Source organism: Thalassophryne amazonica, chromosome 8 (assembly GCF_902500255.1).
Source record: "Thalassophryne amazonica chromosome 8, fThaAma1.1, whole genome shotgun sequence".
Taxonomy (NCBI): Eukaryota; Metazoa; Chordata; class Actinopteri; order Batrachoidiformes; family Batrachoididae; genus Thalassophryne; species Thalassophryne amazonica.
In genome coordinates this window covers 10,106,287-10,683,002 of record NC_047110.1, presented here as the reverse complement: position 1 = coordinate 10,683,002, position 576,716 = coordinate 10,106,287, and the positions used below count along the sequence as shown (strand labels likewise).

The window sequence follows — 576,716 nt, the reverse complement described above, 5'->3', positions numbered from 1 at the left end:
TCTGATAATGTTGACAACCTGGCCTCTGAATTTGCTGAGATGAAGTCATTGCTTCTTTCTCTGCAGCCTGCTGAATCTTCTGCTGCTCCTTTCACAGAGCAGTTGAGACCTTCCTGTGACTATAGTGAGGAGGGGCTGACCCCCCCCCAATGCCAGCCATCGTGATGATGACGTGATGTCAATTGCTGTGGGGACCCAACGGGTCAGACTGGAGATCAAGGTCGTGGGGGGGGGGCGGCGGGGGAGCGCTCACATCACCCCTGTCCCTCAACCATGAATTCCCACACTTTAAATGGTGATGCTCCTCAAGCGTCTGAGTCTGTCCTGTTCATTGTTACACGGGCCATTCAGTTGGCCTTATCACAGCTTGGTGTGGATGCTCCTCCCATGGAAATTGGTCATCTTGGAAACTCTCTGTCTCACCTTGCCCTTGCACTCTCCCGGTCTCTCCAGGATAATGAGCTGACACTGACACACAGAGCCTGGTGATGCTTCACTCCGGGCTTTTGCCAACATGTCACGGGAGCTTGGCAGACAGATGTCCACTCTGACCATAGCCCGGTGCCAGGTGTGGTTGGCTTAGTCCCCTCTGTCTGAGAATTTCAGGGGATCACTACGCACTCTGCCTGTTATCCCAGGTCAGGTTTTCGGCCCTGCGGCCCAGCAGACCCTTGAGCATGCTGTTCAGGCTAACAGGTCTCGGCAGCAATTTGCCGAATTACAGCGCACTCCCAGGTGCCAACCTAAGCGCACAGGAGGCTTCCCTCCAGCGAACAGACGTGATCCCGGGAATTGGGATGTACCGCGTCTGCCCTCCCAGCAGTCTACCTTTCGGCCACCCGTGGGGAGGCCACCCATGGGTGGACCACTCACAAATGGCCATCGTGATGGACAGGACCGTCATGCTCGCCCCTCATAATCATCACAGGGCCACAGTAGTTGGGTTTGATGCCCCATACAGGGCCACCAGTCATTTCTTTCACTGATGACAGGAGTTGGTGGAATGGGCGATTTCCAGGTTGGTCAGGGCCTACAATATTCAGTTCAATCGTCATTCCCCCAAGTTCAATGGTGTAAAGGTGACAGTTGTTACAGACCCAGAGAGGTCTCTCCACAGTCATTGATGATATGGGGCTGTATTCAGGTAAAGGCACTGGGGAGATGGCTGTCATTACATCATCAATAAATGTACAAGTTTACGTTGATATTTTGGACACTTTTCTTATCCCATCAATTGAAAGGATGTTTGGGATGATGAAATCATTTTTCAAGATGATAATGCATCTTGCCATAGAGCAAAAACTGTGAAAACATTCCTTGCAAAAAGAGACATACGGTCAATGTCATGGCCTGCAAATAGTCTGGATCTTAATCCAATTGGAAATCTTTGGTGGAAGTTGAAGAAAATGGTCCATGACAAGGCTCCAACCTGCAAAGCTGATCTGGCAACAGCAATCAGAGAAAGTTAGAGCCAGATTGATGAAGAGTACTGTTTATCACTCATTAAGTCCATGCCTCAGAGACTGCAAGCTGTTATAAAAGCCAGAGGTGGTGCAACAAAATACTAGTGATATGTTGGAGCGTTCTTTTGTTTTTCATGATTACATAATTTTTTCCTCAGAATTGAGTGATTCCATATTTTTTTCCCTCTGCTTGGTCTAAAAAAGTAACCGTTACTGACTGCCACAATTTTTTTCCCTGATTTCTTATAGTGTTTCTTAAAGCCAGAAAGTTGCCATTTGAAATGACTTTAGTTTTGTGTCATGTCTGTGATCTGCTTTTTTCTACAAAATTAAACAACTGAATGAACATCCTCCGAGGCCGGTGATTCCATCATTTCTGCCAGGGGTTGTATGTCACATGTCATAGAATCCAATGGACGTCGACATTGCTCTACCTTTACCTTGCAGACCAAGCATTCAACACAGTCAAAACTATTTCATTTACTAATCCTATTAGTTCAACCAATAATTTGCACCACGTTTTACCAAAATTGGAGCAACTTTAACTGCTAACCCCTGTACAAACTGAAATTGACCTTTGTCACCATTCCTGTTGTTTTTACCCCATAACTCCATAACATTCAGTCATAGATAGTCCAAACTATACCTTTTTGGTATTGTTGTGATCAGACAAATAATGTGGTATAGCTTTCAATATGAGTGAAACATTTTTAAATTTTGACCCCTGTGTAATTCTTCAATTGACCCTTATCTGGCCGCCTACTGAAAATTCAAGTGGCTACTCAGTTTTTTCAAAAGAGTAATGTCTAAGGAGTATTTGCGCCAACTTTGGTGCTTCTTTCCAGAAATGAACAATTGTTACAGTTATCTGCTCCACTATAAGCAAACATCACTGCACTCACAAATACACCTGCGTGCTGATTTACCAACAGTGCAAGGATTGTGTCTGTCAAATGCACAAAACGAGTGTTACGAATGTAACTATGGTTCTATGAATTCCGGATGACCGCCAGAGGGCGGTGCTTTAGCACCTGGATAACTACATGTGCGCAGCACAGAGGTCGAGAATATATACGAACAAAGTCACACCATTGACTGTGACCTGGGTGACGTCACTGGTTGTCTTTATATACCAGACGCAACCAGCGCTCGCTTCTTTTCGGAATGAACGCGCAAGACTCTGAGTGACAAGCAACTCTGGTGCTCATCCGGAATTCATAGAACCGTAGTTACATTCCTAACTCTCGTTCTATTTCATTCCTCCTGACCGCCAGAGGGCAGTGCTTTAGCACCTGGATGACTTAATACCAACAAGGTCATGAAGAGTCACACTCACCTCGCATCAGCAGTGGGGAGTGGAGGCAGAGAACACCGCCGAAGTCACCACAGGAGGAGCAGCCACATTCAGTCTGTAATAGCGGGCGAAGGTACAGGACAAAGCCCAAGTAGCAGCAGCACAAATATCACTCAAAGGGACACCTCTCAGTGCAGCCCAGGAGGTGGACACCCCACTGATGGAATGGCACGTAACCTTAGGAGGCTGAACACCTCTGGACCTGTATACTTGTAAAATGGCATCCACGACCCAATGCGAGAGTCGCTGCTTTGAGACAGCACAGCCTCTTTTGTGATCACGGTAACACACAAACAGGGCATCCGTTTTCCGGATCCTGGCAGTCGCACTAATGTACTGCTTCAACATTCGGACAGGACACAGGGAACCTGAAACAGATAATCCTGGATCAGAATGCGGGACATACACAGCCAAGGAAATTGGCTGATTAACATGAAAAGTTGAAATTCTCTTGGGTAAAAAGGATGGATTAGGCCACAGCGTAACCCCAGATCCATCAGAATTCCATCGCAAACAGTCCCCAGCGACTGATAGGGCATGGAGCTCTCCCACCCGCTTAGCCGAAGACAGTGCAAGTAGAAAGGCAGTCTTCACTGACACCCATTTAAGATCAGCAATTTCAACTGGTTCGAAAGGGGATAAGCTTAAACCCTCCAGGACTAGAGGAAGGTCCCATGAAGGTACGCGTGCAAGCCTTGGAGGCCGCAAACGTAGAGCACCTTTCAAAAAACGACACACTAAGAGGTGTGAACCCACTGACCGGCCATCAACGTAGACGTGCCGGGCAGAGACTGCAGCAACATAAACCTTCAAGGTAGCGACAGAAAGCCCTTTCTCCAGCAGTTCTTGTAAATATTTGAGGAGAATAGGCACAGGGCAACGCTCCGGGTCTAACTTTTGTTTCTCACACCACCGCGCAAACAGCTTCCATCTGTTGTCATACAAAGCCCTGGTAGAAGCAGCACGTGAATTAAGGATAGTCTGAACAACAGCCTGGTCACTTAACAAGGAGTCTGGCCCCTCAATGGCCACACATACAGTTGAAGGCGTTCTGGGTGAGGGTGCCAAATCCTCCCCTGTAGCTGTGACAACAAATCCTTCCTCTCCGGGAGAGCCCAAGGTTCCCCCTCGAGGAGTTTGTAAATCATGGGAAACCAAATCCTCCCAGGCTAGAATGGAGCAACCAGTAGCATCCTGTGGCTGCTCTGATCTATCCTGTGCAGTGTCAACATCAGCAGTGGGAGTGGAGGGAAGGCATAAAGGAGGCAATCCGGCCATGGGTGAGCCAATGCATCCTGCCCCAGCTGGCTGTCTGGTTCCAAGAGGAAGTACCACCGTGGGCAATGTGTCAAGGTGCTTGAAGCGAAAAGGTCCACTTCCGCTGCACCATATTTCTGCTAGATCATTTGGACCACAATAGGGTTCAGTCTCCACTCTCCCGGTGGTGGTTTCTGTCTGGAGAGTAAATCCGCTGCGCTGTTCTGTACGCCGGGCAGATGAACTGCTCCGACAGTGTGAAGGCGATGCAACGCCCATAAGAGAAGCTTCCGAGTTTCTGCCAATGAGTGATTGGACCTGGTGCCCCCCTGATGGTTCATGTGATAGACTGTCGACGTGTTGTCCGACCAGACAAGAACATGTCTTCCTCTCAGGGCCGGGAGGAAATGCTTGAGAGCCAGTCACACAGCGCGAAGCTCCAGCACGTTTATGTGTTGGAGTCTCTCCTGAGGACTCCAGACACCCCTCACCATCCTGTGATTCCACACGGCCCCCCAACCTTTGAGTGATGCATCTGTAACAACCACATGTCAGCGAGAAGGAACGGAGCCTAGAGGGACACCCTTGCAGATGAAGTCCACATTCGCCCAGGGTTTGAGGTGCAGAAGGCACTGGATGGAGAGGCCTAGGTTGTTGATCCAAATCTGTAGGGGACGTAAGAACAGAAGTTCCAAAGGTACCACTAGCGACACTGCAGTCAATTTGCCCATCAACCGGAGCAGCAAACCAAAAGGCAGCTTCACAGCCCGTTGAATGTGTGAGACAAGACGAATTGCATCGTCCACTCTCTGGAAATGGCGATGCAGTCATAGTCAGGGAGTTGATGGCAATGCCGATGAAGGTCGTTTGTTGACTGGGAACAAGAGAACTCTTTGCAAAGTTCACTGTGAGTCCTAAATGAGAGACACGGTTCAGTAGGTCGTTATGCGCCTGCTCCTGAGTAGGAGCGCAGACAAGCCAATCGTCTAACTAGGGTAGGATTCTTAATCCAAGAGCTTGCAGTGGGGCTAGTGCTGCAGCCATACATCTGGTAAATGTACGAGGGGCGAGAGAGAGGCCGAAAGGAAGCACCCTGAACTGATATGCCTGACCTTCAAAAGCAAAGCGGAGAAACTGCCTGTGATGAGGCGCCACTGGCACATGGAAATAGGCGTCTATTGAGTCGACACTTGTGAACCTGGTGTGATAGATTGAAGGACGTCTACTGTGCGGAGCATGTGAAACAGCACTTTGCCATAGGTATTAAAGGCACTGCGCTGCGGTGGTTTGAATCATATTTATCTAATAGATTACAATTTGTTCATGTAAATGGGGAATCTTCTTCACAGACTAAGGTTAATTATGGAGTTCCACAAGGTTCTGTGCTAGGACCAATTTTATTCACTTTATACATGCTTCCCTTAGGCAGTATTATTAGACGGCATTGCTTAAATTTTCATTATTACGCAGATGATACCCAGCTTTATCTATCCATGAAGCCAGAGGACACACACCAATTAGCTAAACTGCAGAATTGTCTTACAGACATAAAGACATGGATGACCTCTAATTTCCTGCTTTTAAACTCAGATAAAACTGAAGTTATTGTACTTGGCCCCACAATCTTAGAAACATGGTGTCTAACCAGATCCTTACTCTGGATGGCATTACCCTGACCTCTAGTAATACTGTGAGAAATCTTGGAGTCATTTTTGATCAGGATATGTCATTCAAAGCGCATATTAAACAAATATGTAGGACTGCTTTTTTGCATTTACGCAATATCTCTAAAATTAGAAAGGTCTTGTCTCAGAGTGATGCTGAAAAACTAATTCATGCATTTATTTCCTCTAGGCTGGACAATTGTAATTCATTATTATCAGGTTGTCCTAAAAGTTCCCTGAAAAGCCTTCAGTTAATTCAAAATGCTGCAGCTAGAGTACTAACGGAGACTAGAAGGAGAGAGCATATCTCACCCATATTGGCCTCTCTTCATTGGCTTCCTGTTAATTCTAGAATAGAATTTAAAATTCTTCTTCTTACTTATAAGGTTTTGAATAATCAGGTCCCATCTTATCTTAGGGACCTCATAGTACCATATCATCTCAATAGAGCGCTTCGTTCTCAGACTGCAGGCTTACTTGTAGTTCCTAGGGTTTGTAAGAGTAGAATGGGAGGCAGAGCCTTCAGCTTTCAGGCTCCTCTCCTGTGGAACCAGCTCCCAATTCAGATCAGGGAGACAGACACCCTCTCTACTTTTAAGATTAGGCTTAAAACTTTCCTTTTTGCTAAAGCTTATAGTTAGGGCTGGATCAGGTGACCCTGAACCATCCCTTAGTTATGCTGCTATAGACTTAGACTGCTGGGGGGTTCCCATGATGCACTGAGTATTTCTTTCTCTTTTTGCTCTGTATGCACCACTCTGCATTTAATCATTAGTGATTGATCTCTGCTCCCCTCCACAGCATGTCTTTTTCCTGATTCTCTCCCCTCAGCCCCAACTAGTCCCAGCAGAAGACTGCCCCTCCCTGAGCCTGGTTCTGCTGGAGGTTTCTTCCTGTTAAAAGGGAGTTTTTCCTTCCCACTGTCGCCAAGTGCTTGCTCACAGGGGGTCGTTTTGACCGTTGGGGTTTTCACGTAATTATTGTATGGCCTTGCCTTACAATATAAAGCGCCTTGGGGCAACTGTTTGTTGTGATTTGGCGCTATATAAATAAAATTGATTGATTGATTGATATAACGATTCAGACGTCGGAGATCGAGGATAGGACGAAAGCCGCCATCCTTCTTTGGAACAAGGAAGTAAACTGAATAGAACCCCCTGAGCTGGTCTGAACTGTGAACTGGCTCTATGGCCCCCTTCTCCAGGAGTTCCAAAATCTCCCGTTGTAGGGCGGCAGACTGCACAGAGTTGGAAACAACAGTCATCCTCACCCCATTGAACTTTGGAGGACGACATGTGAACTGAATTCTGTAACCTTCGAACAAGGTTGAAATGACCCATGGGTCTTGAACTTGAGCCTCCCAGTGGCTGAGTTGATTTCGTGAAAAATGGCTGGGGGCCAAACATTGGCAGTCAGACCCGACCACCTCTGCCTCGCATCCCTGAGGACCTCTGGGCGCGATTACTGGAAGCTCTGTGAAACCGTTCATTTCTCAGGGGTCTGCCCATAGGCTCCCGAAAGGCAGGCCGCTGGGAGAGCTGGCCCTCAACTGCAAAAGCACATGCAGCTCTGGGAGTCAGCGGAAGCCTGGATGTAGAGTGAAAAGCTGTAGCACGTCTGACTGGCTGAGGTCTGGAAGACCAGTGTAGGTCAACAAACTGTTGCTGAGATTTAATAGCCTCAACAGCACGCTCCAAAGTTTGTTGGGCCACAGGTCCAAATACTTGGCCTGGAAGAACCGGCAGCGAACGGAGTGTGCCTCTGCAGGATTCGGACAGGGGGACCGCGCAAGCCACACCTGACGTCTAGTGATGGTAAGGGTTGACATCAGTCTGCCAAGCTCTCTGGACATATAAGCAAAGGTTTGGAGTGAGGCATCACTAAGACTTTGCGTAGCATCATCAACCTCTGCCTCCCTCAAAGACTTTGAGAGGGCAAGGGCTAAATTCAAGGATTCAAAGGATTCAAAAGAATTTTATTGTCATATGCACAAAAGAACATGTTCCCTGCACAATGAAATGTGTCTACTGCATTTAACCCATCCTAATTGCCAATTAGGAGCAGAAGTCGCCATTAGGCGCCCGGGGACCAGCTCCAGATGTACATCCCTGCCTTGGTCAACAGCAGGGCTGAGCAAACCAAGACCGACCCACAACAAACGAAACACACATAACACACAACACACATAGGCTGGCCCGGTACATAAACACATATAAAAAAGCACACACGAGGGAAGAAAGAGAAAAAAACCCTCATAGCCGCTGCGTTACACAGCAGCAATGAGGAAAAAAAAAACCCCATCAGCACAGAAAAACAATAATCACACAGACAAACAAAGACGCAGGACGACAACTGAGATTTGAAGGTCCAGTTTATCAGAACACTCTGGAGGCAGCCTATTAGGCGCCGTCAACGGCCTTGTCCGACAATCCTGGAAGGGGGAGGGGCTCAGCCCTGAGCAGTCCACTGTCCACAGTCAACGTCAGAGCTGGAGAAGCTGAGGGGAGGGGGATGACCAGGGAGCGAGGCTTAAGTGTTGATCTTCTTGAGGAGGTTTTTTATCACAGCGGCCTTGAAGTGTAGCTGTGTTTGGGGAAGCCAAATGAATATCCAGATTAGCAGACGCCTGAAAGATTCCACAGTTCTGAGAACAGAGTGGCTCTCAATACATCTGAATGTAGGATGTGGTCTTGGGACAGTGGGACAGTGAGTTGCCTAGGCGACCGATGCGAGCAGCTATGTCATAGCTTTTGGTGAGGAGGTCATCAGTGACCCTACACTGAGGACGTGGGCAGCGGGCATCCGGCCGAGCACACAACCAGGTTCGCAAAAATGCTGTCAACTCCGGGCATACGGTTCAGAATCACACTTAGAGCTAAGGGCTCTGCAGTCCTGTGATAGATGGGTCAATGATTTGGGGTCCGCCCAACATCGCTGGAGCTCCTCGATATATGGCTGTGAAACTGAAACGTTGAACTCAGGCTTCTGAATGACTTTGAAAAAGGCACTTGAAGCGGTGGTTTCCGCAGGGGGATTGTCGACCCCAAGCCTGGATAAAGCCAACTGAACAGTTTGCTTGACAAAGGATAGTCCAGGTCCGGTTTGCGGCAGGTGTGAGAGCCCCCTAATGAATGGTTTGGAGAAAGACCCCTCTTATCCTCATCCTCTACACAGTTTATATCACTTGTCATGTACAAGGAATCAGTCGCAGCAATAGACACGACATCTTCCTCCTGCTGAGTAACGACATTGGTCTGATCAGCCTCATTAGGGACAACAGGAACTGTTACTGCATCCCTAGGCTGTAGATTCAGAAGCAAGGACTTAATCTGAGCAAACTCAGAAGTCAACGTTTCGACCTTTTCAGCCAAAGCATGGTCATGAGTAACCTTAGCAGAAGGGGCTCCTGCATGTGGGCGTTTACGGCGCTTTGGTTCCTTCCTGGGGCTGGAGGCCAAAGTCGCACTAGATATTCCACTTTCCAATGCCGCAAGTCTAGCAGATCTCTCTGCCAATGGCATGCTGGCACAATTAAGGCAGGCATCGCCAGTCAGGGCTTCCCTCAGGTGTCCGATCCCAAGACACGAGGGGCAAAACATATGTCCATCATCTGGGCTCAAGGGAGCCAAACAGGTACTACAGCCATGCAACAAAGGCCCTGTCAACATTGTGGACTGCGTGCAGATGGCTAACGCAAGCCCTGATGGTTACAAATGGAAAGAAAAAGCGTGAATCACACGCAGTGTAAATAGTAACACGAGGCACAGAGCGTGAAGCACTCATAGCCGTTGACTTGACACGAGGCACGGAGCGTGAAGCACTCACAGTATAAAAGCTAATACAAGGCCCGGAGCGTGAAACACTCACAGCCACAGTAATAACACGATGCACACAGCCGAAAAACTCACAGCCCAAGTGCTAAGTCACTTAGAGCAACGACGACAACACTAGGTGCTAGCGGAGCTGTTAAATTAGCACATGGCGGCAGTGCAGACGAAGTACTTCAAGGAGTGGAAAACACTCACGGCAAGCCCAACACAGTACACTATACTGGTTCTGATACACACACTACCACGTAGTTAATGGGGTTAGTGACACAACTAAACAAATAGCCAGCTTTCATCGAAACAACACAGCTAATGTGCACAGAGGAAAATACCCAGCAGGGCAGCGGCAAAGGCGCGCACCCGGCATTTACGAAGGTGTACTCACGACAGGCGTCAGTCAAAGAATACAAAAAACGGTGAAGCCGTGTCTCGCAGCCTCTGGAGGACGTGTGCAGTGCACGTAGCTCCAACCAAAGGTGGGTTGCGAGGCTACAAGCGAGACCGGCAATCGCAGCTAAATGCATTCTCAACATCTAAGAATGCGAGAATGTAGAAAAGAAGCGAGCGCTGGGTGCGTCTAGTATATAAAGACAACCAGTGACGTCACCCAGGTCACATTCAATGGTGTGACTTTGTTGGTATATATTCTCGACCTTTGTGCTGCGCACATGTAGTTATCCAGGTGCTAAAGCACCGCCCTCTGGCGGTCAGGAGGAATGAAATAGAACAGCACGTACTGTCATTTTAGCATATTTGCCTTTATCAATATGCAGTTTGGGATTTGTCCACATGAAGAGTGCAAAATTCTGAGATGGAACATGCAAATAGGTGAGGTTTGCACACAAAATATGATGTTGCACTGTCAGAAAGAAATTTAGCAGGTGCTAACTGCATCTGTATTTTGTGACTTTGAAAGCCTACGATTAATTTACTGCACCTGACAGACTGCTGTTCCACCAGAACACAGACATGCATTTATTGCAGCACCATGTCCATTGTATACTGGTTAGCTAAAATCGCTAATTTCTCAAAAAATATTTGTCCTATCAACTTTCTGTTTGGCAACATTCTGGTACGAATATTTCATGAGGTGAACCCTGGAACATACCATTCAACTCGGCAACCATTGAAAGAATGTAAAAACATTCATTATTTGTGTTATATAACGGCTAAAATGGATCCTTGTCATTTGATATTTTATTCATTTATAAACAACAGAAAAGGGACTTACAATTTAGCGTTCCACTGCTGCTAAAGTCCAAATTGTGATGTGTAGTCTGGTGATGCTGTGCACTGCCTTCGGGCTTCCATAAAAAAATAAAAAATAAAAAAAGAAGACTATGTGTAGTTCCTCAGTTCAGCCAAAAATCATGTCAGCTTATCATCTGAATAGCTCTTCATGCATCCAGACGGCTTACAGCGGAGTGGATTTTGTGTGTGTGTGTTACAAGAACTAGCACCGTTAGTAAGCTCAATCAAATCGGCGTCTCGCTAGGGTCTTTGTCCCGCGTGCACACACAAGAACCGGGTCAGCGCTTGTGCACGCGTCGACTACAAAAAAAGACTGTGTACTTCCTTACGGCAGTGAAAAAAATCAAGTCAGAAATTAGTCCAGCTTTTCATTCTAAGTTCCTGCAAACAGCCTCCAGACGGCTTACAGCGCAGTGGATTTGTTTTGTGTGTCCGTGCGCGCATGCGATATGTGCATGTGCACATGCGTATGCGCGTGTGCATGTGTGTGTAGGTGTGTGCGTGCTTGTGCAGAGTGCAATGGTACCAAACATATAGAACCAAATTTTCACTCTAAATGTAATGCAACATAAATGTGACGAATAATCCATGTCATCTGACATACAAAGCACCAATCAAATGACAAGGATCCACTCAGTCATTATATAATCCCCAAATTAAGAAACTATTCAGCCTCTGCCCACGAAACTGCCGCATATGGTGTATTAAAACATAATTTCAGTTCAATTATCTCCCCTTGAATACATCTGACGTTTTTCCTTCATGCACATCTTTATATGGTGTGCCAACAGAGTCAAGTTGCATGGAACTCCATCAGTCGGTCTTAGATGTGTTGGACTGAAAAAGGCAAATGGAAAAATGGGGAGACCAACAAAGAGACAGAGTGATTCCATATACCCAAACTGTGCAAGTGAAGGTGGTAAGAAGCAGTTTGTGGTGTCTCTACTTTGAGGCTGTGTTAGGTCATCTCACCTTTCTTTGGAAGATGGACGTTGAGAGGTCGGAATGAAAAATTCTGAGGCAGTTGTTTCTGTGGTGGTGGAAGCTTGGACAGAAGTGTTATGTTGTGAAGGAGCCAGGATCCTGAGTATCTAATGACAGACACAGGCATGAAGATTGTTTTTAGCTGCCAAGACTATGGAAAAAGTTTTCATCAGTCCATTTCAATAAAGCAATGAGGTCACAAAATCAGAATCACTCAAACTGCCTAATAAGACTCTTAGGCTTAGACTTATTTTTATCGCCATTCAGTAAAAAACATCACAGATGCCGTCACAGAATGAAATAGAAATGCATTGCACAAAAGATAAAAACACAGAATAAAGCACAATAAAGCAAACCTATCCATAACTGTCTCTGTATCTGTGTATACACAACATACAATAAATAAAAGACACAGGATATTACATATATGAAGATGCTACAAGGTTAAAGCTGCTTCAGTGTAGTCTATATCCTACATCAGGGGTGGCCAAGTTCGGTCCTCGAGAGCCACCTTCCTAACACTCTTAGTTGTCTCCCTGCTCCAACACACCTGAATCCAATGAAAGGCTCATTAAAAGTCTGCTAACATGTCTTTCATTGGATTCAGGTGTGTTGGAGCAGGGAGACAACTAAGAGTGTCAGGAAGGTGGCTCTTGAGGACCGAACTTGGCCACCCCGTCCTACATTCTATAGTTCTTTCTACTGATTTGTATTTAACTGTCTTATGGTGGTTGGGTAAAAGCTCTCCCTGAATCTGCATGTTTTGCAACTCAGGCTACGGTACTATCTACCTGACGGCAGGAAGGAAAATACAGTGAGGAAAATAAGTATTTGAACACCCTGCAGGTTTTGCAAGTTCTCCCAAATCATGAAGGGGTCTGAAATTTTCATCTTAGGCGCATGTCCACTGTGAGAGACATAATCTAAATAAGAATCCGGAAATCACAATGTATGATTTTTTAATTATTTGTATGTTACTGCTGCAAATAAGTATTTGAACACCTGTGAAAATTAATGTTAATATTTGGTACAGTAGCCTTTGTTTGCAATTACAGAGGTGAAACGTTTCCTGTAGTTTTTGACCAGGTTTTCACACACTGCAGCAGGGATTTTGGTCCACTCCTCCATACAGATCTTCTCTAGATCTTTCAGGTTTGGAGTTTCAGCTCCCTCCAAAGATTTTCTATTGAGTTCAGGTCTGGAGACTGGCCAGGCCACTCCAGGACCTTGAAATGCTTCTTACGGAGCCCCTCCTTAGTTGCCCTGGCTGTGTGTTTAGGGTCACTGTCATGCTGGAAGACCCAGCCATGACTCATCTTCAATGCTCTTACTGAGGGAAGTTTACTGAGGTTGTTTGCCAAAATCTCGCAATGCATGACCCCATCCATCCTCCCTTCAATACGGTACAGTCGTCCTGTCCCCTTTGCAGAAGAGCACCCCCAGAGTATGATGTTTCCACCCCCATGCTTCACGGTTGGGATGGTTTTCTTGGGGTTGTTCTCATCCTCTAAACATGGTAAGTGGAGTTGATTCCAAAAAGCTCTATTCTGGTCTCATCTGACCACATGACCTTCTCCCATGCCTCCTCTGGATCAACCAGATGGTCACTGATGAACTTCAAACGGGCCTGGACATGTGTTGGCTTGAGCAGGGGGACCTTGCTGCCCTGTAGGATTTTAAACCATGACAGCATCATGTGTTACTAATGTAATCTTTGTGACAGTGGTTCCAGCTCTCTTTGTTGTGTGGGCCGCCAGAAGAGGAGGTACTGCTGGCCCACCACCAGAGGGCGCCCTGCCTGAAGTGCGGGCTTCAGGCACGAGAGGGCGCTGCCGCCACGGACACAGCAGGGGGTGACAGCTGTCACTCATTATCTCTTGACAGCTGTCACCCATCTACTCTACAGCATCTCACTCCATAAAGACCAGACGTCATCTCCACCTCGTTGCCGAGATATCGTACTTCTATGTAGGTAACTTTCTCTGCCTGTAATAATTGATTCCAAGAGCTATTGTTTTGCAACTGTCAACCAGAGGACCGGCGTGGGTCGCGACTGTTTCGTCCTACGTCCGTCAGATAAGTGGTTAAACAGACGCTGCACGAGTGTGTGTTAGAGGTGGAGGTGGCATTCCCACCGTTGTTGTTACGGGGTGTACACACACCCACACTTGACTGTCTTTGTTCTTCGCCAGCAGTACCAGATCCGACAGTCGGGGACGGTGATCACCTGGGAATTCGGGACTTGGCGGCTGCAGTATTCACCAGGTTCGGTGGCGGCGGAAATCGTGTGGTTCTGGCTCTTCTCAGGACAGACGTCTTCTATCCTCGAGCCTGCCCACGCATCACCTTTGTGGATTGACTGTTATCAGATTCTGAGATTGTCTGTGTATTCGTTGTGCACCTTCACAACATTAAATTGTTACTTTTTGGCTCATCTATTGACCGTTCATTTGCGCCCCCTGTTGTGGGTCCGTGTCACTACACTTTCACAACACTCTTCAGGTCATTGACCAGGTCCTCCTGTGTAGTTAATCATCCTTACCCCACGAAGTGAGATCTTGCATGGAGCCCAAAACCGAGGAAGACTGGCAGTCATCTTGTGTTTCTTCTATTTTCTAATAATTACGCCAACAGTTGTTGTCTTCTACCAAGCTGCTTGCCTGTTGTCCTTAGTCCATCCCAGCCTTGTGCAGGTCTACAGTTTTGTCCCTGGTGTCCTTAAGCAGCTCTTTGGTCTTGGCTATGGTGGACAGGTTGGAGTGTGATTGACTGAGTGTGTGAACAGGTGTCTTTTATACAGGTAACAAGTTCAAACAGGTGCAATTAATACAGGTAAACAGTGCAGAATAAGAGGGCTTCTTAAAGAAAAATTAACAGGTCTGTGAGAGACAGAATTCTTGCTGACTGTCAGGTGTTCAAATACTTATATGCAGCAGTAGCATACAAATAAATTATTAAAAAATCATACATTGTGATTTCCGGATTTATTTTTTTTTTTAGATTATGTCTCTCACAGTGGACATGCACCGAAGATGAAAATTTCAGACCCCTCCATGATTTCTAAGTGGGAGAACTTGCAAAACCACAGGGTGTTCAAATATTTTCCTCACTGTAGAATGTGAAAAAGATGTTAAATGTTCTTGATTATTCTTTTTACCCTGGACAAGGAGTGCTGTTCTGCCAGTTCACCAATGGTTGGGTGCCTGGCTCTAAAAATCTTCTCTGCGGCCTTCACAACACTTACCAGTGCCTTCCTGTCTGCAAGGTTGCTACTTTCATGCTACAGAGATATACTACTGGTATGGATAGTACTTTACAGGTTGTAATTAACACATCCATTCATGTCATCATTATATTTCATAATGTCATAATTATGTTTTTACAAGCGTGTTCCCTGTGAGGATCCATGGGCTTTAGATTTGGCAGTGTTTATAAAATAGGCAGCTGACATTTTTTAAGCGTGGTAATAATTTGTGCAGTTTCAATTATGAGTTGGAATGGTGTTAGTCCATAATCTTATGGGCCTTTCACACCGGACGTGTTGGAAGCGTCAGAGGCGTCAGAGATCCGGTCCAACCCGCTCGGTTTCGTCAGAGATCTCTACAAAACAGATCAGTGCAGAAACCACTGATCTCTACAAAACAGAAACATGTAACAGGACTGCTCATTTATGTATGGAGCAGTTTTCTGACGAAAAATCCTTGCAAATGTTTTATTTTTTACCTCAAAATTTCTGCTAAAAAAAGTTTAGAACACTTATAATTAAAATAGCTAAATAAATAAATAAAAGGTTATTTAGAAACCTTTCTTCATCTGTAAATTAAAACCACCTGTAACCTTGGACATTTATTTTTAGACAAATAAAATAACATGGAAATTTGTACATTTTTTAAAGTCTGGTAGATTATTCATATCTCATTTCAAACAGACACTGTAAATAAATACAAATAAATGTTTATTATAAATGCAACAGGAGATGACAGTAGCTTCTGTAGCTTCTGGGAAAGGTGCAAGTTGCAATAAACTGTGATGCCAAGCGCTAAGGATACATGCTATCCAGTCACAGCAGATGAAACTTCTTTACTACTGAGCAAACATCATTGTTAGCCTTTTTTAGGTTCAATGATTCCACGGCGTGTAGATGTTACGGCGTCAGTGACCCCATGGCCTTGGCGGTGGTTTGCACTCTCTGAGTGCGTCTAGTTGTTAAAATAGAAAATGAAACAGCTTTTTAAAAAATAATAAAATAATTTTATTTAGAAGCAGGTGATGTTATGCTGAATTCTCTGGACCAGATGAAGGTCTCTTCTGCAGCTTTGGCCTCTGGTGTTGTTGAATATACTTTTCTCCTATTTTGAAGAGCAGAGATGTTTTCTTCCAACTGGACTTCATGGTGTTCAGCTCATCAACAGAAGTTTTTGAAGCGCATCTGTATTTAGGTTGTCTGCACAGCAAATGTTCCTCATTGGGCCAAATAAAAAATATTTCTTAAAATATAAAGAAACATTACTCTATATATATATATATATATATATATATATATATATGTGTGTGTGTGTGACTTGGTTTGACCCTTAAATGCTAAAACGGGGAAAAAAAAAACCTACAGAAAAAAAAAATGCCTGGAAAAAAAAGAAGTTATTTAAAGGTGAGCTTTTATGGTCTTTGAAAAAAAGCTGTAGCTTTATTTGGTAAAAATAAAAAAACTCAACCATTCACAAATTGTTCACTCAGATCAACTGTGCTAAAAGGCTAAGCTAACGTTAGCCGATCATTAAACCTTCACAGCAGTGCAGTAAACGTCACGTTTTATTTTTATATTATTTTCACCTTGATAAAGCTGCAGAACTAAACTCGGTTGGTCAAACTGGGACTTCGCATATATCCAAATGTGGGAGATTTTGGACAGAGTGGGTTTGTTCCATCACCCCGGCTGCCTGCCTCGCTCTGCCCAGGGATGATGCCCAATCAATCAATCAATCAATCAATCAATTTTTTTATATAGCGCCAAATCACAACAAACAGTTGCCCCAAGGCGCTTTATATTGTAAGGCAAGGCCATACAATAATTATGTAAAACCCCAACGGTCAAAATGACCCCCTGTGAGCAAGCACTTGGCTACAGTGGGAAGAAAAAACTCCCTTTTAACAGGAAGAAACCTCCAGCAGAACCAGGCTCAGGGAGGGGCAGTCTTCTGCTGGGACTGGTTGGGGCTGAGGGAGAGAACCAGGACAAAGACATGCTGTGGAGGGGAGCAGAGATCGATCACTAATGATTAAATGCAGAGTGGTGCATACAGAGCAAAAAGAGAAAGAAACAGTGCATCATGGGAACCCCCCAGCAGTCTACGTCTATAGCAGCATAACTAAGGGATGGTTCAGGGTCACCTGATCTAGCCCTAACTATAAGCTTTAGCAAAAAGGAAAGTTTTAAGCCTAATCTTAAAAGTAGAGAGGGTGTCTGTCTCCCTGATCTGAATTGGGAGCTGGTTCCACAGGAGAGGAGCCTGAAAGCTGAAGGCTCTGCCTCCCATTCTACTCTTACAAACCCTAGGAACTACAAGTAAGCCTGCAGTCTGAGAGCGAAGCGCTCTATTGGGGTGATATGGTACTACGAGGTCCCTAAGATAAGATGGGACCTGATTATTCAAAACCTTATAAGTAAGAAGAAGAATTTTAAATTCTATTCTAGAATTAACAGGAAGCCAATGAAGAGAGGCCAATATGGGTGAGATATGCTGTCTCCTTCTAGTCCCCGTCAGTACTCTAGCTGCAGCATTTTGAATTAACTGAAGACTTTTTAGGCAACTTTTAGGACAACCTGTCTTTATGTCTATAAGACAATCCTGCAGTTTAGCTAATTGGTGTGTGTCCTCTGGCTTCATGGATAGATAAAGCTGGGTATCATCTGCGTAACAATGAAAATTTAAGCAATACCGTCTAATAATACTACCTAAGGGAAGCATGTATAAAGTGAATAAAATTGGTCCTAGCACAGAACCTTGTGGAACTCCATAATTAACTTTAGTCTGTGAAGAAGATTCCCCATTTACATGAACAAATTGTAATCTATTAGACAAATATGATTCAAACCACCGCAGCGCAGTGCCTTTAATACCTACGGCATGCTCTAATCTCTGTAATAAAATTTTATGGTCAACAGTATCAAAAGCAGCACTGAGGTCTAACAGAACAAGCACAGAGATGAATCCACTGTCCGAGGCCATAAGAAGATCATTTGTAACCTTCACTAATGCTGTTTCTGTACTATGATGAATTCTAAAACCTGACTGAAACTCTTCAAATAGACCATTCCTCTGCAGATGATCAGTTAGCTGTTTTACAACTACCCTTTCAAGAATTTTTGAGAGAAAAGGAAGGTTGGAGATTGGCCTATAATTAGCTAAGATAGCTGGGTCAAGTGATGGCTTTTTAAGTAATGGTTTAATTACTGCCACCTTAAAAGCCTGTGGTACATAGCCAACTAATAAAGATAGATTGATCATATTTAAGATCGAAGCATTAAATAATGGTAGGGCTTCCTTGAGCAGCCTGGTAGGAATGGGGTCTAATAAACATGTTGATGGTTTGGATGAACTAATGAAAATAACTCAGACAGAACAATCGGAGAGAAAGAGTCTAACCAAATACCGGCATCACTGAAAGCAGCCAAAGATAACGATACGTCTTTGGGATGGTTATGAGTAATTTTTTCTCTAATAGTTAAAATTTTGTTAGCAAAGAAAGTCATGAAGTCATTACTAGTTAAAGTTAATGGAATACTCAGCTCAACAGAGCTCTGACTCTTTGTCAGCCTGGCTACAGTGCTGAAAAGAAACCTGGGGTTGTTCTTATTTTCTTCAATTAGTGATGAGTAGAAAGATGTCCTAGCTTTACGGAGGGCTTTTTTATAGAGCAACAGACTTTTTTTCCAGGCTAAGTGAAGATCTTCTAAATTAGTGAGACGCCATTTCCTCTCCAACGTACGGGTTATCTGCTTTAAGCTACGAGTTTGTGAGTTATACCACGGAGTCAGGCACTTCTGATTTAAAGCTCTCTTTTTCAGAGGAGCTACAGCATCCAAAGTTGTCTTCAATGAGGATGTAAAACTATTGACGAGATACTCTATCTCACTTACAGAGTTTAGGTAGCTACTCTGCACTGTGTTGGTATATGGCATTAGAGAACATAAAGAAGGAATCATATCCTTAAACCTAGTTACAGCGCTTTCTGAAAGACTTCTAGTGTAATGAAACTTATTCCCCACTGCTGGGTAGTCCATCAGAGTAAATGTAAATGTTATTAAGAAATGATCAGACAGAAGGGAGTTTTCAGGGAATACTGTTAAGTCTTCTATTTCCATACCATAAGTCAGAACAAGATCTAAGATATGATTAAAGTGGTGGGTGGACTCATTTACTTTTTGAGCAAAGCCAATAGAGTCTAATAATAGATTAAATGCAGTGTTGAGGCTGTCATTCTCAGCATCTGTGTGGATGTTAAAATCGCCCACTATAATTATCTTATCTGAGCTAAGCACTAAGTCAGACAAAAGGTCTGAAAATTCACAGAGAAACTCAAACTAACGACCAGGTGGACGATAGATAATAACAAATAAAACTGGTTTTTGGGACTTCCAATTTGGATGGACAAGACTAAGAGTCAAGCTTTCAAATGAATTAAAGCTCTGTCTGGGTTTTTGATTAATTAATAAGCTGGAATGGAAGATTGCTGCTAATCCTCCGCCCCGGCCCGTGCTACGAGCATTCTGGCAGTTAGTGTGACTCGGGGGTGTTGACTCATTTAAACTAACATATTCATCCTGCTGTAACCAGGTTTCTGTAAGGCAGAATAAATCAATATGTTGATCAATTATTATATCATTTACCAACAGGGACTTAGAAGAGAGAGACCTAATGTTTAATAGACCACATTTAACTGTTTTAGTCTGTGGTGCAGTTGAAGGTGCTATATTATTTTTTCTTTTTGAATTTTTATGCTTAAATAGATTTTTGCTGGTTGTTGGTGGTCTGGGAGCAGGCACCGTCTCTACGGGGATGGGGTAATGAGGGGATGGCAGGGGGAGAGAAGCTGCAGAGAGGTGTGTAAGACTACAACTCCCAAACCCTGGATTCTCCTTGCAGGTCAGCCCGCTGTCATGCTTTCATTGATATCCCACCAAGTCGTCAGTCCTTCCTCGGTCGGCGTCACTGCAAAAAAAAAAAAGCTTCTCCCAGCAGGGTGATGGGACAATTGTTCTACTGCTGTTTTTTAAAGCTTTTAAAGGTTCTACATGCAAGATGGCGATCACTTCGACTTTTTTCAGGTTGTGAAAACAGCCAGAGTGTGACGTAGCCGCAATCTCCGCCCCCGCTTGCCGCTTCCAAAGCAAAGCGTCTGACATCACAATGCATTGGGAAGCTTTGACGCATCGGGCTGACGCTTCCAGTGTGAAAGGCCCATTAGATGTCAAAAGTTTCTGAAGAACTCAGCCCTTTTGTGTCCTCTTAATTACGCTGCGTTCCATTATGCTAGAATTCTCAGTAGTCCCTGCGCACACTCTGACAATGAGAGCGCCACTGCCACCTACTGTATTGGATTGTGCAGATACACTTTTTTCTAGTACCGGAAAAAAAGCATGTTCCCCGCGGTCACACCCCAGGGAGGCACACCCACTATTTGAGAAGGACTGGTTTAGGTGTAGGAGTAAACATGGTCTTTATTCCAGGCTCTGGTACGGTACAAAGGTGGTTAGTGAGCGGAGAGGAGGTACAATCGGGGTCAGGCAAAAACGCAGTCATATTCAGGCAGTGAGTAATGGCACGAGCAGACACAGACATAAGAGATGAGGCAAGAGGCGTGGTTGAAGAGAATAAAGCAAAACATGGTACATGGCAAGGCAAAAATCAGGACTGGAAACAAGGTTGGAATGTGTGCAAAGATGACAAACTGGTGGGGGAGTGATGACTGGGAGGTGTTTAAATAAGATGAGTAGTTAACAAGGTGGATGTGAGGAGTGATTCAGAAGGGGGGCGTGGCAGGTGGACAAAAGATTATACATTGGGCAAGATAGTGAGGAAGGGAGTGCACAAAGTGGAGTGAGGTAGGATACAAAGATGTGTGAGCAGGTGCAAAGAGCGTGACTGAATGGAAACACAAAGTGGACAAAATCAAAGTGTGAGACGGGGACACAATGGCAGGTGCGGGGAGTGAGAACATAATCAGAGGGGTGTGAGGAAAACAGGGAACTATAAACAGAGACCGAAGACAGAATGAAATATAACAATGAACCGGGTATGAACATGAGAACAAAACACAAACCAGGGTACTAAGTACATAAAAAAAAAAAACTACATGAGAACTGATCTGGGAAAATGGAAAATAAATACTTAAGCAAAACTAAACTGGAACTGACTAGGAAAACAAGGTGATAAACAAGCTATAAGAAAAACAGAAGCTACATGAAAACAGAAAGCAAAACCAACACTAAAGCATAACAGATAACACAAATGAGAAAAACAAAATAAACAAGTGATAAACGAATGATCAACAATGCAAACACAAACCGGCTGAATAAAACTAGAACGGAACTGGACAATGGCTAAATTATGAAAAGTAACAAAAAACAAAGTGACAAAGCAAAATGGAACAGAGAATAAACACATAATGAAGATAAACTAATAAATCAAAGCTGGGGCAGATGGCGAGAAAAGAAAGAGAAAGAGGAAAGACGGTGACAAACATTAGAAGCAATACACATTTCACTCATAGTACCAACATGACACTTAATTCATTTTTAACCTCAAAATTGTACTCACAACTGGGGTATTGTGCATAGAAATTTGAGGGAAAAAATGAATTTCATCCATTTTGGAATGACGCTGTAACATAACAAAATGTGGAAAAAGTGAAGCACTGTGAATACTTTCTGGATGCACTGTATTTAATGTTTTGGGTATTTGGAGGTATTTGGGTATTCTACTCACAACGCCCCATAATGGCAACATGAAAAAGTTTTTATTATTATTATTATTATTGCAAATTTATTAAAAATTTTAAAAAACTAAGAAATCACATGTACATAAGTATTCACACATTTTGCTCAACACTTTGTTGATGCACCTTTGGCAGCAATTACAGCCTCAAGTCTTCTTGAATATGATGCCACAAGCTTGACGCACCCAGCTTTGGGCAGCTTTGTACATTCCTGTTTGCAGCGCCTCTCAAATTCCATCAGGTTGGAAGGAGAGTGTCGGTGCACAGACATTTTCAGATCTCTCCTGAGATGTTCAAGCAGATTCAGGTCTGGACTCTGGCTGGGCCACTCAGGGACATTCACAGAGTTGTCCTGAAGCCACTCCTCTGATATCTTGGCTATGTGCTTGGCTATGTGCTTTTCACTGTCCCGCTGAAAGGCGAACCGTTGCCAGATTTGCCACAGTCTGCAGTCAAGAGTGCTCTGGAGAAGGCTTTCATCCAGGATGTCACTGTACATTTCTGCATTAATCTTTCCCTCAAGTTCTTGCCTCTGAAAAACATCCCCACAGCATGATGCTGTCACCACCATGCATCACTGTAGGGATGGTGCCTGGTTTTCTCCAAACATGATGTTTGGCATTCACACCAAAGAGTTCAATCTTTGTCTCATGAGACCAGAGAATTTTGTTTCTCATGGTCTGAGAGTCTTTCAGGTACCTTTTGACAAACTCCAGGTGGGCTGCCATGTGCCTTTTACTAAGGAGTGGCTTCCATCTGACTACTACCATACAGGCCTGATTGGTGGATTGCTGCAAAGATGGTCGTCCTTCTGGAAGGTTCTTCTCTCTTCACAGAGAAATGCTGGAGCACTGACAGAGTTCTTGGTCACCTCCCTGATTAAGGTCCTTCTCCTCCGATCACTCAGTTTACACAGCTTTAGGTAGAGTCCTGGTGGATCCAACCTTCCTCCATTTATGGACAATGGAGACCACTGTGCTCACTGGGACCTTCAAAGCAGCAGAAATATTTCTGTAACCTCCCCCAGATTTGTGCCAATCCTGACTCCGAGGTCTACGACAATTCCTTTGATTTCATGTTTGGTTTGTGCTCTGACGTACTGTCAGCTGTGGGATCTTGACAGGTGTGTTTCTTTCCATCTCATGGCAAATGCTGTGAATACTTGCATACTTTTTTGTAATAAATTTACAAAAATCTCAAAAGCTTTTTTCACATTGTCATTATGCGATATTGTGCATAGAATTTTGAGGAAAAACACTTTACTACTTACTACATTTTAGGCTGTAACATGAAATCTGGATGCACTGTATTTTTCCAGAATCCACTGGGTTACAAAGAAGTTGTATTTACAAATTCATGCAAAAACAATGTGCCCCTTGTGTATATGCAGCAGGGAGAATCTAATTTAATTTTGTTATTTAGCACCAAATCACAGCATGACTTTGCCCCAAGGTTGATGCTTCACAAAGGTAAGGTCTAATTCTATAGGAATAAGTTCAGGGGAGAAAGGTAAGGGTAACCTTACTTTACCTTTCTCCCCTGAACAAACACATATTCAAGCATGGTGTCAAGAATGGCTGGGAAATTCATCACACTTTGGACACTTTAGCTTCAAGAGACCGAGGCAAAGCAATCGGCTGCCATACATTATCAATCAGAGTGAGTGTTTTACAGTTACAAGAGATAAACACACGCTATGCCATAAGTTCAACAAGACCAAAATAGACAAGAAGTCAATTTTATGCAAATACTCAGCAATGTGACACTGTGACTGTCAATCAGAGTGAAAGTAGCATGATGGTAGGGTGACATACACTAACTGGTTGTTGGTTATATTTATAATAAAGTTCATGTTTAAACCTTAAAACATCAAGCCTCCAATACAATTTTTTTGTCTTAAGTCTGATAATGAAATGTTGGAAATCAGTGCAGTTTGTTTTATGTATATATCAGCATAAATATCAATATTGTATATTTTTTACTCCATATCAGTATCATATCACCCCCAAACAATCCATATCAGTTGGGTTCCAAAAATAACAATAAGTAGATACCTGAGAATGGCTGAAACGCAATGCCAGGTCAGCAGGGCTCTTTCCACATTTGGTCTTTATGGTTTTATCAGCTCCCAGCTGGAGTAGCTTCAGCACTGCCTCTTCCCTCCCATAATGGACTGCTTTAGATAAAGCCTAGAGGGACAAAGTCATAAAGCTGAGTGAAACAAAGAGTCAATGCATCACGTATTTGTCTAATAGATTACAATTTGTTCATGTAAATGGGGAATCTTCTTCACAGACTAAAGTTAATTATGGAGTTCCACAAGGTTCTGTGCTAGGACCAATTTTATTCACTTTATACATGCTTCCCTTAGGCAGTATTATTAGACGGTATTGCTTAAATTTTCATTGTTACGCAGATGATACCCAGCTTTATCTATCCATGAAGCCAGAGGACACACACCAATTAGCTAAACTGCAGGATTGTCTTACAGACATAAAGACATGGATGACCTCTAATTTCCTGCTTTTAAACTCAGATAAAACTGAAGTTATTGTACTTGGCCCCACAAATCTTAGAAACATGGTGTCTAACCAGATCCTTACTCTGGATGGCATTACCCTGACCTCTAGTAATACTGTGAGAAATCTTGGAGTCATTTTCGATCAGGATATGTCATTCAAAGCGCATATTAAACAAATATGTAGGACTGCTTTTTTGCATTTACGCAATATCTCTAAAATCAGAAAGGTCTTGTCTCAGAGTGATGCTGAAAAACTAATTCATGCATTTATTTCCTCTAGGCTGGACTATTGTAATTCATTATTATCAGGTTGTCCTAAAAGTTCCCTAAAAAGCCTTCAGTTAATTCAAAATGCTGCAGCTAGAGTACTAACGGGGACTAGAAGGAGAGAGCATATCTCACCCATATTGGCCTCTCTTCATTGGCTTCCTGTTAATTCTAGAATAGAATTTAAAATTCTTCTTCTTACTTATAAGGTTTTGAATAATCAGGTCCCATCTTATCTTAGGGACCTCGTAGTACCATATCACCCCAATAGAGCGCTTCGCTCTCAGACTGCAGGCTTACTTGTAGTTCCTAGGGTTTGTAAGAGTAGAATGGGAGGCAGAGCCTTCAGCTTTCAGGCTCCTCTCCTGTGGAACCAGCTCCCAATTCAGATCAGGGAGACAGACACCCTCTCTACTTTTAAGATTAGGCTTAAAACTTTCCTTTTTGCTAAAGCTTATAGTTAGGGCTGGATCAGGTGACCCTGAACCATCCCTTAGTTATGCTGCTATAGACGTAGACTGCTGGAGGGTTCCCATGATGCACTGTTTCTTTCTCTTTTTGCTCTGTATGCACCACTCTGCATTTAATCATTAGTGATCGATCTCTGCTCCCCTCCACAGCATGTCTTTTTCCTGGTTCTCTCCCTCAGCCCCAACCAGTCCTAGCAGAAGACTGCCCCTCCCTGAGCCTGGTTCTGCTGGAGGTTTCTTCCTGTTAAAAGGGAGTTTTTCCTTCCCACTGTAGCCAAGTGCTTGCTCACAGGGGGTCGTTTTGACCGTTGGGGTTTTACATAATTATTGTATGGCCTTGCCTTACAATATAAAGCGCCTTGGGGCAACTGTTTGTTGTGATTTGGCGCTATATAAAAAATTGATTGATTGATTGATTGATCTCAGAGGTCCCCAAAATATTTTTGAAGGTTCTTTCCAACAATCTACTCTGATCGTGGCTTTTAACACACCTATAAACTGCTTTGTTCCAGCCTCCTGCTCAGAACAGGTGGTTTGTGTGTCCGCAGCTTTAAATGGAGATGAGCTATGTGTGACCACCGTTAAGACTTTCTGGTGTGCTGAGCTCTGCTCAGCTGCTGAAACCTGCGTGCACAGAATGGGAATGCCCAGCAGACATCAGAACAATTTGTAAAGCAAATTGCAGCTTCAAAACAATGCAAATATGCAAACCTGGCATATAATGGATTCAGGTGGACCAGCAAATTTTGTCCATTATAATCAAAATGTATAAAATGGACAAAATGAGTTATATGTATAAAACAGACAAAATCCGTTATACGTACTAGAGATGGGTAATGATAAGATTTTATTGATAGTGGTTCCATTTATCGATTGCGCTTATTGATCAGATTCTTTATCGATTCCCTTATCAATACCTCTTGCGAATTTTCTATGTAATAAAAGCAGGCTTTACAGGTTTTCTATGTCAACAACATTTTATTGAGTCTTAAAGCTAATAAATATGAAACTGGTCACTAGATCCTTGATCTCTGGATTTAAATAAAAAATAAAATCTGTACATGGTCAATGGATCCTTGATGTACACAATGAATCCTAGATCTCTGGACATAAGTAGAAATAAACAAATCCTGTTGTTTTTGTCAAAAGCATTTCCTTTGAGATATTAATGAGACAAATGTAACTCCACAGCCTCTGAGCTGAGCTCTTGCAGTTGGATGTGCTACAAGTCAAGATCAAAGCAATTCATAGAGAACGGAGGACGTCTTGTTTTTGGAAAAAAAATGGTCTGTTGTAGTTTGTTGTCTGTATTACAACATTTGGAAAGAAGTGTCATTTGATTTAAAATACTAATTCGCCTTGAAGTTATACATTCCAACCAAAATCTGAGTTGCAGAGAGCCACGCAGCGTTTGAAGCTGTACACTTAAGTCTCACAACACAGGAATGGGGCTCATTTCTTGCCCGCAACAAGACAAGCGTCCTCACAAAGGTGACTCACGATCAACATCTTTAAATGGATTTGAGAGGGGTTAATGAAGAAATTGAGGAACTGCCGCTTCTCAAAAGAAGTGAAACAGAGAACCAGCGAAGCAGCAGGTCGCAGTGCTGCTTCATTGCTTCAATAATTTCTTAACTTATTCTTAAAAGGAACCAACATTCGATAGCCATCCCTAAAATGTATGTAGCGGATTACGCAGTTACAGTCAGAAGGCGGCGGACGATCTACGGGGAATCCCCAGCACCAATTAGGCTTACGTATTTCTTTGATTTAACGCATGACCTTGAATTGGGACCTGCCTCATTTAATGACCAGGTCAAAACTTCTTCTGAAAAATATAAACACCTGCCTTAAGCAGCGGGCATTATGTCCATTAAAAGGACTAAATTTCGGTCGAGTCACTCTTTTTTCTAAGTCCATTGTGGAGAGGTACCTTAATATCCGAAAGCCCGATTTATGGTTCTACTCCATGGCCATGCAATGACGTCAATGTGCACATGATCCTTTTAAAGTTCTCTGTCGCATTGGTGGGCATCTTATTGCAATTTACTGCAGGAACATTGGCTTTTTCTGGATCAATTTGTATCTCAATGAGTTCGACTTCTTCATACAATCATCAACCTCCAAACCAACAGTACAGTATGTACAATTTCCCTCTATGAATTGTGGGTCATTTGAGTGTCTTTGTAGTTTTCCGACTCATGAAGTCGGTCATATCTGCGGACTTTTCTGCCAAACGTATTTGATCCATGATCGAAATGTAATTGGCGGGCGCACTCAAAAAACTCTTAAAATATGACTGGAGAGGAATGAATGAAACTGGAAAAGTGAGTCATCACAGCCCTTGCGGTCTCCATCGTTTGGCAGGGACGTGTCAGGTTGTGGAGAGGGTTCACAGCCGCACAGAGGGCTCTAATCTAAGGCAGTTCTCTTTGGTTTGCCACACCCAGGGATATGAGTGAAACTTAACAACATATTACAGTGCAGGCATCAAGCAGCACATTTTGTTAATAATCACCAGGCTTGAATTACGCCATGCCTAGTTTAGGTCCCGAGTCAGAGCACAGTTGCAAAAACAAACAAACAAACAAAAAAAAAAAAACAAATGCCTGGGTGCGCCCTGAGTTAGCCACCAAAATTTTCACGTTTTTGGAGAATTCATAACCGAAAGACTAACACTAATGAAAATCAATTTGGCTCAATCAGGGCGCACGGAAATATGAGCATTCAAAAACCTAAATTTTGTGATTTTGCCATTTTGGCTCATTTTTGACCCCAAATGTGATTTCTGTTCCTTTCTAATATTAACATATATCTACCCATAAAAAAATTGGAGGACAAATCTGAATGTTGTGGTTTGCCCCTGGCCTGCTGGTCTCTGTCTTTTTATGTTTTCAGGTGAAGCTGAGGTGGAGCTACTGGTGATTTGGCTGGGTGCTTTTCGCTGTGTGTACGTCAGGGCTCTGCTCCCCGCTGCCAGAGGGCACGTGAGCCCCGCCCCATCTGTCAAGATGGCACATGGAATTGACAGAGCGGCGTCTCACAGCTGAGCTGGATCTACACTGAGTGGGTGCTCACAGCTGACACTCATCACCACTCCTGATTTAACCCCAAACCTGTCATGGGTTCGGGGCAGAATCTTTCCTGAGACCACCTGAAGAACCTCCGCGTTTCTCCTGGTCGGAACTGGGTTGCCATGGGTTCCTAGCTGTGCCAAGCCATCGCACCCAGCCGGTAAATCAAGCTTCTGTTTTTTCTCATTGTGCATTTTGTTTGGGGTTCTGTCGCCACATTGGAGCTCATGTCACTTCTCGGTCTTCCTGACGCGAGCCTCTGAGCTCCTTGACTTTTTCCCTGCGGAGTTTGTTCCGGACTGAAGTCTCCGCTCTTGTCGCAACTCCACCTCTGTGGGCTCCCATGTCCACAACAGTAACTGTCTGAGTTTTTTCACTGGCGCTTTCAGGCTCCGTCTGTAACCCGCCGTGTTTTTCCCTCTCGAGTTTCCAGACTCTGTGTTACATGTCGTGTTTTTCCTGCGGTGTCACTCCAAGATTCTAATTATGCCGTTATCAATTGTTTCTTTTCCTGCAGTGTGAGCTTCGGCTCTTAATTCATACTTAAGTAATGTAAAACGGTTCATACGTTTTTTTCACATCACGCTTTTGTTTCTGGCTTTAACATGGACATATTCTGTAATTCTGTCGTATGTGTAATCACATGCAGCTGTTACTCATCAGAGTCTGTTCATCTCCGCGCTGCGTAGTGTTCAGCAGGTATACTGCTCAGAGTTCGTTCCTCTTTATGGAGTTCAGTGAACATCAATGTTTAATCTGTAGTTCAGGTTGGCGCTGTTTTGGTACAGTGTGCAGTCATTTTGTTATTCCACGGGTTGAATCGTTCAGTTACAGTATGATCTAATCTGCTGACAGGCGGGAGTGATCAACACGCAGCCACTAAGCTCTGAGTTAATGTAACTGTGGTTCTCTGAGTGCAGTTTCCCAGAGAATGTGAGCTGCCAAATTGCTGCATGCATTTAAGCCTGGAACTTGGAGCTGTCATCTGACTGTCAGTCTGCCACATAGGCCCACCTTTAGGGTGTGTCGTCAAACTAAGATCCTGAATGAACAAAGACTGTGATGTGAACTGCACTTTTGGTCTAACTCCCACCTGGAATGAACTGAGACTTGCTTCTGAACTAACCACATGAATTAACTGAACCTGTGAACTACTTAGTTTGGATTTATTTTCATTTCCAGATGTGTGCCCATATGCACTCCATAATCTCACCTGCCCTCTCACTTTCCCCCCACAGTCCCAGCAGCGCCACAGGCTCACTTCCCTGGTTCCTGTCCCGGTCCTGTCTGTCTCATCCATCCAGTCCTTGTGGTCCATCCTCCTTTGGTCTTCCACTGCGCAGTCCCTTGTTTGGTTCAATAAATTTTTGGTCAACTCCTCCTGTATCTGCCTTACTGCTCCTGCTCTTGGGTCTAACAAGCAACCCGGTCCCAGACCGTAACACTGAAGGGGTCATGAATCACCCTCTAATAGAAATCTGCCTTATTTTTTATAAAAACTGGCTCTTAAAGGACAATTTCTTGGAGTCAAATGTGAAGTTACATGAAAATAAAAACAAAGCTAATGCAGTTACAGTCAAAAAGTAAGGAACAGCTGATGAATAAAACATGTTTTCAAAGTCATCATAAAACTGTAACGGTCATTAAGTATCGGTACTCGGTATCGAGGAATACCGAAATGTATGTAAAAGTACTTGTACTTAGTCTGGAAAAAAGTGGTATTGGTGGATCCCTAATATCTGGTTGCCATACTGGACATCACTCACAGATCCTAGTAAGGCATGTTCCAAGCTGCAAATGCAGTAGAACTGAAGTCTGCTGCACAGGGCTGTTCAAGTGTGAAGCAAGGTTGGGTAGGATTACTTTGAAATGTAATCCAAAAGTAATCAGATTACAAGAAATCCAAATGTATGTACATACATACATGTAATCCACATGTATTCTTTCAAAGTAATCCTACCCAACCTTGGTGTGAAGGTGAATATGTGAACAATGACAACACCTGGATTAGATTAGATTCTGCAGTAGTAATGTTTTCTTATAGTTGCTATGTGACTGGTGCTCAGCACCCTTGTAACAACCTTGTGAGGTAGCATTCTCACATGTGGCCAAAGCTTTGTGTTTACTTGGCTTAGTTTTCATCTCAACTGTTAACTCTTATGATCTAAAATGATATGAAAAAAAAATCGATTTGGAAATGCCACACGTTTAACCACTACATCAGCCAAATGGCATCTCATATGCCCTTGGGGGGTTATCCTGACTGTGAATGTCACACAACTAAACAAAAAACAAGTATAGACTTAATAGAGAAAAGACAGTGCTCGCTCTCTCTCCCTCCGTCTCCCTCTAAGAAATTAGCTCTTCAGAATGATGTAATGATGTACACATGTAATAAATCTGATTAATGGTATACATGTTTAAACACATGTAAATGGGGCCAGTGTTGGGTCAGTGGCTGAAGTTTCAGCTATTGAAGACCAGATGGCACACCTGCCCCAAGTACATGTACCTTTTTTTTCTAAAATGCTGCAAGAAATTACCAAAAAATAAATAATAATACTCAATTTACTCTAAAAGTGGCCAAGGAAGGTGCCTCTCTAACATCCAAAGGCAAACCTTTCCACAATTTAGGAGCAACAACAGAAAAAGCCTTGTCCCCTCTGAGCTTCATTTTAAATCTCGGTACATCCAGGAGCAGCTGGTCAGCCGACCTGAGAGACCGACAACGTATATAAGGGTGAAGAAGCCCAGAGAGGTACAACAGAGCTAAACTATGAAGAGACTTAAAAACAAACATGAGAATTTTAAAATCAACCCTAAAATATACAGGTAACCAATGAAGTGAGGTCAAGACAGGGGTCATATTCTCTCTCCTTTGAGCTTCTGTCAAAAGTCACGCAGCGGCATTCTGAACAAGCTGGAAAGGCGAAAGCAGCGACTCACTAACTCCTACGTAAAGTGAGTTACAGCAGTCCAAGCAAGATGAAATAAAAGCATGAATTACCATCTCAAAATGCTGCCTAGAAAGAAAAGGTTCCACAGTAGCCCAACAGCTTAAATGATAAAAGCTGGATTTTACTGCAGCTGCAATCTGGCTGTCCGTTTTGAAATCGCTATCCACCTTAAACCAAGATCATCAATAACGGGCTTAAAATATACCTCCAAGAGTCCCAAGTCAACAGAGGAAGACTCACAGGGACCACAACATCCAAACACCATCACCTCTGTTTTCTTTTCATTAAATTAAAAAAATTCAAGGCCAGCCAAGTTTCAATATCATTTGAACATACCAGAAGCTGTTTCAAAGGAAGAACATCGTTCTGCTTCAAGGGCAAGTAAATTTGGCAATCGCCTGCGTAGCAATAGAATGTAACCCCATGTCTTCTAAGAATAGAGCCCAAAGGCAGTAAATACAGTGACAAATGCAGCAGCAATAAAATAGAGCTCTGCAGAACGCCACGTCAGGGAAGCTGCAAAATGATTCTGAACCAAGGATATTCACGGAAAAAGTTCTATCTGCCAAATAAGACCTAAACCATTGGAGCGCAGTACCACCAATGCTCACTAACTGATATAATAGAGATGATAGTGTCAAAGGCAGCAATCATATCAAGCAAAACCAAAACATGGTTACCAGAATCACACATAAGAAAAATATCATTAAAGACCCTCCTCCAAGATACCATTCTCATCCAAAAACTGTTTCAGTTGACAAAATACAATGCACTCCAAAATCTTACAAAGAAAGGGCAATTTGGAGATATGCCTATAATTTGCCAACACAGTATGATCAAGACCAGGTTTCTTGAGCAAAGGCTGCACTACTGCATGTGAACGACAATTTATAACAGCAAGAACTGACTGCAATATAGTAGGTAAAAAAAAAAAAACTGTGGAAGAGCAGGGCCATGGGGGGAGCCTGATGTGTTATGGCCTATCACATCTTCTAAAAATGAATGAGTCAGAGACTCAAATTGGGTAAAACCAACAGAACAAGGGACCAAATCCGAGGGGTCAGAAGCAGGAGCTATAATAGAAGCCCAGATATTAGCAGCCTTTTCAGGTGGGAAAAAAGAGAGCAAAGAATTAGCGGGAACGTCTGCTTGGACAATGATGGAGTAGAGACGCGTTTAGCTCGTGTTCCTGCTACTGTTACTTTTTTGAAGTCCACTTGTGCATTTTTATTCCAACCTTTTGATTCACCTGACTTTTGTTAGTCCTCTTTTTTACTTCTCAAACCACCAATGCTTCCTAAACCAGCTAAAACGACTGAAACAGGCATGTCGGAGGCTGTCATGAGTAAAACCAATCTGGTAGCTGCGTTAGCTGAGCATAAGCTAGCCTCAGGAAAGATTTAAAAGAGGATCGGGAGGAGGCCCCGGGGAAGACCCAGGACACGCTGGAGGGACTACATCTCTCGGCTGGCTTGGGAACACCTTGGGGTTCCCCCGGAGGAGCTGGGGGAGGTGTGTGTGTGGATCAGGAAGTCTGGGAGGCTTTGCTTGAGCTGCTGCCCCCGCGACCCGACTCCGGATAAAGCAGAAGAAAATGGATGGATGGACAGGCTCCAGGAGACCCTCAACAGCCACGGCGGCCACCTGACTTCACTGGAGGACAACGCGGAGTGTCTTCAACAGAGTTTGGAGACAGTGGAGAAGCGCTGCTAAAAGCTAGGTTAATCGAGCTCGAGGAGAGAAGCCAGTTTGCATTATTGGTCTCCCGGAGAATATAAAGATCCAGTTCAGCTCTCCGAGTGGGGTGCGCCGGTCGTTGAGTCTTCCCCAGCCAGGGAAGTTCTTCTCACAGCTACTGCAGAATGTATTCAGGCATGAGAACTTTCCCACTCCGCCAGAGTTGGACTGTGCACACCGGAGTTTGGTCCCAAAACTGGGCCCTGGGGATAGGCCGCGGCCTGTCATCATCTGTTTTCACTGGTTTCAGCACAAGGAGCTGACCATTCGGGAGGCCCGGAAAAGAGCACAGCTCATGCACGGTAATAGTACTCCCATTCGTTTTTATGAAGATTACACCGCTGAAGTGGACAAACAGAGACAGGAGTACAGAACTGTAATGGCGTTGTTGTATACAATGAGCCTGAAACCTGCATTGCGTTACCATGCTCAGCTTCGTATCGTTAAGGCGGATGGGACACTCGTGGCACTCGGCTCTGTAGCTGAGGCCGAGAAGTTTATTCAGAGCTCAAAGGACTCTTCTTAAAGGTGGTTTTTGAAGCTTCTGGGACACAATACTAGTGCCTTTTTCTCAGTGATAGCTCCTTGTTACTTTTGTGAGTTAAAACATTTAACTTTCCTCAGGTATTTTTGTATTGTTTTTATGTTAAAATTGCTACACTTGTTCATTGTGCACTTTTCAAATTTTATGTTTGACTTGAACTCTTCATATCTGAGTGGGTGTTTGTTTTTCATTTATAAATAACTTGCTGGGCAGGACAGATCATTTTATTTAGGTTGTTAGCATGGAAGCGATCCAGTTAGCTAGGGTAGGTGTGCTGCTCGTTCTAGCAGCTATTTTCACCGGATTGTTTTAGGTAGGGAGGGTTTTTACTGTCGTTAATGAAGAAACATTTTTTTTTCTTTTCCTTCTTCGTCCAACCAAAGCATTCTTGTTTACACTTGTCACTTCATAACGTATCTCTGTTCTTTTTTATCAGTGTAACATGACAAGTAACCTAAAAATTGAGGCCTGGAATGTCAAAGGCCTGAACCATCCTGTGAAAAGAAAAAGTTCTTACACACCTGAAGAATCTTGGTGCAGGAATCGCTTTTCTTGAAGAAACACATCTGAGGAACCCTGATAGCATGCGGCTGAAGTGTGGCTGGATGGGGCAGCTCTTCCACTCAGCATTTATCGGTAAAGCCAGGTGGGTTGCAATATTAATAAACATAAGCAAAAATTTCTCCCCATCAATAACTATAGTGGATACCAATGGCCGTTATGTAATGGTAACCGGCAAACTAAATAATGTGGATGTTATTTTGGCGAACGTCTATGCCCCTAATATTGCCGACTCTTTTTTTTTCCACTCGTATTTTTAGACTGCTCCCTACCCTAAATTCAAATCTGCTCATTATGGGAGAGGATCTTAATACGAGGTCTGCGAAAAAGTGTCCGACCTTTTTATTTTATGCAAAAAATATATGGATTTGATTCATATGTTTTTATCAGCCAAGCTTGAACCTTCGTGCGCATGCGTGAGTTTTTCCACGCCTGTCGGTTGCGTCATTCGCCTGTGGGCAGGCTTTGAGTGAGCACTAGTCCACCCCTCTCGTCGTCGTTTCATTGCGAAGAAATGGCGGAATGATTTGGGCTTTTTTTCCCATCAGAATTTTTTCAGAAACTGTTAGAGACAGGCAGCTGGAAACCATTTGAAAAATTTATCTGGCTTTTGGTGAAAATTTTACGGGCTTCACAGAGAATAAGGAGTGTTACTACAGCTTAAAGGACTGCCCACAATGGCGCACGGCACGCAGCGCTCCGAGCCGCCATCGAGAGGCAGAAACCACCACATCATTTCTAAACGGATGGCTGTGTGGAACCGGGACCATCGTGTGCAATTTCTCTGGTTATCACAAGAGCTGGACATCAGCCATTTTCCGGCAGATTTCACTTTTAACAAGAGATTTTGTCATGGAAAGCCACGCGGAGGCTTCACGCGTCACGACCGATTCGCTGATGAAGCGAGACAAAGGAACACCTCCGTTTCGGAGTGTTAAAGGACAAGTTGGGACATGCCTATCTCGGCTTTCAGTGCGTACCAGTCGAGTGAGTATAAGAGAAATTGTGGAGAGCTGGGCATGTCCCAACTTGTCGTCTGGCGTGAAGATACCTAAAAAAACTTATAAATTTACATGATGTGAACTATAAGCCATTGAGTCATAAAATTAATGAAGATATTAAAAGATGGAACATGCTACCAATTTTAAGTTTTGAGTCACGTATTGATGTATAGTAGAGAAGCTTGAATCTTCGACTGGACTGGGTTGCTTGACGCGAGGACGATTCGCTTCAAATCGCAGAAGCTTCCTCAGCTAAAATTCTTGCTCTGGTGGTCTGACTTCTGTCTTGACACTTGTAGAGAAGAATAATCAAGAAGTCACAAAAGCTGGAGTTTTAAACCTAACCAGACCCCACCTACCCACATACTGTGAGGGCTTTCCGGACAAGCTGTTGTTCTTTAGCCCTTCCCTCTGCAGTTGTGGGCACCTGTAGGGCTCTGTGTTGAAGCGTCCTGATCACCCCGGGGTGATCAGGCAGAGTGATCAGGACGGTTCAACACAGAGCCCTACAGGTGCCCACACCAGATAGACAGGAGACGGAGACAAGAAGAAGAGGAGTGTCTCTCCCTTATTTAGCAGAAGTAGGGGAAAAACTACAGAGGATCTTCAGACAGCACAAAATCCCAGTTTACTTTAAACCGGTTAACACCTTGAGACAGAAATTAGTTCACCCTAAGGACAGGATCCCTAGTTACAAACAGAGCAATGTAGTGTATTCTATCAGATGTCAGGAAAACTGTAACGAACACTACATAGGTGAGACCAAGCAACCTTTACACAAAAGGCTATACCAGCACCGCAGAGAAGGCGCCAGTGGACCTCAGTCTGAAGTTCATCTCCACCTTAAAGACACTAACCACACGTTTGAGGACAAGGAAGTTAAAATATTAGCCAGAGAGAAGAAATGGTTTGAGAGAGGGGTCAAGGAGGCATTCTTTGTGAAACGTTTGAAACCCAGCCTTAACCGAGGAGGGGGTCTGAGACACACTTTATCCCCTGTTTACAATGGAGTACTCAGGTCAAAGCAGTTTCAGTCTTTTGTTGATGGTAATGAGTCATTCACGTCATCAGCAGAGTTGTCAAGGGAGCCATCAGGAGAGGGACAACTGCCCTGTCATTAGGAGGGTGCTAACTAGAGCACAATAGGTGCTAATTAGAGCTATTGTTTAGTCACCAGCCTATAGCAGTCTGCCTCTCGGTAGGAGGGGTCTGGTTAGGTTTAAAACTCCAGCTTTTGTGACTTCTTGATTATTCTTCTCTACAAGAGTCAAGACAGAAGTCAGACCACCAGAGCAAGAATTTTAGCTGAGGAAGCTTCTGCGATTTGAAGCGAAACGTCCTCGCGTCAAGCAACCCAGTCCAGTCGAAGATTCAAGCTTCTCTACTATGGAAACCACCTGGACAACTGAGAGCCTACACAGAAACGTATTGATGTAGTTAAGATGAATATTCTGCCCAGACTGCTTTATCTGTTCCAAACTCTCCCAATTGAAATATCTGATAAACAGTTTAATGAATGGGACAAACTAATTTCTAGATTTATCTGGCAGGGGAAAAGACCAAGATTAAAATACAAATATTTACAGCTGGCAAAGGACAAAGGGGGATTAGCTCTACCGTGCATGAGGGACTATTATTTATCAGCACAACTCCGGACATTAGTGTGTTGGTGTAATCCAGACTATAAAGCAAGATGGAAAGAGCTACAGATGGCTGAGTCCGAAAACTATCCAATTCAGGCAAAGTTAGGCGACAAAAGACTGATAAAAGAGCAGATAGAACAAGGTAATCAATGGATTAATCTTCCGCTGAAATTTGGCTAAATTGTCTTAATAAGAATGGTTGGCATGAGAAAGCTAGGATTTTAAGATGGTGTGCTTATGACTTGGACTTCACTCCTAATAAACTAGATGCAACATATAAAAGTTGGGCCGGTCTAGGCTTAGGAGCTTATTGTATGTTGTATGATAAGGAAATTTTGAGGGAATTTCAATCAGTAAGGGAGCAATATCAACTAAGTAATTCAGATTTTTACAGGTTCCTCCAAATGCGTCATCATCTACAAAAAACTTTTGTCTAGAAATAAGGATATTTTTGAAACTCCAATACTTAGAATTTTTATTAAGGCATATCGCACAGACTCAAATTTTAAACTAATCTCGAAATTATACAAGGACATACAGGCAGCCAAGGATTTAAATACATCATATATTAAACAAAAATGGGAAAGGGAATCAAAGGTGGTGATTTCTGATGTTACTTGGTCTAAATATTGTGCATTTCAATGGAAAATATCCAGCTCTAATGTTTGGAGATGTTTTGGTTGGAAAAGCTTGTGTAGATATTTTATCACTCCAGCACAAACCAAATATTATTCAAGTTCCTCCAATTGTTGGAGAAACTGCGGAGCCCAAAGTGCAAAACACTTTCATTTGTTTTGGTCATGTCCACTGGTCAATAGCTTTTGGATGTGTATTCATTCTGAAATGGAAAAAATTCTGGGTCTGAAGTTCCCTTTTAATTGGGACAAACTTCTTTTTGGACTTTTACATTCAGTGGACACAGACAAAGAAACCAGATGTCTATACGGCATGTTAAGTACGGCAGCCCGTAAAGCAATCACCAAAAAGTGGATGAGCTCCCACGTTCCATCTTTAGAGGACTGGCACAGGATTGTTTACGGACTATTCACAATGGAACAAATTACATTTTCCAGGAGATTACAATCGGACAAATTCGAAGAGGTTTGGAGCAAATGGAGGAGTTACATTTCTGCCAGGCATCCTGAATTTGTATGACACTCTTTGTATTTGTTATTATCTATCGTCCACCCGGTCGTTACTGTGAGTTTCTCTGTGAATTTTCAGACCTTTTGTCTGACTTAGTGCTTAGCTCAGATAAGATAATTATAGTGGGCGATTTTAACATCCACACAGATGCTGAGAATGACAGCCTCAACACTGCATTTAATCTATTATTAGACTCTATTGGCTTTGCTCAAAAAGTAAATGAGTCCACCCACCACTTTAATCATATCTTAGATCTTGTTCTGACTTATGGTATGGAAATAGAAGACTTAACAGTATTCCCTGAAAACTCCCTTCTGTCTGATCATTTCTTAATAACATTTACATTTACTCTGATGGACTACCCAGCAGTGGGGAATAAGTTTCATTACACTAGAAGTCTTTCAGAAAGCGCTGTAACTAAGTTTAAGGATATGATTCCTTCTTTATGTTCTCTAATGCCATATACCAACACAGTGCAGAGTAGCTACCTAAACTCTGTAAGGGAGATAGAGTATCTCGTCAATAGTTTTACATCCTCATTGAAGACAACTTTGGATGCTGTAGCTCCTCTGAAAAAGAGAGCTTTAAATCAGAAGTGTCTGACTCCGTGGTATAACTCACAAACTCGTAGCTTAAAGCAGATAACCCGTAAGTTGGAGAGGAAATGGCGTCTCACTAATTTAGAAGATCTTCACTTAGCCTGGAAAAAGAGTCTGTTGCTCTATAAAAAAGCCCTCCGTAAAGCTAGGACATCTTTCTACTCATCACTAATTGAAGAAAATAAGAACAACCCCAGGTTTCTTTTCAGCACTGTAGCCAGGCTGACAAAGAGTCAGAGCTCTATTGAGCTGAGTATTCCATTAACTTTAACTAGTAATGACTTCATGACTTTCTTTGCTAACAAAATTTTAACTATTAGAGATAAAATTACTCATAACCATCCCAAAGACGTATCGTTATCTTTGGCTGCTTTCAGTGATGCCGGTATTTGGTTAGACTCTTTCTCTCCGATTGTTCTGTCTGAGTTATTCTCATTAGTTACTTCATCCAAACCATCAACATGTTTATTAGACCCCATTCCTACCAGGCTGCTCAAGGAAGCCCTACCATTATTTAATGCTTCGATCTTAAATATGATCAATCTATCTTTGTTAGTTGGCTATGTACCACAGGCTTTTAAGGTGGCAGTAATTAAACCATTACTTAAAAAGCCATCACTTGACCCAGCTATCTTAGCTAATTATAGGCCAATCTCCAACCTTCCTTTTCTCTCAAAAATTCTTGAAAGGGTAGTTGTAAAACAGCTAACTGATCATCTGCAGAGGAATGGTCTATTTGAAGAGTTTCAGTCAGGTTTTAGAATTCATCATAGTACAGAAACAGCATTAGTGAAGGTTACAAATGATCTTCTTATGGCCTCGGACAGTGGACTCATCTCTGTGCTTGTTCTGTTAGACCTCAGTGCTGCTTTTGATACTGTTGACCATAAAATTTTATTACAGAGATTAGAGCATGCCATAGGTATTAAAGGCACTGCGCTGCGGTGGTTTGAATCATATTTGTCTAATAGATTACAATTTGTTCATGTAAATGGGGAATCTTCTTCACAGACTAAAGTTAATTATGGAGTTCCACAAGGTTCTGTGCTAGGACCAATTTTATTCACTTTATACATGCTTCCCTTAGGCAGTATTATTAGACGGTATTGCTTAATTTTCATTGTTACGCAGATGATACCCAGCTTTATCTATCCATGAAGCCAGAGGACCACACACCAATTAGCTAAACTGCAGGATTGTCTTACAGACATAAAGACATGGATGACCTCTAATTTCCTACTTTTAAACTCAGATAAAACTGAAGTTATTGTACTTGGCCCCACAAATCTTAGAAACATGGTGTCTAACCAGATCCTTACTCTGGATGGCATTACCCTGACCTCTAGTAATACTGTGAGAAATCTTGGAGTCATTTTTGATCAGGATATGTCATTCAAAGCGCATATTAAACAAATATGTAGGACTGCCTTTTTGCATTTACGCAATATCTCTAAAATCAGAAAGGTCTTGTCTCAGAGTGATGCTGAAAAAACTAATTCATGCATTTATTTCCTCTAGGCTGGACTATTGTAATTCATTATTATCAGGTTGTCCTAAAAGTTCCCTAAAAAGCCTTCAGTTAATTCAAAATGCTGCAGCTAGAGTACTGACGGGGACTAGAAGGAGAGAGCATATCTCACCCATATTGGCCTCTCTTCATTGGCTTCCTGTTAATTCTAGAATAGAATTTAAAATTCTTCTTCTTACTTATAGGGTTTTGAATAATCAGGTCCCATCTTATCTTAGGGACCTCGTAGTACCATATCACCCCAATAGAGCGCTTCGCTCTCAGACTGCAGGCTTACTTGTAGTTCCTAGGGTTTGTAAGAGTAGAATGGGAGGCAGAGCCTTCAGCTTTCAGGCTCCTCTCCTGTGGAACCAGCTCCCAATTCAGATCAGGGAGACAGACACCCTCTCTACTTTTAAGATTAGGCTTAAAACTTTCCTTTTTGCTAAAGCTTATAGTTAGGGCTGGATCAGGTGACCCTGAACCATCCCTTAGTTATGCTGCTATAGACGTAGACTGCTGGGGGGTTCCCATGATGCACTGTTTCTTTCTCTTTTTGCTCTGTATGCACCACTCTGCATTTAATCATTAGTGATCGATCTCTGCTCCCCTCCACAGCATGTCTTTTTCCTGGTTCTCTCCCTCAGCCCCAACCAGTCCCAGCAGAGGACTGCCCCTCCCTGAGCCTGGTTCTGCTGGAGGTTTCTTCCTGTTAAAAGGGAGTTTTTCCTTCCCACTGTAGCCAAGTGCTTGCTCACAGGGGGTCGTTTGACCGTTGGGGTTTTACATAATTATTGTATGGCCTTGCCTTACAATATAAAGCGCCTTGGGGCAACTGTTTGTTGTGATTTGGCGCTATATAAAAAAAATTGATTGATTGATTGACTCTGTATTCTCATTTTTAATTGAATGTTTTGAATGTTGTGTTTTTAAGTACACCCCTGCATGTTCTTTGCTCTATGTTCTAAATTTTTTTTTGTGTGTGTATCTCTGTAAAAATATTTTGTTAAACTTTAAAAAAAAAAAGGGAGAGCTTACAAAAGTTTAAGCAGGAGGGTGGGCTGGCCCTACCTGATTTTCATTTCTACTACTGAGCGCGCAACTTGTGCTGTTTGTCTTAGTGGGTGTATTACAACTTTAGTGACGCTGGCCCCACCTGGGTAAAGATGGAAATACACTTTTGTAGTCCTGGGTCTCCATCCTCCTTGATTGGTGCATCGTTATCCCTGTCCTTTAATTCCACAAGTATCAATCCCATAGTTTACAATTCTTTGAAAATCTATTCACAATTCAGAAAATATTCTGGGCTGCAGCAGATGAGCCTCTCCAGTCCAGTCTTTTCCAGTATCCTCATTGCAGGATGCTATGTTTAGCATGTGGCAATGTAAGGATTTAAAATATTTAAATTATTTTTTATTGAGGGCACATTTGCTTCGAGATACTGTCGGAAAAGTATGGCCTGCCAGCTTCTCATTTCTTTAGATATTTACAGGTAAGACACTTTATTCAATCATCCTCCCCTGGGTTTCCAGTTAAGCCTCCTTGTAATGCTATTGATGAGCTTGTGTCCTTTGACCCAACCAGAAACAAAGCCATTCCTGTCATGCTGAATCTAATCTCTCATATAAACTCTCCCTCCTCTCTCACAATTAAACAATCTTGGGAGTCGGATCTTCAAATATACAAATAATGAATGTTTATCAATCAATCAATCAATTTTTTTATATAGCGCCAAATCACAACAAACAGTTGCCCCAAGGCGCTTTATATTGTAAGGTAAGGCCATACAATAATTATGTAAAACCCCAACGGTCAAAACGACCCCCTGTGAGCAAGCACTTGGCTACAGTGGGAAGGAAAAACTCCCTTTTAACAGGAAGAAACCTCCAGCAGAACCAGGCTCAGGGAGGGGCAGTCTTCTGCTGGGACTGGTTGGGGCTGAGGGAGAGAACCAGGAAAAAGACATGCTGTGGAGGGGAGCAGAGATCGATCACTAATGATTAAATGCAGAGTGGTGCATACAGAGCAAAAAGAGAAAGAAACAATACATCATGGGAACCCCCCAGCAGTCTACGTCTATAGCAGCATAACTAAGGGATGGTTCAGGGTCACCTGATCCAGCCCTAACTATAAGCTTTAGCAAAAAGGAAAGTTTTAAGCCTAATCTTAAAAGTAGAGAGGGTGTCTGTCTCCCTGATCTGAATTGGGAGCTGTTTCCACAGGAGAGGAGCCTGAAAGCTGAAGGCTCTGCCTCCCATTCTACTCTTAAAAACCCTAGGAACTACAAGTAAGCCTGCAGTCTGAGAGCGAAGCGCTCTATTGGGGTGATATGGTACTACGAGGTCCCTAAGATAAGATGGGACCTGATTATTCAAAACCTTATAAGTAAGAAGAAGAATTTTAAATTCTATTCTAGAATTAACAGGAAGCCAATGAAGAGAGGCCAATATGGGTGAGATATGCTCTCTCCTTCTAGTCCCCGTCAGTACTCTAGCTGCAGCATTTTGAATTAACTGAAGACTTTTTAGGCAACTTTTAGGACAACCTGATAATAATGAATTACAATAGTCCAGCCTAGAGGAAATAAATGCATGAATTAGTTTTTCAGCATCACTCTGAGACAAGACCTTTCTGATTTTAGAGATATTGCGTAAATGCAAAAAAGCAGTCCTACATATTTGTTTAATATGCGCTTTGAATGACATATCCTGATCAAAAATGACTCCAAGATTTCTCACAGTATTACTAGAGCTCAGGGTAATGCCATCCAGAGTAAGGATCTGGTTAGACACCATGTTTCTAAGATTTGTGGGGCCAAGTACAATAACTTCAGTTTTATCTGAGTTTAAAAGCAGGAAATTAGAGGTCATCCATGTCTTTATGTCTGTAAGACAATCCTGCAGTTTAGCTAATTGGTGTGTGTCCTCTGGCTTCATGGATAGATAAAGCTGGGTATCATCTGCGTAACAATGAAAATTTAAGCAATACCGTCTAATAATACTGCCTAAGGGAAGCATGTATAAAGTGAATAAAATTGGTCCTAGCACAGAACCTTGTGGAACTCCATAGTCTGTGAAGAAGATTCCCCATTTACATGAACAAATTGTAATCTATTAGACAAATATGATTCAGACCACCGCAACGCAGTGCCTTTAATACCTATGGCATGCTCTAATCTCTGTAATAAAATTTTATGGTCAACAGTATCAAAAGCAGCACTGAGGTCTAACAGAACAAGCACAGAGATGAGTCCACTGTCCGAGGCCATAAGAAGATCATTTGTAACCTTCACTAATGCTGTTTCTGTACTATGATGAATTCTAAAACCTGACTGAAACTCTTCAAATAGACCATTCCTCTGCAGATGATCAGTTAGCTGTTTTACAACTACCCTTTCAAGAATTTTTGAGAGAAAAGGAAGGTTGGAGATTGGCCTATAATTAGCTAAGATAGCTGGGTCAAGTGATGGCTTTTAAGTAATGGTTTAATTACTGCCACCTTAAAAGCCTGTGGTACATAGCCAACTAACAAAGATAGATTGATCATATTTAAGATCGAAGCATTAAATAATGGTAGGGCTTCCTTGAGCAGCCTGGCAGGAATGGGGTCTAATAAACATGTTGATGGTTTGGATGAAGTAACTAATGAAAATAACTCAGACAGAACAATCGGAGAGAAAGAGTCTAACCAAAAACCGGCATCACTGAAAGCAGCCAAAGATAACGATACATCTTTGGGATGGTTATGAGTAATTTTTTCTCTAATAGTTAAAATTTTGTTAGCAAAGAAAGTCATGAAGTCATTACTAGTTAAAGTTAATGGAATACTCAGCTCAATAGAGCTCTGACTCTTTGTCAGCCTGGCTACAGTGCTGAAAGAAACCTGGGGTTGTTCTTATTTTCTTCAATTAGTGATGAGTAGAAAGATGTCCTAGCTTTACGGAGGGCTTTTTTTATAGAGCAACAGACTCTTTTTCCAGGCTAAGTGAAGATCTTCTAAATTAGTGAGACGCCATTTCCTCTCCAACTTACGGGTTATCTGCTTTAAGCTACGAGTTTGTGAGTTATACCACGGAGTCAGGCACGTCTGATTTAAAGCTCTCTTTTTCAGAGTAGCTACAGCATCCAAAGTTGTCTTCAATGAGGATGTAAAACTATTGACGAGATACTCTATCTCACTTACAGAGTTTAGGTAGCTACTCTGCACTGTGTTGGTATATGGCATTAGAGAACATAAAGAAGGAATCATATCCTTAAACCTAGTTACAGCGCTTTCTGAAGACTTCTAGTGTAATGAAACTTATTCCCCACTGCTGGGTAGTCCATCAGAGTAAATGTAAATGTTATTAAGAAATGATCAGACAGAAGGGAGTTTTCAGGGAATACTGTTAAGTCTTCTATTTCCATACCATAAGTCAGAACAAGATCTAAGATATGATTAAAGTGGTGGGTGGACTCATTACTTTTTGAGCAAAGCCAATAGAGTCTAATAATAGATTAAATGCAGTGTTGAGGCTGTCATTCTCAGCATCTGTGTGGATGTTAAAATCGCCCACTATAATTATCTTATCTGAGCTAAGCACTAAGTCAGACAAAAGGTCTGAAAATTCACAGAGAAACTCACAGTAACGACCAGGTGGACGATAGATAATAACAAATAAAACTGGTTTTTGGGACTTCCAATTTGGATGGACAAGACTAAGAGTCAAGCTTTCAAATGAATTAAAGCTCTGTCTGGGTTTTCGATTAATTAATAAGCTGGAATGGAAGATTGCTGCTAATCCTCCGCCCCGGCCCGTGCTACGAGCATTCTGACAGTTAGTGTGACTCGGGGGTGTTGACTCATTTAAACTAACATATTCATCCTGCTGTAACCAGGTTTCTGTAAGGCAGAATAAATCAATATGTTGATCAATTATTATATCATTTACCAACAGGGACTTAGAAGAGAGGAGACCTAATGTTTAATAGACCACATTTAACTGTTTTAGTCTGTGGTGCAGTTGAAGGTGCTATATTATTTTTTCTTTTTGAATTTTTATGCTTAAATAGATTTTTGCTGGTTATTGGTAGTCTGGGAGCAGGCACCGTCTCTACGGGGATGGGGTAATGAGGGGATGGCAGGGGAGAGAAGCTGCAGAGAGGTGTGTACACTACAACTCTGCTTCCTGGTCCCAACCCTGGATAGTCACGGTTTGGAGGATTTAAGAAAATTGGCCAGATTCTAGAAATGAGAGCTGCTCCATCCAAAGTGGGATGGATGCCGTCTCTCCTAACAAGACCAGGTTTTCCCCAGAAGCTTTGCCAATTATCTATGAAGCCCACCTCATTTTTTGGACACCACTCAGACAGCAGCAATTCAAGGAGAACATGCGGCTAAACATGTCACTTCCCGGTCTGATTGGAGAGGGGCCCAGAGAAAAACTACAGAGTCCGACATTGTTTTTGCAAAGTTACACACCGATTTAATGTTAATTTTAGTGACCTCCGATTGGCGTAACCGGGTGTCATTACTGCCGACGTGAATTACAATCTTACCAAATTTACGCTTAGCCTTAGCCAGCAGTTTCAAATTTCCTTCAATGTCACCTGCTCTGGGCCCCCGGAAGACAACTGACTATGGTTGCTGGTGTCGCTAACTTCACATTTCTCAAACAGAGTCGCCAATAACCAGAGTTTGATCCTCGGCGGTGTGTCGCCGAGTGGGGGAAAAACGGTTAGAGATGTGAACGGGTTGGCGGTGTACACGGGGCTTCTGTTTAGAACTACGCTTCCTCCTCACAGTCACCCAGTCGGCCTGCTTTTCCCGGCTGCTCGGGATCTGCCAGGGGGTAACTAACGGCGGCTAAGCTACCTTGGTCCGCACCGACTACAGGGGCCTGGCTAGCTGTAGAATTTTCCACGGTGCGGAGCCGAGTCTCCAATTCGCCCAGCCTGGCCTCCAAAGCTACGAATAAGCTACACTTATTACAAGTACCGTTACTGCTAAAGGAGGCCGAGGAATAACTAAACATTTCACACCCAGAGCAGAAAAGTGCAGGAGAGACAGGAGAAGCCGCCATGCTAAATCGGCTAAGAGCTAGTAGCTACGCTAAGCTAGCGGATTCCTAAAAACACGCAAAGTGAATAATGTGTAAATAATTTAGAGGTGATTCAGCAGAAGGAGTGCTTTAGTTAAGGCACGTAAAGATTACACTGGGAAACAAATCGTAATCTAGATAACTAGATCAATCTAACTGCGCAGATTAAACAGCTAACAGATACAGCAAAACACCGCTGTGCTCCGGAACAGGAAGTGATACAATATCGCAGTGATAGCCAACCATGAGTTCAATGGTATGAATATTTCTCAGACGGATTTTTTCTCCGGATAATGGGATGGAAAAAAATCACTCTAAAAAGCCAGGAGTTCGGGGGATGCTTAACCCCCCCGAACATCTCTGTGTTTGTAAATGTGAGGAAAGTGTTTCCAAATATGCAACCCATTTGAAGTTGGAGCATGCAGAGGACACCTTCATCTGGTTTAATGTGCTCAAAGTCCAGCTCACCTGTCGTGTGTGCAAACTCATACCTGCTGCTATGCTTCCATATAAAACAAAGGTTCTGATTTTATTAAAAAAAAAAAACTTTTCCTTATTTTACCATTAAATGAAGGAATCAATCATCATGGTTTTAATTTACAGACAAACATCAAAGATTTCTAAAGAACCTTCGTTATTTTATTTTTTTTTTAAACTTAAAACTATTTTAATTACAAGATATTTAATGTAAAAAACATAAGGATTTTCTTTAATAAAGTACTGTGTATAAATTAGCAGTTCTGATGTTCCTGACACCCGGCCGGGCTCAGCCCGAAAGAGTGACGTGGGCCCGCCCTCCTGTGGGTTCACCACCTGCAGAGGGGGCGATGGGGGTCGGGTGCAGAGAGGATTGGGTGGCGGTCGAGGGCGGGTGGCCCGGTGGCCCGGTCCATGCTCACAGCCCCTGGCTGTTGGGACGTGCCTGGACGCCTCGCTGGAGAGGTGTTCCGGGCCTGATGCCTTGTTTCTTTTGGCTTTAAAGTAAGGCTGTAACAAAGATAAAAAAAACAAAAAAAAAACAAAAAACTATGGCTTTACTTCACACAATTTCACCCTCAAAATGCAGGCAATAGTTTCAGGAAGCAGGGGAAACTGCCCTGGTCTCCCCTATCTTGCAGCACGTGGCACGTGGCTTGCTGCAAAGAGAACTTTAGCTTTAACTTTTTCACCGTCTTTAATTATGTCGAAAAAGTGCCGTAATAAGTTTGTTATGGCGTATTTTTGGTTATACGTGACTGAAAGTGGCATATTTGTCGCACTGTTGGCTTGTAGTCCTACGGCACGCTGCTCACAGGACACGCGTGTCCTGTCAGACAGACGTGACATTCAGATCAACTAGGGTTGGTATCGAGAACTGGTTCTTTTTGGGTATTGTTAAGAAATGATTCGATCCACCGACATCAATAGCCTTTTTGCTTAATGATTCCCTTATCAGTCCTTCAGAGTGGGCGTTGCTTTTGAGGGTGTTTGTCGGGAAAATGATCATTTCTCTACGTTGATTACAGAGCCTGCAGTGGCTCTATAATCAACCGGTCCTGCAGAGCGACTCCGATTTGAAGCTTGAACCAATGAAGCGGTGCTTCGATCCACTACTTCTTCAAAAGCGGCAAGTCCTCTTCTTAATCCCTCTCAAAGCCAATAAGTCATTTGTGAATCACTTTTGTGCGGATTAAAGTCGCTAACTGGGACTCTTGTCTTGTTGCAGTCAAGAAACGAGAATAGTCTTCCGTTCCGTTGGCACAGCTCCAAGTGCTGCTCCGCTCTCTGCTGAGTCAAGTTAGAGTCTGGTCGGAATTAATAACTTCAAAGAAAATCGCTGCATTAAATAAAATGACACCTCTTTCCAAATGTTGTAATACAGACAATAAACTACAATAGACTAAAATGTTTCTTTCCTCCCAAAATGAGATGTCCTGCATTCTTTCTGAATTAAATTGATGCTGACGTGCAGCGTAGCCAGCTGCAAGAGCTCAGCTCAGAGGTATAGAGTGACATTCATGCCAATGTCTGAAAGGAAATGCTTTTGCCAAAAACTACAGATTTTGTTTATTTCTATTTATGTCCAGAGATCAAGGATCCACCATGTAGAGTTTATTTATGTCCAGAGTTTAAGGATCCATTGACCAATTTCATATTTATTTACTTTAAGACTCAATAAAATGTTGACATACAAAACGTGTAAAGCCTACTTTTAGTACACAGAAAATTAACAACAGGTATCGATAAGCAGAATCGATAACGGTATTAATATCGATAAAATCTTATCGATACCCATCCCTAAGATCGACTGCTGCATGACCACATGATCTGACGATCCATTTCACCTGCACTCGCTCACTGTAGCCCGTCGCAAAAGTGATATATGTTTTTATGTGTTTCCACATGAGGACAGCAAGCAGACACATGCACGTCACAGTGGACAGTTGTAAGGCCATGTCCGTCAAAACATGGTACGTGTTTCCCAGCAGTGACATCCAGAACCAGAGATCTCAACAGCTGCTGCTGACAACGGCCACGCCCCGTCCATTCAGCACTAAGACCAACATGTCACTCTGTTTCTGTGTTATGTGATTTTTTTTTTTTGTTCTTATTTTGTTATGTAATTGTATAAGTAGTTATTGTAGTACTTATTGATATACCTGTGTTGGCAGTGGTCTCTGCATTGTGTGTGTGCGTGTGTGTGCGTGTGTGTGAGACACACAACGCAGAGTGACACGTCGTGTGCACTGAGCCGTCATTTACAGCTGTCAGTGAGTCTCTGGCTGGTCGCTCTGGCTCACCGTGCTGTGTGCGCTCAGATGTGGCTGGCCGCCCACAATCTGTACATATATCAGCATCCCATGCAAGTGTGCTCCCCCGGCCCCCCCAGGCACACCACGTGTTGCGGAGGGGGGGCGCGCAAAACGCATGCACGCCACGTGTTGTGAGGGGGGGAGTGCGATACACATGCATGGCACGTGTCGAGGGGTGAGCCGACACAATGGCACGTCACGTGTTGCTTTGCAACACCACAGTTGTGGGGGCATGAGATGGATGAGATCTGACAGGCGTTTCCATGGACTATGATGTTTGCAGATGGCATTGTGATCGTGAGAGTAGAGAGCAGGTTGAGTCTAGCATTTGCAAATGGCCACCTTAAATACCCTTTCTCATGATTGGATTCACCTGTGTAAGGAGGTCAAGGGTCAATGAGCTTACCAAACCAATTTTGTGTTCCAATTAGTGCTAAATGTATTCAAATCAATAAAATGACAAGGGTGCCCAAATTTCTGCACCTGCCCAATTTTGTTTAAATAATTATTGCACACTTTCTGTAAACACTTAATTTCACTTCTCAAATATCATTGTGTTCTTCTCCTATATTATATATTTAACTGAAATTTCTGATCCAGACAACCAATGATTAATAAAGGAAAATCATGAAAATTATCAGGGGTGCCCAGTTTTTTATATACAACTGTACAAAACACAGTGAGAACGACTGGTCAGGTATGACGTCAACCATACAAAGGCACTCCCAGTAATCCCAAAATGATTCTCCAGCCTATCGGATTGAATATGATGATACATGGTATCAAACACATTAGTAAGCTCTAACAGCACCAGAACTGTAGTGGTGTCCAAATCCATTGCAAGCAGATCATTTCACCACTTTAATAAGAGTTGTCTCTGTGGAGTGATATTTTCTAAAAGCAGACTGCAGTGGTTCAAAAAGATTATTATATTATATTATATTATTATAATTATTATCAGTAAGGTGGACCATGAGATGTCATGAAACCACCTTTTCCAGAATTTTTGAGCAAAATGATAGATTTGATATCGGCCTATAAGTTTTCAATACACTATGGTCAAGATTAGATTTCTTACGTAATGGTTTAATCACTGCAGATTTGAAACATTTAGGAACAGATCCAGAGGTTAACGAGAGATTAATAATTTCAGCAGTCGGCCCAAGAGTGGGTCACAGGTCCTTAAACAGTTTTGTTGGCATGATGTCAATATTCGTGACAGCAATACCATGCGCGGGAACCAAATCCAGGGTATTTCCACTAAGGTGCATCGAATCCTGAATGCTTTGCTGAAATCCTTATGCATCCACAATTTCCATAAATGATTTGCAGAGGGGATCAGAAGTCTTAATTATATGAATGTTAAAGTTACCAATAATCAGAATGTTATCTGTACTAGTCGACAATATGCATGCTAAACCATGGATGACAGTCCGTAGGGATCCTATAACAGTTATGGTCTGTAACACCACCAATACCAAAAGAGTCTGCCTCCACAACAAAGCTCAATGTTAACATTACATTTTCAAGCTGCACTTTGTCCTAAAAATTATTCTCATGTCCACCACGTTGTTTCGTCTTCAGCTGTGCATGTTCCCACAAGGTGCATGCAAATCTCAGCAGGTAAGCAGAACTTTGCATTTGCCAGAGAATAAAACATGGCAACTCAGTAGGCAAAAAAACAAAAAAACAAAACACCTAGCTGGGGAATGACACAGACATGAAGGAGGGGCCATTTGTCTAACTGTGCAATATGATTCAACAGTTGTATATATTTCACATTTTACATTACTTAGTCCACATTTCATTTTATTTTATTTTACCTTATGTTTATATGAGCTGTACATATACTCTGAATAATTTACTGTTAAATTCCACTATCTTTATTTGGCTAAAAATACTCGCACCACAGAAAGCACCTTTCTGGAGTTGCACTCAAATGTCGTTGTAATGCATATTACAATGACAATAAAGGCGAGTCTGATTCTGATCTCCATCTGGCCAGTGTGAGCTCAAATTCTCTGAAAGGTGGAGCAAACTAAAGAGGGAGAAAAACTTTCCTAATTTGGGGGGGGGATGTAGACAGGTTAGGGTCAAATATTCCTGTTAGAAAAACATGGTTAAGTGCATTTTGCATAATATTTGAACATTAACCTTTTTGAATAAAAGTACAGCATGGACAATCCCACTGGAGAGGCTATTTCAACTCATTTTGTACCCACTGGTGTATCCACTGTGATCCTGGACGTTGATTTCTGCCCCATATGACACGAGCAGGTTGAATGACCTTACTGTAGCCATTCTTGGCTGCCAACATCAAGCAGGTCATACGAGATCTAATAAAGAGGAACAACAAAAAAAAAGAAGCGGTTTAATCAGCCAATGCCCTGGTTGAGGTACTATCAAATTTTGATAATGGAGACATGAGAAAAAAGGTTTATTAAAAAAAAAAACACACAAGAGGTCTGACAATAAACTGACTCCAATTCCCAAACAGGTGACAGACATTTAAAATGATGTAGGGGAGCTATTCCCAAACTATAACTTTGTGACCCAATTTGAAATCTGAAAATGTAAACTGTCTCATGACAGTCATTATTTGTCCTAGTGCACGGTGATATCACTAGATACATTATTGGTACTATCTGTTCATTTTTCTCCCATCCTTTTCACTCTATTGCATGGCACCACTGACTGCACCCCTACCCACACCAGCAACACCTTCATTAAGTATGCGGATGACACCACAGTGGTGGCTGTAGGCTATCACTGGAGGAGATGAGTCCCTTTATCAGGATGAGGTGGAACAGCTGACCATTTTGGTGTATCTTTTTTGCTACTACAACCCCTGGCAAAAATTATGGAATCACCGGCCTTGGAGGATGTTCATTCAGTTGTTTAATTTTGTAGAAAAAAAGCAGATCACAGACATGACACAAAACTGAAGTCATTTCAAATGGCAACTTTCTGGCTTTAAGAAACACTATAAGAAATCAAGAAAAAAAAATTGTGGCAGTCAGTAAGGGTTAATTTTTAGACCAAGCAGAGGGGAAAAAAAACATGGAATCACTCAATTCTGAGGAATAAATTATGGAATCACCCTGTAAATTTTCATCCCAAAACTAAAACCTGCATCAAATCAGATCTGCTCGTTAGTCTGCATCTAAAAAGGAGTGATCACACCTTGGAGAGCTGTTGCACCAAGTGGACTGACATGAATCATTGCTCCAACACGAGAGATGTCAATTGAAACAAAGGAGAGGATTATCAAACTCTTAAAAGAGGGTAAATCATCACGCAACGTTGCAAAAGATGTTGGTTCTTCACAGTCAGCTGTGTCTAAACTCTGGACCAAATAGAAACAACAGGGAAGGTTGTTAAAGGCAAACATACTGGTAGACCAAGGAAGACATCAAAGCGTCAAGACAGAAAACTTAAAGCAATATGTCTCAAAAATCGAAAATGCACAACAAAACAAATGAGGAACGAATGGGAGGAAACTGGAGTCAACGTCTGTGACCCGAACTGTAAGAAAACCGCCTAAAGGAAATGGGATTTACATACAGAAAAGCTAAACGAAAGCCATCATTAACACCTAAACAAAAAAAAAACAAGGTTACAATGGGCTAAGGAAAAGCAATCATGGACTGTGGATGACTGGATGAAAGTCATATTCAGTGATGAATCTCGACATCTGCATTGGGCAAGGTGATGATGCTTGGTGCCGTTCCAATGAGATTTTTAAAGATGACTGCCTGAAGAGAACATGTAAATTTCCACAGTCACTGATGATATGGGGCTGCATGTCAGGTAAAGGCACTGGGGAGATGGCTGTCATTACATCATCAATAAATGCACAAGTTTACATTAATAATTTGGACACTTTTCTTATCCCATCAATTGAAAGGATGTTTGGGGATGATGAAATCATTTTCAAGATGATAATGCATCTTGCCATTGAGCAAAAACTGTGAAAACATTCCTTGCAAAAAGACACATAGGGTCAATGTCATGGCCTGCAAATAGTCCGGATCTTAATCCAATTGAAAATCTTTGGTGGAAGTTGAAGAAAATGGTCCATGACAAGGCTCCAACCTGCAAAGCTGATCTGGCAACAGCAATCAGAGAAAGTTGGAGCCAGATTGAAGAAGAGTACTGTTTGTCACTCAAGTCCATGCCTCAGAGACTGCAAGCTGTTATAAAAGCCAGAGGTGGTGCAACAAAATACTAGTGATGTGTTGGAGCGTTCTTTTGTTTTTCATTATTCCATAATTTTTTCCTCAGAATTGAGTGAGTCCATATTTTTTCCACTCTGCTTGGTCTATAAAAGTAACCGTTACTGACTGCCACAAATTTTTTTCCTTATTTCTTATAGTGTTTCTTAAAGCCAGAAAGTTGCCATTTGAAATGACTTTAGTTTTGTGTCATGTCTGTGATCTGCTTTTTTTCTACAAAATTAAACAACTGAATGAACATCCTCCAAGGCCGGTTTATGCAAAAACTATAGTGAATTTGAGCATGTGCGCTTGCATCAGCCAAGATTGAATCTTCGTGTGCATGCGTGAGTTTTTTCACGCCCGTCGGTTGCGTCATTCACCTGTGAGCACGCTTTGAGTGAGCAGTGGTCCACCCCCCTCGTCGGATTTTCATTGTGAGGAAAATGTCTGAACGATTTGGAGCTTTGCTGCATCAAATTTTTCCAGAAACTGTGAGAGACGGCCAGGTGGAAACCATTTGGAAGATTCAGACGGCTTTCAGGGACGATTCTATGGGGATCACACAGATTAAGGAGTATTACAACCGGTTTAAAGACGGCGCACACTGGCGGAGGGCGCGCCGCGCTCCGAGCGGCGATCGACAGGCTGAAATGACCAGATCATTTCCAAGTGAACGCTGTGTTGATCTGGGACATCGTCTGACTACTACAGAAATGGCAGAAGATGTGGATATAGCACTTTTTCAGCACATTCCACTGTTACAGGAGTTTTTGTCATGAAAAGACGTGCGGAGGAATTCGCGTGTCAGGACGGAGCCGCTAATGGCGGATAACAAAAAGCAACGCCGTGATGAAGCCTCACAGGACATGTTGTGGCATGTCCAGCTCGTCCACAATTTCTCGGATAGTCACACGACTGAAAAGCCACGAAAGCCGTCTGAATCTTCCGAATGGTGCAAAAGCTGGGCATGTCAGGGCATGTCCTGTGAGACCAACACGGAGGTGCTTTTGTCCCGCGCCATTAGCGGCTCTGTGGCGAATTCCTCCGCTCCTCTTTCGATGACAAAAACTCCTGTAACAGTGGAATGTGCCGAAAAAGTGCTATGTCCACATCTTCTGCCATTTCTGTAGTAGTCAGACGATGTCCCGGATCAACACAGCCTTCACTTTGGAAATGATCTGGTCGTTTCAGCCTGTCGATCGCCGCTTGGAGCGCGGCATGCCCTCCACCATTGTGCGCCATCTTTAAACCGGTTGTAACACTCCTTAATCTGTGTGATCCCCATAGAATTGTCCCTGAAAGCCGTCTGAATCTTCCGAATGTTTCCACCTGGCTGTCTCTCACAGTTTCTGGAAAGATTTGATGCAGCAAAGCTCCAAATCGTTCAGACATTTTCCTCACAATGAAAACACGACGAGGGGAGTGGACCACTGCTCACTCAAAGCCTGCTTACAGGCGAATGATGCAACCGACAGGGTGTGAAAAACTCATGCATGCGCACGAAGGTTCAAGCTTGGCTGATGCCAAGCGCACATGATTCAAATCCATATAGTTTTTGCAAAAAATAAAAAGGTTGGATAGTTTTCTAACAGACCTTGGTAAATCAAAATGACACCTCTTTCCAAATGGTGTAATACAACAAACTACAATCGATAAAACATTTTTTTTTCCCCAAAATGAGACGTCCTGTGTTCTTGATGAATGACACTGATGCTGGCGTGCAGCCGGCTGAGCTCAGCTTAGAGGTATGGAGCGACATTCATGCCATTAATGTCTGAAAGGACATGCTTTTGACAAAAACTACAGATTTTATTTCTATCTAAGTCCAGAGATCAAGGATCCAGTGACCAATTTCATATTTATTTAGTTTAAGACTCAAAAAAACATTGTTGACATAGAAAACCTGTAAAACCTACTTTTAATCCACAGAAAATTCACAAGAGGTATCGATAAGGGAATCAAATCGATAAGTGGAATCGATAATGGCATCGATATCGATAAAATCTTATCAATACCCATCCCTACGTCTGACCTCCTCTGCAAATCATTCATGGGCATTATAGATCTCTTTAGGATTCCAGCAATGCATTCAGGGGTCAAATCACATTAGTGGAAATACCCTGGATTTGGTCCTCACTCATGGTATTCTTTTCTCAAATATTGGTATTGTGTCTCTTGTGACAAGTGAGTGCACTAGTTACATTTGCAGTCTCATTGCCTTGTCCACTGGGACGAGACACTTCTTTATCATCATGGCGACGCATCGACTCAACTACAAATGAGCTTGGAGCCAGACTGCCTGATGTGTTAACGTCACTTCTGGAACATGATCAGGAGATAGTCCTGTGGACAGCTTAAACTCAGTGGTCATGAGCACTGGTACTGGCTACAAAATGGGCCTACAACTCTGATTTGATTAACAAAACAAGCATAATTCAAAGTTCTTGTTAGACACATGGCAAAACTTATTCATGTAAGTCGCTCTTGTTAATTCTTCCCCCAGTTCTTTCTGTAATACTGCCCCTTATAAAGTACAAATTCGAACTATTCCGCACTTTTAAATTTAATAATCAAAGTCATGGGGACCTCCGGTTGGTAAACGAATGGAGTAGACGTGGTGAACGTGCTCCGGCTGTTTTTCACCTTTTCATATCCTTCTGCCTTCATACTATTTTAATTTTGTGCCGCTTTTGTCGGTAACAACATTTTCATCATTTGAACCGGTCAAAGTTGACTACGATGCCGACTAAGGGGGCAAAACCTGCCAACAAAGAGGATGCTAGCGCAGCCGGTCCAGGCCTCATGCTTGAGGCCATCACTGAGCTACTGGACGAACACCGCCAGAAGCTATCTGATAACTTCAAGGAATCTTTCGGTATAATTAATTCCAAACTAGATCAAATTAAAATATCTGTGGATGACCATGACCAATGAATTTCTTCACTCGAGCTGACCCAGCAAGTTTTGGACCTGGAAAATGCCTGCTCCTCCCTCCGAGACGAGAATGCTAAGCTAAAAGCTAAAGTGGTTGATTTGGAGAACCGCAGCCACCGCCAGAACATACGCATCCTTGGGTTAGCCGAAGCCACAGAGAGTGGTCGTCTGACTGAGTTTTTCTCTTAACTACTTCAGAAGATCTATGGGGAGGAAACTTTATCATCGCCACCTGAGATAGACCGAGCACATCAGTCATTAGCTCCCAAGCCAGCTGCTGGAAAGCAGCCGTGACCTGTTATTCTTCGTCTACACCGTTACCAGACCAAGGAGCTTCTTATCAGGGAAGCACGGAGCAGGGGCATGTTTGTTTACAACGGCCAAGAAATCCGAGTCGTGGAGGATTACAGTTTCGGAAATTGCGAGTCAACGAGCACGGTACAGGGACGTGATGGCGGAGCTGTACAGGAGGGGATGGAAACCAGCTTTGCTGTTCCCGGCTTGTCTTCGTACAACGCTGCCAAGCGGAGCCAAAAAGTGGCTTAACAGTGTTGATGAAGCACAAAAATATATCGACGAGAATTCTGCATTGAATGGCCCGTCTGGTTCTACGTGAGTGCTGCGTGAACTTTTGACTGGGGCCTCGATTGCTTTTAGTGATGTGTCCTTCCCAACCAACGCCAGGTTGGGTGATGTTCTTCTTCTTCTCGTGTTGTTTTGTGGCGGCTGGCAGGCATCTTTTAGATGTGCACTACCGCCACCTACTGAATAGGAGTATGGATCATCTTCTCCTCCTTCTTGTATTTTTTTTTTTCTCCCAGTACAAGTACTTTAAAGCTGTGTCAGAGGCAGTGATTTCAGTGATTCTCACCCAAAGGGAATTCTCAATCTCAGTCACAACAGTTTCTGTTTAAAGGACATGAAAGGATTTCACAGAAATCTTGGGTTTGTTAATAAAGAACTAGTTAGATTTTGCTGCAGATCTGTATCTTGCCCTTAGCCTTTGATGAGTGATCCTCTCAAAAGGAAGGTGAAAAATCAGTATTAAGGATCAATCAGAGATATCATGGCAAGCATTTATGTGATGTTACTGTTCCACTCTCACTTTTACTTTTGTTTTCATAGCACATTTGGACGGATATAATGTTTTGGATGCTATGAGACGTTTGTGTGCAGTTAGTGCTTATTGTCAGTATCAATGCACTCCAGTCCAGCTAACATTTACATTTTTTTTTTCCCCCCTATGTTTTGGCTATATCCGTCGTTTGTTGCAAGATGATCCTGGAATATCAAATCAAATCAATTTTATTTATATAGCGCCAAATCACAACAAACAGTTGCCCCAAGGCGCTTTATATTGTAAGGCAAAGCCATACAATAATTACGTAAAAACCCCAACGGTCAAAACAACCCCCTGTGAGCAAGCACTTGGCGACAGTGGGAAGGAAAAACTCCCTTTTAACAGGAAGAAACCTCCAGCAGAACCAGGCTCAGGGAGGGGCAGTCTTCTGCTGGGACTGGTTGGGGCTGAGGGGAGAGAATCAGGAAAAAGACATTCTGTGGAAGAGAGCAGAGATCAATCACTAATGATTAAATGCAGAGTGGTGCATACAGAGCAAAAACAGAAAGAAACACTCAGTGCATCATGGAAACCCCCAGCAGTCTAAGTCTATAGCAGCATAACTAAGGGATGGTTCAGGGTCACCTGATCCAGCCCTAACTATAAGCTTTAGCAAAAAGGAAAGTTTTAAGCTTAATCTTAAAAGTAGAGAGGGTGTCTGTCTCCCTGATCCGAACTGGGAGCTGGTTCTAGAGGAGAGGAGCCTGAAAGCTGAAGGCTCTGCCTCCCATTCTGCTCTTACAAACCCTAGGAACTACAAGTAAGCCTGCAGTCTGAGAGCGAAGCGCTCTATTGGGGTGATATGGTACTATGAGGTCCCTAAGATAAGATGGGACCTGATTATTCAAAACCTTATAAGTAAGAAGAAGATTTTTAAATTCTATTCTAGAATTAACAGGAAGCCAATGAAGATAAATATAATATGCTTCTGTTTGTATGTGCCTGACACATACAAAGGTGCTATTTTTTTTCTTTGTTTTTTGAAAGCTGGAACACTTTTGTCGGTTTACTTGTTAATTTTGTTTTGTTAACTTGGAAGTCGAGGTTTTTGAGATCTTTTTTTATGGAGCTTGCTGCTGTTTGGGTTAGCAGCTGTGTTGGTGGGGGGGATTTGTCACTTCCAGTATCTTTTTGCTAATTGCTAGAATAGAGTGCTGGTCACTCAGTTCACTGTCACACTCACCAGGTCTTTGCTATCGGTCTTGGTTACCTTTCTTTGTGTAATATGACTAATAATCTTAATCTAACGAGCTGGAATGTTAAAGGCTTAAACCATCCTGTCAAAAGAAAGAAGGTTGTCTCCCATCTCAAACACCTTAGGACTGAGATAGCCATTTTGCAAGAGACCCATGTTCGTAGCTCAGATTCCAGTCGATTACTGTCACATTGGTCAGGTCAGGGCTTTCACTCGTGTTTTGAGGCTAGGGCTCGAGGGGTTTCAATACTTCTTAGTCATAACGTTTCATTTAAACTTCATAACGTAACCTCTGATAAATACGGACGGTATGTTATTGTTTTAGGTAAACTATACAATACGTTGGTGGCTTTGGTAAATGTGTATGCCCCAAATTCGGACGATGCAGATTTTTTTCCAAACGGTTGTTTTCTCTACTGCCGGATTTAACTACTCATAGTCTTATCTTAGGGGGGGATTTTAACTGTTGGTTGGATCCTGTCTTGGACAGGTCCTCTCTCAATCCCAGCACAGCCAGTAGGTCAGCCAATCTTATTTGCAATTTCCTTTCTGAGTTTGGTGTTCATGATATTTGGAGCTTATTGCATCCTACTAACAGGGAATACTCATTCTTCTCACAGGTCCATCACTCATACACTAGAATCGATTATTTTTTTTTGTAGATAGTCAACTTCTCTCATTGGTTCACTCTTGTGAATACCAGCCAATTGTGATCTCCGATCATGCTCCTCTCACATTATCTACACTCAACAAAAATATAAACGCAACACTTTTGGTTTTGCTCCCATTTTGTATGAGATGAACTCAAAGATCTAAAACTTTTTCACATACACAATATCACCATTTCCCTCAAATATTGTTCACAAACCAGTCTAAATCTGTGATAGTGTGTTGTGTGGGCCGCTGAAGAGGAGGTACTGCTGGCCCACCACCACCAGAGGGCGCCCTGCCTGGAGTGCGGGCTCCAGGCACCAGAGGGCGCTGCCGCCTCACAGGAGCAGCCAAGGTGACAGCTGTCACCCATCAACCAAAACAGCTGACATCCATCAGCTGAAGGGTATATCAGCTGGACGGCATCTCCACCTCATTGCCGAGATATCGCTCTACCAAGGAGGTAACGTACTCAGCCTACTGTGTTGTTTTCTTGACAGTAATACTTTGTTGCTTTGCACAGAAAGAGAGAAGAACAGCAGGAGACTGTATTTTGGGATAAGTACTCGCATTCCTGCACTACAGTGTTGTTGTTGATTAGAGGTGGAGGTGGTGTTTCCACCCTACGTGTTGCTGGGTGCAGCCGCACCCACATCTGACTGTTTCTGTTCCTCGCCAGCAGTACCGGATCCGACGAGCGGAGGCAGTGGCCACCTGGGAGTTCGGGACTTGGCGGCTCCAGTATTCCCGGGGTCCGGTGGCGGAGAAAATCGGGTGGTTCCGGTTCGACTCGGACAGATGTCTCCTATCGTCGAGCCTGCCCACACGACACCATTAGAATTGGTTATAACCACAATTGTAATCTGTTGTGTTTGTTGTGCGTATTCACAAAAGTAAAGCTTTGTTATTTGACTTTCTCCATTGTCCGTTCATTTGCGCCCCCTGTTGTGGGTCCGTGTTCCTACACTTTCACAACAATAGTGAGCACTTCTCCTTTGCTGAGATAATCCATCCCACCTCACAGGTGTGCCATATCAAGATGCTGATTAGACACCATGATTAGTGCACAGGTGTGCCTTAGACTGCCCACAATAAAAGGCCACTCTGAAAGGTGCAGTTTTATCACACAGCACAATGCCACAGATGTCGCAAGATTTGAGGGAGCGTGCAATTGGCGCGCTGACAGCAGGAATGTCAACCAGAGCTGTTGCTCGTGTATTGAATGTTCATTTCTCTACCATAAGCTGTCTCCAAAGGCGTTTCAGAGAATTTGGCAGTACATCCAACCAGCCTCAAACCACAGACCACGTATAACCACACCAGCCCAGGACCTCCACATCCAGCATGTTCACCTCCAAGATCGTCTGAGACCAGCCACTCTGACAGCTGCTGAAACAATCGGTTTGCATAACCAAAGAATTTCTGCACAAACTGTCAGTAACCGTCTCAGGGAAGCTCATCTGCATGCTCGTCGTCCTCATCGGGGTCTCGACCTGACTCCAGTTCGTCGTCGTAACCGACTTGAGTGGGCAAATGCTCACATTCGCTGGCGTTTGGCACGTTGGAGAGGTGTTCTCTTCACAGATGAATCCTGGTTCACACTGTTCAGGGCAGATGGCAGACAGCGTGTGTGGCGTCGTGTGGGTGAGCAGTTTTCTGATGTCAATGTTGTGGATCGAGTGGCCCATGGTGGCAGTGGGGTTATGGTATGGGCAGGCTCCTGTTATGGACGAAGAACACAGGTGCATTTTATTGATGGCATTTTAAATGCACAGAGATACCGTGACGAGATCCTGAGGCCCATTGTTGTGCCATACATCCAAGAACATCACCTCATGTTGCAGCAGGATAATGCACGGCCTCATGTTGCAAGGATCTGTACACAATTCTTGGAAGCTGAAAATGTCCCAGTTCTTGCATGGCCGGCATACTCACCGGACATGTCACCCATTGAGCATGTTTGGGATGCTCTGGACCGGCGTATACGACAGCGTGTACCAGTTCCTGCCAATATCCAGCAACTTTGCACAGCCACTGAAGAGGAGTGGACCAACATTCCACAGGCCACAATTGACAACCTGATCAACTCTATGCGAAGGAGATGTGTTGCACTGCATGAGGCAAATGGTGGTCACACCAGATACTGACTGGTATCCTCCCCCCCCAATAAAACAAAACTGCACCTTTCAGAGTGGCCTTTTATTGTGGACAGTCTAAGGCACACCTGTGCACTAATCATGGTGTCTAATCAGCATCTTGATATGGCACACCTGTGAGGTGGGATGGATTATCTCAGCAAAGGAGAAGTGCTCACTATCACAGATTTAGACTGGTTTGTGAACAATATTTGAGGGAAATGGTGATATTGTGTATGTGGAAAAAGTTTTACATCTTTGAGTTCATCTCATACAAAATGGGAGCAAAACCAAAAGTGTTGCGTTTATATTTTTGTTGAGTGTATGTCTTTTTCTGGTCTCACTCCTGGAAACAGACAGTGGCGATTCAATTCCACAATTTTATCTGATGCAAATTTCATTAAGTTTGTTGAAAAAGAAATAGCCTTTTTCATTGATACGAATGCCAGTCCAGAAATGTCTTATCTTATTGTGTGGGATGCACTTAAAGCATACCTGCGCGGAAAAATCATTTCCTACAGTGCTCGGATGAAACGTGAAGCAAACAAGGAACAGAATGAGCTAATTCACCAAATTGGGCTTATTGATAGGCAATATGCTCAAAATAAATGCCCAGATTTACACAAGCAACGAGTAGAGCTAAAGACCAGATTTGATTTGCTCTCTACACACCATACTGAACGACTCCTTATGAGAAATAAAGCCACTTTCTATACATATGGTGACAAGACGGACAAATTATTGGCAAACCAACTTAAAGGCTTCAGAGCAAACAGCCCATTTCTGAAATACAACTGGACTCTGGTCAAATGACAACTGATCCTTTAAAAATTAACGTCGCCTTCAGGAACTCTTATACTAAACTTTATACTTCTGAGAACAATACAGACTCCAACGTAATTTCTGATTTTCTCAACGGTCTCGATATCCCAACTTTTTCTGCAGAATCTATGAACCAGCTAGAAGGTTCTATAACACAGGAAGAAATTGCTAAGGCCATCATGTCAATGCAATCAAACAAGTTTCCCGGTCCAGATGGTTTCCCGATAGAATTTTTTAAGAAATTTTCCTCGCTCCTCTCACCGCTGCTTCAGTTAGTCTTTGCCGAGTCTAGTAAACTGCATCACTTACCTCAAACTTTCACTCAGGCCTGTATTACGTTAATTGCAAAGAAAGACAAGGATCCAACTAACTGTGCATCATACATACTCACTTCTGAACACGGATGCCAAAGTCTTGGCAAAAGTCTTGGCCCGTAGGTTGGATACAGTTCTCCCTACTGTCATATCTGGTGACCAACCAGACTGGCTTCATTAAAAACCGGCAGGCATATTTTAACATTAGGCGACTCTTTGATATTATTTACTCTGCTCCTGAAGTTAGGCCTGAATGCGTGATTGCTGTTGACGCAGAAAAAGTATTTGACCGGATTGAATGGCCTTACCTATTTGCTGTGCTGGAGAGATTTGGCTTGGGTCCTGCTTTTAGGCTATGGATTAAATTACTTTATTCTGAACCCTCGGCAGTTATCCGTTCAAACTTACAAATATCTAACCCTTTTAACTTGTTCCGTGGAACACGACGGGGATGCCCCTTGAGCCCTTTGCTTTTCAATTTAGCGATAGAGCCTCTTGCTATAGCTCTTCGTAGCAGTACGGACATATGTGGGGTTTGGAGAGGAGATGTGGAGCATAGGGTCTCCCTATATGCGGATGATCTCCTGCTGTACATCTCTAATCCAAATGAATCCCTTCTAAAGTGTTTAGTGCTGCTTAACCATTTTGGTAGCTTTTCGGGCTATAAGTTGAATATTAGTAAGAGTGTGCTTTTTCCTATTAATGAAGCAGCGCGATCCCTAGATTTGACCAATCTCAGTTTTAAAGTTGAATGCACCAAATTTACCTATCTTGGAGTCACAGTCACTAGAAAGTTTAAAGATTTATTTAAAGAAAACTTTGCTGATCTATTAAGGATCAAACAAATATTATCACAGTGGTCACCCTTGTCAATATCTTTAATTGGACGGGTAAACTCTATTAAAATGGTTATTTTGCCCAAATTGTTCTACCTTTTTCAAACTTTGCCAATTTTTATCCCTGCCTCATTCTGCCAGCAGCTGGATTCTATTATCTCCTCATATATATGGCAGGGTAAATGACCTAGACTAAATAAAATACACCTTCAAAAAACTAAGCTACAAGGAGGCCTCGCTTTGCCAAATTTCCATTTCTATTACTGGGTGTCTAACCTGAGAAATCTTTTACATTGGTGCTTTTATTATGACCAACCAGCCTGCCCTAATTGGGTTACTCTGGAGATATGTCCATGTAATAATATCTTCCCTTTAGCTGTTGTCAACTCTGCTTTGCCTCCACGTTCCACTTTTATTGCATCTTTCAAAAACCCTGTCGTTAAACACTCACTAAAGATATGGGCTCAGTTTAAAAAGCAATTTGGTCTTTGTAGTTTCTCGGTTTGGAGCCCTATTGCTGCTAGTAATTTTTTTAAGCAATCCATCATGGATTCAGGCTTCCAACGCTGGCATCGAAATGGTATCATACGTTTCAGGGATCTATTGATGGATGGGACTGTAGCATCATTTGCTCAGATTAAAGACAAATTCAATCTTTTAAACTCTGACTTCTTTCGTTATATTCAGGCACGTCACTTTCTCACTTCCCAATTGCCCAATTTTACATCTACCAAAGAGACCGAAACAATGGACAGAATTATGTCATTAAACCCGTCAAAGAAAGGTCTCATTTCTAGGCTATATAATTTAATGCTGCATCTAAAAACCCCATTACAAGATAAATCCAGGATAGCTTGGGAAAAAGATATTGACCTCCCCATATCTAACGATGCATGGGTCTCTGCTCTAGGGCTGGTTAGCTCATCCTCGCTTTGTACACGGCACCAGTTTTGATCCAGTTTACAGTGGTACATCGGTCCCATTTCTCAAGGGCTAAGCTGGATTCTATGTACCCGACGGACAGCCCATTATGTATCAGATTTAATCTTGCAGAGGCTTCGCTTAGAAATACGTTCTTTTCATGCGTTAGTTTGAGTAATTTTTGGAAGGAAATATTTGAAACATTATCTCATGTATTCAACACCAAACTGGAACCTGACCCCCTAGCAGCTATTTTTGGGGTACTTGAGGACAAACTACATTTAAGTAAGGTTAAAAAACACTCTATCGCCTTCTCTTTACTCACAGCACGACGTGCAATCCTACTCAGATGGAAAGACGCCCCCCCCATCTCACTTACAGTGGTTGCAACATACGAGGTCTGTCCATAAAGTATCGTACCTTTTTCTTTTTTTTTTAAACTATATGGATTTGATTCATATGTTTTCACGTCAGACAAGCTTGGACCCTTGTGCGCATGCATGAGTTTTTCCACGCCGGTCGGTGACGTCATTCGCCTGTGAGCACGCCTTGTGGAAGGAGTGGTCCCGCTCCGTCGTCGGATTTTCATTGTCTGGAAATGGCTGAATGATTTGGGGGTTTTTTTCCATCAGAATTTTTTCAGAAGCTGTTAGAGACTGGCACCTGGAAACTATTCGAAAAATTTATCTGGCTTTCGGTGAAAATTTTATGGGCTTCACAGAGAATAAGGGCTGGTAGTACAGCTTTAAGGACCGCTTTAAGGACGCTCAGCGCCGCGCTCCGAGCTGCGACGACACGGCACAAGCCACCGGACCATTTCTGAGCTGATGGCTCTGTGGATACGAGACCGTCATGTGCTCTTTCTCTGGTTATCACAAGAGCTGGACATCAGCCATTTTCCGGCAGATTTCACTTTTAACAAGAGATTTTGTCATGGAAAGCCGCGTGGAGGCTTCGCGCGTCACGACCAATTCGCTTTGGAAGCGAGACAAAGGAACACCTCCGTTTCGGCGTGTCAGAGGACAATCAATCAACTTTCAACTTTTTTTTTTATATAGCGCCAAATCACAACAAACAGTTGCCCCAAGGCGCTTTATATTGTAAGGCAAGGCCATACAATAATTATGAAAAACCCCAACGGTCAAAACGACCCCCTGTGAGCAAGCACTTGGCTACAGTGGGAAGGAAAAACTCCCTTTTAACAGGAAGAAACCTCCAGCAGAACCAGGCTCAGGGAGGGGCAGTCTTCTGCTGAGACTGGTTGGGGCTGAGGGAAAGAACCAGAAAAAAGACATGCTGTGGAAGGGGGCAGAGATCGATCACTAATGATTAAATGCGGAGTGATGCATACAGAGCAAAAAGAGAAAGAAACAGTGCATCATGGGAACCCCCCCACAGTCTACGTCTAAAGCAGCATAACCAAGGGATAGTCCAGGGTCACCTGATCCAGCCCTAACTATAAGCCTTAGCGAAAAGGAAAGTTTTAAGCCTAATCTTAAAAGTAGAGAGGGTATCTGTCTCCCTGATCTGAATTGGGAGCTGGTTCCACAGGAGAGGAGCCTGAAAGCTGAAGGCTCTGCCTCCCATTCTACTCTTACAAACCCTAGGAACTACAAGTAAGCCTGCAGTCTGAGAGCGAAGCGCTCTAATGGGGTAATATGGTACTACGAGGTCCCTAAGATAATATGGGACCTGATTATTCAAAACCTTATAAGTAAGAAGAAGAATTTTAAATTCTATTCTAGAATTAACAGGAAGCCAATGAAGAGAGGCCAACACGGGTGAGATATGCTCTCTCCTGCTAGTCCCCGTCAGTACTCTAGCTGCAGCATTTTGAATTAACTGAAGGCTTTTTAGGGAACTTTTAGGACAACCTGATAATAATGAATTACAATAGTCCAGCCTAGAGGAAATAAATGCATGAATTAGTTTTTCAGCATCACTCTGAGACAAGACCTTTCTGATTTTAGAGATATTGCGTAAATGCAAAAAGGCAGTCCTACATATTTGTTTAATATGCGCTTTGAATGACATATCCTGATCAAAAATGACTCCAAGATTTCTCACAGTATTACTAGAGGTCAGGGAAATGCCATCCAGAGTAAAGATCTGGTTAGAGACCATGCTTCTAAGATTTGTGGGGCCAAGTACAATAACTTCAGTTTTATCTGAGTTTAAAAGCAGGAAATTAGAGGTCATCCATGTCTTTATGTCTGTAAGACAATCCTGCAGTTTAGCTAATTGGTGTGTGTCCTCTGGTTTCATGGATAGATAAAGCTGGGTATCATCTGCGTAACAATGAAAATTTAAGCAATACCGTCTAATAATACTGCCTAAGGGAAGCATGTATAAAGTGAATAAAATTGGTCCTAGCACAGAACCTTGTGGAACTCCATAATTAACTTTACTCCGTGAAGAAGATTCCCCATTTACATGAACAAACTGTAATCTATTAGACAAATATGATTCAAACCACCGCAGCGCAGTGCCCTTAATACCTATGACATGCTCTAATCTCTGTAATAAAATTTTATGGTCAACAGTATCAAAAGCAGCACTGAGGTCCAACAGAACAAGCACAGAGATAAGTCCACTGTCCGAAGCCATAAGAAGATCATTTGTAACCTTCACTAATGCTGTTTCTGTACTATGATGAATTCTAAAACCTGACTGAACCTCTTCAAATAGACCATTCCTCTGCAGGTGATCAGTTAGCTGTTTTACAACTACCCTCTCAAGAATCTTTGAGAGAAAAGGAAGGTTGGAGATTGGCCTATAATTAGCTAAGATAGCTGGGTCAAGTGATGGCTTTTTAAGTAATGGTTTAATTACTGCCACCTTAAAAGCCTGTGGTACATAGCCAACTAACAAAGATAAGCTGATCATATTTAAGATTGAAGCATTAAATAATGGTAGGACTTCCTTGAGCAGCCTGGCAGGAATGGGGTCTAATAAACATGTTGATGGTTTGGATGAAGTAACTAATGAAAATAACTCAGACAGAACAATCGGAGAGAAAGAGTCTAACCAAATACCGGCATCACTGAAAGCAGCCAAAGATAACGATACATCTTTGGGATGATTATGAGTAATTTTTTCTCTAATAGTCAAAATTTTGTTAGCAAAGAAAGTCATGAAGTCATTACTAGTTAAAGTTAATGGAATACTCAGCTCAATAGAGCTCTGACTCTTTGTCAGCCTGGCTACAGTGCTGAAAAGAAACCTGGGGTTGTTCTTATTTTCTTCAATTAGTGATGAGTAGAAAGATGTCCTAGCTTTACGGAGGGCTTTTTTATAGAGCAACAAACTCTTTTTCCAGGCTAAGTGAAGATCTTCTAAATTAGTGAGACGCCATTTCCTCTCCAACTTACGGGTTATCTGCTTTAAGCTACGAGTTTGTGAGTTATACCACGGAGTCAGACACTTCTGATTTAAAGCTCTCTTTTTCAGAGGAGCTACAGCATCCAAAGTTGTCTTCAATGAGGATGTAAAACTATTGACGAGATACTCTAACTCCCTTACAGAGTTTAGGTAGCTACTCTGCTCTGTGTTGGTACATAAAGAAGGAATCATATCCTTAAACTTAGTTGCAGCGCTTTCTGAAAGACTTCTAGTGTAATGAAACTTATTCCCCACTGCAGGGTAGTCCATCAGGGTAAATGTAAATGTTATTAAAAAATGATCAGACAGAAGGGAGTTTTCAGGGAATACTGTTAAGTCTTCTATTTCCATACCATAAGTCAAAACAAGATCTAAGATATGATTAAAGTGGTGGGTGGACTCATTTACTTTTTGAGCAAAGCCAATAGAGTCTAATAATAGATTAAATGCAGTGTTGAGGCTGTCATTCTCAGCATCTGTGTGGATGTTAAAATCGCCCACTATAAGTATCTTATCTGAGCTAAGCACTAAGTCAGACAGAAGGTCTGAAAATTCACAGAGAAACTCACAGTAACGACCAGGTGGACGATAGATAATAACAAATAAAACTGGTTTTTGGGACTTCCAATTTGGATGGAAAAGACTAAGAGACAAGCTTTCAAATGAATTAAAGCTCTGTCTAGGTTTTTGATTAATTAATAAGCTGGAATGGAAGATTGCTGCTAATCCTCCGCCCCGGCCCGTACTACGAGCATTCTGACAGTTAGTGTGACTCGGGGGTGTTGACTCATTTAAACTAACATATTCATCCTGCTGTAACCAGGTTTCTGTAAGGCAGAATAAATCTATACATTGATCATTATATCATTTACCAACAGGGACTTAGAAGAGAGAGACCTAATGTTTAATAGACCACATTTAACTGTTTTAGTCTGTGGTGCAGTTGAAGGTGCTATATTATTTTTTCTTTTTGAATTTTTTTGCTTAAATAGATTTTTGCTGGTTATTGGTGGTCTGGGAGCAGGCACCGTCTCTACGGGGATGGGGTAATGAGGGGATGGCAGGGGGAGAGAAGCTGCAGAGAGGTGTATAAGACCACAGCTCTGCCTCCTGGTCCCAACGCTAGACAGTCACAGTTTAGAGGATCCAAGAAAATTGGCCAGATTTCTAGAAATGAGAGCTGCTCCATCTAAAGTGGGATGGATGCCGTCTCTCCTAACAAGACCAGGTTTTCCCCAGAAGCTTTGCCAATTATCTATGAAGCCCACCTCATTTTTTGGACACCACTCAGACAGCCAGCAATTCAAGGAGAACATGCGGCTAAACATGTCACTCCCGGTCTGATTGGGGAGGGGCCCAGAGAAGACAACAGAGTCCGACATTGTTTTTGCAAAGTTACACACCGATTTAATGTTAATTTTAGTGACCTCCGATTGGCGTGTCATTACTGCCGACGTGAATTACAATCTTACCAAATTTACGCTTAGCCTTAGCCAGCAATTTCAAATTTCCTTCAATGTCGCCTGCTCTGGCCCCCGGAAGACAATTGACAATGGTTGCAGGTGTCGCTAACTTCACATTTCTCAAAACAGAGTCGCCAATAACCAGAGTTTGATCCTCGGCGAGTGTATCGTCGAGTGGGGAAAAACGGTTAGAGATGTGAACGGGTTGACGGTGTACACGGGGCTTCTGTTTAGGGCTACGCTTCCTCCTCACAGTCACCCAGTCAGCCTGCTTTCCCGACTGCCCGGGATCTGCCAGGGGGGAACTAACGGCGGCTAAGCCACCTTGGTCCGCACCGACTACAGGGGTCTGGCTAGCTGTAGAATTTTCCACGGTGCGGAGCCGCGTCTCCAATTCGCCCAGCCTGGCCTCCAAAGCTACGAATAAGCTGCACTTATTACAAGTACCATTACTGCTAAAGGAGGCCGAGGAACAACTAAACATTTCACAACCAGAGCAGAAAAGCGCGGGAGAGACAGGAGAAGCCGCCATGCCAAACCGGCCAAGAGCCAGCAGCTACACAACCCAGAGGATTCCCAAAAACACGCAAAGCGAACAATGTATAAATAATCCAGAGGTGATTCAGCAGAAGGAGTGCTCCAGTCAAGGCACCAGACAGGCCATGAAGCAGCACAAGCAACGCACGGCAACAGCGGTAAAAAATAAAATAAAAATCCACTGGACAGGCTGTGGAGCAGCACAGGCAACGCACGACAACAGTGCTAAAAAATAAAATAAAAATCCACTAGTTAGGCTGTGGAGCAGCACAGGTAACGCACGGCAACAGTGCTAAAAAATAAAATAAAAATCCACTGGACAGGCTGTGGAGCAGCACAGGTAACGCACGACAACAGTGCTAAAAAAATAAACTAAAAATAAAAATCCACTAGACAGGCTGTGGAGCAGCACAGGTAACGCACGACAACGGTGCTAAAATAAAATAAAAAACCACTAGACAGGCTGTGGAGCAGCACAGGTAACGCACGACAACAGTGCTAGAATAAAATAAAAATCCACTAGACAGGCTGTGGAGCAGCACAGGTAACGCACGACAACAGTGCTAAAAAAATAAAATAAAAATAAAAATCCACTGGACAGGCTGTGGAGCAGCACAGGTAACGCACGACAACGGTGCTAAAATAAAATAAAAAACCACTAGACAGGCTGTGGAGCAGCACAGGTAACGCACGACAACAGTGCTAAAATAAAATAAAAATCCACTAGACAGGCTGTGGAGCAGCACACGTAACGCACGACAACAGTGCTAAAATAAAATAAAAATCCACTAGACAGGCTGTGGAGCAGCACAGGTAACGCACGACAACGGTGCTAAAATAAAATAAAAATCCACTAGACAGGCTGTGGAGCAGCACAACAACAGTGCTAAAAAATAAAATAAAAACGAAAGCATTAGCAAGCTAGTTAGCTTGCCAACGCTGATGAAAGTTAGCTGATAAAAGTGCTCCGTCGCGATGTTTCGACCGTTAGAGGTCTTCTTTAGGCGTTGGAGCACGGTGAAAAAGTAAAAAAAGTAAAAAAAAGTAAAAAAGTCTTGAAAAAGACTGTTAATTCAAAGAACTCAAACAGCTCAGTTCAAACAGCTAACAGATACAGCAGAACACCGCTGTGCTCCGGAACAGGAAGTCATCAATGTTTGGACATGTCCAGCTCTCCACAATTTCACTGATACTTACTGGACTGGTAAGCATTGAAAGCCGAGATAGACATGTCCAAACTTGTCCTCAACAGAACAATTCACAAAATGAATATACAGGAAATGCTGTTGGTGTACAGGACAGGAGGGTCACCAGCACAAATAAAACTCGCATCTCTGAATGGAGATGCACCTTGAACAGAGAGAAAAAACAGAATCAGGCATCAGAAAGACAAGAAATACTGTATAGCATTAATTAATGCCAGCATTAATCAACAAGAAAAACAGAAGAAATACTAAGGTGATCGCCAGCCACTAGCCCTAAGCTTCACTAAAAGACCCAGAAATTAGATAAAGTTGAGGCCGTGGCACGCTCTGTTTCCTAATAAAATGAATTAAAAGATGCCGATGTCCCACTGGACCAAGAACCATCATTTCAGTCTTATCAGAGTTTAAAAGTAGGAAGTTTCTAGACATCCAGCTTCTCACTAACGCAAGGCAATCTTCTAAGGATTTTATGTGAACGAGATACCAGCAGTTATCGGCATGTATAACTGAGTATCATCAGCATAGCAGTGAAAGGTAATCCCAAAACGCCGTAATATGTGCCCAAGGGGTGCTATATAAAGGCAGAAAAGCAGGGGGCCTAAGATGGACCCATATGAAACCCCAAATTTCATGTCACTAAGGGTAGAGGTAGTGTTACTGTACAAAACACAGTGAGAACAACTGCTCAAGTATGACGTCAGCCATGCAAGGGCACTCCCAGTAATCCCAAAATGATTTTCCAGCCTATCAAGTAGAATATGATGATCCAAGGTAACAAATGACCAGCACTGAAATCTAACAGCACCAGAACGGTACCAGAACGTTTTTCAATACATTCGGGTCTAGATTAGTTTCTTAAGTAATGGTTTAATCACTGCAGATTTGAAACATTTAGGAACAGATCCAGAAGTTAAAGAAAGATCATTTCCAGCACAGTCAGCCCAAGAGTGGGCCACAGGTCCTTAAACAGTTTTGTTGCCATAGGATCAAATAAGCAGGTTGTGCTTTTTGTTGACGTTACAAGTTTTGTCAGCATGCCTAGTGAGATACTATCAAATTCTGTAAATCTAGGTAATACCTCAGTAATGGCACCCACCTCAATAGCAGGATGTAGTGCCTGGGTTAAGGCATGCAGGGATATGTTTAACCTAATGTCTTCTATTTTCTTCTCAAAGTAATCCAGGAAATCTTGTGCTGTAAAAGGAGACCGAACTACAGGTGGTTGTCCATGAATAAGTGTTGCCACCGTGTCGAACAAGAACTTTGAGTTATGCTTGATTTTGTTCATCAAATTAGAGTAATAGGTCCGCTTTGTAGCCAGTAATGCATGCTTATAGTCTAAGATAGCATCACGCCATGCAAGGTGGAATACTTCTAATTTTGAACGACGCCATTTCCGTTCTAGACCTCTTGCCTTATGCTTGAGGTCACGCAGGTTATCATTGAACCAAGGTGACTGTGATTTGGGGGAGCGCGGTTTTAACACAGGTCGTGCAAACATGTCGAGTGTAGTTTTGAGCACTGAGTTTAAACTATCCACAAGACTGTCTACTGATTGGGTATTTGCCAAATGTGAAGCTAAGACATCAGCAGTGGTGGACACAGATAACCAAAAAATTTACTTCGATAACAGATAATCAGATAACTGAAAAGTTATCTTCGATAAAGACAAAACAATAAACCACCCAAAAATGTATCGGAAGTTACAGATAACAGATAAATTCCAATATTGTCTCTGGTACATTTGCAACTATTAGTAAAACGAATTTAAGTTTTAATGCCACAATAACTTCTACTAATATTAAAAGTAACAACAGACCCACACACTGAGACCACACTTTTGTCTTTGAACATTCTGCCATTGCTGGAAGCTCTTGTTTACTACAGAGCCCCCTAACACAGAGGCACCCTGAGAGCAGCCCTCTCTATCAATTACAACACTCCGGTCTTGAAAAATAAAGTCATGCTGACTTATGGTTTTGATTTATAAATAACATTAATACCGATAGAATAACTCCATTAATGTCAATTCTGTCATTTGTACAAAGTTAAAATATAGCATATATCTTTTAATGTTGAATAATGCACTAAGTCTGAGGTTTAGTAAGAAACACAGACAAATCGCAAAGGATTCTGGGTAAAAGTGCCTCTGCTAAACACTGATTGTTCAGTCATTCATTATGTAAACCAACACGTTAATTTGACGTCTGTTGTGTTGTTTTTTATTTGTAAAAACAGGCATTTTTACAGAGCCCTGGAAGTGTCATCGTAAAATGTTTTGCATGTGGAGAGAATGTGCGCACGTTTTATGATGTTGTAAAATGTGCTTTACACTGTGCAAGATGATTATCGGACAAAAGTTAATCGGAAGATAATTAGTCCGATAATGGTTTTTAAAGTTATCTAAAAAGATAATCCGACAATGAAAACATTATCTTCGATAATTATCTGTTATCGGATTATCGGAACTGTGCCCACCACTGGACATCAGGCAGTGTAGCTTCAAGTTCAGGCTTATTTGAGGAGTTGATGCATATATATAAGGTTGTTGTTCCACTAAACACAGCAGCGAAACTGTAAAGTTAATAAGTGAGTGATCAGAGACCACTGATGTAAGAGGCATGATGTCAATATTCGTGACAGCAATACCACATGTGAGAACCAGGTCCAGGGTATTTCCACTAATGTGCGTCGAGTCCCGAATGCATTGCCGAAATCCTAATGCATCCACAATTTCTATAAATGATTTGCAGAAGGGATCAGAAGGCTTATTTATATGAACGTTAAAGTCACCAATGATCAGAATGTTATCTGCACTTGTTGACAAGTTAGAGATGAATGCACCAAATTCATCTAAGAATTCAGACTATGGGCCAGGAGGCCGATAGTAATACGGCTGATTTTTATTCTTTTGACCTTGGCAATACGTGATATCCTGAGCAGAGCAGAGAATCAGATGCTCAAACGAGTTATACTTGTGACCCCAACAGCTAAAAAGCTAAACCTAGATTTATAAATAAGAGCAACACCCCTGCCTTGCTTCACATCATGAGGGACGTGATTAAATGTATATGCTGCTGGGCAAGCCTCATTTAAGGAGAGGACAGCTATAGGTTTAAGCCAGGTTTCACATAACCCAATCATATCTAAGTCATGATCCATAATTAGATCATTAATCAACAATGATTTTGAGGACAGTGATCTTATGTTAATGAGACCTCAGTGGGGTTGACATTTGAACAGTTTGGATTCAAGGGTGGTTCCAGAGTAGCATATATAAGATGCCTAGAAGTAGGTTTAGGTTTGAGACATTCCACGCGTGTTGTAGGTAGCAGACACGAAATCTTTGATATTGCTGGAACAGCCAATGGGCCATCCTCAATTTCAAAGTCATCCAATGTAGTAATGGGTATTAATTTTGCAAAGCATATCCCTCTATAATTTTTATGGACACGTCTACGGAAGCAGGTCCAGTCTAAACTTGTTGAATTTCCCTCCCTGACAGATAAACTGCATTAACACCATAGTGTGTTTTCTGCCCGAATTTCCACACTAAGATAATGGATTCCACAACCACATTTGTCATAAGCCTTGCAGGGTCTCTAATCACCTGCTCCATGGCCTGCTGTAAATTCCTAATGTTACCCTCCCTGTAGAGCTCTAGCTATGTTCACAGACAAGATGGCGGAGCCTTCCCCAGTAGGGTGGAGGCCGTCAGGCATCAGCAAGCCACAGCAGCCCCAGAACGAAGGCCAGTTATCAATAAAGCTAAAGCCTTGCTGTCTACAAAATTGTGCCAGCCACCTATTTAACCATGTCAGCCTGCTGAACACCTCATCAGTACCCCGGGAGGGGAGGGGACTAGAGACTATTAATCGATGCCGATACATCTTTCTGGCAAGGTCACAAGTCCTCTCTATGTCCATTTTTGTGACCTCTAAATGCTTCATCCTGACATCATTGGTGCCGACATGAATAACTATGTGACTATATCTCATGTCATGTTCCTTAGTCTGTCTTCCCTTCTGCAGCATCAGCACCCTAAAATGGGATGCAATGTCGGGAGCTCTAGCCCCAGGAATACATTTAACGTCAGCCGGCATATGCAGCCTGAATTTGTGGGTGATAGAATCCCCGATCTCTAAAGTCCAGTGTTTTGGCATGGAGACAGGCGTGGTAGTCACTTGTGGGTTCAGAGAATTCACATCAGGCAATTCCAAGGAGGAGAACCGATTCACAGTTCACAGTGGCGAGTGTGATCGTGGTACCAGGCACCAAGCCCTACAGGCCTTCCTCTGCCTAGCCACAGTCACAAAGCCATCCTCCACAGCCAGCTTTTCTAGGCTGATGCTAATGGGCTCGCTAGCCGGCCCAACACTAACCTCTGGAGTGCCCGTAACATCTAACTCCACTGAGCTAAGAAGCTGCTCTAACTTATGGACACAGCTATATAAGAGAGTCACCCTATCTTCCAACATCATGCAGGATTTACGGAGGGTGTAAAGTAGGTAAAATAGTGTACTTTGTGCACTAAGAAATTTAAGAGTATAGCCAAGAAGCACGAGCTAACCAATATTGGATAAGCTAACCACTTCTACGGCTCACACAGGATTCACACAGACGTAAATAAATGAATTAAAATTCAAAGCAGTTACACTGAAAAAGTAGCAGAAGAATTAGAAAAAAAACCCCTCCTACAAGTAAACCACTCCTAAGATTAAATCAAATCAAATCAATTTTATTTATATAGCGCAAAATCACAACAACAGTTGCCCCAAGGCGCTTTATATTGCAAGGCAAAAGCCATACAATAATCACAGAAAAACCCCAACGGTCAAAACGACCCCCTATGAGCAAGCACTTGGCAACAGTGGGAAGGAAAAACTCCCTTTTAACAGGAAGAAACCTCCAGCAGAACCAGGCTCAGGGAGGGGCAGTCTTCTGCTGGGACTGGTTGGGGCTGAGGGGAGAGAATCAGGAAAAAGACATATGCTGTGGAAGACAGCATAGATCAATCACTAATGATTAAATGCAGAGTGGTGCATACAGAGCAAAAAGAGAAAGAAACACTCAGTGCATCATGGGAACTCCCCAGCAGTCTAAGTCTATAGCAGCATAACTAAGGGATGGTTCAGGGTCACCTGATCCAGCCCTAACTATAAGCTTTAGCAAAAAGGAAAGTTTTAAGCCCAATCTTAAAAGTAGAGAGGGTGTCTGTCTCCCTGATCCGAATTGGGAGCTGGTTCCACAGGAGCCTGAAAGCTGAAGGCTCTGCCTCCCATTCTACTCTTAAAAACCCTAGGAACTACAAGTAAGGTAAGTAATTAACACAAGAGTAAAGTGCTAAGCTAAAATTCACAACAGTTACACTAAAAAAAAAAAACTAACAGAAGTATTAAAAACAGGGGGGTCGAATTACCTAACACAAGCTAACCACTAGCGAAAATGCTAGCCGCTCCTAAGAGTTACACAGGAGTAAAATAATGACCTAAAATTCACAGCATTTACACTGAAAAACTAACAGAAGTATTAAACAGGTAAAAAAAAGAAACAGCTATAAAATTTACGGCGGGGGGATGGGGGGAGTCGACCTAGCTAGTGAATGCTAACCGCTAGCGATTCACAACAGGACTGTAGTTAAATAAGGTTCAGAGTAGATACACTTAACAACCAGAAGAGTGCTAAACAGAAATAAAAGAAAGGTATTCAACAGTGTGAAGTTCAGAAAAGCGTGCCAGATCTGTGAGCCAGCGTCAGGCATTCTAAGCAAGCATCTCTCCTCATAGGACTTTAACCCCACATACCACATTGACCCTACCTAACAAACCCAGCCTTGTTATTATAATTAATCTCACTTGATGTGTGCGACCCCCTAAGTGAGCAAAGATAAAGTGTAAAGACTGCCATGGGAGGCCACGGCACACTGCTGTACCACAGCCTGCCCTGCAAACCGACCACCGCCTAGTGATCCCGACTCTAAATTGGTGAATGTGTTTACTAAATGTGTAGAAAGAAAGTGTATGCATTAAAATGGCAGGGCAGGAAAGGCGGATGGTGGCTGCAGCGCACTGCTGTGCCACAGTATGCCCCACAAACCCATGAACAACAACTGACAGCGAACCTATATGAACACGACAATGTGCTACTTAAAACCCAATATAATGTGTGTGCAAGTACTAACCTAGTGAAGTGCATTAAAAGGGTTTGACACATGAGGCCTAACCCCAAGCAGCCAGCAGAAGGGAGAGTCATGGTGCAGGGAGCGGACCACACACCCTGGCCCCACCAGACCTTGTGACCCACCCCCACGGACTTCGTAACCCACCTCCAGACCCAAGGGAGGTGCCACGGCAACCACAAAATGGGGAGATGGCGGGCAGTCCCGGAGGAGCACTGGAAGCCCAGAGGGAGAACAAACCAACAGGAGGGACAGGGGTCCAGGCAACCTGAGGAGGATGAGCCAACCCACAAGGCAGTCCCCTGGCCACAGAAGGTGTGAGATGAGGCCCAAGAGCGGCAGGGGTAACCAATGAGCCGGAGGTAGACAGGGAGGCCCCACAGACCCAGAGGGAGAGGCAGGGGCATGGAAGGCCACGCATACACCGAGCTCTGTGGAAAGGTAGCCACCCCCACCACCCCACCCCCCATCCAGGCACCATACCCCAGCCCTCCCACAACAGAGTAGGCAAACTCCCACACGAACTATAACGACAGCCACCCAATTCTCCACCACCACCAACACCCTCACTCCCATTCCCCAACAGTACCAGCAGCACTGCAGTGCGGCACCAGGGCCCCCCAGCAGGCCAAACTGGCTGCCCAGCACCCCCCCCCCAGGCATGGAGGCACATCCACACGCTGCAAGGGAGGAAGATGGAAGGGAGAGTGGGCCAGTGTTGTGTTTTTCAAGAAAAAAACACGTCATTCTCTGATAACAAGAGTACCACAATGAGCTGCAAACTGGATCTGCAGCACAAGAGAGACGGGTTAGTGGATCAACATCAAAAGAAACAAGTCAAGTCAATCTAATATTAATACGGTATATTAAAAGGTGCAAGAGTGGCATTCCCTTACAGGCAAAAATCAGACCTCCAAATTCCAATTCAAATTTAATGAGTTATTAAATAAGGACCGTGTTTCATTAAACTGTGGTAATTGGTTTCTTAATGAAGCAGATATTTTTTCCATATATTCGAAAAGGAGGCTTGACAAGTGGCTGATACTGATTTATTGTTTATCTTTCCAATTCAGCAATACAGTATTTCTGGCAATAGTCAGTAATACAAGTAGAGTTTTAGATCGTTTAGTTGGCAGTTCAATATGTCTCCAACTAAACATAAATTAAGAGATGAGGGAATTTTGTATCCTGAGATGGAGGACAATTTTTCAGTGACTTTTGACCAAAAAATTGTTGTGGCAGGATGCAAATGCAGGACTCGGACTCAAGGCTCTGTACGTAAAAGCAGTTTACTTGGGCGGAAAACAGGGTCTGGTACACAGATAGGCAGTCCAAAAAGGCAAATAAAAGCAAGAACATCAGGCTGGCGCATGGTCGTGAGTACAAGCAGGGGGTCGAAGAACACGGGTGGCAAGCAGGTCAAGAACAAAAGATACAGAGCTGGAGAGAAGGCATAGAGCACATCAATCTGGCAAGGAAACAGGGCAAAAATAGGATCTTAAATACACCCAGGTGATGAGGTGCAGACTGGGAGCAGGTGTGTGTGAATGCACCAGAATGAGGGTGTGGCCAGGGAGAGGGAAACGCCCACCACCAAGAAACAAGAGAGACAAACAAGAGAGACAGGGACAGTAAAACCCAAGCAGGAAAAACCCCAACAAGAGAATAAGCCTAAAAAGAAACAAATGTGGCAAAAGCATGAAAACAAAACCAGGCAGAAACTCACATCCTGACAAGTGGTGTTTAGCTCACACTGTGAACATACATCAGAGTCTGAGAAACCAATTTTATGCATGTTATATTGTGTGATATGCGTTCTATGAAGAATTTTGTGTTGGATGAGTTATTTTTGGATGAGGTATTTTTTGATGAGTTGGATGAGGTATTTTTTGTCACTGAAAATGTGTTTTTAAAAATCTGTGTCCAGTGGTCAGGGTCAAATGTGAAGGAAGTCCATCCCCCATTGTAAACTGGGGAAATATAAAGCAGTGTCGACACGATATTAACTTATATACATTAGACAGGGTTTTCTGTACTGGGAAGAGGTTCTTGTCACTAATGTGGGTGGTTGTGGTGGAATACTTCTTGGAATACTAGTAACTTCTATTAGCATTGTTCCAGATGATTCAGTTCCTTGTGATTTTTAATATCTAATGAATTTAAACTAAAATAAATTAGCAACATGAATACTACGGGATTAAATTGACAGTCATTAAATCTGCCTTCAGCTGCTATACCATGGGTTAAAGCAATAAATTTTCATCTGACTGAATTTTTTTCCTGGCAAAAATCAATGCCAGCAATTCCCTAAAATGTGGCGTAGTGGGGGCACACACTCTTTTTCCTCAATAAATACAATAAACACATTATACAGTGTACAAACCTATTCTAAATACTCTAAATTTTAAATACCTAAATACATCTAAGGCGAGAGAGACAAAGCATAAAAACAATGCAAAACCTGAACATAAAGGTACATAAAAGACCAAGTCAAATTTTGTATATTCTGGTGAATTTTAATGGGTATGAAGCCCTCTGAAACAAAGAAAACTCACTTCAAACTGTTAAGTAAAAACAGTACTGATTAGGAGGGGTCTGGGGGATCTCTCACAGAACTTTCTGAAAAGAGCAAGTCACATTTTGTGTATTCTGGTGAATTTTAATGGGTATAAAGCCCTCTGAAACAAATAAGTCACTTCAAACTGTGAAGTAAAAACACAGTATTGATTATGGGGGGTCTGGGGGATCTCCCCCAGAATTTTTTTTAAAAGAGCAAGTCAAATTTTGTATATACTGGTGAATTTTAATGGGTATGAAACCCTCTGAAACAAAGAACACTCACTTCAAACTGTTAAGTTAAAAACACAGTACTGATTTGGAGGGGTCTGGGGGATCTCCCCAGAAATATTTTAAAGAGCAAGTCAAATTTTGTATATTCTGGTGAATTTTAATGCGTATAAAGCCGTCTGAAACAAAGAAAACTCACTTCAAACTGTGGAGGGGTCTGCGGGATCTCCCCCAGAAATGTTTTTAAAAGAGCAAGTCAAATTTTGTATATTCTGGTGAATTTTAATGAGTATGAAGCCCTCTGAAACAAATAAGTCACTTCAAACTGTGAAGTAAAAACACATTATTGATTATGGGGAGTCTGGGGGTGCTCCCCCAGGAATTTTTTAAAAGAGCAAGTCAAATTTTGTATATTCTAGTGAATTTTAATGGGCATGAAGCCCTCTGAAACAAAGAAAACTCACTTCAAACTGTCAAGTAAAAATTCTTTGTCTTCTGTAGTATTTTGATCGGTTCTAATCCGGTAAATGCATCAAAAGGGTGCTGTGTTGCTGGCTGTACAGTCAATAAAATACAAAATTAGAGCCTAATGCAACTGACAACGTTGTTCCGCTGTGCACAAAGTAACACTGTCACCAGTTTTGAAAACGCATGTGCACTGAGAAAGTCAAAACTGGCTTATTCACATTTAATCGGTAAAATGCTCTCACTCGTAAAACAAACTAGGGCTGTAACTAATGATTATTTTAGTAACATTATTTTTTCGATTAATCTTTTTTTTGTTTGTTTTGTTTGGGGGCTGGTGGAAGAATGTCTCGAACTCCCAGACCACCAGTATCGGTACTCCTCAGGGCTGTGTCCTCTCTCCTCTGCTTTTCTCCCTGTACACCAACTGCTGTACCTCTGATCACCAGTCTGTCAAGCTTATCAAGTTTGCAGATGACACCACCCTTATCGGACTCATCTCTGATGGGGATGAGTCTGCCTATAGGCTGGAGCTCCAACGACTGGTGTCCTGGTGCAGCTATAACAACTTGGTGCTGAACACCGAGAAGACAGTGGAGATTATTGTGGACTTTAGGAAGAACACAGCCCCTCTCCCCATCATTACCCTGGCAGACACCCCCATCACCATAGTGGGCACCTTCTGTTTCCTGGGAATCACTCTAACCCAGGACCTCAGGTGGGAGTCCACCATTACTTCTGTTGTCAAGAAGGCCCAGCAGAGGATGTACGTCCTACGGCAGTTGAAGAAATTCAACCTGCCAGCAAGGATCATGGTGCAGTTTTACACTGCCATCATCGAGTCCATCCTCACCACCTCCATCACCGTATGGTATGCTGGAGCCACCACCAGGGACATACAGAGACTACAGCGCATTATACGCTCTGCCGAGAAAGTGATTGGCTGCAACCTTCCATCTCTTCAGGACCTGTACACCTCCAGGACACTGGGGCGTTCAGGAGGGATCAGAGCCGATCCGTCTCACCCTGGATACAGCCTTTTTGACCTCCTCCCCTCAGGCAGGAGGCTACGGTCCCTTCGGACCAGAACCTCCCGCCATAAGAACAGTTTTTTCCCCTCTGCTGTTAGCCTCATCAACAAGAACTTTTAGAACTGTAGATTGTTGCTATCACCATTTATCATCAACATTTATTTATCTTAGCTCATACATTCTGTACATTTTGTAACATTGCTATAGTGTTAACTTTTATTATATAGTACTTGTTTTACTACTCTTTTTTTTAATGTTAACACCAAGTACCGCAGCAATTTCCTAATGTTGTGAACTTGTTCATTCATATGGCAATAAAACTTTTCTGATTCTGATTGTTTTTACTTCCATGAGTTTTGCCATTGTTTCTTTAAATGAGTTATTATTAAAAGGCCTTTATCACGCAACATCACCATTTGAGCTTGTAACAAAGTTATGTTATATTCTCGTCAAAAACATACCTGGAGTAGTATTTTGTTTTATTTTGCACATACATACATACATACATCACCAACACACCACAAAGAGATTTCCATCAAGTTTCACCCGATTATGAGCATTTTTAGATGTCTGCAGCAACTATCTCAACCACTGACAACATATTACAGCAAGAGTCCACAAAAGTATTTTAAAGGTCTGACTAAAGTGTAACATAACAAGTGTAATATGTGATCTTTAATAAGTTATTTTCATGAAAAAAGACACAAATGTGCAGTTTCTGCATTTTATTTTTTCTTGTTTAAAAACACAGCTTAGATGTCATTAAACAAATTGTCATTAAACTTAAAACAGGGATGAAGTGGAGGTTTAAGAGTCACTAGGTGTTCACAGGAAACAGTTATTTATTTCTATATTTATGTTCATTGTTAGTTGGTTTTATTAGGGCCCGAGTAGGAAAAAGTCCTACGAGGACCCTATTGTAATTGCGCTGTTTATTATTATTATTCTCACACTTGAAATCGAAATTTTGGCCTGTTCCCGTGCTCAAAAACTCACCACACTTTGCAAAGTCATCCGGCCGGATCCGAAATTCGATATTTTGGGGGCGTCGCACATGGTCGCTGTGAAATCGCGAAATAGTGCCCCCTAGAAATTTTCAAAAACCCCTCCGCATTGGGGTTATTTCGTCGCAGCCTCACAAAATTAGGTACACATACTTACCATGCTAGGACGCACAAAAAAGTCTCTTACCGTCATGGTGAAATGTCGACAGCAAGTTGGCCATTTTGATTTTAAGATTCGATTTTGAGCTAATTTTTGGCCATTTCCAGTACTGACATTTGAACGAACTCGTCTTCAAATTTGGTCAACATCATCATGACCCAATGGTGATCAAAAGGTATCAAAAGAATGTAATTACGTCAAAAGGCGTGGCTGCTAGGGTTCGTCAAACATTGGGGAGCTTTTCAGAGCACGCCGTTTCACTTCAAAAATGAGATGGGCTTCACAGATAATTGGCAAAGTTTCTGGGGAAACCTGGTCTTGTTAGGAGAGACGGCATCCATCCCACTTTGGATGGAGCAGCTCTCATTTCTAGAAATCTGGCAAATTTTCTTAAATCCTCCAAACCGTGACTATGCAGGGTTGGGACCAGGAAGCAGAGTTGTAGTCTTACACACCTCTCTGCAGCTTCTCTCCCACTGCCATCCCCTCATTACCCCATCCCCGTAGAGACGGTGCCTGCTCCCAGACCACCAATAACCAGTAAAAATCTATTTAAGCATAAAAATTCAAAAAGAAAAAATAATATAGCACCTTCAACTGCACCACAGACTAAAACAGTTAAATGTGGTCTATTAAACATTAGGTCTCTCTCTTCTAAGTCCCTGTTAGTAAATGATATAATAATTGATCAACATATTGATTTATTCTGCCTTACAGAAACCTGGTTACAGCAGGATGAATATGTTAGTTTAAATGAGTCAACACCCCCGAGTCACACTAACTGTCAGAACGCTCGTAGCACGGGCCGAGGTGGAGGATTAGCAGCAATCTTCCATTCCAGCTTATTAATTAATCAAAAACCCAGACAGAGCGTTAATTAATTTGAAAGCTTAACTCTTAGTCTTGTCCATCCAAATTGGAAGTCCCAAAAACCAGTTTTATTTGTTGTTATCTATAGTCCTCCTGATCGTTACTGTGAGTTTCTCTGTGAATTTTCAGACCTTTTGTCTGACTTAGTGCTTAGCTCAGATAAGATAATTATAGTGGGCGATTTTAACATCCACACAGATGCTGAGAATGACAGCCTCAACACTGCATTTAATCTATTATTAGACTCAACTGGCTTTGCTCAAAATGTAAATGAGTCCACCCACCACTTTAATCATATCTTAGATCTTGTTCTGACTTATGGTATGGAAATTGAAGACTTAACAGTATTCCCTGAAAACTCCCTTCTGTCTGATCATTTCTTAATAACATTTACATTTACTCTGATGGACTACCCAGCAGTGGGGAATAAGTTTCATTACACTAGAAGTCTTTCAGAAAGAGCTGTAACTAGGTTTAAGGATATGATTCCTTCTTTATGTTCTCTAATGCCATATACCAACACAGTGCAGAGTAGCTACCTAAACTCTGTAATTGAGATAGAGTATCTCATCAATAGTTTTACATCCTCATTGAAGACAACTTTGGATGCTGTAGCTCCTCTGAAAAAGAGAGCTTTAAATCAGAAGTGCCTGACTTAGTGGTATAACTCACAAACTCACAGCTTAAAGCAGATAACCCGTAAGTTGGAGAGGAAATGGCGTCTCACTAATTTAGAAGATATTCACTTAGCCTGGAAAAAGAGTCTGTTGCTCTATAAAAAAGCCCTCCGTAAAGCTAGGACATCTTACTACTCATCACTAATTGAAGAAAATAAGAAGCCCAGGTTTCTTTTCAGCAGAAAATAAGAACAACCCCAGGTTTCTTTTCAGGACTGTAGCCAGGCTGACAAAGAGTCAGAGCTCTATTGAGCCGAGTATTCCTTTAAATTTAACTAGTAATGACTTCATGACTTTCTTTGCTAATAAAATTTTAACTATTAGAGAAAAAATTACTCATAACCATCCCAAAGACGTATCGTTATCTTTGGCTGCTTTCAGTGATGCCAGTATTTGTTTAGACTCTTTCTCTCAGATTGTTCTGTCTGAGTTATTTTCATTAGTTACTTCATCCAAACCATCAACATGTCTATTAGACCCCATTCCTACCAGGCTGCTCAAGGAAGCCCTACCATTATTTAATGCTTCGATCTTAAATATGATCAATCTATCTTTATTAGTTGGCTATGTACCACAGGCTTTTAAGGTGGCAGTAATTAAACCATTACTTAAAAAGCCATCACTTGACCCAGCTATCTTAGCTAATTATAGGCCAATCTCCAACCTTCCTTTTCTCTCAAAAATTCTTGAAAGGGTAGTTGTAAAACAGCTAACTGATCATCTGCAGAGGAATGGTCTATTTGAAGAGTTTCAGTCAGGTTTTAGAATTCATCATAGTACAGAAACAGCATTAGTGAAGGTTACAAATGATCTTCTTATGGCCTCAGACAGTGGACTCATCTCTGTGCTTGTTCTGTTAGACCTCAGTGCTGCTTTTGATACTGTTGACCATAACATTTTATTACAGAGATTATGCCATAGGTATTAAAGGCACTGCGCTGCTGTGGTTTGAATCATATTTATCTAATAGATTACAATTTGTTCATGTAAATGGGGAATCTTCTTCACAGACTAAGGTTAATTATGGAGTTCCACAAGGTTCTGTGCTAGGACCAATTTTATTCACTTTATACATGCTTCCCTTAGGCAGTATTATTAGACGGCATTGCTTAAATTTTCATTATTACGCAGATGATACCCAGCTTTATCTATCTATGAAGCCAGAGGACACACACCAATTAGCTAAACTGCAGGATTGTCTTACAGACATAAAGACATGGATGACCTCTAATTTCCTGCTTTTAAACTCAGATAAAACTGAAGTTATTGTACTTGGCCCCACAAATCTTAGAAACATGGTGTCTAACCAGATCCTTACTCTGGATGGCATTACCCTGACCTCTAGTAATACTGTGAGAAATCTTGGAGTCATTTTTGATCAGGATATGTCATTCAAAGCGCATATTAAACAAATATGTAGGACTGCTTTTTGCATTTACGCAATATCTCTAAAATTAGAAAGGTCTTGTCTCAGAGTGATGCTGAAAAACTAATTCATGCATTTATTTCCTCTAGGCTGGACTATTGTAATTCATTATTATCAGGTTGTCCTAAAAGTTCCCTGAAAAGCCTTCAGTTAATTCAAAATGCTGCAGCTAGAGTACTAACGGGGACTAGAAGGAGAGAGCATATCTCACCCATATTGGCCTCTCTTCATTGGCTTCCTGTTAATTCTAGAATAGAATTTAAAATTCTTCTTCTTACTTATAAGGTTTTGAATAATCAGGTCCCATCTTATCTTAGGGACCTCATAGTACCATATCACCCCAATAGAGTGCTTCGCTCTCAGACTGCAGGCTTACTTGTAGTTCCTAGGGTTTGTAAGAGTAGAATGGGAGGCAGAGCCTTCAGCTTTCAGGCTCCTCTCCTGTGGAACCAGCTCCCAATTCGGATCAGGGAGACAGACACCCCCTCTACTTTTAAGATTAGGCTTAAAACTTTCCTTTTTGCTAAAGCTTATAGTTAGGGCTGGATCAGGTGACCCTGAACCATCCCTTAGTTATGCTGCTATAGACTTAGACTGCTGGGGGGTTCCCATGATGCACTGAGTGTTTCTTTCTCTTTTTGCTCTGTATGCACCACTCTGCATTTAATCATTAGTGATTGATCTCTGCTCCCCTCCACAGCATGTCTTTTTCCTGGTTCTCTCCCTCAGCCCCAACCAGTCCCAGCAGAAGACTGCCCCTCCCTGAGCCTGGTTCTGCTGGAGGTTTCTTCCTGTTAAGAGGGAGTTTTTCCTTCCCACTGCCGCCAAGTGCTTGCTCACAGGGGATCATTTTGACCGTTGGGGTTTTTACGTAATTATTGTATGGCCTTGCCTTACAATATAAAGCACCTTGGGGCAACTGTTTGTTGTGATTTGGCGCTATATAAATAAAATTGATTGATTGATTGACTTTGAACGGCTGTCACACCCACATTTGAGGTCTATTAGAAAAGAAACCGACCTTTTTATTTTTTCAAAAACTATATGGATTTGAATCACGTGTGATTGTGTCAGACAAGCTTGAACCCTCGTACGCATGCGTGACTTTTTTCACGCCTGTCGGTTGCGTCATTCGCCTGTGGGCAAGCTTTGAGTGAGCACTGGTCCACCCCCCTCGTCGGAATTCCTTTGTCTGACTTCTTCCTGAGAGACTGCCGCTTTGCTTGATCAAAATTTTTTCAGAAACTGTGAGACACATCCAAGTGGACACCATTCGAGGAATTCAGACGGATTTCGGTGAGAATTTTAACGGCTGATGAGAGATTATGGAGTGTTACTGTCGCTTTAAGGACTGCCCAGGGAGCCGGATGGCGCGCCGCGCCCCGAGCCGCCGTCATCAGCCTGTTTCGAGCTGAAAACTTCGAAATTTAAGCCTCTGTTGACCCAGGGCGTTGTGAGAGAACACAGAAGTTTCAGAAGAGCTCAGGATCAGCAGTTTATCCGGACATTCCACTGTTAAAGGAGATTTTGTAATGAAAGACGTGCGGACAGATTCGCGCGTCGGCAACCAGCCGCTCATCGCGCGGCGCCACAGCAAAACACCTCCGTTGGAAGCATTACAGGACAAGTTTGAACATGCCCAGCTGTTAAACAATTTCTCGGATACTCACTCGACTGAAAGCCATCTAAAACCGCCTGAATCTTACGAATGGTTATCAATACGGAGGTGTTTTGCTGTGGCGCCGCGCGATGAGTGGCTGGTTGCCGACGCGCAAATCAGTCCGCACGTCTTTCATTACAAAATCTCCTTTAAGAGTGGAATGTCCAGATAAACTGGTGATCCCGAGCTCTTCTGAAACTTCTCTGTTCTCTCACAACGTCCTGGGTCAACAGAGGCTTAAATTTGGAAGTTTTCAGCTTGAAACAGCCTGACGACGGCGGCTCGGGGAGCGGCGCGTCGTCCGGCTCCGTGGGCAGTCCTTAAAGCGACAGTAACACTCCATAATCTCTCATCAGCCGTTAAAATTTTCACGAAAACCGTCTGAATTTCTCGAATGGTGTCCACTTGGATGTGTCTCACAGTTTCTGAAAACAATTTTGATCAAGCAAAGCGCCAGTCTCTCAGGAAGAAGTCAGACAAAGGAATTCCGACGAGGGGGGTGGACCAGTGCTCACTCAAAGCCTGCCCACAGGCAAATGACGCAACCGACAGGCGTGAAAAAACTCACGCATGCGCACGAGAGTTCAAGCTTGTCTGACGTAATCGCACGTGATTCAAATCCATATAGTTTTTTAAAAAAATAAAAAGGTCAGTTTCTTTTCTAATAGACCTCGTACTTCATCATAGATCCTTCAAACTTGCTGGACATGATGAGGGCTCTGCCCTGAACATCTGCATATATTAAGTTCCCACCTCCGCCACAGCGCCCCCCGGTGTTGGAGGAAAATGTCCTATTTTTACTTTAAGAGGTCCTGATGTCACATACTTAACCCAATCAACTTTATTCCACTTCTAAAACATGCAGAACAAGTTGGTGAACGTAGGCGATGCACGCCGTGAAGTTATGAGTAACGGCGTCCGTGTGGCGGCGTGCCGAATATTGCCCATTCGTCATGAAGTTCTGTTCTTCCTTTTGACGGCTTTAATTTTGTCATATGATACACATGTCAAGCACGACAACCTCTTACAATTCATAGGGGCATCGCCCATGGGCGGGGCAAAATGCCTCAATAGCACCCCCTTGAAATTTTTAAAAAACCCTCCCCATAGGGGTTTTTGTGGAGTAGGGAGATAAAAATTGGTACACACGTGTGACTTGCATAGACGCACAAAAAAGTCTCTTACATCATCGGTCTAGTCCAAACAGGAAGTCGGCCATTTTGAATTTTCTTGTCATTTTGGCGTGCTTTCCACACGTTGTATCTGAATGAACTCCTCCTAGGGATTTTGTCCAATGCACTTCAAATTTGTTTCACAGCATCCAGAGATGATACTGACCAAAAGATATTGAAAGCTTTTCTCTATGTTGAAGGGTGTAGCCGCTATGGCGCTGCCATTTTGACTCTTCGCCATGGAACATCAATTCATGATAACTCCTTCATGCTTTGCCTGATTGACTTGAAATGTCACATGTGAGGACGGTTGGCCCCTGAAAACACCTGACCCCTCTGTTTGTACACTAAGCGTCCCCTAGTGGATGAACCATCAACATGTCATAACTCCTTCATGCATTGTGTGATTTGCTTGAAATTTTAACTATGTGATGAGTGGCTGCCCCTGTACGCACATGCCCACATCTGGTCACAAGGGGACGTACCGCCCTGGATAGGCGGTCGCATGGAACGAGGGCCCATATATGACTGCTTGCAGTCCTAGTCTTTTCTGTTGTGTTTTGTTTTATCAGGGTCTTTTTGTCTGTTTCTCTAAAATTGTATTGTAGCATTATTAGTTATTATTACTATTGTTGTTGTTGCTATTATTATTATTAATACATAAATACAAATAAAATTAAAAACATTACAATTCATAATACATTTGACTCTTTTACGACAACAAACGCTGAGCCATTAATTATTATACAGAAAACAAATGCACACAAACTGTGCTGAGATGCTAACTTTAACATTGAAACGCCATACACATGCTAACGTGTTAGCATCGGCCCCGTTTTTAAGTTATAAAATACATCTATCAACTTTCAGAAGACCATAACAGGTCGATTTAACATAAAAAACATATGCATATTATTTATGCATATGTTGCGGACATGAATGAGCGAAGCTCGTCAGCATCTCATGTCATTTAGGTCCTTCAGACTTTATATTGAGTAAATGCTTCAGGCATTAGCATAGCAACAACCTTTAAGCATTTTTCTTTATTTACCTCTCACATAATTGGAAAAGCTCCTTGCCATCTAACCATGTCCGTTAGGTCCTTCAGACTCTTTCAGTAAAATGGTTTTTGGGAGCATGAACAGGACTAAAACCTTTTAGCTTCTGGGGGGGCAACTGAGAAACACTGAGGAGCAGCATCTTACATCTCATATATAGTGCAGCAGATAAGAGAATATTTAGAGTGGAATCCTGCGAATGGTGATACAAGCATCAAATTTAGCACAAATAATCCATAGACATGAACACTTTTGAAAAAACTGATTGGTCACTTGAATTTTCAATAGTCAGTCAGGTAGGGAGCAATTGAAGAATTACCCAGGGGTCTAAAACAGGGGTGGGCAACTTGTTCCAGAAAGAGCCAAAAAGGTGCAGGTTTTCTTTGCAGCCACTGACTCCACCAGGTGATTTCACTGATTAGTATCACGTTAAGCATCACCTGTGGAGTCAGTGTGTTGTGTGGGCCGCTGAAGAGGAGGGACTGCTGGCCCACCACAACCAGAGGGCGCCCTGCCCGAAGTGCGGGCTTCGGGCACGAGAGGGCGCTGCCGCATTGCAGAACCAACCAGGAGTGACAGCTGTCACTCATCACCCCTGCCAGCTGTCACTCATCAGCCATCACCACAAAAGCCGGGCAGCATTTCCACCTCACTGCCGAGATATCAGTCTACCTGGAAGGTAAACACTCAGCCGTAGTTTTGTGCCGTACAATCGTTCTGAACATTTGCAGGCGTTCCTGTTGACTGGTCAGCAGCTGGAAGCTGGGAGGAGACGACGCTCTTCGCTCCTCGGATAAGTAGTCATTCAGGCACTGCACATATTGTTCCTGCGTGACTGTGACTAAGAGTTGGAGGTGTTCCCTCCAAGTGAAAAAGAACTGTTTGCTGACTGTTTTGCTGGGTGTACACACACCCACCATAAACTGTTTTTGCTTCCTGCAAGCAGTACCGATCTGACAGCTGGAGACGGTGGCCACCTGGGGAGATCAGGACTTGGCGTCTCCTGTGTGTTTCCAGATCTGGTGGCAGTGGAAATCGTGTGGGGCCCAGCTCTTCTCTGGACGGCGCTCTCCTATCCTCGAGCCTGCCCACACGCCCCCTTCGTGTAATTGACTGTAATTTAAATTCTGTTTCCGTCTGTATTCCGTTGTGCACATTTACAACAGTAAATTGTTATTCTTTGGCTCATCCACTGTCCGGTTCATTTACGCCCCCTGTTGTGGGTTTGAGTCCCTACACTTTCCCAACAGGATATCTCGGCCAACGTCATGGATCCCGAGGGGCGTCAACCATCGGATGAACCACCAATGGAAACGCTAGGTGCACAGGTGCCAGCAGGAGGCGTGTTAGGTGAGCTGCAGCAAATCTTAACTGCCTTCACTGCTTGGTTGGACTTGGTAACCGAGCAGAACGTCATACTCAATCGGAGACATTACATACAGACATTCCAGTGGTCGTTCAACGAACCCCCCCCCCCCCCCGAAGCATACATAAGCCCTCCGGAGCCGTACGGAGGTTGTGTCGAGACGTGTGCAGACTTCTTAATGCAGTGTTCGCTCGTCTTTTCACAGAGTCCCGTCATGTACGCGTCAGATGCAAGCCGGGTGGCTTATGTAATAAATCTGCTTCGAGGAGAGGCACGCGCCTGGGCTACGGCGCTCTGGGAGCAGAATTCACGGCTCCAACAAACATATGCTGGGTTTGTGTGGGAGTTCAAGCAAGTGTTTGATCACCCCAATAGAGGCGAGATTGCTTCGAACGTGCTGCTGTCAATGAGACAGAGGCGTCGGAGTGCAGCCGAGTATGCAGTCGACTTCCGCATTGCGGCAGAGAGGTCTGGCTGGAATACTGTTGCACTCCGTGCTGCCTTCATAAACGGACTGTCTCCGGTCCTGAAGGAGCATCTGCTGGCTAAGGACGAACCGCGGGATTTTGACGGGCTTAACGACCTGGTTATACGGTTAGACAACCGACTAGAAGAACATCGTCGGGAGTGGGGCGAAGAGCATGGCCGGGCATGAGCCATCCCTCTTCCTTCCACGTCCGAAAGGGTGCCGCCGTCCCCACGCTCCACAGCCAGAGAGCTCAGTGTGGCAACAGCTCCCCCTGCCGACGAAGCTATGGACAAGAGCAGGGCCAAAGTCAAATCAGATGACAGACAACGGAGGCTGGCCCGTGGGGAGTGTTTTTTCTGTCGCTCGAGTGAGCACATAAAGAGGAATTGCCCCAAGTGGTTAAACTACAACGCCCGCCCTTAGAGATTGGGCTAAGGGTGGGTCATAACACTCACGTGGGGAAACCCCATAAATCCGCACGCATCCCAGTCACGATCCTGAGTGGGGATCTAACCCTTCATGCCTCAGCACTGGTGGACACGGGGTCAGAAGGGAATCTGCTGGATAGCAGATGGGCAAAGAAAGTTGGGCTCCCTCTAGTGGCCCTACCTTCACCATTGAAGGTAGGGGCACTAGATGGCACTCTTCTCCCATTAATCACACACCAGACACAGCCTGTCACATTGGTTGTGTCTGGGAATCACAGGGAGGAGATTGTGTTTTATGTAACACCTTCTACCTCCCGAGTGATTTTGGGATTTCCATGGATGGTAAAGCACAATCCCCGGATAGATTGGCCGTCTGGGGGTGTGACGCAGTGGAGCGAAACCTGCCACCGGGAATGTTTAGGATCCTCGGTTCCACCCGGTGTTCCAGCTAATGAGGAGGTCAAAGTTCCCCCCAATCTGACGGCGGTGCCTGAGGAGTACCACAATCTTGCTGACATCTTCAGTAAAGATCTGGCACTCACTCTCCCCCCGCACAGGCCATATGACTGCACCATTGATTTGATTCCGGGCGTTGAGTACCCATCCAGCAGGCTGTACAACCTCTCACGTCCAGAACACGAATCAATGGAGACCTACATCCGGGACTCGTTAGCTGCCGGGTTGATCCGGAACTCCACCTCCCCAATGGGTGCAGGTTTCTTTTTGTGGGCAAGAAGGACGGCGGACTCTGTCCATGCATCGATTACAGAGGGCTGAACGAAATTACGGTTCGCAACCGATACCCATTACCTCCGTTGGATTCGGTGTTCACACCCTGCATGGAGCCCAAATATTCTCTAAACTGGATCTTAGGAATGCGTACCACCTGGTTCGGATCCGGAAGGGAGACGAGTAGAAGACGGCATTTACACCCCCTTAGGTCACTTTGAGTACTTGGTCATGCCGTTCGGCCTCAACAATGCGCCCGCGACTTTCCAAGCTTTGGTTAATGACGTCTTGCAGGACTTCCTGCATCGGTTTGTCTTCGTATATCTAGACGATATACTCATCTTCTCCCCGGATCCTGAGACCCATGTCAAGCATGTACGTCAGGTCCTGCAGCGGTTGCTGGAGAACCGGCTGTTTGTAAAGGGCGAGAAGTGCGAGTTCCACCGCACTTCTTTGTCCTTCCTGGGGTTCATAATCTCCTCCAACTCCGTTGCCCTGATCCGGCCAAGGTTGCGGCGGTGAGAGATTGGCCCCCACTAACAAGCCGTAGGAAGCTACAACAGTTCATCGGCTTTGCAAACTTCTACAGGAGGTTCATCAAGAGGTACAGTCAGGTGGTTAGCCCCTTGACAGCCCTGACCTCCTCCAAAGTCCCCTTCACCTGGTCGGATCGGTGCGAGGCTGCATTCAGGGAGTTGAAACGCCGGTTCTCGACTGCACGGGTTCTGGTGCAGCCCGATCCTAACCGCCAGTTCGTGGTTGAAGTGGACGCCTCTGACTAAGGGATAGGAGCCGTGTTGTCCCAGAGTGGAGAGTCCGACAAGGTTCTCCACCCATGTGCCTATTTTTCACGCAGGTTGACCCCTGCGGAGCAGAACTATGACGTGGGCAATTGGGAACTCCGTGCAGTGAAAGAGGCTCTTGAGGAGTGGAGACATTTGTTGGAGGGAGCTGCGGTGCCATTTACGGTTTTGACGGACCACTGGAACCTGGAGTACATCAGGACCGCCAAGTGGCTGAACACCAGGCAAGCCCGCTGGTCACTGTTCTTCAGGCGTTTTGACTTCCGGATCACCTATCGCCCCGGGACCAAGAACCAAAGATCGGCTGCCCTGTCCCGGGTCCACGAAGACAAAGTCAAAACAGAGCTGTCGGATCCGTCGGAATCCATCATTCCTGAGTCCACTATCGTGGCCACCCTCACCAGGGACGTGGAGAAGACCGTCCGGGAGGCCCTGGCACGGAACCCGGACCCAGGAAATGGACCGAAGAACCGCCTCTACGTCCCACCAGAAGCCAGAGCTGCAGTCCTGGACTTCTGCCACGGTTCCAAGCTCTCCTGTCATCCAGGGTTGCGAAGGGACCATGGCAGTAGTCTGGCAGCGCTTCTGGTGGGCGTCCATGGAAGCCAACGTCCGGGACTATGTCAAGGCTTGTACCGCCTGCGCCAGGGGCAAAGCTGACCACCAACGGGCACAGGGACTCCTCCAGCCGTTACCTGTGCCTCATCGCCCCTGGTCCCACATCGGCCTGGACTTCGTCACGGGCCTCCCGCCGTCCAAGGCATGACCACCATCTTCACGATAGTGGACCGGTTCTCCAAGGCGGCCCACTTCGTGGCCCTCCCGAAGCTCCCTACGGCCCAGGAGACAGCAGACCTTCTTGTCCACCACGTCGTGCGTCTGCATGGGATACCTACAGACATCGTCTCCGATCGTGGTCCCCAGTTCTCCTCTCAAGTCTGGAGGAGTTTCTGCAGAGAACTGGGGGGCCACTGTGAGGACTCTCGTCCGGGTATCACCCGCAGACTAACGGACAGGCAGAACGGGTCAACCAAGAAATGGAACAGACCTTCTGCTGTGTGACATCCGCGCACCCGACGGTCTGGAGTGAACATCTGGCCTGGATCGAGTATGCGCATAACAGCCAGGTGTCCTCTGCCACCGGCCTCTCCCCGATTGAGGTGTGTCTGGGTTCCAGCCCCCATTGTTTCCCGTGGTGGAGGGAGAGGTCGGTGTGCCCTCGGTCCAGGCCCACCTGCGGAGATGCCGTCGGGTGTGGCGCACCACCCGTTCTGCCCTGTTGAAGGCCCTGGATGAGGGCTAAGGCCCATGCAAACCGCCGGCATTCCCCGGCCCATGCATACCCGCCCGGGCAGAAGTGTGGCTATCAACGAAGGACATACCCCTGCAAGTGGACTCCCCTGAAACTGAAGGAACGCTTCATTGGTCCCTTCGAGATCCTCAAGATCATCAACCAGCCGCAGTGAAGCTCCAACTCCAGCTTCACTGCGGATCCACCTTGTTTTCCACGTGTCCAGACTGAAACCACACCACACCTCACCCCTCTGTGCTCCCAGACCGGCGCTGCCTCCTGCCCGGATCATCGACGGAGAGCCGGCTTGGATGGTGCGCCAGCTCCTGGACGTCCGTCGGAAGGGCCGGTGGTTCCAGTACTTGGTGGACTGGGAGGGGTATGGACACGAAGAACGCTCCTGGTGAAGAGGAGCTTTCATCCTGGACCCGGCCCTCCTGGCAATTTCTACACCTGACACCCCGACAAGCCTGGTCGGGCCCGTTGAGGGGGGGGTCCTGTTGGTGGGCCGCTGAAGAGGAGGGACTGCTGGCCTACCACCAGAGGGCGCCCTGCCGAAGTGCGGGCTTCGGGCACGATGAGGGCGCTGCCACATTGCAGAACCAACCGGGAGTGACAGCTGTCACTCATCGTCCCTGCCAGCTGTCACTCATCAGCCATCACCACAAAAGCCGGGCAGCATTTCCACCTCACTGCCGAGATATCAGTCTACCTGGAAGGAAACACTCAGCCGTCGTTTTGTGCCGTACAATCGTTCTGAACATTTGCAGGCGTTCCTGTTGACTGGTCAGCAGCTGGAAGCTGGGAGGAGACGACGCTCTTCGCTCCTCGGATAAGTAGTCATTCAGGCACTCACATATTGTTCCTGCGTGACTGTGACTAAGAGTTGGAGGTGGAGGTGTTCCCTCCAAGTGAAAAAGAACTGTTTGCTGACTGTTTTGTTGGGTGTACACACACCCACCATAAACTGTTTTTTGCTTTCCTGCCAGCAGTACCGATCCGACAGCTGGAGACGGTGGCCACCTGGGGAGATCAGGTACTTGGCGTCTCCTGTGTGTTTTCCAGATCTGGTGGCAGTGGAAATCGTGTGGGGCCCGGCTCTTCTCTGGACGGTGCTCTCCTATCCTCGAGCCTGCCCACACGCCCCCTTCGTGTAATGACTGTATTTAAATTCTGTTTCCGTCTTTATTTCGTTGTGCACATTTACAACAGTAAATTGTTATTCTTTGGCTCATCCATTGTCCGGTTCATTTACGCCCCCTGTTGTGGGTCCGTGTCCCTACACTTTCCCAACACAGTGGCTGCAAAGAAAACCTGCACTTTCTTGGTCCTTTCTGGAAAAAGTTGCCCACCCCTGGTCACCATTTGTTCAGTTCTCTGCTGCACTAATCGGTCAACAGGAAGACAGAGGACGGGAAGGAGAGGAACAGTAGTGGCCAGTAAACCAGTAACAAGCAGTATATTCTGATAGGAAGGCGGGCTGACAAGCGCCGATGGAGGGTTTTCCAGCAGCGGCAGCCGCAGAGCTGACGGGCCTTGAAGGCGGGCTGACGAGCACCGATGGAGGGTTTTCCAGGCAGCGGCAGCCGCGGAGCTGACGGTCCCTCGAAGGCGGGCTGAACCCCCGCGGTCAGTCGGTGTAGTTACTGCCCCATAAGGTACAACCTTTTTTTCCTAACTGTACAAAATGCCAAAAAAAAGCCTTAAAGTAATGAAGATCTGGATGAGATCAAACTCTCCCTGAATTTCATGTCAGATGAACTCAGTGGAGTGTTTAAAAAGAAAAACCGAACTGCTTGGTTTATTGAAGGAGATTCGTGATCTCAAAAAAAATCTTGCAAGAGAAAGACAATAAAATCAGATCATTGAAAATCGTGTAGATGACCTTGAGCAACAATGAGGATGGAGGAAGTAATTGTTTCGGGACTGAACATTAAGCATCGGACATACGCTCGGGCCACAGCTGTGGGCAGCAGTGCCGTGAAGCAGATGACACGCGAGAAGAAACTCATCCCTGGAGCAAACAGCTTGTTCCGTTTTTTTTATTCCAACGATATCCACATTAATAGTACTGATATTGCTGATTGCCATCTCAGTTGCAAGAAGAGACAAAAAGGCGAAACCGGTGATCATCATCCGTGTTTGTTAATAGAACGTTTAAGAATGAAATGTTAAGGCAAATAAAAAAGTTGAAAGGAAACGAGGTGTCTGTGAAACGAACATTTGACAAGAAAATTGCGGAGACTGCAAGACAAGCCAGAGTCATTTGCAAGCAGAAAAAAATTCAAGCGACATGGACCAGGAACTGTAAAGTGTGGATCAAACTAATGGAACTAGGATAACTAGGAATTCATCAACACTTATTGACAATATATTGACAAACATTACTACGGGAAACATAATGGGTGGACTTCTCATTAGTGATATCAGTGATCATCTGCCTGTTTTTGTTGTTTTCAATTCATTAGTTGATAAAATTGACCATATTAATATTACAAACTTCACAAGGAAAATAAAGGAAACAATGGAAAGCTTAGGGCGGATTTAAGACAGCAAAATTGGAGTGACATTTACACTGAGGATGTTGATCAATTTACGAATTATTCATTTCTATTATTTCTAATTTATATGACAGACATTGGTGTTAAAAAATGGAAAAAAAGCTAAGCAAAGATAAACCTTGGATCACTAAGGGACTTCTGAATGCATGTAAAAAGAAAAATATTTTGTATAAGCAGTTTTTAAAATCTAAGAACAATTGAGCTGATAAGATATAAGTCATATAAAAACAAACTAACTTACATTATGCGATCATGTAAAAAGCAGTATTATAGTGATTTATTGGAAAAAAAAATAAAACGAATATAAAGGGTACGTGGAGGTGTTAAATGAAATCATAAATAAGAAAAAAAGATGTCAAAGAATATCCTGCCTATTTTATGCAAATACTGACACAATTGTTAAAGAAAACAAAGCTATTGCAGATCATTTTAATGGTTATTTTGTTAACGTGGGTAAAACTTAGCAAATTCAATTGTTCCTTCCAAAACGTGCTCCTCGAATTACAGCAAAACAATAGAAACAGTTCGTGATTCAATGTTTATTAGAAGAACGATGATGAAAAAGACAATTATTGATATAGTTCACAAACTTAAAGGAAAAAGATCAACTGATAGTGACCGTTTTGATATGTTTTTGGTTAAAAATAGTATTGATTGCATTAAGCCTTTAACATATATCTGTAATTTTTCATTAATGACTGGGAAATTTCCTTTCAAAATGAAAATAGCTAAAGTGATCCCATTGTTCAAATCTGGTGACAAGCATGTCTTTTGGCAATTATAGGCCATCTCCCTCTTACCACAATTTTTTCAAAATTCTGGAAAAGGTATTTGAAATTAGGTTAAACGATTTTTTAACTAAACATCATATCCTTAGCGAGCAGCAATGTGTTTTAGAAAGAATCGCACTACTTCGCTGGCTGTGATGGATTTCGCTGAAAAAATTACCAATGCGATTGAAAATAAGCAATACACTATGTTTTTTTTTATTTACAGAAAGCATTTGATACTATAGATCATACCTTGCTATTGGACAAATTACAGAAGTATGGTATCAGGGGATTGGCACATGACTGGATAACGAGCTACTTAGACAGTAGGTATCAGTGTGTCCCACTTTGATGGGATAATTCTGAGTTTTTGAAGATTACTTGTGGGGTGCCCCAGGGTTCAGTCCTTGGGCCACTGTTGTTCCTTTTGTATATTAATGATATATGTTTGGTTTCTAAGTATGTAAGTTGTATTTTATTTTGTGTTTTGTAGTGGGGATCATTTGGGACAGCTCCTGGACAAGAATGGACAACGAATTACATACATTTAAAAAATGGTTTGATTTAAATAACTTATTGCTGCGCATTTTGGTAAAACTAAGTGCATGATATTTGGTAATAAGTCCAGAATTTAAGCAAAAAACTATTACCTACATGATATTGAAAAGTGTAACAGATACAAAAGTTCATATTGATGATAGATTAAGCTGGAAAACACATTAACTATGTTAAACTAAAATGTCAAAAGCCAATGCAATTCTGTACAAAGCCCAGGACCTTCCTCAACTAACAGGCATTGACCATTTATACCATGCATTACTTGTTCTGTTTGCTTTATTTCATCCATTGGGTCATTGATCCTCTTGCTTGCCTCTACTGGTGGTTTGCTCTCACTGCGGTATTGTATACACTTCCTGTCCGGAGCACAGCGGTGTTTTTCTGTATCTGTTAGCGTTTAATCTGCGCAGTTAGATTGACTAGTTATCTAGATTACGATTTGTTTTCCCAGTGTAATCTTTACGTGCCTTAACTAAAGCACTCCTTCTGCTGAATCACCTCTAAATTATTTACACATTATTCACTTTGCGGTGTTTTTAGGAATCCGCTAGCTTAGCGTAGCTACTAGCTCTTAGCCGATTTAGCATGGCGGCTTCTCCTTCTCTCCCGCACTTTTCTGCTCTGGTGTGAAATGTTTAGTTATTCCTCGGCCTCCTTTAGCAGTAATGGTACTTGTAATAAGTGTAGCTTATTAGTAGCTTTGGAGGCCAGGCTGGGCGAATTGGAGACTCGGCTCCGCACGTGGAAAATTCTACAGCTAGCCAGGCCCCTGTAGTCGGTTGCGGACCAAGGTAGCTTAGCCGCCGTTAGTTTCCCCCCTGGCAGATCCCGAGCAGCCGGGAAAGCGAGGCTGACTGGGTGACGTGAGGAGGAAGCGTAGCCCTAACAGAAGCCCCGTGTACACCGCCAACCCGTTCACATTTCTAACCGTTTTTCCCCAACTCGAACGACACACCCCCCGAGGATCAAACTCTGGTTATGGCGACTCTGTTTTGAGAAATGTGAAGTTAGCGGACACCAGCAACCATAGTCAATTGTCTTCCGGGGGCCAGAGCAGGCGACATTGAAGGAAATTTGAAACTGCTGGTTAAGGCTAAGCGTAAATTTGGTAAGATTGTAATTCACGTCGGCAGTAATGACACCACGGTTACGCCAATCGGAGGTCACTAAATTAACATTAATCGGTGTGTAACTTTGCAAAAACAATGTCGGACTCTGTAGTTTTCTCTGGGGCCCCTCCCCAATCAGACCGGGAGTGACATGTTTAGCCGCATGTTCTCCTTGAATTGCTGGCTGTCTGAGTGGTGTCCAAAAAATGAGGTGGGCTTCATAGATAATTGGCAAAGCTTCTGGGGAAAACCTGGTCTTGTTAGGAGAGACGGCATCCATCCCACTTTGGATGGAGCAGCTCTCATTTCTAGAAATCTGGCTAATTTCTTAATCCTCCAAACCATGACTATCCAGGGTTGGGACCAGGAAGCAGAGTTGTAGTCTTACACACCTCTCTGCAGCTTCTCTCCCCCTGCCATCCCCTCATTACCCCATCCCCGTAGAGACGGTGCCTGCTCCCAGACTACAATAACCAGCAAAAATCTATTTAAGCATAAAAAATTCAAAAAGAAAAAATAATATAGCACCTTCAACTGCACCACAGACTAAAACAGTTAAATGTGGTCTATTAAACATTAGGTCCTCTCTTCTAAGTCCCTGTTGGTAAATGTATATAATAATTGATCAACATATTGATTTATTCTTGCCTAACAGAAACCTGGTTACAGCAGGATGAATATGTTTAGTTTAAATGAGTCAACACCCCCGAGTCACACTAACTGTCAGAATGCTCGTAGCACGGGCAAGGGGCGGTGGATTAGCAGCAATCTTCCATTCCAGCTTATTAATTAATCAAAAACCCAGACAGAGCTTTAATTCATTTGAAAGCTTGTCTCTTAGTCTTGCCATCCAAATTGGAAGTCCCAAAACCAGTTTTATTTGTTATTATCTATAGTCCACCTGGTCGTTACTGTGAGTTTCTCTGTGAATTTTCAGACCTTTTGTCTGACTTAGTGCTTAGCTCAGATAAGATAATTATAGTGGGGCGATTTAACATCCACAAGATGCGGAGAATGACAGCCTCAACACTGCATTTAATCTATTATTAGACTCTATTGGCTTTGCTCAAAAAGTAAATGAGTCCACCCACCACTTTAATCATATCTTAGATCTTGTTCTGACTTATGGTATGGAAATAGAAGACTTAAACAGTATTCCCTGAAAACTCCCTTCTGTCTGATCATTTTTTTAATAACATTACATTTACTCTGATGGACTACCCAGCAGTAGGGAATAAGTTTCATTACACTAGAAGTCTTTCAGAAAGCGCTGTAACTAGGTTTAAGGATATGATTCCTTCTTTATGTTCTCTAATGCCATATAACAACACAGTGCAGAGTAGCTACCTAAACTCTGTAAGGGAGATAGAGTATCTCGTCAATAGTTTTACATCCTCATTGAAGACAGCTTTGGATGCTGTAGCTCCTCTGAAAAAGAGAGCTTTAAATCAGAAGTGTCTGACTCCATGGTATAACTCTCAAACTCGTAGCTTAAAGCAGATAACCCGTAAGTTGGAGAGGAAATGGCGTCTCACTAATTTAGAAGATCTTCACTTAGCCTGGAAAAAGAGTCTGTTGCTCTATAAAAAACCCTCCGTAAAGCTAGGACATCTTTCTACTCATCACTAATTGAAGAAAATAAGAACAACCCCAGGTTTCTTTTCAGCACTGTAGCCAGGCTGACAAAGAGTCAGAGCTCTATTGAGCTGAGTATTCCATTAACTTTAACTAGTAATGAGTTCATGACTTTCTTTGCTAACAAAATTTTAACTATTAGAGAAAAAATTACTCATAACCATCCCAAAGACGTATCGTTATCTTTGGCTGCTTTCAGTGATGCCGGTATTTGGTTAGACTCTTTCTCTCCGATTGTTCTGTCTGAGTTATTTTCATTAGTTACTTCATCCAAACCATCAACATGTTTAGACCCCATTCCTACCAGGCTGCTCAAGGAAGCCCTACCATTATTTAATGCTTCGATCTTAAATATGATCAATCTATCTTTGTTAGTGGCTATGTACCACAGGCTTTTAAGGTGGCAGTAATTAAACCATTACTTAAAAGCCATCACTTGACCCAGCTATCTTAGCTAATTATAGGCCAATCTCCAACCTTCCTTTTCTCTCAAAAATTCTTGAAAGGGTAGTTGTAAAACAGCTAACTGATCATCTGCAGAGGAATGGTCTATTTGAAGAGTTTCAGTCAGGTTTAGAATTCATCATAGTACAGAAACAGCATTAGTGAAGGTTACAAATGATCTTCTTATGGCCTCGGACAGTGGACTCATCTCTGTGCTTGTTCTGTTAGACCTCAGTGCTGCTTTTGATACTGTTGACCATAAAATTTTATTACAGCGATTAGAGCATGCCATAGGTATTAAAGGCACTGCGCTGCGGTGGTTTGAATCATATTTGTCTAATAGATTACAATTTGTTCATGTAAATGGGGAATCTTCTTCACAGACTAAAGTTAATTATGGAGTTCCACAAGGTTCTGTGCTAGGACCAATTTTATTCACTTTATATATGCTTCCCTTAGGCTATTATTAGACGGTATTGCTTAAATTTTCATTGTTACGCAGATGATACCCAGCTTTATCTATCCATGAAGCCAGACGACACACACCAATTAGCTAACTGCAGGATGTCTTACAGACATAAAGACATGGATGACCTCTAATTTCCTGCTTTTAAACTCAGATAAAACTGAAGTTATTGTACTTGGCCCCACAAATCTTAGAAACATGGTGTCTAACCAGATCCTTACTCTGGATGGCATTACCCTGACCTCTAGTAATACTGTGAGAAATCTTGGAGTCATTTTTGATCAGGATATGTCATTCAAAGCGCATATTAAACAAATATGTAGGACTGCTTTTTTGCATTTACGCAATATCTCTAAAATCAAAGGTCTTGTCTCAGAGTGATGCTGAAAAACTAATTCATGCATTTATTTCCTCTAGGCTGGACTATTGTAATTCATTATTATCAGGTTGTCCTAAAAGTTCCCTAAAAAGCCTTCAGTTAATTCAAAATGCTGCAGCTAGAGTGCTGACGGGGACTAGAAGGAGAGAGCATATCTCACCCATATTGGCCTCTCTTCATTGGCTTCCTGTTAATTCTAGAATAGAATTTAAAATTCTTCTTCTTACTTATAAGGTTTTGAATAATCAGGTCCCATCTTATCTTAGGGACCTCGTAGTACCATATCACCCAATAGAGCGCTTCGCTCTCAGACTGCAGGCTTACTTGTAGTTCCTAGGGTTTGTAAGAGTAGAATGGGAGGCAGAGCCTTCAGCTTTCAGGCTCCTCTCCTGTGGAACCAGCTCCCAATTCAGATCAGGGAGACAGACACCCTCTCTACTTTTAAGATTAGGCTTAAAACTTTCCTTTTTGCTAAAGCTTATAGTTAGGGCTGGATCAGGTGACCCTGAACCATCCCTTAGTTATGCTGCTATAGACGTAGACTGCTGGGGGTTCCCATGATGCACTGTTTCTTTCTCTTTTTGCTCTGTATGCACCACTCTGCATTTAATCATTAGTGATCGATCTCTGCTCCCCTCCACAGCATGTCTTTTCCTGGTTCTCTCCCTCAGCCCCAACCAGTCCCAGCAGAAGACTGCCCCTCCCTGAGCCTGGTTCTGCTGGAGGTTTGTTCCTGTTAAAAGGGAGTTTTTCCTTCCCACTGTAGCCAAGTGCTTGCTCACAGGGGGTCGTTTTGACCATTGGGGTTTTACATCATTATTGTATGGCCTTGCCTTACAATATAAAGCGCCTTGGGGCAACTGTTTGTTGTGATTTGGCGCTATATAAAAAAAAATTGATTGATTGATTGATTGATATTATGACATTTGTGTCGAGGTTTGGGGAAATACATACAGAACTAATACTAAACCAGTTTTTCTGTTGCAAAAGAAAGCTATAAGAATTATCAGTAATAAACCATATCGAGAGCCAACAAATTCATTATTTGCTTGTCTGCAAATTTTAAAATTCTGGGACTTGGTTGATTATATTACAATACAGATTATGTATAAAGTTAAAAATAAGCTTTTGCCTCTACATGTCCAGAATCTCTTTAAAATGAGAGATTCCAGCTACAGTTTGAGAGGAACATTATTGAGAAACTGAAGATCCGTACTATCAATCAATCAATCAATCAATTTTTTTTTTTATATAGCGCCAAATCTCAACAAACAGTTGCCCCAAGGCGCTTTATATTGTAAGGCAAGGCCATACAATAATTATGTAAAACCCCAACGGTCAAAACGACCCCCTGTGAGCAAGCACTTGGCTACAGTGGGAAGGAAAAACTCCCTTTTAACAGGAACAAACCTCCAGCAGAACCAGGCTCAAGGAGGGGCAGTCTTCTGCTGGGACTGGTTGGGGCTGAGGGAGAGAACCAGGAAAAAGAGTGGTGCATACAGAGCAAAAAGAGAAAGAAACAGTGCATCATGGGAACCCCCCAGCAGTCTACGTCTATAGCAGCATAACTAAGGGATGGTTCAGGGTCACCTGATCCAGCCCTAACTATAAGCTTTAGCAAAAAGGAAAGTTTTAAGCCTAATCTTAAAAGTAGAGAGGGTGTCTGTCTCCCTGATCTGAATTGGGAGCTGGTTCCACAGGAGAGGAGCCTGAAAGCTGAAGGCTCTGCCTCCCATTCTCTTACAAACCCTAGGAACTACAAGTAAGCCTGCAGTCTGAGAGCGAAGCGCTCTATTGGGGTATATGGTACTACGAGGTCCCTAAGATAAGATGGGACCTGATTATTCAAAACCTTATAAGTAAGAAGAAGATTTTAAATTCTATTCTAGAATTAACAGGAAGCCAATGAAGAGAGGCCAATATGGGTGAGATATGCTATCTCCTTCTAGTCCCCGTTAGTACCTAGCTGCAGCATTTTGAATTAACTGAAGGCTTTTTAGGGAACTTTTAGGACAACCTGTTTTAACTCCTGTTAAAAGTCATTGTGTTTCCGTCAGGGGTGTTAATATTTGGAATAATTGTCCTGATAATATTAAAATACTGGTATATTGGTTGGTTTTAAAAGATTTTACAAAAATATATTTACCCGTTATAGGTTGAATGATTAGGTTTACATTTTGTCACTGTTCAATCTTACTTGTTTGGTTGTTTTTTAAATTTTGTGATTAATGTTATGTGTCGACGAGGAGCGGACCTGCGTCTGACGGAACCCAGCGCTAAAATAACCACAAAGCGGTTCCAATAACAAAAACAATTTATTTATTCACCCGCTGGTGCATAACAAAGTGTAAAAACTAAAATAGCGTCATTATGGTGGAGTGAAGGCTGGCACGCTCTCCAGCGCCCAAAAGGATCGAAGCCCGGCGCTTCTGGACTCACAATCACCGCCAAACACCCCCCAGGTGGACACGACAAACCGACTCTCTGCGAAGGATAGAAGAGGTGAGGTAAGTCAGCAGTTACAACTAATATCCTTCAAAACACACACCATCAGCAACACATTCAGGTCTGTATTTTAAGCTTTATGCAAATGAGAAGCCTCTCACAACAGGTGGAGGATCACTTGTCCGCACGCCACAGCAGTGAGAAGCGAGCTGCACAATTCTCATCACAATTCAAATATACTGCGTAACAAAATACCAAGTTACTATCAACAAGTAGTCAAACAATTAATCACCTCTGATGTGTGCTGACAGCATGTGTCCCTCACCCTTCCTGCTTCACAGGCTCGATGTGTCAAACCCAGGCACGGTCCTCAGCGTCTCACAAATGAACATCACAAGGTCGAGTTCCCGGCAATTCTGCTTGAATCACACATGACTTAAATGCAGAACGCCATCCAATTATCTGCTTCAGCTGAAAGTCTTTAAGGCTGCACGTGAGCACCATTCACAGGTGCTGCACATGATGTTGATGAGGGTGAAGGACTCTTCAGCCAGCACCTTCTCCACACACAAATCAGTTTTCATGCCACCTGGAGAGCAAAGAAAAGAGAAGAACACCAAAATGTCCAGCCACACCCCCCAACACACAACAATTAAGTTAAATTGTTTTGCACTTTTTTCCTTTTCTTTTCTCTCTTTTCTTGTACAGCTATTATGACCATATGTGTAGGTGTGTATGTGTGAATATATATATATTCTTTATTTTTAATGGTATAAGGGGAGGGTGCTTATAAGCTTTGCTTCTGCCTTCACCCTTTCGGCCACACGGGTGTTCGTACGTTGTTTCTTTTATGTTTTCTTATTGCCTTTGTTGTTGCTCAGCTGTGTGCCAGATAAATAAATAAATTCAATTCAACTAATAAGCCAACAATAAGCCACCCGAATTAAAGGAGAAATACTGCTTTTAACAAACTGGACCTCATTTCTGATATAAAATACGGTCATTTACTCACCAATATAGGTTTGGTGTGATTAGAAGTCCATACTTCAAACGACGTGTTCAGTTCAAATCTGAAGCAAAGATTTTTCTTCTACTAAGGTGGATTAGAACTTTTTGTGGTACACAGCACAAACTATTGGACAGGAGGAACCTAGCAGTCAATGTGACTCACTGATTGAAAATGCAGGTCTTTCAACCAGACGTGTGGTGCTGTGACATGTCAATCATCTGTGTCCAATCAGATTTCAGGAGAGTCCAGTGAAACCCCAGCCTCTGCTCTAGCTCCCCCCATGCCAGGAAGTGTTTGACATTTGAACACTTCCTGTTTCACTGTGACTGGGAATTCGGCATTTCCTGTTTGAGTGTGAGCTTGCCACTGACTTCACACGAGATTCCATGGGATCTCGTCTGTCAATCCAGGAAGTGACATTTGAACATTTCCTGTTTTACTGTGGATTTGAAAATTGACACTTCCTGTTTAGTACACCCTGTACCATGAGTGAGCTTCACGCGGCTGCGCGACGCTTCGCTCATATACTCACAGACATATGCTCTTTGGGGTTTTAGCGGGGCAAAACTAATAAAGCGAAATAAAACAATGAACCATCGAAGCAGTGAGTCGGATCAATGCTTCATTAGTTTAAAGCAAAGCCACGCCGTGCTCTACTTGGGGAAAGTCTGCCAATGTTCCCACGAAGATAGGGAGGAGAAGGACCGTGACTCATGGCAAGCAGTAAACAGAGCAGAGAGGAAGGAAAATTCACACAGTCCCTTCCTCCAGGCGCCATCCACGCTGACATTGCTGCTGCTTTGATTAGCACAGAATGGGATGTTGCTTTGACAGTGAGAGTATCATATTTCGGCCCAAAAACACACATGACACCACGTGCGCACGTATGTGTGGTTAAATTTTCCAAATGGCAGAATTCCGTCGTGGTGACGGAGAATGTTAACCCATGTGCCATACCTACCTTATTGTATTCAAGGGTGCGGTGACAGAGTCGCTTCGAAATCCAACCACTCACAGCTTGTTTAACAAATCAACTCGCTTCGGTTTCATTTACGGGAATGGCGACCTCCATTATTGCAAACACTACAGAATTCTTTGGTTTTCAACCGATTTGTGTCAAAGTAAAGCATTAAAATAAATCACTTTTCACCTGGCACAGCCTGGTGATGTGCGAGCTGACACAATCGCTCCAGCCCGTAGCAAAGGCGATATATGTTTTTATGTATTTCCACGTGAGAACAGCACACACATGCACGCGCCTCAAGGTGGACAGTTGTGATGTCTTGTCTGTCACAACACGGTACGTGTTTCCCAGCCGTGACTTGCAGGTCGACTGATCCCAAAAGCTGCTGCTGTTTGCAGACACACCCTGTGTTCTCTGTGTTTTTAATTTAACACTCGTGTGCAGTGAACCGCCATTTCCATCTGTCAGTGAGAGACTGGCCGGCGATCAGCTGAGAGGCGCCTTGCTGTGATGTGTGCACTCATACGTCACTGGCCGCTCCCCATGTGATCTTATCTGTACATAATTATCAGCATGTCATGCAAATGTGCCCCCTCCCCCCGCATGCCACGTGTTGCGGGGGGCCCACTTAATTGACATATGTGTTGTTTGTAACGCCGCACTCGTGTTGCACTTAGATAATTTTCACAGACAGCGGTCATCTGCACTCTACTCTCATGCTGGGAGAGTGAATAGCCCCGCCTTTTCTAAGTGATCACGAGCGATGTTGAATGTTCATGTGTGGCACCTGGAATTTGGCCGACACCTGTCGAGGAGAGGGTCAAATGGGCCATTGCAGGGCACTCGCTGTCTTTTGGCAGCTGGTGGCGAACTGATGTGGCGAGAGCTGTACGAGGCCTTTGAGGCGGCTCCAATTTTTCCACTATGGCATGCGATTCCTCCTTCATTCGCCAGTCGGGTACAATCATGTAATGTGTGAAGGTGGCTTTACAAATGGACCCATTTCAAACTGAACCATTTATCATACAACATTAAGATAAGTGTGCTATGTTTAAATTTCCATGATAACATCTGTACCCCTCACCTGTCCACATGTTGGGATCAGCACTTCTGGAAAGCAAAAGCTCCACACAGTGAGCAATTTTGTCTTCAGTGGCAGAAGCTGAGCAGCTGGCCATTAACAAAGTCTGCTCATCTGTGGACAATAACAATTAGATGCCTGTTGCAACATGTTTGCGTTCTATTAAACTTACAAAAAAACAATTGAGATCACAGGTTTACATACACCTTGGGACAAGGTTCGAGTTGTGAGTCACAATATCATGACAAAATCACAAAAATTATTAACTCTGTGAAAATAGCTTGCAAACAGATCATTCTGATGTGACATTTTCTCAGGAATTCAATTTTGGAATACAACAAATCTCTAACCAGTTAAGTGCTACAAGCCTGACTTACAGATACTTTTCAAATTTCAGATAAGAATGATCTGTTTGCAAGCTAATTTCACGGAGTTAATAGCTTTGTGATTCTAGAGTCATCTGAGAGTAAGTGCCAGCCACGATCCTGAGCTTTTGTTATCTTTCTTAGGCATGATAAATTCACATTTCAGTCATCTAAAATAAAAAAAACATACTTTAAATTTAGGTTGATGAAGAATTCATACCTGTAGATGCTTACTAACTGTAGCTAGTTAAATGGTGTTTTATTCTTTCAGTGCAACTATTAAAAACTCCACTATTGCTATATTATCCATCATGAATTTTGTTATCCATCCAGGGTTTCTAGCTAGCGCAAACTTCCGTTATGGCCCATTACGCTAAAATTTTGGACCGTTACGCTTATTTTCAATACAGCGCCTGTAATCAACCGTTTCTGCAGCGCGGCTCCAGTTTGAAACCATTGAAACGCTTCAAGCCACTGAATCAATCATCAATCAATCAATTTTTTTTTATATAGCGCCAAATCACAACAACAGTTGCCCCAAGGCGCTTTATATTGTAAGGCAAGGCCATACAATAATTATGTAAAACCAACGGTCAAAACGACCCCCTGTGAGCAAGCACTTGGCTACAGTGGAATCAAAGCAATTCTTCGATTCAATGGCTTGTGGCTCTTTGATTCGCTGCTCTTCAGAGCGTAAGTCCGCTTCTTAACCCCTCTGAAACCAGAATTTTTGCCAGGGGTTATACAACCCCTGGCAAAATTATGGAATCACCGGCCTCGGAGGATGTTCATTCAGTTGTTTAATTTTGTAGAAAAAAAGCAGATCACAGACATGACACAAAACTAAAGTCATTTCAAATGGCAACTTTCTGGCTTTAAGAAACACTATAAGAAATCAGGAAAAAAAAGATTGTGGCAGTCCTAACGGTTACTTTTTTAGACCAAGCAGAGGGGAAAAATATGGAATCACTCAATTCTGAAATGGAATCATGAAAAACAAAAGACGCTCCAACACATCACTAGTATTTTAACATCTTGCGTCTCTGAGGCATGGACTTAATGAGTGACAAACGTACTCTTCATCAATCTGCTCCAACTTTCTCTGATTGCTGCACAATTTCACTGATACTTACTGGACTGGTAAGCATTGAAAGCCGAGATAGACATGTCCAAACTTGTCCTCAACAGAACAATTCACAAAATGAATATACAGGAAATGCTGTTGGTGTACAGGACAGGAGGGTCACCACAGCACAAATAAAACTCGCATCTCTGAATGGAGATGCACCTTGAACAGAGAGAAAAAAACAGAATCAGGCATCAGAAAGACAAGAAATACTGTATAGCATTAATTAATGCCAGCATTAATCAACAAGAAAAACAGAAGAAATACTAAGGTGATCGCCAGCCACTAGCCCTAAGCTTCACTAAAAGACCCAGAAATTAGATAAAGTTGAGGCCGTGGCACGCTCTGTTTCCTAATAAAATGAATTAAAAGATGCCGATGTCCCACTGGACCAAGAACCATCATTTCAGTCTTATCAGAGTTAAAAGTAGGAAGTTTCTAGACATCCAGCTTCTCACTAACGCAAGGCAATCTTCTAAGGATTTTATGTGAACGAGATACCAGCAGTTATCGGCATGTATAACTGAGTATCATCAGCATAGCAGTGAAAGGTAATCCCAAAACGCCGTAATATGTGCCCAAGGGGTGCTATAAAGGCAGAAAAGCAGGGGGCCTAAGATGGACCCATATGAAACCCCAAATTTCATGTCACTAAGGGTAGAGGTAGTTTACTGTACAAAACACAGTGAGAACAACTGCTCAAGTATGACGTCAGCCATGCAAGGGCACTCCCAGTAATCCCAAAATGATTTTCCAGCCTATCAAGTAGAATATGATGATCCAAGGTAAAAATGACCAGCACTGAAATCTAACAGCACCAGAACGGTACCAGAACGTTTTTCAATACATTCGGGTCTAGATTAGTTTCTTAAGTAATGGTTTAATCACTGCAGATTTGAAACATTTAGGAACAGATCCAGAAGTTAAAGAAAGATCATTTCCAGCACAGTCAGCCCAAGAGTGGGCCACAGGTCCTTAAACAGTTTTGTTGCCATAGGATCAAATAAGCAGGTTGTGCTTTTTGTTGACGTTACAAGTTTTGTCAGCATGCCTAGTGAGATACTATCAAATTCTGTAAATCTAGGTAATACCTCAGTAATGGCACCCACCTCAATAGCAGGATGTAGTGCCTGGGTTAAGGCATGCAGGGATATGTTTAACCTAATGTCTTCTATTTTCTTCTCAAAGTAATCCAGGAAATCTTGTGCTGTAAAAGGAGACCGAACTACAGGTGGTTGTCCATGAATAAGTGTTGCCACCGTGTCGAACAAGAACTTTGAGTTATGCTTGATTTTGTTCATCAAATTAGAGTAATAGGTCCGCTTTGTAGCCAGTAATGCATGCTTATAGTCTAAGATAGCATCACGCCATGCAAGGTGGAATACTTCTAATTTTGAACGACGCCATTTCCGTTCTAGACCTCTTGCCTTATGCTTGAGGTCACGCAGGTTATCATTGAACCAAGGTGACTGTGATTTGGGGGAGCGCGGTTTTAACACAGGTCGTGCAAACATGTCGAGTGTAGTTTTGAGCACTGAGTTTAAACTATCCACAAGACTGTCTACTGATTGGGTATTTGCCAAATGTGAAGCTAAGACATCAGCAGTGGTGGACACAGATAACCAAAAAATTTACTTCGATAACAGATAATCAGATAACTGAAAAGTTATCTTCGATAAAGACAAAACAATAAACCACCCAAAAATGTATCGAAAGTTACAGATAACAGATAAATTCCAATATTGTCTCTGGTACATTTGCAACTATTAGTAAAACGAATTTAAGTTTTAATGCCACAATAACTTCTACTAATATTAAAAGTAACAACAGACCCACACACTGAGACCACACTTTTGTCTTTGAACATTCTGCCATTGCTGGAAGCTCTTGTTTACTACAGAGCCCCCTAACACAGAGGCACCCTGAGAGCAGCCCTCTCTATCAATTACAACACTCCGGTCTTGAAAAATAAAGTCATGCTGACTTATGGTTTTGATTTATAATAACATTAATACCGATAGAATAACTCCATTAATGTCAATTCTGTCATTTGTACAAAGTTAAAATATAGCTATATCTTTTAATGTTGAATAATGCACTAAGTCTGAGGTTTAGTAAGAAACACAGACAAATCGCAAAGGATTCTGGGTAAAAGTGCCTCTGCTAAACACTGATTGTTCAGTCATTCATTATGTAAACCAACACGTTAATTTGACGTCTGTTGTGTTGTTTTTTATTTGTAAAAACAGGCATTTTTACAGAGCCCTGGAAGTGTCATCGTAAAATGTTTTGCATGTGGAGAGAATGTGCGCACGTTTATGATGTTGTAAAATGTGCTTTACACTGTGCAAGATGATTATCGGACAAAAGTTAATCGGAAGATAATTAGTCCGATAATGGTTTTTAAAGTTATCTAAAAAGATAATCCGACAATGAAAACATTATCTTCGATAATTATCTGTTATCGGATTATCGGAACTGTGCCCACCACTGGACATCAGGCAGTGTAGCTTCAAGTTCAGGCTTATTTGAGGAGTTGATGCATATATATAAGGTTGTTGTTCCACTAAACACAGCAGCGAAACTGTAAAGTTAATAAGTGAGTGATCAGAGACCACTGATGTAAGAGGCATGATGTCAATATTCGTGACAGCAATACCACATGTGAGAACCAGGTCCAGGGTATTTCCACTAATGTGCGTCGAGTCCCGAATGCATTGCCGAAATCCTAATGCATCCACAATTTCTATAAATGATTTGCAGAAGGGATCAGAAGGCTTATTTATATGAACGTTAAAGTCACCAATGATCAGAATGTTATCTGCACTTGTTGACAAGTTAGAGATGAATGCACCAAATTCATCTAAGAATTCAGACTATGGGCCAGGAGGCCGATAGTAATACGGCTGATTTTTATTCTTTTGACCTTGGCAATACGTGATATCCTGAGCAGAGCAGAGAATCAGATGCTCAAACGAGTTATACTTGTGACCCCAACAGCTAAAAAGCTAAACCTAGATTTATAAATAAGAGCAACACCCCTGCCTTGCTTCACATCATGAGGGACGTGATTAAATGTATATGCTGCTGGGCAAGCCTCATTTAAGGAGAGGACAGCTATAGGTTTAAGCCAGGTTTCACATAACCCAATCATATCTAAGTCATGATCCATAATTAGATCATTAATCAACAATGATTTTGAGGACAGTGATCTGTTAATGAGACCTCAGTGGGGTTGACATTTGAACAGTTTGGATTCAAGGGTGGTTCCAGAGTAGCATATATAAGATGCCTAGAAGTAGGTTTAGGTTTGAGACATTCCACGCGTGTTGTAGGTAGCAGACACGAAATCTTTGATATTGCTGGAACAGCCAATGGGCCATCCTCAATTTCAAAGTCATCCAATGTAGTAATGGGTATTAATTTTGCAAAGCATATCCCTCTATAATTTTTATGGACACGTCTACGGAAGCAGGTCCAGTCTAAACTTGTTGAATTTCCCTCCCTGACAGATAAACTGCATTAACACCATAGTGTGTTTTCTGCCCGAATTTCCACACTAAGATAATGGATTCCACAACCACATTTGTCATAAGCCTTGCAGGGTCTCTAATCACCTGCTCCATGGCCTGCTGTAAATTCCTAATGTTACCCTCCCTGTAGAGCTCTAGCTATGTTCACAGACAAGATGGCGGAGCCTTCCCCAGTAGGGTGGAGGCCGTCAGGCATCAGCAAGCCACAGCAGCCCCAGAACGAAGGCCAGTTATCAATAAAGCTAAAGCCTTGCTGTCTACAAAATTGTGCCAGCCACCTATTTAACCATGTCAGCCTGCTGAACACCTCATCAGTACCCGGGAGGGGAGGGGACTAGAGACTATTAATCGATGCCGATACATCTTTCTGGCAAGGTCACAAGTCCTCTCTATGTCCATTTTTGTGACCTCTAAATGCTTCATCCTGACATCATTGGTGCCGACATGAATAACTATGTGACTATATCTCATGTCATGTTCCTTAGTCTGTCTTCCCTTCTGCAGCATCAGCACCCTAAAATGGGATGCAATGTCGGGAGCTCTAGCCCCAGGAATACATTTAACGTCAGCCGGCATATGCAGCCTGAATTTGTGGGTGATAGAATCCCCGATCTCTAAAGTCCAGTGTTTTGGCATGGAGACAGGCGTGGTAGTCACTTGTGGGTTCAGAGAATTCACATCAGGCAATTCCAAGGAGGAGAACCGATTCACAGTTCACAGTGGCGAGTGTGATCGTGGTACCAGGCACCAAGCCCTACAGGCCTTCCTCTGCCTAGCCACAGTCACAAAGCCATCCTCCACAGCCAGCTTTTCTAGGCTGATGCTAATGGGCTCGCTAGCCGGCCCAACACTAACCTCTGGAGTGCCCGTAACATCTAACTCCACTGAGCTAAGAAGCTGCTCTAACTTATGGACACAGCTATATAAGAGAGTCACCCTATCTTCCAACATCATGCAGGATTTACGGAGGGTGTAAAGTAGGTAAAATAGTGTACTTTGTGCACTAAGAAATTTAAGAGTATAGCCAAGAAGCACGAGCTAACCAATATTGGATAAGCTAACCACTTCTACGGCTCACACAGGATTCACACAGACGTAAAAAATGAATTAAAATTCAAAGCAGTTACACTGAAAAAGTAGCAGAAGAATAGAAAAAAAAACCCCTCCTACAAGTAAAACCACTCCTAAGATTAAATCAAATCAAATCAAATCAATTTTATTTATATAGCGCAAAATCACAACAACAGTTGCCCCAAGGCGCTTTATATTGCAAGGCAAAAGCCATACAGTAATCACAGAAAAACCCCAACGGTCAAAACGACCCCCTATGAGCAAGCACTTGGCGACAGTGGGAAGGAAAAACTCCCTTTTAACAGGAAGAAACCTCCAGCAGAACAGGCTCAGGGAGGGGCAGTCTTCTGCTGGGACTGGTTGGGGCTGAGGGGAGAGAATCAGGAAAAAGAACTATGCTGTGGAAGACAGCATAGATCAATCACTAATGATTAAATGCAGAGTGGTGCATACAGAGCAAAAAGAGAAAAAACCACTCAGTGCATCATGGGAACTCCCCAGCAGTCTAAGTCTATAGCAGCATAACTAAGGGATGGTTCAGGGTCACCTGATCCAGCCCTAACTATAAGCTTTAGCAAAAAGGAAAGTTTTAAGCCCAATCTTAAAAGTAGAGAGGGTGTCTGTCTCCCTGATCCGAATTGGGAGCTGGTTCCACAGGAGCCTGAAAGCTGAAGGCTCTGCCTCCCATTCTACTCTTAAAACCCTAGGAACTACAAGTAAGGTAAGTAATTAACACAAGAGTAAAGTGCTAAGCTAAAATTCACAACAGTTACACTAAAAAAAAAAAACTAACAGAAGTATTAAAAACAGGGGGGTCGAATTACCTAACACAAGCTAACCACTAGCGAAAATGCTAGCCGCTCCTAAGAGTTACACAGGAGTTAAAATAATGACCAAAATTCACAGCATTTACACTGAAAAACTAACAGAAGTATTAAACAGGTAAAAAAAAGAAACAGCTATAAAATTTACGGCGGGGGGATGGGGGGAGTCGACCTAGCTAGTGAATGCTAACCGCTAGCGATTCACAACAGGACTGTAGTTAAATAAGGTTCAGAGTAGATACACTTAACAACCAGAAGAGTGCTAAACAGAAATAAAAGAAAGGTATTCAACAGTGTGAAGTTCAGAAAGCGTGCCAGATCTGTGAGCCAGCGTCAGGCATTCTAAGCAGCATCTCTCCTCATAGGACTTTAACCCCACATACCACATTGACCCTACCTACAAACCCAGCCTTGTTATTAATTAATCTCACTTGATGTGTGGACCCCCTAAGTGAGCAAAGATAAAGTGTAAAGACTGCCATGGGAGGCCACGGCACACTGCTGTACCACAGCCTGCCCTGCAAACCCGACCACGCCTAGTGATCCCGACTCTAATTGGTGAATGTGTTACTAAATGTGTAGAAAGAAAGTGTATGCATTAAAATGGCAGGGCAGGAAAGGCGGATGGTGCTGCAGCGCACTGCTGTGCCACAGTATGCCCCACAAACCCATGACAACAACTGACAGCGAACCTTATGAACACGACAATGTGCTACTTAAAACCCAATATAATGTGTGTGCAAGTACTAACCTAGTGAAGTGCATAAAAGGGTTTGACACATGAGGCCTAACCCAAGCAGCCAGCAGAAGGGAGAGTCATGGTGCAGGGAGCGGACACACACCCTGGCCCACACCAGACCTTGGACCCACCCCCACGGACTCGTAACCCACCTCCAGACCCAAGGGAGGTGCCACGGCAACCACAAAATGGGGAGATGGCGGGCAGTCCCGGAGGAGCACTGGAAGCCCAGAGGGAGAACAAACCAACAGGAGGGACAGGGGTCCAGGCAACCTGAGGAGGATGAGCCAACCCACAAGGCAGTCCCCTGGCCACAGAAGGTGTGAGATGGGCCCAAGAGCGCAGGGGTAACCAATGAGCCGGAGGTAGACAGGGAGGCCCCACAGACCCAGAGGGAGAGGGGGCATGGAAGGCCACGCATACACCGAGCTGTGGAAAGGTATAGCCACCCCACCACCCCACCCCCCATCCAGGCACCATACCCCAGCCCTCCCACAACAGAGTAGGCAAACCCACACGAACTATAACGACAGCCACCCAATTCCCACCACCACACCCTCACTCCCATTCCCCAACAGTACCAGCAGCACTGCAGTGCGGCACCAGGCCCCCCGCAGGCCAAACTGGCTGCCCAGCACCCCCCCCCCAGGCATGGAGGCACATCCACACGCTGCAAGGGAGGAAGATGGAAGGGAGAGTGGGCCAGTGTTGTTTTTCAAGAAAAAAACACGTCATTCTCTGATAACAAGAGTACCACATGAGCTGCAAACTGGATCTGCAGCCAAGAGAGACGGTTAGTGGATCAACATCAAAGAAACAGTCAAGTCAATCTAATATTAATACGGTATATAAAAGGTGCAAGAGTGGCATTCCCTTACAGGCAAAAATCAGACCTCCAATTCCAATTCAAATTTAATGAGTTATTAAATAAGGACCGTGTTTCATTAAACTGTGGTAATTGGTTTCTTAATGAAGCAGATATTTTTTCCATATATTCGAAAAGGAGGCTTGACAGTGGCTGATACTGATTTATTGTTTATCTTCCAATTCAGCAATACAGTATTTCTGGCAATAGTCAGTAATACAAGTAGAGTTTTAGATCGTTTAGTTGGCGTTCAATATGTCTCCAACTAAACATAAATTAAGAGGATGAGGGAATTTTGTATCCTGAGATGGAGGACAATTTTTTCAGTGACTTTTGACCAAAAATTGTTGTGGCAGGATGCAATGCAGGACTCGGACTCAAGGCTCTGTACGTAAAGCAGTTACTTGGGCGGAAAACAGGGTCTGTACACAGATAGGCAGTCCAAAAAGGCAAATAAAAGCAAGAACATCAGGCTGGCGCATGGTCGTGAGTACAAGCAGGGGTCGAAGAACACGGGTGGCAAGCAGGTCAAGAACAAAAGATACAGAGCTGGAGAGAAGGCATAGAGCACATCAATCTGGCAAGGAAACAGGGCAAAAATAGGATCTTAAATACACCCAGGTGATGAGGTGCAGAGGGAGCAGGGTGTGTGAATGCACCAGAATGAGGGTGTGGGCCAGGGAGAGGGAAACGCCCACCACCAGAAACAAGAGAGACAAACAAGAGAGACAGGGACAGTAAAAAGCAGGGAAAAACCCAACAAGAGAATAAGCCTAAAAAGAAACAAATGTGGCAAAAGCATGAAAACAAAACCAGGCAGAAACTCACATCCATGACAGGGTGTTTAGCTCACACTGTGAACATACATCAGAGTCTGAGAAACCAATTTTATGCATGTTATATTGTGTGATATGCGTTCTATGAAGAATTTTGTGTTGGATGAGTTATTTTTGGATGAGGTATTTTTTTGATGAGTTGGATGAGGTATTTTTTGTCACTGAAAATGTGTTTTTAAAAATCTGTGTCCAGTGGTCAGGGTCAAATGTGAAGGAAGTCCATCCCCCATTGTAAACGGGGAAATAAAGCAGTGTCGACACGATATTAACTTATATACTTAGACAGGGTTTTCTGTATGGGAAGAGGTTCTTGTCACTAATGGGGTGGTTGTGGTGGAATACTTCTTGGAATACTAGTAACTTCTATTAGCATTGTTCCAGATGATTCAGTTCCTTGTGATTTTAATATCTAATGAATTTAAACTAAAATAAATTAGCAACATGAATACTACGGGATTAAATTGACAGTCATTAAATCTGCCTTCAGCTGCTATACCATGGGTTAAAGCAATAAATTTTCATCTGACTGAATTTTTTTCCTGGCAAAAATCAATGCCAGCAATTCCCTAAAATGTGGCGTAGTGGGGCACACACTCTTTTTCCTCAATAATACAATAAACACATTATACAGTGTACAAACCTATTCTAAATACTCTAAATTTTAAATACCTAATACATCTAAGGCGAGAGAGAGACAAGCATAAAAAACAATGCAAAACCTGAACATAACAGGTACATAAAGACCAAGTCAAATTTTGTATATTCTGGTGAATTTAATGGGTATGAAGCCCTCTGAAACAAAGAAAACTCACTTCAAACTGTTAAGTAAAACAGTACTGATTAGGAGGGGTCTGGGGATCTCTCACAGAACTTTCTGAAAAGAGCAAGTCACATTTTGTGTTTCTGGTGAATTTTAATGGGTATAAGCCCTCTGAAACAAATAAGTCACTTCAAACTGTGAATAAAAACACAGTATTGATTATGGGGGGTCTGGGGGATCTCCCCCAGAATTTTTTTAAAAGAGCAAGTCAAATTTGTATATACTGGTGAATTTTAATGGGTATGAAACCCTCTGAAACAAAGAACACTCACTTCAAACTGTTAAGTTAAAAACACAGTACTGATTTGGAGGGGTCTGGGGGATCTCCCAAATATTTTAAAGAGCAAGTCAAATTTGTATATTCTGGTGAATTTAATGCGTATAAAGCCGTCTGAAACAAAGAAAACTCACTTCAAACTGTGGAGGGGTACTCTGCGGGATCCCCCAGAAATGTTTTTAAAAGAGCAAGTCAAATTTTGTATATTCTGGTGAATTTTAATGAGTATGAAGCCCTCTGAAACAAATAAGTCACTTCAAACTGTGAAGTAAAAACACATTATTGATTATGGGGAGTCTGGGGGTGCTCCCCCAGGAATTTTTTAAAAGAGCAAGTCAAATTTTGTATATTCTAGTGAATTTAATGGGCATGAAGCCCTCTGAACAAAAAAACTCACTTCAAACTGTCAAGTAAAAATTTTTGTCTTCTGTAGTATTTTGATCGGTTCTAATCCGGTAAATGCATCAAAAGGGTGCTGTGTTGCTGGCTGTACAGTCAATAAATACAAAATTAGAGCTAATGCAACTGACAACGTTGTTCGCTGTGCACAAAGTAACACTGTCACCAGTTTTGAAACGCATGTGCACTGAGAAAGTCAAAACTGGCTTATTCACATTTAATCGTAAAATGCTCTCACTCGTAAACAAACTAGGGCTGTAACTAATGATTATTTTAGTAACATTATTTTTCGATTAATCTTTTTTGTTTGTTTTGTTTGGGGGCTGGTGAAGAATGTCTCGAACTCCCAGACCACCAGTATCGGTACTCCTCAGGCTGTGCCTCTCTCCTCTGCTTTTCTCCCTGTACACCAACTGCTGTACCTCTGACACCAGTCTGTCAAGCTTATCAAGTTTGCAGATGACACCACCCTTATCGGACTCATCTCTGATGGGATGAGTCTGCCTATAGGCTGGAGCTCCAACGACTGGTGTCCTGGTGCAGCTATAACAACTTGGTGCTGAACACCGAGAAGACAGTGGAGATTATTGTGGACTTTAGGAAGAACACAGCCCCTCTCCCCATCATTACCCTGGCAGACACCCCCATCACCATAGTGGGCACCTTCTGTTTCCTGGGAATCACTCTACCCAGGACCTCAGGTGGGAGCACCATTACTTCTGTTGTCAAGAAGGCCCAGCAGAGGATGTACGCCTACGGCAGTTGAAGAAATTCAACCTGCCAGCAAGGATCATGGTGCAGTTTTACACTGCCATCATCGAGTCCATCCTCACCACCTCCATCACCGTATGTATGCTGGAGCCACCACCAGGGACATACAGAGACTACAGCGCATTATACGCTCTGCCGAGGAAGTGATTGGCTGCAACCTTCCATCTCTTCAGGACCTGTACACCTCCAGGACACTGGGGCGTTCAGGAGGGATCAGAGCCGATCCGTCTCACCCTGGATACAGCCTTTTGACCTCCTCCCCTCAGGCAGGAGGCTACGGTCCCTTCGGACCAGAACCTCCCGCCATAAGAAACAGTTTTTTTCCCCTCTTGCTGTTAGCCTCATCAACAAGAACTTTTAGAACTGTAGATTGTTGCTATCACCATTTATCATCAACATTTATTATCTTAGCTCATATTCTGTACATTTTGTAACATTGCTATAGTGTTAACTTTTATTATATAGTACTTGTTTTACTACTCTTTTTTTAATGTGTAACACCAAGTACCGCAGCAATTTCCTAATGTTTGTGAACTTGTTATCTATGGCAATAAAACTTTCTGATTCTGATTGTTTTACTTCCATGAGTTTGCCATTGTTTCTTTAAATGAGTTATTATTAAAAGGCCTTTATCACGCAACATCACCATTTGAGCTTGTAACAAAGTTATGTTATATTCTCGTCAAAACATACCTGGAGTAGTATTTTGTTTTATTTTGCACATACATACATACATACATCACCAACACACCACAAAGAGATTTCCATCAAGTTTCACCCGATTATGAGCATTTTTAGATGTCTGCAGCAACTATCTCAACCACTGACAACATATTACAGCAAGAGTCCACAAAGTATTTTAAAGGTCTGACTAAAGTGTAACATAACAAGTGTAATATGTGATCTTTAATAAGTTATTTTCATGAAAAAAGACACAAATGTGCAGTTTCTGCATTTTATTTTTCTTGTTTAAAAACACAGCTTAGATGTCATTAAACAAATTGTCATTAAACTTAAAACAGGATGAAGTGGAGGTTAAGAGTCACTAGGGTTCACAGGAAACAGTTATTTATTTCTATATTTATGTTCATTGTTAGTTGGTTTTATTAGGGCCCGAGTAGGAAAAAGTCCTACGAGGACCCTATTGTAATTGCGCTGTTATTATTATTATTCTCACACTTGAAATCGAAATTTTGGCCTGTTCCCGTGCTCAAAAACTCACCACACTTTGCAAAGTCATCCGGCCGGATCCGAAATTCGATATTTTGGGGGCGTCGCACATGGTCGCTGTGAAATCGCGAAATAGTGCCCCCTAGAAATTTTCAAAAACCCCTCCGCATTGGGGTTATTTCGTCGCAGCCTCACAAAATTAGGTACACATACTTACCATGCTAGGACGCACAAAAAGTCTCTTACCGTCATGGTGAAATGTCGACAGCAAGTTGGCCATTTTGATTTTAAGATTCGATTTTGAGCTAATTTTTGGCCATTTCCAGTACTGACATTTGAACGAACTCGTCTTCAATTTGGTCAACATCATCATGACCCAATGGTGATCAAAGGTATCAAAAGAATGTAATTACGTCAAAAGGCGTGGCTGCTAGGGTTCGTCAAACATTGGGGAGCTTTTCAGAGCAGCCGTTTCACTTCAAAAATGAGATGGGCTTCACAGATAATTGGCAAAGCTTCTGGGGAAACCTGGTCTTGTTAGGAGAGACGGCATCCATCCCACTTTGGATGGAGCAGCTCTCATTTCTAGAAATCTGGCAAATTTTTTAAATCCTCCAAACCGTGACTATGCAGGGTTGGGACCAGGAAGCAGAGTTGTAGTCTTACACACCTCTCTGCAGCTTCTCTCCCACTGCCATCCCCTCATTACCCCATCCCCGTAGAGACGGTGCCTGCTCCCAGACCACCAATAACCAGTAAAAATCTATTTAAGCATAAAAATTCAAAAAGAAAAAATAATATAGCACCTTCAACTGCACCACAGACTAAAACAGTTAAATGGTCTATTAACATTAGGTCTCTCTCTTCTAAGTCCCTGTTAGTAAATGATATAATAATTGATCAACATATTGATTATTCTGCCTTACAGAAACCTGGTTACAGCAGGATGAATATGTTAGTTTAAATGAGTCAACACCCCCGAGTCACACTAACTGTCAGAACGCTCGTAGCACGGGCCGAGGTGGAGGATTAGCAGCAATCTTCCATTCCAGCTTATTATTAATCAAAAACCCAGACAGAGCGTTAATTAATTTGAAAGCTTAACTCTTAGTCTTGTCCATCCAAATTGGAAGTCCCAAAAACCAGTTTTATTTGTTGTTATCTAGTCCTCCTGATCGTTACTGTGAGTTTCTCTGTGAATTTTCAGACCTTTTGTCTGACTTAGTGCTTAGCTCAGATAAGATAATTATAGTGGGCGATTTTAACATCCACACAGATGCTGAGAATGACAGCCTCAACACTGCATTTAATCTATTATTAGACTCAACTGGCTTTGCTCAAAATGTAAATGAGTCCACCCACCACTTTAATCATATCTTAGATCTTGTTCTGACTTATGGTATGGAAATTGAAGACTTAACAGTATTCCCTGAAAACTCCCTTCTGTCTGATCATTTCTTAATAACATTTACATTTACTCTGATGGACTACCCAGCAGTGGGGAATAAGTTTCATTACACTAGAAGTCTTTCAGAAAGAGCTGTAACTAGGTTTAAGGATATGATTCCTTCTTTATGTTCTCTAATGCCATATACCAACACAGTGCAGAGTAGCTACCTAAACTCTGTAATTGAGATAGAGTATCTCATCAATAGTTTTACATCCTCATTGAAGACAACTTTGGATGCTGTAGCTCCTCTGAAAAAGAGAGCTTTAAATCAGAAGTGCCTGACTTAGTGGTATAACTCACAACTCACAGCTTAAAGCAGATAACCCGTAAGTTGGAGAGGAAATGGCGTCTCTAATTTAGAAGATATTCACTTAGCCTGGAAAAAGAGTCTGTTGCTCTATAAAAAAGCCCTCCGTAAAGCTAGGACATCTTACTACTCATCACTAATTGAAGAAAATAAGAAGCCCAGGTTTCTTTTCAGCAGAAAATAAGAACAACCCCAGGTTTCTTTTCAGGACTGTAGCCAGGCTGACAAAGAGTCAGAGCTCTATTGAGCCGAGTATTCCTTTAAATTTAACTAGTAATGACTTCATGACTTTCTTTGCTAATAAAATTTTAACTATTAGAGAAAAAATTACTCATAACCATCCCAAAGACGTATCGTTATCTTTGGCTGCTTTCAGTGATGCCAGTATTTGTTTAGACTCTTTCTCTCAGATTGTTCTGTCTGAGTTATTTTCATTAGTTACTTCATCCAAACCATCAACATGTCTATTAGACCCCATTCCTACCAGCTGCTCAAGGAAGCCCTACCATTATTTAATGCTTCGATCTTAAATATGATCAATCTATCTTTATTAGTTGGCTATGTACCACAGGCTTTTAAGGTGGCAGTAATTAAACCATTACTTAAAAAGCCATCACTTGACCCAGCTATCTTAGCTAATTATAGGCCAATCTCCAACCTTCCTTTTCTCTCAAAATTCTTGAAAGGGTAGTTGTAAAACAGCTAACTGATCATCTGCAGAGGAATGGTCTATTTGAAGAGTTTCAGTCAGGTTTTAGAATTCATCATAGTACAGAAACAGCATTAGTGAAGGTTACAATGATCTTCTTATGGCCTCAGACAGTGGACTCATCTCTGTGCTTGTTCTGTTAGACCTCAGTGCTGCTTTTGATACTGTTGACCATAACATTTTATTACAGAGATTATGCCATAGGTATTAAAGGCACTGCGCTGCTGTGGTTTGAATCATATTTATCTAATAGATTACAATTTGTTCATGTAAATGGGGAATCTTCTTCACAGACTAAGGTTAATTATGGAGTTCCACAAGGTTCTGTGCTAGGACCAATTTTATTCACTTTATACATGCTTCCCTTAGGCAGTATTATTAGACGGCATTGCTTAAATTTTCATTATTACGCAGATGATACCCAGCTTTATCTATCTATGAAGCCAGAGGACACACCAATTAGCTAAACTGCAGGATTGTCTTACACATAAAGACATGGATGACCTCTAATTTCCTGCTTTTAAACTCAGATAAAACTGAAGTTATTGTACTTGGCCCCACAAAGCTTAGAAACATGGTGTCCTAACCAGATCCGTACTCTGATGGCATTACCCTGACCTCTAGTAATACTGTGAGAAATCTTGGAGTCATTTTTGATCAGATATGTCATTCAAAGCGCATATTAAACAAATATGTAGGACTGCTTTTTGCATTTACGCAATATCTCTAAAATTAGAAAGGTCTTGTCTCAGAGTGATGCTGAAAAACTAATTCATAGCATTTATTTCCTCTAGGCTGGACTATTGTAATTCATTATTATCAGGTTGTCCTAAAAGTTCCCTGAAAAGCCTTCAGTTAATTCAAAATGCTGCAGCTAGAGTACTAACGTGGACTAGAAGGAGAGAGCATATCTCACCCATATTGGCCTCTCTTCAGTGGCGTCCTGTTAATTCTAGAATAAATTAAAATTCTTCTTCTTACTTATAAGGTTTGAATAATCAGTCCCATCTTATCTTAGGACCTCATAGTACCATATCACCCCAATAGAGTGCTTCGCTCTCAGACTGCAGGCTTACTTGTAGTTCCTAGGGTTTGTAAGAGTAGAATGGGAGGCAGAGCCTTCAGCTTTCAGGCTCCTCTCCTGTGGAACCAGCTCCCAATTCGGATCAGGTAGACAGACACCCCCTCTACTTTTAAGATTAGGCTTAAAACTTTCCTTTTTGCTAAAGCTTATAGTTAGGGCTGGATCAGGTGACCCTGAACCATCCCTTAGTTATGCTGCTATAGACTTAGACTGCTGGGGGTTCCCATGATGCACTGATGGTTTCTTGCTCTTTTTGCTCTGTATGCACCACTCTGCATTTAATCATTAGTGATTGATCTCTGCTCCCCTCCACAGCATGTCTTTTTTCCTGGTTCTCATCCCTCAGCCCCAACCAGTCCCCAGCAGAAGACTGCCCCATCCTGAGCCTGGTTCTGCTGGAGTTTCTTCCTGTTAAGAAGGGGAGTTTTTTCCTTCCCACTGGCCGCCAAGTGCTTGCTCACAGGGGATCAGTTTTGACCGTTGGGGTTTTACGTAATTATTGTATGGCCTTGCCTTACAATATAAAGCACCTTGGGGCAACTGTTTGTTGTGATTTGGCGCTATATAAATAAAATTGATTGATTGATTGACTTTGAACGGCTGTCACACCCACATTTGAGGTCTATTAGAAAAGAAACCGACCTTTTTATTTTTTCAAAAACTATATGGATTTGAATCACGTGTGATTGTGTCAGACAAGCTTGAACCCTCGTACGCATGCGTGACTTTTTTCACGCCTGTCGGTTGCGTCATTCGCCTGTGGGCAAGCTTTGAGTGAGCACTGGTCCACCCCCCTCGTCGGAATTCCTTTGTCTGACTTCTTCCTGAGAGACTGCCGCTTTGCTTGATCAAAATTTTTTCAGAAACTGTGAGACACATCCAAGTGGACACCATTCGAGGAATTCAGACGGATTTCGGTGAGAATTTTAACGGCTGATGAGAGATTATGGAGTGTTACTGTCGCTTTAAGGACTGCCCAGGGAGCCGGATGGCGCGCCGCGCCCCGAGCCGCCGTCATCAGCCTGTTTCGAGCTGAAAACTTCGAAATTTAAGCCTCTGTTGACCCAGGGCGTTGTGAGAGAACACAGAAGTTTCAGAAGAGCTCAGGATCAGCAGTTTATCCGGACATTCCACTGTTAAAGGAGATTTTGTAATGAAAGACGTGCGGACAGATTCGCGCGTCGGCAACCAGCCGCTCATCGCGCGGCGCCACAGCAAAACACCTCCGTTGGAAGCATTACAGGACAAGTTTGAACATGCCCAGCTGTTAAACAATTTCTCGGATACTCACTCGACTGAAAGCCATCTAAAACCGCCTGAATCTTACGAATGGTTATCAATACGGAGGTGTTTTGCTGTGGCGCCGCGCGATGAGTGGCTGGTTGCCGACGCGCAAATCAGTCCGCACGTCTTTCATTACAAAATCTCCTTTAGATTGGAATGTCCAGATAAACGGGTGATCCCGAGCTCTTCTGAAACTTCTCTGTTCTCTCACAACGTCCTGGGTCAACAGAGGCTTAAATTTGGAAGTTTTCAGCTTGAAACAGCCTGACGACGGCGGCTCGGGGAGCGGCGCGTCGTCCGGCTCCGTGGGCCTCCTTAAAGCGACAGTAACACTCCATAATCCTCTCATCAGCCGTTAAAATTTTCCACGAAAACCGTCTGAATTTCTCGAATGGTGTCCACTTGGATGTGTCTCACAGTTTCTGACAACAATTGTGATCAAGCAAAGCGCCAGTCTCTCAGGAAGAAGTCAGACAAAGGAATTCCGACGAGGGGGGTGGACCATGCTCCACTCAAAGCCTGCCCACAGCAAATGACGCAACCGACAGGCGTGAAAAAACTCACGCATGCGCACGAGAGTTCAGCTGTCTGACGTAATCGCACGTGATTCAAATTCCATATAGTTTTTTAAAAAAATAAAAAGGTCAGTTTCTTTTCTAATAGACCTCGTACTTCATCATAGATCCTTCAAACTTGCTGGACATGATGAGGGCTCTGCCCTGAACATCTGCATATATTAAGTTCCCACCTCCGCCACAGCGCCCCCGGTGTTGGAGGAAAATGTCCTATTTTTACTTTAAGAGGTCCTGATGTCACATACTTAACCCAATCAACTTTATTCCACTTCTAAAACATGCAGAACAAGTTGGTGAACGTAGGCGATGCACGCCGTGAAGTTATGAGTAACGGCGTCCGTGTGGCGGCGTGCCGAATATTGCCCATTCGTCATGAAGTTCTGTTCTTCCTTTTGACGGCTTTAATTTTGTCATATGATACACATGTCAAGCACGACAACCTCTTACAATTCATAGGGGCATCGCCCATGGGCGGGGCAAAATGCCTCAATAGCACCCCCTTGAAATTTTTAAAAAACCCTCCCCATAGGGGTTTTTGTGGAGTAGGGAGATAAAATTGGTACACACGTGTGACTTGCATAGACGCACAAAAAAGTCTCTTACATCATCGGTCTAGTCCAAACAGGAAGTCGGCCATTTTGAATTTTCTTGTCATTTTGGCGTGCTTTCCACACGTTGTATCTGAATGAACTCCTCCTAGGGATTTGTCCAATGCACTTCAAATTTGTTCACAGCATCCAGAGATGATACTGACCAAAAGATATTGAAAGCTTTTCTCTATGTTGAAGGGTGTAGCCGCTATGGCGCTGCCATTTTGACTCTTCGCCATGGAACATCAATTCATGATAACTCCTTCATGCTTGCCTGATTGACTTGAAATGTCACATGTGAGGACGGTTGGCCCCTGAAAACACCTGACCCCTCTGTTTGTACACTAAGCGTCCCCTAGTGGATGAACCATCAACATGTCATAACTCCTTCATGCATTGTGTGATTTGCTTGAAATTTTAACTATGTGATGAGTGGCTGCCCCTGTACGCACATGCCCACATCTGGTCACAAGGGGACGTACCGCCCTGGATAGGCGGTCGCATGGAACGAGGGGCCCATATATGACTGCTTGCAGTCCTAGTCTTTTCTGTTGTGTTTTGTTTTATCAGGGTCTTTTTGTCTGTTTCTCTAAAATTGTATTGTAGCATTATTAGTTATTATTACTATTGTTGTTGTTGCTATTATTATTATTAATACATAAATACAAATAAAATTAAAAACATTACAATTCATAATACATTTGACTCTTTTACGACAACAAACGCTGAGCCATTAATTATTATACAGAAAACAAATGCACACAAACTGTGCTGAGATGCTAACTTTAACATTGAAAACGCCATACACATGCTAACGTGTTAGCATCGGCCCCGTTTTTAAGTTATAAAATACATCTATCAACTTTCAGAAGACCATAACAGGTCGATTTAACATAAAAAACATATGCATATTATTTATGCATATGTTGCGGACATGAATGAGCGAAGCTCGTCAGCATCTCATGTCATTTAGGTCCTTCAGACTTTATATTGAGTAAATGCTTCAGGCATTAGCATAGCAACAACCTTTAAGCATTTTTCTTTATTTACCTCTCACATAATTGGAAAAGCTCCTTGCCATCTAACCATGTCCGTTAGGTCCTTCAGACTCTTTCAGTAAAATGGTTTTTGGGAGCATGAACAGGACTAAAACCTTTTAGCTTCTGGGGGGGGCAACTGAGAAACACTGAGGAGCAGCATCTTACATCTCATATATAGTGCAGCAGATAAGAGAATATTTAGAGTGGAATCCTGCGAATGGTGATACAAGCATCAAATTTAGCACAAATAATCCATAGACATGAACACTTTTGAAAAAACTGATTGGTCACTTGAATTTTCAATAGTCAGTCAGGTAGGGAGCAATTGAAGAATTACCCAGGGGTCTAAAACAGGGGTGGGCAACTTGTTCCAGAAAGAGCCAAAAAGGTGCAGGTTTTTCTTTGCAGCCACTGACTCCACCAGGTGATTTCACTGATTAGTATCACGTTAAGCATCACCTGTGGAGTCAGTGTGTTGTGTGGGCCGCTGAAGAGGAGGGACTGCTGGCCCACCACAACCAGAGGGCGCCCTGCCCGAAGTGCGGGCTTCGGGCAGCGAGAGGGCGCTGCCGCATTGCAGAACCAACCAGGAGTGACAGCTGTCACTCATCACCCCTGCCAGCTGTCACTCATCAGCCATCACCACAAAAGCCGGGCAGCATTTCCACCTCACTGCCGAGATATCAGTCTACCTGGAAGGTAAACACTCAGCCGTAGTTTTGTGCCGTACAATCGTTCTGAACATTTGCAGGCGTTCCTGTTGACTGGTCAGCAGCTGGAAGCTGGGAGGAGACGACGCTCTTCGCTCCTCGGATAAGTAGTCATTCAGGCACTGCACATATTGTCCTGCGTGACTGTGACTAAGAGTTGGAGGTGTTCCCTCCAAGTGAAAAAGAACTGTTTGCTGACTGTTTTGCTGGGTGTACACACACCCACCATAAACTGTTTTTGCTTCCTGCAAGCAGTACCGATCTGACAGCTGGAGACGGTGGCCACCTGGGGAGATCAGGACTTGGCGTCTCCTGTGTGTTTCCAGATCTGGTGGCAGTGGAAATCGTGTGGGGCCCAGCTCTTCTCTGGACGGCGCTCTCCTATCCTCGAGCCTGCCCACACGCCCCCTTCGTGTAATTGACTGTAATTTAAATTCTGTTTCCGTCTGTATTCCGTTGTGCACATTTACAACAGTAAATTGTTATTCTTTGGCTCATCCACTGTCCGGTTCATTTACGCCCCCTGTTGTGGGTTTGAGTCCCTACACTTTCCCAACAGGATATCTCGGCCAACGTCATGGATCCCGAGGGGCGTCAACCATCGGATGAACCACCAATGGAAACGCTAGGTGCACAGGTGCCAGCAGGAGGCGTGTTAGGTGAGCTGCAGCAAATCTTAACTGCCTTCACTGCTTGGTTGGACTTGGTAACCGAGCAGAACGTCATACTCAATCGGAGACATTACATACAGACATTCCAGTGGTCGTTCAACGAACCCCCCCCCCCCCCCGAAGCATACATAAGCCCTCCGGAGCCGTACGGAGGTTGTGTCGAGACGTGTGCAGACTTCTTAATGCAGTGTTCGCTCGTCTTTTCACAGAGTCCCGTCATGTACGCGTCAGATGCAAGCCGGGTGGCTTATGTAATAAATCTGCTTCGAGGAGAGGCACGCGCCTGGGCTACGGCGCTCTGGGAGCAGAATTCACGGCTCCAAACAACATATGCTGGGTTTGTGTGGGAGTTCAAGCAAGTGTTTGATCACCCCAATAGAGGCGAGATTGCTTCGAACGTGCTGCTGTCAATGAGACAGAGGCGTCGGAGTGCAGCCGAGTATGCAGTCGACTTCCGCATTGCGGCAGAGAGGTCTGGCTGGAATACTGTTGCACTCCGTGCTGCCTTCATAAACGGACTGTCTCCGGTCCTGAAGGAGCATCTGCTGGCTAAGGACGAACCGCGGGATTTTGACGGGCTTAACGACCTGGTTATACGGTTAGACAACCGACTAGAAGAACATCGTCGGGAGTGGGGCGAAGAGCATGAGCCATCCCTCTTCCTTCCACGTCCGAAAGGGTGCCGCCGTCCCCACGCTCCACAGCCAGAGAGCTCAGTGTGGCAACAGCTCCCCCTGCCGACGAAGCTATGGACAAGAGCAGGGCCAAAGTCAAATCAGATGACAGACAACGGAGGCTGGCCCGTGGGGAGTGTTTTTTCTGTCGCTCGAGTGAGCACATAAAGAGGAATTGCCCCAAGTGGTTAAACTACAACGCCCGCCCTTAGAGATTGGGCTAAGGGTGGGTCATAACACTCACGTGGGGAAACCCCATAAATCCGCACGCATCCCAGTCACGATCCTGAGTGGGGATCTAACCCTTCATGCCTCAGCACTGGTGGACACGGGGTCAGAAGGGAATCTGCTGGATAGCAGATGGGCAAAGAAAGTTGGGCTCCCTCTAGTGGCCCTAACCTTCACCATTGAAGGTAGGGGCACTAGATGGCACTCTTCTCCCATTAATCACACACCAGACACAGCCTGTCACATTGGTTGTGTCTGGGAATCACAGGGAGGAGATTGTGTTTTATGTAACACCTTCTACCTCCCGAGTGATTTGGGATTTCCATGGATGGTAAAGCACAATCCCCGGATAGATTGGCCGTCTGGGGGTGTGACGCAGTGGAGCGAAACCTGCCACCGGGAATGTTTAGGATCCTCGGTTCCACCCGGTGTTCCAGCTAATGAGGAGGTCAAAGTTCCCCCCAATCTGACGGCGGTGCCTGAGGAGTACCACAATCTTGCTGACATCTTCAGTAAAGATCTGGCACTCACTCTCCCCCCGCACAGGCCATATGACTGCACCATTGATTTGATTCCGGGCGTTGAGTACCCATCCAGCAGGCTGTACAACCTCTCACGTCCAGAACACGAATCAATGGAGACCTACATCCGGGACTCGTTAGCTGCCGGGTTGATCCGGAACTCCACCTCCCCAATGGGTGCAGGTTTCTTTTTTGTGGGCAAGAAGGACGGCGGACTCTGTCCATGCATCGATTACAGAGGGCTGAACGAAATTACGGTTCGCAACCGATACCCATTACCTCCGTTGGATTCGGTGTTCACACCCCTGCATGGAGCCCAAATATTCTCTAAACTGGATCTTAGGAATGCGTACCACCTGGTTCGGATCCGGAAGGGAGACGAGTAGAAGACGGCATTTAACACCCCCTTAGGTCACTTTGAGTACTTGGTCATGCCGTTCGGCCTCAACAATGCGCCCGCGACTTTCCAAGCTTTGGTTAATGACGTCTTGCAGGACTTCCTGCATCGGTTTGTCTTCGTATATCTAGACGATATACTCATCTTCTCCCCGGATCCTGAGACCCATGTCAAGCATGTACGTCAGGTCCTGCAGCGGTTGCTGGAGAACCGGCTGTTTGTAAAGGGCGAGAAGTGCGAGTTCCACCGCACTTCTTTGTCCTTCCTGGGGTTCATAATCTCCTCCAACTCCGTTGCCCCTGATCCGGCCAAGGTTGCGGCGGTGAGAGATTGGCCCCCACTAACAAGCCGTAGGAAGCTACAACAGTTCATCGGCTTTGCAAACTTCTACAGGAGGTTCATCAAGAGGTACAGTCAGGTGGTTAGCCCCTTGACAGCCCTGACCTCCTCCAAAGTCCCCTTCACCTGGTCGGATCGGTGCGAGGCTGCATTCAGGGAGTTGAAACGCCGGTTCTCGACTGCACGGGTTCTGGTGCAGCCCGATCCTAACCGCCAGTTCGTGGTTGAAGTGGACGCCTCTGACTAAGGGATAGGAGCCGTGTTGTCCCAGAGTGGAGAGTCCGACAAGGTTCTCCACCCATGTGCCTATTTTTCACGCAGGTTGACCCCTGCGGAGCAGAACTATGACGTGGGCAATTGGGAACTCCGTGCAGTGAAAGAGGCTCTTGAGGAGTGGAGACATTTGTTGGAGGGAGCTGCGGTGCCATTTACGGTTTTGACGGACCACTGGAACCTGGAGTACATCAGGACCGCCAAGTGGCTGAACACCAGGCAAGCCCGCTGGTCACTGTTCTTCAGGCGTTTTGACTTCCGGATCACCTATCGCCCCGGGACCAAGAACCAAAGATCGGCTGCCCTGTCCCGGGTCCACGAAGACAAAGTCAAAACAGAGCTGTCGGATCCGTCGGAATCCATCATTCCTGAGTCCACTATCGTGGCCACCCTCACCAGGGACGTGGAGAAGACCGTCCGGGAGGCCCTGGCACGGAACCCGGACCCAGGAAATGGACCGAAGAACCGCCTCTACGTCCCACCAGAAGCCAGAGCTGCAGTCCTGGACTTCTGCCACGGTTCCAAGCTCTCCTGTCATCCAGGGGTGCGAAGGACCATGGCAGTAGTCTGGCAGCGCTTCTGGTGGGCGTCCATGGAAGCCAACGTCCGGGACTATGTCAAGGCTTGTACCGCCTGCGCCAGGGGCAAAGCTGACCACCAACGGGCACAGGGACTCCTCCAGCCGTTACCTGTGCCTCATCGCCCCTGGTCCCACATCGGCCTGGACTTCGTCACGGGCCTCCCGCCGTCCCAAGGCATGACCACCATCTTCACGATAGTGGACCGGTTCTCCAAGGCGGCCCACTTCGTGGCCCTCCCGAAGCTCCCTACGGCCCAGGAGACAGCAGACCTTCTTGTCCACCACGTCGTGCGTCTGCATGGGATACCTACAGACATCGTCTCCGATCGTGGTCCCCAGTTCTCCTCTCAAGTCTGGAGGAGTTTCTGCAGAGAACTGGGGGCCACTGTGAGACTCTCGTCCGGGTATCACCCGCAGACTAACGGACAGGCAGAACGGGTCAACCAAGAAATGGAACAGACCTTCTGCTGTGTGACATCCGCGCACCCGACGGTCTGGAGTGAACATCTGGCCTGGATCGAGTATGCGCATAACAGCCAGGTGTCCTCTGCCACCGGCCTCTCCCCGATTGAGGTGTGTCTGGGGTTCCAGCCCCCATTGTTTCCCGTGGTGGAGGGAGAGGTCGGTGTGCCCTCGGTCCAGGCCCACCTGCGGAGATGCCGTCGGGTGTGGCGCACCACCCGTTCTGCCCTGTTGAAGGCCTGGATGAGGGCTAAGGCCCATGCAAACCGCCGGCATTCCCCGGCCCATGCATACCAGCCCGGGCAGGAAGTGTGGCTATCAACGAAGGACATACCCCTGCAAGTGGACTCCCTGAAACTGAAGGAACGCTTCATTGGTCCCTTCGAGATCCTCAAGATCATCAACCCAGCCGCAGTGAAGCTCCAACTCCCAGCTTCACTGCGGATCCACCTTGTTTTCCACGTGTCCAGACTGAAACCACACCACACCTCACCCCTCTGTGCTCCCAGACCGGCGCTGCCTCCTGCCCGGATCATCGACGGAGAGCCGGCTTGGATGGTGCGCCAGCTCCTGGACGTCCGTCGGAAGGGCCGGTGGTTCCAGTACTTGGTGGACTGGGAGGGGTATGGACACGAAGAACGCTCCTGGGTGAAGAGGAGCTTCATCCTGGACCCGGCCCTCCTGGCCAATTTCTACACCTGACACCCCGACAAGCCTGGTCGGGCCCGTTGAGGGGGGGGTCCTGTTGTGTGGGCCGCTGAAGAGGAGGGACTGCTGGCCTACCACCAGAGGGCGCCCTGCCCGAAGTGCGGGCTTCGGGCACGAGAGGGCGCTGCCACATTGCAGAACCAACCGGGAGTGACAGCTGTCACTCATCGTCCCTGCCAGCTGTCACTCATCAGCCATCACCACAAAAGCCGGGCAGCATTTCCACCTCACTGCCGAGATATCAGTCTACCTGGAAGGTAAACACTCAGCCGTCGTTTTGTGCCGTACAATCGTTCTGAACATTTGCAGGCGTTCCTGTTGACTGGTCAGCAGCTGGAAGCTGGGAGGAGACGACGCTCTTCGCTCCTCGGATAAGTAGTCATTCAGGCACTGCACATATTGTTCCTGCGTGACTGTGACTAAGAGTTGGAGGTGGAGGTGTTCCCTCCAAGTGAAAAAGAACTGTTTGCTGACTGTTTTGTTGGGTGTACACACACCCACCATAAACTGTTTTTGCTTTCTGCCAGCAGTACCGATCCGACAGCTGGAGACGGTGGCCACCTGGGGAGATCAGGACTTGGCGTCTCCTGTGTGTTTCCAGATCTGGTGGCAGTGGAAATCGTGTGGGGCCCGGCTCTTCTCTGGACGGTGCTCTCCTATCCTCGAGCCTGCCCACACGCCCCCTTCGTGTAATTGACTGTAATTTAAATTCTGTTTCCGTCTGTATTTCGTTGTGCACATTTACAACAGTAAATTGTTATTCTTTGGCTCATCCATTGTCCGGTTCATTTACGCCCCCTGTTGTGGGTCCGTGTCCCTACACTTTCCCAACACAGTGGCTGCAAAGAAAACCTGCACTTTCTTGGTCCTTTCTGGAAAAAGTTGCCCACCCCTGGTCACCATTTGTTTCAGTTCTCTGCTGCACTAATCGGTCAACAGGAAGACAGAGGACGGGAAGGAGAGGAACAGTAGTGGCCAGTAAACCAGTAACAAGCAGTATATTCTGATAGGAAGGCGGGCTGACAAGCGCCGATGGAGGGTTTTCCAGCAGCGGCAGCCGCAGAGCTGACGGGCCTTGAAGGCGGGCTGACGAGCACCGATGGAGGGTTTTCCAGCAGCGGCAGCCGCGGAGCTGACGGTCCTCGAAGGCGGGCTGAACCCCCCGCGGTCAGTCGGTGTAGTTACTGCCCATAAGGTACAACCTTTTTTTCCTAACTGTACAAAATGCCAAAAAAAAGCCTTAAGTAATGAAGATCTGGATGAGATCAAACTCTCCCTGAATTTCATGTCAGATGAACTCAGTGGAGTGTTTAAAAAGAAAACCGAACTGCTTGGTTTATTGAAGGAGATTCGTGATCTCAAAAAAATCTTGCAAGAGAAAGACAATAAAATCAGATCATTGGAAAATCGTGTAGATGACCTTGAGCAACAAATGAGGATGGAGGAAGTAATTGTTTCGGGACTGAACATTAAGCATCGGACATACGCTCGGGCCACAGCTGTGGGCAGCAGTGCCGATGAAGCAGATGACACGCGAGAAGAAACTCAATCCCTGGAGCAACAGCTTGTTCAGTTTTTTTATTCCAACGATATCCACATTAATAGTACTGATATTGCTGATTGCCATTCAGTTGCAAGAAGAGACAAAAAGGCGAAACCGGTGATCATCATCCGGTTTGTTAATAGAACGTTTAAGAATGAAATGTTAAGGCAAATAAAAAAGTTGAAAGGAAACGAGGTGTATGTGAACGAACATTTGACAAAGAAAATTGCGGAGACTGCAAGACAAGCCAGAGTCATTTGCAAGCAGAAAAAAATTCAAGCGACATGGACCAGGAACTGTAAAGTGTGGATCAAACTAAATGGAACTAGGATAACTAGGAATTCATCAACACTTATTGACAATATATTGACAAACATTACTACGGGAAACATAATGGGTGGACTTCTCATTAGTGATATCAGTGATCATCTGCCTGTTTTTGTTGTTTTCAATTCATTAGTTGATAAAATTGACCATATTAATATTACAAACTTCACAAGGAAAATAAAGGAAACAATGGAAAAGCTTAGGGCGGATTTAAGACAGCAAAATTGGAGTGACATTTACACTGAGGATGTTGATCAATTTTACGAATTATTCATTTCTATTATTTCTAATTTATATGACAGACATTGTGTGTTAAAAAATGGAAAAAAGCTAAGCAAAGATAAACCTTGGATCACTAAGGGACTTCTGAATGCATGTAAAAAGAAAAATATTTTGTATAAGCAGTTTTTAAAATCTAGAACAATTGAAGCTGATAAGATATAAGTCATATAAAAACAAACTAACTTACATTATGCGATCATGTAAAAAGCAGTATTATAGTGATTTATTGGAAAAAAAAATAAAACGAATATAAAGGGTACGTGGAGGTTGTTAAATGAAATCATAAATAAGAAAAAAAGATGTCAAAGAATATCCTGCCTATTTTTATGCAAATACTGACACAATTGTTAAAGAAAACAAAGCTATTGCAGATCATTTTAATGGTTATTTTGTTAACGTGGGTAAAAACTTAGCAAATTCAATTGTTCCTTCCAAAACGTGCTCCTCGAATTACAGCAAAACAATAGAAACAGTTCGTGATTCAATGTTTATTAGAAGAACGGATGAAAAAGAAATTATTGATATAGTTCACAAACTTAAAGGAAAAAGATCAACTGATAGTGACCGTTTTGATATGTTTTTGGTTAAAAATAGTATTGATTGCATTAAGCCTTTAACATATATCTGTAATTTTTCATTAATGACTGGGAAATTTCCTTTCAAAATGAAAATAGCTAAAGTGATCCCATTGTTCAAATCTGGTGACAAGCATGTCTTTTGCAATTATAGGCCAATCTCCCTCTTACCACAATTTTTCAAAATTCTGGAAAAGGTATTTGAAATTAGGTTAAACGATTTTTTAACTAAACATCATATCCTTAGCGAGCAGCAATGTGGTTTTAGAAAGAATCGCACTACTTCGCTGGCTGTGATGGATTTCGCTGAAAAAATTACCAATGCGATTGAAAATAAGCAATACACTATGTTTTTTTTTATTTACAGAAAGCATTTGATACTATAGATCATACCTTGCTATTGGACAAATTACAGAAGTATGGTATCAGGGGATTGGCACATGACTGGATAACGAGCTACTTAGACAGTAGGTATCAGTGTGTCCACTTTGATGGGATAAATTCTGAGTTTTTGAAGATTACTTGTGGGGTGCCCCAGGGTTCAGTCCTTGGGCCACTGTTGTTCCTTTTGTATATTAATGATATATGTTTGGTTTCTAAGTATGTAAGTTGTATTTTATTTTGTGTTTTGTAGTGGGGATCATTTGGGACAGCTCCTGGACAAGATGGACAACGAATTACATACATTTAAAAAATGGTTTGATTTAAATAAATTATTGCTGCATTTTGGTAAAACTAAGTGCATGATATTTGGTAATAAGTCCAGGAATTTAAGCAAAAAACTATTACTACATGATATTGAAAGTGTAACAGATACAAAAGTTCATATTGATGATAGATTAAGCTGGAAAACACATTAACTATGTTAAAACTAAAATGTCAAAAGCCAATGCAATTCTGTACAAAGCCCAGGACTTCCTCAACTAACATGCATTGACCACTTTATACCATGCATTACTTGTTCTGTTTGCTTTATTTCATCCATTGGGTCATTGATCTCTCTTGCTTGCCTCTACTGGTGGTTGGCTCTCACTGCGGTATTGTATCACTTCCTGTTCCGGAGCACAGCGGTGTTTTTCTGTATCTGTTAGCTGTTTAATCTGCGCAGTTAGATTGATCTAGTTATCTAGATTACGATTTGTTTCCCAGTGTAATCTTTACGTGCCTTAACTAAAGCACTCCTTCTGCTGAATCACCTCTAAATTATTTACACATTATTCACTTTGCGTGTTTTTAGGAATCCGCTAGCTTAGCGTAGCTACTAGCTCTTAGCCGATTTAGCATGGCGGCTTCTCCTGTCTCTCCCGCACTTTTCTGCTCTGGGTGTGAAATGTTTAGTTATTCCTCGGCCTCCTTTAGCAGTAATGGTACTTGTAATAAGTGTAGCTTATTAGTAGCTTTGGAGGCCAGGCTGGGCGAATTGGAGACTCGGCTCCGCACCGTGGAAAATTCTACAGCTAGCCAGGCCCCTGTAGTCGGTGCGGACCAAGGTAGCTTAGCCGCCGTTAGTTCCCCCCTGGCAGATCCCGAGCAGCCGGGAAAGCAGGCTGACTGGGTGACTGTGAGGAGGAAGCGTAGCCCTAAACAGAAGCCCCGTGTACACCGCCAACCCGTTCACATTTCTAACCGTTTTTCCCCACTCAACGACACACCCCCCGAGGATCAAACTCTGGTTATTGGCGACTCTGTTTTGAGAAATGTGAAGTTAGCGACACCAGCAACCATAGTCAATTGTCTTCCGGGGGCCAGAGCAGGCGACATTGAAGGAAATTTGAAACTGCTGGTTAAGGCTAAGCGTAAATTTGGTAAGATTGTAATTCACGTCGGCAGTAATGACACCCGGTTACGCCAATCGGAGGTCACTAAAATTAACATTAAATCGGTGTGTAACTTTGCAAAAACAATGTCGGACTCTGTAGTTTTCTCTGGGCCCCTCCCCAATCAGACCGGGAGTGACATGTTTAGCCGCATGTTCTCCTTGAATTGCTGGCTGTCTGAGTGGTGTCCAAAAAATGAGGTGGGCTTCATAGATAATTGGCAAAGCTTCTGGGGAAAACCTGGTCTTGTTAGGAGAGACGGCATCCATCCCACTTTGGATGGAGCAGCTCTCATTTCTAGAAATCTGGCTAATTTTCTTAAATCCTCCAAACCATGACTATCCAGGGTTGGGACCAGGAAGCAGAGTTGTAGTCTTACACACCTCTCTGCAGCTTCTCTCCCCCTGCCATCCCCTCATTACCCCATCCCCGTAGAGACGGTGCCTGCTCCCAGACTACCAATAACCAGCAAAAATCTATTTAAGCATAAAAATTCAAAAAGAAAAAATAATATAGCACCTTCAACTGCACCACAGACTAAAACAGTTAAATGTGGTCTATTAAACATTAGGTCTCTCTCTTCTAAGTCCCTGTTGGTAAATGATATAATAATTGATCAACATATTGATTTATTCTGCCTAACAGAAACCTGGTTACAGCAGGATGAATATGTTAGTTTAAATGAGTCAACACCCCCGAGTCACACTAACTGTCAGAATGCTCGTAGCACGGGCAGGGGCGGTGGATTAGCAGCAATCTTCCATTCCAGCTTATTAATTAATCAAAAACCCAGACAGAGCTTTAATTCATTTGAAAGCTTGTCTCTTAGTCTTGTCCATCCAAATTGGAAGTCCCAAAAACCAGTTTTATTTGTTATTATCTATAGTCCACCTGGTCGTTACTGTGAGTTTCTCTGTGAATTTTCAGACCTTTTGTCTGACTTAGTGCTTAGCTCAGATAAGATAATTATAGTGGGCGATTTTAACATCCACACAGATGCTGAGAATGACAGCCTCAACACTGCATTTAATCTATTATTAGACTCTATTGGCTTTGCTCAAAAAGTAAATGAGTCCACCCACCACTTTAATCATATCTTAGATCTTGTTCTGACTTATGGTATGGAAATAGAAGACTTAACAGTATTCCCTGAAAACTCCCTTCTGTCTGATCATTTTTTTAATAACATTTACATTTACTCTGATGGACTACCCAGCAGTAGGGAATAAGTTTCATTACACTAGAAGTCTTTCAGAAAGCGCTGTAACTAGGTTTAAGGATATGATTCCTTCTTTATGTTCTCTAATGCCATATAACAACACAGTGCAGAGTAGCTACCTAAACTCTGTAAGGGAGATAGAGTATCTCGTCAATAGTTTTACATCCTCATTGAAGACAGCTTTGGATGCTGTAGCTCCTCTGAAAAAGAGAGCTTTAAATCAGAAGTGTCTGACTCCATGGTATAACTCTCAAACTCGTAGCTTAAAGCAGATAACCCGTAAGTTGGAGAGGAAATGGCGTCTCACTAATTTAGAAGATCTTCACTTAGCCTGGAAAAAGAGTCTGTTGCTCTATAAAAAAGCCCTCCGTAAAGCTAGGACATCTTTCTACTCATCACTAATTGAAGAAAATAAGAACAACCCCAGGTTTCTTTTCAGCACTGTAGCCAGGCTGACAAAGAGTCAGAGCTCTATTGAGCTGAGTATTCCATTAACTTTAACTAGTAATGAGTTCATGACTTTCTTTGCTAACAAAATTTTAACTATTAGAGAAAAAATTACTCATAACCATCCCAAAGACGTATCGTTATCTTTGGCTGCTTTCAGTGATGCCGGTATTTGGTTAGACTCTTTCTCTCCGATTGTTCTGTCTGAGTTATTTTCATTAGTTACTTCATCCAAACCATCAACATGTTTATTAGACCCCATTCCTACCAGGCTGCTCAAGGAAGCCCTACCATTATTTAATGCTTCGATCTTAAATATGATCAATCTATCTTTGTTAGTTGGCTATGTACCACAGGCTTTTAAGGTGGCAGTAATTAAACCATTACTTAAAAAGCCATCACTTGACCCAGCTATCTTAGCTAATTATAGGCCAATCTCCAACCTTCCTTTTCTCTCAAAAATTCTTGAAAGGGTAGTTGTAAAACAGCTAACTGATCATCTGCAGAGGAATGGTCTATTTGAAGAGTTTCAGTCAGGTTTTAGAATTCATCATAGTACAGAAACAGCATTAGTGAAGGTTACAAATGATCTTCTTATGGCCTCGGACAGTGGACTCATCTCTGTGCTTGTTCTGTTAGACCTCAGTGCTGCTTTTGATACTGTTGACCATAAAATTTTATTACAGCGATTAGAGCATGCCATAGGTATTAAAGGCACTGCGCTGCGGTGGTTTGAATCATATTTGTCTAATAGATTACAATTTGTTCATGTAAATGGGGAATCTTCTTCACAGACTAAAGTTAATTATGGAGTTCCACAAGGTTCTGTGCTAGGACCAATTTTATTCACTTTATATATGCTTCCCTTAGGCAGTATTATTAGACGGTATTGCTTAAATTTTCATTGTTACGCAGATGATACCCAGCTTTATCTATCCATGAAGCCAGACGACACACACCAATTAGCTAAACTGCAGGATTGTCTTACAGACATAAAGACATGGATGACCTCTAATTTCCTGCTTTTAAACTCAGATAAAACTGAAGTTATTGTACTTGGCCCCACAAATCTTAGAAACATGGTGTCTAACCAGATCCTTACTCTGGATGGCATTACCCTGACCTCTAGTAATACTGTGAGAAATCTTGGAGTCATTTTTGATCAGGATATGTCATTCAAAGCGCATATTAAACAAATATGTAGGACTGCTTTTTTGCATTTACGCAATATCTCTAAAATCAGAAAGGTCTTGTCTCAGAGTGATGCTGAAAAACTAATTCATGCATTTATTTCCTCTAGGCTGGACTATTGTAATTCATTATTATCAGGTTGTCCTAAAAGTTCCCTAAAAAGCCTTCAGTTAATTCAAAATGCTGCAGCTAGAGTGCTGACGGGGACTAGAAGGAGAGAGCATATCTCACCCATATTGGCCTCTCTTCATTGGCTTCCTGTTAATTCTAGAATAGAATTTAAAATTCTTCTTCTTACTTATAAGGTTTTGAATAATCAGGTCCCATCTTATCTTAGGGACCTCGTAGTACCATATCACCCCAATAGAGCGCTTCGCTCTCAGACTGCAGGCTTACTTGTAGTTCCTAGGGTTTGTAAGAGTAGAATGGGAGGCAGAGCCTTCAGCTTTCAGGCTCCTCTCCTGTGGAACCAGCTCCCAATTCAGATCAGGGAGACAGACACCCTCTCTACTTTTAAGATTAGGCTTAAAACTTTCCTTTTTGCTAAAGCTTATAGTTAGGGCTGGATCAGGTGACCCTGAACCATCCCTTAGTTATGCTGCTATAGACGTAGACTGCTGGGGGGTTCCCATGATGCACTGTTTCTTTCTCTTTTTGCTCTGTATGCACCACTCTGCATTTAATCATTAGTGATCGATCTCTGCTCCCCTCCACAGCATGTCTTTTTCCTGGTTCTCTCCCTCAGCCCCAACCAGTCCCAGCAGAAGACTGCCCCTCCCTGAGCCTGGTTCTGCTGGAGGTTTGTTCCTGTTAAAAGGGAGTTTTTCCTTCCCACTGTAGCCAAGTGCTTGCTCACAGGGGGTCGTTTTGACCATTGGGGTTTTACATCATTATTGTATGGCCTTGCCTTACAATATAAAGCGCCTTGGGGCAACTGTTTGTTGTGATTTGGCGCTATATAAAAAAAAAATTGATTGATTGATTGATTGATATTATGACATATTGTGTCGAGGTTTGGGGAAATACATACAGAACTAATACTAAACCAGTTTTTCTGTTGCAAAAGAAAGCTATAAGAATTATCAGTAATAAACCATATCGAGAGCCAACAAATTCATTATTTGCTTGTCTGCAAATTTTAAAATTCTGGGACTTGGTTGATTATATTACAATACAGATTATGTATAAAGTTAAAAATAAGCTTTTGCCTCTACATGTCCAGAATCTCTTTAAAATGAGAGATTCCAGCTACAGTTTGAGAGGAACATTATTGAGAAACTGAAGATCCGTACTATCAATCAATCAATCAATCAATTTTTTTTTTATATAGCGCCAAATCTCAACAAACAGTTGCCCCAAGGCGCTTTATATTGTAAGGCAAGGCCATACAATAATTATGTAAAACCCCAACGGTCAAAACGACCCCCTGTGAGCAAGCACTTGGCTACAGTGGGAAGGAAAAACTCCCTTTTAACAGGAACAAACCTCCAGCAGAACCAGGCTCAAGGAGGGGCAGTCTTCTGCTGGGACTGGTTGGGGCTGAGGGAGAGAACCAGGAAAAAGAGTGGTGCATACAGAGCAAAAAGAGAAAGAAACAGTGCATCATGGGAACCCCCCAGCAGTCTACGTCTATAGCAGCATAACTAAGGGATGGTTCAGGGTCACCTGATCCAGCCCTAACTATAAGCTTTAGCAAAAAGGAAAGTTTTAAGCCTAATCTTAAAAGTAGAGAGGGTGTCTGTCTCCCTGATCTGAATTGGGAGCTGGTTCCACAGGAGAGGAGCCTGAAAGCTGAAGGCTCTGCCTCCCATTCTACTCTTACAAACCCTAGGAACTACAAGTAAGCCTGCAGTCTGAGAGCGAAGCGCTCTATTGGGGTGATATGGTACTACGAGGTCCCTAAGATAAGATGGGACCTGATTATTCAAAACCTTATAAGTAAGAAGAAGAATTTTAAATTCTATTCTAGAATTAACAGGAAGCCAATGAAGAGAGGCCAATATGGGTGAGATATGCTATCTCCTTCTAGTCCCCGTTAGTACTCTAGCTGCAGCATTTTGAATTAACTGAAGGCTTTTTAGGGAACTTTTAGGACAACCTGTTTTAACTCCTGTTAAAAGTCATTGTGTTTCCGTCAGGGGTGTTAATATTTGGAATAATTGTCCTGATAATATTAAAATACTTGGTATATTGGTTGGTTTTAAAAGATTTTACAAAAATAATATATTTACCCGTTATAGGTTGAATGATTAGGTTTACATTTTGTCACTGTTCAATCTTACTTGTTTGGTTGTTTTTTAAATTTTGTGATTAATGTTATGTGTCGACGAGGAGCGGACCTGCGTCTGACGGAACCCAGCGCTAAAATAACCACAAAGCGGTTCCAATAACAAAAACAATTTATTTATTCACCCGCTGGTGCATAACAAAGTGTAAAAACTAAAATAGCGTCATTATGGTGGAGTGAAGGCTGGCACGCTCTCCAGCGCCCAAAAGGATCGAAGCCCGGCGCTTCTGGACTCACAATCACCGCCAAACACCCCCCAGGTGGACACGACAAACCGACTCTCTGCGAAGGATAGAAGAGGTGAGGTAAGTCAGCAGTTACAACTAATATCCTTCAAAAGACACACACCATCAGCAACACATTCAGGTCTGTATTTTAAGCTTTATGCAAATGAGAAGCCTCTCACAACAGGTGGAGGATCACTTGTCCGCACGCCACAGCAGTGAGAAGCGAGCTGCACAATTCTCATCACAATTCAAATATACTGCGTAACAAAATACCAAGTTACTATCAACAAGTAGTCAAACAATTAATCACCTCTGATGTGTGCTGACAGCATGTGTCCCTCACCCTTCCTGCTTCACAGGCTCGATGTGTCAAACCCAGGCACGGTCCTCAGCGTCTCACAAATGAACATCACAAGGTCGAGTTCCCGGCAATTCTGCTTGAATCACACATGACTTAAATGCAGAACGCCATCCAATTATCTGCTTCAGCTGAAAGTCTTTAAGGCTGCACGTGAGCACCATTCACAGGTGCTGCACATGATGTTGATGAGGGTGAAGGACTCTTCAGCCAGCACCTTCTCCACACACAAATCAGTTTTCATGCCACCTGGAGAGCAAAGAAAAGAGAAGAACACCAAAATGTCCAGCCACACCCCCCAACACACAACAATTAAGTTAAATTGTTTATGCACTTTTTTCCTTTTCTTTTCTCTCTTTTCTTGTACAGCTATTATGACCATATGTGTAGGTGTGTATGTGTGAATATATATATATATTCTTTATTTTTAATGGTATAAGGGGAGGGTGCTTATAAGCTTTGCTTCTGCCTTCACCCTTTCGGCCACACGGGTGTTCGTACGTTGTTTCTTTTATGTTTTCTTATTGCCTTTGTTGTTGCTCAGCTGTGTGCCAGATAAATAAATAAATTCAATTCAACTAATAAGCCAACAATAAGCCACCCGAATTAAAGGAGAAATACTGCTTTTAACAAACTGGACCTCATTTCTGATATAAAATACGGTCATTTACTCACCAATATAGGTTTGGTGTGATTAGAAGTCCATACTTCAAACGACGTGTTCAGTTCAAATCTGAAGCAAAGATTTTTCTTCTACTAAGGTGGATTAGAACTTTTTGTGGTACACAGCACAAACTATTGGACAGGAGGAACCTAGCAGTCAATGTGACTCACTGATTGAAAATGCAGGTCTTTCAACCAGACGTGTGGTGCTGTGACATGTCAATCATCTGTGTCCAATCAGATTTCAGGAGAGTCCAGTGAAACCCCAGCCTCTGCTCTAGCTCCCCCCATGCCAGGAAGTGTTTGACATTTGAACACTTCCTGTTTCACTGTGACTGGGAATTCGGCATTTCCTGTTTGAGTGTGAGCTTGCCACTGACTTCACACGAGATTCCATGGGATCTCGTCTGTCAATCCAGGAAGTGACATTTGAACATTTCCTGTTTTACTGTGGATTTGAAAATTGACACTTCCTGTTTAGTACACCCTGTACCATGAGTGAGCTTCACGCGGCTGCGCGACGCTTCGCTCATATTACTCACAGACATATGCTCTTTGGGGTTTTAGCGGGGCAAAACTAAGATAAAGCGAAATAAAACAATGAACCATCGAAGCAGTGAGTCGGATCAATGCTTCATTAGTTTAAAGCAAAGCCACGCCGTGCTCTACTTGGGGAAAGTCTGCCAATGTTCCCACGAAGATAGGGAGGAGAAGGACCGTGACTCATGGCAAGCAGTAAACAGAGCAGAGAGGAAGGAAAATTCACACAGTCCCTTCCTCCAGGCGCCATCCACGCTGACATTGCTGCTGCTTTGATTAGCACAGAATGGGATGTTGCTTTGACAGTGAGAGTATCATATTTCGGCCCAAAAACACACATGACACCACGTGCGCACGTATGTGTGGTTAAATTTTCCAAATGGCAGAATTCCGTCGTGGTGACGGAGAATGTTAACCCATGTGCCATACCTACCTTATTGTATTCAAGGGTGCGGTGACAGAGTCGCTTCGAAATCCAACCACTCACAGCTTGTTTAACAAATCAACTCGCTTCGGTTTCATTTACGGGAATGGCGACCTCCATTATTGCAAAACACTACAGAATTCTTTGGTTTTCAACCGATTTGTGTCAAAGTAAAGCATTAAAATAAATCACTTTTCACCTGGCACAGCCTGGTGATGTGCGAGCTGACACAATCGCTCCAGCCCGTAGCAAAGGCGATATATGTTTTTATGTATTTCCACGTGAGAACAGCACACACATGCACGCGCCTCAAGGTGGACAGTTGTGATGTCTTGTCTGTCACAACACGGTACGTGTTTCCCAGCCGTGACTTGCAGGTCGACTGATCCCAAAAGCTGCTGCTGTTTGCAGACACACCCTGTGTTCTCTGTGTTTTTAATTTAACACGTCGTGTGCAGTGAACCGCCATTTCCATCTGTCAGTGAGAGACTGGCCGGCGATCAGCTGAGAGGCGCCTTGCTGTGATGTGTGCACTCATACGTCACTGGCCGCTCCCCATGTGATCTTATCTGTACATAATTATCAGCATGTCATGCAAATGTGCCCCCTCCCCCCGCATGCCACGTGTTGCGGGGGGCCCACTTAATTGACATATGTGTTGTTTGGTAACGCCGCACTCGTGTTGCACTTAGATAATTTTCACAGACAGCGGTCATCTGCACTCTACTCTCATGCTGGGAGAGTGAATAGCCCCGCCTTTTCTAAGTGATCAGCGAGCGATGTTGAATGTTCATGTGTGGCACCTGGAATTTGGCCGACACCTGTCGAGGAGAGGGTCAAATGGGCACTTGCAGGGCACTCGCTGTCTTTTGGCAGCTGGTGTGCGAACTGATGTGGCGAGAGCTGTACGAGGCCTTTGAGGCGGCTCCAATTTTTCCACTAGTGGCATGCGATTCCTCCTTCATTCGCCAGTCGGGTACAATCATGTAATGTGTGAAGGTGGCTTTACAAATGGACCCATTTCAAACTGAACCATTTATCATACAACATTAAGAGTAAGTGTGCTATGTTTAAATTTCCATGATAACATCTGTACCCCTCACCTGTCCACAATGTTGGGATCAGCACTTCTGGAAAGCAAAAGCTCCACACAGTGAGCAATTTTGTCTTCAGTGGCAGAAGCTGAGCAGCTGGCCATTAACAAAGTCTGCTCATCTGTGGACAATAACACATTAGATGCCTGTTTGCAACATGTTTGCGTTCTATTAAACTTACAAAGAAAACAATTGAGATCACAGGTTTACATACACCTTGGGACAAGGTTCGAGTTGTGAGTCACAATATCATGACAAAATCACAAAAATTATTAACTCTGTGAAAATAGCTTGCAAACAGATCATTCTGATGTGACATTTTCTCAGGAATTCAATTTTGGAATACAAAATACAAAATCTCTAACCAGTTAAGTGCTACAAGCCTTGACTTACAGATACTTTTCAAATTTCAGATAAGAATGATCTGTTTGCAAGCTAATTTCACGGAGTTAATAGCTTTGTGATTCTAGAGTCATCTGAGAGTAAGTGCCAGCCACGATCCTGAGCTTTTGTTATCTTTCTTAGGCATGATAAATTCACATTTCAGTCATCTAAAATAAAGAAAAAACATACTTTAAAATTTAGGTTGATGAAGAATTCATACCTGTAGATGCTTACTAACTGTAGCTAGTTAAATGGTGTTTTATTCTTTCAGTGCAACTATTAAAAACTCCACTATTGCTATATTATCCATCATGAATTTTGTTATCCATCCAGGGTTCTAGCTAGCGCAAACTTCCGTTATGGCCCATTACGCTAAAATTTTGGACCGTTACGCTTATTTTCAATACAGCGCCTGTAATCAACCGTTTCTGCAGCGCGGCTCCAGTTTGAAACCATTGAAACGCTTCAAGCCACTGAATCAATCAATCAATCAATCAATTTTTTTTTATATAGCGCCAAATCACAACAAACAGTTGCCCCAAGGCGCTTTATATTGTAAGGCAAGGCCATACAATAATTATGTAAAACACCAACGGTCAAAACGACCCCCTGTGAGCAAGCACTTGGCTACAGTGGGAATCAAAGCAATTCTTCGATTCAATGGCTTGTGGCTCTTTGATTCGCTGCTCTTCAGAAGCGGTAAGTCCGCTTCTTAACCCCTCTGAAAGCCAGAATTTTTGCCAGGGGTTATACAACCCCTGGCAAAAATTATGGAATCACCGGCCTCGGAGGATGTTCATTCAGTTGTTTAATTTTGTAGAAAAAAAGCAGATCACAGACATGACACAAAACTAAAGTCATTTCAAATGGCAACTTTCTGGCTTTAAGAAACACTATAAGAAATCAGGAAAAAAAAGATTGTGGCAGTCAGTAACGGTTACTTTTTTAGACCAAGCAGAGGGGAAAAAATATGGAATCACTCAATTCTGAAATGGAATCATGAAAAACAAAAGAACGCTCCAACACATCACTAGTATTTTAACATCTTGCAGTCTCTGAGGCATGGACTTAATGAGTGACAAACAGTACTCTTCATCAATCTGGCTCCAACTTTCTCTGATTGCTGTTGCCAGATCAGCTTTGCAGGTTGGAGCCTTGTCATGGACCATTTTCTTCAACTTCCACCAAAGGTTTTCAATTGGATTAAGATCCGGATTATTTGCAGGCCATGACATTGACCCTATGTGACTTTTTGCAAGGAATGTTTTCACAGTTTTTGCTCTATGGCAAGATGCATTATCATCTTGAAAAATGATTTCATCATCCCAAACATCCTTTCAATTGATGGGATAAGAAAAGTGTCCAAAATATCAACGTAAACTTGTACATTTATTGATGATGTAATGACAGCCATCTCCCCAGTGCCTTTACCTGAAGACAGCCCCATATCATCAATGACTGTGGAAATTTACATGTTCTCTTCAGGCAGACATCTTTATAAATCTCATTGGAACGGCACCAAACAAAGGTTCCAGCATCATCACCTTGCCCAATGCAGATTCGAGATTCATCACTGAATATGACTTTCATCAAGTCATCCACAGTCCACGATTGCTTTTCCTTAGCCCATTGTAACCTTGTTTTTTTTCTGTTTAGGTGTTAATGATGGCTTTCGTTTAGCTTTTCTGTATGTAAATCCCATTTCCTTTAGGCGGTTTCTTACAGTTCGGTCACAGACGTTGACTAGTTTCCTCCCATTCGTTCCTCATTTGTTTTGTTGTGCATTTTCGATTTTTGAGACATATTGCTTTAAGTTTTCTGTCTTCACGCTTTGATGTCTTCCTTGGTCTACCAGTATGTTTGTCTTTAACAACCTTCCCATGTTGTTTGTATTTGGTCCGGAGTTTAGACACAGCTGACTGTGAACAACCAACATCTTTTGCAACATTGCGTGATGATTTACCCTCTTGTAAGAGTTTGATAATCCTCTCCTTTGTTTCAATTGACATCTCTCCTGTTGGAGCCATGATTCATGTCAGTCCACTTGGTGCAACAGCTCTCCAAGGTGTAAACACTCCTTTTTAGATGCAGACTAACGAGCAGATCTGATTTGATGCAGGTGTTAGTTTTGGGGATGAAAATCAATCAATTTTTTTATATAGCGCCAAATCACAACAAACAGTTGCCCCAAGGCGCTTTATATTGTAAGGCAAGGCCATACAATAATTATGTAAAACCCCAACGGTCAAAACGACCCCCTGTGAGCAAGCACTTGGCTACAGTGGGAAGGAAAAATTTACAGGGTGATTCCATAATTTATTCCTCAGAATTGAGTGATTCCATAGTTTTTCCCCTCTGCTTGGTCTAAAAAAGTAACCGTTACTGACTGCCACAATTTTTTTTCCTGATTTCTTATAGTGTTTCTTAAAGCCAGAAAGTTGCCATTTGAAATGACTTTAGTTTTGTGTCATGTCTGTGATCTGCTTTTTTTCTACAAAATTAAACAACTGAATGAACATCCTCCGAGGCCAGTGATTCCATAATTTTTGCCAGGGGTTTTATATCAAGAGTCACTTTTGTGTGGATTAAAGTCACTAACCGGGACTCTTGTCTTGTTGCAGTCGAGAAACGAGAATCGTCCTCCGTTCCGCACAGCTTCAAACTCTGTGCGGCTCTCTCTCTGCTGAGACAGAATCCGCTCGGAATTAATAACTTCAAAACGAATTGCCGCTTTAAATAAAATGACACCTCTTACAAATGTTGCAATACAGACAATAAACTACAGTGGACTAAAATGTTTTTTCCTCCCAAAATGAGACGTCCTGCATTATTTATAAACCTGACCTGCAGCACATCTGCAAGAGCTCAGCTCATATGTATGGAAAGCCATTCATGCCAATAATAATGTCTGAAAGGAAATGCTTTTGACAAAAACTAACAGATTTTATTTCTGTTTATGTCCAGAGATCAAGGATCCACCATGTAGAGTTTATTATGTCCCGAGTTTAAGGATCCAGTAACCAATTTCATATTTACTTTAAGACTCAATAAAATGTTGTTCAATTTCAATTTAATCAGCTTATAAAGTGCCAAATTACAACAAATTGCTGTCTCAAGGTGCCTCACACAGAACAGTTCAACATAAAAAATTAAAATAAATAAATAAAAGTAAAAAAAATTCAAACACCTAATTAAAAACAGACCTTTATTAAAAAATAAACCTTTTTAAAAAATAAATATAAAAATACATACATGGTCACTGGATCCTTGATCTCTGGACATAAATAAAAATAATAATAAAATCTGTACATGGCCACTTGATCCTTGATCTGTGGACATAAAAATAAACTAAATCTGTAGTTTTTGTCAAAAGCATTTCCTTTCAGATATTAATGACACAAATGTAACTCCAAAGCCCCTGAGCTGTGCTCATGCAGCCACCTGCACTGCAAGTCAGCATCAATGTACTCAACAAAAATATAAACGCAACACTTTTGGTTTTGCTCACATTTTGTATAAGATGAACTCAAAGATCTAAAACTTTTTCCATATACACAATATCACCATTTCCCTCAAATATTGTTCACAAACCAGTCTAAATCTGTGATAGTGAGCACTTCTCCTTTGCTGAGATAATCCATCCCACCTCACAGGTGTGCCATACCAAGATGCTGATTAGACACCATGATTAGTGCACAGGTGTGCCTTAGACTGTCCACAATGAAAGGCCACTCTGAAAGGTGCAGTTTTGTTTTATTGGGGGGAATACCAGTCAGTATCTGGTGTGACCACCATTTGCCTCATGCAGTGCAACACATCTCCTTCGCATAGAGTTGATCAGGTTGTCAATTGTGGCCTGTGGAATGTTGGTCCACTCCTCTTCAATGGCTGTGCGAAGTTGCTGGATATTGGCAGGAACTGGTAAACGCTGTCATATACGCCGGTCCAGAGCATCCCAAACATGCTCAATGGGTGACATGTCCGGTGAGTATGCCGGCCATGCAAGAACTGGGACATTTTCAGCTTGCAAGAACTGTGTACAGATCCTTGCAACATGGGGCCGTGCATTATCCTGCTGCAACATGAGGTGATGTTCTTGGATGTATGGCACAACAATGGGCATCAGGATCTCGTCACGGTATCTCTGTGCATTCAAAATGCCATCAATAAAATGCACCTGAGTTCTTCGTCCATAACAGACACCTGCCCATACCATAACCCCACCGCCACCATGGGCCACTCGATCCACAACACTGACATCAGAAAACCGGTCACCCACACGACGCCACACACGCTGTCTGCCATCTGCCCTGGACAGTGTGAACCGGGATTCATCCGTGAAGAGAACACCTCTCCAATGTGCCAAACGCCAGCGAATGTGAGCATTTGCCCACTCAAGTCGGTTATGACGACGAACTGGAGTCAGGTCGAGACCCCGATGAGGACGACGAGCATGCAGATGAGCTTCCCTGAGACGGTTTCTGACAGTCTGTGCAGAAATTCTTTGGTTATGCAAACCGATTGTTTTAGCAGCTGTCCGAGTGGCTGGTCTCAGACGATCTTGGAGGTGAACATGCTGGATGTGGAGGTCCTGGGCTGGTGTGGTTACACGTGGTCTGCGGTTGTGAGGCTGGTTGGATGTACTGCCAAATTCTCTGAAACGCCTTTGGAGACGGCTTATGGTAGAGAAATGAACATTCAATACACGAGCAACAGCTCTGGTTGACATTCCTGCTGTCAGCATGCCAATTGCACGCTCCCTCAAATCTTGCGACATCTGTGGCATTGTGCTGTGTGATAAAACTGCACCTTTCAGAGTGGCCTTTTATTGTGGGCAGTCTAAGGCACACCTGTGCACTAATCATGGTGTCTAATCAGCATCTTGATATGGCACACCTGTGAGGTGGGATGGATTATCTCAGCAAAGGAGAAGTGCTCACTATCACAGATTTAGTCTGGTTTGTGAACAATATTTGAGGGAAATGGTGATATTGTGTATGTGGAAAAAGTTTTAGATCTTTGAGTTCATCTCATATAAAATGGGAGCAAAACCAAAAGTGGTGCGTTTATATTTTTGTTGAGTGTAATTTCTAAAGAACGGATGACGTCTCATTTTGGGAGGAAAAAAAAAACGTTTTGGTGTATTGTAGTTTGTTGTTTGTATTACAGCGTTTGGAAAGCAGATGCTTCGTTGCTTCAAGCACAGCCGCTGCAGAAGCGGTTGACTGCAGACCCACTGCAGGGTCTGCAAGCAACGTAGAGAAATGACAGATTTCCCGATCTTCAAAAACAACGGCCACTCTGAAGGACTGATAAGCAAAAAGGCTATTGATGTCGGTGGATCAAATCATTTCTTAACGATTCTCAATACCCAACCCTCGTCACATAACTCTTCACCAAACTAACTTCATCACTTGAGCTATCAAAACACAACAAATCTATAACACTAACAACACTGCTAAACCAACATGTACTACAATGATAATAAAAAAAAAAAACCCAAACTCCCATAATGACCTTGTACACTAACCTGTGCCAAATCAACATGCAGATCCACCTTGGATTTGCTGTGGCGACCCTGAGTGCAAACAAGGGAGCAGCCGAAGGGACTTACTTACACTATAAGGTGTACTATTGTTGAAAAAGTACTGTTATGCAAGCTTTGGGAAATACTTTTGTGCTCAGTATGACGGCTAACTGATTGCGTTGTGCCTGTAAGCTGTTGCAATAATGTCTGCAAAAACCAGATTTGTTTATCATTCTTGTTCCTGATGTCATGCATCTTTATCCTTCTTAACTTCAGGTGATTTTCATCGTTATTTTGGAGCATAAGAACAAAATGTGTGACTGTTGCTTTAGAGCAATTACAAACATAATAAAATAACACAAAAATCAATGTTTGCTTTGTTGTATAATACTCATGTTTGTATTTCTCAGACATATGCACAGTGACCAGCTTGTTCTGGACGATGTCGGGCAGCTGAAACTTGAAATCTGTCGTCGTTATATAATTTGCAGAAAAGTTATGTTTTGATAAAACACCTTATAATGCATTACATATGTCACATATAAACATATTTTGGGGTTAATTACTTTGTGCAGAGCTGAAATAAACAGTGTGAGAATGCTTTCCGAAATATCAAGTGTGAAAATTTGTGTTTGTCCAAAATTAACTGTAGTGTCCATAGACAATGATATTACATTACAGAAATCTATGTACTACAGCATTATTTCTGTGTTTTATGTTGGCATTCACTTGAAATAGTGTAGAAACACAGCAAATACGAGGTCTGTGAGAAAACTATCCGACCTTTTTATTTTTTCAAAAACTATATGGATTTGAATCATGTGAGCTTGCATCAGACAAGCTTGAACCTTCGTGCGCATGTGTGAGTTTTTTCACGCCTGTCGGTTGCATCATTCGCCTGTGGGCAGGCTTTGTGTGAGCACTGGTCCACCCCCCTCATCGGATTTTTATCGTTTAGGAATGGCAGAGTGACTGCCGCTTTGTTCCATGAAAAGTTTTTCAGAATCTCTTCCAGACAGCCGCATGGAAACCATTTGGAAGATTCAGATGGCTTTCGGTGAAGATTCTATCGGTATCACACGGATTAAGGACCATTAAAACTGGATTAAAAATGGCCCACCGTGTTGGAAACCATTCGTAAGATTCAGACGGCTTTCGGTGGCTTTTCAGTAGAGTGAGTATCCGAGAAATTGTTTAACAGCTGTGCATGTTCCAACTTGTCCTGTGAGACTTCCAATACGGAGGTGTTGTTTGTCCCGCGCCATGAGCGGCTGTGTCCCGAAGTGCGAATCTGTCCGCACGTCTTTCATTACAAAATCTCCTTTAACAGTGGAATGTGCCGATAAAGTGCTGATCCCGACCTCTTCTGAAACTTCTCTGCTAGTCACACGACGTCCTGCATCAACAGAGCCTTAAATTTGGAAGTGATCTGCTCGTTCCAGCCTGTCGATGGCCGCTCGGGGTGCAGCGCGCCCTCCGCCGCTGTGAGCCGTTTTTAATCCAGTTTTATTATTGTGAACACCCCTTTTCTACTTTTTTTTAATAATAGCCCAATTTCATAGCCTTAAGAGTGTGCATATCATGAATGCTTGGATTTGTGAGAATCTACTGAATCTACTGGTACCTTGTTTCCCATGTAACAATAAGAAATATACTCAAAACCTGGATTAATCGTTTTAGTCACATAGCACTACTATTATTCTGAACACTACTGTAAGTGTGATGTTGTGTAATGATGACTCATTTTTAAGTGAAAACTGTCAATTTTGATGCAGTCACAGTAAAAGCAGCAGCTCTGTGAAGGTTTCTGTGAACCTGCACGACCATGAGTCAGAAATGCAGCCTGTCAATAACTATCTCTGCTCAAGGTTCAGCTTTGTGCACAGTTAATTATGAGTGTTGTTATCAATCAAATCTAAAAAAATACATCTGCTGCCAGGGGGAAAACCGTCTTGGATACATTCCTTTTCGCAGAAAGCTGAGAGGGGCAACGAGCAGCAGCAGTGCACACACACACTCACACACACACACGCACAGTCCAGCTCCTCAAAACAACCCAAAAAAAAAAAAAAAAAAACGCCACAAAACAACAAAAGGGGTAAAATGCTGAACATGCCAGACTCACCGTGCTATATTGTTTTCAAAATGTAAACTCCACATGAACAAAGAAGAGCGCGTGTGCATGCAAAGCCGGCTCCAGCGTCTCTCACAATCATGGGACGTTAAATAATGTCCATTAATTCCTGTAAATAATGTATTCAGACTTTTTCCAATGTGCAAATCCATCTCTGTGTCCAGGCAGTCTGTTAAAAACAGTGTCAGATCAGATGTCCCGACCTCCATGTACACAGCTTCAGTAAACAGCACGTCTCCACACTTTAGGTTCCAAAATCCACCACTCTGAAAATGTTAACAGTTTCAGGGTGAAGTGTGTCATCTCCTCTCTGTAAATCCAAGCCATCACTTTTGAACGGCAGCTCGGAAACTTCGTTTTTGGATGGAGCAGGTTTGTTTCCCTCTGTCTGTCAGTCACTGAGAGGTTTCTGTTTTGCTAATTAGGACGTCACACACTGAAAAATGCAGAGAACTGTTGAGTAAAACGTTTTCCAGAAATGCACCTGCTAACGCTCAGAGAGAAAGGAATAAAATACATCAGACATCACTAATTATTAGCACATGCAGTATGTGCAGAGACACAATCATGAGTACTTTAATGTTGTCTTACTAACTGGCACATTAAAAACGTGAGACAAGTCCTTTAAACTCAAAACTGGTTTATCAGTAGCCGACAGTGTACCGAGTCAGTACTAAAAGTTAGCAGTTATGTGTAACTTCTGCTAGATTTTTTTTTAGTGGTTTATCGGATTTGCGTTAAAAAAGTTAACTTTCCAGTTAGTGGATTAGTGGTTATTAGTGGTAACCGAAGCTAACATTTCGGTTAGGTGTGCCCACCACTGACAATTATCATGCTGTTTAATCTGTATCTTGATATGCCACACTTGTGATGTGGGATGGATTATCTCGGCAAAGGAGAAGTGCTCACCAACACAGATTTAGACAGATTTGTGAACAGTATTTCAGAGAAATAGATCTTTTGTGTATACAGAAAATGTTTTAGATATTTGAGTTCAGATTATGAAAAATGGGAGCAAAAACAAAAGTGTTGCATTTTTGCTTTGTGTACTTTCTGTTCATTCATTCCACTCATGCACTGTTTCTTTCTCTTTTTGCTCTGTATGCACCACTCTGCATTTAATCATTAGTGATCGATCTCTGCTCCCCTCCACAGCATGTCTTTTTCCTGGTTCTCTCCCTCAGCCCCAACCAGTCCCAGCAGAAGACTGCCCCTCCCTGAGCCTGGTTCTGCTGGAGGTTTCTTCCTGTTAAAAGGGAGTTTTTCCTTCCCACTGTAGCCAAGTGCTTGCTCACAGGGGGTCGTTTTGACCGTTGGGGTTTTACATAATTATTGTATGGCCTTGCCTTACAATATAAAGCGCCTTGGGGCAACTGTTTGTTGTGATTTGGCACTATATAAAAAAAAAAATTGATTGATTGATTGATTGACTTAGACACTGCACCCAGGTTTTCAGGGCCAGAAGGACACACCAGAACATGAGGCCACTTAAACATTTTAAGTCAATGTTGCTCATCACTAATCACAATGTATCAATAACTAGAGTGCCAAAGGCTCTGTGGGTGACTGGCTCAATTAAAGTCAAAGGCAAAATGGCCATTTTCGGCATAAAAATGGACGCCATTTCCAAATGAATGAATCTTCGCAAATATTTTTGGGATGGGAACAATATCAATAATACAATAATATGCTTTTGGAGGGCGGTATGCATTTTCAGAGGCCCGACGTTCACGCCCAGTCACCCAAAGTGACAGATATTCGCCCGAGTTAGAGGGCGAATATCTGTCATTGCGGGCAACTGGCCGTGAACGGAGGGACTCAGAAAATGCATACCGCACGACAACAGCATATTATTTGCATTATTATCACTTTTTACTGAGATACACAACATGTAACGCGTACATAAAAAGTTGGCTCACTTAACTTTTGTCGTGTCGGCTGGCCCGCGCGCTGCTCTCCAAATTCGGCAATGGGTCCTCATCAAGCTGGCTGCTTTAGCTGATGTTCATTATCGTACTATCCATGAGAAAATCATCCGGAATATCCATATTGGGACCAAAACACACTTTTCGCCTTTTCATCTTTTCCTCTGCGGACAGTTTTTTTCCCCTCTGCGGACAGTGCTTGGGCTGCGCGCGCTATGACGTCATTTGTTTACGCACAGCGGGCGGGTATAGCCAGATAGCGTTGATGTAAATCTACGATACCGGCCTAGCAGCGCCCCGGTAAAGTGATAATAATGACCAATACTGTGCCATTGACAAATTTGAAAAAAAGTTAGTTTTGAGAAAATTGCCTTAAGTGCTCAAAATGGCTATTTTTGGCATTAAAATGGCCACCATTAGCAAATGGACAAATCTACGAATATGACTGTTAGACAGGAACAATGTCAATGACCCATATTATGCCGGAGCCAAATTAGAAAAAAGTTAGACAGTTTCTGAGATATCGCAATAAACGGAGTACAACGACAATGCCGATGACTACGACGGACACTGTGCCATGACATGGGCAGTGGTTGGCACAGTTCTGATAATCCCATAACCGATAATTATCAAAGATAATGTTTTCATTATCGAATTATCTTTGTAGATAACTTTAAAAACCATTATCAGACTAATTATCTTGCGATCGATTTTTGTCCGATAATTTTTAGACCAATAACGTGGTAAATAAAGCTGAACAGCTACAAATATTTATAAAACTCAAAATCAGTTGAGCATCTAACTCTTGAATATTTCGTAGCAGATGTGTAGTTCTACCCTCTGCAAAACAGAGAAGAGCTGCTTTAAGAAGAAAGCACTCTAACCTCTGCAGACAAAGGAGAACTGGTCCCCCCCCAAAAACTAATTTCTCTTAACCCCATACTGAAATGCGGGCAATATCACCCAAGTCATCCAGAAGCATACATTTTTAACTTATGGTTCAACTTTTAACCAAACTAATTTCGGACAAGTTATTTAAATTAATGTCATGTCTGAAGTTTTATAAAGTGAAAATATCAGATATATGTTTTAGTTTTAAAGTAATGTGCTAATTTTTAAGGTTTTAGTGTGGATATATGCTGTCCAGCAGTGCATTATAGGTAGGATAGGGTAATCTTAGTACTTTCACGGCATAAGAAATGCATTTGAAACACTCTGATCAGGCTCTACGGACAACAGCATTAAACTCTAGTGCCTAAAACTTTCATGAATATATTCTCTGGGTTTATAGACGTTGTCATTGTGTCTGCATTTATTAAATTCCACGCATCTTAAATGTAGCAGACACAGATTATCTGGAATTTTGTTTTGGCAACTTTTCAAGGTCTCTATTGCCATCTACTGGCCAGTAGTGTTCATTTAGCCTATTGACGTATCCCATAATCCCTTGCGTGCCAGAGAGTTGCTACAGTCAACACAATGACATTTGTAAATGAATATATTACACTACAAAAATGTTATTTTTTTTAATGCTTTTCGACACGTTAATAACAGACTGCTGCATGATACCCTGAAAACCTGCTAAAACAATTATAACAAATAATCCGTGTCTGTTACGTTTAATCTGCGTGGAATTTAATGAACACAAACCGAATTTCAGACATATTATATATATACACTCAACAAAAATATGAACGCAACACTTTTGGTTTTGCTCCCATTTTGTATGAGATGAACTCAAAGATCTAAAACTTTTTCCACATACACAATATCACCATTTCCCTCAAATATTGTTCACAAATCAGTCTAAATCTGTGATAGTGAGCACTTCTCCTTTGCTGAGATAATCCATCCCACCTCACAGGTGTGCCATATCAAGATGCTGATTAGACACCATGATTAGTGCACAGGTGTGACTAATCTGTCCACAATAAAAGGCCACTCTGAAAGGTGCAGTTTTATCACACAGCACAATGCCACAGATGTCGCAAGATTTGAGGGAGCGTGCAACTGGCATGCTGACAGCAGGAATGTCAACCAGACAAAGGCAAAGACAAGTGCAGGCTCATTGTTTGGGTCTGTTGTCTCTTTTGATGCTACCAGAAGCGATAGTGGTGTTAAAACTCAAATCCAGTTTGTTAATAGTTGTAAATGTACCAGAGACAATACTGGAATTTATCGGTTATCTGTAACTTTTGATACATTTTTGGGTGGTTTATCGTTTTATCTTTATCAAAGATAACTTTACAGTTATCTGTTTATCTGTTATCGAAGTTAATTTTTTGGTTATCTGTGCTCACCACTGGACATGGGTAACTCAAAAACCCTGAGGAGTCCAAATTAATTTTTTTTCCAATTTAATTATAAATTTTGTCAAATATTTCTGATTGGACTAAGAGGTGTGTAAGTGTTTGTCTCGGCCACACCACCTTAAACTCAGAAATATTTATACCTCTAATTCTAACATATAGTGGTCAGATATCAAATTTTGAATGTGTACAGTAGTGTTCAGAATAATAGTAGTGCTATGTGACTAAAAAAAATTAATCCAGGTTTTGAGTATAATTCTCAATTTATTGTTACATGGGAAACAAGGTACCAGTAGATTCAGTAGATTCTCACAAATCCAACAAGACCAAGCATTCATGATATGCACACTCTTAAGGCTATGAAATTGGGCTATTATTTTAAAAAAAAGTATAAAAGGGGGTGTTCACAATAATAGCAGCATCTGCTGTTGACGCTACAAACTCAAAACTATTATGTTCAAACTGCTTTTTTAGTAATCCTGTGAATCACTAAACTAGTATTTCGCTGTATAACCACAGTTTTTCAAGATTTCTTCACATCTGTGAGGTATTAATTTTGTTGGTATGGAACCAAGATTTTGCTCATTTACTAGTGTGCTTGGGGTCATTGTCTTGTTGAAACACCCATTTCAAGGGCATGTCCTCTTCAGCATAAGGCAACATGACCTCTTCAAGTATTTTGACATATCCAAACTGATCCATGATACCTGGTATGCCATATATATAGGCCCAACACCATAGTAGGAGAAACATGCCCATATCATGATGCTTGCACCACCATGCTTCACTGTCTTCACTGTGAACTGTGGCTTGAATTCAGAGTTTGGGGGTCGTCTCACAAACTGTCTGCGGCCCTTGGACCCAAAAAGAACAATTTTACTCTCATCAGTCCACAAAATATTCCTCCATTTCTCTTTAGGCCAGTTGATGTGTTCTTTGGCAAATTGTAACCTCCTCTGCACGTCTTTTATTTAACAGAGGGACTTTGCGGGGGATTCTTGCAAATAAATTAGCTTCACACAGGCGTCTTCTAACTGTCACAGTACTTATAGGTAACTCCAGACTGTCTTTGATCATCCTGGAGCTGATCAGTGCGTGAGCCTTTGCCATTCTGGTTATTCTTCTATCCATTTTGATGGTTGTTTTCCGTTTTCTTCCACGCATCTCTGTTTTTTTTGTCCATTTTAAAGCACTGGAGATCATTGTAGATGCACAGCCTATAATTTTTTGCACCTGCATATAGGTTTTCCCCTCTCCAATCAACTTTTAAATCAAACTACGCTGTTCTTCTGACCAATGTCTTGAATGTCCCATTTTCCTCAGGCTTTCAAAGAGAAAAGCATGTTCAACAGGTGCTGGCTTCATCCTTAAATAGTGGACACCTGATTCACACCTGTTTGTTCCAAAATATTGATGAACTCACTGACTGAATGCCACACTACTATTATTGTGAACACCCCCTTTTCTACTTTTTTTACTAATAGCCTAATTTCATAGCCTTAAGAGTGTGCATATCATGAATGCTTGGTCTTGTTGGATTTGTAAGAATCTATTGGTACCTTGTTTTCCATGTAACAATAAGAAACATACTCAAGACCTGGATTAATGTTTTAGTCACATAGTACTACTATTATTCTGAACACTACTGTATTTGCATGTATCTTCAAGTCATTGTGTGACCAATAAACATCCCATGTGGTTAACCAATACTGCCACCAATTAGCAGCATTGGTAAGCAGTATGATTTGAGAGAACCCTGCAGGAGAGACAGGTCAAGTGAGACAAAGTATGAATGAGACTACTTTTATGTTAAGGAATCATATGTGAAAATTTTCAAGGGAATCTAAGAGAATCTGATCTTGGTTTGGCCCCGATTATTTGGCATAGAAAAAAATAAGAAGTCAATCCAATGTCGGCCCCGAGTCCCACTGTGCAAGGAACACTGTGATTTTTCTCAGGACAAAGTGTAAAGATCAAGCAGATACCAACACTTGAGCAAAGTTAAAAAATTAAAAAATAACAAGAAATATTCTCAACACAACATTAATAAAATATCTCCGATTTGGTCTTGTTTATAGAGCTAAGTGCCCCTCAAGGCTAGAAACAGATGTCTGACCTTTGCTGAAGTTGGCACTGGCTCCTCTGTCCAGTAAGAGTTTGGTCAGGTCATAATTAGCAACACTGACAGCACACATCAGAGGAGTCCACTCACAGTCAAGCTTGGTCTCCACATCTATACCTGCCCACAAAAGATTCACCCAAAAATCAATCAATCAATCAACTTTTTTCTTATAAAGCGCCAAATCACAACAAACAGTTGCCCCAAGGCGCTCGCAAAAACATTATTACACAAAATTAAAATCTGCCTACTTCACTCCAGTGGTGTCGAGTTCTTTCATGTACTTTCACTGCATTTCAAGTATCTTCTAAATATATAACATTTAAGCCTAACTGCAAAAATACATGTCATTGACAAAACAAAAGCAAAATACATTAAGATATACGAGGGCTGTCAAAGTATAGGTCCTTTTTATTTTTTTCAAAAACTATATGGATTTCATTCATATGTTTTTACATCAGACATGCTTGAACCCTCGTGCGCATGCGTGAGTTTTTCCACGCCTGTCGGTGACGTCATTCGCCTGTGAGCACTCCTTGTGGGAGGAGTCGAGTCGTCCAGCCCCTCGTCGGAATTCCTTTGTCTGAGAAGTTGCTGAGAGACTGGCGCTTTGTTTGATCAAAATTTTTTCTAAACCTGTGAGACACATCGAAGTGGACACGGTTAGAAAAATTAAGCTGGTTTTCGGTGAAAATTGTAACGGCTGATGAGAGATTTTGAGGTGATACTGTCGCTTTAAGGACTTCCCACGGAGAGAGACGTCGTGCAGCACTCCCAGGCGCCGTCGTCAGCCTGTTTCAAGCTGAAAACCTCCACATTTCAGGCTCTATTGATCCAGGACGTTGGGAGAGAACAGAGAAGTTTCAGAAGAAGTCGGTTTCAGCATTTTATCTGAATATTCCACTGTTAAAGGAGATTTTTTTTAATGAAAGACGTGCGGACGGGTCCACGCGTCGGGATGCAGCCGGCGCGGTGCGGCGGCACAGGAAAAACACTTCCGTGTTGATAACCATTTGTAAAATCCAGGCGGCTTTTGATGGCTTTCAGTGGAGTGAGTATCTGAGAAATTGTTTAACAGCTGGGCATGTTCCAACTTGTCCTTAAGGCTTCCAACAGAGGAGTTTTTCCTGTGGTGGAGCGTCGCGCCGGCTGCGAGCCGACCCTGCAATCCGTCCGCACGTCTTTCATTAAAACGTCTTTCGTTAAATCTCCTTTAACAGTGGAATATCCGGATAAAATGCTGAAACCGACTTCTTCTGATACTTCTCTGTTTTCTCACGATGTCCTGGATCAATAGAGCCTGAAATGTGGAGGTTTTCAGCTTGAAACAGGCTGATGACGGCGCCTGGGAGCGCTGCGCGACGTCCCGCTCCGTGGGAGGTCCTTAAAGCGACAGTATCACCTCAAAATCTCTCATCAGCCGTTAAAATTTTCACAGAAAACCAGCTTAATTTTTCGAACTGTGTCCACTTCGATGTGCCTCACAGGTTTAGAAAACATTTTGATCAAACAAAGTTCCAGTCTCTCAGCAACTTCTCAGACAAAGGAATTCCGACGAGGGGCTGGACGACTCCTCCCACAAGGAGTGCTCACAGGCGAATGACGTCACCGACAGGCGTGGAAAAACTCACGCATGCGCACGAGGGTTCAAGCATGTCTGACGTAAAAACATATGAATGAAATCCATATAGTTTTTGAAAAAAATAAAAAGGACCTATACTTTATTGACAGCCCTCGTATTCTCTACTCTTCATGCACCTATAAGGAAGATAAAATATTTTGCATTATATGGATCACTATGTGTATAGATGAAATACATTTGAACTTAAATAACATCATGCATCATACAATATACCTTTTTTACAACAGCAATTACACAATTCTAGGAAAACTCATGCTTATAATAGTTTTGCAAGCATTTATCCAACGCAAAGCATGTATGTTGCTAAACTGCCAACTGTTAGTCAATATTGAAGTTTGTCACATTCAACATTATGACTGTCTTGCTTCTACATATTAGGCCCATGGCATAGGTGTTAATATTACATGCATATGGTTAGACCCCATATACATGTACTTAAATGTTGCTGCCATATAGGTATTTTGCAAGGGAAAACTATGTGGATTACATTAAAACACCACCACATACCATTTTAGTAAAATGAAATACGTTTATTGTATTCTTTGACCCTCAAAACATAGGCCTAGACACATCGTTCATTATCCTATGTCCAATAGTTTTGATGGTAGATGGTAAAATATGATTTCGGCTAATGGCCCAAAATGGCCACTTTACTACCCAAATGACCACCTAAAGCAGTTCTAGGCATTGCCATTGGGTTCTATGACCATGGAAAACATGGGTATAGACAGATCATTTATGTCCCTACACTTGTTACTTTTCATCCCATGACAAAAAACAGCTTTTTCAGTAATGGCCAACTAAAATGGCCGCCACAGCCTTAAGCTGCGAGTCCCGCAAGTCCAGCCAACTTTTTTTTCCTTCTGAGACAACCCACTAACAGAAAATAATAACGGTGATTTGCTGGCTGAACTGGTACCGACCAACCCTACTGGCTCACGGCCTATGTGGTGTTACCTATAGCCTTTAGCTGCAGTATGTTGAATCAATCACTCAGTCAAGCTGAGTGAGCATTTTATATTTGTAAATTGTCTGATCCATTTTTATTTTTACCAAATAAATCTACACGTTTTTTTATTGTTACTGCTATGACTACAAGAACAGTCTCACCTTTAAATAACTTTTTCCCCCTAACTGTCTAGTAATCAGACCTTAAAGATAGCACAACTTTGTTTCATGTTTCTTTATATTTTAAGAAATATATTTCTTCACTTGATCCACATCAGGAACATTTCAACATTTGCTTTGCAGAGAACGTTGTGAACATAGATGCACTTCAATTCTTCCATTGATAGAGCTGAACACCAAAACCTGAAATCCAGAAGGAAGAAGAGAACATCTCTGCTCTTCAAAATGTGAGGAAGATGTCTCCAAAAACTCCACCAAGAGGTTGAAGTTGCAGAGGAGACCTTCATCTGGTTAAATGTCTTGAAGGTCCAGCTCACCTGCCATCTCTGAAAACCAACACCTACTGCTATGCTTCTAAATGTCTAAATAAAACAAAGGTGTTGTGTGGGCCGCTGAAGAGGAGGTACTGCTGGCCCACCACCACCAGTCAGCGCCCTGCTTGGAGTGCGGGCTTCAAGCATGAGAGGGCGCCGAGACAGAGAGTGACAGCTGTCACTCATTTACACCAGCTGTCACCAATCACCTGCATCTCTACAAAAGCCGGATCATTACTCCACCTCCTCGCCGAGAAAGTAATCTTCTCTGCTGTGATTATTGTTGTCTGAAAACAGAAGGTCTGTGTGCAGCCGTGTTCCTGCGGGGTCTATTGAAGGCTGGATTGGCGGACAGTAAGAGGACGACGGTCTTCGTCTCTCACTCCATCCAGGAAGAAGACCAACAGGAGCTGCACGGGTGACATTGTATCTGGAGGTGGAGGTTTTCCCTCCTTGAAGATCTGTAGAAAAAGGATTACTGGGTGTGTGGATACACACTCACCATTAACTGTTTTTTTCATCTTCTGCCAGCAGTACCAGGGTCTGCAACAGAAGACGGTGACCACCTGGGGACTCAGGACTTGGCGGCTCCGGTGTTCTTCAGGCCGTTGGTGGTGGAAGCTGTGTGGGTCCCGGCTCTCCGATCGCCAGAGGTCTCCTATCTTCGAGCCTGCCCGCACGTCACCTTGTGTTCAATTGTCATTATCTTTGTCTGTATCCAGTTGTGCGTTTCACAACATTAAATTGTTACTCTTTGTCTTATCCATTGTCCGTTCATTTGCGCCCCCTGTTGCGGGTCCGTGTTACGACACCTTCCCAACAAAAGGCTCTTTAAAGAACAACTATTTTAATTTTTTTGAATAATGAATACACCCCAAAGACAAGATATTTAATGTTCAAACTGATAAACTTTATTGTTTTTGTGTAAATATTTGCTCATTTTGAAATAGTTGCCAGCAACACGTTTCAAAAAAGCTGGGACAGTGGTATGTTTACCACTGTGTTCCATCACCTTTCCTTCTAACAACACTCAATAAGCGTTTGGGAACAGAGGACACTAATTGTTGAAGCTTTGTAGGTGGAATTCTTTCCCATGCTTGCTTGATGTACGACTTCAGTTGTTCAAGAGTCTGGGTTCTCCGTAGTCGTATTTTGCGCTTCATAATGCGCCACACATTTTGAATGAGTGACAGGTCTGGACTGCAGGCAGGTCAGTCTTGTAGTCGCACTCTTTTACTACGAAGCCACGCTGTTGTACATGTGCAGAATGTGGCTTGCCACTGACTTGCTGAAATAAGCAGGGACATCCCTGAAAAAGACATTGCTTGGATGAGAGCATGTGTTGCTCCAAAACCTGGATGTACCTTTCAGCATTGACGGTGCCATCACAGATGTGTAAGATGCCCACGCCATGGGCACTAACACACTCCCATACCATCACAGATGCTGGCTTTTGAACTTAACACTGGTAACAATCTGGATGGTCTTTTTTCTCTTTTGTCCGGAGGACACGACGTCCATGATTTCCAAAAACAATGTGAAATGTGGACTCATCAGACAACAGCACACTTCTCCGCATCTGTCTATTACAAATGAGCTCGGGCCCAGAGAAGGTGGCGGCATTTCTGGATGCTATTGATGTATGCCTTTCGCTTTGCATGGTACAGTTTTAACTTGCACTTGTAGATGTAGCGACGAACTGTGTTAACTGACAATGGTTTTCTGAAGTGCCCCTGAGCCCTCGTAGTAAGATCCTTTACACAATTTCGGTTTTTAATGCAGTGCCACCTGAGGGATTGAAGGTCACGGACATCCAATGTTGTTTTTCGGCCTTGCCGCTTACTTGTAGAAAGTTCTCCAAATTCTCTGAATCTTCTGATTATATTATGGAATGTAGATGATGGAATCCCTAAATTCCTTGCAACTGACCATTGAGAAACATTGTTTTTAAACTGTTAGACTATTTTTTTCATGCAGTTGTTCACAAAGTGGTGATCCTCACCCCATTTTTGCTTGTGAACGGCTGAGACTTTTGGGGATGCTCCGTTAATACCCAATCATGACACTCACCTGTTTCCAATTAACCTGTTCACCTGTGGAAAGTTCCAAACAGGTGTTCTTTGAGCATTCATCAACTTTCCCAGTCTATTGTCACCACTGTCCCAGCTTTTTTGAAATGTGTTACAGGCACCCAATTCAAAATGAGCAAATATTAGCACAAAAACAAAAAAGTCTATCAGTTTGAACATTAAATATCTTGTCTTTGTGGCGTATTCAATTGAATATAGGTTGAAGAGGATTTGCAAATCATTGTATTCTGTGTTTATTTACATTTCACACAACATCTCAACTTCATTGGAATTGGGTTTGTATATTTTAATATTAAACGAATGAATCATTAAACATGTCCATGAAGTCAAAGTTCATTCATTAAGACACTTAAGGCACAGGTAGAAGAAACCCCGACCCTGTTGTGCACAATCACTAGAATAGTCAAATTCATATTTTAGTAATTACTCTGTGTGGATTACAACATTAAAAGCAATCACATAGTCAATGAGGATTTAAATAAATGAAATGACTCAATTAAAAAATAATTTCATCATGAGATTAATGTTGCTTTGAAAAATCCGAATTAACACATACACTGCAGGAAAATAAGTATTTGAACACCCTGCGATTATGCAATTTCTCCGACTTAGAAATCATGAAGGGGTTTGAAATTTTCATCTTAGGTGCATGCCCACTGTGAGAGACATCCGGAAATCACAATGTATGATTTTTTAATAATTTATTTGTATGTTACTGCTGCAAATAAGTATTTGACCTCCTACCAACCAGCAAGAATCCTGCTCACACAGACCTGTTAATTTTTCTTTAAGAAGCCATCTTATTCTGCACTCTTCACCTGTATTAATTGCAGCTGTTTGAACTTGTTACCTGTATAAAAGACACCTGTTCACACAATCAATCACACTCCAAGCTGTCCACCATAGCCAAAACAAAAGAGCTGTCTAAGGACACCAGGGACAAAAATGTAGACCTGCACAAGGCTGGGATGGACTACAGGACAACAGGCAAGCAGCTTGGTATAATGGCCCAGTCACACGGCACTTAACGAAGGGCAACAAAGCCCTGACGAAACAAGAAATCTGGACTTTCGTTGACTTTCATTGGCATCATTTATCCTTCCCGCAGCTTCGTTCCTGCAGCTGGCGCTTCGTCAGTATTTTTAAACTGTTGAAAAATTTGAACGAAGGGCAACGAAAACCTCAATTCGTCTGTGTTTCGTTTTTCTGTTGTTCTTGACGTTTTTTAATCGTTTGTTTATCGTTAATCGTTTGACAGACAGAGAGGATTTAATTCTTAATTTTTACTCATAACACTTGCTTTGACTATGTAAACATGTCTTCCATATCAATAAAGCTCCACTGAATTTGAAAATTGAGAAGGAGAAAGAGACAGACAGAGAGAGAGTGCTGTCTTTTCTCTTTAAGTCTATAAAAATAAGGCTATAAAAGTCTATAAAAGTACTTAATTCTTTCACCAAAACATCAAATCTAGGCTTTCATCTTAGATACACCTTCTGGCAAATTGTAGCTCAACTTTCAAGTCTCCGTTTTAATAAAATCCTCATATAAAATCAACAATCATGATAATATTAAAGCAATCAGAGCTCTGGTATCGGATTGTAAACTTATCAGTATCAGCAGATATTCAAATTCAGGTATGGGGATCGGACGGGACTGAAAAATTGTGGATCGGTGCATCCCTAATTGAGAGATGCGAGCGGCGTACACTGTGCGACGCACTGAACTGCAGTGACACATGGTGCTTTCAGTTTGATTGTGCACTGTTCACATCCACTGCACATGATGAATGTCTGCCACATACATTGTTATTACATATCAACATTTCCTTTGCGCTTCCTGGCAGGGGTCCAGTGGAGGTGGACGTATGTGGCACAAGCAGGGCATGCCAGCAGGCTTTGCTGTGACAGATGCATCTCAGAGTTCCCTCAACCGCAATCAGATAATTTCAAATATTGTTATTACGCATCCGAATATGCAGATTGCAGTCAGTTGATGCACAGACTGCACATAGACCGCTGTCGAGATGGGACACCCATCAGGACAGCCGAGCAAATGGGACCAGCTATGTAGACTGCTGTCCGTCCGTCTTCAGACTACTGGGTGGATGTGTCTTTCAGCCGCCAATCGGCCTGTGTGTGATGGGGGTCTAAACAGCAGCAGCTGATCAGTGAAGCTGCATATCATAATCAATGGTCTAATAAGAGCCCCCCCCTCCCTTTTTAAATTCTCACTGGATCTGCACTGATTTCATATATGATCTTTTGGCAGCCCATCGTAGCAATAGATTAATCCCTGTTAACATACTTAAGGCCCCTTAGTTTGTTAGTCATCATCAGACTTGGACTTGAGTGAGAGAGTGCTTTAGTTATATTGTTCTGGTGCGTTTATGCAGTGGACACCCCATGCCTTGCGGTGTTAAACAAACTCTGAATCCTTTCTCATTAAAAGTGTGCATCTATGAGAAAAATGAAAATACAGACACGTAAACATACACGCAAACTCAAACCCTCAATGTATGTGGGAGAATCACACAGTCCTGTGTGCTTGTTAAGTCCTAGTAATTCAGTGACCCTGAAACTGGCTCAAGACTTCAATACTGAATGCTATTGAATGCTCGTAGCACGGGCCGGGGCGGAGGATTAGCAGCAATCTTCCATTCCAGCTTATTAATTAATCAAAAACCCAGACAGAGCTTTAATTCATTTTAAAGCTTGGCACTTAGTCTTGTCCATCCAAATTGGAAGTCCCAAAAACCAGTTTTATTTGTTATTATCTATCATCCACCTGGTCGTTACTGTGAGTTTCTCTGTGAATTTTCAGACCTTTTGTCTGACTTAGTGCTTAGCTCAGATAAGATAATTATAGTGGGCGATTTTAACATCCACACAGATGCTGAGAATGACAGCCTCAACACTGCATTTAATCTATTATTAGACTCTATTGGCTTTGCTCAAAAAGTAAATGAGTCCACCCACCACTTTAATCATATCTTAGATCTTGTTCTGACTTATGGTATGGAAATTGAAGACTTAACAGTATTCCCTGAAAACTCCCTTCTGTCTGATCATTTCTTAATAACATTTACATTTACTCTGATGGACTACCCAGCAGTGGGGAATAAGTTTCATTACACTAGAAGTCTTTCAGAAAGCGCTGTAACTAGGTTTAAGGATATGATTCCTTCTTTATGTTCTCTAATGCCATATACCAACACAGTGCAGAGTAGCTACCTAAACTCTGTAAGTGAGATAGAGTATCTCGTCAATAGTTTTACATCCGCATTGAAGACAACTTTGGATGCTGTAGCTCCTCTGAAAAAGAGAGCTTTAAATCAGAAGTGCCTGACTCCGTGGTATAACTCACAAACTCGTAGCTTAAAGCAGATAACCCGTAAGTTGGAGAGGAAATGGAGTCTCACTAATTTAGAAGATCTTCACTTAGCCTGGAAAAAGAGTCTGTTGCTCTATAAAAAAAGCCCTCCGTAAAGCTAGGACATCTTTCTACTCATCACTAATTGAAGAAAACACTGTAGCTAGGCTGACAAAGAGTCAGAGCTCTATTGAGCTGAGTATTCCATTAACTTTAACTAGTAATGACTTCATGACTTTCTTTGCTAACAAAATTTTAACTATTAGAGAAAAAATTACTCATAACCATCCCAAAGACGTATCATTATCTTTGGCTGCTTTCAGTGATGCCGGTTTTTGGTTAGACTCTTTCTCTCCGATTGTTCTGTCTGAGTTATTTTCATTAGTTACTTCATCCAAACCATCAACATGTTTATTAGACCCCATTCCTACCAGGCTGCTCAAGGAAGCCCTACCATTATTTAATGCTTCGATCTTAAATATGATCAATCTATCTTTGTTAGTTGGCTATGTACCACAGGCTTTTAAGGTGGCAGTAATTAAACCATTACTTAAAAAGCCATCACTTGACCCAGCTATCTTAGCTAATTATAGGCCAATCTCCAACCTTCTTTTTCTCTCAAAAATTCTTGAAAGGGTAGTTGTAAAACAGCTAACTGATCATCTGCAGAGGAATGGTCTATTTGAAGAGTTTCAGTCAGGTTTTAGAATTCATCATAGTACAGAAACAGCATTAGTGAAGGTTACAAATGATCTTCTTATGGCCTCGGACAGTGTACTCATCTCTGTGCTTGTTCTGTTAGACCTCAGTGCTGCTTTTGATACTGTTGACCATAAAATTTTATTACAGAGATTAGAGCATGCCATAGGTATTAAAGGCACTGCGTTGCAGTGGTTTGAATCATATTTGTCTAATAGATTACAATTTGTTCATGTAAATGGGGAATCTTCTTCACAGACTAAAGTTAATTATGGAGTTCCACAAGGTTCTGTGCTAGGACCAATTTTATTCACTTTATACATGCTTCCCTTAGGCAGTATTATTAGACGGCATTGCTTAAATTTTCATTGTTACGCAGATGATACCCAGCTTTATCTATCCATGAAGCCAGAGGACACACACCAATTAGCTAAACTGCAGGATTGTCTTACAGACATAAAGACATGGATGACCTCTAATTTCCTGCTTTTAAACTCAGATAAAACTGAAGTTATTGTACTTGGCCCCACAAATCTTAGAAACATGGTGTCTAACCAGATCCTTACTCTGGATGGCATTACCCTGAGCTCTAGTAATACTGCGAGAAATCTTGGAGTCATTTTTGATCAGGATATGTCATTCAAAGCGCATATTAAACAAATATGTAGGACTGCTTTTTTGCATTTACGCAATATCTCTAAAATCAGAAAGGTCTTGTCTCAGAGTGATGCTGAAAAACTAATTCATGCATTTATTTCCTCTAGGCTGGACTATTGTAATTCATTATTATCAGGTTGTCCTAAAAGTTCCCTAAAAAGCCTTCAGTTAATTCAAAATGCTGCAGCTAGAGTACTGACGGGGACTAGAAGGAGAGAGCATATCTCACCCATATTGGCCTCTCTTCATTGGCTTCCTGTTAATTCTAGAATAGAATTTAAAATTCTTCTTCTTACTTATAAGGTTTTGAATAATCAGGTCCCATCTTATCTTAGGGACCTCGTAGTACCATATCACCCCAATAGAGCGCTTCGCTCTCAGACTGCAGGCTTACTTGTAGTTCCTAGGGTTTGTAAGAGTAGAATGGGAGGCAGAGACTTCAGCTTTCAGGCTCCTCTCCTGTGGAACCAGCTCCCAATTCAGATCAGGGAGACAGACACCCTCTCTACTTTTAAGATTAGGCTTAAAACTTTCCTTTTTGCTAAAGCTTATAGTTAGGGCTGGATCAGGTGACCCTGAACCATCCCTTAGTTATGCTGCTATAGACGTAGACTGCTGGGGGGTTCCCATGATGCATTGTTTCTTTCTCTTTTTGCTCTGTATGCACCACTCTGCATTTAATCATTAGTGATCGATCTCTGCTCCCCTCCACAGCATGTCTTTTTCCTGGTTCTCTCCCTCAGCCCCAACCAGTCCCAGCAGAAGACTGCCCCTCCCTGAGCCTGGTTCTGCTGGAGGTTTCTTCCTGTTAAAAGGGAGTTTTTCCTTCCCACTGTAGCCAAGTGCTTGCTCACAGGGGGTCGTTTTGACCGTTGGGGTTTTACATAATTATTGTATGGCCTTACCTTACAATATAAAGCGCCTTGGGGCAACTGTTTGTTGTGATTTGGTGCTATATAAAAAAATTGATTGATTGAATACAAGTTGTTATATCAAAGCTAGTCTCATTCTTCTGCCTCACCTTTGCTGCCCTATACATTCTGGCCTTAAAGTGGTGCTCTGGCCAGCACTCCAAATGTGTGTAGTGACAAACCTAAACATCCCTATACAGTCCTATCATCTATTAACTAACTGTCAGCAACAACAATAAAATAAAAAATGTTCTCAAACACTAACAACAGAGAAATTTTTACAGAAGAATGACAGTGTACTTAATTATGTAAAGTTCAACACGTCATGAGAAACAATGAGAGTACTTACCACTGTCCAAAAGCTTTTCAACAGCTTCAACGTCTCCTTTACCAATGGCTTGTTTCAGCAACAAGACATCATTTTCTGCACGTGGTACATCACCATCCAAGTCCTGTGATATATGAAAGAATCACAAATAACACTTTCATAATTTTGCTGGTGCCCTACATTGCTGCATCCAACTACACTACAGAACAGCCTGGGGGCTTTGATGACAAACACAGAGGCAAACAACTGTTCCCTCCCCACCATTTAAAAGTTACCACCTACCTTCCACAGCAAGATGAAACATGGAGGACACATAAAAGGTTAAAATATAACGCAATGCTAAAACACCATTGGCCATATCAGCATTGTCTTGTTGTTTGGTATGTCAGTGCAATATATTTTAATATAAGGCAACCTGTGTATGTATGTATGTATGTATTGTTAGATATATTTCTGTGTTTAATTATGGTTTTCTTTATTTGTTTTCTGTATTTCTTTTGGTATTAAGGAAGTTATTATATTTAGGGTTATATTTTTAGTTTCATTCTTATTCTCACTTTCCTTTGTTCTTTCTTGGTATGTGCATGTAGAACTGGATTTAACCAGTTTGTACCACTTAGGATAAAAAGAGTTAGGTTACAATTATAAATCATATGTCTCCCATTATTGAGCGGGCCTGGGGCAGGGGAATGGACCTCCCTTGAATGCCCATGGGGGCCAATAAGAGAAGGTTTTTGCAAAATAAGGTCCGCCTCTGTTAGCATATGTAATCCTGTATGAAAACTGCTTGTATCCATTGTCCGGGGTTCTGTAAGAGCGGATCTTGTCTGTAGCAGAAGTTCTTGCAGGGCCCACGCCTGATTATTTTTGCTGTGACTTTGATTAAATTTAAAAGTGCAGAATAGTTTGAATTTGTGCTTTGGAAGGGGCAGTATTACAGAACGAACTGGGGGAAGAATTAACAAGTGGTGCCGTGACCGGGATGTGATAACTGTTGCCGACGAGGCTCCATTGAGCCCCCGTCTGGTAAGAGAGCGGACCTCTCTTTGTGCAACCAATTTTAAGGCGCCTTTTCTATGGTGAGCAGGAAACCTGTTATTGAATTTCTGCAATATTGATTACTGCAAAATTAATATTGGTTGTATTAAAGTGTTGGTCTCTCTCTCCAAAATTTTCATTATTAATTTTGGGCGTTCCTAAAAGTCACAGTAAAAAAAAAAAAGTTCTGTTTCTCTTTTTACCTAATATTTATGGTCATTTTATTAACTGGGGAAAGTCCAGCCATTTCGAGGTCCGGCTGAGCCGAAGAGAGGAGGGTCTTCGAAGCTGAGAAGGGTGTGTTCTCGTTGCCGGGGTTATGAGCCTCGATGAGGGACGAAATTTCAAGGAGTGATTCACCTTGGTAATAAGTCCCGGACGTTTGTTTTTTTCATATAAATGTGGGGTGGCTTGCTGTACAGAAGGGATCCTAATGGTGTGCATTCCATATAACTTTTGGTTTGAGGAAGAATTCCACCATTATTTGGAAAGCCTCTGTATGGATCTGTGGGGTTGAAATTGGGAGGAGGACACGAATAGTTAGTTTTAGGACAGAGATTATCTCATTGACAATTAAAACAAACGTTGGGACTGGTGTGAACACACACCTAAGTCCCATGTTTGGATGCTGAGTCATTGTTTAATGACATAATTCTGTGTGTAGTAAATCTGTGATTGTTTTAATGTTTGCGGTTTGAATGCATGACTTGCTGATTGTATTTTTTCTTAGGTTACAGCCGTGACTGGTACGGCTTTCTCCACTTAGACAGCAACACTGATTTGCGCATTCCAAGAGCCGTGTTAAATTATAGATAGCTGCTGAGTTAGGTTAATTGACTCTAAAAATAAGTAAGTAAATAAAATTGTAATAAAACAACAAATAAATAAAAATAAAAATGCAGATACATCACACAGTACAGATTCGTGTTGATTAAGCGTATAGTAACTAGCAGACAGGAATAATGAATACACTTCTCGGTTTTTAAATTTTGAAGTACGCTCAGGTTAGCTGAAGTTTGGTTAAGGCTAAATAATCTCAGCTTTTGTCAAATACTCGCACCGCGGCTGATGTTCTAGTGTAGGGTGCTGCCATCTGCTGGTAGTACACTGTTAAACCTCATTCCCCAAATTTAATTAAAGGGGCAATTAAATAGAACAGTATACAATTATTATTTCTTTTTAAATAGTTATATGATTATAAATAAATAAATAAAATAAAATATAATGATAATAATAATAATATTAATTAAAACAATAATTCCCTTCTGGGAGTCTTTTCCTTCTTTTTTTCCTTTTTCCGTTTTTTCTTCAGTTCAATTCAATTCAATTTTATTTATATAGCGCCAAATCACAACAAACAGTTGCCCCAAGGCGCTTTATATTGTAAGGCAAGGCCATACAATAATTACGTAGAAACCCCAAAGGTCAAAACGACCCCCTGTGAGCAAGCACTTGGCTACAGTGGGAAGGAAAAACTCCCTTTTAACAGGAAGAAACCTCCAGCAGAACCAGACTCAGGGAGGGGCAGTCTTCTGCTGGGACTGGTTGGGGCTGAGGGAGAGAACCAGGAAAAAGACATGCTGTGGAGGGGAGCAGAGATCAATCACTAATGATTAAATGCAGAGTGGTGCATACAGAGCAAAAAGAGAAAGAAACACTCAGTGCATCATGGGAACCCCCCAGCAGTCTAAGTCTATAGCAGCATAACTAAGGGATGGTTCAGGGTCACCTGATCCAGCCCTAACTATAAGCTTTAGCAAAAAGGAAAGTTTTAAGCCTAATCTTAAAAGTAGAGAGGGTGTCTGTCTCCCTGATCTGAATTGGGAGCTGGTTCCACAGGAGAGGAGCCTGAAAGCTGAAGGCTCTGCCTCCCATTCTACTCTTACAAACCCTAGGAACTACAAGTAAGCCTGCAGTCTGAGAGCGAAGCGCTCTATTGGGGTGATATGGTACTACGAGGTCCCTAAGATAAGATGGGACCTGATTATTCAAAACCTTATAAGTAAGAAGAAGAATTTTAAATTCTATTCTAGAATTAACAGGAAGCCAATGAAGAGAGGCCAATATGGGTGAGATATGCTATCTCCTTCTAGTCCCCGTTAGTACTCTAGCTGCAGCATTTTGAATTAACTGAAGGCTTTTTAGGGAACTTTTAGGACAACCTGTTTTAACTCCTGTTAAAAGTCATTGTGTTTCCGTCAGGGGTGTATGGCCTTGCCTTACAATATAAAGCGCCTTGGGACAACTGTTTGTTGTGATTTGGTGCTATATAAAAAAATTGATTGATTGATTGATTGATTTATATAAATATGTACATATGTAAGTTTATTGATACATAAAAAGACTTTTCCTTTTCTTTCCTCCTTGTTTCCCCCTCTTACATCACTTACATCATTATCACCAGATTAGGGTCAGCAAGTGGGGGTCTGTTGCTCAAAGGTCTTCCCCTTCTGCCAGCAGACTCCAAAAACTTGTCTTTTAATGCAGAGCCTAGGACATTCAGCAAAGGGTGGACCTGTGTCAGGGGCGACCCCTCTCTGGCAGCAGGTTTACAAAATACTTTGCATCTTTTAATGCACCACACACATGACAAATGGGGAAGGAGGGGAAGGGGGAAAAAAAAAAGAAAATAATAATAATAATGATAATGATAAATAAAAAAGTTAAGGTAATTAAATTAATAAAATAAAATGAATGTAGCATAATTGTATATATGTATATGTATTATGTGTATACAAGTGTGTATAGGTGATGTATGTGTGTATTTTGTGTATGTATGTTCGCATGTATGATGTGTTTATATATATGTATATATTGAGACAGAATTACCATCTACACACACAAGAATAGTCCTTTTAAATAGTCATTTTCTGAGTAAATGTGGGGAATTTATTGACATATGAAAATGGCTTAAGGAATGACACCAGCAATATCAATAGCAATAAAAAAAAATGGTACTAATAATAGAAATGAAAAAAAAAAAAAATTTGATTGACAATAATTATTGTCATTATTACTGTCTATTATGGTGGGAATTGTTTTTATCATAATCATTATTATGATTATTATTATAGATACTCATCACTAATATATGATATCAATTACATAGTAATAAAAAAGGAATACTGGTCACACTCGGTAGTCGTAATAACGTATGGTTATTTGGGGGTGGGATTAAATAAATTTGTCTTCATCCCACCCCTTTTCGGGTTAAGTGTGCGGGTATGTATGCGTGTATGTTTGTTTCTCCTGTTCTTTTCAACCCAATGTGGGTAAATGATGTCAAAGAAATGCTTATGTTGTAAAACTCAAAATAAATGATCAATCAGTCAATATGTATGTATATGTATACTCAACAAAAATATAAACGCAACACTTTTGGTTTTGCTCCCATTTTGTATGAGATGAACTCAAAGATCTAAAACTTTTTCCACATACACGATATCACCATTTCCCTCAAATATTGTTCACAAACCAGTCGAAATCTGTGATAGTGAGCACTTCTCCTTTGCTGAGATAATCCATCCCACCTCACAGGTGTGCCATATCAGGATGCTGATTAGACACCATGATTAGTGCACAGGTGTGCCTTAGACTGCCCACAATAAAAGGCCACTCTGAAAGGTACAGTTTTGTTTTATTGGGGGGGGATACCAGTCAGTATCTGGTGTGACCACCATTTGCCTCATGCAGTGCAACACATCTCCTTCGCATCATCCGTGAAGAGAACACCTCTCCAACGTGCCAAACGCCAGCGAATGTGAGCATTTGGCCACTCAAGTCGGTTACGACGACGAACTGGAGTCAGGTCGAGACCCCGATGAGGACGACGAGCATGCAGATGAGCTTCCCTGAGACGGTTTCTGACAGTTTGTGCAGAAATTCTTTGGTTATGCAAACCGATTGTTTCAGCAGCTGTCCGAGTGGCTGGTCTCAGATGATCTTGGAGGTGAACATGCTGGATGTGGAGGTCCTGGGCTGGTGTGGTTACACGTGGTCTGCGGTTGTGAGGCTGGTTGGATGTACTGCCAAATTCTCTGAAACGCCTTTGGAGACGGCTTATGGTAGAGAAATGAACATTCAATACACGAGCAACAGCTCTGGTTGACATTCCTGCTGTCAGCATGCCAACTGCACGCTCCCTCAAATCTTGCGACATCTGTGGCATTGTGCTGTGTGATAAAACTGCACCTTTCAGAGTGGCCTTTTATTGTGGACAGTCTAAGGCACACCTGTGCACTAATCATGGTGTCTAATCAGCATCTTGATATGGCACACCTGTGAGGTGGGATGGATTATCTCAGCAAAGAAGTGCTCACTATCACAGATTTAGACTGGTTTGTGAACAATATTTGAGGGAAATGGTGATATTGTGTATGTGGAAAAAGTTTTAGATCTTTGAGTTCATCTCATACAAAATGGGAGCAAAACCAAAAGTGTTGCGTTTATATTTTTGTTGAGTATACGTGTATATGTGTGTGTGTATATATGTATATGCATATATGTAGTATGTATGTGTATATATGTATACATATACATGTGTGTGTGTATGTATGTATATGTGTGCGTGTATATATATGTGTATATGTGTAGGGGTATGTATATGTATGTATAAATGTATGTATGTGTATATATATGTAGTGTATATTTATGTGTTAGTGGGTATGTATATAGGTATATATGTGAGTGTGTATATGTGTGTGTATAAGTGTATATATGTATATAATGTATGTGTAAGTATGTACGTATACAGGTATATATGCACGGCCCAAGCAGAGGGTCACCCCCTAGAGCCTGGTCTGCTTGAGGTTTCTTCCTAAGAGGGAGTTTTTCCTCACCACAGTTGCCTAGTGCTTGCTCTGGGGGTCGGCAGGGTTAATATGGAGTGACTTGGGCCATGTTTGCTGTGATTTGGCGCTTTATACATAACATACTTATACATGAATTGAAATGTAATTGAATATTGAAGTGTATGTCTGTGTTGATATGTAGTGTGTTGTGAATTTGTGTATATGTTGTTATGACTGTTATAATTGTTGGACTCATTCTAGCAGGGGTGGGCGTTGATAAGCTTTGCTTCTGCCCACACCCTTTCGGACTCACAGGCTTGTTTATATAACATTCATATTATTGGTATGTTTCTGTTCTTTCGGATTTGTGTGTGTGCCGAATAAATCCATTCATTCATTAATTCATCCTGCTGTAACCAGGTTTCTGTAAGGCAGAATAAATCAATATGTTGATCAATTATTATATCATTTACTAACAGGGACTTAGAAGAGAGAGACCTAATGTTTAATAAACCACATTTAACTGTTTTAGTCTGTGGTGCAGTTGAAGGTGCTATATTATTTTTTCTTTTTGAATTTTTATGCTTAAATCGATTTTTACTGGTTATTGGTGGTCTGGGAGCAGGCACCGTCTCTACGGGGATGGGGTAATGAGGGGATGGCAAGGGGAGAGAAGCTGCAGAGAGGTGTGTAAGACTTCAACTCTGCTTCCTGGTCCCAACACTGGGTAGTCACGGTTTGGAGGATTTAATAAAATTGGCCAGATTTCTAGAAATGAGAGCTGCTCCATCCAAAGTGGGATGGATGCCGACTCTCCTAACAAGACCAGGTTTTCCCCAGAAGCTTTGCCAATTATCTATGAAGCCCACCTCATTTTTTGGACACCACTCAGACAGCCAGCAATTCAAGGAGAACATGCGGCTAAACATGTCACTCCCGGTCCAAAAGGGGAGGGGAGAAAACTACAGAGTCCGACATTGTTTTTGCAAAGTTACACACCGATTCAATGTTAATTTTAGTGACCTCCAATTGGCGTAACCGGATGTCATTACTGCCAACGTGAATTACAATCTTACCAAATTTACGCTTAGCCTTAGCCAGCAGTTTCAAATTTCCTTCGATGTCGCCTGCTCTGGCCCCCGGAAGACAATTGACTATGGTTGCTGGTGTCGCTAACTTCACATTTCTCAAAACAGTCGCCAATAACCAGAGTTTGTTCCTCGGCGGGTGTGTCGCTGAGTAGGGAAAAACGGTTAGAAATGTGAACGGGTTGGTGGTGTACAGGGGGCTTCTTTTTAGAACTACGCTTCCTCCTCACAGTCACCCAGTCGGCCTGCTTTCCCGGCTGCTCAGGATCTGCTGGAGGGGAACTAACGGCGGCTAAGCTACCTTGGTCCGCACCGACTACAGGGGCCTGACTAGCTGTAGGATTTTCCAAGGTGCGGAGCCGAGTCTCCAATTCGCCCAGCCTGGCCTCCAAAGCTACGAATAAGCTACACTTATTACAAGTACCATTACTGCTAAAGGAGGCCGAGGAATAACTAAACATTTCACACCCAGATCAGAAAAGTGCGGGAGAGACAGGAGAAGTCGCCATGCTAAACCGGCTAAGAGCTAGTAGCTGCGCTAAGCTAGCGGATTCCTAAAACCACACAAAGTGAATAATGTGTAAATAATTTAGAGGTGATTCAGCAGAGGGAGTGCTTTAGTAAAGGCACGTGAAGATTACACTGTGAAACAAATTGCTATCTAGTTAACTAGATCAATCTAACTGCGCAGATTAAACAGCTAACAGATACAGCAAAACACCGCTGTGCTCCGGAACAGGAAGTGATACAATACCGCAGTGAGAGCCAACCACCAGTAGAGGCAGTCAAGGACCAAAAGATCTTCTCACTCACATGAGTGAGAATCCGTACAGCAATTGTATGTATATGGATAAATTATTCCCTTTGGCTCCACCCAATGTAATTCCCCCCAGATTCCTAGTGGTTTTTAATAAGTATACCTGCATATTAAATACACTCAACAAAAATATAAATGCAACCCTTTTGGTTTTGCTCCCATTTTGTATGAGATGAACTCAAAGATCTAAAACTTTTTCCATATACACAATATCACCATTTCCCTCAAATATTGTTCACACACCAGTCTAAATCTGTGATAGTGAGCACTTCTCCTTTGCTGAGATAATCCATCCCACCTCACAGGTGTGCCATATCAAGATGCTGATTAGACACCATGATTAGTGCACAGGTGTGCCTTAGACTGTCCACAATAAAAGGCCACTCTGAAAGGTGCAGTTTTGTTTTATTGGCGGGGGGATACCAGTCAGTATCTGGTGTGACCACCATTTGCCTCATGCAGTGCAACACATCTCCCTCGCATAGAGTTGATCAGGTTGTCAATTGTGGCCTGTGGAATGTTGGTCCACTCCTCTTCAATGGCTGTGCGAAGTTGCTGGATATTGGCAGGAACTGGTACACGCTGTCGTATACGCCGGTCCAGAGCATCCCAAACATGCTCAATGGGTGACATGTCCGGTGAGTATGCCGGCCATGCAAGAACTGGGACATTTTCAGCTTCCAATAATTGTGTACAGATCCTTGCAACATGGGGCTGTGCATTATCCTGCTGCAACTTGAGGTGATGTTCTTGGATGTATGGCACAACAATGGGCCTCAGGATCTCGTCACAGTATCTCTGTGCATTCAAAATGCCATCAATAAAATGCACCTGTGTTCTTCATCCATAACACACACCTGCCCATACTATAACCCCACCGCCACAATGGGCCACTCGATCCACAACATTGACATCAGAAAACCGCTCACCCACACGACGCCACACACGCTGTCTGCCATCTGCCCTGAACAGTGTGAACCGGGATTCATCCGTGAAGAGAACACCTCTCCAACGTGCCAAACACCAGCGAATGTGAGCATTTGCCCACTCAAGTTGGTTACGACAACGAACTGGAGTCAGGTCGAGACCCCGATGAGGACGACGAGCATGCAGATGAGCTTCCCTGAGACAGTTTCTGACAGTTTATGCAAACCAATTGTTTCAGCAGCTGTCCGAGTGGCTGGTCGCAGACGATCTTGGAGGTGAACATGCTGGATGTGGAGGTCCTGGGCTGGTGTGGTTACACGTGGTCTGCGGTTGTGAGGCTGGTTGGATGTACTGCCAAATTCTCTGAAACGCCTTTGGAGACGGCTTATGGTAGAGAAATGAACATTCAATACACGAGCAACAGCTCTGGTTGACATTCCTGCTGTCAGCATGCCAATTGAACGCTCCCTCAAATCTTGCGACATCTGTGGCATTGTGCTGTATGATAAAACTGCACCTTTCAGAGTGGCCTTTTATTGTGGGCAGTCTAAGACACACCTGTGCACTAATCATGGTGTCTAATCAGCATCTTGATATGGCACACCTGTGAGGTGGGATGGATTAACTCAGCAAAGGAGAAGTGCTCACTATCACAGATTTAGACTGGTTTGTGAACAATATTTGAGGGAAATGGTGATATTGTGTATGTGGAAAAAGTTTTAGATCTTTGAGTTCATCTCATACAAAATGGGAGCAAAACCAAAAGTGTTGCGTTTATATTTTTGTTGAGTGTATGAATCCTTTGGGAGAACAAATTGGGCATATGAATTTGAGATGGTGTCCATGGATTATTAATATCACTGGAAATGGCATTGCTAGTAAATTTAAATATGCTCGATCAGATGTACAACCCCTGGCAAAAATTATGGAATCACTGGCCTCAGAGGATGTTCATTCAGTTGTTTAATTTTGTAGAAAAAAAGCAGATCAAAGACATGACACAAAACTAAAGTCATTTCAAATGGCAACTTTCTGGCTTTAAGAAACACTATAAGAAATCAAGAAAAAAAGATTGTGGCAGTCAGTAACGGTTACTTTTTTAGACCAAGGAGAGGAAAAAAATATGGAATCACTCAATTCTGAGGAAAAAATTATGGAATCACCCTGTAAATTTTCATCCCCCAAATTAACACCTGCATCAAATCAGATCTGCTCATTGACATTGACCCTATGCCATGACATTGACCCTATGTGTCTTTTTGCAAGGAATGTTTTTGCAGTTTTTGCTCTATGGCAAGATGCACTATCATCTTTAAAAATGATTTCATCATCCCCAAACATCCTTTCAATTGTCCAAAATATCAACATAAACTTGTGCATTTATTGATGTAATGACAGCCATCTCCCCAGTGCCTTTACCTGACATGCAGCCCAATATCATCAATGACTGTGGAAATTTACATGTTTTCTTCAGGCAGTCATCTTTATAAATCTCATTGGAAAGGCACCAAACAAAAGTTCCAGCATCATCACCTTGCCCAATGCAGATTCGAGATTCATCACTGAATATGACTTTCATCCAGTCATCCACAATCCACAATTGCTTTTCCTTAGCCCATTGTAACCTTGTTTTTTCTGTTTAGGTGTTAATGATGCCTTTCGTTTAGCTTTTCTGTATGTAAATCCCATTTCCTTTAGGCGGTTTCTTACAGTTCGGTCACAGATGTTGACTCCAGTTTCCTCCCATTCGTTCCTCATTTGTTTTGTTGTACATTTTTCGATTTTTGAGACATATTGCTTTAAGTTTTCTGTCTTGACGCTTTGATGTCTTCCTTGGTCTACCAGTATGTTTGCCTTTAACAACCTTCCCATGTTGTTTGTATTTGGTCCAGAATTTAGACACAGCTGACTGTGAACAACCAACATCTTTTGCAACATTGCGTGATGATTTACTCTCTTTTAAGAGTTTGATAATCCTCTCCTTTGTTTCAATTGACATCTCTCGTGTTGGAGCCATGATTCATGTCAGTTCACTTGGTGCAACAGCTCTCCAAGGTGTGATCACTCCTTTTTAGATGCAGACTAACGAGCAGATCTGATATGATGCAGGTGTTAGTTTTGGGGATGAAAATTTACAGGGTGATTCCATAATTTTTTCCTCAGAATTGAGTGATTCCATATTTTTTTCCTCTGCTTGGTCTAAAAAAGTAACCGTTACTGACTGCCACAATCTTTTTTTCTTGATTTCTTACAGTGTTTCCTAAAGCCAGAAAGTTGTCATTTGAAATGACTTTAGTTTTGTGTCATGTCTGTGATCTGCTTTTTTTCTACAAAATTAAACAACTGAATGAACATCCTCTGAAGCCGGTGATTCCATAACTTTTGCCAGGGGTTGTATATTGGTTTTGTGGTGGAGAAGAGTTGAGGAATATTCTTCCAGAAAATTGGGATGGATGCTGTGCTCTTGTTTCTCTTATAGCTCCCCTCACAACCATTAACATTTCTGCGAGTGAGTTGGCCAAGCAAGCTGCAGAATGGAGTGGTCGGAGGCGACCTGCCGGCGTATTGCCGGTTGCAAAACGTGTAGCTTTTGATATGTATGCCGATTCCTCCACTTACATAGATTAGTTAATCAAATTGCAGCTGGGTTCGAATCTTCGTTATGTTGGTGGTGCACTATAAATAAAAATGTAGATGGAATCAATTATATACATTTCAATGTACAACGATTGAATAATTTAACCAGAGATGCAGTGACTGGACTACATGAACAATTGGCTGCCACTTCCTTAATGGCCTACCAAAATAGATTGACCCTAAATATGATATTGGCAGAAAAAGGGAGTGTATGCTACATGTTTGGCCACGAGTATTGTACATTTATACCAAACAATACTGCTCCTGATGGCTCCATATCAAGAGCCCTTTCTCAGCAGAATTGGCTGAAAATTCTGGGATCCAAAATCCTATAGGTGATTGGTTTGAACATCAATTTGGTAAGTGGAAGGAATTAGTAGACTCAATTTTGATATCTCTTAAGTAGCAGTCTCTGTATTGGTTCTGTGTGGTTGCTGCTGCATCCCTTGTATAAGACACTTGTGTCTCAAGTGCATCACCACTGCCTTAGATAAAAAGATGGGGATGCCACCCCCTTATCAAATGTCACAATATGTGCCTGAAGAAGTAGTCCCACTGGTCTCCTTTCCTGAGGTAGCAGGATTGGAAGACGAAGACCCAAGACTGATGGAGATAGAAGATGAGTCGTTAGATACTTGCGTTTAGACTGCCTAGGCGGAATGTTTAGTTGTAGGGTGTAGGAGAGTCTAATTGATTAGGTAGTTGTGTTCTTTCTATCCTTTCCTTCTTTTTGCTATTAATAATGTTTAATAATGTGTAGTGCAGGATCTGGCTGTGGCATGGGGTACGTCCAGGGGACCCCAGTTAGTCCCCTCCAGTGGAATCACATCAGGAGACACCCATGCCACCCAGGAGAGGCATGAGGACCCTGACGTAGAATAGGCTGTAATGTTTAAGGGGGTGGATATTGACTGCCCAGGTTCTGGGGTGCTGGAGGGGGACCAGGGTTGTAAGGGGCTTATCCCCCATGCCTGTGGCCCTCATCCAGTAAACCTTGGAGGTTTATGTTTATGAGGTGAGCAATATGGGTATAGGTTATCCCTCCGCTGCAGCTGAGATCTCGAGGGGGTGTTTGCAGTTTGTCCGGATGTTTGGGGCTGGCATCTGGGATGCCACTTTGAGGTTTTGGAGGCAGCTGGAAGTTGGATTGACATGACAGTGTCATGTCAAGAGGGGGAGTTGTTAGATATATTTCTGTGTTTAATTATGGTTTTCTTTATTTGTTTTCTATATTTCTTTTGGTATTAAGGTAGTTATTATATTTAGGGTTATATTTTTAGTTTCATTCTTATTCTCACTTTCCTTTGTTCTTTCTTGGTATGTGCATGCAGAACTGGATTTAACCAGTTTGTACCACTTAGGATAAAGAGAGTTAGGTTACAATTATAAATCATATGTCTCCTGTTATTGCGCGGGCCTGGGGCAGGGGGATGGACCTCCCTTGAATGCCCACGGGGGCCAATAAGAGAAGGATTTTGTGAAATAAGGTCCGCCTCTGTTACGCATATGTAATCCTGTATAAAAACTGCTTGTATCCATTGTCCGGGGTTCTGTAAGAGCAGATCTTGTCTATAAGATAAGGTCTTGCAGGGCCCAGGCCTGATTATTTTTGCTGTGACTTTGATTCAATTTAAAAGTGCGGAATAGTTTGAATTTGTGCTTTGTAAGGGGCAGTATTACAGAAAGAACTGGGGCAAGAATTAACAGTATGTATGTATGTATGCTGCACGGTTTGTGTTTGGGGTGAACTGCCACAGTAATTAAGCAATCAACACCAAATTTGGAAAGGTGACTGGGGGTACCAAGGGAGAACTATATGAAATGTGCTATTGCATGCCCTTAACATCGCACATGCGCACACTACTGGGGGCGGCATTTAGCTAAACATGGTGGAGTTTGTTTTGCTGGCGGACAATGATTTGAAGGAGCTAAATTGACGCTGCCAATTCTTCTAACACACACACACACACACACACACACACACACACAAAACAACAAAAAGATTCACTACACTGTAATCCATCTGGAGGCATGAAGAGCTGTTAGGATGAAAAGCTGGATAAATTTCTGACATGATTTATCACTGGACTGAGGAACTACACTTTTTTTGGGGGGGGGGGGGAGTACACAACATCATGGACTACATCATCATTTTTAAACTATCTAACTGTTTTTCTAAGTTGACTGAGAACAATTTTGGGCTCCAATTTAAAGTTCATGTTGGAGTGTTGACATCAAAACGCCAGTGGAACACGATGTTGTCATTTTTATGTTTATAAATTAAAAAAATCTCAAATTACAAAGATCTATTTTAGGCATTATATAAAACAATCTAAAATGGCGCCCACCGTGGCGAACGTGTTTACGTGCTCCTCCTGCAACCAAAGCTTTTTTTTCTTTCTCTCAGTTTTAGTATTTATTTTAAATATACAGTGTACATATGGAACAATTAGTTACAGTAGAGAGGTACTCTTGGAGATCGGTAAAGTTCATCATGAACTTACCTTTAGCTTTTCAGACTTTAGCTTTCTCTTACGCTCGCACTCTACCAGCACTGACCGGCAAGGCCCAGCAGCACAGGATTCCAGTGAGAGGCAAAGCCGACGAACGAAGCGACGGAAACGGGGCAAGAGAGGTGGGCTACATGCTAGGCTAAAGGCTAGGGCTACGCGACCACCACTACCTAGCCAGTTGCTAGCTAACGTTCGGTCTCTTGAAAACAACCTGGATGAGCTGAGAACAAGAATAACAACTCAGCGTGAGATCAGAGAGTGCTGTGCTCTTATTTTCATGGAAACCTGGTTATCAGACAGCACACCGGATTCAGCGATCCAACTAGAAACACACTCCGGTCACCGTGGCGACCGCACGGTTGCGTCAGGGAAGCACAAAGGTGGCGGGGTGTGCATCTATGTGAACAACATGTGGAGTTCAGACATAAAGACTGTTGGAAAACACTGTTCAGCGGACTTAGAATTTCTGATGGTGAAATACAGACCATTCTATCTGCCGAGAGAGTTTGCCACTCGCGAACTCGGCTATGGCGTTGGGGTTGCTGCATGACGTCATCAGTAAACAAGAGACCGCGCACCCGGACGCCGTGTTCATTGTTGCCGGCGACTTTAACCACTTGAGCCTGAGGACTGTCCTTCTCAAGTATCATCAGTACGTGAGCTTCCCGACGAGGGAGAACAACATACTCGACGAAGTCTACAGCAACGTGAGGGAGGCCTACAGAGCGGTGTCTCGGCCACACTTTGGACAGTCCGACCACATTTACGTGTTCCTCTATCCAGCATACAGACAACTCCTCAAGCAAACACCTCCAGTAAGTAAAGATATTAAAGTGTGGAATGAAGAAACTGACTTAGTGCTTCAGGACTGCTTTGATAGTACCGACTGGGATGTGTTTAGAACTGCCGCTGTGAGAGAGGATGGCTCTGTTGATTTAGAGGACTATGCTTCTGGGGTAACTGGTTACATCAGCAGTTGCATTGAGACCATTGTCCACACAAGGCGCTGCACAAAATACTCCAACCAGAAACCCTGGTTAAATGGTGAGGTTCAGTCCATGCTATGTGCTCGCCATACTGCATTTTTGTCTGGCAACACTGAAGACTACAAAAGGTCCAGATATGACCTGCGCAGATCTATCAGTGAGGCAAAGAGACAGTACAGACAAAAACTGGAGGGCTACTACACCAGCACAGACTCCCGGCGCATGTGGCAAGGACTGCAGCACATCACCAACTATCAACAGACGAGCAGGTCAGTCACAACCAGCCACTCTTCACTACCTGATGAGCTGAATGAGTTCTATGCTCGCTTTGAAGCCCTCAACCATGATCGACTGGAAGAGACGGTGGCCAAGGAGCGTACACAGAACGCACCGCTCATTGTCACACCAGCAGATGTGCACAGGAACTTGAGGAGAATAAACCCACGGAGAGCAGCTGGTCCAGATAACATCACAGGGTGTGCACTCAGTGTCTGCTCATCAGAACTGACTGATGTGTTCGTGGATATATTCAACCTGTCACTTGTACAAGCTTTTGTGCCATCATGTTTCAAGAGTACCACCATCGTGCCCATTCCAAAGAAAAGTGCTGTGACCTGCCTAAATGACTATCGCCATGTGGCACTCACTCCAATTGTGATGAAGTGCTTTGAGAGGATAGTCATGACTCATATCCAGGAGACCATTCCTAATACCATAGATCCTCTTCAGTTTGCGTACCGTCTGAACCGCTCCACAGATGACGCAGTCAATACTGCCCTTCACACAGCCCTCACTCACCTGGAGGGAAAGGATACGTATGTCAGAACGCTGTTTATCGACTATAGCTCAGCATTCAACACTGTCATACCATACAAACTTACAGAGAAGCTCCTCGTCCTTGGACTGACACCTGCCATTTGCAACTGGGTGTTGAACTTCCTTACGAATAGACCCCTATCAGTCAGAATCGGCAGTCGTACATCCAGCACAACAGTGAACACTGGGGTCCCCCAGGGCTGTGTGCTGAGTCCCCTCCTGTACACACTCTTCACACACGACTGTGTGACCTCTCAGAATAACACCAGTATCATCAAGTTTGCCAACGATACTACAGTCATTGGTCTGATCACTGGCGGGGAAGAGACAGCATACAGGAAGGAGGTGGCTGAGCTTGTGGCCTGGTGTCATGACAACAATCTTTTATTAAATGCAGACAAGACCAAAGAAATGATTGTTGATCCGAGGAAGAAGCAGGTGCTGCACACACCCCTGTATATAGGTGAAACGGAGGTGGAGAGGGTGAGAACTTTCAAATTCCTTGGCATCCATATCAGTGAGGATCTCACCTGGTCTCACAACACACAGACCATCATAAGGAAGTCCGAGCAGCGATTATACTTTCTGAGAAGACTAAGGAAATTTGGCATGCCAGCCAAAATTCTCAGCACCTTCTACAGGAGTACGATTGAGAGTGTTCTCACCAGCGCCATCACAGTCTGGTATGGAAACTGCACTGCTCAGGAGGCTCTCCAGTCCATCTCAGGAGCAGCCTTTCCCTCACTACAGGACATTTATCACACCAGAGTCATCAGGAGGGCCCAGAATATAATCAAGGACAGCACTCACCCCCAGCACAACCTCTTTACACTCCTACCTTCAGGCAGACGTTACAGAAGTGTGAAGTCCAGGACCACAAGACTAACAAACAGTTTCTATTCACAGGCCATCAGGCTTATAAACACATCATATACTACCTCCTCTCCCCTCCCACCCTAAACTGTTTTTTAATTTTTGCCTGTTTACACTAGATTGCATATTAAATACACCGTAATGCTGCTATTAAAATACTGTTTACATAGGTTTATTTATATTTGTTCTGAATACTACTGTCCACGTCCTTTACTCGTGATTTGCACTCTCTGAATCGCTGCTCCACATATTTGCACAATTTGCACAATATGTTATGTGTCGACACGGGTTGAGGAGCGGACCTGCGTCTGACGGAACCCAGCGCTAAAATAACCAGAAAGCGGTTCCAATAACAAAAACAATTTATTTGTCTCACCCTCTGGTGCAAAATAAAGTGTAGAAACTAAAACAGCGTCATTCTGGTGGAGTGAAGGCTGGCACGCTCTCCAGTGCCCAAAAGGATCGAAACCCGGCGCTTCTGGACTCACTGTTACCGCCAAACACCCCCCAGGTGGACACGACAAACCGACTCTCTGCGAAGGATAGAAGAGGTGAGGTAAGTCAGCAGTTACAAGCAATATCCTTAAAAAGGCACACACTATCAGCAACACATTCAGGTCTGTATTTAAGCTTTATGTAAATGAGCAGCTTCTCACAACTGGTGGAGGATCAGTTGTCCGCACGCCACAGCAGTGAGAAGCGAGCTGCACAATTCTCATCACAATTCAAATATACTGCGTAACAAAATACCAAGTTACTATCAACAAGTAGTCAAACAATTAATCACCTCTGATGTGTGCTGACAGCATGTGTCCCTCACCCTTCCTGCTTCACAGGCACGATGTGTCAAACCCAGGCGCGGTCCTCAGCGTCTCACAAACAAACATCACGAGGTCGACTTCCCGGCAATTCTGCTTGAATCACACATGGCTTAAATGCAGAACGCCATCTAATTATCTGCTTCAGCTGAAAGTCTTTAAGGTTGCATGTGAGCACCATCCACAGGTGCTGCACATAATGTTGATGAGGGTGAAGGACTCTTCAGCCAGCACCTTTTCCACAGACAAATCAGTTTTCATACCACCTGGAGAGCAAAGAAAAGAGAAGAACACCAAAATGTCCAGCCACACCCCCCCCAACACACAACACAATAACTTAAGTGCTTTTTTTTTAAACATTTCGCCTTTTCCTCTCTCTCTTTTTTAAGATTATATTGGTGAATGGAGGAATAGCAAAGTAACAATTTCACTGTATAGTGTAACTGCCTGTTTCTGCTGTACATATGACAATAAAACTCTTGAATCTTGAACAAATGATGAATGTTTTTTCATTCTTTCAAATGGTATGAATATTTCTGTTGGGAAGGTGTCGTAACACGGACCCACAACAGGGGGCGCTAATGAACGGACAATGGATAAGGGAAGGAGTAACAATTTAATGTTGCACAAGAACACAACGTAATATAAACAAGGGTACTGCCAATCATACACAAGAGGACTGCGGGCAGGCTCGAAGATAGGAGACCTCGGATGAACGAAGAGCCGGGACCCACACCGCTTCTACCACCAACGGCCTGAAGAACACCGAAGCCGCCAAGCCCTGAGTCCCCAGGTGGTCTCTGTCCTCCATTGTCGGCCCTGGTACTGCTGGCAGACAGAAACAGAAGGTGGTGAGTGTGAATCCTCACACCCAGCAACCTTGATTAATGATTCTTCTTGGAGGGAGAACCTCCACCTCCAATCATACACACGTGCAGCTCCGGTTTACCACTTATTGGTTTTGGGATGTGAGGCGAAGTCGTCGCAGTCACACCAAAACACCAAAAATTCCAGATAAGGAATATCACCAGGAAAAACAGCTGCAAAACAGATCAGATTATTATTCGCAATAATTACAGCAAGAGGTTTACCTTGAATCGTAGGAGATTTCTCGGCGAGGAGGTGGAGTCGCCGCCCGGCCTTTATGGTGATGATGATGATGAGATGAATGAGTGATAGCTGGCGTTGAGGATGATTGACGGTTGTCACTCCCAGTGGTTCTGGCGCCCTCTTGTGCTTGAAGCCCGCACTCCAAGCAGGGCGCCATCCGGTGGTGGTGAGCCAGCAGTACCTCCTCTTCAGCGGCCCACACAACAATTTCTTGAGGTGAAAAATGGAATTTGTATAATATATACAGTGCGGAGGATTTCGTGCGTCGTGGTCGTTCCAGCCTGTCGATGGCTGCTCGGTGCGCCGCGCGCCTTCCGCCGCTGTGGGCCATCTTTAAAAAGGTTTTAACACTCCTTAATCCATATAATGCCAACAGAATCTTCACCGAAATCCATCTGAATCTTTCAAATGGTTTCCAACTGGCTGTCTCTAACAGTTTCTGAAAAAAATTTCATGGAGCAAAGCGGCAGTCTCTCAGCCATTTCCCTGACAATAAAAATCCAACGAGGGGGGTGGACCAGTGTTCACTCAAAGCCTGCCCCCAGGCAAATGATGCAACTGACAGGTGTGAAAAAACTCACGCATGCGCACGAAGGTTCAAGCTTGGCTGATGCAATCACCCGTGATTCAAATCCATATAGTTTTTGAAAAAAATAAAAAGGTCCGTTACTTTTTGGACAGACCTCGTATTAAGATCCTATGGTCTTATGTACAATTTGTACACGCTCAATCAAGCCCCTCTATTTTGTCGCGTGATAATTTCACAAGGACCATAATGGAAATAAACATTTATGTTTCATTGTGTTATCTGTGTATCATTGATGCATTCACCTTGTATGTTTATACGGGCTTGCACAATAAACTCAATCACTCATAAACAATATTTTTTAAAGTTACATTTTAACTGTGTTCCCATTTTAACGGCATCTGCAGAATGGCATGCGTGTGTGCATACATGAGCTTTTGAAAAAAGCAGAAGTTAGTTGGTGCTAGCTTTTACATAATACATGAAAAAGAGGTTATATTTACACAGAAACAAAGCAGTTAGCAGCTAGCTAGACCAGCCAGTGACGTCACCAGGCTAATATCTGGGAAACGTCTTGTAAATCTCTCCAGAGGTGTCATCAGGTTACAAAAACAGCTTTTTCAGTTTTAGAAGTGTTTATTTCATGCTAGCTTTGACATAACATATGAGAAACGTGTTATTTTAGCCAGAAAAATAGTGGTTTTGGAGTGCCAGAGAGATCAGCCAGTGAGATTACGGAGCCGCTCTACTCTGATTGGCTGTTACCCACCCCCAAAAAAGAAGAAAAACAAACAAGATTTGTATGATTCATAGCATAAAAATTTAACCTCTTAAAATAGGTCCAGGTTAGCCATCTTTGAAAATGTCCAAGGTCTGTGCCCCAAGAATGTTCCCTGTGAATTTGAAGACCCTGCCAGCAATAGGACTGGACTTATGCTGAGCACAGACAGACGGACAAATGGACAAATAGAGACAAAGCCTTTGCAATACCCAATGGCCATATTTTGATGGCATCGGGTAAAAATATTAATACTGGATGGATATAGTATTTGCTTCTGTGTTACACACAACAGCTTTTATTTAATGAGGCACAGAGCAGGCAGAGCTCCTCTCAAATACTTGCCTGTGGCTACCTGTCGATGGAGTACAAATGTAAACTCTCTTTTTCATTAAACATTTCTGAATTGGATTACAGCACTTATTCACATTGGATGAAGTTACTATCTCATTTCGATGTACTTCATTTGCATAATATCTCTAAAATTAGAAAGGTCTTGTCTCAGAGTGATGCTGAAAAACTAATTAATGCATTAATTTCCTCTAGACTGGACTTTGTAATTCATTATTATCAGGTTGTCCTAAAAGTTCCCTGAAAAGCCTTCAGTTAATTCAAAATGCTGCAGCTAGAGTACTGACAGGGACTAGAAGGAGAGAGCATATCTCACCCATATTGGCCTCTCTTCATTGGCTTCCTGTTAATTCTAGAATAGAATTTAAAATTCTTCTTCTTACTTATAAGGTTTTGAATAATCAGGTCCCATCTTATCTTAGGGTCCTCATAGTACCATATCACCCCAATAGAGCGCTTCACTCTCAGACGGCAGGCTTACTTGTAGTTCCTAGGGTTTGTAAGAGTAGAATGGGAGGCAGAGCCTTCAGCTTTCAGGCTCCTCTCCTGTGGAACCAGCTCCCAATTCAGATGAGGGAGACAGACACCCTCTCTACTTTTAAGATTAGGCTTAAAACTTTCCTTTTTGCTAAAGCTTATAGTTAGGGCTGGATCAGGTGACCCTGAACCATCCCTTAGTTATGCTGCTATAGACTTAGACTGCTGGGGGGTTCCCATGATGCACTGAGTGTTTCTTTCTATTTTTGCTCTGTATGCACCACTCTGCATTTAATCATTGGTGACTGATCTCTGCTCCCCTCCACAGCATGTCTTTTTCCTGGTTCTCTCCCTCAGCCCCAACCAGTCCCAGCAGAAGACTGCCCCTCCCTGAGCCTGGTTCTGCTGGAGGTTTCTTCCTGTTAAAAGGGAGTTTTTCCTTCCCACTGTCGCCAAGTGCTTGCTCACAGGGGGTCGTTTCGACCGTTGGGGTTTTTCCGTAATTATTGTATGGCCTTGCCTTACAATATAAAGCGCCTTGGGGCAACTGTTTGTTGTGATTTGGCGCTATATAAATAAAACTGATTTGATTTGCTTTCACACTCCCATGCCAAAGCACCTTCGATATTTTATCAACTTTAAGTGTTTTATTTTGTACAAATAACATCTTATAAATCATCAATCTGTGCAGATTTACGTAAATTCACTAGAGGCAATGCTGCTATTTTGTGAACATCCCGTCTACAAAATCTTATATTAATAGAATAACTTTTGTGATTAGTTGGTTGCGCTGTCTGCCTAAACTCGCATGCAGCAGACCGATCAGGGTTCTCAACAGGGTTAGGATTAGCACCCCCCCCAAAAAAAGCACCTTAAAAAGCCACTTAGGTGGTGCCCTGGTTTTGACCCTGGCCCAGGGTGGCAAAGCCGCCCTAAAACCTTTGCATTACGGGCTTATAAAGGGCCTTCGTCTGTCTAAATACCAAATAGCTCTGGAATGAACTTAATTAGACCATGATTTTTTTTTTTTTAGCTTTAACATACCATGTTTCCAAAATATTGGACAATCAGGTACTTAAGCTCACAATACCACCCAAACCATGAGTTCACAACAGCATTTATTGAAACTAAAACAGTTACATGTACATTTCTATCATAGATTTGATTAAAGAATGCCTAGGCAGTAAATGTCAATTCATCTTTTATTCATCTTGGCCCAGCTGCAGCAAGCAACTGGGCCAAGAAGAATGATCAGCAAGAATGATCAGCAAGAAAATGATCATGTAGCTACGTTGATTACAGAACCCCTGCAGGATACATATCCGTTTGTGTGCATGTTTTCATCATTTGCATGTTTTCTGTATAATAATTAATGGCTCAGCGTTTGTTGTAAAAGAGTCAAATGTATTACAAGTTGTAATATTTTTTAAATTTATTTTTTATATATTAATAGCAACATCAACAATAATAGTAATAACAACTAATAATGCTACAATATAATTTTAGAGAAAGAGACAAAAAGAATGACTAAAAACACAACAGAAATATAAAACCAACTAACAATGAACACAAATAAATAAATAAATAAATAAATAACTGTTTCCTGTGAACACCTAGTGACTCTTACACCTCCACTTCATCCCTGTTTTATTTCAGTTAAATGAGAATTTGTTTCGCTCAAACCATATTTTCAATTTGTTCATTTCTTCAGTGATTTCCTCCAGAACTATCTGCCAAGCTAGAAAACTGCTGCATCCTAGTAAGAGCAGAATACTACTGGAACTAGAAGCACTCAGAGAGTGCAAACCTCTGCCAAGGCCATGGGGTCACTGACGCCATAACATCTACACACCGTGGAATCATTGAACCTAAAAAAGTCTAACAATGATATTTGCTCAGTAGTAAAAAAAAAGTTTCATCTGCTGTGACTGGATAGCATGTATCCTTAGCGCTTGGCATCACAGTATATCGCAACTTGCACCTTTCCCAGAAGCTACTGTCATCTGAGCACTGATACTGATATTGCATGTTGCACTGCAATGGATACAGAGTTACTTAATGGAGAGAAAGCAGTTTGTGAAAATGGGTGAGTTTACATCAAATAACTTGGAGATTTTATGCGGAGTACCCCAAGGTTCAATTTTGGGAGCAAAATTATTTAAATTTATATATAAATTACATATTTAACATATCCAAAATGATGAGAATGATTTTATTTGCGGATGACACAAACATATTTTATGCAAATAAATTATCTTTAAATCTAGATAAAAACTAAAATAATGTTTTTCGGAAATTGCAAAGTAAACTCTGAGATAAAGATATGTATAAATGGTGTTCAAACTGAAAGAGTATCAGAATGTAAATTTCTTGGTGTAATAATAGATGAAAAAATACGCTGGAAAAAGCACATTAGATATATACAGAGTAAAGTTTCCAAAAGTCTCGCAGTTAATAAAGTTAAATATTTGTTGGAGCATGATGCCCTTCGAGTGTTATGTTGTATTGTACATTGATTTTGCCTTATTTAACTTACTGTATAGAAGTATGGGGTAACAACTATAAGAGTTCACTTCATCCCCTCGTTATACAAGGGCTGTCAATAAAGTATAGGTCCTTTTTATTTTTTTCAAAAACTATATGGATTTCATTCATATGTTTTTACATCAGACATGCTTGAACCCTCGTGCGCATGCGTGAGTTTTTCCACGCCTGTCGGTGACGTCATTCACCTGTGAGCACTCCTTGTGGGAGGAGTCGTCCAGCCCCTCGTCGGAATTCCTTTGTCTGAGACGTTGCTGAGAGACTGGCGCTTTGTTTGATCAAAATTTTTTCTAAACCTGTGAGGCACATCGAAGTGGACACGGTTCGAAAAATTAAGCTGGTTTTCGGTGAAAATTTTAACGGCTGATGAGAGATTTTGAGGTGATATTGTCGCTTTAAGGACTTCCCACGGAGCGGGACGTCGCGCAGCGCTCCCAGGCGCCATCGTCAGCCTGTTTCAAGCTGAAAACCTCCACATTTCAGGCTCTATTGATCCAGGACATCGTGAGAGAACAGAGAAGTTTCAGAAGAAGTCGGTTTCAGCATTTTATCTGGATATTCCACTGTTAAAGGAGATTTTTTTTAATGAAAGACGTGCAGACGGGTCCACGCGTCGGGATGCAGCCGGCGCGGTGCGGCGGCACAGGAAAAACACTTCCGTGTTGATAACCATTTGTAAAATCCAGGTGGCTTTTGATGGCTTTCAGTGGAGTGAGTATCTGAGAAATTGTTTAACAGCTGGGCATGTTCCAACTTGTCCTTAAGGCTTCCAACAGAGGAGTTTTTCCTGTGGTGGAGCGTCGTGCCGGCTGCGAGCCAACGCTGCAATCCGTCCGCACGTCTTTCATTAAAAAAATCTCCTTTAACAGTGGAATATCCGGATAAAATGCTGAAACCGACTTCTTCTGAAACTTCTCTGTTCTCTCACGATGTCCTGGATCAATAGAGCCTGAAATGTGGAGGTTTTCAGCTTGAAACAGGCTGATGACGGCGCCTGGGAGTGCTGCACGACGTCCCGCTCCGTGGGAAGTCCTTAAAGCGACAGTATCACCTCAAAATCTCTCATCAGCCGTTAAAATTTTCACAGAAAACCAGCTTAATTTTTCGAACTGTGTCCACTTCAATGTGCCTCACAGGTTTAGAAAAAATTTTGATCAAACAAAGCGCCAGTCTCTCAGCAACTTCTCAGACAAAGGAATTCCGATGAGGGGCTGGACGACTCCTCCCACAAGGAGTGCTCACAGGTGAATGACGTCACCGACAGGCATGGAAAAACCCACGCATGCGCACGAGGGTTCAAGCATGTCTGATGTAAAAACATATGAATGAAATCCATATAGTTTTTGAAAAAAATAAAAAGGACCTATACTTTATTGACAGACCTCGTATTACAAAAACGCGCAGTTAGAATTTTGCATAAAGTAGGATATCTAGACCACACAAAAGAATTGTTTATCAGGTCAAAATTAGTAAAAATGACTGATTTGGTAAAGTTTCATACTGCATTACTAATGTTTAAAGCCAATAAAAATGAACTGCCATGTAATATACAGAAACTGTTCTGTAAGAAAGGACAGTATGGATTGAGGGGATGTGGTAACTTTATAGTAAATTATGTAAGAACTACTCTGAAAAGTTGGTGTGTGTCGGTATGTGGAGTTAAATTATGGAATCATTTGGACAACCACATTAAATTGTGTGGAAACATTTATAAGTTCAAAAAGAAATATAAAGAAATTATGTTAGCACAGTACATAAACGAGTAAAAATGTTTATAGAGTTAGTAAGAAGTGTAGACTATTGTATAGACATTGAACAGTATTTGGTGTATGACACTATGCCAGTAATGATCAGGGTGCAAGACTATTTGTAATTGCTTAGAAGGTAAAAATGTGTTAAACTTTAAATGAATTGAAAATAATGGAACGCCACTGATGTAATTGTTAGTACCTAACTATATTCTAATGTAGATATAAAATGTAAATGTAAAATGTAAATATGAAATTGTTCTATTCTGTTTAGTTATGTTATTTTCTGATTTCTATCTTATTTGAGTGTATTTAACTGTGGATAGTAACGGGTGTACGGGGTGGGCGTTTATAAGCTTTTGCTTCAGCCCATGCCCTTTCGGCCGCACCTAATTTGAGAAACTGAGTTGTATTTTTCTTTTGTTTGTTTTTTAAATTTATGTTAGTAAGAGTTTATGTTGGTATTTTGTTTTGTTTTGTTTATGTGCGTGCTGAATAAACTAATTCATTCATTCATTCATTCATGTGCTTCTAGACAAAAACAAATAAGAGACAGAATTCAATTTATTATTCAACTAAACTGCAAATATATGAATTTTTTTTTTACATTTATGAAACACTTCTCTAAACAAGGCCATAGGGTCACTGACCCTAAAGAGATTCCCTCCTTGGCACAGTGATCTATTTCTTTTTGTCTGTTTCTCTAAAATTGTATATAATAATCATTAGATTATTAATATATAAACAAAAATAAATTTAAGACATATTACAATTTGAAAACAAATGCACCCGAACGTGATGACAGCTGCAACTGCTTAATGCTAACTTTTAACACTGAAAATGCCATAGACATGCTAATGCGTTAGCATCGGGATCCGGATTGTGATCCGGATCACCACTAAAATTTAATCACTTGGTCCTCTTGTCATTTCCAACCACTCCACAAAATTTCTATAAACAAAAATAAATTTAAGAAATATTACAATTTGAAAACAAATGCACCCGAACGTGATGATATCTGCAACTGCTTAATGCTAACTTTTAACATAGAAAATGCCATAGACATGCTAACGCGTTAGCATCGGGATCTGGATCGTGAATCCGGATCACCACTAAAATTTAATCACTTGTTCCTCTTGTCATTTCCAACCACTCCACAAAATTTCATCAAAATCCGTTCAAAACGTTTTGAGTTATCCTGCTGACAAACAGACAGACAAACAAACAAACGCAACCAAAAACATAACCTCCTTGGCAGAGGTAATAATGAATTTGAAAGTTGGGTTTTTCTCAGCAAAATGGATGCTGCACTCACTGCAGTTTATTGCCTGGAATAGTCCCAGACTGCATTTCAGAGATTCTAGAATTCAAACTTTTTCATGTGGGTGGTGTTTGGGGGTAATTTTGGGTGCTTTTTTGTTTTTCACCACTTTCATCCCTGAATATGTCAATCGTGAGTCACTTTTGTGCAGGTTTAAAGTCACTAACTGCGATTCCTGTCTTGTTGCAAGAAAGAAATGAGAATCATTCTCCATTCTGTTCACACAGCTCCAAACGCTGCGCGGCTCTCTGCCAAGTTAAAATGATAGAGTCCAGCCGGAATTAATAAATTCAAATTGAAACGCCGTTTAAAATCAATTGACACCTCTTTCCAAATGCTGTAATACAAGCAAACTGCAATCGATCAAAACTTTTTTTTTTCTCCCAAAATGAGACGTCCTGCGCTAACGTGCAGCATCCAGCTGAGCTCAGCTCAGAGGTATGGAGAGACATTCATGCCAAACTGTCTGAAAGGAAATGCTTTTGACAAAAACTACAAATTTTGTTTATTTTTATTTATGTCCAGAGATCAAGGATACAGTGACCAATTTCATATTTATTTACTTTAAGACTCAATAAAATGTTGTTGACATAGAAAACCTGTTAAGTCTACTTTTAGTACACAGAAAATTCACAAGAGGTATCAATATGGGAATCGATAAGGAATCAGATTGATAAGCAGAATCGATAATGGCATCGATAAAATCTTAATTTACAGAAAAGTTATGTTGTGATAAAACACCTTATATTGCATTAAATGTCATATGTAAACATATCTTGGGGTAATTACTTTATGTAGACCTTGAAATAAACAGTCTGACAAAGTTGGAATATATTGCTTGAACGCTTTCCAAAATATCAAGTGTGAAAATTTGTTTTCCATATGTCCAAAAATAACTGTAGTGTCCATAGACAATGATATTACATTACAGAAATATATGTACTACAGCATTATTTCTGTTCTGTCATAGCATAGAAACACAGTAAATATTGCAAAATAGAAATTTTTAGAACAAATATATGCAGCTTCCATTCATCAAGGTAGTGTCTGTAGACAACGAAGTGTCTAGGGATGGGTATTGATAAGATTTTATTGATACATTATCAATTCCGCTTATCAATCCGATTCCTTATTGATTCCCTTCGATACCTCTTGTGAATTCTTTGTGTACTAAAAGTAGGCTTTACAGGTTTTCTATGTCAGTGGGTCAGAGCTTTTTCTGGACATTTTTAGGTCAAGACTTAAAGCCTATTTTTATTCTCTTTCTCATGAATAGTTTTTTTTTTTTCTTTTATTCTTTTAGTAAATAAATATGAAATTGGTTACTGGTTCCTTCAAGTCTGGACATAATAAACTCTACATGGTGGATCCTTGAACTCTGGACATAAATAGAAATAGACAAAATCTGTAATTTTGTCAAAAATATTTCCTTTCAGACATTATTGGCATGAATGTCTTTCCATACATCTGAGCTGAGCTCTTGCAGCTGGCTGTGCTGCACGTCAGGATGTAATTCATAAAGAATGCAGGACGTCTCATTTTGGGAGGAAAGAAACATTTTAGTGGATTGTAGTTTCTTATCTGTATTATATTTGTTAAGAGGTGTAATTTTATTTAAAGTAGCAATTTGAAATTATTAATTCTGACTGGACTCGCAGCGCTTGGAGCTGTGCCAACGGAACGGAGTCTCTTTTCTTGACTACAAGAAGTTAGTAACTTTAGTCCACACAAAAGTGAGTCATGATATTTTAATGGTTTTCAGAGAGGTTAAGAAACAGACTTGCCGCTTCTGAAGAGCAGCAAATCAAAGAAACAAGCCAGTGGATCAAAACATTGCACTTCAAAGTGGTGTTACGCTGCAGAAACGGTTGATTACAGACCCGCTGCAGGGTCTGTAATCAACGTAAAAAAATGATCATTTTTCCCAAAAAACACCCTCAAAAACAAAGACCACTCTGAAGGACCGATAAGGGAATCGTTAAACAAAAAGCCCATTGATATCGGTGGATCAAATCATTTCTTAACGATACTCGAAAAGAACCGGTTCTTGATAAACAATCAATCGATCAATCAATCAATTTTTTTATATAGCGCCAAATCACAACAAACAGTTGCCCCAAGGCGCTTTATATTGTAAGGCAAGGCCATACAATAATTATGTAAAACCCCAACGGTCAAAACGACCCCCTGTGAGCAAGCACTTGGCTACAGTGGGAAGGAAAAACTCCCTTTTAACAGGAAGAAACCTCCAGCAGAACCAGGCTCAGGGAGGGGCAGTCTTCTGCTGGGACTGGTTGGGGCTGAGGGAGAGAACCAGGAAAAAGACATGCTGTGGAGGGGAGCAGAGATCGATCACTAATGATTAAATGCAGAGTGGTGCATACAGAGCAAAAAGAGAAAGAAACACTCAGTGCATCATGGGAACCCCCAGCAGTCTAAGTCTATAGCAGCATAACTAAGTGATGGTTCAGGGTCACCTGATCCAGCCCTAACTATAAGCTTTAGCAAAAAGGAAAGTTTTAAGCCTAATCTTAAAAGTAGAGAGGGTGTCTGTCTCCCTCATCTGAATTGGGAGCTGGTTCCACAGGAGAGGAGCCTGAAAGCTGAAGGCTCTGCCTCCCATTCTACTCTTACAAACCCTAGGAACTACAAGCAAGCCTGCAGTCTGAGAGCGAAGCGCTCTATTGGGGTGATATGGTACTACGAGGTCCCTAAGATAAGATGGGACCTGATTATTCAAAACCTTATAAGTAAGAAGAAGAATTTTAAATTCTATTCTAGAATTAACAGGAAGCCAATGAAGAGAGGCCAATATGGGTGAGATATGCTCTCTCCTTCTAGTCCCCGTCAGTACTCTAGCTGCAGCATTTTGAATTAACTGAAGGCTTTTTAGGGAACTTTTAGGACAACCTGATAATAATGAATTACAATAGTCCAGCCTAGAGGAAATAAATGCATGAATTAGTTTTTCAGCATCACTCTGAGACAAGACCTTTCTGATTTTAGAGATATTGCGTAAATGCAAAAAAGCAGTCCTACATATTTGTTTAATATGCGCTTTGAATGACATATCCTGATCAAAAATGACTCCAAGATTTCTCACAGTATTACTAGAGGTCAGGGTAATGCCATCCAGAGTAAGGATCTGGTTAGACACCATGTTTCTAAGATTTGTGGGGCCAAGTACAATAACTTCAGTTTTATCTGAGTTTAAAAGCAGGAAATTAGAGGTCATCCATGTCTTTATGTCTGTAAGACAATCCTGCAGTTTAGCTAATTGGTGTGTGTCCTCTGGCTTCATGGATAGATAAAGCTGGGTATCATCTGCGTAACAATGAAAATTTAAGCAATACCGTCTAATAATACTACCTATGGGAAGCATGTATAAAGTGAATAAAATTGGTCCTAGCACAGAACCTTGTGGAACTCCATAATTAACTTTAGTCTGTGAAGAAGATTCCCCATTTACATGAACAAATTGTAATCTATTAGACAAATATGATTCAAACCACCGCAGCGCAGTGCCTTTAATACCTATGGCATGCTCTAATCTCTGTAATAAAATTTTATGGTCAACAGTATCAAAAGCAGCACTGAGGTCTAACAGAACAAGCACAGAGATGAGTCCACTGTCTGAGGCCATAAGAAGATCATTTGTAACCTTCACTAATGCTGTTTCTGTACTATGATGAATTCTAAAACCTGACTGAAACTCTTCAAATAGACCATTCCTCTGCAGATGATCAGCCAGCTGTTTTACAACTACCCTTTCAAGAATTTTTGAGAGAAAAGGAAGGTTGGAGATTGGCCTATAATTAGCTAAGATAGCTGGGTCAAGTGATGGATTTTTAAGTAATGGTTTAATTACTGCCACCTTAAAAGCCTGTGGTACATAGCCAACTAACAAAGATAGATTGATCATATTTAAGATCGAAGCATTAAATAATGGTAGGGCTTCCTTGAGCAGCCTGGTAGGAATGGGGTCTAATAAACATGTTGATGGTTTGGATGAAGTAACTAATGAAAATAACTCAGACAGAACAATTGGAGAGAAAGAGTCTAACCAAATACCGGCATCACTGAAAGCAGCCAAAGATAACGATACGTCTTTGGGATGGTTATGAGTAATTTTTTCTCTAATAGTTAAAATTTTGTTAGCAAAGAAAGTCATGAAGTCATTACTAGTTAAAGTTAATGGAATACTCAGCTCAATAGAGCTCTGACTCTTTGTCAGCCTGGCTACAGTGCTGAAAAGAAACCTGGGGTTGTTCTTATTTTCTTCAATTAGTGATGAGTAGAAAGATGTCCTAGCTTTACGGAGGGCTTTTTTATAGAGCAACAGACTCTTTTTCCAGGCTAAGTGAAGATCTTCTAAATTAGTGAGACGCCATTTCCTCTCCAACTTACGGGTTATCTGCTTTAAGCTACGAGTTTGTGAGTTATACCACGGAGTCAGGCACTTCTGATTTAAAGCTCTCTTTTTCAGAGGAGCTACAGCATCCAAAGTTGTCTTCAATGAGGATGTAAAACTATTGACGAGATACTCTATCTCACTTACAGAGTTTAGGTAGCTACTCTGCACTGTGTTGGTATATGGCATTAGAGAACATAAAGAAGGAATCATCCTACTTTACAATCACTGTCATTTACAATGACAGTGATTGTAAAGTAGGATTTCTGTGACATAAACCTCATGATGACTTTTTTTTTTTTTTTAGCCATTTCAATTTGTAATTATGCCAAAATATGTAATTACTTTTAATGTTGCTATCAGGACAGTCATTTCTAAAATATGAATTTGAGCACAATAAGTGGAGAGTTTCTACCTGTGCAAATGTCTTTTGACTTTGATTTCGTGGACATTTTTAATGATCCATTCATTTATTAGTAAGTAAGTAAGTAAAATTTATTTCTAAAGCACATTTAAACACAGTTTACACTGACCAAAGTGCTGTATACAGTTAAAAATAAATAAATAAATAAGCTGAAGAGGAGGTACTGCTGGCCCACCACCACCAGATGGCGCCCTGCTTGAAGTGCGGGCTTCAAGCACGAGGGCGTCATAGCAACCGGGAGTGACAGCTGTCACCCGTCATCAGCACCAGCTGTCACTCATTTCACATCATACCACCACCACCATAAAGGCCGGACTGCAACTCCACCTCCCCGCCGAGAAATCAGCTACCTTGGAGGTAATTTTCTCTGCTGACTTGAAACACTGAGTAATAATCTGAACTTCTTTGCAGCCGTTTTCCTGTGGTGTTTTCCTTATCTGTGGAATTGGCGTTTGGTGTGATCAGCGACGGCTTCGCTTCACACTCCAACCAGATAAGTGGTTAGACAGGAGCTGCATGAGTGTGTGATTGGAGGTGGAGGTGCTCCCTCCCAAAAGAGCACAGACGGTGGAATTACTGAGTGTGCGAACTAAAATGAAACGAGAGTTACGAATGTAACTACGGTTCTGTGAATTCTGGATGACCGCCAGAGGGCGGTGCTTTAGCACCTGGATAACTACATGTGCGCAGCACAGAGGTCGAGAATATATACCAACAAAGTCACACCATTGAATGTGACCTGGGTGACGTCACTGGTTGTCTTTATATACCAGACGCACCCAGAGCTCGCTTCTTTTCGGAATGAACTCGCAAGACTCTGAGTGACAAGCAACTCTGGCGGTCATCCGGAATTAATAGAACCGTAGTTACGTTCGTAACTCTCGTTCTATTTCATTCCTCCTGACCGCCAGAGGATGACTTAATACCAACAAGGTCACGAAGAGTCACACTCACCTCGCATCAGCAGTGGGGAGTGGAGGCAGACAACACCGCTGAATTCACCGCAGGAGGAGCGGCCACATTCAGTCTGTAATAGCGGGCGAAGGTACAGGACGAAGCCCACTTAGCAGCAGCACAAATATCACTCAAAGGGACACCTCTCAGTGCAGCCCAGGAGGTGGACACCCCTCTGGTGGAATGGCACGTAACCTTAGGAGGCTGAAGACCTCTGGACCTGTATACTTGTAAAATGGCATCTACGACCCAATGCGAGAGTCGCTGCTTTGAGACAGCACAGCCTCTTTTGTGATCACCGTAACACACAAACAGGGCAACTGTTTTCCGGATTCCGGCAGTCGCATTAATGTACTGCTTCAACATTCGGACAGGACACAGGGAACCTGAAACAGATAATCCTGGATCAGAATGCGGGACATACACAGCCAAGGAAACTGGCTGGTTAACATGAAAAGTTGAAATTCTCTTAGGTAAAAAGGACGGATAAGGCCACAGCGTAACCCCAGATCCATCAGAATTCCATCGCCAACAGTCCCCAGCGACTGATAGGGCATGGAGATCTCCCACCGCTTAGCCGAAGACAGTGCAAGTAGAAAGGCAGTCTTCACTGACACCCATTTAAGATCAGCACTTTCAACTGGTTCAAAAGGGGATAAGCTTAAACCTTGCAGGACTAGAGGAAGGTCCCATGAAGGTACACGTGCAAGCCTTGGAGGCCGCAAACGTAGAGCACCTTTCAAAAAACGACACACTAAGAGGTGTGAACCCACTGACTGGCCATCAACGTAGACGTGCCGGGCAGAGATTGCAGCAACATAAGCCTTCAAGGTAGTGACAGAAAGTCCTTTCTCCAGCAGTTCTTGTAAATATTTGAGGAGAATAGGCACAGGGCAATGCTCCGGGTCTAACTTTTGTTTCTCACACCACCGCGCAAACAGCTTCCATCTGTTGTCATACAAAGCCCTGGTAGAAGCAGCACGTGAATTAAGGATAGTCTGAACAACAGCCTGGTCACAAGAACTTAACAAGGAGTCTGGCCACTCAACGACCACACATACAGTTGAAGGAGTTCTGGGTGAGGGTGCCAAATCCTCCCCTGTAGTTGTAACAAAAAATCCTTCCTCTCCGGGAGAGCCCAAGCGAAAAGGTACATTTCAGCTGCACCATATTTCTGCCAGATCATTTGGACCACAATCGGGTTCAGTCTCCATTCTCCCGTTGGTGGTTTCTGTCTGGAGAGTAAATCCGCTGCGCTGTTCTGTACACCGGGCAGATGAACTGCTCTGACACTCTGAAGGCGAGGCAACGCCCGTAAGAGAAGCTTCGGAGTTTCTGCCAATGAGTGATTGGACCTGGTGCCCCCCTGATGGTTTATGTGATAGACTGTTGACGTGTTGTCCGACCAGACAAGAACATGTCTTCCTCTCAGGGCCGGGAGGAAATGCTTGAGAGCCAGTCACACAGCGCGAAGCTCCAGCACGTTTATGTGTTGGAGTCTCTCCTGGGGACTCCAGACACCCCTCACCATCCTGTGATTCCACACGGCCCCCCTACCTTTGAGTGATGCATCTGTAACAACCGCATCTCGGCGAGAAGGAACAGAGCCTAGAGGGACACCCTTGCAGAAGAAGTCCACGTTCCCCCAGGGTTTGAGGTGCAGAAGGTTGGTGGTGGAGGTAGGTGCAGGTGGTTGGAGAGTCGTACAAGCCTGTGCTGATGCAACTTTGAGTTGAGGCCTAGGTTGTTGATCCAAATCTGTAGGGGACATAAGAACAGAAGTCCCAAAGGTACCACTAGCAACATTGCAGTCAATTTGCCGATCAACCGGAGCAGCAAACCAAAAGGCAGCGTCACAGCCCGTTGAATGAGACGAGACGAATTACATCGTCCACTCTCTGCGGGGATGGCGATGCAGTCATAGTCAGGGAGTTGATGGCAATGCCGATGAAGGTCGTTTGTTGACTGGGAACATGAGAACTCTTTGCAAAGTTCACTGTGAGTCCTAAATGAGAGACATGGTTCAGCAGAAGAGCTGTGTTGTTGTGTGCCTGCTCCTGAGTCGGAGCGCAGACAAGCCAATCGTCTAAGTAGGGTAGGATTCTTAATCCAAGAGCTTGCAGTGGGGCTAGTGCTGCAGCCATACATCTGGTAAATGTACGAGGGGCAAGAGAGAGGCCGAAAGGAAGCACCCTGAACTGGTATGCCTGACCTTCGAAAGCAAAGCGGAGAAACTGCCTGTGATGAGGCGTCTTTTAAGTCGACACTTGTGAACCAGTCTCCTGGTGTGATAGTTTGAAGGATATCTCCTGTGCGGAGCATGTGAAACTGCAGCACTTTGATATAACGATTCAGACGTCGGAGATCGAGGATAGGACGAAAGCCACCATCCTTCTTTGGAACAAGGAAGTAAATTGAATAGAACCCCCTGAGCTGGTCTGAACTGTGAACTGGCTCTATGGCCCCCTTCTCCAGGAGTTCCAAAATCTCCCGTTGTAGGGCAGCAGACTGCACAGAGTTGGAAACAACAGTCATCCTCACCCCATTGAACTTTGGGGGGAAGACATCTAAACTGAATAATGTAACCTTCGAACAAGGTTAAAATGACCCATGGGTCTTGAACTTGAGCCTCCCAGTGGCTGAGTTGATTTCGTGAAAAATGGCTGGGGCCAAACATTGGTAGTCAGACCCGACCACCTCTGCCTCGCATCCCTGAGGACCTCTGGGCGCGATTACTGGAAGCTCTGCGAAACCGTTCAGTTCTCGTGGGGTCTGCCCGTAGGCTCACGAAAGGCAGGCTGCTGGGAGACCTGGCCCTCAACTGCAAAAGCACATGCAGCTCTGGGAGTCGGCGGAAGCCTGGATGTAGAGTGAAAAGCTGTAGCACGTCTGACTGGCTGAGGTCTGGAAGACCGGTGTAGGTCAACAAACTGTTGCTGAGATTTACTAGCCTCAACAGCACGCTACAAAGTTTGTTGGGCCGCAGGTCCAAATACTTGGCCTGGAAGAACCAGCAGCGAACGGAGTGTGCCTCTGCAGGATTCGGATGGGGGGACTGCGCAAGCCACACCTGACGTCTAGTGATGGTAAGGGTTGACATCAGTCTGCCAAGCTCTCTGGACATATAAGCAAAGGTTTGGAGTGAGGCATCACTAAGACTTTGCGTAGCATCATCAACCTCTGCCTCCCTCAAAGACTTTGAGAGGGCAAGGGCTAAATGGGACAGTGAGATGCCTAGGCCACCGATGCGAGCAGCTATGTCATAGCTTTTGGTCAGGAGGTCATCAGTGACCCTACACTGAGGACGTGGGCAGCGGGCATCCAGCCGAGCAGCATCAGCTGGAGCCACAACCAGGTTCGTAATAATGCTGTCAACGGCGGGCATACGGTTCAGACCATACTGCGCTGAATCAGACATAGAGCTAAGGGCTCTGCAGTCCTGTGATAGATGGGTCAATGATTTGGGGTCCGCCCAACATCGGTGGAGCTCCTCGATATATGGTTGTGAAACTGGAACGTTGAACTCAGGCTTCTGAGTGACTATGAAAAAGACACTTGAAGCGGTGGTTTCCACAGGGGGATTGTCGATCCCAAGCCTGGATAAAGCCAACTGAACAGCTTGCTTGACAAAGGATAGTCCAGGTCCGGTTTGCGGCATGGACACTGCCTCGGAGGTATGAGAGCCCACTAGATTCAAAAGCAAGGACTTAATCTGAGCAAACTCAGAAGTCAACGTTTCGACCTTTTCAGCCAAAGCATGGTCATGAGTAACCTTCTTAGCAGAAGGGGCTCCTGCATGTGGGCGTTTACTGCGCTTTGGTTCCTTCCTGGGGCTGGAGGCCAAAGTCGCACTAGATATTCCACTTTCCAATGCCGCAAGTCTAGAAGATCTCTCTGCCAGTGGCATGCTGGCACAATTAAGGCAGGCATCGCCAGTCAGGGCTTCCCTCAGGTGTCCAATACCAAGACAGGAGGGGCAAAACATATGTCCATCATCTGGGCTAAAGGGAGCCAAACAGGTACTACAGCCATGCAACAAAGGCCCTGTCAACATTGTGGACTGCGTGCAGATGGCTAACGCAAGCCCTGATGGTTACAAATAGAAAGACAAAGCGTGAATCACATGCAGTGTAAATAGTAACACGAGGCACGGAGCGTGAAGCACTCACAGCCGTCGACTTGACACGAGGCACGGAGCGTGAAGCACTCACAGCCGCAGACTCGACACGAGGTACGGAGCGTGAAGCACTCACAGCCGCAGACTCGACACGAGGCACGGAGCGTGAAGCACTCCAGCCGCAGACTCGGCTCCCCCAGAAGCTGAAAGGCAATATATATACACATATATAAAAGGCTGAAAGGTTTTAGCCATGCTCATGCTCCCCTGAAGCATCCATCCATTCATTTTCTTCCGCTTTATCCAGAGTCGGGTCGCAGGGGCAGCTGCTCAAGCAAATCTGCCCAGACCTCCTGATCCACACACACCTCCCCCAGCTCCTCCGGGGCAACCCCAAGGCGTTCCCAAGCCAGCAGAGAAATGTAGTCCCTCCAGCGTGTCCTGGGTCTTCCCCGGGGCTTCCTCCCAATGGGACGTGCCCAGCCACCCTGCGGAGGAAACTCATCTCGGCTGCTTGTACTCGCGAGCTCGTTCTTTCGGTCATGATCCAAATCTCATGACCATAGGTGAGGATCGGAACGTAAATCGATCGGTAAATCGAGAGCTTTGCCCCCCTACTCAGCTCTCTCTTCACCACGACGGTCCGATACAGCGACCGCATCACTGCATATGCTGCACCGATCTGTCTATCGATCTCACGCTCCATCCGTCCCTTACTTGTGAACAAGACCACGAGATACTTAAACTCCTCCACTTGAGGCAAGGACACTCCACCGACCTGAAGAGGGCAAAGCACCTTTTTCCGGTCGAGAACCATGGCCTCGGATTTGGAGGTGCTGATTTTCATCCCGGACGCTTCACACTCGGCTGCAAACTGCCCCAGTGCACGCTGAAGGTCCTGATTTGACCAGCCAACAGAACCACATCGCCCGCAAACAGCAGAGACGAGATTCTGTGGTTCCAAAACCAGACCCCCTCTACACCCTGGCTGCTCCTAGAAATTCTGTCCATAAAAATAATGAACAGAACCGGTGACAAAGGGCAGCCCTGGCGGAGGCCAACGTGCACTGGAAACAGGTTTGACTTACTACCGGCAATGCGAACCAAGCTCCTGCTGCAGTCGTACAGGGACCGGATAGCCCTTAGCAAAGGACCCCGGACCCCGTACTCCCGGAGCACCCCCCACAGGGTGCCCCAGGGGACACGGCCGAACACCTTCTCCAGATCCACAAAACACGTGGACTGGTTGGGCGAACTCCCATGAACCCTCGAGCACCCAATGGAGTGTGTAGAGCTGGTCCAGTGTGCCGCGACCAGGACAAAAACCACACTGCTCCTCCTGAATCCGAGGTTCGACCATCAGTCGAATTCTCCTCTCCAGTACTCTGGAATAGACCTTACCGGAGAGGCTGAGGAGTGTGATCCCCCTATAGTTGGAACACACCCTCCGGTACCCCTTCTTAAACAGAGGGACCACCACCCCGGTCTGCCAATTCAGAGGCACTGTCCCCGATCGCCACGCAATGTTGCAGGGGCGTGTCAGCCAAGACAGTCCCACAACATCCAGAGACTTAAGGTACTCAGGACGGATTTCATCCACCCCAGGAGCCTTGCCACCGAAGAGCTTTCGAACCACCTCGGTGACTTCGGGCCCGGGGAATGGACGAGTCTGCCTCTGAGTCCCCAGTCTCTGCTTCCTCTTCGGAAGACGTGACGATGGGACTGAGGAGATCCTCGAAGGACTCCTTCCACCGCCGGACAACATCCCCAGTCAGGGTCAACAGCTCCCCACCCGCACCTTAAACAGTGCTGGTGGAGAGCTGCTTCTGCCTCCTGAGGCGTCGGACGGTTTGCTAGAATCTCTTCGAGGCCGAGCGATAGTCCTCCTCCATGGCCTCCCCGAACTACTCCCAGACCCGAGTTTTTTGCCTCTGCGACCGCACGGGCTGCAGCACGTTTGGCCTGCCGGTACCTGTCAGCTGCCTCTGGGGTCCCACCTACCAACAAAGATAAGTAGGACTCCTTCTTCAGCTTGACGGCATCCTTACTTCCGGTGTCCACCACTGGGTTCGGGGATTGCCGCAGCGACAGGCACCAGAGACCTTGCAACAACAGCTACGAGTGGCCGCATCGACAATGGAGGTGGAGAACATGGTCCACTCGGACTCCATGTCTCCAACCTCCCCCGGGATCTGGGAGAAGCTCTGCCGGAGGTGGGAGTTGAAGACCTCGCTGACAGAGGGTTCCGCCAGTCATTCCCAGCAGACCCTCAGAATACGTTTGGGCCTGCCAGGTCTGACCGGCTTCCTCCCCTCCCAGCGGATCCAACTCACCACCAGGTGGTGATCGGTCGACAGCTCTGCCCCTCTCTCACTCAAGTGTCCGAGACACGTGGCCGAAGGTCAGATGATACGACTACAAAGTCGATCATCGACCTCCGGCTCAGGGTGTCCTGGTGCCACGTGCACTTATGGACACCCTTGTGCTCGAACATGGTGTTCAAGATGGACAAACGTGACTAGCACAGAAGTCCAACAACTGAACACTACTTAGGTTCAGATCGGAAGGCCATGCTTCCCGATCACCCCCCTCCAGGTCTCACTGTCGCCCGCCCACGTAGGCGTTGAAAATCCCCCAGGAGAACAATGGAGTCCCCAGTCGGAGCGCTATCTAGTACCACCTCCCAGGACTCCAGGAAAGTCGGGTACTCTGCACTGCTGCTCGGCCCATAGGCCGAGACAACGGTGAGAGACCTGTCCCTGACCTGAAGGCGTAGGGACGCGACCCTCTCGTTCAACCGGAGTGAACTCCAACACATGGCGACTGAGCTGGGGAGCAATAAGCAATGCGACCCCAGCTCTCCGCCTCTCCCCCGTGGGCCAGAAAAATGAAGCGTCCAGCCCCTCTCCAGGAGTTGGGTACCAGAGCCCAAGCTGTGCGTGGAGGTGAGCCCGACTATCTCTAGTCGGTATCTCTCAACCTCCTGCACAAGCTCAGGCTCCTTCCCCCCCCAGCGAGGTGATAGCTAAGGCCCGACCACCAGGCGCTCGCGCACGAAGCATACCCCTGAAGCATACACTGAAAAAAATCTGAAGGACCAGAAATGACATGGTGAGATAGAAGGGGTCGATGTTGTTATTTACTTCTGTCTTCCCCGCACATGCGCACACAGACGGTAGGCAGAAAACTCCAGACTCCAAGCAGATGCACTGAGAAAACACACGGGAAGATGGCTTCAGACCACTTGTCAACTCTTTATCCCCAGGCCTGGATCCAGACCAGTTTGGTTCAGTTTTTTAACGCATCGTTCATCATTGGTAAAAAAAAAAAAATCTTGAATAATCCCAAATAGTGCCGAACGTGTCCCTGCGGTAACACAGCTTTTCTGTGGTTTTCATGTCAACCTATACAATGTCATACGGACGTACAAATAAAGTCGGATATTCAGGGTTTGGTCTGCAGCAGGTCTGTAATCAACCGTTTCTGCAGCGCGACACCACTTTGAAGCCGTGAACCATTGAACCAATGCTTCGATCCACTAGCTCGTTGGTTCTGTGATTCGCTGCTCTTCAGAAACGGCAAGTCCGCTTCTTAACCCCTCTCAAAGCCATTAAAATACAGTGAGTCACTTTTGTGTGGATTAAAGTCACTAACTGGGACTCGTGTCTTGTTGCAGTCAAGAAACAAGAATCATCCTCCGTTCCATTGTCACAGCTCCAAACGCTGCGCGGCTCTCTGCTGAGACAGAGTCCGGTCGGAATTAATAACTTCAAAACGAATTGCCGCTTTAAATAAAATGACACCTCTTTCCAAATGTTGTAATACAGACAAGAAACTACAATTGACTAAAAAGCTTTTTTCCTCCCAAAATAAAACGTGCTGTATTTCTTTACAAATTACATCCTGAAGTGAAGCACAGCAGCTGCAAGAGTTCAGCTCAGATATATGGAAAGACATTTATGCCAATAATGTCTGAAAGGAAATGCTTTTGACCACAACTACAGATTTTGTTTATTCCTATTTATGTCCAGAGATCAAGGATCCACCATGTAGAGTTTATTATGTCCAAAGTTTAAGGATCCAGTGATCAATTTCATATTTATTTACGTTAAGATTTAATAAAATGTTCAATTTCAATTCAATCAGTTTATAAAGTGCCAAATCACAACAAAATCTAAATATACTAAAACAAATACATCACAATTGTACACATATCACAATTGTGATATGTGTACAATTGTGATGTATTTTTTTTTAGTATATTTAGTCATGGGCATGATGAATATTGTTACCTGCTGGACTGTTTCTAATTTTGATTGGTATCAATGGGAAAATGTCTTCTGTGAACTGTCTGTATCTCAATATATTATTATTAACAATATATGCAGTCATATTTTTATTGATTTTATCAACTGAAAAAAATCATATATAGATTCAGATATAATTGAAAGATTTTGGCAATAAATTTGATCCTGTTTACAGTCAATATTTGTTATAGTGTTGTTTTTTTAGGACATCATATTTATACAAATATGAAGTGTTCCCTATGGTCCATGAAGTATAATAAATATATTACAAGAAGTTTGACAGTGTACGAGGTCTGTTAAAAAACTATCAGACCTTTTTATTTTTTTTAAAAACTATATGGATTTGAATCATGTGCGCTTGCATCAGCCAAGCTTGAACCTTAATGCACATGCGTGAGTTTTTTCATGCCTGTCGGTTGCGTCATTCACCTGTGGGCAGGCTTTGAGTGAGCACTGGTCCACCCCCTTCGTCGGATTTTCATTGTCAGGGAAATGGCTGAGCGATTGGAGCAGCGCTGAATCAAATTTTTCCAGAAACTGTGAGAGACAGCCAGGTGGAAACCATTCAGAAGATTCAGACGGCTTTCGTTGAGGATACTCTGGGCGTCACACAGATTAAGGACCATTACAACCGGATTAAAGATGGCCCACAGCAACGAAGGGCGCGCCATGCTCCGAGCGGCCATCGACAGGCTGAAACGACCAGATCATTCCAAAGTGAAGGCTGTGTTGATCCGGGACGTCGTCTGACTACCAGAGAAATTGTGGAAGAGGTGTACATCAGCACTTTTGCGGCACATTCCACTGTTACAGGAGATTTTGTAATGAAAGACGTGCGGAGGAATTCGCGCATCGGGACGGAGCCGCAATTGCGCAAAACAAAAAACACGTACATGGAAACTGGAAACCATTCGGAAGATTCAGACGGCTTTCGGTGGCTTTTCAAGTGAGTATCCGAGAAATTGTGTAACAAGCTGGGCATGTCACAACTTGTCCTGTGAGACTTCCAAAACGGATGTGCTTTTTGTTGTGTGCCATTACGCGGCTCTGTCAAGCTTGGCTGATGCAAGCGCACATGATTCAAATCCATATAGTTTTTTTTTTAAATAAAAAGGTCGGATAGTTTTCTACAGACCTCGTATGTTGCACATGAATAAAGAATGAAGATTATTGAATAACAAGACGCGCACGATTTTTATTTTATCATTGGGTAAAAATGCATCTGTCAGATTTTCACTCTGGATCCAGCCCTGATCCCGAAGATTGAAAGCGATATTGTGAGGAATTAAATACTGGAGATGACGACCATGAAGGATTTCAAGTTTTTGGAGGCGTAAAATTATTTTAGTGGTCGTCACGTGAGGGATTTCTGTTATCAGCCTGCTGCTGCATAGGTCGATAACTGTCTGAGCTCTTTATGCTGTTTGGTTCCGTCTCTGTGGGTTGAGTGCAACAACAGGACATGCTTTGAAGTTGAGGAACTTTATAAACGCGGTCCAAAGACGACACTCTTGCAGAGTCCGGCCGGTGTGCGCATTGTGCATCACGCTGCAGGTCACCTGTGTTACAGACGTTAAATGAAGTTCTGTGTGTGTGCAAGGTTAAAAAAAGATGGAGAAAAACAACGAGCCAAAGGTTTCACTGTGACAAAAAAAAAAAACACCACAAGGAGGCGGCCATTTTATATACACCCGCACATTAATTACAAACACCTGTGTGAATCACATGACTTTCCAAAAATAAAATAACCAAAAAGATCCACAAACACAAAATCAGCCTGTGTGTGTATTCATACATTTATACATTTTAACAACCTGAAAGCCACCAGACCAGCTGGAACTGAACCATGGGTTCCTGGACAGTCACTTCTGTGTTTCTTCTCGCTGGTTTTATTTTTTCTGCGGCTTACAGTCATTTTGACAGCGGTGAGTCCAACTTTGCATTTTGTGTTCATCCGTTTGTCTGCAAAATCTCTTTTGCACATGTTAAACTGTCTGATTTCAAAATGAACAGAAAATCATTTCATTGTTAGTTTGCAGCCCTCATAAATAACTTCATTCATAGTTTATCATCTAAATTTGCCTTACAATATAAAGCGCCTTGGGGCAACTGTTTGTTGTGATTTGGCGCTATATAAATAAAATTGATTTGATTTGATAATGTGGAGCTGCACAGAGAAAAACAAAGGAAAAAAGAAAAAAAAATACAGATGGAGGTTTGTTTTTAATGTGATGTGCTGGACACAGGGCGAGCTCATGTGATCCATCTACCACCTGTAGTGGACACGATTCTGAGCCAAACCACATCCAATCCTTGAGACTGAATGCTGCAAAATGAAAATCTTTCAAACAGATTGTCATCCATCTGGACAGGTGTGTTTTATGTACAGCGCTGATCTGTCAGTGTGTGATGGATCACAGAGTATACAGTTTGAATGGTGACTTCTTCAAGTATTACGCCAGTGGGGCCTCATGTATCATCGTGCGTATGGCGATATTGAGCGTACATGGGGTGTACGCCAAAATGGCTGGCACTACTTGGCATTTATCAATGTGGTCGTTGGCGTACGCAGCGCTGAAAATAGACACCAGGTCAAGAGGTGGTGTAAATTATACACCAAAATGAACCAGCGCTGGAATCCACAGAAAAATGAAGATGATCAACATGATAAACAGTGCCATTATACAAATCAATACATATGTTACATAATAACACTTTCCTGATTTATACTACATAATAATCAATACAAATCCCCGCTTTGCGGGATTGTTATGGAGCACGATCCGTGCTACAGCGCTGCTGCTCGCCCTTTTCTCCAGACTTCGAGCCTGGAGCCCGAGCAGCGCTGAGCTTAACTTCATGTGTGTGATCGTTTTAGACTATGAAATTGATAATAAACAACTGTATTTTCGTCATTTCCCTTAATTCGCCCGTGCTGCAATCAGGTTTTGTCTCTCCATTCGGATTGTGCACAATAAAATAATACAGAAATACATTAAAAAAAATAAAGAAATCTGACAGATTAGCGTGTCCTTATTAATTGAGCGAGCAAATATCCACATGTCAAGAATTATTGACATGTGAAAAGAGAATACAGTGGTCCCTCGCTATAACGCGGTTCACCTGTCGTGACCTCGGCGTCTCGCGAGTATTAGTCCAATTTTGCATGCCTTTTTTTTTTTTACAGGTTCTGTGTTCTGCGTATCTGTTATAGATCTTGTCGCCCAGAAGAAAAAAAGAGCGCCAGCAACTACTTATAACTGGTTTCTCACACGGAAACAAACACCTGCAGCCAGGTGTGAGTGGAAAAAGGCGTGGCGTCAGGACGCAGAGGAGCGATCTGTGACATACTTGTGGTCCACTATTAATAATTTCTTATGTGTCCGACCTCGTTCGTTGATCGTTAAAATTAAATTCGTTAGTTCTAAATGCCATCATAAATTATTTGTAGGAAAACGTTCTATTTTATTCTCAAACAATGTTTGGCCTGAAACAGTTTGGTATTATTTTCCTACTAAGGTTTGAACTTTGAGAGTGTTACACACGATAGAAAGTGAGAAAATGTTCATGCCTTGATTGAGAAAGTGTATAAACTGTGGTAGTGAGGGGTTTTACAGCTTTGAAACGTTTATAATAATTGGTAAAAATAACTCTGACTACGTCGCGGTTTCGCGTATTTCGGGGCTATTTTTTAGAACGTAACTCCAGCGATTAATGAGGGACCACTGTAACACTTTAATTGATTATATACTACAAAAACAATTAATACGATGGCCGCTTTGGACGCTCTATTGGGCATGCGTCGTGATTGGAGTTCTTTTTCATTGCCGTCTTCCTGACTTCTATGTCAGTAAAATGAGGTGTGTCTGAAGCGGATCTGAATATTTATGGCGTGTTTAGTATAATTACGATCGTTTCCACCCGCTGCATTTAGCAGATCACCAGGCGTACGCCAGAAATGGGCAGGTGCGCACTGCTTGATACTTCACGCTACTTTGGGTATTTCAAGTTTAACGCTGTAAATTTAACGTCACAAGTGCGCAACATTGACCCAGTGAGTGGCTGCATAGAGCTTTCTGCCGACCGTGTGGGCCCCGCCCAGCGCGTGACGTCATCGCGATTTCGCAAAAAAAAAAAAAAGCATCCACTAAAATTGAAACAAATAAGTTACTACAATTCTCATGTCTGTTTATAAATGAAGTTTTAGTGTTGTAATCCACTTCTGAAACGGTTCCGGGGTTACGGTACTCCATGTTTCGTACCACCTGAAGGAATCCAGGTATGTGGTGCGCGTGCGACCTGCGGCACGACGACGGGAGAAGCACGAGACTGACGCACAGCCGCTCAGTTTAACTTTGTTCGACCAGGTTTATCTACTCAAACTGTGACTGCAGTTTATTGTCCAAGTAGAATTAAAATAAAGCAACTAACCGTGCCAGTAACTTTGTTTCTAAACGGCCAGAACCTTCATTCTTACAGGTTCCCAGAGGAATTAACGCTTTTTAAACTAACCTTCACGGGACTCTTTTTACTGAAGTAGTCGATGTCCCACTCGTCAGCGCTGTCCTCGCTTTCTTGTCCAGCAGGAAAAGCATTAACCACGTCCATTCCTCGCGTTTTCTGCCCGAGAGCCAGAGTTAGCTCCGCAGCTAGCAGGTGTCACGTGCCACAGTTAGCGCGTGCGACGACAAAGGTATGAAATTCTCAGGTGCCACAGCGCCACCTTCAGGGGAATGTTGTTAAACTGGTGCCTTTAGAAAATGCGTTTCCTAAACATTACATCTTGGTCCAAATAGTGTCCCATTTAACATCAGAAAAGTTTCTGGAAGTAGTCCAGAAGATTAATTTGGGGATACGCCCCAAGTGCGCGCGCGCGCACACACACACCGAGGTGTGTTACAATGCTGCATTCCAGTTAGAACACATAATGATTGTACATGGATATACGTAGATTGTAAACTAGATGTGTGGAATAAGCCACATTTGCATAAACTGCATGTATTTACAAACATGAAATGTGATTATTATATATGTATTATTTTACTAGGAATTGATAAAAATACCAGAATGTGCACCATCTCAGTGTTGGTCAGCATTAATTGAATTTAAAACCCAAATGTATTATTTCTTGGCCCTGTGACACCCACAGATTTGAGAAACCTGATCTATAAGTTTTTGAATATAAATGCACACACAGAGAATACACAGCTAACAACACAAGCATCTTATCTGGTCTTATTGAGGGATGCTACAACAGAGGGGATGAAAGATTTCTTGAAAGTGTTTTTTTTGGCCAGAGGGACTTTGGATCGCTTGCCTGGAGGCAGTAACTGGAAGGAGTGGTGAAGGGGTGTGAGGGCCCTCAGTTATCAGGGTGACTTTCCTGATCACAGAGCGATTGTATAATTCAAGGGGTTTGGGGTGAACCAATTACTTTACTATAATGACTGATAATGCGGAAGAGTTTAGTTCTGTGTTTGATAGTGAGCACGTTGAGATATTGAAAATGAGTGATTCAATGAGGGATTTATACACCAGAGTTAAAATGTCCTTGGTGATGTGGAAAGTCCTCAGTTTCCTCAGCATGGAGGTGCTGTTGTGCTTTTTGTAAACAGTGTCATGGTGTGTTGAGGACAGACAGGTGTCTGTCTCTGTCCCGAGGTATTTGAACGACTGAACCTGCTCCACCATCGAACCCTGGATGCTGAGTGGCTGGAACAGTGAAGATGGTGTTTTGTCTCTGCCCTCACAGCACTGCTCCCTGGTCTTAGGGATGTTCAGTTCCAGGGTGCTCAGGAAATATCTGGGCCAAGTTGGTAACTGTGAGCTAGTAGGTCCACCAGAGTCATGTCATCTGCATATTTAAAAAGAGTCATTCCTTCACTGCTGCAGATGTTATTGAAGAGAATTGGAGTTAAAACAAAAGTTACGCATGTAACTATGGTTCTGTGAATCCTGAATGACAGGAAGGACGAAATAGAACAGCCTTGTGGGAGTCCTGTTTTTAAGACCAGCTTACTTGATTTAAAACCATTTAAAAACACTAACTGTGGTCTATCCAATAAAAAAAAACTCTTAATCCATGAAATCAGTGTGGGGTGAACCTGAAGGTCAGAGAGGCAGTGCAGCATGTTGTTTGTATTAACAGTATGAAATACTGAGGAGAAGTCTATGAATGAAATTCTCGTGTGTGCGTGTGCAGAGTCCAGGGTCCAAGATTTGCATGGACTTTCTACTAATAGTTGTCGTCTGCCAAAACCCTGAATCTGACGAAAGCACAAATATTCAGATGTATGAAAATGTGCATAGGCATGAATTCACACATGTTCCGTTTGTACATCCCACTGAACACGGAATTGAGCGTGGAACCACACTCCTCCCTGACCATGCCCCATTTAAATATGCAATTTCATATAAATAGGCCCTTTGAGCAGGGATTCCCCATGATGTCACATCAGACAACATGAACACAGAAAATAAATTATACTATAGATGACTGGAAATTATGTGGAGACACACAGGGACAGTTTATTCAGTACGCTGTTAAACAGATTAATCATGAAACTGAAAAAAGTTCGTGGGAGCTACAGAGAGTGAGTGTGGAGTATGGCAAGCCAACAGTGCCACAAATACGGCACTTTCAGTCATGTATCACCAAAAACACACTGTAAAAAATGCAGTTTTGTTAATTATTCCGACACACTTGACGCCGTAATTAAAGACGACGACATTAAATGCGCCGTAATATGTCAAAAAATACGCAGTTTTTCACGCCACAATGGAGCCCTTAAAAAACGCCTTAAAATACGCCATTCAGATGCATACAGGTGTCTGTGCACATCACAATGCGCATAAAAAAAAATGGCATTTGTGCGGTATGATAATAAGCGACTTCAGCATTACAAGTACGCATGCGCAGCGGTCGGCGGCTATCGGGACAAACAAAGCCCATGTGCGCAGCTGTCAGCTCCGGACGCATATTGCATTCACTGGATAAAAAAAAAAATTTGACCGCTGATCTCGTAATTACGAGAAAAGATCTCATAATTACGACATCAGGATCTTGTAATTACGAGATCAGGCTATTTTTATGTTTTTTATTTATTGTGTGTGTGTGAACACCTTTTCCTTTATCTGCAGGCTGCAGCCACCGACGCATAGTACTGTAGTACTCAGTCAGTATATTTCTAAGCAAAAAGAGAAAACACTCAGTGCATCTGGGAACCCCCACATCCTAAGTCTAGCACACATAACTAATGATGGTTCAGGGTCACCTGATCCAGCCCTAACTATAGCTTTAGCAAAAAGGAAAGTTTTAAGCCTAATCTTAAAAGTAGAGGGTCTGTCTCCCTCATCTGAATTGGGAGCTGGTTCCACAGGAGAGGAGCCTGAAAGCTGAAGGCTCTGCCTCCCATTCTACTCTTACAAACCCTAGGAACTACAAGCAAGCCTGCAGTCTGAGAGCGAAGCGCTCTATTGGGGTGATATGGTACTACGAGGTCCCTAAGATAAGATGGGACCTGATTATTCAAAACCTTATAAGTAAGAAGAATTTTAAATTCTATTCTAGAATTAACAGGAAGCCAATGAAGAGAGGCCAATATGGGTGAGATATGCTCTCTCCTTCTAGTCCCCGTCAGTACTCTAGCTGCAGCATTTTGAATTAACTGAAGGCTTTTTAGGGAACTTTTAGGACAACCTGATAAATGAATTACAATAGTCCAGCCTAGAGGAAATAAATGCATGAATTAGTTTTTCAGCATCACTCTGAGACAAGACCTTTCTGATTTTAGAGATATTGCGTAAATGCAAAAAGCAGTCCTACATATTGTTTAATATGCGCTTTGAATGACATATCCTGATCAAAAATGACTCCAAGATTTCTCACAGTATTACTAGAGGTCAGGGTAATGCCATCCAGAGTAAGGATCTGGTTAGACACCATGTTTCTAAGATTTGTGGGGCCAAGTACAATAACTTCAGTTTTATCTGAGTTTAAAAGCAGGAAATTAGAGGTCATCCATGTCTTTATGTCTGTAAGACAATCCTGCAGTTTAGCTAATTGGTGTGTGTCCTCTGGCTTCATGGATAGATAAAGCTGGGTATCATCTGCGTAACAATGAAAATTTAAGCAATACCGTCTAATAATACTACCTATGGGAAGCATGTATAAGTGAATAAAATTGGTCCTAGCACAGAACCTTGTGGAACTCCATAATTAACTTTAGTCTGTGAAGAAGATTCCCCATTTACATGAACAAATTGTAATCTATTAGACAAATATGATTCAAACCACCGCAGCGCAGTGCCTTTAATACCTATGGCATGCTCTAATCTCTGTAATAAAATTTTATGGTCAACAGTATCAAAAGCAGCACTGAGGTCTAACAGAACAAGCACAGAGATGAGTCCACTGTCTGAGGCCATAAGAAGATCATTTGTAACCTTCACTAATGCTGTTTCTGTACTATGATGAATTCTAAAACCTGACTGAAACTCTTCAAATAGACCATTCCTCTGCAGATGATCAGCCAGCTGTTTTACAACTACCCTTTCAAGAATTTTTGAGAGAAAAGGAAGGTTGGAGATTGGCCTATAATTAGCTAAGATAGCTGGGTCAAGTGATGGATTTTTAAGTAATGGTTTAATTACTGCCACCTTAAAAGCCTGTGGTACATAGCCAACTAACAAAGATAGATTGATCATATTAAGATCGAAGCATTAAATAATGGTAGGGCTTCCTTGAGCAGCCTGGTAGGAATGGGGTCTAATAAACATGTTGATGGTTTGGATGAAGTAACTAATGAAATAACTCAGACAGAACAATTGGAGAGAAAGAGTCTAACCAAATACCGGCATCACTGAAAGCAGCCAAAGATAACGATACGTCTTTGGGATGGTTATGAGTAATTTTTTCTCTAATAGTTAAAATTTTGTTAGCAAAGAAAGTCATGAAGTCATTACTAGTTAAAGTTAATGAATACTCAGCTCAATAGAGCTCTGACTCTTTGTCAGCCTGGCTACAGTGCTGAAAAGAAACCTGGGGTTGTTCTTATTTTCTTCAATTAGTGATGAGTAGAAAGATGTCCTAGCTTTACGGAGGGCTTTTTTATAGAGCAAACAGACTCTTTTTCCAGGCTAAGTGAAGATCTTCTAAATTAGTGAGACGCCATTTCCTCTCCAACTTACGGGTTATCTGCTTTAAGCTACGAGTTTGTGAGTTATACCACGGAGTCAGGCACTTCTGATTTAAAGCTCTCTTTTTCAGAGGAGCTACAGCATCCAAAGTTGTCTTCAATGAGGATGTAAAACTATTGACGAGATACTCTATCTCACTTACAGAGTTTAGGTAGCTACTCTGCACTGTGTTGGTATATGGCATTAGAGAACATAAAGAAGGAATCATCCTACTTACATCACTGTCATTTACAATGACAGTGATTGTAAAGTAGGATTTCTGTGACATAAACCTCATGATGACTTTTTTTTTTTTTTTAGCCATTTCAATTTGTAATTATGCCAAAATATGTAATTACTTTTAATGTTGCTATCAGGACAGTCATTTCTAAAATATGAATTTGAGCACAATAAGTGGAGAGTTTCTACCTGTGCAAATGTCTTTTGACTTTGATTTCGTGGACATTTTTAATGATCCATTCATTTATTAGTAAGTAAGTAAGTAAAATTTATTTCTAAAGCACATTTAAACACAGTTTACACTGACCAAAGTGCTGTATACAGTTAAAAATAAATAAATAAATAAGCTGAAGAGGAGGTACTGCTGGCCCACCACCACCAGATGGCGCCCTGCTTGAAGTGCGGGCTTCAAGCACGAGGGCGTCATAGCAACCGGGAGTGACAGCTGTCACCCGTCATCAGCACCAGCTGTCACTCATTTCACATCATACCACCACCACCATAAAGGCCGGACTGCAACTCCACCTCCCCGCCGAGAAATCAGCTACCTTGGAGGTAATTTTCTCTGCTGACTTGAAACACTGAGTAAATCTGAACTTCTTTGCAGCCGTTTTCCTGTGGTGTTTTCCTTATCTGTGGAATTGGCGTTTGGTGTGATCAGCGACGGCTTCGCTTCACACTCCAACCAGATAAGTGGTTAGACAGGAGCTGCATGAGTGTGTGATTGGAGGTGGAGGTGCTCCCTCCCAAAAGAGCACAGACGGTGGAATTACTGAGTGTGCGAACTAAAATGAAACGAGAGTTACGAATGTAACTACGGTTCTGTGAATTCTGGATGACCGCCAGAGGGCGGTGCTTAGCACCTGGATAACTACATGTGCGCAGCACAGAGGTCGAGAATATATACCACAAAGTCACACCATTGAATGTGACCTGGGTGACGTCACTGGTTGTCTTTATATACCAGACGCACCCAGAGCTCGCTTCTTTTCGGAATGAACTCGCAAGACTCTGAGTGACAAGCAACTCTGGCGGTCATCCGGAATTAATAGAACCGTAGTTACGTTCGTAACTCTCGTTCTATTTCATTCCTCCTGACCGCCAGAGGATGACTTAATACCAACAAGGTCACGAAGAGTCACACTCACCTCGCATCAGCAGTGGGAGTGGAGGCAGACAACACCGCTGAATTCACCGCAGGAGGAGCGGCCACATTCAGTCTGTAATAGCGGGCGAAGGTACAGGACGAAGCCCACTTAGCAGCAGCACAAATATCACTCAAAGGGACACCTCTCAGTGCAGCCCAGGAGGTGGACACCCCTCTGGTGGAATGGCACGTAACCTTAGGAGGCTGAAGACCTCTGGACCTGTATACTTGTAAAATGGCATCTACGACCCAATGCGAGAGTCGCTGCTTTGAGACAGCACAGCCTCTTTTGTGATCACCGTAACACACAAACAGGGCAACTGTTTTCCGGATTCCGGCAGTCGCATTAATGTACTGCTTCAACATTCGGACAGGACACAGGGAACCTGAAACAGATAATCCTGGATCAGAATGCGGGACATACACAGCCAAGGAAACTGGCTGGTTAACATGAAAAGTTGAAATTCTCTTAGGTAAAAGGACGGATAAGGCCACAGCGTAACCCCAGATCCATCAGAATTCCATCGCCAACAGTCCCCAGCGCCTGATAGGGCATGGAGATCTCCACCGCTTAGCCGAAGACAGTGCAAGTAGAAAGGCAGTCTTCACTGACACCCATTTAAGATCAGCACTTTCAACTGGTTCAAAAGGGGATAAGCTTAAACCTTGCAGGACTAGAGGAAGGTCCCATGAAGGTACACGTGCAAGCCTTGGAGGCCGCAAACGTAGAGCACCTTTCAAAAAACGACACACTAAGAGGTGTGAACCCACTGACTGGCCATCAACGTAGACGTGCCGGGCAGAGGATTGCAGCAACATAAGCCTTCAAGGTAGTGACAGAAAGTCCTTTCTCCAGCAGTTCTTGTAAATATTGAGGAGAATAGGCACAGGGCAATTGCTCCGGGTCTAACTTTTGTTCTCACACCACCGCGCAAACAGCTTCCATCTGTTGTCATACAAAGCCCTGGTAGAAGCAGCACGTGAATTAAGGATAGTCTGAACAACAGCCTGGTCACAAGAACTTAACAAGGAGTCTGGCCACTCAACGACCAACACATACAGTTGAAGGAGTTCTGGGTGAGGGTGCCAAATCCTCCCCTGTAGTTGTAACAAAAAATCCTTCCTCTCCGGGAGAGCCCAAGCGAAAAGGTACATTTCAGCTGCACCATATTTCTGCCATATCATTTGGACCACAATCGGGTTCAGTCTCCATTCTCCCGTTGGTGGTTTCTGTCTGGAGAGTAAATCCCTGCGCTGTTCTGTACACCGGGCAGATGAACTGCTCTGACACTCTGAAGGCGAGGCAACGCCCGTAAGAGAAGCTTCGGAGTTTCTGCCAATGAGTGATTGGACCTGGTGCCCCCCTGATGGTTTATGTGATAGACTGTTGACGTGTTGTCGACCAGACAAGAACATGTCTTCCTCTCAGGGCCGGGAGGAAATGCTTGAGAGCCAGTCACACAGCGCGAAGCTCCAGCACGTTTATGTGTTGGAGTCTCTCCTGGGACTCCAGACACCCCTCACCATCCTGTGATTCCACACGGCCCCCCTACCTTTGAGTGATGCATCTGTAACAACCGCATCTCGGCGAGAAGGAACAGAGCCTAGAGGGACAACCCTTGCAGAAGAAGTCCACGTTCCCCCAGGGTTTGAGGTGCAGAAGGTTGGTGGTGGAGGTAGGTGCAGGTGGTTGGAGAGTCGTACAAGCCTGTGCTGATGCAACTTTGAGTTGAGGCCTAGGTTGTTGATCAAATCGTAGGGGACATCAGAACAGAAGTCCCAAAGTACCACTAGCAACATTGCAGTCAATTTGCCGATCACCGGAGCAGCAAACCAAAAGGCAGCGTCACAGCCCGTTGAATGAGACGAGACGGTAATTACATCGTCCACTCTCTGCGGGGATGGCGATGCAGTCCATAGTCAGGGAGTTGATGGCAATGCGAGGAAGGTCGTTTTGTTGACTGGGAACATGAGAACTCTTTGCATACGTTCACTGTGAGTCCCTAAATGAGAGGACATGGTTCAGCAGAAGCGCTGGTGTGTTTGTGGTGCCTGCTCCTGAGTCGGAGACGCAGACAAGCCAATCGTCTAAGTAGGGTAGGATTCTTAATCCAATAGCTTGCAGTGTGGGCCTAGTGCTGACAGCCATACATCTGGTAATGTACGAGGGGCAAGAGAGAGGCCGAAGGAAGCACCCTGTAACTGGTATGCTCTGACCTTCGAATGCAAAGCGGAGAAACTGCCTGTGATGAGGCGTCTTTTAAGTCGACACTTGTGAACCAGTCTCCTGGTGTGATAGTTTGAAGGATATCTCCTGTGCGGAGCATGTGAAACTGCAGCACTTTGATATAACGATTCAGGACGTCGGAGATCGAGGATAGGACGAAAGCCACCATCCTTCTTTGGAACAAGGAAGTAAATTGAATAGAACCCCCTGAGCTGGTCTGAACTGTGAACTGGCTCTATGGCCCCCTTCTCCAGGAGTTCCAAAATCTCCCGTTGTAGGGGCAGCAGACTGCACAGAGTTGGAAACAACAGTCATCCTCACCCCATTGAACTTTGGGGGGAAGACATCTAAACTGAATAATGTAACCTTCGAACAAGGTTAAAATGACCCATGGGTCTTGGAACTTGAGCCTCCCAGTGGCTGAGTTGATTTCGTGAAAAATGGCTGGGGCCAAACATTGGTAGTCAGACCCGACCACCTCTGCCTCGCATCCCTGAGGACCTCTGGGCGCGATTACTGGAAGCTCTGCGAAACCGTTCAGTTCTCGTGGGGTCTGCCCGTAGGCTCACGAAAGGCAGGCTGCTGGGAGACCTGGCCCTCAACTGCAAAAGCACATGCAGCTCTGGGAGTCGGCGGAAGCCTGGATGTAGAGTGAAAAGCTGTAGCACGTCTGACTGGCTGAGGTCTGGAAGACCGGTGTAGGTCAACAAACTGTTGCTGAGATTTACTAGCCTCAACAGCACGCTACAAAGTTTGTTGGGCCGCAGGTCCAAATACTTGGCCTGGAAGAACAGCAGCGACGGAGTGTGCCTCTGCAGGATTCGGATGGGGGGACTGCGCAAGCCACACCTGACGTATGTGATGGTAAGGGTTGACATCAGTCTGCCAAGCTCTCTGGACATATAAGCAAAGGTTTGGAGTGAGCATCACTAAGACTTTGCGTAGCATCATCAACCTCTGCCTCCCTCAAAGACTTTGGAGGGCAAGGGCTAAATGGGACAGTGAGATGCCTAGGCCACCGATGCGAGCAGCTATGTCATAGCTTTTGGTCAGGAGGTCATCAGTGACCCTACACTGAGGACGTGGGCAGCGGGCATCCAGCCGAGCAGCATCAGCTGGAGCCACAACCAGGTTCGTAATAATGCTGTCAACGGCGGGCATACGGTTCAGACCATACTGCGCTGAATCAGACATAGAGCTAAGGGCTCTGCAGTCCTGTGATAGATGGGTCAATGATTTGGGGTCCGCCCAACATCGGTGGAGCTCCTCGATATATGGTTGTGAAACTGGAACGTTGAACTCAGGCTTCTGAGTGACTATGAAAAAGGCACTTGAAGCGGTGGTTTCCACAGGGGGATTGTCGATCCCAAGCCTGGATAAAGCCAACTGAACAGCTTGCTTGACAAAGGATAGTCCAGGTCCGGTTTGCGGCATGGACACTGCCTCGGAGGTATGAGAGCCCACTAGATCAAAAGCAAGGACTTAATCTGAGCAAACTCAGAAGTCAACGTTTCGACCTTTTCAGCCAAAGCATGGCATGAGTAACCTTCTTAGCAGAAGGGGCTCCTGCATGTGGGCGTTTACTGCGCTTTGGTTCCTTCCTGGGCTGGAGGCCAAAGTCGCACTAGATATTCCACTTTCCAATGCCGCAAGTCTAGAAGATCTCTCTGCCAGTGGCATGCTGGCACAATTAAGGCAGGCATCGCCAGTCAGGGCTTCCCTCAGGTGTCCAATACCAAGACAGGAGGGGCAAAACATATGTCCCTCATCTGGGCTAAAGGGAGCCAAACAGGTACTACAGCCATGCAACAAAGGCCCTGTCAACATTGGGACTGCGTGCAGATGGCTAACGCAAGCCCTGATGGTTACAAATAGAAAGACAAGCGTGAATCCCATGCAGTGTAATAGTAACACGGGCACGGAGCGTGAAGCACTCACAGCCGTCGACTTGACACGAGGCACGGAGCGGTGAAGCACTCACAGCCGCAGACTCGACACGAGGTACGGAGCGTGAAGCACTCACAGCCGCAGACTCGACACGAGGCACGGAGCGTGAAGCACTCCAGCCGCAGACTCGGCCTCCCCCAGAAGCTGAAGGCAATATATATACACATATATAAAAGGCTGAAAGGTTTTAGCCATGCTCATGCTCCCCTGAAGCATCCATCCATTCATTTTCTTCCGCTTTATCCAGAGTCGGGTCGCAGGGGCAGCTGCTCAAGCAAATCTGCCCAGACCTCCTGATCCACACACACCTCCCCCAGCTCCTCCGGGGCAACCCAAGGCGTTCCCAAGCCAGCAGAGAAATGTAGTCCCTCCAGCGTGTCCTGGGTCTTCCCCGGGCCTTCCTCCCAATGGGACGTGCCAGCCACCCTGCGGAGGAAACTCATCTCGGCTGCTTGTACTCGCGAGCTCGTTCTTTCGGTCATGATCCAAATCTCATGACCATAGGTGAGGATCGGAACGTAAATCGATCGGTAAATCGAGAGCTTTGCCCCCCTACTCAGCTCTCTCTTCACCACGACGGTCCGATACAGCGACCGCATCACTGCATATGCTGCACCGATCTGTCTATCGATCTCACGCTCCATCCGTCCTTACTTGTGAACAAGACCACGAGATACTTAAACTCCTCCACTTGAGGCAAGGACACTCCACCGACCTGAAGAGGGCAAAGCACCTTTTTCCGGTCGAGAACCATGGCCTCGGATTTGGAGGTGCTGATTTTCATCCCGGACGCTTCACACTCGGCTGCAAACTGCCCCAGTGCACGCTGAAGGTCCTGATTTGACCAGCCAACAGAACCACATCGCCCGCAAACAGCAGAGACGAGATTCTGTGGTTCCAAAACCAGACCCCCTCTACACCCTGGCTGCTCCTAGAAATTCTGTCCATAAAAATAATGAACAGAACCGGTGACAAAGGGCAGCCCTGGCGGAGGCCAACGTGCACTGGAAACAGGTTTGACTTACTACCGGCAATGCGAACCAAGCTCCTGCTGCAGTCGTACAGGGACCGGATAGCCCTTAGCAAAGGACCCCGGACCCCGTACTCCCGGAGCACCCCCCACAGGGTGCCCCAGGGGACACGGCCGAACACCTTCTCCAGATCCACAAAACACGTGGACTGGTTGGGCGAACTCCCATGAACCCTCGAGCACCCAATGGAGTGTGTAGAGCTGGTCCAGTGTGCCGCGACCAGGACAAAAACCACACTGCTCCTCCTGAATCCGAGGTTCGACCATCAGTCGAATTCTCCTCTCCAGTACTCTGGAATAGACCTTACCGGAGAGGCTGAGGAGTGTGATCCCCCTATAGTTGGAACACACCCTCCGGTACCCTCTTAAACAGAGGGACCACCACCCCGGTCTGCCAATTCAGAGGCACTGTCCCCGATCGCCACGCAATGTTGCAGGGGCGTGTCAGCCAAGACAGTCCCACAACATCCAGAGACTTAAGGTACTCAGGACGGATTTCATCCACCCCAGGAGCCTTGCCACCGAAGAGCTTTCGAACCACCTCGGTGACTTCGGCCCGGGGAATGGACGAGTCTGCCTCTGAGTCCCCAGTCTCTGCTTCCTCTTCGGAAGACGTGACGATGGGACTGAGGAGATCCTCGAAGGACTCCTTCCACCGCCGGACAACATCCCCAGTCAGGGTCAACAGCTCCCCACCCGCACCTTAAACAGTGCTGGTGGAGAGCTGCTTCTGCCTCCTGAGGCGTCGGACGGTTTGCTAGAATCTCTTCGAGGCCGAGCGATAGTCCTCCTCCATGGCCTCCCCGAACTACTCCCAGACCCGAGTTTTTGCCTCTGCGACCGCACGGGCTGCAGCACGTTTGGCCTGCCGGTACCTGTCAGCTGCCTCTGGGGTCCCACCTACCAACAAAGATAAGTAGGACTCCTTCTTCAGCTTGACGGCATCCTTACTTCCGGTGTCCACCACTGGGTTCGGGGATTGCCGCAGCGACAGGCACCAGAGACCTTGCAACAACAGCTACGAGTGGCCGCATCGACAATGGAGGTGGAGAACATGGTCCACTCGGACTCCATGTCTCCAACCTCCCCCGGGATCTGGGAGAAGCTCTGCCGGAGGTGGGAGTTGAAGACCTCGCTGACAGAGGGTTCCGCCAGTCATTCCCAGCAGACCCTCAGAATACGTTTGGGCCTGCCAGGTCTGACCGGCTTCCTCCCCTCCCAGCGGATCCAACTCACCACCAGGTGGTGATCGGTCGACAGCTCTGCCCCTCTCTTCACTCAAGTGTCCGAGACACGTGGCCGAAGGTCAGATGATACGACTACAAAGTCGATCATCGACCTCCGGCTCAGGGTGTCCTGGTGCCACGTGCACTTATGGACACCCTTGTGCTCGAACATGGTGTTCAAGATGGACAAACTGTGACTAGCACAGAAGTCCAACAACTGAACACTACTTAGGTTCAGATCGGGGAGGCCATGCTTCCCGATCACCCCCCTCCAGGTCTCACTGTCGCCGCCCACGTAGGCGTTGAAATCCCCCAGGAGAACAATGGAGTCCCCAGTCGGAGCGCTATCTAGTACCCCTCCCAGGGACTCCAGGAAAGTCGGGTACTCTGCACTGCTGCTCGGCCCATAGGCCGAGACAACGGTGAGAGACCTGTCCCTGACCTGAAGGCGTAGGGACGCGACCCTCTCGTTCACCGGAGTGAACTCCAACACATGGCGACTGAGCTGGGGAGCAATAAGCAATGCGACCCCAGCTCTCCGCCTCTCCCCCGTGGGCCAGAAAAATGAAGCGTCCAGCCCCTCTCCAGGAGTTGGGTACCAGAGCCCAAGCTGTGCGTGGAGGTGAGCCCGACTATCTCTAGTCGGTATCTCTCAACCTCCTGCACAGCTCAGGCTCCTTCCCCCCCCAGCGAGGTGATAGCTAAGGCCCGACCACCAGGCGCTCGCGCACGAAGCATACCCCTGAAGCATACACTGAAAAAAATCTGAAGGACCAGAAATGACATGGTGAGATAGAAGGGGTCGATGTTGTTATTTACTTCTGTCTTCCCCGCACATGCGCACACAGACGGTAGGCAGAAAACTCCAGACTCCAAGCAGATGCACTGAGAAAACACACGGGGAAGTGGCTTCAGACCACTTGTCAACTCTTTATCCCCAGGCCTGGATCCAGACCAGTTTGGTTCAGTTTTTTAACGCATCGTTCATCATTGGTAAAAAAAAAAAATCTTGAATAATCCCAAATAGTGCCGAACGTGTCCCTGCGGTAACACAGCTTTTCTGTGGTTTTCATGTCAACCTATACAATGTCATACGGACGTACAAATAAAGTCGGATATTCAGGGTTTGGTCTGCAGCAGGTCTGTAATCAACCGTTTCTGCAGCGCGACACCACTTTGAAGCCGTGAACCATTGAACCAATGCTTCGATCCACTAGCTCGTTGGTTCTGTGATTCGCTGCTCTTCAGAAACGGCAAGTCCGCTTCTTAACCCCTCTCAAAGCCATTAAAATACAGTGAGTCACTTTTGTGTGGATTAAAGTCACTAACTGGGACTCGTGTCTTGTTGCAGTCAAGAAACAAGAATCATCCTCCGTTCCATTGTCACAGCTCCAAACGCTGCGCGGCTCTCTGCTGAGACAGAGTCCGGTCGGAATTAATAACTTCAAAACGAATTGCGCTTTACAATAAAAATGACCCTCTTTCCAAATGTTGTAATACAGACAAGAAACTACAATTGACTAAAAAGCTTTTTTCCTCCCAAAATAAAACGTGCTGTATTTCTTACAAATTACATCCTGAAGTGAAGCACAGCAGCTGCAAGGTTCAGCTCAGATATATGGAAAGACATTTATGCCAATAATGTCTGAAAGGAAATTGCTTTGTGACACAACTACAGATTTGTTTTCACTATTATGTCCAGAGATCAGGGATCCACCATGTAGAGTTATTATGTCCAAAGGTTTAAGATCCAGTGATCAATTTCATATTTATTTCGTTAAGATTTAATAAAATGTTCAATTTCAATTCAATCAGTTTATAAGTGCCAAATCACAACAAAATCTAAATATACTAAACAAATACATCACAATTGTACACATATCACAAGTGTGATATGTGTACAATTGTGATGTATTTTTTTTTAGTATATTAGTCATGGGCATGATGAATATTGTTACCTGCTGACTGTTTCTAATTTTGATGGTACAATGGAAAATGTCTTCTGTGAACTGTCTGTCTCTCAATATATTATTATTAACAATATATGCAGTCATATTTTATTGATTTTATCAACTGAAAAAAAATCATATAGATTCAGATATAATTGAAAGATTTGGCAATAAATTTGATCCTGTTTCAGTCAATATTTGTTATAGTGTTGTTTTTTTAGGACATCATATTTATACAATATGAAGTGTTCCTATGGTCCATGAAGTATAATAATATATTACAAGAAGTTTGACAGTGTACGAGGTCTGTAAAAAACTATCAGACCTTTTTATTTTTTTTAAAACTATATGGATTTGAATCATGTGCGCTTGCATCAGCCAAGCTTAGAACCTTAATGCACATGCGTGAGTTTTTTTCATGCCTGTCGGTTGCGTCATTCACCTGTGGGCAGGCTTTGAGTGAGCACTGGTCCACCCCCTTCGTCGGATTTTCATTGTCAGGGAAATGGCTGAGCGATTGGAGCAGCGCTGAATCAAATTTTTCCAGAAACTGTGAGAGACAGCCAGGTGGAAACCATTCAGAAGATTCAGACGGCTTTCGTTGAGGATACTCTGGGCGTCACACAGATTAAGGACCATTACAACCGGATTAAAGATGGCCCACAGCAACGAAGGGCGCGCCATGCTCCGAGCGGCCATCGACAGGCTGAAACGACCAGATCATTTCCAAAGTGAAGGCTGTGTTGATCCGGGACGTCGTCTGACTACCAGAGAAATTGTGGAAGAGGTGTACATCAGCACTTTTGCGGCACATTCCACTGTTACAGGAGATTTTGTAATGAAAGACGTGCGGAGGAATTCGCGCATCGGGACGGAGCCGCAATTGCGCAAAACAAAAAACACGTACATGGAAACTGGAAACCATTCGGAAGATTCAGACGGCTTTCGGTGGCTTTTCAAGTGAGTATCCGAGAAATTGTGTAACAGCTGGGCATGTCACAACTTGTCCTGTGAGACTTCCAAAACGGATGTGCTTTTTGTTGTGTGCCATTACGCGGCTCTGTCAAGCTTGGCTGATGCAAGCGCACATGATTCAAATCCATATAGTTTTTTTTTTAAATAAAAGGTCGGATAGTTTTCTAACAGACCTCGTATGTTGCACATGAATAAAAGAATGAAGATTATTGAATAACAAGACGCGCACGATTTTTATTTTATCATTGGGTAAAAATGCATCTGTCAGATTTTCACTCTGGATCCAGCCCTGATCCCGAAGATTGAAAGCGATATTGTGAGGAATTAAATACTGGAGATGACGACCATGAAGGATTTTCAAGTTTTTGGAGGCGTAAAATTATTTTAGTGGTCGTCACGTGAGGGATTTCTGTTATCAGCCTGCTGCTGCATAGGTCGATAACTGTCTGAGCTCTTTATGCTGTTTGGTTCCGTCTCTGTGGGTGAGTGCAACAACAGGACATGCTTTGAAGTTGAGGAACTTTATAAACGCGGTCCAAAGACGACACTCTTGCAGAGTCCGGCCGGTGTGCGCATTGTGCATCACGCTGCAGGTCACCTGTGTTACAGACGTTAAATGAAGTTCTGTGTGTGTGCAAGGTTAAAAAAAGATGGAGAAAAACAACGAGCCAAAGGTTTCAACTGTGACAAAAAAAAAAACACCACAAGGAGGCGGCCATTTTATATACACCCGCACATTAATTACAAACACCTGTGTGAATCACATGACTTTCCAAAATAAAATAACCAAAAAGATCCCAAACACAAAATCAGCCTGTGTGTGTATTCATACATTTATACATTTTAACAACCTGAAAGCCACCAGACCAGCTGGAACTGAACCATGGTTCCTGGACAGTCACTTCTGTGTTTCTTCTCGCTGGTTTTATTTTTCTGCGGCTTACAGTCATTTTGACAGCGGTGAGTCCAACTTTGCATTTTGTGTTCATCCGTTTGTCTGCAAAATCTCTTTTGCACATGTTAAACTGTCTGATTTCAAAATGAACAGAAAATCATTTCATTGTTAGTTTGCAGCCCTCATAAATAACTTCATTCATAGTTTATCATCTAAATTTGCCTTACAATATAAAGCGCCTTGGGGCAACTGTTTGTTGTGATTTGGCGCTATATAAATAAAATTGATTTGATTTGATAAATGTGGAGCTGCACAGAGAAAAACAAAGGAAAAAAGAAAAAAAAATACAGATGGGAGGTTTGTTTTTAATGTGATGTGCTGGAACACAGGGCGAGCTCATGTGATCCATCTACCACCTGTAGTGGACACGATTCTGAGCCAAACCACATCCAATCCTTGAGACTGAATGCTGCAAAATGAAAATCTTTCAAACAGATTGTCATCCATCTGGACATGTGTGTTTTTATGTACAGCGCTGATCTGTCAGTGTGTGATGGATCACAGAGTATACAGTTTGAATGGTGACTTCTTCAAGTATTACGCACAGTGGGCCTCATGTATCATCGTGCGTATGGCGATATTTGAGCGTACATGGGGTGTACGCCAAAATGGCTGCACTACTTGGCATTTATCAATGTGGTCGTTGGCGTACGCAGCGCTGAAAATATACACCAGGTCAAGAGGTGGTGTAAATTATACACCAAAATGAACCAGCGCTGGAATCCACAGAAAAATGAAGATGATCAACATGATAAACAGTGCCATTATACAAATCAATACATATGTTACATAAATAACACTTTCCTGATTATACTACATAATAATCAATACAAATCCCGCTTTTGCGGGATTGTTATGGAGCACGATCCGTGGCTACAGCGCTGCTGCTCGCCCTTTTCTCCAGACTTCGAGCCTGGAGCCCGAGCAGCGCTGAGCTTAACTTCATGTGGTGTGATCGTTTTAGACTATGAAATTGATAATAACAACTGTAGTTTCGTCATTCCCTTAATTCGCCCGTGCTGCAATCAGGTTTTGTCGTCTCCATTCGGTTGTCACAATAAAATAAATACAGAAATACATTAAAAAAAATAAAGAAATCTGACAGATTAGGCGTGTCTTATTAATTGAGCGAGCAAATATCCACATGTCAAGAATTATTGACATGTGAAAAGAGAATACAGTGGTCCCTCGCTATAACGCGGTTCACCTGTCGTGACCTCGGCGTCTCGCGGAGTATTTAGTCCAATTTTGCATGCCTTTTTTTTTTTTTACAGTGTTCTGTGTTCTGCGTATCTGTTTATAAGAATCTTGTCGCCCAGAAGAAAAAAGAGCGCCAGCAACTACTTATAACTGTGTTTCTCACACGGAAACAAACACCTGCAGCCAGGTGTGAGTGGAAAAAGGCGTGGCGTCAGGACGCAGAGGAGCGATCTGTGACATACTGGTGAGTCACTATTAATAATTTCTTATGTGTCCGACCTCGTTCGTTGATCGTTAAAATTAAATTCGTTAGTTCTAAATGCCATCATAATTATTTGTAGGAAAACGTTCTATTTTTATTTCTCAAACAAATGTTTGGGCCTGAAACAGTTTGGTATTATTTTCCTACTAAGGTTTGAACTTTGAGAGTGTTTACACACGAGAGAAAAGTGAGAAAATGTTCATGCCTGATTGAGAAAGTGTATAAACTGTGTAGTGAGGGGTTTTACAGCTTTGAAACGTTTATAATAATTGTAAAAAATAACTCTGACTACGTCGCGGTTTCGCGTATTTCGGGCTATTTTTTAGAACGTAACTCCAGCGATTAATGAGGGACCACTGTAACACTTTATTGATTATATACTACAAAACAATTAATACGATGGCCGCTTTTGACGCTCTATTGGCATGCGTCGTGATTGGAGTTCTTTTTCATTGCCGTCTTCCTGACTTCTATGTCGTAAAATGAGGGTGTGTCTGAAGCGGAGTCTGAATATTTATGGGCGTGTTTATTATAATTACGATCGTTTCCACCCGCTGCATTTATCAAGATCACGTCAGGCGTACGCCAGAAATGGGCAGGTGCGCACTGCTTGATACATGTCACGGCGACTTTGGTGTATTTCAAGTTTACGCTGTAAATTTACGCCACAAGTGCGCAACATTGACCCAGTGAGTGGCTGCATAGAGCTTTCTGCCGACCGTGTGGGCCCCGCCCAGCGCGTGACGTCATCGCGATTTCGCAAAAAAAAAAAGCATCCACTAAAATTGAAACAAATAAGTTACTACAATTCTCATGTCTGTTTATAAATGAAGTTTTAGTGTTGTAATCCACTTCTGAAACGGTTCCGGGGTTACGGTACTCCATGTTTCGTACCACCTGAAGGAATCCAGGTATGTGGTGCGCGTGCGACCTGCGGCACGACGACGGGAGAAGCACGAGACTGACGCACAGCCGCTCAGTTTAACTTTGTTCGACCAGGTTTATCTACTCAAACTGTGACTGCAGTTTATTGTCCAAGTAGAATTAAAATAAAGCAACTAACCGTGCCAGTAACTTTGTTTCTAAACGGTCAGAACCTTCATTCTTACAGGTTCCCAGAGGAATTAACGCTTTTTAAACTAACCTTCACGGGACTCTTTTTACTGAAGTAGTCGATGTCCCACTCGTCAGCGCTGTCCTCGCTTTCTTGTCCAGCAGGAAAAGCATTAACCACGTCCATTCCTCGCGTTTTCTGCCCGAGAGCCAGAGTTAGCTCCGCAGCTAGCAGGTGTCACGTGCCACAGTTAGCGCGTGCGACGACAAAGGTATGAAATTCTCAGGTGCCACAGCGCCACCTTCAGGGGAATGTTGTTAAACTGGTGCCTTTAGAAAATGCGTTTCCTAAACATTACATCTTGGTCCAAAATAGTGTCCCATTTAACATCAGAAAAGTTTCTGGAAGTAGTCCAGAAGATTAATTTGGGGATACGCCCCAAGTGCGCGCGCGCGCGCACACACACACCGAGGTGTGTTACAATGCTGCATTCCAGTTAGAACACATAATGATTGTACATGGATATACGTAGATTGTAAACTAGATGTGTGGAATAAGCCACATTTGCATAAACTGCATGTATTTACAAACATGAAATGTGATATTATTATATATGTATTATTTTACTAGGAATTGATAAAAATACCAGAATGTGCACCATCTCAGTGTTGGTCAGCATTAATTGAATTTAAAACCCAAATGTATTATTTCTTGGCCCTGTGACACCCACAGATTTGAGAAACCTGATCTATAAGTTTTTGAATATAAATGCACACACAGAGAATACACAGCTAACAACACAAGCATCTTATCTGGTCTTATTGAGGGATGCTACAACAGAGGGGATGAAAGATTTCTTGAAAGTGTTTTTTTGGCCAGAGGGACTTTGGATCGCTTGCCTGGAGGCAGTAACTGGAAGGAGTGGTGAAGGGGGTGTGAGGGGCCCTCAGTTATCAGGGTGACTTTCCTGATCACAGAGCGATTGTATAATTCAAGGGGTTTGGGGTGAACCAATTACTTTACTATAATGACTGATAATGCGGAAGAGTTTAGTTCTGTGTTTGATAGTGAGCACGTTGAGATATTGAAAATGAGTGATTCAATGAGGGATTTATAAACCAGAGTTAAAATGTCCTTGGTGATGTGGAAAGTCCTCAGTTTCCTCAGCAGGTGGAGGTGCTGTTGTGCTTTTTTGTAAACAGTGTCATGGTGTGTTGAGGACAGACAGGTGTCTGTCTCTGTCCCGAGGTATTTGAACGACTGAACCTGCTCCACCATCGAACCCTGGATGCTGAGTGGCTGGAACAGTGAAGATGGTGTTTTGTCTCTGCCCTCACAGCACTGCTCCCTGGTCTTAGAGATGTTCAGTTCCAGGGAGTGCTCAGAAAATATCTGGACCAAGTTGGTAACTGTGAGCTAGTAGGTCCACCAGAGTCATGTCATCTGCATATTTAAAAAGAGTCATTCCTTCACTGCTGCAGATGTTATTGAAGAGAATTGGAGTTAAAACAAAAGTTACGCATGTAACTATGGTTCTGTGAATCCTGAATGACAGGAAGGACGAAATAGAACAGCCTTGTGGGAGTCCTGTTTTTAAGACCAGCTTACTTGATTTAAAACCATTTAAAAACACTAACTGTGGTCTATCCAATAAAAAAAAAACTCTTAATCCATGAAATCAGTGTGGGGTGAACCTGAAGGTCAGAGAGGCAGTGCAGCATGTTGTTTGTATTAACAGTATGAAATACTGAGGAGAAGTCTATGAATGAAATTCTCGTGTGTGCGTGTGCAGAGTCCAGGGTCCAAGATTTGCATGGACTTTCTACTAATAGTTGTCGTCTGCCAAAACCCTGAATCTGACGAAAGCACAAATATATTCAGATGTATGAAAATGTGCATAGGCATGAATTCACACATGTTCCGTTTGTACATCCCACTGAACACGGAATTGAGCGTGGAACCACACTCCTCCCTGACCATGCCCCATTTAAATATGCAATTTCATATAAATAGGCCCTTTGAGCAGGGATTCCCCATGATGTCACATCAGACAACATGAACACAGAAAATAAATTATACTATAGATGACTGGAAATTATGTGGAGACACACAGGGACAGTTTATTCAGTACGCTGTTAAACAGATTAATCATGAAACTGAAAAAATGTTCGTGGGAGCTACAGAGAGTGAGTGTGTGAGTATGGCAAGCCAACAGTGCCACAAATACGGCACTTTCAGTCATGTATCACCAAAAACACACTGTAAAAAATGCAGTTTTGTTAATTATTCCGACACACTTGACGCCGTAATTAAAGACGACGACATTAAATGCGCCGTAATATGTCAAAAAATACGCAGTTTTTCACGCCACAATGGAGCCCTTAAAAAACGCCTTAAAATACGCCATTCAGATGCATACAGGTGTCTGTGCACATCACAATGCGCATAAAAAAAAATGGCATTTGTGCGGTATGATAATAAGCGACTTCAGCATTACAAGTACGCATGCGCAGCGGTCGGCGGCTATCGGGACAAACAAAGCCCATGTGCGCAGCTGTCAGCTCCGGACGCATATTGCATTCACTGGATAAAAAAAAAAAATTTGACCGCTGATCTCGTAATTACGAGAAAAGATCTCATAATTACGACATCAGGATCTTGTAATTACGAGATCAGGCTATTTTTATGTTTTTTATTTATTGTGTGTGTGTGAACACCTTTTCCTTTATCTGCAGGCTGCAGCCACCGACGCATAGTACTGTAGTACTCAGTCAGTATATTTCTACTTGCACAACATCAACTGTCTCCACATGTCACACATACTTAGTAGTACTGCTGTCCTTGTCAATGCACTGGTTACATCACATATTGACGATTGCAACGCTCCTTTCTGGTCTACCCACTCAAACTCCTCTATAAATTTAAGTTGGTCCAGAACTCTAGTGCTCAGATCATAACCAGAACCCCCTCCACTGAACACATCACTTGCTCCCTGTCAAGTACCACGTTATTTATAAGACTCTCCTTCTCACGTTTACATCTCTCCATAACTTTAGACCTCCATACCTCCCTACACTCCCTCCTGTACTCTTCTGTCTTCCTCCTTCATGCTCCTTACTACACCTCCTGCCCATCTTTCAACTATGGGATCAAGTGCATTGAGCTGTTTGGCCCCTTGTCTTTGGAGCTCTCTACCACAATCAATCTGCAATATTGACTTTCTCCACTTTCAAATCCCACCTCAAGACTCACCATTTTGAAGTGGCTTATTCTATAGGGGTCTATACTGGATCACAGTATTACTGAAGTAATATGAGACACACACACACACATACAGTAGTGTTCAGAATAATAGTAGTGCTATGCGACTAAAAGGATTAATCCAGGTTTTGAGTATATTTCTTATTGTTACATGGGAAACAAGGTACCAGTAGTTCAGTAGATTCTCACAAATCCAACAAGACCAAGCATTCATGATATTCACACTCTTAGGGCTATGAAATTGGGCTATTAGTAAAAAAAAGTAGAAAAGGGGGTGTTCACAATAATAGTACTGTGGCATTCAGTCAGAGAGTTCGTCAATTTTGTGGAGCAAACAGGTGTGAATCAGATGTCCCCTATTTAAGGATGAAGCCAGCACCTGTTGAACATGCTTTTCTCTTGGAAAGCCTGAGGAAAATGGGACATTCAAGACATTGTTCAGAAGAACAGCGTAGTTTGATTAAAAAGTTGATTGGAGAGGGGAAAACCTATACGCAGGTGCATAAAATTATAGGCTGTTCATCTACAATGATCTCCAATGCTTTAAAATGGACAAAAAAAAAAAAAACAGAGGCGCATGGAAGAAAACGGAAAACAACCGTCAAAATGGATAGAAAAATAACCAGAATGGCAAAGTCTCACCCATTGATCAGCTCCAGGATGGTCAAAGGCAGTCTGGAGTTACCTGTAAGTGCTGTGACAGTTAGAAGATGCCTGTGTGAAGCTAATTTATTTGCAAGAATCCCCCACAAAGTCCCTCTGTTAAATAAAAGACATGTGCAGAAGAGGTTACAATTTGCCAAAGAACACATCCTAAAGAGAAATGGAGGAATATTTTGTGGACTGATGAGAGTAAAATTGTTCTTTTTGGGTCCAAGGGCCGCAGACAGTTTGTGAGACGACCCCCAAACTCTGAATTCAAACCACAGTTCACTGTGAAGACAGTGAAGCATGGTGGTGCAAGCATCATGGGGCATGTTTCTCCTACTATGGTGTTGGGCCTATATACCGCATAATCAAAATACTTGAAGAGGTCATGTTGCCTTATGCTGAAGAGGACATGCCCTTGAAATGAGTGTTTCAACAAGACAATGACCCCAAGTATACTAGTAAACCAGCAAAAAATTAATGCCTCGCAAATGTGAAGAAATCATGAACTGTGGTTATACAACTAAATACTAGTTTAGTGATTCACAGGATTGCTAAAAAAGCAGTTTGAACATAATAGTTTTGAGTTTGTAGCGTCAACAGCAGATGCTACTATTATTGTGAACACCCCCTTTTCTAGTTTTTTTTTTTTTTTTTTTACTAATAGCCCAATTTCATAGCCTTAAGAGTGTGCATATCATGAATGCTTGGTCTTGTTGGATTTGTGAGAATCTACTGAATCTACTGGTACCTTGTTTCCCATGTAACAATAACGAATATACTCAAAACCTGGATTAATCTTTTAGTCACATAGCACTACTATTATTCTGAACACTACTGTATATGTCAGTGATGGATGTTGCCTGTTCCTACATCTTGTGTTTAGTCAAAAAACATAGAAGAAAATGACGATAATGAACTAATGATGCACTGTATCAACCAGCAACAAACTTCACTTGAGTCTCTCCTGGAACCTTTGAGATGACAGAAAAGAGGAACAGCTGAGAAACACAACATGGGGACAAAGACAGATGCCACTGTGAACCAGCTTGAAGCAGAGGACAAAAGTCTCCCGGGAACTGTTTCTGTGGCCCGCCATGGCAGGGGTGGGGGTGGAGACCTATGTATTCTTTTAATAGGGTAGCTTCTGTGGGATGAAATTAAATCAGTGATTCCAGCTGCTCCCTGGGTTGACTGGCTCTTAGTACATGACCTTGTCAGAGAGATGGGTCGTTAATTTTCTGTAACAGGTCATTAACTTTCTGCTGAAGGGCATTTTTCATTACTAATACCGTCTCTGTCATCACTATGTTGTCATAATATCAAACCCAATGTTCTGCCAAGTTGAAATGAGGCGTATCTTTGTGGAGCACTTAAAGGTTGGGTGGTCCTCTCATTGTCATTGCAAGGGAGAAGACATAAGGATAATACATGCAAAGAGACCGTGGGACCAGACCAGAGGAGGAATCCCAGTGGATCAACACCAAGTTCAGTTTTGTAGCAGAAGTCCAATAAAAAAGTAGCATCACATTTACTGAAAGTACACAGTAAAGGAAATAACCTTTCCACCAGGAACACAGTGACCCAGAGCAAGGCAGACTGAAAATACTTCACTGCAGGGAAACCACACTGGAAGCACGGTTAGGATGCAGAAGTCACCAGTGGAAGATGCAAACTTCATTTCAAAGTTTTTCTTCTGGTAAGATGTCTCAATTGTCTCTGTTTTCTGAGAAGTTAAGATTGTCCTTGGCAGTGTTGGAAAGATTACTTTTGAATTGTAATAAGTTATAGATTACTAGTTACTCTTAAATGTGTAATAAGTAATTTAGCTATTTTAATTATTTCTGTATGTGTGTGGAATAAAACTCACCAGATGTGTCGCGTGATGGGATTTTTAGTTGCTGGGGAAGGTCAAAAAGTCAATAAATCTATCAACAAAGTCACTAAATTGGCAGCACAGAGACAGACGTTGCTTAGCAGACAGGTTGTGGTGGTGCTGATACAAAATAATGACCAATCAGATTTGTCTCATTGGCTTTTGGTGACCCTCTTTGTTCAGAAATATTACATTCCTGCACAGCCAAGATATAAATTAACATAGACCTAATGAATATTTTATAAATTTGTTTTTGTATTGTATCCAAATGTACCAAGTGTTCTGGAGTGTAAGTTGCAGCTGCTTAAAAAACAAACAAACAAAAAAACCCAAACAAACAAAAAACAGCTCTTGAAGAGGAAAAAAAGCACATATAATCACACATTTTTATATTACCAGCTGAACTTACCAGTTGAATTTGGGATTTTTGTGCATTATTGTACTTTTTATTATTGTCATTTCATTTTTTTTTTTAATTAATGGAATTTATTTTTAGTAATTTCATTCCTTTGAAAGTTTGATACATAAATAGTCATTATTATTAATGAATTTGTAGATTTTATTTATTTATTTATTTATAAGTCGCACCGTCTTAAGACCTCCCAATTAATAAGAAAAATTCCTGCCACTTGTACTCTAGAAAATAGAGGTAATTCCAAATATTTTAACTAGTAACTGTAATTCAGTTACTATTTCTCAGTAATTGTAACAGATTACAGTTACGTGTGTTTTGTTAATACATGTAAGGAGTTACTCCTGGTTACACTGGTCCTTGACTGGTATTGGGGAACGTAAGCTTTTTTATTGCTAATGGAGACCAAAGGGTTGATGTCCACATGATATCTAGGCCACAGAGCCGTGTGTCTTCTTACAGCTGACGGCTTTGTGTGATACAGAACAGTTGCTGTGTGTTTCTTCCCCTCCAGATGTTTTATCATAAATAGATATGTTCTTCCATGGCTTCCTGTAAGTGCAGAAAAATGAGCTGGATGACGTTTGTAGTCTTTGGAATTGTCACATAATACAGCTCTGTATTACAATCTAAAATGTAGTGCAGGATTATTATATTTGTGATAACTATCACTTTTTTATTTGTTCAGGGTCCGAATAAGTCCTATTCAGCAAGAGGAAAGAATCTAATGCTCCATCTTGAGCACCCCACCTCTTCAGTGAAATCACCTGCTGGAGTCAGTGGCTGCAAGGAAAACCTGCACCCTCTCTGCCCTTTCTGGAATACTTTGGATACCACTGATCTAGAGTATATATATTTTAATCTCAGGAATCAACAGAACACAGCTGACTTTAGCTCTTTTCTCAACCGTCTGTCAAACACCAGAGAATACTCATGTTAAAGGTTTCACAAACACTCTGAAGGGAAATTCACACTTTGTGTGTGACTGAAGGAGGCCGTGTTGAACCCAGCAGCAAGCGCCGTGCAAACCATGTTTATATGAAAGGCCCTTTATTCAGCTCTTATGCCCTAATCTGTTCATCTAACCCACATTACAAAAACGTCATGCAACTCAAAATGTATTCCAAGATATGTTTTGAAAAAATGTGAGCATCTGATGGCTAACAAATGTGTCCAGCTTTTGTGCACAATTAATTTTTTTTTCCTGACAAACTGATGTTTAAGAATTGTTCAATCTTTGGTTCTGAACCAGCTGGACATCACCACTGCTGAGGAAGGGCTTCAGGAAGAAGCTGGATCTGACAGATGTGTACAAGGCTCCTTCTTATGACCATGCAGACATCCTCTCTGCACAACTTGAAAGGTTCGTGCAGTTTAACATCATGACCCGAGAACAAAATGCTGTGTTATGCAGCTCTAAACTACTCATGAAGACACTGAGCACAAGTTTAAGCTGTCCCCTGTTTCCCTGCTATCCTCTTTTTATTTATGAGGTCATCCCTTCCTGATTGCACATTTTTTGTTTGTAATTGCTGATATGATCCCAAAGGTTTTGAATATTAGCTTTGAGCCTGACGGCTGACCTTTGATCCTTATGATTCACTTCTGTTCCTGGTGTAACCCGGACAAATATATCTCAACAAAAATATAAACGCAACACTTTTGGTTTTGCTCCCATTTTGTATGAGATGAACTCAAAGATCTAAAACTTTTTCCACATACACAATATCACCATTTCCCTCAAATACTGTTCACAAACCAGTCTAAATCTGTGATAGTGAGCACTTCTCCTTTGCTGAGATAATCCATCCCACCTCACAGGTGTGCCATACCAAGATGCTGATTAGACACCATGATTAGTGCACAGGTGTGCCTTAGACTGCCCACAATAAAAGGCCACTCTGAAAGGTGCAGTTTTATCACACAGCACAATGCCACAGATGTCACAAGATTTGAGAGAGCGTGCAATTGGCATGCTGACAGCAGGAATGTCAACCAGAGCTGTTGCTCGTGTATTGAATGTTCATGTCTCTACCATAAGCCGTCTCCAAAGGCGTTTCAGAGAATTTGGCAGTACATCCAACCAGCCTCACAACCGCAGACCACGTGTAACCACACCAGCCCAGGACCTCCACATCCAGCATGTTCACCTCCAAGATCGTCTGAGACCAGCCACTCGGACAGCTGCTGGAACAATCGGTTTGCATAACCAAGAATTTCTGCACAAACTGTCAGAAACCGTCTCAGGGAAGCTCAGCTGCATGCTCGTCGTCCTCATCAGGGTCTCGACCTGACTCCAGTTCGTCGTTGTAACCGACCTGAGTGGGCAAATGCTCACATTCGCTGGCGTTTGGCACGTTGGAGAGGTGTTCTCTTCACGGATGATGCGAAGGAGATGTGTTGCACTGCATGAGGCAAATGGTGGTCACACCAGATACTGACTGGTATCCCCCCCCAATAAAACAAAACTGCACCTTTCAGAGTGGCCTTTTATTGTGGGCAGTCTAAGGCACACCTGTGCACTAATCATGGTGTCTAATCAGCATCTTGGTATGGCACACCTGTGAGGTGGGATGGATTATCTCAGCAAGGAGAAGTGCTCACTATCACAGATTTAGACTGGTTTGTGAACAATATTTGAGGGAAATGGTGATATTGTGTATGTGGAAAAAGTTTTAGATCTTTGAGTTCATCTCATACAAAATGGGAGCAAAACCAAAAGTGTTGCGTTTATATTTTTGTTGAGTATATATTACATAAATATGGGTAAATAGTATTTAATTTATGTTTTAAAAGAATAAGAACTGGTAAAGCTACCTGGATATTAGTTAAAAACAGGTAAAGTATAAAATGCTTTTGATGTATCTTATTTTGTTTTATTGTGAAGAGCTAAAGGAAGTGCTGTGTCTGTGTTGTAGTAGCTTGACGTAAGTGGAAAAAAACCGGGAGAGAGATGCTTTGATGGACCGCCAGAAACGTACTTTAAAGTTAAGATATGCGCGGCTGTTTGAGTAAATAACTAAGTTTCCTGATCGTTAACTCAGTGGTCATTAATGGACACTTGTTAATGCTTTTTAGACTACCTGAGGACATTTCAGCTCGAAGTTTGTTCTGCAGTAAGGTGTCTGATATTTTAAAGTGTTTTAGCATATGGACATTTAGCATTTGCTGGCTAAGTGAATGCATTGCATGAGAGCTAGTTCAGCTAACTCAGCTGGTGACAGAGACGATGTTGGGTTTGCACCCTGTTTTTAAAGAAATGAGAGGCACAAACACTGAAAAGAAACCAGTCAGAGAGAGACAAATATATATATTTTTTGCTCTGCGCAGAGGAGGAGAACAAGAAGCAGCTTATGTGCTAAGCTCCAAAGCTCTCCCAAAATCCCCTCCTCTGGCCCAGCCTTTTATTTAGCTCATCAACATGAGAAAAAACAAACAAGGACAGTCGGGAGAGGTTACACATGAGTCATGTCTGCAAGAGGGAGATATCGGGACAAGGTGACTGCTGGAACCTTCCATTCCTGCGACATGAGCCTTGCGGCTCATCCACAGCAGGGTAAGGCACTTATGTAAAATGAAAAATAGCTTGCTCACTCATGAAGAATGCAGACAACAAGTCTTTCTTTCTAAAACCTCCTCTTCTCACTAAGAGGAAAAATAATATAAGCATAAATTATAAGAAAATAAATGATAATAATATAAGCATGAACTAAAGAAAATAAATGATAATATGAGCATGAACTATATAAAATCCTTGACATAATCCTCCCTGTTTATTGTTTATTTACATAAGTTTGTCATGTCCAAAACACACTTCAATAGAAAATTTGTCCACTTTAACCACTTGTCTTATTACATTTTCAGCTAAAGCTTCATAGGCTAAGAGTGTGTTAACTCATCACGTCAACAGTTCAAGCTTGAACTGGAGTTGTGAGCTTTTCAATATCATCATAATTCTCAACACAGTCATTATAGTTTTCTCCACTAAGGTCTGACTGTTTCAATGCTTGATATTTTGGCATAGTTTGTTGGAAAGCCAGATTACACTGTACAAATGTATTTGACACCATTTTGCCAACCATTGTTTTGATACAAGGGATCACACAGCACATGCAAAGTCCAATCAGAATTAGGACTATAATAACTGGTGTCACCATTTTCAATAGTAACTGCCACCATGGTCCTGAAGTCAACCAGGATCAGGGATTCCACCGGCTCACGGCTAGGGTGTCTTTATGCATTGCATCACAAAGTTTATTCAGCTCTTCCAATGCGTCCTGCACATCCACTGAATGAATGGAGTCTGGGATGAAAGTACAGCATGTTGTGTTCAGCAGAACACAAACTCCTCCCTGTGAACCAGTAAGCAAGTCTAAAATCATGCGATTTTGCATCACCATGGTACGTAAAGCATCTATTTCAGTGTTTTGAGCTACTACTATTTTCTCAGTTACATTCATGAACAGACCCAATCGATAATTCAGAGTTTCAATCATTAATTAATTTTTTACCACTCCTATCCAGGGGAACAATGAATGTGCTATTTTATCTCCTACAGACCACAATTTTTGGTCCTTTGGTACATCCGAGCCCCACATGTGATCATGTGGCAACGCATCTGGGTATATCGATCTCCTCCGTCTGGTGCTGCCATTCTTCTCTGTGGAGGTCCTTGGCACTGCCACATATGTATGGTCAGTCACCTGGGTAGGTGCACACACACCACCCCAATTTGGTGGGAGACTCATGTACAGTCTGGAACCACAAAGCTAATAGATGTCATCATACACCAGAGTACCATTTACAGGTGGTAGCAAAAACTTACTAACATAAGCCGTTAGTTCCCCCCTGGCAGATCCCGAGCAGCCGGGAAAGCAGGCCGACTGGGTGACTGTGAGGAGGAAGCGTAGCCCTAAACAGAAGCCCCGTGTACACCGCCAACCCGTTCACATCTCTAACCGTTTTTCCCCACTCGACGACACACCCGCCGAGGATCAAACTCTGGTTATTGGCGACTCTGTTTTGAGAAATGTGAAGTTAGCGACACCAGCAACCATAGTCAATTGTCTTCCGGGGGCCAGAGCAGGCGACATTGAAGGAAATTTGAAACTGCTGGTTAAGGCTAAGCGTAAATTTGGTAAGATTGTAATTCACGTCGGCAGTAATGACACCCGGTTACGCCAATCGGAGGTCACTAAAATTAACATTAAATCGGTGTGTAACTTTGCAAAACAATGTCGGACTCTGTAGTTTTCTCTGGGCCCCTCCCCAATCAGACCGGGAGTGACATGTTTAGCCGCATGTTCTCCTTGAATTGCTGGCTGTCTGAGTGGTGTCCAAAAAATGAGGTGGGCTTCATAGATAATTGGCAAAGCTTCTGGGGAAAACCTGGTCTTGTTAGGAGAGACGGCATCCATCCCACTTTGGATGGAGCAGCTCTCATTTCTAGAAATCTGGCTAATTTTCTTAAATCCTCCAAACCGTGACTATCCAGGGGTTGGGACCAGGAAGCAGAGTTGTAGTCTTACACACCTCTCTGCAGCTTCTCTCCCCCTGCCATCCCCTCATTACCCCATCCCCGTAGAGACGGTGCCTGCTCCCAGACTACCAATAACCAGCAAAAATCTATTTAAGCATAAAAATTCAAAAGAAAAAATAATATAGCACCTTCAACTGCACCACAGACTAAAACAGTTAAATGTGGTCTATTAAACATTAGGTCTCTCTCTTCTAAGTCCCTGTTGGTAAATGATATAATAATTGATCAACATATTGATTTATTCTGCCTAACAGAAACCTGGTTACAGCAGGATGAATATGTTAGTTTAAATGAGTCAACACCCCCGAGTCACACTAACTGTCAGAATGCTCGTAGCACGGGCCGGGGCGGAGGATTAGCAGCAATCTTCCATTCCAGCTTATTAATTAATCAAAAACCCAGACAGAGCTTTAATTCATTTGAAAGCTTGTCTCTTAGTCTTGTCCATCCAAATTGGAAGTCCCAAAAACCAGTTTTATTTGTTATTATCTATCGTCCACCTGGTCGTTACTGTGAGTTTCTCTGTGAATTTTCAGACCTTTTGTCTGACTTAGTGCTTAGCTCAGATAAGATAATTATAGTGGGCGATTTTAACATCCACACAGATGCTGAGAATGACAGCCTCAACACTGCATTTAATCTATTATTAGACTCTATTGGCTTTGCTCAAAAAGTAAATGAGTCCACCCACCACTTTAATCATATCTTAGATCTTGTTCTGACTTATGGTATGGAAATAGAAGACTTAACAGTATTCCCTGAAAACTCCCTTCTGTCTGATCATTTTTTAATAACATTTACATTTACTCTGATGGACTACCCAGCAGTAGGGAATAAGTTTCATTACACTAGAAGTCTTTCAGAAAGCGCTGTAACTAGGTTTAAGGATATGATTCCTTCTTTATGTTCTCTAATGCCATATAACAACACAGTGCAGAGTAGCTACCTAAACTCTGTAAGGGAGATAGAGTATCTCGTCAATAGTTTTACATCCTCATTGAAGACAGCTTTGGATGCTGTAGCTCCTCTGAAAAAGAGAGCTTTAAATCAGAAGTGTCTGACTCCATGGTATAACTCTCAAACTCGTAGCTTAAAGCAGATAACCCGTAAGTTGGAGAGGAAATGGCGTCTCACTAATTTAGAAGATCTTCACTTAGCCTGGAAAAAGAGTCTGTTGCTCTATAAAAAAGCCCTCCGTAAAGCTAGGACATCTTTCTACTCATCACTAATTGAAGAAAATAAGAACAACCCCAGGTTTCTTTTCAGCACTGTAGCCAGGCTGACAAAGAGTCAGAGCTCTATTGAGCTGAGTATTCCATTAACTTTAACTAGTAATGAGTTCATGACTTTCTTTGCTAACAAAATTTTAACTATTAGAGAAAAAATTACTCATAACCATCCCAAAGACGTATCGTTATCTTTGGCTGCTTTCAGTGATGCCGGTATTTGGTTAGACTCTTTCTCTCCGATTGTTCTGTCTGAGTTATTTTCATTAGTTACTTCATCCAAACCATCAACATGTTTATTAGACCCCATTCCTACCAGGCTGCTCAAGGAAGCCCTACCATTATTTAATGCTTCGATCTTAAATATGATCAATCTATCTTTGTTAGTTGGCTATGTACCACAGGCTTTTAAGGTGGCAGTAATTAAACCATTACTTAAAAAGCCATCACTTGACCCAGTTATCTTAGCTAATTATAGGCCAATCTCCAACCTTCCTTTTCTCTCAAAAATTCTTGAAAGGGTAGTTGTAAAACAGCTAACTGATCATCTGCAGAGGAATGGTCTATTTGAAGAGTTTCAGTCAGGTTTTAGAATTCATCATAGTACAGAAACAGCATTAGTGAAGGTTACAAATGATCTTCTTATGGCCTCGGACAGTGGACTCATCTCTGTGCTTGTTCTGTTAGACCTCAGTGCTGCTTTTGATACTGTTGACCATAAAATTTTATTAGAGATTAGAGCATGCCATAGGTATTAAAGGCACTGCGCTGCGGTGGTTTGAATCATATTTGTCTAATAGATTACAATTTGTTCATGTAAATGGGGAATCTTCTTCACAGACTAAAGTTAATTATGGAGTTCCACAAGGTTCTGTGCTAGGACCAATTTTATTCACTTTATATATGCTTCCCTTAGGCAGTATTATTAGACGGTATTGCTTAAATTTTCATTGTTACGCAGATGATACCCAGCTTTATCTATCCATGAAGCCAGACAACACACACCAATTAGCTAAACTGCAGGATTGTCTTACAGACATAAAGACATGGATGACCTCTAATTTCCTGCTTTTAAACTCAGATAAAACTGAAGTTATTGTACTTGGCCCCACAAATCTTAGAAACATGGTGTCTAACCAGATCCTTACTGTGGATGGCATTACCCTGACCTCTAGTAATACTGTGAGAAATCTTGGAGTCATTTTTGATCAGGATATGTCATTCAAAGCGCATATTAAACAAATATGTAGGACTGCTTTTTTGCATTTACGCAATATCTCTAAAATCAGAAAGGTCTTGTCTCAGAGTGATGCTGAAAAACTAATTCATGCATTTATTTCCTCTAGGCTGGACTATTGTAATTCATTATTATCAGGTTGTCCTAAAAGTTCCCTAAAAAGCCTTCAGTTAATTCAAAATGCTGCAGCTAGAGTACTGACGGGGACTAGAAGGAGAGAGCATATCTCACCCATATTGGCCTCTCTTCATTGGCTTCCTGTTAATTCTAGAATAGAATTTAAAATTCTTCTTCTTACTTATAAGGTTTTGAATAATCAGGTCCCATCTTATCTTAGGGACCTCGTAGTACCATATCACCCCAATAGAGCGCTTCGCTCTCAGACTGCAGGCTTACTTGTAGTTCCTAGGGTTTGTAAGAGTAGAATGGGAGGCAGAGCCTTCAGCTTTCAGGCTCCTCTCCTGTGGAACCAGCTCCCAATTCAGATCAGGGAGACAGACACCCTCTCTACTTTTAAGATTAGGCTTAAAACTTTCCTTTTTGCTAAAGCTTATAGTTAGGGCTGGATCAGGTGACCCTGAACCATCCCTTAGTTATGCTGCTATAGACGTAGACTGCTGGGGGGTTCCCATGATGCACTGTTTCTTTCTCTTTTTGCTCTGTATGCACCACTCTGCATTTAATCATTAGTGATCGATCTCTGCTCCCCTCCACAGCATGTCTTTTTCCTGGTTCTCTCCCTCAGCCCCAACCAGTCCCAGCAGAAGACTGCCCCTCCCTGAGCCTGGTTCTGCTGGAGGTTTCTTCCTGTTAAAAGGGAGTTTTTCCTTCCCACTGTAGCCAAGTGCTTGCTCACAGGGGGTCGTTTTGACCGTTGGGGTTTTACATAATTATTGTATGGCCTTGCCTTACAATATAAAGCGCCTTGGGGCAACTGTTTGTTGTGATTTGGCGCTATATTAAAAAAAATTGATTGATTGATAAGCACATGATTCATCCGTTCCCCATGGACAGGAGCCTGTATAATTACATCCCCGTCCAATGTGATAAGTACCATCCACATAATATGTTTTGGTTAGGCTTAAATTATTTGATAAAACATACGTTTGGGTACACAGACGTTTCTTAATTTTACCTACAGTTTTATTCCCTGTCCCGTAAAAGCAAATCGGGAATGGCCGTTGTGATGACAATTTAACGTGATGATATTTTTGCATTTCCCTTCAGTCTAGTCAATGGAGCAGCACTTGGGCACGCTTGTACGTCTTCTGTTGAAATCCCTATCATATAAGTGGTTGCACTGAGGCAAGTGGTATTACGTCTTGTCAGATTTGCTGAGAACTGTTGCCCCGAAATACAGTTTGATTATGCATCCGTATGATAAGACATTTTGTCACCCTAGCAGGGTACGGTTTAGCCGTCAGAGCTGGGTGTGTTGAGGATATAGGCATTTGCGAACAAACATAATTAGTAACATGTAATTCCATAGCCAATAAATGAACATATCTGTACCACATATTAGTATGGTATATATGAGGGTGTCCATCTGTCTCATTCACATTATGAATAAACCTCTTCTGACGTTGCTTCCCTTGTTCTCTGGCTCGGTCCACAGTGAGCTGCAATTCTTGGGTCAACCACCAGGCCAGGAATCCGAGGAGCACGAAACACACTAAGATCACAACACAAACGGCTGCCCTACCAACAGTCCGGCAGCGGCGGCGCTGAGCACGCCGCTCCGGGGTCTGCTGTAGTTCAGTCATGATTGCTAGGATACAGTGTTGTTAACCAACCTCACCTAATAGTGCAAGGATCTCCCTGCTTCACTGGCGTTGAGACAATCTATTGCTAATTAAATAGACTCCCTTTGTAGCCAGACTTCCCCTTACACTGTGGAGGCAGCCAACACACGCTGTATCTTACAGTGACTTAGATGTATCCACGTTGATCTCTCCGCTATCTTTACTGCAGTTGGTGTTGTTAACAGCACTTGGTATGGACCTTCCCAACGAGGACTGGACCAGTTCTTCCTCTTAATCACTCTGATGAATACCCAGTCTCCTGGCTGGACTACTGGAAGGCCGTCCTGTGGGAGATCAAAATTATTGAGTTGAGTTGAGTTATCTCTTTCTGTGTTAATGTCTTTTTCATAAACTCTGCTAATGTTTGTTCCTCATCTGCTGTTTTAGTATCCATGTCAAAAATTGGTAGACGATATGGTCGTCCATAAAGTATCTCAAATGGTGTTAAACCTGATGGTGTTGGTGTTATTCTCATATACAATTTTACTAGGTCCAAACATTCAGTCCAGGTTCATTTTGTCTCTTCCATACATTTCCTTAGTCTTGTTTTTATTGTGCCATTTGTCCTTTCCACTAATCCTGCACTTTGTGGGTGGTAAGCACAATGATGTTTTAACTTAATTTTCATGTGTTCTCTTATGGGGTCTTATACTTCCCTGTGGGTTGTGTTTCAATCAGGTAACACAGGCTTTACAAAAAGTTTTTGAGTATAAATTAAATCCATAGGTAGTAAAGTATTGGCCTACCATATATACCATCCCCCCTGTTGACACATGCGTTAACCCATGCGTCGCAATTGCGGCTGCTTTGAATAAGCTTTTGGGTAGGATGGGTTTGTTATGTACACAATAAAGTCCTTTGGGGTTTGGGGTTGCCCCATTTTTCAACCACAAATGTCGTTCCTGCGCTGGTGCCTGTTTTTGCATATCCAATAGAAGGTCAGAATCTATTAATGGTTCATTGTCTGTCTGAGCTGTGTAAATAGAAGTGCCATATCAACCAGCTGCTGCTTCTTTCGCTATTTTGTCTGCCAGGCAGTTTCCTCTGGAGACAAAATCTGTACCTCTGGTGTGGGCTGCGCATTTACATAATGCCAGGTGTGATGGTAATGTCACTGCTTCTAGCAAATTTGTGAGTAAGCCTGCATGTGTCACTGATTTCCCTGTAGAGGTTATCATACCTCTTTGTTGCCATTGTTTTGCAAAGAACCAAATTGTTGAAAATGCATATTGACTATCTGTATAGACTGTCAGTTTCTGTCCTTTAGCCAAGATACAAGCTCTGGTTAATGCAATGAGTTCTGCAGCTTGGGCTGATTTAAAATGATCGATCTGTTTTGCTTCAATAACAGTATTTGGTAATTGAACAACAGCATAGCCTGTTAATGTCTGTCCTTTCTGATCTTTGAAACATGAGCCATCCACAAAGTAATGTAGTCCATCTGTAAATGGTTTGTCTGTTAAGTCTGGTCGAGGTAATTGTTGTTTCTGTGTGTCTGCCAAACAATCATGCGGTTCACCATCTGTCTCAGTAGGTAGGAGCGTGGCGGGATTCAAGGTGTGGCATCTTTCAATGGTAATATGTGGCTGAGACAGTAGCATTGCTGTATATGCTATCTGTCTAGCAGGCGATAAGAATGTCATCTTTGTTTGCAGGAGTAACACACTGACTGTGTGTGGTACTTTAACAGTCAATGGGTGGAACAAAACAACATCCGCTGTAATTTCCACTGCCATTGCTACTCCGCATACTGCTTGGACACAGGGAGGTAGGCCCTGTGCCACTGGATCCAAACGTTTGGAATAATAGCCGACTGGTTTATTTTTATTACCATGTTGTTGTAGCAAGACTGCACACATGAATCCCTGTTTTGTGTCCACCATGAGAGTGAATGGCTTAGCATAATTGGGCAGAGATAATACTGTGGAACTCACAAGTTCTTGTTTAAGAGCTGTAAACTGTTCTTCAGCTTCTTTATTCCACTGTATTTTGTCACTCATAGCCATTGTATTAAATCCTGCAATTTCTGCACCTTCTCTGCATAACATGGAATCCAGGCTGTGCAATAATTACAGATACCTAAGAAAGTCATCATTTCCTTTTTTGTTGACGGTTTAGGCGCTTTGAGAATAGCGTGATTTCGATCGTCTTGTATTCGTTTCCCCTCAGCTGACAGGACGTGGCCTAAATAAGTCACTTGTGGTTGCACGAACTGCAACTTTTGCTTTTTAATTTTACTTCCTGTTTCTGCCAAATGTTGCAAAAGCATCATAGTACATTTTGTACAGCTGTCTTTTGTCTTTCCTGCCACCAAAATGTCATCTACATACACCAAGATTTGTGAATCTTCTGGTGGAGTAAATGAAGATAAGCAACAATTTATTGCTTGTGTAAAAATGGTCGGACTGTCAGCAAAACCTTGAGGGAGTCTTGTATATGTGTATCTTTTCCCTTTGAATGTAAAAGCAAACCAAAATTGAGAGTCTGGATGAACAGGTACTGAGAAAAATGCATTACTGATGTCTATGACAGAGAAGTACATGTTTCCAGGACTTAATCTATTTAGCAGCGTATGTGGGTCTGGTACCAGAGGGGCACTAGTTTCTACTGCAGCATTTACTGCATGTAGGTCTTGTACCATTCGCCAATTCTGATTGTCTACTTTTTTCACAGGATATATTGGAGTGTTACAGGATGCATATAAACATTCCCTGATGACTCCTGCTTCCAATAATTCTGCAATAACCGGTTCAATTCCTTTTTCTGCTTCAGGTTTTAACGGATATTGTTTAATCCATGGTCTCCAATCAGATCGTGGCTTAATTTTGACTGGCGGAATATTTTTCAACAGTCCTACATCTGTGGGTGCATTCACCCAGAGATGAGGAGGCAGTTTGGCCAATAAAGTCTCATCTTCCTGTGTCAACAACACAGATGTTAAATTTCAATCGTCCAGATCTACTTCATGTATCACCGGTGTCGTCCAAGCACTTACAAACATGTATTTCCGATACAAGCCTGTGGATGGACTGAAATCCCACACCGACACTGCATCTGCTTCGTGCCAATCAGTTGCTTCCTCAGCTATTTTAGCAATTCCTCCAAGGTCCTTCCAGGACTGAGTGTCTGCCCTTGTCAGTTAAATATGCGGCACAGCCTCAGGTTTTCCTCTGTACCATTTGTCTGCACTTTGGGTCAGCACTACACTACACACAGAGGTGGTTTTTCTGTCTGTGTATAGATGTGCTACTGTCTGTAATTCTGATGGAATTTTCAGAAATCCTGCGCCATACCTTTCATCCTTTTGTGGAGTGAATAGCATAGTTATGTGTAGATCTTTTGGTGACATCATTACTACGTGTTCTCTGTTTTCACAGGTCATCAGACCTTCCTCCAATAATTGTTCAGTTTGTCTCAACTCCGACAGATCCAAAGAGTACTGCCAGGCCTGGGCCAAATTTGTATATACAGTAGCGGGCTGCCTCACAGCTCTCATACCACCTTACTGTTGGCGTGACTCCTATAGATAAGGCAGTCATCAAATCTCGTCCCAGTAAATTTACTGGACAATGGGGCGAATAAACCACAGAGACACAAGCAGTTTGGTTCGTTTCAGGATCTTCAAAATTGACAAACTTCAATATTTTCTCTGAATTCACCTGTCCATTTGCAGATTTTACCCAAACGACTTCTTTTGCAAATTTAGTTCCGGGAGGTCTGTCTGTTATCACTGTCCTACATGCTCCTGTGTCACAGAGAAAATCCATGTCCTGTCCATTTACCTTTAGAGTCACCACAGGTTTTTCTTCCTCTTTATGGCCTCTACTCTCATCTGTGCTTCACTGAGCCATACTTTTGCACACTCTTTCTCCTCCTTTTCTTGCTTTCCTGTTACCCTTTTTATTTGCTGCTGCTGCTGTAAGTTTTAACACCAAACCTTCACAATCTGGCATAACCAATTTACCTGAAAAGCCATATTTCTTTTTCCATTTTGTTAAGTACTTCAGATTTTCTGGATTGCGTTTGTGCATGTATTTTTTGTCGCCCTGAAATAGGGGCTTATTTTCTGTGCATGTGTTTCCCATGTTGTTCACCTATTCCCCTTCACTCTGCAAAGTTCAGGTCAAGCTTCTACCCCGTGGGGCGGACCTTCCTTGGAATCCCCCTCTTTGCAGACTCGTCGGGAATATGTGAGTGTGGTGCGTATGGACTTAAAATGACCTACTTTGCAGACAATGGCTCCACTTTTATCCCCTGATAAAATGGGATATCAAGCTGTCCGTGCTTCAGTCACTCACAGTCTTATTCTTTTATTATTACTAAGGAATACTCAGTCAAACAATACCACACATACAGTCCGACACTGTCACACACACACACACTCCCACAACCGCTCCAACTCTCACACATATACAAAATAAATTACAGATTTCATCAATGATTGCAATTACAGACAAGCCCTCATCTTAAAAAAAATAATAAATCATTTTATATCAAGACATAAATAACACAAAATCCTTACAACAAAACAACAAAAACAGAATTTTCTCTCATTCATACCACAAACACACTTAGTTTCACTTTTGCAATAATCAATTAATTCGCGTCTCTCTAACTGCTTCTCCTGAAATTTATTCTTACTCCTCCTGTATTTCTCAGCCGGATGGGGACTCGAACCCCTCCGCCACCTGTGCCGGCAGGACCGGAGACTCTAACTCCCTCCCCCGCACTTTATTCCGGATGGGGACTCGAACCCCTCCTCAACATATTTTCCTCAGGCAGGCAGTAATTACTTACGTTAATTTGTTGCGCCCCTCATTTGGTTCGGAGGCGTCGTCAATCTACTGCGGCGAGCGGAGGTGGACGTCTATAGTCAGCGGCCCGAAGGAGAATTCACTCCTCAGGACTTTCCTTCGATCCCTCTAGTGGAATCGGCCGTGCACGGTCTGCGGCGTGTCTTCCTCCGTTCACTCGAGAAGATCTGTCAACACCCCACGTTGGGCGCCAAGAAAAAACTGTTGGGTTTGCACCCTGTTTTTAAAGAAATGAGAGGCACAAACACTGAAAAGAAACCAGTCAGAGAGAGACAAATATATTTTTTGCTCTGCGCAGAGGAGAACAAGAAGCAGCTTATGTGCTAAGCTCCAAAGCTCTCCCAAAATCCCCTCCTCTGGCCCAGCCTTTTATTTAGTTCATCAACATGAGAAAAAACAAACAAGGACAGTCGGGAGAGGTTACACGAGTCATGTCTGCAAGAGGGAAATATCGGGACAAGGTGACTGCTGGAACCTTCCATTACTGCGACATGAGCCTTGCGGCTCGTCCACAGCAGGGTAAGGCACTTATGTAAAATGAAAAATAGCTTGCTCACTCATGAAGAATGCAGACAACAAGTCTTTCTTTCTAAAGCCTCCTCTTCTCACTAAGAGGAAAAATAATATAAGCATAAACTATAAGAAAATAAATGATAATAATATAAGCATAAACTAAAGAAAATAAATGATAATATGAGCATGAACTATATAAAATCCTTGACAGACGACCTGTTCATCATTCCGGCTTGGATGAAGACTAGTCATTTGTGAAGTGCTAAAAGTGTGCCTTTGGACGGTATCTTTTCCTGGAGATTACTCACTGGAGCTTAAAGGAAAACATCACACAGTGAGAAATGCAATACTGCCCTATAAGAAACATACCAAAGAGCTGATATTCCACACTTTTTACACGTCCCGCAGTTACATACCTTTATTGTACATTTGAAGTGGGCGCCCTCCCTTGGTGCTGACGTCACCGACGAGAGACTGTTCATGAGCTGGCGTGACCAAATAAGGAAGTGTAAATGGTCACGGCGCAGAGGAAAACGCTACAATCCATGGAAGCCGAATTTGAGAGAGAGGATCGTCCCAATCCTCGGGACCTCATAGCATATAGCCACCAGCTGCGTTGGTCTGAACCAGCAGATGGCTGGCAGCATCACCATCTTTGGACACGGTTTGGTTTCTTGCTCTTCACCTGAACTTGGACAAGAGTCCTATCTGTTGAACTTCTAAATCAGGTACCTCTTTATTTTGGTTTTGTCCAAGAGTGATGCGACCATTAAGTTCTGGGCTCTGCCGCTCCCAAGCATCACTCAGGCCTGCAACTACAACCCCTGGCAAAAATTATGGAATCACTGGCCTCAGAGGATGTTCATTCAGTTGTTTAATTTTGTAGAGAAAAAAAAGCAGATCACCTACGGAAGCGTATTGCATTCACTGGATAAAAAAATTTTTGACCACTGATATCTTTTCTTGTAATTACGACATCAGGATCTCATAATTATGAGATCTTTTCTCGTAATTACGAAATCCTGATCTCATAATTATGAGAAAAGATCAGGTGTCTAAATAGTTTTCTGTATATACTTCCGTACTTCTAGTCCCTCAGCACAGACATTAGCTGAGCTCAGCCGATGATAACACACTATAATCAAACACAAAGTGTGGATTTTCCCCCTGAAGTGCTCCCGGATGAATGTCCAGGGAGGAGCACGGGGCGACTTCCAGCTTTCACTCACACAGACCCACCGACCACTGAGGGACACAGCGGGGCTCACTCCCACCCGGGCACATGCCAGTCTGTGTGCCCGAGCTGTGCCTCGCCTCCCTGGAGGACTTTCATTCATCCAGCAACAGTTTAGTGGGAAAACCACACTTTGTGCGCGCCGTGGTGTGGATCACAATGCAGTGTCGGAGGTTACAAATTGGCCTATTTTCGATTATGACTCGGGCATTCTCACACTTGGACTGGAAGTACGGAAGCGATTACACACACACACACACACAGAAAATAAATAAAAACAATAGCTTGATCTCATAATTACGGCGACGTGGGGCATAATTTCTTGTTATATAAAGTGAAAATTTCTCGTTATAAGGTGAAAATACCGCATCATGAAATAACATAATTTCATATGACGAAATAACGTGATAAGTATCACGATATAACGTGATAAATATTACTAGAGATCAGGGAAATGCCATCCAGAGTAACGATCTGGTTAGACACCATGCTTCTAAGATTTGTGGGGCCAAGTACAATAACTTCAGTTTTATCTGAGTTTAAAAGCAGGAAATTAGAGGTCATCCATGTCTTTATGTCTGTAAGACAATCCTGCAGTTTAGCTAATTGGTGTGTATCCTCTGGCTTCATGGATAGATAAAGCTGGGTATCATCTGCGTAACAATGAAAATTTAAGCAATACCCTCTAATAATACTGCCTAAGGGAAGCATGTATAAAGTGAATAAAATTGGTCCTAGCACAGAACCTTGTGGAACTCCATAATTAACTTTAGTCTGTGAAGAAGATTCCCCATTTACATGAACAAACTGTAATCTATTAGATAAATATGATTCAAACCACCGCAGCGCAGTGCCTTTAATACCTATGACATGCTCTAATCTCTGTAATAAAATTTTATGGTCAACAGTATCAAAAGCAGCACTGAGGTCCAACAGAACAAGCACAGAGATAAGTCCACTGTCTGAAGCCATAAGAAGATCATTTGTAACCTTCACTAATGCTGTTTCTGTACTATGATGAATTCTAAAACCTGACTGAAACTCTTCAAATAGACCATTCCTCTGCAGGTTTTACAACTACCCTCTCAAGAATCTTTGAGAGAAAAGGAAGGTTGGAGATTGGCCTATAATTAGCTAAGATAGCTGGGTCAAGTGATGGCTTTTTAAGTAATGGTTTAATTACTGCCACCTTAAAGGCCTGTGGTACATAACCAACTAACAACGATAGACTGATCATATTTAAGATTGAAGCATTAAATAATGGTAGGACTTCCTTGAGCAGCCTGGCAGGAATGGGGTCTAATAAACATGTTGATGGTTTGGATGAAGTAACTAATGAAAATAACTCAGAACAATCGGAGAGAAAGAGTCTAACCAAATACCGGCATCACTGAAAGCAGCCAAAGATAACGATACATCTTTGGGATGTTTATGAGTAATTGTTTCTCTAATAGTCAAAATTTTGTTAGCAAAGAAAGTCATGAAGTCATTACTAGTTAAAGTTAATGGAATACTCAGCTCAATAGAGCTCTGACTCTTTGTCAGCCTGGCTACAGTGCTGAAAAGAAACCTGGGGTTATTCTTATTTTCTTCAATTAGTGATGAGTAGAAAGATGTCCTAGCTTTACGGAGGGCTTTTTTATAGAGCAACAAACTCTTTTTCCAGGCTAAGTGAAGATCTTCTAAATTAGTGAGACGCCATTTCCTCTCCAACTTACGGGTTATCTGCTTTAAGCTACGAGTTTGTGAGTTATACCACGGAGTCAGACACTTCTGATTTAAAGCTCTCTTTTTCATAGGAGCTACAGCATCCAAAGTTGTCTTCAAAGAGGATGTAAAACTATTGACGAGATACTCTAACTCCCTTACAGAGTTTAGGTAGCTACTCTGCTCTGTGTTGGTATATGACATTAGAGAACATAAAGAAGGAATCATATCCTTAAACCTAGTTACAGCGCTTTCTGAAAGACTTCTAGTGTAATGAAACTTATTCCCCACTGCAGGGTAGTCCATCAGGGTAAATGTAAATGTTATTAAAAAAATGATCAGACAGAAGGGAGTTTTCAGGGAATACTGTTAAGTCTTCTATTTCCATACCATAAGTCAGAACAAGATCTAAGATATGATTAAAGTGGTGGGTGGACTCATTTACTTTTTGAGCAAAACCGATAGAGTCTAATAATAGATTAAATGCAGTGTTGAGGCTGTCATTCTCAGCATCTGTGTGGATGTTAAAATCGCCCACTATAATTATCTTATCTGAGCTAAGCACTAAGTCAGACAAAAGGTCTGAAAATTCACAGAGAAACTCACAGTAACGACCAGGTGGACGATAGATAATAACAAATAAAACTGGTTTTTGGGACTTCCAATTTGGATGGACAAGACTAAGAGACAAGCTTTCAAATGAATTAAAGCTCTGTCTAGGTTTTTGATTAATTAATAAGCTGGAATGGAAGATTGCTGCTAATCCTCCGCCACGGCCCGTGCTACGAGCATTCTGACAGTTAGTGTGACTCGGGGGTGTTGACTCATTTAAACTAACATATTCATCCTGCTGTAACCAGGTTTCTGTTAGGCAGAATAAATCAATACGTTGATCAATTATTATATCATTTACCAACAGGGACTTAGAAGAGAGAGACCTAATGTTTAATAGACCACATTTAACTGTTTTAGTCTGTGGTGCAATTGAAGGTGCTATATTATTTTTTCTTTTTGAATTTTTATGCTTAAATAGATTTTTGCTGGTTATTGGTGGTCTGGGAGCAGGCACCGTCTCTACGGGGATGGGGTAATGAGGGGATGGCAGGGGGAGAGAAGCTGCAGAGAGGTGTATAAGACCACAGCTCTGCCTCCTGGTCCCAACACTGGACAGTCACAGTTTGGAGGATCCAAGAAAATTGGCCAGATTTCTAGAAATGAGAGCTGCTCCATCTAAAGTGGGATGGATGCCGTCTCTCCTAACAAGACCAGGTTTTCCCCAGAAGCTTTGCCAATTATCAATGAAGCCCACCTCATTTTTTGGACACCACTCAGACAGCCAGCAATTCAAGGAGAACATGCGGCTAAACATGTCACTCCCGGTCTGATTGGGGAGGGGCCCAGAGAAAACAACAGAGTCCAACATTGTTTTTGCAAAGTTACACACTGATTTAATGTTAATTTTAGTGACCTCCGATTGGCGTAACCGAGTGTCATTACTGCCGACGTGAATTACAAGCTTACCAAATTTACGCTTAGCCTTAGCCAGCAATTTCAAATGTCCTTCGATGTCGCCTGCTCTGGCCCCCGGAAGACAATTGACAATGGTTGCTGGTGTCGCTAACTTCACATTTCTCAAAACAGAGTCGCCAATAACCAGAGTTTGATCCTCGGCGAGTGTATCGTCGAGTGGGGAAAAACGGTTAGAGATGTGAACGGGTTGACGGTGTACACGGGGCTTCTGTTTAGGGCTACGCTTCCTCCTCACAGTCACCCAGTCAGCCTGCTTTCCCGACTGCCCGGGATCCGCCAGGGGGGAACTAACGGCGGCTAAGCTACCTTGGTCCGCACCGACTACAGGGGCCTGGCTAGCTGTAGAATTTTCCACGGTGCGGAGCCGAGTCTCCAATTCGCCCAGCCTGGCCTCCAAAGCTACGAATAAGCTGCACTTATTACAAGTACCATTACTGCTAAAGGAGGCCGAGGAATAACTAAACATTTCACACCCAGAGCAGAAAAGTACGGGAGAGACAGGAGAAGCCGCCATGCTAAATCGGCTAAGAGCTAGTAGCTACGCAACCTAGCGGATTCCTAAAAACACACAAAGTGAATAATGTGTAAATAATTTAGAGGTGATTCAGCAGAAGGAGTGCCCTAATCAAGGCACCAAACAGGCCATGAAGCAGCACAGGCAACGCACGACAACAGCGAACGCACGACAACGGTGCTAAAATAAAATAAAAATCGACTAAACACGCTGTGGAGCAGCACAGATAACGCACGACAACAGTGCTAAAAAAAATAAATAAATAAATAAATAAATAAAAACGAAAGCGTTAGCAAGCTAGTTAGCTTGCCAACGCTGATGAAAGTTAGCTGATAAAAGTGCTCCGTCGCGATGTTTCGACCGTTAGAGGTCTTCCTTAGGCGTTGGAGCACAGTAAAAAAGTAAAAGTAAAAAAAAAGTAAAAAGGTAAAAAAGTAAAAAAGTCTTGAAAAAGACTGTTAGTTCAAGTCCAAAGCAGCAGGTAGCAGTCTCTGTGTAAACAGTCCCAACAGAGAGCTGATGCAAATATCAGTATTTCCCAGTGTCTCAGACCGAGAAGGTGGTAACAACAGATTAACTGCGACAGCGCCATCATGCCCGCTGATCATTGAGGAAGCACACATACGGGAAAGCTGGAGATCCCGATCTCGTAATTACGACATCTTTTCTCGTAATTATGAGATCCCGATGTCGTAATTACGAGAAAAGATCTCATAATTCCGAGAAAAGATCTCGGAATTATGAGATCTTTTCTCGAAATTACGAGATCAGTGGTCTATTTTTTTTTTTTTTTTTTTTTTTTTTTTTTTTATCCAGTGAATGCAATACACTTCTGTAGATCACAGACATGACATAAAACTAAAGTAATTTCAAATGGCAACTTTCTGGCTTTAAGAAACACTATAAGAAATCAGGGAAAAAAATTGTGGCAGTCAGTAACGGTTACTTTTTTAGACCAAGCAGAGGGAAAAAAATATGGAATCACTCAATTCTGAGGAAAAAATTATGGAATCATGTAAAACAAAAGAACGCTCCAACACATCAGTAGTAGTTTGTTGCCCCACCTCTGGCTTTTATAACAGCTTGCAGTCTCTGAGGCATGGACTTAATGAGTGACAAACAGTACTCTTCATCAATCTGGCTCCAACTTTCTCTGATTGCTGTTGCCAGATCAGCTTTGCAGGTTGGAGCCTTGTCATGGACCATTTTCTTCAACTTCCACCAAAGATTTTCAATTGGATTAAGATCCGGACTATTTGCAGGCCATGACATTGACCCTATGTGTCTTTTTGCAAGGAATGTTTTCACAGTTTTTGTTCTATGGCAAGATGCATTATCATCTTGAAAAATGATTTCATCATCCCCAAACATCCTTTCAATTGATGGGATAAGAAAAGTGTCCAAAATATCAACGTAAACTTGTGCATTTATTGATGATGTAATGACAGCCATCTCCCCAGTGCCTTTACCTGACATGCAGCCCCATCAATGACTGTGGAAATTTACATGTTCTCTTCAGGCAGTCATCTTTATAAATCTCATTGGAACGGCACCAAACAAAAGTTCCAGCATCATCACCTTGCCCAATGCAGATTCGAGATTCATCACTGAATATGACTTTCATCCAGTCATCCACAGTCCACGATTGCTTTTCCTTAGCCCATTGTAACCTTGTTTTTTTCTGTTTAGGTGTTAATGATGGCTTTCGTTTAGCTTTTCTGTATGTAAATCCCATTTCCTTTAGGCGGTTTCTTACAGTTCGGTCACAGACGTTGACTCCAGTTTCCTCCCATTCGTTCCTCATTTGTTGTGCATTTTCGGTTTTTGAGACATATTGCTTTAAGTTTTCTGTCTTGACGCTTTGATGTCTTCCTTGGTCTGCCAGTATGTTTGCCTTTAACAACCTTCCCATGTTGTTTGTATTTGGTCCAGAGTTTAGACACAGCTGACTGTGAACAACCAACATCTTTTGTAACATTGTGTGATGATTTACCCTCTTTTAAGAGTTTGATAATCCTCTCCTTTGTTTCAGTTGACATCTCTCGTGATGGAGCCATGATTCATGTAAGTACACTTGGTGCAACAGCTCTCCAAGGTGTGATCACTCCTTTTTAGATGCAGACTAATGAGCAGATCTGATTTGATGCAGGTGTTAGTTTTGGGGATGAAAATTTACAGGGTGATTCCATCCATAATGGTTTCCTCAGAATTGAGTGATTCCATTTTTTTTTCCCCTCTGCTTGGTCTAAAAATGTAACCATTACTGACTGCCACAATTTTTTTTTTCCTGATTTCTTATAGTGTTTCTTAAAGCCAGAAAGCTGCCATTTGAAATGACTTTAGTTTTGTGTCATGTCTGTGATCTGCTTTTTTCCTACAAAATTAAACAACTTAATGAACATCCGCCGAGGCCGATGATTCCATAATTTTTGCCGGGGGTTGTATAAGGAGAGACAGTAGGTGCATTTTGCGACAGCAGCATCTTGTCTCAGCACTTCCGGTGGCATCTTTATGTGCTGTTGCAGATGGTGGTGTTTATTTGCCTGCTGAGGCAGATGTCAGTGTTTTCAGTTGATTTATTTATTTTAGACGTGTACATGTAAAAGCATAAGCAGACCAGAGATGAAAAAAAAACATAACCAGCAAGTGCTACAGGAAGTGCTACGAGAAATACAAAAAAAAACAATTAATCAATCAATCAATTTTATTTATATAGCGCCAAATCACAACAAACAGTTGCCCTAAGGTGCTTTATATTGTAAGGCAAGGCCATACAATAATTACGTAAAAACCCCAATGGTCAAAACGACCCCCTGTGAGCAAGCACTTGGTGACACTGGGAAGGAAAAACTCCCTTTTAACAGGAAGAAATATCCAGCAGAACCAGGCTCAGGGAGGGGCAGTCTTCTGCTGGGACTGGTTGGGGCTGAGTGAGATAACCAGGAAAAAGACATGCTGTGGAGGGGAGCAGAGATCAATCACTAATGATTAAATGCAGAGTGGTGCATACAGAGCAAAAAAAGAAAGAAACACTCAGTGCATCATGGGAATCCCCCAGCAGTCTAAGTCTATAGCAGCATAACTAAGGGATGGTTCAGGGTCACCTGATCCAGCCCTAACTATAAGCTTTAGCAAAAAGGAAAGTTTTAAGCCTAATCTTAAAAGTAGAGAGGGTGTCTGTCTCCCTGATCCAAAATGGGAGGTAGTTCCAGGGGAGAGGAGCCTGAAAGCTGAAGGCTCTGCCTCCCATTCTACTCTTACAAACCCTAGGAACTACAAGTAAGCCTGCACTCTGAGCGCGAAGCGCTCTATTGGGGTGATATGGTACTATGAGGTCCCTAAGATAAGATGGGACCTGATTATTCAAAACCTTATAAGTAAGAAGAAGAATTTTAAATTCTATTCTAGAATTAACAGGAAGCCAATGAAGAGAGGCCAATATGGGTGAGACATGCTCTCTCCTTCTAGTCCCTGTCAGTACTCTAGCTGCAGCATTTTGAATTAACTGAAGGCTTTTCAGGGAACTTTTAGGACAACCTGATAATAATGAATTACAATAGTCCAGCCTAGAGGAAATAAATGCATGAATTAGTTTTTCAGCATCACTCTGAGACAAGACCTTTCTAATTTTAGAGATATTGCGCAAATGCAAAAAAAGCAGTCCTACATATTTGTTTAATATGTGCACTGAATGACATATCCTGATCAAAAATGACTCCAAGATTTCTCACAGTATTACTAGAGGTCAGGGTAATGCCATCCAGAGTAAGGATCTGGTTAGACACCATGTTTCTAAGATTTGTGGGGCCAAGTACAATAACTTCAGTTTTATCTTAGTTTAAAAGCAGGAAATTAGAGGTCATCCATGTCTTTATGTCTGTAAGACAATCCTACAGTTTAGCTAATTGGTGTGTGTCCTCTGGCTTCATGGATAGATAAAGCTGGGTATCATCTGTGTAACAATGAAAATTTAAGCAATGCTGTCTAATAATACTGCCTAAGGGAAGCATGTATAAAGTGAATAAAATTGGTCCTAGCACAGAACCTTGTGGAACTCCATAATTAACCTTAGTCTGTGAAGAAGATTCCCCATTTACATGAACAAATTGTAATCTATTAGATAAATATGATTCAAACCACCGCAGCGCAGTGCCTTTAATACCTATGACATACTCTAATCTCTGTAATAAAATTTTATGGTCAACAGTAATCAAAAGCAGCACTGAGGTTTAACAGAACAAGCACAGAGATGAGTCCACTGTCTGAGGCCATAAGAAGATCATTTGTAACCTTCACTAATGCTGTTTCTGTACTATGATGAATTCTAAAACCTGACTGAAACTCTTCAAATAGACCATTCCTCTGCAGATGATCAGTTAGCTGTTTTACAACTACCCTTTCAAGAATTTTTGAGAGAAAAGGAAGGTTGGAGATTGGCCTATAATTAGCTAAGATAGCTGGGTCAAGTGATGGCTTTTTAAGTAATGGTTTAATTACTGCCACCTTAAAAGCCTGTGGTACATAGCCAACTACTAAAGATAGATTGATCATATTTAAGATCGATAAAGATATTTATATAGCGCCAAATCACAACAAACAGTTGCCCCAAGGCGCTTTATATTGTAAGGCAAGGCCATACAATAATTACGTAAAAACCCCAACGGTCAAAACGACCCCCTGTGAGCAAGCACTTGGCGACAGTGGAAAGGAAAAACTCCCTTTTAACAGGAAGAAACTTCCAGCAGAACCAGGCTCAGGGAGGGGCAGTCTTCTGCTGGGACTGGTTGGGGCTGAGGGAGAGAACAATGTCACAATTCCATAACAATGTCCAGCCCTTGAACCGTGTTCCAGTTACAATGCTCTTCTTCAAGGCTGAACCATTAAAAGTACACATCTGCGATTAGCCAAACATGACCCTAGCCAACCAGTCTGACATTCTGGCAAAACAGTCTTCACATTGAATGGTCAAAGATCATCTGCTCACTTTTCTCATTTGACAGTCTTAATGATCACTTGAACCATTCAGCGTATATGATTGCTTTTGACACTAAGTAATTATTTAAAGGAATAATGTTACATGAACTTTCACACATGCATATACGTATATATAAAAAATAGAGAACAGAATCAAAGACATGATTACAGAGAGTACATCAAAGTGAAGACATTCATATTTGATAATACATATATTGACAATATAGAGAAAAACCCTGTCAGAGGTACTGGCCACGAGGATGTCATCCAGGTATACAAACAGGAAAGGCGGGTCACGTAGCACAGAGTCCATGAGGTGTTGGAGCGACTGGGCAGAATGTCATTCTCAGGAACTCAAACAGTCCAAAAGGGGTGATCACTGCTGTGTGGGGGACATCCAGTGGGTGGACAAGCACTTGGTGGAATCCACCATACCCACCAAGTGCGCTGAACAATCCTGGATGTGGGGCACTGGGTAGGAGTCTGGTGTCATAGCATCGTTAAGTCAGTGGTAATCACCAGGGGGCACCACCTGCCACTGGGCTTGGGAACCATGTGAAGTGGCAACGCCTCGGAGATGTTAATACTAAGGCGTTCCATGTTCTCATACTCAGCTCTGGCAGTGTCTATATGTGTATATATTTCTGACCATGTTGGATGAAACCAGAAGATTCAGAGAATCTGGAGAACTTTCTACATGTAAGTGGCAAGGCCGAAAACCAACATTGAATACTTGTGACCGTCGATCCCTCAGGTGGCACTGCATTAAAAACTGACATTGTGTAAAGGATCTTACCGCATGGGCTCAGGAACACTTGAGAAAACCACTGTCAATTAACACAATTTGTCGCTACATCTAAAGTGCAAGTTAAAACTCTACCATGCAAAACGAAAGCCATACATCAACAACATCCAGAAACGCCGCCACCTTCTCTGGGCCAGAGCTCATTTGAAATGGACAGACGCAAAGTGGAAAAGTGTGCTGTGGTCTGATGAGTCCACATTTCAAATTGTTTTTGGAAATCATGGACGTTGTGTCTTCTGGACAAAAGAGGAAGGAGACCATCCAGATTGTTACCAGCGCAAAGTTCAAAAACCAGCATCTGTGATGGTATGGGGGTGTGTTAGTGCCCATGACATGGGCAACTTACACATCTGTGATGGCACATCAATGCTGAAAGGTACATCCAGATTTTGGAGCAACACATGCTGCCATCCAAGCAACGTCTTTTTCAGGGACGTCCCTGCTTATTTCATCAAGACAATGCCAAGTCACATTCTGCACGTGTTACAACAGCATGGCTTCGTAGTAAAAGAGTGCGGGTACTAGACTGGCCTGCCTGCAGTCCAGCCTTGTCGCCTATTGAAAATGTGTGGCGCATTATGAAGCGCAAAATATGACAACGGAGACCCCGGACTGTTGAACAACTGAAGTCGTACATCAAGAAAGAATGGGAAAGAATTCCACCTACAAAGCTTCAACAATTAGTGTCCTCAGTTTCCAAACGCTTATTGAGTGTGTTCACCAAGCTGGGCATCAAAATGTAACAGCAACAGTGGAAAAAAAAAATTATTCAAAACAAGTGGAACATTTGTATTTGTTTTTAAGTATGGACCACTAGGGTCTTGAGAATGTAGGTTTTTCAAACAATCTTCATTCTCTGAATAAAATCCTGGTCACTCTTTTGCATGAAAAGGCCCAAAAACTGGAATATTTTACCAAAATAATGATCCCTGCCCCACAAAAGTGTCTTTATTCACAGATGATCAAAAGACACATTTCCAAATACGTATGGAACTATGCTAACTTCCTGAACAGTTTCATTGATGCCAGTTGTTGCACCATGCAGCAGTGTGGGAAACAATGTGTTAAGTTTGAATTTTTTTTTAAACAGGACCATTATTTCACTTGCTGTAAAAACAAAACCAGAAGAAATAAGAAAAAAACTGTGATTGAAACATGCCTTCTGTAGTGCCCAAGCCTTACGCAAGAGGTTTTGCTGGAAGGGGTATAGTTTTATGTAGAGAATGTGTTGAAATATCTGTGATGGATGGACACTGTGGGGCATATAGACCATTAAAAAATCTAACAAGGATTTACATATAATGTTTTCTATGCATAGAGCACTGAAATGCAAACGATATTAAAGCCGTTGTCCATTTGAATTAACCATGCCACAATTAATTTACTTTTTGAAGATAACACTTGGATTTTCTAATGTGGTCTGTCGATATTGCGCATCCTACTTAGCCAAGCTGCCGATACAACATCAAATTAAAGGGCAAGGTTTTATAGGAGTAATTTACTAAAAGTAAACAAAAGCCTGATTTTACACGGAATGGACCATGGCTTTAAGGATTTACATGCAATTGAAAACACCATATTAAAGGGACACTCCACTCGTATTAAAATAGCAGTTTCTAAAAGGTAAAGATCATATCAACCTTGAAATACAGTTTCTGATAATTATTGGAATTTATTTTTTTGAGAATTTTTCAAATGAAATTTCCTCCAGTTGCCTGTGCTATGACATCAGAAGTGCTCTTAACACACTGTTGAATGTAAACACGTGTAGAGATATCAGTAAAACCCCTTAAAAAATCTCAAAAATAGGCTAATGATTTGACTAATATTCATAAATAAGAGCAAGAAATATAATTTGCTACTTTCTGATGTCACATTATAATTTAAGTGTAAGATTTTCAGTTGTTTTACTGCAGTATCTATACATGTATGCACACCAGGCTGTGCAAAATCAGCACTTGTGACTTCATACATGTAGCACATTGAAGGCTGGTCAATAGGGTGGCCAGAAAATGTATAGGAATTTTTTTTTTTCTCTCAAATTTGATATCGAACACCCCCTATTTTGTGAGAATCATTGAAAAAACAATGCCTATGAAATTTTAAGCCAATCCAATAAGTGGAAGTGGTCTCCCAGAGGCATTAAAGATCAGTATACTTCAGTAGGATTTGCACATATGAAGTCTTTGTCCAAAACTATCACAAAAGGTCTGTTTTCATCAGGTCTGTAAAATATCAATTACAAACTGATGCAAAATCATCTCTCAAAAGCTCAGTGGCCTGTCAAATAAACTTCAAGAGATCCAGTCTCAAGCATAGGAGATTTGGACCAGTTGGGTCAGGGATCAGCCGGATCACACATGCACAGAGCTCATGCTGACTCTCCATGGAATCCAACCTCCCAGATGAAGTGCACCGTGTATCCTACCCATCTGAAGAGATCCATGCTTGATATTGCAACCACAGCAGTCTTTTTCATGAAGAAAGCATAGACATTCAGAGGTCACACACAACAAAGCAGTATGCAGGTATGGACATGAAAATCATATTTTATTTGATGTCATACTTAATCATTGAACACTACTAAATTGCTCAATGGTTCAGAATGTTACTGTGAACTACAAATTATTCTAATAATATTCTTAGTATATAATCACTTATGTTTATTGTAATAATCTAAAACATTTGCTAACTGTTATTTCAGAGTTCTACAAAAGGTGCAGCTGATTTAAATGAAATCCTGAGTAAAAGTGAGGAGCAGCGACAACTGCTGTACCAGGTGGTTGAGCACCACTGAAAACTAGTCCCAACAGATGCTACAAAGCAACAACTCATGTGAATTCAGTCTGTTACTGTTTGATTACTCATGCATGTCTGAACTAGAGACAATCCGAAACACCTTAGTTAACTGTTGTTCTCATATTATGACCGCACACTAAGACTAACTTTAAATTGTTTGATTCTTTCAGCATTGAAACCGTTTTCCTATATTTTAGATATTAATGTACTACAAAAATGGTTCTTTCATGTTACTTTTCCAATAATAGTCTGATTTGTTACATTATTAATATTGTCACCTATACTGGTTCAATAACTAATAGGCCATTGGTTCTACAGTTTAATGTTAAATAAAAGTTGTTTAAGTGGAAATATTGTTTAAGTTTGAATAAAAGTTAGTTTAAGTGGAACATATAATCGCTGTAATACATGTGTAATAGTATTAACGAAAATGTATCTATTTGTAGAAAGTGATATAATTAAATGAATAAATGTTCATCATATTTTGGTTCTGATGTGTTTTGTTCTTGATTATATTGACCAAAGGCTAAATTCAGTCAAACTGGAAAGGATAGAAATTTTTATGTAGTGTAATGACACTGGCGTTATTCTGGACAAGACTTGCTGAAATTTCAAATTTTGCAAAAACAGTGGGGCCTTGGGAGACCACTTAGACATGATGGATTTTCATGAAATTTTAACATGTTTTCTTCACCATTTCTCCTAAAATGAAGGGGTGTACGACTTGAAATTAAAAATATATATATATAAAAATTAAGATAATCTATTGCAAATCTTGTTTTTATTTAAGATGTCACTGTTTTAATATATAATCTCTTATTTTAGGGGTTAACATTGATGACTAAAGTGTAGCATCCAAACATACCTTGAAATGAAAACAAATTGACAAGATATTAACGAGTTATTTAGTGTAAACCAAAATCAAGATGGCTGCCATGGGGGCATCTTGATTATTGGAGCATGTCACAAATCTATATGAATCATCCTTACTACCCTGACATACTTTTAGTACCCTGAGAAAATGAAAACAAAAGGACCGGGCATTTTTAAGATTTACGTATAAGGCAGAAAATAAAACCAATATGGCCGCCATGCATGTAGTAGCCATCTTGATTTATCAGAGTGGGATGTGAATTTAAAGGGAAATCATAGCAGGATGTGCATAAAAAGGAATCATCCTAAAACTAACCTCAGCACACCCTAGAATTTTTGACACATGCATTTTTTTACTTATTAAAAGTCAAATTTGACAAACAGCTTTTGAAAGAATGTGAATTGAAGGAAAATCAGGAAACTCATGGTGACTCACCTTCAGAAAGCTTTATAGAATAGGGCAGGGGTGGCCAAGTTCGGTCCTCAAGAGCCACCTTCCTGACACTCTTAGTTGTCTCCCTGCTCCAACACACCTGAATCCAATGAAAGGCTCATTAAAAGTCTGCTAACGAGTCTTTCATTGGATTCAGGTGTGTTGGAGCAGGGAGACAACTAAGAGTGTCGGAAGGTGGCTCTCGAGGACCGAACTTGGCCACCCTTGGAGTAGGGCTATATCTGTACAGTTCAAGATTTCCAGTGCAAATGAGGATTCTGAAGCCACAGATCAAAATAAACATGTTTACAACTTGCACCCTGTGACACTAATTGCACTGAGCATGCACTCATTGAACTGCACTTGGTGCTTCTGCACTTGCGTTGCTGCTTCATTCTAAAGTGATATATTGCAAGTAATTAATCTGAGGGGCCCTAAATTCAATGAAGCATGAAGATGTAATCAGTACTTGACCAATTTCATCTTTAAAAGACAGCTTACTTATAATGACTAATAATATTAGACTGAGCTCCCGACTGTACATGGGACGGATGGACACTGGGACCAAAATGATGATTTCCATCTTGGAAACCTTCAATATCCCAAAGTTAAATATGTGTGAATAATAAATCTTCACAAATTCTGATTTGAGTAAAAAATGTCACCTTCATCTATGTAAATTGGCAATGAATGAAGAAAAATTATCATAAAAAGAACAAAATGAATTAAGAGATCTGTCGTCATGCAAAAGTAAATGTAATTTGTGAAAAATGCACAAATATCTGTTGTAAACTATGCAAAAATTATACATACAAATGATACCTTTTCCATACAATTAATGTACAGTACCAAAGGAAAAAATGTCCCACAATATGTTTGTCCGTCACATGTGTGACGGACGGACATTTTGTGGGACAGAAATGGTTCATTGGTTGTGGAGATTTGGCCACTTGAATTTTTTTAATGGATGTCATTATAGAGTATGCTTGTGGGAAGGTCTTCATCACACTTAGGTCAACATTTTTTTAATTTTCCCACAGTGAGGAACAACATGTAGCGTTATGGACGGACACAGTGGGATGAAAAACAAAAGCCCAAAATAAAAGAACTACAGTATCAAATTCCAAAAATGTAATGAAAAGTTATTTTTGTCAACTCTTTCAGTCAACCAATAGGTGTTTTGGGTACTTCCACAAGTTTTAACATGTGTTTTTATCCACTAAATGCAAGGTGACCTGTGTGCAGGGTAAATTTTGGTATTTTTACATTATGCTTCATTGAAGAAAAACAGGACGGACCAGCTGCAATTGCCCCGAAAGCACCACGTCATATATCAATGGAAACTAGAAACAATAAGGATGCTGTAAATATGATGTTTCCTAATGATTAATAGGTGTACATCTTATTTCTGTCCAGCTGAATTTACATTATATCAAAGATGTTACATTATTTTGGAAAAACCATCATATTTTTGGGTCAATTAATGCTCACTGTGGGACTATTAAACACACCAGCCACCTGAATTTGTCTTGACAGATTCCTAGGAGCAGTGGCAAAACAATAAGGCCAATAAAATCTTTGAAAAATAAGTTTTGTCTGTTTCTGAAACTTGAATTGAAGGTATTTGGTTTTGATGCCCAGCATTGTGAACACGCTCTTATTGAGTGGTGTTAGAAGGAACGGTGATGTAACACAGTGGTAAACATGATACGATACACTTTATTGTCCCCAAAGGGAAATTTGTCTTGGACTTCAAGTGCTTTGCAAACATTTCTGTCTCAAAAATCAATAAATACAACAACAAAACAGTACACTGCTTGCATGCCTATGGAACATTCATCAGCATATTCCACATTCCCATAATATAATTTACAATTAAAACAGCATAATAAAACAGATAAAAACCAGATTAAAACAGATAATAAGTTAAAGTACATACCTTACTTGTACACATGCACATTCACAGCACACGCACACACGCATACACCTGTGTGTGTGCACATATACACACACCTACACACATACCCACACACACACACATATTTACAAATGCATACACATCCATGCACAAAGCCCTTAACGCTGCTCCCGGACAACCTCTGCAACATTCAGGAGTCTGATTGAGCTAAGAACCAAAGCTGTTCACTTTGCACTTGGGGGCTCTGTATTGTCTCCCAGATGGTAAAAGTTCATATTCTTGATGGAGGATGTGGGACGAATCACAGAGTATTTTCTGTGCTTGCCTATAAACAGACTGCTCATAAATGGGCTGAATGGGAAGGGTTCCAGTTCTCCCAGTAACCTTCATAGCAGTCTGCACCACACGAGAAAGCTTTGATTTTACCCAAACCGATAAGCTTCCATACCATCCTGCCATCCCATATCTAATGATGCTCTCCAACACCGCCCAATAAAATTAAAGCATAACTTTCTGGTCAACTTTCAAACATACCATTGTCACAGCATTTTTGTATGTCGTATGTTACTTTGTCCAATTACATTTGGCCTCTGCAAATGGAGGGACAGTGTGTAAAAATGTCTGTAATTCCAAAATGGTTAATGTCAACTTTCCAATGTCAATGGAAAGTGAGCGCCACAGTCAGATTCTGTTGTATTTTGATAATGGATGCTTTATTCCCTTACCTGCTCTATATTACTGTTGTGATGCATTGTACTTCTGTGTTTTCCCTACAGACAGTGGAACAGAGAGGTGGAATCAGCCAAGAATAAGCCCAAGTTGATGCATGCATTGGCACAATGTTTCCTTGGCCGATTCATTTTTTATGGTCTCCTCCTCTATGTTGGGGTGAGTGTCCTTTTGGTCCTCGGTAGAGAAATTAGATGTTAAATGTCTTGCCAAAGTCTAACTTGTACCTTTAAATTCCTGGCAACCCTGGCCTAAGAACTGGACTAGCAAAGATGGCTTTAATACCACTGCAGAACCAGTCAGTTTAGTCTGTTTAGTCACTAAACTGACTAAACCAATTGAGCTTCAAAAACACAATAAATCAAAAACACTAACAACACTGTTAAACTAACATAAACCACAATAACAACATTTAAAACTTCAAAATGTTGGGTTCCTGTCTTGGTTGGGGGTTTTTTGGGACATGGTGTTCATGTGTCCCTTGTCCACATGTCCTTTTCTTGTATTTGTGCTCACCTGTCTTGTGTGGGTTCAGCGAGGCTGAACGAGTGAAGATGTGTGTCTCTCTCTTGTGTTCTCTTCTGTTGTTGTCTGCATCAGCTGTCATGTTTGTGTCTGTGAAGTGCGCATGTGCTGGATATTTGTGCTCTGTCATGTTTTTGTGTTCCTGCTTGTCACTGTGGTCCGTTTTCCTCCAGTCTGCTGCATGTGTACCCTTGCCCTTATTGGTCCTCCATCGTCTGTCAGGTTACACTCCTGGTCCAGTCACCCTCCCCAGTATTTATGTCTCTTAATTGTATTCTAATGTCTTTTGGGGTTTTTGATCTAGTGTTTTTTTGTGATCATTTCTATGGTGAGCATTTCACTTTATTTTACATTCTCCTTTCTGCTGCTTTTGGTTATGTTCAGTCACCTATGTGTGTACTGTGATTTGCTGCCCCCTTGTGTCTGGTTAGTTTGTCACATGCCTTTGGTCCTCTGTGATCCCCCCCAGCTGCTGTTCGCACCTGTTGTATGATTAGTCTGTCTATTTAGCCATGTTTGTTTTTCCCTCCATTGTACGTTGAAGCTCTGAGTTCTTTATGTTTATTATTCCACTTGTGGTTGCTGACCCCCCCCCCCCCCCCCCCCGTTGCCCCACGCGTTGTGAATATTGTGTCTTTGAGTTTGCACTTCACCTTGACCTTTGTTATGTGTCTATCTCCTCACCCAGAGTTGGGTTAAACTTTATTTTTGTTGGAACTTCACCTCACCACTTTTTTTAGTCCTAGACTTCCCTGAGTCTTTTTTGGAATTGCATTTTTGTTGGCTCCTCCAGGTCACCTGTACCTGTGTTTGCACCTCTCACCTGTAAATAAACAGTGTCACCTTTTGGAACTCATCTTCTGTTTTGGCCGTCCTGCTTTGGGGTCCTAACTTGTCCTAGTCCTTGGAACTAAACCGTAACACAAAACACCAAACTCCCATGGTGCATTGCAGCACAGCATCCATTGTTTGTTGGTTGGCTAAAATTGATTATTTTGTCAAAAATATTTGTTCTATCAACTTTCTGTTTTCACAGCATTCATCCTTTACCCAAAATACATTAGCATTCCAAACAGCAAATGTCACCTCTCCCCGGTTTTTGCATGATCACACACACACACACACACACACACACACACACACACACACACACACACACACACACACACACACACATATGCCACTTGGCTAAAGTGAAAATAACTTAACATGGCAAGTGTTTTGTAACATGATGTGTGTGGACGTCAGAAAATAGAATTTTAATGTTTTCTTTTTTTAGCCAAGTGTCATCTAAAATGTTTATCTTAATGGAATACGATCATTTTGAATGTGAGTACGCTGCCAGTTTACAGCCATTAAAGAATCCAATTTTCACACTGTAAATTTTGATCTGCACATTTACTGACCCTTACTGGTTCCATGATGTTTAGCATTAGGCTGATTGCTTGAGATGTGTAGTTAGACAGGAACCAGATTGGATTCAGGATTTAAGTTTCAGAGAAATATATAAGTTATAAGACAGACAATATCAGAATTTTACCTGATATGATAATTTGTCTTCCTCTCTCCTTGCTTTCTCATGTTTTTGTTGTAGGAGGCTACTAACTCTGTGCAGTCACAGCTGAGCATCATCTCTACGTTTGACCCTTTTAATGTTGAACAGCGGCACCGGGAATACCAGCTGGCCCTGGGTCTTTGCCTTCTCTACACAGGAAGGTTCCTCTTGCTGCAGCCTGCCATCTTTGGCTTGCATCACTTGGGCATGCAGATCCGGATTTCTCTTTTCAATCTTATCTATAAAAAGGTAAAAGATGACTGACTGTCTTTCCCTGCTTTACCACTTGAGTCAGACTGAGTTGCCCATCAGGTTTGGTGCCGCAGAGGCAATAACTTTGCATGCACCTTGGTTTAAAAAAAAAAAAAAAAAAAAAAATTTCAAACAAACACATCCCATGTTAATTCAATTGCTATTAATATATACTTTATTTTCACAAGAGCTTTTATTCAAATAACCAATAAAGATACATTTCTTTGAACTTTTTACTGTAACAGATGTTGAGTGGGTCAGGCATTTACATACATTTTGTTTGTATTTGGTATATTGCCTTTAATTGCTGAAATTAAATCCAAGTTATTCCTGTAACATAAGGCCAGTTCCTTCTAATGGGACTGGCATACATCTGCCATGAGTGGATAACTTTGTTCCAGCCTGTTGTATGTTCATTCCAGCCCCCACCCCCCCGGCTTTGTCTCAGTGTGGTCAAAACCATCGCCAAACAGTTCAACTTTTGTCTCATTTGTCAAGAAAGTTCCTCCAAAAATGCTCAGCTTTCCCCAGTAATCAAAAAAAAACAAAAAACAAAAAAAAACTGACAATTTGGAGTTATGGCTTCTTTGATGAGCAGTCTTTTAGGTCATGGCATGGAGTGCTCTTTTCATGGTGCATGCAGTGCTTTGCAAAAGTATTGACCAATTGAGCTTTTACACATTTTAATTTGTTCATGCCATTTTGCATACAAAAAAGTCAAAGCCAAGATGATGGGTTGCGTAAGTAATGGCCCCCTTTGGTATAACAAAAGTAAATCATCGCTTTTACAGCGAGTTTACTTTAGACAAGTCAGGAGATGGCTACATGTACATTTCAAAGTCACTTATGAAATCTTCCACACTGTTAATAACAGCAGTTAACTTTGCAAATGTGAGCATTTTAAGCTAAGGAAAATTGTTTGACAATTTATATCCAAGGTGAATGTAAATGTATGGCCCCAAGTGTAGCAATCCACAGTGCTTCCAGAAAGTAATTCACAGAGCTTTACTTTTTCAACATTTATGTCACAGCATTATTCCAAAATGGATGAAATTCATTTTTTTCCCTCAAGATTCTACATACAATACCCTATTATGACAATGTGAAAAAGTTGTTTTGAGATTGTTGCAACTTTACTTAAAAAAAAAAAAAAAAATCACATGTACATAAGTATTCACAGTCTTTGCCTTGAAGCTCAAATTGAGCTTCAGGTGTATCCTGTTTCCACTGATCATCCTGGAGTTGTTTCTACAACTTAACTGGAGTCCACCTAGTGTAAATTCAGTTGATTGGTCATGATTTGGAAAGACACAGTTGACAGTGCATGTGAGAGCATAAACCAAGTATGAAGTCAAAGGAATTGTCAGTAGACCTCCAAGACAGGAGTGTCTCAAGGCACAAATCGGGGGAAGGGTACAGAAACATTTATGCTGCTTTGAAGGTCTCAGTGAGCACAGTGGCCTCCATTATCCGAAAATGGAAGACGTTCGGATCCACCAGGACTCTTCCTAGAGCTGGCCGCAAATCTAAACTGATTGATCGTGGGAGAAGGACCTTAGTCAGAGAGATGACCATGAACCCGTTAGTCACTCTGTCAGCGCTCCAGCATTCCTCTGTGGAGAGAGGAGAACCTTCCAGAAGGACAACCATCTCTGCAGCAATCCACCAATCAGGCCTGTATGGTAGAGTGGCCAGACAGAAGCCACTCCTTAGTAAAAGGAACATGGCAGCCCCGCTGTAGTTTACCAAAAGGCACCTAAAAGGCCTCTCAGACCACAAGAAACAAAATTCTATGGTATAATGAGACAAAGATTGAACTCTTTGACGTGAATGCCAGGTGTCACTTTGGGAGGGAACCAGGCACCATCCCTACAGTGAAGCATGGTGGTGGCAGCATCATGCTGTGGGGATGTTTTTCAGTGACAGGAACTAGGAGACTAGTCAGGATTGAGGGAAAGATGAATGCAGCAATGTACAGAGACATCCTGGATGAAAACCTGCTCCAGAGTGCTCTTGATCTCAGACTGGGGTGATGGTTCATCTTTCAGCAGGACAGTGACCCTAAGCACACAGCCAAGATATCAAAGGAGTGGCTTCAGGACAACTCTGTGAATGTCCTTGAGTGGCACAGCAAGAACCAAGACCTGAATCTGATTGAACATCTCTGGAGAGATCTGAAAATGTCTGTGCACTGATGCTCCCAAATCCAACCTGATGGAGCTTGAGAGGTTCTGCAAAGAGGAATGGACAAAACTGCCCAACGATATGTGCGGCAAGCTTGTAGCATCATATTCAAGAAGACTTGAACCTGTAATTGTTGCCAAAGGCGCATCAACAAAGTATTGAGCAAAGGGTGTGAATACTTATGTACGCGTGATTTTAATTTTTAATAAATAAATAAAAAATGAATTTACTCCATACTGGAATTTGGCTGTAACATAACAAAATGTGGAAAAAGTGAAGAGGTGAATACTTTCCAGATACACTGTAACTTCTTCAACATCTCCACATAATTTTTCTTTTAATTACTTGTTGAACATTCTCACTTTATCTCTATCAGATACAATGTAAATAGACATGAAAACTAAAGCGCCAAAAACAACACATACTATTGATAAAACAAAGAGAGCCAGAAAGAAAAGAAATATGCTTGAGGAGGAGCAGAAATGCGTATTGAGTCCTTCCCCTTCTTCTGTTTTAAATGTTCAAAAAGACACACACCCCCCCCCCCCCTTACCATCAATGTTATATAATTAAATTCTTAATTATTAATTAACTCATGAAATATTTATATTTACAGTTTTCTGTAACAAAATGTATACTTTCACAAATAATTATAAACAGAAATTATGAACTATAATGTAACAAAACAACTTCCCAAACATATACAATGTTGGAAAATAAGTGTTTGATCCACTGTCTATTTTGCAAGTTTTCCCACCTATAAAGAATGTAGAGGTCTGTAATTTTTATTGTAGGTACACTTCAACTGTGAGAGACAGAATCTAACAAAAATTCAGAAAATCACATTGTATGATTTTTCAATAATTAATTTGGTTTTTATAGCATGAAATAAGTATTTGATCACCTACCAACCAGTAAGAATTCTGGCTCACACAGACCTGTTAATTTTTCTTTAAGAAGCTCTCTTATTCTGCACTATTTACCTGTATTAATTGCAACTGTTTGAACTCGTTAACTGTATAAAAGACACCTGTTCACACACTCAATCAATCACACTCCAACCTATCCACCATGGCCAAGACCAAAGAGCTGTCTAAGGACACCAGGGACAAAACTGTAGACCTGCACAAGGGTGGGATGGACTACAGGACAACAGGCAAGCAGCTTGGTGAGAAGACAACTGTTGGAGTAATTGTTAGAAAATGGAAGAAACACAAGATGACTGTCAGTCTTCCTCAGCCTGAGCTCCATGTAAGATCTCAACTCATGGGGTAAGGATGATTCTGAGAAAGGTCAGGAATCAGCCCAGAACTACACGGGAGGACCTGGTCAATGACCTGAAGAGAGCTGGAACCACAGTCACAAAGATTACATTAGTAACACATGATGCTGTCATGGTTTAAAATCCTGCAGGGCAGCAGGGTCCCCCTGCTCACGCCAGCACATGTCCAGACCCATTTGAAGTTCACCAATGGCCATCTGGATGACCCAGAGGAGGCATGGGAGAAGGTCATGTGGTCAGATGAGACCAAAATAGAGCTTTTTCATATCAACTCCACTGGCCATGTTTGGAGGAAGAAGAAGGATGAGAACAACCCCCATACCTTGGGGGTGATTTTCTGCAAAGGGGATAGGACGACTGCACCGTATTGAAGGGAGGTTGGATGGGGTCATGTGTGGTGAGATTTTGGCAAACAACCTCCTTCTCTCAGTAAGAGGATTGAAGATGGGTCATGGCTGGGTCTTCCAGCATGACAATGACCCCAAACACACAGCCAGGACAACTAAGGAGGGGCTCCATAAGAAGCATTTAAAGGTCCTGGAGTGGCCGAGCCAGCAGAGGTGTGATGAAGTCACCATCAAGTCACTCTCCAGTCATGAATCAGCAAGTCTCAAGTCACAATGACCACCAATTGTTTGCAAGCTGACTTGACTTGGGACTTGCAGATCAATGACTTCAGAATGACTTGACAGTGAATTTGTCCCACCTCTGCTAGCCAGTCTCCAGACCTGAACTCAATAGAAAATCTTTGGAGGGAGCTGAAACTCAAAACCTCAAAGATCTGGAGAAGATCTGTATGGAGGAGTGGACCAAAATCCCTGCTGCAGTCTGCTAAACATTGTCAAGTTTTAAGGTCTGTTTTTTTCTGTTCTATCAAATACTTATTTCATGCAATAAGTGAAAATTAATTATAAAAAAAATCAATTTGATTTTCAGATTTTTGATTTTATATATATATATATATATATATATATATATATATATATATATATATATATATACACTCAACAAAAATATAAACGCAACACTTTTGGTTTTGCTCCCATTTTGTATGAGATGAACTCAAAGATCTAAAACTTTTTCCACATATACAATATCACCATTTCTCTCAAATATTGTTCACAAACCAGTCTAAATCTGTGATAGCACTTCTCCTTTGCTGAGATAATCCATCCCACCTCACAGGTGTGCCATATCAAGATGCTGATTAGACACCATGATTAGTGCACAGGTGTGCCTTAGACTGCCCACAATAAAAGGCCACTCTGAAAGGTGCAGTTTTATCACACAGCACAATGCCACAGATGTCGCAAGATTTGAGGGAGCGTGCAATTGGCATGCTGACAGCAGGAATGTCAACCAGAACTGTTGCTCGTGTATTGAATGTTCATTTCTCTACCATAAGCCGTCTCCAAAGGCGTTTCAGAGAATTTGGCAGTACATCCAACCAGCCTCACAACCGCAGACCACGTGTAACCACACCAGCCCAGGACCTCCACATCCAGCATGTTCACCTCCAAGATCATCTGAGACCAGCCACTCGGACAGCTGCTGGAACAATCGGTTTGCATAACCAAAGAATTTCTGCACAAACTGTCATAAACTGTCTCAGGAAAGCTCATCTGCATGCTCGTCGTCCTCATCGGGGTCTCGACCTGACTCCAGTTCGTCGTCGTAACCGATTTGAGTGGGCAAATGCTCACATTCGCTGCCGTTTGGCACGTTGGAGAGGTGTTCTCTTCACGGATGATGCGAAGGAGATGTGTTGCACTGCATGAGGCAAATGGTGGTCACACCAGATACTGACTGGTATCCCCCCCCCCAATAAAACAAAACTGCACCTTTCAGAGTGGCCTTTTATTGTGGACAGTCTAAGGCACACCTGTGCACTAATCATGGTGTCTAATCAGCATCTTGATATGGCACACCTGTGAGGTGGGATGGATTATCTCAACAAAGGAGAAGTGCTCACTATCACAGATTTAGACTGGTTTGTGCACAGTATTTGAGGGAAATGGTGATATTGTGTATGTGGAAAAAGTTTTAGATCGTTGAGTTCATCTCATACAAAATGGGAGCAAAACCAAAAGTGTTGCGTTTATATTTTTGTTGAGTATATATATATATATATATATATTCTGTCTCTCACAATTGAAGTGTACCTATAATAAAAATTGCACACCTTTCCATTCTTTGTATGGGGAAAAAACTTGCAAAATTGACAGTGGATCAAATACTTATTTTTCCCACTGTACCTACATACCCATGTGTACGTATACACACACACACACACACACACACACACACACACACACACACACATATATATATATACGAGGTCTGTTAGAACAGTATCCGACCTTTTAATTTTTTGCAAAAACCTGATGGATTTGAATCACGTGTGCTTGCATGAGCCAACCTTGAACCTTCGTGCGCATGCGTGAATTTTTTCACGCCTGTCTGTTGCGTCATTTGCTTGTAAGCAGCCTTAGTGTGAGGATGGGTGGAGTCTCTCGTCGTTTTTTCTTTGCAAGGAAATGGCGGAATGACTGGAGCAGCGCGACTTCATCAAATTTTGCCAGAAACTGGGCGACAGCCAGGTGGAAACCATTCGGATTATTCAGACGGCTTTCAGTGACAATCCTCTGGGCATCACACAGATTAAGGAGCGGTACAACCGGTTCAAAGACGGCTGCACAGTGGTGGAGAACGCGCCGTACTCCGGTCGGCATCAGCATGCTGAAATGACCAGATCATTTCCAAAGTGAACGCTGTGGTGATGTGGGACCGTCGTGTGACTATCAGAGAAATTGTGGAAGAGGTGTACATCAGCACCGCCACTCTTTTCAGACCGGGAGTGACATGTTTAGCCGCATGTTCTCCTTGAATTGCTGGCTGTCTGAGTGGTGTCCAAAAAATGAGGTGGGCTTCATAGATAATTGGCAAAGCTTCTGGGGAAAACCTGGTCTTGTTAGGAGAGACAGCATCCATCCCACTTTGGATGGAGCAGCTCTCATTTTTAGAAATCTGGCCAATTTTCTTAAATCCTCCAAACCGTGACTATCCAGGGTTGGGACCAGGAAGCAGAGTTGTAGTCTTACACACCTCTCTGCAGCTTCTCTCCCCCTGCCATCCCCTCATTACCACATCCCCGTAGAGACGGTGCCTGCTCCCAGACTACCAATAACCAGCAAAAATCTATTTAAGCATAAAAATTCAAAAAGAAAAAATAATATAGCACCTTCAACTGCACCACAGACTAAAACAGTTAAATGTGGTCTATTAAACATTAGGTCTCTCTCTTCTAAGTCCCTGTTGGTAAATGATATAATAATTGATCAACATATTGATTTATTCTGCCTTACAGAAACCTGGTTACAGCAGGATGAATATGTTAGTTTAAATGAGTCAACACCCCTGAGTCACACTAACTGTCAGAATGCTTGTAGCACGGGCCGAGGCAGAGGATTAGCAGCAATCTTCTATTCCAGCTTATTAATTAATCAAAAACCCAGACAGAGCTTTAATTCATTTGAAAGCTTGACTCTTAGTCTTGTCCATCCAAATTGGAAGTCCCAAAAAACAGTTTTATTTGTTATTATCTATCGTCCACCTGGTTGTTACTGTGAGTTTCTCTGTGAATTTTCAGACCTTTTGTCTGACTTAGTGCTTAGCTCAGATAAGATAATTATAGTGGGCGATTTTAACATCCACACAGATGCTGAGAATGACAGCCTCAACACTGCATTTAATCTATTATTAGACTCTATTGGCTTTGCTCAAAAAGTAAATGAGTCCACCCACCACTTTAATCATATCTTAGATCTTGTTCTGACTTATGGTATGGAAATAGAAGACTTAACAGTATTCCCTGAAAACTCCCTTCTGTCTGATCATTTCTTAATAACATTTACATTTACTCTGATGGACTACCCAGCAGTGGGGAATAAGTTTCATTACACTAGAAGTCTTTCAGAAAGCGCTGTAACTAGGTTTAAGGATATGATTCCTTCTTTATGTTCTCTAATGCCATATACCAACACAGTGCAGAGTAGCTACCTAAACTCTGTAAGTGAGATAGAGTATCTCGTCAATAGTTTTACATCCTCATTGAAGACAACTTTGGATGCTGTAGCTCCTCTAAAAAAGAGAGCTTTAAATCAGAAGTGCCTGACTCCGTGGTATAACTCACAAACTCGTAGCTTAAAGCAGATAACCCGTAAGTTGGAGAGGAAATGGCGTCTCACTAATTTAGAAGATCTTCACTTAGCCTGGAAAAAGAGTCTGTTGCTCTATAAAAAAGCCCTCCGTAAAGCTAGGACATCTTTCTACTCATCACTAATTGAAGAAAATAAGAACAACCCCAGGTTTCTTTTCAGCACTCTAGCCAGGCTGACAAAGAGTCAGAGCTCTATTGAGCTGAGTATTCCATTAACTTTAACTAGTAATGACTTCATGACTTTCTTTGCTAACAAAATTTTAACTATTAGAGAAAAAATTACTCATAACCATCCCAAAGACGTATCGTTATCTTTGGCTGCTTTCAGTGATGCCGGTATTTGGTTAGACTCTTTCTCTCCGATTGTTCTGTCTGAGTTATTTTCATTAGTTACTTCATCCAAACCATCAACATGTTTATTAGACCCCATTCCTACCAGGCTGCTCAAGGAAGCCCTACCATTATTTAATGCTTCGATCTTAAATATGATCAATCTATCTTTGTTAGTTGGCTATGTACCACAGGCTTTTAAGGTGGCAGTAATTAAACCATTACTTAAAAAGCCATCACTTGACCCAGCTATCTTAGCTAATTATAGGCCAATCTCCAACCTTCCTTTTCTCTCAAAAATTCTTGAAAGGGTAGTTGTAAAACAGCTAACTGATCATCTGCAGAGGAATGGTCTATTTGAAGAGTTTCAGTCAGGTTTTAGAATTCATCATAGTACAGAAACAGCATTAGTGAAGGTTACAAATGATCTTCTTATGGCCTCGGACAGTGGACTCATCTCTGTGCTTGTTCTGTTAGACCTCAGTGCTGCTTTTGATACTGTTGACCATAAAATTTTATTACAGAGATTAGAGCATGCCATAGGTATTAAAGGCACTGCGCTGCGGTGGTTTGAATCATATTTGTCTAATAGGTTACAATTTGTTCATGTAAATGGGGAATCTTCTTCACAGACTAAAGTTAATTATGGAGTTCCACAAGGTTCTGTGCTAGGACCAATTTTATTCACTTTATACATGCTTCCCTTAGGCAGTATTATTAGACGGTATTGCTTAAATTTTCATTGTTACGCAGATGATACCCAGCTTTATCTATCCATGAAGCCAGAGGACACACACCAATTAGCTAAACTGCAGGATTGTCTTACAGACATAAAGACATGGATGACCTCTAATTTCCTCCTTTTAAACTCAGATAAAACTGAAGTTATTGTACTTGGCCCCACAAATCTTAGAAACATGGTGTCTAACCAGATCTTTACTCTGGATGGCATTACCCTGACCTCTAGTAATACTGTGAGAAATCTTGGAGTCATTTTTGATCAGGATATGTCATTCAAAGCGCATATTAAACAAATATGTAGGACTGCTTTTTTGCATTTACGCAATATCTCTAAAATCAGAAAGGTCTTGTCTCAGAGTGATGCTGAAAAACTAATTCATGCATTTATTTCCTCTAGGCTGGACTATTGTAATTCATTATTATCAGGTTGTCCTAAAAGTTCCCTAAAAAGCCTTCAGTTAATTCAAAATGCTGCAGCTAGAGTACTGACGGGGACTAGAAGGAGAGAGCATATCTCACCCATATTGGCCTCTCTTCATTGGCTTCCTGTTAATTCTAGAATAGAATTTAAAATTCTTCTTCTTACTTATAAGGTTTTGAATAATCAGGTCCCATCTTATCTTAGGGACCTCATAGTACCATATCACCCCAATAGAGCGCTTCGCTCTCAGAGTGCAGGCTTACTTGTAGTTCCTAGGGTTTGTAAGAGTAGAATGGGAGGCAGAGCCTTCAGCTTTCAGGCTCCTCTCCTCTGGAACTACCTCACATTTTGGATCAGGGAGACAGACACCCTCTCTACTTTTAAGTTTAGGCTTAAAACTTTCCTTTTTGCTAAAGCTTATAGTTAGGGCTGGATCAGGTGACCCTGAACCATCCCTTAGTTATGCTGCTATAGACGTAGACTGCTGGGGGGTTCCCATGATGCACTGTTTCTTTCTCTTTTTGCTCTGTATGCACCACTCTGCATTTAATCATTAGTGATCGATCTCTGCTCCCCTCCACAGCATGTCTTTTTCCTGGTTCTCTCCCTCAGCCCCAACCAGTCCCAGCAGAAGACTGCCCCTCCCTGAGCCTGGTTCTGCTGGAGGTTTCTTCCTGTTAAAAGGGAGTTTTTCCTTCCCACTGTAGCCAAGTGCTTGCTCACAGGGGGTCGTTTTGACCGTTGGGGTTTTACATAATTATTGTATGGCCTTGCCTTACAATATAAAGCGCCTTGGGGCAACTGTTTGTTGTGATTTGGCGCTATATAAAAAAATTGATTGATTGATTGATTGATATATATATATATATATATATATATATATATATATATATATATACGTACACACCCTTAATTTTATACAATACCTTACTTACATATATACAGTTGTGCTCAAAGGTTTACATACCCTGACACAATTTGTGTTTTTGTGGCCATTTTTCAGAGAATATAAATAATAACACAAAAACCTTTTTTTTTCACTCATGGTTAGTAGTTGGGTGAAGCCATTTATTGTCCAACAACTGCGTTTACTCTTTTTAAATAATAATGACAACAGTAACTACCCAAATGACCCTGATCAAAAGTTTACATACCCCTGTTCTTAATACTGTGTGTTGCCCCCTTTAACATCAGTGACAGCTTGGAGTCTTTTGTGGTGGTTTGTGGAGGAGGCTCTCTGATGGTAAAAGCTGCCACTGAATATGTCTTGGACTTTATTTACATCAATTATGACTAAATACAAACAGTATGGTACTCTGTGGTAAATGTGCATGGAGTAAACAGTTCTCAAAAACTGAGTGACTGTGGAAGAAGGAAAACAGTGAGGAAAGGCACCAAGACAACCAGACAACCCAGAAGTTATAGGCTTCTCCAGCTGTGATTGGAGAAATTGTGCACAGTGCAAATTTTGCATTTTGTATCACCACTCTTAGCTTCATAGTTGAGTAGAGCAGAAAAGGATTTTGTTTCACCAAAATAGATCAAATCTAGGCTTGTATCTCAGATGTACCTTCTGGGAATTTGTAGCTAAACTTTCAGGTCTTCTTTTTAAGAAAATCCTTCTCTATACCACTTCATCATGAAGCTGTGAAAATGAAATGACAAAATAGAAGTAATACTATTACTAATAATAAGTATATGGTAACAAGAATCTAAATAATTTATAAATACATTAAGACAGTAAATTAACATTAATGTAATGTAATTAACTGGAAATAAAAGGGTTGAGTTCTTCTGTTGAGGTCTATAGAAACTTTAGACAATTTATCTCCACCCTTGTAAAATGTCAGATACTTATTTTATAAACACTCCCCAATCTAGAGCCTATGGATGCCCACAGGCAACACGCTAGTTTCAATTTAATTTTAGCAGATGTATGCATCCTTCATTAGTTCCATTCATCAAATTTTAAAATCAGAATGGATTCTCACAATTTTTGCTTTGTGCTCACAGGTTGCTTGTTTCTTCACAGTTTGTTTAAAAAAAATCCAACAACTTTAGAAACAGTTTAGACTATGGAAGTCTTTGCCTTTGTATCTCATATCATCACTAACCTTTGACTTTTACAGACCCTGAAGCTGTCAACTCGAGCCTTCGATAAAATCAGCACAGGTCAGCTGGTCAGCCTGATGTCAGCCCATCTCAACAAGCTGGATGAGGTGGGAAAAGTTTCTGGAAATACAGGCAATTGTTTGTGTCACGAGTGGAAAATATCTTTTTTTTCTCCCCACTTTTTATATCCCCACATATTTACTGTGGGAGTGGTCCCACAGTCTTAAGTTGGCATAAGCAGATATGCTGCCTGAAATACTCACATGAGGTCTGTCCATTCACATGTACTTGGCCACAGAAACACAAAATAAATCCATAGTTCAGTCATTTCTGGTAATCCAAAATGTTCACAGTAAATTTGGTAATAGAAATGATGTCTTTCTGTGTAGTTTCAAAAACTGTCTTTCTTGTCTGAGAAAGTGTTGGTTTGAGGAAATCAGATGGATTATTACAAAGTTTTCACCAAATGGCATAACGGGGCTGTGAGAACACATGAAGACACGTGTCTGTTCAAAGAAGACCTTTCTGCCAAAAAGACAGAGTTGACCTTTCAGCTAAGATGAATGCAGTTTCTTGACAGGCTGTGTTTTGTAATGACAGTAAGAACTCCAATAGGACAAACTGTAAAAACAGTTTGCTTGAAATGAGAAGAATGATGGTTCAGTCATGGCCAACTGTAAACTGATCACCTGTTAATATTTGTAGAAGAAAGTGAACAGTATAAAGAAGTAAAGTACAGTGTCCTCCAACAGTATTCAGTCCCTTGGTATTTCACACATTTTAATTTGTTTATACCATTTCAAATACAAAAACTAAATCAGGCTCTCAAACTCAAACTGAAAGCAAATCTCTACAACTTGCAACCCAGCTAGTCCAGTCATTTTATGGTTTGATCCACAAGTTTATATTCAACTTCAATATATTTATGGGCCTTAACTGCAATATTTTTAACGTAATAGGACACAAACCAAATTGCTATCCTTGAGTGTATGTAAACTACATATAGGCTGTATCTCACGAACCGTTACAGATAGAGACCTAATTTTGGTGTCAAAATGTCCACAATACCCAATTTTATATTTAACATCAATACACCTATGTGCTTAAATATTGCTATTTTTTGAGTTATTTTGGAAAAACTAAATTTTGGCATGTTTGCAAATAATCAGTTTTATTGTCAGTTTCTCTAAATTTACTCTATGGTAAATCTGTGTGGAGGAGACAGTTCTCAGAAACTGAGTGACTGTGCAAGAAGAAGCGTGAGGAAAGCCACCAAGACATCCAGACAGCACAGAAGAAGTTACAGGCTTCTGTGGCTGTGATTGGAGAAATTGTGCACAGTGCATGTTTTGGATTTTGTATCACCAGTTATACAGCTTCATGATGAAGTGGAGCAGAGAAAGATTTTCTTTAACCAAAACAATAAATCTAGGCTTGCATCTCAGATGTACCTTCTGGCAAGTTGTAGCTGAACTTTCAGGTCTTTTTTTAAGAAAATCCTCCTCTATACCACTAAAACTGTTGAATGGATTAACTGTACTGAATCCACATCCACATTATCGACTGTCACCAGTTATCTTGCTAGGTGCAAATATAGACAGTTTGAACTTCCATGCATTTTTTTTTCCTCAGGAGTTGCCATTTGTACAATAGTTGTTAGAGTACATCCAGAAATTTTTCACTTTTTCCACAATTTGTTATATTACAGCCTTATTCCCGAATGGACAGAATTAATTTTTTCCCCTCAAAGTTATACTCACAACACCCCATAATGACAACATGATTTTTTTGTTGAAATTTTTGCAAATTTATTAAAAATAAATAACTGAGAAATCACTTATATATAAGTATTCACACCCTTTGCTCAAAAATTGTTGATGCACCTTTGGCAGCAATTACAGCCTCAAGTCTTCTTGAATATGATGCCACAAGCTTGGTGCACCTATCTTTGGCCAGTTTTGTCCATTCCTCTTTGCAGCACCTCTCAAGCTCCATCAGGTTGGATGGGGAGTATTGGTGCACAGACATTTTCAGATCTCTCCAGAGATGTTCAATCAGATTCAGGTCTTGGTTCTGGCTGGACCACTCAAGGACATTCACAGAGTTGTCCTGAAGCCACTCCTTTGATATCTTGGCTGTGTGCTTAGGGTCACTGTACTGCTGAAAGATGAACCATCACCCCAGTCTGAGATCAAGAGCACTCTGGAGCAGGTTTTCATCCAGGATGTCTCTGTACATTGCTGCATTCATCTTTCCCTCAATCCTGACTTGTCTCCCAGTTCCTGTCACTGAAAAACATCCCCACAGCATGATGCTGCCACCACCATGCTTCACTGTAGGGATGGTGCCTGGTTTCCTCCAAACATGATGCCTGGCATTCATACCAAAGAGTTCAATCTTTGTCTCATGAGACCAAAGAATTTTGTTTCTCATGGTCTAAGAGACCTTCAGGTGCCTTTTGACAAACTCCAGGTAGGCTGCCATGTGCATTTTACTAAGGAGTGGCTTCTGTCTGGCCACTCTAAAATACAGGCCTGATTGGTGGATTGCTGCAGAGATGGTTGTGCTTCTGGACCATTGTCCTCTCTCCACACAGGAATGTTAGAGCTCTGACAGAGTGACCATCAGGTTCTTTGTCACCTCTGTGACTAAGGTCCTTCTCCCATGATCACTCAGTTTAGATGGGCAACCAGCTCTAGGAAGAGTCCTTGTGGATCCAGATGTCTTCCATTTTCGGATGGTGGAGGCCACTGTGCTCACTGGGACCTTCAAAGCAGCAGAAATGTTTCTGTACCCTTCCCCAAATTTATGCCTCGAGACAATCCTGTCTCAGATTCCTTGACTTCATGCTTGGTTTATGCTCTGACTTGCAGATGTCAGCTGTGGGACCTTACAGTATATGTAGAGAGATGTGTGTCTTTCCAAATCATGACCGTTTAACTGAATTAAACCCAGGTGGACTCCAATTAAGCTGTAGAAACATCCCCAGGATGATCAGTGGAAACAGGATGCACCTGAGCTCAATGTTGAGCTTCACGGCAAATGCTGTGTATACTTGTGTACATGTGATTTCTTAGTGAAATGAATAAGTGAATAAATGAATAAGGAATAAGGCTGTAACATAACAAAATGTGGAAAAAGTGAAGCACTGTGAATACTTTCTGGATGCGCTGTATATTCAAATGCATGTACAAGGTGTATTCAATTGAATATGGGTTGAAGAGGATTTGCAAATCATTGTATCCTGTTTTTATTTACATTTTACACAACATCCCAAGTTCATTGGAATTGGGGTTGTATGATGTTGAAACAGTCCAGGGATGGGACGTAGTCCAAATGAAAGGAGGCAAGTTAGTATGAGGCATAAGTGTCAGGAGAGAACACGGCAATATACAAATAAGAATGTTTATGAGTTCAATGGTATGAATATTTCAGGAGATGAAAGATGGAAGCCGAGTTGAATGGAACATTCCATCTTTCACCAAATTAAATATTTGTTCCATTGAAAGAATGTAAAAACATTCATTATTTGTTTTAAAACAGATCCTTGTCTTTTGATATTATATTACAGTTTTTCCTCAATTTATAAGACACTAAATTCCATTGACTACACACATTCTCCAACTGACTGCACACATTTCTCAAAAACAACTCTGTCATCAAAATATTGCATACGTCATGGCTTACACACTGCTCTCAAAACTGTTGCACACTGTTAGAAAAACCTTGCACATTTGAACAAACATTTCAGTCATAGCACACGTTTTTCAAAAAGTGAACACTAGGAGGCAGAATGCGAACACTGTTCCAGCACAGCTGTCATAATTAAGACACAACAGGTCAAAGCTGAAAGCACTGTCGCTAATGAACAGCAGAGCATAAAATCTGCTGGGAAGCAGCATTGTCTTCAAAATGGATGTCAGAGGAGCAAGAGGTGGACGAGGAAGACGTGGCTGTGGACGACCCAGACCGGAGCTGGAATGAGAACCTGGAGCGGCCCATAGACCTGGTCCAGATCCAGTACCTGCTCTCCAGCCTCCTCCAGAACCAGAACCTGAATCTGCTCCTCAGCCTTGTCCAGAACCTGTCCGTGCACCTAATCCTGGCCTGCGACCCAGACAAAGACCAAGGCTTCAGCAGAGACAAAGACCCATGCAAGGAAGGAGAATTTCAGATGAGATTCGAGAAACTGTCATCAATAATGTGTTGATTCATGGAATGACCCTGAAAGAAGAAGGACAAAGAGTCACACCCAACCTCAGCAGATACTGTTGGATTAATTATCCGACGATTTGAAGAGGACAACAGGTATGTGCAACTCTTCTATACACATTCTTTACACAAAGTGTCTATCATATATTTTGACCCTTTTTTCTTTCTTTTTTTTTCTTGGTAGAGTTGCAAGACCGCGTGTTGCAGCAGGACGAGCACCTTTATTCATCCAACAGCAAGAGGCCTTAATAGTCCAAATGGTGGTGCAAAATAAAGCAATCAAACTTCGGGAAATTTAGTAACAGATCATTCAAGATAATAACCATTTCAGGGGCATCAACAGTGTAAGTCTCTCCACCACTGATCGTATCCTGATGAAAAACAGAATTGGCATGAAGCAAGTCTACAGAGTTCCCTTCAAAAGAAACACCCTCAGAGTAAAAGAACAGCGATTCCAATACTTATGTACAAGTGAGTATATAAAATTCCACTTTCATATCATATGAATCATATCATATCATGTTCTTATGCCAATTCTATAAATATAGAACTGTGAAATGTTCAAAAAAGGCTGTTTACAAATTCAAATGCACAGTTACGATTCACCAGTGTTATCGCATTACAGGAAGTGAACATGACTAACCCATTTGTCTTGTGTATGTTTATTCCAGAGGATTTTTCAGTTGGTCTCTGATGATAGGCCACATGAATACTTGTACATCTATGTGGATGAGGCTGGCTTCAACCTGGCCAAGAGGAGGAGGAGGGGAAGAAACATCATTGGACAGCGGGCTATAGTCAACATCCCAGGTCAGCGTGGGGGCAGTGTCACCCTCTGTGCGGCAATAAGCAATTTTGGAGTCACTCACCGTCATGCAGTCCTGGGCCCATACAACACCCAGCGTTTGTTGACTTTCTTAGATGGACTTCGTGAGGCCCTGATGGGACAGATGCAACTGGGTGTTTTTCAAACAGACACTGTTTTTGTTGTTGTCTGGGACAATGTACACTTTCATAGAGGGCTATTGAGTAGAGAATGGTTCAGTATGAACCCTCAGTTTATGGTTGTTTTTCTCCCTTCCTTAATCCTATAGAGGAATTCCTTTCAGCGTGGAGGTGGAAGGTATACGAGGTCTGTTAGGAATTCGCGCGTCGGGATGAGCCGCATGGCGCAAAGCAACGCCATGATGAAGCCTCACAGGACATGTTCTGGCATGTCCAGGCTCATCCACAATTTCTCGGATAGTCACACGACTGAAAAGCCACCGAAAGCCGTCTGAAAGCCATCTGAAAGCTCCCAGTTCCAGGCTTAGATGCATATAATAACTTAGCAGCTCACACTCTCTGAGGAACTGCACTCAGAGAACTACAGTTACATTAACTCAGAAGCTTGGCTGCTGCGTGTGGATCACTGCTGACTGTCAACTGATTAGATCATAATTAACTGAATGGTTCAACCAGTGGAATAATAAGATGACTGTACGCTGATCCTGAACTGCGCAGAAACGCACAAACCCAAACTACAGATTAACCATTGATTTTCACTAAACTCCATACAGGAAGGACTCGGAACAGAATATCTGCTGAGCACCGAGAAGCGTGGATATGAACGTACTTTGAGAATGAACAGCGTGGGTGAAGCACTGCATGTGATTACACACCAGACAGAAATGACAGATAATGAACAGCATGAGTGGAAAAACCTGTATGATCCGCTCAGCATTACGGGAATGATGTATTAGTGCAGGAGCTCGCCCTGCAGGAAAAAAACACGAGTAACAAACATCCTTCTTAGTAACTTAGATTTTCACGGCAGGAAAAACACAGCATGTTGCAAACATGCACTGGGAAGCACCAGTGGAAAAAATACACAGACATATACTCTCGTGGACAAGGGTGCCCACAGCGAGAGGGTTACAACAAGAGCACAGAATTACAGTTCGGAAAAACTGAGCAGGAAGAGTCATGAGCTCGAAGGCTCACATCAGGAACACAACAGGTGGCATTAGTTCCAAATGTGACGACGGAACGTCAGATAAAGAATACTAAAAGAAAACATAAGCTTGGGTTACTGGCTGGGTGCGATGGAAGAGCACAGCTGGGAACCCGTGTAACCCAGTTCCAACCCAGAGGACGTGGAGGTTCTTAGGGCGGACTGCAGCAGGTGTTAGCTGTTGTAGCAGTGAAAGAATCTGGCCCCGAACCCATGATAGGTTTGGGGTTAAATCTGAGATGGTGATGATCATCAGCTGTGAGCACCCACTCAGTAACGATGCAGATCAGCTGTGGGACACCGCTCTGTCAATCCCATGCGCTGTCTTGACGGATGGGGCGGGGCCCACGTGCAACATGACAGCTGGGAGCGGAGCCCTGACGTCGCACACACAGGATGCATCCAGCCAGTACCCAGCAACTCCACCTCAGCTTCACCTGAAAACATTAAAAACAGACAGAAACCAGCAGACCAGGGGCCAACCACAACAACTGTAATGGTCCCCTCTGACTCAATTGTGAGTTGCATTTGTGTTCTGGTTGTCATTTTTGGGGACTACATCATTTTTTTACACTTAATGTGGAAACACAGTGAGGGAACAGTGTTTTGCATTTTGCAGTGCAGTGTGCTAATTTTGATCAGTGTGTGCACATTTTGACTGGAGTGTTCTAATTTTTACAATAAAGTGCGATTATGACACAAGTGTGCAGTGCTTTGTGAATTGTGTCCAATTTTGGGGAAATAGTGTGCAATATTTTGGGAAATGTGTGCTGTTTTTCAGGAACAGTGTTTTATCTATTGAGAAAAACTGTAATTTATAAACAGCAGAAATGGAAGTGGTGTTCATCAATTTTGGTGTTCATCACTGGTGCTTAACAGTCCAACACAAACTTTAAATAGGAGCCCAAAATTGTTTTCAGTCAACCTGGAAAAACAGTTACACATATCAAAAATAATTCTGACGATTAGTCCAGCAGTTAAGGGATAGAATCGTGCACTTTTTTACAAAAGCGCCAAACTTTGTCCAGGGACTCTTTAGGTTATATTAAGTCATGTCAAAGCAGGAGACATTTGATTTTAGTCCTGTATCCTCCTTTTTTTAAAAGGGTGTTTGCATGGTTATAATACAGTGTATATATTTTTGCTATTCATATGACAATACAATCATATGGTTATTATGTAGGGGGCCAGTGATCAAGATTGGACATTAAGCTGTAGAGAATGGCTACTGCAACCAGTGCAAAGCTATACTGAGCTTATGTGATCATGTATCATCCGTCGTGCGGCGTCATACGTCGTCGTACATCCTTATACATTAGCAGGGTGGTATGTTTCAAAATGAAAAGAGGTACAGGACTCATTTCAGGCCTGTAGGGATCTTTAACAGGCCTCTACCTCTGAGACATAAAATTAGGTCACTGTGATCTTCCTAGCATGAAAGTTGTAGAGAGTAGTTCATTAAAAATATTCATGACACATTTGTGCATATCTAGGAAGTTTGCCAACCAGGTATTTACAATGTATTCAGTTAGAAAATATGGTGATAATCGTCTTAATACCAATAACATAAAATAATAATAACAACAACAACAACAATAATAATATCATCTATAAAAACTGCAACAAAACAACATAATGATGGTGGTGAAGATGTTTAAATGTATACTCTTTCTAGTAGTGTGCTACAGTTTTTGTGTTACTGGATTTGAACATAAATAGTCATGCAGAATCTAAGTTATAGAAGTAACTTATAGAACTACAGTGTTCTTAAATTGTAACATTAATTTACCATTATTTTTTAACAGTGTAAACTATGTTTAAGTGCATTTGTAGCATACTTTCTTTTTCTATGCATGTAAACAGCTTTCAGTCACTTTAAGTAAATTAAATATAGTCATGATTTTATGTAATGGAAGATATAGCATAAGGTAAACTGAGTGTTTTAAATTGTAAACTAAATGGTTATGGCCATAAAAACAAAATTGATTTCTTGTAATTAATAAAAAAGCATTTCTTTCCGTTCAAACACTGTTGTTATTTTAGAGTGTAAATATGTTAGTGCATGAGTAGCATCTTTCCTTTGCCCTATGCTCGCAAACAGCTATATTGCATAGGTATACTGATATTCACAATAAGTTATACAATATTTAGTCACTTTCCCTAGATTAACGCTATTTCTAAGAGTGTAAGCACACTGAAGTACATTCGAAGCATCCCTACTTAGCCTTAATACATTTTTCATAACCTTCAAGTTTATATTATAAACTTAAGTAGACATTTGGATAAGAGTTTGTCATGAATTATATGCTGTAGAAGGCTGAAAATGGTTATTCTCTTAAACCCAAGTTTTTAGAGTGTAGACGTTTATGGATTCAGTGTCTCCCAATCTTATATACTTCAGGACACTACAAAGTACCTCTAATAAAGTTTTGGCGCTTTTGTAAAAAAAGTGCATGATTCCCCTAAAATTTGTCCCTTAGCCGCTGGACTAGATGTAATTTGTGATGCCGTGCAGTGACTTTGTCATTTAGCTCATTCAAATTCTAATCCTTCAGCAAAACAAACTCTGCGATGTTTATGGGGTTATTAAATAAATGATAAAGGCCACCCCCACTAGTGTGGGCGGGGTCCGCAACGTGCAATGGTACAGAAAGTATGGAACCGTATTTGCACACTAAATGCAATACAGCACAAATGGGACAAATACTCCATGTCATGTGACATACAAAGCATCAATCAGATGATAAGGATCCACTCAGCCGTTATATAGTGGGCAGCACTGACACAGAGATGAGTAGAGGAGCGACTGTGATTGGAATGTGGAACAGCTGTGACTGAGGACAGGTGACAAGGACACGCCTACAAACACACATCAAGACAGACAAGACAACAGACTAAGTGCAGAGAGGAACCCAAAACAGGCAAGCATTAAATCACTACAACATCAAACTGTGAAGTGAGAACTAAAGGAGTTTTGTGGTCGGGGTCGCCACAGCGAATACAGCCAGAGCCGCATTGGTAGTTGGCACAAGTTTTACGCCAGATGCCCTTCCTGACGCAACTCCAGTCTTACCTGGAGAAACACACACAGCCACTGGCGTTCCAAAGAGGTCTCCCATGCAAGTACTAACCACGACCCGCACTGCTTAACTTCTGAGATCTGATGGGATCAGGCTGAGCAGATCGGCTGCTAAAACAAGTCGTGTAATACAGTAAATTAAAGGGCTTGATGAGGGGATCCAGAATATAGCAAAGGTTTTAGGTTATGTCATTTGATGACTTGATTGACAAAAATATACACCACTGATAGATTTTAGGCCATGGAATAGGCCATGACATTAAGTTGATGCTGATCCAGATTCTGGATCAAGATTTCACTTTATATAGGCTTTAACGATTACTTCAAACGAGAGTTACGAATGTAACTACGGTTCTATGAATTCCGGATGACCGCCAGAGGGCGGTGCTTTAGCACCTGGATTGTTATGTGTCGGACGCAGCTCGGAGAACCGACCAGCGTTTGAAGGACCCAGTATGAAATAAGCAGAGCACGGTTCAAAGGCTAACTGAATTTAATACATAACAGTGATAATATAATAACAAAAGGTGCGGCCTGGCGTGGTGCGCTCCCAGCAGCGCTAACGGTCCGGAGCCAGAAGCTGTTTCGGACCCAAGGACCCCGCCGACACCCCCCAGGTGGCCGCAACAACCGAGTCTGTGAAAGAAGGAACCATTAAGTGAGTCCACACTCTACACACAGAACACTTAAAGGTGTACAAACAGCAAACACTTCCTGGCTTGATTACTGATCAGCTTCCCAACCTGCAGGCATGGAACAATCAGTTCACAAAACTCCACTGCGGTGAAAGCTGATACATGACTAACAAACAGCTCAATACAATAAGGTGTGAGGGACACCACATTTACTGACTGTATAAATGTTAGTCACAAAATCTAACGTACCTCAGGAAGTGTGCTGACGAGCGTGAGACCTCACCCCCTCCTCTTTCACAGACTGTGCATCAAACCTGGACGTTCTCAGCATCCGCTGTTGATGAGATGGCTCCCGAGACGACGATCTCACCCGTCTGGTCACTGCGGTGAAAGCTGATACATGACTAACAAACAGCTCAATACAATAAGGTGTGAGGGACACCACATTTACTGACTGTATAAATGTTAGTCACAAAATCTAACGTACCTCAGGAAGTGTGCTGACGAGCGTGAGACCTCACCCCCTCCTCTTTCACAGACTGTGCATCAAACCTGGACGTTCTCAGCATCCGCTGTTGATGAGATGGCTCCCGAGACGACGATCTCACCCGTCTGGTCACAAGGTCGAGTCTCTGGCAAATACACACTGTGCACTCCAGTCTTAAATGCCAACATGTTCCAATCCATCCAGATGCACCACAGCTGTGAGTCCTGACGAGTCGCAGGTGATCAGGGTGAGGTCCTGACAGCCTCAGCAACACAGCCACTCAGTCCCAAACGCACGCCACCTGGGAGGAAAACCAAAAGACAGAAACAAACCGGCAGCCAGGCCCCCCCAGCCATATAACATGGATAACTACATGTGCGCAGCACAGAGGTCGAGAATATATACCAACAAAGTCACACCATTGAATGTGACCTGGGTGACGTCACTGGTTGTCTTTATATACCAGACGCACCCAGCGCTTGCTTCTTTTCGGAATGAACTCGCAAGACTCTGAGTGACAAGCAACTCTGGCGGTCATCCGGAATTCATAGAACCGTAGTTACATTTGTAACTCTCGTTCTATTTCATTCCTCCTGACCGCCAGAGGGAGGTGCTTTAGCACCTGGATGACTTAATACCAACAAGGTCACGAAGAGTCACACTCACCTCGCATCAGCAGTGGGGAGTGGAGGCAGACAACACCGCCGAAGTCACCGCAGGAGGAGCGGCCACATTCAGTCTGTAAGAGCGGGCGAAGGTACAGGACGAAGCCCACGTAGCAGCAGCACAAATATCACTCAAAGGGACACCTCTCAGTGCAGCCCAGGAGGTGGACACCCCTCTGGTGGAATGGCACGTAACCTTAGGAGGCTGAAGACCTCTGGACCTGTATACTTGTAAAATGGCATCCACGACCCAATGCGAGAGTCGCTGCTTTGAGACAGCACAACCTCTTTTGTGATCACCGTAACACACAAACAGGGCATCCTTTTTCCAGATCCCGGCAGTCGCACTAATGTACTGCTTCAACATTCGGACAGGACACAGGGAACCTGAAACAGATAATCCTGGATCAGAATGCGGGACATACACAGCCAAGGAAACTGGCTGGATAACATGAAAAGTTGAAATTCTCTTGGGTAAAAAGGACGGATTAGGCCACAGCGTAACCCCAGATCCGTCAGAATTCCATCGCAAACAGTCCCCAGCGACTGATAGGGCATGGAGCTCTCCCACCGCTTAGCCGAAGACAGTGCAAGTAGAAAGGCAGTCTTCACTGACACCCATTTAAGATCAGCACTTTCAACTGGTTCGAAAGGGGATAAGCTTAAACCTTCCAGGACTAGAGGAAGGTCCCATGAAGGTACGCGTGCAAGCCTTGGAGGCCGCAAACGTAGAGCACCTTTCAAAAAACGACACACTAAGAGGTGTGAACCCACTGACCGGCCATCAACGTAGACGTGCTGGGCAGAGATTGCAGCAACATAAACCTTCAAGGTAGCGACAGAAAGTCCTTTCTCCAGCAGTTCTTGTAAATATTTGAGGAGAATAGGCACAGGGCAATGCTCCGGATCTAACTTTTGTTTCTCACACCACCGCGCAAACAGCTTCCATCTGTTGTCATACAAAGCCCTGGTAGAAGCAGCACGTGAATTAAGGATAGTCTGAACAACAGCCTGGTCACAAGAACTTAACAAGGAGTCTGGCCCCTCAACAGCCACACATACAGTTGAAGGCGTTCTGGGTGAGGCTGCCAAATCCTCCCCTGTAGCTGTGACAACAAATCCTTCCTCTCCGGGAGAGCCCAAGGTTCTCCCTCGAGGAGTTTGTAAATCATGGGAAACCAAATCCTCCCAGGCCAGAATGGAGCAACCAGCAGCACCCTGTGGCTGCTCTGGTCTATTTGAAGAGTTTCAGTCAGGTTTTAGAATTCATCATAGTACAGAAACAGCATTAGTGAAGGTTACAAATGATCTTCTTATGGCTTCGGACAGTGGACTTATCTCTGTGCTTGTTCTGTTGGACCTCAGTGCTGCTTTTGATACTGTTGACCATAAAATTTTATTACAGAGATTAGAGCATGTCATAGGTATTAAAGGCACTGCGCTGCGGTGGTTTGAATCATATTTGTCTAATAGATTACAGTTTGTTCATGTAAATGGGGAATCTTCTTCACAGACTAAAGTTAATTATGGAGTTCCACAAGGTTCTGTGCTAGGACCAATTTTATTCACTTTATACATGCTTCCCTTAGGCAGTATTATTAGACGGTATTGCTTAAATTTTCACTGTTACGCAGATGATACCCAGCTTTATCTATCCATGAAGCCAGAGGATACACACCAATTAGCTAAACTGCAGGATTGTCTTACAGACATAAAGACATGGATGACCTCTAATTTCCTGCTTTTAAACTCAGATAAAACTGAAGTTATTGTACTTGGCCCCACAAATCTTAGAAGCATGGTGTCTAACCAGATCGTTACTCTGGATGGCATTTCCCTGATCTCTAATAATACTGTGAGAAATCTTGGAGTCATTTTTGATCAGGATATGTCATTCAAAGCGCATATTAAACAAATATGTAGGACTGCCTTTTTGCATTTACGCAATATCTCTAAAATCAGAAAGGTCTTGTCTCAGAGTGATGCTGAAAAACTAATTCATGCATTTATTTCCTCTAGGCTGGACTATTGTAATTCATTATTATCAGGTTGTCCTAAAAGTTCCCTAAAAAGCCTTCAGTTGGTTCAGAATGCTGCAGCTAGAGTACTGACGGGGACTAGCAGGAGAGAGCATATCTCACCCGTGTTGGCCTCTCTTCATTGGCTTCCTGTTAATTCTAGAATAGAATTTAAAATTCTTCTTCTTACTTATAAGGTTTTGAATAATCAGGTCCCATCTTATCTTAGGGACCTCGTAGTACCATATTACCCCATTAGAGCGCTTCGCTCTCAGACTGCGGGCTTACTTGTGGTTCCTAGGGTTTGTAAGAGTAGAATGGGAGGCAGAGCCTTCAGCTTTCAGGCTCCTCTCCTGTGGAACCAGCTCCCAATTCAGATCAGGGAGACAGATACCCTCTGTACTTTTAAGATTAGGCTTAAAACTTTCCTTTTCGCTAAGGCTTATAGTTAGGGCTGGATCGGGTGACCCTGGACCATCCCTTGGTTATGTTGCTTTAGACGTAGACTGTGGGGGGGTTCCCATGATGCACTGTTTCTTTCTCTTTTTGCTCCGTATGCATCACTCTGCATTTAATCATTAGTGATCGATCTCTGCCCCCCTTCTCGGCATGTCTTTTTCCTGGTTCTTTCCCTCAGCCCCAACCACTCTCAGCAGAAGACTGCCCCTCCCTGAGCCTGGTTCTGCTGGAGGTTTCTTCCTGTTAAAAGGGAGTTTTTCCTTCCCACTGTGGCCAAGTGCTTGCTCATAGGGGGTCGTTTTGACCGTTGGGGTTTTTCATAATTATTGTATGGCCTTGCTTTACAATATGGAGCGCCTTGGGGCAACTGTTTGTTGTGATTTGGCGCTATATAAGAAAAAAGTTGATTGATTGATTGATTGATCTATCCTGTGCAGTGTCAACATCAGCAGCGGGAGAGGAGGGAAGGCATAAAGGAGGCAATCCGGCCATGGGTGAGCCAATGCATCCTGCCCCAGCGGGCTGTCTGGTTCCAAGAGGGAGTACCATCGTGGGCAATGTGTTGAGGTGCTTGAAGCGAAAAGATCCACTTCTGCTGCACCATATTTCTGCATATTCCTCAGACAAGCCAATCGTCTAAGTAGGGTAGGATTCTTAATCCAAGAGCTTGCAGTGGGGCTAGTGCTGCAGCCATACATCTGGTAAATGTACGAGGGGCAAGAGAGAGGCCGAAAGGAAGCACCCTGAACTGGTATGCCTGACCTTCGAAAGCAAAGCGGAGAAACTGCCTGTGATGAGGCACCACTGGCACATGGAAATAGGCGTCTTTTAAGTCGACACTTGTGAACCAGTCTCCTGGTGTGATAGTTTGAAGGACGTCTACTGTGCGGAGCATGTGAAACTGCAGCACTTTGATATAACGATTCAGACATCAGAGATCGAGGATAGGACGAAAGCCGCCATGCTTCTTTGGAACAAGGAAGTAAATTGAATAGAACCCCCTGAGCTGGTCTGATCTGTGAACTGGCTCTATGGCCCCCTTCTCCAGGAGTTCCAAAATCTCCCGTTGTAGGGCAGCAGACTGCACCGAGTTGGAAACAACAGTCATCCTCACCCCATTGAACTTTGGAGGACGACATCCGAACTGAATAATGTAACCTTCGAACAAGGTTGAAATGACCCATGGGTCTTGAACTTGAGCCTCCCAGTAGCTGAGTTGATTTCGTGAAAAATGGCTGGGGGCCAAACATTGGCAGTCAGACCCGACCACCTCTGCCTCACATCCCTGAGGACCTCTGGGCGTGATTACTGGAAGCTCTGCGAAACCGTTCAGTTCTCGGGGGTCTGCCCGTAGGCTCACGAAAGGCAGGCTGCTGGGAGAGCTGGCCCTCAACTGCAAAAGCACGTGCAGCTCTGGGAGTCAGCGGAAGCCTGGATGTAGAGTGAAAAGCTGTAGCACGTCTGACCGGCTGAGGTCTGGAAGACCGGTGTAGGTCAACAAACTGTTGCTGAGATTTACTAGCCTCGACAGCACGCTCTAAAGTTTGTTGGGCCGCAGGTCCAAATACTTGGCCTGCAAGAACCGGCAGCGAACAGAGTGTGCCTCTGCAGGATTCGGAAAGAGGGGACTGCGCAAGCCACACCTGACGTCTAGTGATGGTAAGGGTTGACATCAGTCTGCCAAGCTCTCTGGACATATAAGCAAAGGTTTGGAGTGAGGCATCACTAAGACTGCGTAGCATCATCAACCTCTGCCTCCCTCAAAGACTTTGAGAGGGCAAGGGCTAAATGGGACAGTGAGTTGCCTAGGCGACCGATGCAAGCAGCTATGTCATAGCTTTTGGTGAGGAGGTCATCAGTGACCCTACACTGAGGGTGTGGGCAGCGGGCATCCGGCCGAGCAGCATCAGCTGGAGCCACAACCAGGTTCGCAATAATGCTGTCAACGGCGGGCATACGGTTCAGACCATACTGCGCTGAATCACACATAGAGCTAAGGGCTCTGCAGTCCTGTGATAGATGGATCAATGATTTGGGGTCCGCCCAACATCGGTGGAGCTCCTCGATATATGGTTGTGAAACTGGAACGTTGAACTCAGGCTTCTGAGTGACTTTGAAAAAGGCACTTGAAGCGGTGGTTTCCGCAGGGGGATTGTCGACCCCAAGCCTGGATAAAGCCAACTGAACAGCTTGCTTGACAAAGGATAGTCCAGGTTCGGTTTGCGGCATGGACTCTGCCTCGGCGGTATGAGAGCCCACTAATGAATGGCTTGGAGAAAGACTCCTCTCATCCTCATCCTCCACACAGTTTATATCACTTGTCATGTACAAGGAATCAGTTGCAGCAATAGACACGACGTCGTCCTCCTGCTGAGTAACTACATTGGTCTGATCAGCCTCATTAGGGACAGCAGGAACTGTCACTGCATCCTTAGGTTGTAGATTCAGAAGCAAGGACTTAATCTGAGCAAACTCAGACGTCAACGTTTCGACCTTTTCAGCCAAAGCATGGTCATGAGTGACTTTCTTAGCAGAAGGGGCTCCTGCATGTGGGCGTTTACGGCGCTTTGGGTCCTTCCTGGGGCTGGAGGCCAAAGTCGCACTAGATATTCCACTTTCCAATGCCGCACGTCTAACAGATCTCTCTGCCAGTGGCATGCTGGCACAATTAAGGCAGGCATCGCCAGTCAGGGCTTCCCTCAGGTGTCCAATACCAAGACAGGAGGGGCAAAACATATGTCCATCATCTGGGCTCAAGGGAGCCAAACAGGTACTACAGCCATGCAACAAAGGCCCTGTCAACATTGTGTACTGCGTGCAGATGGCTAACGCAAGCCCTGATGGTTACAAATGGAAAGACGCAGTGTAAATAGTAACACGAGGCACGGAGCGTGAAGCACTCACAGCTGTCGGCTTGACACGAGGCACGGAGCGTGAAGCACTCACAGCCGCAGACTCGACACGAGGCACGGAGCGTGAAGCACTCACAGCCGCAGACTCGACACGAGGCACGGAGCGTGAAGCACTCCAGCTGCAGACTCGGCACGAGGCACGGAGCTTGAAACACTCACAGTGTAAAAGCTAATACAAGGCCCGGAGCGTGAAACACTCCCAGCCACAATAATAACACGATGCACACAGCCGAAAAAACTCACAGCCCAAGTGCTAAGTCACTTAGAGCAACGACGACAACACTAGCTGCTAGCGGAGCTGTTAAACTTAGCAAATGGCGGCAGTGCAGACAAAGTACTTCAAGGAGTGGAAAACACTCACGGCAAGCCCAACACAGTACACTATACTGGTTCTGATACACACACTACCACGTAGTTAATGGGGTTAGCGACACAACTAAACAAATAGCCAGCTTTCATCGAAACAACACAGCTAATGTGCACAGAGGAAAATATCCAGCAGGGCAGCGTCAAGGCGCGCACCCGGCATTTAGGAAGGTGTACTCACGACAGGCGTCAAAGAATACAAAAAACGGTGAAGCCGTGTCTCGCAGTCTCTGGAGGACGTGTGCAGTGCACGTAGCTCCAACCGAAGGTGGGTTGCGAGGCTACAAGCGAGAGCGGCAATTGCAGCTAAATGCGTTCTCAACCTCTAAGAATGCGAGAATGTAGAAAAGAAGCGAGCGCTGGGTGCGTCTGGTATATAAAGATAACCAGTGACGTCACCCAGGTCACATTCAATGGTGTGACTTTGTTGGTATATATTCTCGACCTCTGTGCTGCGCACATGTAGTTATCCAGGTGCTAAAGCACCGCCCTCTGGCGGTCAGGAGGAATGAAATAGAAGAAGACTCCACTGAATTTTGGAGGTGATCTGCATCCGGATTGATGGACGTCAGAAATCGTTGATTGCGCTTGTATTTAAGATGGTTTGTACCTGAAAGGAAGAATATCATTAAAGTAAAGTTTACAGCTGGGATTATTTCAAAACTAAAAAGAACCATGGAAAACTATATGTTTGCAAATGAAAGTTGCTTTCTTGGTTTCAGTGCAGAATCACAGTGGCATGTGAAAACTTTTTTTTTTATTTTTTTTGCTTTTTTGTTGAAGTGCCCACGCCTCTCACCAGCTCTACTATTGACTATAATGTCTTCACACTTTAAGTTCTTTTTCAAATGCTCTGTAACTTGAAATGTTTCTAAAATTTTGTTTTGTTTAGGATTTGATTTTAGTAGTTAAATCCTCAAGACGACGCCTAAATTTATACAGATTAAAACTTTGTTTTAATGTGAAAACACTTTATGACATATGCTGAAATCAAAGATTTTGGAGTCCTAAATTTAGGACCAATGCCCATTACCTTTAGGAGTTTCCTCTAAATTGTAAAGTTGGGAGATACTTTGAGCCCTCAGATGTTTTGTGACTGGTTCCACGTTTATATGCTCTGTCTTGGTTTAGGGCTCCTCAATAAAATCTTTAAACCCAACACGCACCAGAACATGTCAGCTTTTTTTCTTGCTTTTGAGTACAAAAGCGAAAGAATTAATGAATAAGTATTCTGTTGTATCATAAAAGTTATACTTGTAACCATCTGTGCATTAATGTTCTTTGCATTATTTCTGCTTATGTGTGCCTGTTTCTTTTAGAGCCTGGGTCTGGCTCACTTCATATGGATCACACCCTTGCAGTGTATTCTGTGTGCTGGTATTCTCTGGAACTTACTTGAAGTGAACGGCTTCTGTGCTCTGGCAACTGTCACCTTGCTTGGCATCATCCAGACTTTGCTCTCCCACATGATGGGACCTTACCGGTGGGGAAGCACAGCCACACATAAATGCACATTATTATACACACAGAACTCACTCATTGTCATCAGCTGTAATCACTCTGTCTTGAGGAAAATCCTTCAGAATGTTCTAATGTTCACACTCTCTGTGTGATGGGCTGGAGAGCGTTGGGTTGTTCAGAAACTCCAGATACATAATGAAATGGAAGAAAACAGAGACAAGTTGATAACACTGGCCAGGAAGATGCAGACGATGTGCTACGTTAAACATTGCTAGATGCCGCACACACATGCAGCAGTCACGGCGGCAGTGCATGCAGGTGTGTGCACAGTGAATATAGCGCATCAATGGTTGCTACGAACATGTCGCACACACGCCATCTGCATGACAGTAGTTTAAAGAACATTTTATATCCAACCAGATTCCATTTGGAAGTCAATGTCATCCTACTTTACTGCAAGAGCTGATATAGCACATATTGTAATACAGCATCTGATAAGGATCAGTTAGTCAGACTAGTGTTGGAATGCCAAGTCTCATCATCACCAAAAAGCCCAGTCTCATCATCACCAAAAAGCCCAGTCTCATCATCACCAAAAAGCACAGTCTCATCATCACCAAAATCTTGTTCCAACAGAAGAACATTTCTAAGGATTCACAGCAACATCCACAGTCAGAGCACTGCCAACAAATGATTCCATCATTGTCAGGTCAAGGGAATGAGAAAAGTTGTCCATATAAGATCCATCATTGGAGCTTTAGTGTTTTAATACTAACCCATCTACTGCAGCATCAAGATTGAAATTCCACTACACAGAACTAAAAAAAAAAAAAAAAAGTCAATTTAATTCAATTACAATTTATTTAACTGTGCTTCAAAGTGCTTCACATAAGTAAGGTCTAACCTTACCAACCCCTACCTAGAGCAAGCACACAGGCGACAGTGGTAAGGAACAAGTCCCTCTGATAATATTGAGGAAGAAACTTCAAGCCGAACAGACTCAGAGGGGTGACTCTCTGATTAGGCAAAAAAAAAAAAGGTAGATTTGCAACAATACTTAATACTTTGAACATCTGTTTTCCAAACATCCAGATCAGGATAAGATCCTAGCGACCACTTCAAGAATGCCAATTATTTGACATGCAAAGAAGTCTTTGACATTGATCCCAGGAAACATGATGTGTTCAATGACAATCCAGAAGGTTCAACAAACACTGATGACAAACACAGTCAGAGTGGAGAATACACCAGAAATACAAGGCCATACTACATAAGTCAGCATGTACAAGGTCTGTCCGTAAAGTATAGGTCCTTTTTATTTTTTTCAAAAACTATATGGATTTCATTCATATGTTTTTACGTCAGACATGCTTGAACCCTCGTGCGCATGCGTGAGTTTTTCCACGCCTGTCGGTGACGTCATTCGCCTGTGAGCACTCCTTGTGGGAGGAGTCGTCCAGCCCCTCGTCGGAATTCCTTTGTCTGAGAAGTTGCTGAGAGACTGTCGCTTTGTTTGATCAAACTTTTTTCTAAACCTGTGAGACACATCGAAGTGGACACGGTTCGAAAAATTAAGCTGGTCTTCAGTGAAAATTTTAACAGCTGATGAGAGATTTTGAGGTGATACTGTCGCTTTAAGGACTTTTCACAGTGCGAGACGTCGTGCAGCGCTCTCAGGCAGCGTCATCAGCCTGTTTCAAGCTTAAAACCTCCACATTTCAGGCTCTATTGATCCAGGACGTCGTGAGAGAACAGAGAAGTTTCAGAAGAAGTCGGTTTCAGCATTTTATCCGGATATTCCACTGTTAAAGGAGATTTTTTTAATGAAAGACGTGCGGGCGGATTGCAGCGTCGGCTCGCAGCCGCCGCGACGCTCCGCCACAGGAAAAACACCTCTGTTGGAAGCCTTGAGGACAAGTTGGAAGCCAACTGGATTTTAACAAATGGTTATCAACACGGAGGTGTTTTTCCTGTGCCGCCGCGCCGTGTCGGCTGCGTCCCGACGCGCGGACCCGTCCGCACGTCTTTCATTAAAAAAATCTCCTTTAACAGTGGAATATCCGGATAAAATGCTGAAACCGACTTCTTCTGAAACGTCTCTGTTCTCTCACGACGTCCTGGATCAATAGAGCCTGAAATGTGGAGGTTTTAAGCTTGAAACAGGCTGATGACGCTGCCTGAGAGCGCTGCATGACGTCTCGCACCGTGAAAAGTCCTTAAAGCGACAGAATCACCTCAAAATCTCTCATCAGCTGTTAAAATTTTCACTGAAGACCAGCTTAATTTTTCAAACCATGTCCACTTCGATGTGTCTCACAGGTTTAGAAAAAATTTTGATCAAACAAAGCGCCAGTCTCTCAGCAACTTCTCAGACAAAGGAATTCTGACGAGGGGCTGGACGACTCCTCCCACAAGGAGTGCTCACAGGCGAATGACGTCACCGACAGGCGTGGAAAAACACGCATGCGCACGAGGGTTCAAGCATGTCTGACGTAAAAACATATGAATGAAATCCATATAGTTTTTGAAAAAAATAAAAAGGACCTATACTTTACGGACAGCCCTCGTATCTTGAAAGACCTGCAGTGCACCCACATTTATCCACATTTTATGTTACAGCCTTATTCCAAAATAAATGTAATTCTTTTTACCCCATAATGACAATGTGGAAAAAGTGTTTATATATATGTATATATATATATATATATATATATGTATATGTATATATATGTATATATATATATATTAATTTTTGCAAATTTACAAATAATAAAAAAATCTAAGAAATCACATGTACTCACAGCTTTTGCCATGAAGTTCAAAATTGAGCTCAGGTGCATCCTGTTTCCACTAATCATCCTTGAGGTGTTTCTACAGCTTAATTGGAGTCCACCTGGGGTAAATTCAGTTGATTGGGCATGATTTGGAAAAGCGCACACCTGTCTACATATAAGGTCCCACAGTTGACAGTGCATGTCAGAGCACAAATCAAGCATGAAGTCAAAGGAATTGTCTGTAGACATCCAAGACACGATTGTCTCAAGGCACAAATCTGGGGAAGGGTACAGAAACATTTCTGCTGCTTTGAAGTTCCCAATGAGCTCACTGGTCTCCATCATCTGTAAATGGAAGAAGTTTGGATCTTCCAGGACTCTTGCTAGAGATGGCCGCCCGTCTAAGCTGACTGTCTAAAGGATCTTAGTCAGGGAGGTGACCAAGAACCGATGGTCACTCAGTGCTCCAGCATTCCTCTGTGGAGAGAGGAGAACCTTCCAAAAGGGCAACCAATTCTGCAGGAATAGGTAGCTGATGGGTAGCTAGGTAGGTACACCAAGCTTGTGGCATCATATTCAAGAAGACCTGAGGATGTAATTGCTTCCAAAGGTGTATCAACAAGGTATTGAACAAAGGGAGTGAATAATTATGTACATGTTATTTCTTAGATTTTTTTTTATTTTAGATAGATGGATATAGATAGATAGCTTTTATTATTATTGTCATTACAACAATGACAGCCAGCCAAATAATCTCACCAGAGTCTGGATAAATTCCTCTGGAGGAAAAACAGTGGGCAGTTGACCTTGATGCCTGTAGTGTTGCAGCCGAGCAGTGAAAAACACTTTTTACAGATTCACTCACTCAGCCAAATCCCAATTATGAATTAAGAATATTGCTAATTTTGAATTAAGAATATTCACCAGCCTCCGAAACCTTCAGCTTCAACTGCAAGGCACGCATCAGCTCCAAGGTGTCATCCAATTTGCGTCTGAGTTCGAGTCAACGCAGTCTGAGAATGCACTGCCTTTCTGACCTCGTTAATCATGACAGACAAGCAAGGACCCGTGGTTCTTGATGCCGCCATCTTGCCAATTTTTCGGTAGATCAGGGCAGCACATAAGCCAAAAAGTACCAGCCCTGCTACAATAAGACCAAAAATGAATAGGTCCTCGACGTCCTCTACAGAGAAAGGCACAAAGCATGCCACACGCCAGGAACTCCAGGAGTCGAGGACATAGCCCGCAGGATACGTTCCATCTGGGCAGGCAGAATCCCCCCAAAATATAAAGAATGTAGTCCACCTGTGTGCACCTTCCTCCACTCTTATACGTTACCCTGTGCTCCTCCCTTTTCTTAAAGTAGGTATTCACCACAGCTATTTCCATCCTTTTTGCAAAATCAACTACCATCTGTCCTTCCCCATTCCTATCCTTGATACCATATCTACCCATTACTTCCTCATCACCTCTGTTCCCTTCACCAACATGGCCACTCCTGTCACCACTCTTTCATGCTTGGGCACACTCTCCACCACCTCATCTAAACACACTCCAGAAATCTTTCTCCTTCATCTCCTATGTATAGTATAGGACTACTGGCCTCTACTGGTGGTTGGCTCTCACTGCGGTATTGTATCACTTCCTGTTCCGGAGCACAGCGGTGTTTTGCTGTATCTGTTAGCTGTTTAATCTGCGTAGTTAGATTGATCTAGATAATTTATTTCACAGTGTAATCTTCACGTGCCTTAACTAAAGCACTCTCTCTGCTGAATCACCTCTAAATTATTTACACATTATTCACTTTGTGTGTTTTTAGCAATCTGCTAGCTTAGCGCAGCTATTAGCTCTTAGCCGGTTTAGCATGGCGGCTTCTCCTGTCTCTCCCGCAATTTTCTGCGCTGGGTGTGAAATGTTTAGTTATTCCTCGGCTTCCTTTAGCAGTAACGGTAGTGTAGCTTGTTCATAGCTTTGGAGGCCAGGCTGGGTGAATTGGAGACTCGGCTCCACACCTTGGAAAATCCTACAGCTAGCCAGGCCCCTGTAGTTGGTGCGGACCAAGGTAGCTTAGCCGCCGTTAGCTGTCCCCCAGCAGATCCCGAGCAGCCGGGAAAGCAGGCCGGCTGGGTGACTGTGAGGAAGAAGCGTAGTTCTAAACAGAAGCCCCCTGTACACCACCAACCCATTCCCATCTCTAACTGTTTTTCCCCACTCGGCGACACAACCGCCGAGGATCAAACTCTGGTTATTGGCGACTCTGTTTTGAGAAAAGTGAAGTTAGTGACACCAGCAACCATAGTCAAATGTCTTCCGGGGGCCAGAGCAGGCGACATTGAAGGAAATTTGAAACTGCTGGCTAAGGCTAAGCGTAAATTTGGTAAGATTGTAACCGGTTACGCCAATCAGAGGTCACTAAAATTAATATTGAATCGGTGTGTAACTTTGCAAAAACAATGTCGGACTCTGTAGTTTTCTCTGGGCCCCTCCCCAATTGGACCGGGAGTGACATATTTAGCCGCATGTTCTCCTTGAATTGCTGGCTGTCTGAGTGGTGTCCAAAAAATGAGGTGGGCTTCATAGATAATTGGCAAAGCTTCTGGGGAACACCTGGTCTTGTTAAGAGAGACGGCATCCATCCCACTTTGGATGGAGCAGCTCTCATCTCTAGAAATCTGGCCAATTTTATTAAACCCTCCAAATCGTGACTATCCAGGGTTGGGACCAGGAAGCAGAGTTGTAGTCTTACACACCTCTCTGCAGCTTCTCTCCCCCTGCCATCCCCCCAATACCCCATCCCCGTAGAGACGGTGACAGGTGGGATGCACGGGGATGGTAGGACACAAATGCACAGCTCCGGAAAGACAGCTCTGTTTGTTAGTGGTCTTTACTAAAGGAAAATGCAGAGGTCGGTACACGAGCAGGCAGTCCAACAAAAGCAGCAGTACAGAAATCATCAGGCAAAATGGCGTGGTCAAAACAACAGGCAGGAGGTCAGGTACACACTATGAGGCAGGCAGGAACAAGAACACAGGTACAGAGCAGGAATGCAGGCACAAGGCATGACAAACTGGCGGAGAACAATACCACCCAGTGAGCTTATAAAACCCCAGGTGGCAATCAGCAAATCAGGAACAGGTGCATATGGAAAGCTCCAGAAGCAGGGCGTGGCCAGAGAGCGAAAGAGAAACACCCATTACCCAGAACCGATAAGAGAAACAGAGACAGACAGACCCAAGCAGAAAAATCCCAACAAAAGAATAAATAAACCAAAAACCCGATAACACAAAAGAACAAAACTCAAGCCCTGACAGACGGTGCCTGCTCCTAGACCACCAATAACCAGTAAAAATCTATTTAAGCATAAAAATTTAAAAAGAAAAAATAATATAGCACCTTCAACTGCTCCACAGACTAAAATAGTAAAATGTGGTCTATTAAACATTAGGTCTCTCTCTTCTAAGTCCCTGTTAGTAAATGATATAATAATTGATCAACATATTGATTCTTTCTGCCTTACAGAAACCTGGTTACAGCAGGATTATTATGTTAGTTTAAATGAGTCAACACCCCCGAGTCACACTAACTGTCAGAATGCTCGAAGCATGGGTCGAGGAGGAGGATTAGCAGCAATCTTCCACTCCAGCTTATTAATTAATCAAAGACCCAGACAGAGCTTTAATTCATTTGAAAGCTTGACTCTTAGTCTTGTCCATCCAAATTGGAAGTCCCAAAAACCAGTTTAATTTGTTATTATCTATCGTCCACCTGGTCGTTACTGTGAGTTTCTCTGTGAATTTTCAGACCATTTGTCTGACTTAGTGCTTAGCTCAGATAATTATAGTGGGTGATTTTAACATCCACATAGATGCTGAGAATGACAGCCTCAATACTGCATTTAATCTATTATTAGACTCAGTTGGCTTCGCTCAAAATGTAAATGAGCCCACTCACCATTTTAACTGCACTTTAGATCTTGTTCTGACATATGGCATAGAAATTGAAGACTGAAACCCCCTGTTGTCTGATCATTTCTTAATAACATTTACATTTACTTTAATGGACTACCCAACAGTGGGGAATAAGTTTCATTACAATAGAAGTCTTTCTGAAAGCGCTGTAACTAGGTTTAAGGATATAATTCCTTCTTTGTTATGTTCTTCAATGCCATATACCAACACAGTGCAGAGTAGCTACCTAAACTCTGTGAGTGAGATAGATTATCTCATCAATAGCTTTACATCCTCATTGAGCACAACTTTGGATGCTGTATCTCAGGGATGGCCAAGTTTGGTCCTTGAGAGCCACATTCCTGACACTCTTAGTTGTCTCCCTGCTCCAGCACACCTGAATCCAATGAAAAGCTTGTTAAAAGTCTGCTAACGAGTCTTTCATTGGATTCAGGTGTGTTGGAGCAGGGAGACAACTAAGACTGTCAGGAATGTGGCTCTCAAGGACCGAACTTGGCCACCCCTGCTGTAGCTCCTCTGAAAAAGAGAGCCTTAAATCAGAAATGCTTGACTCCATGGTATAACCCACAAACTCGCAGCTTAAAGACGATACCCCGTAAGATGGAGAGGAAATGGCGTCTCACTAATTTAGAAGATCTTCATTTAGCCTGGAAAAAGAGTCTGTTGCTCTATAAAAATCCCTCCGTAAAGCTAGGACATCTTACTATTCATCACTAATTGAAAAAAATAAGAACAACCCCAGGTTTCTTTTCAGCACTGTAGCCAGGTTGACAAAGAGTCAGAGCTCTATTGAGCCGAGTATTCCTTTAACCTTAACTAGCAATGACTTCATGACTTTCTTTGCAAATAAAATTTTAACTATTAGAGAAAAAATTATTCATAACCATCCCAAAGACATATCTTTATGTTTGGCTGCCTTCAGTAATGCTGGTATTTGGCTAGACTCATTCTCTCCGATTGTTCTGTCTGAGTTATTTTCATTAGTTACTTCCTCCAAACCATCAACATGTCTATTAGACCCCATTCCTACCAGCCTGCTCAAGGAAGCCCTACCATTAGTTAATGCGTTGATCTTAAATATGATCAATATATCTTTATTAGTTGGCTATGCACCACAGGCTTTTAAAGTGGCAGTAATTAAACCATTACTTAAAAAGCCGTCACTTGACCCAGCTATCTTAGCTAATTATAGGCCAATCTCCAACCTTCCTTTTCTCTCAAAAATTCTTGAAAGGGTAGTTGTAAAACAGCTAACTGATCATCTGCAGAGGAATGGTCTATTTGAAGTGTTTCAGTCAGGTTTCAGAATTCATCATAGTACAGAAACGGCATTAGTGAAGGTTACAAATGATCTTCTTATGGCCTCAGACAGTGGACTCATCTCTGTGCTTGTCCTGTTAGACCTCAGTGCAGCTTTTGATACTGTTGACCATAAAATTTTATTACAGAGATTAGAGCATGCCATAGGTATTAAAGGCACTGCGCTGCAGTGGTTTGAATCATATTTATCTAATAGATTACAATTTGTTCATGTAAATGGGGAATCTTCTTCACAGACTAAGGTTAATTATGGAGTTCCACAAGGTTCTGTGCTAGGACCAATTTTATTCACTTTATACATGCTTCCCTTAGGCAGTGTTATTAGACAGCATTGCTTACATTTTCATTGTTACGCAGATGATACCCAGCTTTATCTATCCATGAAGCCAGAGGACACACACCAATTAGTTAAACTGCAGGAATGTCTTTCAGACATAAAGACATGGATGACCTCTAATTTCCTGCTTTTAAATTCAGATAAAACTGAAGTTATTCTTGGCCCCACAAATCTTAGAAACATGGTGTCTAACCAGATCCTTACTCTGGATGGTATTAGCCTGACCTCCAGTAATACTGTGAGAAGTCTTGGAGTCATTTTTTATCAGGATATGTCCTTCAATGCGCATATTAAGCAAATATGTAGGACTGATTTTTTTTCATTTGTGCAATATCTCTAAAATTAGAAAGTTCTTGTCTCAGAGTGATGCTGAAAAGCTAATTCATGCATTTATTTCTTCTAGGCTGGACTACTGTAATTCATTATTATCAGGTTGTCCTAAAAGTTCCCTGAAAAGCCTTCAGTTAATTCAAAATGCTGCAGCTAGAGTACTGACAGGGACTAGAAGGAGAGAGCATATTTCACCCATATTGGCTTCTCTTCATTGGCTCCCTGTTAATTCCAGAATAGAATTTTAAATTCTTCTTCTTACTTATAAGGTTTTGAATAATCAGGTCCCATGTTATCTTAGGGACCTCTTAGTACCATATCACCCCAATAGAGTGCTTTGCTCTCAGACTGCAGGCTTACTTGTAGTTCCTAGGGTTTGTAAAAGTAGAATGGGAGGCAGAGCCTTCAGCTTTCAGGTTCCTCTCCTGTGGAACCAGCTCCCAATTCAGATCAGGGAGACAGACACCCGCTCTAATTTTAAGATTAAGCTTAAAACTTTCCTTTTTGCTAAAGCTTATAGTTAGGGCTGGATCAGGTGACCCTGAACCATCGCTTAGTTATGCTGCTATAGACTTAGACTGCTGGGGGGTTTCCCATGATGCACCCACTGTTTCTTTTTATTCACCTCTTTTTGCTCTGTATGCACCACTCTGCTTTTAATCATTGGTGATTGATCTCTGCTCTCTTCCACAGCATGTCTTTTTCCTGATTCTCTCCCCTCAACCCCAACCAGTCCCAGCAGAAGTCTGCCCCTCCCTGAGCCTGGTTCTGCTGGAGGTTTCTTCCTGTTCAAAGGGAGTTTTTCCTTCCCACTGTCGCCAAGTGCTTGGTCATAGGGGGTCGTTTTGACCGTTGGGGTTTTTCTGTAATTATTGTGTGGCTTTTGCCTTACAATATAAAGTGTCTTGGGGCAAATGTTTATTGTGATTTGGCGCTATATAAATAAAATTGATTTGAATTGATTTGATCTCACAACCTACCTGTGGGGCATATGCAGTGATGATATTCATCATCACCCCTTCAATTTCCAACTTCACACTCATCACCCTGTCAGACACTCGCTTAACCTCCAACACACTTTTAACATACTCTTCCTTTAAAATGACCCCAACACCATTTCTCTTCCTGTCCTCACCATGGTACAACAACTTGTACCCACCGCCGATGCTCCTGCTCTTACTTCCCTTCCACTTAGTCTCTTGCACACACAATATGTTTACTTTCTCCTCTCCATCATATCAGCCAGCTCTCTCCCTTTACCAGTCATACTACCAATATTCAAAGTCCCTACTCTCATTTCCACCCTTCTAGTTTTCTTCTTCTCCTGCTGTTTGTGGAAACGTTTTCCTCCACTTTTTCGTCATCTTCGCCCAGCAGTAGCCCAGTTTCCACCGGCACCCTGTTGGGCAACAGCACCAGTGGCGGATGTTGTTAACCCGGGCCGCGACCGATCTGGTATGGAAAGTCGATTCTTAGTCTGCATATTTGGGTTGGCTTGTTTTACGCCGGATGCCCTTCCTGACGCAACCCTCCTCATTTATTCGGGCTTGGGACTGGCAATCAGAATGTACTGGCTGCACACCCCATGTGGCTGAGTTATAAAACAAACACAATAACAATGCCTAAAAACCCAGATAATATATTTATGAGAGTTTGAGGCACAATATACAAAGAGTTTTACCATTCAATGTTATGGCCCAGTCACACGGCACACGACGATTCCTGAATGAAGGTAAAAAGTAAAAAACGTTACAATTCGTTGAGAAAAGGTGGACGAAAGAGCTGCCCTTACAAAAAAAATGTATAGGAAATCTATAGGAAATTCTATAGGCATGGCCTATAGGTTGCTATAGGCTAGTCTATAGAATTTCCATAGACAAGCCTATTGAGCAACCTATAGGCTTCTACAGAAAAACCTATAAGTGCCTATAGGCAATTGGGACATTTCACCTGTAGGATCCCATAGGCGGTCCTATAGGGCCAGCTATAAGAACCTATAGGCCAACCCATAGGATCTCTATAGGAACCTATAGGCCAACCCATAGCATTTCTATTGGATCCCATAGGGCCCCCATAAGAACCCATAGGCCAACCTATAGGAATTCTATAAGAACCTATACACCAACCCATAGAATTTCTATCAAAACCTATAGAACAACCTATAGGGCCCCTATAAGAACCTATACAATAACCTATAGGATTTCTATCAGAACCTATAGATCAACCTATAGGAGCTTATACGATAGCCTATAGGATTTCTATCTAAACCTATAGATCAACCTATAGGAGCTTATACGATAGCCTATAGGATTTCTATGTAACCTATAGATTAACCTATAGGCTCTCTATAAGAACCTACAAGTCATTATGCCATAAAATATACAAAGGATAATAGGAACAATTAAACATTTAAATATAACATTTATTTCACAAATAAACAATACACAAACAGTGACAATTTAACTTTGTATTGGATGAAATATTGAACATTAGGGGAAGGCTTTAATCAGTGGTATCACACTTCTTCAGTAAGCGTTTGCTTTCCGTGTTCAACAGGTGAGTGATGGCCGTTTTGACTGGTTTAGCATCAGGAGACCGGGTCTGTTCTTTGATATAATCTGCATATGAAAAATAAATAAATAAATAAATTAAATCTGTGAATTGTGGATGCAGCATACAGATAAAACAAAACCAACCAGCATAGGGTTTAACAGCAATTAAAACGGTTATTTAAAAATAATTCTCCAAGAAATATTACTTAAAAATGATACCACCAGTTCCCAAAGCAGGGGAAAAACATTACCGTATTTCCTCTATTAGAAGCGCATGGGCTTATGTAAATAATGTTTTTTTTTTTAAATGGTCAAAATGTTTCTGTTTCGAAAGAATTTAATTTTTGGTCTAGATGTGCCTCTATTGGACGTGTGCTTCTCATAGAGGAAATATGTTATATGTAAGGCATTGCATTAATATTGTTATTGTTCTGCCAGTTAACTTACCAGTTGCGAACTCTACACCAGGCAGCTTCTTTTTGGCACTCGTATCTTTAAAAGCGTTGCTTTTCTTCCCAGTGAGGGAAGATGACTGTAGTAATTCTGGTGTGTGAATCATCCGCAGCAGGGTGTTTGTGTATTCTTTAACATTTGTTTTTTTTGCATTTAGTAATCTCTTTTGCCAAACTGTTATGGCCACCCCTGGCCACAAAGTTACCTGAAATTAAAAGACACTAGGTTAGGCACAAAATAAAGCTTGAGATGATGTACAACAGTAAGAAAAGTTTCCTACAACAAACAGTATACAAAGCATTGTCTAGAATAAGAACAACATATTTTTTTTCCACCATGGAGGCTTGATGTGCACAAATGGAAGAAAAAATATCATTGCCTGGGTTTAATTTTGAATATTCCATTATTATTGCACCTACCATGTCCTCGCCACTTGTGTCTTCGGAATGAGCTGGTGAACAAGCGGCAAGTCTAAAAGAAAGACAGATTTGTGAGGATTAAAAATTCAAGCTAAACTACAAAAATCGCCAAAAGTTCATGACAACTGAAGATGGCCTGCTACTGCTTGTGGTAAGATTTATATATACAACTGTCATCATTTCTGTTCAAATGTGAAAATTTGTTTGTATACACAAATTATAGAAATAATTCATGGAAAATAAATGTCTACACTTCAACAAGTAATATTTGTCATCCACTTAATACTGGGGCTTAGTAAATCACTTTCTAGACTGATTCACTGTGGCCCGGTTACATGTGACACACACGAGTCATGCTATCAAATAGCTGATAGACTGGAGAAGACATAACACATGCTCATCAGTTGGACGGGGTAGTCTTCTAATAATTTTTTTGGGCCACCTTTCCTCTGTTGTGAGAAATAAATGCAAAGACACTGACATCCACGAAATTTACTTTTGATAGGAAAAAACTGACTTCACTTGCCACTTACTTTTACCCTTAATGCATCCAAAAACAAAACACAAATTTATAAGGGTAATGTCTTTATGTATAAAAAATATGGCATACCTGCTGTAAATATATTTGTAGTTTTGCAGATATAGCTACTGATTCATTGTGCCCCAGTTTCCCCTATGACCAAAACTGTTAGATATATGATTTTTTTTTTTTTTTTTAATCTCCACATGTGTGGTCTCTCAAGTTTCAGGCATACTATTGTTATTTCTACCTGGTTCTTTTTATGTAAAATTCTGCCCCTTACCAAAAACCAAACCATTGTATTCCTCATTTTGAGTTTATTCAAGGTCACGTTAGAAACCAGGCCTGGGACCCTCACAGACAGTGTCCAGCTTGTGAAAGGCCCCTAAAATGAGTCATACAACACTTTTTATACCTTGTGGGTGTTAACATGGGTGTGGTTTAGTCTAACATTTCTAATGTTACTGGCTTTCACCAACAGGGGGAGCTCTCCCTGTGTCTGAAACTTGGACAGATAGAGTAAAACTTAACATATTTCTCCGAACGTCCAAACAAATAACACAAATACTTAATAGCTAACATAAAAAAATAATTAGCACAGATATATATATATATATATATATATATATATATATATATATATATATATATATATATATAACTTATTTTCAGTTTCTCAATCGAGATAATGGTGAAATTTGCAGGACATGAAAGCATGTAAATTTAAATACCATGTTGATAAATTGCCTCAAATAGGCACAAGTATTGTTTGTTTTGTGTCAGATACAATGAGGGTGTCTATTTCAGGGAGGAAATTTACAGATCACTGATGATTCAAGAAGCAAATATAGAAAACGGTACCTGCAATAATGGACGATCATCTTCATCTTCTGAGGATGAATCAAACCTTGGGTTTTTCACTCGCACCCTTTTCTGGTTTGGTGTCTGCAAACATACATTTGTATTCTTTGCATACTTATTTGCTGCTTGGCGCAAGCTTGGAAGATCATCTGAAATAGAAGGTACATGAATGTTAATTCTGTAAGGTATTAGGATGTGATATTTAATTATTTTCACCAGATGTATTATTTTGCATGTTTAAAATCTAAATATATACCTCTCAAGGGTATTTCACACTGGACACTTCATAAGCTTCAGGTAACGCCTACCAACGCTTTAACGCTTCGGAAGCGGCAAGGGGGTGGAGATTGCTACATCACACTTTGGCTCGGTATAAACAAACGCTGTTTGTCAATCGTGAAGCATTGTTGAATCGATTTAAAACTGAAATCGAATATTAACACAAAAAGTATTTACGAGATGAAATGGGCAGAACACAGCAGGACTGGACTTGGGAGTCCATTGTTTCCTTTTGTTGATACTCCCATCAGTGTTTACAGCCCCCCTGGCGATTGCAGCGAGCCATTTCTCACTCCTGTATTTCTCAGATGGTATAATATAGAACTGCCGTTCAGGATAACTCCTGGTTGGCTGGTACAACCCGGAGCCCAAGCACGCACTCGGAACTCCATTCTCTTATTGTGTGATGTCCGAGGCGATCACACGTAACACACAATCCATACCTCTGTTTTACTTCCAATCGTAGACTCTGCAATCTGTTCGTGGCCAACAATCCACTTGAATTCGCCTACTTCAACGGCATCTTCCTCAAAAAACTCAAAAAGGGCGTATTTCACCATTATACAAGCGTAAATGTGAAATAAAGGAAACAGACAAAAGTGACGCGGCCTTTCTCCAAGATCGGCCTCGTTTTGAAATGGCGCGATCCTATGAGCGCGTGGCATCATGGGATATAACGACCTATGACCCGGAAACAGATTCATGACTTATACGTGTTTATTTGTTCACATTGATCTAAGTTTAGATGTTTTTATGAAGAAAACTGAAAAGTTAATTCTATTTTAAATTTTTGTTTCATTTATTTTAAAAAAATGTATGCATTTTGAATCATTGCGGGCGCTGCTCTGTTGTACGCATGCGCACCTAACCTGATGGCCCCTCCTGACCAACAGAGAGAAGAAGAAGCAGAAAAAGAAAAACACCAACAACCCGACGCCATATTTCGGTTGACATGCTTCGACAACGTTACAGACAATATGGGATTAATCCCGATATCTCTCTTCCGAGACAAACAAAATGTAATCGACGAAAGAGAAGAATTGTAGGTGGTGAAACCATTGATCTCAACTCTTCACAGTCGGTTGCTCCCGTAAGTACAAAAGAGACCCGTTGTCTTATGTTTAGACTGGGGGGGTCACTAACAATCGGGCGGGGGGATTTGAAAAAAAACAAAAAACGAGGCATGCGAAAATATTAAGATTTCTTTCATGAAGAAAAACACATGTAACATAATGCCACATCATTCTAATCATTGTCCACTTGATTGACAATGAATTTGGCATGTATATGGTTAATTTGTAGATTCTTGAATGTTGGCTATATTATGATCTACAGCATGTATAGAATAACCAGTTGAAATTGAAACTAAATTAGTATGGCTGTTTTCACTATTTGAATTGTTTCCATTTGAACAATATTTCTGTTTGCTTGAAGATAATTTGTATACTGACTTTTTCCTTTTATTAATTTTATGAGAAATTGTTTGTAAATTTTGATAAACATCAATCAAGATTAAAAATATGAAATGCCACTTCTCTGCATACTTGAAATTCATGTTGCTAAAGGTGCATGTATCCTATATTTTTTCCTAGGAGCATTCAAAGACTGACGAAGGGATTGATTGTAACCACTGTGGCACTGATGTTGAACAACCTGAAACTGACTTACCAATGAATGATCGAATGGACATCAGAAATAGAGCTGTGTTTCAACATAGTAGTTCTCAAGAAGGTGGGGTGGTTTTAGAACAGGATGATCTAGTGGACAATGGAAGCAAGGATGATGTTCTCAATGAAGTAAACCAAGCAGATTCAGCAGACATGTGGTATGGTGATGTTGGATGTGATCATAATGTTGAAGATAACACTTGGCATATTGATGGCAACAAGGAAGGCGAGGATGATTTGGGGCAAGACATGGGTGGAGACTCAGTACAAAATGAAGAAATGGATCAGGGGGATGATGAGGACTGGCATGACAATGGAGTTGACTCTGGAGGAGATGATGAAGATGATGATTTTCAGCATGGTGATGGGGAGGAAGGACATGAACCAGATGATAATTACCAGGTAAATAAGCATCATGACTGATACCAATTTATGTACCATATTTCCTCTATTCTAGAAATAAATAGAAGCACACCTAAACCAAACATTGCATTTATTGCATATAGAAATGTTAACATATGACTTATTTTGAACATAAAATTGCTTCTGTCATTTAAGCACATGCCATTCTAATAGAACAAATATGGTGTTTGGTTTTTCTATGCACTGTAACCGTATGAATTAGGGCATTGTCTATGACCTTAACCTTAACAAAAGAAAAACAAATTAAAATATTTTCTTACTTCAAACACACATGTACCATATTTCCTCTTGGGCCAAAAAAATTCATTCTTTTTGTATACAGGAATTTTAAATTATTTATACTTATTTTATTTTAACCATATACAAGATAAATGGCATAGGTAACCTAATTATTATGCAGTTCAAACAATATACTTTAGGTGTTTTAAATAAATACTGTCATTATTGATTTAGAGTAATTATATTTTATTAATACTAAATACATAAAGCTGAGGATTATGCATTTCAAATAAATAGGAATTATTACAGTAATGAATATGAATCATGTAAGGTCTATTTGGTAGGTTTGTATTAAAACTATCTAAAAAAAAAAGTAAATGGGAATTAGTCATGTAATAAAATTACATAAATCTTCAAAGTCAGGGTTAAATATTTCTGTGAGTGTAATAGTGTCGCAATTAATGTTCGTATAATAAAAAATTAAGGCTCAACCAACTATAAACAGTCCATGTCTGATGAGTGCAGCCACGTTTATCTAAGGCTCTTTCTGATATCAGCCCCGTGACTAATGTTACACCTTTCTGATGCTCACTGTTTTGTTTTGTTTTGTTTGCTTTTTTTTTGCCTTTTTTAGGGATTCAGCCTTGAAGATGGAAATCTTCCAATTTATCCAGATGCACCCATCACCAAGTCACAGAGTCTACTGCTGATAGTGTCCTATGTCTTGCGGCATGGTCTTTCTGATAGTGCTTTGGATGATCTTCTTTGATGAATATACACTGTCCAAACAGTGTTCCTACATCAAAGTATTTGCTGTACAAGAGTGTTGAAGATTCAATGTACGAGGTATGTTTATTTTTTATTAAATCACCATCTGTACTGACCAATGTGTTTCATATAAAGGGAGTTATGCTGCATTTACACATAGGCAGAATGCATTACGAACGTCATATTTGCTTCATTCTTGGAACATTCCTGACATTCTTAACATGATCAGCGGCCAAGAATGTATACTTCATGGCATTCATTTCTTGTCATTGTTATGTGTAAATGCAGCATTAGTCTGTGCTGTTATCATTTGCCATGGTATGCTAGTAAATCATGTTCTTGTTGGTGTATGGTGATTTTTGTTGCTATACAGATTGCTTATCATTGATAATCAATATGCTCAAGCTTCTGTTGTGCATTAAAAAACGATCATGCTCTCGCAGGTTTCAATGTTCTTATATTCATACCATTCTTCTATTTCAATTTCAGGTTCACTATTATTGCATGGCGTGCACTGCATATCTTGGCCCCGAGAAATTGACAAGGAATTGTACAAACTGCGGCAATGAATTCAGTGCAGACATCTCAACTGCAGAGGGTAGTTTTTTTCTCAGGATGCCCGTCAAAACACAGCTGCAAAGAATGATGAAAGTACCAGAAGTGGCAGCTGCCCTTGAAAATCGAAATATTGATGAAATCTTGAGAGAAACTAACATAAATGACATTGTTCATGGTAAACTTTATAAAAACCTTCTTCATGATGGCATAATAGGTCCCAGTGACTTGTCATTATTGTTCAATACTGATGGAGTTTCTATTTTTAAATCCTCCAATTTTTCTGTTTGGCCTTTGTTTGCCACAGTAAATGAAATTCCACCACATATGCGCAGGAAACATATGATTATGGCAGGCTTGTGGTTTGGAGAATGTAAACCCAAAATGAATACTTTCTTAAAACCATTTGTGGATGAACTTAGAGATTTGGGTGCAGATGGTTTGCACTCACCTCTTGGCCAAACCAGGATTTTTGCTCTTTGCCTGTCAGCGGATGCACCTGCCAGGTCTTTAGTGAGGAATTCCAAACAGTTCAATGGGAAGTATGGATGCGACTGGTGTAAGCAGGAAGGCACACCAATACCCATTCGTACTTACCCATACAATGGTGAAGCACTCCCAAGAACTGACGATGATCAGAGGAGATTGTCAATAGAGTCACAGAGAACAGGGATGTGTCAGCAAGGTGTGAAGGGGCCTTCAGTTGTCATGCAGTTACCACATTATGACTCTGTGAAAGGCATTTGTTCTGAATCACAACACACAGCTTTCTTAGGAGTTACTAGACATTTTGTGGGGACTTGGCTGGATTCAGCAAACAGAGCAGAGGCATATTACATTGGGGACCAAGTGAAGAAATTAGATGAGAGACTGCAGGATATAGCACCTCCAAGTGAAATAACCAGGTCTCTCAAAACGCGGAAGTATTGGAAGGCATCTGAATGGTGAGCTCTCCTGTTCTATTCTTTGGTGGTATTTCAGGGAATTTTACCTGCTGTGTATATGAAACACTGGTTCCTATTTGTATTTGGTATTTATTACCTCATGAGTGAGAGTGTTTCTGAAAGAAAGGTTCGTGAGAGCAATGCTTGCCTCAGGATGTTTGTTCTGATGACTGAGCGTTTATATGGAATAAGACATTGCACTTTCAATGTCCACTCATTGATTCATTTTGCCCAGTCAGTTATCAACACTGGCCCTTTATGGGCAACTTCCACCTTTGTTTTTGAGGGATACAACAGGACTTTGATTAGGTGTTTCCACGGTACCCAGAAAGTTGGTTTTCAGATTTGTGAGACATTCTCTCTCATGAAGGTGATGACAGAGTTAGCAGTTAGTTGCATGGAGGAGAACACTGATGTGTCTGTCCTGTATACCTCATTGGCCAGCAGACACATTAAATCAAAATGTACAAACGTACTTTCAAATAATTTGCGTGCTCTTGGCAAAGGAGAGCAAGTTATTCTGCCTCCATCAAAGTTACTGGCTGCAAGCAGACTGACAGGGAACCAAGTGCACACTTCCGCCGTGTATATAAGAGATTTATTTTTCACCACCAGCTGTATGCCAGCAGTGACTATTTTCAATCTGCTCGGCATTGCAACTGCTATGTTGCATTTACTCATGGTGTGTATAAATATGGAAGAATTGAAACTTTTCTCTGTGTTAAATTGGGACCAGACTGCATGAATGATAATGGTTTTTGTTTGTGTGATAAAGCAAATATCATACTAGTAAAGCCATTCAGCATTACACGAAGACCATTATTTGTTGATGCAAGGCTAGGCTGTTCATCTGACTTTCTTGTAAATATTGACCAACATGCAGATAACCCAAATATTTGTATTTATCCAGGAGACATCCTGCAAAAATGTATTTTTATGAAAACTGATGTTTCATCTTACCTGTGCCCACTGCCTTCTCGGTTTTACTGGGATTAAGTTGTGAATTGATGGTTACACATGAATGTTTTACATGTTAGCAGAACTTGGCCCTCTATAGAATGCTATAGGGCAGCCTATAGAATTCTCTCAAAGTCACCGTCAAGTCACTCTCAAGTCATGAATTGGCCACCAATTGTTTGCAAGCTCACTTGAGATTTGACTTGAGACTTGCCGATTCATGACTTGAGAATGATTTGACAGTAACTTAGTCCCACCTCTGGCATAGGATATAGACGGTCCTACAGAATTGTATACACTGGCGTATGGGTTGAACTGATATAACATATGCATGTGTAGTTTCAGTTACAGATGTTATAGTAACCATTTGAAGCAAACTGTCTGCATTAATGCTGACCTGTTTGGATGTTTACATCTATACTTGTGTTTGATGATACTGCAGTTTCCAAGTTCCATGGTTCGACAAAGAAAATGATATATGTGATTATGTATATACATGTAATAATTTTTAACTTGTAATAAAAGATATTGTTGAATTTGTAATGTGTAACTTTTTTATACTTTGCCTTTATCTGCTTGTGTATAAGCGTGATGTGTATATACACACTTCTCAAATATATTATAGTTACAAGTGAACAAAAATTAATATCTCCTTGCTAGTACAGTGGCAACGTTATCTTGCATAAAAATATGCAGACAAAATAAAACAATCTGTTTTTTCATCCAAATTCCACATTTTTTTCTATCAGATAATTTATCGGCTACATTTGAGCCAGAATTGATTAATATGGTGTTTCTATATACTGGCATGTCTATAGAAACCTATAGGTTTCTATACGCAATGGCGCCTATAGGTCCTTATGTCTGTAGAATGCTATCGGTCTCTATAGGCCAAGACCCCTGTAGGTCGCGTGTCTATAGGTGTTCTATAGAAAGCTATATGACCTCTATAGAATCCTATAGAAACCTATTGAACTTTTCGTAAGGGTTTTATCACCGAACAGTCTGCGAAGCAAGAGCGCAAAAGGGACAAAAGAGGAACTTAACAAAACCGAAGCTCACGATCTCGACGAAACACGCCTGGAGCCACAGCTGGAGCAGAGCACTCGGCGCTGGGACGGAGCTCATAGCGCCTGAGTCCTGGAGAAACTGCAAACAGAATCTGTGGAGATCTGTGTGCATGTCGATGGACCTGCTCTGGTTCCTTGTCCAGAACAAAAGAGGGATCATCTCCATTATCATCAGAATCCACACTGTCTGTCGACACGCTGCGCGCTCCGTCGTGCTCCAGTTAAAAAGAAAAAAAAAAGTGCGCCGTGGTCACTGCTGTATCACTGTATTATGTTCTAAGCCATATATATTGATTTATAACAGAAAACTGTAAAAGGGAGAATAAATATAAATATGTGTAAAGATGATTGAATATATCAGAACAGTAAATTAATCAGTGCGTGTGAACGCACGCATTGACTCACGTGCAGTTCTTCCACCAGCTGATCACTGACCCACAACGTGAATTCTGTCTTCCAGAACAGCTCTTTATATCATCATTTTGATTCATCCGCCTGTTGCCACATGTACAGAAGGACTGGATTATCATTCCTACACTCAGATTGTTATATTTAATACAAAATAGTAAGCGCACGGAGCAGCTCCTACTGCCGCTGATGCTGCATTCAAGTACCGTCTGAAAGTACACAACGTTTTCGTTGTTTCAAATTCAACAGTTGCTTGTGGCAAAATAATTAATTCTATCCACACACAAGATTAATTCTGGCCTATGTAATGTGCCTGAGCCCATTGAAGCTGCCCCCCCCCCCCACACAGATAAAAAAAATCCAAGCAAGCAGGCTGAGTTTGCCCTGTAATTTCCGACGGTACATGAACGCAGCAGCGCTCAGAAACCGGCTTCTGCACTGTGAAAATGTTCAGCTGCTCCAACGAAGTCAAACAATAACGTTACAAAAACTACACAAACGATTAAAAAACGTCAAGAACGACAGCAAAACGAAACACAGACGAACTGAGGTTTTCGTTGCCCTTCGTTCAAATTTTTCAACAGTTTAAAAATCCTGACAAAGCGCCTGCTGCAGGAACGAAGCTGCGCGAAGGTTAAACGATGCCAACGATAGTCAACGAAAGTCCAGATTTCTTGTTTCGTCAGGGCTTCGTCACCCTTGTTAAGTGCCGTGTGACTGGGCCATTAAGTCAGTGTGCAGTAGTTAAATTGCAGCGTTATCTGAATGTCTCAGTGCATTTCTCAATGTTGTTGACATCTCGCAGAGCAGACTGGAGAGTTATCACAAATACAGTGCAAAGGAGTACAAAGAGCAAGTTGTCATTTTCATGCACAGCACCTGCATCCAGTAACTAGAAATACCACTTGAACTCCTGTTGGTGTGTTGATCTAAAAATGACGTGTAGTAAAAATAAAAAAATAAGCAAAACGCTTATTTTTTTTATTGGGTTTTAAAAACAGGCCGTGTTTTTGGCTTAATGTGCAGTGGCAGCAGGTTCCAGAATTTGGGGGTGCTACTGCAAAGGTATGATCACCTCTGCTTCAGCCTGGTTTGTGGAACAACAAGGAATGTAAAGGCACACAGACAGTCACCTACACATAACACCTCAACATAAAACACTCATGGCAAAAACAAAAAGGCCTGAGCTTCTATCAAGCTTCATTTTCCAACAGGTTGGAGTTAATAAATCCTTTAACAAGCCAGTAATTCTTTTGCTTGACCACTTCCACAGTACCACCCAGCACACTCTAGATTCAAAGGAAAGTCAAGTGATTCTGATAAATTGATGTTGTATTCTGACTACAAAATGCCCAAGCAAAAGAAACGGTTAAACCAAACACTTTCGCTATCAGCGGTTGTTTGTACCAGTATTTCCCTCCACTTAAATAACTTGCACCTAGAAGTCCATTTAGCATCTGTTGTTAAAAATAGGTCCCACTGTATGAAGTATTTTTTATTTTGAATGCATAAAAGTTAAATTACAACTCCAAATCAGAGAAAGTTGGGACAATATGGAAAATGCAGATTGAAACAAAATACAGTAATACTTCCTTTTCCTTTTACTTCTGTTTCATTGCAGTCAGGATGACCTCAAGATATTTCTTGTTTTTTTGTGCTTAAGTGCACAAAAAGCAGTGATGGTGCACATTTATTAATGTACACTATCAGCCAACGGCTTGGACACGCTTTCCTGTTCAGTTGAGTGGAATAGCGTGTCCAAACCTTTGACTGGTCGTGTACATCAACACCTTCATTTTAGGCCTGCAACACAATCCAAAAAGAGTCGTGGCGGGACAATTTATTCTAAGTATAAAGATTAAATCATCAGTTCAACAGCTAGTTTTCCTCAGAGAAGTCAGGGGAGGAAACCATGAACATTTCCAAGTCACTGAATATTTCTTAGATATTATTTACATCAATTATTCACAAACACAAACAGTATCATACTGTCTGATAAATCTGTGTCAAGCAGGCAGTTCTCAAAAACGAAACGACCATGCTGGAAGGAGACTAGTGAGGGAAGCCACAAGTCTGCCAGACAAGTCTGAAGGAATTACAGGCTTCTGTGGTTGTGATTGGAGAAACTGTGCATAGTTGTCTGTTGACAGAGTGGTACAGAGGAACCTTTTCTTTAAAAACATTTGAGATTGGAGCTGCTTTTTACCAGAAGGCATATTGGGAAACCCTAGGCTAGATTTTGTGTTATCCTGTTTTACAGTCCTTCTCTACTCTGCCCCATTATGAAGCTGTTCAGTGTGTGATGCAACAGGCAAATATTGCAGTATTCTCATTTTCTCCAGTCGCATCATCACAAGCCTGTAATTCTATCAGAGTTGTCACAGGTGTCTTTTTGGCTTCCCTCACTTGTCTCCTTTCAGCATGGACACTCAAGTTTTGAGAACTGCCGACTTCACACAGATTTACCATACAGTACCATACTGTATGTGTTTTTTATTGAATGATGTAAATGAAGTCCAAGATATATTCACTGAAATGGAAATGTTCATAGTTTCATCACCTGACCTGTCATAAGAAAACAGGCAAAAGTAATGATTCATTTTAAAAAATGAAATGAAGTTGACTACACAAAACATGAAATATCTTTTGTTCATACTGTCTGGTATATGTGTGAGAAATTGATAAGAAATAATGATACTAAAAGTAACAGAACTTAAATATTATGAGTTCCAAAAGGAGCAGGACATTTTCACTTCTTTTTTCCTACCCTTTTTCACATATTCATTGTAATTGTTGTACCACTCAAAACCCAGCCAATAGGAATATTATCACTATGAACAACCCCATACGATCACACTTCAAACTATTGTCCCCCTTTCTATTCAACTCAATACAACATAAATACAGTGCAACCAGAAAGTATTCACAGTGCTTCATTTTTTCCACATGTTGTTATGTTACAGCCTTATTCCAAAATGGACTAAATTCACAACAGACCAGACATAAAGTACAGGGTGTCCCAAAAAAAGTGCCACAAAATCATTTTGTCTGTTTTTTGTTCTTAAAGACATTGATATACGAGGGTAGGCTGAAACGTTCTAAGACTCAGTATGATGCAGTTAATGCACTACTCCTTCATGGTGAGGAGTTTCTTCTGATCAAGCAAAAAAAAAAAAGGAAACTGGTGCAATTCTGCTTTCAGACTAAATTGATGGTGCAAACCCAATGACAATATCGTCATTTTGCAGTTAGAAAAGCTCCAGACAGAAAGACAATGAGGAGGATTGTAAAGATGTTTCAAACTGATTTAACTGTTCACATTGTTAACAAAGGGAGGTCTGGCTGAACCAGAGGAGCAGTGCACATCTGGTGAGCACCAAAACTCTTACAAACTGAGGTGAAATTAGAAATGAACACCAGAGATAAAATTCCCTGAGATATGCTTCAAGATGACATATAACAGATATCAGTATCTAAAAGTGTATAGATTTTCCATGACTTTAGCTTTGTGGCACTTTTTGGAAACACCCTGTATATGAACATGGTGAAACAGTAGGGAAAAAGCTTTCTCATCAACTGTGACAAAGAATGGCGAATCAGAACATAGGTAACTCTCTTTTGGACACAACCCTGGAGCAGAAAGCCCACAGCCAAGGTTTAATGAGAACAGTTTATTCATGACTGGATCACCACAGAGTCTCCTCTTAACACCTTGAAGAAGCAGTGGGAGGAGGAGCTGAGTGTAGAAATTCAACAGGAACTCTGGCAAGAATGTTTAAGCAAAATCCATTCATCATCCACCTGTTTAAGACACTCAGTCACACAGTTTAAAGTGGTGCACAGATCACACTGGTCAAAAACAAACTGGTGCAACTGGTTAAGCTCTAAAACTTGATGTGACAGATGGAACCAAACACCAGGAACTCCTTCACACATGTTCTGTCTGTGTCCCAGATTGAGTAATTGCTGGTAGTCAATTTTCATTTTTTTTTTCTCAGAGAACTTAACTAGTATGTCATGTATGGATGTATATACGAGGTCTATCAGAAAAGTATCCTACCTTTTTATTTTTTAAAAAAACTATATGGATTTGAATGACGTGCGATTACACCAATCATGCTTGAACCCTCGTGCGCATGCGTGAGTTTTTTCACGCGTGTCGGTGACGTCATTTCCCTGTGGGCAGGCCTTGAGTGAGATGTGGTCCAGCCCTTTCAGCTGAATTCCTTTGTTTCACACGCTGCTCGAGACGGCGCACGTTGCTTTATCAAAATTTTTTCTGGACCTGTGAGGAATATCCGAGTGGACACTATTCGAGAAATTAAGCTGGTTTTCGGTGAAAAGTTTAACGGCTGATGAGAGATTATGGGGTGTTTCTGTCACTGTAAGGACTTCCCACGGAGCGGGACATCACGCAGCGCTTCCAGGCGCCGTCGTCGGCCTGTTTCGACCTGAAAACATCCTAATTTAAGGCTTAATTCACCCAGGACGTCGTGAGAGAACAGAGAAGATTCAGAAGAGGCCGGCATGAGGACTTTATGCGGACATTCCACTGTTTAAGGACATTTTGTAATGAAAGACGTGCGCAAATTCGCCGAGTCGTTTCCGTGACGACTCGACGAATCTGTCTGTGCCGCAACAGGAAAAACACCTCCGTGTTGAAAACCATTTGTAAAATTCAGGCGGCTTTTGATGGCTTTCAGTGGAGTGAGTATATGAGAAATTGTTTAACAGCTGGACATGTTCCAACTTGCCCGTTAAGGTTTTCAACGGAGGTGTTTTTCCTGTCGCGACCCCCCGCGGTCGGGTCCGGCCCGACATGTGACTCTGCCCGCACGTTCTTTCATTACAAAATGTCCGTTAACAATGGAATGTCCGAATAAACTCCTCATGCCGACTTCTTCTGAAAGTTCTCTGTTCTCTGATGACTTACTGGGTCAACAGAGCCTGAAATGTGGAAGTTTTCAACTTGAAACGGCGAGACGCTGCCACCTCGAAGCGCAGTTCGCCGTCAGTCACCATGAGCCGTCCTTACGGCGACACTACCAGACCAAAAGCTCTCATCAGCCGTTAAAATTTTTACTGAAAACCAGCTGAATTTATCGAATGGTGTCCACTCTGTTGTGCCTTACAGTTTTGAAAACATTTTTATCAAACAAAGCAGCAGTCTCTGAGCCATTCTTAAACAATGAAAAAATCGACGAGAGGGTGGGCGACTCCTCACTCAAAGACTGCCCACAGGCGAATGATGTAACCGACAGGTGTGAAAAAACTCTCGCATGGCCACGAGGGTCCAAGCATGTCTGATGTATAGAGTATGGATTTTGTCTTCCTATAGTAAGCTAGCAGGGTGAACTTTAGATAGAAACCTAAAACATATTACATCATAGCTTCTGTTTCTATAATAATATAGCCATATTTATAGCTTAGTCTACTAGCTATAATTTAGTTTTACAAGTCTACAGATTAGGTAGATGTATACTACAGTCCTCCTGTATGAACAGTTAGGTTTCAGTACCTAACTCCTATAATATTATGTAGTAACTATATTTCTTGTATATGTTGTTTGCTACCTGTAAATGTTACTTATATACATGCTGTCCATATTCTTGAGCTGCTTAGGTGAGTAGGGAGAGTTCCCATGGGATAGAAAAAGCTTTGTAACCTACCATCCCTGGTTCTCAAGACCAGGCACTTAAGTGGCTCGGCTCATCTTTTTTTTTCTTTTTTCTTTTTTAGATATTTAGATATACCTTAATATATACTAGTAGAGTTCTACCTTAGATTTGGAATGTATAATAGAAGATATACCTTACTGAATTTTCATGTACTCACTGCAACATTTGGAGTGATTCCACAGGAAATACACCTCAGCCAGAATGGCAAGAATATTGTTGCTTTCACAACACTCAGGGTTGCCATCTTTGGAACTTTGGTTCAGATAAGTTGCAGATAAGACGGGACACATCAACATGACCAATGTTGTTGCAGAACTACCATCCTTCATCTTGTACGATAGCTAAGAGATTTTAGTTAGTGGAACATTATGAGTTGGGATACTTGCTGATTTCATGTAACCTAAATATGGGTAAAGTTGTCTGTTTGTTTGATACTGTATTTGTTTTTTGGTATTGTGTAACTGTGTACTGCACCTTTGACAGCGCAACGCGATCAGAGAAGATCAGCCGTCGCTTGGCTCTGACCACAGAGATCGTAGAGAACATCCACTCTGTGAAGGCTTATGGTTGGGAGGAGGTGATGGAGACCATCATCAAGAACATCAGACAGTAAGACAGCACACAGACATGACCTCTACTTGATCATACATATGACATTTTTTTATCGCATACTCACTAAAACCCTTTTTCACACTTCGACTGAAAATCTTGTTTCTTGTAATCTTGTGTTCTCTGTTAATGTTTCATTCTGGAGTGACTCAAACATGGCGCATGTGACTTGTAAAAGTGAATCCTTCTTTCTTGCCACTCTTGATTTTGTAACAAATTAGCTAGGGAGTTTTTTGAAAATCTGCGAACCAATTTCTTATGGTGTGTTTACACATAGGCAAGACGCGTTACAAATGTCATATTTGCATCATTCTTGGCACATTCCTGACATTCTTAACATGACTTAACGCATCTGAATAGGTTTCTTAATAGTGCGTCTTGGTGTCTCATATTCGTATTTTTTGTGGAGCATGTTTCTGGCTGTCAAAAAAATCTTCCACGAATGTCACGCACCACCCTCATTTCACTTCATGTCTTGGAGATCGCAACTGAGCGTGTTGATGTGTCTTGATTAGTGGTGATCCTTAATAGAGTGTGACAGCGTTCTTCTCTGACGTGCACACAATTAAACCCTACTGCACCGTATTGTTTCATTGCTGCAATATGCCAAATAAAGACAGAGATGCCAAGTCGGCTAAAAGTCTTGTTGTGATACTCCTCAGCGCGCTCCTGCAGGTGTTCCACCTGCTGCATGTGCCTGATGTTTGGGAAAACGAGTGAGACGAGAGCTGCGTGGAGCCACACATCTGGCTCTCAGTCTCGGTGCTGGTCCACATGGCACATAGTCTGGTCTCTCTTCTGGAGTAGGGCTGAATGGGCAGTCCTCCACACCTGACAGATGTGGCGTAGTTGGGCTTCGACTAATGGGACAGAGAGGTCGGCTCCTTGTTCTGGAAATAGAGGAGGTTGATATCTGAGTGTGCATTCAAAAGGTGAAAGTCCAGTAGCTGAGCTCACCCATGAGTTGTATGCATACTTCACCCACGGCAGCTGAGTACTCCACGTTGACGGGTGGGAGGACATGACACACAGGTGAACTGGGGACCTCAATACAACACGATGTCTACAGGAATGCCATGCAGCCAAAACACATGGTGGACCAGGAGGTCATGGTTTCCTGGGCAGATGGTAATCCTGGCAGTGCCACCAAGTGTGCTGTCTTAGAAAAACCTGTCGACAACTGTCAGGATGGTGTGGTTTCCCATGGAAGGTGGCAGTCTGGTTATGAGGTCCAGGCATATGTGAGACCCGGGGTGATGTGGATTTGGTAGAGGCCGGAGGAGACCAGGTGGGAGGGTTTGTCCCTGGCACAGATGGTACAGACCTTGACGAAATGTCACACATCTGCCTGGATGTTGGGCCACCAGAAGGGTTTTTGGAGGAGGTGCAAGGTTCGGTGAGTCCGGAATGGCAGGCAAACTTGGATGAATGGATGAACTGTAAAACTGCTGATTGGGCTGTAGGTGGAAGGAACAGCCGTCCAGGAGCTCCTCCTCCAGGATCCAGGTGGGTTCTTTGTGCTTCCTGGATGACCCTTTCAATATCCAATGTGAGGGCACCAATGACAAACTTGTCCAGCAGGATGTGTTCTGGAGGTGAAGGCAGAACAGGCTGACTAAAGTGGTAAGATAGTGCATCAGGTTTAATGTTCTTTGATCCTGGGTGGTATGTGATTGAAAAATTGAATCTTCCAAAACACAATGACCACCTGGCCTGTCTGGAGTTCAGTTTGGCTGTTTGGATGTATGCCGTGTTTTTATGGTCTGTTCGGATGATAAATGGAATAATGGTACCTTCGAGGTAATGCCTCCACTCTTCCAGTGCCTCCTTGACCACTAGGAGTTCCAGGTTCCACACATCATAATTAAAAGGGTAGGAAGCATGGTACCATACTATGCCAGTATGCTAGCCATACAAAAGGAGAATAAATGTCTTAAGTCTGGACTTGAAAGTTTCTACAGAATCTGACAATTTTATTGATGGAGGTAGCTCATTCCACAAAACAGATGCACGATAAGAGAATGGACTAGCGCAAAGTCGCACTGTGCCCTGAGAACACACAGCCCGGCCGGTATGTAGAGCTTAGGGAGGTGCTAGTCCATCAATAATTTCATAGGTTAGTAGCAGAACCTTAAAATCTGATCTCACAGGGACAGGAAGCCAGTGAAGAGATGCCAAAATGGGTGTAATGTGGTCAAACTTTCTGCTTCCTGTCAAAAGTCTGGCAGCAGCATTTTGAACCAATTGGAGACCCCTAATTCTGGACTGTGGTAGACCAGAAAATAGAACATTGCAGTAGAAAGAATAAAGCACTCCTCATAATATCTCTAATGTGGAGGTCAAAGGACAACAGAGGATCAAAAATCACCCCAAGGTTCCCCACTTTGTCAGTGTGATGTATGACACACAAGCCTAGGCCAAGCGTTAGCTGGTCAAATTGATGTCGATGTCTCACTGGACCAAGAGCCATCATTTCAGTCTTGTCCAAGTTCAGAAGTAGGAAGTTGCTAGACATCCAGCTTCTCACTGATGCAAGGCAATCGTCTAAGGATTTTATGTGGATGAGATTACTAGCAGTTATTGGCATGTATAACTGAGTATCATCAACATAGCAATGAAAGATGATCCCAAAATGCGGCAATATGTGCCCAAGGAGTGCTATATAAAGGGAGAAAAGCAAGGGGCCTAAGATGGACCCCTGTGGAACCCCAAATTTCATGTCACTAAGGTTAGAGTTAGTGCTGTTGTACTAGACGCAGTGAGAACGACTGGTTAGGTATGATGTCAACCATGCAAGGGCACTCCCAGTAATCCAAAAATGATTCTCCAGCCTATCGAGTAGAATATGATGATCCACGGTATCAAACACGCAGCACTAAGATCTAACAGCACCAGAACCGTAGTGGTGTCTGAATCTGCTCAGTGCGCATTGGAGGACCCTGCCTGATGAAGCCAGGCAGTGAGAAAATGGGAAATGCAAATAAAATAAAAATGCAGGGCATGTACTTTAACTTCTATTTCACTGCAAACAGTATGAACCTAAGATGGTATTTTGTGTGGTCAGCTTCATTTCATTTGGTAATATACAGACGTACATTCTTGCATTTCATTCTTGCATTTCAGACCTGTAACAAGTTCCAAAAAATGTTTGGATGCTAAAGTGTTTACCACTTTGTAATGTTGTTATTCCTTCTCACAAAGCTGAAAACATGTTTTACCATTGAGGATACAAATGATGAAGCGTTTCAGGTGTTATTTTTGCCCATGCTTCCTGCAAACATGTAGAGGGTCATTGTTGGATTTTTCATTTCAAAATTCTCCACACATTCTCTACTGGGGACAAATCAGGATTGTAAGCAGGCCAGTCCAGGACCTGAACCCTCTTCTCCCGCAGTTGTGTCTTTGTAATGTGTGCAGAATGTGGTTTTGCATTGTCTGCTTGAAAAATGCATAGACATCCCTTGAAAAGATGTGATCTTGAAGGCAACATTTGTTGATCTAAAATATCAGTGTCCTTTACTGCATCAATGCGGCCATCACAGAAGTGTAACTTGCCTTTTCAACGGACACTACCTCAACCCCATACCTGTCATGCTTTGTACCTGTGCTTTGTGTTATGCCATGTTTCGTTTAGGTTTTTATGGGGTTTTTTTTCTCAGTGCTGAGTTTTTCCTGCCTGCTTGCTGTTTTTCTGTCCCTATCTCTCTTGTCTGTCTCTCTTGGTGCTTGGTGGTGGGCGTTGCACTCTGCTTAGGCCACACCCAGTTCTGGACCTTTCCTTACACCTGTTTCTAATCTGCATCTCATCACCTGGGTGTATTTATGTCCCACTGGTGGCACTACTCGTTCGCCAGGTTGTTGCGCCTTGTGCCTTCGCTTCCAGCCCTGTGTTCCATGTCTCCAAGTCCTGCTACCACATTGTGTTTCGACCACCTGCCTGTTTATATTGACCATGCTTTAAGCCTGATGTTTTTGAACTGTTTGCTTGTTTTGGACTGCCTTGCTGTGTACTGGACCCCACTGAATCCTTCAGTAAACGCCTTTACGAACCAGAGCTACGTTATCGAGTCCTGCAGTTGTGTCCAGATGTTTGTCTGCCATTCCTGATAATACCATGATAGACCCTGACCTTTGGACTTGTTGCTAAATCAATAATTTGTGCAGTATTGGTTCTTGTGCCAATGATCACTTGACCAAAATGTATTAAATTTTCACAAAATTTGAACAAGGCATCCCAAGGTTGAATTTTAGTACTCTGATTTCAGCAACACCCACTACGTACCATCCACTTTACTAAACACATTATTGATTCTCGTGGACAAAATAACTTCAACAGTGAATATGATTTTCACCAGATTTGAAATGCACACCTTAAATGAGTTAGATGATACATTAATAATTGCATGATTGCAATTTGCGATTGCATTTATTCAGCACTCTACTGGTTAATCATAACTGATGGGTTTGCGAACCCTGCTTCATTAGCATAATCTTTTGTGTGTAATTTTTTTTTTTTTTTTGTCCTTTTAAAGCAAGGTGGGTGTTCCTTAGAACATCTTCAGGGAACTTTATCATGCTGATCTGCAGTATACACATCTGGGATATCCAGTTCATATTTAGTTAAAGTTGAATAACTTTTGTTCAAGGGTCATTCCATGCCAAGTCAGCCAGTGGTCCCCACATGACCCCTTCCAAAAAAAGTGAAAAACACTGCACTTGCTCCCCAGCCAGAGAAATAGAAATACTCCAAGTTTTAATGAGCCAGCTCTAATACTTTAGGCACAGGAGCTGTTTCAAAATCACAGCATTTTTGTTCGTATTTGAAAAAAGTACTTTCTGGCCAAATTTGGAGAGCAATATAGCCTAGCCAAATTAAGTGAAACCCCTCAAACTTGGGTTGGGACCAGGAAGCAGAGTTGTAGTCTTACACACCTCTCTGCAGCTTCTCTCCCCCTACCATCCCCTCATTACCCCATCCCCGTAGAGACGGTGCCTGCTCCCAGACCACCACCAACCAGTAAAAATCTATTTAAGCATAAAAATTCAAAAACAAAAAATAATATAGCACCTTCAACTGCACCACAGACTAAAACAGTTAAATGTGGTCTATTAAACATTAGGTCTCTCTCTTCTAAGTCCCTGTTAGTAAATGATATAATAATTGATCAACATATTGATTTATTCTGCCTTACAGTAACCTGGTTACAGAAGGATGAATATGTTAGTTTAAATGAGTCAACACCCCCGAGTCACACTAACTGCCAGAATGCTCGTAGCACGGGCCGAGGCGGAGGATTATCAGCAATCTTCCATTCCAGCTTATTAATTAATCAAAAACCCAGACAGAGCTTTAATTCATTTGAAAGCTTGACTCTTAGTCTTGTCCATCCAAATTGGAAGTCCCAAAAACCAGTTTTATTTGTTATTATCTATCGTCCACCTGGTCGTTACTGTGAGTTTCTCTGTGAATTTTCAGACCTTTTGTCTGACTTAGTGCTTAGCTCAGATAAGATAATTATAGTGGGCGATTTTAACATCCACACAGATGCTAGGAATGACAGCCTCAACACTGCATTTAATCTATTATTAGACTCAATTGGCTTTGCTCAAAATGTAAATGAGTCCACCCACCACTTTAATCATATCTTAGATCTTGTTCTGACTTATGGTATGGAAATTGAAGACTTAACAGTATTCCCTGAAAACTCCCTTCTGTCTGATCATTTCTTAATAACATTTACATTTACTCTGATGGATTACCCAGCAGTGGGGAATAAGTTTCATTACACTAGAAGTCTTTCAGAAAGCGCTGTAACTAGGTTTAAGGATATGATTCCTTCTTTATGTTCTCTAATGCCATATACCAACACAGTGCAGAGTAGCTACCTAAACTCTGTAAGTGAGATAGAGTATCTCGTCAGTAGTTTTACATTCTCATTGAAGACAACTTTGGATGCTGTAGCTCCTCTGAAAAAGAGAGCTTTAAATCAGAAGTGCCTGACTCTGTTGTATAACTCACAAACCCGCAGCTTAAAGCAGATAACCTGTAAGCTGCAGTGGAAATGGCGTCTCACTAATTTAGAAGATCTTCACTTAGCCTGGAAAAAGAGTCTGTTGCTCTATAAAAAAGCCCTCCGTAAAGCTAGGACATCTTACTACTCATCACTAATTGAAGAAAATAAGAACAACCCCAGGTTTCTTTTCAGCACTGTAGCCAGGCTGACAAAGAGTCAGAGCTCTATTGAGCCGAGTATTCCTTTAACTTTAACTAGTAATGACTTCATGACTTTCTTTGCTAATAAAATTTTAACTATTAGAGAAAAAAATTACTCATAACCATGAATGAATGAATGAATGAATGAATGAAAACTGTTTATTTCAAACATTTGATACAACAACAATTACAAGATAGATCAGTAAAGACAACAACAAAAAAGTTCCTACTGTGTACCCAACATGTCCGAAAAGGGGTAGGGTGAAGCATCAGCTTATTTATCCCTACCCCTTCTTCCCCACAACCAGTAATACCCTTTGCCACATATACACATAGATTCCTACACACCTAAACCGATATATATATATATATATATATATATATATATATATATATATATATATATATATATATATATATATATATATATATATACGAGGTCTGTCCGTAAAGTATAGGTCCTTTTTATTTTTTTCAAAAACTATATGGATTTCATTCATATGTTTTTACGTCAGACATGCTTGAACCCTCGTGCGCATGCGTGAGTTTTTCCACGCCTGTCGGTGACGTCATTCGCCTGTGAGCACTCCTTGTGGGAGGAGTCGTCCAGCCCCTCGTCGGAATTCCTTTGTCTGAGAAGTTGCTGAGAGACTGGCGCTTTGTTTGATCAAAATTTTTTCTAAACCTGTGAGACACATCGAAGTGGACATGGTTCGAAAAATTAAGCTGGTCTTCAGTGAAAATTTTAACAGCTGATGAGAGATTTTGAGGTGATACTGTCGCTTTAAGGACTATTCACGGTGCGAGACGTCGCGCAGTGCTCTCAGGCGGCGTCATCAGCCTGTTTCAAGCTTAAAACCTCCACATTTCAGGCTCTATTGATCCAGGACGTCGTGAGAGAACAGAGAAGTTTCAGAAGAAGTCGGTTTCAGCATTTTATCAGAAATACAGAAACCTTTTAATGTTGTTCGTGCCCACTGATGCTTTAAATTAAATTTCCCCCTCAGACTGCAATCCCCTGATCTGTTAAAAAACATATTTTTAATATTTCCTGGAAGTAAATTGTTTATTGCTTTATACACGATTTGTACTGTTTGAAAATGAACCAAGTCTGTGAATTTGGATTGTAAAAATAGTGGATTTGTATGATCTCTATAGCCAGTATTATGAACAATTCTTATAGCTCTTTTCTGCATTACTGATAGTGATTGTGTTGTACCTTTATAAGTATTACCCCATACCTCTGCACAGTACTGTAAATATGGTAAAACCAGTGAGCAGTAAAGAATGCGGAGTGAGTTGTGGTCCAGAATATGTTTTGCTTTGTTTAGAACTGAAATGCTTCTTGACAGTTTACTTTGTATATGTTTTATATGAGTCTTCCAGTTTATCTTATCATCTATTATCACCCCCAGAAACTTATTTTCATGTACCCTTTCAATATCTACCCCCTCGACTTGTAACTGAACCTGTATGTCTGTATTACAATAGCCAAATAACATGTATTTTGTTTTACTTAAGTTTAATGATAATTTGTTTCTGTCAAACCATATTTTCAATTTTCCCATTTCTATACTGATCCTCCTCAGTAACTCCTGCAAATCCCTCCCTGAACAAAAAATACTCGTGTCATCTGCAAATAATACTAATTTTAATATTTTGGAAACACTGACAATATCATTTATATAAATTAGAAACAGTTTTGGACCCAATACTGACCCCTGTGGGACGCCACAAGCATTGTCCAAGCATGATAATGTATATTCCCCCAACTTCACAAACTGTTTTCTGTTACTTAAGTAGCTTCTCACCCAGTGCAACACCAACCCCCTAATCCCATACTGTTCAGGTTTATTGATTAATATGTCATGATTGATTGTATCAAAAGCCTTTTTAAGGTCTATAAATATTCCAACTGAATGTAATTTGTGGTCTATGGCGTTTGTAATCTCCTCAACTGATTCTATTAATGCAAGTGATGTTGAACTATGTGCTCTGAATCCATATTGACTATCAGTAAGTAATTTATGTTTATTTATGAATTTGTCTAATCTATTATTGAATAACTTTTCTAATAATTTGGAAAATTGTGGAAGCAAAGAAACAGGTCTATAATTTGTGAAGTGGTGTCTATCCCCAGTCTTATACAGCGGCACAACCTTAGCCATTTTCATTTGATTGGGAAATTTACTGGTTTGAAATGATAAGTTACAGATGTATGTTAATGGTTCTACAATCCATTCAATGACCTGTTTTACCACCACCATATCAATTTCATTTAAATCGGTAGATGTTTTATATTTACAATTATTCACAATGTCTATAATTTCTTTTCGATCCACTGCTGTGAGGAACATTGAACAGGGATTTCTTTCTATGAGATTATTATCCCAATCCTCAGGTTGGGAATTGGGAATTTTTTCTGCCAAGCTTGGTCCAATATTTACAAAAAAATTATTAAAACTGTTGACTACCTCATCCTTATTTTCCTTCTTGATATTATTATCAATGAAATACTGAGGGTAACTCTGTTTTTTATTACCATTTTTGATAATGCTATTTAATATATCCCATATTCCTTTAATATTGTTTTTGTTATTATATAATATGTTACTATAATATTCCTTCCTACATACCTGTATAATATTAGTTAATCTATTTTTGTATTTCTTATATCTATTTTCTGCCTCTTTAGTCTTTAGTTTTATGAATTCTCTATACAGTGTATTTTTCTTATTACATGCATTTCGTAACCCTTTCGTCATCCATGGTCGAGCTTGGATTTTTTTGTTTTCTGTAGTCTTGTTTAATTGGACAATTTTTATCATATAATGATGTACATATTTGTAAAAAAGTTTCATATGCACTATCAACATCACTTTCACTGTATACCTTTTCCCAGTTTTGCTCCTGTAAATCCTTCTTTAGTGTGTTCATGTTTTCCTCTGTCCGTACTCGCCTGTATTTTATTTTCTCCTCTGGCTGATTCCGCCGATGGTTTCTATTATAAACGATGAAAACTGGTAGATGATCACTAATGTCATTAATTAATATTCCACTCACAGTGTTATTCTCAATATCATTGCTGAATATATTATCAATTAAGGTGGCACTATGGGATGTAATTCTGCTTGGCCTGGTGATTTTTGGATATAAACTCATACTGTACATTATATTGATAAATTCACCTGTTATTTTATGCTTATTTGGATTGAGCAGATCAATATTTAAGTCACCACAACACAGTTTTTTGATTAGTTTTTGAGAAAGTTTTTTCCATACAGTCAGTGAATGTTTCAATACTAGATCCTGGTGCTCTATATATACAGCTGACTAATACATTTTTGCTTTTTTCTTCACATATTTCAATAGTTATACATTCTAATAAGTTATCAATCACAGTTGTCATATTGTCTACTATTTTATAATCCATGTTCTTATCCACATACACAGCCACTCCTCCTCCACTCTTATTTTTTCTGTTTACACAATTAAATTCATATCCATCCAGTTCAAAATCCATTCCTTTATCTTCATTGATCCATGTTTCTGATATAGCAATTATGTTAAATATTTTTTTAAATTGACTTAAATATTCTTTAATGTTGTTAAAGTTTGCATATAGACTTCTGCTGTTGAAATGGATTATTGATAATTTGTTATCCGTTTTAATGATCCGATTAAACTGTTCATCTGTATAATAGCAACAACTGTCATTGATATTTGAGAAGAAATTATTGTCCGGGTCTATATCTTGCTCCAAGTCCAGTACATTGTGGTCTGTGTATTTAAATGTTCTCAGTTCTACTTTCCCATGATCAGCAATCCTTTGAGTTATATCCTTCTTGTCTCCAGATGTAGATGATGTAGTAGATGAATAGGTTCCTCTGGTCTGTGTCATGGTGTTGTGATGTGTTTGTGTCCTCATACCTTATTGGTCGTATTTGTCCAGATCCTCGATGTTCCTGATTACCATAACCTTCGCTTGTTCTGGTGTTCCATTCAATTTGATAAATGTTTTGCAGTTGGATGTCCATGTCTGTTGAATTTTTCCCTGCTTTTTTAAGAACCATCCCAAAGACGTATCATTATCTTTGGCTGCTTTCAGTGATGCCAGTATTTGGTTAGACTCTTTCTCTCCGATTGTTCTGTCTGAGTTATTTTCATTAGTTACTTCATCCAAACCATCAAAATGTCTATTAGACCCCATTCCTACCAGGCTGCTCAAGGAAGCCCTACCATTATTTAATGCTTCGATCTTAAATATGATCAATCTATCTTTATCTATCTTTATCTATCTTGGCTATGTACCACAGGCTTTTAAGGTGGCAGTAATTAAACCATTACTTAAAAAGCCATCACTTGACCCAGCTATCTTAGCTAATTATAGGCCAATCTCCAACCTTCCTTTTCTCTCAAAAATTCTTGAAAGGGTAGTTGTAAAACAGCTAACTGATCATTTGCAGAGGGATGGTCTATTTGAAGAATTTCAGTCAGGTTTCAGAATTCATCATAGTACAGAAACAGCATTAGTGAAGGTTACAAATGATCTTCTTATGGCCTCAGACAGTGGACTCATCTCTGTGCTTGTTCTGTTAGACCTCAGTGCTGCTTTTGATACTGTTGACCATAAAATTTTATCACAGAGATTAGAGCATGCCATAGGTATTAAAGGCACTGCGCTGCGGTGGTTTGAATCATATTTATCTAATAGATTACAATTTGTTCATGTAAATGGGGAATCTTCTTCACAGACTAAGGTTAATTATGGAGTTCCACAAGGTTCTGTGCTAGGACCAATTTTATTCACTTTATACATGCTTCCCTTAGGCAGTATTATTAGACGGCATTGCTTAAATTTTCATTGTTACGCAGATGATACCCAGCTTTATCTATCCATGAAGCCAGAGGACACACACCAATTAGCTAAACTGCAGGATTGTCTTACAGACATAAAGACATGGATGACCTCTAATTTCCTGCTTTTAAACTCAGATAAAACTGAAGTTATTGTACTTGGCCCCACAAATCTTAGAAACATGGTGTCTAACCAGATTCTTACTCTGGATGGTATTACCCTGACCTCTAGTAATACTGTGAGAAATCTTGGAGTCATTTTTGATCAGGATAAAGTCATTCAATGCGCATATTAAACAAATATGTAGGACTGCTTTTTTGCATTTACGCAATATCTCTAAAATTAGAAAGGTCTTGTCTCAGAGTGATGCTGAAAAACTAATTCATGCATTTATTTCCTCTAGGCTGGACTATTGTAATTCATTATTATCAGGTTGTCCTAAAAGTTCCCTGAAAAGCCTTCAGTTAATTCAAAATGCTGCAGCTAGTACTAACGGGGACTAGAAGGAGAGAGCATATCTCACCCATATTGGCCTCTCTTCATTGGCTTCCTGTTAATTCTAGAATAGAATTTAAAATTCTTCTTCTTACTTAAAAGGTTTTGAATAATCAGGTCCCATCTTATCTTAGGGACCTCATAGTACCATATCACCCCAATAGAGCGTTTCGCTCTCAGACTGCAGGCTTACTTGTAGTTCCTAGGGTTTGTAAAAGTAGAATGGGAGGCAGAGCCTTCAGCTTTCAGGCTCCTCTCTTGTGGAACCAGCTCCCAATTCAGATCAGGGAGACAGACACCCTCTCTACTTTTAAGATTAGGCTTAAAACTTTCCTTTTTGCTAAAGCTTATAGTTAGGGCTGGATCAGGTGACCCTGAACCATCCCTTAGTTATGCTGCTATAGACTTAGACTGCTGGGGGGTTCCCATGATGCACTGAGTGTTTCTTTCTCTTTTTGCTCTGTATGCACCACTCTGCATTTAATCATTAGTGATTGATCTCTGCTCCCCTCCACAGCATGTCTTTTTCTTGATTCTCTCCCCTCAGCCCCAACCAGTGCCAGCAGAAGACTGCCCCTCCCTGAGCCTGGTTCTGCTGGAGGTTTCTTCCTGTTAAAAGGGAGTTTTTCCTTCCCACTGTCGCCAAGTGCTTGCTCACAGGGGGTCGTTTTGACATTTGGGGTTTTTACGTAATTATTGTATGGCCTTGCCTTACAATATAAAGCTCCTTGGGGCAACTGTTTGTTGTGATTTGGCGCTATATAAATAAAATTGATTGATTGATTGATTGAAAACTGTTCTTGGGTTATGTATAGGAAAACGTGTTTTCTGCAGACACAGCACAGGCAAAAAGGCTAAATACGTAAATCAGCTACTGTAATAATATTTGTCATCAGTATGCATGTTATGTGTGCAAAAACCCTGGGAAAAGTGACTCAACTTTGTTCTGATCACTGTCACTGTAGTTGTGAGCACCAGCATCACTCAAAGCAACAAAATTGTGAAATCCAACTGTCTTACACAATGTCTTTCGATGACATTCATCTTGCAAAGTCAACACTAGAGCACATTTTGCCCCCATGATTGATGAGAATATGATTAGGCAATGGTCAGAATTCCCAGAAATTCTTTGACCTATTTCTGGGAAACCAGGTTGAAATTAGGTTGTTCAGTTAATTCCACCTTCTGGGAAATTCTAAATATAGCCTGACCTTCTGGGAAATGGTCAAAATTATCATTCATTTGGGTACCCTGTGCTGTTGCATCCATCAGCAATACAGTTTTTTACCAAGTTAAAATAATTGTATAATTATTATAATTATTATAGTTATTATGTAATAACTATATATTCACATTTCTAGCCAATTGATTAAGACTTAACACCATATAGTCAATGTGCGATTTCACACAATATTGCCTATTGTAAAAAAATAATTAAAATAGAAATATTTCTTGCCCAAACTTGAAATTTAGTATACGAGGTCTGTTAGAAAAGTATCCATCCTTTTTATTTTTTGCAAAAACCATATGGATTTGAATCACGTGTGATTGCATCAGCCAAGCTTGAACCTTCGTGCGCATGCGTGAGTTTTTTCACGCCTGTCGGTTGCGTCATTCACCTGTGAGCAGGCTTTGTGTGAGCAGTGGTCTGACTTCCACAGAAATGGCAGAAGACGTGGACATCAGCACTTTTTGGCACATTGAGACAGACGTGTGGAGAAATTCGCGCGTCGGGACGGAGCCGCATGGCGCAAAGCAATGCCGTGATGAGGCCTCACAGGACATGTTCTGGCATGTCCAGCTCATTCACAATTTCTCGGATAGTCACACGACTGAAAAGCCACCGAAAGCCGCCTGAAAGCCATCTGAAAGCCGTCCTGTGAGACCAACACGGAGGTGCTTTTGTCCGCGCCATGAGCGGCTCCGTGGCGCATCCCTCCGCTTTTCTTTCCATGACAAAAACTCCTGTAACAGTGGAATGTGCCGAAAAAGTGCTGATGTCCACGTTTTCTGCCATTTCTGTGGAAGTCAGACGATGTCCCGGATCAACAAAGCCTTCACTTTGGAAATGATCTGGTTGTTACAGCGGGGTTTCAGCCTGTCGATTGGCGCTCGGAGTGCGCCGCGCTCTCAGCCGCTGTGGGCGGTCTTTAAACCGGCTGGAGCACTCCTTAATCTGTGTAATCCCCATAAAATCGTCCCTGAAAGCCATCTGAATTTTCCGAATGGTGTCCACCTGGAGGTCTCTCACAGTTTCTGGAAAAATTTGATGCAGCAGAGCTCCAAATCATTCAGACATTTATTCGCAATAAAAATCCGACGAGAGGGGTGGACCACTGCTCACACAAAGCCTGCTCACAGGCGAATGACGCAACTGATAGGCGTGAAAAAACTCACATGCGCACGAAGGTTCAAGCTTGGCTGATGCAATCACACATGATTCAAATCCATATGGTTTTTGCAAAAAATAAAAAGGTCGGATACTTTTCTAACAGACCTCATATATCATCTTTACATCCATATAATTGCATGGTTGTCATTTGCTCACCTGGTGATTTTTGTGGTCAATTAGAGGGTATTTTGGCGAAAAATCGAAATTGCACGATTTCAATTTTTCCCTCACAAGCATAGTTTTGGCTGAAATGGAAAAATGAAACATTCTGGTGTTGTAACTGATTCATGAGGGTCTATGCCTGTAAGGAGAAGCGTGGGCATTGATCTACTTTGACACAGTGCATGCTCAAAGTCAGACCTCGTTTAGAAAAAATACCATTTTTGGCAGTTTTTAAGAACAGTTGGATAAAAAATGAAGCCAGATATCATTGTTTTGATGCCAGATATGGCTTTTCCAGTATGATTTTACCTAAAATGGTAAGTTTGAAGGGTTTCACTTAATTTAGCTAGGCTATATTGCTCTCCAAAGTTGTCCAGAAAGAGCTTTTTTTCAAATGAGAACAAAAATGCTGCGATTCTGAAACTGCTCCTGTGCTTAAAGTATTAGAGCTGGCTCATTAAAACTTGGGGTATTTACATTTCTCTGGCAGGGTAACAAGTGCAATTTTTTTCTTTTTTTTGGAAGGGGTCATGTGGGGAATTTTTTATAATTTGACCCATTTGGCATGGAATGACCCTCAAGTTACCATAAACACACAGAATAGTGACTGATGCACTGATGGAGTGCATTTCTACTGTGTATCTCCCTTCTTCCTTCCTGCCAGTGAGGAAAAACAAGATGCTGAAAAACACGAGGCAGCATCAAAGAGCAGGTGGAGAATGGAGGATTTTACTTGAGTACATGACTGTAAAGAGAAGTGAAGTGATGAGTTCATGACGGTTGAACGTGTAGAAACAGATGAGTTCATAGCTCATAGAAATGAGCAACACAAACAGTGGAACATGAGAAAGAACTTAATTGTACTTGTGTTAGATGTCTTATTTATGCAACTGCTGATGGCATTAAATTAATGTCTCTTGCACAGTAAATTTTGGTGAGTAAAATTTACTCTGCAGGGATAACATTTGATCCCAGTCTAAATAGAGTAAATTACACTCTATTGTAGAGTGAAATCAGCAACGGCAGAGCTGATTTCACTGATTTGGTAGTTGAAGCTGATTTGGTAGTCAGTTTTGGCTCCCATCTGACAGGTCCAGGTCCCCCCCTAAATATTGATCCACCCTATCTCCACTGTGCATGCATCATTTCGGAGCTCAGCAGCTCCTGTGGATGGACTATCTTCACCCAAAGTGATCAAATGGATTAATAGGATTATTAACCATCAGATGACAAGGTAAGACCTCTTAAATCATTTTAAAGTCAGTTTTAAGCAGAAACAAGGCTGTTTTAAGAGGAACGAGGCGATAATCAGTGATGCTTTGAAAGGATGGATGGTCTGTGAACGCAACAGCTAGCAGCCTGTTTAGCTGCGGCGCTCTGCTCATTTCTTCCGTCTTTTGTGATGAAATAATGCTGAATTTATGTGGAAATTATTATTGTACAAAAGCTTCAGATTTCTGTCACTGAGATAGATGATGACTGGAGTGCAATTTGAAGCAGAAAAGAGGTGCTAATTGGTGAACCGCAGCTAATGACGCATGCACAGTGAAGGCAGGACGGACCAATTTTTAGGATGGACCATTCGGCCAGCAAAACCATCTAGTCAATGCAAATGGTGTTATTCCAATAAGAGTTGATTTTAAACTATGTTGAGTTGATTTGGCCCTGTGGTAGAGTATATTTAACTCTATTTAGACGGGGACCAAATTTTATCCCAGCAGAGTCAATTTTACTCAGCAAAATTTCCTGTGTGCTGTTTCCTCAGAGAGGAGATGACACTTACAAGGAAGATCAGTTCCCTCCGTTACTTCTACAGTGCCTCCTACTTCTTCTCTGCTATCTTTGTGATGATGTCAGCCATTGTGCCAAGTGCACTCAGTAAGGGTATCATCCTGCGCCGCATCTATACCTCATCCTCTTACTTTAAGGTCATGAGAATGACGTTGACCCGCCAGCTGCCAGGATCTATCCAGAGGAGGTACGACACGCTGGCTTTGGTTAAGAAGATTGAGGTGTGTTAACAGAATATTGAGATAGCCATAGAATGCACACAAAGCGCATAAAATATTTTAAAACAAATGTTAATATTTTTGCTATTTCTGCATTTCTTAAGGAATTCTTGTTGAAGGAAGAATACAGAATGCTGGAATACAATCTGATCACCAACGAACTGGAGCTGCTCAATGTTTCTGCATCTTGGAATGAGGTTTGTTTGGGACTTTACGCTGGAACAGAATGACATTGTCAGGTATGGTGTCGGCATGACTCATTACAGGTGGACACAAATATGAGTTCTCACCAGGGATGGAGTAAGTAAAAGGTTTAATCGTCAAAGCAAACAAAGAGTTGGTACACAGGTGATCCAGCAGTGAGGCAACGGTAACAGACAGGTGATAGGCTGAGGCATGGTTCAACAGACAGGCACAGGTCAAAATGCACAGCGAGGAGGCAATCAGAGACAAAGATAAACTCAAAGTCAAGGACAAAGCAAAGTCAAAAATCTGGCCAAAAAACAGGGCAAAGGTGAACTTGGAACTAAGGCTGGAGAGTGACATGAAATCAGCAATCTGGGGAGGGACTGTGAGACTATGAGGGCTTAAATACCAGTGGAATAATCAGGGTGGCAGAGTGAGTTGACAGGGACTACAACCAGGCGTCTCTCTGATTGTAGGGGCGAAAGGCGATTATCTGGCACCTTTAAACCAGTTGCTCTGGACAGACAGAGCTAGGTAGCCTGGGAGGGTAGCCTGTCTAGGGGAAGGAAAACCCTGATTTCAAACCTCCGCTGCCTTGAGGCCACATCCTACTTGGAAAAGGCTATGGAAAAACAATCCAGACAGAAAATTCGGAATGGAGCCCCACAGGCGGTTGGTAGTCAGTTTTGGCTCCCATCTGGCATCTCCTGCAGCCAAACCAGCCCCATTCATAATGATTGCATTCCACTGGACTTTGCTGGCAAGGCCGAGAGGGGAGCCCAGATGATTGGGCAACACTAGCCCGCTATATATCTTGCCCAGGCTTGCACCCTGGAGAGGTCTCATGGTCAGTGTAGAGCACAACACTATAATCAGGGTGAAAAATGAGGAGCAGGTGTGCAGAAGGTGCTGGAAGGGGGCGTGACCGGGGAAGACAAAGGTAAGTGCAAGGGAGTGCAGTGAGGCAAAAGCAAAGTGAACTGGGGCAAGATAACTAAGTGGATGAAAGCCAACGGTGCAAAGCAAGTTAAGTAAGTGACAGAAAAACTAACAGTGAATAACGTGACGTGTTCCAGACAAGCAATAATGCATGGGTAAAACAAAAGGGGAAACAAAACTAGGAAATATTGTGACTAATCCAAATACCGGGAAACAAGATCTATGATTAGAATTGAAACTAGAACGGGGACTGATACAGATTAAAGTATAAAAATAAAATGCAATAACCGATAAAGAGATGGCAAATTAGATTCCAAGCTTAGCAGAAAATAAGTGACATGAAACAAAACCAGTAACCATGGAATACAACACAAAATAGATGATAAATAGAGAATAAACAAACCCAGTGACTACAGAATAATGCAATAAATAAAAAAGATAACTGATAAACAGAAAATGCAATAGATAACCAAAGAAAGAATTTGTGACAATGGCAGTGGTGGGCACAGATAACCAATAAATGAACTTCGATAACAGATAATCAGATAACTGAAAAGTTATCTTTGATAACTTTTCAACTTAACTTTAAAGCACCTTGGGGCAACTGTTTGTTGTGATTTGGCGCTATATAAATAAAATTGATTTGATTTGATTTGATAAAGATAAAACGATAAACCACCCAAAAATGTATCGGAAGTTACAGATAACCGATAACCGATACATTCCAATACTGTCTCTGGTACATTTACAACTACTATGTTGTGAATTATTCATTGTTATTTGATATGAAATTAATGTAACATGATTTACTTGAACAGTTTAATTAACATGCTTGTGCATTGATTTAAATGTGCCAAAATATGTATTGAAAGGATCCTGTATTCATTTATTTTGAAAACCCGGAAGTATTATACTGAAGGCGATTAACAGGAACTGTTCCGAGTTTAGTGGCCATCTTGACTATGATGTGAAACGGCAAGTTGGAGTTGCTCCCTTTTCTTTTTTTGTGTGTAAATAAATTCTGAACAGTTAAGGCTCACAAAAGACAGCTGCGCCTCCGTCATGATTGTAGAAGCTTTCACTACGTAACATACTAATAAACTGAATTTGAGTTTTAACACCACAATCACTTCTGATAACATCAAAAGCAACAACAGACCCAATGAGCCCATACTTCTGTCTTTGAACATGTTGCCCCCTGCTGGAAGCTCTTGTTTACTTCCAGCACAGAAGCAAGCTGAGAGCAGCCACAAAGCCCAGCTCTCTACCCAGTCACAACGCTCCAATCAGGCGGGGGTCTTGGAAAATAAACCAGTGCTGACTTATGGTTTTGATTTATGAATAACATTAATACCGATAGAATAACTCCATTAATGTCAATTCTGTCATTTGTACAAAGTTAAAATATAACATATATCTTTTAATGTTGAATAATACACTAATTCTGAGGTTTTGTAACAAACACAGACAGATCGCAAAGGATTCTGGGTAAAATGTGCCTCTGCTAAACACTGATTGGTTCAGTCATTCATTATGTAAACCAACACGTTAATGTGATGAGTGTCATGTGTTGGTGTTTACAGATAAATGTGCTTTTGTAAAATATTCAATTTTTTTATTTGTAAAAACAGGCATTTTACAGAGCCCTGGAAGTGTCACCGCAAAATGTTTTGCATGTGGAGAGAATGTGCGCTCATTTTACTATACTATGCGCATGTTTTATGATGTTGTGTGCATGTTTTATTATGTTGTGCACACATTTTATTATATTGTAAAATGTGCACTCAATATTGTCTTGACACATAAATGTTGGCTTTACACTGTGCGAGTTTTGGCTCTTTTTCAGATGATTATTCATTGGTGCGAGAATTTTTTTGGACAGACTTTCAGGTTAATCACGCGTCCTGCATCGTGTAGTGTACATGGAGTCACAAGCTGCGTTTAACATCTCACGACCACCTCCTGCTCGCCGATTGTATGGTCGAATGAAAATCAAACCTGTTTCATATTATTCTGGTCGGTCGTTGTGAGGGTATCCTGCTGCTGAATAGCTACAAGCATCCAACCGCTCGCACTGTGCATGTGCAAACACCGCAGAGCTGTCTTGTAATGTTTTTTTGTTGTTTTGTTTTTAAACTTTGATGTCTCCCATCAAGAGTTTTTTTTTATTAAGTTTGGGAAAAAAGCTTACGTTTTGCTTCTGGAAACACCAGTCCGACTTGTGGTTTTGAACATACGATGTGTGTGAGAATATAAATCGGGTGCTCTGAACTTTTACACCGTGCGGTTCTGTGGTACAGTTTGAACTGAAACCGAGTACAGTGATTAAAATATCATACAGTGTCTGCCCAGCTTCAGGACGAATACTGCCATGAACTGCCATGAACACTCTTGGCCAGCATATGGCAGTAGAGACCTTAAAAACATGCCAAAACAAAACTCCAGATAATCTGTGTCTGCTACATTTAACATGCGTGGAATTTAACAAACGCAAATACAATAACAACGTCTATGAACCCAGAGAATATATTCACGAGAGTTTTAGGCACTAGAGTTTAATGCTGTTGTCCGTAGAGCCTGAACAGAGTGTCTCAAATGCATTTGTCCTGTCGTGAACATACTGAGATTACCCTATCCTACCCAAAATGCACTGCTGGGCACAGCATGTGCTCACTAAAACCTTAAAGGTTAGCGCATTACTTTAAAACTAAAACATATATCTAATATTTTCACTTTATAAAACTTCAAACATGACACTAATTATAAATAACTTGTCAGAAATTAGTTTGGTTAAAATTTGAACCATAAGTTAAAAATGTATGCCTCTGGATGACTTGGGTGATATTGCCAGTGTATCAGTATGGTGTTAAAGGAAATGTTTTTTTTGTTGTTGTTGTGACCAGTTCTCCTTTGCCTGCAGAGGATAGAGTAGTTTCTCATAGAAGCAGCTCTCTTCTGTTTGCAGAGGGTAGAACTATACATCTGTTATGAAACTTTTAACAGATAGGTGCTCAACTGATTTTAAATTTTAAAAATGTTTGTCGCTGTTCAGCTTTGTTTACTACATTATCGGTCTAAAAGTTATCAGACACAAATTTATCAGAAGATAATTAGTCCAATAATGGTTTTTAATGTTATCTAAAAAGATAATCGATAATGAAAACATTATCTTTGATAATTATCTGTTATCGGAACTGTGCCCATCACTGATTAATGGTAATCAGTGACATTTAGTCAGTAACACCATGATCGCTTCTGGTAACGTCAAATGCGACCACAAACTCAATGAGTCAGCACTTTTGTGTTTGTGCGCCCTGCCCACTGCTGGAAGCTTCTGTTTACAACATATCTTGCAGCAGTGAAGCAGTTGAGAGGAGCTAAGCTCAACTCTACATACACATAAAAAATACATCATTATTCATTAATAGCATATAGCAGTACTGCAGTGAGGCAGAGTAAAAAATGTACAGAAAATAAAGCAGTTTTGACTACGGTTTTGATTTATAAACAAATGAATCCAGATAGAATAACTCCATTAATGTCAATTCCGTCATTTGTAGAAAGTTAAAATATAACACGTATTTTTAAATTTTAAATAATGCACTAAATCTGAAGTTTTGTAACAAACACAGGCAGATGCCAAAGGGATTATGGATAAAATGAGCCTCTGCTAACACTGATTGGTTGATTGACTAATTCTATGTATAAAACAATATGTTAATGTGAGGTGTATGTTGGAGTTTACATATAAATATGCTTTTGTATTAAATAAAAGCCATTTGCAAAAGCCAAAAGTCAAGTTCTGATTAGACAACCGTCTGATATAACTGGGGTCAAAATAAATAGAACACTGCCACCTACTGGCACCCAGACACTCAGACCCTAACCCATAATCCTTTGCGCATCAGAGAGTACCTGCGATTTAAACAGCACAGAGAGAATCCACGACAACAATTGTGTAATGAACATTAACAACCAAAATGTACATTTTTATTTCTTTTCATCAGCCGCAGCAAGAGGCAGCAACTCTCTGACCTGCAAAGGATTATGAGATATCTCAATACTTAAGGCGAATACTGCCATGAACACTACTGGCCAGGAGATCAATCAATCAATCAATCAATCAATTTTTTTATATAGCGCCAAATCACAACAAACAGTTGCCCCAAGGCGCTTTATATTGTAAGGCAAGGCCATACAATAATTATGTAAAACCCCAACGGTCAAAACGACCCCCTGTGAGCAAGCACTTGGCTACAGTGGGAAGGAAAAACTCCCTTTTAACAGGAAGAAACCTCCAGCAGAACCAGGCTCAGGGAGGGGCAGTCTTCTGCTGGGACTGGTTGGGGCTGAGGGAGAGAACCAGGAAAAAGACATGCTGTGGAGGGGAGCAGAGATTGATCACTAATGATTAAATGCAGAGTGGTGCATACAGAGCAAAAAGAGAAAGAAACAGTGCATCATGGGAACCCCCCAGCAGTCTACGTCTATAGCAGCATAACTAAGGGATGGTTCAGGGTCACCTGATCCAGCCCTAACTATAAGCTTTAGCAAAAAGGAAAGTTTTAAGCCTAATCTTAAAAGTAGAGGCGGTGTCTGTCTCCCTGATCTGAATTGGGAGCTGGTTCCACAGGAGAGGAGCCTGAAAGCTGAAGGCTCTGCCTCCCATTCTACTCTTACAAACCCTAGGAACTACAAGTAAGCCTGCAGTCTGAGAGCGAAGCGCTCTATTGGGGGTGATATGGTACTACGAGGTCCCTAAGATAAGATGGGACCTGATTATTCAAAACCTTATAAGTAAGAAGAAGAATTTTAAATTCTATTCTAGAATTAACAGGAAGCCAATGAAGAGAGGCCAATATGGGTGAGATATGCTGTCTCCTTCTAGTCCCCGTCAGTACTCTAGCTGCAGCATTTTGAATTAACTGAAGGCTTTTTAGGGAACTTTTAGGACAACCTGATAATAATGAATTACAATAGTCCAGCCTAGAGGAAATAAATGCATGAATTAGTTTTTCAGCATCACTCTGAGACAAGACCTTTCTGATTTTAGAGATACTGCATAAATGCAAAAAAGCAGTCCTACATATTTGTTTAATATGCGCTTTGAATGACATATCCTGATCAAAAATGACTCCAAGATTTCTCACAGTATTACTAGAGGTCAGGGTAATGCCATCCAGAGTAAGGATCTGGTTAGACACCATGTTTCTAAGATTTGTGGGGCCAAGTACAATAACTTCAGTTTTATCTGAGTTTAAAAGCAGGAAATTAGAGGTCATCCATGTCTTTATGTCTGTAAGACAATCCTGCAGTTTAGCTAATTGGTGTGTGTCCTCTGGCTTCATGGATAGATAAAGCTGGGTATCATCTGCGTAACAATAAAAATTTAAGCAATACCGTCTAATAATACTGCCTAAGGGAAGCATGTATAAAGTGAATAAAATTGGTCCTAGCACAGAACCTTGTGGAACTCCATAATTAACTTTAGTCTGTGAAGAAGATTCCCCATTTACATGAACAAATTGTAATCTATTAGACAAATATGATTCAAACCAAGTGCCTTTAATACCTATGGCATGCTCTAATCTCTGTAATAAAATTTTATGGTCAACAGTATCAAAAGCAGCACTGAGGTCTAACAGAACAAGCACAGAGATGAGTCCACTGTCCGAGGCCATAAGAAGATCATTTGTAACCTTCACTAATGCTGTTTCTGTACTATGATGAATTCTAAAACCTGACTGAAACTCTTCAAATAGACCATTCCTCTGCAGATGATCAGTTAGCTGTTTTACAACTACCCTTTCAAGAATTTTTGAGAGAAAAGGAAGGTTGGAGATTGGCCTATAATTAGACTAAGATAGCTGGGTCAAGTGATGGCTTTTTAAGTAATGGTTAATTACTGCCACCTTAAAAGCCTGTGGTACATAGCCACTAACAAGATAGATTGATCATATTTAAGATCGAAGGCATTAAATAATGGTAGGGCTTCCTTGAGCAGCCTGGTAGGAATGGGGTCTAATAAACATGTTGATGGTTTGGATGAAGTAACTAATGAAAATAACTCAGACAGAACAATCGGAGAGAAAGAGTCTAACCAATACCGGCATCACTGAAAGCAGCCAAAGATAACGATACGTCTTTGGGATGGTATGAGTAATTTTTTCTCTAATAGTTAAAATTCTGTTAGCAAAGAAAGTCATGAAGTCATTACTAGTTAAAGTTAATGGAATACTCAGCTCAATAGAGCTCTGACTCTTTGTCAGCCTGGCTACAGTGCTGAAAAGAAACCTGGGGTTGTTCTTATTTTCTTCAATTAGTGATGAGTAGAAAGATGTCCTAGCTTTACGGAGGGCTTTTTTATAGAGCAACAGACTCTTTTTCCAGGCTAAGTGAAGATCTTCTAAATTAGTGAGACGCCATTTCCTCTCCAACTTACGGGTTATCTGCTTGAAGCTACGAGTTTGTGAGTTATACCACGGAGTCAGGCACTTCTGATTTAAAGCTCTCTTTTTTAGAGGAGCTACAGCATCCAAAGTTGTCTTCAATGAGGATGTAAAACTATTGACGAGATACTCTATCTCAATTACAGAGTTTAGGTAGCTACTCTGCACTGTGTTTGGTATATGGCATTAGAGAACATAAAGAAGGAATCATATCCTTAAACCTAGTTACAGCGCTTTCTGAAAGACTTCTAGTGTAATGAAACTTATTCCCCACTGCTGGGTAGTCCATCAGAGTAAATGTAAATGTTATTAAGAAATGATCAGACAGAAGGGAGTTTTCAGGGAATACTGTTAAGTCTTCTATTTCCATACCATAAGTCAGAACAAGATCTAAGATATGATTAAAGTGGTGGGTGGACTCATTACTTTTTGAGCAAAGCCAATAGAGTCTAATAATAGATTAAATGCAGTGTTGAGGCTGTCATTCTCAGCATCTGTGTGGATGTAAAATCGCCCCCACTATAATTATCTTATCTGAGCTAAGCACTAAGTCAGACAAAAGGTCTGAAAATTCACAGAGAACTCACAGTAAAGACCAGGTGGACGATAGATAATACAAATAAAACTGGTTTTGGGACTTCCAGTTGGATGGACAAGACTAAGAGTCAAGCTTTCAAATGAATTAAAGCTCTGTCTGGGTTTTTGATGAATTAATAAGCTGGAATGGAAGATTGCTGCTAATCCTCCGCCCCGGCCCGTGCTACGAGCATTCTGACAGTTAGTGTGACTCGGGTGGTGTTTGACTCATTTAAACTAACATATTCATCCTGCTGTAACCAGGTTTCTGTAAGGCAGAATAATCATATGTTGATCAATTATTATATCATTTACCAACAGGGACTTAGAAGAGAGGACCTAATGTTTAATAGACCACATTTAACTGTTTTAGTCTGTGGTGCAGTTGAAGGTGCTATATTATTTTTTTCTTTTTGAATTTTTATGCTTAAATAGATTTTTGCTGGTTATTGGTAGTCTGGGAGCAGGCACCGTCTCTACAGGGATGGGGTAATGAGGGGATGGCAGGGGGAGAGAAGCTGCAGAGAGGTGTGTAAGACTACAACTCTGCTTCCTGGTCCCAACCCTGGATAGTCACGGTTTGTAGGATTTAAGAAAATTGGCCAGATTTCTAGAAATGAGAGCTGCTCCATCCAAAGTGGGATGGATGCCGTCTCTCCTAACAAGACCAGGTTTTCCCCAGAAGCTTTGGCAATTATCTATGAAGCCCACCTCATTTGCTAAAACAAATATTCCTAATAAATAATCCATGTCTGCTACGTTTAAGATGTGTGGGATTTAATAAATGCAAACCGAATTTCAGACATCTTATTCAAGATGGCGGTGCACATCGATGCAGTGGCTTCTCTAGCTCCCGGGGTAGTCCTTAGTAAAAATAATAGTTTTAGCGGTGTTAGAAGCTCTAGTGTTCCGAGTAACACAACGAGCATAAAATACAGCTCCAAAGATTTGCTCGAGCTAAACAACAACTGCCATCATGTCCGAATCTACCCGGACCTAAAGGCAACGCTTGGCAGACTGACGATCCTGAGAGCGAGTTACAGGTGGAGCCGGCTCAGACCCAAGAGAAAGCGCTGCGCACGCGGTCGCAAATGGGGAAAATGGGGAGGTCTGCTAAATAAGCTAAAAGCGGAAGACCGGCTATCCTGTCACTATTTCTATCCAACATCCGTGCGCTGGATAACAAAATGGACTTGCTACGACTGGGATTACATCAGCGGGACATGCAGAGCTGTAGTGTTTATGTCCTGATGGAGATGTGGCTCAGCACCAACATGTCAGACTCTGTCTTTGAGCTATATGAGCGGATACGAGGGTAGGCTGAAAAGTTCTAATGCTCACCAAGAAGGAGAAATGCCATTTCAATAAAACTTGTCATGCGTTAAGTTCAACTCTTCTGATGACTGACTGTGTTTGTTATTTTCTTCCAGGTTGTGAGGTAGTTTGTGGTTCATAGCCAAGTTTGAAAGTTCGTGGTAGAGGGAAACGGCAAAAATGGACAAAATCTGGCAGGTGTGATTAAGTACCTGCATAAGAAGGGGTTAAAGCCCAAGGACATTGATGCGGATATGGTTGCTACATTAGGGGATGAAGCTCCCTCCATATCTACAGTGCAGAAGTGGGCAGCTGAATTTAAGAGGGGCAGAGAGAGCCTTGAAGACGACCCAAGGTCTGGGCGGCCTGCAACAGCCACAACCCAGAAAAACATTGACCTTGTTCATGAAATGGTGATGGACGACAGACGATCGACGATTAATCAACTAGCAGATGCTGTGGGAATATCCCCTGAGAGAATTGAACACATTCTGCATGAAGAACTTGGAATGTCAAAGGTGTCAGCTCTGTGGGTGCCACGACTTCTGACGCCTGATCAGAAATGCACCAGGCTAGTCATGTCGAAGGCAAACTTGGCGCAATTTGAAGAGGATCCAGCCAATTACATGGAACGTTTTCTTACCCAGATGAGTGTTGGGTTCACCACTTTGAACCAGAGACAAAAAAACAATCAATGCAGTGGAAACACCCAAGGTCACCACCTCCAAAGAAGGCCAAGGTCGTTTCGTCTGCGGGGAAGGTCATGGTTTCAGTTTTCTGGGATGCCAAGGGCATTGTGTTCGTGGACTATCTTGAAAAGGGACAAACCATAAATGGACAGTACTATTCTAACCTACTGAGACAGTTACGCGAGGCTATCAAAAAGAAGTGACCAGGAAAGCTGATGAAAGGGGTGCTGTTCCATCAAGACAATGCCCCAGCTTACAAGTCAACAGTGGCCATGCCCACTATCCACGAGTGTGGATTCGAACTGGTAGATCACCCACCATACTCCCCTGACTGGGCACCCTCGGACTTTCATCTGTTCCCAAACCTGAAAAAAAAACTTGGCTGGGAAGCACTATCGGAGCAATGATGAGGTGATGGCTGCCGTTGAGGACTATTTTGACTCTCAAGATGAAAGCTTCTATGCCAAGGGAATCGAAGCACTCAAGCACCGCTGGAAGAAGTGTGTGGAGTTACAGGGAGACTATGTAGAAAAATAACCCTGAATTTGTTCAGTTTGACAACTGCATCATAGTCAGCCTTAGAACTTTTCAGCCTACCCTCATACTCTTCTGTGCGGACAGAGACCAGCAGAACTCCGGTAAAACCAGAGGAGGAGGGCTGTGCATCTACATTAACAAAGGTTGGTGCACAAACTGTTCTGAGGTGGAAAGACACTGCTCTGAAGCTGTAGAATATCTCACAGTACCGCCCTCACTATCTGTCGTGGGAATTTACAGCAGTGTTTATTGTGGCCGTCTCCGTCCCCCCATAAGCTAATGCTAACGATGCTCTGAAGCAGCTACATAACTCCATCAGCTTGCATCACAATAAACATCCAGATGCGCTGTATGTAGTAACAGGGGACTTCAACCACCTAAACCTGCAAGATATTCTCCTCAAGTTCCACCAGCATGTAAACATCGCCATATGAGGGGAAAACACACTGGACAAAGTGTATACAAATATACGTGGAGCTTACAGAGCAGCCCCCCGCCCCCATCTTGGCGCCTCAGACCACATCTCACTCCTCACACTTCCTGCTTACAGTCCAGTCTCAAAAAGCAGGGACACCATCACAGTGTGGCCAACTGGTGCTGTGTCCATGTTTCAAGACTGCCTTAAGACCACTGACTGGCAAATGTTCAGAGCGGCTGCAACAACAGGGAGCAATGTGGACCTGGAGGAATACTCACCGACTGTGCACTGCTACATCCGGAGCTGCATAGACAATGTGACCACCTCTATGACTATCACCATCAGGCCAAACCAGAAACCCTGGATGACCGGAAAGGGGCGCTCCCTGCTGAAAATTCATGATGCTGCATTCAAAGACAGTGATGCAACAGCACTCAGAGCAGCCAGAAGGAACCTGTCGGCGGGAATAAAAAGAGCTAAGTCCACATATGCCCTCAAGGTTCAAGGCCACCTCCAATCAAACGACCCACGGAGCATGTGGAGGGGCATCAAATGCATCACAGACTACAAAAACAAAGACCCCCCTGTCAGCAACATCACTACAGCTGAGGTGAGGAACGTGCAGCAGAGGATCAGCCCCCGAAAGGCCCCGGGCCCTGACGGACTACCGGGGAGGGTCCTAAAAGACTGTGCACACCAGCTGTCTGAGGTTCTGGCGGATATATTCAACACCTCTCTGTCCCAAGCCAGAGCTCCGCTGTGCCTCAAGACATCAAGGATAATCCCTGTGCCAAAGACCTCTGCACCATCCTGTCTCAGTGACTACAGGCCAGTTGCACTCACCCCCATCACCACAAAGTGCTTTGAGAGGCTGGTGATGAGGCGCCTGAAGCAGACCATCGATGTGACTGTAGATGAGTACCAGTATGCGTACAGGCAAAACCAGTCCACAGCTGATGCCATCTCCACCGTGGTGCATCAGGCCCTCTCCCACACAGAGAACAAGGACTCCTATGCAAGGCTGCTGTTCCTGGACTTCACTTCTGCATTCAACACCATCATCCCGCAGAAACTGGTTTCCAAGCTGGCTGAACTAGGAGCCCCCTCAGCACTGTGCAACTGGATCCTGGACTTCATGAGTGGGAGGCCACAGAGTGTCAGGATCAACACCACCTCATCCTCAACCATCATGCTGAACACTGGCTCACCTCAGGGTTGTGTGCTCAGTCCACTGCTGTACACATTGATGACCTTCGACTGCAGAGCGCAGCACAAGAATAATCTTGCTGTTAAGTTTGCAGACGATACAGCAGTGATCGGGCTCATTAACCAAGGCGATGAGACAGCGTACAGGCAAGAAGTGGAGAACCTGACACGGTGGTGCGGAGACAACAACCTCGACCTCAACACCCAGAAGACCAGGGAGATAGTTGTTGACTTCTGCAGGTCAGCCCCCACCATCCCCTCCCCCACATCAATGGAGCAGCGGTGGAGATCATCTCCTCCATCAGGTATCTTGGAGTCCACCTCTCCGACACTCTCACCTTGCACACCCAACACCACGGCTGTTATTAAGAAAGCCCACCAACGTCTCTATTTTTTGAGGAAATTGGGAAGGGCCGGACTGAACACCGAGGTCCTCAGGGCCTTCTATAGCTGTGCAGTGGAGAGTGTCCTGTCCTGCTGCCTCCCTGTGTGGTATGGTGGCTGCACGGTGGCGGAGAAGAAAGCACTGCAGCGGGTGGTGAAGTCTGCACAGAGGACCATCGGATGCAGCTTACCACCCATTGGGGACATCTACATCTCCAGATGTAGAGACAAAGCCACCTGCATCCTCCGAGACTCCACCCACCCTGCGCACAGTCTGTTCACACCCCTTCCCTCTGGGAGGAGGCTGTGCAGCATCCGGGCAAAAACGTCCAGACTGAAAAACAGCTTCTACCCGAATGCTTTCAGACTATTGAACAGTTCAACATCCACCACTAAACTGTGAACATTGCACTACATGCACATTGTCACCTTCTTAATACTCTAACGCTGCTGCTGCTGACCTTGTGCCTTGTATATATATATTCTATGGCCACAGGGGTGCGCATATTGTACATTGCAAAAGTTTATACAATAGGTTAGGTTAAAAAAAATTGTCCCAGTTAACTACACCAAGACTTAGAGAAACTGCATTTCATTCTGCCTGTAAGGGTCGAGTGACAATAAAAGTGAGTCTGAGTCTGATATATTACTCTGGAACAAAGAAGACAGACAGTGTTTGACATAAGCAAGATGTTAAAGAGCAAACAGGAAGTGATTGCAGCTCACAGTGATTCCCATTGAAAATAATGGAGAAGCAGCCTGAGCTTCTTCTGCCATTTTTACATAAAACAAACACAATAACAACATCTATATATCCAGAGAATATATTCACAAGAGCTTTAGGCACAATATACAAAGGGTTTAATGCTGTTGTCTGTGTGGAGCCTGATCAGAGCGTCCCAAATGCATTTCTCCTGTCGTGAATGTACTGAGATTACCCATAATGCACTTTCTGGAGACACAATGTCTGCACTAAAACCTTCAAAATTAGTGCATTACTTTAAAACTAAAACATATATCTGATATTTTCATTTTATAAAACTTCAGAAGTGACTTAATTTAAATAACTTGTCCAAACTTAGTTTTGTTAAAATTTTAACCATAAGTTAAAACTGTATGCCTCTTGATGACTAGGGTAATATTGCCAGCAAGTCAGTATGGGTCAAAAGAAATGAGATTTTTTTCTGTGAGCAATTCTTCTTTGTTTGCAGAGGATAGAACTGTACATCTACTGCAAAACATTTATCAGGTAGGTACTCAGATCTTTGATGTCAGATTTCATAAATGTTTCTAACTGTTAATCTTTGTTCACCACACTTGCAAAAATATGCTGGCGTTCTAAAAATTATCAGACCAAAATTTATCGGAAGATAATTAGTCCACTAATGGTTTTCAAAATTATCTGAAAAGCTAATCCAATAATGAAAACATTAGCTTCGATAATTAGCAGTTAGCGGATTTGCGGAACCGTGCCCACCACTGCATTTAGACTACAAACGTTTGTAATTGTAAATGTCAGGACACATTGAATGACAAATTAAAATACAGTTGTAGACATAAGATTGCACACATCCACTCCATTGTGCTCTATTTAAAAAAACAGTATGTTTAAGGTTCAAGGTCAATATTAATCTTTATTATTAGACCCCCACCAAAGAATCACCCATGGTTGTCTAACCATGAATCTTGTAGCTCTTTCAAATCCAGTTTAGGTAAAATTTCACACAATGGTAGTGCACCATATAAAGAACTACAGATGTTTCTTTCCCCTCACTGAGACAAAAGGCAAGAATGTACATGTGAATGAGCATAATTTCATTTTACTTTTATTTGATGGCCAGTTGTGGCCTGTTAAGGTGCAATAAATATCATTCATTCATTCATTTTCAGCCACTTACCTGAGTCCAGGTCGCAGTGCAGTAAATGCAATGGTCAACACGATTTTTCTTGCATGGAATTGGTCAACGGATTTTGGGTAATTTGGGGGCGCTGAATCTGAATCTGGTGTTAGTTTTTGCCAAGCACATCAAGTTTTTGAGATATGAAAACATATTTCTTGTATCAAATATTGAAGCAAAAGCTGCAGTCTCACACACCTCTTCAGCACCATAAACAATATTACAGCTCTTGTTCACATTTCATGAACCTGGTTTAAAAACTGTGCTTTTGAAGCTGCTTTTGTGCACGATTACTGGCGTCAAACTCGTGAGTGAATGAGCAACTATCAATACAGAACATGCAGATTGCAAAAAAAGAAGTGATATGAGCTCACATTCAGATTCAGCACCTCTAAATGACCTTAAATCATTTCTCAAAGTCCATGCAAGATTTTCTTTTTTTGTTGTTGTTTTTAAATCAGTGATGTCAAAAATTTCTAAATATCCATTGTGTTTGATTATTCTACTATATAAACATAGTAATGATAATATCTACAATAATATATTAAATTTGATGGGTGTCTTGTCTCACATTGTCCCACAGCAACACTAAAATAGTGAAGACTAATGTGTAATGTTTTTGGTTAATAATTTATTCTATTAAGTGTCCATTAAACACATTTAATATTTGATTTTATTCTAAATAACTGAACATACAGTTATATATAACGTTCCATTAAAAAGGGGAGGGGGGAGATCCAAATTCATTGACATATTTAAACATTTTTTTAAAAAGTCAATTGTTACTTTGCATTGTAAACTATTTATTTTAATTTTTAATTTAACCTTTATTTAACCAGGTTAGTCCCACTGAGATCAAGATTTCTTTTACAAGGGAGACCTGGACAATTTAAAGTTTCCAATTCACCTAATCTGCATGTCTTTAGACGTGGTAGGAAACCGGAGCACCCGGAGGAAACCCATGCAAACATGGGGAGAACATGCAAACTCCACACAGAAAGGCCACAGGTGGGAATCAATCCCGTGACCTTCTTGCTGTGAGGCAACAGTGCTAGCCACTAAACCACTGTGCTGCCCAGTTACTTTTATAATGCTGTAATTCAGTTACTAACGAAAAAGTGATGATTTACTGTAAATTTATCAAGAGGTGCCAGTAATTGTGTCCTGAATAGATTTTATGTCAGGATTTTTTGTTTCACTTCATGAAAACCTTTTGTTTTTTCTTGTTGCCAAATAACTCTGGACATTTTTTTAAAATATTGTGATTAAACAAATTTGCTTTGTTTGCATTTATTTCTGACTGTATATTGAGGCATCTGGTGAGGCTGCCCCTGGTGGTCTCCCTAGGAACATTTTACAGATGCATCCAACTAGGAGGACAGCCCAGGGAAGACCCAGATCACGATCTAGCAATTCTGTTTCCCAGCTGACCTGGTAACACCCCAGGATCCCCCTGGAAGAATTAGAGGACCTGGCTAGGGATAGGGAAGTCTAGGATGAGCTGCTTGGTCTACTGGTACCGCAACTCAGATCTGGATAAGTTGCCAAAAATAAGTGAATGTATCCATCCCCTTGATTGATCGAGAGAAACTGGCTTTAAAAGTAATGATTTATATTTAAATACTTAGATTTGTGGAGCTGAATGTATTAATCAGTGTATTGTCCTGTTATCCTGCAGCACTTCTCTTTCCGAGGCTAATCACAAACTGACGTTACAGTCTGAAGATGATCATTGGGTTCATTTTTCTGTTTTGGCAGATCTGAGATCAGCCTCTTAAATATAGCTGTGAAAGTCTGTTAAATGGGTTTTCTTCTCTTGGTGTGTGTGTTTCAGGTGGGCTTTGCCCCTACCAGCAAACACATAGCACAGCTGTCCTGCAGCGTGCATCATCTTTATCACTTTGAGCTTCATCTACATACCTAAAATGAAAACGCTGCAGCATTGTGTCATAGCGTTTCTTTGCTGATTTCTCCAGAGTTCCTTACTGATGATGATCCTGGGAGAGCTGATGCCATCAGAGGGTGAGATCAGACACAGTGGTCTCCCTACAGACATCCTGGATCATGCCAGGAACAATCCGTGAAAACATTCTTTTTGGCCTGACCTATGATGAGTACCGCTATACCTCTGTCATCAAGGCCTGCCAGTTGGACCAGGTGCTGTACATCCATTTTCTCATACCCTGTACACTTTCTACAACCCCAATTCCAATGAAGTTGGGATGTTATGTAAAATTTAAATAAAAACAGAATATAATGATTTGCAAATCCTCTTCAACCTATATTCAATTTAATACACCACAAAGACAAGATATTTAATGTTCAAACTGATAAACTTTATTGTTTTTTTTAAATGGATGCCTGGAACATATGTCAAAAAAGCTGGGTCAGTGGTATGTTTACCACTGTGTTACATCACCTTTCCTTCTGACAACACTCAATAAATGTTTGGGAACTTGCTTGATGTACAACTTCAGTTGGTCAACAGTCCGGGGTCTCCGTTGTCATATTTTGTGCTTCATAATGCGCCACACATTTTCAATGGTCTGGACTGCAGGCAGGCCAGTGTAGTACCCTCACTCTTACTACGAAGCCACGCTGTTGTAACATGTGCAGAATGTGGCTAGGCATTGTCTTGCTGAAATAAGCAGGGACGTCCCTGAAAAAGACGTTGCTTGGATGGCAGCATGTGTTGTTCCAAAATCTGGATGTACCTTTCATCATTGATGGTGCCATCACAGATGTGTAAGTTGCCCATGCCTTGGGTACTAACACACCCCCATACCATCACAGATGCTGGCTGTTGAACTTTCCGCTGGTAACAATCTGGATGGTCTGTTTCTTCTTTTGTCTGGAGGACACGACGTCCATGATTTCCAAAAACAATTTGAAATGTGGACTCATCAGACCACAGCACACTTTTCCGCTTTGCGTCTGTCCATTTCAAATGAGCTCAGGCCCAGAGAAGGCGGCGTTTCTGGACGTTGTTGATGTATGGCTTTTACTTTGCATGGTAGAGTTTTAACTTGCAGTTGTAGTTAACTGACAATGGTTTTCCGAAGTGTTCCTGAGCCCATGTGGCAAGATCCTTTACACAATGATGTGGGTTTTTAATGCAGTGTTGCCTGAGGGATCAAAGGTCACAAGCATTCAATGTTGGTTTTCACCTTGCCGCTTACATGTAGAACGTTCTCCAGATTCTCTGAATCTTTGTATTATATTATGGACTGTAGATGATGGAATCAATAAATTCATTGCAACTGAACGTTGAGAAACATTGTTCTTAACTGTTCGACTATTTTTTCACGCAGTTGTTGACAAAGTGGTGATCCTCACCCCATCTTTGCTTGTGAACGACTGAGGCTTTTGGGGATGCTCCTTTCATACCCAATCATGACACTCACCTGTTTCCAATTAACCTGTACACCTGTGGAATGTTCCAAACAGGTGTTCTTTGAGCATTCATCAACTTTCCCAGTCTTTTGTCCCAACTTTTTTGAAACGTGTTGCAGGCATCCAGTTCAAAATGAGCAAATGTTTGCCCAAAAACAAAGTCTATCAGTTTGGAAATGAAATATCTTGTCTTTGTGGTGTATTCAATTGAATATAGTTTGAAGACGATTTGCAAATCATTGTATTCTGTTTTATTTACATTTTACACAATGTCTCAACTTCATTGGAATTGGGTTGTACGAGGTCTGTTAGAAAACTATCCGACCTTTTTATGTTTTTCAAAAACTATATGGATTTAAATCATGTGCGCTAGCATCCGCCAAGCTTGAACCTTCGTGCGCATGCGTGAGTTTTTTCACGCCTGTCGGTTGCGTCATTCGCCTGTGGGCAGGCTTTGAGTGAGCACTGGTCCACCCCCCTCGTCGGATTTCCATTGTCAGGGAAATGGCTGAGCGATTGGAGCAGCGCTGAATCAAATTTTTCCAGAAACTGTGAGAGACAGCCAGGTGGAAACCATTCGGAAGATTCAGATGGCTTTCGGTGAGGATACTCTGGGCGTCACACAGATTAAGGACCATTACAACCGGATTAAAGATGGCCCACAGCGGCAGAGGGTGCGCCGCGCTCCGAGCGGCCATCGACAGGCTGAAACGACCAGATCATTTCCAAAGTGAAGGCTGTGTTGATCCAGGATGTCATCTAACTACCAGATAAATTGCAGAAGAGGTGTACATCAGCACTTTTGCGGCACATTCCACTGTTACAGGAGATTTTGTAATGAAAGACGTGCGGAGGAATTCGCGCGTCGGGACGGAGCCGCGTAATGGCGCACAACAAAAAGCACGTCCGTGTTGGAAGTCTCACAGGACAAGTTGTGACATGCCCAGCTGTTACACAATTTCTCGGATACTCACTCGACTGAAAAGCCACGGAAAGCCGTCTGAATCTTCCGAATCTTCCATATAGTTTAAAAAAAAAATAAAAAGGTCGGATAGTTTTCTAACAGACCTCGTATATTGTTTTCTATTCAATTTGCTTATGTACTCGGGGGGAGGGGTGGTGCGAAAATTTGTCCTTTTCAGTTTTCAAAATTTCTCTATTACTTTGTAAATTTCCATGCTAAGTTTTATAAAATGTGTTACGAGATACAACATGTAATTATACTAGATGACTGAAGTGTATTATGTCCTGAACCAAAGACAGTGTGTTGTGGAACGATGTGGTAAAAGATGGCTGAAGGCAAGAACTTCAACCTGAAAGGAGACCAGTTCCTGCACTCTGTACCTGTTCTCGTCCTCATTTAATCCCCCCCATGGTGCTTTTTTTTTATCATGCAGTCTTCTGTTTTTTATTTTGCAAGAAATGGCCTTGCATGAATGTAACTGACCTTTTGTTGTCTTCAGCAGGACTTTGTCACTCTTCCTGAAAGAGATGAGACACACCTTTTGGAAGGAGGGGTGAACCTCAGCAGAGGTCAAAGGGCACGCATCAGCCTGGCCAGGTAAATAGGCCCTGCCCACACGGGAATAGATTTAGGTGTAACTGCGTATGTTTTCTATCATCTTGGCATTTTGTGCACATGTCCCAGGGTGTGTAAATCTGAAAACGCTGGATTTGCGTCTCCATATGCATAAGCAATACAGAATGTTCTAAAACGATTACATCACAGCAGCACCTGGCTAACCACTGCACATCATAATTAATCACTTGATTGTTGTAAATAGTGCAGTTACTTTTCTTTTCTCTTGGTGGATCATTAAATGGATTTTTTCCAGCCAGTAGAAAGCTGAAGAGATGATGGCTGTGATGAAAACCGCTCAGTAATCTGCACCCATTTACTGTTAAGACGACAACCTGTAGCTTCAGCTAACAAGCTGTCATCACGGCAGTCTAAACCAGATGCCGTATGTCCATGATTAAACACCCGGGCGTTTATTTTTTCAAACCATGTTCAGACCCGGCGCCTAAACGAGGCCGCCTTTATTCAAGGCCGGCGATTATTAACAAAATGCTGTTTGCTGCCTGCGCTGTAATATGGTGTTAGGTTTCACACATATATCTGGATGTGTGACCCCTCTAGAAGCCCCTCCTCACAGCCTGATGTGCAACTCCCAAATATTTTAACTACATGTTGAAATGATGGAGACCAAAAGGGCTGTGATTGGTCACTTTACCAGTTTCACGCCTTCCTGTCATATTTAAAAAGTTTTTGCAGTGCGCACGCTGATCATATTTCGTTTATGGATCAAATACAGGAACAATTGGCAGAAAAGTCCGTAAATATGGCCAACTTCACAACAGGGAGTCAAAAAACTACCAGGAACAGTGGTGGTGCAGGTAGAACGAAAATCCTGCCTTGTTCTCCATGTCGTGTTGCGTACCATTCCAACAGCAAATTGCATTACAACACCCACCATCGTGACAGAGAACTTTGAAAGGGTCATGCCCATGTCCACATCATTGTGTGGCTGCAGAGTTAGAATAGAATAGTCTTTATTGTCATTGTACAGGGGGAGTACAGTGAAATTGGGGGTGCTTCCACAGAGCTACTGTACACCACAAAAAAAAATTTATTTAAAAGGACAAGAAGAACAGATCACAAGGGACAAAACAAAAAGAAAAACAACACAAGTGTTGTGGTTGAAGCCACAGAAACACAAGGATGGCAGGTAGTCAGACACAAAAGGTAAGTGCTAAAACAACGGTGTTTAATGTTCCGGTCACAGCGATAAATACAATGGTGACAAGCATCTCGAAGGTGGCAAAACTAACCAAACTAACCAAAAGGTTAGCTTCGATAACAGCTAATCAGCTAACTGAAAAGTTATCTATTATAAAGCTAAACCAGTAACCACCAAAAAATTTATCAGAAGTTACAGCTAACCGATAACTTTCAAAATTGAGTTTAGCACCACGATCACAAACCCAAACAGTGAATCACAACTTCTGTCTTTGTACACTGTGCCCACTAATGGAAGCTCCTGTTTACTACATATTTTACTCTGCCGCAGCAGAAGGAGCCTGACCATCAGGTTGTCACAAAAAAAGTAATTATTCCTTAACCACATACAGCAGTCCCGCCATGAGGCAGAGGTCTTGGATAATAAAGCAGTTTTGACTTGTGGTTTTGATTTATAACACACACAGATGCCAAAGGGATTATGGGTAGACTGAGCTTCCGCTAACACTGATTGGTTGACTCATTCATTCTATGTAAAAAAACAAACACGTTAATGTGACGTGTGTGTTGGTTTACATATACGAGGTCTGTGAGAAAACTATCTGACCTTTTTATTTTTTTCAAAAACTATATGGATTTGAATCATGTGCGCTTGCATCTGCCAAGCTTGAACCTTCGTGCGCATGCGTGAGTGTTTTCACGCCTGTCGGTTGCGTCATTCGCCTGTGGGCAGGCTTTGAGTGAGCACTGGTCCACCCCCCCTTGTTGGATTTTTATTGTCAGGGAAATGGCTGAGAAGCTGTCGCTTTGCTCCATGAAATTTTTTTCCGAAACTGTTAGAGACAGCCAGTTGGAAACCATTCAAACGATTCAGATGGATTTCGGTGGAGATTCTGTCGGCGTCACACGGATTAAGGAGTGTTAAAACCTTTTTAAAGATGGCCCACAGCGGCGGAGGGCGCGCGGCACACCGAGCGGCCATCGACAGGCTGGAACGACCAGATCATTTCCAAACTGAACGCTGTGTTGATCCGGGACATCGTGTGACTACCACAGAAATGGCAAGAGAGCTGGACATAGCACTTTTGCGGCACATTCCACTGTTACAGGAGATTTTGTAATGAAAGATGTGCGGAGGATTTCGCGCGTCGGCACAGAGGAACGCTCAACAAAAAAACACCTCAGTGTAAGATTCGTAAGATTTAGACGGCTTTCGGTGGCTTTTCAGTTGAGTGAGTATCCGAGAAATTGTTTAACAGCTGGGCATGTTCCAACTTGTCCTGTGAGACTTCCAACACGGAGGTGTTGTTTGTCCCGCGCCATGAATGGCTGCGTCTCGACGCGCAAATCCATCCGCACGTCTTTCATTACAAAATCTCCTTTAACAGTGGAATGTGCCAATAAAGTGCTGATCCCGACCTCTTCTGAAACTTCTCTGCTAGTCACACGACGTCCTGCATCAACAGAGCCTTAAATTTGGAAGTGATCTGCTCGTTCCAGGCTGTCGATGGCTGCTCGGGGCACGGTGCGCCCTCTGCCGCTGTGGGCCGTTTTTAATCCAGTTTTAATGGTCCTTAATGCGTGTGATACCGAAAGCCATCTGAATTTTCCAAATGGTTTCCATCTGGCTGTCTGGCAGAGTTTCTGAAAAAATTTTCATGGAACAAAGCGGCAGTCGCTCCGCCATTCCTAAACAATAAAAATCTGACGAGGGGGGTGGACCAGTGCTCACTCAAAGCCTGCCCACAGGCGAATGACGCAACCGACAGGCGTGAAAAAACTCACGCATGCGCACGAAGGTTCAAGCTTGTCTGATGCAAGCGCACATGATTCAAATCCATATAGTTTTTGAAAAAAATAAAAAGGTCGGATACTTTTCTCACAGACCTCGTAAGTATGCTTTTGTAAAATATCCGATTTTTTTCATATGTAAAAAATAGCCATTTGCAAAAGCCAAAAGTCAAGTTGTGATTAGACAACTGTCTGATATAACCAGGGTCAAAATGACATAGAACACACTGCCATCTACTGGTGCCCAGATGCTCAGACCCTCACCCAAAATCCTATGCACACCAGTTGCTGCGGAAACAGCACAGAGAGAAAACACATGATGACAACTGTAAATGAACATTATACAACCAAAATGTGCATTTTATTTCTTTTCATCAGCTGTAGCAAGAGGTTGCAACAGCTCTCTGGCGCGCAAAGGATTATGAAATATCTCAATACTTAGGGTGAATACTGCCATAAACACTGCTGGCCAGGAGATGGCAGTAGAGACCGTGAAATGTTGCCAAAACAAATATTCAAAATAAATAATCTGTGTCTGCTACGTTTAATCTGCGTGGAATTCAATAAACACAAACTGAATTTCAGTCATCTTATATACGAGGGCTGTCAATAAAGTAACGGTCCTTTTTATTTTTTTCAAAAACTATATGGATTTCATTCATATGTTTTTACGTCAGACATGCTTGAACCCTCGTGCGCATGCGTGAGTTTTTCCACGCCTGTCGGTGACGTCATTCGCCTGTGAGCACTCCTTGTGGGAGGAGTCGTCCAGCCCCTCGTCGGAATTCCTTTGTCTGAGAAGTTGCTGAGAGACTGGCGCTTTGTTTGATCAAACTTTTTTCTAAACCTGTGAGACACATCGAAGTGGACACGGTTCGAAAAATTAAGCTGGTTTTCAGTGAAAATTTTAACGGCTGATGAGAGATTTTGAGGTGATTCTGTCGCTTTAAGGACTTCCCACGGTGTGAGACGTCGGTCAGCGCTCTCAGCCGCCGTCGTCAGCCTGTTCAAGATGAAAACCTCCACATTTCAGGCTCTATTGATCCAGGACGTCGTGAGAGAACAGAGAAGTTTCAGAAGAAGTCGGTTTCAGCATTTTATCCGGATATTCCACTGTTAAAGGAGATTTTTTTAATGAAAGACGTGCGGACGGGTCCGCACGAAAAACACCTCTGTTGAAAGCCTTAAGGACAAGTTGGAACATGTCCTGCTGTTAAACAATTTCTCATATACTCACTCCACTGAAAGCCATCAAAAGCCGCCTGGATTTTACAAATGGTTATCAACACGGAGGTGTTTTTCGTGTGCCGCCGCACCGCGTCGGCTGCGTCCCGACGCGCGGACCCGTCCGCACGTCTTTCATTAAAAAAATCTCCTTTAACAGTGGAATATCCGGATAAAATGCTGAAACCGACTTCTTCTGAAACTTCTCTGTTCTCTCACGACGTCCTGGATCAATAGAGCCTGAAATGTGGAGGTTTTCAGCTTGAACAGGCTGACGACGGCGGCTGAGAGCGCTGAGCGACGTCTCGCACCGTGGGAAGTCCTTAAAGCGACAGAATCACCTCAAAATCTCTCATCAGCCGTTAAAATTTTCACTGAAAACCAGCTTAATTTTTCGAACCATGTCCACTTCGATGTGTCTCACAGGTTTAGAAAAAATTTTGATCAAACAAAGCGCCAGTCTCTCAGCAACTTCTCAGACAAAGGAATTCCGACGAGGGGCTGGACGACTCCTCCCACAAGGAGTGCTCACAGGCGAATGACGTCACCGACAGGCGTGGAAAAACTAACGCATGCGCACGAGGGTTCAAGCATGTCTGACGTAAAAACATATGAATGAAATCCATATAGTTTTTGAAAAAAATAAAAAGGACCGTTGCTTTATTGACAGACCTCGTATACTACTCTGGAACAAAGATGATAAACAGTGTTGTAAAGGACAATAACCAGGACATTATAGAGCAAACAGGAAGCGATTGTAGCTCACAGTGATTCCAGTTGAAAATAATGGAGAAGCAACCTGAGCTTCTTCTGGCCTTTTTACATAAAACAAACACAATAACGTCTATAAACCAAGAGAATATATTTACGAGAGTTTTAGGCACAGTACACAAAGGATTTAATGCTGTTGTCTGTGTGGAGCCTGATCAGAACGCCTCAAATGCATTTCTCCTGTCATGAACTTTTACGGTACCCATATTGCACTGGGTGCGGACACACCATGTCCACACTAACACCTTTAAAATTAGTACAATGCTTTAAAACTTAAACATATAGCTGATATGTTCCCTTTATAAAACTTCAGACGTGACGTTAATTTAAATAAGTTGTCCGAAATTAGTTTGGTTAAAATTTTAACCATAAGTTAAAACTGTACGCCTCTGGATGACTTGGGTGATATTGCCGGCTAGTTAGTACGGTGTTTTTTTTTGTTTGTTTGTTTTTTTGGCTCTCACTTTGGTTCTCTCCTGTGACCAGTTCTCCTCTGATTGCAGAGGATAGAGCAGTTTCTCCTGAAACCAGTTCTCCTCTGTCTGTAGAGGATAGAACTGTACATCTGCTACAAAACATTTAACAGATAGGCTCTAAAATCTTTGATATCAGAGAAAAATCTTTATTAACTGTTAAAGCTTTGTTCACTAAGCTTGCAATAATATGTTAGTGGTCTAAAAAATTATTGGACCAAAATTTATTGGAAGATAATTGATCTGATGGTTTTAAAATTATCTGATAAACTAATCCGATAATTAAAACATTAGCTTTAATAATTATCGATTAGCGGATTAGTGGAACTGTGCCCACCACTGGCAAAATCCAACACAAAGTAAAGGCCGACACAGTGACAAATCCAATAACCAATAAACAGCTGTCATAAAGGGCCGTGAGATTGTGAAACAAAGCTCCTCAGCATGGCAAAATCCAAACGATGAAAAAGACAGACAGTATGAAAAAGCTACTAACCAAAAACCGTCAAAAGTGAAAGTTAGATTTGTGAGACTTAATGCTGGTTAAACACAGACGAACAACAGATGGAACAGGAAGCATGAACTGAGTTGGAGATAATCGACCGGCAAAGAACATAAACGAAGGTGTGACTTAAATACAAACTAGTCTATTATAAACAGGTGTGACAAAAGATAACAAAAGCCTAACGATCAAAGTGGACATAAAACCATTTCCCCAAAACATGACATCAAATCCACAGAACACAGACAGAACACAAATGACTTAAACCCGGAACTAAGACATTAACGAACAAAGCAGGACAAGGACACGAACAGAACTGACAACGCCATAACTCACACGCATGACAGACAAGAGACAAGAATAACATCTAACACAGCATAACTCATAATTTACAAAGACCGAAGAAACAAAACCAGGGAACAGGCGTGGGGCACACAGACACAGTTGATCTGTGAACAGCTGTGCGCAGCTGCCAGGGATAAATTTGACAACCGTGTGCGGCCCAAGGACAGCAAGACAGACACACACACACACAGTTGAACTGTCAACGGTTGTGCACAGCAGCCATGGATAACTTTGACAACCGCGTGCGGTACAAGGACAGCAAGACACAAAGATCACACACATGCACACACGCACGCACATGCAAACACACACGCAGACCACAGATGCTGACACACACACCCACACACGTTTGTTTCCACACATGCACACACACAGATGACAATGAGAGGAACTTGCTGGATCGACACCATCCACATCCTCGCTTTGAAATGCCGGAACTCTGCTTGCGCCGTGGTGCATTCTGAGAAGCGCAGGGGGCCACCAGGGGGATTATGGGAAACGGTAAAGCAGCGAATGACGCACACGTGTGCACTCACACAACATACAGTGCCACCTACAGCCCTGGCATGTGTACTACAGCTTTTTTGGTAAATTTGAGCATTTTAGTGTGGACATAGATAAATCTTGAAACATTGCCATGTTTTTGGAACACTATTTGAAAACAAAGATTGCTTTGTATCCACGTGGACAAGGCCTTAGTGTCCCTCCGACTGTTTTATTCACTCTCTCACATCTTTGAATACCAACATTTTGCACTGATTGCAAATCTAATAGTATTCATCATTTTTTACCAACTTTCATTTCACTGTGAAATGATACTGAAGAGTGACCGTGAACTTTTGCAAAAAGCTATTTTAATGTAAATGCTCAAAATGATAGAGTCTGAGGACAGCATGATGGCTTAGTGGTTAGCACGGTTGCCTCACATCAAGAAGGTCCCATGTTCTGCCTGGTCCTTTCTGTGTGGAGTTTATGTACGTGGTTTGTTAGAAAACTAGCCGACCTTTTTATTTTTTGCAAAGAGCACGCTTTGTGTGAGCAGTGGTCCACCCCTCTCGTTGGATTTTTATTGCGAATAAATGTCTGAACGATTTGGAGCTTTGCTGCATCAAATTTTTCCAGAAACTGTGAGAGACCTCCAGGTGGACACCATTCGGAAAATTCAGATGGCTTTCAGGGACGATTTTATGGGGATTACACAGATTAAGGAGTACTCCAGCCGGTTTAAAGACAGCCCACAGCATCTGAGAGCACGGCGCACTGAAACCCCGCTGAAACAACCAGATCATTTCCAACGTGAAGGCTTTGTTGATCCGGCACGTCGTCTGACTTCCACAAAAATGGCAAGATGTGGACATCAGCACTTTTTTGGCACATTCCACTGTTACAGGAGTTTTTTTCATGGAAAGAGAAGCGGATGGATGTGCCACCATGCCGCTCATGGCGCGGGACAAAAGCACCTCCGTGTTGGTCTCACAGTACGGTTTTCAGATGGCTTTCAGTGGCTTTTCAGTCGTGTGACTATCCGAGAAATTATGCATGAGCTGGACATGCCCCAACATGTCCTGTGAGGCTTCATCACGGCTTTGCTTTGCGCCATGCGACTCCACAGCGACGCGCGGAATTCCTCCGCACGTCTGTCTCAATGTGCCGAAAAAGTGCAGATGTCCACGTCTTCCGCAATTCCTGTGGAAGTCAGACGACACACCGGATCAACACAGTGTCCAGTGTGGAAATAAACGGCACATTTCACTGTTACAGGAGTTTTTGTCATGGAAAGAGGAGCGGAGATATTCCACACGTAGCAGTGGAGCCGCATGACGCAAAGCAACGCCGTGATGAAGCCTCACAGGACATGTTGTGGCATGTCCAGCTCATGCACAATTTCTCGGATAGTCACACGACTGAAAAGCCACCGAAAGCCGTCTGAAAGCCATCCTGTGAGACCAACACAGAGGTGCTTTTGTCCCGCGCCATGAGCGGCTCCGTGGCACATCCCTCTGCTTCTCTTTCCATGAAAAAAACTCCTGTAACAGTGGAATGTGCCGAAAAAGTCTTGATGTCGTTTTTGTGGAAGTCAGACAACGTCCCGGATCAACAAAGCCTTCACGTTGGAAATGATCTGGTTGTTTCAGCGGGCTTTCAGCCTGTCGATCGGCGCTCGGAGTGCGCCGCGCTCTCAGACGCTGTGGGCGGTCTTTAAACAGGCTGGAGCACTCCTTAATCTGTGTAATCCCCATAAAATTGTCCCTGAAAGCCATCTGAATTTTCCGAATGGTGTCCACCTGGAGGTCTCTCACAGTTTCTGGAAAAATTTGATGCAGCAAAGCTCCAAATCGTTCAGACATTTATTCGCAATAAAAATCCGACGAGAGGGGTGGACCACTGCTCACACAAAGCCTGCTCACAGGCGAATGACGCAACCAACAGGCGTGAAAAAACTCACGCATGCGCACGAAGGTTCAAGTTTGGCTGATGCAATCACACATGATTCAAATCCATATGGTTTTTGCAAAAAATAAAAAGGTCGGATACTTTTCTAACAGACCACGTATTCTTCCCGTGTTTGCATGGGTTCTCTCTGAGAGCTCCAGCTTCCTCCCACTTCTAAAGACATGTGGGTTACAGTGAATTGTTGGCTCTAAATTGACCATTGGCGTGAGTGGGAGTGCCCTGTGGCAAACTGGTGGCCTATCCAGGTAGTACCTCGCCTCCCACCAATTGACTACTGGGATAGGCTCCAGCCCCCCATGGATTGGAATAATTATTTATTCTATACATGCTTATTTGGAATAAGCATGTATAGAAAACAAATATTAAGAGTCTGTTGAATGGAAAAAAGTATATGATGATGTTTTTCAATATTTGTATATTTCATCACTTTAAAACTGCTAGTTTCAAATTCCTACATAAATTGCACATCATGTGTATCACCAGGGACAACTGGTATCAATGGGTCAAACCCTCCCCATCTTTTACGATTAAAAAAAGATTAAAAATCGCGCGCACACACACACACACACACACACACACAGATATATATATATATATATATATATATATATATATATATATATATATATATATACAGTCAATATACAGTGAGGAAAAAAGTATTTGAACACCCTGCGAGGGGTCTGAAATTTTTATTTTAGGTGCATGTCCACTGTGAGAGACATAATCTAAAAAAATAAATCTGGAAATCAAAATGTATGATTTTTAAATAATTTATTTGTATGTTATTGCTGCAAATAAGTATTTGAACACCTACCAACCAGCAAGAATTCTGGCTCTCACAGACCTGTTAATTTTTCTTTAGGAAGCCCTCTTATTCTGCACTCTTTACCTGTACGTCAATTTCCCTCGGTCTGGGATTTCATGCAAGATCTCACTTTGTGGGGTAAGGATGATTCTGAGAAAGCTCAGAACTACACAGGAGGAGGACCTGGTCAATGACCTGAAGAGAGCTGGGCTTCAGCAAGGATCTGGCACTCATGCTGCCCCCACACCGTCCATACAATTGTGCCATTGATTTGATACCGGGCGCTGAGTACCCGTCCAGCAGGCTGTACAACCTCTCACGTCCAGAACGCGAATCAATGGAGACCTACATCTGGGACTCGTTAGCTGCCGGGTTGATCCGGAACTCCTCCTCCCCGATGGGTGCTGGTTTCTTTTTTGTGGGCAAAAAGGACAGCGGACTCCGTCCATGCATTGATTACAGAGGGCTGAACGAGATCACGGTTCGCAACCGATACCCGTTACCTCTGTTGGATTCAGTGTTTACGCCCTTGCATGGAGCCCAAATTTTTACAAAATTGGATCTTAGGAATGCTTATCACCTGGTTCGGATCCGGGAGGGAGACGAGTGGAAGACGGCATTTAACACCCCGTTAGGTCACTTTGAGTACCTGGTCATGCCGTTCGGCCTCACCAATGCGCCCGCGACGTTCCAAGCGTTGGTTAATGACGTCTTGCGGGACTTCCTGCATCGGTTTGTCTTCGTATATCTAGACGATATACTCATCTTTTCTCCGGATCCTGAGACCCATGTCAAGCATGTACGTCAGGTCCTACAGCGGTTGTTGGAGAACCGGCTGTTTGTGAAGGGCGAGAAGTGCGAGTTTCACCGCTCTTCTTTGTCCTTCCTGGGGTTCATAATGTCCTCCAACTCCGTCGCCCCTGATCCGGCCAAGGTTGCGGCGGTGAGAGATTGGCCCCAACCAACAAACCGTAGGAAACTGCAACAGTTCCTCGGCTTTGCGAATTTCTACAGGAGGTTCATTAAGGGCTACAGTCAGGTAGTTAGCCCCCTGACAGCCCTGACCTCCACTAAGGTCCCCTTCACCTGGTCAGATCGGTGCGAAGCCGCGTTTAGGGAGTTGAAGCGGCGGTTTTCGTCTGCAACAGTTCTGGTGCAGCCTGATCCTACTCGCCAGTTCACAGTGGAGGTGGATGCCTCTGACTCAGGGATAGGAGCCGTGCTGTCCCAGAGCGGGGAGTCCGATAAGGTTCTCCACCCTTGTGCCTATTTTTCCCGCAGGTTGACCCCGGCTGAGAGGAATTATGACGTCGGCAATCGGGAACTCCTTGCGGTGAAGGAGGCCCTTGAAGAGTGGAGACACCTGTTGGAGGGAGCGACGGTGCCCTTCACGGTTTTCACGGACCATCAGAACCTGGAGTACATCCGGACCGCCAAGCGGCTGAACCCCAGGCAAGCCCGCTGGTCACTGTTCTTCGGGCGCTTTGACTTCCAGATTACATACTACCCCGGGACCAAGAACCAATGGTCGGATGCCCTGTCCCGGGTGCATGAAGAGGAGGCCAAGGCCAAGTTGTCAGACCCCATAGAGACCATCATCCCCGAGTCCACTGTCGTGGCCACTCTCACCTGGGACGTGGAGAAGACCGTCCGGGAGGCCCTGACACGGAACCCGGACCCGGGGACCGGCCCGAAGGACAAACTGTACGTCCCACCAGAGGCCAGAGCTGCAGTTTTGGACTTCTGTCACGGTTCCAAGCTCTCCTGTCATCCCGGGGTGCGCAGAACCATGGCAGTGGTCCAGCAGCGCTTCTGGTGGGCGTCCATGGAGGCCGACGTCCGGGACTACGTCCAGGCCTGTACCACCTGTGCCAGGGGCAAAGCCGACCACCACAAGGCCCAAGGCCTCCTCCAGCCCCTTCCGGTACCTCACCGCCCCTGGTCCCACATCGGCCTGGACTTTGTCACGGGCCTCCCGCCGTCCCAGGGCAACACCACCATCCTCACGATAGTGGACCGGTTCTCCAAGGCGGCCCACTTCGTGGCCCTCCAGAAGCTCCCAACGGCCCAGGAGACAGCAGACCTCCTGGTCCACCACGTCATGCGTCTGCATGGGATACCAGCGGACATCGTCTCAGACTGTGGCCCTCAGTTCTCCTCTCAGGTCTGGAGGAGTTTATGCAGGGAACTGGGGGCCACCGTGAGTCTCTCGTCCGGGTATCACCCTCAAACAAACGGACAGGCAGAGTGGGCCAACCAGGAGCTGGAGCAGGCCCTCCGTTGCGTTACCTCCGCGCACCCGATGGCCTGGAGTACCCATCTGGCCTGGATCGAGTACGCCCACAACAGCCAAGTGTCGTCAGCCACCGGCCTCTCCCCGTTTGAGGTGTGTTTGGGGTACCAGCCCCCATTGTTTCCACTGGTCCAGGCCCACCTCAGGAGGTGCCGCCGGGTGTGGCGGACCACCCGTTCTGCCCTGTTGAAGGCCCGGACGAGGGCCAAGGCCCATGCAGACCGCCGGCGTTCCCCGGCCCCTGCATACCAGCCTGGGCAGGAGGTGTGGCTTTCAACCAAGGACATACCACTCCAGGTCGAGTCTCAGAAACTGAAGGGCCGCTTCATCGGACCATTTACGATCCTCAAAGTCCTCAGTCCTGCCGCGGTGAAGCTGAAGCTGCTGGCTTCACTGCGGATCCATCCTATCTTCCATGTGTCGCGCATCAAACCTCACCATATTTCACCCCTCTGTACCCCCGGACCGGCGCCGCCTCCTGCCCGGATCATCGACGGGGAGCTGGCTTGGACCGTGCGCCAGCTCCTGGACGTCCGTCGGAAGGGCCGGGGGTTCCAGTATTTGGTGGACTGGGAGGGGTATGGACCCGAAGAACGCTCCTGGGTGAAGAGGAGCTTCATCCTGGACCAGGTCCTCCTGGCCGACTTCTGTCGGCAGCACCCGGACAAGCCTGGTCGGGCGCCAGGAGGCGCCCGTTGAGGGGGGGGTCCTGTTGTGTGGGCCGCTGAAGAGGAGGTACTGCTGGCCCACCACCACCAGATGGCGCCCTGCTTGGAGTGCGGGCTTCAAGCTCGAGAGGGCGCCGGAGCCACTGGGAGTGACAGCTGTCGCGCTTCATCAGCACCAGCTGTCACTCATTCAACCCATCACCATCACCATAAAGGCCGGACTGCAACTCCACCTCCTCGCCGAGAAATCATCTACCGTACAGGTAATTTCTCTGCTTAAACTGAACAAGAGTCTGATCTCATTTACAGCCGTTTTCCTGTGACGTGTCCTTGTCTGCTGTATTGGCGTTTGGTGTGGACTGTGACGGCTTTGCCTCACACCCCAACCAGATAAGTGGTTTCACAAGGAGCTGTACGAGTGTGTGATTGGAGGTGGAGGTTCTCCCTCCTAACTGAACACAGACTGTGGAATTACTGAGTGTGCGTACTCACACTCATCAAACTGTTTCTGTTCTCTGCCAGCAGTACCGGGTCTGACTGCTGAAGACAGTGGCCACCTGGGGCGCAGGGCTTGGCGGCTCCGGTGTTCTTCAGATCCGTTGGTGGTGGAAGCTGTGTGGGTTCCGGCTCTTCTATCACCAGACGTCTTCTATCTTCGAGCCTGCCACACGCCACCTTGTGTATGATTGACATTCCGCACTATTGTTATTGTCTGTACTTCGTTGTGCGCTTCACAACATTAAATTGTTACTTTTTGGCTTATCCATTGTCCGGTCATTAACGCCCCCTGTTGTGGGTCCATGTCACGACACCTTCCCAACAAGAATAGAGCTTTTTGGAATCAACTCCATGTTTAGAGGATGAGAATGACCCAAAAGAAAACCATCCCAACCGTGAAGCATGGGGGTGGAAACATCATACTCTGGGGGTGCTCTTCTGCAAAGGGGACAGGACGCCTGCACTGTATTGAAGGGAGGATGGATGGGGTCATGTATTGCGAGATTTTGGCAAACAACCTCCTTCCCTCAGTAAGAGCATTGAAGATGGGTCATGGCTGGGTCTTTCAGCATGACAATGACCCCAAACACACAGCCAGGGCAACTAAGGAGGGGCTCCATAAGAAGCATTTCAAGGTCCTGGAGTGGCCTGGCCAGTCTCCAGACCTGAACTCAATAGAAAATCTTTGGAGGGAGCTGAAACTCCAAACCTGAAAGATTTGGAGAAGATCTGTATGGAGGAGTGGACCAAAATCCCTGCTGCAGTGTGTGAAAACCTGGTCAAAAACTACAGGAAATGTTTTACCTCTGTAATTGCAAACAAAGGCTACTGTACCAAATATTAACATTGATTTTCATAGGTGTTCAAATACGTATTTGCAGCAGTAACATACAAATAAATTATTAAAAAATCATACATTGTGATTTCCATTTTTTTTTTTTTTTTTTTTTTAGATTATGTCTCTCACAGTGGACATGCACCTAAGATGAAAATTTCAGACCCCTCCATGATTTCTAAGTGGGAGAAGTTGCAAAATCGCAGGGTGTTCAAATACTTATTTTCCTCAGTTTATATATATACTGTGTATATATATATATATATATATATATATATATATATATATATATATATATATATATATATATATATATATATACACACACACACACACACGGTTAAACATCTTTGAATGGAGTGTTTTAAATTTTAAAATTTTGATGGCAGCAAATAGTGATAACAAAAACAAGATTTAGCTTAAAGGCTTTCAATTTTGTATCACCAGTTACACAGCTTCATGATGAAGTGGTATAGAGGATGATTTTCTTAAAAAGACCTGAAAGTTTAGGTAAAAATTGCCAGAAGGTGCTCAAAGGTTTACATACCCTGGCAGAATTTTTTCTTTTTTGACCATTTATTAAAACTTTTTTTTCACTCATGGTTAGTGGTTGGGTGAAGCCTTTTATTGTCAAACAACAGTGTTTCCTGTTTTTAAATCAAAATGACAAGAGAACTACCCAAATGAACCGGATCAAACGTTTACATACCCCTGTTCTTAATACTGTGTGTTGCCCCCTTTAACATCAGTGACAGCTTGGAGTCTTTTGTGGTAGTTGTGGACGAGGCTCTCTGATGGTAAAAGCTGCCAGTGATTATGTCTTGGACTTTATTTACATTAATTACAAAGAAATACAAACAGTATGGCACTTTATGGTAAATCTGCATGGAGTAGACAGTTCTCAAAAACTGAGTGACTGTGCAAGAAGAAGAAGAGTGAGGAAAGCCACCAAGACACCCAGACAACCCAGAAGAAGTTATAGGCTTTATGTGGCTGCGATTGGAGAAATTATGCACAGTGCAAGCTTTGCCAGTATTGTATCACCCAATATTGTATCACTAGTTATCCATCTTCATGATGAAGTGGTATAGAGGGGGATTTTCTTAAAAAGAAGACCTGAAAGTTTAGCTACAAATTGCCAGAAGGTACATCTGAGATGCAAGCCTGGCTTTGATCTATTTTTGGTGAAAGAAAATCCTTCTCTGCTCTACTCCACTATGAAGCTAAGAATAGTGATGGTTTTAAAACTTATCTGAAAAGCTGATCCGCTAGCAAAAACATTAGCTTTGATAATTATCTGTTATCGGATTAGCTGAACTGTGCCCACTGCTGCAAATATTAAATGTGTGGTTTGACGGAAAATCTACTTCATCTTACATATTTAACAATTAAACACTGCCTATGAAATAATTATGGCTCGCTTTCACATACAACACTTTTTTTTTAGTTTATTTGCCCTATTGAGACATCCCATAATCCCTTGCGTGCCAGAGTCACTGCAGTCTAAATAACATAGAGAAACCACCAAAATGTAATTTTTTATGCTTTTCATCACATTAATGAGAGACCGCTGCATGAGACCCCGAAAACTTGCTAAAACAAATATTCCAAATATTCTATGTCTGCTACATTTAACCTGCGTGGAATTTAATAAACGCAGGCTGAATTTCAGACATTTTATATATGTTACTCTGGAACAAACTGGACAAACAGTGCTATAAAGGACAATAATCTGGATGTTAAAGAGCAAACTTCACTTACTCCCAGAAGTACATGAACAGGAAGCTCACAGCAAATCCCATTGAAATAACGGAGAAAGAACCTGAGCTTCTCGCATGTTTACATAAAACAAACACAATAACTAGTCGACAAACCCAGATAATATATTTATGAGTTTAAGCACAATATACAAAGAGTTTTATGTTGCGATGTTAATGTTGTTATGTGAGTAGCAGTTACAGTGCAGCGTGATCAGAGCGTCTCAATGCAGTTCTCAATGTAACTGACATCTCGCAGAACAGCGAACTCTTCTAAGTTTTGCAATATTTTGCAGGATTTGAAACCTCAGTAGGGCGAATAATGTACATGCTGTGTGATCTGTTAAGTGGAATTAATTGTACAAGTATCTAAAAACTAAACAAGCAATTTTATTTGTTTTTGAGTCAAATGAGAACCTTAATTGACAGTTTATCGATGTCCGTTTTGTCCTACAGAGCTGTGTATAAAGATGCAGACTTATACCTACTTGATGCACCTTTTGCCCACGTGGATATTGTCATGGAGAAAGACATCTTTGAGAAGTATGTACACAAAATAAATAGTCTTTGAATTTAATGGTGTGGGGGTGGTGGAGGTTAAGTTTATGGTTAAGGTTACACACACACACACACACAAACACACACGACATGTTCACTTTTTTTTTTTTTTTTTACAACCTCAGTCATATTACAACTTTGACACCAATCAAGCTTCTGAGTGCTCTACACAACCATGACCAGTGAATTTCTTGTCAGCTTTATTGGCACCTATGATTTTTAAAGACAGAATTTAAAATATGTTCAGTAATATTTGATAATATGTATATGTCACAGACATGAACGAGCGAAGCTCTTCAGGATCTCGACATGTCATTCAGATTTTTTTTTGAGCAAATGATTCAGGGGAGCATTTGATCAAAGGATAAAAGGAGCATGCTCCCCGCCCCCCAGATTCCCTGCCTTTTTAAGCATTTTTCTTTTTTCCCTTTCAGCTTCTGGGGGCGGAAGACTATGATCAAAGAGCAAGGAGGCAGAAGAGTGAATTTAAGCAATTTGGTAATCTACGTAAATCTCCAAGCTAAAATAGTGATAGATAGTGTCTTTCATAGGGGTGTCCTGGATCACAAAAGCCACAGTTCAAATAGGGTACACATTTTAAGCCACGGATTGGGTAGTTTTTTTTGGATCAGAGAAAACAAAAGAAGACAAATGCTGCTTTGCTTTTCATTTTCAGGCACGGGAATGAGAGATCCTGAAAAATCCTCAGGCCTTATTTTGGGTTCAATCAATATTAAAAAATTAAAAAATAAATTTAAAGAATGCTTTTTACATGCGTGGAATCAGTAGACTGGCAACAAGATAGAAATCATCTGAAAATGATTTCCAAGTTATTTACATGTCATTGCACAAAGTCCTCTGGCTCTTGCTGTGGAGCTGCAGCCAGCTCAGCTGTGCAAGCTGGATTCAGTGGAATCAGTCAAAACCAACCTTGGTTTCAAAGTGAACATGGTTCAAACTGCATTTATTTATTCTTAAATATTACAAACAGTAAGTCAATAATAATAATAATAATAATAAAAATAATAATAATAAATGTTTTTCAAAATATTAGCATCTGGTTGTTCTTATTATGTGCAAAATAGGCAGCATGGTGGATTAGTAGTTAGCACTGGCGCCTCACAGAAAGGAAGTGGTGGGATTGCTTCGTGGCCTTTCTGTGTGGAGTTTGCATGCTTTCTCTGTGTCTGCATGAGCTTCTCCCACATGCAAAGACAAACAGGTTAGGTGAATTGGAAACTTTAAATTGACTGTAAGTGTGTGACTGCGTTTGTTTGTCTATTTGTGCCCCTATGATAGACTGCCATCCTGTCCAGGGTGTAGTCTGCCTCATGACCTATACAACCTACTCAAGTAGGCTCCACCCCTCCCCCACCCTCAATGACCCCTAACTAGATTAAGTGGGTATAGAAAAAGGATGGATAGATGGATGCGCAACCCTAATTCCAATGAAGTTGGGATGTTGTGTAAAATGTAAATAAAAACAGAATACAATGATTTGCAAATCCTCTTCAACCTATATTCAATTGAATACACCACAAAGACAAGATATTTAATGTTCAAACTGATCAACTTTATTGTTTTTGTGCAAATATTTGCTCATTTTGAAATGGATGCCTGCAACACATTTAAAAAAAGCTGGGACAGGAGCAACAAAAGACTGGGAAAGTTGATGAATGCTCAAAGAACACCTGTTTGGAGCATTCCATGGGTGAACAGGTTAATTGGAAACAGGTGAGTGTCATGATTGGGTATAAATGTAACATCCCCAAAAGGCTCAGCTGTTCACAAGCAAAGATGGGGTGAGGATCACCAGTTTGTGAACAATTGCGTGAAAAAAAAAAGTCCAACAGTTTAAGAACCATGTTTCTCTTAACGTTCAATTGCAAGGAATTTAGAGATTCCATCATCTACAGTCCATAATATAATCAGATGATTCAGAGAATCTGGAGAACTTTCTACACGTAAGCAGCAAGACCAAAAACCAACATTGAATGCCCGTGACCTTCGATCCCTCAGGCGGCACTGCATTAAAAACTGACATCATTGTGTAAAGGATCTTACCACGTCGGCTCAGGAATACTTCAGAAAACCATTGTCAGTTAACACAGTTCGTCACTACATCTACAAGCGCAAGGTAAAACTGTACCATGCAAAGTGAAAATCATACATCAACAACATCCAGAAACGCCGCAGCCTTCTCTGGGCCCGAGCTCATTTGAAATGGAAACACGCAAAGTGGAAAGGTTTGCTGTGGTCTGATGAGCCCACATTTCAAATTGTTTTTGGAAATCATGGATGTCGTGTCCTCCAGACAAAAGAGGAAAAAGACCATCCAGATTGTTACCAGTGCAAAGTTCAAAAGCCACCATCTGGAGGGTTAGCGCCCATGGCATGGGCAACTTACACATCTGTGATGGCACCATCAATGATGAAAGGTACATCCAGGTTTGGAGCAACACATGCTGCCATCCAAGTAATGTCTTTTTCAGGGATGTCTCTGCTTATTTCAGGAAGACAATGTCAAGCCACATTCTGCATGTGTTACAACAGCATGGCTTCATAGTAAAAGAGTGCGGGTACTAGACTGGCCTGCCTGCAGTCCAGACCTGTCACTCATTGAAAATGTGTAGCGCATTATGAAGTGCAAACTATGACAACGGAGACCCTGGACTGTTGAACAAATGAAGTTGTACATCAAGCAAGAATGGGAAAGAATTCCACCTACAAAGCTTCAACAGTTAGAATCCTCAGTTCCCAAACGCTTATTGAGTGTTGTTAGAAGGAAAGGTGATGTAACACAGTGGTAAACATACCACTGTCCCAGCTTTTTTGAAACGTGTTGCAGGCATCCATTTCAAAATGAGCAAATATTTGCACAAAAACAATAAAGTTTATCAGTTTGAACATTACATATCTTGTCTTTGTGGTGTATTCAATTGAATATAGGTTGAAGAGGATTTGCAAATCATTGTATTCTGTTTTTATTTACATTTTACAAAATGTCCCAACTTCATTGGAATTAGGGTTGTATGTGCAAAATGTCTTTAAAAGTGACCTTTTAAGAGGTATGGGGGGGCCTTTCCCACCCCTCACCTCTGTGGGTATGCCCCTGCACAGTCTGTGTGAGCTGCAGAACAGGCAAGAAGAGAAAGCAGATCCACTGGATGTTTATAATCACTATTATCGACTGTGTTATCAAACAGCCAAACAAGTGTACTGTTGATCTAACAGAGCTGCAGTCCGTCACTCAGTGTGATTTTTGCCATGAATGCATTGAAATAAACGGAATTATGTCTTTAATAAATTTTTTTTTTCCAGGCTTATTCTGTCATGTTTTAGCCCTGGACCTGCCCAGAATCTGCTTTTGTCCCCCAGTCTTCATTTGTTTCCCTCTCTTTGTCTTTCTGTCTGACCCTGAGTGTTTATTTTCTGTTTCTTCCACTTTAGTGTTGGTTTTATTTTGTGTGATGCTTCTGCCACATTAAGTTCTGTTCTAGTTTAGTCTCTTGCGTTTATTTGTCATTCTGTGTGATCATGTTAGGTTTTGAGAGTTGTCTGTTACTCTTCAGCCACTTCTTGAGTTCTGTTCTAGTTTAGTCTTCATCCTTTAGTTTCTGGTTAGTCAGTCACTCTGTTTTGAGCACGTTAGTCCCTCAGGTTTTTCTGTTACACTTCAGCCACTTGTTGAGTTCTCCTCTAGTTTAGATCCATCCTTTAATTTTCTGTTCGATTTCTGCTTTTTTCATTTGTTTATTGTTTCCCGCATGTTTGTATATTAAGTATCATTAGTTCCTTATTGTTTCACGTTTGTTCTGTCACTCACTTGCTCTGACACACCCACCTGTCACTCCTCTGTTTCGTCCAGCCACGCCTTTTTTCCTCCACCTGCATCTCATCACGCCCTGATTATCCTCTGCTTTTAAAGCCCTTGTCTTCCACCACTCACTGCTAGTTCGTTGTGCATATTGCCTCATTCCAAGCCTCTCGTTGTTCTGCCATAGTCTGTTTTCTTGCCGTGTATGACCCTTGCCTGTCTTGACCTTGCCTTTTGCCTGAGCCAATTAACCTGCTTCTCTGTGCCTGAACCCTGCTTGTTTTTTGACTCTGTTTTTGCCTCCTTCGATACACCTGTTTGCCTGTGCTGGAACTCTGCTCGTTACCAACCACGCCGCCGCCTTACGACTGTCTGTACCGCCAACTGCCTGCTTGTCACCCTGTGTGACCTCAGCCTGTTTTTTGATTAAACCTTTTTCTAAATCCCACCTCTGAGCGATGAGTCTGCATTTGTGTCCACCTGCCTGTCGTGCCATGTCCTCACAGTTCCTGACACATTCACATTAGTGTTATTCTGGACAGTTTTTTGACATTAACGGTAACTCTGCCATTTTTACAAAGTGAAAATATTACACATATCTTTTAAAGTAACGCACTAATTCTGAAGGTTTGCACGTTAACCGACACACAAACCAAAAAGGCATTATGGGAAATAATATTGACAAAATGCATAGAACAACACTGCTGTCTACTGTTTGAATAGTGACCTACATGTTTGTGAACCTCTGAGCAATTTTTTTGTTTTTTCCTCTTCAAAATTTTCATTTGGCATTTCAAAATACAAAAATGAACACATCTGTGAATGCAGACAATTGGCACAAAATAGAACACAGTCGTTAATGTAACATTGAATATATCAAACCTTGTCAGTAAAAAGAAAAAGAGAAAAAAAAAACAAAGAAATGTAAAAGGGTGTGTGGCGCTCAAACTCACCCAAGGTCTATAAGTGATATGTCACCAAGGTATTGCAGTGTATATTCACTTTTCTCATTATGTGTTAGCTCCAAAGTATTTGTATACCAATTAAATTCTACCAGAAATATTTGAAAACTCTGAAGAGATTTGGAAATTCTCATTTTGTGTAAGTAAAGTTTGCCAATAAGCAACATAAGTGTTGGGAAAGTGTAGTGACACGGACCCACAACAGGGGGCGTAAATGAACGGACAATGGAAGGAGTCAAATTATAACACTTTACTGGTGTGAATGTCACAACCAAACACAGCAGAATCAGAATGTGCAACAGTCAATTAAGAAAGGTGTCGTGTGGGCAGGCTCGACGATAGGAGACGCCCGTCTGGAAACGAACCGGAACCACACGATTTCCACCGCCACCTGAACCCGAGGAATACTGGAGCCGCCAAGTCCCGGAGTCCCCAGGTGGCCACCTTCCCGGCGTGTCGGATCTGGTACTGCTGGCAGAAAGCAAAAGACAGTCAAAGGGTGGGTGTGTGAACACCCAGTAACAATGGTGGGAATGCCACCTCCACCTCTCACTCAGCGTGTTGCAGCGGTCTCAGCTGAAAAGGAGCGCCGTCTTGCACAGCCTCCTCAAAAACGACCGGTTCTCCTGCAAACACTCACAATAATAGCTTTATCGATCTCACAAAAGGGGCTGAGAGTATTACCTCCAGATGAAGATGATATCTCGGCAGTTTGGTGGAGGTGTCTTCCTGCTTTTATACCAGATGTATTGATTAGTGACAGCTGTCACGGATGATGGGTGACAGCTGTCACCACGGCTTGTTCCTGAGGCGGCAGCGCCCTCTCGTGCCTGAAGCCCGCACTTCAGGCAGGGCGCCTTCTGGTGGTGGGCCAGCAGTACCTCCTCTTCTGGCGGCCCACACAACAATAAGATTAATTACAAAAGAAAAGGGCTTATCATTACATTCTCTCCAATACTTTAATGACACACCGAAAAGACAAAATAAATGTCAAATTGTTTCCAATTAAATCCCACAAAAGGTGCATTTATCATCAAAGTCAATGAACCTGGAAATATGTTATTATAAGGATAACTGTTTTGTAGTATTTTGGACTGAAGTTCTCTTACTTTATTTTAAATGCAAAACTGGATGCGGCACAGCCATGTTTTATGCCAATTTATTTCGCCTAATTGTGAGTTCCACAAAAAAATTCCTTTTGGGGAGATGTTATAGCTTTGAATTGCATTCGTTTGTACATTTTCTGTCAAGTATAGCAATCCCACAATTGTAAGAAAATGTGCTTGAACCTCAGTCTTTTGATATATTTGATGACACTTCATTAACTCAAGCATACTCTGAGGAATGGCCTTTACAACAGAAACAAATTATTTACATTTGACTGGAAATTATTTTGTTTTTAAGAAATCTTCATAAACTGTAAAGACTGCCATTACCTTCAAATAAATCTGAAACAAAAATGATACCCCCTTCATTGTATAAACTTTTTTTGACAGTGATATTGCCATTGTTCCAAATGATTTCCTTGTGTGGAGAAAAGTTATGCACATGGCACAATTTCCATGCTGATAGGGCCTGCTGATAAAACTTTTAAAGTTTAAATGGTAATTTAGTGACCGTAAATTGCAACTTAGTAAAAATTTCCGGCCACCTCTGAGCAGTTTTGTGCTCAGAATGTCTCAATATTGTGTAACTGAGCAAAATGATGATTGTGTGGGGTCGGTGATCCACAAATGCTGAATCACATTTCACAAACACAATTTTCAGTTTTGCAAATGCCTTTTTTTTTTACAAATGAAAAAATGTATATTTACAAATAAACATTTATTTGTAAAAACCAACACACAAGTTACAAATCAGAAAGTTGTTTGTGGATCCCAAAACACGTGTGGTTTGGCCAGATCTCCCTTTGTTAACATTGTGAACAATTCTAGTTATCAGTTTTCTTATTGTTACCCAGTTCTTTTATGCAAGATTCTGCCCCTTACCAAAAACCATATGATATGTTTGTTTTATCTTGTAGATGCTGCAAGTTTATAGCAAAGGGGGGGCTAAGGCAGCGCCCGTTTAACTCCCCTCTGTAAATCAAAAAAAAGTTGTCATGATGACTTTGAAGTCATCATGACACAAAATCACATGTAAGTACACTTTACAATTAATCAGTGGTTCACATGTATTCTGAACACCATTACTCTTTAGTTATATACCAGACAGTTGCCCAACTACATTTGGAAAGGCTGGTCAAAAAGAAAGGCAGCTTGTGAGGAGATGGGTCCAAAGAAACAATTTTGCACCTGACGTTTTTGTGATACTCTCAAGGCCTCAAGTAATACTGCATGTGCAAAGCCATCAAATTCAAAGACTATAGATGTACCAAGTTTGGTTAATTTTGGCCGAAGAGCCTTGGATATATCGCGGTAAATGATCAGAGCAATCCGTGGGACACATTTTGATCAGATCAGTAAAATCCATATCTTGTTGACATGTCTCCACTTAAAAAAAATAAAACCATTGTTCTCGTTTGTATAGTGCATGGGTTAAAGTTCTCCGTCACCACAACGGATTTCTGTCATTTGGAAAAATTAACCACACATACGTATGCGCACATGGTGTCATGCGTGTTTTGGGGCCCAAATATGATACTCTCACTGGCAAAGCAACATCCCATTCTGCGCTAATCAAAGCAGCAGCAATGTCAGCGTGGACTGCGGAGGAAGGGACTGTGAAATTTCACTCCTCTCCGCTCTGTTTAGTGCTTGCCATGAGCCACGGTCTTTCTCCTCCCTGTCTTTGTGGGAACATAGGCAGACCTTCCCCAAGTAGAGCAGGGCATGGCTTTGCGTTGAACCAATGAAGTAATGATCTGACTCTGCTTCGATGGTTTGTCGCTTTATCTTAATTTTCCTCCGCTAAAACCCTAAAGAGCATATGTCTGTGAGTAATATTACCTTTTTTATATTAAACTGACCTGTTATAGTCTTCTAAAACAGTTGATAGATGCATTTTATAACTTAAAAAACGGGGCCGATGCTAACGCGTTAGCATGTCTATGGCGTTTTCGATGTTAAAGTTAGCATTCCGTGGTGCGAGTAATTTTTAGCCAAATAAAAGATAGTGAAATTTAACGGTGAATTATTCCGAGTATATGCACAACTAATATAAACATAAGGTAAAATAAAATAAAATGAAATGTGGACTAAGTAATGTAAAATGAGAATTATATACAACTGTTTAATGACAATTTGTTTCGGTCAAACCACATCTAAGCTGTGTTTTTACACAAGAAAAAAGTAAAATGCAGTAAACTGCACATTTGTGTCTTTTTCATGAAATAACTCATTAAAGATCACATATTACACTTTAGTCAGGCCTTTAAAATACTTTTGTGGACTCTTGCTGTAATATGTTGTCAGTGGTTGAGATAGTTTCTGTAGGAAACCTGATGGAAATCTCTCAAAACAAAACGTTACTCGAGGTATGATTTTGATGAGAATATAGCATCATAACATTATTACAAGGTCAAACGTTGATGTTGCGTGATAAAGGCCTTTTAATAACTCACTTCAAGAAATAATGGCAAAACTCACATGTAAGTAAAAAAAACAAAAAAAAAAAAAAGATTAATCGATTACTAAAATAATCGTTAGTTGCAGCCCAAGTTTGTTTTACGAGTGAGAGCATTTTACAGATTAAATGTGAATAAGCCAGTTTTGAGTTTCTCTGCGCATGCGTTTTCAAAACTAGTGACAGTGTTACTTTGTGCACAGCAGAACAACATTGTCAGTTGCTTTAGGCCCTAATTTTGTATTTTATTGACTGTACAGCCAGCAACACAGCACCCATTTGGTGCATTCACCAATTTAGAACAGATCAAAATACTATAGAAGACAAAGAATTTTTACTTCACAGTTTGAAGTGAGTTTTCTTTGTTTCAGAGGACTTCATACCCATTAAAATTCACCAGAATATACAACATTTGAGTTGCTCTTTTAAAACATTTCTGGGGGAGCACCCTCAGATCCCCCATAATCAATACTGTGTTTTTACTTCACAGATTAAAGTGACTTTTATTTGTTTCAGTGGGCTTCATACCCATTAAAATTCACCAGAATATACAAAATTTACTTGCTCTTTAAAAAAAAAAAATTCTGTGGGAGATCCCCCAGACCCCATAGTTTGAAGTGAGTTTTCTTTGTTTCATAGGGCTTCATACCCACTAAAATTCACCAGAATATACACAATTTAACTTGCTCTTTTAAAAAAATTTGTGGGGGAGATCACCCAGACCCCCCATAATCAATACTATGTTTTTACTTCACATATTTAAGTGAGTTTTATTTGATTCAGAGGGCGTCATACCCATTAAAATTCACCAGAATACACAAAATTTGACTTGGTCTTTAAAAAAATGTTCTGATGGAGCACCCCCAGCCCCCCAGAATCAGACTACAACCCCGCCCCCCACCACCTTTTATGTACCTTTATGTTCAGGTTTTGCATTCTTTTTATGCTTTGTCTCTCTCTCCTTAGAGGCTATTTAGAATAGATTTGTATACTGTATAATGTGTTTATTGTATTTATTGAGGAAAAAAGAGTGTGTGCCCCCACTACGCCACATTTTAGGGAATTGCTGGCATTGATTTTTGCCAGGAAAAAAATTTCAGTCAGATGAAAATTTATTGCTTTAACCCATGGTATAGTGTACAAGTCACTGATAAAAAGTGACCTATTAGAAATAAAGCAAATGTTAACCAGGACACCTTGTTAGGAGTGTTGAAGCCTAAAGCAGTGGGCACAGCTGCCCAGTCAACATTCCACTAAATCAGGTCATAAAAGAATGTGAAAAAACAAATGATCAGCCAACACGGACAGGAGTGTAGTGGACTATTGTTTGGCTAGAAAATCTAACACTGTGTATAACACTAAGGCTCATGGAAACCATCCACCATTAATCATAATGTCATCATCAAGCAGGTATCAGAATTCCACTGCAAGTTTGCATCCACAGACCTGAATTAAATTTCATTGAACATCAGACATTTTCCCATGATTCCTTAACTGGGAACTGCTGGACTCTGTGTGCATCTGTCTGTGCTTACATGTGCACGTGGTTTATGCGTATGCCATGTGTTGACAATGACTTATGCTTTAGATGAAACATGGAACATAAGATCACCTCAGTAAGACCGCGGGCAAGTTTGACTTTGGGCATGTTGACTAATTGAGGCCACCAGGGGACCAAGTCTAACAAAATATGAATGTGCAGTATCTTGACAAAGACTTTGTCTATCAATGTTCAAGTTGGTACACAAGGTCACCTCCTAAGTCCTTGAACAAGTTTGATGCTGGGCACATTTCAGTTCAAAATTTGGCCACCATGAGGAAGAGTCTCTGAAAGCTAGTGTATTCAAGAATTTCAGAAGGTCTAAATGGATCAAGATCAAGCTACTGTGAAATATACCTTGCTCTGACCTTGTGCAAGTTCCAGGTTAGGATTGGGGAACTATTGCTGTTGTTTGGCTTTAGATGAACCATCTACTAACCAACAGTAGATAAACAATCCCATTTGGAGTCCACACAAATGGCCGTAGAAAAGCATATCTGTACTTGTTCAGGGTAAAGTGAAACTTCTCTATTTGATGTTGATTATGAATCAGCATGTGCTGATCATTCACCAGAAAACGGTTTAGGTATGAAATATAAAGCACAGATAACATAAACTCCACAGTGATGGACAGACACACGGGAGCAGCAGCAATGCCAGACACAGGCACCTTCTCTTTGCTCCCTTATTGACAGGATGTATGGTTTGGACACAAATGCAAGGCTCACTCAGGTAGCTCTGGTTGGAAGACTTTAGTGAAGAAAATAGCAATGGTCAGTACACGGGAAGGCAGTCCAAAAAACTCAGCAACAGTACCAAAAACATCAGGCTTAGACGAGGTCGCAATAAAGAGGCTGGAGGTCGAGAACACAATGAGGCTGGCAGAACAAGGAATACAGAATTGAAGGCTGGAGAGAAGGCACAGGGTGCATCAATCTGGCGAGGAAACAGCAAAATGAGCAGTATATATACATCCAGGTGATTAGCAGCAGATAGACAGCAGGTGTGCGGGGAGGAGCCCAGAACGGGGGCATGGTCCAGAAAGCAGAGACACACCCACCACCAAGAGAGACACAGAAAAGGACACACAAAGGAAAAGACAAACAGAAGAGCAACCAAACAGATAAAGACAAAACAAAGCAAAACAGAGCAACCTCACACCCTGACAGTACCCCCTCCCCCGCAATGGCCGACCCCGGGTGGCCCAGGCGCGGCAGGGTGGGCAGCATGAAAAGCGCAAACAAGACCAGGATCCAAAATAAAGTGGGAGGGGACCCACGACCGCTCCTCAGGGCCATACCCCTCCCAATCAACCAAATACTGCACACCGCGACGGCAAGAGGCCAGGAGCCGGCGCACAGTAAAAACAGGGCCACCATCCACGCACCGGGCAGGTGGCGGGGTAACGGCCGGAGGGCACAAAATGCTCGACTGAATGGGTTTTGACACAACTGACGTGAAACGTGGGATGGACACGCATGGACCGGGGAAGAAGAAGACGAACCAAGACAGGATTGATAACTTGGGGAGATCGGGATGGACCAACAACCTGGAAGCCAATTTCCGGGGCATGCCCTAAGGAAAGGTGACAAGTTGATAGCCATACCTTCTGTTACCATCGTAAAAGGTCCACGGGCTCCATCTTACGCCTTGGGCCTTTTACTATCAGCGGAGGCTTTATATGATGCCGTGGAATTGCAGCAGAATTTTCCGTGCCTGCTCCCAGGTTTTTGGCAACGGAGGATCAATTAAGCGCTGAAGGGACCGGGGAGTTAAGGTCGACAGAGGAGAAGAGTGCGGGCTGATGACCAAAGACCACCATGGAATGGAGAGTAAACCGGTGGGAAGCGGAGGGCAAACTGTTATGTGCGAGTTCTATCCAAGGGAGTTTGATTGGACCAGGAAGCAGGATGACGGCAACGCTATGCAACCGAAGCCCTTTCTTCCAACTCCGAGTTAACTGCTCCGCCTGCCCTTAGCCTGTGGATGGTAGCCCGAGGTCAAACTGGATGTGACCCAAGGAGACGGCAAAATTCCCTCCAAAAATGGGACACGAAGCTGCGGGCTCCGGTCTGACACAATATCCTGATGCAACCCGTGTACTTGAAGATGTGATTCACATTACCACTGCAGTTTCTTTAGCCGACGGAAGTTTGCTCAGAGGTATAAAATGGACCATTTTAGAATAAGCGGTCAACGACAGTCAAGACCACCGTATGCCCCTGGAGGGTGGAAACCCGGTCACAAAATCCATTGCGATGTGGGACCATGGACGAACCGGAATAAGTAACGGCTGTATGGCGCCAGCGGGCGGTTGATTGGAACGATTTTTTGTGCATCGCAACCAGTGACAGGCAGCCACATATCTGAGACATCTTTGACTAGGCCAGGCCACCAAAACCTCCGATGCACAATGAACAAGGGTGACAACAATACCCGGGTGACAAAACATACAGGTTTCATGACACCCAGCGCAATTGTTTCACCCCTGAGGGCCGGAGGAACGAAAAGCTTTCCCTGTGGACACCCAGCGGGAACGGGCGCATCCCCCACAGCTGATTTGATACGAGACTCGATGTCCCAAGTAAGGGCGGCCACAAAACAGGAGGGGGGTAAAATCGACTCCAGCTCTAAGGATGTGTCAACAGGCTCCCCCTGACGAGATAGAGCGTCCGGTTTACCCATTCTTTGAGCCCGGGCAGTAGGACAAGGGTGAAATTAAAACGACTGAAAAATAGTGCCCAACGGGCCCTGATGGGAGTTAAGGCGTTTTGCGGTGCGGAGGTTTTCAAGATTTTTATGGTCTGTGTAGGCTTATGAACGGGTATTGTGCCCCCTCTAGCCAGTGCCGCCCTTCTCCTCCAAACCCACTTTTACGCTAACAGTTTGCGGTCGCCGATGCCGTAATTCCGTTGCCGTTGGGGACCATCTTTGACAAAAAGGCACATGGATGCAGCCGGTTGTCAGAGGGATTTCACTGTGCAGTATCGCCCCCATGCCCACATTGGATGGCATCAACTTCAAACCACAAACTGCGAGCGGGGTCAGGTGAGGAAGCAGCACGGGGGCCACAGTAAAGCCATTCTTTAGGACTCTAAACGCCTCATCACACCTCCGGCGACCAGACGAACGAGCGGAGGTTGAGGTCCACGGCATGCAGGGGAGCTGCAATGGAACTAAAACCCCGGAGAACTTGCGTAGTACGTTGGCGAAACCTAAAAATCGCTGAACCTCCTTGCGGGATGTGGGGAACTGCCCACTCCTGAACCTGCCGTCAGTTTAGCAGGATCCATTTTAATTTCACCTTCGGAGATCACGAAACCAAGAAAAGAAATCGTGGATCTGTGAAATTCACATTTTCTGCCTTTACAAAAAGTTCGGTTTGTAATAAGGTTTGGTAATACCAGACGGACAGGGTTGTGTGTGCATGGCCAGAGCATGGAAAATATTAGAATGTCGTCTAAATAACAAAGACACATTTATTAAGAAAATCCCGTAGCACATTATTGACCAGATCTGGAATACGGCAGGTGCATTTGTGAGTCCAAATGGCATTACAAGATATTCATAATGTCCCAAGGGGGTGTTAAAGGCCATCTTCCATTCATCACCTTGTTAATCCTGACTAGGTGGTACGCGTTCGTAGATCAGTTTGGTAAAGATTGTGGCCCCTTCTAATAACTCAGTGGCGGAGGAGATTAGCGGTGAGCGGGGTATACGGTTCTTAATTGTTATGTCATTTAAGCCCCGGTAATCATGGAGGGGCGGAGTGTCTTATCCTTCTTTTCAACAAAGGAAAAAAACCCCGCCCCTGCGGGGGATGATGAAGGACGAATCAAACCCCGCCTCCAAGGACTCCTGAATATACTCGTTCATAGCGTTACGCTCAGGGGCTGAAAGAGAAAAGAGTTTCTCACGTGGCGGAGACGCCCCGGGAGGAGCTTTGATGCGCAGTCATAGTCGCGAGTGGGAGGTAATGATTTAGCTTTGGCTTTACTGAAAACGGCTGCCACATCATGGTAACATTCAGGAACTCCAGTGAGGTCAGGATTGGACCCCTGAGAAGTGCACATGGTGTTATTCAGACATACATTATTACATGCCGGACTCCATGAAACGTTTCACACTTTACCAATCAAAGTTGGGCCCATGACGTTGTAACCAGGGGTGCCCCAGAATGATTGGGTGAGTCATTTTATCCAGTATATGAAAACTGATGGATTCAGAGTGTATGTGAGAAACTATCATTTTAATCGACTGAGTGCGGTGTGTAATTTGGCCCAAAACATGACCATCCACGGCACGTGCCACCAGTGGACGTGAGACCTTATACATCTTAAGGTGAAGGGACCTGACCAAGAGAGGATAAGATTAGATTAGCATCAGAACCAGAGTCAACAAAAGCCAATACGGTTATAGTGGAGTGGTCAGATTTAATTTGGCTGGAATAATATTCTGAGTTGAAACAGTTGAAATGGAATTAAGACTCCACCCAGCACTTCTGATCTTGTCCGCATGGTAGCACCCCTGGCTTGACAATTAGAAATCAAGTGTCCTGACTGTCCACAGTAATAGCAGAGTCCGCCCTCACAGCGGCGCTGTCGCTCCGCTGGGGAAAGATGTGTGCGTCCCAACTGCATGGGTTCCTCAGCACTGTGTGGTGGAGGGTCGAGCCGAGCGTGGGAGGAAGAGGGAGGCCGGTTAGGAGGCGTGTCGGCATGTTGATCCGGATAGCGGCTTCCTCATCGTGGGCGGTCCTGCAGACGACGGTCCGTGCGGATGGCCAGCGTTATCAGACTATCCAAGTCCTCTGGTAAGTCATCCGCTACGAGCTGATCTTGAATGTCAGCAGACAGACCCTGGAAGAAGAGGTCTAGAAGAGCCGCTGGGTTCCATTCACTTTTGGCTGCAAGAATGCAAAAGTCAATGGTGTAATCTGTGACTCGGCAGCTGCCCTGCTTTAGCCTCATGAGCGAGTGCGCTGCCTCGCGCCCTGGAGCCGTGTGCTGGAATACTTGTTCGAGGGCGGTGGTGAATGCTGAGAGAGAAGCACAGGCTGGTGACTGGCGACCCCACTCAGCGGTGGCTGAGACTGCCGCACGACCGGTCAGGTGAGTAATCATATAAGCAATCTTGGCTCTAGAGGTTGGAAACATTGCTGACATCAGTTCAAAGTGGAGTTCATACTGCGTAATGAAAGGTCGGACGTCTCCGGTCTCGCCTGAAAAGCGTTCCGGTTGCGACAGCTGGTTGCACACCACTGGCGCTGATATAGATGCTGGTGAGGCGGCTGTCGGCGCAGGTGGAGGTGGACTGGAACCAGCAGTGGCCGCATCCGACGAAGCCTGAGGGCTGAGTCGTGTCAGTAACCGACTCATCTGCTTGGTGATGGAAGACATAAATGCATCCTGGCTTTTAGCGAGTTTGCTAAACCCGGAGCTGAGTGCAGCAAGTTGGTCTTCCTACTGTGCAAGCTGCTGACTGTGATGACGCACCGCCAGCTGAAAGGGATCTGAGCCTGCTGCGTCTATTGTTGGCCAGATTGATCTGACAGGATGTATGGTTTGGACACAAATGCAAGGCTCACTCAGGTAGCTCTGGTTGGAAGACTTTAGTGAAGAAAATAGCAATGGTCGGTACACGGGAAGGCAGTCCAAAAAACTCAGCAACAGTACCAAAAACATCAGGCTTAGACGAGGTTGGAATAAACAGGCTGGAGCTCGAGAACACAATGAGGCTGGCAGAACAAGGAATACAGAATCCAAGGGCTGGCGAGAAGGCACAGGGTGCATCAATCTGGCGAGGAAACAAAGCAAAATGAGCAGTATATATACATCCAGGTGATTAGCAGCAGATAGACAGCGGTGCGCGGGGAGGAACCCAGACTGGTGGCATGGTCCCAGAAAGCAGAGAACACCCACGACCAAGAGAGAGACAGAAAAAGAAACACACAAAGGAAAAGACAAACAAAGAGCAACCAAACAGATAAAGACAAACAAAGCAAAACAGAGCAACCTCACACCCTGACACTTATTCATGATTTTTTTATCCTTCCTAAACATAGTTTTCATAGATGAAATTTCTCTGGAATTAAGCAATTGTCAAAGGTGACTACGGGCACTCACAGCTTGATTGAATCATTATTCTGTAAAAAAAAAAAAAAGTGAACTTTGTCATTTAAGTTGGTTGGGCTGAGATTCTTTGTCATCATAACTTTTTAATAATGGACAAAAGGGATTTGTGTTTTGTTGATTTTGTTAGTACCAGAAAGGTAGGCCGATGTTCCCAGAAATGAAGTTGCTGATTTATTCCGAAGTAGTCATATGGATGTGGACTATCTACCAAAGTGGTTGTTGCTTTTAGTGTTTTTAGGTGTATGGTTTTGGTGTGTAAGGTGATGGATGTGGTAACATGCAACACACTGGCACGTGCTCTTTGAACTGTCATGTTTTTGAACCAATGTGTGTATTTTATTTGCAATTTGGTCTCCTGTCAAAGATACTGACATGCAAAACTATTCACAAGACTCTGTGCTTGAGTCTTAACTGGATCTGCATTTAGACCTACATTTCAAACTTCTGTTAGTTTTTTGTTTTTGTATTGTTTTTTTAAGGTTTAAGTAAATTACTGGGGGGTAGAATCAAACAGAAAATACCCAGGCATAATTCTCACCCTAATGTATCATCAATGTAGTAATAACATTAATTTCTTTATTTGTCATTGTACATACATACAATTGAAAATTTGCCCTCAGCATTTAACCATCCTAATCACAGTTAGACACAACTGACATAAATAGTAGTGGCACAGGTTTAATCTGTGTTTGTATAGATAGAAATACACAAAAATATAAACGCAACACTTTTGGTTTGCTCCCATTTGTATGAGATGAAACTCAAAGATCAAAACTTTTTCCACATACACAATATCACCTTTCTCTCAAATATTGTTCACAAACCAGTCGAAATCTGTGTAGTGAGCACTTCTCCTTTGCTGAGATAATCCATCCAACTCACAGGTGTGCCATACCAAGATGCTGATTAGACACCATGATTAGTGCACAGGTGTGCCTTAGACTGCCCACAATAAAAGGCCACTCTGAAAGGGCAGTTTGTTTTATTGGGGGGGGATACCAGTCAGTATTTGGTGTGACACCATTTGCCTCATGCAGTGCAACACATCTCCTTCGCATCATCCGTGAAGAGAACACCTCTCCAACGTGCCAAATGGCAGCGAATGTGAGCATTTGCCCACTCAAGTCGGTTACGACGACGAACTGGAGTTCAGGTTGAGCCCCGATGAGGACGACGAGCATGAGATGAGCTTCCCTGAGAACGGTTTCTGACAGTTTGTGCAGAAATTCTTTGGTTATGCAAACCGATTGTTTCAGCAGCTGTCCGAGTGGCTGGTCTCAGACGATCTTGGAGGTGAAACTGCTGGATGTGGAGGGTCCTGGGCTGGTGTGGTTACCGTGTCTGCGGTTTGTGAGGCTGGTTGGATGTACTGCCAAATTCTCTGAAACCGCCTTTGGAGACGGCTTATGTAGAGAAATGAACATTCAATACACGAGCAACAGCTCTGGTTGACATTCCTGCTGTCAGCATGCCAATTGCACGCTCCCTCAAATCTTGCGACATCTGTGGCATTGTGCTGTGTGATAAAACTGCACCTTTCAGAGTGGCCTTTTATTGTGGGCAGTCTAAGGCACACCTGTGCACTAATCATGGTGTCTAATCAGCATCTTGATATGGCACACCTGTGAGGTGGGATGGATTATCTCAGCAAAGGAGAAGTGCTCACTATTACAGATTTAGACTGGTTTTTGTGAACAATATTTGAGGGAAATGGTGATATTGTGTATGTGGAAAAAGTTTTAGATCTTTTGAGTTCATCTCATACAAAATGGGAGCAAAACCAAAAGTGTTGCATTTATATTTTTGTTGAGTATATTATACCTGTTATTTTAAGATATCGTGTCAGTTTGGTGTTTGTAATAGTGAGCTCACTGGGTTAACTGTATCTGCAATCTCTGAAAGGCTTTCATCATCATCATCTATTATTATTAAAATATACCTTTGAGAGCTTGGGGGATTTTAATTTCATATTTCTTGTTTTATGGTGGTTCAGTGTTGGTGTTTTAAAATAATCTGTCAGGATTGGCTGGTCCAGATTAATTATTATTTCAAGCACAGTTTATAATTGATTTTATCACTACACAGATGTGTCTGTAAAATACTGGCCTCCAAAACACGTATCGTGGTCACCAGCAAGCTGGAGCATCTTAAACGAGCAAATAAATCCTTTTCCTTCAAAATGGAGAGTGCTATTTCTTTTGGCACCTTCGCAGAGCTACGGGCCCAGCGTCTGACTTCACCTCCCTCCTCCTTCGACAGGAAGCGTGTGATGACATCAGCGCAGAACACTCCAGCTCCGTCTCTCAGTGAACTCTCCACAATGTGTCTGTTACTGGAGCTGCTGCCTTCACAAACTCACAGCCAAGTCATCAGTCTTTCTGCCAGCCCACCACCTCCAGTCATGATTTCTGCATCTCAGGAGCTCCTTGGCGATTGTGGATATCCAGAAAAGCCAGACAGTCTCTCATCCTCAGCCCAGAGAAAGCTGCTCAAAATATCTCCACCGCTGGGAACTTCCATATGAGTGCAAGCTTGGTCTCAGTCCACAACAATAGAGGACAGGATTGCTGAACTTGCCTGAAAGAAGATATTCCATTGTACCTTGAGAATGATCAAGTCGTGGAGGTGCTTCCCAGAGGAAACTTGGACCACTATGGGTTAGAATGCCTACATGGTCAGCGGAGGCCATTCTGTTCTGTCCTTCATTACCACACAGCGTGAGCCGGAGCAGACTGTACAGACTACGGCTCCTTCAAAAAGAAGCTGTCCCTCAGACCACAGAGTGACCTGGTGCCTAAGCTGGACACCGGCTCCAGCCAGTTGTTCAACGACAGAACGTGGCGACATGAGTGAGGAGGTGGATGAACCAGATCTGGAGGTAGGGCTTTTTAGATAATTTGCCGCTTGGTTATTTAGAGTACATGAGGAAATGCATTTTTATATTTCGTCTTCAGGAACATCAAATGTTTTTATTCTCACAGAATTCAATCAAGTTATTTTATTTTGTTTCTAAAACTTTTTCTGTCTGTGAATGCACAAAAAGTAGTGAAAAAATTCAGGACAGATGCATATAAGGTGTTTTCATGTGATTTGTCCATGTTTTTATGATGTGAAGAAAGTAATCAGGAAGTGGAATGGATTAGTGAGGAGGATGGTCAGTGGAAAAATTGGTCCAGATGACATACGAGTGAAGGCATGTGCTGTGGCAGCCCCAAACAGGAGTAGCCAGACGAAGAAGTAGAAAGAGAAGAAGAAGTGCTTTTCATGTTTGGTGTGGTGTTGACAGCATTATTGGCATTGTAATGGTGACAGATAAGTCCAGCTCATGTCTGGGAGCATGTGCATGCATGCCTCCACATCATCCTATCTCTCACACCACATAACTGCTTCGGGTTCCTTTATGGCAACCAGCCCAGAAGACAACTGATCTATTCCTACCTATCCAAGGTGACCATCTTCCTGCTATAGCCAAGGTGAAACGTGGGAGTCCCCTTGGTCTTCTCCAGCTGCTGGGGTCCTCAACACTGAGGCACCTGCACACTGCCAGTCAGTCTCACAACATGGCAGTTAGACAGGACTCACCAGAACCTCAAATATTTGGACTATTGTTCTCCTGTAAATATGACAGCATCACCTCTGTCCAGTGACATCATGTCTCCTCTCAGGTGTGTCCCAATTTCAGAAGCTGAGGAACCAGGGACAAGAATGCCGCTGCAGAGATTAGTGAATGTCTTTGCAGTTTCAACACTTTGGTTGCATATAGATGCACTTCTGATGGCTGAGTCCAGGAAGTCAATAAAAGCCTGGATCTTAGTCTTGAATCAGGACAATTGCAAACCCAGACACTCCGATTCCACCTTGTCAGGTGTTGCAATTGATTTTCCAAAGATCACAACATTGTCCACGAAGTCAAGGTCAGTAAACTGTTCTTCTCAGATAAAAGCACTTATGTCTCTGGTTTCCACAACCCAACCAACACCCAGTCCACACAGGCATTGAACAGTGTAAGAACCAGAACACACCCCTGAGAGACACCAGTATTTACTGGGAAACAGTCATTTTGCCTGCCATCACTCTGCACAGCACTCTGGCACCAGCTAAAGGAAAAAAAAAATCAAGATTTACTACTGGAATCAATCTCGTCAATATGAGAATATTCTGAGAAAATATCGTAAGAGATTTAACCAATTAATTATGTTTATGTTTTACCATAACACCACATTCATGCCATATCAATGATATAGTTCACAAATTATATAGAATAAGTCATGTCATTTGTATGAGTTACAGTAAATATGGTAAAGTGAGCAGGTACAATGTTGACCTCCTCCCTGTGATCTGAACGACCAGTTTGGAGGAATCTCTTTATGAAACAATGGGGGCCTGAGGCTGTCTGTAGACAATCATGGAACAAGCGGATGTAGGGTGTGCCAACACAAAATATGGTGCTGCGTGCAAGGGGTGGAATTATTTCTCAACATCAGTCATGAGGTGTGTTTGAGCATAACATGAATAAAATAATCAAAGGGTCAACTATCTTCTCCTTGAAAAGCCAGAGCGCACCAAGCACACAAATTGTGCTATTTACAAAGTTGACTCAAGTGAGACACTTTCTGGGAAGTAACTGGATCTGCCCCAAAATGTGAGAATGCACCAGCAGACAGCACTTTCCAAACATCCCTGAGGTGAAGCAGTGAAGTCTTTCTAGTAGTGGTTGTTATGAATTGCCATTTTTACACCAAACTGCCAATAAAAAAAGGGGTGTTCACAATAATAGTAGTGTGGCATTCAGTCAGTGAGTTCGTCAATTTTGTGCAACAAACAGGTGTGAATCAGGTGTCCCCTACTTAAGGATGAAGCCAGAACCTGTTGAACATGCTTTTTTCTTTGAAAGCCTGACGAAAATGGGACGTTCAAGACATTGTTCAGAAGAACAGCGTAGTTTGATTAAAAAGTTGATTGGAGAGGGGAAAACTTATACACAGGTGCAAAAAATTATAGGCTGTTCATCTACAATGATCTCCAATGCTTTAAAATGGAAAAAAAAAAAAAAAAAAAAAAGAGACGTGTGGAAGAAAACGGGAAACAACCGTCAAAATGGATAGAAGAATAACCAGAATGGCAAAGGCTCATCCATTGATCAGCTCCAGGATGATCAAAGACAGTCTGGAGTTATCTGTAAGTGCTGTGACAGTTAGAAGACGCCTGTGTGAAGCTAATTTATTTGCAAGAATCGCCCGCAAAGTCCCTCTGTTAAATAAAAGACGTGCAGAAGAGGTTACAATTTGCCAAAGAACACATCAACTGGCCTAAAGAGAAATGGAGGAATATTTTGTGGACTGATGAGAGTAAAATTGTTCTTTTTGGGTCCAAGGGCTGCAGACAGTTTGTGAGACGACCCCCAAACTATCTTGGTTCCAAACCAACAAAATTAATGTTTTGGAGTGGCCTGCCCAATCCTCTGACCTAAATCCAATTGAGAACTTGTGGGGTGATATCAAAAAAGCTGTTTCTGAAGCAAAACCAAGAAATGTGAATGAATTGTGGAATGTTGTTAAAGAATCTTGGAGTGGAATAACATCTGAAAGTTGCCACAAGTTGGTTGACTCCATGCCTCACAGATGTGAAGAAATCAAGAAAAACTGTGGTTACACAACTAAATACTAGTTTAGTGATTCACAGGATTGCTAAAAAAGCAGTTTGAACATAATAGTTTTGAATTTGTAGCGTCAACAGCAGAAGCTACTATTACTGTGAACACCCCCTTTTCTACTTTTTTTTTTACTAATAGCCCAATTTCATAGCCCTAAGAGTGTGCATATCATGAATGCTTGGTCTTGTTGGATTTGTGAGAATCTACTGAATGTACTGGTACCTTGTTTCCCATGTAACAATAAGAAATATACTCAAAACCTGGATTAATCTTTTTAGTCACATAGCACTACTATTATTCTGAACACTACTATATATATATATATATATATATATATATATATATATATATATATATATATATATATATATATATATATATATATATATATATATACAGTATGTGTGTGTGTGTGTGTGTGTGTGTGTGTGTGTGTGTGTGTGTGTGTGTGTGTGTGAGTATACAACTACGAAATCAAATGTACACATCCTTTGCCATCAAACTCATAATTGAGCTCAGGTGCATCCTGTTTCCACTGATCATGTTTGAGATGTTTCTACAGCTTAATTGGAGTCCACGCGGGGTAAATTTAGTTGATTGGACATGATTTGGAAAGACACACACCTGTCTACATATATGGTCCCACAGTTGACAGTGCATGTCACAGAACAAACCAAGCATGAAGTCAAAGGAATTGTCTGTAGACCTCTGAGACAGGATTGTCTCGAGGCACAAATCGGGGGAAGGGTCCAGAAACATTTCTGCTGCTTTGAAGGTTCCAATGAGTACAGTGGACTCCATCATCTGTAAATGGAAGAAGTTCTGAATCACCAGGACTCTTCCTAGTACTGACCACCTTTCTAAACTGAGCCATCAGGGAGAAGGGCCTTAGTTATAGAGGTGACCAAGAACCCAGTGGCCACTCTGTCAGAGCTCCAGCATTCCTCTGTGGAAAGAGGAGAACCTTCCAGAAGGACAACCATCTCTGCAGCAATTCACCAATCAGGACTGTATGGTAGTGATCAGATGGAAGCCACTCCTTAGTAAAAGGCGCATGGTAGCCCACCTGGAGTTTGTCAAATGGTACCTGAAGGACTCTCACACCATGAAAAACAAAATTCTCTGGTCTGATGAGACAAAGATTGAACTCTTTGGTGTGAATGCCAGGTGTCTTATTTGGAGGAACCCAAGCATCATCCCTACAGTGAAACATGGTGGTGTCAGCATCATGATGTGGGGATGTTTTTCAGAGGCAGGAACTGGGAGACTAGTCAGGATTGAGGGAAAGATGAATGCAGCAATGTACAAAGACATCCTGGATAAAAACCTGCTCCAGAGCGCTCCTGACCTCAGACAGGGGTGACGGTTCATCTTTCAGCAGTACAGTGACGAAAAGCACACAGCCAAGATATCAAAGGAGTGGCTTCAGGACAACTCTATGAATGTCCTTGAGTGGCCCAGCCAGAGCCCAGACCTGAATCTGATTGAGCATCTCTGGAGAGATCTGAAAATGGCTGTGCACCGACGCTCCCCATCCAACCTCATGGAGCTTGAGAGGTGCTGCAAAGAGGACTGGGCAAACTGCCCAAAGATAAGTGCACCAAGCTTGTGGCATCATATTCAAGAAGACTTGAGTGTTAAGGTTAGGGGTTCAGGTGGAACTGAACTGTTTTAGGCTATGGACCCACATACAGGGAGCTCGACATGGAGAAAAGTTCAAAAGGAAAATAATATTTATCAAGAATAACTAAGGAATGCTGCACTGGGGCTTCTGCAGTATGGAGAGTGGCCCGCCTCCTGGCAGTGAAATTAAGGAGCTGCGGTTTCCTGAGCCAGACTTGAAGGAATAAAGGCACAAAGGAATCAGTGACCAGGGCCAGGTGGAATGCTGCTTTAGTAACCAGGAACTATGGATGAAGACACACAGGGTGAGTGGAATGCACTCGTAATGCTGAACCACAAACCGTCTCTGTTCATAAAAGGGAATAACACAGGATGTCTTAGAGTTCATAAGATAATATTTCTTTACTGTTCAGCAATTGTTCATAGTTCACAAGTGGTCTCCAATGTCAGAGGTCAAGTGCTGCATGTTGAAGCACAGTTCCAACTAAGCAGGACTTGATACAGCTGGGCAGAGTTCTCAGTTGTTTGATATCCGAGTTTGTGTAGTTCTTAGAGTTCTTGAAATAGTTCTTTATCATAGCACAGTCACAAAAGGAACTTAGTGAGAATGGGATCTCACAGAGACAAGGGGAACTTAACAGGTGTTTAGTCAGTGAGTGCCCCACGCTGGGAGCTGAGTAGTTCCCAAAGTGACGTTGCGGTGCAGGCATTAGTGCCAGGGTCCAGGTCGCTTGGAAGCCATACTGGGATCGTCTGGGACAGTAGGGAAAGACAGTTCGCTCTAATGTAGGAATTAGAGGGATAGACCAGCATTACCTCAGCTTAAGCTGCAGGGTGCTTCGGTCTCTGAGCGTACAGCTGGAAGACGCATTCAAGGTCACAGTGCAGTGGTCAGGTAAAAACCCTCTGATCTCCATCTGGAGCGTGGACAAGGTTTGGCATCTGGCAAAGCAAACAGTTAAGCAAGGAAACAGACGTACATATCTAGAGTAGTACAGTAATGTTCAGAATAATAGTGCTATGTGACTAAAAACATTATTCCAGGTTTGTGTATATTTCTTATTGTTACATGGGAAACAAGGTACCAGTAGATTCAGTAGATTCTCACAAATCCAACAAGACCAAGCATTCATGATATGCACGCTCTTAAGGCTATGAAATTGGGCTATTAGTAAAAAAAAAAAGTAAAAAAAGGGGGTGTTCACAATAATAGTAGCATCTGCTGTTGACGCTACAAACTCAAAACTATTATGTTCAAACTGCTTTTTTAGCAATCCTGTGAATCACTAAACTAGTATTTAGTTGTATAACCACAGTTTTTCTTGATTTCTTCACATCTTCTAGACATTAATTTTGTTGGTTTGGAACCAAGATTTTGCTGGTTTACTAGTGTGCTTGGGGTCATTGTCTTGTTGAAACACCCATTTCAAGGGCATGTCCTCTTCAGCATAAGGCAACATGACCTCTTCAAGTATTTTGACATATCCAAACTGATCCATGATACCTGGTATGCGATATATAGGCCCAACACCATAGTAGGAGAAACATGCCCATATCATGATGCTTGCACCACCATGCTTCACTGTCTTCACGTCAACTGTGGCTTGAATTCCGAGTGTTGGGGTCATCTCATAAACTGTCTGCGGCCCTTGGACCCAAAAAGAACAGTTTTACTCTCATCGGTCCACAAAATATTACTCCATTTCTCTTTAGGCCAGTTGATGTGTTCTTTGGCAAATTGTAACCTCTTCTGCACATGTCTTTTATTTAACAGAGGGACTTTGCAGGGGGATTCTTCCAAATAAATTAGCTTCACACAGGCATCTTCTAACTGTCACAGCACTTACAGGTAACTCCAGACTGTCTTTGATCATCCTGGAGCTGATCAATGGGTGAGCCTTTGCCATTCTGGTTATTCTTCTATCCATTTTGATGGTTGTTTTCCATTTTCTTCCACGCGTTTCTGGTTTGTTTGTCCAATTTAAAGCATTGGAGGTCATTGTAGATGAACAGCCTATAATTTTTTGCGCTTGCGTATAAGTTTTCCCCTCTCCAATCAACTTTTTAATCAAACTACGCTGTTCTTCTGAACAATGTCTTGAACGTCCCATTTTCCTCAGGCTTTCAAAGAGAAAAGCATGTTCAGCAGGTGCTGGCTTCATCCTTAAATAGGGGACACCTGATTCACACCTGTTTGTTCCACGAAATTGACAAACTCACTGACTGAATGCCACACTACTATTATTGTGAACACCCCCTTTTCTACCTTTTTTTTTTTTACTAATAGCCCAGTTTCATAGCCTTAAGAGTGTGCATATCATGAATGCTTGGTCTTGTTGGATTTGTGAGAATCTACTGGTACCTTGTTTCCCATGTAACAATAAGAAATATACTCTAAACCTGGATTAATCTTTTTAGTCACATAGCACTAGTATTATTCTGAACACTACTGTATCTGGCAATTCATGAACATAAAGTTATGTGTCGGACGCAGCTCAGAGAACCGACCAGCGTTTGAAGGACCCAGTATGAAATAAACAGAGCACGGTACAAAGGCTAACTGAATTTAATACATAACAGTGATACAAAAAATAACAAAAGAAAGTGCGGTCTGGCGTGGTGCGCTCCCAGCAGCGCTAACGGTCCGGAGCCAGAAGCTGTTCGGACCCAAGGACCCCCGCCGACACCCCCCCAGGTGGCCGCAACAAACCGAGTCTGTGAAAGAAGGAACCATTATGTGAGTCCACACTCTACACACACAGAGAGAACACTTAAAGGTGTACAAACAGCAAACACTTCTTGGCTTGATTACTAATCAGCTTCCCAACCTGCAGGCATGGAACATCCAGTTCACAAAACTCCACTGCAGTGGAAGCCGATACATGACTAACATACAGCTCAATATAATAAAGGTGTGAGGGACACCACATTTACTGACTGTATAAACGTTAGTCACAAAATCTAACGTACCTCAGGAAGTGTGCTGACGAGCGTGAGACCTCACCCCCTCCTCTTTCACAGACCGTGCATCAAACCCTGGACGTTCTCTGCATCCACTGATGATGAGATGGCTCCCGAGACGACGATCTCACCCGTCTGGTCACAAGGTCGAGTCTCTGGCAAATACACACTGTATACTCCAGTCTTAAATGCCACCATGTTCCAATCCATATAGATGCACCACAGCTGTGAGTCCTGACGAGCCGCAGGTGATCAGGGTGAGGTCCTGATAACCTCAGCAACACAGCCACTCAGTCCCAAATGCAAGCCACCTGGAAGGAAAAACAAAAGACAGAAACAAAAAGGCAGACAGGCCCCCCAGCCATACAACAAAAGTGTGGGTTTAAATAGTCACTCAATAATCAGTCATAATCTGAACCTGGTATGAAGTACAACTTAAGGGCGCCATCTAGTGGGGAACAGACTATATTACCAGAACAAAACAGACAGCTTCATCTAGTGGAGAACAAAAGTCACTGCACAGGTCCAGGCTGGGGAAATCCTGACTAGGGTTGGGTATCGAGAACCGGTTCTTTTCGAGTATCGTTAAGAAATGATTCGATCCAACAATATCAATAGCCTTTTTGCTTAACGATTCCCTTATCGGTCCTTCAGATCAGCCGTTCTTTTTGAGGGTGTTTGTCGGGAAAATGATCATTCCTCTACATTGATTACAGACCCTGCATTGGCTCTGTAATCAACCGTTTCTGCAGCGCGACATCACTTTGAAACGTGAACCAATGAAACAATGCTTCGGAGGATTTCCGGTTTGGAGGCCATTGCGATAACACTTTAGAGAGCGAACTCCTGGCTATTCATCTTAAAAGTCCCCTTTAAACTCGACTAAAGGAATGAATTTCTTACAGAACTGTGCAGGGGTTTTCCAAGAAACAAAATGCCACCCAAACGAGTGACATTAAAGAAAGGAGGTTCTCAAACTATGGAGCAAAATGAGGTTAACGACGAAGCATGGCAGCAAGCTAGTAGCAACATGGGATGCTATAGCTAAAGATGCCAACTCAAAAGCTGACCAAATACTCAAGGAGGTGCAAGATTTCAGACAAGACAACAAGGAGCAATTAGAGGCAACGAGAGTGGACATAAACGCTTTCGGTAGGAGAATGGATGACGAAGAAGAAAGAATTGATTCCGTGGAGACGCATATTCAGTCAATGGAGGGGTTGCTAATTGACTTAGCTAAAGTCACCGCTCAGACTCAATCTCAACTCGTGGCATTGGAGGGACAATCTCGTCGTGGAAATGTAAGAATATATGGGGTTGAAGAGGGAGCTGAAGAAGGAGTGTCATCGGTGATCAACTTTGTGGAGACTTTACTCGAAAAAGGTTTCCCCTGTCTTCCCTATCGTCACTTGCCATCAAGAGAGCACACAGAGCTGCAGCTGCGAAGCCTCCAGCAGCGGCCCCACCAAGATCTTTTGTGGTCAAGTTTGCAGATTACCGAACAAAAGAGGAAATTCTCAAGAAAGCTTGGCAAGTAAAAGGATTTGATTACCAAGGAAAACAGGTCTACTTGGACAACGATTACGCTCCGGAGGTGCAACAAAGAAGAAGGGAGTATGTAGCAGCGAAAGCAGTCCTTCAGGGGAAAATATTCGCTTTCAGACCCCTTTCCCATCTAAGCTGAGAGTGTTCTACAGTAACGGCACAGTGACATACAATTCAGCACATGAGGCGACGGAAGATATGGTGCAGAGTGGGACACCGGTCACTATCGTCAAAAAACCTGTCTCGCTTCTGGAACATCTCCAAGAGCCGCTGTGGCAGCTGAGAAGAAACAAGAGAAGCAGCGCCGCGGCACCGAGGCAGAGCTACAAGGAAAACCTTCAGGCATTTCGACACATTGATGATAATGAATTACTACGCTGGTTGACACTACAATAGCGGTAAGAGGACCTCCTCCCGCAAGAGACAGACTAGCCCTTCCCTTTCCCTTGGTCATGATATTGACCCTTTGTTTGGAAATCCTTACATTATACGTATCTTATTACTGCTTTTGGTTTTCCACATTTTGTTCTAGTGTTCCTTTTTTTTTTTTTTTTTGGTTCTCAGAGGTGTAGCTTTTACTATTCTAGGTCAAAAAGAGAAACCTCATGGAGGCTAAATACAAGTACTCTGAATTCAATGAGGGAACAAATTAGAGAAGATATAAAAAAAATATTTACTAGACAATGACAATGAGGAAGTTTCTCCTATAATTCTTTGGGATGCACTGAAAGCCGTGATACAAGGAAAGACTATAGGTTATAGCTCTAATATGAAAAAGAAACAAAATGCACAATTAAAGGAGCTCCAAGCACATTTAAAAATATTGGAAGATGCTCATAAAGCTACTGCTAGTAAGAATTTGAAAGTTGAAATTGATTAAAAAAAAAGAATACAATTAATGACATCCTCTCAACTGAAATAAAAAGAAAATTGACATTTCTAAGGCAAAAATATTATGAGTTAGGGGGAAAATCAACAAGACTGTTGGCCTACAAATTGAAAAAACAACAATTAGAAAGTACGATTCATAAAATAAGAGATCATCGAACAAATACTATTGAATACAAACTGAAAAAATATACAAGAAATATTTCTATCTTTTTATCGGCAACTATATATCCAACCTAAAGTGGATGAAAACCTTATGACTGATTTTTTGGACTCAGTTAACTTGCCTAAAGTAACTGAAGAGCAAAACATAAATCTCACATCTGAAATTACTAAACTTGAAATTAAAAAAGCCATTTATGAATCTAAAACTAATAAAGCTCCTGGGCCAGATGACTTCCTGTCGGAGTGGTATAAAGAAATGAAAGACTTGGTAGTCCCAACTCTAAAAGCTGCTTTCAGTTATGTTCTACAAAATGGAATAATGCCTCCTTCTTGGAGTGAGGCTTTCAGCTTGAGTGTGGCAACTATCATCCAATTCGTGTGCTCAATCAAGATTATCAAATATTTACACATATTATAACTAAAAGACTAGAAAATATATTGCCTGACATTATTAGTTTAGATCAGACTGGTTTTATAAAAAGACAGACACAGGATATTATTCGTCGAACTCTACAAACTGTATTATCGATCACAGTTAAAAATCAAAATCAGATGGTCCTTATTAGTCTAGATGCCAAAAAGGCATTGGACCGTGTAAATTGGGAATTCTTGTATAAAGTTTTAGCAAAATTTGGTTTCAAGCAATCATTTATAAAAATTGTTCAAGCATTATATAAATGTCCAAAAGCCAGGATTAAGGTAAATGGAGCCCTCTCTGAATCATTCAGTTTTGGAGAGAGGAACCAGACAAGGGTGCCCGAGTAGCCCATTATACTTTGCTATTTTTATTGAGGCCTTAAGTCAGGGAGTTATTCAGAATGCAAATATCACAGGTGTACAACTGTTTGGACAAGAACACAACATTTCTCTCTTTGCGGATGACGTCCTAATATACTTGTCAAACCCAGAATTATCCTTTTTCATCTTAATACTTTTTAAAATGCTTTTGGTTCTGTTTCAGGTTATAAACTAAATATTACTAAAACACAATTACTAAGTTTTAATTATGTACCTAGCCAGATATTGAAATCCCAGATAAATTTAAATTGGAAATTAGATTATATAAAATATCTTAGGGTAACTATTCCAAAGGATTTATCAAAACTATATGAAGTTAATTTTAAACCATTGTGCCAACAGATTAATGACATTAGGAGATGGACTTTAATACCCATATTAACTTTTGATTCTTGTATAGAAATTGTAAAAATGAACATGCTGCCCAGGTTTTTATATCTGTTCCAAACACTTCCCATTATTATCATAGATAATTCAAAGAATGGGACAAAATGATCTCAAAGTTTATTTGGCAAGGAAAGAGGCCGAGATTGCATTTTAAAATGCTTCAATTATCAAAACAGAAAGGTGGTCTGGCTTTACCGTGCTTGAAAGATTATTATACTTCAGCCCAATTCAGAACTTTAGTGTGTTTGTGTAACTCAGAATATAAAGCAAGATGGAAAGAAATTGAAATAAATATGTTTGGAGATTGCCTAATGTAAGCAAGACTTGGAGATAAAAAAAACTTATTAAGGAAATTCCGTGGATTAACGTCTCATTGAAACTATGGTTAAACTATATAAATAAAAACAATTTACAGGAAGATTTAAAAATATTGCGCTGGGCTTATTATGACACTGATTTTGTGCCCAGTAAAGCAGATGCAAGATTTAAAATTTGGCACATCCAAGGCTTGTCTGCATACTGTACTTTTTCCCATCATGGAACATTAATAAATTTTCAGTCAATTATGAGACGGCATCAATTACAAAATAGTGATTTTTTTTTTTTTTAGATTTTTACAAATCCGTCATTATATAAATGGTTTTACAACAAAGAGCAAGAATATTTTTGAGATTATGAAAATTCTACAAACATATGAAGCCGACTCTCGTATTAAATTGATTTCAAGATTATATCAAGATTTACAAGCGATAAAAAAGGAAAACACAAATTATATTAAACAGAAATGGGACAGGGAATCGAAAAAGGTAATAATAGATAATATTTGGCTAAAACATTGTGCTTTCCAATGGAAAATCACTAGTTCAAACACATGGAGAAGTTTTGGTTAGAAGAGTCTTATTAAATATTTAATCACACCAACACAGAATTCTCACTATTCAGGTTCTTCCTTTTGCTGGAGAAATTGTGGAGCACAATCAGTAAAACAGTATCATCTGTTTTGGTCATGCCCGGCCTTGGAATCATTCTGGAATTTAGTGCAAACTGAAGTGAAAATAATTTTAAATATTCAGGCAACTTTAAGCTGGGACGAACTGTTAATTGGACTATTACACTCTGTTGACACAGATGAAGAGACAAAATGCTTGTTTGGGATATTGAGTCTGGCAGCACGAAAATGTATAACCAAGAAATGGCTGAATTCATTATCCCCAAACCTAGATGACTGGCATGCTACTGTCTATTCAGTATTCATCATGGAACTTATCACTTTCCATAAAAGACTTCAAATGGACAAGTTCGACAGAATTTGGGTGAAATGGAAAACTTATATTCTACCTAGACGGCCAGAATTTGTATGAGCCGTATGCTTGAAGTCACATTGAATTTAAAAAGGATAAAATACACCTCTTGTTCTGTTCTTCTTTTTTTAAAAACAAAAATGCTTCGATCCACTGGCTCGTTGGTTCTTTGATTTGCTGCTCTTCAGAAACGGCAAGTCTGCTTCTTAACCCCTATCAAAGCCATTAAAATATCATGAGTCACTTTTGTGTGGATTAAAGTCACTAACTGGGACTCTTGTTGCAGTCAAGAAAGGAAAATCGTCCTCTGTTCCGTTGAAACAGTTCCAAACGCTGCGCGGCTCTCTGCCGGGACAGAGCCCGGTCGAATTAATAACTTCAAAACGAATTGCTGCTTTAAATAAAGTGACATGTCTTTCCAGACGTTGTAATACCAACAAGAAACAGTCGAATAAAACTTTTTTTTTCCCTCCCAAAATGAGACATCCTGCGTCCTTTATAAATTACATCCTGACGTGCAGCACAGTCAGCTGCAAGAGCTCAGCTCAGATGTATGAAAAGATATTCATGTCAATAATGTCTCAAAGGAAATGCTTTTGACAAAAACTACAGATTTTGTTTATTTCTATTTATGTCCAGAGATCAAGGATCCACCATGTCCAAAGTTTAAGGATCCTGTGACCAATTTCATATTTATTTACTTTAAGACTCAATAAAATGTTGTTCAATTTCAATTCAATTTCAATTTAACCGGCTTATAAAGCGCCAAATCACAGCAAAAGCTGTCTCAAGGTGCCTCACATACGTAGAACAGTTCAACATAAAAAATGTAAATAAATTTAAAAAAATAATTCAAATACATAATTAAAAACAGAAGTAAAAGAATAAAACAGGTAAATAAAAACTATTCATAAGAAAGAGAATTAAAAATAGGCTTTAAGTCTTGACTTAAAAATGTCCACGCAGAGAGACCGTTCCACAAAGCGGGTGCACGATAAGAAAAAGCTCTTTGACCCTTTGACATAGAAAACCTGTAAAGCCTACTTTTAGTACACAAAAAATTCACAAGAGATATTGATAAGGGAATCGATAAGGAATCAGATCGATAAGTGGAATCGATAATGGTATCGATAAAATCTTATCAATACCCATCCGTAGTCCAGCTCCTCCATGTCATGACATCAACCTCTACATGTAGATTATGACATTGCAGTACCTGTCTAAATATGTTCACATCACATATGATTGTGTCTCCTGCAGATGAAGGCCAAGATCCAGGCCAGGGCAGGCCCGTCCCCCACAGCAGGAATGCTCCCCTCTGCTGCAGAGCACGACAGCGCGGAGCACCATCCCCTCATGGCTGCTCAGTCAGACACTGACACCCCCCTTGGTACCTCATCCGGCGTAGCTGATGGCACTGAGGCCATCATAACCACCATCATGCAGCTACAACAGCAGCTGCTCAAACTGCTGACAGACACAGAGAGGTCACTCCTTCATCGGCAGGGCAGCTTTGCTGACTACATGAAGGAGCTGACCTACACGTTCCCACTGCCCATGTGGTTGGCCTATCAGAGTGAGGCGATCTGCCTATTGTAGTAGTACCAGTTATGAGTGCAGCAGGTGACGCCCTCTCTGAGCCAGCAGCCGGCGGCAGCAGCTGCCTTCCTCATTCCCTATGCCCCTGCACGCATCTCCAGCCCCAGCAGCTAGCCCCACTCAATGGTGAGCTGGCAGCCCCACTCCTCACAGTGGCCGGCCCAGGTCCACCTGGTCGGACTCCCTGGAGGCTAGGAGGGTCCAGCAGCAATTTCTGCCCCACCACATCCCCCCCCAGGCCACAGGCATTCCCTAACACCTACCCCGTCAGCACAGCCCTGCCACAGCCGTCCCCCACACAGCCAGGGCATTGGAACCTCAATGGCGTGTCCACTGCCACCTACACACAGCTCCTCCCCGCACATATGCATGACACCACCACCCATCTGCACATCCCATGTCCAGACATGCACCCACACATGTACCCCACTGACTGAGCAGCTCAACTGGGGACATGGGGGATTGGGGGGGCACTTCAATGGCCTATATACACACGTAGTTTTTTTGTTCTGGGATGTCACCATGTGGGGGGTGGGTGTTGTAGAGATTTGGGTGTCAGCAATAACTCCTGTCTCACATCAGTATACAGGTCCACTCAGTGTGTGTGTGTGTCCAGGGGTCCAGCTACCTGGACATCCTTGTCACCTTGCTAGTCGCTGCACCCATCTCCATTGTAATAATTGCATGTACCGTCATTGACGTGGTGTCATATGATGGTGATGGTCAGCTTCAGTCCTGCAGGTAGTAGCTTCCTCAAATGGGTGTCTTGACCCTGTACCCTTGCCCCCACCCTCTCCACCAACTCCTGGAACGTGGCAGGCTCCATCCGGAGGTAGTTATGGAAGGCCTGTGGGTCCTCCACTCTGAGCTCCTCCAGTAGTCTGGTGTAATGGCCATAGAGCCACCTCCTCTCCTCAGCCAGGCATAGTCATGTCTGGAAACGTCTGTGTCATCTCCTCCTCCTCCTTATCATTGGCTTTCTGGCTGCCATGAGCTGCTCCAACAGGTGTTGCTGGAGGACAGCTATCTGCAGTAGCGCTGCTCCGTGTACAGGGGAATGATACTCAGTCACAATGGGCAGTCTTTATACTCTGGCGGGGACGTGGTCGACATCATTCATGGTACACTTGGGAAATTTCTGTCAGTCTGGGTACATTCCACTTATTCAGGATGCATTCGCTTTGGATCAGTAGTTGTTTGATGTACTTTTGGGGCACCTTCCAGGGCCTTTCTGCCCGTCTTTGGGGTTCATTTGTACAGCATTCGTGGCACATTCCACGGCCTTTCTGCCCATCTTTGGGGTCCATTTGTACAGCATTCGTGGCACCTTCCATGCAGCCCTCGGGTGTTATTTGAACGGCATTCGGTTCTCTGTTGTACGGCAAATGGGATGCATTCGGGATGTTCCTCATTCATTCTGCCAGCATCGTGGGTATTCATGTTGTGTTCTGGGTGCATTCAACCTGCATTCTGGATATTCGTACTGTGTTCTAGGTGCACTTGACTTGCATTCGGGAGCTTCTGCACTTTAACTGTGCGTGAATCAATCAAGGCAGCTTTGACCCACGTTCTGGGTATTCGAACAGCATTCTTACACGGCTGTCCAGATATCTGTCCCTTCCGACTGTTATTTTTGGCTTTTTTCCCCATTTTGGCTGATTCAGCTTGGCTCGTACTCATTCGTACTAAGTGTGACAGGGCCCTAAAGGAGTGTGTGTCTATGGCAACGCCTGTGTGGATGCCAGTACAGTCAGGAGATGGGTGAGGAGTTTGAAGGGCAAAAATCCAGCCATGGCGAGTCTGCATGACGAGGCCCATAGGGGGCGCCTCATAACAGCTACAAATGCACAGCATCAAATGCCAGTGAACAAGCGCCAACTGATACATGGACACTTTTTAAAAGGTGTGTGCACACTTGAAGCAGGTTTGTCCTGGAAAAGACACAATTCTTCATCATGACCATCCTTGTCCACACAACTCAACAAATGCAGGATGTATTGCAGTGGCTCAAATTTTACATACTATTACCACACCTGCTATACAGCCCACGATCTTGCATTCCATCAAATTTTTCCCTGACAGGACACTGTCATGGTGCAGAGGTGCAAGGTGCAATCAGGTGCGCCTCACTGGTGCCCAGAGAAGATACCCAATTTCTTTAATCAATCAATCAATTTTTTTTTTATATAGCGCCAAATCACAACAAATAGTTGCCCCAAGGCGCTTTATATTGTAAGGCAAGGCCATACAATAATTATGTAAAACCCCAACGGTCAAAACGACCCCCTGTGAGCAAGCACTTGGCTACAGTGGGAAGAAAAAACTCCCTTTTAACAGGAAGAAACCTTTACCATGCAAAAACCTGCCTGGTGTTTGGGTAAATGTGTGGAAAGTGAAGGTGACTGCCAGTAAACATAATGACACTGCCTGATAGAGAACATGCTAAGCTTTCAGCAGATATGTGGATCATTTTGAGCAGTGGTTCCCAACCACTGGTCCACGGACCGGTACCGGGCCGTATTTATTATCTGAGTCTGAATAATCTTTTATTTTGAAAAATCTTTTATTTTAAAAAATGACCGGGTTCTCTCGGTTACATATCTACCACTTGAGCGCCAAAAATTTAACCCACAAGTTAGCAAAATGAGTAAAAAAGACGTCTTTGTAAAGTTTCTTTTCAAAGGGGAAAAGGCCCAGTGAAGAGACAGAAGAAGAGCCTACAACTTCCAAGAAAAAGAAAGCTTTTAACAGACAATACCAGGAGTTCTACTTGAAATATGGATTTATCGCGACAGGTGATGCCCACAGACCAAGCCCGCTCTGCATAATATGCGGTGACCGGCTCTGTAATGAGGCAATGAAGCCTTCAAAACTGCTTCACCACTTGGAGACCAAGCACCCTGGATTAAAAGACAAGCCCCCGGAGTATTTTGAAAGAAAAAAACAGGAACACAAAGGACAGAAAAAATTACTGGCAGCCACCACATCAATAAATGCGAATGCACTGAAAACATCATACTTGGTGGCTAACCGTATTGCTAAGGCTAAAAAGCCATTCACTGTTGGTGAAGAACTGATATTGCCCTCCACTAAAGACATTTGCCGTGAACTTCTAGGAGAGGCTGCTGTTAAAGGTGCCTCTGTCGGCTAGCACCGTGACTCGGTGCATTGAGGAAATAGCCAAACATATTGAGAAACAATTGTTGGAGAGGATTAATACATCACCGTGGTACACACTCCAGGTTGACAAATCTACAGATGTTGACAACAAGGCAATACTACTTGTTTATGTGCAATATCTTTATTGGGAGGATGTACATGAGGATATGTTATGTGCACTATTGTTGCCAACCAACACCACAGCCGCAGAACTGTTCAAGTCGCTGGATGGTTATATATCAGGAAAACGGAAATGGTCCTTTTGTGTCAGCATATGCACAGACGGCGCTGCTGCCATGACCGGACGGCTGTCTGGTTTAATTGCTCATATTAAGGAGGTTGCACCTGAGTGTGAATCCACGCATTGTATCATTCACAGGGAAATGCTGGCAAGCCGAAAAATGCCACTGGAGTTGAACAGCGTATTGAATGATGTCGTTCAAGTTATTAACCACATCAAAGTGCATGCCCTTAACTCACGCCTTTTTGAGCAGCTTTGTGAGGAGATGGACGCGGAGTACAGACGGCTTCTCTTATACACAGAAATGGCATGGGCAACTTACACATCTCTGATGGCACCATCAATGCTGAAAGGAACATCCAGGTTTTGAAGCAACGCATGCTGCCATCCAAACAACATCTTTTTCAGGGACGTCCCTGCTTATTTCAGCAAGACAATGCCAAGCCACATTCTGCACGTGTTACAACAGCGTGACTTCGTAGTAAAAGAGTGCAGGTATTGTATGGAGGGTCCTTCCAATATTATCTTGGGTCTGCCTGCCAGTAATAAACCCAGTTTGATCTTCGTCAATCAAAAACGGCATCATTTCCTCCATCCTTTTAGCTAATACAGCCGCAAAGATTTTATAATCCTGGTTCAGGACACTGATCGGCCTGTAAGACCCACACTGAGACAAATCCTTCCCCCCTTAAATATAAAGTTAAAAGTTCTAACCATTTATATCAGATCATGCTCTGATTTTTCTTAGTTATACTATTAAAGCAGCTCCTAAGGGGTCTTCGGTGTGGCGGTTAAGCCCACGATGGCTGCATGATAATAAATTTTTGGAATTTCTGGGAACAAATATTGATATATATTTTAAAGTCAATACAGATCAAACATCAACATCTATAAGGTGGGAGGCATTCAGAGCCTATATACGAGGGCAAATGATCAGTTATACATGTAGTATTTCCAATAAACAACACCTTAAACTTCTAGAGCTAGAAAGGGATATTAAAGAACTTGAAACTGAAATTAATATATTAGAGACAGTCGAGACCAAACAGAAACTAGCTACTCTTAGAGCACAGTATAATGAGTTATCTACGAACAAAGCTGTATCCAGTTTAATGAAACTAAAACAAACATTTTATGACCAAGGAGAGAAAGCGGGGAAACTATTGGCGTGGCGTATAAAAACAGAACAAAATGAAAGAGCTGTTTTAGAACTTGAGTCAGAGGAAGGAACAACTATCACTAATTTGCAAGTTATTAATAATACCTTTCAGTCATTCTATTCTAAGTTGTACACATCAGAAAATTCTACAGTGTGTCAGTCAATGCATGATTTCCTAGACGGAATTGAAATACCTGTCCTAGGGAATGAAGCCAAGAAAGAACTCAACTCTCCAATTTTACTGAGTGAATTATCAGCAGCTATCGACAGTATGAAGGGAGGTAAAGCACCAGGCCCTGATGGTATTCCTATTGATATTTATAAAAAGTTTAAGGGTATGCTGCTTGTCCCTTTATTGAATATGTGTGAGGAATCATTAGAGAGGGGTGAGTTGCCCTTATTACTTAGGAATGCACTTATAACTTTAATTTTGAAGCCAGGAAAACTTTCTACAAAGTGTGAATCATACTGCTCTATTTCCTTAATCAACAATGATGTTAAAATAATAGCAAAAGTTCTGGCCCGGAGGCTGGATAAACATCTGCCATCAATTATTGCTTCAGATCAAAATGGTTTTATAAAGGGAAGACAGGGTTTCCATAATGTCCGTAGATTGCTGAATATTATAAATGCGAAGAATGAATCTTCTGATATGGCTGTAATAGGACTTGATGCGGAAAAGGCCTTTGACAGGGTTGAACACCCATATCTGTTTGAAGTGCTTAACCGTTTTGGAATAGGCAGCTACTTCCTTAGATGGATAAAGGTCTTGTATCATGACTCTAAGGCTTCAGTTTTGACTAATTATATGGTATCGGGGCAATTTTCTCTACATAGAGGCACAAGACAGGGGTGCCTTCTGTCCCCTCTCCTTTTTGTATTGGCTATTGAGCCCTTAGCTATTGCAATTAGAAGTAATAAAGAGATTGTCGGCATCAAGATAACTAATATTGAGAATAAGATTGGACTATACGCTGTTGACGTTCTCTTTTTGAGTAATCTTAAAAGATCTATACCCAACTTATTACAGGTAATAGGGACATTCGGCAGCTTTTCAGGATATAAAGTCAATGCAACTAAATCTAACATTGTGTTTTTGAAAAATTCAGAAAGATTAGTCCCACCTCTCTACACACCTTTCCAGAATGTTGTGGAAAGTTTTACATATCTGGGTGTTAAAATTACAACTACAATAGATGCTATGGTACCAGCTAATTATAACCCTGTGGTAAACTCTGTAGTAGAATCTATCAACAGATGGAAGTCACTACCATTATCCATGATTGGACGACTTAATATTTTGAAAATGAATATTCTTCCTAAGTTCCTTTACCTGTTTCAAACCATTCCACTCCCCCCCCTACTGATTTTTTCACCAGAATGAAACAGATCTTTAATCACTTTATTTGGAACAACAGACGCCCCAGACTGCGCCTGACCTTGTTGTATTTACCCTATGACGGGGGGGGGGGGGGGGGGGGGATTAGGATTGCCTTTCCTCCAGGGATACTATTGGGCAGCACAATTAAGAGCAGCCACATATTGGTTTGGACCTAAAACAACATTACAGTGGGTGAAGATAGAAGAAATCACAACCTCTAAAGTTCCCTTAAGTTTATATCTCTACTCAGCAAATGTCTCCATATTGAAAAAAATACTCAAAATCCCTTCGTTAGGAATACTGTAATAATTTGGCATGAGGTGTTAAACTACCTTAAAGAAAATGCTCCTTTGTCCCAATTTACCCCTGTTTGGGGGAATAGGAATTTTACTCCAGGCACCAATGATCTTGGTTTTAAGTCATGGGTGGATAAAGGGATCAGTAAAGTATCAGATCTATAAGACAATGATATCCTTTTAAGTTTTAATGAAATCAAGGACAAGCTTAATATCAACTCAAAACACTTTTTCAAATTCCTTCAGATAAGAAACTATATATCAAAGACTCAAAATTCCCTAGCTCTTCCCACTCAGAATTCGTTGGAATTGACTGCGGTGAACCATTATGGAGCAGCAAGGCTCATCTCCAGATTTTACCAAATCATTATAGCTGGAAGTAAAGAATCCTCAGAGGATAAAAGGCTTGCAAGGTGTGCAGATCTTAACGAGGAAATTACGGTAGAAGAATGGAAGGAGATATGTTTACAGTGTCAGGTTCAAACAATAAATACACGGTTCACGTTATTACAGTATAAATGGTTGATGAGAATGTATATTACCCCGGAGGTACTACATCGTATTCACCAAAATACACCTGACACGTGTCAAATGTGGTACATATAAAGGTAGTTTATATCACTGTATTTGGGAATGTTCCACCATTCAAGAGTTGGGAAAGAGATTATTACAGTCCTATCAAAAGTAGCTAATGAACCTCTTCCTCTGTGTCCTAAATATATCATATCTCCTTCCATTCTTCTGTTTTTAAGGAGGATATAACTTTATCAATTTCCTCGGCTGTAATTGGTTTAATCAGTTCTTCATTATGCAATCTACCTAAGGAGGGCAAATCCAACTGGCTCAAAAAATTATCAACTGCACAGGCATAAAATGGTTTGGGTTGGTTGTATAGGGTCTGATAAAAGTTTTCGAATGCTTTTTCTATTCCTTCTAAATCAAATGTCATTTTTTTGGTAATGGGTTCTTTTATGTACGGTAGCATCTGACTGCTGTTTGCGGAGTCTCCAAGCCAGGATCTTGGATGCTTTGGGACCTGCCTCATAATACCTCTGTCTTGTAAATCTGAGTTTTTTTTCTACCTCTTCACTGTAAATTTTATCAATTTCTTGTTTAATTAGCCTCATCCGTAGAAGTAGTTCTGACTCCCGAGTTTCACTATGTTGCTGTTCAAGATCCAAAAGTTGATTTTGCAAATCAAGGAGTCTTTGAGTTTTTGCCTTTTTGACAGAAGCTGTTTCAGATATTATAAAACCCCTCAGAACCGCCTTGGATGCGTCCCACAAAATTGCAGGGTTTACAGCACCATCATCATTATTATTCAAATATGTTTCCAACTCATTCTTTACCTTCTGTTTAAATACAGTGTTATTTAGCATACTCATATTAAATCTCCATGATGTTATTTTATGGTTACTGTCCAGATGTAATTTTAAATGAACAGTGGAATGATCCAATAAATCTCTGTGGGACAATTTGCATTCACTTATTCTATGCATCTCAGAGTTGTACATAAAGAGGTAGTCAATCCTGGAATAAACATTGTGTCGGTTAGAATAAAATGTATATTGTCTCTCCTGTTTATGCAATTCTCTCCAAATGTCCAAAATACCTATGTCCTTAATTTTCCTCTTGATCCATTTCTCAATACCTGTAAGTCTTCTTTTTTCACTTGTTGTGTCCAATTTGGGGTTCATTATTACATTGAGGTCACCAGCACAAATCATAATCCCTCTAGATTGGGATGTAATTAAATCAAAGATTTTTTTAAAGAAAGCCTTTTTGCTACCTGGGGGTGCATAAACATTAAGCAAAGTTACCTCCTTGCCATCTATTTTACCATTTAGCATAATGAACCTGCCCTCTGTGTCTTTAGTTTCATTCAGTAACTCAAAATGAGCAGAGTTTGGCATCATAATAGCCATTCCCCTTTTACAACCAGATTTAGATAAAATCAAATCAAATCAATTTTATTTATATAGCGCCAAATCACAACAAACAGTTGCCCCAAGGCGCTTTATATTGTAAGGCAAAGCCATACAATAATTACGGAAAAACCCCAACGGTCAAAATGACCCCCTGTGAGCAAGCACTTGGTGACAGTGGGAAGGAAAAACTCCCTTTTAACAGGAAGAAACCTCCAGCAGAACCAGGCTCAGGGAGGGGCAGTCTTCTGCTGGGACTGGTTGGGGCTGAGGGAGAGAACCAGGAAAAAGACATGCTGTGGAGGGGAGCAGAGATCAATCACTAATGATTAAATGCAGTGTGGTGCATACAGAGCTCAAATAGATGATGAATAATATGTGTGTTTGAAGCCCAACTTCTTTAATTTTTCATGTTCTTGGTTACTTAAGTGAGTTTCTTGCCAAAATATAATTTGTGCATTTTCTTTCTTGCCTTTTGATATCATTTTACCTCTCTTAATTGGACTTGTCAGGCCATTAACATTAAGTGTGACAACTTTGTATTGTTTATAAATTGTAGACATAAATAAATGAAAAGTTCAAATACAGCATCTCAAATCCCCCAAACAATGAACTATAACTACTGCACACAGAACAGTACACTAAACAAAGAGAACATACAAAATAGGCTTCCATCATGGAGGTTAACCCGTAACCTCTTGGGTAGGGAGGTAATCCAACCACTAGGTGGCAGGGCCCCCTCAAAAAGGAGAGTATTAGTGGCTGGCCTCTGATAACCGTAGGCTGACTACCTAATACGAAAAGTAAATAAAGGTGGGCCCAGCAAAAGCCTCCAGAAAGCAAGGAAACGTTTTAAGCAATGTCCACTAATTTCAAAATAAAACACAGCATACTCAAACCTGTTTAGACTGGACAGTTGTTTTTAAATGTCGTACTTAACGTACAAATTATTTACGTAGGAGTGGATGGAAGTGGATCTTCCCCTGCGCAGTCCTCGGTGGCCACGGCTGGCCTGTGAAACTCCCAGAGCTTGTCTTTGATCCTCTGCCGGTATCCGCCTCGGTCTTCACGCCTCTTCCCCTGTACGAGTTCCCAGGAGAAAGTTGGTTGCGCTGCTTCACTCAGCTTCGCCACGGACAGTGGTATTGGAAAGCCCTTTGCATGTAGAGCCATGGCAGTTTGATCAGCACTTTCATATGTTACAGTCCCTGAATCCAGAAAGACACGCATTCTCGTCATGGGTGTATGGAATCTAACTCCCTTTTCTTTCAAAACCTTCTTGATCGGCAGATATTCCCTCTGTTTGTCCATCACATCAGCTGCATAGTCGTGGTCGAAAAATATCCTCTTCCCGTCCACGGTGATAGTTTTTTTCCACGCTGCGGTGATAATCTTCTCTTTGGTGCTGTATTTTCAAAAATCTAACACCGTCTAACCGTTGGGAGCGTTATCATCAGGTCTAGGACCTGGGGCTCTGTGTGCACGTTCGATGCCCAGCTTGGTCAAATCCGCACTCTGGGCCAGTTCGTTTTTAAGGAAATTTTCCACAAAGTTAAGCATGGATGTTCCCTCTGTTCCCTCCTTAATGCCGTAAATCCGGATATTATTTCGGCGCGAATGTCCTTCCAGTTCGGTCACCTTGGATTTCAGCTTTAAATGCGTTTTCTGCAGTTGAACTAAAAAATCCTTCGTTTTCGTTCCAAACGTCTCCACCTCCTCAATCCGCTTCTCGGCCTCATCGAGTCGCTGAGAAGCAGCCTCCATCTTGCCCATAGCTTCGTCCGTCCTCTGGTTGAATTCTGTTCGTAACTCGCCATGTTGCTGCTTAACGTCCTATTGGAAGCGGACTTGAAAATCGAGCAGTTGTTGAGAAATCTTGTTTTCCAACTCGGACATAGCCTTAGTCATTGTGTCATTTATAATGTCACGGATGGAGGCTAGCAAAACTGTTTCTGCTCGGGTGGCCTGATGGGCCGCCTCCTCGTGGTGGCTCGTATCTTCCGTATCCTTCCTTTTGCTCCTCAGTCCCTTGTTGGGGCCCCCTTCTTCGTCCCCCGGCATTTCCCCCCATGCACTTATAAACCCACAACAGTAATTTCCTAGAATATTAAAGGGGACTAATACAGCCTTTTATGGTAGTTCAGCCAGGAGCCGAGTTTCAAGCCGCCATCTCGTTCTCTCGTGCCACCGGAAGTCCCAGAGACACATCTTATCATTAGGCTTTACACTCATGCCCTCTGGGCGGTGCTATCAGATGCCCCAGATGATAAATAATTGCTATTCAATGTCTTTTATTCCTTCTGCGATTAGACTCCTGAACACTGTCTGAGGATTTTGTCCTTGTTTTCAACCTTGATTCTGTGATTGTTATTTAGCATATACCTATGTAAATGTTATGTCTGTGTTTTTATGGTTGGCCAGGGGGTCTGCAATGAATTGCCCTTTAAGGGACTAATAAAGTATTCTGATTCTGATTCTGATTCACATTATGAAGCACAAAATATGACAACGGAGACCCCGGACTGTTGAACAATTAAAGTCGTACATCAAGCAAGAATGGAAAAGAATTCCACCTACAAAGCTTCAACATATAGGGTCCTCAGTTCCCAAACGCGAATTGAGTGTTGTTAGAAGCAAAGGTGATGTAACACAGTGGTAAACATACCACTGTCCCAGCTTTTTTGAAACGTGTTGCAGGCATCCATTTCAAAATGAGCAAATATTTGCACAAAAACAATAAAGTTTATCAGTTTGAACATTAAATATCTTGTCTTTGTGGTGTATTCAATTGAATATAGGTTGAAGAGGATTTGCAAATCATTGGATTCTGTTTTTATTTACATTTTACACAATGTCCCAGCTTCATTGGAATTGGGGTTGTAAAAAGTTAAAAGGTAATTTTCATTGAACCCCTACATTAAAGCTGAAAATCTACAGTACAAGTGCATGTAATAGTATTTTATGTATGTACAGTGAGGAAAATAAGTATTTGAACACCCTGCAATTTTTCAAGTTCTCCCACATAGAAATCATGGAGGTGTCTGAAATTTTCATCTTAGGTCCATCTCCACTGTGACAGACATAATCTGAAAAAAAAAAATCACAATGTATGATTTTTTAATGTCCGCTCCACATGCAGTATCTGGTCGGCGAGCATGCATTGGAAGCCTGCCAGCTGCAGCGCAGAGTCCAGAATCTATCCACAGAGCCACATGTCTTTGAAGCACAAAACAGCAGATGTAGAGAAATCTCTGCTTTTCCCCACCAGTAGCTGGAGTTCATCCTTTTCATTTTGCAGAGAGTGCACGTTGGAGAGGAATATTCTTGGTAGCGGGTGGTGTACAGTGGCCTCAATGGCAAAGCAGTCTGAGTGCTCCACCGGCTCATCTCTCCATCCACCCCACCCCCCGGCTTTTCACTGCGCGGCCCAAGGTGAGAGCACCTTTGGCCAATAGTCCCTATAAATCCAGTGAAGGCACAAGAAAAACGGGAAACAAATCCGCTGGCTATTCCCCTGATCTTCAAGAGCTCTGTGTGGGTGAAAGAGATCTAGGAACTGTTGCATAACACAGGAGTAACACACAAAAATAAACAAAGAAATGTGCACCAAAGAAATGTGCAGCCATTTTTGATCAGGATATGTCATTCAAAGGGCATATTAAACAAATATGTAGGACTGCTTTTTTGCATTTACGCAATATCTCTAAAATTAGAAAGGTCTTGTCTCAGAGTGATGCTGAAAAACTAATTCATGCATTTATTTCCTCTATTGTAATTCATTATTATCAGGTTGTCCTAAAAGTTCCCTGAAAAGCCTTCAGTTAATTCAAAATGCTGCAGCTAGAGTACTAACAGGGACTAGAAGGAGAGAGCATATCTCACCCATATTGGCCTCTCTTCATTGGTTTCCTGTTAATTCTAGAATAGAATTTAAAATTCTTCTTCTTACTTATAAGGTTTTGAATAATCAGGTCCCATCTTATCTTAGGGACCTCATAGTACCATATCACCCCAATAGAGCGCTTCGCTCTCAGACTGCAGGCTTACTTGTAGTTCCTAGGGTTTGTAAGAGTAGAATGGGAGGCAGAGCCTTCAGCTTTCAGGCTCCTCTCCTGTGGAACCAGCTCCCAATTCAGATCAGGGAGACAGACACCCTCTCTACTTTTAAGATTAGGCTTAAAACTTTCCTTTTTGCTAAAGCTTATAGTTAGGGCTGGATCAGGTGACCCTGAACCATCCCTTAGTTATGCTGCTATAGACTTAGACTGCTGGGGGGTTCCCATGATGCACTGTTTCTTTCTCTTTTTGCTCTGTATGCACCACTCTGCATTTAATCATTAATGATTGATCTCTGCTCCCCTCCACAGCATGTCTTTTTCCTGGTTCTCTCCCTCAGCCCCAACCAGTCCCAGCAGAGGACTGCCCCTCCCTGAGCCTGGTTCTGCTGGAGGTTTCTTCCTGTTAAAAGGGAGTTTTTCCTTCCCACTGTCGCCAAGTGCTTGCTCACAGGGGGTCGTTTTGACTGTTGGGGTTTTTACGTAATTATTGTATGGCCTTGCCTTACAATATAAAGCGCCTTGGGGCAACTGTTTGTTGTGATTTGGCGCTATATAAATAAAATTGATTGAATTGATTGATTGATTGATTCGCAGCGTGATCTTGCCTTACTTACATGCCTTATAAGCAGATTATTGGGGTGATAGAGGAAGGTGCAGAGGACAGGGTGAGATGGAAATGGTCGACCTGCTGTGGTGACCCCTAACGGGAGCAGCCACATGAAGGAGAAGACAATCTTTCTATTTATCACCTACACTGACTACTTTAAGGTAACACAGCCACATCGGGTGTGCAGCCAGTACATTCTGAGTGCCAGACCCAAGCATGGATAAATGAGGAGGGTTGCGTCAGGAAGGGCATCCTCCGTAAAACAAGCCAACCCAACTATGTAGACTAAGAATCGAATTTCCATACCGGATCGGTCGAGGCCAAGCGGCAGTGGAGAGTACCCAACCTTCTTGGAGTCCCTGGGAGGGGTACTAGATAGCGCTCCGACTGGGGACTCCTGTTGTGAAAGTGTAGTGACACGGACCCACAACAGGGGGCGTAAATGAACGGACAATGAAAGAGTCAAATATGAACACTTTACTGTTGTGAAAAGCACAACCAAACACAGCAGATTACAGAATGTGTACAATAGTCAATTAACAAAGGTGACGTGTGGGCAGGCTCGAGGATAGAGGACGTCTGTCCTGAGAAGAACCGGAACCACACGATTTCCTCCGCCACCGAGCCTGGAGAATACTGGAGCCGCCAAGTCCCGAAAACCCCAGGTGGCCACCGTCTCCGCGTGTCGGATCTGGTACTGCTGGTGAGGAGCAGAGACAATCAGATGTGGGTGTGTGAACACCCAGTAACAACAATGGTGGAACTCCACCTCCACCTCTCATTCAGAAAGCTAGCACGTGCAGTAGTATGTGTACTTATCAAAGGTTTGGAGTGAAGACGTCAGTCCAAACCCAGCCTCCAGCTGCAAGCACTCACAAAACCTACTGCAAAAATATCACAAACAAACACTGTCTGTGGTAGACAAAACAATGGCTGAGAACAAATTACCTCCTAAGGTAGACGATATCTCGGCAGCGAGGTGAAGTCCGGCCTTTATGGAGTGGCAAGATGAAGTGCAGATGAGTGACAGCTGTTGTGAGATAATGAGTGACAGCTGTTGTGAGATAATGAGTGACAGCTGTCACTCCCGGCTGTGTCCATGGTGACTGCGCCCTCTCGTTCCTGAAGCCCGCACTCCCGCACCATCTGGTGGTGGTGGGCCAGCAGTACCTCCTCTTCTGGCGGCCCACACAACAACTCCATTGTTCTCCTGGGGGATTTCAACGCCCATGTGGGTGGCGGCAGTGAGACCTGGAGGGGGGTGATCGGGAAGCACGGCCTCCCCGATCTGAACCCGAGTGGTGTTCAGTTGTTGAACTTGACAAACTGTGCTAGTCACAGTTTGTCCATCACGAACACCATGTTCGAGCACAAGGGTGTCCATAAGTGCACATGGCACCAGGACACCCTGAGCCGGAGGTCGATGATCAACTTTGTAGTCATATCATCTGACCTTCGGCCATGTGTCTTGGACACTCAAGTGAAGAGAGGGGCTGAGCTGTTGACCGATCATCACCTGGTGGTGAGTTGGATCCGCTGGGAGGGGAGGAAGCTGGTCAGACCTGACAGACCCAAACGTATCGTGAGGGTCTGCTGGGAACAACTGGCGGAACACTTTGTCAGCGAGGTCTTCAACTCCCACCTCCGGGAGAGCTTCTTCCAGATCCCAGGGGAGGTTGGAGACATGGAGTCCGAGTGGACCATGTTCTCCACCTCCACTGTCGATGCGGCCGCTCGTAGCTGTGGTCACAAGGTCTCTGCTGCCTGTCACGGCGGAAATCCCCAAACCCGTTGGTGGACGCCGGACGTTAGGGATGCCGTCAAGCTGAAGAAGGAGTCCTACTTGCCTTTGTTGGTAGGTGGGACCCCAGAGGCAGCTGACAGGTATCGGCAGGCCAAGCGTGCCACAGCCCGTGTGGTCACAGAGGCAAAAACTCGGGTCTGGGAGGAGTTCAGGGAGGCCATGGAGGAGGACTATTGGTCGGCCTCGAAGAAATTCAAGCAAACCGTCCGATGCCTCAGGAGGCGGAAGCAGCTCTCCACCAGCACTGTCTACGGTGCGGGTGGGGAGCTGTTGACCCTGACTGGGGATGTTGTCGGGCGGTGGAAGGAATACTTCAAGGATCTCCTCAATCCCATCGTCACATCTTCTGAAGAGGAAGCAGAGACTGGGGACTCAGAGGCAGACTCATCCATTACCCAGGTCGAAGTTAGAAAGGTTAGAAAGTTAGAAAGCTCCTCGGTGGCAAGGCTCCTGGGGTGGATGAAAGCCGTCCTGAGTACCTTAAGTCTCTGGATGTTGTGGGACTGTCTTGGCTGACACGCCTCTGCAACATCGCGTGGCGGTCGGGGACAGTGCCTCTGGATTGGCAGACAGGGGTGGTGGTCCCTCTGTTTAAGAAGGCGGACCAGAGCGTATGTTTCAACTACAGGGGGATCACACTCCTCAGCCTCCACGGTAAGGTCTATTCCAGAGTACTGGAGAGGAGAATTTGACCAATAGTCGAACCTCGGATTCAGGAGGAGCAGTGTGGTTTTTGTCCTGGTTGCGGCACACTGGACCAGCTCTACACACTCCATTGGATTTTCGAGGGTTCATGGGAGTTCGCCCAGCCAGTCCACATGTGCTTTGTGGATCTGGAGAAGGCGTCCGACTGTGTCCCTTGGGGCATCCTGTGGGGGGTGCTCAGGGAGTACGGGGTCCGGGGTCCTTTGCTAAGGGCTATCCAGTCCCTGTACGACCGCAGCAGGAGCTTGGTTCGCATTGCCAGTAGTAAGTCAAACCTGTTTCCAGTGCACGTTGGCCTCCGCCAGGGCTGCCCTTTGTCACTGGTTCTGTTCATTATCTTTATGGACAGAATTTCTATGCACAGCTAGGGTGTAGAGGGGGTCTGGTTTGGGAACCACAGAATCTTGTCTCTGCTGTTTGCGGACAATGTGGTTCTGTTGGCTTCATCAAATCAGGACCTTCAGTGTGCACTGGGGCAGTTTGCAGCCGAGTGTGAAGCGTCCAGGATGAAAATCAGCACCTCCAAATCTGAGGCCATGGTTCTCGACCGGAAAAAGGTGCTTTGCCCTCTTCAGGTCAGTGGAGTGTCCTTTCGTCAAGTGGAGTTGTTTAAGTATCTCGGGGTCTTGTGAGGGACGGATGGAGCGTGAGATCGACAGACGGATCGGTGCAGCATCTGCAGTGATGCGGTCGCTGTATCGGACCGTCCTGGTGAAGAGAGAGCTGAGTAGCGGGGCAAAGCTCTTGATTTACCGATCGTTCTGATCCTCACCTATGGTCATGAGATTTGTATCATGACTGAAAGAACGAGATTGCGAGTACAAGCGAACAAGATGAGTTTCCTCCGCAGGGTGGCTGGGCACTCCCTTAAAGATAGGGTGAGGAGCTCGGTCACTCGGGAGGAGCTCGGAGTCGAGCCGCTGCTCCTCCATGTCAAAAGGAGCCAGTTGAGGTGGCTCAGGCATCTTTTCTGGATGCCCCATGGACGCCTCGCTGGAGAGGTGTTCCAGGCACGTCCCATCGGGAGAAGGCCCCGGGGAAGACCCAGGACACACTGGAGGGACTACGTCTCTCGGCTGGCTTAGGAACTCCTTGGGGTTCCCCCGGAGGAGCTGGGTGAGGTGTGTGTGGATCGGGAGGTCTGGGCGGCTTTGCTTGAGCTGCTGCCCCCACGACTAGACTCCGAATAAAGTGGAAGAAAATGGATGGATGGATGGTTCGGTCGAGGCCCGGATTAACAACGTTTGTAAACTGTGCTGTTGCCCAACAGGGTGCCGGTGAAAATTGGGCTACTGCTGGGCGAAGACGATGAAGAAGAGGAGGAGAACATTTCCACGAACAGCAGGAGAAGAAGAAAACTAGAAGGGTGGAAATGAGAGTGGGGACTTTGAATGTTGGTAGTATTAATGGTAAAGGGAGAGACCTGGCTGATATGATGGAGAGGTGAAAGGCAGACATATTGTTTGTGCAAGAGACCAAGTGGAAGGGAAGTAAGAGCAGGAGCATCAGCGGTGGGTACAAGTTGTACCATGGTGAAGACAGGAAGAGAAATGGTGTTGGGGACATTTTAAAGAAAGAGTATGTTAAAAGTGTGTTGGAGGTTAAGCAAGTGTGTGACAGGGTGATGAGTGTGAAGTTGGAATTCGAAGGGGTGATGATGAATATCAGCAGTGCATATGCGCCACAGGTAGGTTGTGAGATGAAGGAGAAAGAAGATTTCTGGAGTGTGTTAGATGAGTTGGTGGAGAGTGTGCCCAAGCATGAAAGAGTGGTGATAGGAGCAGACTTCAGTGGGCATGTTGGTGAAGGGAACAGAGGTGATGAGGAAGTAATGGGTAGATATGTTATCTAGGATAGGAATTGGGAAGGACAGATGGTAGTTGATTTTGCAAAAAGGATGGAAATGGCTGTGGTGAATACCTACTTTAAGAAAAGGGAGGAGCACCGGGTAACATGTAAGAGTGGAGGAAGGAAAACACAGGTGGACTACATTCTTTATAGGAGATGCAAGCTAAAAGAAATCAGAGACTAAGGTGGTGGCAGGAGAAAGTGTCGTTACACAGCATAGGATGGTTGTTTGTAGGATGACTTTAGAAGTAAAGAAGAAGAAGAGAGTGAGAGCTCAACAAAAGATCAGATGGTGGAAGCTGAAGGAGGAAGACTGTGTAAAATTTAGGGAGCAGGTGAGAGAAGCACTGGTTGGAGGGGAAGCAATTTTGGACAACTGGAAAAGTACTGCAGATGTGGTGAGGGAGACAGCTAGGACAGTACTGGGTGTGACATCTGGACAGTGGAAGGAAGACAAGGAGACTTGGTGGTGGAATGAAGAGGTCCAGCTTTTGTGACTTCTTGATTATTCTTCACTACAAGAGTCAAGACAGAAGTCAGACCACCAGAGCAAGAATTTTAGCTGAGGAAACTTCTGCGATTTCAAGCGAAACGTCCTCGCGTCAAGCAGCCCAGTCCAGTCGAAGATTCAAGCTTCTCTACTAAGGTCCAGGAAAGCATAAGGAGAAAGAGGTTGGCAAAAAAGTTTTGGGATAGTCGTAGAGATGAAGAAAGTAGGCAGGAGTACAAGGAGATGCAGCGTAAGGCGAAAAGAGAAGTGGGAAAAGCGAAGGAAAAGGCATACGAGGTCTGTCCGTAAAGTATAGGTCCTTTTTATTTTTTTCAAAAACTATATGGATTTCATTCATATGTTTTTATGTCAGACATGCTTGAACCCTCGTGCGCATGCGTGAGTTTTTCCACGCCTGTCGGTGACGTCATTCGCCTGTGAGCACTCCTTGTGGGAGGAGTCGTCCAGCCCCTCGTCGGAATTCCTTTGTCTGAGAAGTTGCTGAGAGACTGGCGCTTTGTTTGATCAAAATTTTTTCTAAACCTGTGAGACACATCGAAGTGGACATGGTTCGAAAAATTAAGCTGGTTTTCAGTGAAAATTTTAACAGCTGATGAGAGATTTTGAGGTGATTCTGTCGCTTTAAGGACTTTTCACGGTGCGAGACGTCGTGCAGCGCTCTCAGGTGGCGTCATCAGCCTGTTTCAAGCTTAAAACCTCCACATTTCAAGCTCTGTTGATCCAGGACGTCGTGAGAGAACAGAGAAGTTTCAGAAGAAGTCGGTTTCAGCATTTTATCCGGATATTCCACTGTTAAAGGAGATTTTTTTAATGAAAGACGTGCGGGCGGATTGCAGCGTTGGCTCACAGCCGCCGCGACGCTCCGCCACAGGAAAAACACCTCTGTTGGAAGCCTTGAGGACAAGTTGGAACATCTCCAGCTGATAAACAATTTCTCATATACTCACTCCACTGAAAGCCATCAAAGGCCAACTGGATTTTAACAAATGGTTATCAACACGGAGGTGTTTTCCTGTGCCGCCGCGCCGCGTCGGCTGCGTCCCGACGCGCGGACCCGTCCGCACGTCTTTCATTAAAAAAATCTCCTTTAACAGTGGAATATCCAGATAAAATGCTGAAACCGAATTCTTCTGAAACTTCTCTGTTCTCTCACGACGTCCTGGATTAATAGAGCCTGAAATGTGGAGGTTTTAAGCTTGAAACAGGCTGATGACGCTGCCTGAGAGCGCTGAGCGACGTCTCGCACCGTGAAAAGTCCTTAAAGCGACAGAATCACCTCAAAATCTCTCATCAGCTGTTAAAATTTTCACTGAAAACCAGCTTAATTTTTCGAACCATGTCCACTTCGATGTGTCTCACAGGTTTAGAAAAATTTTGATCAAACAAAGCGCCAGTCTCTCAGCAACTTCTCAGACAAAGGAATTCCGACGAGGGGCTGGACGACTCCTCCCACAAGGAGTGCTCACAGGCGAATGACGTCACCAACAGGCATGGAAAAACTCACGCATGCGCACGAGGGTGCAAGCATGTCTGACGTAAAAACATATGAATGAAATCCATATAGTTTTTGAAAAAAATAAAAAGGACCTATACTTTACGGACAGCCCTCGTATTGCGAGCTGTACAAGAAGTTGAATAGTAGGGAAGGAGAAAAGGACTTGTACCGATTGGCCAGACAAAGGGACAGAGCTGGAAAGGACGTGCAGCAGGTTAGGGTGGTAAAAGATGCACATGGTATGTGCTGACAAGTGAGGAGTGTGTGCTGAGGAGGTGGAGGGAATATTTTGAAGAGCTGATGAATGAAGAAAATGAGTGGATGATGTGGTGAGAGTAAATCAGGAAGTACAAGAGATTAGTAAGGAAGAAGTAAGGGCTGCTATAAAGAGGATGAAGATTGGAAAGGCAGTTGGTGCAGATGACATTCCAGTGGAGGCATGGAAATGTCTAGGAGAGATAGCAGTAGAATTTCTAACCAGATTGCCTGAGGATGCCTGAGTAGTGGAGACAAAGTGTGCTGGTTCCTATTTTCAAGAACAAGGATGATGTGCAGAGCTGCAGTAACTACAGAGGCATAAAATTGAAAAGGTGAACCTCTACTGGTGGTTGGCTGTCACTGCGGTATTGTATCACTTCCTGTTCCGGAGCACAGCGGTGTTTTGCTGTATCTGTTAGCTGTTTAATCTGCGCAGTTAGATTGATCTAGTTAACGATTTGTTTCACAGTGTAATCTTCACGTGCCTTAACTAAATCACTTCCTCTGCTGAATCACCTCTAAATTATTTACACATTATTCACTTTGTGTGTTTTTAGGAATCCGCTAGCTTAGCGCAGCTACTAGCTCTTAGCCGGTTTAGCATGGCGGCTTCTCCTGTCTCTCCTGCACTTTTCTGCTCTGGGTGTGAAATATTTAGTTATTCGTCGGCCTCCTTTAACGGTAATGGTACTTGTAATAAGTGTAGCTTATTCATAGCTTTGGAGGCCAGGCTGGGCGAATTGGAGACTCGGCTCCGCACCGTGGAAAATTCTACAGCTAGCCAGGCCCCTGTAGTCGGTGCGGACCAAGGTAGCTTAGCCGCCGTTAGTTTCCCTCTGGCAGATCCTGAGCAGCCGGGAAAGCAGGCCGACTGGGTGACTGTCAGGAGGAAGCGTAGTTCTACACAGAAGCCCCGTGTACACCGCCAACCCGTTCACATTTCTAACCGTTTTTCCCCACTCGACGACACACCCGCCGAGGATCAAACTCTGGTTATTGGCGACTCTGTTTTGAGAAATGTGAAGTTAGCGACACCAGCAACCATAGTCAATTGTCTTCCGGGGGCCAGAGCAGGCGACATTGAAGGAAATTTGAAACTGCTGGCTAAGGCTAAGTGTAAATTTGGTAAGATTGTAATTCACGTAATGACAATGACACCCGGTTACGCCAATCGGAGGTCACTAAAATTAACATTGAATCGGTGTGTAAATTTGCAAAAACAATGTCGGACTCTGTAGTTTTCTCTGGGCCCCTCCCCAATCGGACCGGGAGTGACATGTTTAGCCGCATGTTCTCCTTGAATTGCTGGCTGTCTGAGTGGTGTCCAAAAAATGAGGTGGGCTTCATAGATAATTGGCAAAGCTTCTGGGGAAAACCTGGTCTTGTTAGGAGAGACGGCATCCATCCCACTTTGGATGGAGCAGCTCTCATTTCTAGAAATCTGGCCAATTTTCTTAAATCCTCCAAACCGTGACTATCCAGGGTTGGGACCAGGAAGCAGAGTTGTAGTCTTACACATCTCTCTGCAGCTTCTCTCCCCCTGCCATCCCCTCATTACCCCATCCCCGTAGAGACGGTGCCTGCTCCCAGACCACCAATAACCAGCAAAAATCAATTTAAGCATAAAAATTCAAAAAGAAAAAATAATATAGCACCTTCAACTGCACCACAGACTTAGTAAATGATATAATAATTGATCAACATATTGATTTATTCTGCCTTACAGAAACCTGGTTACAGCAGGATGAATATGTTAGTTTAAATGAGTCAACACCCCCGAGTCACACTAACTGCCAGAATGCTCGTAGCACGGGCCGAGGCGGAGGATTAGCAGCAATCTTCCATTCCAGCTTATTAATTAATCAAAAACCCAGACAGAGCTTTAATTCATTTGAAAGCTTGACTCTTAGTCTTGTCCATCCAAATTGGAAGTCCCAAAAAACAGTTTTATTTGTTATTATCTATCATCCACCTGGTCGTTACTGTGAGTTTCTCTGTGAATTTTCAGACCTTTTGTCTGACTTAGTGCTTAGCTCAGATAAGATAATTATAGTGGGCGATTTTAACATCCACACAGATGCTGAGAATGACAGCCTCAACACTGCATTTAATCTATTATTAGACTCAATTGGCTTTGCTCAAAATGTAAATGAGTCCACCCACCACTTTAATCATATCTTAGATCTTGTTGTGACTTGTGGTATGGAAATTGAAGACTTAACAGTATTCCCTGAAAACTCCCTTCTGTCTGATCATTTCTTAATAACATTTACATTTACTCTGATGGACTGCCCAGCAAGTTTCATTACACTAGAAGTCTTTCAGAAAGCACTGTAACTAGGTTTAAGGATATGATTCCTTCTTTATGTTCTCTAATGCCATATACCAACACAGTGCACAGTAGCTACCTAAACTCTGTAAGTGAGATAGAGTATCTCGTCAATAGTTTTACATCCTCATTGAAGACAACTTTGGATGCTGTAGCTCCTCTAAAAAAGAGAGCTTTAAATCAGAAGTGCCTGACTCCGTGGTATAACTCACAAACTCGTAGCTTAAAGCAGATAACCCGTAAGTTGGAGAGGAAATGGCGTCTCACTAATTTAGAAGATCTTCACTTAGCCTGGAAAAAGAGTCTGTTGCTCTATAAAAAAGCCCTCCGTAAAGCTAGGACATCTTTCTACTCATCACTAATTGAAGAAAATAAGAACAACCCCAGGTTTCTTTTCAGCACTGTAGCCAGGCTGACAAAGAGTCAGAGCTCTATTGAGCTGAGTATTCCATTAACTTTAACTAGTAATGACTTCATGACTTTCTTTGCTAACAAAATTTTAACTATTAGAGAAAAAATTACTCATAACCATCCCAAAGACGTATCGTTATCTTTGGCTGCATCCAGTGATGCCGGTATTTGGTTAGACTCTTTCTCTCCGATTGTTCTGTCTGAGTTATTTTCATTAGTTACTTCATCCAAACCATCAACATGTTTATTAGACCCCATTCCTACCAGGCTGCTCAAGGAAGCCCTACCATTATTTAATGCTTCGATCTTAAATATGATCAATCTATCTTTGTTAGTTGGCTATGTACCACAGGCTTTTAAGGTGGCAGTAATTAAACCATTACTTAAAAAGCCATCACTTGACCCAGCTATCTTAGCTAATTATAGGCCAATCTCCAACCTTCCTTTTCTCTCAAAAATTCTTGAAAGGGTAGTTGTAAAACAGCTAACTGATCATCTGCAGAGGAATGGTCTATTTGAAGAGTTTCAGTCAGGTTTTAGAATTCATCATAGTACAGAAACAGCATTAGTGAAGGTTACAAATGATCTTCTTATGGCCTCGGACAGTGGACTCATCTCTGTGCTTGTTCTGTTAGACCTCAGTGCTGCTTTTGATACTGTTGACCATAAAATTTTATTACAGAGATTAGAGCATGCCATAGGTATTAAAGGCACTGCGCTGCGGTGGTTTGAATCATATTTGTCTAATAGATTACAATTTGTTCATGTAATGGGGAATCTTCTTCACAGACTAAAGTTAATTATGGAGTTCCACAAGGTTCTGTGCTAGGACCAATTTTATTCACTTTATACATGCTTCCCTTAGGCAGTATTATTAGACGGTATTGCTTAAATTTTCATTGTTACGCAGATGATACCCAGCTTTATCTATCCATGAAGCCAGAGGACACACACCAATTAGCTAAACTGCAGGATTGTCTTACAGACACAAAGACATGGATGACCTCTAATGTCCTGCTTTTAAACTCAGATAAAACTGAAGTTATTGTACTTGGCCCCACAAATCTTAGAAACATGGTGTCTAACCAGATCCTTACTCTGGATGGCATTACCCTGACCTCTAGTAATACTGTGAGAAATCTTGGAGTCATTTTTGATCAGGATATGTCATTCAAAGCGCATATTAAACAAATATGTAGGACTGCTTTTTTGCATTTACGCAATATCTCTAAAATCAGAAAGGTCTTGTCTCAGAGTGATGCTGAAAAACTAATTCATGCATTTATTTCCTCTAGGCTGGACTATTGTAATTCATTATTATCAGGTTGTCCTAAAAAGTTCCCTAAAAAGCCTTCAGTTAATTCAAAATGCTGCAGCTAGAGTACTGACGGGGACTAGAAGGAGAGAGCATATCTCACCCATATTGGCCTCTCTTCATTGGCTTCCTGTTAATTCTAGAATAGAACTTAAAATTCTTCTTCTTACTTATAAGGTTTTGAATAATCAGGTCCCATCTTATCTTAGGGACCTCGTAGTACCATATCACCCCAATAGAGCGCTTTGCTCTCAGACTGCAGGCTTACTTGTAGTTCCTAGGGTTTGTAAGAGTAGAATGGGAGGCAGAGCCTTCAGCTTTCAGGCTCCTCTCCTGTGGAACCAGCTCCCAATTCAGATCAGGGAGACAGACACCCTCTCTACTTTTAAGATTAGGCTTAAAACTTTCCTTTTTGCTAAAGCTTATAGTTAGGGCTGGATCAGGTGACCCTGAACCATCCCTTAGTTATGCTGCTATAGACGTAGACTGCTGGGGGGTTCCCATGATGCACTGTTTCTTTCTCTTTTGCTCTGTATGCACCACTCTGCATTTAATCATTAGTGATCGATCTCTGCTCCCCTCCACAGCATGTCTTTTTCCTGGTTCTCTCCCTCAGCCCCAACCAGTCCCAGCAGAAGACTGCCCCTCCCTGAGCCTGGTTCTGCTGGAGGTTTCTTCCTGTTAAAAGGGAGTTTTTCCTTCCCACTGTAGCCAAGTGCTTGCTCACAGGGGGTCGTTTTGACCGTTGGGGTTTTACATAATTATTGTATGGCCTTGCCTTACAACATAAAGCGCCTTGGGGCAACTGTTTGTTGTGATTTGGCGCTATATAAAAAAAAAAATTGAAAAAAAAATTGAACTGTTTACATCCCATCAGCGGCAGACGTGTTGTGGGCCTGTGACGTCATGACCTCCACGACGGTGAGGCTGTAGATGCTGCACCCCACTGCTTTCATTGCCATCTCTGAGGATTTTAACTATGTTACTCTTTCAACATCCCTTCCCACCTTCAAGCAGTTTGTTGATTGTAAAACAAGAGACAATGGAATAGAGACTTTACTGTCATTGTAGATATATACATACAATGAAACTTGTCCTTTGTATTTAACCCATCCTATTACAGTCAGGCACAATCCAACCACTAGGAGCAGTGAGCAGCCACAGTCTGTCACTCGGGGACCAAGTCCAGATGTACAGACTCTTCCTTGGTCAGGGGCAGAGAAAGGAGCAGACCCTAAATTGTCTGTTGTGTTGTGTGGGCCGCCAGAAGAGGAGGTACTGCTGGCCCACCACCACAAGAGGGCGCCCTGCCTGGAGTGCGGGCTCCAGGCACCAGAGGGCGCTGCCGCCTTACGGGAGCAGCCAGGGTGACACCTGTCACCCATCAATGGACACAGCTGTTTCCACTCAGCACGGAGGTATATCAGCAGGACGGCGTCTCCACCTCAGTGCCGAGATATCGCCTTAAGATAGAGGTAACAATTCTCTGCTATACCATATTGCCTTTTCTGAGCATTGCAGGACAGCTGTCTACTCAAAGATAAGTACTCACCTTCCTGCAGTTTTGTGACGTGAGGTGGAGACAGCTTCTCCCCTCTCTGTGTTCCCACTCCTGTGTGTTTGTTCTCTTGCCAGCAGTACCGGATCCGACGAGCGGAGGCAGTGGCCACCTGGGAATTCGGGACTTGGCGGTTCCAGTATTTCCAGGGTTCGGTGGCAGAGGAAATCTGGGTGGTTCCGGTTCGACTTGGACGGACGTCTCCTACCTTCGAGCCTGCCCACACGACACCAGTGGAATTCGGTTCAACCCCAAATTGTCAATTGTTGTATTGGTTGTGCACGTTCCACAACAGTAAAACCTTGTTATTTACCTTCTCCATTGTCCGTTCATTTGCGCCCCCTGTTGTGGGTCCGTGTTCCTACACTTTCACAACATGTTGTCTTCCAATAAGACAATAGACCCGCTGTATGCTAATGTCAGGAAAGCATACAGTGCCGCACCCCCCCCCGCCCCCCCGGCCTATTTAGAGCCAATTTACATCCCTGCAGTTCGGTTCTGTTGCCTCCTGTGACCATCTCCATACCACTCTGATGATCACAGGAGGCAGAAGACAGTCTTCGTTGATGTTTTGAGGTGACCGACTATGGTGTGCTCTGTGATGCGCGGGGGTGGGGGGGCATTGAAAGCATTATGGACTGCATAATGGATTATATCATCTTCTGTACTGACAGCATCATCCCAACCAAGACTGTGTACCATTACCCCAATAACAAACTGTGGGTGACCAGGGACCTCAAGGCGACACTGAACGGGAAGAAGCTGCATTCAGGAGGGGAGATAGGGAGGAGTTGAAGAGGGTACAGCTTGAATTGAGGAAGAAGATTGCAGAGGGGAGGGACAATTACAGGAGGAAGCTGGAGAGCAAGCTCCAGCAGAACAAAATGACAGAGGAATGGAGTGGGATGAGAACCATCACTGGTCATGGCAAGAAGGCAGACCAGATGATGAAAGGAGACCTATGTGGGACCAGTGAGCTAAACCTTTTACTACATCAACTCTGGCCACCCTTCCCCCAGCTCCTCTCATTGCTTCCCCTCTCCTGTGCACTCACCTCACCTCACACCCCAATTAGTACCAACCCTCTCCTTCCACCACTACTCTCTCAATCTCCTCAACACCTCCCATATCCATCACTGCTATGGATGTGAGAAGAGAATTTAGTCGTCTGTGTCCAGGGAAGGCTGCAGGTCCTGATGGCCTTAACCCCAGAGTGCTGAAGGAATGCCCTATCCAGCTCTGTGGGATTTTGCAGCACATCTTCTACTTGAGCCTGAGCCAGATGGTTGTTCCTGAGTGATGGGAAACCTCATATCTGGTCCCTGTGCCTAAGAAGAACAACCTCAACACACTTAATGATGACAGACCTATGGCCAAAACATCACATTATGAAGTCACTTGAGAGGCTCATCCTGAGGCACCTCCACAGTCGTTGAATCATCGCAAGACTGCTTGCATTTCGCATACCAACCCAACAGGGCAGTGGAAGATGCCACCATCTTCATGCTGTGCAGAGCTTACTCTCACCTGGAGGAGGCAGGCGGCACTGTGAGAGTCATGTTCTTTGACTTCTCAAGTGCATTTGACACCATCCGTCCTGACTTACTCAATGATAAGCTACGTGACATGAAGGTGGAAGCTCCACTGGTGACCTGGATTACCAACTACCTCAGGCCACCCACAGCATGCGAGGCTTTGGAACATTACATCTGACACCATCAAGCGCAGCACGGGGGCACCACAGGGGACAGTCCTGTCTCCCTTCCTGTTCACAATTTACACCTCAGACTTCAGATTATGGTCACAGTCCTGCCATCTGCAGATGTTTTTGGACAACTCTGCCATTGTGGGCTGCTTCAGCAGTGACCAGGAGGCTGAGTACAGGAGTGTGGTGGACAGGTTTGTGAAGTGTTGTGGACTCAACCACCTGTAGCTCCATGTATCTATGATGAAGGAGCTGGTGGTGGACTTAAGAAGACCTGTTTGAACCCAGTTAACATCAAAGGAACTGAGGTGGACATTGTGGACTACTACACATACCTGTGTGTGTACATAGACAACAAACTGGACTGGACTGTAAACTTCATTGCTGTGTACAAGGTGGGCAAATAAAATGTTAACACTTTTTGATCGTACACCATCCATCCATCCATCCATTTTCTATTTTATTTACAGACTTGTAACAGAAGCATCAAATTAACATTTGATACCAAAGGTTTCCCAATTTGTCTCTTGTTTTCTGCACAGTTCAATAATTGATGACATGTTCAATCCGTGCTCCTTTTCTTTGGATTACAGCTGCAACACGCACATTGAAGTTTGTGATGACACTGCCACACTTCTCTAGAGGGATTCTCCAAATTTCTTTTTCATCCCTCTTGGCCCTCCCTTATTGGCCCACCCTGTATAAGAAAGGTCAGACCTGACTGTACTTCCACAGGAGGCTCAGATCTTTCAAAGTCTGCAGAAATATGTTGCAGATAGTTTATCTCTCAGTGGTCTCCAGTATCATCTTCTGCACTGTAGTGTGCTGGGGCAGCAGGCTGAAGGCAGCTGTCGTGAACAGACTCAACAAGCTCATCAGGAGAGCTGGCTTTGTCCTGGAAGTTGAGCTGGAGTCTGGTGGAGGTGTCAGAGAGGATGTTGAGAAAATTGCTCAGCATGTTGGACAACACCTTCCACCCCCTGCATGCCACACTGACGGCCTGAGAGAGTACCTTCAGCCATAGACCGAGACCACTGAGGTGCACCGCAGAAGGCCACAGGAGGTCTTAACTACCTGTGGCAATCGGACTGTATAATTCCTCCCACTTCTGCAGAATGAATACATATTCTAATCCAATTACATATTTTCCACAAATCTGATTGGTTTAATTGTGTGAGATTTCAGACCATAAAATTTGTGTAAACGGGGGCAAAATATTAAAACCATTTCACATTTAATATATTAGTCCGTGCCCTGTGGATTGCACCCTCTGTGGACCATGTGTGCTGCTATGCAGATGTAAGTAATTGCACTGTCACCTGAGAGCGACAGAAACTAGTGCAACGAGGATGATGCTGAACTGCGTGGATTTAATGGATTTAACTGGATTGATTGATAGATTTACCGTGGATTTAACTCAAAGCAGCTGATGAGATGGAGAAATCTGTGGGTCTGCTCACAGAATTTCCAGTTTGGCATGAAGACGCGCTGTTGCAACGGTAAGCTTTGATGAGCCGACCACAACGATTCACTGACTGAATTACTTACAGAAAAATAAACCGTGCAAATGTTGGAATTGGATTAGAATGGGAATAACTGCCTTGTGTCTGATGATTTGCGGACGTTAATGCTGCATTACAGTTTTACCGGTGACGCATATGTCAATTTGCGACCGTAAATTTTCTTTATTTCTTTCTCATTCATGTTATCTCTGCCTCTGTGCTGTTTCATAGAGGCAGAGATAATGTGAATGACCACACACATATGTGCAGTAAGACGAGTTGACAAGTGCACACCAACACACATGCAGACAACAGAACAGGTGCACAGCACTTCAGCCACACACAGCCCAACAGGGAACATGCAACACACATACACACACACAGGACTCGGTGTAAGTGCACTCACATATACTCCAGACAAAGGCAAGACCGCACACTACGACTGGGCATTCACAGAACTGCACAAGGAGCGTGACAACAGGCAAACACATACAACCCCAATTCCACTGAAGTAGCGACATTGTGTGAAATGTAAATAAAAACAGAATACAATGATTTGCAAATCCTCTTTAACCTATATTCAATTGAATACACCACAAAGACAAGATATTTAATGTTCAAACTGATACTTTTTTGTTTTTGTGTAAATAATTGCTCATTTTGAAATGGATCCCTGCAACACATTTCAAAAAGCTGGGACAGTCAATCAATCAATCAATCAATTTTTTTTATATAGCGCCAAATCACAACAAACAGTTGCCCCAAGGCGCTTTATATTGTAAGGCAAGGCCATACAATAATTATGTAAAACCCCAACGGTCAAAACGACCCCCTGTGAGCAAGCACTTGGCTACAGTGGGAAGGAAAAACTCCCTTTTAACAGGAAGAAACCTCCAGCAGAACCAGGCTCAGGGAGGGGCAGTCTTCTGCTGGGACTGGTTGGGGCTGAGGGAGAGAACCAGGAAAAAGACATGCTGTGGAGGGGAGCAGAGATCGATCACTAATAACTAAATGCAGAGTGGTGCATACAGAGCAAAAAGAGAAAGAAACAGTGCATCATGGGAACCCCCCAGCAGTCTACGTCTATAGCAGCATAACTAAGGGATGGTTCAGGGTCACCCGATCCAGCCCTAACTATAAGCTTTAGCAAAAAGGAAAGTTTTAAGCCTAATCTTAAAAGTAGAGAGGGTGTCTGTCTCCCTGATCTGAATTAGGAGCTGGTTCCACAGGAGAGGAGCCTGAAAGCTGAAGGCTCTGCCTCCCATTCTACTCTTACAAACCCTAGGAACTACAAGTAAGCCTGCAGTCTGAGAGCGAAGCGCTCAATTGGAGTGATATGGTACTACGAGGTCCCTAAGATAAGATGGGACCTGATTATTCAAAACCTTATAAGTAAGAAGAAGAATTTTAAATTCTATTCTAGAATTAACAGGAAGCCAATGAAGAGAGGCCAATATGGGTGAGATATGCTCTCTCCTTCTAGTCCCCGTCAGTACTCTAGCTGCAGCATTTTGAATTAACTGAAGGCTTTTTAGGGAACTTTTAGGACAACCTGATAATAATGAATTACAATAGTCCAGCCTAGAGGAAATAAATGCATGAATTAGTTTTTCAGCATCACTCTGAGACAAGACCTTTCTGATTTTAGAGATATTGTGTAAATGCAAAAAAGCAGTCCTACATATTTGTTTAATATGCGCTTTGAATGACATATCCTGATCAAAAATGACTCCAAGATTTCTCACAGTATTACTAGAGGCCAGGGCAATGCCATCCAGAGTAAGGATCTGGTTAGACACCATGTTTCTAAGATTTGTGGGGCCAAGTACAATAACTTCAGTTTTATCTGAGTTTAAAAGCAGGAAATTAGAGGTCATCCATGTCTTTATGTCTGTAAGACAATCCTGCAGTTTAGCTAAAGACAATCCTGCAGTTTAGCTAAACTTGCACTTGTAGATGTAGCGACGGTGACAACAAAAGACTGGGAAAGTTGATGAATGCTCAAAGAACACCTGTTTGGAACATTCCACAGGTGAACAGGTTAATTGGAAACAGGTGAGTATCATGATTAGGTATAAAAGCAGCATCCCCAAACGGCTCAGCCATTCACAAGCAGAGATGGGGTGAGGATCACCACTTGGTGAACTGCATGAAAAAATAGTCCAACAGTTTAAGAACAATGTTTCTCAACATTCAGTTGCAAGGAATTTATGGATTCCATCATCTACAGTCGATAATATAATCAGAAGATTCTGAGAATCTGGATAACTTTCTACATGTAAGCAGCAAGGCCGGAAACCAACACTGAATGCCTGTGACCTTCAATCCCTAAGGAGGCACTGCATTAAAAACCAACATTACTGTGTAAAGGTTCTTACCGTGTGGGCTCAGGAACACTTCAGTAAACTATTGTCAGTTAACACAGTTCGTCGCTACATCTACAAGTGCAAGTTAAAACTTTACCATACAAAGTGAAATCAATCAATCAATCAATTTTATTTATATAGCGCCAAATCACAACAAACAGTTGCCCCAAGGCGCTTTATTGTAAGGCAAGGCCATACAATAATTACGTAAAAACCCAACGGTCAAAACGACCCCCTGTGAGCAAGCACTTGGCGACAGTGGGAAGGAAAAACTCCCTTTTAACAGGAAGAAACCTCCAGCAGAACCAGGCTCAGGGAGGGGCAGTCTTCTGCTGGGACTGGTTGGGGCTGAGGGAGAGAACCAGGAAAAGACATGCTGTGGAGGGGAGCAGAGATCAATCACTAATGATTAAATGCAGAGTGGTGCATACAGAGCAAAAAGAGAAAGAAACACTCAGTGCATCATGGGAACCCCCCAGCAGTCTAAGTCTATAGCAGCATAACTAAGGGATGGTTCAGGGTCACCTGATCCAGCCCTAACTATAAGCTTTAGCAAAAGGAAAGTTTTAAGCCTAATCTTAAAAGTAGAGAGGGTGTCTGTCTCCCTGATCTGAATTGGGAGCTGGTTCCACAGGAGAGGAGCCTGAAAGCTGAAGGCTCTGCCTCCCATTCTACTCTTACAAACCCTAGGAACTACAAGTAAGCCTGCAGTCTGAGAGCAAAGCACTCTGTTGGGGTGATATGGTACTATGAGGTCCTTAAGATAAGATGGGACCTGATTATTCAAAACCTTATAAGTAAGAAGAAGAATTTTAAATTCTATTCTAGAATTAACAGGAAGCCAATGAAGAGAGGCCAATATGGGTGAGATATGCTCTCTCCTTCTAGTCTCCGTTAGTACTCTAGCTGCAGCATTTTGAATTAACTGAAGGCTTTTCAGGGAACTTTTAGGACAACCTGATAATAATGAATTACAATAGTCCAACCTAGAGGAAATAAATGCATGAATTAGTTTTTCAGCATCACTCTGAGACAAGACCTTTCTAATTTTAGAGATATTGCGTAAATGCAAAAAAGCAGTCCTACATATTTGTTTAATATGCGCATTGAATGACATATCCTGATCAAAAATGACTCCAAGATTTCTCACAGTATTACTAGAGGTCAGGGTAATGCCATCCAGAGTAAGGATCTGGTTAGACACCATGTTTCTAAGATTTGTGGGGCCAAGTACAATAACTTCAGTTTTATCTGAGTTTAAAAGCAGGAAATTAGAGGTCATCCATGTCTTTATGTCTGTAAGACAATCCTGCAGTTTAGCTAATTGGTGTGTGTCCTCTGGCTTCATGGATAGATAAAGCTGGGTATCATCTGCGTAATAATGAAAATTTAAGCAATGCCGTCTATAATACTGCCTAAGGGAAGCATGTATAAAGTGAATAAATTGGTCCTAGCACAGACCTTGTGGAACTTCATAATTAACCTTAGTCTGTGAAGAAGATTCCCCATTTACATGAACAAATTGTAATCTATTAGATAAATATGATTCAAACCACCGCAGAGCAGTGCCTTTGGCGTGCCTATGGCATGCTCTAATCTCTGTAATAAACTTTTATGGTCAACAGTATCAAAAGCAGCACTGAGGTCTAACAGAACAAGCACAGAGATGAGTCCACTGTCTGAGGCCATAAGAAGATCATTTGTAACCTTCACTAATGCTGTTTCTGTACTATGATGAATTCTAAAACCTGACTGAAACTCTTCAAATAGACCATTCCTCTGCAGCTGATCAGTTAGCTGTTTTACAACTACCCTTTCAAGAATTTTTGAGAGAAAAGGAAGGTTGGAGATTGGCCTATAATTAGCTAAGATAGCTGGGTCAAGTGATGGCTTTTTAAGTAATGGTTTAATTACTGCCACCTTAAAAGCCTGTGGTACATAGCCAACTAATAAAGATAGATTGATCATATTTAAGATCGAAGCATTAAATAATAGTAGGGCTTCCTTGAGCAGCCTGGTAGGAATGGGGTCTAATAGACATGTTGATGGTTTGGATGAAGTAAACTAATGAAAATAACTCAGACAGAACAATCGGAGAGAAAGAGTCTAACCAAATACCGGCATCACTGAAAGCAGCCAAAGATAACGATACGTCTTTGGGATGGTTATGAGTAATTTTTTCTCTAATAGTTAAAATTTTATTAGCAAAGAAAGTCATGAAGTCATTACTAGTTAAAGTTAAAGGAATACTCGGCCAATAGAGCTCTGACTCTTTGTCAGCCTGGCTACAGTGCTGAAAAGAAACCTGGGGTTGTTCTTATTTTCTTCAATTAGTGATGAGTAGTAAGATGTCCTAGCTTTATGGAGGGCTTTTTTATAGAGCAACAGACTCTTTTTCCAGGCTAAGTGAAGATCTTCTAAATTAGTGAGACGCCATTTCCTCTCCAACTTACGGGTTATCCGCTTTAAGCTGCGAGTTTGTGAGTTATACCACGGAGTCAGGCACTTCTGATTTAAAGCTCTCTTTTTCAGAGGAGCTACAGCATCCAAAGTTCTCTTCAATGAGGATGTAAAACTATTGACGAGATACTCTATCTCACTTACAGAGTTTAGGTAGCTACTCTGCACTGTGTTGGTATACAACATCCAGAAATGCCACCGCCTTCTCTGGGCCCGAGTTCATTTGAAATGGACAGACACAAAGTGGAAAAGTGTGCTGTGGTCTGATGAGTCCACATTTCAAATTTTTTTTGGAAATCATGGATGTTGTGTCCTCCAGACAAAAGAGGAAAAAGACAATCCAGATTGTTACCAGCGCAAAGTTCAAAAGCCAGCATCTGTGATGGTATGCGGGTGTGTTAGTGCCCATAGCATGGGCAACTTACACATCTGTGATGGCACCATCATTGCTGAAAGGTACCTTCAGGTTTTGGAAAAAACATGCTGCCATTTTAGCAGCATCTTTTTCAGGGATGTCCCTGCTTATTTCAACAAGACAATACCAAGCCACATTCTGCACGTGTTACAACAGCATGGCTTCGCAGTAAAGAGTGCAGTTACTAGTCTGGCCTGCCTGCAGTCCAGACCTGTCGTCCATTGAAAATGTGTGGCGCATTATGAAGCGCAAAATACGACAGTGGAGACTCTGTACTGTTGACCAACTGAAGTTGTACATCAAGCAAAAATGGGAAAGAATTCCACCAAGCTTCAACAATTAGAGTCCTCGGTTCCCAAATGCTTATTGAGTGTTGTTAGAAGGAAAGGTGATGTAACACAGTGGTAAACACACCACTGTCCCATCTTTTTTGAAATGTGTTGCAGGCATCCATTTCAAAATGAGCAAATATTTGTACAAAACAATAAAGTTTATAAGTTTTAACATTAAATATCTTGTCTTTGTGGTGTATTCAATTGAATATAGTTTGAAGAGGATCTGCAAATCATTGTATTCTGTTTAAATTTACATTTTACACAACGTCCCAACTTCATTGGAATTGGGGTTGTACTTACACCATTAACAAGAGGGACACACCCCCACAAGACAAGACTGAGTCACAGACAGATTTGGACCTGCAGCAGGGCACACTCACACACGCAGACACGCACTCAAACATCTTACACACCTTCACATACATACACAGACTACAGGAGTACAGGACAGGTATGACACTGCAACTAAAGCCCCACAAACAGATGACATCACAACATTATTAAAAATAAAAAAACTATGAAATCACATGTACATAAGTGTTATGATTTAGAGCAAAGTCAAAAAGAACCCCAGTATGCAGGCAGCGAGGACACAGAGGTGTGTTGCAAAACAGTATGGTGCTTTAATGGTCTAGGTGTACATAACAATCCAAACAAACAAGGCTGCAGGAATGTGAGTACAAAAGAGTCCAAAACCAAATCTGAGTAGAGATCTAATGGGAAATGCAAAGGAGAAGACAAAACTAATGATGGCTGAAGACACAGTTTGATATCATGAACACGGGGCCCTTACAAAAATAACGAGCACAGATGAGACCAACAAGAACGCATAATATCAAATGGCCGGCAAAGTAAGAAGCAAACAGGTGTGATTTAAAATCAAACAGTACTAATGAACTAAGGTGTAAGTAATTCATGAGGACAGAAAGAACAAAGACACGTGAGGAACTAAAGCAACACAAGGTGACACATCAATAAGTATAAGTATGTTGAAATAAAACCTGAGACATAAAAACAAAATACAAATTACAACAAGACAACCATGAAACTAAAGTGTGATTGTGTGTAAAGTGTGAACAAAGGGCAAACTGACATGAAGGTCTCAAAATAACCCAGAAGGCAGTCAGAACATAAACAACAACAAGAACCAAACCATAATGAAAAACTAAATCAATTTACACACACTGTAACACATATGGAACTGAAACAGGTAAGAAGCACAACCGAGGAAAATCCGACATGAACACAAGCATAAAATAAACATGGAACCCAAAAGTGAACAGAGTGGGACATGAAAAACCAAAGAACACATGACAACTGAGGAGCACAAAGACCAGGACAGTGGATGGATGACAAGGACTAAGACTAGCAGACTACAGACACAGACAGGGCCAAACCACAAGGATGAAAAACACAAATGACCAACCCAGGCAGGGGAGTGAACACAACGGATTACAAAAACACACACAGGCCACAGGCCCCCATACATTATAGGAACCCACACGGATGACCGACAGCGGAGGATACACACACACTGAAAACCAAACACACACACTGAAAACCAAAGGTGGCACAGACAACAGACAATGACACATAAACTGTGTACAGAAAAAAACAGGACTGAATACAAACCTGACAGGTCTGAAGGGCGGAATAGGCTGGACACAAATGCAGGACTCTGACAACAAGCTCTGTAAGACGCAGCAGTTTACTGAAACAGTAAACGAGGTTCGGTACACGGAAAGGCAGTCCAACAAGAGTGATACAAACAGAAACATCAGGCAGTAGGCGTGGTCGAGGATACAGGCAGGTAGTCGTAACACACGTGAAGCAGGCAGGACAAGAATACAATACAGAGCTGGAGAGTAGGCACAAGGCGCAACAATCTGGCGAAGAAATGAGGCAAACAAAGGAGCTTATGTACACCCAGGTGATGAGGTACAGATTGGGAGCAGGTGTGTGTGGAATGCCCCAGAAAGAAGGAGTGGCCAGGGAGAAGGACACACCCACAACCAGAAAACACAGATAGACAACAGAGAAAGCGACAGACAGATCCAGACAGGAAAAACCCCCCAGCAAGAGACAAAACAATATAAGCAAACCAAAACCAGCAAACAGGACCCAAAGCCTGACAGCACCCCCCCCCCCCTCAAGGGCCAACCCCAGACGGCCCAGGAGCCGCAGGATGAGCCACATGAAAGGCACAAATAAGACCGGGGTCCAACACAAACGGGAGGGACCCCAGGACCGCTCCTCGGGACCGTAACCCTCCCAGTCCACCAAATACTGGAGACCGCGACCCCAGCGGCGCGAAGCAAGCAACCGGCGAACCGTAAAAACCGGACCCCTGTCCACCCACCGGGCGGAAGGAGGGGGAGCGGCCGGAGGGCACAGCGGACTGGACCGATAAGGCTTAACCTGGCTAACATGAAACGTGGGGTGGATGCGCATGGAAGCAGGTAACCGAAGATGAACCGAAACAGCCCGCTCCCAGGTCCGTTGGCACCGAACGATCAAACTGAGGGCAGACGGAACCGGAGATCAGCGGGGGTAAACAAAGAAGGTTGATGACCGAAAACCACGTGAAAAGGCGAATACCCAGAAGAATCTGACGGTAAACTGTTATGTGCTAATTCAATCCATGACAATTGTAAGGACCAGGTGGATGGATGTTGTGAGCACAAAATACGCAAACCTTTCTCCAATTCCTGATTACACCGTTCTGACTGACCGTTTGCCTGCGGATGGTACCCGGAAGTGAGACTGGAGGTGGCCCCTAGGAGACGGCAGAATTCCCTCCAAAATCCCGAGATGAACTGTGGACCTCGGTCGGAGACTATGTCCTGTGGAAACCCATGGAGACGAAAAACATGTTGGAGCATTAGTTCTGCTAACTCCTTGGCAGAAGGCAATTTCGGCAAAGGCACAAAATGACATATTTTGGAAAACCTATCAACAACAGTGAGAATTACTGTGTGTCCCCTTGAAGGGGGTAGTCCAGTAACAAAGTCCAGGGAGATATGAGTCCAGGGCTGTCTAGGAATTGACAGAGGCAGTAATGACCCAGAAGGAGGACGAGTGGAGGACTTGTGCATGGCACAAGCCTGACAGGCATTAACAAATTCAGTAACATCCCTACTCATACAAGGCCACCAGAACCGCTGTTGGAGAATAAACATAGTCTTTTTAATACCTGGATAGCAGGAAAAGCGACTGCTATGGCCCCACTCGATAACTGCCCCTCTAAGAGGAACCGGAACAAACAATCGATCGGCAGGACATTCGGTAGGTATGGTTTCATTCTCAAGTGAGGCCTTTATGCGTGATTCAATGTCCCAAGTGATCGCAGAAACAAAGCATGTGGATGGCAAAATATTACCGGGATCTGTTGGAGCATTGGAGTCATCAAACTGCCTGGACAAGGCGTCTGGTTTACCATTCTTTGACCCGGGCCGGTAAGTGATCACAAAGTTGAATCGGCTGAAAAATATTGCCCAGCGAGCCTGGCGAGCGTTTAGTCGCTTTGCGGAACGTAAATAAGCCAAATTCTTATGATCAGTGTAGACTAAGAATGGTATCTGTGCCCCCTCAAGCCAGTGTCGCCACTCCTCCAAGGCCACCTTGACCGCAAGCAGCTCCCGATCGCCGATGCAATAATTACATTCTGCGGCAGACAACTTACGGGAAAGAAAGGCACACGGATGTAATCGTTTGTCTGTGGGACACATCTGAGACAGAATTGCTCCCAGGCCTACATCGGATGCATCAACCTCAACAACGAACTGCCGTGCGGGGTCAGGAAGGAGTAGCACTGGGGCGGTAGCGAACCGTTGCTTTAGGATCTTAAAGGCCTCGTCACATTCCGGTGTCCACTTGAACACACGTAGCGATGACGTTACATTATGAAGTGGCACAGTGACCGAACTGAAATTTCGGATGAACTTGCGATAGAAATTTGCAAATCCCAAAAACCTCTGAACTTCTTTACGGCAACTGGGCACCGCCCAATCATGTACTGCAGCCACCTTTTCAGGATCCATCTGAATCTTGCCCTCCGAAATAACAAAACCCAGAAAGGATACAGTAGGCTTATGGAATTGCATTTCTCTGCTTTGACATACAATCCGTTCCTTAAAAGGGTTTGTAACACGGTCCGTACATGCCGGGTGTGCGTTTCTAGGTCAGAGGAGAAAATCAGTATATCATCCAGATATACGAACACGAACTTATTCAAGAACTCCCGTAGTACATCGTTAACTAGGTTCTGGAAGACAGCCGGCGCGTTAGTAAGCCCAAATGGGATCACTAAATACTCGTAGTGACCGGAGGGGGTGTTAAACACCGTCTTCCATTCGTCCCCCTCTCTAATCCTGACCAAATGATAAGCATTACGGAGATCTAATTTGGTGAATACGTTAGCCCCCTCCAGTGATTCAAAAGCGGACGACATCAAAGGTAAGGGATAATGGTTCTTCACAGTTATGTCGTTTAACCCTCGATAATCTATGCAAGGCCGAAGCGTCTTATCCTTTTTCTCCACAAAGAAAAATCCTACCCCTGCAGAGGACGATGAGGGCCATATTAATCCTGCGTCCAACGATTCCTGTATGTATGCCTGCATGGCGGTACGTTCAGGGGTGGACAGCGAGTATAATTTCCCTCGGGGAGGACTGGCCCCAGGCAACAAGTCAATGGCGCAATCGTACATACGATGAGGTGGGAGTGATTTAGCGTTAGATTTACTAAACACTGTTGCAAGGTCATGATAACAAGGCGGGACCCCGGCCAGGTCCGTCTGAACGAGTGTAGGCATTAGCTTATGGCTGATTAAACATTTTCCGGGGCACGAAGGCCCCCATCCAGTTATCGTACCCTTAGCCCAATCGAAATTGGGACTGTGCCGTTGCAGCCAGGGATGTCCCAGAATGATGGAGTGATTCATTTTATCCAGCACTAAAAAACTGATTGTTTCCACATGGTTCTCATTGATAATTAGTCGGACGGACTGAGTGCGATGAGTGACTCTCCCAAGCTCATGTCCGTCCACTGCCCTGACTGCCAGAGGTCGTGAGATGGAAAACAATTTAAGGTGCAAGGACTTGGCGAGGGAGAGTAATATTAAATTGGCATCAGACCCAGAATCTACGAGGGCATGCACCATTTCTGAATTGTGATCAGATTGCAATTGAGCAGGAATATAATTCTGCGAATTAGAAGAAAAAATAGAGCTGTGACTCACCCGTACTAAGGCCTGAGGTCTTGCAGAAGCACCCCTGATTGGACAACAAGCATTCAAATGACCTGATTTACCGCAATAGAAACACAGTCCCTCAACACGTCTCCGCTGTCGTTCCTCCTGCGACAGATGCATGCGGCCGTGCTGCGTCGGCTCGTTAGTCCCAGGCCGTTTGACGTTGGAGTGAAGAGCCGTGGTGGGATTCGGGTGCGAGGCGAAGGTGCGCCGGGGCAGACAAGGTGGCTCGCGGCGAGATCGTTCCGCCAAACGTTGGTCGATCTGGATTGCCAGTGCGATCAACTCGTCCAACTCCTCGGGTAATTCGGCGGTGATCAGCTTATCACGAATCTCGGCGGACAGTCCCTGGAAGAACACATCCTGAAGTGCAGCTGGATTCCACTCGCTCTTGGTGGCCAGGATGCGGAAGTCCACAGCGTAATCCGCCACTCGGCGAGTGCCCTGCTTGAGCCTCAGTAGGGAGCGCGCCACCTCGTGTCCCGGCGGTGTGTGCTGGAATATCTGCTCGAGCGCCGCGGTGAAAGCTTGAAGGGAGGAGCAAGATGGCGACTGACGGCTCCACTCCGCAGTAGCCCACGCCGCAGCCCGGCCCGACAAATGGGAGATCAAGTATGCTATCTTCGTCCGATCGGACGGGAACATACAGGGCATCAGTTCAAAATGCAACTCACATTGCGTGATAAAGGGCATGACGTCAGCAGTTTCCCCGGAGAATCGTTCAGGGCGGGAAAGATGAGTACAGATGGCTGCTTCCGGTGCAATGGTCGTCATGGCGGCGGGCGGAAGTGGCACCGGGGAGCAGGTGTTGCTTCTTGCTGGGTCCGGGCTGGCCTGAATAGGAAGTTTTGACAGGAGCTGTTCCAACTGGGAGCTCACGGACGTCATGAAAGCATCCTGTCGCTGAGCTAACTCACCAAGACCGGTGCTAAGAGTGGTGAGCTGATCCTCTTGCTGGGCAAGTTGCTTACTGTTGTGATGTACCGCAAGCTGGAAAGTCGTAGAGTCCGCTGCGTCCATTGTTGGCCAGATTGTTCTGACAGGTCTGAAGGGCGGAATAGGCTGGAAGCAAATGCAGGACTCTGACAACAAGCTCTGTAAGACACAGCAGTTTACTGAAACAGTAAACGAGGTTCGGTACACGGAAAGGCAGTCCAACAAGAGTGATACAAACAGAAACAACAGGCAGTAGGCGTGGTCGAGGATACAGGCAGGTAGTCATAACACACGTGAAGCAGGCAGGACAAGAATACAATACAGAGCTGGAGAGTAGGCACAAGGCGCAACAATCTGGCGAAGAAATGGCAAACAAAGGAGCTTATGTACACCCAGGTGATGAGGTACAGATTGAGAGCAGGTGTGTGTGGAATGCCCCAGAAAGAAGGAGTGGCCAGGGAGAAGGACACACCCACAACCAGAAAACACAGACAGACAACAGAGAAAGTGATTAGACAGATCCAGACAGGAAAAACCCCCCAGCAAGAGACAAAACAATATAAGCAAACCAAAACCAGCAAACAGGACCCAAAGCCTGACAAAACCCAAAAACAAAAGGCACAGACAGGGCAACCAGATGCATACAAACAAAACGTGTTCAGAGTCTTTGCCATAAAACTCCATATTATGCTCAGGTGCATCCTCTTTCCACTGGTCATCCTTCAGATGTGTCTACAGCTTAATTGGAGTGCACCTGTGGTAAATTCAGTTGATTAGACATGATTTGGAAAGACACTCACCTGTCTACATAGAAGGTCCCAGAGTTGACAGTGCACGTCAGAGTACAAACCAAGCATGAAGTCAAAGGAATTGTCTGTAGACCTCTGACGCAGGATTGTCTCGAGGCATAAATCTGGGGAAGGATACAGAAACATTTCTGCTTCTTTGAAGGTCCCAATGAGCACAGTGGCCTCCATCATCTGTAAATGGAAGAAGTTTGGATCCACCAGGACTCTTCCTAGAACTGACCACCTTTCTAAACTGAGCCATCAGGGAGAAGGGCCTTAGTTATAGAGGTGACGATGAACCCAGTGGCCACTCTGTCAGAGCTCCAGCATTCCTCTGTGGAGAGAGGAGAACCTTCCAGAAGGACAACCATCTCTGCAGCAATCAACCAATCGGGCACCTGAAAGGCACCTGGCAGCCCACCTGCAGTTTGCCAAAAGGTACCTGAAGGACTCTCAGACCATGAGAAACAAAATTCTCTCATCTGTTGAGACAAAAACTGAATTCTTTGGAGTGAATGCCAGGTGTCATATTTGGAAGAAACCAGGCACCACTCACCGCCTAGCCAATGCCATCCTACATTGAAGCATGGTGGTGGCAGCATCATGCTGTGGGGATGTTTTTCCGCGGCAGGGACTGGGAGACTAGTCAGGATTGAGGGAAAGATGAATGCTGCAATGTACAGAGACATCCTGGATGAAAACCTGCTCCAGAGCATTCTTGACCTTAGACTGGGGCAACTGTTCATCTTTCAACAGGACAATGACCCAAAGTACACAGCCAAGATATCAAAGGAGTGGCTTCAGGACAACTCTGTGAATGTCCTTGAGTGGCCCAGCCAGAGCCCAGACCCAAATCTGATTGAACATCTCTGCAGAGATCTGAAAATGGTTGTGCACCGACGCTCCCCATCCAGCCTGAATGAGCTTGAGAGGTGCTACAAAGCAAAATCGGCAAATCTGCTCAAAGATAGATTTGCCAAGCTTGTGGCATCATATTCAAGAAGACTTGAGGCTGTAATTGCTGCCAAAGGTGATTCACCAAAATACTGAGCAAAGGGTGTGAATACTTACGTACACGTGATTCCTTAGTTTTTTATTTAAAAAAAATTGCAAACAATTCAAAAAACTTTTTTCATGTTGTCATTATGGGGTGTTGTGAGTAGAATTTTGAGGGTAAAATGTACTTACTCCATTTTGGTACAAGGCTGTAACATAACAAAATGTGGAAAAAGTGAATACTGTGAATACTTTCTGGATGCACTGTATTTCACAAAAACAAATCAAGGAATAACATGGAAATTTCCAGATATCCCATCTGAAATCATCCATGAGTTGGTTTGTTGAAGGCAGGTGCATATAAATGACCGTGTAGATTTACTCTGTGCAATGATCTTAAATCACACACAGCCAGGCTTGATCAGTAATTGTGCCTTTACGGTTCACTGATTATGTAATGTGCTTAATTATATTCCATTTTACACACACACCCACACACACACACACACACACACACACACATATACAACCCCTCGCAAAAATTATGGAATCACCGGCCTCGGAGGATGTTCATTCAGTTGTTTAATTTTGTAGAAAAAAAAGCAGATCACAGACATGACACAAAACTAAAGTCATTTCAAATGGCAACTTTCTGGCTTTAAGAAACACTATAAGAAATCAAGAAAAAAAAGATTGTGGCAGTCAGTAACGGTTACTTTTTTAGACCAAGCAGAGGAAAAAAAATCTGGAATCACTCAATTCTGAGGAAAAAATTATGGAATCACCCTGTAAATTTTCATCCCCAAAACTAACACCTGCATCATATCAGATCTGCTCGTTAGTCTGCATCTAAAAAGGAGTGATCACACCTTGGAGAGCTGTTGCACCAAGTGGACTGACATGAATCATGGCTCCAACATGAGAGATGTCAATTGAAACAAAGGAGAGGATTATCAAACTCTTAAAAGAGGGTAAATCATCATGCAATGTTGCAAAAGATGTTGGTTGTTCACAGTCAACTGTGTCTAAACTCTGGACCAAGTACAAACAGCATGGGAAGTTTGTTAAAGGCAAACATACTGGTAGACCAAGGAAGACATCAAAGTGTCAAGACAGAAAACTTAAAGCAATATGTCTCAAAAATCGAAAAATGCACAACAAAACAAATGAGGAACGAATGGGAGGAAACTGGAGTCAACGTCTGTGACCGAACTGTAAGAAACCGCCTAAAGGAAATGGGATTTACATACAGAAAAGCTAAACAAAAGCCATCATTAACACCTAAACAGAAAAAAAACAAGGTTACAATGGGCTAAGGAAAAGCAATCGTGGACTGTGGATGACTGGATGAAAGTCATATTCAGTGATGAATCTCGAATCTGCATTGGGCAAGGTGATGATGCTGGAACTTTTGTTTGGTGCCGTTCCAATGAGATTTATAAAGATGACTGCCTGAAGAGAACATGTAAATTTCCACAGTCATTGATGATATGGGGCTGCATGTCAGGTAAAGGCACTGGGGAGATGGCTGTCATTACGTCATCAATAAATGCACAAGTTTACGTTGATATTTTGGACAATTGAAAGGATGTTTGTGGATGATGAAATCATTTTTCAAGATGATAATGCATCTTGCCATAGAGCAAAAACTGTGAAAACATTCCTTGCAAAAAGACACATAGGGTCAATGTCATGGCATAGGGTCAATGTCAACGAGCAGATCTGATTTCATGCAGGTGTTAGTTTGGGGGATGAAAATTTACAGGGTGATTCCATAATTTATTCCTCAGAATTGAGTGATTCCATATTTTTTTCCTCTGCTTGGTCTAAAAAAGTAACCGTTACTGACTGTCACAATGTTTTTTTTCTTGATTTCTTATAGTGTTTCTTAAAGCCAGAAAGTTGCCATTTGAAATGACTTTAGTTTTGTGTCATGTCTGTGATCTGCTTTTTTTCTACAAAATAAACAACTGAATGAACATCATCCGAGGCCGGTGATTCCATAATTTATTCCTCAGAATTGAGTGATTCCATATTTTTTTTCCTCTGCTTGGTCTAAAAAAGTAACCGTTACTGACTGTCACAATGTTTTTTTTCTTGATTTCTTATAGTGTTTCTTAAAGCCAGAAAGTTGCCATTTGAAATGACTTTAGTTTTGTGTCATGTCTGTGATCTGCTTTTTTTCTACAAAATTAAACAACTGAATGAACATCATCCGAGGCCAGTGATTCCATAATTTTTGCCAGGGGTTGTATATATATATATATATATATATATATATATATATAGGATAAGATTCATTGTTTCCATAGTATTCATGAAACGTGTTAGCACGACTCCTTGTTAGCTTATGAAATTGAAATGAATGAAATGAAATGAATGAAATTTTCACGAGGTGCAGGAAGCAGAATAATTCTGTTCATGGTTTTGTACAAAAGGTGAAAGGTCAATCACAAATTCATAGGCAAAAGGTGAGAACTTTAAACCCACTGAGCAACGGCTGCTAATTTTTATTACTGCTATATTTAACATGCTGTTCTCTGAAACCATTACAGTTACACAGTTTCAGGAGTCACTTGTCATTTGCACAAATTAATTTAAAATCGCCATGAAGTCCAATTACATCCATGAATTCACACTGACAGAATATGTATTATGACTAATATTATGCATAAAGTCCTGTTTCTCTCATATCACATTATATAAGACTTCATTGCAGATGGACTACAGCGCCAAATAAAATTAAACAATAAAGAATATATGCATCTGTGTAATGGAGATAATATTCTGACAAAACAACTCAAATTCTCTAAGGTTACAAATTCTCTAAGACCTCAAAATTCAGAAAATGTGTTTTATTTACCTGAATACCTTTTGCCTTTGTGGAATTGCCTCGCTGACCTTTGATTCTTGCTCTTGATCTTGACCTCTTGTTTTTATTCAAACCTCAAAGCCTGATTGTTGAACTTTGATCCTGATCTTTCATCCTGATCAATCATCTTTTAAATTGACCTTTGAAACACATCAAGGAGACGTTTACATCATCAGCGATGGTCTTACATGTATGGTCATACAGTAAACAGGATCAAATAGATCATGATAAAGACATTAATCATGACCTTTGATCCTGACTGTGTAACTAAACAGCAATCCTGATTACAAGGCCAAAGAAATAAGAATAGGTGTCGAAGCGCCACAGAGAATTGGGATTAAAGGAAGCAGCATCAAAGACATAGGATCAAAGGTCATATCCACCCTTTGATCTGGACCCCCATCAAACCACCATTCAGTCACCACCATTCAATCAGCTCTTTGATCCTACGTTCTAGCTGTCAAATTTCATCTTGACATCTTTCTCTGTTCTTTTGAAGTATTGTTCTGACAAACTGAAAGACAGACAAAGGGCAAAACCCGACCTGATCCTTCCTTTGACTGTGGATATCATACATACATCATCCTTTCCATAAATGGTGACAAAAGTTGGATGATTTCCATCTTACTTCCCATTTGTTACACAGAAACTGTAATGAAAGTGACAGCAAATCATGGCAGAACAGCTCGTATGCGCAAACTATGAAAACATCGAGCCGATGGGCAGGCGTGCACGATGTCGCTGGGACGAGTTTTGTGCAGTGGGAACACAGTGTGAGCAGCTGTGTGATGTGTAGCTGCTGTGATAAAATAGAATAAGATAAAAAATACACGCTGCGATGTTTTCATGCACGTGGGAACACAGGAAAAATAAAAAATACATCTTGCGGCAGTTTCGTGCAAGCGGGAACACAGTGCGAACAACATGTTCACATCACCCAGCTGCTGTGAAAAAAAAAAATACATGTCACCCACAGGATTTGAACCTGCACTTTACATAAAGCGCTGATTTCCAGTCAGAAGCTTTACCACTGAGCTACCATCGCTGTCCTATGAAAGATGCGGGAACATGCTTGATATCAAGAAGGACATTGACGTATTTAAAAAAAAATAAAACCACACACCATATAAAAACACTGCATTTTATTGAATCCCTCTTATCAAGCTGGCAATACAAATATGAACCATCTGTTCCTCTGTAGATGACACATGGTCACAGACTGTGAAATGACATGAATGAGAAGCAGGGCGCTCTTATGTCCATATCTGCTGGTGGCGTGTTCAGCTGGCCCCGTGCACGTGTCCTGCCCGACACGCGTGTCTTGTGGATGGCGCGCCGCAGGACAGACACCACATTATGTGGAACAGAGCTCATGTGGGTGACGTGACATTCAGATCATCCACTGATGGTCTGTTTCACCTGGGGTAGCCTGTCAATGTGCGCGGCTTGTGCACGCTCGCCGCAGCCCATTGCAACAGCGATATATGTTTTTACATATGTATGTCCACTGGAGGACAGCAAGCAGACACACGCGCATCACAGTGAGCAGTTGTAAGTTCATGTCCTTCCAAACACGTTACGTGTTCCCCAGCTATGACATCCAGAACCACAGATCTCCACAGCTGCTCCCGTTGGTGGCCACACCCCCTGTCAGTTCAGCGCACACACCAATGGGTCACTGTGTCTCTTTGCAAAGCCACACTTGTGGGGCACTTAGACAAATTTCACATCCAGCTTGACAGTGATTGTCTGCTGACTGTTGTCGTGTTAATAGTGCGAATGGCCACACATTTTCTAAGTGCCAAGTAAGCGGTCTTAGATGTTCGTGTGTGTCAGCTGGAATTTGGCCGACACCTGCCGCGAGAGGGTTCTCTCACAGCGCACACTCTGTCTTTCAGCTGTTGGTGTGCACAAATAGTTGTAGCAACAGGTGTTGGAGGCAGCTATGATTTTACATGTATTGCATACGATTCCTGCTTCATGCACACTTTATGTGCAATTCGACCAAATTTGCACTATGTGTGAAGGGGCCCTTACTGTGCGACGACCTTTTTGAGTAGTCATATGTTTGGAACGTTTGGGATCTGATTTCCAGGTATCTGCACATTAAAATCAGCAGTGTAAAATTAACATAACATGAACGCAGGAATGAGTAGACAGCAGAGATTATACGAGGCTGAGTTGTACAAACACATGAAAAAGATAATGATATCATGACACAGAGAATAACAATATCAGTGTTCAGACAATACCTCAAAACTATTAGTCAGTTTACGCCTGTCCTGGTGTTCAGTTTTAGACCAGATCAGGATCAAAGAATTACACTGACATATTGACTAATTCATGTGAAGAGCTGAGTGATGTGACCGTTTTTGTTTTTTTATTTTGTTTTGTTATTTATTTCAATCAGTCAACACCCAAATGCATGATATCTTCTTATTTTTTATGCAGGAAATGCAATTTGAATGATGTGAAAATACTGAAGTTCAGTATTTCTTGGATAACCGTTGGGGGGGGCTCCAGAGGAAGCAGTTGGAATGTTGTGCTTGTGTTTTTGTGATGCTTTTTTCTGTTTAATTGCATCCCAACATTTCTTTGTCTTTCTGTTTTTTTTTTCCCCACCAGTTGACACTGATTGTCCTAGGTACAATCCTCACAGTGTCAATCATGCGACCATACATCTTCCTTGCCTTCATCCCACTGGCTATCACCTTTGTTGTCCTAAGAAGATACTTTCTTCGAACTGGACAGCAACTGAAATTGCTGGAGTCTGAAGGTGAGAAGTGAAAGTCATGGTTCCAAGTGTGTCTTCGTGTGTTTAACTGTTTAGTTATTGCACTGTGTAGTTATTGCACATAAAAGCATTGATATTTCTCTGCATTACTGCAAGACATAAGGTTGGAAAATGGTCAAGAAAATGTGGGAAGTATTAAGAGAGGATTAAGGATTATGTTCTGCCCCAAAAGAAAATATGCATGTTATTTATTATGCTGAATATTTAAAAAAGGTGAGGTCTCTGACCTGGTACCTTGCACACTAGTTTGCTATGAGTTTCTGGATTTATGTGAAATAGACTAACTGGGCCTAATGAAGTGAGCACAATTGGAGACCCCAGAGTAGGGAACGGCACAGATATAAAAACTGAACAGGCTTTATTCTCAGCCTTTTTTCTTGTTACAGACTTCAAGTTACAGGATAGAATTTTTTCATACAGCAAATGCCACCGAGTGGGAACGCACAGATGGATTTGCTGCTGACTGGTCCGAATACTGCAGGAAATCCGCCCCAGTATAACAGTGTCCGTGCTGATGAGTAAATCGTGCAGCAGTTTAAAGCACAGGAAGCAATCAAACCATGTATAAAGTCCAGAAGACCACAGTTTAAATTTGAGGAACACAGGATGGCAATGTGGGTCAGTAACTGTAGGTGAAACACAAGGGATGAATATGAGAGAGCAACCACAGACACAAGATCATCTGGCACTGCAGTGAAGCGCTGTGGATTAAATGCATAAAACAATCAATACACATGAACCTGGAAGCCCAAGTGAAAATAAACACAGAGCGCATGTCAAAATAAGAAAGCAAGAGACACAGAGCATGAGGAATAATTAAGAAGAAGAAGAAACATTATACAAAGATAATCAAAGAGTCCCAAGAGCAATATTACACCAGACATGTGCATCACAACACCAGGGAGTTCATTCATAGATACTGAAAATTATTGCTTCATAGACTTCATTCACAGCTTCATTTTTTCTCTCAAAAATTCTTGAAAGGGTAGTTGTAAAACAGCTAACTGATCAGCTGCAGAGGAATGGTCTATTTGAAGAGTTTCAGTCAGGTTTTAGAATTCATCATAGTACAGAAACAGCATTAGTGAAGGTTACAAATGGTCTTCTTATGGCCTCAGACAGTGGACTCATCTCTGTGCTTGTTCTGTTAGACCTCAGTGCTGCTTTTGATACTGTTGACCATAAAATTTTATTACAGAGATTAGAGCATGCCATAGACTTCTTTCTGTGTGTGCGTTCACCATCAGCTTGTGTTTTCAGATAACCTGCTTGCTCAGTCCCTTACGGACACTGTCACGACATGTACTGCTCTTCCTGTGTGTGCTGACCTCTGCTTGGTCAGCGTCATTGAGTAAAGACTACATAAACATCATTATGGTGCTCTGGACAGGGGTTCTGAACACCTCACTACACCTGTTGCACTGAGGTCCTTAGTTGTGATCCTGAGGTTCTAGTGGACCTTGAGAACATACATTTAATTTCTGGGTGTTAATTTGCACCTCCTTATCTAAAATCAAGTCTAGCTGGTTGCAGGATTACAATGTTTTTGTACAGTTGCTTGTGGGGTTTATTTATTTATTTATTTGGAACCCCATTAGCTTCCACAAAGTGGTTGCTAGTCTTCCTGGGGTCCAAAAAACAAGATCATAGTACAACTACATTTCAACAATTAATAATGGATACAATTCCTGATTCTTCATAACATTAAACTCAGTCCAAAATCTGTGCTTTTTTTAGTTCATTCATACAGTTTTGTTTTAAAATCTTTTAAAAATAATATCTCCAGCTTATTTGCCGTATGCACCCAGCCAAATGGTTCCACGCTTCTGAGGATCTAAATAACACTGTTCTCCTCATACAGTTGGACTTTGAGAAAGGTACAATTAAATGACCAAAGCTAACCTGCCAAGTAACATGTTGATGACATTAGCTACTGTACACCAATTTGTCTACAAAGAAAGTTGGATACCCTTTGAATATGGCAGTGTGCATAAAGTATCTTTATATTTAACTTACCCTGTACCTTTAACCACCCTAAGGTGGTGTGCATCTCATTCACACACGTTTTGTAAGAACAACCAAGGACTACCCTGTCAGCTCTATTCTGCGCAAGCTGCAATTTTTTCAGGTTCCCCTGTCTAGCACGAGACCAAATGACTGAGCAGTACTCCAAGTGTGACAAAACCAGGGACTGGACCACTGTTTTCATGACCAAGGGTGGACAGTATGATGCACACCTTCGAGCCAAAGCAACACCTCTGCCCATCCTGGACATAATATGATTGATCTGATCAGACCATGAGAGCTGATTATCTAACTTAACACCCAAGAGTTTAGTCTTGGACACTTGCTCAATCGTAGTTGTATCGATAGTCAAATTTAAGTCAAAAGCTCTATTTAGGATATATTTAGTACCAAAAACAATGCATTTAGAACCAATTTATTCTTCTTAACAAAATTAGTAATGGCATTGAGTTGAGTTTGTAAGTTTTGGCCAAGATTAGGGATTAGTGATCTGCAGTCATAACATCATTAGCTAAATCATTTACAAGGACTGAGAATAAAAGTGGACCCAAATAGCTACCCTGCGGAATACCACATGATAAATGTTTGTGTTAGAAAAGCTTCCATTAAAAAAATACTTGCTGAGTTCTGTCAGCAAGGTAACTTCTTATCAGTGAGAGAGACATAGATGACAACCCATAATATTTTAGCTTTGACAACAGGATTTAATGGTCAATTACATTAAACACAGATGTAAAGTCTAGAAGTACAGCACTGACTAGTTTTCTATCATCCATGTCTGTTAACCACTGATCCACCATGTGCACTATTGCAGTACGAGTTGAATGACCAGTTTTGTAGGCATGTTGCGAATTTGTAAGCAGATCATTTGTCACAGAGTATTGTAACATTTGATCAAACAGTAACTTTTCAAATATTTTACTTAAAACAGGGAGAATATGAATTGGTCTGCAGTCAGAGGCAGTGAACCCTAACTTTCCATCCTTTAGTCTTCTTCTTTGTCTTTCGGCTGTTCCCGTTAGGGGTCACCACAGCAGATCAATCGTTTCCATCTCACCCTGTCCTCTGTATCTTCCTCTGTCACACCAACCACCTGCATGTCCTCTCTCAGCACATCCATGAACCTCCTCTTTGGTCTCCCTCTTCTCCTCCTGCCTGGTGGCTCCATCCTCAGCATCCTTCTCCCTATATACCCTGGGTCCCTCCTCTGCACATGTCCAAACCATCTCAATCTCGCCTCTCTGACTTTGTCTCCAAACCGTCCCACCTGAGCTGTCCCTCTGATATGTTCATTCCTAATCTTGTCCATTCTTGTCACTCCCAAAGAGAATCTCAACATCTTCAGCTCTGCCACCTCCAGCTCTGCCTCCTGTCTTTTTGTTAGTGCCACTGTCTCTAAACCATACAACATAGCTGGTCTCACTACTGTTTTGTAAACTTTCCCCTTCACTCTTGCTGATATTCTTCGGTCACAAATCACTCCTGCCACCTTTCTCCACCCACTCCACCCTGCCTGCACTCTCTTCTTCACCTCTCTACCACACTCTCCATTACTTTGAACAGTTGACCCCAAATATTTAAACTCATCTACTTTCACCACTTCTACTCCTTGTAACTGCACTATTCCACTGGGCTCCCTCTCATTCACACACATGTACTCAGTCTTGCTTCTACTGACTTTCATTCCCCTTCTCTCCAAAGCGTATCTCCACTTCTGCAGACTAGACTCAACTTGCTCTCTACTCTCACTACAGATCACAATGTCATCTGCAAACATCATAGTCCATGGGGACTCCTGTCTGATCTCATCTGTCAACCTGTCCATCACCACTGCAAACAAGAAAGGACTCAGAGATGATCCTTGGTGTAATCCCACCTCCACCTTGAATGAGTCTGTCATTCCGACTGCGCATCTCATCGCTGTCACACAATTCTTGTACATGTCCTGCACTACCCTAACATACTTCTCTGCCACTCCAGACTTCCTCATACAATGCCACAACTCTTCTCTTGGCACCCTATCATAAGCATTTTCTAAGTCCACAAACACACAATGTAACTCTTTCTGTCCTTCTCTGTACTTTTCCATCAGTATTCTCAGAGCAAACATTGCATCTGTAGTGCTCTTTCTCGGCATGAAACCATATTGCTGCTCACAGATCTTCACCTGTTTTCTAAGCCTAGCTTCTACTACTCTTTCCCATAACTTCATGCTGTGGCTGATCAGCTTTATCTCTCTGTAGTTACTGCAGCTCTGCACATCACCTTTGTTCTTGAAAATAGGAACCAGCACACTTCGTCTCCACTCCTCAGGCATCCTCTCACTTTCCAAGATTTTATTAAACAATCTGGTTAGAAACTCTACTGCCATCTCTCCTAGACATTTCCATGCCTCCATTGGAATGTCATCTGGACCAACTGCCTTTCCACTCTTCATCCTCTTCATAGCAGCCCTCACTTCTTCCTTGCTAATCTCTTTTACTTCCTGATTTACTCTCACCACATCATCCAGCCTTTTCTCTCGCTCATTTTCTTTATTCATCAACTCTTCAAAATATTCCCTCCACCTTCTCAGCACACACTCCTCACTTGTCAGCACATTACCATGTGCATCTTTTACCACCCTAACCTGCTGCACATCCTTTCCAGCTCTGTCCCTTTGTCTGGCCAACAAGTCCTTTTCTCCTTCCTTACTATTCAACTTCTTGTACAGCTCGCAATATACCTTTTCCTTTGCTTTTGCCACTTCTCTTCTCGCCTTACGCCGCATCTCCTTGTACTCCTGTTTACTTTCTTCATCTCTCCGACTATCCCAAAACTTTTTCGCCAACCTCTTTCTCCTTATGCTTTCCTGGACCTCTTCATTCCACCACCAAGTCTCCTTGTCTTCCTTCCACTGTCCAGATGTCATACCCAGTACTGCCCTAGCTGTCTCCCTCACCACATCTGCAGTACTTATCCAGTTGTCCAAAATTGCTTCCCCTCCAACTAGTGCTTCTCTCACCTGCTCGCTAAATTTCACACAACAATCTTCCTCCTTCAGCTTTCACCATCTGATCCTTTGTTGAGCTCTCACTCTCTTCTTCTTCTTTACCTCTAAAGTCATCCTACAAACAACCATCCTATACTGTCTAGTGACACTCTCTCCTGCTACCACCTTACAGTCTGTGATTTCTTTTAGCTTGCATCTCCTATAAAGAATGTAGTCCACCTGTGTGCACCTTCCTCCACTCTTATATGTTACCCTGTGCTCCTCCCTTTTCTTAAAGTAGGTATCAACCACAGCCATTTCCATCCTTTTTGCAAAATCAACTACCATCTGTCCTTCCCCATTCCTATCCTTGATACCATATCTACCCATTACTTCCTCATCACCTCTGTTCCCTTCACCAACATGCCCATTGAAGTCTGCTCCTATCACCACTCTTTCATGCTTGGGCACACTCTCCACCAACTCATCTAACACACTCCAGAAATCTTCTTTCTCCTCCATCTCACAACCTACCTGTGGGGCATATGCACTGATGATATTCATCATCACCCCTTCAATTTCCAACTTCACACTCATCACCCTGTCAGACACTCGCTTAACCTCCAACACACCTTTAACATACTCTTCCTTTAAAATGACCCCAACACCATTTCTCTTCCTGTCCTCACCATGGTACAACAACTTGTACCCACCGCCGATGCTCCTGCTCTTACTTCCCTTCCACTTGGTCTCTTGCACACACAATATGTCTACCTTTCTCCTCTCCATCATAGCCAGCTCTCTCCCTTTACCAGTCATACTACCAACATTCAAAGTCCCCACTCTCATTTTCACCCTTCTAGTTTTCTTCTTCTCCCGCTGTTCGTGGCAACGTTTTCCTCCTCTTCTTCGTCATCTTCACCCAGCAGTAGCCCAATTTCCACTGGCACCCTGTTGGGCAATAGCACCGGTGGCGGACGTTGTTAACCCGGGCCGCGACCGATCCAGTATGGGAATTCGATTCTGAGTCTGCATAGTTGGGTTGGCTTGTTTTATGCCGGATGCCCTTCCTGACGCAACCCTCCTCATTTAGCCGGGCTTGGGACCGGCACTCAGAATGTACTGGCTGCACACCCCATTTAGTAAAGGTGCAATTTTAGATCTTTTCCATTGTTCAGGAAAAACACCACTGAGCAATGCTCTATTATATATGTGACATATTGGTTTACTCTGAATATTTGCAACAATTTTGAAAATTTTGCCATCAAGATGATCAACACCAGGTGATTCATCATCAGGTAGAGAGAGTATCAGTTTCTCTACATTCTCCTCACAGTATTTAATACCAGAGAACAAGCTTTCCCACTCATAATTTGTTTCATGTTGTTGTTAAAACAGTTAGTATCTTTTACAGTCATACATGATCCCAGATTTTCAACTTTGTTTATGAAGAAGTTGTTCAAGTGATTAGCAATATCATATGGTTTCCTAATAACTCCCTCATCAGCCTCCACATGCATTTTTTTTTTGTTTGGCTTTTTACACATCAATTCCTCTAACAGCTTCCATATTTACTTGCTATCATTCAAAGAATTACAGATCTTTGTTCCATAGTAAGCATTCTTTTTTGTATTATTTAATTTTGTCACTTTATTTCTTAATGTACAATAATGTGTTCTATCTGTAAAACATTTAGATTTGAGAGCCACTTCCTTGGCAGTGCCCCTATCCTTCACTAGGGTTTTTAACACCTCATCTAACCATGGAGAACTATTGCTTTTAATAGATCTTTTAGTAAGTGGAGCATGATTATCAACAATTTTACCAAAGAAGTCCATAAGAGTGTTCAAAGAAGTGTTTACATCTTCCTCCTGAAGAACTGCTGACCAATTTGAACGTTTAACATCCTCAACAAATAGGCTGGGGTCAAACCTCTTGTAAGATCTGCGATAGATGATCAGCCCACCAGATGCTTGTGGAATCTTTTCACGATGGCTCCTAAGGAAGAACTTACCATGTGGAAATCCAAAATTATGCTGTAGAAACTTTGGCTTGAATGCAAGGAAGTGCGGATTCCACCAGAACGCGAGGTTTGCCTGGTTTGACTGACGTATGCTGAGAAATCTTCCATACTGCTTAAAGAAACATTCATCTTGGTGTGTGCAAAGTGCTGATCAACAAAAAGTCTGATGTGGAAAATGAAACTGAAATACAGCTTGTAACTATTTTTGAAATAATGTATAGAAATAACAGACATTCCAACTGATTTTACACTGCGTCTGCAACTCTTCATGAAATCCAGATTTCATAGCAGGATTCTTTCCTGTTGGCAGGTACAGTTTTCAGCATGTTTATTTATCTCTATGGTCTAACTCAAGTGTTAAGTGTATAATTTGGAACTATTGTCAATTTGAGTCTTAATGTCTTCACATTGGTATTATGACACTAACTCATCCTGTTGTTTTTCAGTTCCCTAATTGTTTTGTTGTGATGTTGTGTTTTTTGTTTTGTTTTTCATCTTCACCTGTCTCTACACCTCCAGCTCGTACCTCCATTTTCTCCCACCTCATCATCTCAATGAAGGGTATTTGGGTTATTCGGGCCTTTGGGCATCAGTCCTACTTTGAGACACTCTTCCACAAAGCGCTAAACACTCACACTGCTTTTTGGTTCCACTACTTGGCCACACTGCGCTGGTTCCTGCTTTGCTGCAACATCCTCTTTGTCCTGTTCTTCATTGCTGCGGCCTTCACAGCTGTGGGAACCAATCCTGGTGAGTAATGGTATTGATGTAGCACTGCAGCGCTTCAGTACTGCTTTGAATAGAGAAAGAAATAGATTGATGTGGTCATCAATAATTTTTTTTTTTTTTTTTTTTGGCTGTTCTCAGAAATGTATTTTGCACATCAGACTTTCAAAGCAACCAGAATCTGAAGCCCCCCCCCCCCCCCCCACCTTTTTGGATGAATGTCCTCTGTTAAGCCATTTTTGCAAGATCAAATATCAAATACTGTTGTTTCATGAAACAGTTTTCAGATCAATTCCATGTTTTGTGTTACACCAACACTCTCCTTGTAATCTTCATGCTGACTCAGCTTTCCATTACCATTGTTAACACAGCTCAAATCTACAAGGTCTTTTAAATCAGTCTCCCATTGCCAATTTCTAGCACCTGATTGCTTACTGTAGTGAACCCCCCCCAAGTGTGCAACAGGTACTTATAGTGTGGTTGGAAAAAGTTGTGACCAATAATTAAAATCAGGATGTACAGTGCATGAATCACAACCAAGTAGTTAGTTTGTTTCAGTGTGGAAGGTTCAAACCCTACCGTTGCCACATTTCTCCATGTAATGTGGAGTTGCGTCAGGAAGGGCATTTGGTATAGAACCTGTGCCAAATTAACATGCAGATCTACCTTGGATCTGCTGTGGCGACCCTGAGTGAAAAGAAGGGAGCAGCTGAAGGGACTTATTTCATTTCCTGAGCAGTTTTGGTGAAAAACAAACAAACAAAAAAATAATGTTTAGATTATCTTTATGCTTTGCAGAAGATGAAACTGGTGACATTGGCGTGGTGGTGGCCATGGCCATGCTCATCCACGGGATCTTCCAGTGGGCTGTGATCACCAGCGTCACAGTGGATGGGTTGGTATGTAATTCAAACACATTCTTAGACTGTTCTCATTCATGAATTTACAATGTAACTCTTGACAGGAAGTAGAAAGTTTGACTGCGTTACACCCATTTTGGCCATTCTTCACTGGCTTCCTGCCCTGAGGTCGGATTTTAAGGTTCTGCTATTAAATTTAAAGACTAGCACCTCCCTACTTAGCTGTCGTAATCAAACCCTACGTACCGGCTCGGGCTCTGTGTTCTCAGGATGCAGGACGACTTTGTGTCCCTAGGGTGATTAAGAAGTCTGTGGGTCATCGAGCTTTCTCTTTTCGTGCCCCTGTTCTGTGGAATGATCTCCTTGCGTCAATGAAACAGTCAGGATCTGTAAAGTCCAGACTTAACATGCATATATTCTCCCTCTCATATGGCTAACATACTGGAATATTATGGTACCATGCTTCCTATCCCTTTAAAGTCATTTTATTCACAACAAACAGGTCTTGGCCTCAACTTTATCTAAATTCTGGTTCTGCTAAGTAAGTTTAGGGCTAGCGGCCAGCAATCACCTTAGTAATTTCTCTGTTTTCCTGTTGACTTACTGCTGATGAATTATACCTCCGGTGTAGTTTTTTCCAGCCGACTGATTCTACAGTTGTTTTCTCTCTGTCCGAGGTATGAATGATGTAGCGAGGGATTGCAGGATTGATGGGGCCGGACTGACGTGAGATACAAGGCCTGACGGAGGTGCTGCATGCTGCAGACTGTGTTAGGGGGTGACGCTGTTGCGGGGACAGGCCCACTGACGGTGTGAGGACTGCTGGATGACCCCTGCCTGTGGTGCTGACGCCTGTGGACTTCTCATCTTCTTTATATTATGATGTTGTTTGATATCCTGTTTTCTGTTTCTTCAACTTTGTGGAACTTTGTAAAACCTTATAATTGTTAGAATGTCCTAAGCAGTGGGTCACCCCTTTGAGTCTGGTCGGCTTAACGTTTCGTCCTCAATATCATCAGAGGGAGTGTTTCCTTACCACTGTTGCCTGTGTGTTTGCTGTAGGGGCTGGTAAGTTTAGACCTTACTTGTGTGAAGTGCCTTGAGGCAGCTTTTGTTATAATGTGGTGCTGAAAACAAACAAATGCAGAGTACCACAGGAAAAGAGATCAGAACACCGACTAAGTCAGAAAAGGCAATTTGCATGAACATGATATTACGGCCTCAAATCAGAATAAAATTCGGATGTTATGGAAAATAACAGCCAGATAAATAAATAAGGTTACATCTGTATGGTATCCGGTGGAAAAATTGCCAAACCAAGCATGTGTCCAAACACACACAGGGCGATAGTGTCCAAACACACAGGACTATACTGTCCAAACACACAGGACTATAGTGTCCAAACCAGTGTTGTATAAAGTACCGGAAAATCATAATTAAGTAAAAGTATAGATACCCATTAAAAAAATGACTTTGGTAGAAGTTCAAGTCACTGATTGAAATGCTACTTGAGTAAAAGTCTTAAAGTATCTAGTATTTACTGTACTTAAGTATGACAAGTAATGTACAACTAAATGTACTCAAGTATTGAAAGTAAAAGTACAAGTAAATGTTAATAATCAAAAACTGACTGATTTTTTTTTTTTTTTAATAAAAGTTTTTCTAGGCTTGTAAATGACTGGTAGTATTAGTCAAAATACTGAAAATTGTGCACATCACACAAAAATACTTCAGAAACAAGGTTTCAAAACCTAAACGAGAGTAGGTTACTCACTAGGTGTTCACAGGAAACAGTTATTTATTTCTGTATGTATTTATTTATTTTCATTGTTACATGGTTTTATCTTTTCTGTTGTTTTGTTTCATTAGGTTCTTTTTGTCTCGTTCTCTCAAATTGTATTGTAACATTATTAGTCTATTATTATTGATTATTATTGTCTATTATGTAGACTATTATTGTTGCTATAATATATGAATAAAAATAAATTAGAAAAATTACAATTTGACTCTTTTACGACAACAAACACTGAGCCATTAATTATACAGAAAACAAATCAACACAAACGTGCTGATGCGAACAGCTTAATGCTAACGTTAACGTTGAAACATTGCTTTTATATTTTCTGTTGTGTTTCTATTCAGGTTGTTTTTGCCTCTTTCTCTAAAATTGTATATAATAATCATTAGATTATTAATATATAAACAAAAATAAATTTAAGAAATATTACAATTAGAAAGCAAATGCACCCGAACGTGATGACAGCTGAAATTGCTTAATGCTAACTTTTAACATTGAAAACGCCTGTTTTTAAGTTATAAAATACATCTATCAACTGTTTTAAAAGACCATAACAGGTCGGTTTAACATAAAAATATTAAATATTACTCACAGACATATGCTCTTCAGGGTTTTAGCGGGGAAAAATAGGATAAAGCAAAATAAAATCCACGAATCATAGATCGAAGCACTGCTTCGACCTGCGAATCACTGCTTCGATTGGTTCAAGTTCAAAGCAAAGCCGAGCTGCAGAAAAGTTGATTACAGACGCGCTGCAGGTCTGTAATCAATGTAGAGAAATTATCATTTTCCTGACAAACACCCCCCAAGTGCGCAACTGCAAAAAAGCCTACCGGACATGCCTCATGACAAATCGGCCTGACTTCGTTGCTGTCACTAGTAATCAGTGGTGTCTCTGGGTGAAAACAGAGACACCACTGGTCGGAAATGTAGTGAAGTAAAAGTGAAAGTAAGCTGAATTTTAAAAACTCAAGTAAAGTACAAAGTCTCCAAAAACGTACTTAAGTACAGTAGTGAAGTATTTTTACTACTATACAACACTGGTCCAGACACACAGGTCTATAGCGCCCAGACACACACAGGGTTACAGCATCCAGACACACAGGACTATAGCGTCCAGATACACGGGTCTATAGCGCCCAGACACACACAGGACTAACATGTCCAAACACACACAGGGCTATCGTGTCCAAACACACACAGGTCTATAGCGCCCAGACACACACAGGGTTACAGCATCCAGACACACAGGACTATAGCGTCCAGATACACGGGTCTATAGCGCCCAGACACACACAGGACTAACATGTCCAAACACACACAGGTCTATAGCGTCCAGAAACACAGGGCTGTAGCATCCAGATACACATGTCTATAGCGCCCAGACACACAGGGCTATAGCGTCCAGATACACGTCTATAGTGCCCAGACACACAGGGCTATAGCGTCCAGATACACAGGACTATAGCATCCAGATACACGTCTATAGCGTCCAGATACACAGGACTACAGCGTCCAGATACACATGTCTATAGCGCCCAGACACACACAGGGCTACAGCATCCAGACACACAGGAGTATAGCATCCAGATACACATGTCTATAGCGCCCAGACACACAGGGCTATCGTGTCCAAACAAACACAGGGCTATAGCATCCAGATACACAGGTCTTTAGCGCCCAGAAACACACAGGACTATAGTGTCCAAACAGACACAGGTCTGTAATGCCCAGACACACACAGGACTATTGTGTCCAAACACACAGGGCTATAGTGTCCAAACACACAGGGCTATAGTGTCCAGACACACAGGGCTATAGTGTCTAAACACACAGGGCTATAGTGTCCAAACACACAGGGCTATATCATGCAGATACACAGGTCTTTAGCGCCCAGACACACACAGGACTGTAGTGTCCAAACACACACATGTCTGTAACGCCCAGACACACACAGGATTATTGTGTCCAAACACACAGGGCTATAGTGTCCAAACACAGAGGGCTATAGTGTCCAGACACACAGGGCTATAGTGTCTAAACACAGGGTTATAGTGTCCAAACACACAGGGCTATAGTGTCCAAACACAAAGGGTTATAGTGTCCAAACACAAAGGGTTATAGTGTCCAAACACACAGAGCTATAGTGTCCAAACACGCGGGGCTATAGTGTCCGGGCTATAGTGTCCAAACACATGGGTTATAGTGTCCAAACACACAGGGTTATAGTGTCCAAACACACAGGGCCATAGCGCAAAGACACACACAGGGTTACAGCATCCAGACACACAGGACTATAGCGTCCAGATACACGGGTCTATAGCGCCCAGACACACACAGGACTATCGTGTCCAAACACACAGGACTAACGTGTCCAAACACACACAGGGCTATCGTGTCCAAACACACACAGGCCTATAGCGTCCAGATACACACAGGACTATCGTGTCCAAACACACAGGACTACTGCGTCCAGACACACAGGGCTGTAGCATCCAGATACACGTCTATAGTGCCCAGACACACAGGGCTATAGCGGCCAGATACACAGGACTATAACGTCCAGATACACATGTCTATAGCGCCCAGACACACAGGGCTATAGCGTCCAGATACACAGGACTATAGCGTCCAGATACACATGTCTATAGCGCCCAGACACACAGGACTATAGAGTGCAGATACACATGTCTATAGCGCCCAGACACACAGGGCTATAGCATCCAGATACACAGGTCTTTAGCGCCCATACACACACAGGACTATAGTGTCCAAACACACACAGGTCTATTGCGCCCAGACACACACAGGACTATCGTGTCCAAACACACACAGGGCTATAGCATCCAGATACACAGGTCTTTAGCGCCCAGACACACACAGGTCTATAGCGCCCAGACACACCCAGGACTATCATGTCCACACACACAGGGCTATATCATCCAGATACACAGGTCTTTAGTGCCCAGACACATACAGGTCTATAGTGTCCAAACACACACAGGTCTGTAATTCCCAGACACACACAGGACTATCGTGTCCAAACACACAGGGCTATATTGTCCAGACACACAGGGTTATATTGTCCACACACACAGGGCTATATCATGCAGATACACTGGTCTTTAGCGCCCAGACACTCACAGGGCTATAGTGTCCAAACACACACAGGTCTGTAACGCCCAGACACACACAGGACTATTGTGTCCAGACACACAGGGCTATAGTGTCCAAACACACAGGGCTATAGTGTCCAAACAGACAGGGCTATAGTGTCCAGACGCACAGGGCTATAGTGTCTAAACACACAGGGCTATAGTGTCCAAACACACAGGGCTATAGTGTCCAGACACACAGGGCTATAGCGTCCAGACACACAGGGCTATAGTGTCCAAACACACACGGTTATAGTGTCCAAACACACAGGGCTATAGTGTCTAAACACACCGGGCTATAGTGTCCACACACACAGGGTTATAGTGTCCAAACACACAGGGTTATAGTGTCCAAACACACAGGGCTATAGTGTCCAAACAAACAGGGCTATAGTGTCTAAACACAGGGTTATAGTGTCCAAGCACACAGGGCTATAGTGTCCAAACACACGGGACTATAGTGTCCAAACACACGGGACTATAGTGTCCAAACACACGGGACTATAGTGTCCAAACACACGGGGTTATAGTGTCCAAACACACAGGGTTATAGTGTCCAAGCACACAGGGCTATAGTGTCCAAACACACCGGGCTATAGTGTCCACACACACAGGGTTATAGTGTCCAAACACACAGGGTTATAGTGTCCAAACACACAGGGTTATAGTGTCCAAACACAAAGGGCTATAGTGTCCAAACAAACAGGGCTATAGTGTCCAAACAAACAGGGCTATAGTGTCTAAACACAGGGTTATAGTGTCCAAGCACACAGGGCTATAGTGTCCAAACACACAAAGCTATAGTGTCCAAACACACGGGACTATAGTGTCCAAACACACGGGACTATAGTGTCCAAAACACACGGGGTTATAGTGTCCAAACACACAGGGTTATAGTGTCCAAGCACACAGGGCTATAGTGTCCAAACACACAAAGCTATAGTGTCCAAACACACGGGACTATAGTGTCCAAACACACGGGGTTATAGTGTCCAAACACACGGGGTTATAGTATCCAAACACACGGGGTTATAGTATCCAAACACACAGGGCTATATTGTCCAGACACACAGGGCTATAGTGTCTAAACACACAGGGCTATAGTGTCCAAACACACAGGGTTATAGTGTCCAAACACACACAGGGCTATAGCATCCAGATAGACAGGTCTTTAGCGCCCAGACACACACAGGTCTGTAGCACCCAGACACACACAGGACTATCATTCCACACACACAGGGCTATATCATCCAGATACACAGGTCTTTAGTGCCCACACACACACAGTTCTATACTGTCCAAACACACACAGGTCTGTAATGCCCAGACACACACAGGACTATCGTGTCCAAACACACAGGGCTATATTGTCCAGACACACAGGGCTATAGCGCCCAGACACACAGGGCTATAGCGCCCAGACACACAGGGCTATCGTGTCCAAACACACACAGGGCTATAGCATCCAGATACACAGGTCTTTAGCGCCCATACACACACAGGACTATAGTGTCCAAACACACAGGGCTATAGTGTCTAAACACAGGGTTATAGTGTCCAAACACACAGGGCTATAGTGTCCAGACACAAAGGGCTATAGTGTCCAAACACACAAAGCTATAGTGTCCAAACACACGGGACTATAGTGTCCAAACACACCGGGTTATAGTGTCCAAACACACACAGGTCTGTAACGCCCAGACACTCACAGGACTATTGTGTCCAGACACACAGGGTTATAGTGTCCAAACACACAGGGCTATAGTGTCCAAACAGACAGGGCTATATTGTCCAGACACACAGGGCTATAGTGTCCAGACACACAGAGCTATAGTGTCCAAACACACAGGGTTATAGTGTCCAAACACACAGGGCTATAGTGTCCAAACAAACAGGGCTATAGTGTCTAAACACACAGGGCTATAGTGTCCAAACACAAAGGGTTATAGTGTCCAAACACACAGAGCTATAGTGTCCAAACACGCGGGGCTATAGTGTCCGGGCTATAGTGTCCAAACACATGGGTTATAGTGTCCAAACACACAGAGTTATAGTGTCTAAACACAGGGTTATAGTGCCCAGACACACAGGGCTATAGCGTCCAGATACACAGGACTATAGCGTCCAGATACACGTCTATAGCGCCCAGACACATACAGGACTACAGCATCCAGACACACAGGAGTATAGCATCCAGATACACATGTCTATAGCGCCCAGACACACAGGGCTATCGTGTGCAACCACACACAGGGCTATAGCATCCAGATACGCAGGTCTTTAGCGCCCAGACACACACAGGACTATAGTGTCAAAACACACACAGGTCTATAGCGCCCAGACACACACAGGACTATCGTGTCCAAACACACAGGGCTATAATGTCCAGACACACAGGGCTATCGTGTCCAAACACACACAGGGCTATAGCATCCAGATACATAGGTCTTTAGCGCCCAGACACACACAGGTCTATAGCGCCCAGACACACCCAGGACTATCGTGTCCAAACACACAGGGCTATAATGTCCAGACACACAGGGCTATCGTGTCCAAACACACACAGGGCTATAGCATCCAGATACATAGGTCTTTAGCGCCCAGACACACACAGGTCTATAGCGCCCAGACACACCCAGGACTATCGTGTCCACACACACACAGGGCTATATCATCCAGATACACAGGTCTTTACTGCCCAGACACACACAGGTCTATAGTGTCCAAACACACACAGGTCTGTAATGCCCAGACACACACAGGACTATCGTGTCCAAACACACAGGGCTATATTGTCCAGACACACAGGGCTATAGTGTCCAAACACACAGGGCTATAGTGTCAAAACACACAGGGCTATAGTGTCCAGACACACAGTGCTATAGTGTCCAAACACACAGGGTTATATTGTCCACACACACAGGGCTATATCATCCAGATACACAGGTCTTTAGTGCCCAGACACACACAGGACTATAGTGTCCAAACACACACAGGTCTGTAATGCCCAGACACACAGGACTATTGTGTCCAGACACACAGGGCTATAGCGTCCAAACACACAGGGCTATAGTGTCCAAACAGACAGGGCTATAGTGTCCAGATGCACAGGGCTATAGTGTCTAAACACACAGGGCTATAGTGTCCAAACACACAGGGTTATAGTGTCCAAACACACAGGGCTATAGTGTCCAGACACACAGGGCTATAGTGTCCAAACACACAGGGTTATAGTGTCCAAACACACAGGGCTATAGTGTCTAAACACAGGGTTATAGTGTCCAAACACACAGGGTTATAGTGTCCAAACACACAGGGCTATAGTGTCTAAACACAGGGTTATAGTGTCCAAACACACAGGGCTATAGTGTCCAGACACAAAGGGCTATAGTGTCCAAACACACAAAGCTATAGTGTCCAAACACACGGGGCTATAGTGTCCAAACACACCGGGTTATAGTGTCCAAACACACACAGGTCTATAGCGCCCAGACACACACAGGACTATCGTGTCCATACACACAGGGCTATAATGTCCAGACACACAGGGCTATAGTGTCTAAACACACAGGGCTATAGTGTCTAAACACAGGGTTATAGTGTCCAAACACACGGGGTTATAGTGTCCAAACACACAGGGCTATAGTGTCCAAACACACAGGGTTATAGTGTCCAAACACACAGGGCTATAGTGTCCAAACACACAGGGTTATAGTGTCCAAACACACAGGACTATAGCATCCAGATACACGGGTCTATAGTGCCCAGACACACACAGGACTAATGTGCCCAAACACACACAGGGTTACAGCATCCAGACACACAGGACTATAGCATCCAGATACACAGGTCTTTAGCGCCCAGACACACACAGGACTATCGTGTCCAAACACACAGGGCTATATTGTCCAGACACACAGGGCTATCGTATCCAAACACACACAGGGGTATAGCATCCAGATACACAGGTCTTTAGCGCCCAGACACACACAGGACTATAGTGTCCAAACACACACAGGTCTTTAGCGCCCAGACACACACAGGACTATCGTGTCCACACACACAGGGCTATAGCATCCAGATACACAGGTCTTTAGCGCCCAGACACACACAGGACTATAGTGTCCAAACACACACAGGTCTATAAGCGCCCAGACACACACAGGACTATCGTGTCCAAACACACAGGGCTATATTGTCCAGACACACAGGGCTATAGTGTCCAAACCCACAGGGCTATAGTGTCCAGACACACAGGTCTATAGTGTCTAAACACACAGCGCTATAGTGTCCAAACACACAGGACTGTAGTGTCCAAACACACAGGGCTATAGTGTCCAAACACACAGGGCTATAGTGTCTAAACACACAGGGCTATAGTGTCCAAATACACAGGGTTAGAGTGTCCAAACACACAGGGCTATAGTGTCCAGACACACAGGGCTGTAGTGTCCAGACACACAGGGCTATAGTGTCTAAACACACAGTGCTATAGTGTCCAAACACACAGGGTTATAGTGTCCAGACACACAGGATTATAGTGTCTAAACACACAGGGCTATAGTATCTAAACACACAGGGCTATAGTGTCCAAACACACAGGGTTATAGTGTCCAAACACACAGGGCTATAGTGTCCAGACACACAAGGCTATAACATCCAGACACACAGGGCTATAACATCCAGACACACAGGGCTATAGTGTCCAAACACACAGGGCTATAGTGTCTAAACACACAGGGCTATATTGTCCAGACACACACAGGGCTACAGCATCCAGACACACAGGACTATAGCGTCCAAACACACACAGGCCTTTAGCGCCCAGACACACACAGGACTATCGTGTCCACACACACAGGGCTATAGCATCCAGACACACAGGTCTTTAGCGCCCAGACACACACAGGACTATAGTGTCCAAACACACAGGGCTATATTGTCCAGACACACAGGGCTATAGTGTCCAAACACACAGGGCTATAGTGTCCAGACACACAGGTCTATAGTGTCTAAACACACAGCGCTATAGTGTCCAAACACACAGGACTGTAGTGTCCAAACACACAGGGCTATAGTGTCCAAACACACAGGGTTATAGTGTCTAAACACACAGGGCTATAGTGTCCAAATACACAGGGTTATAGTGTCCAAACACACAGGGCTATAGTGTCCAGACACACAGGGCTGTAGTGTCCAGACACACAGGGCTATAGTGTCTAAACACACAGTGCTATAGTGTCCAAACACACAGGGTTATAGTGTCCAGACACACAGGATTATAGTGTCTAAACACACAGGGCTATAGTGTCTAAACACACAGGGCTATAGTGTCCAAACACACAGGGTTATAGTGTCCAAACACACAGGGCTATAGTGTCCAGACACACAAGGCTATAACATCCAGACACACAGGGCTATAACATCCAGACACACAGGGCTATAGTGTCCAAACACACAGGGCTATATTGTCCAGACACACAGGGCTATAACATCCAGACACACAGGGCTTTAGTGTCCAAACACACAGGGCTATAACATCTAGACACACAGGGCTATAGTGTCCAAACACACAGGTCTATAGTGTACAAACACATGGGGCTATAGTGTCCAAACACACGGGGTTATAGTGTCCAAACACACAGGGTTATAGTGTCCAAACACACAGGGCTATATTGTCCAGACACACACAGGGCTACAGCATCCAGACACACAGGACTATAGCGTCCAGATACACGGGTCTATAGCGCCCAGACACACACAGGACGTTCGTGTCCAAACACACACAGGACTATTGCATCCAGACATACAGGACTATGGCATCCAGATACACGTGTCTATAGCGCCCAGACACACAGGGCTATCGTTTCCAAACACACACAGGGCTACAGTGTCCAGACACACAGGGCTATAGTGTCCAGACACACAGGGCTATAGTGTCCAAACACACAGGACTATAGTGTCCAAACACACAGGGTTGTAGTGTCCAAACACACAGGGCTATAGTGTCTAAACACACAGGGCTATAGTGTCCAAATACACAGGGTTATAGTGTCCAAACACACAGGGCTATAGTGTCCAGACACACAGGGCTATAGTGTCTAAACACACAGTGCTATAGTGTCCAAACACACAGGGTTATAGTGTCCAAACACACAGGGTTATATTGTCCAGACACACAGGGTTATAGTGTCCAGACACGCAGGGCTATAGTGTCTAAACACGCAGGGCTATAGTGTCCAAACACACAGGGTTATAGTGTCCAAACACACAGGGCTATAGTGTCCAGACACACAAGGCTATAACATCCAGACACACAGGGCTATAACATCCAGACACACAGGGCTATAGTGTCCAAACACACAGGTCTATATTGTCTAAACACGCAGGGCTATAGTGTCCAAACACACAGGGCTATAGTGTCCAGACACACAGGGCTATAACATCCAGACACACAGGGCTATAACATCCAGACACACAGGGCTATAGTGTCCAAACACACAGGTCTATATTGTCCAGACACACAGGGCTATAACATCCAGACACACAGGGCTTTAGTGTCCAACCACACCTGGCTATAACATCCAGACACACAGGGCTATATTGTCCAGACACACAGGGCTATAGTGTCCAAACACACAGGGCTATAGTGTCCAAACACACAAGGTTATAGTGTCCAAACACACAGGGCTATAGTGTCTAAACAGCCAGGGCTATAGTGTCCAAACACACAGGGCTATAGTCTTCAGACCAGTGGTGGGCACAGTTCAGTTAATCCAATCAAATCTAATCAAAGCTAATGTTTTTGCTATTAGATTAGCTTTTCAGATAAGTTTTAAAACCATCATTGGACAAATTATCTTCCAATAAATTTAGTTTCGATAACTTTCAGTCCAATAATATTTTCTTTGCTGGTAAAGTTTAACATTTGTAAAACCTAAAATCAAACATTTTAGTCCGTTTATAGTGTGTTTATAGCCACTGAGCTGACTGGCTGCCTGTCTCTTGCTGATGACATCATCATTAAGCGCAAGCCATGATTGGCCGGTCGACGCAGGGAGCATTGTGGGTTGTGTAGTTCAGGTTCACTTTGAACTAATTTCTGTCTCAAGGTGTTAACCGGTTTAAAGTAAAATGGAATTTTGTGCTGTCTGAAGATCCTCTGTAGTTTTCCCCTACTCCTGCTAAATAAGGGAGAGACACTCCTCTTCTTCTTGTCTCCGTCTCCTGTCTATCTGGTCTCTTTGTTTTCTGGGACTTCTGCACTTTGTCCAGGGACCGTCGTGGGTACCCACATACTGTGAGGGCTTTCCGTACAAGTTGTTGTTCTTTAGCCCTTCCCTCTGCAGTTGTGGGCACCTGTAGGGCTTTGTGTTGCAGCCCTAGTTCACCCTAAGGACAGGATCCCTAGTTACAAACAGAGCAATGTAGTGTATTATATCAGATGTCAAGAAAACTGTAATGAACACTACATAGGTGAGACTAAGCAACCTTTAAACAAGAGGCTATACCAGCACCGCAGAGAGGTCGCCAGTGGACCTCAGTCTGCAGTTCATCTCCACTTGAAAGACACTAACCACACGTTTGAGGACAAGGAAGTTAAAATCTTAGTCAGAGAGAAGAAATGGTTTGAGAGAGGTGTCAAGGAAGCATTCTTTGTAAAACAGTTGAAACCCAGCCTTAACCGGGGGGCGGGACTCAGACACGCTTTGTCCCCTGTTTACAATGGGGTACTCAGGTCAAAGCAGTTTCAGTCTTTTGTTCATGGTAATGAGACATTCACGTCATCAGGAGAGTCGTCAAGGGAGCCATCAGGTGAGGCTTCCATCCCATCATTAGGAGAGTGCTAACTAGAGCACAATAGGTGCTAATTAGAGCTATTGTTTAGTCACTAGCCTATAGCAGTCGGCCTCTCGGTAGGAGGGGTCTGGTTAGGTTAAAAACTCCAGCTTTTGTTGGCTTCTGGTTTATTCTTCTCTACAAGAGTCAAGACAGAAGTCAGACTACCAGAGCAAGAATTTTAGCAGAGGAAGCTTCTGTGATTTGAAGCGAAACGTCCTCATGTCATGCAACCCAGTCCAGTCGAAGATTCAAGCTTCTCTACTATGGAAACCACCTGGACAACTGAGAGCCTACACAGAAACTCTGCCAATCAATGCATTAATGGATGTACAGTAGGGAAAATAAGTATTTGACCACCTAAGAAGCCCTCTTATTCTGCATTCTTTACCTGTATTAATTGCTCCTGACTGAACTTGTTACCTATATGTATAAAAGACACCTGTTCACACACTCAATCAATCACACTCCAACCTGTCCACCATAGCCAAGACCAAAGAGCTGTCTAAGGACACCAGGGACAAAACTGGAGACTTGCACAAGGCTGGGATGGACTACAGGACAACAGGCAAGCAACTTGGTAGAAGACAACAACTGTTATGATTATTTATTAGAAATTGGAAGAACCACAAGATGACTGTCAATCTCCCTCGGTCTGGGATTCCATGCAAGATCTCACTTTGTGGGGTAAGGATGAGAAGCTCAGAACTACACAGGAGGACCTGGTCAATGACCTGAAGAGAGTTGGGACCACAGTCACAATGATTACATTAGTAACACATGATGCTGTCATGGTTTAAAATCCTACAAGGCAACAAGGTCCAGGCCCATTTGAAGTTCACCAGTGTCTATCTGGATGATCCAGAGGAGGCATGGGAGAAGGTCCTGGAGTGGCGTGGCTAGTCTCCAGACCTGAACTCAATAGAAAATCTTTAGAGGGAGCTGAAACTCCAAACCTGAAAGATTTGGAGAAGATCTGTATCCTCCTAGGGCCTGGCATCCACATATGTGGACATGACATTTTTGGTTGTCTAGTCCATAAACTAAGTTTTGTTTCATGAGAAACTTATGAGGGTATGGAGGAGTGGACCAAAATCCCTGTTGCAGTGTATGAAAACTTGGTCAAGAACACGATTAGACGTCTGACCTCTGTAATAGCAGACAAATGTTTCTGTACCAATTGTTAAGCCTTGTTTTTCTAGGGGGTCAAATACTTATTTTATGCAATAAAATGCAAATTAATTATTTAAAAACAATACAGTGTGATTTTCTGGATTTTTTTTTTTTTTTTTTTTAGATTCTGTCTCTCACAGTTGAAGTGTATGTATGATAAAATTACAGACTTCTCCATTCTTTGTACGTGGGAAAACCTGCAAAACTGACAAGTGGTCAAATACTTATTTTCCCGACTGTATTTCGGTTGTTTAAGCTGCAGGGTTCAAAGTGTGTGAAAGAAGTGGCAGCTTTTAGCTCGTAAATGATGGTGTATCTAATACCGAGATAAACTGTGATTTCTAATACTGTGTTTTACTGCTTTTGAAAGCTGATGACAGTGTTTGGGTTTTTTTTAATTTTTTATTTACTCATTTTTCGTGTGTTCTTTGTGATTGATCCTTGAATTTACCCATAATCATAATCATAAAAGATAACTTTTCAGTTATCTGATGAATGGTTATCGAAGCTAGGTTTTTGGTTAGCTGTGCCGGCCACTGCTCAAGACACACAGGGCTATAGCATCCAAACACACAATACCAATACGTCCAAACACACAGGGCCAATGTGTCGAAACACACAGGGCTATAGTGTCTAAACAGACAGGGTTATAGCATCCAGACATACAGGGCTATCGTGTCTAAACACACAGGGCTATAGCATCCAAAAACACAGGGCCAAAGCTTCCAAACACACAGGGCTATAGTGTCCAAGCACACAGGGCCAAAGCTTCCAAACGCACAAGACCAATACGTCCAAACACACAAGATCAATATGTCCAAACACACAGGGCTATAGCGTCCAAACACACAGGGCTATAGCGTCCAAACACACAGGGCTATAGTGTCCAAAAACACAGGGCCAAAGCTTCCAAATGCACAAGACCAATATGTCCAAACACACAAAATCAATATGTCCAAACACACAGGGCTATAGCGTCCAAATACACAGGGCTATAGCGTCCAAACACACAGGGCTATAGCTTCCAAAAACACAGGGCCAAAGCTTCCAAATGCACAAGACCAATACGTCCAAACACACAGGGCTATAGGGTCCAAACACACAGGGCTATAGCATCCAAACACACAGGGCTATAGCTTCCAAAAACACAGGGCCAAAGCTTCCAAACATACAATACCAATACGTCCAAACACACAGGGCTATAGGGTCCAAAAACACAGGGCTATAGCATCCAAACACACAGGGCCAAAGCTTCCAAACGCACAAGATCAATATGTCCAAACACACAAGATCAATATGTCCAAACACACAGGGCTATAGCGTCCAAATACACAGGGCTATAGCGTCCAAACACACAGGGCTATAGCGTCCAAACACACAGGGCTATAGTGTCCAAAAACACAGGGCCAAAGCTTCCAAATGCACAAGACCAATATGTCCAAACACACAAGACCAATACATCCAGACACACAGGGCTATAGGGTCCAAACACACAGGGCTATAGCATCCAAACACACAGGGCTATCGTGTCCAATCACACAGGGCCAAAGCTTCCAAACGCACAAGACCAATACGTCCAAACACACAAGATCAATATGTCCAAACACACAGGGCTATAGCATCCAAATACACAGGGCTATAGCTTCCAAAAACACAGAGCCAAAGCTTCCAAATGCACAAGACCAATACGTCCAAACACACAGGGCTATAGGGTCCAAACACACAGGGCTATAGCTTCCAAACACACAGGGCTATAGCTTCCAAAAACACAGAGCCAAAGCTTCCAAATGCACAAGACCAATACGTCCAAACACACAGGGCTATAGCGTCCAAAAACACAGAGCCAAAGCTTCCAAATGCACAAGACCAATACGTCCAAACACACAAGATCAATATGTCCAAACACACAGGGCTATAGCGTCCAAACACACAGGGCTATAGCATCCAAACACACAGGGCTATAGCTTCCAAAAACACAGGGCCAAAGCTTCCAAACATACAATACCAATACGTCCAAACACACAGGGCTATAGGGTCCAAAAACACAGGGCTATAGCATCCAAACACACAGGGCCAAAGCTTCCAAACGCACAAGATCAATACGTCCAAACACACAAGATCAATATGTCCAAACACACAGGGCTATAGCGTCCAAATACACAGGGCTATAGCGTCCAAACACACAGGGCTATAGCGTCCAAACACACAGGGCTATAGTGTCCAAAAACACAGGGCCAAAGCTTCCAAATGCACAAGACCAATATGTCCAAACACACAAGACCAATACATCCAGGCACACAGGGCTATAGGGTCCAAACACACAGGGCTATAGCATCCAAACACACAGGGCTATCGTGTCCAATCACACAGGGCCAAAGCTTCCAAACGCACAAGACCAATACGTCCAAACACACAAGATCAATATGTCCAAACACACAGGGCTATAGCATCCAAATACACAGGGCTATAGCTTCCAAAAACACAGAGCCAAAGCTTCCAAATGCACAAGACCAATACGTCCAAACACACAGGGCTATAGGGTCCAAACACACAGGGCTATAGCTTCCAAAAACACAGAGCCAAAGCTTCCAAATGCACAAGACCAATACGTCCAAACACACAGGGCTATAGCGTCCAAAAACACAGAGCCAAAGCTTCCAAATGCACAAGACCAATACGTCCAAACACACAAGATCAATATGTCCAAACACACAGGGCTATAGCGTCCAAACACACAGGGCTATAGCTTCCAAAAACACAGAGCCAAAGTTTCCAAATGCACAAGACCAATACGTCCAAACACACAAGATCAATATGTCCAAACACACAGGGCTATAGCGTCCAAACACACAGGGCTATAGCTTCCAAAAACACAGAGCCAAAGCTTCCAAATGCACAAGACCAATACGTCCAAACACACAGGGCTATAGCATCCAAAAACACAGAGCCAAAGCTTCCAAATGCACAAGACCAATACGTCCAAACACACAGGGCTATAGCTTCCAAAAACACAGAGCCAAAGCTTCCAAATGCACAAGACCAATACGTCCAAACACACAGGGCTATAGCGTCCAAACACACAGGGCTATAGCTTCCAAAAACACAGAGCCAAAGCTTCCAAATGCACAAGACCAATACGTCCAAACACACAGGGCTATAGCTTCCAAAAACACAGAGCCAAAGCTTCCAAATGCACAAGACCAATACGTCCAAACACACAGGGCTATAGGGTCCAAACACACAGGGCTATAGCATCCAAACACACAGGGCTATAGCTTCCAAAAACACAGGGCCAAAGCTTCCAAACATACAATACCAATACGTCCAAACACACAAGACCAATACGTCCAAACACACAAGACCGACACGTCCAAACACACAGGGCTATAGGGTCCAAAAACACAGGGCTATAGCATCCAAACACACAGGGCCAAAGCTTCCAAACACACAAGATCAATATGTCCAAACACACGGGGCTGTTATACACACAATATATTTTTGATGTTTCTCTAAGTTGTGCTTTTCACTGATCTCTGTCACAAGTGCATAAGCACATTATTTGATCACAACCTGAAAACAATCCCAGTAAAACATGATATTCTGTAGAAAGTGTCAGTTCATCTGGTCACTTCTCAGTCAGGAAAGTTGCTATTAGCTGTTGTAAAAGTCGCTAGAAGTCGCTAAATGATGTCATCACCTAATTTGCATTCTTGGCCATCTGCATGTAATTGTTATTGATGCTGTAGGAAAGAGGAATAATGTCATGGGGGGAACAACTGGAAATTAACTGGAACTGGAAATTAACCTTCTTTTGTTGATTTTTGGTGTTCGAACCAACCAAAGTTAGTTACTTTTTTTGGTGTGTGTGTGTGTGTGTGTGTGTGTGTGTGTGTGTGGGTGTGGGTGGGGGGTGACTTTAGTTTTCTTCAGTCTGGTATTTAGTGCACCAATTTATTTTTGACAAGAATACAAGGAATTGATGTGACAGACAACTGGGACATGTATTTATTATTTTGTTGTTATGTTTAAATTTTGCATGTCAGTGGAAAAACACAGTACTTGGGGTAAAAACGATTTCTGAACAGAATTATGTGGCAAAATATAAACATGCACAGTTGCAAAGACGGAGTTGGGAACCAGCTTGTCTTGCGTCTGTGTGAACCCCTCAGAAGTTCTCACTAAGGAGCTCTCAGCCAATGAAATGAAGCAACTCGCTGCTGATTGTCTGGCTCCTTTTCCATGCGAGCGGAGGAGGCGGGTGGTCTGCTGAGTCCTTTGGGATGGGGTCGGGCCCATGTGTTTCCACATCAGAGTTTTGAAAAGTCTCCAATAACTCCAGGAAAAAATAAATACTCTATGTTCAGACTGGGTCTGCTTCAGCGATAATACGCAGTACTCAGTGCTGCTGCAGTCGAAGGTTCTGAAAACATTTTACTCTTCTTTGCTTAAAATATGCACCAAGTCTATTTCTGATGGACAGCATGTGTCATTTTCCCTTCTTACAAGCCGGTCAGATCATGATTGCCATAAAAAGTGTGTGTGTGTGAAAGTGCTTTAAGTGCCTTTTATTGTGGCCAGCACACAATAATCATGCTGTCTAATCAGTATCTTGACATGCCACACCTGTGAAGTGGGATGGATTATCTCAGCCGTCTCACTTTTTTTTTTCGGCCTCCCGTCACAAAATGAGTCAAATTTTTGTGACAGGGTTTTTTTTAACTCACTATTACTAACCCTACTCCTTCCCCCCACCCTAACCATAACCACCCGACCCCCCCCCGCTTCACTTTTAATTTCATGCAGCCATCACAGATTGAATTAGAATGAATTTGTGCTGCCGTGATGAACATGAGGCTTTTTGTCACAATATCACGAACCAATAGATTAATGTATATTTCGTACTGCTGAATCACGACTTGCCGTGAGACCAGGTTGGAAGTGCTCACTAATACGGATTTACACAGATTTGTGAACAATATTTGAGAGAAATGGGTGTTTTGTCTATGTCGAAAATGTTTTAGATCTTTGAGTTCAGCTCATGAAAAATGGGAGCAAAAACAAAAGTGTTGTGTTTATATTTTTGTTCAGTGTAGATGGAAAATCGTTTGTTTAAATGGAGTCCACGTACCATGTGGAGCTAGAAATGCGAGCAGTCAGAAGGGCCACTTTTTAAAACATTTTGTGACCAAAAACAACGATAAAAAAATAATAATGATGAGAATTTATGTATTTTTAACAACTAAAATATGGATTTGGAAGAGGGAGGTAGAGAGTGGTTTTATTTTGTGTAGTACGTAAAATGTTGAAAATTAAGGCAAAAAAAAAAAATGTTTCAGTTGACATCTTTGAACTTATTTTGTTACTGTTATTTTTATTGTTTTTATTATTAATTATTATTTCAGAGTGAGTAAATGAATTTGAGGTACTGGTACCAGTTCAAATGTAAAAGGTACCCAACTCATCCTTTAATGCAGCTCATTTTTAAAACTGACTGATGCATGTGATGAGTGCAGTACAACATAAAAACAAGTTAGAAAATATATTTGACACACAACAGAAATGATTGTGTTCTTTTGAATATAAATGACTCCACATTTACATAAACAAGAACAAATGATAAAGATCTGTCAAGTTTAGTAAATTCTGCTAGGACTGAGTAGTTCAGTCGCCACATGAGTCTGTGTCTCTGTCTGTGTCCCTCAGATGCAGTCTGTGGGCCGAGTGTTCAAGTTCATCGATCTGCCTTCAGAGGAGCTACGAGGAATCAGAGGAGGGGAAATCTGTGGTAAAGGAGGCCCCGATCTGATCATTGGCAATTCACATGTGTCTGACTGCTGGCCCAGCTGTGGACAGATGGACATTCAAAACCTCACCGTCAAATACACAGAGGCCGGACGTGCAGTCCTCAGTGACGTCTCCTTCTGTGTGGACGGAGGACAGAGTGTAAGCACTGAGTCAGGGAGGAGAGGTGGCAGAGGAAACACGTGATGTGTTTCACTGAGACCTCCCTTCTTTTCATTTTAAAGTGCGTATCATCATGAAATTAGAGCAGAGAATCGCTGTGATCTGATTGCTTTCAGTGAAAAAGGGGAAAAAAGTCTTCATATTTATCTTCTCTGTCTTTGTTTACTTGTGAGTACGAAGTTGTGAGGATGAATCACATGGTAGATGAGAGCTCAGTGTTAGCACTAAAACCTTGTTCCATTTGTTTGTTTTTTATGTCCTGATAACCATTTAAATATTAGCTGAGATGTACAGACGTGTCCACAGCACCTCAAATCAAAAAGTCCTTTAATAATACAATGATACATTTTGTACAGTTGGTGCTACAAGTAGTGTGCACACTCATGAGCACTCAGGAGTTTTTTCTTATCTTGGTAAGCATCAAATCATTTGCAGTGTAGACATAAAAAAGATTAAAAAAAAAAAAGATTTAGAAGTGTTAGATAATTTATCTTTAGAGGAGGTGATGGTCTAGTGGTTAAGGTGTTGGGCTTGAGTCCAGAAGATCATGGGTTCAAATCCCCACCTGACTGGAAAATCACTAAGGCCTTTAATCCCCTATTGCTCCTGGTGTGTAGTGAGCACCTTGTATGGCAGCACCCTGACATCGGGGTGAATGTGAGGCATAATTGTAAAGCACTTTGAACATCTGATGCAGACGGAAAAGCGCTATATAAATGCAGTCCATTTACCATCTTGTAATAAGGGTTAATTTCTTATTTTAAGTGTTCGATATGCTTATTTCTAAATTTAACAATCTTAATTCAAGACATCTTGTGAAGTGACATTATCTGTCCATGCAGCAAGATAATTTCCCTCAAATATAGTGTTTTTTATATTGTTTATAGGTATCTCTTTTTTGCAGTGTACCAACTCTGGAACAGTGTTTTGAGTTTCCATAAATAAATTGCAAGACTACGGAAAAGTTTTGGTGTCATCCGAAGCCATGCGTTCTACCCATTCTTTAATTCCTCCATTTTTCCTCAGATTTTGTAATGAAAGACGTGCGGATGGATTCACGCGTCGGCACCCAGCCGCTCATGGCACGGCGCCACAGCAAAACACCCCCGTGTTGATAACCATTTGTAAGATTCAGGCGGTTTTCGATGGCTTTCAGTCAAGTGAGTATCCGAGAAATTGTTTAACAGCTGGGCATGTTCAAACTTGTCCTGTAATGCTTCCAACGGAGGTGTTTTGCTGTGGCGCCGCGCGATGAGCGGCTGCGTGCTGACGCGCGAATCCGTCCGCGCGTCTTTCATTACAAAATCTCCTTTAACATGCGTGAAAAAAACTCACGCATGCGCACAAGGGTTCAAGTTTGTCTGACGTAATCGCACGTGATTCAAATCCATATAGTTTTAAAAAAAAAATAAAAAGGTCGGTTTCTTATCTAATAGACCTCGTATATACGTTATACGGAAGGATCAACTTTTTAAAAACTTCATATTGTCTTGCGGTATGCTTAGTGAGTACACATTTCTTTTAATTGTGCTTGAAAATTATTTTTGGGGACTTTTTCATATGGCCGTTTGATTGAGTGGTGTCGCATTGAAAATCTACTGTCTTTCGCCTCCAGTGTTACCGTCGCGGGGTACGGAGGCCCGCAAAGAATCCAAGTCATTAAAAAGATATAAACCTCTCTCAGCGGCCACGGAGCTCTGCGGCTCCGATTACCGAGACGTGCGGCGCTGTGGATTTTGCCGCAAGAAGTCTGTCCTTGCGAGCAACAGGTGTCACCGGCCGCTTCGCATTAAAACAGCGAGCGTAGTCTCTGGACTTGTGCCAAGTTGGCTGCACCTCCATTCAGTAGACAGAGCCGTGTCTGCGGCTGCACAGCAGACACGGGGTGTGAGTGGCCCGCGGCGGAATTTAACGAGCGTATGCACTCGGTAAGTGCATCGGAGGCAGTGAGAGCGAGTCGTTGGGGAAGAACGGCGCCCGCTGTCGATGCCGCCACTGATCTGAGCATGCAGAGCTGTATCTCACATTCATTGCAGCTTACTTTTGGATGTTGAAACCAGGACGTGTATAACAGTAACATTACTACTAACAGATAAAATCAATTTCAATGCGGGATCGGACTGAAGGCGCGAGCGCATCGTCTTGTCCCCGACGTCATGGAAATGATCCAGATGTACAAACTGTTTTCACGGAGGGCTAAATTTTAGCTGCAAATTTGTCATTTTTAAACGAAGATTTCTCCGCTGAATTACAAATTTGGGCTTACAGATTTACTTTACTGCATTCACAAGGGTCTTATAAATACATATCAGCTATTTCTTTCTGAAATCTGACCACATTTATTTCAATGCAGGTCTACTTTAACAGTGGAATGTCCGGATAAACTGCTGATCCTGACCTCTTCTGAAACTTCTCTGTTCTCTCACGACGTCCTGGGTCAACAGAGGCTTAAATTTGGAAGTTTTCAGCTCGAAACAGGATGACGATGGCGGCTCGGGGCGCGGCGCGCCATCCGGGTCTGTGGGCAGTCCTTAAAGCGACAGTAACACTCCATAATCTCTCATCAGCCGTTAAAATTTTCACCGAAAACCATCTGAATTTCTCGAATGGTGTCCACTTGGATGTGCCTTACAGTTTCAGAAAAAATTTTGATCAAGCAAAGCGCCAGTCTCTCAGGAAGAAGTCAGACAAAGGAATTCCGACGGGAGGGGTGGACCAGTGCTCACTCAAAGCCTGCCCACAGGCGAATGACGCAACTGACAGGCGTGAAAAAACTCACGCATGCGCAAGAGGGTTCAAGCTTGTCTGACGCAATCACACGTGATTCAAATCCATATAGTTTTTGAAAAAATAAAAAGGTCGGTTTCTTTTCTAATAGACCTCGTATATAGCGGTTTTCCATCTGCATCAGACGCTCAAAGCGCTTTACAATTATGCCTCACATTCACCCCGATGTCAGGGTGCTGCCATACAAGGCACTCACTACACACCGGGAGCAATAGGGGATTAAAGGCCTTGCACAAGGGCCCTGAGTGATTTTCCAGTCAGGCGGGGATTTGAACCCATGATCTTCTGGACTCAAGCCCAACACCTTAACCACTAGACCATCACCTCCCCCATTAAATTTGGGTTCTGTTGTATATTTTATCCCATATTTTCCCACATAATGGGCATTATTTTGCTCCTTGTGGTAACTATCTTAGCTTTTATTTTAGCTGACAGTGAGGTGTAGGAGGCTGCCAGTCAGTGGAGCACAATGTGCCCACTGTTCAAGAGGTTTCAGACAGATCATGAAAATTAAATCATTGCTGCTTGTAATTTACCATAATCTATCCAGCATCCACCAACCACACAGCAGGGGGGCAGACAGAATATGACGTGGACAAAACAAAAAAAAAATTTTAATCTGGTGTAACAGAGTTAATCAACCACCCTCAAATGACACAGTGTGCTTGAGCTCCAACATGATAGCATTTATTTATTATCTTGCCAAAACAAAGTTTTGCAAGATGTTAGTCAGTATGTATGTTTGTTTGTTTTTTGTTTTGTTTTTTTTTTGTCTGTGTAATCATTGCATTTTTCATCTTTAACTCACCGTGCAGCACACAGTTTACATTGCAGTCTCTTGCAACTTCACATATATCAGCCCTACCAAGGTACCTTTCAGCACACAAAAGGATCAAGCTGAAGGTCAAAGGTCCAGGACACAGCAAGGTCAAACACTGAATTCAACAAAACATCTTTCCTAGGCCTTGATGAGAGGATCTAAATTAAATTATGATGTCATTTGATGATGTCATCATGAAAAAACCCATAAAAAATTTTGATTTTTTTTGTGGGTGTGACAAAGCCTGAAAATTGTCATTGCAGACTCTTGTAAGTTCACATATAGCAACAGTGGTGGGCACACTTCCGATAATCTGATAACAGATAATTATCGAAGATAATGTTTTCATTATCGGATTATCTTTTTAGATAAATTTAAAAACCATCATCAGACTAATTATCTTCAGATGAATTACCGTCCGATAACTTTTAGACCGATAAAGTACTAAACTAAGCTGAACAGTGAGAAACATTTTTAAAACTGTTAAAGCTGTTGAGACCTACCTGTTAAAAGTTTCCTAATAAGCATGTTGTTCTACCCTCTGCAATCAGAAGCCACTCTATCGTCTGTAAGCAAAGGAGAACTGGTGACCAAAAAAAAAAGTCATTTCCTTTAACACCATACTAATATAATAGCAATGTCACCAAGTCATCCAGAGGCATACATGTTTAACTTATGGTTCAAATTTTAACCACTCATTTTAGACAAGTTATTTAAAATTATTGTCATGTCTGAAGTTTATAAAGTGAAAATATCAGATATATGTTTTCGTTTTAAAGTAATGTGCTAATTTTTAAGGTTTTGTGAGCACATGCTGTGCCAGGCAGCAATGCATTATGGGTAGCATAAGGTAATCTCAGACGTTCACGACAGGACAAATGCATTTCAGACACTCTGTTCAGGGTCCACAGATAACAGCATTAAACTCTAGTGCCTAAAACTCTCGTGAATATATTCTCTGGGTGTATAGATGTTAGTGTATTTGCGTTTGTTAAATTCCACGCATCTTAAATGTAGGAGACACGGATTATCTGGAATTTTGTTTGACATTTTTTCAAGGCCGCTACTGCCATCTACTGGTCAGGAGTGTTCATGGCAGTATTAAACGTCTGGGTACATGGCTGCTCTCAAAGTGTTGGTATTGTCCATTGTCCAGGCGCTTTTTGTGTGCATTTGTTAACTTTGTATTCTAAAACTACGGTTAGAAGTAATTCTGTCCACACGAACGAGGTTGGCGCCATGTTTTTAGTTTTTGTGGAAGTGACGACAAGAGAATAAGGCTCCTGATTGGATAGAATTTTAATCAGTACCGCCACCCAAAGGTTTGGCAGACTAATTACAACACATTTATACGGTTCGATGTGGATGGATTTTTTTTTTTACGACGTAGTGTGGATGACGTTTTTTCCCCAAACTGAAAGGATGATTATGATTAGTAAAGAGTTGATTTCGTGGGTGAGCTCAGGATTTGTCTGTGCTTCTTCCTGCAGGGGGCAGCATGGTCAAACATTCTTGTTTATTCTTTAGGTCTTAGATTGCTTTTGATGCTTTCAAAAGCGATCGTGTTAAAAATCAATTTCAGCTCTTTAGTAACTGCAAATGTCCCATAGACAACACCGGAATTTATCAGTTATCGATTATCTGTAACTTCCGATACATTTTTTGGGTGGTTTATCGGTTTATCTTTATTAAAGATAACTTTTCAGTTATCTGTTATCGAAGTTCATTTTTTGGTTATCTGTGCCTACCACTGTATAGCAGTCCTATGGAGATACCTTTCAGCACACAAAAGGATCAAGGCAGGGCTGTGAAAACGCCGCGGATCCGCGGAATTCCGCGGATTTCATCATGGGGAGGGGTGCGGGAGTGTCAGTGTTGTACTCTTTAATTGTGATCGTTACTGAGTTTTTAAAATGTTTATCGCAAAGCATTCTCTTTTTTACAGCATCATGCAAGTTTTATAAGTCCGCGGACACTGATCTGTGTGTTACAGATCAGTTTCCTCGGATCCGCGGAGTTTCGAAGAAAAATGCCACTCAAAGCCTGGCTGTTACGACCGTTGTCGTAAAGCGGGACTGGTTGGTTGGTGCGGTGACGCTGTGCGGCTCCTGTGCGAAGCTAGCTGAACGTAGCATGTGGACATCGCAAACTTTTAGAACTTTCAAGTTTTTAAAAGAAGATTTTTGCAGCATGTCTGTGTCACGGAGCGACATCTGACAGAGCGAAGATGGCGAGAAAGACGTTTTGAAAAGTCTGATAAGGACAAGAATCTGTGGAATTGTTGCTGGCTTCATCAACACACCTGAAAGATAAATGGGAAAAGCGAACTGGTAAGAATTTTTTTTCTCTCTCTGGAAAATAAACATTGTGCTGTTCAAACAGGATTTCAGAAAAGATTATGTACCTTTTTTTCTTTCATTAATCTAGACTTTCTTTGATTGAAAAAAAGACATTGTGGTTTTGAATGAATTTAGGCTACATGAATTTACACAACAATGTAAATTAGTTTTTATTAATGTAGACTTTTTTCATGGGAAAAAAGACGTGGCTTTGAGTGCATTTACAGGAATTGACACAAGAATGTGTGGCTTTTTATTATTAGGTATGTTATTGATATTTTACCCTGATTTTTTTAAAATATTCTACAATCTACCCCCTGCGAATTTTCCTCGGATTTCACAATTTTCATTTCACAGCCCTGGATCAAGGTCAAAAGTCAAGGTCACAGGAAGCTCAAACACTAAAATCACCCCAAAAAAATTGCTGGTCGCAATTTGCGCTTTTTTGTCTGCAAATTTGGCATGAATATACTATATACACATGCCCGTCAGTCCCTCTTCGTGGTGGTCATTCCTCATCTTAGACAGTTTTCATTTACGAGGTCTGTTAGAAAACTATCCGACCTTTTTATTTTTTTAAAAAAACTATATGGATTTGAATCACGTGTGATTGCATCAGCCAAGCTTGAACCTTCGTGTGCATGTGTGAGTTTTTTCACACCTGTTGGTTGCGTCATTCGCCTGTGGGCACGCTTTGAGTGAGCACTGGTCCACCCCCCTCGTCGGATTTTCATTGTCAGGGAAATGGCTGAGCAATTGGAGCAGCGCTGAATCAAATTTTTCCAGAAACTGTGAGAGACAGCCAGGTGGGAAGATTCAGACGGCTTTCAGTGAGGATACTATGGGTGTCACACAGATTAAGGACCATTACAACTGGATTAAAGACGGCCCACAGCGGCGGAGGGCGCACCGCGCTCTGAGCGGCCATCGACAGGCGGAAACGACCAGATCATTTCCAAAGTGAAGGCTGTGCTGTTCCGGGACGTCGTCTGACTACTACAGAAATTGCAGAAGAGGTGTACATCAGCACTTTTGCGGCACATTTTACTGTTACAGGAGATTTTGTAATGAAAGATGTGTGGAGGAATTCGCGCGTCGCGACGGAGCCGCAATGGCGCACAACAAAAAGCACGTCCGTGTTGGAAACCATTCGGAAGATTCAGACGGCTTTTAGTGGCTTGTCAGTCGAGTGAGTATCCGAGAAATTGTGTAACAGCTGGGCATGTCACAACTTGTCCTGTGAGACTTCCAACACAGACGTGCTTTTTGTTGTGCGCCATTGTGGCTCCGTCCCGACGCGCGAATTCCTCCGCACGTCTTTCATTAAAAAATCTCCTGTAACAGTGGAATGTGCAGCAAAAGTGCTGATGTACACCTCTTCTGCAATTTCTCTGGTAGTCAGACGACGTCCCGGATCAACACAGCCTTCACTTTGGAAATGATCTGGTCGTTTCAGCCTGTCGATGGCCGCCCGGAGCGCGGCGCGCCCTCCGCCGCTGTGGGCTGTCTTTAAACTGGTTGTAATGGTCCTTAATCTGTGTGACGCCCAGAGTATCCTCACCGAAAGCCGTCTGAATCTTCCGAATGATTTCCACCTGGCTGTCTCTCATAGTTTCTGGAAAAATTTGATTCAGCGCTGCTCCAATCGCTCAGCCATTTCCCTGACAATGAAAATCCGACAAGGGGGGTGGACCAGTGCTCACTCAAAGCCTGCCCACAGGCGAATGACGCAACCGACAGGCGTGAAAAAACTCACGCATGCGCACGAGGGTTCAAGCTTGTCTGACGCAATCACACATGATTCAAATCCACATAGTTTTTTAAAAAAATAAAAAGGTTGGATAGTTTTCTAACAGACCTCGTATTTGTTGTTGTTTGTTTGTTTGTTTGATTAGTTGCTAACGCAGAGCTGATTGGGAAGGACTGACTCACACCCACTCATCTAGGTTCTTGCTGTACAAGCCCTGTGTGCTGTTACCAAAAATCCACAGGTAATTTTCATAATGCACAGCAGATAAAAAAGTTTATTGTTTGTGCTGTAGGTTGGTCTGTTAGGAAGGACGGGTTCTGGGAAAAGCACTCTGCTGTCCACCTTGTTATGTCTTACCAATGCTGAAGGAGATATCTCCATAGACGGCGTCTCCTGGCGCGCCGTCTCCCTGCACACGTGGAGGAAGGCTTTTGGAGTGGTGCCACAGGTATGTCAACCAAATCCGTGATATCTTTAAAGAAGGAAATTGTTATCTGCTCTTGTAGGTTGCTGGTTCAACTTAACAAATGAGCATACAAACAATAAATGGCCAAAATCGGTCGTGTTTACTGTGTAAAGGCATTAAAACTTGCATCTCTGTGTCTGTGTTTCGTCACACTCAGAAGATCATGAAGAATGCATTTCAAGTCCAGACTTTGTCCTGATTAAGATAAGACTTTATTGATCTCACAGTGGAGAAATTCACATGTTACGTCAGCTCTTAAAAAAACACACAAGATGAGTACGAGTGGAGGAAGATGTGCATCAAACAGCGTGTACAAGGATAAGCAATAATAATACTTGTAGCAATACAATAAGATAAGAAAATGAGGTAGAAATAGAATATATATATATACAGTGAGGAAAATAAATATTTTAACACCCTTTTTTTGCAAGTTCTCCCACTTAGAAATCATGGAGGGGTCTGAAATTTTCATCTTAGGTGCATGAACACTGTGAGAGACATAATCTGAAAAAAAATCCGGAAATCACAATGTATGATTTTTTAATAATTTATTTGTATGTTACTGCTGCAAGTAAGTATTTGAACACCTGTGAAAATCAATGTTAATATTTGGTACAGTAGCCTTTGTTTGCAATTACAGAGGTCAAACGTTTCCTGTAGTTTTTCACCAGGTTTGCACACACTACAGCAGGGATTTTGGTCCATTCCTCTATACAGATCTTCTCCAAATCCTTCAGGTTTGGAGTTTCAGCTCCCTCCAAACATTTCCAGGATGGGTCCAGGATGTCGCTCACCACGGTGTGGAGGTGAGACAGGACGAGCCGCTCCATGGTCTTCATGAGGTGGGAGGTCAGGACAACTGGTCTGAAGTGGGCCGGTTCCTTGGCGTGCGGTGTTTTGGGAACTGGGACCACACAGGAAGTCTTCCACAGGGTGGGGACCACCCCCAGGCTTAGGCTCTTGTTAAAGATGTGGCTGAGGACCTCACAGAGCTCATCTGCACAGGTCCTCAGCAGCCTTGGGGAGATCCCATCAGGTCCTGCTGCTTTCCTCTGCTTCAGCCACAGGAACTGGCCTCTCACCTCAGATGGAGTCACAGTGAGGGGGGAGCTGAGGTGGGTTGGTGCTGAATCTAGTCAGGGGAGAGAAGGGACAGAGTCCAGGGTGCAGTGGAGGTGACCAGGGGGAAGAAGGTGGGGGGTCAGAGGGACTGGAGGGCTGACTGATGGAGACGCGTGGAGAGCCGGGAGCAGGTGGGGGGGCAGGTGTGGAGGAGCCAAAACAGTTAAAGTAACTGTTTAGCTCCTCTGAAAACCAAGAATCTCCATCTGCAGTCCTGCTGGTACCCTGCCCAAATCCGGAGGCAGTCTTGAGGCCTCTGCACACGTCCCTGATGTTGCTTGGGGCCAGCTGCGCCTCCATCTTCCTTCCATACTCCTTCTTGGCTGCCCGGATCCTCCACTGGAGCTCCTGTTGGACTCTACGCTGCTCCTCTCTGTCTCCAGATTTGAAATCCCTCTTCTTCTGGTTCATCAGGACCTTCAGCTCAGGGGTCACCCAGGGGTGGTTGTTGGGAAAGCACCATACCCTCCGGGTGGGCACAGTGCTCTCCACACAGAAGTTCATGTGGTCAGTGACACACTGGGTCTGGCCATTGATGTCTTCACCGTGAGAGTTTGGAAACATGCTCTAGTCTGTGGTTCTAAAACAGTCCCTCAGCCTCTCGGTGGCCTCTTCAGTCCAGAGTTTTACTGACCTTTTCTGCACTGGCTCTCTTCTTACCCTGGGTGTGTACTGGGGGAGCAGGGAGACGAGATTGTGATCCGAGCAGGGGGAGGGGGGCGGAGGTGTAAGCGTCCTCCACATTAGCGTAAAAAAGGTCCAGTATTCTATTGACCCTGGTTTTACATGTTAAGTACTGGGTGAACGTGGGGAGGGTGGCGGAGAGGGAAGCGTGGTTAAAGTCCCGGGTGATGAGGAGGAGGGTGCGGGGGTGTTGTGTCTGCAACCGTGTGACTGTACTGTGGATCCACTCACAGGCAGCGGTGGCGTCTGCAGAAGGAGGAATATACGTGCAGAGCGTAATCACACTTCCAAACTCCCGTGGGAGGTAGTACAGCCTCATGCTCACCACGGTTAGCTTCACGTCTGAGGAGCAGATCTGATCCTTCACGTGAACATGAGCTGCGCTGCACCATCTCTCACTCACATAAACAGCGAGGCTCCCTCCTCTTTTCTTCCTGCTCTCTGCCAGTGTCCTGTCCGCGCGGATAAGTGTAAGCCGTCCATGTTAATAACAGAGTCTGGTACATGTTCATCCAACCACGTCTCCGTGAAGCACATAAGACTGCAGGCCTTATACAGCCTCTGGAAACGGATTAGCGCTGCTAGCTCCTTGGTCTTGTTGCGGAAAGTCCTTACATTCCCCATGACCACAGATGGAATATAAATCCTTCTCCGCTTTGTCCGGCCACCCCTGCAGCCCCTCCATCTCCTTTGTATGTCTGCAGGTATGTCCAGGTGCTCAGCATAGTGGGGACCCGGTCCACTGTACATAGAGTCTTAGTCCAAGCAGCTGATCCCGGGTGTAGACAGTGGGACGACCAGAGCTGGAGACAAAGGGATTTCCATGCGCAGAAAACAGAAGCAGAAAACTAATCACAAGAGTTACAAAAGTGGGTTTCCCATGTGCACGCTTGCAAAGGGTACCACCCTCTGCAAATATAAACAATAAAGCACTATTAAAAAGTATTAAAAATAGCAAAAGTAAGAAAAAGATTATGTCCCTGCCAGGTTCTCATTGTGTCTAATCCTACATTCCTACAAATGTTTTAATTTGTATTTATTTATTTATTTTGCTGCATTTCAGTGCACTCAAATATGCTCAGTATGTGCATGTGGGTTCATTTGAAACAACTTGGATTTGTAGGAAGAGGTGTGGGAGAATGTTCTCTTTGGGGGAGAGGGGGTGTTTCAGTACTACGGACAGTAATCAGCATATTTCATTCACAAAGCAGCCCAAAGACAGCTGCTATGTGAGCCTTTCCGTGCTGCTTCATGAAGTATTAATAAGGCAACGCAGTTGTTAATATGTACTTATTCAATACTCACTGCATCCTGATTCACCCATGTTGTCACTGTGTAATATTTTCAACATGTTCAAATTTCAAACACATCCTCCACGTCCCTAGAGAACACACCACATCCATTATTCTACCTACTGGGTTCCTAATAAGTTGTGTGTAGATGCCGACTTGGTCCTGTAGGTTTTTTGCAGACTTTGTGGAAATATGGCTTATTGTCATGGTATAACTTTTCAACCCCAAATCATAAAAAGCTGGGATGGTATGGAAATTTAACAAAAAACATAAACCCTGTGATCTCCTAGCACATGCAGATCCACTTGTGGTGGATTTGCAAACAAACAACAATAACAACACCCCCCCCCCCCCCCACACACACACACACAAAAAAAGCCCACAGCGATTTACTTTGACTTCTGTTTTACATTAGACAGTAGGAAGCAAAGATATTCACTGTTTTGTATGATCAAATTAAATTCATTTGTTAATAGTATACATCCATTACTGCATTTGCGGCATGCAGCGGTTTCCAGGAAAGTTGGGATGGGGCAATTTAGGGTTAATAATGAGGTAAAAGACAGAAGGCAAGAAAAAGAATTATGTGATTTCAAACAGGTGACATCTACAGGTGACTGTTATCACGATTTGGTGCAACAGCAGTATCCATAAAGGCTAAGTATTCGAGGAGTAAAGAGGGGCTTTACAGTTTGACTAGGATATATACTTCATTAACAAATGCACAACTAAATTATTGAAATACTTAAAAACAAGGGTGCAAGTAGAACACCATGTGATCTCCAGTCCTTCAAGCCAGTACGGCATCAAGAATCATCATTCATCAATAGCTAACATGGGCAAGGGATTACTTGTGCTATGATAGGGAGCACCATTCATAAATGCCGCATAAAACTTTACTGTACAAAACAGAAGCTTTATGTTAACCTTGTCCAGAAATAACATTTACTTCTCTGTTCTCAGAGGCTTCTGTACTGGACCATCAACAAGCACCAAGTCCAAAAGTCAGCATCTGTCATGGTATGGGGTTGTGTCAATGCCCATACTTCTGTGATGGCAGCATTTATGCAGAAAACTACTTTGAGATTTTAGAGCAACATATGCTGCCTTCAAGATATCTTTTCCAAGGATGTCCATGCTGCAGGCCTTAAATGCAGGAATGGATGTGTATTAACAAATGAAATGAAACTGACTACATAAAACATTGAATATTTTGGGTTCTTAATGTCTGCAATGAAATGTAACACAATGTAAGAATCACTGCAGGTTTTTTTTTTTGTTTTCAATGTGTTTGTATTTGTTTGCTTTTTGTAGACCACTCCAACATTTTCTGGTACAAATAAATGTGTATTTATAGGGGAACTCTGGGATTTATGAGAATCAGTCTGGTATTAGATGTGAATGCTGACACTGTTCAAGGGCAAAACACGTAACCACTCATTGTCACCAGTGAGCAAATGTCTTTTTGAAGTGTCTGGTGGCATGGAGAGTATTCTTATTGTGGTAAATGTGTGGTAGTTTACCACAGAAAATGTGAAAATAAATAAATAAATAAATAAATAAATAAAATGGCATGGGTCTCCTGTCTAATGAGAGTCACCCGCTGAACTCTGTCTTCTCCATCCAGGAGAAGTTCAGTAAGCTTGAGATTTCGGTCATTGAGATGTTCTACAGAGAGACTGAGGAACTCATTTGTTCCGCGTGCCATTAGGCTGCTTAAAGAGGCCTCTGCTGGGAGGGGCAGGAGGGAGAATGTGTTTTAGCAGCTAGTTTTTAGTTATCATTTATTTATTTCTGTGGTGGGCTTTGTTCCTTCCATTTTATTGTATCTTTTAATTCTATTTATCCTTGGAGCACAGATAATGCACAATTTCCCTTGTGATTAATAAAGTATTTGTCTGTCTGTCTGTCTAAATAAAAATGACAGATTATACAGGCAGTTACTTACCTTAGCCTTCATACCACTCTCCAAAAAGACCATAAAGGTCAAATGTGGAGCAGAGCACATGCCCGTTGTAAGCAGAAGAAGGAGCACCTCATATTGGCAGTGACATTCATGTTTCTTGGTCCTCAGCCTTTCAGATTGGGAGAAGTCTGGGAACATCTTATGAAGTTAAGAAGTCACTGGACAGATGTGTTTGGTGATGTGATACCTGTGTGTGACAGAGGCCAGTAGGAGTCGCTGTGCATGTGGTAGTCAGTAAACCGCACTCGCCAACAGCTGAAAGGATTCTCTGACCACAAGGCCACAGCCAGAGTTTCAGCCTTCAGGTTAAAGCGGCTGCCTCCAGTGCCAGAGATCGTGCGTCCTGAGAGGATCGAGTGGGAAGCGTTAAGACAAAACAACACAACGCAGAGGTTGTGTGCCCAGAGGTGTGCAGGAGAATAAAATTCCAATTCTTTCAGGTCCTGATGCTTCCTGTCTTAATACTGTATGGCTGCAGTGTTCTTGGGTACCGCTGGAATGACTTTGTGTCAAACGAACAGTTACTTAAGAAGACGTAGATGAGATGTATCACTTGCATTGCAACGTCAGCTATGTCATGTTGTCTATATGGCATGTTTCTCTGGGTAAGATCCAAAACACCAGGGCCTGGCTGAGGACCTCAGCAAATCTGTGTGGAGTTTGCATGTTCTCCCTGTGTCTGTGCGGGTTTCCTCTGGGCAACTCCGGTTTCCTCCCACAATCAAACACATGCTTTTTTAGGGTCTCTTCCTTTCTTTGCCCTGACCAAGGCAGCATCTGTGGAGTTGGTCCCTGGGCACTGGACTGTGGCTGTCCACAGCCCCTTTTTCTTCCTCATCTGTGTATTACAGAGAGGTGGAGATGGTCAGGATGTCTTCATGGGTAGTTGCCGTCCAGGACCTAAGGTGGCAGATGTGGAGACGTGTACTACTAGTACATGATCCCTGATGAGACCTTGGCAGTGTTAGAAATCTAATCCAGTACTGGACTGAATCTAACAATTTGTTTTGAAAAGCTGACCCCAAAAATACCTAAAAAAAAAAAAAAAAAAAAAAAATGTAAATAGATTCCACAATGACAGTCCCACAGTTTTTGTTCTTGTTCATTTGGAATTAAGTGGAATGTTTCTGATTCTTATTCTTACTGGGTTTGGAACCACTGGAGTGGAGTGGAACAGAAAAACCAGTAAATACACAAATATTGTTTAACAATGAGCTAAACTGTAACATGGTTTTACTTGAAAGTGCTTTCAATGTCTTTCTGCTTTAAACAGAAAGTCATCATTTTCACCGGTACTTTCCGAATGAATCTGGATCCCCACGGACATTGTACCAACGAAGAACTTTGGAAAGTGGCAGAGGAGGTGAGCTGTCTACAGAATGGTCCACTTCTTTTTCATGGCTCTACTTGTGATTTTAGCTTGGAGTGGTAAATAAAAAATACTACCACATAGATTCATAATTTCATATCCAGCTATCTTAGCTAATTATAGGCCAATCTCCAACCTTCCTTTTCTCTCAAAAATTCTTGAAAGGGTAGTTGTAAAACAGCTAACTGATCATCTGCAGAGGAATGGTCTATTTGAAGAGTTTCAGTCAGGTTTTAGAATTCATCATAGTACAGAAACAGCATTAGTGAAGGTTACAAATGATCTTCTTATGGCCTCAGACAGTGGACTCATCTCTGTGCTTGTTCTGTTAGACCTCAGTGCTGCTTTTGATACTGTTGACCATAAAATTTTATTACAGAGATTAGAGCATGCCATAGGTATTAAAGGCACTGCGCTGCGGTGGTTTGAATCATATTTGTCTAATAGATTACAATTTGTTCATGTAAATGGGGAATCTTCTTCACAGACTAAAGTTAATTATGGAGTTCCACAAGGTTCTGTGCTAGGACCAATTTTATTCACTTTATACATGCTTCCCTTAGGCAGTATTATTAGACGGTATTGCTTAAATTTTCATTGTTACACAGATGATACCCAGCTTTATCTATCCATGAAGCCAGAGGACACACACCAATTAGCTAAACTGCAGGATTGTCTTACAGACATAAAGACATGGATGACCTCTAATTTCCTGCTTTTAAACTCAGATAAAACTGAAGTTATTGTACATGGCCCCACAAATCTTAGAAACATGGTGTCTAACCAGATCCTTACTCTGGATGGCATTACCCTGACCTCTAGTAATACTGTGAGAAATCTTGGAGTCATTTTTGATCAGGATATGTCATTCAAAGCGCATATTAAACAAATATGTAGGACTGCTTTTTTGCATTTACGCAATATCTCTAAAATCAGAAAGGTCTTGTCTCAGAGTGATGCTGAAAAACTAATTCATGCATTTATTTCCTCTAGGCTGGACTATTGTAATTCATTATTATCAGGTTGTCCTAAAAGTTCCCTAAAAAGCCTTCAGTTAATTCAAAATGCTGCAGCTAGAGTACTGACGGGGACTAGAAGGAGAGAGCATATCTCACCCATATTGGCCTCTCTTCATTGGCTTCCTGTTAATTCTAGAATAGAATTTAAAATTCTTCTTCTTACTTATAAGGTTTTGAATAATCAGGTCCCATCTTATCTTAGGGACCTCGTAGTACCATATCACCCCAATAGAGCGCTTCGCTCTCAGACTGCAGGCTTACTTGTAGTTCCTAGGGTTTGTAAGAGTAGAATGGGAGGCAGAGCCTTCAGTTTTCAGGCTCCTCTCCTGTGGAACCAGCTCCCAATTCAGATCAGGGAGACAGACACCCTCTCTACTTTTAAGATTAGGCTTAAAACTTTCCTTTTTGCTAAAGCTTATAGTTAGGGCTGGATCAGGTGACCCTGAACCATCCCTTAGTTATGCTGCTATAGACTTAGACTGCTGGGGGGTTCCCATGATGCACTGTTTCTTTCTCTTTTTGCTCTGTATGCACCACTCTGCATTTAATCATTAGTGATCGATCTATGCTCCCCTCCACAGCATGTCTTTTTCCTGGTTCTCTCCCTCAGCCCCAACCAGTCCCAGCAGAAGACTGCCCCTCCCTGAGTCTGGTTCTGCTGGAGGTTTCTTCCTGTTAAAAGGGAGTTTTTCCTTCCCACTGTAGCCAAGTGCTTGCTCACAGGGGGTCGTTTTGACCGTTGGGGTTTTACATAATTATTGTATGGCCTTGCCTTACAATATAAAGCGCCTTGGGGCAACTGTTTGTTGTGATTTGGCGCTATATAAAAAAATTGATTGATTGATTAATTTAATCAGGTTTTTACTGAAGTGCAGGATATTCTTCTTCTTCTCTTGTGACACAATCATATCAGTAAAAACAAGAACTTTATAACTGCGATCTGTTTCGTGTTACAGGAACTTAAATTTCTCTGGTTGATGGAGTTATTGTTGTTCGCAATTTTACTGTAAAAATGTTTTTAAAAACAATCTATGTTTGATGGCAGCAGGTGGAATTATTCTGTGCGTCATCAAATTTAGGCCAAATAACAGGCATTTGATCGATGAGTAACTCAAATGAAATTGTCAATGTCTGAAACACGTGTAGTAATGTACTGAGACCACTGAGGTGCACTACAGAATGCCACAGGTCGTCTGTCTGTCCCACGTGTGGCAGTCAGAAATGTTAAATGGTAAATGGACTACATTTATATAGCGCTTTTCCATCTGCATCAGACGCTCAAAGCACTTTACAAATAATGCCTCACATTCACCCCAATGTAAGGGTGCTGCCATACAAGGCGCTCACTACACACGGGGAGCAACTAGGGGATTAAGGACCTTGCCCGAGGGCCCTTAGTGATTTTCCGGTGATTTGGAACTGAGTCTCTCTGGTCTCAAGCTCAACGCTTTAACCACTAAACCATCACCTCCCCAATCAGACTGTATCATTCCTCCACCTTCTGCAAGATGAATACATAATGAACATAGTTATTCAGAGTTATGTGCAATATTGTCAAACATCTTGCGCAATATATCTTCCAGTCATTTTGCATAAATGTGTTGTACTTAGTGTAAAAAAAATGATTGATTGATTTCTATTTAATACTAACACTTTCTGTAATTGTGTACTTAACTCACCATTGTTTACTGTCTCTGTACTCTGTCAAAATAATTTCCATCCATCCATCACTTTTTTCCACTTTATCCAGAGTCGGGTCGCGGGGGCAGCAGATCAAGCAAAGCCGCCCAGACCTCCCGATCCACACACACCTCCCCCAGTTCCTCCGGGGGAACCCCAAGGTGTTCCCAAGCCAGCTGAGACGTAGTCCCTCCAGCGTGTCCTGGGTCTTCCCCGGGGCCTCCTCCCGATGGGACGTGCCCGGAACACCTCTCCAGCGAGGCGTCCAGGGGACATCCGAAAAAGATGCCCGAGCCACCTCAACCGGCTCCTTTTGACGTGGAGGAGCAGCGGCTCGACTCCGAGCTCCTCCCGAGTGACCGAGCTCCTCACCCTATCTCTAAGGGAGCACCCAGCCACCCTGCGGAGGAAACTCATCTCAGCCACTTGTACTCGTGCCAGCCAAATCTCATGACCATAGGTAAGGATCGGAACGTAGATCGATCGGTAAATCGAGAGCTTTGCCCACCTACTCAGCTCTCTCTTCACCACAACAGTCCGATACAGTGACCGCATCACTGCAGATGCTGCACCGATCCGTCTATCGATCTCACGCTCCATCCATCCCTCACTCGTGAACAAGCCCCCGAGATACTTAAACTCCTCCACTTGAGGCAAGGACACTCCACCGACCTGAAGAGGGCAAAGCACCTTTTTCCGGTCAAGAACCATGGCCTCGGATTTGGAGGTGCTGATTTCCATCCCGGACGCTTCACACTCGGCTGCAAACTGCCCCAGTGCACGCTGAAGGTCCTGATTTGATGAAGCCAACAGAACCATATCGTCCACAAACAGCAGAGACGAGATTCTGTGGTTCCCAAACCAGACCCCCTCTACACTGTTCAATGCAGTGCGGCTCCTAAAACCATTGCAATGCAATTTTATATATATTATATTTTTACACAATTATCCTTTATTGACCAAGTTTCATTCATGAAGTCAGTGGTGTGGGTACACATCTCTATGTGTGGGTGTGACTGTGAGCGGCACAGCGCGGGTCATTATAATCTCATTATTTTAAGGTGCAAATTAAAAAAAATCCCCAGTCTTGTCGAACAATTTATTCACTAACGACAAGTATTTTAACTAGACATTGGTCTAGCAGTGGAAAATATCAACTAGACATAAATGAAGAGTTAATGGTCTGTGCTATCGGGCGACACAGGTACGGCGGGAGACATACAGCTGTTTATCATCCAAATATCACGGACAAAGTGACAAGAAGAACCAAAACCACTTATTTATGGAAGGAAATATTGTCTCCCTTGTTCCTCCGTTTGTGGCTTTGCCAACATTCGCAGCTTTCCGGCATATTCCACCTGTTTCTTGAAGTTCTATGCACGCAAATCACTAACTTGCCTGGACTTAAAATGGCCTGCACAGTATTTACTTAATGGTTTTCATTATGCTGTTCTTATTTTGAAAGTTCAATAAGTGGACTGATATGTTAAACATGGTGTGAATGCTATGTGAAAGACTAAGATCATTTTATGTTTACTGAACAAGTAGCAGACTTTTTTTTTTGTTTTGTATATTGTTCTGCAAGCCACTTTTAATTACAAATTCATCCGCACACGCCTGAGTTTTCATTATCCTTCATTTGTTTGGCATTTTTTGTTGAAAATTTAGCAGGTGAACACTGGGTGTGTTTAAAACAATATTGTGGTGCTCTTAATTCATAATGTGAAGTAAAACAGAGCATGCCATGTAAAAGAAACAGTTTTATTTTTGCTTAATAAACTGTACTATGTGGTCAAGACTATTTATATTTAGTTTCTTTTGTCTGTATTAACATATTTGATATTGGAGTAATCCAGAAGTAATTGAAAGTAAACAAATGACATTACTTTAATATTATGGTACTTGGATTAAGTTACTGACTACATTTTTCAACAGGTAACTAGTAACTGTATCAGAATACATTTTTAAAGTAACCCTCCCAACCCTGTCCACAAATCACATGTGGACTGGTTGGGCGAACTCCCATGAACCCTTGAGCACCCGATGGAGTTTGTAGAGCTGGTCCAGTGTGCCGCGACCAGGACGAAAACCACACTGCTCCTCCTGAATCCGAGGTTCGACTATCGGTCGAATTCTTTCCAGTACTCTGGAGAGTAAAATTCGCCTCCCCGAGGCTGAGGAGTGTGATCCCCCTATAGTTGGAACACACTCTCCGGTCCCCCTTCTTAAACAGAGGGACCACCACCCCGGTCTGCCAATCCAGAGGCACTGTCCCCGACCGCCACGCGATGTTGCAGAGGCGTGTCAGCCAAGACAGTCCCACAACATCCAGAGACTTAAGGTACTCAGGACAGATTTCATCCACCCCAGGAGCCTTGCAACCGAGGAGCTTTCTAACCACCTTGGTGACTTCGGCCTGTGTAATGGATGAGTCCGCCTCTGAGTCCCCAGTTTCTGCTTCCTCTTGAGAAGACGTGACAATGGGATTGAGGAGATCCTCGAAGTATTCCTTCCACCGCCCGACAACATCCCCAGTCAGGGTCAACAGCTCCCCACCCGCACCGTAGACAGTGCTTGTGGAGAGCTGCTTCCGCCTCCTGAGGCGTCAGACGGTTTGCCAGAATTTCTTTGAGGCCAACCGATAGTCCTCCTCCATGGCCTCCCTGAAGTCCTCCTAGACCCAAGTTTTTGCCTCTGTGACCGCACGGGCTGCGGCACGCTTGGCCTGCCGGTACCTGTCAGCTGCCTCTGGGGTCCCACTGACCAACAAAGACAAGTAGGACTCCTTCTTCAGCTTGACGGCATCCTTTACTTCTGGCGTCCACCACCGGGTTCGGGGATTGCTGCCGCGACAGGCACCAGAGACCTTATGACCACAGCTACGAGCGGCCGCATCGACAATGGAGGTGGAAAACATGGATCCCCCAGGAGAACGATGGAGTCCCCAGTCGGAGCGCTATCTAGTACCCCTCCCAGGGACTCCAAGAAGGTCGGGTAATCTGCAGTGCCACTTGGCCATAGGCCGAGACAACAGTGAGGGACCTGTCCTGACTGGAAGGTGTAGGGACGTGACCCTCTCGTTCACCGGAGTGAACTCCAACACATGGCAACTGAGCTGGGAAGCAATAAGCAATGCGACCCCAGCTCTCCGCCTCTCCCCGTGGGCAATGCCAGAAAAGTGGAGCGTACAGCCCCTCTCCGTGAGTTGGGTACCAGAGCCCAAGCTGTGCGTGGAGGTGAGCCCGACTATCTCTAGTCGGTATCTCTCAACCTCCCGCACAAGCTCAGGCTCCTTCCCCCCCAGCGAAGGGGAAGGGAAGGGGCAAAATAATTTCCTTCTGGATAAATAAAGTTGATCTTTATCTTTAGCAGGTTTTATTGACATGACAGGAATAAATTGGTACAGTTGAGATAAGTCTGCCTTTTTTCTAAAAGGCACCACAACCAAATATACCGGGAAGGTGCATACTTTTAAAGATTCAGCATCCAGTCATGTCTCATCCCACTTGTTTGTGTCCAAATCTTACAAACATATTGGAATCAGCAGAATTCTAGAAATGTGGACCTTAATCCTCTTGCAAAGGTATCTGCATTGCCAAACAACTCTGTCCAGTGACCTCATTAGTCTGTTAGCTTTTCCCAAGTGTCTCTCAACCTCAAAGAAAAAGACCCACGGACAAGAACCCCAATTCCAAGGGAAGTGAATTCAAGAGCAGGAGGGTGTGTAATGAATGAGGCCAAGGCAAGCAGAGAAAAATCTTCATGTTTCATGTCAGTTTCCTCCAAAGGAGTAATGAAAGATTCAAGGTACCACAAAGAACTGTGCAATCTATTAAAAGAATAGTTTAAACAAAAATATAAGAAAATTGGGACCATAAATGTTTCACCTCATTGAGGACAGAAGTAAAGAGTCTATTTAGTGTTTTTGTCTGAGCTTTGTGTCTTTAACACAACTTTTTGTTCTGACTACACACCCTGAAAAACCAACATGGCACCAACCTTATCCTACAGCGTGACAATGTTTTAATTTAAAAATGAGCAGCAGTTCTGAAGTTTCGATGTTTGACACCTTTTTGGAGACTTTTTCTCTCTTTTTACTGTAAATTAAAAGATGCCTTGTCTCCTCAGGTGGGTCTGAAGTCAGTGATTGAGCAGTTCCCAAATACGCTAGACTTCCAGCTGGAGGACGGAGGGAAAATACTGAGCAGAGGACACAAGCAGCTTCTGTGCCTGGCCCGATCCATCCTCAGCAAGGCCCGAATCATCCTGCTGGATCAACCCTTTGCTGACATTGACCCAATGTGAGTACAAAGTCACAATGCGTGGTGTCTTTCTGTGTGGGACATCAATGTGGGACCACTCAGATTAGATGCCGCTGTTTGGTTAAATTTATGTTGCTAGATTAAAGTGTTATATACTATAAGTGGTTAATAAAAAAGGCTTAATCATTCACATGAAAAAAGTACAACTGGCACTGAGAGTCAAGTGTTTCTATTTTGAGTATTCAGAGGAGCAGCTGGACCTCAAACAAACAATTCTAAACAATCACAAACATAAACTTTTAGCCCAATTTACTAAAAGTTTGTGTTTGTAAAAATGTGTAAATGCCATAGCTCTGGCAAAAAAAGTTTGTGTTTCACACTGATAATTGTGAATTTTCAAATAAATAGTATATTTATTCCATAAACACACTATTCCATAAAGTTACCCATGTGTTGTGCGATCAATGCAGACACGACATGAATCTGATTTGAAGTCATTCCCCGTGAGCTGTTTATGTATGCATTTCTTTATTTAAATTTATTTAATGCAACCAAATGCACCACTTAAGAAAAAAGATTCCTCTTTGCTCCTGGGTTGCTCAGTGTGCAGCACGTCTGCACAACTGGGACACCAGTGAAGTCGGGAGCAACTAGGGGATTAAGGACCTTGCCCATGGGCCCTTAGTGACTTTCTGGTCAGGCTGAGGATCCTCTGGTCTCAAGCCCAAAGCTTAACCACTGGACCATCACCTCCCCTAAATGTAAAGGAAGAACCCTTTAAACTGGTGAAAACAGCCTTGTAATATGCTTTTAAACTTGCTTTCAAATCCAAAGGCTGTGCATATTCAGCATGATGTGAACATTTCATAAAGGGCTGGACTGAAAGGCGCAGGACACGCAGGAGCCGAAAAGATCGCAGGGGTGTGCACGAAACCTGAAAAAACCCACGTGTGCCATGGTGTCTGCTGTATCAGTTTTATTACGTTACTAAGTCAGATATATAGATTTATAATACAAAACTGTCAAAAGGGGTAATAGAGATAAGTGTAACGATGATTGAATATCATCATAGCAGTAAATTGATCAGTCCATGTGAACATCATGCAGAAGGGTGCTGCGTTCAGGTACCGTCAGAAATTATAGGACTTTTTTGTTGTTTCAAATTCAACTGTTGCTTGTGGCAGGATTATGTTTTTTGTTTCATTTTTGGTAAAAAAATAAAAAATAAAATAATTGTATCCACACAAAAGATTAATTCTGGCCTATATAAGGTGCCTGAGCCCAGTGAAGCAGACCTCCACCCACATAAAAAATAATCCAAGCAAACAAGATAGAATTTCCGACGGTATGTGAACGCAGCAGTGATCTGCCTGTTAAGTTCCATCTGTTCACGCGGACTGATCAATTTACTGCTCTGATGATATATTCAACCATCTGTATTCTTATATTTATTACCCCTTTTGACAGCTTTGTGTTATAAATCATTATCATAGACCTATAAATGATACGCCAATATGATTGGACAAAACACTAAAGAATAAATAGCAATACACCCTTTTCGCGGACGGGTAATATTTTTCATACCACCCGAGTAATCAGCCAATCAGGTGTCACGTACAATTCTTTCTGCCTCGCTTAGAAAATAGCGCTTGGAACTTGAGGTGGATGGATGATGAAAGAAGCAAAACACCTTTGCAATTTATGTTATTTTGATGAATTTCTTAATTTACAGCAGCTTCATTAAACAAATGTACTTGAATGATTACCAGCACGACGGCGAGCTTACAGGCTAACCTCCGCTAACACTGGAAGACAGTTGCCAGTTATGGCTTCTGAAACAATGGAGAAAAAAAAGAAACAGCACCGTTCAGCTGAAACATTAGTGGACGTAAAATATTCTGTCTGTTAAGAGCTTCACCTCTTGTTCCACGTGTGTACGAGGTCTGTTAGAAAACTGTCCGACCTTTTTATTTTTTTAAAAAACTATATGGATTTGAATCACATGTGATTGCATCAGCCAAGCTTGAACCTTCGTGCACATGTGTGAGTTTTTTCACGCCTGTCGGTTGCGTCATTCGCCTGTGGGCAGGCTTTGAGTGAGCACTGGTCCACCCCCCTCGTCAGATTTCCATTGTCATGGAAATGGATGAGCGATTGGAGCAGCGCTGAATCAAATTTTTCCAGAAACTGTGAGAGACAGCCAGGTGGAAACCATTCGGAAGATTCAGACGGCTTTCGGTGAGGATACTCTGGGCATCACACAGATTAAGGACCATTACAACCGGACTAAAGACGGCCCACAGCGGCGGAGGGCGCACCGCGTTCCGAGCGGCCATCGACAGGCTGAAACGACCAGATCATTTCCAAAGTGAAGGCTGTGTTGATCCGGGACATTGTCTGACTATCAGAGAAATTGCAGAAGAGGTGTACATCTGCACTTTTGCAGCACATTCCACTGTTACAGGAGATTTTGTAATGAAAGACGTGCGGAGGAATTTGCGCGTCGGGACGGAGCCGCAATGACGCACAACAAAAAGCACATCCGTGTTGGAAACCATTCGGAAGATTCAGACGGCTTTCGGTGGCTTTTCAGTCGAGTGAGTATCCGAGAAATTGTGTAACAGCTGGGCATGTCACAACTTGTCCTGTGAGACTTACAACTTGGCTGTCTCTCACAGTTTCTGGAAAAATTTGATTCAGCACTGCTCCAATCGCTCAGCCATTTCCCTGACAATGAAAATCCGACGAGGGGGTTGGACCAGTGCTCACTCAGAGCCTGCCCACAGGCTGAATGACGCAACTAACAGGCGTGAAAAAACTCACGCATGTGCAGGAAGGTTCAAGCTTGGCTGATGCAAGCGCACATGATTCAAATCCATATAGTTTTTTTAAAAAATAAAAAGGTCGGATAGTTTTCTAACAGACCTCGTATTTCCCACCGGTGTCACGTACGTCCACAAATGCTTCAGCTGAATGGTGCTGTTTCTTTTTTTTTCTCCACTGTTTCAGAAGCCATAACTGGCAACTGTCTTCTAGTGTTAGCGGAGGTTAGCCTGTAAGCTCGCCGTTGTGCTGAAAATCATTCGAGTACATTTGTTTAATGAAGCTGCTGTAAATGAAGAAATCATCAAAAATTCATCAAAATATCGACGTAAATCGCGAAGGTGTTTTGCTTCTTTCATCATCTATCCACCCCAAGTTCCAAGGACTGTTTCCTAAGCGAGGCGGAAAGAATTGTACAGCGGAAAGAATTGTACGCGACACCGGTCGGCATCACTGCGATTGCTCTCACTGCCTCCGATGTGCTTACTGAGTCTGTGGGCTCGCTAAGCGCCGCAGTGGGCCACTCACACCGCCCCCGTCTGCTGTGCCGAGCTGCATGCAGCAACAGCCCGCTGCATGGTCTCGGTAACCACAGCCGCAGAGCTCCGTGGCCGTGACTTGGATTCTTTGCGGGTTCCGCATCCGTACCCCTTTCGGCCTGAGGGTGTATGGTTTTCTTCAGGGTGTATAAAGCCATATTCATTGGTGAACAACTTGATAAGTGATAATATACATGGCTCAGTAACATAATACAGTGATACAGCAGCCACCAGACCTCTGCTGAGCCACCTAACGTCTGTGTGCAGCAGATGTGAGTCTCCTCCAGGAGCGAACAGAATAAACGCGTCCTCAGACTCCATGCCCAAACAGAACACTGCAATCTTGTTCTTCACTTTCATCACTCTTCATATTTATGGACCATGAATCATTGTGCTGATCGCTGACTTCTCATTTCCTTGGCTTTTCGAGCGAACAGAGGGGATTTAACCGGGTTAGCATTAGAAGTCAGCATTGTATTTCTTGTGAATCGTCTGAAATGCCACTCCAAATTCCCTTTCTTCAGTAAAGCCACATTTACATTGCAGATAAGTCAGATGGATTTGCCATTTGAATAAATGAAAAAAATAATACAAGATGAAAATTACAATTTTTCTTATCCACCATTGAAGACTAGCTGTTCTTTAATGGCAACCGGCATCCTTGTTGGTGCATTGCTGCCACCTGCTGTATCAGTCTGTTATAGCAGCACTAAATCCTCTCAAGTCCAGGGACAGATTTTTTTTCATGCGATCGTAAAATGACCGTCAATTTTATAAATACACAATGCTCATGATGACTGTGTGTGTGCGTGTGTGTGTGAGAGACATCAGAACGTTACAGGTCCTGAGGAAGACACTCAGTCAGACATTCTCTGGTTGCACCATCATCCTTTCAGAACACAGAGTGGAGCCGTTGCTGGAGTGTCAGTCATTCCTGGTCAGTACACACACACACACACTTTCATGACATATCAGGATGTATGATGTAAACATGAAAAAATGGGAACATACCTTTCCCAAGATCCTAGAGGCCTGGGACTCAAACTCATTCTGACCCATGCTTACAGGAATATGTCCATGTGTTGAGTTTTTGGCTCGGGCTGTATTTTGGTCAGACCTGATTGTTATGCTACATATGAGGACATGACATGACTTCTGAGTACAATAACCTCACATTGAAAGTGTGAAAAGTGTGTTAAGTTCCAAAATTGGCCGAGTGCTGTAGTATAACCAGCAGGAGACCACTGATGTGATCAGTGAATTTAGTGAATATTTTTCTGGTGTCTTGGTTTTGCACTTTGTGGACGGTCCCTACGCTTCCGTTTCACGCCTGCTCGTTCAGGTCAGTATTATTTTTCCAGCTCAGAGGATGGCTCATATGGATAAAAATAAGGTTGTAGCTTGTTGTCTACCTTTCTGAGGTTAGAAATTAGTGTTGTTTCTTTTTCTACAATGTTTCTCTTAAGATTTATTGAGCCATTTACTGGAAGGGGAGGTTTCTGTCCTCTGTGAGTTTGACGCCTTCATTCCCGTTTGACAGGTGGACCGTCCCAGTCAAACTCCTCATCTGACATTGTCCCTGGAGCGGGACACACCGAGCGGGGTCGGGTACTTGACACGAGAAGCAAGAGCTCAGATCACCTGCCCACCTCACTGGCTGTAGTGACCCCCGCCAAAAAAAAAAAAAAAAAAAAAAAAAAAAAAAAAATCATTTTGCAGTGATAGGGCTTGTGATGAGAATTACCTGCAGTAATTGATTCGTAAACTGAAATCCATAAACTACTGAAACTGAAAAAACACACACACATACATATATATATATATATATATATACACTACCATTGACATTAATGCTTGTCTGATTGTCCAGGACAAGTGTAAAATGTGGTCGGACAAGCAGTATGCTCTAAATTGTTGTCCAACCGGACAAGTGGCATTGTTTTTTTTTTTGGTTTAAAACATTCAAATTCTTTATTTTCTTCGCTCGGAAACAAAATACCTGACCGCCGCCTTTTTGTTTTCTTACATCACGTCTTGTCTCGCACCTCGCAAGAAAGCGTCTTCGGTTTTTCCCGCCACTCTCCACGCAGCGGACAATCGGAAAATATGATATCACAGGGTTCTCGCCAGGCAATGGAACAACGGCGCCGCGCCATCAGTGTTATGACAGCACCGTCACACTCTGCCCTGCTCTCAGGTAGTTTTCTAAAATCCAGCCAGGCTGTTTGTGCTGAACTGCCCGCTTGCCCCTCCACCGCCAGCAGGCTGCAGCTCAGAGAGCACAGTGGAAAAAAAAAACTCTGTCAAAGTCTTCAGATAAAAAGAGCTCCTTCTGCTTGTATAGCTCCAGAAATTCATTTATAGGCTTTATTTTACAGTTGAAAGCCTTCATGTTTCCAAAGTTTGCTCAAATACGATGTGAGAGTGAAGAGACTCTCGTTTCTTCACAGGGAGAGGAGGAGCCAGAGAGAGAGAGGAGGAAAAAGTGTGAACAGCAGACGACACACGCTGTAAAAAGCAGCGAAGCAATTTTAATAGATGATCATCTTCACCACACAGCCTCAGTGAAACAGTAAAGTGTGAAAAACTGATTCAGAAAGTTTTTCATCCATGATTTTATCATTAAAAGATCAAATTTACTCCTTTACTTCTTCCAGAATTATTTTTTTTTTCATTTTCTTATTATTATTGATTCTGATTTAACAATCAAATTAGTCCAGATTTAGCTCTTGTTCAAACAAGACAATTAGGGGTTATATTGTTTTGTTTTTAAATAAGTATGCAATTCCACTCAAAAATGTTGAAAAAAAGCTAAACTGTCAACATGACAGAAAAACTCTGCCTGGACTCTTACTGGACTAAAGGTACAGTGTGTCATTTTTAAAGAAGAGAGCAAATGTTATGTCCATCAAATATTAATGTGTTTTTAAACTTTTCAATGTTATTTATTTTCTTAACAAAGACAGAAAAATTACAAAAAAGAACTTTTGTAATTTTTCTGTCTATTATTATTGCTTTCAATGCATCTAAATCCATTAAAATTTGAATTTTACCACCCACACAGGAGAAAAGCAATTTATGAAAAAGTGTAATTTCAGTACTTCCACAGTAGCATGCCCCGGACACCCCTAGGTGACACGGGCACGCTTCACGCGGCTCGTGCCTGCGGCGCTCGCTTGTCCGGACAACCAGCTTAATGTCAATACCTGATATATATATACGTTTTACGAGACCTGCGTTCACATTTATGGAGATATTTTTTCAGTATTCACGTTTTGCAATTAACGGCTTGCGGATAATTCACAATTTGCAGCTGATTCACATTTTGGGAGTTAACACAGATCCTTAGCCTGATCCAATGCCTGGGAAATCCCAGAAAATCTGGATGTGAGGACCTGGTGCAGCCTTCATCTGCTTTCACAGCCGCCAGGTTACAAAGCATCATCTCCACCGCCTGATCCACTGTTGAGGACTTCTGTCCTCATTTAAAAAAATATATATATTTGTCAATTATATCAATGAACACATCTGGTTGTATCCAAACCAGAAGCTCTGCATGACAAAGGAGATCAAAATCCTTCTCAGGTCCTGCAACACTGCCTTCAGGTCTGGTGACAAAGCCAGACACTGAAGAGAGGCATCAGAGATGATAAAACAGCATACAAAAGAAGAATTTAGAACCACATCCCCAGCAACAACCCACAGCAGATCTGCCAGGGACTTCAGCACATCATCAGTTTCACATTCAGCAAACTCTGAGGTCTTCACAAAGATTTTCAATTTGTCCGTGTTCAAATCCATCATTGCAATTCCTTGGGACTCCAGCGAGGGCGGTCGCATCTCCTCCCCTCTCCTCTACCTCTGCTCTAACCTTCAAAGTCCCTACCTACTTCACCAGACTGTGAATTCTTCAAACTATATTTGGCTTAACCGTGAAATTGATCAGCTGGTCTCTGAATGCTAATGACACCATTTTTTCAACAAGGAAATCAGGCTGGGAAACCCTGCGTGCCCAGATGGAACCGACCCTGTGGGCTATGTTCTCGACGAGTGGGAGAAGTGGTGCGTTGTGTGCTTGGTACTACTCTTCTTTTCTGTTTATTTGATAGGGACAGAACAAAAAGCATTGCTACAATAACCGATGCCATGTTCATAGGTCATATAGCTAATAGCTAATTCGCAGACCTGATCCCTAGAACATAAAAGGACACTTACACAATCATAAACAACACATGATAGTAGCAATATCACAATACAATAAAACACTATAAGATATGGCTAATGTCTACAGATTTGATTTACGTTAAGCCATTGTCTTATTTTATGCTTAAAATCATTCAGGTCTATAAGAAATTTCAGTTCGGCAGGTATGGTGTTCCAGATCTGTGGACCTTTAACTGCAAACGCATTCTGTCCAAAAGTTGTTTTACATCGGACTGGTCTACTGTCTCCACTCACAGCTCCTCTTGTAATGATACCGCGAGTTTGACATTTTTGAATCATTCCTTTTACAATATCAGGAACAAGACCATTAATACATTTAAAAACTAAATTCAAAAACGAACACTTCAAAAGATTTTCAAAGCTTAAGAGTTTATACTTTTCTATGATTTTACAATAGTGCCACCTAATTGGCTTTTGGTCAAGCACTTTTAAGGCTTGTTTGTAAAGAGAATTCAAACCTTTTAGAGAGGATTGGTTCGCCTGGCCTCAAACAGTGATGCAATATAAAAAATGAGACAAGATCATTGCATGAAAAAATGCAATGATCTTCCTCTCTGTGGAGGATGTCAATCAATCAATCAATCAATTTTTTTATATAGCGCCAAATCACAACAAACAGTTGCCCCAAGGCGCTTTATATTGTAAGGCAAGGCCATACAATAATTATGTAAAACCCCAACGGTCAAAACGACCCCCCTGTGAGCAAGCACTTGGCTACAGTGGGAAGGGAAAACTCCCTTTTAACAGGAAGAAACCTCCAGCAGAACCAGGCTCAGGGAGGGGCAGTCTTCTGCTGGGACTGGTTGGGGCTGAGGGAGAGAACCAGGAAAAAGACATGCTGTGGAGGGGAGCAGAGATTGATCACTAATGATTAAATGCAGAGTGGTGCATACAGAGCAAAAAGAGAAAGAAACAGTGCATCATGGGAACCCCCCAGCAGTCTACGTCTATAGCAGCATAACTAAGGGATGGTTCAGGGTCACCTGATCCAGCCCTAACTATAAGCTTTAGCAAAAAGGAAAGTTTTAAGCCTAATCTTAAAAGTAGAGAGGGTGTCTGTCTCCCTGATCTGAATTGGGAGCTGGTTCCACAGGAGAGGAGCCTGAAAGCTGAAGGCTCTGCCTCCCATTCTACTCTTACAAACCCTAGGAACTACACGTAAGCCTGCAGTCTGAGAGCGAAGCGCTCTATTGGGGTGATATGGTACTACGAGGTCCCTAAGATAAGATGGGACCTGATTATTCAAAACCTTGTAAGTAAGAAGAAGAATTTTAAATTCTATTCTAGAATTAACAGGAAGCCAATGAAGAGAGGCCAATATGGGTGAGATATGCTCTCTCCTTCTAGCCCCCGTCAGTACTCTAGCTGCAGTATTTTGAATTAACTGAAGGCTTTTTAGGGAACTTTTAGGACAACCTGATAATAATGAATTACAATAGTCCAGCCTAGAGGAAATAAATGCATGAATTAGTTTTTCAGCATCACTCTGAGGACAAGACCTTTCTGATTTTAGAGATATTGCATAAATGCAAAAAAGCAGTCCTACATATTTGTTTAATATGCGCTTTGAATGACATATCCTGATCAAAAATGACTCCAAGATTTCTCACAGTATTACTAGAGGTCAGGGTAATGCCATCCAGAGTAAGGATCTGGTTAGACACCATGTTCTAAGATTTGTGGGGCCAAGTACAATAACTTCAGTTTTATCTGAGTTTAAAAGCAGGAAATTAGAGGTCATCCATGTCTTTATGTCTGTAAGACAATCCTGCAGTTTAGCTAATTGGTGTGTGTCCTCTGGCTTCATGGATAGATAAAGCTGGGTATCATCTGCATAACAATGAAAATTTAAGCAATACCGTCTAATAATACTGCCTAAGGGAAGCATGTATAAAGTGAATAAAATTGGTCCTAGCACAGAACCTTGTGGAACTCCATAATTAACCTTAGTCTGTGAAGATGATTCCCCATTTACATGAACAAATTGTAATCTATTAGACAAATATGATTCAAACCACTGCAGCGCAGTGCCTTTAATACCTATGGCATGCTCTAATCTCTGTAATAAAATTTTATGGTCAACAGTATCAAAAGCAGCACTGAGGTCTAACAGAACAAGCACAGAGATGAGTCCACAGTCTGAGGCCAAAAGAAGATCATTTGTAACCTTCACTAATGCTGTTTCTGTACTATGATGAATTCTAAAACCTGACTGAAACTCTTCAAATAGACCATTCCTCTGCAGATGATCAGTTAGCTGTTTTACAACTACCCTTTCAAGAATTTTTGAGAGAAAAGGAAGGTTGGAGATTGGCCTATAATTAGCTAAGATAGCTGGGTCAAGTGATGGCTTTTTAAGTAATGGTTTAATTACTGCCACCTTAAAAGCCTGTGGTACATAGCCAACTAACAAAGATAGATTGATCATATTTAAGATCGAAGCATTAATAATGGTAGGGCTTCCTTGAGCAGCCTGGTAGGAATGGGGTCTAATAAACATGTTGATGGTTTGGATGAAGTAACTAATGAAAATAACTCAGACAGAACAATCGGAGAGAAAGAGTCTAACCAAATACCGGCATCACTGAAAGCAGCCAAAGATAACGATACGTCTTTGGGATGGTTATGAGTAATTTTTTCTCTAATAGTTAAAATTTTGTTAGCAAAGAAAGTCATGAAGTCATTACTAGTTAAAGTTAATGGAATACTCAGCTCAATAGAGCTCTGACTCTTTGTCAGCCTGGCTACAGTGCTGAAAAGAAACCTGGGGTTGTTCTTATTTTCTTCAATTAGTGATGAGTAGAAGATGTCCTAGCTTTACGGAGGGCTTTTTTATAGAGCAACAGACTCTTTTTCCAGGCTAAGTGAAGATCTTCTAAATTAGTGAGACGCCATTTCCTCTCCAACTTACGGGTTATCTGCTTTAAGCTATGTTGAAGATTTATTTATATTTGGTTTTACAGTGGGAGGGCTGGTGCTTATTGGATTACAGTGAGGAAAATAAGTATTTGAACACCCTGTGATTTTGCAAGTTCTCACACTTAGAAATCATGGAGGGGTCTGAAATTTTCATCTTAAGTGCATGTCCACTGTGAGAGACATAATCGGAAAAAAAAAATACGGAAATCACAATGTATGATTTTTAATAATTTATTTGAATGTTACTGCTGCAAATAAGTATTTGACCCCCTACCAACCAGCAAGAATTCTGGCTCACACAGACCTGTTAATTTTTCTTTAAGAAGCCCTCTTATTCTGCACTCTTTACCTGTATTAATTGCACCTGTTTGAACTTGTTACCTGTATAAAAGACACCTGTTCACACACTCAATCAATCACACTCCAACCTGTCCACCATAGCCAAGACCAAAGAGCTGTCTAAGGACACCAGGGACAAAACTCTACTGGTGGTTGGCTCTCACTGCGGTATTGTATCACTTCCTGTTCCGGAGCACAGCGGTGTTTTGCTGTATCTGTTAGCTGTTTAATCTGCGCAGTTAGATTGATCTAGATAACAATTTGTTTCACAGTGTAATCTTCACGTGCCTTAACTAAAGCACTCCCTCTGCTGAATCACCTCTAAATTATTTACACATTATTCACTTTGTGTATTTTTAGGAATCCGCTAACTTAGCACAGCTACTAGCTCTTAGCCGGTTTAGCATGGGGGCTTCTCCTGTCTCTCCCGCACTTTTCTGCTCTGGGTGTGAAATGTTTAGTTATTCCTCGGCCTCCTTTAGCAGTAATGGTACTTGTAATAAGTGTAGCTTATTCGTAGCTTTGGAGGCCAGGCTGGGCGAATTGGAGACTCGGCTCCGCACCGTGGAAAATTCTACAGCTAGCCAGGCCCCTGTAGTCGGTGCGGACCAAGGTAGCTTAGCCGCCGTTAGTTCCCTTCCAGCAAATCCCGAGCAGCCAGGAAAGCAGGCCGACTGGGTGACAGCGAGGAGGAAGCGTAGTCCTAAACAGAAGCCCCGTGTACACCGCCAACCCGATCACATTTCTAACCGTTTTTCCCCACTCGGCGACACACCCGCCGAGGATCAAACTCTGTTTATTGGCTACTCTGTTTTGAGAAATGTGAAGTTAGCGACACCAGCAACCATAGTCAATTGTCTTCCGGGGACCAGAGCAGGCGACATTGAAGGAAATTTGAAACTGCTGGCTAAGGCTAAGCGTAATGACAACCGGTTACGCCAATCGGAGGTCACTAAAATTAACATTGAATCGGTGTGTAACTTTGCAAAAACAATGTCAGACTCTGTAGTTTTCTCTGGGCCCCTCCCCAATCGGACCGGGAGCGACATGTTTAGCCGCATGTTCTCCCTGAATTGCTGGCTGTCTGAGTGGTGTCCAAAAAATGAGGTGGGCTTCATAGATAATTGGCAAAGTTTCTGGGGAAAACCTGGTCTTGTTAGGAGAGACGGCATCCATCCCACTTTGGATGGAGCAGCTCTCATTTCTAGAAATCTGGCCAATTTTATTAAATCCTCCAAACCGTGACTATCCAGGGTTGGGACCAGGAAGCAGAGTTGTAGTCTTACACACCTCTCTGCAGCTTCTCTCCCCCTGCCATCCCCTCATTACCCTATCCCCGTAGAGACGGTGCCTGCTCCCAGACCACCAGTAACCAGCAAAAATCTATTTAAGCATAAAAATTCAAAAAGAAAAAAATAATATAGCACCTTCAACTGCACCACAGACTAAAACAGTTAAATGTGGTCTTTTAAACATTAGGTCTCTCTCTTCTAAGTCCCTGTTAGTAAATGATATAATAATTGATCTGTTGGGAAAGTGTAGTGACACGGACCCACAACAGGGGGCATAAATGAACGGACAATGAAAGACTCGAATATGAACACTTTACTGTCGTGAATGAGCACAACCACAATACAGAGGAATGTAAAATTTTGCAAACAGTCAATCACAAAGGTGACGTGTGGGCAGGCTCGAGGATAGAAGACGTCTGTCCTGAGAAGAACCGGAACCACACGATTTCCTCCGCCACCGAACCTGGAGAATACTGGAGCCGCCAAGTCCTGAGTCCCCAGGTGGCCACCGTCTCCGAATGTCGGATCTGGTACTGCTGGCGAGGAGCAGAGACAATCAGATGTGGGTGTGTGAACACCCAGTAACAACAAATGTGGAGATTCCACCTCCACCTCAAATCCAGAAAACTGGTACGTGCAGTAGTAGTTAGTACTTATCAATAGTTTGGCGTGGGGAGCGAAGACGTCAGCTCTCCACGTATCACAAACTCAGCTTCCAGCTGCGAGTACTCACAGAACTAACTGCAAACAACACAGAAGCAAACACTGTCTGAAAAGACAAAAACAACGGCTAAGAAAGTTACCCTTACAGGTCGAAGATATCTCGGCAACGAGGTGGAGATGACGTCCGGGTTTTATGGAGTAGCATGATGAAGTGTTGATGGGTGACAGCTGTCATGAGATGATGAGCGACAGCTGTCACCCCCGGCTGTGTCCGTGGTGGCAGCGCCCTCTCGTGCCTGAAGCCCGCACTCCAGGCAGGGCGCCATCTGGTGGTGGTGGGCCAGCAGTACCTCCTCTTCAGGCGGCCCACACAACAGGACCCCCCCCTCAACGGGCGCCTCCTTGTGCCCGACCAGGTTTATTGGGGTGTCGGCGGTAGAAATCGGCCAGGAGGGCCGGATCCAGGATGAAACTCCTCTTCACCCAGGAGTGTTCTTCAGGTCCACGCCCCTCCCAGTCCACCAAATACTGGAACCCCCGGCCCATTCGACGGACGTCCAGGAGCCGGTGTACTGTCCAGGCCGGCTCCCTGTCAACGATCCAGGCAGGAGGCGGCGCCGGACCGGGAGCACAGAGGGTTGAGGTGTGGTGTGGTTTCAGTCTGGCCACATGGAAAACAGGACGAATCCGCAGTGAAGCTGGGAGTTGGAGCTTCACTGCGGCAGGGCTGAGGATCTTGAGGATTTTGAAGGGTCCGATGAACCTGTCCATCAACTTAGGGGAGTCCACTTGGAGGGGGATGTCCCTTGTCGATAACCACACCTCCTGCACGGCCTGGTATGCAGGGGCCGGGGACCGCCAGCGGTCTGCATGGGTCTTAGCCCTCATCCGGGCCTTCAACAAGGCAGAACGGGCGGTGCACCACACCCGACGGCACCTCCGCAGGTGGGCCCGGACCGAGGGCACACCGACCTCTGCCTCCACCACGGGAAACAACGGGGGCTGGTACCCCAGACACAACTCAAATGGGGAGAGGCCGGTGGCAGAAGACACCTGGCTGTTATGTGCATACTCGATCCAGGCCAGATGGTCACTCCAGGCCGTCGGGTGCGCGGATGTCACACAGCGAAGGGTCTGTTCCAACTCTTGGTTGGCCCGTTCTGCCTGTCCGTTCGTCTGTGGATGGTACCCGGACGAGCAGCTCATGGTGGCCCCCAGTTCCCTGCAGAAACCCCTCCAGACTTGAGAGGAAAACTGGGGACCACGATCCGAGACTACGTCAGTTGGGATCCCATGCAGACGGACGACGTGGTGGACCAGGAGGTCCGCTGTCTCCTGGGCCGTTGGGAGCTTCGGGAGGGCCACGAAGTGGGCCGCCTTGGAGAATCGGTCCACTATCGTGAGGATGGTGGTGTTGCCCTGGGACGGTGGGAGGCCCGTGACAAAATCCAGGCCGATGTGGGACCAGGGGCGATGAGGCACAGGAAGTGGCTGGAGCAGTCCTTGGGACCTCCTGTGGTCTGCCTTGCCCCTGGCACAGGTGGTGCAGGCCTGGATGTACTCCCGGACGTCGGCCTCCGTAGACGCCCACCAGGAGCGCTGCCGGACAACCGCCACGGTCCTTCGCACCCCTGGATGACAGGAGAGCTTGGAACCGTGACAGAAGTCTAGGACCGCAGCCCTGGCCTCTGGTGGGACGTACAACTTGTCCTTCGGACCTGTCCCCGGGTCCGGGTTCCGTGTCAGGGCCTCCCAGACGGTCTTCTCCACATCCCAGGTGAGGGTGGCCATGACAGTGGAGTCCGGAATGATGGGTTCCGGTGGATCCGACAGCACAGTTTTGACTTCGTCTTCGTGTACCCGGGACAAGGCATCCGATCTCTGGTTCTTGGTCCCGGGACGGTAGGTGAACCGGAAGTCAAAACGTCCGAAGAACAGTGACCAGCGGGCTTGCCTGGGGTTCAGCCGCTTGGCGATCCTGATATACTCCAGGTTCCGATGGTCGGTGAAAACCGTGAACGGAAGAGACGTTCCCTCCAACAGGTGTCTCCACTCCTCAAGAGCCTCTTTCACCGCAAGGAGTTCTCGATTGCCGACGTCATAGTTCCGTTCGGCCGGGGTCAACCTGCGAGAAAAGTAGGCACACGGGTGAAGAACCTTATCGGTCTCTCCGCTCTGGGTCCACTTCAACCACAAACTGGCGGCTAGGGTCGGGCTGTACCAGAACTGGTGCAGTCGAGAACCGTCGTTTCAACTCCTTGAAAGCGGCTTCGCACCGATCCGACCAGGTGAAGGGGACTTTTGGAGAGGTCAGGGCTGTCAGGGGGCTAACGACCTGACTGTAGCCCTTAATGAACCTCCTGTAGAAATTTGCAAAGCTGAGGAACTGTTGCAGCTTCCTACGGCTTGTTGGTTGGGGCCAATCTCTCACCGCCGCAACCTTGGCCGGATCAGGGGCGACGGAGTTGGAAGAGATGATAAACCCCAGGAAGGACAAAGAAGCGCAGTGGAACTCGCACTTCTCGCCCTTCACAAACAGCCGGTTCTCCAACAACCGCTGCAGGACCTGACGTACATGCTTGACATGAGTCTCAGGGTCCAGAGAAAAGATGAGTATATCGTCCAGATATACGAAGACGAATCGGTGCAGGAAGTCCCGCAAGACGTCATTTACCAAAGCTTGGAACGTCGCGGGGGCGTTAGTGAGGCCGAACGGTATGACCAGGTACTCGAAGTGACCTAACGGGGTGTTAAATGCCGTCTTCCATTCGTCTCCCTTCCGGATCCGAACCAGGTGATACGCATTCCTAAGATCCAACTTTGTAAAGATTTTGGCTGCATGCAGGGATTCCGTGTTCACCCGAACACGGAATCTAACAACGGCAAAGGGTATCGGTTGCGAACCGTAATCTCATTCAGCCCCCTGTAATCAATGCATGGACGGAGTCCGCCATCTTTCTTGCCCACAAAAAAGAAACCTGCACCCACCGGGGAGGTGGAATTCCGGATCAGCCCAGCAGCTAATGAGTCCTGGATGTAGGTCTCCATTGATTTGTGCTCAGGTCGTGAGAGGTTGTACAGCCTGCTGGACGGAAACTCCACGCCTGGAATCAAATTAATGGCACAATCGTACGGACGGTGCGGGGGAAGGGTGAGTGCCAGATCCTTGCTGAAGACACAGCAAGATCGTGGTACTCAACCGGCACCGCTGTCAGATTGGGAGGGACTTTGACCTCCTCCTTAGCATGTAAACCGGGAGGAACCGAGGATCCTAAACACACCCGATGGCAGGTTTCGCTCCACTGAACCACCCCCCCAGACGGCCAATCAATCCGGGGATTGTGCTTCAGCATCCACGGGAAGCCCAAAATCACGTGGGAGGTAGAAGGAGTCACAAAAAACTCGATCTCCTCCCGATGATTTCCAGACACCACCAGAGTTACTGGTTGTGTCTTGTGCGTGATTAAAGGGAGAAGGGTGCCATCTAGGGCCCGCACCTGCAAAGGCGAAGGGAGCGCCACCAGAGGGAGCCCTACCTCCCTAGCCCATCTGCTGTCTAGCAGATTCCCTTCCGACCCCGTGTCCACCAGTGCTGGGGCTTGAAGGGTTAAATCCCCGCTCAGGATTGTAACTGGGAGTCGTGTGGCAATATGTGTGTGTCCCACTGTGAATGTTATGACCCCCCTTAGCCCAGTCTCTAAGGGCGAGTGTTGTCGTTTTGGCCGTTTGGGGCAGTTTTTCTGTATGTGCTCTTTTGAGCTGCAGAGAAAACACTCCCCGCGGACCAGCCTCCTCATTCTGTCATCTGTTCTCATTTTGGCCCTGTGCGTTTCCCTAGCAACATCAGCAGGGGGAGCTGTTGCCCCACGGAGCGCTGCGGCTGTGGAGCGTGGGGAGGGCGGAACCCTTTCGGAACCGGAAGGGAGAGGGACGGCGCGTACCCGGCCACATCCTTCACCTCGCTCCCGATGGCGTTCCTCCCACCGATTGTCCAACCGTATAACGAGATCAATAAGCCGATCTAAATCCCGCGGTTCTTCCTTCGCTACCAGGTGCTCCTTCAGGACCGATGACAGTCCGTTTACGAAGGTGGCGCGGAGTGCAACATCATTCCAGCCGGACCTCGCAGCCGTGATGCGGAAGTCGACTGCATATTCGGCTGCGCACCGGCGCCCTTGTCTCATTGACAGCAGCACTGTTGAAGCAGTCTCTCCTCTGTTAGGGTGATCAAAAACTGTTCTGAACTCCCTCACAAACCCAGTATAAGTGGTAAGGAGCCGTGAATTTTGCTCCCAAAGCGCCGTAGCCCAAGCGCGTGCCTCACCACGAAGCAAGTTAATTACATAAGCCACCTTACTGGCATCAGACGCGTACATTACGGGACGTTGTGCAAAGACGAGCGAACACTGCATAAGAAAGTCCGCATACGTCTCCAGACAACCGCCGTACGGCTCTGGGGGACTTATGTATGCTTCAGGGGATGGTGGGGGGGTTCGTTGAACGACCAGTGGAACGTTTATATCCTGCACCGGGTCGGCAGGAGGAGGAGCCGCAGCAGCGCCCTGAGTGCGCGCTTCCAGCTGTGCAGTGAGAGCCTCCATCCTGCGATTAAGGATGACGTTTTGCTCGGTCATCAGATCCAACCGAGCGGTAAAGGCGGTGAGGATTTGCTGCAACTCACCAAATCACGCCTCCTGCAGATGCCTGTGCACCCTGCTCTTCCATTGGCTGTTCAACAGATGGGTGACGCCCCTCGGGATCCATGACATTGGCCGAGATATCCTGTTGGGAAAGTGTAGTGACACGGACCCACAACACAGGGCGTAAATGAACGGACAATGAAAGAGTCGAATATGAACACTTTACTGTCGTGAATGAGCACAACCACAATACAGAGGAATGTAAAATTTTGCAAACAGTCAATCACTAAGGTGATGTGTGGGCAGGCTCGAGGATAGAAGAGGTCTGTCCTGAGAAGAACCGGAACCACACGATTTCCTCCGCCACTGAACCTGGAGAATACTGGAGCCGCCAAGGCCCGAGTCCCCAGGTGGCCACCGTCTCCGAATGTCGGATCTGGTACTGCTGGCGAGGAGCAGAGACAATCAGATTTGGGTGTGTGAACACCCAGTAACGACAAATGTGGAGATTCCACCTCCACCTCAAATCCAGAAAACTGGTACGTGCAGTAGTAGTTAGTACTTATCAATAGTTTGGCGTGGGGAGCGAAGACGTCAGCTCTCCATGTATCACACACTCAGCTTCCAGCTGCGAGTACTCACAGAACTGACTGCAAACGACACAGAAGCAAACACTGTCTGAAAAGACAAAAACAACGGCTGAGAAAGTTACCTTCACAGGTCGAAGATATCTCGGCAACGAGGTGGAGATGACGTCCGGGTTTTATGGAGTAGCATGATGAAGTGTTTATGGGTGACAGCTGTCATGAGATGATGAGTGACAGCTGTCACCCCCGGCTGTGTCCGTGGCGGCAGCCCGCACTCCAGGCAGGGCGCCATCTGGTGGTGGTGGGCCAGCAGTACCTCTTCTTCAGGCGGCCCACACAGCATGATCAACATATTGATCTATTCTGCCTTACAGAAACCTGGTTACAGCAGGATGAATATGTTAGTTTAAATGAGTCAACACCCCCGAGTCACACTAACTGTCAGAATGCTTGTAGCACGGGCCGAGCAGCAATCTTCCATTCCAGTTTATTAATTAATCCAAAACCCAGACAGAGCTTTAATTAATTTGAAAGCTTGACTGTTAGTCTTGTCCATCCAAATTGGAAGTCCCAAAAACCAGTTTTATTTGTTATTATCTATCGTCCACCTGGTCGTTACTGTGAGTTTCTCTGTGAATTTTCAGACCTTTTGTCTGACTTAGTGCTTAGCTCAGATAAGATAATTATAGTGGGCGATTTTAACATCCACACAGATGCTGAGAATGACAGCCTCAACACTGCATTTAATCTATTGTTAGACTCAATTGGCTTTGCTCAAAATGTAAATGAGTCCACCCACTACTTTAATCATATCTTAGATCTTGTTCTGACTTATGGTATGGAAATTGAAGACTTAACAGTATTCCCTGAAAACTCCCTTCTGATCATTTCTTAATAACGTTTACATTTACTCTGATGGACTACCCAGCAGTGGGGAATAAGTTTCATTACAGTAGAAGTCTTTCAGAAAGTGCTGTAACTAGGTTTAAGGATATGATTCCTTCTTTATGTTCTCTAATGCCATATACCAACACAGTGCAGAGTAGATACCTAAACTCTGTGAGTGAGATAGAGTATCTCGTCAATAGTTTTACATCCTCATTGAAAACAACTTTGGATGCTGTAACTCCTCTGAAAAAGAGAGCCTTAAATCAGAAGTGCCTGACTCCGTGGTATAACTCACAAACTCGCAGCTTAAAGCAGATAACCCGTAAGTTGGAGAGGAAATGGCATCTCACTAATTTAGAAGATCTTCACTTAGCCTGGAAAAAGAGTCTGTTGCTCTATAAAAAAGCCCTCCGTAAAGCTAGGACATCTTACTACTCATTACTAATTGAAGAAAATAAGAACAACCCCAGGTTTCTTTTCAGCACTGTAGCCAGGCTGACAAAGAGTCAGAGCTCTATTGAGCCAAGTATTCCTTTAACTTTAACGAGTAATGACTTGATGACTTTCTTTGCTAATAAAATTTTAACTATTAGAGAAAAAATTACTCATAACCATCCCAAAGACATATCATTATCTTTGGCTGCTTTCAGTGATGCCGGTATTTGGTTAGACTCTTTCTCTCCAATTGTTCTGAGTTATTTTGATTAGTTACTTCCTCCAAACCATCAACATGTCTATTAGACCCCATTCCTACCAGACTGCTCAAGGAAGCCCTACCATTAATTAATGCTTCGATCTTAAATATGATCAATCTATCTTTATTAGTTGGCTATGTACCACAGGCTTTTAAGGTGGCAGTAATTAAACCTTTACTTAAAAAGCCATCACTTGACCCAGCTATCTTAGCTAATTATAGGCCAATCTCCAACCTTCCGTTTCTCTCAAAAATTCTTGAAAGGGTAGTTGTAAAACAGCTAACTGATCATCTGCAGAGGAATGGTCTATTTGAAGAGTTTCAGTCAGGTTTTAGAATTCATCATAGTACAGAAACAGCATTAGTGAAGGTTACAAATGATCTTCTTATGGCCTCAGACAGTGGACTCATCTCTGTGCTGTTCTATTAGACCTCAGTGCTGCTTTTGATACTGTTGACCATAAAATTTTATTACAGAGATTAGAGCATGCCATAGGTATTAAAGGCACTGCGCTGCGGTGGTTTGAATCATATTTATCTAATAGATTACAATTTGTTCATGTAAATGGGGAATCTTCTTCACAGACTAAGGTTGATTATGGAGTTCCACAAGGTTTTGTGCTAGGACCAATTTTATTCACTTTATACATGTTTCCCTTAGGCAGTATTATTAGACAGCATTGCTTAAATTTTCATTGTTACGCAGATGATACCCAGCTTTATCTATCCATGAAGCCAGAGGACACACACCAATTAGCTAAACTGCAGGATTGTCTTACAGACAAAGACATGGATGACCTCTAATTTCCTGCTTTTAAACTCAGATAAAACTGAAGTTATTGTACTTGGCCCCACAAATCTTAGAAACATGGTGTCTAACCAGATCCTTACTCTGGATGGCAATACCCTGACCTCTAGTAATACTGTGAGAAATCTTGGAGTCATTTTTGATCAGGATATGTCATTCAATGCGCATATTAATCAAATATGTAGGACTGCTTTTTTGCATTTGCGCAATATCTCTAAAATTAGAAAGGTCTTGTCTCAGAGTGATGCTGAAAAACTAATTCATGCATTTATTTCCTCTAGGCTGGACTATTGTAATTCATTATTATCAGGTTGTCCTAAAAGTTCCCTGAAAAGCCTTCAGTTAATTCAAAATGCTGCAGCTATAGTACTGACAGGGACTAGAAGGAGAGAGCATATCTCACCCATATTGGCCTCTCTTCATTGGCTTCCTGTTAATTCTAGAATAGAATTTAAAATTCTTATTCTTACTTATAAGGTTTTGAATAATCAGGTCCCATCTTATCTTAGGGACCTCATAGTACCATATCACCCCAATAGAGCGCTTTGCTCTCAGACTGCAGGCTTACTTGTAGTTCCTAGGGTTTGTAAGAGTAGAATGGGAGGCAGAGCCTTCTGCTTTCAGGCTCCTCTCCTGTGGAACTAGCTCCCAATTCAGATCAGGGAGACAGACACCCTCTCTACTTTTAAGATTAGGCTTAAAACTTTCCTTTTTGCTAAAGCTTATAGTTAGGGCTGGATCAGGTGACCCTGAACCATCCCTTTGTTATGCTGCTATAGACTTAGACTGCTGGGGGGCTCCCATGATGCACTGAGTGTTTCTTTCTCTTTTTGCTCTGTATGCACCACTGTGCATTTAATCATTAGTGACTGATCTCTGCTCCCCTCCACAGCATGTCTTTTTCCTGGTTCTCTCCCTCAGCCCCAACCAGTCCCAGCAGAAGACTGCCCCTCCCTGAGCCTGGTTCTGCTGGAGGTTTCTTCCTGTTAAAAGGGAGTTTTTCCTTCCCACTGTCGCCAAGTGCTTGCTCACAGGGGGTTGTTTTGACCGTTGGGGTTTTTCCGTAATTATTGTATGGCTTTGCCTGACAATATAAAGCACCTTGGGGCAACTGTTTGTTGTGATTTGGCGTTATATAAATAAAATTGATTTGATTTGAAAACTGTAGACCTGCACAAGGCTGGGATGGACTACAGGACAACAGGCAAGCAGCTTGGTAGAAGACAACAACTGTTATGATTATTTATTAGAAAGTGGAAGAAACACAAGATGACTGTCAGTCTCCCTCTGTCTGGGATTCCATGTAAGATCTCACTTCGTGGGGTAAGAATGATTCTGAGAAAGCTCAGAACTACACAGGAGGACCTGGTCAATGACCTGAAGAGAGCTGGGACCACAGTCACAAAGATTACATTAGTAACACATGATGCTGTCATGGTTTAAAATCCTGCAGGGCAGCAAGGTCCCCCTGCTCAAGCCAGTACTTGTCCAGGCCCGTTTGAAGTTCACCAGTGACCATCTGGATGATCCAGAGGAGGCATGGGTGAAGGTCATGTGGTCAGATGAGACCAGAATAGAGCTTTTTGGAATCAACTCCACTTACCATGTTTAAAGGATGAGAACAACCCCAAGAAAACCATCCCAACCGTGAAGCATGGGGGTGGAAACATCATACTCTGGGGGTGCTCTTCTGCAAAGGGGACAGGATGACTGCACCATATTGAAGGGAGGATGGATGGGGTCATGTATTGCGAGATTTTGGCAAACAACCTCCTTCTCTCAGTAAGAGCATTGAAGATGGGTCATGGCTGGATCTTCCAGCATGACAATGATCCCAAATACACAGCCAAGGCAACTAAGGAGGGGTTCCGTAAGAAGCATTTCAAGGTCCTGGAGTGGCCTGGCCAGTCTCCAGACCTGAACTCAATAGAAAATCTTTGGAGGGAGCTGAAACTCCAAACCTGAAACATCTAGAGGAGTATGGAGGAGTGGACCAAAATCCCTGCTGCAGTGTGTGCAAACCTGGTGAAAAACTATAGGAAACATTTGACCTCTGTAATTGCAACAAAGGCTACAGTACCAAATATTAACATTGATTTTCACAGGTGTTCAAATACTTATTTGCAGCAGTAACATACAAATAAATTATTTAAAAACTCATACACTGTGATTTCCGGATTTTTTTTTTTAGATTATGTCTCTCACTGTGGACATGCACCTAAGATGAAAATTTCAGATCCCTCCACGACTTCTAAGTGGGAGAACTTACAAAATCGCAGGGTGTTCAAATTGTTGTGTGGGCCGCTGAAGAGGAGGTACTGCTGGTCCACTACCACCAGAGGGCGCCCTGCTTGGAGTGCGGGCTCCAAGCATGAGAGGGCGCCAGACCCAGAGGAAGTGACAGCTGTCACTCATCACTCCAGCTGTCACTCATCTACACTACTATATAAGCCGGACTGCAACTCCACCTCCCCGCCGAGAAATCGACTACCAGAACCAAGGTAATTTCTCTGCTGAATTTAAACTGTGACTTACGTCTGTTTGCAGCCGTAATCCTGTGAAGACCCAGAAGAGGGACAAACAGGAGCTGCACGAGTGTGTGTGATTTGGAGGTGGAGGTGCTCCCTCCTAACGGTATCTGGACTATATATTACTGAGTGTGCGGACTCACACTCACACATCATATTTCTGCTTTCTGCCAGCAGTACCAGGGTCGACAGTCGAAGACAGAGGCCACCTGGGGACTCGGGACTTGGCGGCTCCGGTGTTCTTCAGGCCGTTGGTGGTGGAAGCCGTGTGGGACGCGGCTTCTCTCTCGTCGGGCGTCTTCCATCTTCGAGCCTGCCCACACTTCACCTGGTGTTTATTGACTGTGAGATTAAGACACATTTCGTTGTGTAATATCACAACATTAAATTGTTACCTTTTGGCTTACTCATTGTCCGTTCATTTGTGCCCCCTGTTGTGGGTCCGTGCTACGACACCTTCCCAACACAAATACTGTCTTTTATCTGACACCTTAGCCCGGTTTTACTTTGGAGGCGCTGGGCAGATCGGTCTCCGTTGGTCAGATGCTGGAATAGTCTCCTTTTCAGTCGATGCTCTGTCCGTCACACAGCTGCTTCAGGGACCTTGACAAAGAGACTCTGCCGGTCAACTCGCCCGGTTTCGTTGGTTACCGGGGACGCTTTCAGTTGTTATGCTGTGACTTGAGGCAGTGGTTCAAATCGCTGTTGACGTCTCAGCTGACCCGGGTGTTTTATCTCTGCAGCGCGTGTAGTCTGGGCTTGTCAGAATAAGGTTTGAGCGTCTTTATTCTGTATCAAAAAAATCATAAATTCGTCTTTCATCATCATCTTTTGGAAGCCGGGTCAAATCAAAACTCAATACAAAAATAGCTGACTTTATGAGAAAAATGTTCACGAGGGGAATTTGGAGTTGACAAAGGAAAAAGCTTTTAATTTGAAAAATCAAAAAAGGAAGTTAAATGCACCTGCGCGTTTAAACTTTACAAAAGTTGAGCAAATGTTATCTGTTGAAAAAAGAAAAAGTAATTTCTTGTTGGTACACACAAACAAGAAATACGCTTTAAGCAGCATGTAGTTTCAGACAAAGATTCATAAATCTGGTATGACAGCAAGGCAACATCTCAAGAGTATGAGCAAAGAGCAAAAGGCGAAAGAGAAGAGAATGAGTTCCCGGGGTGCAGGCTTTTAAAGGTTAAAAGCTCCACCCCCAAGAATTCAGGGTACTGTACTTTTTTCTTTCTCTGGTTTTATATATAAATCAGCGTCTGCTCCTAAATTCCCGCTTTAAAACCAAACACGTCCTGTAGGATAACTCTTTTCCATGGAAATGCACACACAACATAATTATGTATGAAAGAAAGCACATTAGATAAATTTTCCACAATGAGCAGAGTATAAAAATACCAGATATCACTTTCATGCGTGAGGTTAAATGGTAACACGTTTCTTTTCTTTTCCTTTTTTTTGTTACAACAATACAATGCAATTTTTAAAAACGTGGTTACATTTTAAATCTGCATGAGTTCGTCACATGCCCTTCCCCAATTCGTCCAACAGGGGTCACTCGTGTTCCATGGACTGGGTTTTGGATTTCATCACAAAATGTGAATTAGGTCAACACTGGGTCGATTTTAATCAGAAAAACTGGACCGTGATCAACAAGATGGCAATTCTTCAGTGAGATGGTTTTTCTTGGATCTGGTTGGAAAGACATATTTTTAGGACTTTTGGGGGCATATATGTCTTTCTGTGGTCTGTTTCTTTTTATGGAAGAGGAGCTGGCACATCTGTTTTGGGCTCTTGATAAAGGAATTTGCAGGTCCGTGAGGAATGCACTTTGGGGAGTCTTAAATCCTGGAAAGGGTGGGGGTTTATGACACCAAGAAATCCTGTGTCGGTTCGGTGGGTCTCCTTTTGACACCTGGAGATATACCAGGCCTTTCTGTGTTAAATTTCTCCTTTGAAGAAATGTCATGACTTCTGCTTGATGCAAACTTAGGGCGTTGAAGGTTGGCACAGCTTTCCACTACACAGGTGTCACAATGCAGATGAGGGGTTGGATTTTGACACCTACACTGGTATTACACTGTTGTCGGAATTGCGAAAAGTGGTGTCAAGGATTATTCTTAATAGAATTCAGTACCAGTATGGAGCATTGGCAGAAACCTTGAATTTTCCTAGTGAAAACTGGGAAACTTTAGGGCTATGCTCTTGCTCCTACAGTGTTCAATGCTTGCATGGCCTGCGTGATGCACAGGGCTGTGAAAACCAGCAACCGTAGGTGCATTTATTGGTGGGGAAATCTTTGCTGGCACATGATGCAGTGATCATTGTGGAATCAACTGATATCCTGATTGCAACACTTGAGAAGCTGAGCAATGAGTCAGAGTGTGCCTGAGTTTGTGATGGTCTGGGATCAAGTATCCAGACCAGTCCTGGTACTCCCTGCCTGTGAACCTAATGAAAAAGAAAACAGCTTAATACAATCTAGACAATGTTTTGTATTTTACTAAGTCTGACTTTAGTTTATTTTCAATTGATGTTTTCAGTTCAGTTGAATTTTTTGATTTTTGTTTGAGATGATGAGAATGACCACTAAAGCACTCTCTGTCTGTCATGCACTTGTCTATGTAAGGCGTGTCAGAACATCCATCCATCCATCCATCCATTTTCTTCCGCTTTATCCGGAGTCGGTTCGCAGGGGCAGCAGCTCAAGCAAAGCCGCCCAGACCTCCCGATCCACACACACCTCCCCCAGCTCCTCCAGGGGAACCCCAAGGCGTTCCCAAGCCAGCCGAGAGATGTAATCCTTCCAGCGTGTCCTGGGTCTTCCCCGGGGCCTCCTCCCAATGGGACGTGCCCGGAACACCTCTCCAGCGAGGCGTCCAGGGGGCATCTGGAAAAGATGCCCAAGCCACCTCGGGCACGTAGTCAATATTTGTATTTTTCACTGGTCAATATTTGTATTGACCAGTGAAAGATCAAGGACCGAGACGTCGCCCGGTATGGCGGAGCCGGGGTCCCACCCTGGAGCCAGGCCTGGGGTTGGGGCTCACGCACGAGCGCCTGGTGGTCGGGCCTTAGCCCATGGGGCCCGGCCAGGCTCAGCCCGAAGGAGTAACGTGGGCCCGCCCTCCTGTGGGTTCACCACCTGCAGAGGGGGCCATGGGGGTCGGGTGCAGAGAGGATTGGGTGGCGGTCGATGGCGGGTGGCCCGGCGGCCCGGTCCATGCTCACAGCCCCTGGCTGTTGGGACGTGGCGTGTCAGAACAGACTGTGTGAATAGCAAACACTCTGCGCTCGACTTGTGGCGTAGTGTCTTTTTGCCACGTCATGTTAGAGATGCACCTGCACTGTGCCTGATCACATGCATTTTACAGATTAACACCCTGTAGGTGCAAATGTGATCGAGCAGCAGTGCTAAAACAACAATGACCTGGCTGATCTGGTTTCTGATCAAGGGGTGGCTCTTCCATGTCTTTGATCTTGATTGCTTTGATCATGTAAACAGGTTTACTGATTGATTGGAAACAGACGTCTGACTCGCCATTTGGTTCAAAAGGCTGCTGCCAGACTTTTGACAGGAAGCAGAAAGTTTGACATTACACCCATTTTGGCGTCTCTTCACTGGCTTCCTGTCCCTGTGAGATCAGATTTTAAGGTTCTGCTGTTAACCTATAAAATTATTCACAGACTAGCATCTCCCTACATTGCTGACCTAATTAAACCCTACGTACCGGCCCAGGCTTTGCATTCTCAGAGTGCAGGACTACTTTGTGTCCCTAGAGTGAATTAAAAAGTCTGCAGGTCACAGAGCTTTCTCTTATCGTGCCCCTGTTCTGTGGAATGATCTCCCTGCCTCAATAAAACATTCATATTCTCTAGAGACTTTCAAGTCCAGACTTAAGATGCACTTATTTTCCCTTTCATATGGCTAGCATACTGGTATAGTATGTTACTATGCATTTTACCCTTTTAAATTCATTTTATTAGTAAACAGAGTGGGTCACAGCCTCAACTTTATCTAAAGTCTGGGTCTTTTAGTGAAGCTTAGGGCTAGTGGCCGGCGATCACCTTAGTATTTTTTGTTTGTTTTTTGTTCTTCTTGTTACTTAATGCTGACAAATTATACTGTATTTGTTTTTCTGCTGCCCGATTCTGTTTGTGTTTTTTTTCCCCCACTCTGTTTGAGGTGCAGCTCCATCCAGAAATGGGAGCCCGTGTCTTCTTCTGCAAGCCTCCTGTCCTGGACACCAGCATGGACTCCCAAAATCTCCTATATATTTGTATTGTCAAGTGAGTCAGTAGCATGGCCCAAGCAGAGGGTCACCGCTTTGAGTCTGGTCTGCCTGAGGTTTCTTTCTCAAAATGGACTGCATTTATATTGCACTTTTCCATCTGCATCAGATGCTCAAAGCACTTTACACATCAATGCCTCACATTCACCCCGATGTCAGGTTGCTGCCATGCAAGGTGCCCACTACACACTGGCAGCAACTAGGGGATTTAGGACCTTGCCCAAGGGCTCTTATTGATTTTCCGGTCAGGCTGGGATTTGAACTGAGGATCCTCTGGTCTCAAGCCCAAAGCTTAACCACTAGACCATCACCTCCCCTAAGGGTTAGGGTTAGACCTTATTGAAGCGCCTTGAGGCAGCTTCACACAAGTAAGCTCTGATGATTCCTCAAATTATCAGAGGGAGTTTTTCCTTACCACTGTCAGCTGCATTCTTGCTCTGGGGGGTTGGTAAAGTTAGACCTTACTTGTGTGAAGCGCATTGAGGCAGCTTTGCTGTGATTTGTTGCTATATTAATGAAACAAATTAAATAGAATTTATATAACAGTAAATAACTTTAAAAGGCCATTATGGGAATGTTATACTAATGTTATACATTAGTATAACTGTATATATATATATATATATATATATATATATATATATATATATATATATATATATATATACATACACACACACACACACAAGGTCTGTTACTAAAGTATCGGACCTTTTTATTTTTTGCAAGAACATGATTGATTTGAATCACGTGTGCTTGCATGAGCAAACCTTGAACCTTCTGGTAAGCAGCCTTTGTGTGGGACATGTGCAGTGCACTCGGCGGATTTTCATTTCAAGGAAAAAGACGGAACGACTGGAGCAGCGCCGCATCAAATTTTGCCAGAAACTGGGCGACAGCCAGGTGGAAACCATTCGGATGATTCAGACAGCTTTCGGTGACTTTTCAGTCATGTGACTATCCGAGAAATTGTGGAAGAGGTGGACATGTCACAACATGTCCTGTGAGACTTCAACACGGAGGCGCTTTTGAGCCGCCGTCAGCAGTAGCATGAATTTCACCGCCACTCTTTTCATGGCCAAATCTTCTGTCACAGTGGAATGTACCGAAAAAGTGCTGATGTCCACCTCTTCCCCAATTTCTCAGATAGTCACACGACGGTCCCGCTTCACCACAGTGTTCACTTTGGAAATGATCTCGTCATTTCAGCATTTTGATGGCCGACCGGAGCGTGGCTTGCTCTCCACCGTTGTGCGGACGTCTTTAAACCGGTTGTACTGCTCCTTAATCTGTGTGATGCCCATAGGATCGTCACCGAAAGCCGCCTGAATCATCTGAATGGTTTCTGGCAAAATTTGATTCGGCGCTGCTCCAGTCGTTCCGTCTTTTTCCTTGGAATGAAAATCCACCGAGCGCACAACACGTCCCGCACAAAGGCTGCTTACCAGGAAATGACGCAATCGACAGGCGCGAAAAAGTTCACGCATGCGCACTAAGGTTCAAGGTTGGCTCATGCAAGCACACGTGATTCAAATCCATCAGGTTTTTGCAAAAAATAAAAAGGTCCGATACTTTTCTAACAGACCTTGTATATAAAGATTACTAATGTAATATCTATCTATCTATCTATATATCTATCTATCTATCTATCTATCTATATATATATATATATATATATATATATATAGATGTAGATATAGATATAGATAAAGATTACTAATGTAATCTTTGTGACTGTGGTCCCACCTCTCTTCAGGTCATTGACCAGGTCCTCCTGTGTAGTTCTGAGCTTTCTCAGAATCATCCTTACCCCACAAAGTGAGATCTTGCATGGAATCCCAAACTGAGGGAGATTGACAGTTATCTTGTGTTTCTTCCACTTTCTAATAAATAATCATAACAGTTGTCGTGTTCTACCAAGCTGCTTGCCTGTTGTCCTGTAGTCCATCCCAGCCTTGTGCAGGTCTACAGTTTTGTCCCTGGTGTCCTTAGACAGGGCTTTGGTCTTGGCTATGGTGGACAGGTTGGAATGTGATTGATTGAGTTCAAACAGGTGCAATTAATACAGAAAAAAGTGCAGAATAGGAGGGCTTCTTAAAGACAAACTAACAGGTCTGTGAGAGCCAGAATTCTTACTGGTTGGCTGGTGATTAAATACTTATTTCATGTAAAAATCATACATTGTGATTTCCGGATTTTTTTTTTTTTGGTATTTTTTTTTTTTAGATTATGTCTCTCACAGTGGACATGCACCTAAGATCAAAATTTCAGACTCCTCCATGATTTCTAAGTGGGAGAACTTGCAAAATCGCAGGGTGTTCAAATACTTATTTTCCTCACTGTATTTCAACACTGTTGCAATGGTCCAGTAGCCCCTATCTGACCTGCTCAGCTGATTCTTTATTACTTAAAGTTCTTCTGATTCAGGCAGAGTTGGCAGCATCCTGGAATCTATATTATAATGGCCAAGTGGTCTGTGTGTGTGTGTGTGTGCGTGCGCACGCGCGTATGCGTACGTGTGCATGCATGCGTGCATGTGTATGGCTTTGGTCATGGAAGAACTGGGGAGAGCTGGTATTTGTCATTTGGCATGATTGTGTATTTTGGGTCAAGTATGAATGCTACAAAAATGGAAAGTTGATAGGACTAATATCTTTGGAAAAATTAGCAATATTAGCTAACAAAAGTGAATAATGGACATTGTGATGCAATGCACCATGGGAGTTTAGGCTTTAAATGTTGTTATTGTGGTTCCTGTTAGTTTAACAGTGTAGTTAGTGTTACTACATTTTTCTGTTTTTGTAGTTCAATTGGTTTAGTCAGTTTAGTTAAGTGCCATGTTGCCGTTACTATGATTGAGAGGTGTAGCCCATTTAATGTCTTCCGCCACTGTCTCTGTTTGTGGGTGTGTAAAAATAAATGCTCCTACTTGAGGCAGAATGTAGAAAAGAAAAAAAGCTCTGCCTGCCTGCATTTGTGCGTGTATAACTTTGATCACAAACAAACTGGGCAGAACTGGCATTTGCCGTTTGGCATGCTTATGTATTTTGGGTCAAGGATGAACACTATGAAAAACTCAGCCACATGGGGTGTGCAGCCAGTACATTCTGAGTGCCGGTCACAAGCCCGGATAAATGAGGAGGGTTGCGTCAGGAAGGGCATCCGGCGTAAAACAAGCCAACCCAACTATGCAGACTCAGAATCGAATTCCCATACCGGATCGGTCGCGGCCCGGGTTAACAACGTCCGCCACCGGTGCTATTGCCCAACAGGGTGCCGGTGGAAATTGGGCTACTGCTGGGCGAAGATGACAAAGAAGAGGAGGAAAACGTTGCCACGAACAGCGGGAGAAGAAGAAAACTAGAAGGGTGGAAATGAGAGTGGGGACTTTGAATGTTGGTAGTATGACTGGTAAAGGGAGAGAGCTGGCTGATATGATGGAGAGGAGAAAGGTAGACATATTGTGTGTGCAAGAGACCAAGTGGAAGGGAAGTAAGAGCAGGAGCATCGGCGGTGGGTACAAGTTATTGTACCATGGTGAGGACAGGAAGAGAAATGGTGTTGGGGTCATTTTAAAGGAAGAGTATGTTAAAAGTGTGTTGGAGGTTAAGTGAGTGTCTGACAGGGTGATGTGTAAAGTTGGAAATTGAAGGGGTGATGATGAATATCATCAGTGCATATGCCCCACAGGTAGGTTGTGAGATGAATCAATCAATCAATCAATCAATCAATCCATCAATTTTTTTATATAGCGCCAAATCACAACAAACAGTTGCCCCAAGGCGCTTTATATTGTAAGGCAAGGCCATACAATAATTATGTAAAACCCCAACGGTCAAAACGACCCCCTGTGAGCAAGCACTTGGCTACAGTGGGAAGGAAAAACTCCCTTTTAACAGGAAGAAACCTCCAGCAGAACCAGGCTCAGGGAGGGGCAGTCTTCTGCTGGGACTGGTTGGGGCTGAGGGAGAGAACCAGGAAAAAGACATGCTGTGGAGGGGAGCAGAGATCGATCACTCAGCCCCAACCAGTCAGTCCACAAAATATTCCTCTATTTCTCTTTAGGCCAGTTGATGTGTTCTTTGGCAAAGTGTAACCTCTTCTGCACGTCTTTTATTTAACAGAGGGACTTTGAAGGGGATTCTTGCAAATAAATTAGCTTCACACAGGTGTCTTCTAACTGTCACAGCACTTACAGGTAACTCCAGACTGTCTTTGATCATCCTGGAGCTGATCAATGGGTGAGCCTTTGCCATTCTGGTTATTCCTCTATCCATTTTGATGGTTGTTTTCCGTTTTCTTCCACGCATTTCTGTTTTTTTTTTTTTTGTCCATTTTAAAGCAGTGGAGATCATTGTAGATGAACAGCCTATAAATTTTTGCACCTGCGTATACGTTTTCCCCCCTCCACTCTTTTAATCAAACTACGCTGTTCTTCTGAACATGTCTTGAACGTCCCATTTTCCTGAGGCTTTCAAAGAGAAAAGCATGTTCAACAGGTGCTGGCTTCATCCTTACATAGGGGACACCTGATTTACACCTGTTTGTTCCACAAAATTGATGAACTCACTGACTGAATGCCACACTACTATTATTGTGAACACCCCCTTTTCTACTTTTTTTACTAATAGCCCAATTTCATAGCCTTAAGAGTGTGCATATCATGAATGCAGACATCCCAAGTCTCCCGGAAGTTCCGGGAGTTTCCCTGATATTGATAGTGGCTCACGGATGCCCACAAGTCGGATGAAATATCCCGGATTTTAGACTATGCAGGAGTGTTTTTTTTTTTCAATGCGAGTGCAGGCACGAGAGAGAGAGGGGGGGTGGGGGGAGGAGAGAGGTTGCTTGGAACCTGCGTGTCTGTCAAAGCGAGTGATTTGTTCAGTGAGCGTTCAGGGCGACTGCTTGCCAGAGAGCGCGCTGATTGGTTTAGTCAGCAAAATAAGCCAATACGTTTCGGTGTGGGAGGGCTTTGGTTTACTCTCTCCGACCGTCACCTAGTTAACACTCAAGTCAGCGCACGTTGCGAGATGGCAGAGGGTGAATCCTCCAGTAAAAAAACGAAAATGTAAGACTCATTTTACAGCAGAATATACTAAAGTATATCCCTGTCTAGTTAAGGTGAAGAATGATGACACCGTGGCGAGGTGCACTGTATGCAACAGTGACTTCAGTATTACCCACGGAGGACTCAATGATTGTAAAAGACATGTCGAGGTAGGCTACGTTTAACACGCCAGATCACCTGCATTTTATTTCTGTAGGTTAAATGCTGTTATAAAATTAAGCAAAACGTATTAAAGACTTCTTTTAAGTATTAATGCATATGTAGTTACTATAGGCCTACAGGGCTCTAAATTAACTTTTTTCATCACCAGCCAAAATGGCTAGTAGATGTTAATCTACTAGCCAAACACACACTTACTAACGGGTCAAAGTGGCTAGCAAATATTCTTTTCTACCAGCCAAACTGAATTTTCACCAGCATTTGGCCGGTTGGCTGGTGTTAATTTAGAGCCCTGCTTATATCTAACTAGCCAGCTATCTAACTATCTCTATCCAGCCTGTCTAAGCATTTAAAAAAATCCCCAATTTAATATGTTGATCAATGTAGGCTAAGGGTAAATTAATTGTAGAAAATATGTAGAAATGATAGGCCTAATTATCTGTTTTATTCTTTAGGGACCACACCATATTAGGGAGGCTAAGCGCAGGGAAGGCTGCTCCAATATATCTCAGTTCTTTTCTGCAGAAAAGCAAAGTCTCACTGAGAAGGTCACTGCAGCTGAGGTGTATTTCACATCATTTGTTGTTGAACACAATGTGCCATTCAATGTCTGTAGGCACACTGGCAAGTTCAGGAAGATGTTTCCAGATTCAGAAATAGCTAAACATTATGCCTGCTCCTCCACCAAAGCAACAGCCATAATGAATTTGGCCCTGGAACCTGATTGCTCAGAGGATATGTACAAACTAATTCGCACAGAAAAAAAGCCATACAGTATTTTGGTTGATCAATCAATCAATCAATTTTTTTTTTATATAGCGCCAAATCACAACAAACAGTTGCCCCAAGGCGCTTTATATTGTAAGGCAAGGCCATACAATAATGATGTAAAACCCCAACGGTCAAAACGACCCCCTGTGAGCAAGCACTTGGCTACAGTGGGAAGGAAAAACTCCCTTTTAACAGGAAGAAACCTCCAGCAGAACCAGGCTCAGGGAGGGGCAGTCTTCTGCTGGGACTGGTTGGGGCTGAGGGAGAGAACCAGGAAAAAGACATGCTGTGGAGGGGAGCAGAGATCGATCACTAATGATTAAATGCAGAGTGGTGCATACAGAGCAAAAAGAGAAAGAAACAGTGCATCATGGGAACCCCCCAGCAGTCTACGTCTATAGCAGCATAACTAAGGGATGGTTCAGGGTCACCTGATCCAGCCCTAACTATAAGCTTTAGCAAAAAGGAAAGTTTTAAGCCTAATCTTAAAAGTAGAGAGGGTGTCTGTCTCCCTGATCTGAATTGGGAGCTGGTTCCACAGGAGAGGAGCCTGAAAGCTGAAGGCTCTGCCTCCCATTCTACTCTTACAAACCCTAGGAACTACAAGTAAGCCTGCAGTCTGAGAGCGAAGCGCTCTATTGGGGTGATATGGTACTACGAGGTCCCTAAGATAAGATGGGACCTGATTATTCAAAACCTTATAAGTAAGAAGAAGAATTTTAAATTCTGTTCTAGAATTAACAGGAAGCCAATGAAGAGAGGCCAATATGGGTGAGATATGCTCTCTCCTTCTAGTCCCCGTCAGCACTCTAGCTGCAGCATTTTGAATTAACTGAAGGCTTTTAGGGAACTTTTAGGACAACCTGATAATAATGAATTACAATAGTCCAGCCTAGAGGAAATAAATGCATGAATTAGTTTTTCAGCATCACTCTGAGACAAGACCTTTCTGATTTTAGAGATATTGCGTAAATGCAAAAAAGCAGTCCTACATATTTGTTTAATATGCGCTTTGAATGACATATCCTGATCAAAAATGACTCCAAGATTTCTCACAGTATTACTAGAGGTCAGGGTAATGCCATCCAGAGTAAGGATCTGGTTAGACACCATGTTTCTAAGATTTGTGGGGCCAAGTACAATAACTTCAGTTTTATCTGAGTTTAAAAGCAGGAAATTAGAGGTCATCCATGTCTTATGTCTGTAAGACAATCCTGCAGTTTAGCTAATTGGTGTGTGTCCTCTGGCTTCATGGATAGATAAAGCTGGGTATCATCTGCGTAACAATGAAATTTAAGCAATACCGTCTAATAATACTGCCTAAGGGAAGCATATATAAAGTGAATAAAATTGGTCCTAGCACAGAACCTTGTGGAACTCCATAATTAACTTTAGTCTGTGAAGAAGATTCCCCATTTACATGAACAAATTGTAATCTATTAGACAAATATGATTCAAACCACCGCAGCGCAGTGCCTTAATACCTATGGCATGCTCTAATCTCTGTAATAAAATTTTATGGTCAACAGTATCAAAAGCAGCACTGAGGTCTAACAGAACAAGCACAGAGATGAGTCCACTGTCCGAGGCCATAAGAAGATCATTTGTAACCTTCACTAATGCTGTTTCTGTACTATGATGAATTCTAAAACCTGACTGAAACTCTTCAAATAGACCATTCCTCTGCAGTTTGATCAGTTAGCTGTTTTACAACTACCCTTTCAAGAATTTTTGAGAGAAAAGGAAGGTTGGAGATTGGCCTATAATTAGCTAAGATAGCTGGGTCAAGTGATGGCTTTTTAAGTAATGGTTTAATTACTGCCACCTTAAAAGCCTGTGGTACATAGCCAACTAACAACGATAGATTGATCATATTTAAGATCGAAGCATTAAATAATGGTAGGGCTTCCTTGAGCAGCCTGGTAGGAATGGGGTCTAATAAACATGTTGATGGTTTGGATGAAGTAACTAATGAAAATAACTCAGAACAATCGGAGAGAAAGAGTCCAACCAAACACCGGCATCACTGAAAGCAGCCAAAGATAACGACACGTCCCTGGGATGGTTATGAGCAATTTTTTCTCTAATAGTTAAAATTTTGTTAGCAAAGAAAGTCATGAAGTCATTACTAGTTAAAGTTAATGGAATACTCAGCTCAATAGAGCTCTGACTCTTTGTCAGCCTGGCTACAGTGCTGAAAAGAAACCTGGGGTTGTTCTTATTTTCTTCAATTAGTGATGAGTAGAAAGATGTCCTAGCTTTACAGAGGGCTTTTTTATAGAGCAACAGACGCTTTTTCCAGGCTAAGTGAAGATCTTCTAAATTAGTGAGACGCCATTTCCTCTCCAACTTACGGGTTATCTGCTTTAAGCTACGAGTTTGAGAGTTATACCATGGAGTCAGACACTTCTGATTTAAAGCTCTCTTTTTCAGAGGAGCTACAGCATCCAAAGTTGTCTTCAATGAGGATGTAAAACTATTGACGAGATACTCTATCTCCCTTACAGAGTTTAGGTAGCTACTCTGCACTGTGTTGTTATATGGCATTAGAGAACATAAAGAAGGAATCATATCCTTAAACCTAGTTACAGCGCTTTCTGAAAGACTTCTAGTGTAATGAAACTTATTCCCTACTGCTGGGTAGTCCATCAGAGTAAATGTAAATGTTATTAAAAAATGATCAGACAGAAGGGAGTTTTCAGGGAATACTGTTAAGTCTTCTATTTCCATACCATAAGTCAGAACAAGATCTAAGATATGATTAAAGTGGTGGGTGGACTCATTTACTTTTTGAGCAAAGCCAATAGAGTCTAATAATAGATTAAATGCAGTGTTGAGGCTGTCATTCTCAGCATCTGTGTGGATGTTAAAATCGCCCACTATAATTATCTTATCTGAGCTAAGCACTAAGTCAGACAAAAGGTCTGAAAATTCACAGAGAAACTCACAGTAACGACCAGGTGGACGATAGATAATAACAAATAAACTGGTTTTTGGGACTTCCAATTTGGATGGACAAGACTAAGAGACAAGCTTTCAAATGAATTAAAGCTCTGTCTGGGTTTTTGATTAATTAATAAGCTGGAATGGAAGATTGCTGCTAATCCACCGCCCCGGCCCGTGCTACGAGCGTTCTGACAGTTAGTGTGACTCGGGGGTGTTGACTCATTTAAACTAACATATTCATCCTGCTGTAACCAGGTTTCTGTTAGGCAGAATAAATCAATATGTTGATCAATTATTATATCATTTACCAACAGGGACTTAGAAGAGAGAGACCTAATGTTTAATAGACCACATTTAACTGTTTTAGTCTGTGGTGCAGTTGAAGGTGCTATATTATTTTTTCTTTTTGAATTTTTATGCTTAAATAGATTTTTGCTGGTTATTGGTAGTCTGGGAGCAGGCACCGTCTCTACGGGGATGGGGTAATGAGGGGATGGCAGGGGGAGAGAAGCTGCAGAGAGGTGTGTAAGACTACAACTCTGCTTCCTGGTCCCAACCCTGGATAGTCACGGTTTGGAGGATTTAAGAAAATTAGCCAGATTTCTAGAAATGAGAGCTGCTCCATCCAAAGTGGGATGGATGCCGTCTCTCCTAACAAGACCAGGTTTTCCCCAGAAGCTTTGCCAATTATCTATGAAGCCCACCTCATTTTTTGGACACCACTCAGACAGCCAGCAATTCAAGGAGAACATGCGGCTAAACATGTCACTCCCGGTCTGATTGGGGAGGGGCCCAGAGAAAACTACAGAGTCCGACATTGTTTTTGCAAAGTTACACACCGATTTAATGTTAATTTTAGTGACCTCCGATTGATGAAAGCAATGACATCATGTGTGAGAAAGAATGTGTTATTTTAGCCAGGTACTACAGCGAAGCACAGGATAAGGTGGCAGTTTGATGTATTGATATGCCAGTATGCAATGATGCCAAAGCTGAAAATATATTCAACTGCATCGCATCATCCATGGAAGAGAAGGGCATTGAATGGTCCAACTGCATAGGATTCAGCAGTGACAATTGCAATGTCATGATTGGCAAAAACAACTCTGTCTTGTCAAGAGTGAAAGCACAGGCCCCTCACATATACAATGTTGGCTGTCCTAGTCACTTGGTTAACATATGTGCCAAAACTGCTGCAAAAGAGCTCTCAATGGCACCCGAAGAATTGATAATTGACATTTACTACTACTTTGAGAAAAGTTCAAAAAGAAGAGAGGAACTGAAAGAGTTTCAGGAGTTCTGTAATGTAGCCCAGCAGAGAGTACAGAAGCATTGCCCTACACGATGGCTTTCTTTGGGAAAAAGCTTGGACCATCTGCTAAACCAATGGCCTGCTTTTAGTTCTTACTTTGAATCACACAGTGAAAATCAGAAGTCCTGTGATATTGAGAAGAGGCTGACAGACCCCATGATGAAAATCTACACTTGCTTTCTCCACAATGCGACACAGTCTTTTGATAAATTGAATTTGATTTTTCAAAACAAGGCACCCGTTCTCTTCAAATTAAATGACAGCGTTGAAGAGCTCCTGCATGACATCGGAAGCAGATTCATAGTGCCAAAGGTGTTGAGAGAGCAGAATGTGCTGGAGATAGATGTGAGCAACCCTGAAGTCCACTGTGCAGATGAAAACCTTTTTGTTGGGTTCTTGACAAGGAGACACTTAGTAAGTGAGGAAGAAATCCCTTCTGACAAGACAAAGCAATTCTTCAAAGATGCAAGATCATTCTATGTCAGGAGCTTCCAAAAAGTAAAGGAAAAGTTCCCAGTGAGAGACCAAATCTTGACAAATATGTCAGTTGTTAATCCAGAGGGCCAAGATGATGTGACACCAGAGCAGATTTTGACTTTGGCAGAGAGATTCCCCAATGTTGTGAAAGCAGATGCGAAGGAACAGCTACACTTAGAGGTGCTGGATTATACCTCAACCAATTTGGAGAAAGTCATTCCAAATTACAGGAATTTGTCAATTGATGAGTTCTGGGGGAAGCTATCAAAAGTCAAATCAGTTAGCACAGGTCAGGTCAGATTCAAAGAGCTCTTCCAACTAATGAAGCTGTTGCTGGTTCTGCCCAATTCCAATTGTGATGTGGAGAGAGCATTCAGTTTGGTGCGTCATATCAAAACAGAATTCAGGTGTCAGATGTCTCACCAAACTCTTGTGAACCTGATGTCCTGTAAGATTAACAAATTCAATGATGTTGAGTGCTATGACCTTGAAGTGTCAGGAAAATTGCTCAAATCTGCAAAGCAAGCAGCATGTACATACAATGAGAACTTGAAAAAGTCCCAGGAAAAATAGAAAGCATGACAGGTGTTCTCTGCAGGCTGGAAGATAGAAAGGACATGGACATACAATTGAAATGTATACAGACCAATACTGTACTGTTTTGTTTTTAAGAAATTACTGGTAGTTAATAAAAAGTTGTTGGCCTTAAAGTGTGTATGTATGGGGCATGGTGGGGGTTGGTTGTGGGGTTGGGTGGTTCGGGGGGGTGGGGGTCAATAAGCATCTCCCTGAAATGAGGTTTTGGAACTTGGGATGTCTGTGAATGCTTGGTCTTGTTGGATGTGTGAGAATCTACTGGTACCTTGTTTCCCATGTAACAATAAGAAATATACTCAAAACCTGGATTAATCTTTTTAGTCACATAGCACTACTATTATTCTGAACACTATTGTACATTGCACACTTTAAAGCAGTGTGAGAAATGTCTGTCTTCCCTATAAACTGCCGGTCTGATCATTTTACTGGAAGCTTACAGGGGGCAGCAGAAGCCATTGGTCGGTCCGCATGTTTCCTGGTCCACATGTCACATATTTGAGGAGTTCTGTTCCTGTTCAGCACACGCTTTTCTCCTGCAAAGCGCCGGCTGCGTGTTTGCTGTAAGGACCTGATAGTGGCACTTTTCACCCGTCTCACTGCTATCAGTTGGGTCTGAAAAAACACTGCTGCAGTATTTCTTATCACATATGAGTCAAACAGTACACAAATAAAATCACATCAGTCAGAGGGGAGGGAAAGTCCTGAAGCAATTCATCACTTTACCGAGACAAGAGAAACAAATGCTGAGAGAGAAGACAGAATTCAATCGCTCATTCCCAAACTGTGCTCAGTCACAGTTTGGAATGAGTCTCAAACTGTGACTGAGCACAGCAAAATGTACAGCAGCCATATTATGAGTTTTTATTTGGAGTCAGTCAATGTAAAAATGTGGAGGTGTATCACTGTGCCCCGTTCCACCCTGCCAGGCCGCCGTGAGTGTTCCTAACCAGTGCACTTCTGATTTTCTAATCACTGAAGTTTCGGTATCGATGCAGAGTCTAGTGGTGAGGCAGACCACAGCTGATCCAGGATCCAACATGGAACAGTTCAGTTAGGGAAGTCTGGATTAACTGCAAAGTTTACATAATTCTGTGAAATACAGATTTATTGTCATGGTGAGCTGCTTTTCAAGTAATAACTGTGTAAATCCCTTTGCAGACACTATACTACTACTACTGAAGGAATACGAGGTCTGTTAGAAAAGTATCCGACCTTATTATTTTTTAAAAAAACCATATGGATTTGAATCATGTGTGATTACATCCGCCAAGCTTGAACCCTCGTGGGCATGCGAGAGTTTTTTCACGCCTGTCGGTGGTGTCATTCGCCTGTGAGCACACCTTGTGGAAGGAGTGGTCCAGCCCCCTCGTCGGAATTCCTTTGTCTGAGAAGTTGCTGAGAGACTGGCGCTGTGCTTGATCAAAATTTTTTCAAAAACTGTGAGGCACATCCGAGTGGACACCATTCGAGAAATTCAGCTGGTTTTCTGTGAAAATTTTAACGGCTGATGAGAGATTTTGGATTGTTTCTATCGCTGTAAGAACTTCCCACGGAGCGGGACGTCGCACAGTGCTCCGAGGCGACGTCGTCATCCTGTTTCGAGCTGAAAACCTCCAAATTTAAGCCTCTGTTGACCCAGGACGTCGTGAGAGAACAGAGAACTTTCAGAAGAAGTTGGAATCAGCAGTTTATCCGGACATTCCACTGTTAAAGGAGATTTTTTTTAATGAAAGACGTGCGGACGGATTGGCACGTTGGCTCGCAGCCTGCGCGGCGCGCCCGCCACAGGAAAAACACCTCCGTTGGAAGCCTTAAGGACCATTTGGAACATGCCCTGCTGTTAAACAATTTCTCAGATACTCACTCAACTGAAAGCCACCAAAAGCCGCCTGGATTTTACAAATGGTAATCAACACGGAGTTGTTTTTCCTGTGGCGGGCGCACCGCGCCGGCTGCGAGCTGACGCACCAATCCGTCCGCACGTCTTTCATTAAAAAAGTCTCCTTTAACAGTGGAATGTCTGGATAAACTGCTGATTCTGACCTCTTCTGAAAGTTCTCTGTTCTCTCACGACGTCCTGGGTCTACAGAGGCTTAAATTTGGAGGTTTTCAGCTTGAAACAGGATGACGACGTCGCCTCGGAGCGCTGCGCGACATCCCGCTCCGTGGGAAGTCCTTACAGCAATAGAAACAATCCAAAATCTCTCATCAGCCGTTAAAATTTTCACAGAAAACCAGCTGAATTTCTCGAGTGGTGTCCACTCGGATGTGCCTCACAGTTGTTGAAAAAAGTTTGATCAAGCACAGCGCCAGTCTCTCAGCAACTTCTCAGACAATGAAAATCCGACGAGGGGGCTGGACCACTCCATCCACAAGGCGTGCTCACAGGCGAATGACGTCACCGACAGGCGTGAAAAAACTCACGCATGAACACGAGGGTTCAAGTTTGGCTGATGTAATCACACGTGATTCAAATCCATATGGTTTTTTTTTTTTTTAAATAAAACTGTCGATTTCTTTTCTAATAGACCTTGTATATCCTAAATGTGCTTAAATATGCATTAACCATTTGTGCTTTTTTCCCCCCATTCAGAATCATCCTATTCTTTATCTTTTATTGAGCCAAGAATATATTATGTTCTAATGTTTGGAAGTGATCGTTTATATATTAATAGAGCTTGTTGCTGTTGAAGAATATATTACTCATATGCTCATAGTGATCAATATTTATCAATGCTTATTAAACACGTAATCAATAGCTCAGGTTAATTACATGATATCTAAATGTTTAAATACTTTTTGAAATATATGTTTGAATGGTTTTGAGTTGTGTATTGTGTGTACCAAATTAAAGGTATGTTATATTTATGATTACATTTGCTTTTGCTTCAAGTATTATTTTAGTTCTTAGCATGCTGTTATAAAGATGATTTACTTATATAATCATTTTCAAAGTGTTATAAATGTGATGTGTCCCTTTTTCAGTGAGGCCCAGAAAGATACATTGAGAAACATCCACATGTTGCAAACAGCATATGGAACAGGATGCCAGTACTGACCACAAAAAAAACAAACAAACGTTTTTGTAAAACATGAAATAAAGTCAGTCTTTCTTGACGTCATATTTAACTGTTGACAACACTGTAACTTAGCAAGCTGGTCATGGGGGTTGGGTCATGACTGAAAGAACTAGATTGTGGGTACAAACAGCCGAAATGGGCTTCCTTAGGAGGGTAGCTGGTGTCTCCCTTAGAGATAGGGTGAGACGTTCAGTCATCTGTGGGGAGTTCAAAGTAGAGTCGCTGCTCCTTTGTGTTGAAAGGAACCAGCTGAGGTGGTTCAGGCATCTGGTAATGATGCCTCCTGGGCGCCTTCCTAGGGAGGTGTTCCAGGCACGTCCATCTGGGAGGAGACCTCGGAGAAGACCCAGGACTAGATGAAGAGATTATATCTCCACACCGGCTTGGGAACACCTTGGGATACCCCAGTCAGAGGTGGTCAATGTGGCAAGGGAGAGGGAAGTCTGGGGTCTCCTGCTAGAGCTGTTACCCCCATGACCTTATCCGGATAAGCAGTTGAAGATGAGTGATGACTGTTTGTAAATGTAACAATTAAATTCTTTCTACCATTTTTTCTAACATTTCACTTCTTTCTAAAGATTTTAGTTGTTGAAGTTGCTATTATGATTATCTGGTTGTATCCACTGTGGCAACCCCAAACAAAAAGGGGGGCAGCCGAATGAACAACAGCATGATGATGATGATTTTTATAGTAGTAGTAGTAGTAGTAGTAGTAGTAGTATGCAAAAATGCCTTCAAAATTGGACCTTTAATTTAGTGATGTTTTGGGGGGTAAGAAAGTTTTATTTGCGTTTTTTTGTCATGTTGTCCTCAGAAAGAGACTTTAGGCACATTTGGGTGAGAGAAGAGCGTTGGTATTTATTAATGTGTCACAGGTCTTCAGCTGTTTTTAATGAGGACACTCACAGAGCAGCACCGAGTTTCAAAGAAAAAAAGCTTTAAAATGTCTTTGTTTAGACCCCCATCACACATAGGCCGATTGAAGCCGAATCACGTCAGAATGCCACATCCACCCACAGCTGGGAAGTGTGGAGGTGCAGTCTGAAGACTGACAGACATGTTCAAAACACTCTTGGCACCGTTGAGATGGGACGCACATCTTATCTATGTGCAGTTTGTGTGCCATCTGATCACAATCTATACTCAACAAAAATATAAACGCAACACTTTTGGTTTTGCTCCCATTTTGTATGAGATGAACTCAAAGATCTAAAACTTTTTCCACGTATACAATATCACCATTTCCCTCAAATATTGTTCACAAACCAGTCGAAATCTGTGATAGTGAGCACTTCTCCTTTGCTGAGATAATCCATCCCACCTCACAGGTGTGCCATATCAAGATGCTGATTAGACACCATGATTAGTGCACAGGTGTGCCTTAGACTGCCCACAATAAAAGGCCACTCTGAAAGGTGCGGTTTTGTTTTACTGGGGGGGAATACCAGTCAGTATCTGGTGTGACCACCATATGCCTCATGCAGTGCAACACATCTCCTTCGCATCATCTGTGAAGAGAACACCTCTGCAACATGCCAAACGCCAGCGAATGTGAGCATTTGCCCACTCAAGTCGGTTACGACGACGAACTGGAGTCAGGTCGAGACCCCGATGAGGACAACGAGCATGCAGATGAGCTTCCCTGATACGGTTTCTGACAGTTTGTGCAGAAATTCTTTGGTTATGCAAACCGATTGTTTCAGCAGCTGTCCGAGTCGCTGGTCTCAGACGATCTTGGAGGTGAACATGCTGGATGTGGAGGTCCTGGGCTGGTGTGGTTACACGTGGTCTGCGGTTGTGAGGCTGGTTGGATGTACTGCCAAATTCTCTGAAACGCCTTTGGAGACGGCTTATGGTAGAGAAATGAACATTCAATACACGAGCAACAGCTCTGGTTGACATTCCTGCTGTCAGCATGCCAATTGCACGCTCCCTCAAATCTTGCAACATCTGTGGCATTGTGCTGTGTGATAAAACTGCACCTTTCAGAGTGGCCTTTTATTGTGGGCAGTCTAAGGCACACCTGTGCACTAATCATGGTGTCTAATCAGCATCTTGATATGGCACACCTGTGAGGTGGGATGGATTATCTCAGCAAAGGAGAAGTGCTCACTATCACAGATTTAGACTGGTTTGTGAACAATATTTGAGGGAAATGGTGATATTGTGTAAGTGGAAAAAGTTTTAGATCTTTGAGTTCATCTCATACAAAATGGGAGCAAAACCAAAAGTGTTGCGTTTATATTTTTGTTGAGTACATATTCTGATGGCATCACAACAGCCATTGAAATGATCTGATCGCGGTTGATTGAACTCTGATATGGATCGGTCACAGCAAAACCTGCAAGGATGTCCTGCTTGTGCCAGGTATGTCCACCTGCACTGGACCCCAGCCAGGGAGCGCAAAGGAAATGTTGATACACACTGCCATGCCCACTGCCATCTACTGGTGGTGCATACAGAGCAAAAAGAGAAAGAAACACTCAGTGCATCATGGGAACCCCCCAGCAGTCTATGTCTATAGCAGGATAACTAAGGGATGGTTCAGGGTCACCTGATCCAGCCCTAACTATAAGCTTTAGCAAATAGGAAAGTTTTAAGCCTAATCTTAAAAGTAGAGAGGGTGTCTGTCTCCCTGATCCGAATTGGGAGCTGGTTCCAGAGGAGAGGAGCCTGAAAGCTGAAGGCTCTGCCTCCCATTCTACTCTTAAAAACCCTAGGAATTACAAGTAAGCCTGCAGTCTGAGGGCGAAGAGCTCTATTGGGGTGATATGGTAAGATAAGATAAGATAAGATGGGACCTGATTATTCAAAACCTTGTAAGTAAGAAGAAGAATTTTAAATTCTATTCTGGAATTAACAGGAAGCCAATGAAGAGAGGCCAATATGGGTGAAATATGCTCTCTCCTTCTAGTCCCCATCAGTACTCTAGCTGCAGCATTTTGAATTAACTGAAGGCTTTTCAGGGAACTTTTAGGACAACCTGATGATAATAGTAAGTCCCTTCGGCTGCTCCCTTGTTTGCACTCGGGGTCGCCACAGCAAATCCAAGGTGGATCTGCAAGTTGATTTGGCACAGGTTTTACGCCGGATGCCCTTCCTGACGCAACTCCACCTTACATGGAGAAATGTGGCAGGGGTGGGATTTGAACCCGGAACCTTCTGCACTGAAACAAAGTGCATTAACCACTTGGCCACCACCCCTGACAACCTGATGATAATGAATTACAATAGTCCAGCCTAGAGGAAATAAATGCATGAATTAGTTTTTCAGCATCACTCTGAGACAAGACCTTTCTACTTTTAGAGATATTGCGCAAATGCAAAAAAGCAGTCCTACATATTTGCTCAATATGCGCATTGAAGGACATATCATGATCAAAAATCACAGTACTACTAGAGGTCAGGGTAATGCCATCCAGAGTAAGGATCTGGTTAGACACCATGTTTCTAAGATTTGTGGGGCCAAGTACAATAACTTCAGTTTTATCTGAATTTAAAAGCAGGAAATTAGAGGTCATCCATGTCTTTATGTCTGTAAGACATTCCTGCAGTTTAACTAATTGGTGTGTGTCCTCTGGCTTCATGGATAGATAAAGCTGGGTATCATCTGCATAACAATGCAAATTTAAGCAATGCTTTCTAATAATACTGCCTCAGGGAAGCATGTATAAAGTGAATAAAATCGGTCCTAGCACAGAACCTTGTGGAACTCCATAATTAACCTTAGTCTGTGAAGAAGACTCCCCATTTACATGAACAAATTGTAATCTATTAGATAAATATGATTCAAACCACTGCAGTGCCTTTAATACCTATGGCATGCTCTAATCTCTGTAATAAAATTTTATGGTCAACAGTATCAAAAGCAGCACTGAGGTCTAACAGGACAAGCACAGAGATGAGTCCACAGTCTGAGGCCAAAAGAAGATCATTTGTAACCTTCACTAATGCTGTTTCTGTACTATGATGAATTCTAAAACCTGACTGAAACTCTTCAAATAGACCATTCCTCTGCAGATGATCAGTTAGCTGTTTTACAACTACCCTTTCAAGAATTTTTGAGAGAAAAGGAAGGTTGGAGATTGGCATATATTTAGCTAAGATAGCTGGGTCAAGTGATGGCTTTTTAAGTAATGGTTTAATTACTGCCACCTTAAAAGCCTGTGGTACATAGCCAACTAATAAAGATAGATTGATCATATTTAAGATCGAAGCATTAATTAATGGTAGGGCTTCCTTGAGCAGCCTGGTAGGAATGGGGTCTAATAGACATGTTGATGGTTTGGAGGAAGTAACTAATGAAAATAACTCAGACAGCACAATCGGAGAGAAACAGTCTAAACAAATACCAGCATTACTGAAAGCAGCCAAAGATAACGATATGTCTTTGGGATGGTTATGAGTAATTTTTTTCTCTAATAGTTAAAATTTTATTTGCAAAGAAAGTCATGAAGTCATTACTAGTTAAAGTTAAAGGAATACTCGGCTCAACAGAGCTCTGACTCTTTGTCAGCCTGGCTACAGTGCTGAAAAGAAACCTGGGGTTGTTCTTATTTTCTTCAATTAGTGATGAGTAGTAAGATGTCCTAGCTTTACGGAGGGCTTTTTTATAGAGCAACAGACTCTTTTTCCAGGATAAGTGAAGATCTTCTAAATTAGTGAGACGCCATTTCCTCTCCAGCTTACAGGTTATCTGCTTTAAGCTGCGTGTTTGTGAGTTATACCACAGAGTCAGGCACTTCTGATTTAAGGCTCTCTTTTTCAGAGGAGCTACAGCATCCAAAGTTGTGCTCAATGAGGATGTAAAACTACTGACGAGATAATCTATCTCACTTACAGAGTTTAGGTAGCTACTCTGCACTGTGTTGGTATATGGCATTGGAGAACATAACAAAGAAGGAATCATATCCTTAAACCTAGTTACAGCGCTTTCAGAAAGACTTCTACTGTAATGAAACTTATTCCCCACTGCTGGGTAGTCCATTAAAGTAAATGTAAATGTTATTAAGAAATGATCAGACAGAAGGGGGTTTTCAGGGAATACTGTTAAGTCTTCAATTTCCATACCATAAGTCAGAACAAGATCTAAAGTATGGTTAAAGTGGTAGGTGGACTCATTTACATTTTGAGCGAAGCCAATTAAGTCTAATAATAGATTAAATGCACTGTTGAGGCTGTCATTCTCAGCATCTATGTGGATATTAAAATCGCCCACTATAATTATCTTATCTGAGTTAAGCACTAAGTCAGACAAAAGGTCTGAAAATTCACAGAGAAACTCACAGTAACGACCAGGTGGACGATAGATAACAACAAATAAAACTGGTTTTTGGGACTTCTAATTTGGATGGACAAGACTAAGAGTCAAGCTTTCAAATGAATTAAAGCTCTGTCTGGGTTTCTGATTAATTAATAAGCTGGAGTGGAAGATTGCTGCCAATTCTCCCCCTCGGCCTGTGCTACAAGCATTCTGACAGTTAGTGTGACTCGGGGGTGTTGACTCATTTAAACTAACATATTCATCCTGCTGTAACCAGGTTTCTGTAAGGCAGAATAAATCAATATGTTGATCAATTATTATATCATTTACTAACAGGGACTTAGAAGAGAGAGACCCAATGTTTAATAAACCACATTTAACTGTTTTAGTCTGTGGTGCAGTTGAAGGTGCTATATTATTTTTTCTTTTTGAATTTTTATGCTTAAATAGATTTTTACTGGTTGTTGGTGGTCTGGGAGCAGGCACCGTCTCTACGGGGATGGGGTATTGGGGGGATGGCAGGGGGAGAGAAGCTGCAGAGAGGTGTGTAAGACTACAACTCTGCTTCCTGGTCCCAACCCTGGATAGTCACGGTTTGGAGGGTTTAATAAAATTGGCCAGATTTCTAGAAATGAGAGCTGCTCCATCCAAAGTGGGATGGATGCCGTCTCTCCTAACAAGACCAGGTTTTCCCCAGAAGCTTTGCCAATTATCTGAAGCCCACCTCGTTTTTTGGACACCACTCAGACAGCCAGCAATTCAAGGAGAACATGCAGCTAAACATGTCACTCCCGGTCCGATTGGGGAGGGGCCCAGAGAAAAAACCTACAGAGTCCGACATTGTTTTTGCAAAGTTACACACCGATTCAATGTTAATTTTAGTGACCTCCAATTGGCGTAACCGGGTGTCATTACTGCCGACGTGAATTACAATCTTACCAAATTTACGCTTAGCCTTAGCCAGCAGTTTCAAATTTCCTTCAGTGTCGTCTGCTCTGGCCCCCAGAAAACAACTGACTATGGTTGCTGGTGTCGCTAACTTCACATTTCTCAGAGTCGCCAATAACCAGAGTTTGTTCCCCAGCGGGTGTGTCGCCGAGTGGGGAAAAATGGTTAGAGATGTGAACGGGTTGGTGGTGTACAGAGGGCTTCTGTTTAGGACTACGTTTCCTCCTCACAGTCACCCAGCCGGCCTGCTTTCCCGGCTGCTCGGGATTTGCTGGTGGACAGCTAACGGCGGCTAAGCTACCTTGGTCCGCACCAACTACAGGGGCCTGGCTAGTAGTAGGATTTTCCAAGGTGCTGAGCCGAATCTCCAATTTGCCCAGCCTGGCCTCCAAAGCTACGAATAAGCTACACTTATTACAAGTACCATTACTGCTAAAGGAGGCCGAGGAATAACTAAACATTTCACACCCAGAGCAGAAAAGTGCGGGAGAAACAGGAGAAGCCGCCATGCTAAACCGGCTAAGAGATAGTAGCTGCTCTAAGCTAGCGAATTCCTAAAAACACACAAAGTGAATAATGTGTAAATAATTTAGAGGTGATTCAGCAGAGGGAGTGCTTTAGTTAAGGCACGTGAAGATTACACTGTGAAACAAATCGTCATCTAGTTATCTAGATCAATCTAACTACGCAGATTAAACAGCTAACAGATACAGCAAAGCGCCGCTGTGCTCCGGAACAGGAAGTGATACAATACCGCAGTGAGAGCCAACCACCAGTAGAGACATGACTTGAATCACACTTAGCAAATAGAATTTTCAGTTTTCAAATTGCCTTTTTTTACAAATGAAAATATATGACATATTTACAAATACAAATTTATTTGTAAAAACCAGCACACACATTACAGTAACTTATGTGTTGGTTTTTACATATAAATAAACCAACCAACAACAGATGACAGGAAGCTCATTTTCCCATGATGTCTTTTGGCATGTGTCTGTAAACGTGCAAATCTTCGAAATTGGTGCATTATGTCAAAGCTAAAACGTAGGGGGGGGGGGGGACTCCACATATCAGAGGCACTGATCTAACATGTCTAACAACGTATGATCAATAACCACATCGCTAACAAGCACAAACAGTAGCAACAATACAAATGATAAAATAACCAGCTCTTACCTTCTGTAGCGTTGCAGTCGCCTCTTTCCTGATGAGTGGGACCTCCATAACAGCACCTCCTTCCATTCATCTTTGAATTTCTGACTGAGGTAATTTTCAAATGCAAGCTGGATGAGGTGGGCTTGTTGCCTGTGCAGCATGCGTCTGTGCTCAGTAAATACGTTCTTTAACGTGGAGAATGAATTTTGCACATAGCAGTTGATGCCCCAAATAGTCATTTTCTCTTCGTCCTGGCCTGTTGTTTTGAAACAAGGTTCGGTCAGATCGGCACACAGAAATGATCACACAGACTGCATTTTGCTAGAACAAACAGGCGTATATTTATTCCCCACAAAAGCAGTTACATCAAACACAAGTGGTTGCAGCGCATAAAATATCTCTTTCTCTCTTACCATGACGCCTTTAAGGTGGAGAGCCAACACCTTTCGGTAGAGTGCGCTTGTCAACCGGCTGGGCGTTCGTACGAAACCCGCAGCAGACTCTATCGGAGCATGGCTCTGCCCCCTCTTTTCTAGTGTGTGCGCGAAGGGAGGGTGAGTGGCCATCTCAAACTCTCTGGCGCACATAATTCCTTTAATCAACAGGCATCAAAAAGGTATTTCCTCTTGCAAAAACATAATAACCCCAGCTCTTCACTCCCAGTTCAGAATGACCCCAGCATGCTTCACTCCCAGTCGTTAGTGGCTACAAAAACAAAGTTGTGCAATCAGTGTAATAATAACAAGTACATCATTAGGGTTACTTTAAGACAGGGGCAAAACAACATAATCTTTTCTCCACACACCTGTGCGCCTGTTTTTCAGAAATTCTTGTGCAACTGTAAACTGTGCCTCAACCATGTCTGTGTTTGTGTTGCTCCTCTGGGGTTCAGAGGGCATGAGTATGTGCGTGAAGTAACCAGCTTGCCTATGTTAACTGTGATAAATGAGAATAGAGAGAGAACATTTGTTTAGCTGCATTTACTTCACCGTGAGGATTCTTCTTCCTGTTTTTTTTTTTTACATTCAACAACAGTAATCTAAATACGAGGTCTGTCCATAAAGTATCGTACCTTTTTATTTTTTTCAAAAACTACATGGATTTCATTCATATGTTTTTACATCAGACATGCTTGAACCCTCGTGCGCATGCGTGAGTTTTTCCACGCCTGTCGGTGACGTCATTCGCCTGTGAGCACGCCTTGTGGAAGGAGTGGTCCCGCCCCCTCGTCGGATTTTCATTGTCTGGAAATGGCGGAATGAAAAGGACTTTTTTTCCATCAGAATTTTTCAGAAGCTGTTAGAGACTGGCACCTGGAAACCATTCGAAAAATTTATCTGGCTTTCAGTGAAAATTTTACGGGCTTCACAGAGAATAAGGACTTTAACTACAGGTTTAAGGACCCCTTTAAGGACGGTCGGTGCGCCGCGCTGCGAGCTGCGGCACAAACCACTGGATCATTTCTAAGCTGATGGCTCTGTGGATACGAGACCGTCGTGTGTTCTTTCTCTGGTTATCACAAGACCTGGACATCAGCCATTTTCCGGCAGATTTCACTTTTAACGAGAGTTTGTCATGGAAAGCCGCGCGGAGGCTTCGCGCGTCAAGACCGATTCGCTGATGAAGCGAGACAAAGGAACACCTCCGTTTCGGAGTGTTAGAGGACAAGTTGGGACATGTCCAGCTCTCCACAAGTTCTTTTATACTCACTCGACTGGTAAGCACTGAAAGCCGAGATAGACCGACCGTCCTTAAAGGGGTCCTTAAACCTGTAGTTAAAGTCCTTATTCTCTGTGAAGCCTGTAAAATTTTCACTGAAAGCCAGATAAATTTTTCGAATGGTTTCCAGGTGCCAGTCTCTAACAACTTCTGAAAAAATTCTGATGGAAAAAAAGTCCTTTTCATTCCGCCATTACCAGACAATGAAAATCCGACGAGGGGGCGGGACCACTCCTTCCACAAGGCGTGCTCACAGGCGAATGACGTCACCGACAGGCGTGGAAAAACTCACGCATGCGCACGAGGGTTCAAGCATGTCTGACGTAAAAACATATGAATGAAATCCATATAGTTTTTTAAAAAAATAAAAAGGACCATTAATTTATGGACAGACCACGTAAGAACAAAATGGCCTTAACAAGTCACAAAAGTCCATGTGGCCATAGCTTAGTAAGCTAGTCACAATTCACTATCTGATTTTTACAAATTTTACAATTCTTCAAAAATACAATGAAATATGTACACTGATTTTAAATCACATTAAAAAATGTATTAAACCTTTCTGCTTTTTAACATTTTTAATTATTACCTTCAGTCAAATGAATCACACTACTTATCTCTATTTAATGCTAATGTTTTTAACTTAAATTATTTTAACATTCTTATGAACTAACTATGTTTAACATGTAGTCCACCTCAAATGTCATGTATCTAATACAGGTTTACAACTGCACTCCTGGAACTTGGTAAGAAACCCTTAATATTCACAAATGTGAATAAGGTCCAGTAATTTGCATGTTGCATGAAAAACATTTCATGAATGTAATAAAATACTGTACTCAAGTGGTCCCCAAGTGGTTTGGATACATTTCTATCCACATTGCATTTCCCTTACACTGCCATTAGCTTAGCAGGTTAGCTTCAAACACGTTTGCAATAGAACTCGAAAAAACTTCCACAAACTACGTTTCTCTTGGACTCACACTTGACAGTGTTATCCTAAGCACATAAAGTCTCAGAAAATATACATTCACTCCGTGAATTAGCGTTTACCAACCTGTGATAAATGAGAATAGAGAGAAAACATTCATTTAGCTTCGTACATTGACTTCACCGTGAGGATTGTTCTTCCTCTGTGGTGCCTCAGCTATTCTCTATCAGTGCGCCACGCGCCATCTGCTGGACAGTGTAGGGATTACACTTAACTCACAAGAGATTACAATGGAACCAATTATTACTTATTATCCAAAAATAAACTCTTAACAAGTAAAATTAAAATTGTAGGGGTGTCTGTTTTTATTCAGACAAATTAACATATGCTTTAACTGATTCAAGCCTCTACATTTGTTAAATCCAGTAGTGGTTTTACTTTGTCGGCCTCCAAGAAATCATCACTGGTGGGGTCGAAAGCGTCCAAAGTTGCCATGTATTTCCCATTACACTCGCTGAAACACGCAGCCATTTCACTCAAAATAGAGTCAATGATTCCAAAAAACACTCTTGTTGAATGTTCACTTCAGGCTGCCCAAGGCTTTCACTAACCACGTAGTCTTGTAGTCTCCTGGTGGCCTGCTGCTGTCATTCTGGAGGAGCAGGCCCACCGGAGCCATCACCTGCATCCTCACTGTCAGCCCACAGTTTAAGAAATTCAGCATCTGATCGTAGATCCTCTATGCAAGAGGAGGCATTTTGAATGAGCCGGACTGCAGTGATTAGATCTGTTTCTTTGGCTTGCAGCAGCTGATTGGCCCAATTCCATCCATCATTCAATCCATGTCTCCCAATACTCTGTGCATCACCCCAGTGAGAAATTTGAAGCTCCGCTCTGAGATGGCCTGGTGAAGTCCAACAGCTTCAGTTTTCATATCGACACTTGCTCCTGTGGTTCTGATTTCTTTCAGAAAGTCCATCAGTGCAGTGTGTGACTTCAGCACCACAGATACTGTGTCAAGGTGTCCAGTCCATCGCTGCTCTAACAGACTTTTAAGCTTCTCTCCTTTGTACTGTGCGGCTACAATGGGCTTTTTCAGAAATTTATAAAGGGAATTGCACACGTCAAAAAAAAATCCCCAACAGCACTCTCTGAGGAAATAGCGTGCATAATCACCAAATGCAATTGGTGGTTGAAACAATGAATGAAAGGCACTTTGTTTAACTTATCTTGAATACGTTTTTGCATGCCTCCCTCTCATCCCGACATGACGCTTGCTCCATCATAATACTGACTAAGAATTTTGTTTTTTTCAAGACCAGTTTTAAACAGTTCATCAAGCACAACATTAGTGAGTGACTGCACATCACACTTGTCCGTTGTCTGCATTGATAACAACCTTTGTTGTATTTTATAGTCCTTGTCCACATAACGCACAACTATAGATAAATTTTCACTGCCTGTCGGGTCTTTAGTTCCATCCACCGTGAGTGTAAACCATGACTCCCCAACATCTTTAACAGTTCGCTCGTGCTCATAAGTTCAATGATGTGATTTTGAATATCATGTGATGTGTAAGTTGTGTTTTTTGGAAATGTACTGAAAGCGGTTGCAAGCTCTTGGTTTTGCCTCAGTGTGTAGTCAAACAGTGAGAGAAACAGTCTCTGCGATCGACTGAATCCACTTCACCCGCAGTGGCAGTTCGTTTGAGACGAGAAATTCAATTATGTCTACAATTGCAGACACATACAGGCACAAGTTGACTGTGGTTAAAATTTCACTGCCTCTTTTGCATTGCATTTCCTTCTCTTTGCAGCTAGCCATTCATGCTTAATGCTCTTTGCTGTAACTATCCCTGCTGAATCCCTTCACCTTATTATTAGCGTGCTTCCAATCAGTATACCCAGTTCTTATGAAAACAGAGTCACTACCTCCAAACTTCCTGCAGGGAAAACAAAAGGCTTCATCTGTTTGCGGCGAATATTCAAGCCAGTCTCTCTCGTTGTACACTCTTAACCCAGATTTTGTTTTAACTTAAATTTCTGAGTTATCATTAATTATTCTTTCGTGTTTTGTAAAAAAGCATTCTCATTACTAAACTAAATTAGTTGATTGCACTATTCAACTGAAATTTTCGGTGCAATGATCATGTTAAGCAGAGTTAACTTTTTGTCTCAAGTTTCTGTAAGGGAGGGGAGGGGCCCATTTTAATTTCTACCTAGCAACCATGTCAAGTGTGAAGACTCCACTCATCCTGCTGCTTCTGCTCATGGCTTGCTGTGTTCAAATTCAAAACCTGTGGATTTTGAGAGCAACACATAACTTTCTGGTCAAAAGACGGTTCATTGAAAATAGCTTAGTGTTTAAGTGCTGCTTCTTTTTTTTCCTCTCCGCTGTACACAGTGTACACTTGGCTGTGGGTTTTTGAAAGAAACACCGACTTAAAGAAAGTGGAATGTAGGCTTCAAGTTAGTTATTTGTTGATAAGTTTCTGGAAATTAGTTTCGCCCAGAGAGTGGTCCAGTGAGAACACGTTAGCTAAACTGAAGTTATTTTTTGGCAATATAACTCATCATTTGGTGTGCTATTACTAAATCAAACACATTTCAACTGTTGCTTTTTTTTAACATGCACTTAATTTTTTTTTGTTTAGGTTTAGTTAATGTATTAAATACTTTTTAAACAAAATTGTAGAACTTAAAATCTGTTCATTTATATTATGTGTCACTTTGTTGCCTTTTTTAAGTAAACATTTGTCACATTTTTTACAGTACAGTTTTAATGCATTTTTTCCTGTTTTTACTTGTCTTTTTGTTGACAAGGTGTTTATGAGGTGTTCCTTCATAATATTTTTTTAAAATAAAAGTTTAAATGTAGCAATTGCCGGGCCGGTTGCTAAGACTGTGAACTGTTATGCTGCAGTGCATCATGGGAGTACAGGGTTTTGAGAGTTTTAAGTGTTGTTAATGTGTTTCCTGATAGTTTAATAGTGTGGTTAGTGTTACTGATTTATTGTGTTCAATAGTTTAGTTGAGTTAGTCAAGTTTAGTTAAGTGTCTGTTGCCACCATAAGTGAAAAGTGTATTGCGTTTGATGCTTTCCACCATTTTCTGTGTTGTTGGGGTTGTAAATAAAACGGCACCTCTTTGCGGCAGAGTGCAGAAAAGCTCAGAGCGTCTTGTTCTTCCACACCACTTGCCACAGTACTCTTTAATTCCTTCCCTTCCATACACATTTGTTGAAACAATGCATTATAATCTCAAAATAAAGATGGAGTAGTTAATTAAATTACAAGAGAAGACATTACTTATATTAAGAAATTGTTTTAACTATTGATTAATAATGTTTATTATGTTATATGTTTATGTATGTTTAACTTAAAATAGTTATTTTATACACCAATGAGAAACCATTTATGTGAACTAATGATTTTGAGTAGCAACTACTACTGTGATTTGTTAATACAACTTAAACTGATTAGTTTTAGCTTGTGTAAAAACTAAAGCGGTTTAAGGCAACGGGTTTCCACGCAATTTTCTAGTAAACTCAACTAATTCAGGTTAAGAGTGTACCAGCTGGTTGAAAACGACCATTTACAGTCATTATTATGCTGTTGTTTCTTTGGAAACTGCCTGAGATGAACTTGAAGTGGCTTGTCAAGTCCGAGGTCCTCTGGTAATCCACAATGCTGCTGCGAGTGCGATGGCAGGTTCTCTACTCCCGGTGGACCCGCCTCAGAGGCTGATGGCACCAATGTGCTATTCACTCTCCTCAGTGCGCAGCTGAACCCACTGCTCCTCCTCCAAACGTGGCCTCCTCGGCAGGTGCTCCTTGGCTTCTCCAGAGCTTCTGCTACTGCCTGGTTTTTTCAGCCATTTACGAATGTCCATCTTTCTCTGTTAAATTACAGCTGCTAGGTTACGCTTAGTTTGTTGTTTTTTCCTCTTGTGGCGGGATGACGCACTGACACCTAACAACATAATGTAAACTGCGTGAGGGTTCAAGGACAACTTGGAAACTCGGAAATTTGGATTTGCGCAACTCTGCATTTTGGTTTGAACAAGACAGGGGAGTTTTCTGTTGTTTTTAACACATTGTAGACTGGAAACAAATAAAAAAGAAAATACTACATTTTGACTGAGGGGGCAGAACAGTCCATTTGAGGGGACGACGCCCCCTTATGCCCCCTCTTGACACCGGGGCTGTACAAAACACGTAACAGGCAGGAACAAAAATGTATGATTTCAATCTTTACAAATGTTTTAAACTGTTGCGCCATGCGGCTCCACCGCAACACACATTCTGCTCTTCTTTCCATGACAAAAACTCCTGTAACAGTGGAATGTGCAGTTCATTTCTAAACTGGACGCTGTCTTGATCCGGTATGTCGTCTGACTAGCACAGGAATTGTGAAAAGACGTGGCCATCAGCACTTTTTCGGCACATTGAGACAGACGTGCGGAGGAGTTCCGCGCATCGCAGTGGAGCCGCATGGCGCAAAGCAACGCCGTGACGAAGCCTCACAGGACATGTTGGGGCATGTCCAGCTCATGCTCAATTTCTCGGATAATCACACGACTGAAAAGCAACCGACAGCCATCTGAAATCCACCTGAAAGCCGTCCTGTGAGACCAACACGGAGGTGGTTTTGTGACGCGTAATGAACGGCTCCGTGGCGCGTCCCTCCGCTTTTATTTCCATAAAAAAAAAACCTGTAACAGTGGAATGTGCCAAAAAAGTGCTGATGTCCACGCCTTCTGCCTTTTTGTGAAAGTCAGACGACGTCCCAGATCAACAAAGCCTTCACGTTGGAAATGATCTGGTTGTTTCAGCAGGGTTTGAGCCTGTCGATCGGCGCTGTGAGCACGGCGCGCTCTCAGCAGTTGTGGTCTGTCCTTAAAGCGGCAGTAACACTCCTTAATCTGTGTAATCCCCACAAAATCGTCCCTGAAAGCATATTAATTTTCCGAACGGTCTCTCACAGTTTCTGGAAAAAAATTGATGCAGCAAAGCTCCAAATCATTCAGACATTTATTCACAATAAAAAAACGACGAGAGGGGTGGACCAGTGCTCACACAAAGCCTGCTCACAGGCGAATGATGCAACTGACAGGTGTGAAAAAACTCACGCATGCGAACGAAGGTTCAAGCTTGGCTGATGCAATCACACGTGATTCAAATCCATATAGTTTTTGAAAAAAATAAAAAGGTCGGATACTTACTTATATATACAGTAATGTTCAGAATAATAGTAGTGCTATGTGACTAAAAAGATTAATCCAGGTTTTGAGTATATTTCTTATTGTTACATGGGAAACAAGGTACCAGTAGATTCAGTAGATTCTGACAAATCCAACTAGACCAAGCATTCATGATATGCACACGCTTAAGGCTATGAAATTGGGCTATTAGTAAAATAAGTAGAAAAGGGGGTGTTCACAATAATAGTAGCATCTGCTGTTGACGCTACAAACTCAAAACTATTATGTTCAAACTGCTTTTTTTTTGCAATCCTGTGAATCACTAAAGTAGTATTTAGTTGTATAACCACAGTTTTTCATGATTTCTTCACATCTGTGAGGCATTAATTTTGTTGGTTTGGAACCAAGATTTTGCTCATTTACTAGTGTTCTTGGGGTCATTGTCTTGTTGAAACACCCATTTCAAGGGCATGTCCTCTTCAGCATAAGGCAACATGACCTCTTCAAGTATGCGATATATAGGCCCAACACCATAGTAGGAGAAACATGCCCATATCATGATGTTTGCACCAACATGCTTCACTGTCTTCACTGTGAACTGTGGCTTGAATTCAGAGTTTGGGGGTCGTCTCACAAACTGTCTGCGGTCCTTGGACCCAAAAAGAACAATTTTACTCTTGTCAGTCCACAAAATATTCCTCCATTTCTCTTTAGGCCAGTTGATGTGTTCTTTTGCAAATTGTAACCTTTTCTGCACGTCTTTTATTTAACAGAGGGACTTTGCGGGGGATTCTTGCAAATAAATTAGCTTCACACAGGCGCCTTCTAACTGTCACAGCACTTACAGGTAACTCCAGACTGTCTTTGATCATCCTGGAGCTGATCAATGGGTGAGCCTTTGCCATTCTGGTTATTCCTCTATCCATTTTGATGGTTGTTTTCCGTTTTCTTCCATGCGTCTCTGTTTTTCTGTCCATTTTAAAGCATTGGAGATCATTGTAGATGAACAGCCTATAATTTTTTGCACCTGTGTATACGTTTTCCCCTCTCCAATCAACTTTTTAATCAAACTACGCTGTTCTTCTGAACAATGTCTTGAACGTCCCATTTTCCTCAGGCTTTCAAACAGAAAAGCATGTTCAACAGGTGCTGGCTTCATCCTTAAATAGGGGACACCTGATTCACACCTGTTTGTTCCACAAAATTGATGAACTCACTGACTGAATGCCACACTACTATTATTGTGAACACCTCCTTTTCTACTTTTTTTTTACTAATAGCCCAATTTCATAGACTTAAGAGTGTGTATATCATGAATGCTTGGTCTTGTTGGATTTGTGAGAATCTACTGAATCTACTGGTACCTTGTTTCCCATGTAACAATAAGAAATATACTCAAAACCTGGATTAATCTTTTTAGTCACATAGCACTACTATTATTCTGAACACTACTGTACGAGATCTGTGAGAAAAGAATCCGACCTTTTTATTTTATGCAAAAAATATATGGATTTGATTCATATGTTTTTACGTCAGCCAAGCTTGAACCTTCGTGCGCATGCGTGAGTTTTTCCACGCCTGTCGGTTGCGTCATTCGCCTGTGGGCAGGCTGGTCCACCCTCTCGTCGTTGTTTCATTGCGAGGAAATGGCGGAATGATTTGGGCTTTTTTCCATCAGAATTTTTTTCAGAAACTGTTAGAGACAGGCAGCTGAAAACCATTCGAAAAATTTATCTGGCTTTCGGTGAAAATTTTACAGGCTTCACAGAGAATAAGGAGTGTTACTACAGCTTTAAGGACTGCCCACAATGGCGCACGGCGCGCCGCGCTCCGAGCCGCCATTGAGAGGCAGAAACCACCACATCATTTCTAAATGGATGGCTGTGTGCAATTTCTCTGGTTATCACAAGAGCTGGACATCAGCCATTTTCCGGCAGATTTCACTTTTAACAAGAGATTTTGTCATGGAAAGCCGCGTGGAGGCTTCGCGCGTCACGACCGATTCGCTGATGGAGCGAGACAAAGGAACACCTCCGTTTCGGAGTGCCAGAGGACAAGTTGGGACATGTCTCTCTCGGCTTTCAGTGCTTACCAGTCGAGTGAGTATAAGAGAAATTGTGGAGAGCTGGGCTTGTCCCAACTTGTCCCCTAACACTCCGAAATGGAGGTGTTCCTTTGTCTCGCTTCATCAGCGAATCGGTCGTGACGCGCAAAGCCTCCGTGCGGTGAAGCCTGTAAAATTTTCACCGAAAGCCAGATAAATTTTTCGAATGGTTTCCAGCTGCCTGTCTCTAACAGTTTCTGAAAAAATTCTGATGGAAAAAAAAGCCCAAATCATTCCGCCATTTCCTCACAATGAAACAACGATGAGAGGGGTGGACCAGTGCTCACTCAAAGCCTGCCCACAGGCGAATGACGCAACCGACAGGCGTGGAAAAAGTCATGCATGTGCACGAAGGTTCAAGCTTGGCTGACGTAAAAACATATGAATCAAATCCATATATTTTTTGCATAAAATAAAAAGGTCAGATTCTTTTCTCACAGACCTCGTGTATATATATATATATATATATATATATATATATATATATATATATATATATATATATATATATATATATATATATATATACGATCTTGGAAATGAAATGAAAATGCTTTTGGAGACGGGTTATGGTAGAGAAATGAACATTCAGTACATGAGCAACAGCTCTGTTTGACATTCCTGCTGTCAGCATGCCAATTGCACGCTCCCTCAAATCTTGCAACATCTGTGGCATTGTGCTGTGTGATAAAACTGCACCTTTCAGAGTGGCCTTTTATTGTGGGCAGTCTAAGGCACACCTGTGCACTAATCATGGTGTCTAATCAGCATCTTGATATGGCACACCTGTGAGGTGGGATGGATTATCTCAGCAAAGGAGAAGTGCTCACTATCACAGATTTAGACTCGTTCGTGAACAATATTTGAGGGAAATGGTGATATTGTGTATGTGGAAAAAGTTTTAGATCTTTGAGTTCATCTCATACAAAATGGGAGCAAAACCAAAAGTGTTGCGTTTATATTTTTGTTGAGTGTATGTATGTATATAAATCATTCTAAAATTATCTTCCTTAAACTCAAACCGAAGACAAATCTCTAAAACTTGATACAAAATAATTAAAAATATAAAAGCCAAGATGATGGGTTACATAAGTAATGGTATGCTTTGGTATAATACTTGTAAATAATAATCAGTTTTATTGCCAGTTTTCTTCAGACAAGTCAGGGGATGGATACATGAACATTTCCAAGTCACTAAATTACACACGCACACATACACACACAGAGGCTACTTGGCTATCATAATATAGATATTGTTTCTTAATCGCCTCCCGTTCGTCTTTTTTAGTTTGTGAATCAAATCCTCAGCATTCACAGCTCCATCCTCCAATGAAAAGAAAAAAAAAAAATCAAAAGTTAATGTTCCACATGCAAACACAAGCATAAAGTTCCGTGAGCGGCTCCAGCTCATGTATTCCTGGAGCCACTGATTACTCACTTCCTCTTTGGCTGAGGACAGTGATAAAGTGAGACTGAAGTGGTTTAGTTGTGAGAAAGGTAGGAAAGGTCACTACCACACTGTGGCTTCTACATTTGTTCCCAGACAGACTGACAATCAATTAAGAGAAAATTTAAAGCAAACACTCCTGAAAAGACGTCACCTTGCAAACAGCTGCCATAAAGTCCACACACACACGTCTGCACTGACGTGTGGTGGGACGTCATGTTACAGAACTTATTCTCATCTTCAGGACATTGGCATCAGGTCAAATAGTCAGGGTCATTTTTCAAAAAAAAAAAAAAATTAACCCAGAAGACAAGTCATGTTAATTTTTGATATGCAATATTTTTTAGGGGGATTCAAAGGCGTTTATTTCAAATATCATGTATGTCACTGTGACGGTCCCCGCTGTCCTGTAGCGGGGCGGGCCCATAATCAGGGGCACCTGGGCCCGGTGTCCCTGTCTCTTATTTAAGTGGGCCCAACTAATTCATTTTGTTCTCTCCCTCTGTCTTTCTAGGACGTCTCGCTGCGCCGACCGGTAACACAGCGCTTTTTTGCACAGCTGCACATTTTTTGCACCTTTTAATTTATTGACTTAAAACTGTTGTAAATAAATACTTCTATTTTTCTAACACTCTCGTTTGTGTCTCCTCCTTGTCACTGTCCTCTGAACCACGGGCACGTGACAGTCACAATCAAAAATGTTCCATCGTGCCTCAAAATTGAGAAATCCAATATGGCCGCCGCCATCAAGCTAAAATCTTATTAAGCACTTATCTTTTTAACTAAAAACCTAAATAATGTGATGTGCTTTAATAGGTTTACACACACACACACACACACACACACACACATATATATATATATATATATATATATATATATATATATATATATATATATACATATATACGAGGTCTGTGAGTATCCGACCTTTTTATTTTTTTCAAAAACCATATGGATTTGAATCACGTGT

The 576,716-nt window shown here is 42.7% G+C and overlaps 1 protein-coding gene, 2 long non-coding RNA genes and 1 pseudogene across 3 annotated transcripts in view; 2 read left to right on the top strand and 2 right to left on the bottom strand.

Moving 5' to 3' along the window:
* asz1 (ankyrin repeat, SAM and basic leucine zipper domain containing 1) overlaps positions 1–171,666 on the bottom strand; it is a 265,510-nt gene extending 93,844 nt beyond the window's left edge. Inside the window, 9 exon segments of the mRNA XM_034175985.1 lie at positions 11,789–11,907; positions 23,851–23,985; positions 47,064–47,074; positions 50,929–50,974; positions 50,976–51,030; positions 145,822–145,933; positions 160,208–160,330; positions 171,373–171,475; positions 171,634–171,666. Coding sequence (XP_034031876.1) covers positions 11,789–11,907; positions 23,851–23,985; positions 47,064–47,074; positions 50,929–50,974; positions 50,976–51,030; positions 145,822–145,933; positions 160,208–160,330; positions 171,373–171,475; positions 171,634–171,666 — 737 coding nt within the window.
* A 68,769-nt stretch (positions 171,667–240,435) lies between these two features.
* LOC117515419 lies at positions 240,436–520,342 on the top strand (annotated as a pseudogene).
* Positions 290,560–294,464, top strand: LOC117515251. The gene is made up of 3 exons (XR_004562115.1): positions 290,560–291,884; positions 291,973–292,259; positions 292,460–294,464. It is a non-coding gene; the product is annotated as an uncharacterized LOC117515251 (long non-coding RNA).
* Positions 520,343–533,285: 12,943 nt separating the features above from the next.
* Positions 533,286–564,809, bottom strand: LOC117515021. Its single transcript, XR_004561996.1, has 3 exons — positions 564,755–564,809; positions 564,363–564,597; positions 533,286–533,406 (listed from the first exon to the last, which is right to left on the bottom strand). It is a non-coding gene; the product is annotated as an uncharacterized LOC117515021 (long non-coding RNA).
* Between the last annotated feature and the right edge of the window lie 11,907 nt (positions 564,810–576,716).